Source organism: Phyllobates terribilis, unplaced genomic scaffold (assembly GCF_046119375.1).
Source record: "Phyllobates terribilis strain yellow unplaced genomic scaffold, ASM4611937v1 Scaffold_1__5_contigs__length_1240528914, whole genome shotgun sequence".
NCBI lineage: Eukaryota > Metazoa > Chordata > Amphibia > Anura > Dendrobatidae > Phyllobates > Phyllobates terribilis.
In genome coordinates, this window is record NW_027362761.1 from 185669337 (window position 1) to 186246052 (window position 576716).

At 45.1% G+C, this 576716-nt stretch overlaps 2 protein-coding genes across 6 annotated transcripts in view; both read right to left on the minus strand.

Moving 5' to 3' along the window:
- Window positions 1-39957: 39957 nt before the first annotated feature.
- Window positions 39958-421097, minus strand: TRPM6 (transient receptor potential cation channel subfamily M member 6). 5 transcript variants are annotated; one of them, XM_073670622.1, is made up of 39 exons: window positions 420852-421097; window positions 365404-365483; window positions 362663-362701; window positions 359441-359621; window positions 358505-358718; window positions 326714-326838; window positions 325065-325236; window positions 323506-323680; window positions 323023-323146; window positions 321881-321953; window positions 318495-318595; window positions 292624-292758; window positions 260425-260478; window positions 243439-243579; window positions 235646-235792; window positions 228602-228882; window positions 217764-217992; window positions 217188-217343; window positions 197642-197773; window positions 197398-197526; window positions 188122-188373; window positions 177721-177895; window positions 177463-177577; window positions 166366-166565; window positions 162099-162231; window positions 160107-161161; window positions 159876-159988; window positions 158387-158516; window positions 155539-155636; window positions 153228-153268; window positions 146755-146780; window positions 132328-132378; window positions 128062-128127; window positions 126733-127019; window positions 116324-116406; window positions 100554-100759; window positions 95581-95632; window positions 66821-66927; window positions 39958-40697 (listed from the first exon to the last, which is right to left on the minus strand). In XM_073670622.1, exons 1-39 carry the CDS (start codon window positions 420858-420860, stop codon window positions 40594-40596), a joined length of 5991 nt encoding a protein of 1996 aa, XP_073526723.1. In that variant the 5' UTR covers window positions 420861-421097; the 3' UTR covers window positions 39958-40593. The 5 variants fall into 5 exon arrangements, 4 of the variants coding, with proteins under 4 accessions (XP_073526723.1, XP_073526721.1, XP_073526729.1 ...); XM_073670620.1 differs by lacking the exon at window positions 420852-421097 and adding an exon at window positions 404364-404564; XM_073670628.1 differs by lacking the exons at window positions 39958-40697; window positions 66821-66927; window positions 420852-421097 and adding exons at window positions 87484-87810; window positions 404364-404564.
- Window positions 421098-575038: 153941 nt separating this feature from the next.
- The window catches only part of CUNH9orf40 (chromosome unknown C9orf40 homolog), a 4100-nt gene continuing 2422 nt past the window's right edge, over window positions 575039-576716 (minus strand). The window contains exon 2 of the mRNA XM_073652805.1: window positions 575039-576330. Within this exon, the coding sequence (XP_073508906.1) occupies window positions 576178-576330 (153 nt within the window). The 3' untranslated portion in view covers window positions 575039-576177. The remainder of the gene's footprint in view (window positions 576331-576716) is intronic.

A 576716-nucleotide genomic window follows, 5' to 3' on the forward strand; every position in this document is an offset into this window, starting at 1 on the left:
CACTCTGTAATTTAAATTGGCTCTGTAATTTGAATGAGTACACTTTAAATCCTTTTACAAGGATCTATTGGAGGGCAAGTCTGATGCTAGCAGCCACGGTAATTCCAGCTCCAGTAGCGTCCACTAAAACTGCTGCAGTTAAAAAGCTTTTATAAGGATCAAGCTTGGCGGTCCACCGCAAGGCGTGCTACCGCCAGTCCCAGCCCCTTTGCCTTGGGGCGCCTCCCCGATGCTCTTCACTGAGTGTCCCGGGGGCCCGAAGCATTTCCTTTGAAAAAATTAAGTGTCCAAACCACAGGTGGTGCAGCTTGCTTAACAGCTGGGCTACTCCGCTGATTAGCAGACACTGCTACTAGACCAAAAGTATTGCCTGGGCTAGATGCAGTTAAAAATTTGTAATTAGATCTACAGGTGGTGGCTACTCCGCTGACTAGCAGACACTGAAGCTTTGGAGCAGACCTCTGATTCCCAGGCTATAGTATGAGTAAACAGCTCTTCAGACTCAACCATCTGTGTTACCCCAAACCATAGTGTATGTAGTTTCTTATGGTTAAAAAGGGGAGGAGAGACCCGACCCACCTCGAATTGGCGATGCCAACGTCATGTAAAGCACAGCAAGGGGACTCCAAAAAGAGTCTCCATTTTTTCCAAAAATTGTGGCACAGACACCACTTAAGTGGCATCAATTGTCCCAGAGTTGCTTAAAATGGTTGGTGAGGTGATTTTCCAAAATCCTCAAGCTTTTATTCTCCCCAGAATGACACAGGTGGGGCAGATGGTGGTTGGCCCGGCCCGCTAGGCCGCATTGTAGCACAGTGAGCTTCGCACTGCAACTTATGCTTCATATCCATGTGACGGTTCAAGCATAAAGTACTCAAACTATTGTTTTTTTGGCCTCTACTTAGCTTTTGGTGACAAATGTTACAGATAACATGAGTTGGGTCATCCTTAGCGATCTCAAAAAATGCCCAAGCTATGCAAGGTTTAGAGCCCATGCGACACTGCTACTAGCAATACTAGCAAATGATTGGCTTGGTTAGATGCAGCAAAAAATTGTTATTAAATACACAGGTGGTGCAGCTTGCTTCACAGCTGGGCTACTACGCCCAAAGTATTGCCTGGGCTAGATGTAGTTAAAAATTCTTATTAGATACACAGGCGGTGTAGCTTGCATCACAGCTGGGCTACTATGCCTAAAGTATTGGTAGACTCTATACTAAATAAGGAAGGAGTCACTGACTGTGGTGGCCCCTCCGTGGGCCGTGGCGATTGGTCATCCCCTTTTGCTGCTCCTTACTGACCAGTGATCCTGTAGTCCCTGAAGGGACCAATGAAGCGGAAGGGACGGCTGCCACAAGCCATCCCATGGATACATAAACACCGAGACATCCCACCTTCCTTCCTTCCTTTCTGCTCGGAACTATTCATATACCAGGATATGGTGTATAACTCGTACAAAGCCCACGGTGGTTCAGCATGGTGGCGCTACGACGAAGCTGCAACCACAGCTAGGCTGGGGGGCTGAAGCTACAGATGTTTGGCTACGACTAATGCTGTCACAAAAACACCATCCCTTTCCAACAACTGCTACTGGACAACCGGGAACAGCAGGCCAAAATTCAGTGGTCGTACGTAGACCAGGGGCCTGCTGGCAGTACAATGAGGGACACTGTCATTTGTACGCCTTATGCAGATACAAACATGAATGCTCAGCCTGCGGAGGAGCCCACCCCGCAGCAAGATGTTCTCGTACCGCAAGCAAATTTTCAACAAAACTCCCACAGTCAGAATCCAAGGACCCCGGTGAGCGTAAACGTGATGGGTCCTTGGCTAGACCAATATCCTAAGAAAGACGCAGCGAGGCAGTTACATTTTGGTTTCACATATGTTTTTTTCATCCCAGTCAAACTCAATAAATCGCCCACCTTTGCAAATAACCTTAAATCAGCAAGAAAGCACCCCGAAATACTTAGACAAAAATTACAAAAAGAAGTAGCTCTAGGCAGAATAGCGGTCCCCTTCCCAAAACCACCATTCAGAAACCTAAGAGTTTCCCCTTTGAGAATAATACCCAAGAAAGAGACAGGTTCATTCAGGCTTATCCATCATTTATCTTACCCAAAAGGAGAGTCTGTGAATGACGGTATTTCGTCTGAAGACGCCTCGGTCTCCTACGCGTCGTTCGACAGAGCAGTAATGTTAGTATGCGATGCGGGGCCCGGAGTGCTGCTCGCTAAATCAGATATAGAATCTGCCTTTCGCCTACTACCGGTATACCCAGATTGCTACCACCTGTTGGGATGCCAACGTCTACTTCTACGACACTTGTCTCCCAATGGGTTGTTCAATATCTTATTATTAGTGTTGAGCGATACCTTCCGATATCAGGAAATATCGTATCGGATTGGATCGGACCGATACTCAAAAAGTATCGGATATCGCCGATTCCGATACCGGAAACCAATGCAAGTCAATGGGACACTAATATCGGAATGAAAATAAACCCTTTCTTTCCTTGTAGGTTAATTCTACATGAAGTAAAACAACTAAGAATAATGTAGAATGTATTACGCGAAAAGCCGGCAATTCATCAGCGCATACACCGGTACCCGACAATTTACAACAGAAAGAATAGAGCTTCACACATAGATTAGATAGATAGAAACATGTCAGTCACATATATAAGAAGTACAGTGACAGTGTTGCTTACTGTACTTGTCATTTAGTGTAAAGGATTTATTTAAAAAAATAATAGTGTTTTCATGCACCGTCTCTTTAAAAAAGCCGGCCGGCAATTCAGCAGCGGTACCCGACAATTTATAACAGACAGAATAGAGCTTCACACATAGATTAGATAGATAGAAACATGTCAGTCACATATATATGAAGTACAGTGACAGTGTTGGTTACTGTACTTGTCATTTAGTGTAAAGGATTTATTTAAAAAAATAATAGTGTTTTCATGCACCGTCTCTTTAAGAAAGCCGGCCGGCAATTCACCATCTGTACCCGACAATTTAGAATAGAAGGAATAGAGAATCATACATAGATTAGATAGATAGAAACATGTCAGTCACATATATATGAAGTACAGTGATAGTGTTGATTACTGTACTTGTCATTTAGTGTTAAAATAAAGGATTTATTTAAAAAAAAATTGGCGTGGGGTTCCCCTTAATTTTAGTCTCTAGCGGAGGTTAAGCAGACAGCTGGGGCAGATGTTTGAAGCCTGGGAAGGGGGTAATACCCACGGAGCTTCCCAGGCTACTAATATCAGCCCCCAGCTGAATACCTAGCCCTTACTAGCTATTAAAATGGGGGACCCCCCCAAAAAAATGACGTAGGGTCCCCCCTATTTTAATAGCTAGCAAAGACTAGGCAGACAGCTGGGGGCTGATATTAATAGCCCAGGAAGGGTGCCATGAATATTGGCCCCCTCCCAGGCTAGAAACACCAGCCGTCAGCCGCCCCACAAATGGCGCATCCATAGGATGCGCCAACTCTGGCACTTAGCCTCGCTCTTCCACGCTGCCCTGGTGCGGTGGCAGGGGGTAATAGGGCTGGGGTTCATGTCAGCTCTAGCTGCCATGAAGCCCAGGTTAGTAATGATGGGCGTCTATAAGACACCCCCATTACTAACCTACAAAGTGTTAAAAAGAAAAAACACACTACACCCAGAAAAAAATAATTTATTTGAAATAAAACACACAATTTTATTTAATTCTTAGTTTACTAAAAAAAAATAGTTACCTGTCCACGTTCCTGCGCTGATCTCCCATGCACAGCTGTCACATCTGGAGATGGTGACAGCTGTCATGGCTGCTGTAAGCTCACACTGCCGGGAACACGTCCGCTCCCGGCAGCGGGAGCCACTGACTGAGGTCACCGGAGTGCATTCAGTCAGCGCAGCTCCGGAGACCTCCTTTATGGCAGTGCTGTACCGTGGGAATTTCTCACGATACAGCAGGGCCGTAAAGCAGCTAACCGGAGCAGTGCTGCCTGAACTCCGGTGAACCCGCTTAAGCAATGACGGGGCTGCTTTACGGCCCCGTCATTCTAGCGGCGGCAGCGGTTCAGAGCGGTCACATTCTATGTGGCTGCTCTGAACTGGAGATCATCGTGGGACACTCGTGGACTGCTACGGAGGGGTAAGGATAAGGTTGTGGTTTATTATTTTATATTTTATTACAGGAGATCGATGGCTTCGGGGAATTAGGTGTCTAGGTGAGTATAGGTGTAGTTTTTTATTTTTTACTTTATTTTAGGTGGCGATCGGCGGGGACAGGTAATGTATAAACTAATTTCTTTTAGGCAACCACTGGCCACCAATGACATGTATTTAAAATTTATTGGGGACACAGTAGGGCAATTTAAATAGCAGGATCAGGCTGATGGGAACTACTGCTCCCATCAAGCTGATCCTGCTGGCACGAGTGGACGGGGGACAGACATAGGCCGATGGGAGTAGTAGTGTCACATCGGCCTATGTCTGCCTGCACGCACACACCCGCAGACATCGCACAGACACCGCGCACACATCGCACAGACACCCACACACACCAATCATGACGGGTCTGGGAGGTGAGGCTGACCTGTGCGACCGTGGGAAAGTTCATGTGAGTTCATGCAGTCAAGCATGAACTCACGTGAACCCTCTGAGGGCACCGCGGCTACTTCAAATGAACAGCTGATCATCATCACCTGATACCTCAGCTGTTCATTTGAAATAACCAGCGGGAAAGCGCAGCACAGAACGGGAAAGCCGGCGGTGAAGTCTTTTCACTGCCGGCTTCCCCGCCCGGGTCCTTCGCTCCCCGCTCCTTGGTGCTGCGCTCCCTGCCCGGTCCTAACTTACGATCGGGATGGGAGGTGGCGAGGGGATCGGAGGATCGGGGTGGGAGGCTGCCGGGAAGCAGTATGGGGCCGTGTGATTGTTTAAAAGACGGCGGCTTTTTACCGCCCGCCGGCTTTTAAACAATCAGGAGAATTCTCTCACGCTGGGATGGCATTCTGATTACAGGCTGGATCTCAGCTGAGCGCTGCCATCCAGCTTGTCATCCTTCAGAGACACTGCAGAGCGCAGGCATTATGGGAACTTCCGATTCCGGTATTCGATATTGTAAAAGTATCGGAATTAAGTATCGGAATTCCGATACCGCGAATATCGGCCGATACCCGATATTTCAGTATCGGAATGCTCAACACTACTTATTATTACTTTGAGCTATTCAGTTCCTACCTAGAATGGGTGCTGAGGTACGAAACCGGCAATAGGTCCGTCACACATTACCTAGATGACTTCCTATTCGTCGGACCCAACGATTCAAAGCAATGCCAATCATTACTCAACGAATTCACAAACATCTCCCATCGGTTTGGAGTCCCATTATGCCCAACAAAAACCATAGGCCCCACAACAAAGCTATCGTTCTTAGGCATCGAAATCGACACCACAGCAAGGTTGTTCCGCCTCCCATGTTATCGCCCGCAACAAAAGGGACATCAAAACCGAGTCATAGAATCAGAATCAGCAGGCAGCTACGGGCGGACTTAGAGGTGTGGAAAACCTTCTTATAATCATTTCTTTGGTCACACGTTATTTATGTCAGCAGAACAGTCCAACATTGAACTAAGATTATTCACCGGGGCGGCAGAATCAGGCGGATATGCAGTGATACTAAATAACCAATGGTGCACAAGCATATGGCCTCCGTATTGGGCAGAACAAGTGCTGACAAAAAAACAGACACTCCTGGAATTCTTCCCAATAGTGGTAGCAATAGAAATATGGGGCGCGGGCCTGGCTAACAAAAATATATGCTTCATAACAAAAAACACCAGCATAGCGCACTGCATTAATAAGATGGCATCATCGTCTCTCCCAGTGCTAGGCCTACTACACCGGCTAGCATTCCTGTGCCTAAAACACAATGTATGGGTCCGCACGAGCCACGATGATGAGGGGTCTAACGCTGCTGCTAACGCTTTATCACAATTCAATTGGCAGATTTTCACAGAGCTCCTCCCCAACGCCCACCCATCGGGCACCAGTTGCCCACCCTCCCTATGGGACCTAGTGGCGAACAGTTGATGCCATTAATCAGAGCGTCAGTTGCCCCATCGACATGGCAAGCATACGGTAAGGCATGGGAAGAGTGGACACGACTAGTAGCAGGCAGACGGGTTGACCAATGTGAACAAGCCAGATTACAAGTCACCATAGAATTTCTCCACCAGCTAATGATGAGGGGCATATCAGGGGCGTCAGCGCAGCGGTGGCTGACCGGAGTAGCATTTCACTTCCAACTACTGAATTGGGGAGATGTGACAAAGAGATTCATCATCAGACAATCCATAAAAGGGTGGAAAAGGGGTCAGCCAAGTCAGGAGTGTAGATGTCCAGTCCCGTGTCACTAAAACTGATTTCTCACATCATATCCCTAACACCATTAACATGCCACTCACAATTTGAAGCAACACTACTGTCTACTGCATTTGCGATCTCCTTCTTCGGGGCGCTATGCATAAGCGGATTAGTCCCTCAATCCAAAATTACCACCAGTGGAGGCTTATTACACCAGGACGTAGTCATAGAAAATAATGCAATACGTCTACGCATATGCAAATCAAAAACGGTTCCAGCGGGCAGGGGCACTTGGGTACTTCTACAACCCACAAACGGTACACTGAGTCCGGTAACAATAGTAAAAACATATATAACCATCAGATCACAAAGTATTTTCTTCCTATCACACATTGATGGAACGCCATTATCAAGATACCAGTTCCAAGCTATATTTAATAAATGCCTAACATCGGCAGGGAACCACCCCAAAGATTACGGGACACACTCATTCCGCATAGGCGCGGCCACGGAAGCAGCAAGAGCAGGACTGTCAGAAACGGAAGTGCAGAGGATAGGGAGATGGCGATCCACGTGTTTGGCGAGATACATAAGACCGGACTTGTTATCCTAACGTGGTTTGTTTCTTTTACAGGTGACGCTAAGCCAACAGTGTGGGTGATAGGCCACTCGTATATATATTGGGCAGAAAAAAGGGCGAAAGTCCGCCCAGGCAGGAGGAAATTAGAGTTTCATAACACATATTTCAACTGGAGAGGTATTAGAGGCCTGCTATGGCCTCAGGTACTAATGGAGGTAATCAAGGTAGGGAGAGAGGCAAGAGGTCCGGTCATCTTAGTTATACAGGCCGGGGGAAACGACCTAGGTCATCACAAGAGCACAGAACTAATGGCAATAATGAAACTAGACACTGAGCGCTTCAGAGAATTTTTCACAAAACTAACTATAGTATGGTCAGAGATTGTGCCGAGAGCGGTATGGCAAGGTGCGCGAGACATCACGGCCATCGAACGGACAACGCGGGTAATAAATATTCGGATGGCAAAATTTATAAGAGACAGAGGCGGTGTAGTGATACGACACCGACAACTGGAAGGAGATAAAGCAGGCCTCATACGGCCCGACGGTGTTCACTTAATGGATATTGGACTGGACATATTCCTGTCAGAACTCCAGGACGGAGTGGAACAAGCGTTAAGAGTGATGGATGGGGGTCAGAGTCCTGCATACGAGTACACAGGATCCTCCGTGGCCTGGAAATAGAAAGGACATGTTGGAGAGTTACACTTGTTGGCCAACTTGCCGGTGTGGAGACACAGGGCATGCTGCAACAAGCTGAATTATTTTGGAAATAAAATGCCTTTCTAATGGAATGAGTATAAAGAGTTAATAAAGCTGTGACCGACCCTCACCCATCCAGTTGTAAGAGTTACATTATTGTATTGTCAAGGAAAGGGGGGCGGTAGGGGGGCTGAGCGTCTGGGTTTGGTTGGGGGTCCCCACAGTCTGCTTAGGCTAGATGCAGTTAAAAATTGTTATTAGATACTCAGGCGGTGCAGCTTGCTTCACAGCTGGGCTACTACGCTGACTAGCAGACACTGAAGCTTTGGAGCAGACCTCTGATTCCCAGGCTATAGTATGAGTAAACAGCTCTTCAGACTCAACCATCTGTGTTACCCCAAGCCATAGTGTATGTAGTTTATTATGGTTAAAAGGGGGGGGGGCGACCTGACCCACCTGGAATTGATGATGCCAACGTCATGTAAAACACAGCAAGGGGACTCCAAAAAGAGTCTCCATTTTTTCCAAAAATTGTGGCACAGACACCACTTAAGTGGCATCAATTGCCCCAGAGTTGCTTAAAACGGTTGGTGAGGTGATTTTGCCAAATCCTCAAGCTTTTAGTCTCCCCAGGATGACACAGGGGTAGAAAAGTCCTTGCGGATCCATGATTTGTTCATCTTTATGAACGTGAGTCTGTCTACATTCTCAGTGGACAGCCGCGTGCACTTATCTGTCAGCACACCACCAGCAGCGCTGAACACACATTCAGAGAGAACGCTGGCTGCAGGGCATGACAAGATCTCCAAGGCGTGAGTGGCTAGCTCCAGACATTTTTCCCGATTGGAAGCCCAAAATGAGCAAGGGTCCAGTGACACAGTCATGGCTTCGATGTTCACTTGGAGATACTCCTGTACCATCCTCTCTAGGCGTTGACTATGTGTCAGACTTCTTGTCTCCTGTGGCCTTGCAAAGGATGGTCTAAAAAATTGGTGAAACGATTCCACAAAATTGCTGTTACCAGCAGATACGGTGTTACTGTTACGGTTTGAGTGATGAAGACTCGACAGTCCCACAGTTGGCAAGTTAGAATTGTGAGATTCACTACGTGCATCACTAGTGTTTTGTGGAAAAGCACATGTAAGATTCTGTAACAGCCTCTGCTGATACTCCTGCATGCGTGAATCCCTTTCTATGGCAGGAATTATTTTGGCAAATTTACTTTTGTACCAGGGATCTTAAAGTGTGGCCACCCAGTAGTCGTGATTACTTCGAATTCTGACAATCCGAGGGTCATGTTGCAGGTACTGCAGCAAGAAGGCACTCATGTGTCTTGCGCATCCAGGAGGACCAAGTCCTTGTTGCGTTGGTGGCGAGGTAAGAATCATGCTTCCTTCCTCTGCCCTCTTCCCCCAACCTCGCACAACAGAAATGTGATTAAGGTCTCCCTCATCTGATGAGTCTTCCATGCCCATCACCAGTTCATCCTCCACTTCTTCCTCGGCTCCTGCACCTTCCTCAACAGTTTGGCTGCTACCATCCGCCCTCATTAATCCCTCTCCTCCACCCTCCCATGCATGCCGCCTTGGTGCTGCCGACCGTCTGGACCTTGGAGATGTTATCCCTTCTGCATATGACTCCTCCTCTACTTCCTCCACCTCCTCTTGTCCCACCACCTGACTCCGAATTCTGTTTAACGTGTGCTCCAGCATGTAAATCACCGGAATAGTCATACTGATAATGGCATCGTCAGCACTAAACATCTTCGTCACCATTTCAAAACTGTGCAGAAGGGTGCATAGGTCCCTGATCTGAGACCACTCCTGCAGCGTGATTTGCCCCACCTCTGGATCTCATTGGCCCAGGCTATACGTCAGAACGTATTGCACCAGGGCTTCTCAGTGCTGCCACAGTCGCTGCAACATGTGCAGAGTTGAATTCCACCGTGTCGGCACATCGCATTTCAGACAGTGAACTGGCAGTCCCAACGACTTCTGTAGAGATGTAAGTCAATGAGCTGCGGGATGCGAACGACGGTAGTGAGCACACAGCGACCGTGCCCTCTGCAGAAGGCCATCTAGTTTGGGATAGTGGGGTAAAAATTGCTGGACAACCAAGTTCAACACGTGAGCCATACAAGGCACGTGTGTGACATTGCCCCGGTGAAGGGCTGCACCCAGGTTTGCAGCATTGTTGCACACGGCCTTCCCTGGTTGCAGGTCAAGTGGAGACAACCATTCATGAAACTGGGTCTCCAGAGCTGACCACAACTCCTCAGCTGTGTGACTCACATTTCCCAGACATTTCAAAGTAAACACCGCCTGATGCCATTGAGCCCTGCTGCCAGCATAGTAAGGAGGTGTGCAGGATTCCTTCTGCGCAGTTAGAATGTGGGTGGCATTACCAGACAGGCTTTGGGTGCAGGTGGAGGACCGAGAGGAGGTTGAGGAGGCAGAAGCAGTGGAGGAACTTCTAGATAATGAGGATTGACGCACAACTCGTGGGGACGGCAAGACTTGGACAGCAGTCCCTTGTCCTGCTGTCACCATAGTTACCCAGTGCCCAGTCAGCGACATGTAACACCCCTGTCCATGCCTACTCGTCCAAGTGTCTGTGGTGAAATGCACCCTGTCACACACAGAGTTTCTCAAAGAAGCGGTGATGTTGTGTGCGACATGCTGGTGTAGCGCAGGCACACCTTTCTTTAAGAAGTAGTGGAGACTGGGCATCTGGTACTGGGGCACTGCGACGGACATAAGGTCTCGAAAATCCTCTGTGTCCACCAGGCAGAAAGGCAGCATTTCTGTAGCCAACAGCTTGCAGATGGTGAAATTCAACCTCTTAGCTTTGTCATGGCTAGGAGGAAATGGTCTTTTACTTGTCCACATCTGAGGGACCGAGGGCTGGCTGTTGTGCTTAGACGGGGTTGAGTAGGGTGTCCCCGGCAAACTGCCAGTCTGTGAGGAAGATGCAGGCGGACATGTTAGGTTGCCTTGATCTAAAGGTGGTGCTCTCGATGTCGGAGAGCGCTCAACACCAGCTGGTGTTTCCACTTCCAAATTAAATGATGACCTGCCAATCACACTGGCTGTTGCAGGTAAAGAGGTGGCAGGTCTGCATCCAAAAACATGTGTGACTGCTGTCCCCCCAGTCACAGAGGATGAAGAGGCCGCGGATGCACAAGATGGGGCAGACGGTGGTTGGCCCGGCCCGCTAGGCCGCATTGTAGCACAGTGAGCTTCCCACTGCAACTTATGCTTCATATCCATGTGACGGTTCATGCATGAAGTACTCAAACTATGTATTTTTTGGCCTCTACTTAGCTTTTGGTAACAAATGTTACAGATAACATGAGTTGGGTCATCCTTATCGATCTGAAAAAATGCCCAGGCTATGCAAGGCTTAGAGCCCATGCGACCTGAAGAGCCACCACGACTTGTAGTCAGAGGCAGAGTTGTGGTTGAGGATGCAAGTTGTTGACGTGCTTCCGTCTCTGTCCAGGAAGGCGCAACCTAACCTCGTAGTCAATAGCATCCTCCTCCACCACCTCTGCTGACCTCATCGACTGGCTGACTGTGGGTTGACAGTAAGTGGGATTTCCAACGTCGTCATCATCACCCTGTGTGTTCTCACACCCGTCGTCCTCAGAGCCAACCTCTTCCTGCCCTGACCGAAAAGTCAAGTTGTCGCTCCAATCAGGTATCTGAGTCTCATCATCGTCTTCCTCATTGTCTCCACCAACAGGAGTTACACAGTTTGGGAACGAGGGTCTACATTATGCTCAGAACCTTCTTCATCTGGTCCTGGATCTGACTCATAAACATTCTGGGCATCAGTGCAGATAATTTCTTCGTCTGGATTCACAGAAGCTCTGGAGCAGACCTCCGATTCCCAGGCTATAGTATGAGTAAACAGCTCTGCAGACTCAACCATCTGTGTTACCCCATACTCAGACGGGCAGCTGGAGACTTGGGGGCTGTGAGGAAGCAGTGCGATTGGGGTGACACCTCTGAGGACTGGAGTATTTGTGATGTTGAAGTTGAGGTGGAGAGCCTACTTGAAGGAGCACTTGATATCCGTTGAAGCACCTTCTGTTTTTGTGCCTCATCTGGAATTTGTAGCGATGGGTGTGTCCGTAAGAAAGGGATCGTATCACATTGTCCACGAAAAGAAGTAGACATCTTAGTTTGGCTGGAAGATGGTCTTTCTTCTGCAGATGTTACTGTTGCTTTAACACCTACCCCACGGACACAACCTTTTTTCCCTTTCCAACACGCCTATTCCCCTTTCCACCAGCAGCAGGCCTTTTGCCACTCATTTTGGTGGTTAACTAATTGGCAACTCTGTAGTTGTTTGCACAAAAAAAGATGGATGGAAACTGAGCTGAGTGGCCAAACTGTGGTACTAGGCCAAAAGGATTGGCTGGGTTAGATGCAGTAAAACAATTTTATTAGATACACAGGCGGTTTAGCTTGCTTCACAGGTGGGCTACTCCGCTGACTACGAGACACTGCTACTATGTCCAAAAGGATTTACTGTGCTAGATGCAGTAAAAAATTGTTATTTGAGACACAGGTGGTGCAGCTTGGTTCAGAAAGGCTACTCCAATGACTAACAGACACTGCTACAGGCCCAAAAGGATTTACTGGGCTAGATGCAGTAAAAAATTGTTATTTGATACACAGTGGTGTAGCTTGGTTCAGATGGGCTACTCCACTGACTAACACACACTGCTACTATGCCCAAAAGGATTTACTGGGCTATATGCAGTAAAAAATTGGTATTTGATACACAGTGGTGTAGCTTGGTTCAGATGGGCTACTACAATGAGTAACAGACACTGCTACAGGCCCAAAAGAATTTACTGGGCTAGATGCAGTAAAAAATTGTTATTAGATACACAGGTGGTGTAGCTTGGTACAGATGGGCTACTCCACTGACTACCAGACACTGCTACTATGCCCAAAAGGATTTACTGGGCTAGATGCAGTAAAAAATTGTTATTAGATACACAGGTGGTGTAGCTTGGTTCAGATGGGCTACTCCACTGAATAACACACACTGCTACTATTCCCAATAGCATTTACTGGGCTAGATGCTGTAAAAAATTGTTATTTGATACACAGTGGTGTAGCTTGGTTCAGATGGGCTACTCCAATGACTAACAGATACTGCTACAGGCCCAAAAGGATTTACTGGGCTAGATGCAGTAAAAAATTGTTATTTGATACACAGTGGTGTAGCTTGGTTCAGATGGGCTGCTCAAATGACTAGAAACAGCATCAACGTTCACGTCCACGTCCCACCACAGAGTTCAATTGTCCATATCCCAGAGCTTTGAATGAAAGCGCAAATTGGCAGCCAACGCCCCACAGGCCACAGTCCTAAATTCGCACATTTCACGACTGCTTGCGTTGGAAATGCTGCCTTTAAGGCTGGTGGAGACAGAATCCTCCCATAACCTTATGGCGGTGGCCGTCCCTCGGTACTCGGTCCCCAGCCGACACTATTTTGCCCGGTGTGCCATCCCCGCACTACACAAGAATGTGTCCCAAAACTTCTGCCGTGCCCTAAACAATGCAGTTACTGGGAGAGTCCACCTGACAACGGACACGTGGACAAGTGCTTGTGGCCAGGGACGGTACATCTCCCTGACGTCATACTGGGTAAACATAGTGGAAGCCGGGACCCAGTCGGACCTTAGGACGGAACACATCCTCCCCACACCGAGGATTGCAGGCCCTATGTCAGTCAGAGTTGCCCCCACAGTGTACAGCTCCTGCGCATCATCCTCCTCCTCCTCCTCATGTTCAGCCTCCATCTCAGCTATCACCACATCAGTTACAAGCTGGAAGCACTGCAGTACTGCCTCAGCCAAGCTGCAACAGGCTGTGCTGAAACTCATAAGCTTAGGTGATAAACCTCACACTGCTTGTGAGTTGTGGACAGCTGTGAAAGAGCAGGCAGATCTGTGGCTGAGACCGCTGAACCTACATCCAGGCATGGTCGAGTGTGACAATGGCCGTAACCAGGTGGCGGCTCTGAGGTGAGGCGAGATCACACATGTACCATGCCTGGCTCATGTGCTTAACCTCGCGGTTCAGCGGTTTTTTAAAACGTACCCCGAGTTGCCAGATCTGCTTGTCAAAGTACGCAGCCTGTCAGCTCATTTTCGGAAGTCGGCTACAGCTTCCGCCGCCCTTGCTGTGTTGCAGCAATGTTTGCAGCTTCCGGCACACCGACTGGTGTGTGATGTCCCCTCACTTTGGAACTCTACCCTCCACATGTTGCAAAGGATTTGTGAGCAGAAGAGAGCAGTTGTGGAGTACCAGCATCAACAAGGCCGTCGGTATTCACTTCAGACTCCACACATAAGACCTCAGGAGTGGACCTGGATGTCTGACATATGTACCATCCTGACAAATTTTAAGGAGTCCACCAAGATGGTGAGTGGCAATGACACCATCATTAGCGTCAGCATCCTACTTGTCTGTCTTTTGCAACGCTCTCTGCAGAGAATTAAAGAGGAGGCATTGCAGCCAGAGTATGATGAGATGGATCAAGAAGCCGTAGCGGGCGATTACACACAGCCCAGCCTCATTTCATCCCAACGTGCATTGGGGGACAATGAGGGAGAGGAGGAGGAGGAGGAGGAAGAACAGAAGCTGGTATCATGGGCTGTAGACGGTAGTACCTGTACAACTGTCATACCGTCAGTTCAGCGTGGTGGGCCTGAGGACAGGGCGGAGGAGAAGGAGGAGGAGGAGGAGAGCATGGTCAGTCGTCATCTTGGTGAGGACACGGAAGTCTTGGCCTTTTACCAGTCTGGCACGCATGGCTGACTTTATGTTACGGTGCCTTAACCGTGACCCTCGCGTTGTCAAAATGTTGGGTGACAGTCATTACTGGTAGGTGACACTTTTAGACCCCCGCTACAAGGTGAACTTTCACTCTCTTATTCCTGAGGTAGAGAGGTCTACAAAAATGGGGCATTACCAGAAGGCCCTTGCTGCAGAACTGTTAAAAAAATTCCCGTCTGAACACGCTAGCGGCAGAGGTCACAGTTCGTTGCCCAACCAAGGCGTACAGGCGAGAGAGACGCAACTCCAATCCAGCAGAGGCAGGGGAACACTGTCAACGTTCTGGGACAGTTTTCTGAGACCCGCTCAGTTTACAGGCCCTGCGGAGTGGGGTACTCTCACAAGGAGTGGAAAGTTTCAAAAGATGGTGAGGGAGTACCTTGCCAACCGTACCAGCATCCTCCGTGATTCCTCTGTGCCTTTTATTTATTGGGTATCCATGCTGGACACTTGGAATGAACTCGCTCTGTACGCCTTGGAGGTCCTGGCCTGCCCTGCCGCTAGCTTGTTATTGGAGCGTGTTTTTAGTGCCGCTGGAGGAATTATAACTGATAAGCGCACTCGCCTGTCAACTGACAATTCTGACAAGCTGACCCTTATCAAAATGAACAAGGGCTGGATTGGACCAGACTTCTCATCACATCACCACCAAATGACAGCAGAGTAACATAAAGTCAAATCCACTGTGTTATTTAGGGAGGTGTATTCCCATGCACCGCTTCACACCCACGTCATTTCGGCTGTTTTTTGCTCTTTTCCTTATCCTCAGCCTCCACCACCACTATACCACCAGGGTGACCGTGTTCCGTGTTGCCAGCATTGCAAGTTCCTCCGTGCTAATTTTTGCCAGCTTTTGCTTGGAAGGCATAGGCAAACACTATGGGAGACTCACTCCCCAATAATGGGAATAATGTTTTTAATATGCTGTACTGCATGGCTCTTGTAAGGGGCATTGCAAGTTCATCCGTCCCAATTTTTGGCAGCTTTTGCTTGGAAGGCATAGGCAAAGACTATGGGAGACCCACTCCCCAATAATGGGAATACTGTTTTTAATATGCTGTACTGCATGGCTTTTGTAAGGGGCATTAAAATCATCTTGTTAAGCTACTGTGACCTCCACGTCTCTTCCAAGGGTCATTGATATTGTCTTTTTATTTCACTGGGACCTCCACGTCTCTTCCAAGGGGCATTGATATTGTCTTTTTATTCCACTGTGACCTCCACGTCTCTTCAAAAGGGCATTAAAACCATCTTATTAAGCTACTGTGACCTCCACCACTCTTCCAAGGGGCATTAAAACCGTCTTGTTAAACCACACAGAACTCCACTTCTCTTCCAAGGGGCATTAAAATCGTCTTGTTCAGCTACTGTGACCTCCACGTCTCTTCCAAGGGTCATTGATATTGTCTTTTTATTCCACTGGGACCTCTACCACTCTTACAAGGGGCATTGATATTGTCTTTTTATTCCACTTCGACCTCCACCACTCTTCCAAGGGGCATTGTTATTGTCTTTTTATTCCACTGTAACCTCCACCACTCTTCCAAGGGGCATTGATATTGTCTTTTTTTTCCACTGGGACATCCACCACTCTTCCAAGGGGCATTGATATTGTCTTTTTATTCCACTGGGACCTCCACGTCTTTTCCAAGGGGCATTAAAACCGTCTTGTTAAACCACTCTGAACTCCATGTCTCTTCCAAGGGGCATTAAAACCGTCATGTTAAGCTACTGTGACCTCCACGTCTCTTCCAAGGGGCATTAAAACCGTCTTGTTAAACCACTCTGAACTCCACAGCTCTTCCAAGGGGCATTGAAATGTTGTTTTTAATTACCTCTAACCTCCACGACTCTTCCAACGGGCATTGCATTTCCTCCTAATTTTAGCCAGCTTTTGCTTTTCAATGCATAGGCGAACACTAAGGGAGACCCACTCCCCAATAATGGGTAGAAGGTTTTTAGTACCCTGTAATCCACGTCTGTTTCAAGGGTCATTGCAGTTCCTCATAATTTTAGGAAAGCCTTCCATTCACTGCTTAGGCCAACAGTGTACAGGAGACCCAGTTGCTATAAATGGAAAAAACGGTTTAGTTAAGGCCCTCTGACCTCCATGTCACTTCCAAGGCATTGCACTCACTGTATGCCCTATAACTGTGTAGCTGAACCGCTCCTTTTGGTACAGAAACATATCCTACAAGACATGTGTGGTTGACTGGCCTGATATTGATGTGAATGGTCCCTGTTCCTCCTGCTCTTTCTCCTTTGCCACCACCTCATCCATCATTCATCACCTGAAGCTTTGTTTTAACGGGAGTCATAGAACTGGGATAGTAGCAGGAAAACATCCAGCAATCCTCGGAGGAGGTAGGATATGCGCCAAAACGCTGACCACCTCAGGCCTAGCCGCTACTACATACATGCGCTTGCATTCCAAGGAACAGAAAGCTAAGGAGATGGATGGCCTCATGATCATGAATAATTTACTCGTTGTGTAGGAGGCCAACCACTGCTGCTGTCTACCTTCTGAACTTTGTGTTGAAGCCTGATTGACCCAGGACCCGCAATCCTCTATGTCTGGAGGACGTGTTGCATCCCAGTGTCCAACTGTGTCCTGGCTTCCACAATATTAACCCAGTGTGAAGGCGTCAGTGAGATGGACCATCCCTGGCCACATTCTCTTGTCCACGTGTTTGTGGTTAGGCTGTCCTTCCCACTAAATGCACTGGGGAGGTCACAGGTAATGTTTTGGTATGTGCGCTTGTGTATAAGGCGCACCGGGACAAATAGGGGCGGCTGGGGACCGTATATGGACACCCGGCCGCCCCCTGGCGGCTGAGGACCAAGCGTGGACACCCGGCCGCCAGATGGCTGGGGACCGAGTATGGATACCAGGCCGCCGACGCAGCCATGACGTGGTGGCCAGATTCCACCTCCACATGCCAATTTCAAGTGCAAGCAAGTAAGCAGTATGGTATTGCAGCCTGGGGATGGGTGGGTGGCAGGCTGCATACTTGCGCTTGCATTGCAAGGAATGGGGGAGGTACAATTAACACTGACCTGGGACAAGGACTTGAACGGGGATAGTTGCAAGTCTGCAACGACAGGTGGGTTGGCGTGCACACACTACAGTGGAATAGGCTGTCCTTCCCACTAAATGCACTGGGGAGGGCACAGGTAATGTTTTGGTATGCGCGCTTGTGTATAAGGCGCACCGGGACAAATAGGGGCGGCTGGGGACCGAGTATGGACACCCGGCCGCCCCCTTGCGGCTGGGGACCGAGTGTGGACACCCGGCCGCCGGGCGACAGGGGACTGAGTATGGATACCAGGCCGCCGACGCAGCCATGATATGGTGGCCGGCGTCTGCCTCCACAAGCCTAAAAGGCCTCATTTCAAGTGCAAGCAAGCTAGCAGTATGTTTTGCTGCCTGGGGGTGGGTGGGAGGCGGGCTGCACACTTACGCTTGCATTCCAAGAAAACAAAGCAGATGCTAACTTCTATCATCATCATCATGCTCCTCACCTTGGCACTCTCAACTCCCCTGAAGGAGAAGCCAGGGCCCACCGGAGGAGTCTGGTTGTCTGGTGGGCTCGTCCAATGCTGACCTAAAGCAGGCCAGGCTAAGAAAAGTGTGGGGAAGGTTACCGGGACAAATAGTGGTGGCTGGGGACTGAGTATGGAGACCTCGCTGCCAAAGCAGCCATGAGGTAGTGGCCAGCTTCGGCCTCCTCCAAACTAAAAGGCCTCATTTCAAGTGCAAGCTAGCAGTATGGTATTGCAGCCTGGGGGTGGGTGGGTGGCGGGCTGCACACTTACGCTTACATTCCAAGAAAACAAAGCAGATGCTAACTTCTATCATCATCATCATGCTCCTCACCTTGGCACTCTCAACTCCCCTGATGGAGAAGCCAGGGCCCACCGGAGGAGTCTGGTTGTCTGGTGGGCTCGTCCAATGCTGCCCTAAAGCAGGCCAGGCTAAGAAAAGTGTGGGGAAGGTTCCCGGGACAAATAGTGGCGGCTGGGGACTGAGTATGGAGACCTCGCTGCCGACGCAGCCATGAGGTAGTGGCCAGCTTCGGCCTCCTCCAAACTAAAAGGCCTCATTTCAAGTGCAAGCTAGCAGTATAGTATTGCAGCCTGCGGGTGGGTGGGTGGTTGGCTGCATATTTGCGCTTGCATTGCAAGAAATGGGGGAGGTACAATTGAACACTGCCCTGTTCCCATGTCTTTTCAGCACTGTATGCATGTGTCACACAGCACATGGCCAGATAAGGTTGTAAATTGTTAAAATGACATTTCCCGGTGAATGCATTTGTCACGGTTGAAAGCAATACAAAAGTGCAAAAACGCATACAAAAATGCTACTTGTGAACATAGCCCAGGGTGTTGAGGAGTATTTTTGTTTTTGGTTATTTATTTTACCTTATACACAAGTCTTTACCCTGGAAAGGATGTTCCTTAACATATTTCACAGGAAAACAGTTTCAGTTTCGTTTTTGAACGTTTTATTTTGAGCCCGTAAAAGTGGCTTAATACCTCTGACCACGTTGTTGACAGCAGTGACCTGGGGGTCAGATATGCTTCCTGGGGTGATCCCCATGCTGTCCCCATGTCATTTGAGCACTGTCACTATAATTTTGGGCACTTTTTCTGCTTTCTACAGACTGCCGGGGGTGCCGCCGCAAAAATGCTCGGGTCTCCCATAGACTAACATTGGGCTCGTTGCTCGGGTCGAGCACCCGAGTATCACCGTGAGCTCGGCCCGAGCTTCGAGCACCCGAGCATTTTAGTGCTCGCTCAACACTAATCATTATCCATATGTAGAAGCCACTCTCTTTTCAACTTCAGCTTTTTTTACAGATGGTGTTATGTTTGCATCAAGAATTTGTTGAAATTTCATTGAATCCATTCTTCCCTCTTCCCGTGAAATGTTCCCCGTGCCAACACAACCCCAAAGTATGATTGATCCACTCCCATGCTTAATAGTTGGCGAGATGTTCTTTTCCTGAAATTCTGTGCCCTTTTTTTGTCACACATACCTTTGATCATTGTGACCAAAGAGTTCTATTTTAACCTCATCGGTCCATAGGACTTGTTTCCAAAATGCATCATTTGTGCAGGTGTGTACCACAGGACTTGTTTCCAAGACGATTCAGGCTTGTTTAGATGTTCTTTTGCATACCTCGGATGCTGAATTTTATGGTGAGGACGCAGGAGAGGTGTTCTTCTGATGATTCTTCCATGAAGGTCATATTTGTGCAGGTGTCTCTGAACAGTAGAACAATGTAAGCCAACTCAAGAGTCTGCTAAATCTTTCTGAAGGTCTTCTACAGTCAAGCGGGGGTTCTGATTTGCCTCTTTCTTTAAGACAATTGTGAGAATTTTATTAAAATAATTTTTTATTAATATTCTATTAAAAATGTGCAAAAGACAAGAACAAACAAATAGCGTTCTCTAGCCTAGGTGCATAGGGATCATCGTGAAATTATGCAGTAATTTTTAGGGTCAGCAGTGGACCGTCCTTGTAAGGGCAGGAGTTTTGGGGCATAGGGTCAGACATATGACATTACTGAGGTATAGGAGAAATAGATCCAGCTTACCAAACGTCCAAAATTTAATATTACATTTTTTTTATTTTATATATATTAAACAATCAATCTTGATAGTATGAACAATCAAAAATCCATATCTGTAATTATGGAAACATGGGATACAATGCTGGTTACAATATGCATTTCGAACAGGACTTGTTCTTAAACTAGGTATAAATCTGGATTTACCCTCAGTATCCTACTAACCACTGCTGAGGGTATATGTATATCATTAAGGTAATAAGAGAACGCTAGACATACAGACCATTAAAGTGTGGATTGTTATATTCCTATATTCCAATGTTTGTAAACCTATGGGTCACATCTGTTGCTGATAAGGACTTAGTGACTCTTAAAGGGACGTATGGTAAATAATGGTAATTGTATAATAGTGTAGACAATCCATTTAATAACAGAGGGTCTTAACTGTTACTGTTTTCAACTGTGCCTCATACTGTAGATAGGTGGACAGTCTGGATAAATATATATTTCCTAAAAGGACGGTGCTTAGGGTACCAAGCACTGTCCAACTCTTTTCTATTTGTTTGTTCTTGTCTTTTGCACGTTTGTAATAAAATATTAATAAAAATATATTTTAATAGAATTCTCATGGTTGGCTATAAGAAATAATTGAAAGTTTGGTGAGACTAACACTATATCACTTATACTGCTGTTTCTAGTCAGATTTGCAATTCACTTCGAGCTACTACGAGCAGTTATTACTGAAATTTGGATTGGTCTTCCAGACCTTATCTTGACCTCCATTGTTCCTGTTAACTGCCATTTCTTAATTACATTATGAACATAGGAAAAGGAAACTTGAAAACGCTTTGCTATCTTCTTATAGCCTTCTCCTGCTTTGTGGGCCTCCACCGTTTTCATTTTCAGAGTGCTAGATAGCTGCTTAGAAGAACCAACGGCTGCTGTTTTTTGGCACAAGGTTAGAGGAGGCTGGGTTTTTTTAAAGCTGGGAAATTTGCATCACCTGGCCTTTCCTAACAATATTAGTGAACAAGCCTTAACCCTAACAGGCTAATTAAGGTTTGAAACCTTGGTCAAAGTTATCGGTCTGAGCACACAAATCTCTAAGGGTACCCAAATTTTTGCATCAGCCCATTTGATTTTTTTGTAATTTTTAAAATAAAAAAAATGACTATATATAATATATAATGACTATATATATATATATATGTATATATATATATATATATATATATATATATTTACTGTGTATATATATATATATATATATATATATATATATCTATATATATATATATATATATATAATTTATTTATTTTGGTTGCCTAAAATACAAAGGAAATGAGTCATCTTTAACTTTAGGCCTTTTAGAGATAATTTCATTTTCAACTTGCTTAACTGTTCACAATAACAGTAATTTTGACCAGGGGTGCCCAAACTTTTACATGGCACTGCATTCCAGCCAATTTTGCACTCCAAAAGTCAAATGGTGCTCCTTCCCTTCCATGCCCTGTTGTGTGCCCAAATAGTAGTTTTCCCCCACATATGGGGTATCCGTGTATACAGGAGAAATTGCTCAACAAATTGTATGGTCCATTTTCTCATGTTACCCTTGTGAAAGTGAAAAATTTGGGGCTGAAGCAACATTTTTTTGGAAAAAATTTATTTTGACATTTTTACGGCTCAACATTGATTCCATGAGAAGTGTAGTTTCCAAAATGGGGTCACATGTGGGGGGTTTCCACTGTTTAGGCACATCAGAGGCTCTGTAAACATAACATGGCGTCCGGTATCAATTCCAGACAATTTTGAGTTCCAAAAATCAAACAGTGTTCCTTCTCTTCTGAGCCCTGCCGTGTCCCCAAACAATAGTTTTCCACCACATATTGGGTATCGGCTACTCAGGAGAAATTTAACAACAAATTGTATGTTCCATTTTCTCCTGCTACTTTTGTGAAAATGCAAAATTTGGAGCTAAAGCAAACATTTTTGTGGGAAAAAGTTAAATTTTCATTTTTTCCTTTCACATTACTTTAATTCCTATGAAGCACCTGATAAACTTATTGAATGTGGTTTTGAGCACTTTGAGGGGTGCAGTTTTGAAATGTTTTCACTTTTTGTTATTTTCTGTCAAATAGCCCCTCAAAGTCACTTCAAATGTAATGTGGTCTCAAACAAAATTGGTTTTGTAAATTTTGTTGGAAAAATGAGAAATCCATGATAAAATTTTAACCCCTTTCTAGCGAAACAAATTATGCTTCAAAAATTATGCTGATGTAAAGCAGACACGTGGTAAATGGTATTCTATTTATTAATTATTTTTTGTGACATAACTATCAGGATTAAAGACATAAAAATTAAAAGTTTTAAATTTGTGACATTCAAAATTTTCCCCAAAATTCCAATACAAATACATGCAAAAAATATAGACCTAAATTTACCACTAGATTTTGAAATCGCGGATATAGTAAGTGGTGCATTCGAACGGGCTACTTCTAGAAAACCTCTAGAAATGAGCTTTTGTCACCCAAAAATAAAAAGATCGAGGATACCGCTATACGATTTATATACGTTTTACCAATCCTATCCTATCCAAATTTATTTCTAACTCACCCCTCATGACGGCGAGAAAAAATAAGAATTTGAAGGATATCCTTGTTAACAGCCACTATGTGGCTAAACCGTTGGATCCCTTTAAGGCAGGGAGACCTAAATGGGGATGTTACCCCTGTGGTGATCGCCTGGCATGCAGGAACCTGGTTTGTACCACATCCTTCACATCAGTAGACAGGCGTAGGGAATATATATTTCTTGCAGCACAACGCATGTTGTGTACTATGCTAGGTGTACATGTGGATTAGTTTATAACGGCCTCACGTCTCGAGAATTAAGAGTCAGGACACGTGAACACATAGATATCTTGGCCACCAAGAATATGGATGATGGGAGTACTTTGAAAACAATTCCTAGGCATTTCAGGACTCACCACAGGTGTAACCCCAATGAATTACAAGTCTGGGGCATTGACAGGGTACGCAACGGTATAAGAGTTGGTGATATAAAACGTCAGTTGTCACAAAGAGAGTGCCGATAGATTTCTGTTTTGGGCTCTATGGCACCAGCTGGCCTAAATGAACATCTGAGTTTTTTTCCATTTTTATAAATTGTTCTTCCTCTGGATTTATTTTAACCTGTGTGTTGTCTTTTTCTATTTCTTGTAGTTGTTTTTAACTTCTTGATGATTTATGGACCATTGTGGGGGATTCATTTTTTCCTCTCCTTTACCAATATAAGCAGAACTTTTCTTCATTGGCAACAGGAGACTGTTTGTGAACTAGGGGCTCATGACATCATGATGTTCTGTTTGGGCTGGATTTATATGGGTATACATGTATATGTTATGGGAGTCGATTCTTTCATAATCTCTGTTCCAGGTTGGATGACTGTATATAGTAATATTTTTTCTGTCACTTCTGTCACAGTGTATGAGTTCGGATATGATTTTGATAGCATATTTACCTGGAGGAACGGTGACAATGTTATGTTATCTATTCTCTCCTTATGTGATTTAGGCTATGTGCCCACGATGCAGAAATGCTCCGGATTTTTCCTGAGCGTTTCTGCATCTCCCTGGCAGAAAAAACACATGCGGATTTTACATGCACTTTTCCTGCCAGGGACAAGTGTAAGTGAAGCGTTTGGATCATGCGATTTCGCATGCGGGTTGTTAAGCACTTTCCAAGCGATTTTAGCATCACTTGGAAAGTGCTTGTCAACTTGGTCACACTATATAAATCCATGCAAATGGCATGTATTTTATATACAGTAGTGTGACCAAGTTAGTTAAAAAAAAAGAATAAAAATGGTAAAAAAAAAAACATATACTCACCTTCCGATGACCCCCGGTCTCCTTATCTGATGCGTCCGGTCTTCCCGGTATCTCGCGGTTGTGTAAAAGGACCTTCCATGACATCTTTAGTCATTTGACAGGTCATACGACCGCCGACGTCAGCGGTCGTGTGACCCGTCACATGACTAAATGACATCATGGCAGGTCCTTTTAGATCATTGCGAGCTGCCGGGGAGCCAGGACCCTTCGCTAAGGAGACCGGGGGCCATCAGAAGGTGAGTATAATGTATATTTTTTATTTTAATTCTTTTTTTTTACAGGTACTATGGTACCCGGGTCTGGAGGAGAGTCTCCTCTTCTCCAGACCCAGGTACCATCCGCACATTGAATCGCTTAATAAAATGTAGTCATGCAGATATTAAGCAATTCAATGCAAGTCAATGGCGACGAAAACGCCGCGATTCCGCAAAATAATTGGTAGTTCTGCAGATTTCAACGCAATGATAATCCGCACAGCACATGCGGATTATCATTGGGGAACATTGCAGACCTTCTACCAAGCGTTTTTTAAGCAATTCTGCAGCAGAATTGCCGCTGCGGAAACGCTTAAACGCATAGTGGGCACACAGCCTTACACTTATTTTATGCCATTGCACTTTGAACTTTGTGTCACACTTTTTGACCATGATGGATGTGGTTCTTTATATTTAGGATTTTGTTCTTAATGTTACATGAAAGGTTGTTTAGTATTCATGAAGATTTTTTGCACCGCCACTTTTTCCAGTATGGACTATATTGTCCTTATTTTTATTTTTTTGAGCACTGTCACTTTAATATTGCAATATGATATACTTACCAACATATGGATATTATGTTTTGATGTCTACAAACAATGTTTTACAGTGGTTGCATGTTATCCTCTCTTTGCCCATGCATAAGATGTTATTTTTTGCCATTTAGCCCTTACTTATAATGGTCTCCTGCTAGTGCGCATGCCTGTGATCCATTGACTTGCAGAGCATTGCCAACGGCCTGTGTTCCTCTGATGTGAGAGGGGGAAGTGACGTCACTCGGGATTTTCCCTGACCCGCCGCTTTATGGATGAGACCGGAAGTGACTCGCCCCCTGGGCCGTGGGGCACTCGGATCCGGGCAGTAGGGGAACGATGGGAGTAGTAGTGGCAACCCGGTTCCGTGGCTCAGGGTGGTCAGGCCAGTGGTAGTCCGTTATGTGCTGATGTTTATGTCCGACTACGCCACCCGTGGATTTGTGGTTATTAGGAACCGCCGCTGCATGCAGACCGCTGGGGCTGATGAGGTGTGCAGCTAGGGTAGTGTGACTCCCCACGGGAAGAGTGCGGCCCCAGGGCAGTATAGTGGATGGTGGGAGTGATGGTAGTGAGGGTCCCAGTGGTAGTGCTGGAGACGCGAAGGAGCACACAGACAATAGGTTGCAGTCCAGGGTCTTTACTGAAACAGGTAAACTGACCCATAAACAGTCCCAGCAAAGAGGGGACCTGGATGTCTGAGAGCAACGGGGAAATTGGCCCTGGTCAGGGTGAGGGTGTAGGCCTACCGTGCTTTCTGCGCTCCTTCTGGCTATCTCCTCCTGATAGGGTAACAGCCCACGTTTCCGAGCTTTCCGTGTATTCTCGCCTGTATGGCCTGCGACGTGGGTTCCTTTCTGCTCCCAGCCTTGCATGGCTTTACTGGTCCCTTCGGTTGTGGCAGGGCCTCCAGGCTTCTTAGGCCAAGGAATGTACAGTCCCTTGCGGACTGGTTCTCTGCTGGGGGATGTGGAATCCTTCCAGCCTCAGACACCAAAGTCTGGTAAAATTAAGTCTTTTCTCTGCCAAGACAGGCTCTCTTTGCCTCTTGTCTCTGGCTTGTGGCTCTCCTCCTGCCACACTTCCTCTTAGGTGCAATCAACTTTCTGTCCCTGCTCTGCTGAGACACGTCTCAGTCCTGAGACAGGTCATCTGGTTCTCCCTAACCCTGCCCCCAGTACCAGCTTTTATAGGGGCAGCCAGCTCCCCCTACTGGCCTGAGACAGGAGGCATTGCATGCTAATGTTCCCCTGACTAGAGAACCTCCCCCTTGCTCTCAGACACAGCTTTAATTACACTTGTGGCATCCAGGTCAGGGTGACACATTCCCCCCTAGTGAAATTTAGTACTCCGGGACTAAACAATAAACAAGGATAATATACATGACAATAAAACATTAATAGACAAACGACGCACAGATTGAGTTCTTAAGGTCACAGTGTGGCCTGTGACCGGGTGTCCATATCACCAACACAACGGGGAGCCTTAACCAGGTGGGGGTCTGTCCTACCCCAAGTCCTTCACAGTCTTAGTCCATTCCTTGGTTAGGCTCCAAACGCAGTCCATGCAAAGTCCCGGTTATAAAAAGTCCATAACCTGTGAGTCCTTACGGTAGCTGCAAGAAACTGAAACACACTATTAATAGACATGCAGGTAACTTGGCAAACATGTCAACATTTGGCAACAAGGTTATTTACAATTTTTAGTACACTCTATATTCTCCAGTGAGCGGGTATCTGTCCCTTTGTGCTCCTGGTTGACCTACGTAGCCCACTGTCTGGTGGTGGACCAACCTGGCTTTCCCCACTAGCGTTAGGGGTACAGCTACCAGCTGGGTGTACAGGTAAGGCAGGCAGCTGTCTGCGGGTCCTTTGGCTTACCGCAGGCATGGCAGGCTCACTGTCAGCAGAGGGTTGACTCTCCTGGGCTGCTGGAACAGGCTCTTCTGCCTCTGGAACTGCTTGCTCCTCTTCACCTTCCGGCTCTGGTGTTGGTTGTTGCTGTGCCGGTTGCAGGAAATGCAGGACGGGTACCACTATGGCATCATTTATGCGAGTCCAGGACTGAGGGAACTCTCCGAGAACGGTGCTGATCATTTCTTCCTTGTCCTCTGCGGGTTCAAGGTCACTCTGATCCCCTTCTGCACTACGGAGTTGCTCGGGGCACCTTTTGAGGTGGTCTCTGGAGACGACACTAGTGGTTTCTCCTCCGTCCTTGGTGATTACGCACACCTTTGGGTTGTCATGGTCAGACTGCAGTATGGTGTAGGGTTCCCTTTCCCACTGGTCGTCCAACTTATGTAGCCTTCTTTTTCGCTTTAGGACTTGCTCACCAGGTTCTAGGGGACCAGCAGGGGCGTGTTGATTGAAGAGTCTTTCTTGCTTCTCTCTCACCTGGGCCAGGCTCTTCTCCACACTCTCCTGTACCTTCTTGTACTGCAGTTGCCTTTCTGTATCCCAGTCCGCATCCGGGGAGGTGTCCTCAGGTATTAGGACTCCCATCTCCAGGTCTACGGGCAGCTTACCTGGTCTAGCTCGCATCAGATAAGCCGGGGTGCAGTTTGTAGCATTCACCGGGATATTGTTGTACATGTCTACCAGGTCCGGCAATTTTTCTGGCCACAGGCTGCGTTCCTCCAGGGGCAACGTCTTCAGGAGATCAATGACTATATTGTTCATCTTCTCACACATCCCGTTGGTTTGGGGGTGGTAAGGCGTTGTCCGAATCTTCTTACAGCCATAGAGGTTGCAGAACTCCTGGAAGATTTCAGCCTCGAACGCTGGACCCTGGTCTGTCAGGACCTGTTCCGGATACCCGTGTGGACGGCGGAAGTATTGCTGGAAGGCTCTGGCCGCTGTTTGGGCTGTCAAGTCCTTTACCGGGACCACCACTAGAAAACGGGAATAGTGGTCCACTATTGTCAGGGCATAGATGTATCCAGACCGGCTTGGAGCCAATTTGACGTAGTCCAGAGCTACCAGCTCAAGAGGCTGCGTGGTGACGATGGGCCTCAAGGGTGTCTTCTGGCTGTTGCGGTCCTTCCTCCTTAGGTGACAAGGGCCACAGTCTCTGCACCATTTTTCTACAGCTCCTCTCATGCCGACCCAAAAGAACCTTCCTCTTAGTAGGAACTCCAGTTTCTTCCAACCGAAGTGTCCCGCTCTGTCATGGTAAGCCCCCAGGACCATAGCTGCATCTCGCCTTGGGACCACGACTTGCCAGGTCAGCTCGTGAGTCCGGTGGTTGACAATCCTTCTGCACAACTTGCCTTCGTAGAGGAACAGCTTGCTCTTCTCCTTCCATAGAATCATAGAATCATAGAATGGTAGAGTTGGAAGGGACCTCCTGGGTCATCTGGTCCAACCCCCTGCTCAAAGCAGGATTCACTAAATCATCTCAGACAGATGTCTGTCCAGCCTCTGTTTGAAGACGTCCATTGAAGGGGAACTCACCACCTCTCGTGGCAGCCTGTTCCACTCATTAATCACCCTAACTGTCAAAAAGTTTTTTCTAATATCTAATCTGTGTCTCCTCCCATTTAGTTTCATCCCATTGCTTCTAGTCTTTCCTTGTGCAAATGAGAATAAAGATGATCCTTCTACAATGTGACAGCCCTTGACATATTTGTAGACAGCTATTAAGTCTCCTCTCAGTCTTCTTTTTTGCAAGCTAAACATTCCCAAATCCTGCAACCGTTCCTGCTTGGCTTCCTCTGGGGCATCTGGATCTAAGCGGGCGTCTTCTCGGGTCAGCAGATCTTTCACCAGGCGGACTGCAGGGTCACTATCTTGGGTCTCGGCCCAGCTGTGGTGAGGTAGGGGATTGATCATCACAGTTGTTAGATCCTCCTCCTTCACGCGGTGAGAGTGTTGAGCGGCTCCATACCGGTGAAACGCAGGGAGTTCTACCTCTTCCAGCTCTTCTGGGTCTTCGTCACCTTCAGGTAAGTGAGGCATTCTTGATAGGGCGTCCGCATTGGCATTGGTTTTTCCTGCCCGGTACTTGATCACGAAGTCATAGTTGGAGAGACGGGCCATCCACCGCTGTTCCAGGGCACCCAGTCTTGCATTGTCCAGGTGTGTCAACGGGTTGTTGTCCGTGTACACGGTGAACTTTGCGGAGGCCAGGTAATGCTTGAAGCGTTCCGTCACGGCCCACACCACCGCCAAGAATTCTAGCTTGAAGGAGCTGTAATTCTCCGGGTTCCTCTCGGTGGGCCTCAGCTTCTGGCTGGCGTATGCGATCACCCGTTCTCTGCCCTGTTGGTTTTGGGACAGTACGGCTCCCAGTCCCACATTACTGGCGTCTGTGTGGAGAATGAAAGGCTGGCCATAATCAGGGTAGGCCAGGATCTCATCCCCCGTGAGGGCCATCTTCAACTGGCGGAAGGACTCCTCTTCCGGTTTATCCCACTTGAAGGGTGGCTTTTGACTTCTGGACTTAGACTGTCCGATCAGGAGGTCCTGCATAGGAGCTGCCATCTTAGTGAACCCGGGGATGAACCTTCGGTAGTAGCCTACCAACCCGAGAAACTGTCTCACCTCTTTGATGTTCGAGGGGCTTGGCCAGCTCTTGATTGCCGTGACCTTGTCAGGATCGGGGGCCACTCCTTCCGCGCTTACCACGTGCCCTAGGTACTGGACCTTTGGTTTCAGCAGGTGGCACTTCGATGGTTTCACCTTCAGGCCATAGCCTGCCAGGGCTTCGAACACCTCAGCCAGGTGCTTGAGATGGTCCTCGTAGGTCTTCGAATAGACGATCACGTCGTCCAGGTAAAGGAGGACCATCTCGAAGTTTCGGTGCCCTAGACAGCATTCCATCAGCCGCTGGAAGGTCCCTGGTGCGTTGCAGAGCCCGAAAGGCATGCAGTTGAATTCGTTTAGTCCCATCGGGGTGGTGAAGGCGGTCTTCTCCTTGTCAGCCTCTGCCACAGGAACCTGCCAGTACCCGCTAGTAAGGTCCAAAGTAGAAAAGAAGTTAGCTGATTTTAGTGCGGCTAAAGACTCTTCTATTCTAGGCAGCGGATATGCGTCTTTGTGGGTGATACGGTTGATTTGTCTATAGTCCACGCACATTCTCATGGTGCCGTCTTTCTTTTTGACCAGAACCAAGGGGGCTGCCCAGGGGCTACAACTGTCTCTAATGACCCCAGCTTCTTTCATCTCTCTTAGCATGCCCTTTGCGTTCTGATAGTGTGCAGGGGGTACAGGTCTGTGTCTCTCTTTTATTGGTGGGTGGCTCCCTGTGGGGATGTGGTGTTCTATCCCCTTTACTCTGCCGAAGTCTAGCGGATGCTTACTAAAGACTCTCTCGTACTCCTGTACCACCCGGTAGACTCCTTGTTTTTGGTGCAGGGGAGTGGAGTCAGCATCCACATGGAGTTTCTGGCACCAGTCCTCCTTTTGCTTCTGGGAGCCATTACCCTCCGCCTGTGGAGATGGAGGCAAGGGTTCCACGGCCCTGATAGCTTTGTGTTCGACCACAAACAGTTTGGCGAGTGTAGCGTACCTGGGTAAGTGTACTTCCCTCTCCCCAATGTTGAGGATGCGGACGGGCACCCTCCCATGACGGACATCAACCACCCCCCGGGCTGTCAAAATGGTGGGCCTGCTGTCTGAGTACACGGGTTCTACCATGGCTTGGTAGTCTCTTCCTCTCAACACGATTGCAGTCCGACACCAGATCATCATTTCACTTTTGGGAGGCATGGAAATGGGGAATGGATCACTGAGTCTTACGCTACCGATCTCACCACCAGACAGTTCTACCTGCTGCCGTCTCATCAGGGCTTTTATCTCCTTGTTGAGGACTCTCTGTTGGCTGGAACTAGCATTCACCGCCACCTGTTGTAGAATTACAATTACCTCTGAAAGACAATTTTCAATTATGTTAGTACCCACAGTTATTTTAGGGTGACTTTCATGATGGTCAATGTCCACAATAATCACTCCCTGTGCCGGCAGTTCAACTTTACCAATTTTAATGGTCATCTCCTTGAACCCCATCTGCGGCACGGGTAAGCCATTACTGGCGATGATGCTCAAGTTACTGTCTGGATACCGTGTGATATCAGCATCAGTCCAATACTGCTTAAAAAGTACATAAGGGATAGTGGTTACTTGTGACCCAGTATCCAGCAAGGCGCTCATGGGGATACCGTCCAGCACCACGGGTAAAACCGGGCGCCCCCCAACGTACTTATCACGCCAATTATAAGGGCCTGGTGATCTTATGCCTGGGGGTTGGCCCTCTGCCCCAGGTTGGACCCGTTTAAATTACAGTACCTGGAAATGTGTCCGGGCTGGTTGCATCGACGGCAAATGGGCTGTTCATCCTCTGCGTAGCGGTCTGTGGGCCTCCCTCGGAACGACTGGATCCTCCTCTGTCGACGCCACGGGACATCCTCCGGACTTGAAGCCAGCTCGATGGGTCTTGACGGGTCCACTTGCAACGCCTGGACGGTCCTGGTCAACGCCGCAACGCTCCTGGTCAGCTCCTGGACTTGGTGGTGCAGATCTTTCGACGGGGCTTGGTTCAGGGCCTGTGCATCAGCCTCCACGGAGTCCATAGAGGAGGGCGCCGCCTCCTGGTGGTAAGTGATAGCATGGCTCCGGGGGTTTATAGCGCCACTGGTTGCAGATTCACGGAGCACCCTTATGGCCCTGTCCTTAAATTGAGCAAAGGTCAGATCGGGGTTCTGAAAGAACATGAGGCGCAGTTGGGCCCTGTGGGCGCTAGACAGCAGTCCTTCTATGAATTGTTCTGTTAGCAGCTTATCCGTTTCCTGCACACTGCCAGGGTCAGTTTGTTGGATAGCCCTCAAGGCTTCCTGCAAATTTAGGGCATAGTCTCTGATGCTGTCCTGTGCCCGCTGCTTACACCCATAGAACCTCATTTTAATTTCAGCGGAGGTACGTGTGTCAAAGGTACCCCGCAGCCGGGCCAGAATACCCTTCACAGTCCTTTTCTCCTCAGTGGGCCATGATTTTACCTCCCTTTGGGCTGCGCCAATTAACTGCCCTGTCAATATGCTGACCTTCTGTTCCTCTGTCAGGGGGTAAACGTGGAACAAACTGTATAGCCTTTCCTTAAAGTCAGTTAGGGCATGGGGCTCCCCTGAGTACTTGGGCAGCCAGGCCGCTCCAGGGATGTAGGGCAGGGAAAAGGGCATCACCGCTGCTGCAGCTGCGTTGGTGGTAGTGGGCGCCTCTGTGTCCGACATCTTCCTCCCCCCTAGTTAAGCGTGGCCTACCTTCCGACGATCCTCTTCCGTAGGCCGCGGCTCCGCTGCTGCTGCTCTGGATGAGGACCTGGCGTCGCGTCCTGATGACGTCAGCGTCGCTCTCTCTCCCTTCCAGGACCTTGCGCAGCGTCGGTGCGTGGGGCGGAGCTTCGGATCTCGCGCGGTTTTGACGTCCACGCCCCTCTTCTTCCCGCGCGGCGTCCTGATGATGGCGTCCGATGGCGGGAAACAGCTGCGGATGGCGGGAAGACGGCAGAAGACGGCGGGAAACGGTCCAAGATGGCGTCTGATGGCAGGAATCGGCTCCGGATGGCGGGAAACGACTCCGGACGGCGGGAAACTTCGCCACAGGTAACTTACAAAAGTCTTTTTCAGGCACGCAGTACCCGGTGGTTGCGGGCACGAAATCCTGCCGACTACGCCAAAGCTGACTCGCCCCCTGGGCCGTGGGGCACTCGGATCCAGGCAGTAGGGGAATGATGGGAGAAGTAGTGGCAACCCGGTTCCGTGGCTCAGGGTGGTCAGGCCAGTGGTAGTCCGTTATGTGCTGATGTTTATGTCCGACTACGCCACCCGTGGATTTGCGGTTATTAGGAACCGCCGCTGCATGCAGACCGCTGGGGCTGATGAGGTGTGCAGCTAGGGTAGTGTGACTCCCCACGGGAAGAGTGCGGCCCCAGGGCAGTATAGTGGATGGTGGGAGTGATGGTAGTGAGGGTCCCAGTGCCGGTAGTGCTGGAGACGCGAAGGAGCACAGACAATAGGTTGCAGTCCAGGGTCTTTACTGAAACAGGTAAACTGACCCATAAACAGTCCCAGCTAGGAGGGGACCTGGATGTCTGAGAGCAACGGGGAAATTGGCCCTGGTCAGGGTGAGGGTGTAGGCCTACCGTGCTTTCTGCACTCCTTCTGGCTATCTCCTCCTGATAGGGTAACAGCCCACGTTTCCGAGCTTTCCGTGTATTCTCGCCTGTATGGCCTGCGACGTGGGTTCCTTTCTGCTCCCAGCCTTGTACGGCTTTACTGGTCCCTTCGGTTGTGGCAGGGCCTCCAGGCTTCTTAGGCCAAGGAATGTACAGTCCCTTGCGGACTGGTTCTCTGCTGGGGGATGTGGAATCCTTCCAGCCTCAGACACCAAAGTCTGGTAAAATTAAGTCTTTTCTCTGCCAAGACAGGCTCTCTTTGCCTCTTGTCTCTGGCTTGTGGCTCTCCTCCTGCCACACTTCCTCTTAGGTGCAATCAACTTTCTGTCCCTGCTCTGCTGAGACACGTCTCAGTCCTGAGACAGGTCATCTGGTTCTCCCTAACCCTGCCCCCAGTACCAGCTTTTATAGAGGCAGCCAGCTCCCCCTACTGGCCTGAGACAGGAGGCATTGCATGCTAATGTTCCCCTGACTAGAGAACCTCCCCCTTGCTCTCAGACACAGCTTTAATTACACTTGTGGCATCCAGGTCAGGGTGACACAGAAGCAATGCATGTGCCACTCAATTAGCAGTGACACTGTACACCTGTGGCGAGTCCTTCAAAAGATGACCCCAACACACAGTATGCCACAGTCCCCAGAAGAAGCCCACGCGAAACGCGAGTTGGGGCTGATGACCTACTGATCCATGTGGGTGATATGGGTAAGAACTAAATGTTCTTTATGTTACTTCATGTCTTCTTAAAGGGATGTAATACACCCTTAGCTAAAGTGGACCTCAGTGCTGATATGTTATCCTGTCTTTACTATGTATCATGATGGTTTAAATGTATATCAGCATAATGATACTTGGGGTCACTAAAGAGTTGCATTGAAGTTATTGATTACATGAGCACTGGCACTTTATGTATATTTAGGTTTTCAATTTATCTTCCCACCCACTGATTTTCAGATTTTTTCTGTGGACAGTATGTCTCTAATACCTGTGTCCTACTATTGACTCTGTCTTGACTATATGTACATATCTATATGCCTTGTTTTTTTCATGTTTTGAATACATTTTGATATACTTAATCTTTTGGACTATATTGCTCCATGTCTTCTTTGTATATAGCTAAATTTACCACTAACATGAAGTACAATGTCTCATGAAATGTCTCTATGACATCATCTCCCTAAGCCTTTAAAAAAATACCTTTTACCAGTTTCATCATGTTAAACTGGCCACATCATGGAATGGTGGCTGCAGAGCTCAGTAAATTGTAGTTTTTATTTTTTAATTTCTCCTCTCCTTTGTGGAGTAAAGTTTAGGTTACAATTTATGATACAGTTCACCTGGGAGTTAATAGAGATTTGTCTCTGGGGCATGTACTTCTTCCCTTGCATGACGTTGACCAATCATAAGCAGGCGGCATCATGCAGGGGAAAAAAGGACACATCATCCTCTACTCACTGATCTCTGCAGCTATTGTGTAAAGATACAATGGAGCTGAGATATGTATTATTACAAACACTTCCAGATCTCATCTCACAGTGCCATCAGCTTTCACCCTCCCCCATACTTACTGCCATGAGATGAGATCTGGATGGGGTTGTAATGATACATAACTCAGCTCTGCTGTATCTGTACACAATAGCTGCAGAGTTATGAATAATTACAACCATTTCCAGATCTCATCTCAAAGCAGTTTGTGTGGAGGGAGGGTCAGAGCTGACAGCACTATGAGATGAGATGTCAAAGTGTTTGTAATGATACATCCCTCTGCAGCAACTGTGTAGATACAGCTGAGATGAGTTACAGAATGTATCAACACAACACCAATATCTCATCTCACAATGCTGTCAGCTCTCAACCTTCCCCCAAGCTGACTGCAGTGAGATGATATCTGTAAGAGTTTGTAATGATATATGACTCAGCTCTGTGTATTTCTATACAATAGGTGCATGAGGTCTGTGAGGAGAGGGGCGTTCTGTTTCTTCCCGTGTGTTCCTGCCTGCTCATGATTGGACAACCTTATGCAGAGGGACAAGTACAGGCCCCCAGAGAGAAATTTTAGGTAACATTAAATTGAATAACAAATTATAGTCTAAACTTTACAAGCTAATATCTCAGCAATAGAAAAAATAAATTAAGAAATAAAAACAACATTGTATTCAGCTCTGCAGCCAATAGTGCATAATGTGACCAGTTTCACAAGCTAAAACTGGTGAAAGGTCCTCTTTAAAGCCTGTTTGGACACAAACCTGGGTCTGAATGTTAATTCAGAACTATACCCAACAGGTATGTTTGTACTCTGACTGTATCCAAGACTTTGGCTCCTGCTATCTCCCCAGACCTCTGTAAACTCTGCACAATGTCAGCTGGTTAACTCATCCATTGCCATAATCTTCTTGAACTGTAATGAGAGTTTGTTTGTATCACTTGCATCTGTTGCCGTTTAACCCATTGACTGCAGAGAACCTCCTGAACTGCTATTGGTGTCTGTTCACATTACCTACATCTGTGTGTTGCTTCAGACCTGCCATTTTCCAACATCTGCCCTTCTGGATTTTTGACTTTCAGCATGTCGTGTATTGCCAGTTTGTCTGCCATCCAGCATAGCCAGTATCCAAGTCCTCATTGTACCATTTGCCTCCCTGCTTGCTATGCTGACGGCCTGAGACCATATGTTCTCCCCGGCCTGTGTCTTCACGGATCAAGCAGACTATATCAATATGGCCTCCACAGTCTTGAGCTAACATTCAGTTTGATTCTTGATATTCTTGATACAGACCTATTGTTAATCCGATATTAGTGTCTATGATGCTGTTCTGAAATGACTGAATTGCTTATGTAAGATACACATACACGATGCGTCAGCACACAGCGATTAATGAATACATGAACTCCAGGATTGCTGTAAACGTTAACGTAAGGTACTTAGATGACATCTTTTGATCAAGAAGTGCAAAAGCCATCCAACTATGATGTCAAGGTGTACCTCTTATATAGATGATCCCTAATCATTAAATGTCCTACTTCTCCCTGTGCCAAACCAGGCCTGATCTGAACTAGGAGAAGTGAAAGGAAAACCTGGCATAGCTCACAATTAAAACCTTTCTAGGAAAGCTGGGTGGATAGGAGTGCTGAGCCCTGGAGGCTACTTATCTAAGATGATCAGATTATTCCTCCAACTGTCTCACATGTGGGGACTGCCTGATCACCCAAATGAGCAGGTAGCAACTAAAAGAACCATAGATTGCATATGCCGGAGATCCATTAAACAGAACAATTGGGTCCCTGTAACAGAATATACACAGCTGAAAAAGAAAAGCAAAATTCTGATAATAAATGAATAGTGTGAAAGGTCGTTCATGATCTACGATCAGCAAACGTAAGCAATTTGCCTTTACAACTTTTGATTGATTGGACTTTAGTACGTGCCATAGTCAGAGGTTGACTGTGACTTGTTATAGTCCTTTCCTTTTATAATGTTACTATAATACAGCATGTATGCTTTAATGAGATTATATGCATGTTATTAAGTATAATGACCATCTTAAATATTATGGCTGCTTTCTACTAGCATAAAATGCACTGTAAATAATTGTACTATTATCACCTGGGGCTTGGGTATAGTGGATCCACAGGATTTATAGCAATGTCCTTTACTGAAGGGTTTTAGTATTATTATACATTAATCCAGTTTAATTAGTTCTCAACTTTAATATTTAAATTGAAAAGTTATTATCTGATTTGCATATATAATGGATGCAAGGACAACTTTAGCAGGCCTGATACATATTTGAGAAACTGTGATGAAAACTTTTAGGTAGTGGTCATCTTTATGACGTGATTCATGAAAATTTGGCTCATTCAGATTTCTCATTTAATTGGGTCTAGATAGAAGCTTTTCTGGAATCTTTGATATTTTTATGGCGAATCTGTCACCAGGTTTTTGATACCCCATCAGAGAGCAGCATCATGTAGGGGCAGAGACCTTGATTCCAGTGATGTATCACATGCTTCACTTGTAGCAGCAGATCTACCAATAATCTGAATGCTGAGCTCTGTATAACCCCACTCACACCACTGATTGGCAGATTTCTGTGTACACTGTGCATAAGCAGAAAGCTGCCAATCACTGGTGGGGGCGTGGTTTGACTACCTTGCAGCGGGCTTATTAGTCCTCTAGTGATAATGTCCTGCTGATAAAACAATGATTTTATAAAAACTTCAGCAAGCAGCCCAGTAAGTTACACATCACAGGATTCTTCGTCTCTGTCTCTACATTATGCTGCTCTCATATTAGGTATAAAAAATCTGGTGAATGATTCCCTTTAACATCAAGATGCAAAAGAACATGTTTTTATTAATGTCTTCATCCACATGTTTGAAATATATCTATCCTCATTCTTAGTTTAAATCTGCATTTGGTACTAGTTTACAAAACTCATGTACTATCGTTAAATTGATTCCATAGAAGCCACACAGGGATGCAATCACAAATGTCACAGATCCTTGGTCATTATTATTAATAAAACTACAATAGCTGTAGAACATGTAGCACACAACATGAAATAGAAATGTCTGAATTCAATATTCTGTCCAAATGGTAGATTATTATGCTATAAATGTAATATCCCCCAATTATCATTCAAAAGTATTTATTAAAGCAGATCACCAGATTTCATAGTTTCATGTTAAAAGAAAACACAACCCCATCACTGTACGATCTGTATACATAGTTACATAGATCTATTTCAGCTGACGAGGCTGGTGTACTTACTTTGACAATTTATGTCACAATGGCTGTGTAATCAAATTAAATGAAGCAAATTAAAGTAAGCATTTAGCCTCTAGAGCTGGACTCAAACTGCTCATTTTCATATTAAAGGAGTTGTCCATGTGGAATGACACATGCTGCCCGGGACCCAAACAGCGCTGGCGTCACTGTCCCAGCATTCGGACAAATCGAACATGAAGAGGAAGTCCGGGCTGCAGCTGATCTCTGACTTCTTCATGTTCAATTTGACAGAAGGTGGGGACAGTGACACCAGTGCTGATTGGCCATGTGTCATTCCACATCACAACTCAGGGACAGCGAGTGCCGACATTGCTGGAATGGCGCCAGCATGGGAGGTGAGGATAGTTTTTTTTTATTTTATTGAGGCCAAACATTTGGTTCAAGAAGAGGTTGTCCGAGTAGTTTACAACCTCTTTAAGCAGAAGCACTTTAAAAAAGTGCTCGAGATCTCGATCTGCGCATGCTCCGGTGGCCATTCTGCCGAAGCACAGCGCTATGCACGGGACAGGGTACTTTTACACTGCTCACTGCCGGCTTCTGCAGGACGGGTCGCATCATCTCACCGTCACCGCCAGGGCCCGCATCACCTCACCGCCAGGGCCCGCAGCATGTCACCGCCGGGGCCCACAGCATCGCCCTGCTACCGCCGCAGCCACCATCCCCGATCCGACGCTGCCCCCAGAGGTAAAACCGTAAGTGCGCATTATAAGACGCACCCACTTTTTCCTCCCAAATTTTGGGGAAAAAAGTGCGTCTTATAATCCGCAAAATACGGTATATATATGTCTTATATATATATATATATATATATATATATATATAATTTATTTATTGTAAGGCAGCAGCTGGACAGGTCTTGGACGGGAGGTATGTGTCCCCGAGGTGCCAAGCCTCGGTGATGTAGGACCTGAAGAAGTAGGCTCCAGCACACATAGTGCTGAGAGGTATTTTAATGGGTCTAGGTTTTACGAGCAGCTGAAAGAGCTGGATGGGATCGGCTGCTCACTTACCTCCAGTCTATCTCTTGAAATGTCCTGAGTTAGGGCAGTGGGTGCCTTGCATGTGCTGCTCAGACCTGCTGGAGTCAGAGAAAAGCACAGACATTTAAACAGCTGAGCCCATGCTTTATATGGACTGGTTAGTTTCTATTTTTGTTTGGTTAAACCTTGTACCTGGAAGAGTCTGTTACATTTTGTTATCCTCAATGGTTTATGAACTCCTAATAAACCGTCTGTTTGTTTGAACTGACAAACTGACAAACTGCATCCCTGCATGTGAACCAGCGTCTACCACAGAGCCGACCCCCCACAATATATAATTATTTTTCTTTCCAAAAAGAGAAATTCATAACCCAGGGGCATAATAAGTAAAAAAACACAGCAGAAAGCATACATATCACCAAATAATATGAGTAATCTACATAAATATATAAAAATTGAAAGTGAAAGATCAAATTTTATTACAATAAAAATAAATAATCAAGGAATATTTTTGGAATATTTACTGTACATTAAACATCCAAGTGTAAAATACAGAGTTGGCATAATTATATTATTCTTAAAACGAAAAACTAGAATTGAATGAAAGGCAGTTTTTTGTGGTCATCTATTATTGGGTCCCACTGTCAAAGGGAACCTGTCATCTGATTCACGCTACCTGAACAGTGGGCAGCATGAATCAGAGCTTGGCTGCACGATCGCAGCCAGGAATATTATTATAAAGCTGGAAAGTTTCAGAGATGATATACTATGAAAAGCCTAGACTAGTCTGGTACTGTCCCCGGCTGACTCTTCCCAGCACCGCTGCAGGTGATTGACAGTTATCTCATTATGTACACGTGAGGACAAGACCTGTCGATCACCAGCTGTGGAGATAGTAAGAGCCAGCCAGTGGTGGAGCTTGACTAGTCTCATCTCCTGCTATGCTGCCCGTGGTTTGAGCATGAATAACCTAACTGGTTCCCTTTAACATATTGAGAACAGTAAACCAAACAACTAATTTCCAAAACCTTCTTTTACATGAACCAAGAATCTGCAGATACCAATCTTGTAGGCTGGATGTAGTTTGATGGAGGCCCTAAAGGCAAAAATGAGGATGGGCCTCTCCTCATTACCAGTGTCAGTTAATGTTTGATGAAACATACACAGTAGATGGGCATTGACAGATCCAACCAGTATCCGTATCATTCCCGGACAATCTAATGTATGTGGGGCACCCTATTTCCAATGACTGCTCAGGAATGTTGTAGCTTAACATTTCTTAACTTCTGTTTATTCTCAGTGAAGATGAAGGCATGGACATGGTAGTGTAGACAGTATAGGATCCCCCTATATACTAATGATTTGGCAATTGACGGTCCCATTCAAGTGAGTTGGGCAGAGTTTCTCTACTTGTATAGCACGTAGATAGGAGTAATGCTGTACAAGGAAAATTCAGAAGGCACCTTGTGTTCTACATATTAGTGCCACTTTATTCTAGCAACTAGCAGGGCTCTCAGCAGTAGGACACTATCTAATATAACTGTTCAGCATTGGAAACACATGGTAGAGGGTCCATGTGCAAATTCCTCTGATAAAGCACACAGACATGGTATAAAAGAAGCCTAAGATGAACACACTCCTCAAGTACAAGCTATACATGCTACCAAAGATTTACCATTTAGACTATATTGAATACACAATTGTACAGTGAACTGCAATTTTCAAAAACTTAGAACCTTAGAAAATGTATATTTCATCTGCAAAAATTATACTTTTCTTACAGATCTAGGGTCCATGGGGAGGACATGATTGTTTGAGCCATGATCGAATGACTTATTTTTATGATGTCTATCAATATCACACTACAATATCCAGTATAAAGATGACTTTATATGGAATGTTGTTCTACAGCCTTGTATTATATTCCAGAATGTCTTCATCTGTGTCTGCTTCTCCAATTTCAAACCCTAGATTGATCCTCCCAGGTGAGTAGTCATTTCTTTTCAAATCTGTAGGTGAAAAAGATCAAATGTTTGAGAGAGCAGAGAAAATAATGACATATCATACAATGGAAAGGAGAGGACATTCAGGAACAACTAACTCTGCTCCTTTTACATTTGTTTCTCTTGAATTCTAGAGACATATGAGCATAGAGGGAAACCTAGCAGCAACAGATACTTACTTCTAATAAAATACATCAACGTGTCTAAAAAATCTCTACAATACAAACGGAAAGTAATAGATATATGCTACAAGAAAATAAAAGAAAGCTGCATATTGTACATAAAGCGATGAGTACATACAGTCACTTGTAATCACTTTTGATTGAACATTAAACAAGATTTGTTTTATCCACACAATTCAATATAGTTTCCTTTATATCCTCATCGTGGCCTTTCCTTAAAAGTAAGGAAGTGTTATTTTTTCTAACACACTGAGTTTAAACTTTCAAACAGGATTATACTCCCATTCTGACATGGATTTGCTTGCAATTAACCAGAGATAGTCGCAAAGGCCCCGTGTCAAGAGACATTCCAATTTGGATTAAAGGGGTTTCCTTTGAGAAATATGTTATCACCTATCCATTAGATAGGTGATAATTTATTGATCAGTGGCGGTCCAAACACTGAGATTGCCACCCATCAGCACAACGGGGAATTTTTTATCCTAATTCTCCAATCAGGCACTTTTATCCCCATAAGGCTGTGTGCCCACGATGCGTTTTTCAAGCGTTTACGCTGCTGAATTTCCGCAGCGTAAACGCTTGGGAAACGCTTGGTAAACCTTCCCCCATGGTCTCCAATGCAATTCCGCACTTTCAATGCCCATGCTGCGTATTTTTCCGCAGCGTTTATGCTACGCTCAAAAATCCGCAACAGGTCTATTAATTTTGCGGACACGCAGCGTAATCGCCGCCATTGACTTGCATTAGAACGCGCCAATTCTGCAAAACTGCATCTGTACTTGCGTAATTGGCGCGTTCTAATGTGCGGATGGTACCCAAGTCTGGAGAAGAGGAGACTCTCATCCAGACCTGGGTACCATAGAATCTGTAAAAAAAAGAATTTAAAATAAAAAATAAACCAAGTAATAGTTAAAAAAAAGAATAAGAATGGTAAAAAATAAAAAAAAAAAGTTTATACTCACCTTCCGATGTCCTCCCGGTGTTTTGTCCACGCCGTCCGGTCTCTTGCAATGCTCGCGCTGTTGTGAAGGACCTGCCATGACGTCACTGAGTCATGTGACCCATCACATAACTCAATGACGTCACCGCAGGTCCTTCACAACAGCGCGAGCATTGCAAGAGACCGGACGCAGCAGAGATGACACCGGGAAGACACTGGAAGGTGAGTATAATCTTTTTTTTTTTATTTTTTACCATTCTTATTCTTTTTTTTAACTATTACTTGGTCACACTATATAAATCCATGCCGGTTGCTTAGAAAACTGCTTGAAAAAACGCATGCGAAAACGCATGTAAAAAATGCTTCTCTCTGGCAGAAAAAACGCATGTAAATCTGCAAGCGTTTTTTTTCTGCCAGAGAGAGGCGAAAACACCCTGCATCAAATCTGCTACGTGGGCACATAGCCTTAGAATAGAGCAGCAGCACCCATGCCGACTGCGGTTCCATTCATTCTCTACGCAGTTGCCACAAACAGCTGTACGTAGTGCTTAACAGCACCATAGGGAATGAAAAGATCACTGGCAAGAATGCCCACTGCCGCTCCAATCTAAAAGGGATAAAAGTGCCCTGTTCTGCTGATCGGTGAGGGTGCCTGTGATCAGACCACCACCGATCAATAAGTTATGACCTATGGATAGTTGATACCTTGTTTTCACTCCCCTGAATTTGGATTCTGTAGATTGCTGAGAAATGCTCTGCATGGCCTTTGTAGCTATATGTGGTAGACTAATATATAGTTAATAACAATACTGTTATCATTACAGTATCTATCTCATCCTGTGTAATATATTTTAAACTTGCTATATAATGGTTTTGATATTTTGTTTTAGTAATCCTTCAGTATCCATTTTTGCTTTACTATAATTAGACATTGATTATTAAAGTGTTCTTTCATTTAATGACGTTGTGATGAACCTGTAGCCGCCATCTTGGTAATGATAAATCATATCCAGGGATGGCCACACTTCAGCAGCCCCCACCCTTGGGACCTTCTGTTAAAACGTCAACTAGATAGTTTCCCCCCATCCAGGCTCCTGTAAGATAAGAAGCCTACTTAACACTTGAATGCTAGGAGCTTCAAAGACTTCGAGAGGAAACACAGCCAGCAGGGGGGGGTGCTTCGTCTATCTGTACCTGACCATTTGTCCCATAGGACTAGTTTCTTTGTCTGTCACAAGCATGGAGGCATAAGATATAGAAACATGAATAGTACACGCATGTTGCGTGGGATGGGCCAATAAAAAAATATCACGGCGTCCCGGAGCCATTGCGCACACAAGCCTCCGCGGTAGACGTTTGTACGTGCTCTGGAAGCCAAGATATAGCGCTGAGCCATTCCTGAGGACCGTATGGTATCATAATTGATATCAAAAGGTCGGTTACGGCGGCCCGAATCCGTGGGAACCCCTGTGGGTATCCTGAGACCATCCCAGAAGAAGTTATTGGGTTCCTTAGAATTTGGGCTTCTGATCGAAGTTAGACCTGAGGGTGGAGACTGAGTCAGCTGACCTCACCAGCAGTGGGCGGGACAGGGCAGGTAAGAGAGCAGGACAGACAAGAGACAAGTCAGTCTTGACCCAAGAGTGGTGTGCTGAACATCTGAGCACCAGCTGAGGCCACCAAGGGGAGGAGCAGTTTGACCATGCGGTGGTAGGCCTCAGCCTGTAACAAAGAACCGTGCCTGCGACCGCAGAATCCTCTCCCTGCGTCACAAGAAAATCAAGAAACCGGTAACTGATATGCTGTGGTGATTCTGTGTGTTGTATTCCATTGTTGTATAGTTTAGCCTGACCTTATACCTGTGTATATTTAGTTGTATATCGTGTATCTAGTGTATTATTATAATCAATTACCTCAAGTAATTGTGGGCCTGCCTTTTATTCTGCATAACGAACGCACGTCCGTGTGAGCTCGGCTCAAGCCAAAACGCTACCCAGGGTTGGTTCCTGACCCGATATAGGCCCATTCACGGACTGGGCGTATATCTAAAATAGGGACTGGTGGCAGCATACCAACTGGGGATTGGGGAAGGCTGGTAGTGACGGTCGGAGGTTCAGATATATATATTCCTGGCGCGGCCAAGGAAGATATATATACCGCCCTCACTACAGAGGGCCCCGCTACCCAGTAGGTTACAGGACAGTCTCCCTGGCGACCGCTTATCCTAGGTGCAGTTCCTTGACTGACCTGAGGCTAAGAGGGCGCTAGCGAGTTGTGCTGTGTAGTGACGTTACGGTTTAGTGACGTTGAAGGGATAACACACTACCGTGTTCCCTGCGCTGGTTGCAGCTACCTGGCACTACTTTCTCTAGGTGCAGTACCTTGACTGACCTGAGAGGTAAGGGGGCGCCAGAGAGCTGCACCCACCGGCCGGCTTTCATCACATTGGTGGCAGAGCGGTGGGATTGCAGAATAATAGTGTTGTGGGACCCCTACTCCCAGGCACTAAAGACTGCCAGTGGTAACTTCCACTGCTGGAGTCTTAAGGTCAGCCCAACGTTAGACGGTCAGGCTAAAAGTATAACAAGGTGTGTGCAAACTCAGGGTTGCAGCGGTGTCGGTTACCAAGATGGCAGACGGCACCAGGAGCAAGACCCTGCAGGAGGCTAATGCTACGGTCCGTGTGGCAGGAGGGGAGGACATTGTTACTCATGGCGAGGAGGAGTCCAGCCCGGGCACCTCAGGGAGCCAGTCCCCAGTATACGGTCCCGCAGTGGGCTGCCCACCACCTACCCAGCCCAGCCTGTCCAGATCACAAGCCCTTTTACAAGCGGCTATGGCAAGTCTCCAGTCTCATGGCGATGCCGTCTACAAAACCCTCCTGGCAGCATCAGAGAAGGCAGCGGAGGAGGAGCGCGAAGCTGCGGAGCGCCGGGAGGCTGCGGAGCGTGAAGCTGCAGAGCGCCGGGAGGCTGCGGAGCGTGCAGAGCGAGCTGCGGAGCGCCAGCACCAACTGGACCTGGCCCAGCGGGGGCTTCCGCTAGAGCAACCAACCCATCAGGAGACCAAGTCGTCCAAAGTCCGAGCTGAGGACTTCCCTCTACTGGAGAAGGATGGGGACCTGGACTCCTTTCTGGTGGCATTTGAACGGACCTGTCTTCAGCACCATCTGGCCCGGGATCAGTGGGCCAGATACCTGACCCCCCGTTTGAGGGGTAAGTCCCTGGATGCCTTGGGGGACTTACCTGCCGGGGAGGTACAGAACTACGACTGCATCAAGCGGGCCCTGATCCGGCAGTACAACCTCACTCCCGAGTCGTACCGCCAGAAGTTCCGGAGCCTGCTGCGTGGCCCCAAGGACACCTGGACCGATCATATGCGGGCGCTGTTGAGAGCCGCAGAGCACTGGACCTCGGGTCTAGCGCTTACTACCCGCCAGGAGGTCCAGGAACTGTTCGTCACGGAGCAGTTCTTGTGGAACTGCCCAGAGGACCTCCGACAGTTCCTCCGTGACCGAAAACCAACAGGGGCTTCTGCTACAGCCGCCCTGGCAGACGAGTATGCCAATAACAGGGCGCCTGAGCTGAAGAAGTCTGCCAGCAGCACCTGGAGAGGGGGTAAGCCCAGTCATGCCCCTGTTTCCCCGGCCCCTAGAACACAAGGGGTGTATCCCCCTGTTGCCCTCTCCAGGCAAGGACCAGACGTAAGACGTTGTCATCTATGCAACAAACCAGGACACTTTAGGGCTGAGTGTCCCCAGCGCCAAAAGACCCCATCCCATTCCCAGAGAGCGCCCAATGTTTTGTGTGTGGGAGGGGGTGGTGGTAGGTCCCTGGACAACATCCAACCCGTCACCATAGGCCGTTCTGCGGTCATGGGACTGCGGGACACGGGCGCTGAACGAACACTGGTACGGCCTGAGGTGGTGTCCCCCCAGGACTTGGTACCAGGAAAGACTCTTTCCGTCTCCGGGGTTGGAGGCGTGGAGCCGGCACTTCCCGTTGCCATGGTGTATTTGGACTGGGGTGCCGGAAGGGGGATGCGGGAGGTGGGAGTAACGCCAAATATTCCCGCAAATGTTTTATTAGGGACCGACTTGGGGCGTCTAGTATCGCAGTATGTACCCTCTGAACCCCCAAGTTCGGCCCCCCAAGAGTGTATTGATTTGTCTGCTGCTAATGCCAACCATGTTGTATGTAGTGTGTGTCCTGCTGAGGAGGAGGGAGTGAAACCTGAGGGTAACACCTGCACAGACACAACACAAACAGGGTTAGTGAAAGCAGGTGGGGAGTGTGGGGATGCCCGCAGAGGTGCTCAGCCGGCGTGCCGTGACCTCTTGTCCTCCGGTGAGGGAGGGGGCGGGCAGGATTCTGTAGAGGGAAGCTCAGGGATGGAGAGGGGGGCAGCTACCGGCAGTGTAGGGCTCCCAGGGGTATCCAGGCTGCTGAGTATAGGCCCACTGCAGGGGGAGGAACAGGCCATGGGAGGTGGGGGTGTCCCAAGAGAGGAGCCGCCAGGTAAGACCCCAGGGCAGGAGTTCCCCACATCCGAGATGTCCAAAGGCCTAGGAAGCCTGCCTGATCGGGCGGCTTGGTCAGAAACAGAGGGGAAGCAGGCACTACCCACGGTCACAGCGGTCATAGCCGCTGTCACCAGGAGTGGGAGCGCCGGAGCCCAAGGAGCCTTGCAGAGGTCCGACGGCTTCCCCACTTCTGACCAAGTGTCTGCCGGGTCAGACAGCGGCCAGGTGACATGCCCGGAGGGGCTGACAGAGGATGTGGCAGTTTCGTCGATTCTGGCCACATCAAGTCAGGAATTTCAGGCTGCGTTGGAAGCAGACGACAGCCTGAAAGCTCTCAAGGAACAGGCGGCACAGCCTCCCATGGAGTCAGACTGCGAGCGTGTGGTCTGGGACCAGGGACGGCTGTACCGGGTAACGGTCCAGCAGGGTTCACCGGAGGCGTGGCCCAGGGACCGACAGTTAGTGGTACCCTATCCGTTCAGGGCGGAATTGTTGCGGATCGCACACGAGATTCCGATGGCCGGACACCTAGGGATCGCTAAAACCAAGGCCAGGATAGCTCAGCATTTCTACTGGCCTGGGATGGGAGCCGCGGTGGGTGCCTACTGCCGTTCGTGTGACACCTGTCAGAGGGTGGGGAAGGCGGGGCCGCGCCCCAAAGCCCCACTGGTAACTCTGCCAATCATCGAAGAGCCTTTCTCGAGGGTCGCTGTGGATCTTATTGGACCTCTGTCCACTCCCAGCCACTCCGGGAAATGCTTCATACTCACGGTAGTGGACTATGCCACCCGGTACCCGGAAGCGGTAGCTTTGTCGTCCATTCGGGCCGACAAGGTGGCTACCGCCTTACTGGAGATCTTCTCCAGAGTGGGTTTCCCCCAAGAAATGCTCACCGACCGAGGGACCCAGTTCATGTCGCGGCTGATGGAGTCCCTCTGTAAGCAAATGCAGGTGCAACATCTGGTGGCCAGCCCGTATCACCCACAGACTAATGGCCTGTGTGAGCGGTTCAATGGCACCTTAAAGCAGATGCTTAAGATGTTGGTCGACTCCCACGGGAGAGACTGGGAGCGTTACCTCCCACACCTCCTATTTGCTTACCGGGAGGTTCCGCAGGCCTCAACGGGGTTCTCCCCCTTTGAGCTCCTGTACGGGCGACGGGTACGGGGCCCCCTGGCTCTGGTGAAGGAAGCATGGGAAGGGGATTTGGCCACCCCCGAGGTGTCGGTCATCGAGTATGTCGTGCGCCACCGGGACAGGATGATGGCCTTGGCAAAGCTGGTGCAGGACAATATGGCCCAGGCCCAGGCCGACCAGAAGCGGTGGTACGACCAGAATGCTTGTGAGAGGACCTACCAGGTGGGTCAAAAGGTGTGGGTACTGGTCCCCGTACCACAGAACAAGCTTCAGGCAGCCTGGGAAGGTCCCTACTTCGTGCACCAGAAACTCAACGCCGTCACCTATCTGGTCACCCTGGATCACGCCCGTGGAAGGAGGAAGGCCTTCCACGTGAACATGATGAAGGCTCATCATGAGCGGGAAGCGACTGCCCACCCAGTGTGCAACCTTCCCGAGGAAGGAGAGGTAGAAACCCTCCTGGATCTGCTCACCCAAGCCAAGGCGGGTGGGTCCATCGAGGATGTGGGGGTTGGCCACCAGCTCACGGAGGACCAACGGTCCCAGCTGGGGACCACCCTGCACCCCTTCCGGGGGCTGTTCAGCAACCTGCCCAGAAGGACTGAGATGGCTGTCCACGACGTGGACACTGGCGATCACCCGCCGATCCGGCGTTCAGCATATCGGGTCTCTTTCGAGGTGCAGGGAAACATGCGCCAAGAGATAGACGAGATGCTGAAGCTGGGGGTGATCCAGGCATCCAGCAGCGCGTGGGCCTCGCCTGTAGTCCTCGTACCAAAGAAGGACCGAACTACACGGTTCTGCGTGGACTACCGGGGGCTCAACGCTGTAACGGCCACCGATGCGTTCCCCATACCACGCATCGATGACCTGCTCGATCGGATGGCCGGGGCTAAGTACCTGACCATCATGGATCTGAGCCGGGGGTACTGGCAGATTCCTCTGACCCCCGCGGCAAGGGAACGCTCTGCCTTTATCACCCCTTTTGGACTGTACGAGTCCACAGTGATGCCATTCGGCATGAAGAATGCCCCTGCCACTTTTCAGCGGATGGTCAATACGCTGCTTGAGGGACTTGAAGGGTACGCGGCTGCGTACTTGGACGATATTGCAGTCTTCAGTCCCACTTGGGAGGATCACCTAGAGCACCTGCGGCAGGTGCTCGGTCGGATCCACCGGGCAGGCTTGACCATCAAGCCGGAAAAGTGCCAGCTGGGCATGAGTGAGGTCCTCTACCTGGGTCACCGGGTAGGCGGGGGGGTTCTGAAGCCAGAACCGGGGAAAGTGGATGCCATCGCATCCTGGCCCACTCCTAGGACCAAAAAGCAGGTGATGTCCTTCTTGGGGACCGCCGGGTACTATAGGAGGTTCGTCCCACACTATAGCATCCTGGCCAAGCCCCTGACGGACCTCACCAAGAAGAAGCTGCCCGTCGCAGTCGACTGGACAGTCGCCTGCGAGACAGCTTTCGGGGCACTCAAGGCCGCCCTAAGTAGCTCCCCTGTACTGCAAGCTGCCGACTTCGACCGGCCGTTTGTGGTACAGACCGACGCCAGTGACTTTGGCCTCGGTGCTGTGCTAAGTCAGGTCAACACGACAGGCCAGGAACATCCTGTCTTGTACCTGAGCAGGAAGCTACTGCCCCGGGAGGTGGCTTACTCCACGGTGGAAAAAGAATGCCTGGCAATTGTATGGGCCCTGCAGCGTCTGCAGCCCTACTTGTACGGGAGCCATTTCACCGTGGAGACGGACCACAACCCCCTCAGCTGGTTACACACGGTCTCTGGGTCGAATGGCAGGTTGCTACGCTGGAGCCTCGCTCTCCAGCAGTACCACTTCTCCATTCGCCACAGAAGAGGCCGTGACCACGGTAACGCTGACGGGTTATCCCGGCAAGGGGAGGGTGCAGAAGGACGCACGGGGGAACACAGGAATGTGCTACCCCCTCGCGCCCTCGTATAGGGGGAGGTGTGATGAACCTGTAGCCGCCATCTTGGTAATGATAAATCATATCCAGGGATGGCCACACTTCAGCAGCCCCCACCCTTGGGACCTTCTGTTAAAACGTCAACTAGATAGTTTCCCCCCATCCAGGCTCCTGTAAGATAAGAAGCCTACTTAACACTTGAATGCTAGGAGCTTCAAAGACTTCGAGAGGAAACACAGCCAGCAGGGGGGGGTGCTTCGTCTATCTGTACCTGACCATTTGTCCCATAGGACTAGTTTCTTTGTCTGTCACAAGCATGGAGGCATAAGATATAGAAACATGAATAGTACACGCATGTTGCGTGGGATGGGCCAATAAAAAAATATCACGGCGTCCCGGAGCCATTGCGCACACAAGCCTCCGCGGTAGACGTTTGTACGTGCTCTGGAAGCCAAGATATAGCGCTGAGCCATTCCTGAGGACCGTATGGTATCATAATTGATATCAAAAGGTCGGTTACGGCGGCCCGAATCCGTGGGAACCCCTGTGGGTATCCTGAGACCATCCCAGAAGAAGTTATTGGGTTCCTTAGAATTTGGGCTTCTGATCGAAGTTAGACCTGAGGGTGGAGACTGAGTCAGCTGACCTCACCAGCAGTGGGCGGGACAGGGCAGGTAAGAGAGCAGGACAGACAAGAGACAAGTCAGTCTTGACCCAAGAGTGGTGTGCTGAACATCTGAGCACCAGCTGAGGCCACCAAGGGGAGGAGCAGTTTGACCATGCGGTGGTAGGCCTCAGCCTGTAACAAAGAACCGTGCCTGCGACCGCAGAATCCTCTCCCTGCGTCACAAGAAAATCAAGAAACCGGTAACTGATATGCTGTGGTGATTCTGTGTGTTGTATTCCATTGTTGTATAGTTTAGCCTGACCTTATACCTGTGTATATTTAGTTGTATATCGTGTATCTAGTGTATTATTATAATCAATTACCTCAAGTAATTGTGGGCCTGCCTTTTATTCTGCATAACGAACGCACGTCCGTGTGAGCTCGGCTCAAGCCAAAACGCTACCCAGGGTTGGTTCCTGACCCGATATAGGCCCATTCACGGACTGGGCGTATATCTAAAATAGGGACTGGTGGCAGCATACCAACTGGGGATTGGGGAAGGCTGGTAGTGACGGTCGGAGGTTCAGATATATATATTCCTGGCGCGGCCAAGGAAGATATATATACCGCCCTCACTACAGAGGGCCCCGCTACCCAGTAGGTTACAGGACAGTCTCCCTGGCGACCGCTTATCCTAGGTGCAGTTCCTTGACTGACCTGAGGCTAAGAGGGCGCTAGCGAGTTGTGCTGTGTAGTGACGTTACGGTTTAGTGACGTTGAAGGGATAACACACTACCGTGTTCCCTGCGCTGGTTGCAGCTACCTGGCACTACTTTCTCTAGGTGCAGTACCTTGACTGACCTGAGAGGTAAGGGGGCGCCAGAGAGCTGCACCCACCGGCCGGCTTTCATCACAGACGTCTTGAGCAGGCTTTTTTCTTTCATATTGATATATCTATATAGTTTTTTTCCAGTGCAGCATATGCCTTTAATCTATACATTTCTAGCATATTAGGGCCAATTATAGCACCTTACATAACAAAATGTTTCCCTCATAGTTGCCATGCAAAAAAATACAATGATTCCCATCAAGCAAAAAGCTTTTACTAGTGGCCTGAGAAAATCTCAGCAGTTTTAACATGAAAACCACATTAAAACAAAAAACATTCTTAAGAAATAAATACATTGGTAGATAATTTCAGAACATACGATTTGGGAAAGTCAAATTCCTTCAGTATCCCCACATGATTTCCACCTATGCTTATCTGGGAAATCTCCAGTGTCTTCTTCCTGAAGCCAAAGATTATTTCTTTTCATTTTTTTCAGATTTTTTCAAATTCTTCATATTCCCTTTAGACCCCTTCTCCAAACACAGAGTTCCAAATTATTATGCAAATTGGATTTAAGTGTCATAAAGATGTAATTTTTGTTTTTCAAATTAACTCATGGATGGTATTGTGTCTCAGGACTCTTTGGATCACTGAAATCAATCTCAAACCCCTGTAATAATTAGTTTGGCAGGTGAGCCCAATTAAAGGATAACTACTTAAGAAGGATGTTCCACATTATTAAGCAGGCCAAAGGTTTCAAGCAATATGGAAAAAAAGGATCTCTCTTCTGCCAAAAAGGGTAAAATTGTGCAATGCCTTAAACAAGGTTTGAAAACAGTAGATATTTCACGAAAACGTAAGCATAATCATCATCCTGCGAAGAGATTTGTGGCTGATACAGAGCACAGATGGTTTTGTGCAGATAAAGGCATAATGAGGAAGGTCTCTGCCAGACAAATTCATCAGATTAAGAGAGAAGCTGCTAAAATACCATTACAAATCAGCAAATGGGTATTTCAAGCTGCTGGTGCCTTCGGGGTCCCACAAACCTCAAGGTGTAGGATCTTCCATATGCTTGCAGTTGTGCATAATCCTGCTATTCGGCCACCCCTAAAAAGTGCTCATAAGCAGAAACAGTTGCAGTGTGCATACACATACATAAGGACTAATTTTAAAACAGTCTTGATTACTGATGAGTAGGGTGCAACTCTGGATGGTCCAGATGGATGGAGTAGAGACTGGTTGGTGGATGGCCGCCATGTCCCAACAAGACTGCAACGTCAGCAAGAAGTCATGTTTTGGGTTGGAATCATGAGGAGAGAGCTGGTAGGCCCCTGTATGGTCCCTGAAGGTGTGAAAATGACCTCTGAAAAGTATAGTGTTCCTTACTGACTGCTTTCTTCCATGGTACAAAAAGAACTGTACCATCCGTAGCAAAATCATCTTCATGTATGACAATGCACCATTTCATGCTACAAAGAATACCTCTGAGTCATTGGCTGCTATGGGCATAAAAGGAGAGAAACTCATGGTGTGGTCACCATCCTCCCTTGACCTCAACCTTTGACCTCGACCTTTGGCGTATCCTCAAGAAAAAGATCTATGACGGTGGGAGGCAGTTCTCATCAAAACAGTAGCTCTGGGAGGTTATTCTGACATCCTGTAAAGAAATTCAAGTAGAAACTATCCAAAAACTCACAAGTTCAATGGATGCAAGAATTGTGAAGGTGATATCAAAGGAGGGGTCCTATATTAACATGTAACTTTGCATGTTAAGATGTTTTTGATTGAAAAAGCTTTTGATTTCAGGAAATGTGACCTCTTATTGCTGCAAATTCAACAAATTACTATTTTCAGTACTATACAACCTATAAAATGTTTGGAAAATCTGTTGTGTATGTGTATAATCATTTTGAGTTTTCTTACTTTTGAAAAAAAATACTGTTATAATTGGGAGGTTTGCATCGACCATTTAAGAAAATCAAGGAAAAATAGCATTTCCACAATAATTTGGAATGCGGCGTACAAGGTTTTATCCTCACCTGTTATGAGGTCATTCAGTGTCATGTCATCGGCGTATTTTAATAAAATGGTATCCTTATGACAAAATGAGATTAATAAGGAGAATACTCTCTCATTCTTGATATAAAATCTCCAACTTTCTGGTTTCTATCAGCCAAGTAGTTCAGCAGCCAACTGCATAGTTCTATTGACAAGCCAGAGTTCCCTAGCTCAGCTATCAACGATGAAGGCATCGCACAGTAAAACGTAGCCATTTCAAATCTACAACTAAATTTACATATTGAACATATAGATATTGTTGCTTTCCCCTCTACAATGAAGAGGATTAAATCTGTTGAAAAGAATACAATATTTTGCAAGATTAAAATAAATATGTACTGCATGTCAATTTCCATGCAGAAACAGTCTGCGACATGTGGGTATTATTATTTATTATTATTGCACCATTTATTCCATGGTGCTTTACATGTGAAAAGGGGTATACATAGCAGTAACACTTACAATAATCTTGAACAAAACAAGTCAGCGACTGATACTGGAGGAGAGAGGACCCTGCCTGCGAGGGCTCACAATCTACAAGGGATGGGTGAGGATACAGTAGGTGAGGGTAGAGCTGGTCGTGCAGCGGTATGGTGGAGCGAGGGTTACTGCAGGTTGTAGGCTTGCGGAAGAGGTGGGTCTTCAGGTTCCTTTTGAAGGTTTCCACGGAGAGTCTGATATGTTGGGGTAGAGTTATAGAGTAGGGGGGAAGCACAGGAGAAATCTTATATGCGATTGTGGGAAGAGGAGATAAGAGGGGAGTAGAGAAGGAGATCTTGTGAGGATCGGAGGTTGCGTGCAGGTAAGTACCGGGAGACTAGGTCACAGATGTATGGAGGAGACACGTTGTGGATGGCTTTGTATGCCAAGGTAGGGTTTTGAACTGGAGTCTCTGGGCAATGGGGAGCCAGTGAAGGGATTGATAGAGAGGAGAGGCCGGGGAATAGCGGGGGGACAGGTGGATTAGTGTGATTGTAACATGTAACAATGATTGTAACATCTTTTCCCCACTTGGCTAGTACTGCGATCTTTTTCACTATGCATGCATCTACCCTAAGATTTGAACTGAAATCAACAAGCAAAACTCGAACATGACTAAAACCGATATCAATTCATAGTGCAGGCAGAAAAGTAAAGTTTCCTCTGTAAATATATTCTCCCTACAAATAATTAATGCAGTAAAAGTGAGTAAGGACTAGTGTTGAGCCACCCACGTAGTGTTCGGGTTCGGTTCGGTTCGTCGAACACCGGGATGTTCGAGGAACTGTTCGTCGAACTGTTCGTCGAACACCTTAGAACACCGTCGAACACCGTTAAAACCAATGGCAGGCAAACAAAAACACATAGAAACACATAGAAAACACCTGCAAAGGTGTCCAAAAGCTGACAAACTGCTCAGAAGACACTCTCTTTAAAAAAGCCGGCCGGCAAATTCAGCAGCGGCATACACCGGTACCCGACAATTTAGACAAGAAGGAATAGAGCATCACACATAGATTAGATAGATAGAAACATGTCAGTCACACATATAAGAAGCACAGTGACAGTGTTGGTTACTGCACTTGTCATTTAGTGTAAAGGATTTATTAAAAAAAATATTAGTGTTTTCATGCACAGTCTCTTTAAAAAAGCCGGCCGGCAATTCAGCATCTGTACCCGACAATTTAGAACAGACAGAATAGAGCTTCACACATAGATTAGATAGAAAGAAACATGTCAGTCACATATATATGAAGTACAGTGATAGTGTTGCTTACTGTACTTGTCATTTAGTGTAAAGGATTTATTTAAAAAAATAATAGTGTTTTCATGCACTGTCTCTTTAAAAAAGCCGGCCGGCAATTCAGCAGCGGTACCCGACAATTTAGAACAGAAAGATAGAGCATCACACATAGATTAGATAGATAGAAACATGTCAGTCACATATATATGAAGTACAGTGATAGTGTTGGTTACTGTACTTGTCATTTAGTATTAAAATAAAGGATTTATTATTAAAAAAATTGGCGTGGGGTTCCCCTTAATTTTAGGCTCTAGCGGAGGTTAAGCAGACGGCTGGGGCAGATGTTTGAAGCCTGGGAAGGGGGTAATACCCACGGAGCTTCCCAGGCTACTAATATCAGCCCCCAGCTGAATACATAGCCTTTACTAGCTATTAAAATGGGGGACCCCCCAAAAAAAATTACGTGGGGTCCCCCTTAATTTAATAGCTAGCAAAGGCTAGGCAGACAGCTGGGGGCTGATATTAATAGCCCAGGAAGGGAGCCATGAATATTGGCCCCCTCCCAGGCTAGAAACACCAGCCGTCAGCCGCCCCAGAAATGGCGCATTCATAGGATGCGCCAATTCTGGCACTTAGCCTCGCTCTTCCACGCTGCCCTGGTGCGGTGGCAGGGGGTAATAGGGTTGGGGTTGATGTCAGCTTATAATGCCAGCTGACATCAAGCCCAGGTTAGTAATGGAGAGGCGTCTATAAGACACCCCCATTACTAACCCCATAGTCAAAGTTAAAAAAAACACAAACACCCAGAATAAAGTCCTTTAATTGAAATAAAGACACAATCCTTTATTGTTCTAAATTAAACCATACTTACCATCACGCCCATTCCAGCTGAAGCCAACGATCTCCTGCAATAAAAGAAAAATAATAAAGCAACCTCATCCTTACCTTTCCATGGTTCCCACGACAGCTTCAGCTCTGCTACATCGAGATGACAGGCTGGACCGCAGCAGAACGCTGCCATCCAGCCTGTCATCCCGCAGACACTGAGAAGCGCAGGCTTGCTTGCGCTGCTCAGCGTCTCTCTGTGACGACATCCAGATGAGCCGAGTTCATGTCCAATGAACTCGGCTCACCTCATGCACGTCACTGACAGCGTGGGAAAATTCTCACGCTGAAGCGCTGATTGCAGGAGAATTTTCCCACGCTGTCAGTGACGTGCAGGAGGTGAGCTGAGTTCATTGGACATGAGCTCACCTCATGCACATCACTGACAGCGTGGGAGAATTCTCCTGCACTCAGCACTTCAGCGTGAGAATTTTCCCACGCTGTCAGTGACGTGCATGAGGTGAGCAGAGTTCATTGGACATGACCTCGGCTCATCTGGATGCCGTCACAGCGAGACAGTGAGGAGCGCAAGCATGCCTGCGCTTCTCAGTGTCTGCGGGATGACAGACTGGATGGCAGCGTTCTGCTGCGGTCCAGCCAGTCATCTCGATGTAGCAGAGCTGAAGCTGTCGTGGGAACCATGGAAAGGTAAGGATGAGGTTGGTTTATTATTTTTCTTTTATTGCAGGAGATCGTTGGCTTCAGCTGGAATGGGTGTGATGGTAAGTATGGTTTAATTTAGAACAATAAAGAATTGTGTCTTTATTTCAATTAAAGGACTTTATTCTGGGTGTTGTGTTTTTTTTAAATACTTTACTAGAAATTCATGGCGGTCATGTCTAATACTGGCGTGACCCCATGAATTTTGGGCTTGGGGCCAGCTGATAATACCAAGCTGGCCCTAACCCCTTTATTACCCAGTGAGCCACCGCACCAGGGCCCTGGATGAGTTGGGTACAGCGCCAGAAGATGGCGCTTCTATGAACGCGCCATTTTCCGGGGTGGCTGCGGACTGCAATTTGTAGCGGGGGGGGGGGCCCAGAAAGCTTGGGCCTCCCTGCGCTGCAGATTCCAGCCCCCAGCTGCCTAGTTGTACCTGGCTGGACACAAATATAGTGCGAAGCCCCACTTCAATTTTTTTAAATTATTTCAGGAAATTCATGAAATAATTAAAAAAAAATTGACGTGGGGCTTCGCACTATATTTGTGTCCAGCCAGGTACAGCAGGCAGGAACGGGCTGCCCCCAACCACCAGCTGCCTATTTGTACCTGGCCGGACACAACAATATAGGGAAGCCCTTTTTTTCTTAATTATTTCATGAAATAATTTAAAGAAAATTGACGTGGGGCTTCGCCCTGTTTTTGTGTCCAGCCGGGTACAACTAGGCAGCTGGGGGCTGGAATCCGCAGCGCAGGGAGGCCCAAGCTTTCTGGGCCACCCCCGCTGCAAATTGCAGTCCGCAGCCACCCCGGAAAATGGCGCGTTCATAGAAGCGCCATCTTCTGGCGCTGTACCCAACTCATCCAGGGCCCTGATGCGGTGGCTCACTGGGTAATAAAGGGGTTAGTGCCAGCTTGGCATTATCAGCTGGCCCTAAGCCCGAAATTCATGGGGTCACGCCAATATTAGACATGACCACCATGAATTTCTAGTAAAGTATTTAAAAAAAACACAACACCCAGAAAAAAGTCCTTTAATTGAAATAAACACACAATTCTTTATTGTTCTAAATTAAACCATACTTACCATCACGCCCATTCCAGCTGAAGCCAACGATCTCCTGAAATAAAAGAAAAATAATAAAGCAACATCATCCTTACCTTTCCATGGTTCCCATGACAGCTTCAGCTCTGCTACATCGAGATGACAGGCTGGACCGCAGCAGAACGCTGCCATCCAGCCTGTCATCCCGCAGACACTGAGAAGCGCAGGCTTGCTTGCGCTCCACAGTGTCTCTCTGTGAGGGCATCCAGATGAGCCGAGTTAATGTCCAATGAACTCGGCTCACCTCATGCACGTCACTGACAGCGTGGGAAAATTCTCCTGCACTCAGCGCTTCAGCGTGGGAGAATTCTCACACTGAAGCGCTGAGTGCAGGAGAATTCTCCCACGCTGTCAGTGACGTGCAGGAGGTGAGCTGAGTTCATTGGACATGAGCTCACCTTATGCACGTCACTGACAGCGTGGGAGAATTCTCCTGCACTCACCGCTTCAGCGTGAGAATTTTCCCACGCTGTCAGTGACGTGCATGAGGTGAGCCGAGTTCATTGGACATGAACTCGGCTCATCTGGATGTCGTCACAGAGAGACGCTGAGCAGCGCAAGCAAGCCTGCGCTTCTCAGTGTCTGCGGGATGAGAGGCTGGATGGCAGCGTTCTGCTGCGGTCCAGCCTGTCATCTCGATGTAGCAGAGCTGAAGCTGTCGTGGGAACCATGGAAAGGTAAGGATGAGGTTGCTTTATTATTTTTCTTTTATTGCAGGAGATCGTTGGCTTCAGCTGGAATGGGCGTGACGGTAAGTATGGTTTAATTTAGAACAATAAAGGATTGTGTCTTTATTTCAATTAAAGGACTTTATTCTGGGTGTTTGTGTTTTTTTTAACTTTGACTATGGGGTTAGTAATGGGGGTGTCTTATAGACGCCTCTCCATTACTAACCTGGGCTTGATGTCAGCTGGCATTATAAGCTGACATCAACCCCAACCCTATTACCCCCTGCCACCGCACCAGGGCAGCGTGGAAGAGCGAGGCTAAGTGCCAGAATTGGCGCATCCTATGAATGCGCCATTTCTGGGGCGGCTGACGGCTGGTGTTTCTAGCCTGGGAGGGGGCCAATATTCATGGCTCCCTTCCTGGGCTATTAATATCAGCCCCCAGCTGTCTGCCTAGCCTTTGCTAGCTATTAAATTAAGGGGGACCCCACGTCATTTTTTTGGGGGGGTCCCCCATTTTAATAGCTAGTAAAGGCTATGTATTCAGCTGGGGGCTGATATTAGTAGCCTGGGAAGCTCCGTGGGTATTACCCCCTTCCCAGGCTTCAAACATCTGCCCCAGCCGTCTGCTTAACCTCCGCTAGAGCCTAAAATTAAGGGGAACCCCACGCCAATTTTTTTAATAATAAATCCTTTATTTTAATACTAAATGACAAGTACAGTAACCAACACTATCACTGTACTTCATATATATGTGACTGACATGTTTCTATCTATCTAATCTATGTGTGAAGCTCTATTCTGTCTGTTATAAATTGTCGGGTACCGCTGCTGAATTGCCGGCCGGCTTTTTTAAAGAGACGGTGCATGAAAACACTATTATTTTTTTTGATAAATCCTTTACGCTAAATGACAAGTACAGTAAGCAGCACTGTCACTGTACTTCATATATATGTGACTGACATGTTTCTATCTATGTAATCTATGTGTGATTCTCTATTCTTTCTATTCTAAATTGTCGGGTACCGCTGCTGAATTGCCGGCCGGCTTTTTTAAAGAGACGGTGCATGAAAACACTATTATTTTTTTTGATAAATCCTTTACGCTAAATGACAAGTACAGTAAGCAGCACTTTCACTGTACTTCGTATATATGTGGCTGACATGTTTATATCTATCTAATGTATGTGTGAAGCTCTATTCTTTCGGTTCTAAATTGTCGGGTACAGGTGTATGCCGCTGCTGAATTGCCGGCTTTTCATGTTTCACTGTTGGCACTGTTCCCATCGATTTGGGCAATCACTGTAATGCCACAACCACCATGGCTGTGGCATTACAGTGAGTGGCAGACAATCCCTGCATGATTGGTGCTCTAAATAGCGCCAGACATGCAGGACACGCTTTTGGTGCACGAACAGTTATCGAACATAACCTCGAACAGCCGAATTTTTTGCAAATCGTTCGGGTTCGTCGAACAACTCGAACACCGCCCAAAACAGCTCGAATTTGAGATTGGCGAACAGTTCTAGTCGAACACCGCTCATCTCTAGTAAGGACTACCTTCAGTGTCAGGCTGAGGTAGCACGGTGGCTCAGTGGTTAGCACTGTTGCTTTGCAGCACTGGGGTTCTGGGTTCAAATCTAACCAAGGACAACATCTGCAAGGAGTTTGTAACTTTTCCTGGTGTTTGCGTGGGTTTCCTCCAGTCTCTCTGGTTTCCTTTCACACTCAAAAGACATGCTTATAGTGAGTATAGATTGGAGCCCCAATGGGGACAGGGCCAATAATGTCTGTAAATCGCTGTGGAATATGATAGCGCATAATAATAGCTTGTGTTTTAAGGGTATTTTTACATTCTACTGTATTTCTACTAAAAATGCACATTTTCTCTCTGTAGGCAGGTTACTGCTATGCCCAGCACTGAATCAGAGATATTCTTCCTGCCACACCCTTAGGCTGTGTGCCCACTATGCATTTTTCAAGCATTTTTGCCGCAGAATATCCGCAGCGAAAACAGTTAAAAAATGCTTGGTAATACGTGCCCCATGTTCCCCAATGATAATCTGCATGTGCATTAATACGCAGCATGTCCATTAATTTTGCGGACACACAGTGTAATTGCCGCCATTGACTTGCATTGAATTGCTTAATATCCGCATCACTACTTGTGCACATGCGGATATGAAGCGATTCAATGTGCGGATGGTATCCGGGTCAGGAGAAGAGGAGACTCTCCTCCAGACCTGGGTACCATAACTACCTGCAAAAAATAGAATTTAAAATAAAAAATAAAGATTATACTTACCTTCCGATGGCCACCGGCCTCCTCAGCGATGCGTCCGGTGTGTTGGGCGGCTCGCGGTGGTGTGAGGACCTGACATGACGTCATTTAGTCATGTGACACGCGATCACTGACGTTGCGGTCACATGACTCAATGACGTCATGGCAGGTCCTTTTACACAACCGCGAGCCGCCTAACACACCGGACTGAGCGGAGAAGGAGACCGGGGGCCATCGGAAGGTAAGTATAATCTTTATTTTTTATTTTTTACCATTCTTATTCTTTTTTTTACACTATTTCTTGGTCACACTATATAAATCCATGCCAGTTGCATGGATTTATATAGTGTGACCAAATTGTCAAGCACTTTTCCAAGTGATGCTAAAATCGCTTGGAAAAGCGCTTGATAACCCGCATGCAGAAATGCATGCAAAAACGCTTGACAAACGCTTCTACCTGGCGGGAAAAATGCATGTAAAATCCGCATGCGTTTTTCCTGCCAGGGAGAAGCGGAAAAAATATGCAGCATTTCTGCATCGTGGGCACATAGCCTTATGGTGCTTCACTGAATCTGCAGCTGCATCTCCCTCCTTCCTTTCTTCTATTTACTGCTTTACACTAGGTGGATTTTTTTTGGCATCCGTGAAGGCTTTTGATCATTCAGTGAAGTGATACCAATTTAATATAATAAGATGTTTTCCAAAGTTTCTTTTGCTCACAAGTTCTACTGATTAAAGTTAAAACAGTTTGGTTCTATGAAAGCTATAATGCGGGTCTTTGGTGCCAACTATTTTAGCCCATTATGGACACGTGTCTTAATTGCTTCAGTCTCTTGATAAAGCTTATTTCAATAGTGTGATCCGAAAGAAGTTTAAGTAGCCATTTCATCTATGCATCACTTCATTAGCTGCAAAAGACTGCTTATTATTGACTAAGATACTGGAAACAGGGATGAAAGCTTGCTTGCTTTTCATGAAAGCGATAATGGTATTCTTCAAATAGAAACAAGTAGATAATATATATTATAGTCTGAACAATGTACTACCTTCTGAGTTTATAAACCTACAAAGCAAGCAAATGTCATTTTTATTGTCTGCCCATCTATAATATAACCGGGGATGCGTGTCTCTGTCTGAAGCCTTTATAGACTGCGCAAGCGCGACACGTCTGCGCAGTCTGGCTCCAGACAGAAGACCGCATCGAGCCGTTACAGGTAAGAGGAGTGTATAGTGCCGGAGATCACGTTATGCGTAGACACTGAACGCATACCGCGATCTCCAGCGCCATACTTACACACTTACCTGACCAGAAGGAGCGTTGCCTCTCGTCGCCGGAGACCAGGGTAGGAGTGAGCTGCCGGAATCGGCGCATGCGCATAGCGCAATCCGGCACCATTTTACTGAAGACACATTTGCAGTGTGTCTTCAGCAAAATGGCGCCGGACAGCGAGGTATGGGCACGCGCGTACTCCGGCGCCGCACTCCTCCCCCAGCCTACGGCAGAACAGGACACAGCAGCGCTGGAGCACAGGGAAGAAAGGTGAGTATAAGTGTTTATTTTTTTGTATGTGTGCAGCATGGAAGTGATGAGGGGTACCATACATACCAGAATTGGGGGGTGAGGGGGCCATACATACCAGGATTGGGGGTGAGGGGCCCATACATACCAGGATAGGGATGAGGGGGTACCATGCATACCAGGATTGGGGGGTGAGGGGACCATGCATACCAGGATTGGAGGGTGAGGGGACCATGTATACCAGGATTAGGGGGTGAGGGGTGCCATGCATACCAGGATGCGGGTGAGGGGCTCATGTATACCAGGATAAGGCTTAGGGGGCCATGCATACCAGGATTGGGTATGAGGGAGCCATGCATACCAGGATTGGGGGTGAGGGATGCCATGCATACCAAGATTTGGGGTGAGGGGTGCCATGCATACCAGAATTGGGGATGAGGGGTGCCATGCAAACCAGGAAGGGGATGAGGGGAGCCATGCATACCAAGATAGGGATGAGGGTGCCATGCATATCAGGTTAGGATGATGGGGACAGGATTGGGGCAGCACATACCAGCATGGGAGACCATATACCAATAAAAATGCTTGCCACCCGGGCGTAGAACGGGTTCAATAGCTAGTATACTATAAGAGAGGGGTCTCAAACATGCGGTCCACATGTTGCCTTTGAGTCTGCTTCATGCGGCCCGTAGGCACCGGAGCTCCACGTGGCAATGTGGCCTGGTCCAGGAGTCCACAGATGTAAGCGCTACTTTTCAGTTGAGTGTGTGCTCTTGGAGCTCTTCGCAATAGAAATACCAGCCACAGGCCAATCAGAGGCCGGCAGCTGAAGTTGGTGTTTTGGCATGGGCAGCATATGACATCACTGCCATGTACTGCCCCGACTCTGGGGGAGAAGAAGACGCTGTTCGCTGAGGGAGCAAGGTCAGGTGAGAAGGATCATTTTTTTGGGTGGTGGAGGGACCAGAATGGGGAGAGGACATTACTGCAAGATGAGGACCAGGATGGGGGACATTCCTACAAGGTGAGGACCAGGATGGGGACATTACTATAAGATGTTAGTCAGAATTACTATATGGTACTAATTGTAAGACAATATTACTGTATCAGGCCAATTGGGGGAAAAGAAAGGGAAAAAAGTGGTAAATATGAAAAAAAAAGTTCAACATAAAGTATGAAAAAATATTTTGGCACTAAAAATACTGTTTTATGTATAAACTAAAGAAACAAAAAAGTGCACATTTGTTATCGCCACATCCGTAATGACCCAAGCTATAAAACTGTATCATAACCCATATGATGAATGCCATTTAAAATAATAAAATAAACACGCCAATAATGTTAAAAAAATTATCAAAATGTGTATTGAAAAATAAATATGGTATCACTGAAAATGTCATTTCATCCTGCAAAGAATGCGGCCCTTCAAATTCAAATTTTTTCTGTGTGTGGCCCATAAAACCAGCCGAGTTTGAGACCCCTACTGGATTTATAAGTCTGCAATGGTACAGTCATTAGCCTAAAGAAAGTTATATAGAGGTGAGTAACATCATTACGCTTTATTGGCTCAATTCACCATTGTGGGCTTTTTAAGTCACTGTTTTGTCTTGTGGTAATCTTTAACTTTTGTTACTCCATTTTTTTTCAAAATAATGGAAATTGTTCATTAATCTTGTGCAAAATATAAATGTTGTCTTTAACCTTTTTTTTAACTTCTTAGCACAAAAAGTCAAATTTTCTGCTAAAATGTTGCAAAATTTGAGCAGAAATTTCAGAGATACATAAAAATCGCTCCAGAGTGGACTGGAATACATTTTCCCTAAAATTTTGATAAATAATAACAAAAAAAAAACAGATGAACTTATAAAATAGACTAAAAAAGACACAAAATAAATGAAAAAGGTACAAATGAAAAACAGGCAAAAAAAAACATTTAATGTTTATAAATTATCTCTACAAAATTAAAAGAATATATTTTTTGTTCCTTATGGTGGCACCAAAAATCATTAAGTTGGATCTAAAGAACATTAATTTTGCAAATACCGTATTTTCAGTCCATAAGACGCACTTTTTTTCCCCCAAATTTGGGAGGAAAATGGGGGGTGCGCCTTATGATCCGAACCTAGCTTTACCAGATAGTTGTGGTGGTGGTGGAGCGGGATCACAGGGCCCTCCGTTCCCTCCCTCAGGAACCCGGCAGCGGCAGCAGAATAAGAGGTGAGATACTGCAGGGCCGGTGTCTGGCTGTCGACGCTGAGGCAGAGCGGCGTGCGTGGCTTTCTGGTGGCTGCGGGACCGCCCTGAGCCAGCGCATGCACAGACTGGGAGCTCAGGCGGCCAATTTCCTGTAGATCACAGCTTCAGGAAGATGGTCACGGCCACCGGAAAGCAGCGCAGGCCGCTCTGCCACATGCCGCTGACAGCCAGACACCGGCCCCGTGGCCACCGGAAAGCTGCGCACAAGCCGCTGACACACCGGCCCCTGACAGCCAGACACCGGCTCCTGACAGCCAGACACCGGCCCCGCAGCATCTCACCTCTTCTGTTGCAGCCGCCAGGTTGATAAAGACCCAGATTGAAACATCATGTTACATATTGTCACAACTTTCCCCAAGCATTTCACAGTGTGCCAATAGTTGTATAAAACGTTTTCATCACAATCCACTGAGAGTGTGCAGTGAAATTTCTCTAGTCTTGGTTTTGGGGTCACTCACCGCATTCCACCAGCACCTCGCTGCTTGACTGAGTGCATGCCAAAACTCCTCATCTCTATGAGACTGTGATAAAACATGTGGCTGGTAATACGGAGTTGTGCTATGGCATGGAACACTATGAAGAATTGAGGCATATAACTATGAGCTCTGAAGTGGCCTGAAATAGTGGAGTAATTGTAACCTGGACAGCCTTTCATAAAATGATAAAGCAAATAAGACTGTGGCCTATATTGGGAGACCGGAATGTCTGTGTGTGTTGTATCTCCAAGTTGTCTTCTTTTCACAAGCCATCAAAAAAGTTGCCTGTAACCCTTTCCTGCAGTATGCACTGCAGTTACTTTTCCCTTTTAATAGCAACAGTCACAGGAATGTCGTTTTGTTCATTTTATTGGGCGCTATTGCATTGCTGCTTCAGGCGGATTCCACCAGGAAGATGTTGTGTGCACATACCCTTAGGGGAGAAGAAGGGGAGGTCAATCGCTGCAGATCACTTTAGAGTTTCTCTACTTCTCACCTTTGAGGTGTACATCAGGAAGCAGTCCGCACCCACTTGCTATGTGCAGAACTACCCAGCATTCACGGGCTTCTCACCAGAATACGATTTTTGCAATACAGACCAGGCTTTGAGGCCCCGCACTGTGCTAACTTACATGCGCTCTTGAGTAGCTCTCTGTTGCATACTTTTTCCTAAGGCCTCTCTAATTCTTCTGGCCACAAAGTGCAGGCAATTACTTGTTTTATTCTCTGAATTTGACTAAAACGGAGCTTGTGCAGTGCCATGCTCTGGTCTCCAGATGGTGATCTTTGTGAACAGCTCCGCACAGAAGAGACGATCTGGATGGTTAACTGGTAGTATCATTCAATCTCTAGCCTTTTCGGTGCATGAATCTGGATGTAATAGTGTGGTGGGAGTGCTTGATGAGAGAATAATGAATGAGGATAAGGTTGGCACGCCTGGATGTAAATATACTACCTGGGATGTCATTATACTAGTAATTGGAACTTTGGATGTCACTACTGAACGGGAAGTGGGGCAAGAGCTGGATGTCACTTCTCTGGGGGCTTAGGATTTGGCACGCGACCCTTTTTTAGAGCTTAATGTGGCTCTCAAGTTAAGAAAGTTTGGGGACCACTGCTCAAGGGCATACTACACTGCAGATGCCACACATTAAAATGCCTTTTCACAGCTACTTGAATGTTGCTTGTCCAGAACAATTATCATCCATCATTATTTATGAAGGCTTTCTACAAGAAACATTTTCCTATATACCTATGTTAAATTGTTAAATACACTAGTCCTGTTTTGTGCTGGCAGACAAACAGATAGGGAAACTAAAAGTGATGTGACTCTTTTGTGCCATTCTTTCCAATCCAATTCAAGATTCAACACTTTTTTGGAGGGGTGGGAGGGGGGGGAGATATAATAAAACTAAATGGAACTATTGAATTACACACAATTGCTGATAGGACTGTACACAATTACTGTAAACAGAAATCCCATTTAATTTGTACTTAGTGTATGCATTAATGACAGCATCCAACAGGAGCAAAAGATATTCTAATGACTAAATTTGTTCTCCTGTGAATAGATAGTTTTATTGTTATTAAATACCGGAACGGTTGGCTTTATCCAAATGTATAAGAAATGAATGGGGTATTATGAATGTTGCCATTGGTAGCATCACTTCAGAAGAGTATACTACAAAAGATAAAGCATAACAAAAAAAAAATAGATTTTTTTTAGGCGCCCTTCAAACAGTCTGCAATTACAACACTGAAAACATACTTCAAATGCCCTTGAGGTTAACAAGCATTTCTAATGAAAAGGTGGGACTGCATGACTCTGCCTCTCCATAGATAAACTGAATATAAGATCCACATGATCCTTGCAAAACTCTGGAGGAAAGCAAAGACTTAAAATAAGAGACGGGGATAAAGAGTTTAATTACGGAATTGTTAACACCGTGTGCACCCTTCTGACACGGTAGGGGTCACTTTAATATAATTTTGCGTTGCATGGCTGGTTATGGCAGTATCGGTGCTATTCCTCTCCTTTGAAATGATTGACAAGCCAAGGGCAGAGAGGTAGGCGCGCAGCAGCTGTACTTAATAGACTCAGCAGCAATGAAAGACTGTCTCATCATGTGCCTCATTTAATGTAAAAGTGTCAATGCTGTTTAATCTCTTCTCTGAGCAGCTCTTAAGTAAATCCTTTCCTAAACTCCTCTCAGAATATTTCTTATAATCTTAAAAGCAGAATGTCAGCACTGCACTGGAAATTAGGCAAAAGTTCTACATTTAAACAACATAATAATAAAAAAGAAAAAAAACGGATGACTGACGATATTGTCAAGCATGTATAATGCATACCAGGAAGTTTGAGTTTCCGACAGCAAGAGTTGCAGCAGTGTTTGGAAACATAGTTTGTAAGAGCATCTTCTCCTAAATTGGCTGGTCCAAACACCATACCTCTTGACCTATAGAAAAAAAAAGTGTAAAATGTTATAGTGATCAGCAAATCCCTCTGGAAAGAAGAGTGGAACTTTGTGTACTTACACCGTGGATTCTATTTAAGTTCTGAAACTTAAAGGAAAGCTGAAAATCCCAGCTATGGGGAAGGGGAATTTTCTCTGAAATGTTATTCCAAGAGGTTTAAGGGATACAAGATATACTCACTGATGATATGGTGTAAAATGATAATTTCAAATCAGGAGGAAATTGTAACTATGATGCACAAACAATATTGACATAAAAATGTATCCATCTACAGTTTAAGTGATTGCAAATGTTAAAGACATTCAGTTTATCGGGTTGTCTATCCTTTATGATCTGGGTACACTTGCTATGCTTGTTACCTCAACCCCTTAAAGACCAATATACTTTGGGCTTTGAAGGGGCAGGCTAAATATTTACATATTTTTTTCGGTTTATCAACATGTTTAAAGATCCAAAACACCCCCTAAGATAGCCATTTTGTAGGTTTTTCCCCACTATTTTGGGTTACATGCTGTTCATATTTTATGCCTTTTTAGCCTACATTCCCACTATGATCTTTTGGTGAGTTTTTGATGTTGCAGATTTTCTGCACCATCACCATGTCCGCACTTATTATGCAAATTAGGTGACTTGTGTTTTTTGAGTGCATTTGTTTACGTGTTTTTGATGCTGCATTTCTTGTCTCTTTTTGGTATGTAATGTTTAAAATAAAGCTACTTTGTTTTTTTATACTTCATGGCTTTGACAAAAATTTATTGATACAGTCATATGCGAATTAAATGCATTTTTGATTTGTTTCTGCTGCAGAAACGCACTAAAAACGCATGTGTGTTTTTTACCTTTCCGTATGTAATGCAAGTCTATGCGGAAAATCTGAACATAAAACTCAGCATAATCGCAGGAGAAATTTGTATGATGCAGATTAGTAATGAGCGAGCATGCTTGCTACTGCTCGGTGCTCGCCCGAGCATCTCACTGCTCGAGATGCTCGGACCTCGCCGAGTATTTCCGGGTTGCTCGGCGGGAGCTCGGGTCTCCTCCCTGCATGTTTGGTGCTCTTTACTAGAGATGAGCGTTGTTCTACTCGAACTGTTCGCCAATCTCAAATTCGAGCTGTTTTGGGCGGTGTTCGAGCCGTTCGGCGAACACGAACAATTTGAGAAAAATTCGGCTGTTCGAGGTTATGTTCGATAACTGTTCGTGCACCAAAATCATAACTGGATTTTTTCTCAGTAATGATGAAAATTAATGTTAATACGCAGTTTGAGTGTACAGCGGGGTGGGGGGAGGGGCAGGGAATGGATCTCTGCAGGAATAATGAAGATCTCCATTTTTTTTTTCTCTTTCCCGCATTTACAGTGGGGAGGTGCAATCTGTCAGCCTATCAGCAGCGCACACACGGAGCGAAGTGGGCTTCTAGCTGTGTGTGGGACTTGTTCTATTAATCCATCTATACAGACCTCCATCAGGTTGCAAACTGAATATATTTTTTTCTGCATCTACCTCTGAAAAAATATTGGGCTTCTAGCTGTGTGTGGGACTTGTTCTATTAATCCATCTATACAGACCTCCATCAGGTTGCAAATTGAATATAATTTTTTTCTGCATCTAACCCAGCCAATAGTTTTGGCCTAATACCACAGTTTGGCCACTCAGCTCTGCTCGGTTCCCATCCATTGTTTTTTTGTGCAAACAACTCCAGAGTTGTGAATTAGTTAACCACCAAAATGAGTGGAAAAAGGCCTGCTGCTGGTGGAAAGGGGAATAGGCGTGTTGGGAAGGGGAAAAAAGGTTGTGTCCGTGGGGTAGGTGTTAAAGCAACAGTAACATCTGCAGAAGAAAGACCATCTTCCAGCCAAACTAAAATGTCTACTTCTTTTAGCGGACAATGTGATAAGATCCCTTTCTTACGGCCACGCCAATCGCTACAAATTCCAGATGAGGCACAAAAACACCAGGTGCTTCAACGGATATCAAGTGCTCCTTTAAGTGGGCTCTCCTCCACATCAACTTCAACATCACAAATACTCCAGTCCTCAAAGGTGTCACCCCAATCGCACTTGCTTCCTCACAGCTCCCAAATCTCCAGCTGCCCGTCTGAGTATGAGGTAGAACAGATGGTTGAGTCTGCAGAGCTGTTTACTCATACTATAGCCTGGGAATCAGAGGTCGACTCCAGCGCTTCTGTGAATCCAGACGAGGAAATGATCTGCACTGATGCCCAGAATCTTTATGAGTCGGATCCAGGACCAGACGCAGAAGGTTCTGACCATAATGTAGACCCTCATTCCCAAACTGTAACTCCTGTTGGTGGAGACAATGAGGAAGACGATGATAAGACTCAAATACCTGATTGGAGCGACAACTTTAGTTTTTTGTCAGGGCAGGAACAGGTTGGCTCTGAGGACGACGGGTGTGATAACGCACAGGGTGATGATGATGAGGTTGGAGATCCCACTTACTGTCAACCCACAGTCAGCCAAGAGATGAGGTCAGCAGAGGAGGTGGAGGAAGATGCTAGTGACGACGAGGTCAGGTTGCGCCTTCCTGGACAGAGACGTAGTACTGGAAGCACGTCAACAACTGCATCCTCAAACACAACTCTGCCTCTCACCACAAGTCGTGGTGGCTCTTCAGGTCGCATGGGTGCTAAGCCTTGCATAGCCTGGGCATTTTTTCAGATCGATAAAGATGACCCAACTCGTGTTATCTGTAACATTTGTCAGCAAAAGCTAAGTAGAGGCCAAAAAATACATAGTTTGAGTACTTCATGCATGAACCGGCACATGGACATGAAGCATAAGTTGCAGTGGGAAGCTCAGTGTGCTACAATGCGGCCTAGCCGGCCGGGCCAACCACCGTCTGTCATATCTTGTGCATCCGTGGCCTCTTCATCCTCTGTAACTGGGGGGACAGCAGTCACACCTGTTTTGGGGCGCAGACCTGCCACCTCTTTACCCGCAACAGCCAGCGTGATTGGCAGGTCATCATTTTCTTTGGAGGTGGTAACACCAGCTGGTGTTGAGTGCTGTCCGACATCGATAGCACCACCTTTGGATCAAGGCAACCTAACATGTCCGCCTGCATCTTCCTCACAGACCGGCAGTTTGCCGGGGACACCCTTATCAACCCCGTCTAAGCACAATAGCCAGCCCTCGGTCCCTCAGATGTGGACAAGTAAAAGACCATTTCCTCCTAGCCATGAGAAAGCTAAGAGGTTGAATTTCACCATCTGCAAGCTCTTGGCTACAGAAATGCTGCCTTTCCGCCTGGTGGACACAGAGGATTTTCGAGACCTTATGTCCGTCGCAGTGTTCCAGTACCAGATGCCCAGTCGGCACTACTTCTCAAAGAAAGGTGTGCCTGCGCTCCACCAGCATGTCGCACACAACATCACCGCTTCTTTGAGAAACTCTGTGTGTGACAGGGTGCATTTCACCACAGACACTTGGACGAGTAGGCATGGACAGGGGCGTTACATGTCGCTGACTGGGCACTGGGTAACTATGGTGACAGCAGGACAAGGGGCTGCTGTCCAAGTCTTGCCGTCCCCACGAGTTGTGCGTCAATCCTCTTTATGTCAAAGTTCCTCCACTGCTTCTGCCTCTTCAACCTCCTCTCGGTCTTCCACCTGCACCCAAAGCCTGTCTGGTCATGCCACAAGCTTTCTAACTGCGCAGAAGGGATCCTGCACACCTCCTTACTATGCTGGCAGTAGGGCTCAACGTCATCAGGCGGTTTTTACATTGAAATGTCTGGGAAATGTGAGTCACACAGCTGAGGAGTTGTGGTCAGCTCTGGAGAACCAATTTCATGAATGGTTGTCTCCACTGGACCTGAAACCAGGGAAGGCCGTGTGCGACAATGCTGCAAACCTGGGTGCGGCCCTTCGCCGGGGCAATGTCACACACGTGCCTTGTATGGCTCACGTGTTGAACCTGGTTGTCCAGCAATTTTTAGCCCACTATCCCAGACTAGATGGCCTTCTGCAGAGGGCACGGTCGCTGTGTGCTCACTTCCGCCGTTCGCATCCCGCAGCTCAGCGACTTACATCTCTACAGAAGTCGTTGGGCCTGCCACTTCACCGGCTAAAATGCGATGTGCCTACCCGGTGGAATTCAACTCTGCACATGTTGCAGCGACTGTGGCAGCACCGACAAGCCCTGGTGCAATACGTTCTGACGTATAGCCTGGGCCAACGAGATTCAGAGGTGGGGCAAATCACGCTGGAGGAGTGGTCTCAGATCAGGGACCTATGCACCCTTCTGCACAGTTTTGAAATGGCGACGAAGATGTTTAGTGCTGACGATGCCATTATCAGCATGACTATTCCGGTGATTTACATGCTGGAGCACATGTTAAACAGAATTCGGAGTCAGGTGGTGGCACAAGAGGAGGTGGAGGAAGTAGAGGAGGAGGAGTTGTATGCGGAAGGGCTAACATCTGCAAGGTCCAGACGGTCGGCAGCACCAAGGCGGCAGGCATGTGAGGGTGGGGGAGATGGTTTTACCAGGGCGCATGGTAGCAGCCAAACTAGTGAGGAAGGTGCAGGAGCCCAGGAAGAAGTGGAGGACGAACTGATGGAAGACTCATCAGATGAGGGAGACCTTGATCACATTTCTGTTGTGCGAGGTTGGGGGGAGAGGACAGAGGAAGGAAGCATGATTGTTACCTCGCCACCAACACAACAGGGACTTGGTGCTCCTGGATGCGCAACACACATGAGTGCCTTCTTGCTGCACTACCTGCAACATGACCCTCGAATTGTGAGAATTAGAAATAATCCTGACTACTGGGTTGCCACACTGTTAGATCCCCGGTACAAAAGTAAATTTGCAGAAATTATTCCTGCCATAGAAAGGGATGCACGCATGCAGGAGTATCAGCAGAGACTGTTGCAGAATCTTACATGTGCTTTTCCACAAAATACCAGTGGTGCACGTAGTGAATCTCACAGTTCCAACTTGCCAACCGTGGGACCGTCAAGTGTTCAGCACTCAAACCGTAACAGAACCACAGTATCTGCTGGTAACATCAATTTTGCGGAATCATTTCACCACTTTTTTAGCCCATCCTTTGCAAGGCCACAGGAGACAAGAAGTCTGACACATAGTCAACGCCTAGAGACGATGGTACAGGAGTATCTCCAAGTAAACATTGAAGCCACGACTGTGTCACTGGACCCTTGCTCTTTTTGGGCTTCCAATCTGGATAAATGGCCGGAGCTAGCCACTTACGCCTTGGAGATCTTGTCATGCCCCACAGCCAGCGTTCTGTCTGAACGTGTGTTCAGCGTGGTGTGCTGACAGATAAGCGCACGCGGCTCTCCACTGATAATGTAGACAGACTCACGTTCATAAAGATGAACAAATCATGGATCCGAAACGACTTTTCTACCCCTGTGTCATCCTGGGGAGAGTAAAAGCTTGATGATTGGTTAAAATCACCCTACCAACCGTTTTAAGCTTTCAAATTACTAATCATGTTTATCTGTATCTTGGCTGGAAAATAATTTGGGCTTTGTAGCAGTGTGCAGCACTGACCTATTAGGCCATCTATACTAAAGCTTCACCAGATTTAAAATTAATAATAATTTTTAGCTGCATCTAGCCCGGAAAATAATTTTGGGGCTCCGAGATGCGCAAGACACATAAGTGCCTTCTTGCTGCACTACCTGCAGCATGACCCTCATATTGTCAGAATTCGAAGTAATCATGACTACTGGGTTGCCACACTCTTAGATCCCCCAAACTTTTCGATCAAACTTTTCATTTTAATAAAGACCAAAAAAATGGTCATTTTTGATATTATAAGCATTAGCAGGTTGTTAGTTTTCAACTCAAAACTTTATTCTAGGTGATGTTACATTTTCACATAGGACCCCTTGTTCGAAAGGAGCTTCTGAACTCTCTCGTCCATTGAATTTGTCAGGTTTTGGATGGTTTCTGCTTCAATTGTTTTGCATGAGGACAGAATACCCTCCCAGAGCTGTTGCTTAGATGTGAACTGCCTCCCGCCATCATAGACACTCCTTTTAATGATGCTCCAAAGGTTCTGAATGGGGTACAGGTCAGGGGAGCATGGGGGTCACACCATAAGTTTGTCCCCTTTTATGCCCATATCAGCCAAAGATGCAGATGTTTTATGTGCAGCATGAGATGGTGCATTATCATGCAGAAAAATGATCTTGCTGTGAAATACACGGTTCTTCTTCTTGAACCATGGCAGGAAGTGCTGTTTGAGAAAATCCACATACATTATGGAGTTCATCTTTAGCGCCTTCAGGGATCCTAAAGGGGCCGACAATCTCTCTCCCCATGATTCCAGCCCAAAACATTACTCCACCTCCTCCTTGTTGGCGCTGTAGCCATGTTTGCGTGGGGTGTCCATCAACCAGCCATCCTCCACTCCATCCATCTGGACCATCGAGCGCTGCACGGCACTCATCCGTGAACAAAACAGTTTTGAAATCAGTCTTCATGTAATGTTTGGCCCACTGGAGCCGTTTCTGCTTGTGTGAAGTGGATAGAGGAGGTCGACAGGATGGCGTATGCACAGCTGCAAACCTCTGAAGGACCCTGCATCTTGTTGTTCGGGGGACGTTGGAGGCACAAGCAGCTTCAAAAACTTGTCTGCTGCTATGACAAGGCGTTTTTGCCGCTGCTCTTTCAACCTGACGTAATTGCCTGTAGGAAAGAGTCCTCAATTTGCCCTTATCAGCACGCACACGTGTGTACTGTGAATCAGCTACATACTTCTTGATTGCCAAGACACTTCATCCTGATCATCGCACAATGTTGATTGTAGTCATGCCTTGACCTAAACACTCCACAATTTGTTGCTTCTCAGCAGCCGACACATCCTTTTTCTTTCCCATTTTGGCAGAAAATGTAGGCTGCTTAATAATGTGAGACAGCCTTCTTAAGTAGTCTTGCCTTTCATTGGACACACCTGCCAAACTAATTAGCACAGGTGTCTGCAATTGCTTACAGTGATATAAAGAGCCCTGACACACATCACCATCAATGAGTTTAACTGACAAACAAACAAATTCTTCCCTTATCACTCCTAAACACTTTTTGCATAATAATTTGGAACGCAGTGTACATGTGCTTTTCCACAAAACACCAGTGGTTCACGTAGTGAATCTTACAGTTCTAACTTGCCAACCGTGGTCTGTATGGAGTTGTTCAATAAAGGGCCCAAAATTAAGATAACATAGATGGGAGAGGTCTCTATGAATAGGAATTCCTAAGTATTTGATACCCTGTGAGGGCCAGGCAAAGGGAAAGTTGGACTGGATGGAATCCTATATGGATTTGGGGAGGGAGACATCGAGGGCCTCAGACTTCGCTGCATTGATTTTAAAATTTGACCATGTAACAAAGTGATCTATTTCAGCCATAACAGCATGGATGGATATATGTGATTGAGTGATATATACTAGGACATCATCAGCAAATAGAGAGCACTTGTACTCGGTGCCTCCCACCTCAATCCACCTAATATTGGGGTTATGGCGAATTGATGAGAGCAGGTGCTCCGTCACTAGGATGTATAAGAGAGGGGACAGAGGACATCCCTGCCCTGCCCCACGGCAATGTGGTGTAATGCATGCAGGTGTCGGGTCCTGATCCACACTCCATCCTTACCTGAGAGTGAGATATCACACCTCTGGGTGAGGTGCAATACCTCTGTAGCAACCGAGCCCTCAGGGTGCTACAGTTCCATTTATCTTCAGCCTAGGTGACGTATTGTGATACAGGGCCGTGATTTTGGCTATAAAAGGGTCCCCTAGACCCCTACCCCAAGCTTTTTAAGAGAATCATATATGGCGTGCCAGGAGACTCTATGGAATGCTTTCTCAGCATCCAACGAGAGTATCTAATTACAAATTTTTAACTGCATCTAGCCCAGGAAATACTTTGTGCCTAGTAGCAGTGTCTGCTAGTCAGCGGATTATTCCAGCTGTTAAGCAAGCTACACCACCTGTAGTTTAGACACTTAATTTTTTCAAAGGAAATGCTTCGGGACCATGGGATACTCAGTGAAGAGCATCAGGAGGCACCCCAAGGCATAGGGGCTGGGACTGGCAGTAGGATGCCTTGCGGTGGACAGCCGAGCTCGATCCTTATAAAAGCTTTTTAACTGCAGCAGCTTTAGTGGACGCTACTGGAGCTGGAATTACGCGGCTGCTGGCATGAGACTTGCCCTCCAATAGATCCTTGTAAATGGATTTAAAGTGTATTCATTCAAATTAGAGAGACAATTTAAATTAAAAAGCTTAGAGCTGCCTCCACCACAGGGGGGCTCGTTCGACCCACCAGCGGACAGGCACCAGTATTGGGAGAGGGGGGCTGGCCATCAGGGTTCACCGCGGCTCTGGCACAAACCCGGCGACACGGAGGTGGCACGGGCAGGAGCGGACTGGCCGTGTCGGCTTCTCACTTTTTGGATTTTAGAAGGGCATGACATGCCTATATCTGTGTCTCCCCCTCCTTTTACTCCTCCACCTCTTTTATTTTCGCATGACTATATGTACTTGTCACTTTTCCATGTGTTAGTTATGTCTTCTGAGCAGTTTGTCAGCTTTTGGACACCTTTGAAGGTGTTTTCTATGTGTTTCTATGTGTTTTTGTTTGCCTGCCATTGGTTTTAACGGTGTTCGAAGGTGTTCGACGAACAGTTCGACGAACAGTTCGGCGAACACACGGGTGTTCGACGAACCGAACCGAACTCGAACACTACGGGGGTGGCTCAACACTACTCTTTACAAAGCAAATGAACATGCAAGGATTGCCTGCCACTCACTGTAATGCCATAGCCATGTTTGTTGTGGTATTACAGTGATTGGCTGGCCGCACAGCGTCATCAGGTCTATATCATACCTGGTGCCGCCATGCTCGTCACAGTCACTCCAGAATCAGACAGTGTAGGGAGAGGTGCTGCAGAGCTAGGGAGAGATTTGCTTGTTTCGAGTTAGTGTAGGTATACCAAACTATATTAGAGACACATATCCATCTCTTCTGAGGACTAATCCATCTGCAGAGATATCAGGCAGGCAGTGTATATAGGCAGGCAGGCAGGGTATATAGCAGACTGCAGTGCACATAGCACAAGAGGCTTCATTCCAGTTTTGTCTGCTGCTGCTGCTGTTAGATAATTCTAGAAATAGGCCCAGGTCTCAGGGGCCAGGAATAATTTTTTTCTGGATCTTAATCCTCATTATTTTCTTAAAAAGCAATCCAGAGAACACCATTGTTCTGTGCCATTTGCTTGTTGGCACTGCAGAATACAGCAAAGTCCTTTCCATATTACAGCGCTAAAAATCCAGCTATTTAAAACTGTTGTTTGTCCGTCACACGGATCACAATTAATTGCGCTGAAAATACTGCCATTTCTGATGCAGAGGCCGAGGCCGTGGGCAAGCTGAAATTGTGCCACAAGAAACACCCACATCTTCTCGCCCAAGCTTCCTGTCCCAATTCCTAGGGGACCGCAGCACATCACTATTGAACCCAGAGCAGTTTCAAAAGGTTGTTGGTTGGATAGCGGATAATGCTTCCAGTCACTTTGCCACCACAACCACCACCACCGTCTACCACACGGTCAAGTCTTAGTAGCCTGAGTCTGGACTGCATATTCCTCACCCTGATCCTCCTTCCTCCCACCATGCCGAGTGCCCAGTGTAAGGCAGCGCTCGTCATCATACTGGGGGTAACTCGCTTCGCTGCGTCAATCAATGCACACGTGCAATGTCTTTACGTTTTTCACACAGTGTTGCAGTTTATTATGGCACTTCATAAACCGCTGTTCACACACAGTTCATCTTAGTCCGCCACCGGCAGGTTTACACACAAACAATTCATGAGCCAAGTGGCACACCGGCCCACTTGCTCCAGGGTACAGCTTACGGCAAGGTAATAAAGTAGCAATGTTCATATCACAATGTCCATATAGCACCGGGTATTACCTTTGCCGGGTATAGCTGTCTCAGTCCGTTATTCTGCCACCACTGTGGCTCTGCGGATTCCCAGGTAGGGGTCTCCAGCCGTCGTTCCCTCAAAGGCCACTGACATCCACACAGGATCCAGGCTCTGCCTTCCAGGACTCTTACTCAAGCCGGCTCTCCCTCAAAGGCCACTGACATCCGCACAGGATCCAGGCTCGACCTTTCAGGTACCAAGCTTCACTTCAAAGCCGCTGCCTTCCAAGGCCACTAGCATCCGCACAGGATCTAGTCTTTGCCTTCAGGCTGCCAGGCTTCACGGTATCACGGTATCCCACACACATGGGGAACAGGCCTCACGCCTCTCACACCGAACACACCTGTCTCAAATTAAGCAGGTTTATATATACTGTGCACAGACAGCCTCATACTGACAGGACCTTGCTGATGTCACAGTTATGTGATCAGTCAGCTGTGTGTATAGGTCCTGTGTGCTGTCCCAGTCATGTATACAGAGCTTTACTGTGCATGCAGGACCTGGGTGATGTCACAGTCATGTGACCAGTCAGATAAAGGGGAAGGTACATGGTCCAGTAAGCACATCCTGGACCATTTACAGTAATGCTAGCAACCTGCTGCATTACATATCCCCCCTCTCTGTTCAAACTTGTGGGGTTGAACACATAATATACACAATAACATTATAACCCCCAGCTCACATATAGACCATGAACTTTACAATTGTGCTACTCAGCCCCTGGAACCTTAGTCAATGACATTAGCCCATTCCTTAGGGACCTACCATTTGTCACTGTCACTGACTTCGTCAGGTCACCTTTCCGGGTCGTAACTTTGTCAGGTCTCCCCTGCTCCCAGCGGTCAATCAAAACCCTGTCAGATCTTCCCCGCTCCAATGTGCCCACTCGGCTCTCAATAGCCAGTCTCTCATGCTTCTCTTGCGTCCACTGGGTTTGTAGCAACTCCTTGAGCTCCCTGATCTCGGCTCTTACTTCCACCGAATCATCCAAGCTCGCATCACTCGAGGAGGTATCTGCTTCACACCTCCCCTCACCAGCGGCCAACTCCTGGCCCTGGTCTGTGGATTCTCCGACAGACTCCTCCATCTTTTTCCGCTCAGCTTCCATCTTGCTGACGGTTTCTTTAAGGTACGTCTCCGCCTTCTGGAGAGCATCACAGGACATCTATAGCTCCTTCACCTGAGCTTCCAGATCTAGGGTCTTTCCCCGGAGACCATCATTCTCCTCACGGGTGTCTTGCAGAGTGGTCTCAACCGCTTGGTGCACTTGCTCTGCACCCACCTTATCCTCCTCTAGTTTCTCCTTCACCTTGAGGAGATCCTCATAATCTCTCTTACTCTGTTGCAGTTCCCTACTGCGTTCACCACACACCTTCTTGGAGTCACACAGCTCCTGGTTGAGCTGTTTGCGCAGTCGTTCTAGGATTTGTTCGCGTCCAGAAACACCATTCTGCCGCGCCTCCTTCTCAAGCTTCAACTGCAAAACCTCTTCCTGGATTTTGCGGCGGTCCTCCTTAATTGCGTAGAACATTTCCTTCCACTGGTTAATTTCCTCGTTGCTTCCCTTTAGATCTCGCTGTAAGTCCTTCACCAGCTGGAGTATTTTCTGCTGTACAGACTCCAGGTTCAGCTGGTCTGAGGACAAGTTCCCCAGGTTTCCACATAATTGCTGCCCATCACTCTGACCCTGCTGGCCGATAGGTTCCAGCTCTTGGTCACGACTGGCCGCCTCCCCTTCCAGGGCTGTCAGATCCTTCTGACTCGGTACCGTACCGGAGGTTGCTACTGGCAACGTCACCTCCTCTTCTACCTCTAATGGAGGATCCACACTTGAAGCAAAGGCACACAGTACTACCCTCTCTTTATTTTTATTTTCAGCCAAGTCTACAGGAGCAACCTTTTTGTGGCCCTTGCGCCGTCTACGAGATGGGGACTCTCTCACCACGTCTAGCCCCTCCTGACTGAACTCACTTTTTACTTTCATAGTGTCACAGTCAGCTACGGGGTCTGTGTCACTACCCATGGTGTTGTGGACTAACAGGTCACCTCCCACTTTGACGTCACCCCCTTCTACTGGAGTTACCCCGTTATCAACGGTCACATTGTCATTTTTAGGAGGCACCAACCCACCAACAGTAACAATTTTCAGTTTTCTACACTCCACACTCTTGTGAAAATCCGCCCCTTTTTTAGACTCCGCCCCCTTTTTAACAACCACACCGGCAGGGTAATTTTTACACAAAAAATCTGCAGTAGTCTTAGGACTCAGTTCACAACATCTCTTACCACCTCCCCGGGCACTCTGGGACAACACTGGCGCCCCCGGAGAGTCCATAGAATGGTCCACTGCAGCCATTCCATATGGTGCCCACAGCTCCTGCGGTTCCTGCACCATGTCCAGAAAAAGTTTCCCAAATACCTGCTCCGGTCCCAACCGGTCCTTCAACCGCTCAATAGCTCCAGACAGATCTGCTGCTTTGCTCACAGCCATCGCGGTACACTGTTCACACTAGCACTTCATCGCTCTCCCGGAAAAATTTTCGTGGCCCCACCAAGCCACCGCAAAACCGGATTTGAGTGCGATGAGAATCTTCGCAACCCCGCCGAGTTGCCGCAAGATGCTTTATACTTCGTGAGCCCCGCCGAGCCACAGCAAACCAGGTTTGAGTGCGACGCCAATCTTCGCAACCCCGCCGAGTTGCCGCAAGATGCTTTATCCACACTCGTCGTCCTGTGCCGTTGCCCCTAGCAACCGGGGTTGTCGTTGCCACTAGCAACCGGGCTGCCGTTGCCCGCACTCTCGAACCATATGTAAGGCAGCGCTCGTCATCATACTGGGGGTAACTCGCTTCGCTGCGTCAATCAATGCACACGTGCAATGTCTTTACGTTTTTCACACAGTGTTGCAGTTTATTATGGCACTTCATAAACCGCTGTTCACACACAGTTCATCTTAGTCCGCCACCGGCAGGTTTACACACAAACAATTCATGAGCCAAGTGGCACACCGGCCCACTTGCTCCAGGGTACAGCTTACGGCAAGGTAATAAAGTAGCAATGTTCATATCACAATGTCCATATAGCACCGGGTATTACCTTTGCCGGGTATAGCTGTCTCAGTCCGTTATTCTGCCACCACTGTGGCTCTGCGGATTCCCAGGTAGGGGTCTCCAGCCGTCGTTCCCTCAAAGGCCACTGACATCCACACAGGATCCAGGCTCTGCCTTCCAGGACTCTTACTCAAGCCGGCTCTCCCTCAAAGGCCACTGACATCCGCACAGGATCCAGGCTCGACCTTTCAGGTACCAAGCTTCACTTCAAAGCCGCTGCCTTCCAAGGCCACTAGCATCCGCACAGGATCTAGTCTTTGCCTTCAGGCTGCCAGGCTTCACGGTATCACGGTATCCCACACACATGGGGAACAGGCCTCACACCTCTCACACCGAACACACCTGTCTCAAATTAAGCAGGTTTATATATACTGTGCACAGACAGCCTCATACTGACAGGACCTTGCTGATGTCACAGTCATGTGATCAGTCAGCTGTGTGTATAGGTCCTGTGTGCTGTCCCAGTCATGTATACAGAGCTTTACTGTGCATGCAGGACCTGGGTGATGTCACAGTCATGTGACCAGTCAGATAAAGGGGAAGGTACATGGTCCAGTAAGCACATCCTGGACCATTTACAGTAATGCTAGCAACCTGCTGCATTACACCAGAGACAACTGACCCCACACTTGGACACTCTGAAGAGCTGTTCACTTTTCCATTTATAGATTCGGGCCTCTTGTCTGATCCACTTGAAGCGGGGCAAGAGGAGATTGCATGTTGCGATGCCCAAATATTTGAGCAGCCACGGTGACACGAAGGCGACGATGTCAAAGTGTCACAAGAGGTGGACGACGATGAGACACAATTGCCAGAAAGTCAGAAGGAGGACCAGGGTGTGGAAGTGGAAGACAAGATGGTTGATGATATAGTAACTGACCCAACCTGGCAGGAGGACAAGCAGAGCGAGGACAGCAGCACACAGGGGGGAGGGAGGCAGAGCACCCCAACAGGCAGGAAGAAGCAGTGTGGTGGCCGCAGACAGAAGGCAGGCAACCGTTCCCCGTAACACCAACACGAAGGAAGTTGCCAGTACAACTGTTAGGTCTTCCCGAGTCTGGTTGTTTTTTAAAGACTCTGCCGATAACCCCAAAAAGGCCATTTGCACCAGCTGCCAGGCCAGCATCAGCAGGGGTGGCAAAACTAGCAGCCTGACCACCACCAGCATGATCAGGCACATGGCAGCAAAGCACCCAACTTTGTGGGCCGAACCCCAGGGTCCAAGAACAGTGTCTGCAGGTGGCAAAACTGCTTCTTCCGCTGTTGTGCATGCAAGCCAATCCCCTGTCCATGGTGCATGCGAAAATGCCTCCTGCCCTGCACCTGTGATTGCACACTCTCAAGTAGCAGCATCAGGAAGCACATCCACGTCCTTGTCCCAGCGCAGCGTTCTGTTGTCCATACCCCAATGATTGGAACGCAAGCGCAAATACGCAGCCAACGCCCCACAGGCCACACTACAAAATTCCCACATTTCACGACTGCTTGCGCTCGAAATGTTGCCTTTTAGGAGACAGAAGCATTCCGCAACCTGATGGCGGCGGCCGTCCCTCGGTGCTCGGTCCCCAGCCGCCCCTATTTCTCCCAGTGTGCTGTCCCCGCATTACACAAGCACGTGTCCCAAAACATTAGCCGTGCCTTGAACAACGTGTTACGGACACATGGACAAGTGCTTGTGGGCAGGTACGGTAGATCTCACAGACGGCACACTGGGATAACATAGTGGAAGCCGAGACCCAGTCGGACCTTGGGATGGAACACGTCCTCCCGATGCCAAGGATTGTGAGCCCTAGGTCAATCAGGGTTGCCCCCACAGTCTACAGCTCCTGCACTTCATCCTCCTCAGCCTCCTCCTCCTCTTCAGCCTCCATCTCCGAAATGACACCATCTCCACATCAGTCACAAGCTGGAAGCACTGCAGCATTGCCTCAGCCAAGCGGCAGCAGGCTGTGCTGAAGCTAATATGCTTAGGTGACAAACCGCACAATGCTGAAGAGTTGTGGACAGAGCAGGCAGATCTGTGACTCTCACTGCTGAACCTACAGCCAGGTATGGTCGTGTGTGACAATGGCCGGAACCTGGTGGCGGCTGTGAGGCGAGGCGAGCTCACACACGTACCATGCCTTGCCCATGTGCTTAACCTCGTGGTTCAGCGGTTTCTCAAATCCTACCTGGAGCTGCCGAATCTGCTTGTTAAAGTACGCCACCTGTGTGCCCATTTTAGAAAGTCACCTACAGCTTCCGCCGCCCTTGCCGTGTTTCAGCAGTGTTTGCAGCTTCCGGCTCACAGACTGGTGTGTGATGTCCCCATGCATTGGAACTCTACACTGCAGATGTTGGGAAGGATTTGTGAGCGGAAGAGGGCAGTTGTTGAGTACCAGCATCAACAAGGCCGTCGGTATTCAGTTCAGACTCCACACATAAGACCTCAGGAGTGGACATGGATGTCAGACATATGTACCATCCTCCAAAACTTTGAGGACTCCACCAAGATGGTGAGCGGCGATGATGCCATACTACCTGCACAACTGTCATACCGTCTGTTCAGCGTGGATGGCCAGAGGACAGAGAGGAGGAGGAGGAGAGCATGGTCAGTCATCCTCTTGGTGAGGACACGGAAGTCTTGCCTGTTAGCAGTCTGGCACACATGGCTGAGTTTATGTTATGCTGCCTTTCCCATGACCCTTGCGTTCTCAAAATTTTGGGTGACAGTCATACTAGTTTGTGACACTTCTTGACCCATGCTACAAGGAGAACTTTATATCTCTTATTCCTGAGGCGGACAGGTCTACAAAAATGGGGCAGTACCAGAAGGCCCTTGTTGCGTAACTATTAAAAAAATTCCCATCTGAAAATGCTGGCGCCAGAGATCACAATTCATTGGACAACCAAGGAGTACAGGCGAGAGAAACAACTTCAATCCAGCAGAGGCAGGGGAACACTGTCAAAGTTCTGGGAGAATTTTCTCAGCCCCTCCCATAGCACAGGCCCTGAGGCACGGGGTACTCTCACAAGGAGTGCAAAGTTTGGGAAGATGCTTAGGTAGTACCTTGACGACAGTACAACGTCCTCTGTGATTCCTCTGTGCCTTATAATTATTGGGTATCCAAGCTGGATACGAGGAATGAACTGGCTCTCTATGCCTTGGAGGTCCTGGCCTGCCCTGCCAACAGCTTTTTATCAGAGCGGGTTTTTAGTGCCGCTGGTGAAATTATAACTGATAAGCGCATCCGCTTGTCAACTGAAAATGCTGACAGGCTGACTCTTATAAAAATGAACAAGGGCTGGATTGGGCCAGACTTCTCAATGCCACCGAATGATAGCAGCGTAACATAAACTCAAATCCAGTGTCTTTTTTTGGGAGGTGTATTCCCATGCACCTCTTCACACCCACACATGGGTATACGCTTCCTGATTTTGGCTATTTGCTCTTGTCCTCCTCCTTCTCCTTATCCTCCACCACCATATCACCAGGGTGACCGTGGTCCGTGATGCAACACCCACATAATTTTTTTAAAGGGTGTTTATGATGCCCGTAAAAAAAAAAAAAAAATTATACAGTATGTTCATGTATACCGCCAGGGGTAAATGTTCGTCAGCCCATACACTTAATGCATGGGCATTACAAGTATAGGAGACCCACTCCTTTCTAATGGGAACATTTTTTATGAGGCTCTCCTCCACGTCTCTTCCAAGGGGCATTTGCATGTCTCCCAATTTTTGGCAACTCTTGCATTCAATGCATAGGCAAACACAATGGGAGACCCACTTCCTAATAATGGGAACATTGTTTTCAGGAGACCCTCAGACCTCCACGTCTCTTCCAAGGGGCATTGGAGTGCCTCCAAATTTTTGGCAACTCTTGCATTCACTGCATAGGCAAACACAATGGGAGACCTACTTCCTAATAATGGGAACATTGTTTTCAGGAGGCCCTCCTCTAAGTCTCTTCAAAGGGGTACTAGGGTGCGTTCAAATTTTCAAAGTGGTATTGGGGTGTGTCCACATTTTGGGCAGCCCTGCCACTCACTGCATACGCAATAACAGTATAGGAGACCCACTCTTTAGTAATGGAAACAATAAAACGGAAAAATCTTTAAATGAGAAGGTGTGTCCAAACTTTTGGTCTGTACTGTATTTCCCAGGAAAATACATTTTGGTTTCGTTTTTGTATGTTTTATTGTGAGTTCGGAAAAGTGGCGTAATACCTCTGACAAAGTTGTTGACAGAAGTGACCTGGGAGTCAGAAATGCTTCCAGGGGTCTTCCCAATGCTGTTCCCATGTCATTTGAGCACTGTTCCCATCGATTTGGGCAATTTTTAGGCCCTCTGCAGACCGCCAGGGGGAGCCGCCTGAAAAATGCTCGAGTTTCCCACAGACTTACATTGGGCTTGTTGCTCGGGTCGCGCACCCGAGTATTCCAATGTGCTCGACCCGAGCATCGAGCACCCGAGCATTTTAGTGCTCGCCCATCACTAATGCAGATTTGAAACATGTACTGCAGGTCACTTTACACTAAGTTAAAAAAAGCACAGTGGGCATGAGATTTCTATAAACCCTATCCACTATGCTGAAGACGCTGCGCTTTTGATGCAGCCAAAATACATAGTCAAACATTCACCGAAAACATATCATGGGCACACAGACTTATTTATTTATTTTACTCTTTTATGTAGTGCCATTAATTCCACAACACTTTACAGACATCATCATCACTGTCCCCACTGAGGCTCACAATCTAAATTCCCTATCAGTATGTCTTCAAAATGTGGACTGAAACTGGAGTACCCACAGGGAACACATGCAAACACAGGGAGAACAGACAAAAACTATTTGCAGATGTTGTCCTTGTTGATTTGAAGGACCCCAGCATTGAAAAGCAGGGCTTTGTAGGGTTCTGGTATTATATTCATGTAGTGATGATTGTTCTGGTGTTTTGTGCATGTACTACTTATGGCTCTGGTGATGTATTCATGAAGTGATGCTTATGGTGCTGTATACATCCCCAGACCCACCATCAGTACATGAATACATCGCCAGAACCACCATTAGTAAATGAATACATCACCAGAACCACCATACATGCATAAACACATCACCAGAACCACTATCAGTAAATTAATACATCACCAGAACCACACTCAGTACATGAATACATCACCAGAATCACCATCAGTGCATGACTACATCACCAAGCTTAGTACAAAAATCAATTGCAATGTCAGATCAGCCCCATATACAATTGTACTGCATGAGCCTACAACTCCCAGTACTTCTTTAGCAATGGTAAGGAGATGCTGATTGTTGTTACTAGCCATCATTAGACTGTGGACCATACAAGAACCACAGTACTGATGAGACATAGTCCCATTTACACTGGCTGATAACTAAGAATGAGTTTCCCAGGACTGATTGCTTTTTATTAGTCAGTCTATACAGGTTAGCAATAACTTTCATTTGTCAGGTAAATTATTTTGTCCGGTCTCAGAAGTAAAGTCATGACAATGTGCAAAGCGCATGCGGTCACAATTACCTTATATTTCCCATGCAGGTGGTAGGTCACATGACGGCATGTAATATTTTCATACTTGTGAACATGTGCCGACTAATCTCATCCGGTCTCTTTCACTAGAAAACGAAAGAGAAAAGTTGGATGAGACTAATCGGCATGTGATCATATTTGTAGATCTCATATGCCGTCATGTGAGCTCCCACCTGTAGGGCCGGGGTCAGCACCGGGCGCACCCGGGCAAGTGCCGGGGCCCTGACCAGGCGTGGGGGCCCAATTGCCGTCGGGCACCCCGTTGCGCTATGAGACCCGTGAGCGGAGGAGAGCGGTGTCAGCGTCCGCTCCCCCCCTTCCTTGCTCAGGGCCCTGGCAGCCGATGGCACAATACTTACCTCTCCCCGTGCCTCCGCAGCAGGTCCTGTCTCTTCCACGTCCTCTGACTGTGACGTCTCAGGTCAGAGGGCGCTGTGATGTCTTTCCACCGCGCTCTCTCCTGAGTTGTTACAGCGCAGACCGGGAAGACGCCAGCGACACTGGAGTCCAGAGCAGCGGCAGCAGGTGAGGAGAAGTGAGGTGAGTATTTGATTTTTTTTTTAAATGTATGGAGGCATGGGGCATTATAAGGGAGGGGGGGGTGACATCCTGCATGGGGCATTAAAAGGGGGGGAAGTGGCATCCTGCATGGGGCATTATATGGGGGAGGGAAAGTGACATCCTGCATGGGGCATTATAAGGGAGGGGGGGTGTGACATCCTGCATGGGGTATTATAAAAGGGGGTGACATAATGCATGGGGCATTATATGGGGGGAACAGCCTGAATGGGGCATTATAAGGGAGGGGGGGTGTGACATCCTGCATGGGGCATTATATGGGGGGAACAGCCTGCATGGGGCATTATAAGGGGGTGGGGGTGACATCCTGCATGGGGCATTATAAGGGGGGGTGACATAATGCATAGGGCATTATATGGGGGGAACAGCCTGAATGGGGCATTATAAGGGAGGGGGGTGTGACATCCTGCATGGGGCATTATATGGGGGGAACAGCCTGCATGGGGCATTATAAGGGGGTGGGGGTGACATCCTGCATGGAGCATTATAAGGGGGGTGACATAATGCATGGAGCATTATAAGGGGGGGGTGACATCCTGTATGGGGCATTATAAGGGGGGGTGACATAATGCATTGGGCATTATAAGGGGGGTGACATCCTGCATGGGGCATTATAGGGGGGTGGGGGTGACATCCTGCATAGGGCATTATAAGGGGGGGGTGACATAATGCATGGGGCATTATAAGGGGTTGTGACATCCTGCATGGGGCATTATGGGGGGGTGACATCCTGCATGGGGCATTATATGGGGGGAACAGCTTGCATCGGGCATTATAAGGGGGGAACAGCCTGTGTGGGGCATTATGTGGGGGTAACAGCCTGCATGGAGCATTATGTGGGGGCACAGCCTGCATGGAGCGTTATATGGGGGCCAGTATCCAGTATGGAGCATTTTATGTAGGCCAGTATTCTGTATGGAGCGATTCGCCGGTATATGAGCTATTGTGGAATTTACAATAGATATCGCTCATGTAATGTAAGAAGTGAAATCTTCGGCATTGTACTATATATATTTCTCTACCGTTTATGTGCATCATGAATCGTGGTATGTGTTAAAGGGGCCCACTGAGACTCTTTCGCCCAGGGCCCACAAAACCCTGGAGCTGGCCCTGCCCACCTGCAAGGGGAATATAGAGGAATCATGGCCGTGTGCATATTGCAGACTGCCAAATTCTGACAGTGTGTAATCACATAAAATGCCTGCAGTTGACAACCCCTGTAAGCTTACTGTCCTTTACTACTTATTAAATTGTTAATGCAAAAAACAGAAGCTGTACTGATGCACAAAACTGATGTATAAATTGCATTACTATTATTATTTACAGGCCTTCGTCTCGATCTAGAGCCATGGCGACTTGATGGATGAATGATCTGTAGGAAGATCGATCTTGTGCAAGCCTAGATAGGTCCACCAGGGTCTTCTCCGCTGTTATCATTGAGTTGCTGTTCTCCCTCTTCGCCTTGTTCCTTCTATTATTCCAACCATGATGTCCTTCTCCAGTGATTGATCTCTTCATATGATGTGTCTAAAGTAGGCTAGTCGTAGCTTGGTGATCCTTGCTTTCAGTGACATGTCTGGCTTGATTTGTTCCAAAATTGATTAGTTTGCTCTACTTGCCATCCATAGTATTGAGAACATCCTTCTCTAGCATCACAATGGACATAAAAAATGAACACAAAGATGGCATATTGATGAAAAATCATCAGCTTTTTCTGTATGGAAAACAGACGATTTTGCATACGCTCTTGTATGCTCTGTTATAACATATAAGAGTTATTGGAATCTCTGTTCTCTGGCATAAAAAAAAATGCAAATTAAGGTACATGCCTTATTTGAGCAATAATTTGCATTATTTTTTCTTCACCACTCAAGCAACTTTTCTAAAACGGTCAGCCTGCTCTGCAGCATGTGTGTGCAGAGCAATCTGTCAATCAATGAGTTGGAGAGTGATTACAGCGCACAATGTCTTTTTCAGGCAGTTAAGCTACGTAAGCCGCCTTTAAAAGCAATAAATGCAAAAAGAATGAACATATGTACTGCAATGTGAATGCGAACTGCTGTTCATATGTTTAGTCTTTTAAGATTCTTTTAACTGCTTCAGGCTTTCAAAGACTGTTAAAAAAGTGAGCTGACCATTCTTCAAGCTATTTCCACTTGGAAGCCGCTCACTAGTTTATTCAATGCAAAGTGAAAAAACAACACAAGGCCAAAGGCAAAAGAAAAAATCGAAAAAAAAAGGTGTTTCCGGACAAAGTACTTTGGTGTATCCTGAAGTGTATTTCTCCTGGAGACACAATGTCGTGTGCAAATACCCTAAGGGAAAGTGCCTAAAATCCCTGCATAGAGCTTGTTGCATTAAAAAATACAACAAGGACACAATGTATCAAAAAGTAAAGGAAAAATTCTTAAAAAATGCACTGTTAGTGGTGAGTTAGTAGCAAGTTTCATGATGTATGTTCGATAGGTTTTCCATGCCAATTTTTTTTTACGCAATGTTAAAAATGACAGAGTTGGTAATTACTCAATCTGGTTGTTATACTGCCTCTACGCAGCAGCCCTAGAGTATTTTATTGGCTGCAATAGTGACTTAACGACTACATTGCATATCACCGCTGCAGTCAATCAGCTTTTTATCGGTGAAGCAGCTGAGCTCAATAATAGGTTGAAGCGGTGATGTGCAGTGTAGTCGAACATATATAAAACCAGATCCACTTCTTGCTTTGGCTCCAAAAACATGCATAAAAATTTGCAATGGCCTTTTTCTAAATGTGTTGTGTGTAAAACCACCTTTAATGCTGTCCTGTCTGATATAAATTAAAGGGGTTAAGTCATCAGACAATAAAATCAAAGGCACCAATTAAACTCCATCAGACAGGATAGTTCAAGTTCGGGTAAAGCTCAAGTCTCCTCTTTCGAACCCAACATCCTCATACAGTCATGGCCTAAAGTATTGGCACCCTTGCAATTGTTCCAGAAAATGGAGTAATTGCAGTTACTGAACACGTTTTGTTATACACATGTTTATTTCCTTTGTGTGTATTGGAATAAAGCAAAAAAAATGAGAAAAAAAAGGTAAATTAAACATAATTTCACACAAAACCCCCAAAATATCCCAGACAAAATTGCTGCCACCCTCAACTTAATATTTGGTTGCACATCCTTTGGAATAAAAACTGCAATCAATCGCTTCCTATAACCACAAACAAGCTTCTTACACCTCTGAAGTGGAATTTTGGACCACCCTTCTTTTGCAAACTGCTCCAGGTCTCTCATATTTGAAGGGTGCCTTCTCCCAACAGCAATTTTAAGATCTCTCCACAGGTGTTCACTGGGATTTAGATCCGGACTCATTGCTGACCACTTCAGAACTCTCCAGCGCTTTGTGTCCATCCATTTCTGGGTGCGTCTTGAAATATGCTGGGGGCATTGTCCTGCTTGAAGACGCATGACCTAGGCAGCAAACCCAGCTTTCTGACACTGGGTGCTACATTATGACTCAAAATCCATTGGTAATCTTCAGATTTCATGATGCCTTGCACACAGCAAGGCACCCAGTGCCAGAGGCAGCAAAACAACCCCAAAACATCTTTGAACCTCCACCATATTTGACTGTAGGTACCGTGTTCTTTTCTTTGTAGGCCTCATTCTGTTTTCAGTAAACAGTAGAATGATCTGGTTTACCAAAAACTCTATCTTGGTCTCATCTGTCCATAAGACGCTTTCCCAGAAGATTTTTGGCTTACTCACGTATATTTTGGCAAACTTCAGTCTAGCTTTTTTATGTCTCTGTGTCAACAGTGGGGTGCTCCTGGATATCCTGCCATAGCGTTTAATTTCATTCAAATGTCAAAGGATAGATCGCACTGACACTGATGAAATCTGAGCCTGCAGGTCAACTTACATTTCTTTGGACCTTGATTGGGGCTGCTTTTTCACCATCCGGACTATCCTGTTTTGCAATCAATTTTTCTCTGCCGTCCACATCCAGGGAGATTAGCTACAGTGCCATGGGTTGTAAACTTCTTGATTATGTTGCACACCGTGGAAAAAGGAACATTAAGATTTCTGGAGGTGGACTTCAGATTGTTGATATTGTTCAACAATTTTGGCTCACAAGTCCTCAGACAGTTTTCTTCTCCTCTTTCTGTTCTCCATGCTTAGTGTTGCACATACAAACACACAGTGCACAGATTGAGTCAACTTCTCCCCTTTTTATATGGTTTCACATGTGATTTCCATAGTGCTCACACCTGTTACTTGCCACAGGTGAGCTTGAATGAGCATCACATGCTTAAAACAAAGTTGCTTACCCACAATTTTGGAAAGGTGCCAACAATTTTGTCCAGACCATTTTTGTGTCTTGTTTGTGGAATTTTGTCCAATTTACCTTCTTCCTCTGTTTTTTTGTGTTGTTCCAATACACACAAAGGAAAAAAAATGCGTATAAGAAAACATGTGTAATTGCAATAATTTTCTGGGAAAATTTCAAGAGTTCCAAAACCAGTCAACTGCTTTATACGAACAAGGGGCAAAAATTCCAGAAACAGATTACTACAGAAGTGTTTTTGGTTAAAGAAACCTGTCACCATGAAAATGCAGTATAATCTGTAGGCATCATGTTATAAAGTAGAGGGAGCTCAGCAGATTGATGTTTAGTGTTGTAAGAAAAGACTAGGTATAACCTGTATTTTCATCATTTAATCATCTGCTCTTTCTGGCATTTTTGGTCTAGTGGGTGGGGCTATCAATAACTGACAGCTATCTATAATATAATCGGCTAAGCGTGTCTCTGTCTGAAGCCTTTATAGACTGCGCATGCGTGACGCGCAGTCTGGCTCCAGACAGAAGACCGCATCCAGCCGTTACAGGTAAGAGGAGTGCATGGCGCCGGAGATCGCAGTATGCGTAGACACTGAACGCATACCGCGATCTCTAGCGCCATACTTACATACTTACCTGACTGGGAGGAGCGTTGCCGCAGTGCCTCTCTCTTCGCCGGAGACCGGGGCAGGAGTGAGGCGTCGGATCTGCGCATGCGCATAGCGCTATCCGGCCCCATTTTACTGAAGACACATTTGCAGTGTGTCTTTAGCAAAATGGCGCCGGACAGCGCGATGCTCCGGCGCCGCACTCCTCCCCTGGCCTCCGGCAGAACAGGATGCAGAAGCGTTGGAGCACAGAGAAGAAAGGTGAGTATAACTGTTTATTTTTTTGTATGTGTGTACAGCGTGAAAGGGATGAGGGGGCCACACATACCAGGATTGTGGGGTGAGGGGACCACGCATACCAGGATTGGGGGGTGAGCGAACCACGCATACCAGGATTGGGGGGTGAGCGAACCATGCATACCAGGATTGGGGGGTGAGGGAACCATTCATACCAGGATTGGGGGGTGAGGGGACCATGCATACCAGGATTGGGGGGTGAGGGGACAATGCATACCAGGATTGGGGGTGAGGGGACCATGCATACCGGGATTGGGGATGAGGGGTGCCATGCATACCGGGATTGGGGATGAGGGGTGCCATGCATACTGGGATTGGGGATGAGGGGTGCCATGCATACTGGGATTGGAGATGAGGGGTGCCATGCATACTGGGATTGGAGATGAGGGGTGCCATGTATACCGGGATTGGGGATGAGGGGTGCCATGCAAACCAGGATGTGAGTTAGGGGCCCATGCATACAGGATGAGGGATACCATGCATACCAGGATTGGGAGTGAGGGGTGCCACGCATACCAGGATTGGGGGTGAGGGGTGCCACGCCTTCCAGGATTGAGGTTGAGGGGTGTCAAACATACCAGGATTGGGGGTGAGGGGTGCCACGCCTTCCAGGATTGGGGGTGAGGGGTGCCATGTCTTCCAGGATTGGGGGTGAGGGGTGCCATGCCTAGCAGGATTGGGGGTGAGGGGTGCCATGCATACCAGGATTGGGGGTGAGGGGTGCCACGCATACCAGGATTGGGGGTGAGGGGTGCCACGCCTTCCAGGATTGAGGTTGAGGGGTGCCAAACATACCAGGATTGCGGGTGAGGGGTGCCACGCCTTCCAGGATTGGGGGTGAGGGGAGCCATGTCTTCCAGGATTGGGGGTGAGGGGTGCCATGCCTAGCAGGATTGGGGGTGAGGGGTGCCATGCATACCAGGATTGGGGGTGAGGGGTGCCATGCATACCAGGATTGGGGGTGAGGGGTGCCACGCATACCAGGATTGGGGGTGAGGGGTGCCACGCCTTCCAGGATTGAGGTTGAGGGGTGCCAAACATACCAGGATTGGGGGTGAGGGGTGCCACGCCTTCCAGGATTGGGGGTGAGGGGTGCCATGTCTTCCAGGATTGGGGGTGAGGGGTGCCATGCCTAGCAGGATTGGGGGTGAGGGGTGCCATGCACACCAGGATTGGGGGTGAGGGGTGCCACGCATACCAGGATTGGGGGTGAGGGGTGCCACGCCTTCCAGGATTGAGGTTGAGGGGTGCCAAACATACCAGGATTGGGGGTGAGGGGTGCCACGCCTTCCAGGATTGGGGGTGAGGGGAGCCATGTCTTCCAGGATTGGGGGTGGGGGGTGCTATGCCTAGCAGGATTGGGGGTGAGGGGTGCCATGCATACCAGCATTGGGGGTGAGGGGTGTCATGCATACCAGGATTGGGGGTGAGGGGTGCCATGCATACCAGGATAGGATGGTGGGGACAGGAGGGGGGCAGCACAAATACCAGGATGGGGGCAGCACATACCAGCATGGGAGACCATATACCAATAAAAATGCTCGCCACCCGGGCGTAGAACTGGTTCAATAGCTAGTCTTTATATAAGTGTGTTTACAGAAATAACTGTCAGTCACTGATAGGACCGCCCACTGGACCGGAAATACCAGAAAGAGCAGAGGTATAAATGAATAAATCACAGGTTATATTGAATCTTTTCTCACAAAATCACATATCATTCTGCTCACCTCCTCCTTGTCTATAGCATGATGCAGATGGCATTGCATTTTCTTGGTAACAAGTTCGCTTTAAGCTGATATTCCAGTCATTTTTAAGGCTCTTTTATAGGTCTAACATTGACTTACATCTCTAGGTAGCACTAGAGAGATAGTTGACTTCCTTCTGGAGAGCTAATTTGTATACTTTTCTTTCCCAGGGCTCATTGTCTGTAGGATTCCCTACACCAGCTGGATCTCCCTACCCCTACAGCTATGTCAGACATTTTGTTCATCGCTACTGATCAAGAATTCACAACAGCTTCTAAATGCATTTGTTCTCACTATAGTTGCCCTCAACCATTTATTTATTGCACTGATCTTATTCTTACAAACATACTTGACAAGTGTCTGTTTTGAAAGTCATTATTAAAGAAGAAGTCGCATGAATAATTTTTTTCATTAAAGAGAACCTGTCAGGTTGAAAAAATGCTATTAACCTGCAGATGTGGAGTTAATCTGCAAGTTAATAGCGTTCTGGCGCCGTGCGGCCTCTGCACTGAAAGCCCAGCTACCGGGAGGAAATTAGCTTTATTCCACGGGCAGCATCTGGCTTTCATGCACGGTTGGCGTGGCTTCAATCACCACTCAGTGCATAGTGGTTGGCGGCTGTAGCCACGACCTGGCACTGACTGACAGCCAGCTCAGCAGTGCATCAGTACAAAGCTGGCTTTAAGTCAGTGTGGGAGGCATGGGTAAAGCTGCTGCTCACTGTATACTGATCGATGACTGAAGCAGCACCTCCATGACTGAAAGCCAGAGGCTGCCAGGAGGAATAAAGTTAATTTCCTCCTGGCAGCTGGGTTTTCAGTGCGGCAGCCGCTCGGCTTTAGAACGCTATAAACCTGCAGATTGACCCTATATCTACAGGTTAATAGCATTTTGGGACATGACCTGTCCTCTTTAAATGCGTGCATGGAGTGTAGTGTGAGTGTATTAATATACTTACCTACCGCACCGTCTACTCCAGAATCCAGCAATGTTTTGCTCCTCTTCTCCGTGACGTCACCACTCTGCAGCTTCTCTGGGTAACGCTGCGCTCTGTGTGACCCAGAAATGGCTTGTACAATATGAATCAGAATGGTGCTCCATAGGCTTTCTTTGTAAAAGAGACTTCCGGCTCACGCATAGAGCATAGTGCGAGTTGAAATTGCGGTAACATCACTGAGAAAAGGAGCAGAATGGCACTGGACAGCGGAGAGAGCAGCAGTAGGTAAGTAAATTATCACATTAACATATACACACATTTAATGAAAAAAAATATTCATGGGAGGGCTACTATAAGCTGTAATCACAAGGGACAGATTTACTACAGAGATTTTCAGAAAATACTATAGTTGTGTCTTTATTTTTTTTAATATGGATTTGACCAAAAATGAACAAAGGAGAACACTGGAGTCAATTACTGACGTCAGCAGTCATGCATCCTATATGCCAGCATTACCACTGAGACCAGTGATTGGCGACAGCGGTCATGTGAATAATGTATGGCATGCATGTAATCACTGCAGGAAGTAAGCAGAGAGCAGAAGGAGTTAAGAGAGGAGTATAGATTTTTTTTATTGTTTAATCCATTAGCCACTATTGGGTATATTTTTTATAACTCCTGGAGACCCTTATAAATGTTAGTTCCCTTTGATATCAGTGAACACAGAGCAATATAAAACCAACACATTACGAATTCCACATTGTATAGTCACTCTAGAAACAATATTGATGTATTTTAAGTGTCTCACAAGGTCCAACAAACCGACTGATCTCCAAAATGGCTTATTGCACATAAAGCCAGCATTCTCATTCCTGACATGAGCATTGTCTTTAGCTCCAAAGTGCAGACTCCCTGGGAACATTGTGATTTCATGCAACACAAGTGGAAACTACTTAATTAGTACAATAATAAAGTGATATACACAGCAACAGCTCATCTCCAGCTCAAAGAGGTCCCGGGGAACAGACACATCTATACCTCAGACACCAGACGAGAGTTCCCACGAGGCTGTGGATTTCTGCTCGCCGTACAGAACTTGTTTTCCCAGCAAATAAAAGAATGTTCGAGAAATAAAAAGCTCAAGATAAAAGAGGGGACGCCGCGACTGTAGCAACGAAGAGGAAAAATAATAGCTAATAATTACACATCTGCTGCTTTAATGTATGCGGTGGTGTTATTCAATTATCAGATATTAGGGAAATATAGCATAGGTATGCAATGTGAGTAGAGCTACAATTTTTCTCAAGTTACTCAAACTGGAAGACCCCCTTATATAACTCGGACTCATTTAACTGTGGATTAAGACAAACCGTCTCTCATGTGAAACGTAGCAATCTGCAGAGAAACCCCCTTATGATGAGCACAGATGGACAGACAATCTCTATTGAATGTCACATCAGCTTTTGGGTTTTCTGAGTGGCAGTTTGTAAAATGAGATTAAACTTACTGCTTGTCTTCCGGTTTAATAACAGATGGGTCTGTAAGATTTTCTCCAACACCTGTAGATAAAGCAAGAAAAAAAATTAGTATCTTCCTATCCATCCATCCATCCATCCATCCATCTATCTTCCTACCCCTCATATATATTGATATCATACACTAGATACTCATATAGACGTGTCAGTCCTGGATTGAGCTTGGGTTAGACAGTGAATATTATTGCAACCAGTCGTGCCAAAAATGAGGCAATTTATTGTTTATAAGGCTCACTAATTTATATGTGCAAACTATGAATTAATTTCCATTGTGAATTGAAATATGTTTAACCAAAGATTATATTATGCTATATGTACAGGTTGTAAATCACACACAATACATTTCACTGGTCCTCGGTCACGATATTGTGACGTTCTGATACAAAGCCTCAGACAATAGATGGCTTGCAGGAGAGATCGCGAACAGTGAATCACTGTAGAAAGCCACACTGGGTTTAAATATGGAAAGCCTGATAAAGCTGCCATAGTAAAAAAAAAATCCTTTAAAGAGAGACAGAGACATCTACTGTATATGTGAGGAAAATCCAGTAAGGAATTTTATGTGTGAAAGTCAATGAATTTAAAACTTTGACTCAAGCAAACAAAATGTAGTTTTATACAAAATGTCAAGGCTAGTTATTCAAATAGTGATTCATTGTAATAAATGTCATGTAAACTAGAAATAGCAATAATACTGTTATATTTCTTCAAGGATATAAATATATAGACAAATGTTCTACAATATGTGAGCCACAGTAATGGTATGTTCAGATTTAACTTATTTTGTCTGTAGATTTTAAGTCTGGATTTTCAACCTGAAAATCTGCAATGAAGTAAGGTCCTAGCAAGGACGTTGAGAAATTTCTAATCTCATGCATATCAGGATGCTTTTATGTTCAGGACAGAAAATCATTTTTTTTTTTTGCAGATTTTTCAATCCGCAGCATGTTAATTTGGACTACATACCGTAAATAATGGGGTTTTATTATGGATTTTGCCCATAGACAAGAATGGGTGGCTAAAATCCGCAATGAATACACAATACTTAATGCGCAAAACACAATGAATAAACAAAATGCAATAATAATAATGAACAATACCGCAAGGTTAAAAGATTTTTTTTTTTTTTTTTTAAAGTGTAAATTAAAAAAAAGAGCATCCTTCACTAGTGATTTCTCCTATCACAGTAGGGCTTCTATATCAATTTCTAAAACCCTTGTGCACAAGCTCTGTCTCATGTGACAATTAAAGTCTGTAGCAGTCACACTGGACAGAACGCTGGCACAGGGTGCCACGATGCACTAGGACCAGAGAATCACTTGCAGAGATAAATGACCTTTTTTATTATATTATTTGTTATACTTTTCTTACGTAGCACCATCATATTTCACTGAGCTTTTGTCATGCAAGGTGTAGGAAAGACTTAGTGCAACACAAAGGGAAGAGGGAAAGGGAGCCCAGATTCTAGGGAAAGGGGGGAGTGGAGACCTCCTAGGTAGATCTAGTGTCACCCTGTCTCCACTAACGTCCCTATATTGGTTCTTCACCAATTGCCGCATGCATACCTCGCCCTGTCTTTCCCTGGCGTTAGGCTCAGGCTAGGGAAGGGAGGGAATGAGCACTAGTCGATCCCCACTGAACACTAAGGACAACAATGGGGGACAAACAAGGGAAAATCGCTTAGCTTTAGTCGACTCCAGACAAATGCGAACACGTCCTCTAGCACAAGAGAGGAAGGAGTACTGCTCTTACTCAAGCCTTCATAAGGGGTAATGAATATCGCCGGCACCTCCCTCTGGCACACAGCAAGTATTTATACACCCAGGCCAGGGTGTTAATTAGCCAGAGGAAGGAAGCCGCTGGGTCCTAGAGACACAGCTTCTAAGAAGTTGTCTGTAATGCCAAACGAAGAGATCTCCTGCAACCAGCTGCAGGGTGATTGTCTGTCACTTCTGACACACCCGTGACAGCTTTACAGACATTATCATCACTGTCCCCATTGGGGCTCACAATCTAAATTCCCTATCAGTATGTTTTTGGAGTATGGAGTACCCAGAGGAAACCCACGCAAAAATGGTAAGAACCGGAGCACCTTGCAGATGTTGTTCTTGGTGGGATTTGAATCCAGAACCCTAGCACTGCAAACTAATAGTGCTAACCACTGAGCTACCATGCTGCTTTTATTTTTTTCAAATAAGCAACTAATCCACAGGGGGATCAGCAAGATCTGCATTGTGTGAATTTTTAAACTTAAGAGGTTTCTTATTAAGTTCAATGCACAAATTATGTACAGTAAGCTCCAAGATTTACCCACAGTGTGACAGCAGAAAGCTAGTATTTTAGATTCTAAAGCATTTTCCCACAAATAAAGCTTACCTTACTCTTAAGCAAAATTTTTAATACAACAATTTTTCAGGTAGAATAATTTTTATAAAATGAATACTCCTGAGTCTAGATATTACTGCTGCACACAAGAAATAGTGCCCGTGGTATTCAGAAAATCCACCTAGTGTGTCAAATCTGGTTGCCACACATGACCAGTAGCTCAGTTTCAGTAATATCTACAAAGGTGTTTTAAAAAAAAAAAATTCACTTACATAGTTACAGTACATAGTTTAAAAAAAGACACATGTTCATCAAGTCAAACCAATAAATTAGTGAGGATGCTGAATGCAGGGAAGGGGTATAAGTACAGTCGGAATACAAGAACCAATCTGCCCTAGAAGAGCTAATTTTTCCTCCTGTTCCCAAGTTTGCATCAGGTGGATCAAAATTCAAGAATTTTAAACATTCACACAATTATTGATGTTAATATCTTCTAAGAAATAATCTAACCTTTTCTGAAACCTTCAACAGCTCCCGCAGTGATCAGACCTGAGGAAGGCTGTTCCACAGGTTAATAATACTCATTATAAAGAAGGCTTGTCTCCCATGGAGTTCAACAATCGTGCAGATCATAGTCCATTTCTTGCTTTCCTTCCCAGAACCATAGCATTAAAGCATATGTACCCCTTTCCACATCCAACTTTTGAAATTATTATATACTTTAAAAGAGTCTCTGGATGCAGCTACTTTAAAATTTAGGGGACCCCTATTTTCTGGATAAATGGAAGCCCCAGAGGTGCATATGCTGTGGATCTGCACATGTGTTTAATGTGGGAAAACAGACTTATGCCTTTTTTTTTTAACTTCAAATTGGACAGCACCTCCAAAAACATACAATGATTTAAAGGGGTATTCACATCTCCAAGATCCTATCCCAATATATAGTAGGTGTAATAATAATAATATTAGCAAATACCACCAATTAAAAATGTAGTATAGTATTTTTGATTCTCTATGTCTCTTTCCTCATGTGCAGGCATTGCAGGACCTTAGGTATCCATGGTTACGTCCACTGATAAAGTGACAGCTAGCTAGCTGCTAGTAGTCGTAACCGTGGATACGTAAGGTCCTGTATTGCCTGCACATGAGGTAAGTGACATAGCGAATCAAAAATACTATACTACATTTCTAATTGAAGGTATTTGCTAATATTATTATTATTACACATACTACATATTGGGATAGGATCTTGGAGATGGGAATACCCCTTTAATGCCTCTTGGCAAAAATATATAAAACTGATCATGAGGTTCTTAGTTTAACAAGCAAACCTCTTAGTGGGTCCTAACGTTTCCTGCCTTAAAGGAGCTGCCTAACCACCGTCGCAGCGACACTGCAGCAGCGGGGCGGGTTGTGATATACCAACACAAAGTAGCAAGTATGTAAAGGGAATGATACATGGTTTTGTAATTATTTTAAATATATAAATCTAAAAATTGTGATTGCATTTGTATTCAGCCCCCACATGACAACTATTACTCATATACTCCACAAATCTGGCCTCTAAGGAAGAGTGGCAAGAAGAAAGCCATTTTTGAAAGCAAGTCATAAGAAGTCCCATTTTCAAAAAGCCATGTAGGAGACACAGCTAACTTGTGGAAGAAGGTGCTCTGATCAAATAAGACCAAAGTAGAACTTTTTAAAGGTAAATGCAAAATGTTAGGTGCGGTCGAAAATTAACACTGCACGTCACCCTGAAAACATCATCCACACAGTCAAATGTGGTGGTGGCACCATCATCTGTGAATAAACTTTTCTTCAGCAGGGACAGGGAAGCTGGTCAGAGTAGATAAGTGGATGGATGGAGCTAAATACAGGGAAATCCAGGAGGAAAACTTGTTAGAAGCTGCAAAATATTTGAGACTGGGGAGAAAGTTCACCTTCTAGCAGGATAACTACGCTAAACAAACTGCCAGAGCTACAATGGAATTTGTTAGATCAAAGCTTATTTATGTGTGTGAATGGCCCAGTCAATGTTCAGACCTAAATCCCATTGACAGTCTGTGGCAAGACTTGGAAATTGCTGTTCACAGATGCCTCCATCCAATCTCACTGAGCTAGAGCCGGTTTGTAAAGAAAAATGGGCACATTACAATTTTCAGATTGATATTTTTAAAATATTTAGAAAATCATGTATCATTTCCTTTATACTTACTAAATATTTGCAACTTTGTGTTTGTATATCATATAAAATTCATTTAAGTTTGTGGGTGTTACATGAAAAAAAATGGTGAAAAGCTAACTGTGTATGAATACTTTTTCAAGGCACTGTAGATGGAACATACATTTAATTTCCAAGAAATTCCACGTGTGATTCTAAGCAAGGAAAGTCTATGGTTGATGGTAACAACTGCCTCTGTTCTATAAAATACAGTTAGAAATATTCCTTGGTTTGTAGATTTATTTGTAAGATTTTAATTGTCAGTATTGAAAGCAAAGTTTTACTTTTTGCAAAAATGCAATGTTCCAGTAAAACACAATCATTTCTTTTTTTTCTAAGACATGATTCTCACTGCCTTTCATGTGCCCGCTTTATCTTCTATTCATATGTTAACCTCACCTTGCAGGTCAAGAACAAGTAGTTCTCCCCTGGTATATTCATAGGTCCAGTGAGAAAACGACAACAGTGCCTCCTCCAGTAAAGTGGTGGGGGTGATTTCATCTCCATTGTTGTTATTGTACTTTCGAAATTCTCCTGTCATATATTTTTCTATTGTCAACCATTGATTAGCAGAATGACAATAGATCAAGAAAACTTCTAGGAACCTGAAAACAAAATAAATAAAAAATGAAGTTGCTAAAAAAATATTCAAAAGTCATTGAAATCCATTTCTATAAAGGCAACAATACATAAGCCTTTGTAATGCATTATATGCTGTATGGTAGCAAATCCACAAAAATATATGCAAAAAATACATATAAAAAAATGCATAATAGTAATTTATCACTGATGATCTAGCCAAGAGGGGGGCTTTTCTGTCTGTTTCGGACTATAAGACGCACTTTTTTCCTCCAAAATTTTGGAGGAAAATGGGGGTGCATCTTATAGTCCGGTACCTTAGAGTCCGGCTGTGGATGGAAGCAACAGTGATGGAGGAACGCGTCACAGAAGGCAGGAGCCGCCTGCTTCAGCTAATACTGTACCCGCTGTTAAAGAAACACCAAGGTTACTTACCGGTAGCCGGTTTTTCCTGAACCCATGAGAGCACACCTTGAGAGAGAGATCCGCCCCATCAACGACAGGAAACCGTCTGAAATAAAAGGGCGGTACCTCTCCCTCGCTTCAGTTGTTTACAGAGCATTGAGAGGACCTCCCAAAAAAGGTTAGACATATAACCAACACCTACAATATATATAACACCCAAAACAGTGCACACCAGGGTGTGAGAAACAGCAAAATAGGGGGGGGGACTAAGGGTGCTGTCATGGGTTCAGGAAAAACCGGCTACCGGTAAGTAACCTTGGTGTTTTCCCCTCACCCATGACAGCACACTTTGAGAAAATTTTGGAGAATTATGAGTACCCTAGGGAGGGACCACCACCTGAAGTACCCTTCTTCCAAAGGTGAGGTCAGAGGAGGACAGATCCAACCGACAGTGTTTATAGAAGGTGGATGGTGTAGACCAAGTAGCAGCTCAATATATCTGATCGATTGAGATGTCTGCCCTCTCCGCCCAGGAGGTTGCGACGGCTCTGGTGGAATGAGCCTTGACATTGTCCGGGGCCAGAACTCCTGAGGACATACAGTGCCTACAAGTAGTATTCAACCCCCTGCAGATTTAGCTGGTTTGATAAGATGCAAATAAGTTAGAGCCTTCAAACTGCAAACGAGAGTAGGTTTTATGAACAGAAGCATAAATCTTACAAACCAAAAAGTTATGTTGCTCAGTTGAATTTTATTAAATTTTAAACATAAAGTGTGGGTCAATTATTATACAACCCCTATGTTTAATATTTTGTGGAATAACCCTTGTTTGCAATTACAGCTAATAATCGTCTTTTATAAGACCTGATCAGGCCGGCACAGGTCTGTGGAGTTATCTTGGCCCACTCCTCCATGCAGATCTTCTCCAAGTTATCTAGGTTCTTTGGGTGTCTCATGTGGACTTTATTGTTGAGCTCCTTCCACAAGTTTTCAATTGGGTTAAGGTCAGGAGACTGACTAGGCCACTCCAACACCTTGACTTTTTCCCTCTTGAACCAGGCCTTGGTTTTCTTGGCTGTGTGCTTTGGGTTGTTGTCTTGTTGGATGATGAAATTACGACCCATCTTAAGATCCTTGATGGAGGAGCGGAGGTTCTTGGCCAAAATCTCCAGGTAGGCCGTGCTATCCATCTTCCCATGGATGCGGACCAGATGGCCAGGCCCCTTGGCTGAGAAACAGCCCCACAGCATGATGCTGCCACCACCATGCTTGACTGTAGGGATGGTATCCTTGGGGTCGTATGCAGTGCCATCCAGTCTCCAAACGTCACGTGTGTGGTTGGCACCAAAGATCTCGATCTTGGTCTCATCAGACCATAGAACCTTGAACCAGTCTGTCTCAGAGTCCTCCAAGTGATCTTTGACTGAAACCAATGTCCCCACTGCCATGAGATCTTCCCGGAGCTCCTTCCTTGTTGTCCTTGGGTTAGCCTTGACTCTTCAGACAAGCCTGGCCTCGGCACGGGAGGACACTTTCAAAGGCTGTCCAGGCCGTGGAAGGCTAACAGTAGTTCCATAAGCCTTCCACTTACGGATGATGCTCCCAACAGTGGAGACAGGTAGGCCCAACTCCTTGGAAAGGGTTTTGTACCCCTTGCCAGCCTTGTGACCCTCCACGATCTTGTCTCTGATGGCCTTGGAATGCTCCTTTGTCTTTCCCATGTTGACCATGTCTGAGTGCTGTTCACAAGTTTGGGGAGGGTCTTAAATAGTCAGAAAAGGCTGGCAAAAGAGATCTTTAATCCACACATGTGAAGCTCATTATTCTTGGTGCCTGAACTACTTCTTAATACTTTAGGGGGACCAAACAGAATTCTTGTGGTTTGAGGGGTTGAATAATAAATGACACTCTGAATTAACTTTTAACGTTTTAAAAAAAAACAAAAAAAAAAAACAAAAACAAAATTTGCTGCAGTGCATTTCCCACTTCCAGGCTGATCTACAGTACAAATGTCACAATGCCAAGTTAATTCCGCATGTGTCAACCAGCTAAATCTGCAGGGGGTTGAATACTACTTGTAGGCACTGTATATGCTAAACAAATGGCCTCCCTAAGCCACCTAGAAATGGTACTTTTGGACACCCCGTGACCTTTCCTATTCCCCTGAAAGGCCAGGAACAAGGAATGGTCCTTTCTCCATACACTAGTCATGTTAATGTACTGTAGTAGGGATCTTCTAACATCTAGGTTATGGAACCTAACTTCCCCTGAGTTTTTTGGATTGCTGCAAAATGAGGGTAGTACAATCTCCTGGTTACAGTGAAATCTAGATACCACCTTGGGAAGGTATGCTGGATCTGGTCGCAAGACAACAACCACTTTAGGGGGGCACCATCTAATAACCGGGATCTACCTGCTGCACGCCACAAAGTATTATTAAATGTCAAACAGAGGAAAAGGGGACATGCAACTAAGCAGTGATCACTGAAATAATCAATGAAGAATGAAGAATAAATTCTTTAGATATAAAATACATCAATTTATTTTATTTAAATGTCTCCTGACACATACACAAATAAGGGACATACCAACCAAAAAATTTTTTTTTAAAACACCATTAAAAATAGTGGAATGAACCACTGCTTGAGGAGCCAGCTACTCCAGAAACCTTCCTATAATGTTATAGAATGAAATACACAATAATGCAAACAAATAAATCAAACAGCACAGGCTATGTAAAGTGTCTGTGATGGTCAATATTGCACAAACCCTGTATTGCACACACCTAAGAAACGTATAAATTACACAAACAATTAAATAATCAAAGTGCAAACAGCAGTTGCCTGTAAGCTAATTAATGCTTTCTCCCCGTATGCAGGGTGCCGGGCCAGTGATGTAATAGGATTATAGATAGAATAATGGGGTAATATCCTTTACCTAACACTGGTGAATAACCCCGCAAGATTGATCACCCTGACAGTTCAAGCAGCCAAATCTGCCCCTTACACATACGGCAAACTAAATCTGCAGCATGACCCTGGGCAGAGATTACCAAATTCCGACAGCCGGTGCATTGGAAGGTGAAGCTGGGACCTCAGTGCCCAAAGCGTGTCGCCACTCATGGTGGCTTCATCAGGGGCATATGCGGTACCGTTCCCTGTGTCAGTTTATATATAAGGCCAAGAAAATTACATAATTTACCAGAGGAACAGCTGCGTTCCAGAAGACGCCGGAGCTCCAGGCATCGCGGAGCAAAAGTGTATATTGCTGAACCGGAAATCCTCCCCTCGGCACAGACGCGTCATGTGCCTCCAGCATTATGTGTGTCCTGCGTTGCTATAGAGACCCACGCCCACATACCCACCCAGCCCCCGTATATTAGCGCATGTGCAGCTCTTTAAGTTAAGCCCACGGTTTTGGCCGCAGGCCGGGTACTAGTAAAGTCAGGTGGAAAGTTCAAAGATAAAAAATTCCCCACCTAGGCTCCGTAAAGATAAGTGTGGATAAGGCGAAAAGGACCCAGCTCTATCAGGGGAGGCCTATACCATAACAATAAATGCGTTCCGTATCATGATCAGGTGAGACACCCAGGAGTGTGTGTATGGATACAACCCGCATGTACCCAGGTGACCCTATCATCATAAATTTGTGTGTAGGGAGGATCAACCGAAAGGGCCTGCAGGTCACCCACCCTATGAGCAGACGTTAAGGCCACTAAGAGGATGATCTTAAGGGTGAGGATCTTTGGAGAGACATCCTGTAGGGGCTCGAACGGGTCACTGGTAAGTGCGTTCAAGATCAAATTCAGGTCCCAGGAAGGAACTCTAAGGGACCGAACCGGTCTAGCTCTGGCACAGGACTTGATAAATCTAGAGACCCACCTGTTCCCAGCCAAGTTACAATTATAGAGTGCCCCCAAGGCCGACACCTGAACTTTAAGAGTCCCCATGGCTAGACCCAGGTTAGGCCCCTTTTGCAGAAACTCCAAGATTCCCTTGATTGGAGGCTTGTCTGATAATGGGGCATCAATAAATTCTAGAAATTTCCTCCAGACTCGGTTATAAATTTTAGTTGTTATTGCTTTCCTACTACCCAGCAAGGTAGAGACTAACCCTGGTGAAAACCCCTTATTACTTAGTAGTGACCTCTCAAATTCCATGCCGCAAGATGGAAACCTCTGGCTTGGGCATGGAATACTGGTCCCTGAATGAGAAGGTCCGGCCTCTCTGGTAGAACCCAGGGATCTGAAATCGACATTAGTTGAAGCAGGGAAAACCAAGGCCTCTTGGGCCAAAAAGGGGCTATAAGAATTATCCTTGCGCCATCCTCCCGAATCTTTCTCACCACTGCTGGAACCAATACTAACGGAGGAAAGGCATAGGCCTTCCTGAACTTCTAAGGAATCTGGAGGGCATCTACAGCATGGGGATTTTCAGCTGGGTTTAAGGAACAGAATCTGTCTACTTTCCTGTTTGCTCTTGTGGCGAACAGATCTATGTCTGGCTGTCCCCATAACAGGACAATCTGTTGGAAGACCCCCGGGTTTAAGCTCCATTTCCCCAGTCTTAGGGTGTGGCGGCAGAGAAAATCTGCCCTTACGTTTCCCACCCTTTATGTGAAGGGCACTGAGGGATGGGAGGTGTTGCTCTGCCAGATGAAGCATTCTGTTTGCCACAGCCATCAGGGAGCGTGACCTTGTTCCCCCCTGGTGATTTACATAGGCGATGTCCGGTTGTCATACCTGACCTGGACGTGGTGACCCTGAATGTGAGGAAGGAAGCCTATCAGGGATTTCTCCACTGCCCAAAGTTCTTTTAAGTTTGAGGATGCCCCAATCTCATGTAATGTCCAGTGACCCTGTACTGAGAGCTCTGCTAGATGACCCCCCCATCCGGAGCTGCTCGCATCGGTCGTAATCACCCGATCTACTGGTCTGGATCACTGCACGCCTGAGGTCAGATTTCCCCTATCTGTCCACCATGAAAGGGAATCTACAGCTTCTGGGGAGAGAGAAAACTTGCTTTCTAAATGCCCATTGAAGGACCTTTGCGCTGACAGGACCTCCCACTGAAGAAGCCTCATATGCCCCTGAGCCCATTTGACTGCTGGGAGACAGGCTGTCATAGAGCCCAGGAGGGACATTGCCTCTCTTAGGGATATCACTGGAGACCGCATGGCTTTCAAGAAAAATTGATAATTTTGCGGACCTTGTCTTCTGGGAGGAAGCAGGCTTGGAGACGAGAATCCAGGATTAGACTTAGGAAGTCCTTGAGGGGGTTAGTTTTGACTTTTTGAAATTTACCAACCACCCTAGCTGTTGTAACACCGCCGTGAAATCTAGAAGATGACTGGAGCATTGGACTTCTGATTTCCCTATAATCAAAAAGTCGTCTAAATAGGGAACGATCACTACGCTCTTGATTCGTAGAAAGGCTGTTACTTCCGCTATTAATTTTGTGAATATTCTCGGGGCTATGGAGAGGCCAAAGGGTAGGGCAGTAAACTGAAAATGTCTCAGCTCTTTCTGAATGAACAGGGCTACTCTCAGATACTTCTCGTAGTCTGGATGAATTGGGACATGATAATATGCGTCCTTCAAGTCTATTACTGCCATAAAGCAATTGTGGTGCAAGAGCTTCACTGCCGAGCTCACTGACTCCATCTTGAAGGTCTGGTTTTCTATCAACTGGTTTAGACTCTCGAGGTTGATGATGGTCCTTAAGGACCCGTTGGTTTTTTTCATCATGAACAGAAGGGAATAGAATCCCTTCCCCCTTTGTGGTATCGGAACTTCGAGAAGGTCCCGTTTCTCTACTAGCCCTAATATTTCCGACTCCAGGGCTATTTGTTCTTCCTGGACCTTCCTTTTGGGGGTAATCATAAAAGTCCGGCGAGGAATCTGGCTGAACCGTATTTTCAGGCCACCACTCACAATATTCAGAATCCAATGGTTTGATGTAATGGCTTTCCAAGCTGGAAGAAAGTGGGAAAGCCTCCCCCCTACCTCCGGCCTGGCGTCACTGGGAAGACTTTTTTTGTATTTGAGGATGGTCCTCCAAACATATAGCCTGGCTCCCTCTTGGATTTGGACTCCCATCTTCTCCTGTCTCCCAGAGGGCGACCCCGATTAAATTTTCTCCTCCGAAAACTAAACCTTTTTGAGTCCCCTGAAAATCCTGGGAACCCTTTGTTCCTATCGCCTGCTTTTTCTAAAAGGTCATCCAGCTTCTGGCCAAACAGGAGTCTGCCGTCACACGGGAGGGAACATAATTTATGTTTGGATTGTAGGTCACCTGGACAACCCTTGAACCACAAGGCCCGTCTGGCAGCATTAGACTTGCTGATCTAACCGAAAGCCTGACAGAGTCCGCTGAAGAGTCTGCCAGGAAGGCCGATGCTGCCTGGATTAGGGGTAGATTTGAAAGAATTCTATCCCTAGGGATCTTTTTATCTCTAAGTTGGTCTTCCAATTGTTGGAGCCACACCATTAGAGATCTCGCCACACAGGTGCCGGCTACCGCCGAATTCAGGCCTCCTGCTGTAGCTTCCCAAGTGTGACGCAGGGTAGGGTAGGAAAGATTTTTTGGATGACCTGGCTACAGTCCCGTTAACTTTGGGGATTTTATCCCAAGGCTCAGAGTTCTTCTCTTCAAAGGGGTACCTTCTTTTAGAGAAGGAGGGTAAGGCCCCTGATCTCTCTGGTTACTTCCACTCTCGGTCAATGAGGCCCTGAATTTTATTGTTTACTGGGAAGGAGCGTCTCTTTTTTTCTCCAAGGCCCGCAAACATAATGTCTTCCCGGGATTTGGATGCTTTCTCCTCCCCCAGACCCATGGTTGATCTGACTGCTCTAACCAGTCTGTCTGTACTCTCAATGGGGAAGCAGGGTCTACCGTTATCCAATGAGGGAGAGGATGATGAATCACTCAGCCATAGATCCTTGGACTGGGAGGAATCAGAGTTGGAGGAGACATCTCTATGGGATTTTTTCTTCCCTCTAAACAACCCTTTCAAGGATCCCTGAACCTCTGCGTGGACTATGGATTTCAAATTAGATGAGAATTTACTGCTATAGTTTTAACAATGCAGTTTGGGCAAAGCGGCTTTTGCCAGTCTATGGGAAGGGAAGTTTGGCATAGGGCACAAATCCTGTGCTTTTGCTTGGCGCCACTATTCCTAGGCTCCTACAAAAGGAAGCACATAAGAAACTTCCCATTACTAAAAGGTGACATTCACGAAGATCACTCACCCCTGAAGTCACAAACGGGTACCGGATTCGGAGGCTGTAGCGGAAATGATGATTCCTTTCTGGATGGTCCAGAGGTGTCTGGTTTGACACCTTGCTCCTGCGACTGCCACTGCGATTGCTCGAGCGGCTGTCCATGTAAGGGGCGTCCGTCAGTTGCTGTGGGGGGGGGGGGTTAGCTGCTGCTCTTGGCTATCCTGGTCAGCCATGTTTCAGAAGCGTTCCACGCTCCCAGGATAACCCCCCCCTAATGTAGGGCCATCCAGAACCTGGAGCGTTTCACAGGGCGCCGCCATCTCGGATTGGGCACCACCCCCTGAAGTCACCTGATACGCCCCCTCCCAGCGTGCCCCGCACCATGACGTCAGGCGCGTCATACCCGGAAGTTGCCGCTCCAGAGCGGGGTCGACAGGGACGGCAGGGGGAGGGCGGTGCAGCGGTCTACGGGAGGCCGGATCCTGTCTCACCGCGTGCGCCCGCTCGGATGCAGGACCCCAGGGGAGCTGCGGACGGCGCTTCTAGAGGCTGGAACCCAGTGCACAGGCCAGTTCATGCTCTTCCACACCAGAACAGACCCAGGTAAGTCTTTTTTTTCCAGACAGGTTCCCATCAAGGACAGGAAACCAACTGAAGCGAGTGAGAAGTACCGCCCTTTTATTTCAGACGGTTTCCTGTCCTTGATGGGGCGGATCCCTCTCTCAAGGTGTGCTGTCATGGGTGAGGGGAAAAATGAATATTCACTGCTCCCCACACCCATGTTAGTGGAGAGCAGTGATTATTTATTTTCCTTAATAGCGGGCACACTGTTAGCTGCTGCTGCCGGCTCCTCCACCACTGACGCTTAACCCCACCCCCCACCATCCACAGCGGCTTGGTGATCACATATGCCCGCTATTAAAGAGAATGAATATTCACTGCTCTCCATTCCCATGGGCGTGACGAGCAGTGAATATTCATTCTCTTTAAAAGCGGGCACACGTGATTGTCGAGACACTGCAGGAGCTGATGGCTGCAGCTAACAGTGTGCCCACTATTAAGGAAAATTAATATTCACTGCTCTATATGCCCATAGTTCCAGGCACGGGGAGCAGTGAAAATTCTGGCAGCTGACCTCAGCGTGTGAGGGCGCATGTCAGTGAAGTCATGAACTGCTTATACGCTGATGTCAGCTGATGGCATCAGAACAGAACCTGCTGGAGCAGAGGGAAGGTGAGTAGAATCCTTTATTTTTTTTGTGTGCGGTGTGAGGGGGCCATATATGACAGGATGGAGGACCATGTATACCAGGATGGGGATGGGTGGCCATGTATACCAGGGTGGGGATAGGTGCCATATATAACAGGAAGGGAGGGCCATGTATACCACTTGGAGATAGGTGCCATGTATATCAGGATGGGGATGGGTTGCCTTATATACCAGGAAGGGGGGCCATGTATACCAGAATGGGGATGGGGGGTCATTTATACCAGGATGGGGGATCATGTATACCAGGATGGGGATGGGGCCATGTATATCAGGATGGGGGAGCCACGTATATCAGGATAGGGGGCCATATATACCAGGATGGGGGCATATATATATACCAGGATGTGGGATATTAGAACAGAATTGGAGGACATTACCCCTATAACAGTATCAGCATCAGACCCCGCCATAACAGTGCATAATGACCACATTTTTTGCTTCATATTTTTTTTCTATTTTCCTCCTCTAAAACCTTAATGTGTCTTATGGTCCGGAGCGTTTTATAGTCAGAAAAATATGGTACTAACACAACTAACACTAGCCAATCCAAAATGCGTTAGAACTGATGATTGCACCTTTGTATTAGACCTTGCTCTTTGAAGCACAACCAAGTAGTAAAAAGGATTAAGTGAAATAATTAACTAGGCCAATTGCATTCACTATACAAAATCACTTGCTTATTAAGCTGCATTTTATTTTTTTATTTTAAGTTCCAATTGTTCACTCTTCTTATGCAATAAGAGCTTTAAATGGCAAAATTTTGGTGCCCTACAGTCTCCACTAGTATTTCACAACCATATTTAAACTACTAGGGTCTCCCTACCCAGAATTACATCATTTAACTCTATAACTTTAATGATGATACAGTGTTAAAGGGTTATTCCCAAAGATAGAGGAAAAATTGCTCTTCATACGGTATTGGACCGCTGGGAACCCTAGTGATTCTGAGGATGGGGCACTGGAATCCCGAGAACAGGGCTCTGCAGCAATGTCTTAAGTGGCCCCGAGGTGTGCATGTTCGGCCTCCGCTTCATTCGTGTCATAAAGTCTATTCAATAACCAAGCACAGCACTGTCTGTGGGAGTGGCGGAGTAAGCAATAAATGGAGTGGAGGTCAAGTATTTGTGACGCGCCCCCTGGGACATATTCCTTTTTGAGGGGAATACCCGGCACCGGATCAGATGGGGGGTTGTAGTCTCCGAGCGGCTGTGACCCGGCCCCGTGCCCAGGGCGTCAAGCTCAGTGTTATGTGGCAGTCCTACAGATGTTATAAGTTCTTAATGTCGACTACGCCACCCGTTGTGATGCGGTCACTGTGGCCGCCGCTGCAGCAGGGTCCGCTGAGGCTGATGGTGGGTGCGCAGCTTGGTGGGATAACCCCCAACGGGAGGGGTATAGCCTCAGAGGGGACAGGCGCAGAGGATGGGGGTTGTCGTGGTGTAGTGCAGACGGCAGTGAAGACAGAGTCGGGTTGTGCAGTTAAGGGTGTTTACTTACTGCAGATGTTGTGCTGGTCACTCCAGCTGCTAGTGACCACCCGAGCCGTGCTGCGTCCACCAGGTCCTGGATCCAGCCAACCCCCAAACAAGTCCGGAGCGTGGCCCTGAGCTCTCTTTCTGTCCCGTTCTCTGGCCGTCCCCACCAGTGATCCACCTAGGTCCAGCTCCCTCGGGCCTTCTGTTGGGACACCCTTGGCCCTGGGTTCCCTGACCCTTCATGTGGTGTGCCTTCGGGGTGGATGTGATGGGTGGCCGTGGCAGATGCTGCCCACGGCCTCCGGTCTCTGGCTAGGGTGTGTTTTCTGCCCCCACCAGCTTGGGTTCCGGTACCCTGTGCCGACTCCTCACCCGGTGCTTTAATTTGGGTTCTTGGGTCCTCTCTGTTCTCCCCTCTGGGTACTCCTTCTCTGCTCCTCTCTCACTCAGGGTCTCTCTCTTGCTGCAGGCTGACTTCCTCTCTGCTTGCTGTCTGCTCCTCTGCAGCTGTCTTGCTGTCTCCAACTGACTTGTTCTCTGCATCTGACCCTGATCTTAGTTGGTGCCCACCTTATATACACCCTCTATGTGTGAGCTCAGGTGACCAGCACCCAATGAGCTCCTAACTTTACCCAGGCTGCTCCCCCTATCTGCCCCTACACTACTTGGGATGTACCACCCCCCTCCCACTCCAGCCAGGAACAGACTCGGTCGTACCTGCACATTTCTAAGTGGGAGTACCGTCGGCCTGTTCCTCGGAAATGGGATGTGTGTAGTGCATGCAGCTGACTGAGCCCAGTTCCACTCTCCATCCTTGCCCGGGAGTGGAATATCACACCTCTGGATTGAGGTGCAATACTCCTGTAGCAGCCGAATCCTCAGGGTGCTACATTCCCCCCTGGTAAATCACAGCACGTCCTCGGGCTGTAAGACATAAAACACCAAACATACATTTTTTTTTTTTCTTTTTAAACATAAACATATAAAACATCATATAAAACTTTTCATATAAACATTCTCGTAGTCGTTTCTTGTTTCAGGTTCCTCCTCCGGACACTGTGCAACGTGTGTCCGGGAAAAGTACGACAGTCTCTTAGAAAAACTGGTTTTCCTATAAAACCGGTAGGGGGCGCTTTAGGAAGCGCAACTATATACAGGGGAAGTTGGCCGCTCTCAGTCCTCGGCCAGGTATTAGGGAGGAATGACCGCTCTCAGTCCTCGGTCAGTGGGAATTAAGGGAATTACAGGTAACAGTTCACACATGCTGGTCCCAACGGGGACTATATTAGCAGCAGTAACAGTTTCAATTTCGCGGTTTCAGTTTACGGTTTCAGTTTCAATTCACTGTGCCCCGACGGGCAACTATATACAGCTCCTGCTTCGCTGTCCTTAGCAACGGCGTCCTCCTGCTCTTGCTTTTTGGTTACCTTTGGCTCTAGTTTCAGACCCGTCCGGGTCCTCTTGCTCCTCCTCCTCGCACCGCAACTCCTCCTCCGTCAGGCGGTGTACGTGGAGGGCGTAAGGTCCTTTGGCACACTTGTGCCGGGTGAAGGTGACCTCGTCTCCGATGTAGAGGTCACGACCTCTGTGCCCCTCCGGCAGATGGGACTCCACGTCTCTGCGCGTGACAAAGACGTCGCCGGGGGTGTTGTTGTCTCGGATGAAGCCCCACCCATGCTGCTGGTTGAACTTGATCACTGTCCCGATGGTGCGGGGACAATGCGCTGCACGGGGGTCCCTCCTGGTCCGGCTCTTCTGCTCGGCGCTCCTTATTTGGGCCTGTTGTTCCCGGACCCGCCTCTCTCTCCGCTCCCTCGCGAACTCTTCGAGCTGCTGTCGGCAACACTCAGCGCGCTCTGCTGCAGCTGCCCTAGTTTCCTGAGTGAACCCCATTAGATCTTCTCCGGTGGGGTTCCACTCAAACTGTGCTTCCGCTAGCGGGGGCGAGATCCTTATTACGGGCTTCGGAGCCGGAATCAGGGGTGCACACATGGCCCCAACCCTCCTCTGGTGCTCCAGTTCGTAATACTTCTGGGGCCAGACGAAAGGCTGCCCGTCCGGCCACGTGTGCTGGGCAAACAAGTCCTCTCCCAGACGCGGCACCCTTGGTTTTACGGGTGCGGGCGCGGTGGTGGTGGCGCCCGGGTTGCCCAGGCCTTGCGGCCAGGCCTGGGGCACCTGGAAGGTGAAGGGCACCGTTAATACGGCGGCGCCCTGGGCTACCTGGCCTTGCGACCAGGCCGGAGGCTCCGCAGAGGTAGGGGGCGCTGTTGGTGATGCGGCGCCCGGGGGTACTAGGCCTTGCGACCAGGCTGGTGGTATTTCCTGCTTTGTCACGCTCCGTGTCGAGGCGCGTGACGTCACAGGGGTCGCTGCGGCGGCTTCCGGTCGGGGCCTAGTCCATAGCGGTGACATGGCGGCTACGGGCACAGCAGGGGGACTTTCGGGCTCTGCGACGGGGAGCTGGGGCAGGTAAGCGGTGTCACTGCTTGGGGTATAGGCGTCCCCTTTACCTGCCTCCATGCGTTCGGCTCCCTCCTCGGCGCCGTCTCCGGCCTTTGGTCCTCCCGCGCCATCCTCAGAGGCGGTCTGCTTCCTCTTCCAGGGTAGCGTGCTCCGTTGACTGGTCTCAGCTTGCTGGGTCATCTCCCGGCTCCACTCCGCCAATATCTCGCGCTGTACCCGGGCCATCCTCCGTGCGAGGCCCTCCAGGGCAGTCTGTGCACACTCCCGGTCTCGGGGGAGCTGTGCAAGGACCTCCACTAGGCCTAGTGGGGTCGTGGTGTCTAGCAGGCTCCTGACCAACGGGTCGGTGCTGCTCTGCTCTTCTTCCAGCAGGCTCCTGGCCAGCGGGCCGGTGCTGCTCTGCTCTCCTTCCTCGGTCTTTAGCAGACTCCTGGCCAGCGGGCCGGTGCTGTTCTGCTTTCTCTCCATATCCGGGTAAACTTCTCCGCTACTCCTCGTTAGACTTCTTGCCTCCGGGTGCGCTCGCTCCAGACTGCTCCAGGCGGCACCCATCTTCGTTCTTTTCTTTCGTCTCCTCCCACTTCGAGGGCGGTCCCGGGGCAACTCGGTGACTGTCAGCTCCAGGGGTAGTTCTTTCACGCTGACAGACACCTCCAGCATCACAGTCTCTGTTGGTGGGGGCGGTTTCCACTTTTGGCGCCATTTTCTGTCCCGGCCCACGATGGGAGGTGGCCTCTTGCCCTCCTTTGGCACGCCCATAATGGCGTCCGCTGCTCTTCCAAGGCGGGAAATCTGCGGTTTTGGCGGGAAGCGTCGCCCAGTGGCGGGAAACTCTGCAGATGGCGGGAACAAGTTGGAAATGGCGGACAATCGGCGGGAACCGACTTGTGATGGGGTCCGATGGCGTGGACCCTCCGGAACCGGCGGGAGACTTCTTTCTGAGGTAAACTTGCACTTTTCTTCAGGCACGCAGTACCCGGGTGTTGCGGGCACGTAATCCTGCCGACTACGCCAAAGTTGACGCGCCCCCTGGGACATATTCCTTTTTGAGGGGAATACCCGGCACCGGATCAGATGGGGGGTTGTAGTCTCCGAGCGGCTGTGACCCGGCCCCGTGCCCAGGGCGTCAAGCTCAGTGTTATGTGGCAGTCCTACAGATGTTATAAGTTCTTAATGTCGACTACGCCACCCGTTGTGATGCGGTCACTGTGGCCGCCGCTGCAGCAGGGTCCGCTGAGGCTGATGGTGGGTGCGCAGCTTGGTGGGATAACCCCCAACGGGAGGGGTATAGCCTCAGAGGGGACAGGCGCAGAGGATGGGGGTTGTCGTGGTGTAGTGCAGACGGCAGTGAAGACAGAGTCGGGTTGTGCAGTTAAGGGTGTTTACTTACTGCAGATGTTGTGCTGGTCACTCCAGCTGCTAGTGACCACCCGAGCCGTGCTGCGTCCACCAGGTCCTGGATCCAGCCAACCCCCAAACAAGTCCGGAGCGTGGCCCTGAGCTCTCTTTCTGTCCCGTTCTCTGGCCGTCCCCACCAGTGATCCACCTAGGTCCAGCTCCCTCGGGCCTTCTGTTGGGACACCCTTGGCCCTGGGTTCCCTGACCCTTCATGTGGTGTGCCTTCGGGGTGGATGTGATGGGTGGCCGTGGCAGATGCTGCCCACGGCCTCCGGTCTCTGGCTAGGGTGTGTTTTCTGCCCCCACCAGCTTGGGTTCCGGTACCCTGTGCCGACTCCTCACCCGGTGCTTTAATTTGGGTTCTTGGGTCCTCTCTGTTCTCCCCTCTGGGTACTCCTTCTCTGCTCCTCTCTCACTCAGGGTCTCTCTCTTGCTGCAGGCTGACTTCCTCTCTGCTTGCTGTCTGCTCCTCTGCAGCTGTCTTGCTGTCTCCAACTGACTTGTTCTCTGCATCTGACCCTGATCTTAGTTGGTGCCCACCTTATATACACCCTCTATGTGTGAGCTCAGGTGACCAGCACCCAATGAGCTCCTAACTTTACCCAGGCTGCTCCCCCTATCTGCCCCTACACTACTTGGGATGTACCACCCCCCTCCCACTCCAGCCAGGAACAGACTCGGTCGTACCTGCACATTTCTAAGTGGGAGTACCGTCGGCCTGTTCCTCGGAAATGGGATGTGTGTAGTGCATGCAGCTGACTGAGCCCAGTTCCACTCTCCATCCTTGCCCGGGAGTGGAATATCACACCTCTGGATTGAGGTGCAATACTCCTGTAGCAGCCGAATCCTCAGGGTGCTACATTTGCATCTCCCTCCATTCACAAGGGGCTACGGGACCCCATTCCTGGGGTTTTACAGCCCCAATCTTGTGATCGCTGGGAAACCTTCTATTTGAACCCCCAGTCATAAACAAGTTATCCACTCGGAGGTAACTTGTGATTTTGGGAATAACCCTTTAAACACTTTTTGACAAAGTCCTTTGCTCTACTTTACCTTTTGAAGTTGTATTGAAGCATACAGCTGGATTTTTCCAAGCAAGTCCTATTGACAGGACCACAAAAGGACGTTGACTTAACAAAACCACATCAAAAAGCAGATTGTTCCTGGCCATTTTGGAGCATAATCGGATAGTTCTGGGGATGATGTTTAAATGTCCCATGCTTAATGTTGGCAGGTATTTCAACATTCAAAAAGTCATCATGGACATGAACATCTAACTGTCTTAATATCACAATGTGCAAAGAAACAAATAATTTATTACCTTCAAACTCCATAATTAAGCACTGCATTTTTACCTTAATGTGTAGGGAATACTGTGCGGTTTCATTTGATTGAAGGCGAAAATCAACTTCTGTGCAGCCCTCTGTTGCTGAATTTCCTACATGATGTAAGGCATGCATATTAACTTTAATGGTTTTCATTAGTCTCTTTGTCTAGATGAGACCCTTTGCTATTTCTGTATCCCTTCTTGCCAGGATATAGACCTAGGGATTGCACCTGTAGTGCACAGTGCTAGATGGAACTGCCTGCATGATTCAATACAGGAAAAAAGCAATGTATGTAAAGCAGCTGGCAACACCCTATAGAATGACAGCAATTAGTAGCTTAATTAGGACTCCCATTTGTTGAAGCTGAAAACCAGGGCACCCATATGACATGAAATATTATCCGTCTATAAATTACACTGCTACTTGTGTACCAAGTGCAGTAAGTATTTATAGTTGTCTATTTGTAGCAGATACAATTCATTCAAAGCCGGTAGAAGTCTGATATTAATCATTCTTCATTAATCCAACACAAAACGATAACTAAGAGAGATCAGCCAATGCAAATAAGAAAATAAAGATATTTAAATTACTATTGCATTTAAGATCAAAAGTGATCAAAAAGGGGTTGTTTGGTTTACAAACCTAATTGCCATTGCTATTAGGTAATAGTGAGATCATGGTCTGGGTTCTCTGTTGAAGGGGTTGTCCACTACTCAGACAACCCCTTCTGAATTCTTATATTTCCCCTTTGTAAAATAATAAACACCTATACTCACCTCCAGTGCCGGCGTCATTCCAGCAGTGTTGGCACTGCCTCTCTCAGAGATCATGTAATGTTGTTATGTCACGTGATCCTTGTGGCCAATCAGTGTTGGCTTCACGCTCTCCGCCTTTAGGCGTATCACGTACATCTGGAGGAAGTAAGAGAGCAGAAGCTCTCACTTCCTCACGATGTATGTGATTTGTCCGAAGGTGAAGAGAGTGAAGCCAAAGCTGATTGGCCACAGGGATCAATCGTGCAACAAAATGTCACGCAATCCCTGGGAGATCCAGTGCCGACCCACTAGAACAGCGTCAGCCATGGATATGAGTATATGGGCTATTATTTTACGTAGTGATTGAGAAGTGGTTGTCTGAGTAGGGACAATCTCTTTAAGGACCCTCATCTCTTGACCAGATTGGGGGGTGGCTACAAGGACATGTCTCTTCTTGTAATACACAGACAACCCACTTACATGCACGAGCACTGTGTAATGCTTTTTTTTACCCTGTAGTGGTGCTGCCAAAAACTTAACAGGCTCTGTCAGGTTTTCCCATATATTTCATTTGATTGGTGCATGTCTCAGCAGGGAGAAACTATTGTAAATTGCTTATTAAAAAAGGTCAACACTTTTATGATATCAGTTTATGGCATATTAAACCGCGCTAAAACGTATTTATGACCAAAAGTATTTTGTCACTCAAACGATCTTTAACCCCTTTACACCCGAAGGTGGTTTCCACGTTAATGACCGTAAATGGGTCTTTATGACAGAAAATACCCAAAAGTGACACCACTATAAAAACTGCATCCCTCAAGGTGTTCTTCAATACCCCATATGTGGGGGAAAACCACTGTTTGGGCACACGGCAGGGCTCGGAAGGGAAGGAGCGCCATTTGACTTTATGAATGTAAAATTTGCTTTAATAATTAGAGGACACCATGTTGCGTTTGGAGAGCAGCCGATGTGCCTAAACAGTGGAAACCCCCCACAAGTGACACCATTTTGGAAACTACATCCCTCAGGGAACTTATTTAGATGTGGAGTGAGCACCTTGAACCCCCAGGCGCTTCACAGAAGTTTATAACGTAGAGCCATGAAAATAAAATGATATCGATGGTCCAGATGGATGGAGTGGAGGATGGCTGGTTGATGGACACCCCATGCAAACACGGCTACGGCGCTGAAAAGGAGGAGGTGGAGTAATGCTTTGGGCTGCAATCACGGGGAGAGAGATTGTCGGCCCTTTTAGGATCCCTGAAGGGGTAAAGATGAACTCCATAATGTATGTTGAGTTTCTCAAACAGCACTTCCTTCAATGGTTCAAGAAGAAGAACCGTGCATTCCGCAGCAAGATCATTTTCATGCATGATAATGCCCCGTCTCATGCTGCACATAACACATCTGCATCTCTGGCTGCTATGGGCATAAAAGGGGACAAACTTATGGTGTGGCCCCCATGCTCCCCTGACCTCAACCCCATTGAGAACCTCTGGAGCACCATCAAAAGGAGTGTCTATGATGGTGGGAGGCAGTTCACATCTAAGCAACAGCTCTGGGAGGGTATTCTGTCCTCATGCAAAACAATTAAAGCAGAAACCATCCAAAACCTGACAAATTCAATGGACGAGAGTTCAGAAGCTCCTTTCGAACAAGGGGTCCTATGTGCAAATGTAACATCACCTAGAATAAAGTTTTGAGTTGAAAACTGTTTGATTTCAGTTTGTAATAACCTGCTAATGCTTATAATTTCAAAAATTACCATTTTTTGTTCTTTATTAAAATGAAAAGGTTGAAAACTCTGCTGTGCATAATAATTTGGAACATGCATTTTGAGTGCAGTTTGAATTTTTTATTTTTTTAAAAATATACTGTTATCATAGGCAGTTTGTACAAAAACCTTTCAATTGTACTCTAATAGTTATTTGACTGGAAAATTACAATGACTGCAATTCATATAGGTAATTTGGGAAAATCTGAGAAAATATTATTTGCATAATAATTTGGAACACAGTGTAATGAGGCAGCAGAGTTACTCTGGACTCCATTTGGCCTTTGTTTAGCGGTGTCCTTTTTTGTCAGAGGTTCACAAAACTGTGGCCGACGGCACTTTTATGCATGCCTATTAAAAAGACGGACACTGTGGGATCACAGGCCAGACAGCGTCCACAGTGCCTCCATCTGCCTCATTACAGGGAATCTTCTGCCCGGGGTTCTGTCTGAATCACATAGTTCAGAGATTTGCACGGAAACCCCGGTGTAAACGCTCAGCGCAGAGCGCAGGATAAGTGTGAGCCAAGCCATACTGCGATCTCTGGGAGAAAGAATGAGAAATCAGCAGCAGGTGAAGAATTAGTTTTATTCATTTTTTACGCTGTTCCTCGTGCGGTATAAGTGATTAGACGACTTCATTTTTCGGGTTGGTGTGACTATAGTAATACCTGATTTATATCGGGGTTTTTATGTTTGGCTGCTGTCACACACTAAAAAACACTTTTTTTTTTGCAAAGACTAGTTTTTGCATCGCCATATTTTGACAGCTATAATTTTTCCATATTTCGCCTGACAGAGTCATCTAAATGCTTATTTTTTGCAGGACAAGTTGCTTATTTTATTGGTACCATTTTCGGGCACATGCCATTTTTTGATCACTTTCTATTCAATTTTTGAGAGGCGGAATAAACAAAAAACAACAATTCAGGAATTGTTTTTTTGTTTTTTTTTATGCCGTTCCGTGTGTGGTAAAATTGATAAAGAAGCTTTATTCTTCAGGTCAGCACATTTACAGCAATACTACATTTATATTGCTTTTTCATATTTTGGCGCTTTTACACAATAAAAACTATTTTACAGAATAAAAAAATTTTTTGTTTTTTTTGCATCGTTTTATTCTGAGAGCTATAATTTTTTTATTTTTCAGCTGATGGAGCTGTATGGTGGCTTGTTTTTTGCGGGACAAGATGTTTTCAGCGGTACCATTTTTATTTACATTCGTCTTTTTGATCGCGTTTTAGTCCACTTTTTGTTCAGCGGTATGATGATAAAGCACCATTTTTTGCTTTGTTTTTTACTTAATTTTTTTTACGATGTTCACTAAAGCGGTTAACTAGTGGGACAGTTTTATAGGTCAGGTCATTCAAGATGTGGCGATATCAAATATGGTACAATACATATATAAAGACAGTTGAAACCAGAAGTTTACATACACAGGGGCGGACCTACCGCCCGTGCAGCCGGTTCATTGAACGGGGGCCCCCGAGGGAGAGGGGGCCCTTCCAGCCTCCAGCAGGGCCGCCAGCATGGGGCCCGGCCGGTCGGGGCCCCCTCGGAGCTCCGTTGGGGTCCCCCTCTTGTGCGTCTCCTCATGGGGCCCCCCCGCAGGATCCCCCGCCGTCACATGACCGGAGATTTCGCTGCGCTCAGCGCAGGGACATCTCCGGTCATGTGACGGCGCCGGCACAATACTTACCCCTCCCCGTGCCTCCTCAGCGTCTTCCGCGTCCTCTGACTGTGACATCTCAGGTCAGAGGGCGCGGTGATATGTTTACACCGCGTGCGATCTCTCCTGAGCTGTCACAGCGCAGAGCGGGAAGACGCGGGCGATGCTGGAGTCCGGATCAGCATCAGGTAAGAAGTGAAGTGACAGAGCCGATTTTTTTTGCACGAACAAGTCGGAAGCCCGAACACGAACCCGAATTTGAAATGCGGAACAAATTCGCTCAACATAGGTCATGACGACCCTCGGGTCACCAAGATACTGAAAGCTTCTGAGACCATGTTCAAAGCAATGCATTATACCTGTGAAAAAAGTGAAAGTCCCGTAGAAGGACTAAGTAAAAAAAAAGTTTAAAAAAATTGTAAAAATAGATAAGAAAAAAGTTAAATAATATACAATATTACACATTTTTATGTTAAAAAAAAAAGTACACATATTTGGTATCGCCACGTCCAGAACAACCCGATCTATAAAACTGTCACACTAGTTAACCCCTTCAGTGAACGCTGTACAAAAAAGAAGGAGCAAACTATGCTTTATTATCATACCGCTGAAAAAAAGCGAAATAAAACGCGATAAAAAAATTTATATCAATAAAAAAGGTAATGTAATCTCGTCCCGCAAAAAACAAGCCACCATACCGCTCCAGCAGCTGAAAAATAAAAAAGTTATAGCTCTCAGAATAAAGCAATGCAAAAATAATTATTTTTTCTAAAAAAGTTTTTACTGTGTAAAAGCGCCAAAACATAAAAAACTATATAAATGTGGTACCGTTGAAAACGTACTGACCCAAAGAATAATGCTGTCTTATCAATTTTACCACACGCGGAAAAACATAAAAAAAAAAAAAAACAATTCCTGAATTGCAGGTTTTTGTTCATTCTGCCTCCCAAAAATCGGAATAGAAAAGGATCAAAAAATGTCATGTGCCCAAAAACGCTACCAATAAAAATGTCAGCTTGTCCCTCAAAAAAAAAAAAGACCTCACATGACTCTGTAAGCAGAAATATAGAAAAATTATAGCTCTTAAAATATGGCGATGCGTTTTTACAATAAAAAATGTCTTCTAGTGTGTGACAGCAGCCAAACATAAAAACCTGAAATAAATCTGGTATCAATGTAATCGCCCCGACCTGAAAAACAAATCTGTCTAATCACTTATACCGCACGATGAACAGCGTAAAAAATGAATAAAACCAATTCTTCACCTGCTGTTGATTTGTTCATTCTGCCTCCCAAAGTTTGCAGTAAGGCTTGGCACACATTTATCCTGCGCTCCACACTGAGCACTTACAGCGGGGCTTCCGTGTAAATCTCAAAATACGTGATTCAGACAGACCTACCAGCGGAAGATTCCCTATAATGAGGCAGATAGAGGCACTGTGGACGCCGCCTGGCCTGTGATGCGGCAGTGTCCATCTTTTTAGGCGTGCATAAAAGTGCTGTCATACACAGTTTTGGGCACCTCTGAAAAGAAGGACACCGCTGAACAGAGGCAGACAGAGTCCAGAGAAACTATGCTGCCTCATTATAGTGAATGGATCGCTTGGGGGTTTCATCTGAATCATGTCACTCAGAGATTTAGATGGAAACTCTGTTATAAGGGCTCATCGTAGAGCGCAGGATAAATGGCCCCCTCCCTTCTGAGCCACATATAGCATCCAAATGTTTAGCAGGGGTATAATTTCCAAAATGGGGTCACTTAGGGGCTCTGTATATGGAGTACACAAACTATTTCTTGAAAATCTCCACACCAGGAGTCAAATAGGCTCCGTCCGTCCCGAATTTCGCCGTGTGGCTCACCAGAACTGTACAGCCACATATCGGGCATTGTCATGCTCAGCAGAAATTGTGGGACAAATTTTGGTGCCATTTTTACCCATTTCCCAGTGTGAAAATATAAAATCTGGTGCTAAAATTTTTTTTTGTGGTAAAATTTTTAATATTTTTTCTTCACTGCCCAATGCTATAAAATTCTGTGACCCACCTGTGATATCAATATGATCACTGCTCCCCTAGATGAATTCATTGAGAGGTGTAGTTTGTAAAATGAGGTCACTTATGGGGATTTCTGCTGTTCTGCCACTTCAGGAGTTCTGCCAATGTGACATGCCACCCTTAAATGAGTCCAGCAAAATCTGAACACCAATAATAAGCTTTGCACTGTGCCTCAAAAGTAGTTTTCCCCCACACATGGATTATTGGCACACTCAGGAGAAATTGAACAACAATTTTTGGGGTCCATTTTCTCCTGTTACCCTTGTGAAAAAAATTGGGGCTAAAAGATCATTTTTGTGGAAAAAATTAGATTTTTTTTTATTTTCAAGGTTCTATGTTATAAACTTCTGTTAAGCACCTGGGGGTTCAAGGTGCTCACCAAAATCTACATAAGTTCCTTGAGGGGTCTAGTTTCCAAAATGGGGTCACTTGTTGGGGGTCTCCACTGTTTAGGCACATCAGGGGCTCTCCAAACTCGACATGGTGTCAGCTCTTGATTCCAGCCAATTTTGCGTTCAAAAATCAAATGGCGCTCCTTCCCTTCCGAGCCCTGCTGGAACAGCGGTTTTCCTCAAAACATGGTATATTGGCATGCTCATGAGAAATTGCAGAACAAATATTGGGGTCCATTTTGTACTGTTACCCTTGTAAAAATAAAAAAAGCTGGGTCTTAAGTAAAATTTTTGTGAAAAAAAGTTAGATGTTAATTTTTTCTTCCACATTGCTTCAGTTCCTGTGAAGCACCTGAAGGGTTAATACACTTCTTGAGGCTGAGTGCCCACTATGCGCTTTTCAAGCGTTTTTACCGCGGAATTTCCACAGCGAAAATGCTTAAAAAACGCTTGGTAATACGTGCCCCATGGTCCCCAATGATAATCCGCATGTGCTGTGCACATGCTGCGGAAATTTCCGCTGCGGATTATCATTGCGGAAAAATACGCAGCATGTCCATTAATTTTGTGGACATGCAGCGTAATCTCCGCCATTGACTTGCATTGGACCGAGTGACATCCGCATCACTGCATCTGTACAAGTGGATATCACACAGTTCAATGTGTGGATGGTACCCAGGTCTGGAGAAGAGGAGACTCTCATCCAGACCTGGGTACCATAGAAACTGTAAAAAAAGAATTTAAAATAAAAAATAAAGATTATACTCACCTTCCGATGTCCTCCCGGTGTTTTCTCCCCTCCGTCTGGTCTGCTGTATGGGTCGCGTTGTTGTGAAGGACCTGCCATGAGTCATTGAGTCATGTGACCTGTCACATGACTCAATGACGTCATCGCAGGTCCTTCACACCACCGCGAGCCGCCCAAGACACCGGACGCAGCAGAGAAAACACCGGGAGGACATTGGAAGGTGAGTATAATCTTTATTTTTTATTTTTTACCATTCTTATTCTTTTATTTTAACTAACTTGGCCACATTATATAAATCCATGTCGGTTGCATGGATTTATATAGTGTGAACAAGTTGTCAAGCACTTTTCCAAGTGATGCTAAATCGCTTGGAAAAGTGCTTGATAACCTGCATGCAGAAATGCATGCAAAAACGCTTGACAAAAGCTTCTACCTGGCGGGAAAAACGCATGGAAAAACCGCATGCGTTTTTCCTGCCAGGGAGAAGCGGAAAAAATATGCAGCATTTCTGCATCATGGGCACATAGCCTGAATGTGGTTTTCAGCAACCTGAGGCTCACGATCAGGAATAGCAGTGTTTTGGACGCAGCTCATCTGCGCTGCGTCCAAAACGCTGCGTTCTACGATACAAACACCACAGTGGATGGGATTTATAGAAATCCCATGCTCACTGTGCTTCTATTTGACACTGTGTAGACTCTCCCGCGACGCTAGTGTAGCACCCCGAGGACTCGGCTGCTGCAGGAGTATTGCACCTCGAACCAGAGGTGTGGTATTCCACTCCCGGGTAAGGATGGAGCGTGGAACGGGGCTCAGTTAGCTGCATGCACTACACTCACCCCATTTCCGGGGGACAGATCAACGGTACTCCCACCAGATAGATGTGCAGGTACGACAGCGTCTGTCCCCGGCTGGAGTGGGGAGGGGGGAGGAATATCCCAGTGGTGTAGGAGCAGAGAGGGGAGGGACTCTGGGCATAGGTAGGAGCCCATTGGGTGCTAGTCACCTGGGCTCGGGTGTCAGAAGGGAGTATAAAAGGTGGGCACCATCTAGGAACAGAGAGTTCAGTCTGAGGAGAAGCTGAGAGAGAGTTCAGCCAGAGAGGGCTGACAGGGAGCTGTGGCTCCGTCTGGGCCCAGCTCCAGAGCTAGGCCTGAAGCAGAGAGGAGAGAGGAGGAAGAGGAGAAACACAAAGAGAGGCCCAGAGACGCAAGCATAGAGGGAACCCTGAGATCCCACAAGAGAACGAAAACGGGTGAAGGGTTGGCAGAACAGGGTACCGGATCCCAAACTGGTGGAGGCCAATTATCCTCAGCCAGGAACCGGAGGTCGTGGTCAAGTCTTGGCGCGACCCCTCACCATATCCACCAGGAAGGCACACCGTATAGGGTCAGGGAAGCCGGGAAAGGTTTCGCCACCAGAAGGCCCGAGGGAGCCGGACAAAGGTGGGTCCCTGGTGGGGACGGCCAGTAGGAAGGAAGAGAGGGGAGCCCTGGACCACGCTCTGGAATTGCCTGGGAGTTGGCCGAGTCCCTGACCTGGTGGACGCAGCATGACTCGGGTGGTCCTTACTGTGCACAAGCGACCTGATAAAGAACCGTGAGTAAAGCTTTTGAAACTGCACTACCAGACTCCGTGTTTCGTCGTCGTACCTGCACCACCAGTACTGGGACATCCGCACCATCACCCCCATCATCAACTCTACAATAGCTGCCCTGAGGCAATACTCCTCCCGTGGGGAGTCGTTCCATTCTCAGCTGCCCCAACAACACCAGCCTCGGCGGTCTGCCCTGCAGCGGCGGTCTCATGACCGCAATCCACGGGTGGCGTAGTCGAACATTCTAACATCTACTGCTAAATACCGCCACTCAGTTTGACTCCCTGGGCACGGACCGGGTCACCGCCACGAGACTACTACCCCTATCTGATCCGGCTCCGGGTAAGCCCCCGTGCGCGCGATGCCGCACGACTCAGGCCCAGGGGCGCGTCACTAGTCTCCGTAACAGAAATTTCCCCAACAGAATGTATTGGATGCGGTAAATCTCCATTGTTCAATGAACACATGCGGATTTACCTGCGTGATTAGAATGCAGCGTTGTGGAAGCAGCGAAAATACGCTACTTCCAAAACGCTGCTTTATCTTGATCGTGGGCATATAGCCTGAGGGGTGCAGCTTTTAAAATGGTGTCACTTCTGGGTATTTTCTGTCTTATAGGCCCCTAAAAAATATGATTTTGTAAATTTTGTTGGAAAAATGAGAAATCGCTGCTCAATTTTTAACCCTTATAACTTCCTAACAAAAAAAAATTATGTTTCAAAAATTGTGCTGATGTAAAGTAGACATGTGGGAAATGTTATTTATTAACTATTTTGTGTGACATAACTCTCTGATTTAAGGGCATAAAAATTCTAATTTTCTGATTTTTTCACAAATACGCAAGTCATATCGAGCAAATTTTATCACTGCCATGAAGTATAATATGTCATGAAAAAAAAATCTCAGAATCAGCAGGATACATTGAAGCAGTCAAGAGTTATTATCTCATAAATAGACACTGGTCAGATTTAAAAACAGAGGCCTGGTCCTTAACCTAGAAAGTAGCTCTGTTCTTAAGGGGTTAAAGTGGATTTCTACCTAAAAGGCAGAAATAGTAAATCAAAAGTCTGAGGAACAGCCAAGCATGCTTTCTTTACTACTTATAGAGATCTTAGATTTTTTTTAAATTTTCTTACAGCCTCCATTACTGCAAAAACAACAACAGGAAGTGCAGCCATTTTGTTTGTAGTGCTCATATTTTCTTTTCAGAAGCTGATAGAAAAATTTCACTTTCTTATTAATCGAACTTGTTATCAAAATGAAACTTTGCTCAAGAACCTTTTTTTTTTTTACAGATTTGATAATAAAGACCTACAACACTTTTGCATTATTTGGAAACTGAGATCATAGCACTTTTTTGCAAAATAACGCAACATGGGGCAATGACTATATCTGACAACTTCATAATATCTTATAATGTATCCATATATTACTATGATATTACCCTTAGGCAAAGCTGTAATACAGTGTCCCCACGGAAAACATTCTGCCATGTTTGCACTACTTCAGGAAGAAATGATTTGACAATGAAGATTTCTCCAGGATCCAGGACATCATGTTCTGACCATGTGCAGACCACTTTAAGAGCTCTTCGCAGACCTCCATCCATTTTTTCAGGGGAGAGGACTTGAAGCATTGCTGCCATTCCTCTTTGAGACCAGGAGGACATGCTTTTATCCAGACTTGTTGGTGAACTCTCTTCGAGTCTATATACAGTAACCTCCTCTCCAGCTATAAAACCAAGATGCTAGAAGTTACTGTAAGGCATCTCAATGCTATACATTGCATGGACAAAGTAGGAAGCCCAACAATGTATTAATTTAAAGTCTGATGAGATTTGTATACATTTTAATAGTAGTTTGAATGATTTTGTCATAATTTTATAATTCAACATTCTAGAAGGCCAAATAAAGTTTTCATAAGACATGACATTTCTCTATCTCTCCTGATTCTCCACACATAGAATAACATTCTCCTCTTCATATTTCTTAAAGGGAATCTGTCAGTAGGATTTCCCACCCCAAACTATTTATATGCGTATGTAACTCTTTCAAAGACAAGTCCAGCAATACCTTTACATCGCCAAGTCCATTCCTCCATTACTGAGGTAGCAGCATTGAAACTGATATGCAAATGATGCTGTAGATCTGAAGTCTACGTCACTCCAGCTCTATCGCTCACCCAACGCCGCCATCTTCTGTTTAACTGAGAACTCCTTTCCCTGGAGTCACACAGCATAGAGGCTGTCAGTCAAGTAGGAAGAGGCAGCACTGGGCGGGGAATAGAGCTAGAGTGATGGACACTTCAAATCTAAAACAGCTCTTCAACCTCATTTGCATATCAATTTAAATGCTGATTTCTCAGTAATAGAGGAACGGACTGGCCATGCTATGGAATTCCTGATCTTTGAAAGAGCTACATGCATATAAAAATAGTTTTGTGGATGAAATCCTGCTGACAGATTCCCTTTAAGAAAAGTAAGTTATAAGTGCTCATATCTAGTTTTTGCATTCTCCAGATCAAAATTAAAAGACATTAAAAATGAAGACTCCTATAGACAGCATAATAACAAAGACAGAATTTTGGATTTCTTGAAATGCTAATCTCCAATTATTATTTTATTTTTTTTTATTAGAAAGGACACATTATCAAACCAAATGATATTAAAGATCAGTGGTCAAAGGAGCATAGATTGTGTAAAGAAAAATTACATCCATGAATCATTCAATATAAAGCCCAAACAATGTATTAGGTGAAAAAAAATTGAGCTCACCAAAGAGATGTACTGGGGTAAAAGGTATAGTCTGTGCAAGCCTCATTAAGTTATTTCTTTCCACCGCTGAAACAAGAAGAAATAAAACTGCTAGAAGCGCACATTTTATATTCAAGAAAGAAAAAACACTTTTCACTGTTTACATGTAAAATTATATCCAGGATATAAACATTTTTATATGTAACTTTCTTGGGCACTTTAATGTCATTGTCGTGTTCACATTCATACTGATATATATATATATATATATATATATATATATACACACACACATACACATGTATATCACGTGTGTGGGTGTGTGTATATATATATATATATATATGTATATATACAGTACAGACCAAAAGTTTGGACACACCTCATTTAAAGATTTTTCTGTATTTTCATGACTATGAAAATTGTACATTCACACTGAAGGCATCAAAGCTATGAATTAACACACGTGGAATTATATACTTAACAAAAAAGTGTGAAACAACTGAAAATATGTCTTATATTCTAGGTTCTTCAAAGTAGCCACCTTTTGCTTTGATGACTGCTTTGCACACTCTTGGCATTCTCTTGATGAGCTTCAAGAGGTAGTCACCGGAAATGGTTTTTACTTCACAGGTGTGCCATGTCAGGCTTAGTAAGTGGGATTTCTTGCATTATAAATGTGGTTGGGAAGCAGCTAAGTAAAGAAAAACGAGTGGCCATCATTACTTTAAGAAATGAAGGTCAGTCAGTCCGAAAAATTGGGAAAACTTTGAAAGTGTCCCCAAGTGCAGTTGCAAAAACCATCAAGCGCTACAAAGAAACTGGCTCACATGAGGACCGCCCCAGAAAAGGAAGACCAAGAGTCACCTCTGCTTCTGAGGATAAGTTTATCCGAGTCACCAGCCTCAGAAATCACAGGTTAACAGCAGCTCAGATTAGAGACCAGGTCAATGCCACACAGAATTCTAGCAGCAGACACATCTCTTCAACAACTGTTAAGAGGAGACTTTGTGCAGCAGGTCTTCATGGTAAAATAGCTGCTAGGAAACTACTGCTAGGGACAGGCAACCAGCAGAAGAGACTTGTTTGGGCTAAAGAACAAAAGGAATGGACATTAGACCAGTGGAAATCTGTGCTTTGGTCTGATGAGTCCAAATTTGAGATCTTTGGTTCCAACCACTGTGTCTTTGTGCGACGCAGAAAAGGTGAACGGATGGACTTTACATGCCTGGTTCCCACTGTGAAGCATGGAGGAGGAGGTGTGATGGTGTGGGGGTGCTTTGCTGGTGACACTGTTGAGGATTTATTCAAAATTGAAGGCATACTGAACCAGCATGGCTACCACAGCATCTTGCAGCGGCATGCTATTCCATCCGGTTTGCGTTTAGTTGGACCATCATTTATTTTTCAACAGGACAATGACCCCAAACACACCTCCAGGCTGTGTAAGGGCTATTTGACCAAGAAGGAGAGTGATGGGGTGCTACGCCAGATGACCTGGCCTCCACAGTCACCAGACCTGAACCCAATCGAGATGGTTTGGGGTGAGCTGGACCGCAGAGTGAAGGCAAAAGGGCCAACAAGTGCTAAGCATCTCTGGGAACTCCTTCAAGATTGTTGGAAGACCATTTCCGGTGAATACCTCTTGAAGCTCATCAAGAGAATCCCAAGAGTGTGCAAAGCAGTCATCAAAGCAAAAGGTGGCTACTTTGAAGAACCTAGAATATAAGACATATTTTCAGTTGTTTCACACTTTTTTGTTAAGTATATAATTCCACATGTGTTAATGCATAGTTTTGATGCCTTCAGTGAGAATGTACAATTTTCATAGTCATGAAAATACAGAAAAATCTTTAAATGAGAATGTGTGTCCAAACTTTTGGTCTGTACTGTATATACTGTATATATATGTGATATTCTATCTATCTATCTATATATATGTATATATTTATATATCATATCACACAGGAATTAAATATTCATTCATCTCTGACGTATTATCTCTTTGGTGGTAATTTCTGCATTGTTTAGGAGTGAATTTCTAAAAATTAGAAATTGTAGTCTTCTGTCTGGTATGTACAGTGCGAAAGAGGACCATTTTCTGATGGATTCTGTCCACAAATAATTGAGTCATGAAAAGTATTAATTCTGTCCATAACACTCAATCTGTGAGACAGAATTACATGTTTTTTTTTGTTTTTTGGAGGATCTATGTGCTGCTGCACAGAATGTAGACATGGCAGTTCCACACTGGATATGCACACAGTGTCTTTTGATGAGTCTTTTGGCCCTCCAAAAATCAAATGAAAAAACAAATCGCTCAAAAATGCTTGAAAGACTCTTGTTATTCATTTTTGTTATAAAACAACCACTGAATCAGTGTTTAGGTCTGTGGTACTTGGCAGTTAAATGGTAGGCCTGCAAATCTCTTACTTTCTGGCGTCCCCGGCACGGCTTTTGATTAGCCAGGGCGGGTACAACATGATCTGTGAGTCACACAGATGACGTCGTGCCAGCCAGACAAATCGTAATCACACCTCATGCAAAACAGAAATTTGGCATACATCTGTATGGTAAACTAGCTTACCTATAGAATTGACATACCTATAGAAGTGACATACCTATAGAACTAGCATACGTACACACGTGGTCAAAATTGTTGGTACCCCTCATTTAATGAAAGAAAAACCCACAATGGTCACAGAAATAACTTGAATCTGACAAAAGTAATAATAAATTAAAAATCTATGAAAATGAACAAATGAAAGTCAGACATTGCTTTTCAACCCTGCTTCCACAGAATTAAAAAAAAAATGAAACTCATGAAATAGGCCTGGACAGAAATGATGGTACTCTTAACTTAATATTTTGTTGAACAACCTTTTGAGGCAATCACTCCAATCAAACGATTCCTGTAACTGTCAATGAGACATCTGCACCTATCGACAGGTATTTTGGCCCACTCCTCATGAGCAAACTGCTCCAGTTGTCTCGTGTTTGAAGGTTGCCTTTTCCAGACTCCATGTCTCAGCTCTTTCCAAAGATGCTCAATAGGATTTAGGTCAGGGCTCATAGAAGTCCACTTCAGAATAGTCCAATGTTTTCCTCTTAGCCATTCTTGGGTGTTTTTAGCTGTGTGTTTTGGGTCATTTCTGACACTGGGCAGCACATTTCTCTCTAGAATCCCTTGATAGTCTTGAGAATCATTGTACCCTGTACAGATTCAAGACACCCTGTGCCAGATCCAGCAAAGCAGCCCCAGAACATAATAGAGCCTCCTCCATGTTTCACAGTAGGGACAGTGTTCTTTTCTTGATATGCTTCATTTTTCCGTCTGTGAACATAGAGCTGATGTGCCTTGCCAAAAACTTCCATTTTTGTTTCATCTGTCCATAGGACATTCTCCCAGAAGCTTTGTGGCTTGTCAACATGTAGTTTGGCAAATTCCAGTCTGGCTTTTTATGATTTTTTTTTCAACAATGGTGTTCTCCTTGATCGTCTCCCATGAAGTCCACTTTGGATCAAACAACGACGGATGGTGCAATCTGACACTGATGTTCCTTGAGCTTGAAGTTCACCTTTAATCTCTTTAGAAGTTATCCTGGGCTCTTTTGTTACCATTCGTATTATCCATCTCTTTGATTTGTCATCAATTTTCCACCTGGGGCCACGTCCAGGGAGGTTGGCTACAGTCCCATGGATCTTAAATTTCTGAATAATATGTGCAACTGTAGTCACAGGAACATCAAGCTGCTTGGAGATGGTCTTCTAATCTTTACCTTTAACATGCTTGACTATAATTTTCTTTCTAATCTCCTGAGACAACGCTTTCCTTTGCTTCCTCTGGTCCATGTTGAGTGTGGTACACACTATGTCACCAAACAGCACAGTGAGTATCTGTAGCCCTACATACAGGTCCACTGACCGATTACAAGATTGTAGACACCTGTGATGCTAATTAGTGGACACAACGTGATTAAACATGTCCCTTTTGTCACATTATTTTCAGGGATACCATCATTTCTGTCCAGGCCAATTTCATGCGTTTAATTTTTTTAAAAATTCTGTGGAAGCAGGGTTGAAAAGCAATGTCTGACTTTCATTTGTTCATTTTCACAGATTTTTAATTTATTATTACTTTTGTCAGATTCAAGTTATTTCTGTGACCATTGTGGGTTTTCTTTCATTAAACGAGGGGTACCAACAATTTTGACCATGTGTGTATGTTATCTACTTGGAGGTGTAATCACTTCATTGCAGCCAGAAAATGTTTCTCCTTTGACTCACCTGAGTAATGATTGTGTAAGTCTTGAGGCGCTTTTAAAGAAGCCGACATTTCTATAATAAATTGGATGAAAGTAAATTTAGAGTCCTGTAGACACCACTAAATGAAGATCTAATATTTTCAGGACTGAGCGAGCAAAGAAATCAGCTTCTCCATATCAATTTTATCATCTCATTATCTCAATAAGCATTGGTTTCACTTCAAGATTTTCATTTAGAAGATAAGACAAATCTTAAATGTGTGCATCTTTTGGACCTTCCTTGTTTTGAAAATGCCTATAACATTTATATATATAATTTTTCTTTTAGTAGCTATGAACAATTTCATATTTTTTAAAAATAGGCTGTCTAAATAGAAACATTAAAGAGAACCTATCAGATTAAAAATCCTGTAGAATTTATGGGTAGGCATGAGCGAACATTTCAATGTTCGGTTCGGAAAAGTTCGCCGAACAAATTGATATTCGTCAAATTTATTCGCCGAATGTTCGTCGAACATTTCCGAATCACGTAGGAGTCAATGGGGGGACCAAAAAAATGCATATAAAACATCAAGAAACGGAACTAAAAGCTGCCAAAACACATCAATTTAGGTGTAGACACCAGGGAAGTGCCATCAATTGACCCAGAGAACAAGTACTATAATTATTATTACTGTGAGAGCGACATTTATTCAGTTAGGCTTTACATGTCAAAAGGGGTCACCGACTGGTACAACAGGAGAGAGGACCCTGCCTGCGAGGGCGCACTGTCACGAAAGTCGTTTGTGGGACCACTGTGCCATGGACCCCGGAGAGCCTGGAGGGGCGTGACTAAGCGAGCACCGGACTGTTCACTAGAGCCTCTGATGGTGAGGTTAGACTTGGCTCCTGATGAACGCCAGGTGCCACTCCAGGACAGACCAACGGAAGCGCAGCAGCTGCACCCAGTAGGACAGAATAGATGGTGCAGCAGGCAGAGTCTGTATCAGAGTGCAGCAGGCAGAGTCTGTATCAGAGTGCAGCAGGCAGAGTCTGTATCAGGAGTGCAGCAGGCAGAGTCTGTATCAGGAGTGCAGCAGGCAGAGTCTGTATCAGGAGTGCAGCAGGCAGAGTCTGTATCAGGAGTGCAGTAGGCAGAGTCTGTATCAGGAGTGCAGCGGGCAGAGTCTGTATCAGAAGTGATGCAAGGACTGGTACGCAACCTTACACAACTTAGACTGCAGAGCAGGAAGGTTCCACTACAGCCAACCCAATAGATGGAGACCCAATCAGGATTCCCCACATTTAAAAAAAATAGTGGCAGACGCTAGCAAAGTGGCATCAATCTCACTACTGTAAAAAGAGTGTAAATAAGACCCACACCTCTTCTAGTACAGCCAACCCAGGAGATGGAGACCTAACCCAGGAGTGTTCACCCAGGTGGTGTTAGGCCCTCAATGAGGGCCTAACACCACCGAAGTGGCATCAATGTCATCAGACTACAAGTAGTTTAACACAGACCAATACCTGTCCCTCTACAACCAACCCAGGAGATGCAGACTCAATCAGAAGTGTTTACATTTAAAAAAATAGGGCCTAAGGCTATGTGCCCACGATGCAGAAATGCTCAGGATTTTTTCCTGAGCATTTCTGCATCTCCCTGGCAGAAAAAAACGCATGCGGATTGTACATGCGTTTTCCTGCCAGGGACATGTGGAAGTGAAGCGTTCTTCACTTGCATTTCCGCATGCGGGTTGACAAGCGCTTTCCAAGCGATTTTAGCGATGTCAAACGGTATGGATTTATACAGTGTGACCCGAGAGAATGTCAAAAAATAAAAAAGAAATCTATACTTGTTTCCCTCTGTCCCGGCTGCCGGCAGCGCTACACTGAAGGACCTGCCGATGTCAGCGTCGCGTGACTCGTCACATGACTATGACGTCAGCGCAGGTCCTTCAGTACATCGCGAACTGTTGGCATGCGAGGAGGAGCACATCAGGGGCCGCCAGAAGGTAAATATATAGTTATTTTTTATTTTATTCTTTATTTTACAGTTTTCTATGGTACCCGGGTCAGGAGGAGAGTCTCCTGTCCTCCACACCCGGGTACCATCCGCACATTAGAACGCATGGAATGCGCATCTACTGTACATATACAGTGATGCGTAATCCATACGACCTAATGCAAGTCAATGATGGCGAAAACGCAGCACTTCCGCAAAATAATTGGTAGTGCTGCGTTTTTTTCTGCAATGATAATCCGCAGCGGAAATCTCCGCAGCATGTGCACAGCACATGCAGATTATCATTGGGGAACATGGCAGGCCTTCTACCATGCGTTTTTTAAGCGTTTCTGCAGCGTTTTTGCCGCAGTGGAAACGCTTAAAAAACGCATCGTGGGCACACAGCCTAAGACCACAATTTCCGTGGCCAACAGATTGGAAATGGTGGAGTTCAAACTCTTAGCTTTGTCATTCGTAGGTTGAAAAAATCTTTTACATGACCACAACTGCGGGACCGAGGGCTGGCTAAGGTGATGAGAGAGGGCAGAGTATGGTGAACCAGAAAAACTGGTGGAGCGTGAGTGAGGTGCAGATGTTGCGGTGGATTGAGAAACATGCGGTGTGCTCGGTGAAACAAACACAGCAGGCGTGTCCGCTTCCATTACAGCTGACGGGCTGTCACTCAGCCTGACTGGAGCGGGTAAAGAACGGGAGTTTCTGCGATGGGAGACCGGTGTGACAATACTTGGCATGGTAATAGAGGAGGAAGAAGCAGCGGATGCGCTTGATGAGGTGTGCTGGTCAGCATTTCAGCGCGGTAAGATTCCCAGCGTAAAGAATGTTGTTTGAGCATGTGAACATTCATGCATGTAGTAGTCAAATTATTGCAGTTTTTCCATCTACTGAGTTTTTTATCGCAAAGTTTGCAGATAAAGTGAGTTGGCTCATCCTTTGCAGTGACAAAAAAGGCCCATGCAACCCTTGCTGCCCCTGCGAGCTGCAAACCCATGACGGCTGTTGGTGTTAGAACTCTCCTGTTAGTTTTTTTCTATTTTGGTCACGTGACCTGCTGCCTATTTATTCCAGCTCCGCCCTTCTGGCTTTGCTGGACTTCAGTGTTATTTGACTCTCTATCTAGCCAGGTGCTTTTGTACCTATCTCTCTAGTTCGTTTGGTCCTTTGGACCTCTAAGTACTTTTTGTCTGCTAGGAGGTGTCCAATTTTGTCCCAGTCCTTAGTTCTTTTAGGGACCCCTCCCTTTATTCTATAGGTCTGCGTTCAGACTAGCTGAGGACGAAGGCGGGTCTGTTCACTAGGAACAGTTCGCCCGCTGCAACGTAGGGAATCAGCTTAGTCTTATTGTAGTGACAGATTTCCTTTCTTTCCTTAGTTCTTGTAGCAGATCATAACAGTAAGTCCAGCCCAAACTAAACTTGGAAAGAAATCCTGGGATCAGTATGGTGTCTGTTCAAGAGTTGGCTCAACGCCTGCAGGGATTGTCTCTAGAGGTGGCCGATCTCCAGCAACACGTGAGTAGCTGTCCTGGAGTGCATTTTGTGGAACCAAAGGTAGGACTGCCTGATATTTTTGATGGTAAACAACAAGATTTTTTTTCCTTTAAAAATGCTTGTTTATTATATTTTCGTTTGAGACCCAGGTCCTCTGGGAATGAATCACAGCGCATTGGGTTTATCATGTCACTTTTGCGCAAGGAACCACAGGGGTGGGCCTTTTCTCTCCAACCTAATGATCCGTGTTTAGATCAGTGGTGGATTTTTTTTCTGCTATGGGGTTATTGTATGACGATCCTGATCGAGTCTCATCTGCTGAGACAGAACTGAGACATTTGAAGCAGGGGTCAGGTGATGTTGAAAATTATTGTACACACTTCAGAAGGTGGTCTTCAGAAGTGAAATGGAATGATTCAGCGTTAAAATGTTCATTTCTTGCCGGTCTAAGTGAAAGGGTTAAAGATCTGCTGATTGCATTTCCTGCACCTGTGACATTGCAAGAGGCCATGCAATTAGCTATATGTGTGGACAGGAGACTGCGTGCCAGGGTTAATGATGAGAAAATTCCTGCAATGGCAGCTCCTAGTCCTCAGAGGGTCTGCTCGGACGGCGGAGAATCGATGGAGGTTGGGGCGATGTCACTCCGCTCTCAGGAAAGAGACCGCAGGTTTTCCAAGGGATTGTGTTTTTACTGTGGTAAATCTGACCATTTAATTAAGAACGGTGAGCTTCGTTTAAGCAAAGAAAAAAAAAAGGTCAGTTACGCCCGTATTGCTTGTTTGAATTCTAAGGGAGTATTTCTTTCAGGGAGTACCTTATTGCAGGAAGATTTGATTGAATTTCAGGTATTTGTGGATCGTGGTTCAACACTTAATGTGATTGATAAGGGGTTTTTGGAAAAACTTAAATTGGAATCCAAACCTTTGTCATCACCTATTTCTGTGATTGCTATTGACAACACTCCTTTGAAATGTATTACTCACAAGGTTGCGGAATTTCCCCTCACTATCAATGGCATTCACCAGGAAAATTTGGATTTGGTGGTATTAAATAATTTACCTTCTCCAGTAGTTTTAGGTTTGCCTTGGTTAAAACTGCACAATCCTTTACTGGACTGGTCTACTAATGAGATTAAGTCATGGAGTCCTAAGTGCTATGATAAGTGTTGTAATGGTAGCATTGCGGCTGTGGAAAAAGGGGAATTACCTGTACCTATTCAGGATTTTTGGAAGGTTTTTTCAGAGGAGGAGTCGCAAGTTTTACCTCCTCATAGGGACTATGATTGCATCATTGAGTTTGTTCCTGGAGCTACTCTTCCCAAGAGTCGCTTATTTAATCTGACTATCCCTGAGAGAAAGGCCTTGGAGGAATACATACAGACGAGCTTGGCTGCTGGTCACATTAGACCTTCTAAATCACCTGTGGCTGTTGGATTTTTTTTTGTAAAAAAAAAAGGACGGCAGTTTATGTCCATGTCTGGACTTTCGCAAAATTAATAAAATTACCGTATGCAATTCCTACCTATTGCCGTTAATTCCTGACTAGTTTAACCAGTTAGTGGGGGCCAAGTGGTTCTCTAAAATTGATCTCCGGTTGGCATATAATTTGTTACGAATAAAGGAGGGTGATGAATGGAAAACTGCTTTTAACACTCCGGTAGGTCATTTTGAGAATCTGGTGATGCCTTTTGGTCTTACCAATGCACCCGCGTTTTTTCAGAACCTTATTAATGACATCCTGAGACCTTTGATTGGTAAGAATGTGGTTGTGTATTTGGATGACATTTTGATTTATTCGCCAGATCTGGAGTCTCATTGGCAGAGCGTACGTGAGGTATTGCAGTTATTAAGTGACAATTCACTTTTTGCTAAGCTGGAGAAATGTGAGTTCGCTGTGCAGAGAATTAGTTTTTTGGGCTACATTATCTCCAGCGAGGGCTTTGAGATGGACCCGGTGAAGGTTCAGGCTGTGCAGGAATGGCCTAGGCCTATTGGGTTGAAATCGATACAGAGATTTTTGGGTTTCGCCAATTATTACAGAAAATTCATTAAGAATATTTCTATAATTGTTAAGCCGCTGACCGATTTCACCAGGAAAGGTGCGAATACTGTCCAGTGGACTACTGAGGCCATTGAAGCTTTTGTGTATCTCAAAGAGAGCTTCAGTTCTGCCCCTATCCTTATGCAGCCTGATGAGACCAAGCCTTTTTTGGTCGAGGTTCATGCTTCTTCGGTGGGGGTCGGTGCGGTTTTGACTCAGGAGAACAAGGATGGAGTACATCCCTGTGCTTTTTTTTCGAAAAAAATTTCAGAAACCGAACTTAACTACGATGTTGGTAATCGGGAATTGCTGGCTATTAAACTCGTGTTTGAACATTGGCGGCATTTCTTGGAAGGTGCTAAATTTCCGGTTCAGGTATTCACTGATCATAAAAATTTGATTTATCTGGATGCTGCCAAGCACTTGAATGCCCGTCAGGCTAGGTGGGCACTTTTTTTTTCTCGGTTTAATTTTTCTGTTGCTTACATCCCTGGTACCAAGAATGTTAAAGCCGATGCTTTATCTCGTAGTTTTTCTCCCATGGTTGGTACCGAGGAGGAGGAGAGCATTTTACAGGAAGGAGTTGTGGTTGCAGCATTGGACTCCGTTTTGGAAGATGGGATTCTGAAAGCCCAGGAGGATGCCCCATCTAACACTCCCCATGGAAGGTTGTTTGTGCCTAGAACCTTTAGGAAAGATTTGTTTGTGGAATATCATGAGTCTCGGTTGGCAGGTCATCCAGGAATTTCTGAGACTAAGAGACTTATAAGTCGCAGTTTTTGGTGGCCTGGGTGGCAGAAGGAAGTCATCAAGTGGGTGCGTCAATGTACAATGTACGGTGTGTGCTAGGTCAAAGGCTTCGCATACCCCTGCTGCGGGGTTGCTTTGCCCTCTGGAGGTTCCTAGTGCACCTTGGACGCATCTGGCAATGGATTTTATTACTGACCTTCCTGTGTCCGGGGGTTTCACTGTCATCTGGGTGGTCGTGGACCGTTTTAGCAAGATGTGTCATTTGGTTCCTTTCATTAAACTACCCTGCGCTAGGCGTTTGTTAAGGAAATTGTCAGACTCCATGGCGTTCCCACCGACATTGTTTCGGATAGGGGACCTCAGTTTGTGGCTCGCTTTTGGCGTGCTTTTTGTGACAGGTTGGGAGTCCATTTGTCATTTTCATCTGGGCATCATCCTGAGTCTAATGGACAGACAGAAAGAAAGAACCAGGATGTTGAACAGTTTTTGCGTTGTTTTGTGGCAGACAATCAAGAGGGGTGGTCTGGGTTTCTGCCACTTGCTGAATTTGCTCTTAACAACCATACATCCTCTTCTGCTGGGTGTTCTCCTTTTTTTTGTTGTACTGGGAGACATCCGTCGTTTGGTTCGTTCTCCAAATTGGTGTCGGCTGTGCCGGAGGAGGAGAATTTTTCCGGTGATTTGGAGAGAGTTTGGACTGACGTACGTTGTAACCTTCAAGAGGCTAACAAAAAGTCCAAGATGTATTTTAACAGGAAACGTAAATACGTTTTGTTTACGGTGGGTGACATGGTTTGGTTGTCTTCAAAGAATCTGCGGTTGAGGATTCCCTCTAAAAGATTGGGTCTGAAGTTTGTGGGGCCATTTAAGGTGCTTCAGGTGGTTAATCAGTCTGCTGTTAGGTTGGAGGTCCCCACCTCCTGGAAGATTAATGCTGTGTTTCATGTTTCCTTGTTGAAAAAGGCTGATGTATCGGATAGGGATGCTACTGTCAGAGTTCCTCCGGTGGTGGAAGACGGCGAATATGAAATTTCTCGTATCCTGAATTCCAGAAGACATAGAGCGAGATTGCAGTACCTCGTCGCTTGGAAAGGTTTCGGTCCCGAGGATAACTCTTGGGTAGGGGCGGATGATGTCTCTGCCCCTAGACTTGTCAGAGCATTCCACAGGAGGTTTCCTGATAGGCCTGGGCCTGGAGGATCCGGAGGATCCTCATAGAAGAGGGGGTACTGTTAGAACTCTCCTGTTAGTTTTTTTCTATTTTGGTCACGTGACCTGCTGCCTATTTATTCCAGCTCCGCCCTTCTGGCTTTGCTGGACTTCAGTGTTATTTGACTCTCTATCTAGCCAGGTGCTTTTGTACCTATCTCTCTAGTTCGTTTGGTCCTTTGGACCTCTAAGTACTTTTTGTCTGTTTGTCTTTTTGTTCCGCTACAACATCTGCTAGGAGGTGTCCAATTTTGTCCCAGTCCTTAGTTCTTTTAGGGACCCCTCCCTTTATTCTATAGGTCTGCGTTCAGACTAGCTGAGGACGAAGGCGGGTCTGTTCACTAGGAACAGTTCGCCCGCTGCAACGTAGGGAATCAGCTCAGTCTTATTGTAGGGACAGATTCCCTTTCTTTCCTTAGTTCTTGTAGCAGATCATAACAGTTGGCCACAGCCACGGTTGTGGGTAAGGATGCAGTGCTCCTCGTGCTTGCATCATTCCGTGTCTGCGCCTTAGGGCGAAATGTAACCTCCTCGTCTTCCTCTTCCACCTCCTCAAATGAGCTACTCAGCTGAGTGACTCTGGGTTCACACCAAGTAGGATCTTCAACCTCGTCATCATCCAATGTGTTATCCCATTGCTCGCCCTCAGAGTGACTCCTCTACTCTTGTTGCCCTGACAGCACGGTACACTCCGCATGAGCCTCAGGTATCTGAGTCTCATCGGGATCACCTCCCTCTCCTACAGTTAACTTCTGGTGACGAGGGTTAGGAACCTGCTCGGTTCCTACTTCGTCCTGCCCCGAATCCAAGCTAAAAAAATTTTGGGCATCGGTGCAGATGCTTTCCTCCTTTTGACTCTGTGACTGTTTGGAGTACACTTCTGATGCCCATGGTGCAGAATGGGTGAAGAGTTCTACAGACTTGCCCATCTGTGGTTCACTACAGTCAGTTGGGCAGTTGGCCAGTTGTGGGGAAGCATGGGTAATTGGGGTGCCATCTCTGTGGACTGTACTGCATGTGATGTTGAGGTGGAGGAAGAAGAGGAGAGGGCACTGGAAACAGAGCTTGCCATCCACTGGAGCACCTGCTCTTTCTGGGCCTTATCAACATGGCGTATCGCTGTGCGGCTGCCAAAGGAAAGGAGTGCAGTAGGCCGTCCACTAACATAAGTTGTCAGTTGTCTTTGGATATGACCTGTTTGTGTTGGTTCACTAGTGCTTTCACTAACATTACCACATACCCCACATATATCTTGAACACCAAGCCTATTCCCCCCTTCCACCACGCTCTCTCTTTTTCCCACTCATGTGGGTCAGATACAGTGGTAGGAGCACGCAATTAACTAAAAAAAAATATGTTTTTTCTTGTGCAATAGGTCAGCACACACCTGAATTTCAGCGACACTAAATGACAAGGTAAGATATGGCCTGCCGTATGACGTTACTAACAGAAAAAATCAATTCGTTAGTGTGCATGAGGCCAATAAAATCTACAAGATATTCTCCAAACAATTTCAAATTGAGATGTCCCCTGCTGTATTACTTTAGGAACAGAAGAAATTTTTTATAGAATATATGCTCCAAAACATTTCAAACTCAGATCTAGCCAGCTGTATCACTTTACTCAGAGCAAAAAATATTTTTGGGTTACTCTGCATAAGCTCCAGCTGAATTTGACCGCCACTGACGTAGTAGCTGGCTTATAGCACTGTATGACTTTTGGCACAGGAAAAAATATTTTTTGGACTGATCCTAGTAAGAGAAGTTTCGTTTTGTTTACTGTGAAACCAGGACAAGTTCGACGCCACTAAAATAGGATCTGCCTTTTAGCAGACTGGATCAATTTTGCCACAGTAAAAAACCTTTGGAGGACTCTGCCTGCCAACCAAAAATATATATAGGTTTGACTGTGCGTACAAGCTGAATTTGACCGCCACTGACGTAGTAGCTGGCTTATAGCACTGTATGACTTTTGGCACAGGAAAATATATTTTTTGGACTGGGCGTAGCAAGAGAAAAAATGTATTTTTCTACTCTAAAACCACCTGAAGTTCAACTCCACTAAAATAGTATCTGACACTAAAAAAAACTTTAGTACACACAGCTTTCAATATCACAATAGCAACAGAAAAAAAACAGATTTTGTGCTCTGCAATAAGAAGCTCTGCAGACTGTGCAGAGCACAATTTCAACCCCACTAAATGAAAAGGTGCACCGTGCTTGCTTGATCACATTAGCAAGTGCAAAAAAAGAATCACGGTATACTGAGACATGGAGCTCTATTCCAGTGGTGCACAGCACTATTGTATGGCATGGGCCCTCTGTTTCTGTCAGAATCTCAGTACTTGCACAATAACACCAAAAATGTGCTGCACCAGCAGTTGCAGAGGTACACAGGCCAGGAATTATCTACACTATCTGACTACCACACAAGCACCCATCTATCTAGCTAATATCTCTCATTACACAGGAGAACACTGAGCTGCGTCAGTCTCCAGCAGTGACATGGATATAATGGCGCTGAGGGAACATGGCCGCTTTTTATATTAAGAGGACATGTGATTTCTGCAGCCAATTGCAGAAGCCTTTATGTTTGGACAGTGTAGATGCTTCCTGCGCTATGATTGGCTGGCCGCGCTTTCCTCAGTTAACGTTACCACCCACAGGAAAAAAAACAAAAAACAGTGCGCCGCTGATCTGACCTGTTCTAAGCTCTCCACAGCCCCCACACTCACCTGGCACATGTCACCGCTCATCATACACTTGCACTATGCTAACAAAACTGTTCAAAACGCCGTGTTTGCCCTGTATTCGGGGTCCAGCACAAATTCGTCAAATTTTTCCAATTTTAAGAAAATTTGCTCACCTTTGCGATCACGAATCCGAATGTGCTATATTCGTGCCGAATTTGAAACTTCTGAACATTCGCTGAACAAATTCGCTCAACACTATTTATGGGCATTAGGAGCGGACACAGACAGAAGTGGGCCCCTGTGCAAGAACAGTGTGTTTCCACCACCTTCATTAGAGGTGGAAATGGGCTTCTCTTGACTTGGGCCCCAATGTGGCTGCAAGGATTGCACCAATAATATATCTGCCCCTCGACAGAAAGAAATAAAGCAGGAGGAGCTGAAAAGACTGATACTGTACATGGTTTGTAGAAAAAGAGTCCATATACCTTGTATTTCATTATTAAAATCCCTGCTTAATCTGAGCTTACGAGTCTAGAGGCTGGTCCTAATCAATGAATGTCAGCCTTCACAGTAAAAGTGTGCAGACAGAGATAGCTTTAATTCACTGATTAGGACCGCCCGCTTGACTGCTAGGCTCAAAAAGAACATAGATGTGAATGAATAAAAAACAAGCTATACTTAACTTTTTCCAACAGAACTATATACAGTGCCTTGAAAAAGTATTCTCACTCCTTGAACTTTTCTAAATTTTTTCATATTACACCCACAAACATAAATGTATTTTATTGGGATTTTATGTGAAAAAACAACACAAAGTAGCAAGTATTTGTGAAGTGTAAAGGAAATAATACATGATTTTCTACTTATTTAAAAAATATAAATCTGAAAATTGTGATGTGCATTTGTATTCAGCCCCCCTGAGTCAATACTTTGTAGGACCACCTTTCGCTGCAATTACTGCTGCAATTCTTTTGGGATTTGTCTCTACGAGCTTTGCACATCTAGGGGCTGAAATTTTTGCCATTTCTTCTTTGCAAACTGGCTCTAGCTCAGTGAGATTGGATGGAGGCGTCTGTGAACAGCAATTTTCAAGTCTTGCCATAGACTCTCAATGGGATTTAGGTCTGGACTTTGACTGGACCATTTACTCACATGAATATGCTTTGATCTAAACCATTCACCTGTAGCTCTGGTAGTATGTTTAGGGTCGCAGTCCTGCTGGAATGTGATCTTGTGCCCCACTCTCAAGTCTTTTGCAGTCTCTAACAGGTTTTCCTCCATGATTTCCCTGTATTTAGCTCCAACCATCTTTGCATCAACTCTGACTAGCTTCCCTGTCCATGCTGAAGAAAAGAATCCCCACAGCATGATGGTGATGCACAGTGTTAGTTTTGTACCACATATAGTACTTTGCATTTAGCCCAAAAAGTTCTACTTTAGTCTCATCATACTGGAGCACCTTCTTCAACATGACATATATGGGACTTAGCTAGCATGTGGAAGACAGTGGTCAGATGAGACAAAAGTAGAATTGGAGGTCCCTGATTTAATACAGATGACTACGAGTGCTAGAAATCATGTCCATATAATATAAAGGTTGTATGAAGCCATTACATGATCATAAGCATAAGCTTTCACCAACGTATTCCATGCAAAACAATGTGGTATTGCGCCATATACTTAATTATACAACCTTACATTTTGTTGAATATACAATTATCCCAAAAGTGTAGTATTGTATAGTGCATCCTTATGTAATCATAATACATAGGTTTTAAAGAGAATCGGTCACCAGGTCTTTGCTACCCCATCTAAGAGCAGCAAGATATAGGGGCAGAGACCCGGATTATAGTGATGTATCACTTACTGGGCAGTTTTGATAAAATCACTGCTTTATCTGCTACAGATCTAAAAGTTCTCTGACAGCTTCATGCCTATGCACAGTGTACAGAGGAAGCTGTCAACATTCAATCAGTGGTGGGGTTGGAAATGCACAGAGCTCATAAATATGGAGGACTACATGGCAGCAGTTTTCATAGTTCTCCAGTGATAATATCCTGCTGATAAAAGGGATTTTATCAAAACTTCAGCAAGCAGCCCAGTAAGTGACACATCTCGGGAATCATCATCTTTGTCTCTACATTTCATCTCAGAAGAGGTGGTAAAGACCTGGTGAGAGATTCCATTTAATTATATCTGAATGGATGACTGATGTGTGTCCTCTGCATGCAGAGCTGCTGGGTCTTTGCAAACCAAGAAGAGCAGTAACAATACAATGCAGTTTTGCATTGGTACTGTGCAATATATTGTAGTTGCCCCAGTAACAATAGAGCTCTCTGTAATGCACATGCCCGGACTGACTGGTGTATGCGTGTATATGTAGTGATTCCACTGGACCGTACCGGAGAGTGAATGCCTGGAGGGGCGTAACTAAGTATCCACCCGATCCGACCAAGGTCGCACGACGGCATACGACGCCAGTGCACCAAGGAGGAACCGAGCAGAGGGACCAGGTGCTACTCCAGGTCAGACCCCGGACACGGCGGTTGACCCACACCGGGGAACACAGGAACAGGCAGGTTAGGCTGGCACACAGACTGGTGGGTATAGGCAGACACGGCTGGTATGTAGACGGGTGGATACTGGTAAGCACGACTGGTATGCAGGCAGGGAGGTACTGGCAGGTACGACAGGTTGGAGCACTGAGTGGATAGGACCCAGTACAGACTGGGACTAAGGACTGAACCGCAGATGCGGTGGACAAACACAGCAGAGTGAGGCCGCCCGGAGCGGCGAGCAAGAGCAGAGCAAGACGAGACCGCCAGGAGCGGTGAGCGAGAGTAGAGCAGGACGAGGCCGCCTGGAGCGGTGAGCAAGATTGAAGCAGGACGAGACTGCCGGAGCAGTGAGCAAAGGGTCAGAGCAGAGCGAGACTGCTGGAGCAGTGAGCAAAGGGTCAAAGCAGAGCGAGACTGCCAGAGCAGTGAGCAAAGGGTCAGAGCAGAGCGAGACTGCCGGAGCAGTGAGCAAAGGGTCAGAGCAGAGCGAGACTGCCGGAGCAGTGAGCAAAGGGTCAGAGCAGAGCGAGACTGCCGGAGCAGTGAGCAAAGGGTCAGAGCAGAGCGAGACTGCCGGAGCAGTGAGCAAAGGGTCAGAGCAGAGCGAGACTGCCGGAGCGGTGAGCAGAGCGGAAACCGCAGGAGCAGTGAGCAAGGCAGAGCAGAGCAGAAACCGCAGGAGCGGTGAGCAAGGCAGAGCGGAAACCGCAGGAGCGGTGAGCAAGGCAGAGCAGGCAAGAACCGCCGGAGCGGTGAGCAAGGCAGAGCAGGCAAGAACCACCGGAGCGGTGAACAAGGCAGAGCAGGCAAGAACTGCCGGAGCGGTGAGCAAGGCAGAGCAGAGGGGACAGGGCTCTGTTCACACGGAACAGACAGGAAGGGAAAGGCAGAACCAGATACACACAAGATACTTGCAATGAAGTAGCAAGCGGACTCTAAACTCACAAACGGAAGTACAGCGACAACGAGTAGGAGTTAGGAGCAGGTTCAGACTCTGCAGAAAAAGGGAAGGTACGGACATAGAGAAAAATAGGAAACAGGTTAGGAGACAGTTCAGACAGGAACTGTACTGCAACAAGTACAGGAGCGAGTCTGGGTATGCGGCCCCCAGAGGGCGGGACGAACAGGCTAGGAGCGTGTTCAGACAGGCCAGGAAATACAGCCTCCAGGAAGGCAGACAGACAGCTGGCTAGAGTGCACAGACAGGACACAGTTCAGACACGGGAGCTGATACCGTAAGGCAGGAAACATAGACAGGACCTGGCACATCAGTGACAAGAAGCCAACTGACAGAGCAAGATGCTCAGGCATGGATTCCAAGGAGGAGCTGGTTTAAATACCAGGTGACAGACAGCAATAGGCTGAGGACGCATTAGGGGTGTGTCTGCAGCAGCTACAAGAAACAGGAAGTTCAGCGGGCGTCGCCCTAAGCAGCCAGAGCAGAGCAAAGCAGACAGTATGGAAAGAAGCCAGAGTGGCAGTCTGGACTGGAAATCAAGTGCGCGCTCTTGCACAGTGGGAGATGGACCACTATGCAAGGATGCCGCCAGGTATGTTACACTCTCTAGAGTAAAAATATTACAAGAATTAAATCCCCCTCATTTAGGTCATATTATAGTATGTAAAAAATGAAAACAGGCAAAAATCACAAAAGATAAGCTCAGATACAGTATACTTTTTCTTAAAAATAACAATAGTATTTACTTACTTTTGACAGAATCTGAACTTCTAAATCTACAGTACAAACAAAAAGTATATTTTAATGGGCAACCCAATAAATGTAAATTATAAAACATAGCCCTCTAAAAATAAAAAACTTAACATTCTAAATGAATTAAAAAGAGCTCATTTTCTATTTTTTTTATAATTTTTCCAATCTTTCAACCCCAAACATCTATTGGATTAAGGTCAAATGAAGCTAGTTTACCCTATTCATCTTTATCTCAAATGACCAGAAAATAAACAAACTAATGCTGCATTTACACATGGTTTCAGCCCATGAATGCAACATTAATGGGGTTGTCCCACAAACAATGTTCATTTTAATTAATAGATCTGGGCATAACAGTAAGTTCCACAATTGTATGTGTTAAAAAAAATGTTCCTGTGCGGAGATAATCTTATAAATGTGCCACTGCTGAGTACTGTGTAATGGCTGTGCCCGACCAAGCAGAGCTGCTCCAGTTCATGGTTGGCACATACCCTAGCTCCTGGCCAAGGGAGGAAGCATAAGTCACTTATGATAAGTGAATATACAGACAAAACAGCAGGAGCTCGCAGCTGCTACTTTACAAGGTAACACATTGGTGTCTGTTTGATCACAAGAGTGAGTGTTTCTGCTGTGTCACTAATCCTATCAGCTCACCATAAATCAAGTCAGTGATGTATAAGCTCAGTGGCCGCTGGAGCTCTTATGTTACTGACTTGATATATGATGAGTTCAGAGGGCTGGAGACACAGCAGAAACACTCATTCCTGTGATAAAACAGACTGTGAAATGTGTTACCTCAAGCAGGGAAGTGTGATACTTCAGGCAGGGACGTGTGTTACCTCAGGAATGGATGTGTGTTAGGCTGTGTGCACACGATGCGTTTTTTATGCGTTTCCGCAGCGTTTCTGCAGCTGCGGAAACGCATTAAAAAAGCATGGTAGAAGGGCAACAATGTTCCCCAATGATAATCCGCATGTGCTGTGCCCATGCTGCGGATTTTTCCGCAGCGTTTATGCTGCGCTCAAAAATCCGCAGCATGTCCATTAATTTTGCGGAAACGCGGCGTTTTCGCCGCCATTGACTTGCATTAGAACGCGTCAATTCCGCAAGACTGCATTTGTACTTGCGTTATTGGCGCGTTCTAATGTGCGGATGGTACCTGGGTGTGGAGAAGATGAGACTCTCCTCCACACCCAGGTACCATTAAAAAGCTGTAAAAACAAGAATAAAATAGAAAATAAAGATATATTCACCTTCTGACGGCCCCCGGTCTCCTTCCCTCTGCTCGTGTGCAAGACTGAAGGACCTTCGGTGACGTCACAGTCATGTGACCGCAGGCCCTTCAGCGCAGTGTCTCGCGATATCCCGGCAGCCAGGAACAAGCCAGGAACGAACGCGGCAGCACACGCCGGGGCATCAGAGGGTAAAGTATAGCTTTATTTTTTTCTTTTTAAACATACTTATACGGTCACACTATATAAATCCATGCCGGTTGCATGGATTTATATAGTGTGACCTAGTTGTCAAGCACTTTCCAAGTGATGCTAAAATCGCCTGGAAAGCGCTTGTCAATCCGCATGCGGAAATGCATGTGAATCCGCATGTATTCCGCAGGAAAAAAGCATGTACAATCCGTATGCGTTTTTTTCTGCCAGGGAGATGCAGAAATGATGCAGAAATTTTCTGCTTCATTTCTGCATCGTGTGCACATACCCTTACTTCAGAAAGTAGAAGCTTCGAGCCCTTTCTGTTTTATTTGTATACTTACTTATCATAATTGACTTATGCTTCCCCCCAGGACAAGAGCTGTGGTATGTGCCGACCATGAATCGGGATAGTCGGACACAACGATAGGTGAATTCACAGTGTATAGCTGGGGCACATTTATAAGATTATCTCAACACAGGAATATTTATTTAATACATCCAACAGTGGAGTTTATTATCATTCCAAGATCTACTAATTAAAATGTACTTTGTTCATGAGACAACCCCTTTAACAATCAACTGCACACAAGTTGTTTGGCGCTCACTTATTGCCCTGTTTATACATGTGAAGAATGATGGGGACAGAATGATCTGTAAAAGAACAGAACATCCCCTGTTTACAAGGACAATGGCCTGCTGGTAACAATTTTTTTCAGACATAAATAACCAATCACCACACAAACAAGCATTTTGCTTGTTCATCGGGTGATTGCTAAAAGACTTACAAAATTACACAAGTGGATAATCATGAACAAGCATTTCTACAATCATCCACCAATTATCTACTGGGCTAAATGAACCATGAGGCTTTGTTTACATAAGATCCCGATTGAGGATCTCCCAACATTTACTTCCGACACAAATCAGCACTATATGCCACCATATACTGCAGACATATGCTTTTCAAATAGGCTACCATTGTATGAATAAAAACACTATGAAGTACATATTTTTTAATAGAACAGTATTATACAAATTCATACCACGAAAGAAAAGTTATACTAACATATATTGGCCCAGGAGATGTTAAAAGGAGACTCTTCTGGCATACACTAGGTGAATGAGTCCACTCATTGCATAAACTGGAAGCTTTGCTTGCGCATACACAGAATGTAGAGCCAAAATGTGATGTGATAAGGCTCTAAAATAAGTCAATTTACCAAGTGTTTATTACTATATTAAAAAAGCATTTCAGGCCCCAGTTACTGTCAAGGCAATGATGGATGGGGCATGTCGATCCATTGTTGTCTCAACACCAGTCATTGGATACAGTCAGACAGCCTCCATGTATAACACTAACACTTAAATTTTACAATAAACCCCTGGAGTTATAAGCACATGGGGACATGACTTTGTCTATATTAAATTGCATTGATTTCAGGGGGTTACCATATTAGAGTCTGAGTCTGTCTGCGTGGTGTTTGAATGTGGAGATGGTTGCGGTTTATTTAGAGATGTCACTAACACAAATCCGCAGCGCCCCTCTACACACAGTGTGGTTTCTCCCCGCGTCCGTCAGGCCATTCTGCTAATCGAACTCATGCAGAACTGCTGCATCCGCTTGCTACATTAATTTAGTCTTAGGGGGGCGTGGCTGGCCTCTACAGGAATTTAATCCCGCTAGGTCCTGCAGACATTAGGTTCTCCAGCCTATCCTGTGTGAGCAGTGACTTTATTAGGCAGCTCCGCCTTCCACTCCCCACCCGAATGTTGGTTCTTAACCTGTTAGTCCATATTTATGTTTGCATCTGTATTCCACAACCAGTTACTGACCCGACTAGTTTTCCCATCCTGCCTGACCTCTCCGTTTCTAACCTCGGCTACGCTTGCTCTCCCTGTGCTGCCTGCCCCGACCTTGGACTGTCAGACCACGTCTTGTCTTTGCCCTCCTGTACCACGTACCCATGACTCTGACCCTCTAGTCAGCTGCTGCGGTCCTGGCGACTGCCCTAGAGTGGTACTTAGCGACTACCTGTTGCCAAGTCTAACCTCACCACCAGAGGCTCTAGGGAAAACCAGGTTGTCGCTTACTCAGGCCCCTCCAGGGAAAGCCCGGCCTGTGGCGCAGTGGGTCCACACCCACCAGTGTAGCACTGCTTCACTGGTTCTTTTTTTTTACTCTAAGATATGGGAGAAGCATTTGCCTCGCATCTACCCTTATTTTGCTTTACTATACAAATATTTATTTTATATCTTATCTAACTGATTACTCTGTTTGATTAATTTGATTTATTAATATTTCTAAATTTCATTTGCTTAAAAGTGGTATTTTTTTTCAAGTTTGACAGTTATCCCCTATGCGGTAACTTCCCAATTACTAAGAGTCTGACCACTGGGACCCCCTTCCCAATCACAAGAACTGGGGATCTGAAGAGATCCATGTGACTGGAGCAGTGATCAATCATGCACACTGCTGTTCCATTCAAACTTATTGGAGTGCCGAAGATCAGCCGAGCACAACACTCAGCTATCACCGGTGGTCCGATTATGAATGGAGCAGCAGTGTGCATGATCGACCACTTTTCCGTTCACACGAGGTTCTTCAATGCCCCAGTTATCAACATCGGTGGAGTAGCCAGCAGTTAAACACCCAGAGATTGGGGAGTTAATCCCTATCAACAAGATAGAGGATCACTTTCAAACTAGAGAATAACCCTTTAAGAATACAACATCAATAACTAATTAGTGGACAACCCCTTTAATCTGTAACTAAATGGAAGCCCAATCTTACATCTTAGTTTTGCCTTCTAATTTGAAAACTCTCACTATACATGATAATGGATGATGTGATACTTCACTGACAACAAAATAGGCAGATACAGTATATGATTTTAAGAGTTAAACCTGAAAAAAATAAGTGACAAATAAAATTTAGCAATAAAAAAACAACAAAATTCCTGGATGTAAAAATGATTTACTTCTCCATAAAAATGCCCTCTAGGTGTTTTGTCAGTTTATGAAAACTCAAGACCCATGTCATTACAAGCTTCTATTTCAGGAACAGTTTTCTTCCCATAAACAAGGAATAAGCAACCAAGAAGCGCCTGCAGACTCCTTCAGGGTGTAGAATCTAAGGTCCAATGAATATGGTCTACAGTAAACTTAGGAAAATATCATGTAGATCCTAGCACTCTGCACTTGGAGATTTGTGCACACTTAAAATCCCACAGATCTTACAATGGTTTGTACATGCAATTTAGAAAGTTTTGTGTTGAATATAAATACTCCACAATTATACTTTCTTCTTGTCTTCCTGTTCATATAACTATATAAAATATACTTTATCTAGCCATACATAAGAAAACATTTTATAAACACAGGTCTGTCCGACATCAAAGATCCCTTGTATTAACTTTTTAAAGTATGTTCTTTCAATCTTGTATTAGAATTGGGAAATTAGAATGAACCCTCTTGACAGAAGACAACACTTTGGAGCCAATTGACCAAAATTTTTGTTCTACAAAGTGGCGTAAAAGCTTTGACAAGTCAGAACATTTGTAAGAAAGACATAGCTGAACTAGAGCAGGTGCACAGAAGAGCGACCAAGGTTATTAGAGGACTGGGGGGTCTGCAATACCAAGACAGGTTATTACACTTGGGGTTATTTACTGTGGAAAAACGAAGGATTAGGGGTGATCTACTTACTATGTACAAGTATATGAGGGGACAGAACAAAGACCTGTCTACTGATCTCTTTACTCTGAGGCCAGAGACGGGGACAAGGGGGCATCTTCTACGTCTGGAGGAAAGAAGGTTTAATCATATTCACAGATGGGGATTCTTTACTGTAAGAGCAGTGAGACTATGGAACTCTCTGCCGCATGATGTTGTAATGAGTGATTCACTACTAAAATTTAAGAAGGGCATGGATGCCTTTCTTGAAAAGTATAATATTACAGGTTATATATACTAGATTCCTTGATAGGGCATTGATCCAGGGAACTAGTCTGATTGTCGTATGGAGTCAGGAAGGAATTTTTTCCCCAATGTGGAGCTTAGTGTTTGCCACATGTTTTTTTTTGCCTTCCTCTGGATCAACATGTTAGGCTATGGGTTGAACTAGAGGGACTTAGTCTTCCTTCAACCTTAAAAACTATGTTACTATGTTACTATGTTTGTTGATGCACGCCAGTTTCTTCAAATTCTCAATTCATGGGTAAAATCTGTCTTCAATGAATACAGATTTTCTGATTACTGAGATAGGAGATGACAGCTGGTGCTCATAAAGATCTATGGAACTTGCAGTAGAATGTCTGTGTCTGTCTTTAGCTCCTCCCTCCACTCCATAGAATTTTAAAAGCATCAGTTGTCATCTCCAATCTCAGTAAGAGGAAAATGTGTCTTCTCTGAATACAGATTTCACCCATGGAGAGATCAATCCATGAAGAGAAAGAAGCGGATTTCTTTGATAAGGTATAGTGCAAAGTTTTCAGGTCTATTATTGATTTATAAAATTAAAATTAAAATGACGCTTAATCTTTAAATAATGTTACTAAACGTACTAAAATAGAAAAAAAGAATGTCTAACTATATGTTGTTGACTATTTAACCATTTCAATCTAAAAAGAACCCCTATCACTCTACCACCTGTATTTCATAAAAGCCACAAAACGCAATACACAAATATATTTCTGAGAGTGACTCATTTTCTCAAGTTCGATTTAAAAAAATCAATTAATGTCTACTCTTTGTCACGTCATTTCCTTACATAACAACCAACTGTTAATCTCTGTCACATTCAGTCTTATTACATAATCTTTTAACAGATCTCCTGCATTGGTCAATAAATTAAAATATTTAGCGCATTGAGCGATGATTGATTGTATAAGATGCTTCATACATTGTCAAAGCAGCAGAGTGGAGGCTGCGTCCTCATAATGTTCTTCAAGTGGCTAATCCAAATACTATCGTACTAGTAAAACATAGGGTAAATCTGCACTGTAGAAACACAGTCATTCATTTGGTCTTGATTAATGTACTTACAACAAACTCCTTTTCAGCTGAGCGGTGCTATTGTATAGTTCCTAAAAAAGACCATAAGTCGTTATGTAGGCTGGCGAAAAAAATCCAATGCTCCATTAACCATTAGAAAACACCTTCAGATTTCTACAAATTATATAATGCTATGAATACTTATCAATTATTATTGAAGGAGCATAAAAAGTCACATGTGAATTCATCAACAAATCTATCCCTTTATGTTCTATTCTTTTAATACAAGTGTTCTTTTTCATTTTTCCTTCCTTTCTTCCAAAAGCCATAACTTTATTTTTCCGTCGAAAAAAAGCCTTATGAGGGGTGTTTTTTTTGCTTTCTTTTTTTAAAGAACGGACTGTACTTTTGAATCACATGATCTTTTTTTACCATGTGACGTACTAAAGAACAGGAAAAAAATCCAACTGCAGCAAAATTGGGGAAAAAAAACATAATTTTGCAATTGCTTCAATGATTTTCCAGGTCAGTACAATTGCAGATATAAAAAACTTGCATAGTTTTTTTTTTTTGTCTACAAATTTACGATTTTGTTTTCACTTCTTAAATAAAAAAAAAATAGCTTATGTCACTTAAAGGGGAGTTTTCCACAAACAAAGTTAATTTTAAAGTTGATTTTAATCAATAGATCTTGGAATAATAATAAGTTCCACAATTGGATGTGTTTAAATAAAATGTTCCTGTGCTGAGATAATCTTATAAATGTGCCCCTGCTGTGTACTGTGTAATGGCTGTGTCTGACCGTACAGGAACATGGCCTGTATATACCACATCTCCTGGGCAGGGGAGGAAGCAAAACAGAGTATACAGATATTACAGAATGGGATTGCAGCTGATTCTTTTTGTGAGGTAAAACATTTGCCTGCCTGTTTGTACCTTAAAGAAAGAAATAATTATTTGCAATCCCATGCTGTCCTGTATGTATCCTCTTTTGCGTCCCTCCTGCCCAGGAGCTGTAGTATGATCAGACCATGTTCCTGTACGGTCAGACACAGCCATTACACAGTACACAGCAGGGGCACATTTATATGATTATCTCAGCACAGGAACATTTTATTTAAACACATCCAATTGTGGAACTTATTATTATTCCAAGATCTATTGATTTAAATGAACTTTGTTCGTGTAACAACCCCTTTAAGTTAGGGACTTGAACCTATGATCAACTGACTGCTTGTAGTACACATAGCTATTGCTGTGTATAGCAGAAATCACAGTCTCTTTTGACATCCAACCACAGGACTTCAACGGAACTCTGTCATGAGAGTCACAGGGTACTTCAGTAGTCCCCAGGCTGTCATGGCAACCTGTTGGAGACATACTGACAATTCCACATGTTTTGGAGGCAGAAATGGGCCCCCATGCCTCTTGGGAGCAGTTGCACAGGTTACACCAATGATATGTTCACCCCTGATACTGACAGTAGTATTTGACTGGTTAACAGCCACGGGCAGAGCTCTACTCCACTTGTGACTGTTAGAGGCTGATGATGGCTGAATAACAGCCCGCATCTTTCCCGCGAGATTATGGATATCTCTACTGTGGTAGCAATGTAAGAAGTTTGCTCTATGCTCACGACGCTCTGAAGATGCTTTGGAGAGTGCTCAGTCTGGGTCAGTAACACGACCATGCTGCTGATCCAAACTGTCAATCTTCAAGAGAGCAATATTCTCTCCCAGCAAATAGGACACCGAGGGCCCAGAGCAGTGTGGTCCTTAAGAAAACGAGTTAAGAACACCTCTTCAAGCTCAAAGCTTATTGTACTGCTTTTCTTACTGACACATCAAACTTCATTGCAATACAATTAGAATATACACTTCTTTCCAGTAAAGATGGCTTCACAATCACTACATTCACATATCCATGGGACATATCCTAGTGCTGTTTTTCTCTTGGACAGCACACAGTCCCATAGGTTTCATTGAGCCACACACACATCAGTTTTAAAAACAGATTTATGTCTCCCATCTGTGAGGCTCAGAGCACGCACTATTCTCATCAGCTCTGCGACTCAGTCTCAATCATTAAAGTCTATGGAGATTGGTGTAAAACGGATGACACAATGAAGTTGTACTTCGCAGTTCTATACATTTTTCAAGCATTTTTAGTCATTGACTCTGAACAATGGTTAAGAGTCAACGGATAAAAGAAATGTAATCGCTTTAGTGAACAAAAACAGATGAGAAAAAAAAGGATAAAATATGATGACACATGAGAGAAAAGCGGTCCGTTTTATGTTGATGTGAAAATAGATATGGACGCGTGAATGTAACCGTACAAGCATTTCCTCGTCTGCACTCACCTCTCGGGAATGCCTTAAGTATTCATTTGTCTGTAGTAGATTTCTTCCAATTTCTTGAGCTTTTTGTTGCTGCCGAACATAAGTCATGTGTTCCAATCCTGGTCAAAAAGTAAAGTAAGATCTATCTGTGTGTCTCCATCTACATTCACATAAATGTCCACATGAGATTGGAAATTAAAATGATATGTTGGCCCTGCTTTCCCAACCAAGAAATGGCATACGAGATGTACAAGATAGGAGCAAGGCGATATTAGAGGAGAGTGAACTTTTTAGCAAGTACATGATGTTGTATTGATGTACAACGTATACTCTTATGCTATGGTTGGCTTTTTTCAAATTTCAGTGATGGGAAACTGAATAGGTAAGTGACCATTAGATACCATAGATTTACTGACTAAAATGATATACACCACAATAATATATGGAACATAACTAGATGCTTGACATGCTGCATTTGAATCCACTAGACCTAAAAAAAAACAACTAGATGAACAAGGTATTAATATTGGATCTACTAAATTTGGATGGCCATTATTGAGGTTTGGATCCCCATATAATCACAGATTAGGATGCAGTCACACAGACACTTCAGGCAAAACTGGCACACAATGTTCTGCATGGTCTGAGGGACTGGTGCATGGCACAGGGGGTCTCTCTGTGAACTAGACATACTATATAGACATAAAAACACAAAGAGAAACTGAGTGTATGGCATATAAGAAAAAGCTTTATTAGTAAAAGTATAAATACATAGTGCCACATACTGTATATGAATAAATAGATGCAGATGGGGAGCCAATGCGGATACAAAAATCACCTAAAGAGTATCCACAGTTGCCATGTGTAGCAGGATAGCATTAAAAGGAGAGAGAGCGACCCAGAATTACATGTACTAACTGATGACAGGGTAGGAGAGGTATATATAGGAAAATACGAATAATTCAGAAAATGATAGATAAATATCGCACTTTTCCCACTATAGGGCAAGAATGGGTATAGTCCATAATAAAAATACACTCACCAGTATGTTCACCAGGGATCACTCATGGGGGGGGGGAAGGGGACAAGGCAGGAGCAGACCAGTGTGGGACCTGCAAGCCTCGACGCGCGTTTCGCAAATTCGCGAATTTGCCTCTTGACAAAGCGAATTTGCGAAACGCGCGTCGAGGCTTGCAGGTCCCACACTGGTCTGCTCCTGCCTTGTCCCCTTCCCCCCCCCCGTGAGCGATCCCTGGTGAACATACTGGTGAGTGTATTTTTATTATGGACTATACCCATTCTTGCCCTATAGTGGGAAAAGTGTGATATTTATCTGTCATTTTCTGAATTATTCGTATTTTCCTATAAATACCTCTCCTACCCGGTCATCAGTTAGTACATGTAATTCTGGGTCACTCTCTCTCCTTTTAATGCTATCCTGATACACATGGCAACTGTGGATACTCTTTAGGTGATTTTTGTATCCGCATTGGCTCCCCATCTGCATCTATTTATTCATATATGTGGCACTATGTATTTATACTTTTACTAATAAAGCTTTTTCTTATATGCCATACACTCAGTTTCTCTTTGTGTTTTTACATCTAGTTTTGAGTAGGCAGTTTCTTGCGACTATGGGGTGTGAGGTGTGGTTCTTCCGCACTCTGTACTCGTGATCTTTATTATGTTGGCCGAAGTGTTTATTATTATACTATATAGACAGTATCAGTTTTGTCCAAGCTTTTCTTTAGGCCTCATTCAGACATCCAAGTTGCATATGCGTGTTGTAGCAGTGTTTTTCACGGACGCAGCACTTACCCATTATAATCTATGGGGTTGTTCACAAGTCTGTATTTTTTCACTGACCGTATGCCCACGATAAACTCATGGAGACATTTTTTTTCCAGCAGCACAGATGAAAAGTGCCAACACAATTTTATGGGTCCATGAAAAACATGTACAGCACATGGATGGCATCAGTGTATGGTCCATGTTTAATATTACAAAAGTATAGGAGAATCATTGTCATTTATCTATTCATCCATACGTGAAAAACACACAGACCAAACACTGATGATCCATGGATCACTGATAACACCGATAGCATTTTTTTGTGTATGTGAAAAATACTGATGTCTGGATGAGGCCGTTAAGGTTTTACAGGACCCTTTCCAAAATGTATGTTGCAGCATAAAAAAAATCATAAAAAGTAGTCTACCTGTGATTGGTCATAGGGGTGGTCATGGATTCACAAGCACTCAGAAATCTTCTGTGCTTGTGCAGTGAGCAGATGGAGGTGAAGCCACCGCACATGACCATGCGTCGTGTAGTAAGGTGCAGTAACCTTGGATTCATCAGCGCACTGCACATGGACGGGGTGCTAAGGGCGCTGCATTAAATGACAACTGCCCTGTTGTGGTAGGAAGGTGGTTGTATGGGATTAGAAAACATGGCTGCGGTCTTCTAGAAGCAGCATCATTGCTGAGCCATGCTGTGTCCGACATTGGAGCTGAACTGCAATATCAGACGCGACTCATGAACATGAATGCTACCCTAGCCACATGCCATAAATGAGTGCTTCTGTTGTTGGAAAGATGGCCATTTTTAACAATATTAAATAGTCCTTTTTCTTTCCAATCAGTGATTGGTCCATTCAGTAAAGATGTAGGTTGTGGTATTAATGTACTTTGTGTATTTTGCTCCACTTCAAAGTCCAAAGACTTTAATCTTGTTATTTTGAAGCAACTGGTTTTGCCCAAGTACATGGAGAACAAGTAAGGAACCTTCCTATCTCCGCTCCTTACTTGGGAAGATTAATGTATATTAGGAAAGGATCATATTGTTTTGTCAGCAGCAGGTGGCCACTTACTTAGCTGATTAAAACTGGATACAGAGAGCCTGTTCTTGCTCTGTTCCTCCTCTTCTTTCTCCAGGCTGATGCATTCTGCCGGTTCGGAGCTCATCTTGGTGCTCAGGGAACAACCATCTACAGTAATCACCTGCGGGAGCGAACAGGCATAAATAAGGCCAGACATAGGATATCTTATTTGTGCCGAAGAACAGTTTATCTACCACTGGCATCAGGTCATCAGGTCAATTTAAACCTGGCAAATGCAAGAGTGATGTAACTATCCATTTCTACAAATGTACAGATTACAATATGGGTCTCCTAATCCTGCAGATTGTCTAACATACCATGTAAACAGTGACTTAGGTAATGTAAGCAGAAAATCGAGCGGAACAAGTGTGCAGTATAAAATTTCTCAGTCACTCGATTTTGTAAAAGGTTGCAACAAACGCCAAAGTAGAATTGAAAAAGCCAAAAGACATCAAATTGTAATGTTTTTTTAATTTGTTTCCAGAAAATGTAGCATATAAGGTCAACTGCTATAAAAAAATGCAGTAGCATAGGATAAACTACAGAAGAGGCGGTCGAAGAAAGACTGCTTCAAATGGTTTTAAAAAATATATATGTTGATCATATTAATTAATTAGCAACTTTAGGGGAATTATTGAAACCTCCCTCTAGAGTGAACTCAGATTTCTTATTGACATTCTTTCATCACAACACTTTCATAATGGTGGCGATTTTGCTGTGGTATGTCATGGCCAGCCAGACCTGTCCTCTGCTAGGTGTTTTCTGCTATGGTTATTGAGTTAGAAGAATTGAGCAGCTGATTTCCCCCTTTTTGATTCCGAATTCCCCAATAGGTCATATGGACAGGAGTTGTTTTTATAGGATTGTCCATTGCCATCATTTTTCTTTTGACAGCTGTCAATAGTCTAAAATAACAAAAGGACCAATACTCATCTTGCTATGCTGATGATCCTGTGCCACTGCTTTCATGGTGCCCTTGCCAGTCTCTGTTATCACAACTCCGGGATTGACATGTTACCATAGATATGAACTGCCGACCACAGTACTGACCTTAGTGGGGTCGACATATCATGACTACGGTCAGTAAGAGGCTTCCAATGTCACAAGACAACATGCCACATCATTACTGGAACCCAGTAATCAGACACCAGTTGGAAACTAGGAATGAGTGGTAGGGTGATTATTACTTCCTTTATTATTTTAGACTAATGGCAGCGGTTTGTGAAATTTAAAAAAAAAATGGAGAACACTATAAAGGTCTCATTTAATGTAATGTAATAGAAAATAGGACATTTCACACTCAACTTTTATTACTTCCAAAACATACAGAATGGGGTCTGGGAGGTGGGGCAATTTTTGTTTTATTTTTTTATATATTTCTTTACAATTTCCTCATTTGTAAAGTTCTTTAGTATAATATGCACCCATGTTTCCATGTTTGTATTCAGACACTGGGTTACAATCCCTTGGTTGGACTTACAGGCACTTGAAGCCGAGTTTGTTTTTTCTTCTCTCTGTTTGATCTTCTGAAAGTGTTCCGGATTTTCTCTTTAGCTCTTGAAACTTGACTAAATTCAGAACATTTTGCAAACTCTAAAAGAAAATATGACAAAGAAATACACAAAACCAAAACGTTAAAAGTAAGCAATAAGGTAATTATGGATGTAGGAGGCCTCTGTCATTTATTTTGGGGTTAGGCTGTAATGTATACCTTTTATCGTACTTGTCTTCCCATCTTTCTTATCTTTTTGACCTTTAAAACTGGATTTTCGGAAATTCCAGTTCATATGAACAGTGCTGACCCAGAATGAGCCACTTTGCTGCTGATCATCAGTTGATATATTCTTACGAGTAGTTTGAGAATGGAAATTTGTGTCCTTCACATGGATACCATGATTAAAACTATTTAAACACTGACAGTCTTCACAGTGATTTGGGTGAATGCACAGTTTTTGGTTCTTGCAACTATTAAAAACTCCAACTTCACCTTCTTCTGAAAAGGCCCAATTTACAAAACCTCCTGTAGAACCAGAGAATGCAACAGATTTTTCACCAACATTGTCCACATTATTTTGGACTACACTTATATCTGGAAGCTTGAGCTCATCCTTGGGCGCCTCTATTGTATTACCATTACCTGAACCCTCTTGACCATGGGTGTGTTGGTCAGTTGGAGATATACAAATACTTTGCTTACTTTTGCCAACTTTGTAATCGGTTTCATTGCTATAAATAACTTCAGGACCGGAGAAGTCCAAAACAGGTTCATAAGAATAAGATATCCCAACGGGAATTGAAGGAACAAGAAGAAAATTCCCCTGCACTGGAGTAGACTTGCTCTCTGATGATATCCCAGAAGTGACAGTATCACTTTCAGTCTCAGATTCTTTTGCGCTACAATTTTCTAAAGGGAAAGAGCATGTTTGCTTGGAAGGATCATGACACTCTGAAGACCACTGGCTCCTGGCTAAAGTCCTTAGCAGTGAGGGTGGCATGCTGTAACAATTATATTGCCTGTTGTTCTCAGAACACGTCACAATACTCCAACTGTGGGGTAGCTTCTTACATGACAATGTTTTCTGATCTTGTATAAGGGCCTCTTCTACTTGTAATTTATCCACTGCTGAGATCACTTTCAATGTGTCCACTGTCAAGGCCGAGAGGTCTTGTAAGTGTCCCAGCTGGCTGTCCAGAGATATCAGGGTGTCCTTTAGGTAGAACACTTTCTCATGTACCTCCTTAAACAGCAAGAACATTTCTTCAGTTCTACATGAAAAGAAGAAAATAGTATTCGGTTAAGTAATATGGTAAGTTATTGAAATGAACAAGAGCCTGAAGAAGGGCATCCGTGTGCTCTGCTTGGCAGTCTTCTTCAGTCACATAGACTCAGGATCAAGCTGCATCATGCATCCTTTATTAATACTAAAGGACATTTAAAGGACAAAAAAATCCTAAGGATCCTTCTCCATTTCTCTTGGTTACTAGAATCATTTAGCATTATAATTTAGGGGATATGCAGGGTAAAGATCAGCTGTTATCATATTTCAGCTGTATATGCCATAACTTCCCAATCGATGGGTGTCTGTCTTTAAAATTGTGAACGTTAATTCCGAAGGATCACAGTTTTTAGTGTGGCCTAAAAACACATTTCTTTAGGCAGACTTATCACATTCCCTAATCTTACTATTCTATATTCAGTATTCCCTCTTCCTCCCTACATCCAACAATAAAACCTCCTACAGTAAATTGCGCAAAAAAAATATACATTATTGACCATTTGCATATAAGAAAAATGTTAACGAAATTGTTTTTACTATAGATAATGCCAGATCCATATATTTATTTATATTTAAAGGATCCTTTGGGGCCATCGATACAAGATGAGTGATTTTCTTAATAAATAAACAATTTTATACCTTTGGGGAGCATGCAGTGAGCACACTGTATATATAATACATCCTACTATGTGTAAGACTGACTTTACTATTGGTGTGTGTATTTGAACCATTACTGAATTAGTTACCCATTTGTTGGATCTAGCATCTACACCCCATATGTAACTTTTGTCTACATTGCTGTCCAATGGTCTGGAATGTCTTCTTAAATCTTTCCTAAATTTGTGGCTTTCTTAATTATGCAGAATAAAAAATTGTTTAATTTTTGATTGCCATTATCAATCCTTTTTGGTCTTTTGTCATTATACCTTAGGTTTGTGGCACAAATCCTTTCACTGTCACTTGAGTGGAAACTTTCAACTTTTTCCTGGAAATAAGTTTCCACACATTTTTCTTCAAAGTCGTGAAGTTTTCTTAGTTCATCATCACTAAGATAGAGTTCTAAAAAAAATAATTAGTAGATAAGATCACAATAAGAGAATTACCTACATAGAATATTGAAACAATTCTGAACGTGGACCACAAGGTGGCAGTACTGCTCTATCTAGATCACTCATGGTGGAGAGACAGGATTCGGTTTGATATTTCGAACCATGAGATTCCCAGTGGTACATTAAAAGTGATTTTGTGAATGTCCACATTGTACAATAATGTCAGCAAGGAGCTGGATTTAATTAGGCAGTTTAAAAGGATGAAAACAAAGCTGAACTGTGGGTTGCAAGTGTGTTAATCACAGGGAAAATACTGGTTTTATACACCTCGCTACAGTCAAATCAAGCCATAAAGCCCTGCAGAATAGAGCTACTGATTAAACACATCAAGGCATGGGGCGAATTTACATTTTCCCACTGACTAAACTGCTACTTCTCGTCCGTCGAGCCTTCAGGGTTTCTTAATTTTATAGAATAGTCTACAGTTTAATATGACAGATCTTCATAGATAACATTAAGTACCACTGTAAATAGAAAAAAAAATAAGATTAACATGCAGGCGTACAGCGAGCAAAACGTGCACCATGCTTACCACGATAGTTCATTAAGTACCCTATATTTATTATGCAACTTTGCTTTACATTTATATATAATGATGGTAGGGTATGAGATATATTTTTGTCTTTTGTAGGTTTTGCTTCTTTTTGCTAGTGTGAACATGCTCCTATTTCTTGCATGTCTACCATCTTAGACCTCAGTTCACATTGCTTGGTTTTTTGTCTTGTTTGCATTCTGTGCAATTTAAGGGTGTGGCATCCCCTTTGTTGAGCTGATTAGTATATATGTAGCTTACCACGGGCCTAGGTGGTCTGGAGTTGGGACCCGGTCCTATTTGTCTACCCTTTTATATGCATTACTTCAACTTTGATATACAGTAAGGTTTTTAATATAGGCAGTATAGGTACCGTCCCAATTTAGGGTCACCTTGCCGCTGGTGGGACGGCTTGTATACTTTTTTTGATCAAAAATAGTTCACTAAGTACCCTATATTTATTATGCAACTTTGCTTTACATTTATATATAATGATGGTAGGGTATGAGATATATTTTTGTCTTTTGTAGGTTTTGCTTCTTTTTGCTAGTGTTTACATGCTCCTATTTCTTGCATGTCTACCATCTTAGACCTCAGTTCACATTGCTTGGTTTTTTGTCTTGTTTGCATTCTGTGCAATTTAAGGGTGTGGCATCCCCTTTGTTGAGCTGATTAGTATATATGTAGCTTACCACGGGCCTAGGTGGTCTGGAGTTGGGACCCGGTCCTATTTGTCTACCCTTTTATATGCATTACTTCAACTTTGATATACAGTAAGGTTTTTAATATAGGCAGTATAGGTACCGTCCCAATTTAGGGTCACCTTGCCGCTGGTGGGACGGCTTGTATACTTTTTTTGATCAAAAATAGTTCATTAAGTACCCTATATTTATTATGCAACTTTGCTTTACATTTATATATAATGATGGTAGGGTATGAGATATATTTTTGTCTTTTGTAGGTTTTGCTTCTTTTTGCTAGTGTGAACATGCTCCTATTTCTTGCATGTCTACCATCTTAGACCTCAGTTCACATTGCTTGGTTTTTTACCACGATACAAGCCTGATTTTAGGAGAAAAACAATTAAGGAGAATTGGGAGTTATGATTATTAACCCCATAAAGATGGCCAGAGAGTGCCCATCATAGAGAAATTCACAATTAATTCTAAAGAAATTGTATTACCAAAAATATGGCAATGACAATAACAGCAGCGCAGAAAGGCTATGAAGACAAGTCCGTTTGGACGTTTTGCTTTAGGAACAGGCAGATGGAATAAGTGATTAGTTGCATCAGTTATACAAGGAAGCAGTGGGGCCCTGTTATATATTATTGGGTCCACTTTTTAAAACGAAAAAAAAAATCCTGCATGTAGAACTTTTTCTTCCTTTTTTGAAATAAATGGAACCCAGAAGGACCCCATAATAACCAAAGAGTCCCCTCTGCTTCTGAAGTAAAAGGTTTACTTCTTCCATCTGTCTCTTCCTAAAACAGAACAGACAAAATGAATGTCAGAGTGGACATATGAACAGAGCCCAACAGAAGAAAGTGCCACATAAAAGTGACAGTTATGACAGCCATAATGCCTCCATAACAGTGAATGGCAAAGTGTATAGTAGCCACAGTGCCTTCATAACAGTGATTGAGACCATTTGAACATAAGGCTTGGACCAGTGGCGTACTGCCAATAGCGGCAGACCATGTGACTGCTATGGAGCCTGTGAATCGGGGGGCTCGGTGCCAGCGCTGGGCCCCTCCCACCTGGCATCGTCCTTCCAAATATATTGGCATCCTGGTTGCCAATACAGTTTAAAGTAATGAAGGAATAGGGAGCCATCCGCTCCTTTTTCCATCATTCTCCCTGTGCGTCTGAGCTTTGACATTTCAGCACTGTGGGCGCGATGACGTTACTGTCACACACCCAAGACTGGAGCAGTGGGGGAATGAGGGCAGGCATTTTTTTTTTTTAAATCAATGAGTACATTGTGGGGCCCATTATACTACATGGAAGGCTATGTGGGTCCTGTTATGCTACATGGAAGGCTATATGGGGCCCATTATACTCCATATAAGCTATGTGGGGACCATTATTCTCCATGGAAGGCTATGTGGGTCCTTTTATACTACATGGAAGGCTATGTGGGTCCTGTTATACTACATGGAAGCCTATGTGGGGCCTATTATACTATATGGAGGGCTATGTGGGCCATTACAATATTTTCATGGCTATGTGGGGGGCCATTATACTGTTTGCAGGGCTATGTGGGGGGGGCAATATACTGTTTGGAGGGCTTTGTGGGGGTCCATTATACTGTTTGGAGGGCTATGTGGGGACAATTATATGGTTTGGATGGCTATATGATGGGCCAATATTCTGTTATGTGGGGGGGGTCATTATACTGTTTGCAGGGCGATGTGTTTGGCCATTATACTGTTTGGAAGAATATGTGGTGGGCCACTATTTTGTTTGCAGGGCAATATGGGGGCCTTTACACTGTTTGGAGGGCTATGTGGGCGGCAATTATATTGTTTGGAGGGCTATGTGGGAGCTATTATACTATTTGGAGTGTTAGTGGGGGCCATTATACAGTGTGGAAGTTTGTGTGGGGTTCATCATACTGTGTTGTGTGGGGGCCATTATACGGTTTGGAGGGGTGTGTGTGGGCAATCATATTTTTAGGAGCGTTGTGTTGGGGCCATCATAAGCTGTGAGGGCAATTATACTGTATGGAGGGGTGGATGGAGGCCATCATATTGTGAGGAGGGCTGTTTAGGGCCATTATACTTTTTGGAGGGTTGGTGTCACAGTGGGGCATCATACTGTGTTGGGTTCACCATGCTTTGCCAAGGGGGTATAGTACCGTCATTATACTCTATGTGTGGAGGGTACTGTGGAGGAATTCACTGTGGGGGTATCATACTGTGTTTGGGGGGCACTTTTGTTGGCATCATACTTTATGGGGGCAATGATAGGGGAATCTAGGGACTTCAATAGGAGGAAAATTACTTTGTAAGGTCTGCAAAGTTGTCTTCTGTGACACAGCTGAATACTAATGATTTTTTTTGGACGGGGGGAGTAATTAGAACTTCTGCTATGGGGCCTCATTATTTTTATGTACACCCATGGCTTGAACAGCACTCTGCATAGTACTTGTGGTGCACAATGTACAGAAATATTTAAGGAATCTGGTCACTCAGTTCGCTTCTTTATTCAAGTAACTAAGTACATCAGGTCATTTCTGAATGATGTATCAGAGTAAAGCAAGACATTTTTTGTATATTCCTCCACAAAGCTACCTGATCACGTATAGTCTAGTGATAGAAGATCATGGTGTTTCAGTACAGTGCTTAATAAAGACCCAGCTGTGGCAAAGGGTCAACACGTTGCTGGTGAGATGATACTCTAAAGAGGATGATCATGGATGCTGTAAATGCTTTATTTCTTTTGACCTTCTGTTGTGTCAAAAGTTCCTTTTTGGGCAGCCTTCTAATCTTCACTGAAAAAGAATCAAGAAACAGGCTCATTTTATTTAAAAATGAATTACTGTACTTACTTAATCCACCATCTCCTTCATCTTGGTCATTCTCTGTGTGATAGTGATGTTGGCAAAGATGGTGAATGAGTTGATATATATGGCTCAGCAGAATAAATGGAGGTGGCAGCCATGGTTTGTCATGGTACATCATGATGTATCGGTAGCGGTTATACTTCCATAGTTTGTGAGCAATGGATCGCATCTGTCTGTACACATAACTAGACAACAAAGTAACCAAAGCTAATTAGCATAGTCCAACACTTATTACACATTGAGGCAAATATATTAAACTACTAGCAGACATTTTTGCTACATTACAAGCAAACCTCTACTAGACTGTTAAATAATGTATCAGAATGTTTATTAATGGGAATTTGTCAGTATCAAATCATCTATATGGGCATGTAAGTCCTAGGAAGCTGAATAAAATAATACCTTGAGATCTACGATCCAATGTGTAATTGCAGAGAAATCAATGTTTTTCTTATAACCAAATAAGCCATTAAGGTCTATGGGCCAGATACTGATATGCATGAGAATCTGACCCCAGAGATTATATTAAATGGAAGAGAGCATTACCAGTGTGACATGTAACTAATTCAGAACAGTAGAACTGAACTTTGTCTCCTTACAAACACATTAGCTGCAGCTCTTATAGCTCTGCTGTATTGCAACAATATTGCAACACTGGCTGCCTGTGAGATAGAAGCTGTAGCACTGATAATACACATGCAGATGTGCCAGTTATAATCACACACAGCTCAGCAGTGACATCAAGAGAGCGGAGAGCGGCCATTACACATCACACTGGTAACTCCCACTTTTATTTGAAATGGGTTCTGGACACAGATTCTCATGCAGATCATTTACATATAAGAAAAACAAAGATATTCCTGAATAAGACATAGCTTACAGATATCAAGGTATCATTTTATTCAGCTTCTTATGACCTGCGTGCCCATTTTCCCCTTAACCCCTTTACCACCCAAGGTGGTTTGCACGTTAATGACCAGGCCAATTTTTACAATTTTGACCACTGTCACTTTATGAGGTAATTACTCTGGAAAGCTTCAACGGATCCCCCTGATTCTGAGACTGTTTTTTCGTGACATATTGTACTTCATGATTGTGGTAAAACTTCTTCGATATCACTTGCGTTTATTTGTGAAAAAATGGAAATTTGGCGAAAATTTTGAACATTTTGCAGTTTTCAAAATTTTAATTTTTATGCCCTTAAATCAGAGAGATATGTCACACAAAATAGTTAATAAATAACATTTCCCACATGTCTACTTTACATCAGCACAATTTTGGAACCAAATTTTTTTTTTATTATTATTATTATTATTATATAAGGGCTAAAAGTTCACCAGCGATTTTTCCAACAAAATTTACAAAACCATTTTTTTAGGGACCACATCACATTTGAAGTCACTTTGAGGGGTCTTTATGACAGAAAATACCCAAAAGCGACACCATTCTAAAAACTGCACCCCTCAAGGTGCTCAAAACCACATTCAAGAACTTTATTAACCCTTCAGATGCTTCACAGGAATTTTTGGAATGTGGAAGAAAAAAATTAACATTTAACTTTTTCACAAAAATGTTACTTTAGACCCAATTTTTTTTATTTTCGCAGGGGTAATAGGAAAAAATGTACCCCAAAATTTGTTGTGCAAATTCCCCTGAGCACGTAGATACCCTATATGTGGGGAAAAACTACTGTCTGGGCACACGGCAGGGTTCGGAAGGGAAGGAGCGCCATTTGACTTTTTGAATGTAAAATTTGCTTGAATAATTAGCGGACGCCATGTTGCGTTTGGGGAGCCCCTGATGTGCCAAAACAGTGGAAACCCCCCACAAGTGACACCATATTGGAAACTAGACCCCTCAGGTAACTTATCTAGATGTGTGGTGAGCACCTTGAACCCACAGGAGCTTCACAGAAGTTTATAACATTGAGCCGTAAAAATAAAATTTTCACATTTTTCCCACAAAAATGTTTATCAGCCCCCAATTTTGCATTTTCATAAGGGTAACAGGAGAAATTGTACCATGCAGTTTGTTGTGCAATTTCTCCTGCGTAAGCAGATACACCATATGTGGGGGAAAACCACTGTTTGGGCATACGGCAGGGTTCGGAAGGGAAGGAGCGCCATTTGACTTTTTGAATGTAGAATTTGCTTGAATAATTAGCGGACGCCATGTTGCGTTTGAAGAGCCCCTGATGTGCCTAAACAGTGGAAATCCCCACAAGTGACACCATCTTGGAAACTAGACCCCTCAGGGAACTTATCTAGATGTGTGGTGAGCACCCGGAACCCGCAAGTGCTTTACAGAAGTTTATAACATGGAGACGTGAAAATAAAAAAATCTAACTTTTTCCACAAAAATGATGTTTTAGCCCCAATTTTTTTATTTTCACAAGGGTAAGAGGAGAAAATGGACCCCAAAAACTTTTTTGCAATTTCTCCTGAGTATGCCAATACCCCATATGTGGGGAAAATACAGTGTTTGGACGCACGGCAGAGTTCAGAAGGGAAGGAGCACTGTGTGACTTTTTGAACGCAAAATTGGATGGAATCGAGAGCGGACGCCATGTCGCGTTTGGAGAGCCCCTGATGTGCCTAAATAGTGGAAACCCCCCACAAGTGACCCCATTTTGGAAACTACACCCCTCAAGGATTTTATCAAGGGGCATAGTGAACATTTTGAACCCCGAGTTACGACACTGAATTTGATAACATTAGGTCATCATATTGAATAAGTTGTCATTAGTCTTAAGCGCAAGTGCTCGCTACTTGAGTTTGCATAGGGTACTCAGGTATGCACCATGTACCGCGGGTGCTTGAGTGACATGCTCGAGTCCCTGCCCACATGTTTCACGGTTATTAGACACCAAAAAAAAAACAAGCGGGGATCGCTCGTGCATGGCAGGCAATCCCCGCGAGGTTTTATTGGCCGCGAAGCATATGGGGCGGAGACTCGAGCATGTCACTTGAGCACCCGCGATACTCAGTGCATACGCGAGCAATCGATGCAAACTCAAGTAGCGAGCACTTGCCGCTCAACACTAGTCGCCATATCGTCATCTTAACCTAACCTAACCCTAGCCCAACCTTAACCCTATCCCAACCCTAACCCCAACCCCAACCCTAGCCCAACCCTTGCCCAACCCTAACCCTTGCCCAACCCTAACCCTAGCCCAAACCTAACCCTAAACCCAACCCTAACCCTAACTCAACCCCAACACTAACCCTAGCCCAACACTAACCCTAACCCGACCCTAACCCTAGCCTAACCCTAGCCCCAACCCTAGCCCAACCCTAACCCTAGCCCAACCCTAACCCTAACCCCAACCCTAACCCTAGTACAACCCTAATCCTAGCCTAACCCTAACCCCAACCCCAAGCCTAGCCCAACCTAACCCTAACACTAGCCCAACCCTAACCCTAACCCCAACCCTAACCCTAGCACAATCCTAAACCTAGAGTTTATTTTTTATGCCGTTCCTCGTACCGCACGAGTGATTAGACGACTTTATTCTTCGGGTCGGTGCGATTACAGCGAAACCAGAATCATATCGGGTTTTTATGATTGACAGCTGTCACACACTAAAAGACGCATTTTTTTGTAAAATCTAGTTTTTGCATCACCATATTTTGAGAGCTATAATTTTTCCATATTTTGGCCGACAGAGTCATGTGATGGCTTGTTTTTTGCAGGATGAGTTGACGTTTTTAGTGGTGTCATTTTCAGGCACGTGACATTTTTTGATCGCTTTCTCTTCCGATTTTTGGGAGGCAGAATAAACAAAAACCAACAATTCAGGAATTGTTTTTTTTATATTTTTTTATGCTGTTCCGCGTGTGGTAAAATTGATAAGGTAGCTTTATTCTTCGGGTCAGTACGTTTACAGCGGTACCACATTTATATAGTTTTTCTTTGTTTTGACGCTTTTACACAATAAAAGCTATTTTATAGAAAAAAAAATTTTTTTGCATCACTTTATTTTGAGAGCTATAACTTTTTTATTTTTCGGCTGATGGAGCTGTATGGTGGCTTGTTTTTTGCGAGACAAGATGACGTTTTCAGCTGTACCATTTTTATTCATATTCATCTTTTTGATCGCGTGTTATTCCATTTTTTGTTTGGCGGTATGATGATAAAACATTGTTTTTTGCTTCATTTTTTATTTATTTTTTTACCGTGTTCACTGAAGGGGCTAACTGGTGGGACAGTTTTATAGGTCAGGTCGTTCCGGACGCGGCGATACCAAACATGTGTATTTTTATTGGGTTTTTTTTTTCATACTAATATTTATTGATGGGTACATTATATTTTTATTTTTGGTGAATTATTTTTTTTATTTGTTTTTATATTTTTACAATTTTTTTAAACATTTTTTTCATTTTTAAAACTGTTTTTACTTTTATTCTTTGTCCCACTATGGGACTTTCACTTTTTTCATTCTCATCGCCTGTATAGCATAGGGATGGAGCACTTGTGTGCGGGCGCGATCGCAAAGATGTACTAATACGTATCAGGCTCTTAAGTCCCAGGGCACAGATACGTATTAGTACGTCTTGGGCTTTAAAGAAGTGTCTGTGGTTTAGTGTCAATATTGTAGTAGGATATATACACAATAGTCTACACACTTGACCTGTCCTCTGCCTACATACTTGACTTGTCGACCCCTCATTCCTATTACAAATCCTCTCTTACCTTGGCATTAAAAACTTGCCCTTTCCCAGATATCTCCATGTCTGGGTCGGCCTCCACCGAGCCGAGGAGTAATGGAAGCCAACTCGCCGGCTAGCAGGCTGTCCTCAGCAGAATAAAAAGAGAAAAGTTGTGGAATAGATGCAAGATCAGCCTGTCTCAACAAACAATGTCCAGACCTCAGGTGCAACAAGAAGAAAAACTCGCTTTTACTAGAGCAGTTGATGATGATTACAGCTCTCCACAGTACACTGAGCCAACAACCCCTCATGGTGTGATGATTCCAGCTCTTTTCCTGCAATGTGTAGCAGCTCTCCTCACTCCCGCTGCATATAGCACTATACTCGCACTAAAACTTCTCCTCTCAGCCAGGACCATGGCACCTCAGGCTTACAGGAAGGTACCTCAGCTCTCTTCCCACCGCTGACAACTAAGGATCCTCCATAGACATCCCTCGTCTGATCCCTAACTGACATCGTCTGGGAGTTAGGCACTTCTTGAACCGCGCAGGACACTATGCCCCATGCGGCTGCACAGATTTCGCTGTTGTCTTGACAACGACCACAGCCAAGGAACTAGCTGGCCTCATTGCTCTCCAGCACCACTCAATCCCAGGGGAGCAGGGTTGCTTCTCCTGGGACCAGTAGTTCTCCTGTAGGGGCTGCTACCCTCCAGACTTCACAATAGCCCTTACACTAATTAACTAATTACATGTGTGTGTGTAAAAATGGCTGAAGAGCTGGCTTCTCACACCATCAGAATTCACAGATATTTGTGACGCCTGTCTTTGCAGGGTGCCACACTCATACCTCACATTTAGAGTCTCCAATTCCCAAATTACTTCCTCATCCCATGCTCTCTTGGTGTCCCTCAAGGCACTGTCCTGGAACTCCTACTCGCCCAGACATCATCTTTCTGCTGTTCAGAATCCTAGAATGTCTGTTAGCCAAGTCCTCCTTCTCATCAAACTTTCTAAACTTCAATGTGGACAAATCTGAACTCATCATCTCCATTTCACTCAACCCTCAGTTTTCGATTTACCACAATATACAACGTCACGCTTTCTCCTGTCTCACATGTCTGCTACTTCGGTGTAACCCTTCACTCGGTCCAGTCCTTCTAACCACACATTCAAGCCCTTACCACCTCCTGCCACCTCCAACTCAAAAATATTTAAAAAATCCATCCTTTCAATCCTGAATCAACTATAGTGTTAGCATGTGCCCGCATCATCTCTAACCTCAACTACTGAAATATCATCTTCAATGGCCTCCCAACTAACACTCTCGCACCCCTCCAGGTAATCCTTAACTCCACGGCCCAATTAATCCACCTCTTCCCTTGCTACTTCTCCACCTCTCACCTTTGCCAATCCCTTCACTGGCTTCCACTTTCCCAACAAATCCAGTTTAAACTACTAAACAATGATTTACAATGCTGGCCATAATTTGTCTCTTCCATACATCTCCAAACTAATCTCCAATACCTTCCCACAAAATCTCTGGTCCTAAGAAGATCTCATTCTCTCCTCTGCTCTACGTTCCTCACCCAATCTCCTCCAAGATTTTTCCCAAGTATCCCTCATCCTCTAGAATTCAATGTCTCAGCATGTCCGATTGTCTTCTACATTGGAAACCTTCAAATGCAACCATCTCTTCAGGAAAGCCTACATCCTGCAATAACCCTACTGCCACCTTACCACCACTGGAGCTGCAAAAAAAATCCAAACTACTGTCTCCCTCCCCATTACAATGTAGATTTTAAACTTGCAAGGTCAATGTCCTCTCATCCTCCATAACAGTCTGTCACTTTTAGTTTACTCATTGTAATTTATACATGTATTTTGCATATGTAAAACGTATCCAGAACAAAATATAAATGAAACACATTTGTTTTTGCTCCCATTCTTCATGAGCTGAACTCAAAGATCTAAGACTTTTTCAATGTACAAAAAGGCCTCTTTCTCTCAAATATTGTTCACAAATTCGTCAAAATTTGTGTTAGTGAGCACTTCTCCTTTGCCGAGATAATCCATCCACCTGACAGGTGTGGCAGTTCAAGATGTTGATTAGACAGCATGATTATTACACAGGTGTGCCTTAGGCTGGCCACAAAAAAGGGCCACTCTAAAATGTGTAGTTTTGCAGTATTGGGGTGTTCCGGGGGGGGTCAGAAAACCAGACAGTATCTTGTGTGATTACCATTTGCCTCACGCAGTGTAAAACATCTACTTTGCATAGAGTTGATCAGGTTGTTGATTGTGACCTGTGGAAAGTTGGTCCACTCCTCTTAAATGTTCTGTGCGAAGTTGCTGGATTTCGGCAGAAATGTGAACATGCTGTCGTACAGTATACGCCGATCAAGAGCATCCCAAACATGCTCAATGGGTGAGGATGCAAGAATCTGTACACAATTTATGGAACCTGAAAACATCCCAGTTCTTGCATGGCCAGCATACTCACCGGACATGACACCCAGCCATACTGTACGAAAGTGTGTTCAAGTTCCTGCCAACATCCAGCAACTTTGCCCAACCATTGAAGAGGAGTGGATCAACATTCCACAGCCACAATAAACAATCTGATCAACTCTATGCACTGCGTAAGGCGAATAGTGGTCACACCAGATACTGAATGGTTTTCTGACCCCCCTGGAATACTGTAAACCCACACATTTTAGTGTGTCCTATTATTGTAGCCACCCTAAGGCACACCTGTGCAATAATCACGCTGTCTAATTAGCATCCTGATATGCCACACCAGTCAGGTGGATGGATTATCTTGGCAAAGATAATCACTAACACAGATTTAGACAAATTTGTGAATAATATTTGAGAGAAAAGGGCCTTTTGTGTACACAGAAAAAGTCTTAGATCTTTGAGTTCAGCTCATGAAAAAAGGGAGCAAAAACAAAAGTGTTGTGTTTATATTTTTGCTCAGTATATATAAACCCTCTTCAGATGTACAGCAACATTGAATTTATGGTACTGTAAAGTAAATAATAAAAATGAGAATAACAATGATAATAATAAATAATAATAGTGTTTCTGCAGAACGTCATGAAGGTTTTAAATTCAGAAATCCACAGACAACAGGCTGCAGTGGTTTCCAATTGGTAAATTATCTTTCCCTCTGACGTTAGGAAGTGGCCAGCACGGGAGAGACAGAAGATACAAATACTTGGGGACCAATTCATTAAGGTGTTTATGACAGAATTCTGGCATAAACACCTTAAAAAGATGCAAAATTTTGACAAAACATAGGGTTGAATCAAAATCTTGAAACTGTTCACTTTTTGACACCAGTTTTGGCCAGCTCCGCCAAAGTAGACGGAGCTGGGGCCAAACTGCGTGGCAATGCCCACCCATCACATTTATTAACAGTTGTGGCGTACTTTATGCCAGAAATGTTACTCCACTCTTTGATGGGAGTAAGTTTTTCCCAATGCGCACACCAGTTTTAAGATTCACCTGATTCATTAAGTGGTTTGGACCTCTTCATGTGCTAGGTGCATCATACAACACTACAGCGTTTGTATCGGGGCCTTGGTGTGTACACTGGTGGTGACAATTGAGGTCTCTTTTTTATACGGGAAATTGGTGACAGATTACAAGAGAAAATATGAAAGCACAGAAAAAAACAGGCTCAATTTATCAAAGTGTGTAAGGCAGATGTTTTGTGTAAAACACTTTCAAATGTCACAAGTTTTTTGCACAACTTGAAGCTGATTATTGGCGTTTTCACAAAAGTCCGGGCCAGATCCGCCAAAGTGGGTGAAGCACGAGTGTGTCAGGTGTGGTGAAGTACACCCGCCAAATTTTTCAAAACTCACAGCACTTTATTATCATAACCTAAACAAGAAATTTACTCCAGTCCCTGACTGGATAACATTTCTGGTGAGATAAGATAAACCTAATTAACTAAGTGATGTGTGCCTCCTAATGAATGGGGCGCATCTTACTCCTGAACGCCCATCAACAAGAATGGTGTGCACAACGTCAGTCTTAAAGGGAACCAGTCACCATGAAAATGCAGTCTAATCTGCAGGCACTATGTTATAGAGCAGGAGGAACTGACTAGACTGGTGTATAGTTTTGTGAGGAAAAATTCAGTATAACCTGTATTTTAAACATTTATTTCTCTGCTCTTTCTGGGATTTTCAGTCCAGTGGGCAGTCCTATCAGTGACTGACAGCTAGCTATGTATGTACACTTATACACTTGTTGTCAATCACTAATAGGCCCACCCACTGGACCAAAACTCCCAGAAATAGCAGAGGATCAAATGATTAAAAGTCTTTTCTCACAAAACTATATATCAATCCACTCAACTCCCTCTGCTCTATAACATGGTGCCTGCAGCAAGGACTGCTTTTCATGGTGATAAGTTCCCTTTAATGAATCAGACCCATAGAGCATTTGCATCCAGTTGTTAGTATTTTTCTGCCCATTTTTAATTTGTGCTTTATTCTTTTAATTTTTAAAGTCTATTTCCTGTGTTGGTTTTTTTTTCTTTTATGTACATCATTGTGGACAGGGTTTGACATTTCCAGATGTTTTTGGCCAATTTCTTAATGGCGACTTTTTGAAAAGTCATAATATTTTTGTGCAAACGTACTTCAGTTTCCCAAATGGAGCGATTTTATGTATGCCTGACAAATTTATGCAATATTGTGACATTTTAACAGAACACAGAATATGGAACTTTTTACGTTAATAAGTCGCAAAATAGATTAAAGACAAAAATGTAATTGTATTTTTGATTTTTTTGAAGACTTTGGAGCAAAAAAAAAAGTCAATAAATACAACAAAAAAATAATCTGGATTTAAAAAAAACAATGAATGATGAATCAGGGCAATGGCAATGACAATCCAATCAGAATACTTAATTTGTTACATGTTATTTGGTTGTTACATAATCGCTCAAATACCAAATATACTGCATGATCTAAAGTAATGCCAAAAAGCTTCTTCCCTAAACGTATTTTCTGTTTTATGTCTCAGCGGCCTATCTACAGAACCTGCAGTTGTGATTGTTCCATCACTTCACTAATTAGGACAAAGTTTATAATATGAAATAGCAGAAGTAGAAGCAGATAAGAATAGAATAAACTTTTGCATGTCTATTGTTATGCTTTTAATTATTTTGTTATCCAATAAAGAACATACTTTTTATTGATTTTGAGCCTTGCACATTTTTATATAGGTATTCAAGAATAGAATAAAGGACAAAACAGGAAAATGTGAAAAAAATATTATGTTCCAGATATGGAAAAAAACACAAGATAGAATATGGTCACAAAATGGTGAATATGTAACTATTGTGTCACATGTGTACTTTGATTTCTCTCACAATAGCTATGGACTAAGTGTGATCTCGGCCATTAATGGTCACGGGGCACTTACAAACCACTATAGCCATGATACATTTGATTTGGGTTAGAAAATGCATTTAAAGGGATTGTTCCATTTCAGATAATGTTCGACCATGGCTGCAGTTTGTTCTAAAATATATCACCGTCCCACAGTCAATTGGCGAATCGCCGATGTAGCTCCTGGTGTCTGGCATTGGCTGTGGTGCTGACGTCACATCGACAGCGTGACAGCGAATTAGTGAGCTCAGCAGCACTGAAGGGGCCATTCTGTCTAAATCGGCATAGCCATTGAGCTCAATGATTGGCTGTCCTGATCCTCAGGGATAGTGATCAGGAGCGGTCCAGAGTAACAGCAGTTCCATTCTGATTTGTATTTGACACAAAAGAGGCAAAGTGAGAAGGGGGCTGGCTGATAACAATAGCAAAGCCAGTCGCCTTCTTTGCCTATGCATTGGCTGTGACATAGAAGGGGGCTGGCTGATTGGCTGATATCAACAGCTAAGCTGTTCACCTTCTTTGCCTATGCATCGTCTGTGACTTAGAAGGGGGCTGGCTTAGCTATTGAAATAAGCCTTTAAGCCAGCCCACTTAAACACATCATTGGTTACGTGCCAATAAAGGAAACTACGGTGATGAACACAAGCTGTAACTGGATTTACTAAGGCTCTGGACCTGCAGTAAACCCCCATACAACAGAGACCAAGGCAGCAAGTTGAAGTTTGCTCTGTAGATATTTGCCCCTGGTAATGACAACAGCTAAGGAGCCAACAACAGCTAAACAACAGCTCCCTACTATCTGTTAGGTCAGAAATAAATGAATTTCATAATTATTGATATAGGGACACACTATAAGGGGCACTGTGTGATGAGCAAAGGCTCCATATACTGTTCTTGCACAAGGGCACTCAGCTGCCTGTGTCCGCCCCTGGTGGATCCTCTTACTTCTATCCATTTGACATCTTGGCTACCAACATGGCACAGACCTTTGCACAATGCCTTCACATACCCACTGGTACCTACTTGAAAAAAGAAATTAGCAGGTTGACCATGATGATGTACTGAACAAAAAGGTACACAGCCTGCAGGAATGGGTTGATGAATGAGCCAGGGGGACAATCTGGATCTTCTTCACACGCTGAAAGGAGACATTAAAACACAAAGTCAACATAAATGTGCAAAATATAAACGTGAAGGAATTCCAACCTAAATATCCAGAATAGTATAAAGCAATAATCACAGTACCAACTATTAATCAATGTTATCAGCATTATGCCTTACCATCTATTTCATCAGCATACACTTCACCATACATCATCCAGTATGGCTGAAATACAATATCACGAGCCAGTTTCCAGGAGGGTGGCTCTGATGGAGAGAGAATCGCTTTCCGAGCCACACCATAGGCCAGGAGCACAATAGCCATTATACTTACAATGTCAAACATGTTTGACGTCTGGGGGGAAAAAAGCAAAATACAGTTTAGCAGGATGGCAAAATTGATTAAGTGGTAGATGTTTAAATTGCAAAATATTAAGGAAAATCTGTCAGTAAGATTTATTCCCCTTCAAAATACATATATCATGCTAAAGAGGGTGGTGTTGGGCAGGGAAACAACTTCAACAGACAGAGCAACAGAAAGTGCTCTGACACACCCAGAGCACTTAAAGGGAACCTGACATGTCTGATAACGCTATTAACCTGTAGATAGAGGGTTAATATTTAGGTTAATAGCGTAATGAAAGAACCCGGCCGCAGAACCAGGGAGAAAATGAACGTTATTTCTCCCAGGAGCCGCCGGCTTTCAGTCATGTAAGCATTCCCGGAGGAATTACAGTCACCACTCACAGCACTGAGAGTGCCCATATATGTGGTGTGGAGGATTGATCTTGCTGAAAAAGTCCCTTTATGTGTAAACATCGTACAGTTACATAGTGGCCTTATTCTATTGCCAATACAGTAGAACTGTTAACCATATCCATAAAGTAATATAACAACAATATTAGGACATTTCTTATTATTCCTAAAATTTCTATGATTAGTCCAACTATGACTTTTCTTCCTCAACTAACGATGGCAAAAAAAGGGAGATCGTGGTCAGTGGCTCACCACAGGGTATTTTGGCAGGAAGCAATGGAGTGAATTAAGGATTGGAATACATTTATTTTTATACCACCCCACCCACACATACAGGTGCTTCTCACAAAATTAGAATAGCATCAAAAAGTTCATTTATTTCAGTTCTTCAATACAAAAAGTGAAACTCATATATTATATAGAGTCATTACAAACAGAGTGATCTATTTCAAGTGTTTATTTCTGTCAATGTTGATGATTATGGCTTACAGCCAATGAAAGCACAAAAGTCATTATCTCAGTAAATTAGAATACTTTATAACAACAGCTTGAAAAATGAATTTAAAATCTGAAATGTTGACCAACTGAAATGTATGTTCAGTAAATGCACTCAATACTTGGTCGGGGCTCCTTTTGCATCAATTACTGCATCAATGCGGCGTGGCATGGAGGCGATCAGCCTGTGGCACTGCTGAGGTGTTATGGAAGCCACTAAACTTGATTCCAGAGTGCAGCATAAAATCAGGTCAGCAAAGATTCTGTGGATCAGTTTAAGGTCATGTTCACATGTTCAGTATTTGGTCAGTATTTTACATCCGTATTTGTAAGTAGTGTTGAGTCACCCCCGTAGTGTTCGGGTTCGGTTCGATTCGTCGAACACCAGCATGTTCGCCGAACGGTTCGTCGAACACCATTGAACACCGTCGAACACCGTTAAAACCAATAGCAGGCAAACAAAAACACATAGAAACACATAGAAAACACCTTCAAAGGTGTCCAAAAGTTGACAAACTGCTCAGAAGACACAACTAACATATGGAAAAGTGACAGGTACATATAGTCATGCGAAAAGAAAAGAGGTGGAGGAGTAGACACAGATATAGGCATGTCATGCTCTTCTAAAATCAAGAAAGGCTGGAGTAAAAATCTAAAATCAGCCTACCAACACCCAGACGTCGTGACAAGAAAATTAAAAAAAGAAATATCTTTAGGTAGAATGGCGGTTACATTTAGAACACTTTCCTTACAAGACGTAGTGGTATCTCCTATGGTAGTCGTGCCAAAAACGGAACCCAATACATTCGGACTAATCCACCATTTGTCATATCCAAGGGGCAGGTCAGTAAACGACAACATCGACGCGGAACCAAGTACAGTAGTATATACTGTACCTCCTTTGACAAGGCAATCAGGCGGGTAAAGAAGTTGGGAAGGGGCACCCTAATGGCCAAAACAGACATTGAGGGGGCGTTCTGGTTACTTACTACCTGTGCCTCCGAATAGTGTCCGCCTATTGGGCTGCTTCTGGGAAGGAGCATACTATATAGATCGCTGTTTGCCCATGGGGTGCTCCATATCCTGCTCACTATTTGAGGCGTTTAGTTGCTTCCTCGAATGGGCCGTCATGGACATTTCTAAGGGGGCACATATTATCCATTACCTCGACGACTTCTTATGCCTGGGCCCAAAAGATTTGCCACAGTGTGAATACACGCGGTAGTCCACCTGTGAGAAGGACAGAGCTGGAGGGAGAGCGGACACCACAGAGAAGAGGGGTTAGATGGAGAACGGAAGAAGGAAAGAGGGCGAGGGAGGTAAGGGAGTACGGTGGAAGGCCGACCTGAGCTCCCCCACGTTCCTGCTGGGCGGGGAACAGCCCTGGGAAGAAAAGCCGCTTGCGCATCCCTTTGCGGTTACGGGTGCGAGCGGGCACAGGGACTATGCCGACAAGGCCAGGCCGTTCCTGACCGTGCGACCTCCATGTCGCCGGGTTTGTGCCAGAGCCGCGGTGGACCCTGACGGCCAGCGCCCCTCTCCCAATACTGGTGCCTGTTCGCTAGTGGGTCCCCACGCGGTGGAGGCAGGTCTAAGCTCTGTAATTTAAATTGGCTCTGTAATTTGAATGAGTACACTTTAAATCCTTTTACAAGGATCTAATGGAGGGCAAGTCTGGTGCCAGCAGCCAAGGTAATTCCAGCTCCAGTAGCATCCACGTAAGCTGCAGCAGTTAAAAAGCTTTTATAAGGATCGAACTTGGCGGTCCGCCTCAAGGCGTGCTACCGCCAGTCCCACCCCCTTGCCTTGGGGCGCCTCCCCGATGCTCTTGACTGAGTGTCCCGGGGGCCCGAAGCGTTGCCTTTGAAAAAAATAAGTGTCCAAAGCACAGGTGGTGTAACTTGCTTAACAGCTGGGCTGACTAGCAGAGACTGCTACTAGGCCCAAAGTATTGCCTGGGCTAGATGCAGTTAAAAATGTGTAATTAGATCTACAGGCGGTGTAGCTTGCTTAACAGCTGGGCTACTCCGCTGACTAGCAGACACTGCTACTAGGCCCAAAGTATTGCCTGGGCTAGATGCAGTTAAAAATTTGTAAATAGATCTACAGGCGGTGTACCTTGCAAAACAGCTGGGCTACTCCGCTGACTAGCAGACACTGCTACTAGGCCCAAAGTATTGCCTGGGCTAGATGCAGTAAAAAATTGTTATTAGATACACAGGCGGTGTAGCTTGCTTCACAGCTGGGTTACTACGCTGACTAGCACACACTGAAGCTTTGGAGCAGACCTCTGATTCCCAGGCTATAGTATGAGCAAACAGCTCCGCAGACTCAACCATCTGTGTTACCCCAAGCCATAGTGTATGTAATTGCTTACGGTTAAAAGGGGGGAGGGGGCGACCCGACCCACCTGGAATTGACGATGCCAACGTCATGTAAAACACAGCAAGGGGACTCCAAAAAGAGTCTCCATTTTTTCCAAAAATTGTGGCACAGACACCACTTAAGTGGCATCAATTACCCCAGAGTTGCTTAAAATGGTTGGTGAGGTGATTTTCCAAAATCTTCAAGCTTTTAGTCTCCCCAGGATGACACAGGGGTAGAGAAGTCCTTGCGGATCCATGATTTGTTCATCTTTATGAACGTGAGTCTGTCTACATTCTCAGTGGACAGCCGCGTGCGCTTATCTGTCAGCACACCACCAGCAGCGCTGACCACACGTTCAGAGAGAACGCTGGCTGCGGGTCACGACAAGATCTCCAAGGCATGAGTGGCGAGCTCAGGCCATTTTTCCAGATTGGAAGCCCAAAATGAGCAAGGGTCCAGTGACACAGTCATGACTTCGATGTTCACTTGGAGATACTCCTGTACCATCCTCTCTAGGCGTTGACTATGTGTCAGACTTCTTGTCTCCTGTGGCCTTGCAAAGGATGGTCTAAAAAATTGGTGAAACGATTCCACAAAATTGCTGTTACCAGCAGATACGGTGTTACTGTTACGGTTTGAGTGATGAAGACTCGACAGTCCCACGGTTGGCAAGTTAGAACTGTGAGATTCACTACGTGCACCACTGGTGTTTTGTGGAAAAGCAGATGTAAGATTCTGTAGCAGCCTCTGCTGATACTCCTGCATGCGTGAATCCCTTTCTATGGCAGGAATTATTTCGGCAAAGTTACTTTTGTACCGGGGATCTAAGAGTGTGGCAACCCAGTAGTTGGGATTACTTCGAATTCTGACAATCCGAGGGTCATGTTGCAGGTAGTGCAGCAAGAAGGCACTCATGTGTCTTGCGCATCCAGGAGGACCAAGTCCTTGTTGTGTTAGTGGCGAGGTAAGAATCATGCTTCCTTCCTCTGCCCTCTCCCCCCAACCTCGCACAACAGAAATGTGATCAAGGTCTCCCTCATCTGATGAGTCTTCCATGCCCATCGCCAGTTCGTCCTCCACTTCTTCCTCGGCTCCTGCACCTTCCTCAACAGTTTGGCTGCTACCATGCGCCCTCGTTAATCCCTCTCCCCCACCCTCCCATGCCTGCCGCTTTGGTGCTGCCGACCGTCTGGACCTTGGAGATGTTATCCCTTCCGCATACGACTCCTCCTGTACTTTCTACCCCTCCTCTTGTCCCACCACCTGACTCCGAATACTGTTTAAAGTGTGCTCCAGCATGTAAATGACCGGAATAGTCATGCTGATAATGGCATCGTCAGCACTAAACATCTTCGTCGCCATTTCAAAACTGTGCAGAAGGGTGCATAGGTCCCTGATCTGAGACCACTCCTGCAGCGTGATTTGCCCCACCTCTGGATCTCGTTGGCCCAGGCTATAGGTCAGAAAGTATTGCACCAGGGCTCGTCGGTGCTGCCACAGTCGCTGCAACATGTGCAGAGTTGAATTCCATCGTGTCGGCACATCGCATTTCAGCCGGCGAACTGGCAGGCTCAACGACTTCTGTAGAGATGTAAGTCGTTAAGCTTCGGGATGCGAAAGGCGGAAGTGAGCACACAGCGACCGTGCCCTCTGCAGAAGGCCATCTAGTCCAGGATAGTGGGCTAAAAATTGCTGGACAACCAGGTTCAACACGTGAGCCATACAAGGCACGTGTGTGACATTGCCCCGGCGAAGGGCCGCACCCAGGTTTGCAGCATTGTCGCACACGGCCTTCCCTGGCTGCAGGTTCAGTGGAGACAACCATTCATGAAACTCGGTCTCCAGAGCTGACCACAACTCCTCAGCTGTGTGACTCGCATTTCCCAGACATTTCAAAGTAAAAACCGCCCTGCTGCCAGCATAGTAAGGGGGTGTGCAGGATTCCTTCTGCGTAGTTAGAACGCGGGTGGCATTACCAGACAGGCTTTGGGTGAAGGTGGAGGACCAAGAGGCGGTTGAGGAGGCAGAAGCAGTGGAGGAACTTCTAGATAAAGAGGATTGATGCACAACTCGTGGGGACGGCAAGACTTGGACAGCAGCCCCTTGTCCTGCTGTCACCATAGCTACCCAGTGCCCAGTCAGCGACATGTAACGCCCCTGTCCATGCCTACTCGTCCAAGTGTCTGTGGTGAAATGCACCCTATCACACACAGAGTTTCTCAAGGAAGCGGTGATGTTGTGTGCGACATGCTGGTGTAGCGCAGGCACAGCTTTCTTTGAGAAGTAGTGGCGACTGGGCATCTGGTAATGGGGCACTGCGACCAACATAAGGTCTCAAAAATCCTCTGTGTCCACCAGGCGGAAAGGCAGCATTTCTGTAGCCAACAGCTTGCAGATGGTGAAATTCAACCTCTTAGCTTTGTCATGGCTAGGAGGAAATGGTCTTTTACTTGTCCACATCTGAGGGACCGAGGGCTGGCTGTTGTGCTTAGACGGGGTTGAGTAGGGTGTCCCCGGCAAACTGCCGGTCTGTGAGGAAGATGCAGGCGGACATGTTATGTTGCCTTGATCCAAAGGTGGTGCTCTCGATGTCGGAGAGCGCTCAACACCAGCTGGTATTTCCACTTCCAAAAGAACTGACGACCTGCCAATCACACTGGCTGTTGCGGGTAAAGAGGTGGCAGGTCTGCGTCCAAAAACATGTGTGACTGCTGTCCCCCCAGTCACAGAGGATGAAGAGGCCGTGGATGCACAAGATGGGACAGACGGTGGTTGGCCCGGCCCGCTAGGCCGCATTGTAGCACAGTGAGCTTCCCACTGCAACTTATGCTTCATATCCATGTGACGGTTCATGCATGAAGTACTCAAACTATGGATTTTTTTGGCCTCTACTTAGCTTTTGGTGAAAAATGTTACAGATAACATGAGTTGGGTCATCCTTTGCGATCTGAAAAAATGCCCAGGCTATGCAAGGCTTAGAGCCCATGCGACCTGAAGAGCCACCACGACTTGTGGTCAGAGGTAGAGTTGTGGTTGAGGATGCAGTTGTTGACGTGCTTCCAGTACTCCGTCTGTGTCCAGGAAGGCGCAACCTAACCTCGTCGTCCTCAGAGCCAACCTCCTCCTGTCCTGACCGAAAAGTCAAGTTGTCGCTCCAATCAGGTATCTGAGTCTCATCATCGTCTTCCTCATTGTCTCCACCAACAGGAGTTACAGTTTGGGAACGAGGGTCTACATTATGCTCAGAACCTTCTTCATCTGGGCCTGGATCCGACTCATAAACATTCTGGGCATCAGTGCAGATCATTTCCTCGTCTGGATTCACAGAAGCTCTGGAGCAAACCTCTGATTCCCAGGCTATAATATGAGTAAACTCGGCTCATCTGGATGCCGTCACAGCCAGACACTGAGGAGCTTCACTGAGGAGCTTTTCAGTGTCTGCGGCATGGCAAGCTGGATGGCAGCGTTCTGCTGCGCTCCAGCCTGTCATGTCAATGTAGCAGAGCTGAAGCTGTCCTGGGAGCCATGGAAAGGTAAGGATGAGGTTGGTTTATTATTTTACTTTTATTGCAGGAGATCGTTGACTTCAGCTGGAATGGGCGTGATGGTAAGTATGGTTTAATTTAGAACATTAAAGGAATGTGTCTTTATTTCAATTAAAGAACTTTATTCTGGGTGTTTGTGTTTTTTTTAACTTTGACTATGGGGTTAGTAATGGGAGTGTCTTATAGACTCCTCTCCATTACTAACCTGGGCTTGATGTCAGCTGGCATTATAAGCTGACATCAACCCCAACCCTATTACCCCACTGCCACCGCTACAGGGCAGTGGGAAGAGCGAGGCTAAGTGCCAGAATTGGCGCATCCTATGGATGCGCCATTTCTGGGGCAGCTGACGCTGGTGTTTCTAGCCTGGGAGGGGGCCAATATTCATGGCACCCTTCCTGGGCTATTAATATCGGCCCCCAGCTGTCTGCCTAGCCTTTGCTAGCTATTAAAATAAGGGGGACCCCACGTCGTTTTTTGGGGGGGTCCCCCATTTTAATAGCTAGTAAAGGCTAGGTATTCAGCTGGCGGCTGATATTAGTAGCCTGGGAAGCTCCGTGGGTATTACCCCCTTCCCAGGCTTCAAACATCTGCCCCCGCCGTCTGCTTAACCTCCGCTAGAGACTAAAATTACGGGGAACCCCACACCAATTTTTTTTTAATAAATCCTTTATTTTAACACTAAATGACAAGTACAGTAACAAACACTGTCACTGTACTTATTATATATGTGACTGACATGTTTTTATCTATCTAATCTATGTGTGATGCTCTATTCTTTCTGTTCTAAATTGTCGGGCACCGAAGATGAATTGCCGGCCGGATTTTTTAAAGAGACGGTGCATGAAAACACTGTTATTTTTTTTAATAAATCCTTTATTTTAACACTAAATGATAAGTACAGTAACCAACACTGTCACTGTACTTATTATATATGTGACTGACATGTTTCTATCTATCTAATCTATGTGTGATGCTCTATTCTTTCTGTTCTAAATTGTCGGTACCGGTGTATGCCGCTGCTGAATTGCCGGCTTTTCATGTTTCACTGTGAGCACTGTTCCCATCGATTTGGGCAACCACTGTAATGCCACAACCATCATGGCTGTGGCATTACAGTGAGTGGCAGACAATCCCTCCATGATTGGTGCTCTAAATAGCCCCAGACATTCAGGATGGGGACCCGAGCTCCTGCCCGAGCATCTCGAAAGTACTCGGCGAGCTCCGAGCATCTCGAGTACTGAGATGCTCGGGCGAGTACCGAGCAGTGGCGAGCATGCTCGCTCATCACTAATTAACAGTATTACTGTGAAAAAATCCAGTTACGCTTTTGGTGCACGAACAGTTATCGAACATAACCTCGAACAGCCGAATTTTTTGCAAATCATTCGAGTTCGTCGAACGACTCGAACACCGCCCAAAACAGCTTGAATTTGAGATTGGCGAACAGTTCGAGTCGAACACCGCTCATCTCTATTTGTAAGCCAAAACCAGGAGTGGGTGAAAATTGCAGAAGCCGTACACGTGTTTCTATTAGACTTTTCCTCTTATTGTTCCACTCCTGGTTTTGGCTTATAAAAACTGATGTGAAATACTGATCGAATACTGAACATGTGAATGTAGCCTCAGTGTGAATCATGTTAGAATGGAAAAAGGGAGTGGTTGTAAAGACTTTGAACGGGATATAGCAAGAAATAGTTACCCATTAGATTAGCTGAGGCCATTATTGCAAAAACTGGAACTTTTTGGAGTTTCTCATGTTAGATTGTCGAGAGTATACAGAGAATGGTGAAATCGGGGAAACATACAAGTGCTTCTCACTAAATTAGAATATCATCAAAAAGTAAATTTATTTCAGTTCTTCAATACAAAAAGTGAAATTTATATATTATATAGAGTCATTACAAACAGAGTGATCTATTTCAAGTGTTTATTTCTGTTAATGTTGATGATTATGGCTTACAGCCAATGAAAACACAAAAGTCATTATCTCAGTAAATTAGAATAATTAACGAAAAACACCTACAAAGGCTTCCTACGCATTTAAAAAGGTCCCTTAGTCTGTTTCAGAAGGCTCCACAATCATGGGGAAGACTGCTGACTTGACAGATGTCCAGAAGGCAGTCATTTACTCACTCCACGTAGAGGGTAAGCCACAAAAGGTCATTGCTAAAGAAACTGGCTGTTCACAGAGTGCTGTATCCAAGCATATTAATGGAGAGTTGAGTGGAAGGAAAAAGTGTGGTAGAAAAAGGAGCACAAGCAACCGGGATAACCGCAGCCTTGAAAGGATTGTTAAGAAAAGGCCATTCAAATATTTAGGGGACATTCACAAGGAGTGGACTGCTGCTGGAGTCATTGCTTCAAGAGACGTATCCAGGACATGGGCTACAAGTGTCGCATTCCTTGTGTCAAGCCACTCATGACCAATAGACAACACCAGAAGCATCTTACCTGGGCCAAGGAGAAAAAGACCTGGACTGTTGCTCAGTGGTCCAAGGTGTTATTTTCAGATGAAATTAAATTTTGCATTTCATTTGGAAATCAAGGTCCCAGAGGCTAGAGAAAGAGTGGAGAGGCACACAATCCAAGCTGCTTGAGGTCTAGTGTGAAGTTTCCATAATCACTGATGGTTTGGGGAGCCATGTCATCGGCTGGTGTAGGTCCACTGTGTTTTATCAAGACCAAAGTCAGCGCAGCCGTTTACCAGGAAATTTAAGAGTACTTCATGCTCCCCTCTGCCAACAAGCTTTTTGGAGATGAAAATGTCATTCTCCAGCTGGACTTGGCACCTGTCCACACTGCCAAAAGTACCAATACCTGGTTTAAAAACAACAGTATCACTGTGCTTGATTGGCCAGAAAACTCGCCTGACCTTAACCCCATAGAGAATCTATGGTGTATTGTCAAGAGGAAGATGAGAGACATCAGACCCAACAATGTAGACAAGCTGAAGGCTGCTATCAAAGCAACCTGGGCTTCCATAACACCTCTGCAGTGCCACAGGCTGATCGCCTTCATGCCACGATGCATTGAAGCAGTAATTGATGCAAAAGGAGCCCCGACCAAGTATTGAGTGCATTTACTGAACATACATTTCAGTAGGCCAACATTTTGGATTTTAAAATCATTTTTAAGCTGTTGTTATAAAGTATTCTAATTTACTGAGATAATGACTTTTGTGTTTTCATTGGCTGTAATCCATAATCATCAACATTAACAGAAATAAACACTTGAAAAAGATCACTCTGTTTGTAATGACTCTATATAATATATGAATTTCACTTTTTGTATTGAATAACTGAAATAAATTAACTTCTTGATGATATTCTAATTTTTTGAGAAGCACCTGTACTTCTTATTACTAAATGAACGCAGTAATGCAAAATTAACTTTTGTGAATTTGTTTAACTCTTACCATCTTCCCAATCATTGTGATATATAGTCCAGCTTGCTCATTCACAGCAAAGAAATCCAGCAGTCGTATATACCAAAAAATGATGTCCAGGCAGTAAATGATTCTCCCCGCTGTTTGCAGAGGAGGATCAGCCCAGCGCAGAGCAAAACCAACCACAAATAAAATAATCGCTATGAAGTCTGTCACATTCCAGTATCCACTCAGCCAGACTTTGACTTTCTGAGTTAATTTTCCAGGTTCTGACATAAAAACCTAAAAAAAGGAAAAGAATATTGTTGGCACATTCATAGAAAGAAAGGAAAGGTAAAGTAAATGTCCATTAAACCCCCCTCAGTTCTAGAAAATAAACATTATTAACCCCTTCATATAAAGGATTCATCCTTGCTTTTGTGTCTAGGTAATATCTCACTATTAGAATAATACCACTCGAATATATTATTATTATTATTATTATTATTATTAGAATATATATTATTATTTTACTCTTTACCTTTGTAAGTCAGTAACAAACTGTCAATTTGCTGATTATCTAATTCAAGGGAGACAATCAGCATGGCTCTACTTCCTAATGCCAACTTGAAATGTTAGGCCAGCAGTGATCAAAGGGAAATTGCAAAACTATCATACCACCCCAAGAACACAGTCCCAACTGTGAAGCATGGTGGGGGAAACATCATACTTTGGGGGTGCTTTTCTGCAAAGGTGGCAGGATGACTGCATCGTATTGAAGGGAGGATGGATGGGGTCATTTATCATGGGATTTTGGCCAACAACCTCCTTCCCTCAGTAAGAGCATTGAAGATGAATCATGGCTGGGTCTTCCAGCATGACAATGACAATGACTCAAAACATACAGCCAGGGCAACTAAGGAGTGGCTCCGTAAGAAGCATTTCAAGGTCCTGAAGTGGTCTAGGCAGTCTCCAGACGTCTCCAGACCTGAGTCCAATAAAAAATCTTTGGAGGGAGCTGAAACTCAATGTTGCCCGGCGACAGATCCAAAACCTGAAAGATCTGGAGAAGATCTGTATGTAGGAGTGGGCCAAAATACCTGCTGCAGTATGTGCAAACTTGGTCAAGAACTACAGGAAATGTCTGACCTCTGTAATTGCAAACAAAGGTTTCTGTACCAAATATTATGTTCTGTTTTTATGTTGTATCAAATACTTATTTCATGCAATAAAATGCAAATTAATTAAGTAAAAATCATACAATGTGATTTTCTAGAATTTTTGTTAAGATTCTGTCTCTCACAATTGAGGATACCTACGATAAAAATCACAGACCTTTACATTTTTTGTAGGAGGGAAAACTTGCAAAATCAGCAGTGTATCAAATACTTATTTTCCCCACTATATATATATATATATATATATATATATATATATATATATATATATATATATAAATATATATATATATATATATTTACTGAATACAACATAAAAGCAGCCCTAAACTTAATATATACAAATACATATCATAGGGGTAATCATGGGGGTTCTGATCCTAAAATATAATAAGTGGACACATAAAATCCAAAAAGTGTACATATAAAATGTTTTATATTTTATTTGTCCACTTATTATTTTACTCAATAGCATATGGTGCCAATCCATATTAGCACTAAGTTCACATAACTTTTGCTATTACAAAGACATTCATAGTATCACAATTTATTACTGCGTGACCCCAATGATTACACACACTGTAAACATGATGTAGCCCTAAATGGATAATTCAACTTCAATGAACACAGAGCACCTGGAAGGTTTTGCAACATGATGTGCATAATAATACAATTCCCCAGAGTGTGATTCCAGTGATGGAGTGGAGTAATTACAATGTCTACGTTGGCAGCCCACACAGAGTACCTGATAGGATCACTCATGAACACCTCTGCATGATCACAGGTCACACATTTCCTATCAATTAAAAGCAAGTTCAATGTTTAATAACACAAGGAAGTTTCGGGAAAACATAAATCATGCATACAGTGGCATGTAAAGGTTTGGGCACCCCTGGTCAAAATTACTGTTAATGTGAATTGTTAAGCAAGTTAAAGATGAAATGATCTTTAGAAGGGCTAAAGTTAAAGAGGTTATCCACTACTTTTACATTGATGGCCTATCTTTAGGATAGGTCATCAATGTCTGATCGGCCAGGGTCCGACACTCGGCACCAACGCCGGCAGGAAGTACTCTCTTACCGAGCTGCTCCGTCTACTTGCAGTGGCCACCGCAGGGTAATACACATCCACCTCCTATTGATTTGAATAGGAGGCGGATGTGCAGTAACAAGCCCCAGGCTCTACAAGTAGACGAAGCGGCTCATTAAATGAGTAGTTTTGGCCAGCAGCCGCCACCAATAACAACTGATCAGCAGGGGTGCCGGGTGTCAGACCCCGGCCAATCAGACATTGATGACCTATCCTAAGGCTAGGTCAGCATTTAAGAATTACAAAAAGGAAAATGGGCGATGCAAAAGTTTGAGCACCCTTGGAGATTTGTGAGCTCAGATAACTTTGACCAAGGTTTTAGAACTTAATTAGTCTGTTAGGGTTATGGCTTGTTCACTATCAACGTTAGGAAAAGCCAGGCGATGCAAATTTCCCAGCTTTATAAAAACCCAGCCTCCTCTAACCTTGTGCCAAAAAAAGCAGCCATGGGTTCTTCTAAGCAGCTACATAGCACTCTGAAAATGAAAATGAGGCCCACAAAGCAGGAGAAGGCTATAAGAAGATAGCAAAGCATTTTCAAGTTGCCCTTTCCTCAGTTAGAAATGTAATTAAGAAATGGCAGTTAACAGGGACAGTGGAGGTCAAGATAAGGTGTGGAATACCGAACAACATTTCAGTGAGAGCTGCTCGTAGGATTGGTAGAGAGGCAAATCAGAACCCCTGCTTGACAGCAAAAGACCTTCAGAAAGATTTAGCAGACTCTGGAGTTGTGGTAGATTGTTCTGGAGTTGTGGTAGACACCTGCACAAATATGGCCTTCATGGGCGAGTCATCAGAAGAAAACCTCTTCTTCGTCCTCACCATAAAATTCAGCGTCAGAAGTATGAAAAAGAACATCTAAACAAACCTGATGCATTTTGGAAACAAGTCCTATGGACCGATGAGGTTAAAATAGAACTCTTTGGTCACAATGATCAAAGGTATGCATAGAGAAAAAAGGGCACAGAATTTCAGGAAAAGAACATCTTGCCAACCATTAAGCATGGGAGTGGATCAATCATGCTTTGGGGATGTGTTGCAGCCAATGGCACGAGGAACATTTCACGGGAATAGGGAACAATGGATTCTATGAAATTTCAACAAATTCTTGATGCAAACATAACACCATCTGTAAAAAAGCTGAAGCTGAAAATAGGATGGCTTCTACTAATGGATAATGATTCTAAACACACGTTAAAATCCACAATAGACTACCTCAAAAGGTGCAAGCTGAATGTTTTACAATGGCCCTCACAGGCCCCTGACTTGAACATCATTGGAAATCTGTGGCTAGACCTCAAAATAACAGTGCATGCAAGACGACCCAGAAATCTCACAGAACTGGAAAAATTTTCCAAGGAAGAATGGATGAAAATCGCTCAAACAAGATTTGAAGGACTCTTGGCTGGCTACAAAAAGTGTTTACAAGCTGTGATACTTTCAAAAGGGGGTGCTATTAGGTACTAACTTGGCACCCTCCTCCTTGAAAAAGTCACGCGAAACGCGCGTCAGAGGTCCATGTGGGGACTGACCCCTCCACTTGGTACATCGTCTATCATCCCCTCTGCACACATTTTGTGGTAAGAATAACCATTGGCGTCATTATTATTTCTATTTGACCACTGGGTCTTATAATGTCTACTTATATGTCTTTATGACCCTGCTGGTTGCTCTGCCGGCTTAGGAATGCTGCATTGTGCTCAAGTACTTTTTACACTGACCTAGATGCTATCTGCATCACATATTGATACTACTGTGGCACATTATGGACTTTTTCTAACCACTAGTGTCATTTTTTGTACAGAGCAAAAATGTTTCATGCCCCTCTGTGCCTAAGTGCATTTTGCCCTGGCCAGATGCTATCTGCATCTCATATTTGTTTTTCTAAGGTGCATCATGGACTTCTTCTAAGCACTTTTGTCACTTTATCTATGTGTACAGAGTTACACTCCATGCTGTCCTGTTTTAATGAAGTTTGTTCAATTTAAGTGTGTTTTTCAATAAATACTTCATAAATTTTTGCATAAATCGTATACTCCTTTCTTTTTGTTCTTTCTAATTTCAATGGAGTGATTCATGATGAACCTTGGGGCCTGACTGTGGCCCTAAAGGCTTATCTTCACATTATGGGCTTTGTGCATAGGTACTAACTATGCAGGGTGCCCAAACTTTTGCATCAGCCCATTTTCCTTTTTGTAATTTTTAAAATGTAAAAAATGTGAATATTTTTTGTTTGCCTAAAATACAAAGTAAATGTGTCATCTTTAACTTTAGCCCTTTGAGAGAGCATTTTATCTTCAACTTGCTTAACTGTTCACAATAATAGTAATTTTGACCAGGGGTGCCCAAACTTCCACATGCCACTGTAGCACCTCTTATTGGAGGGTCACGTTTTTATAACCAAATCCTATGATATTTTACTTCAAAATTGCTTGAACATTTTCTAAATAAAATAATATAAAAAGTGGAGAGTGCATTATAGTCTGTGCTAATTTTAATAAATTTACATAGTAATCTTGTAATTTTAGGGGCCCACTAGTAAAACTTAGAAGAACCTTCCTCCTTGTTCCCCTAGAGCAAGCAATTTTATGGATGTTTTGGCACACTAAGCATGATCACTTGTTGTTTTCTGCCCTCTACCAGGATGATGAAGATGAAACGAGGGTGGACATTTCAGCAAGACCATGATCTCAAATACACAGCCAAGGAAACTCTCAATTGGTTTCACAGAAAGAAAATTAAGCTGCTAGAATGGCCCAGCCAATCACCTGACCTGAATACAATAGAAAATTTATGGAAGGAACTAAAGCGTAGAGTTCATAGAAGGAGCCCACGGTACCTTCAGCATTTGAAGAGTGTTTGTGTGGAGGAATGGGCCAAAATCACATGTGAGCAATGTATGCAACTAGTTTCTCCATACAAGAGGCGTCTTGAAGCCGTTATCACCAACAAAGTAAGCATGTTCAATACTTTTTCCCTGTGTCATTTCTCATTATTACACATTACTTCATTTATGTACATCTATGGTTTGGTTTCTTTGCCTCTGTGGATTGGATGGGCTGCTACCGACATCTGGTATTTCATGTCAATAGCACACTTATAAATATAATTACTTAGAAAATTAGTGACGTATTCAATACTTAGTTCACCCGCTGTATAACATGCATAATATGACACTTTTGAACATCAACTCTTTTTTGATACTTTTGCTTGTCTTAATTGTAGGTATACTTCTGGCAACACGTATGTTTTATATTAGTTTACCAACACAGTACAGTACCTTTATCCCATTTTGTAGACCATCATTCTTATAATTATAGAAGCTCTGATCTTTTTGAAATTAATTATTTATATTACTTTTTTTTAAATAATTTAATTTTTAATTAAAGGGGAATTCCACTTTTAAAATAGTAGTTGAAACGACAGCACATGTCCACAGCTGACATCACTGCTGCAGCCAATCACTGAGTTCAGAAAGATTCAGAAAGATGTGCTGTGCTCATTGAACAAAAACAGCAGGCATGTCCACATTCGTTACAGCTGACTGGAGCGAGTAAACAACAAGTGGAGGTTCTGCGATCGGACACCTGCGTGACAACACTTGGCACGGTGACAGAGGAGGAAGAAGCAGCAGATGCGGTTGATGGGGAGGATGATGGTTGGTGAGGCAAGCTGGTCCGCATTTTATCGCAGTGAAATTGCCAGAGTAACACATGTTGATCTCGCATGTGATGGTTCATGCATGTAGTAGTCAAATTATTGCACTTTTCCCTCTACTGAGTCTTTTTTTGCAAATTTGGCAGATAACGCAAGTTGGCTCATCTTTTACGGTGTCAGAAAAGGTCCCTTGCTGCCCCTGCGAGCTGCAGACCCGCGACCGCTGCTGGCCACAGCAACAGTTGTGGCTAAGGATGCAGTGCTCGTCGTGGTTACATTAATCCATGTCTGTGCCATAGGGCGCAACGTAACCTCTTCATTTTCCTCCTCTTCCACCTCCTCAGATGAGCTACTCAGCTGCGTGCCTCTGGGTTCACACCAAGTGGGATCTACAACCTCATCATCATCCTCATCATCTTCTCTGTTCTCCCATTCCCAGCACAGTACAGTCTGCGTGAGCCTCAGGTATGTGAATCTCATCCGGATCACTCCACCCCCCCCCCCCCGGGGTTAACGTCTGGTGATGAGGGTCAGGTTGCTGCTCGGACCCTACTTTGTCCTGCCCCGGATTCAACCTAAAAAAAATGTGGGCATCGGTGCACAACGCTTTCCTTCTCTTGAGTCTGTGGATCTGTGGAGTACACTTCTGATGCCCATGGCATAGAATGTGTGGACAGCTCTGCAGACTCACCCATCTGTGGTTCCCTACAGTCAGTTGGGTGGTTGGAGAGTTGTGACACGGGGGGAAACAAGGGTAATTGGGGTGCCAACTCTGAGGACTGTACTGTGTGTGATGTTGAGGTGGAGCAAGAGGAGGAGAGGCCACTTGATGCATCGCTTGCCATCCACTGGAGCACATGCTCTTTCTGGCCCTCATCTACAAGGCGTACCGCTGTGCGGCTGCCAAATAAAGGAAGTGGAGTAGCCCGTCCAGTAAAAGAAGTTGTCAGTTGTCTTTGGATAGGACAGTGTTGGTTCACTAGTGCTTTCACTAACATTACCACCTACCCAACGGATACCTTCAACACCAAGACTATTCCTCCTTCCACCACGACCTCGCTTTTTCCCACTCATGTTGCTCAGATAGTGTGGTTGGAGCACGCTATTAGCAAAACAAAATTAGATTTTCTACTGTGGATGAGGCCCGTATTAAATAGAATATATGCTCCAAACAATTTCAAACTGAGATCTCCCCTACTGTATCATGTTAGTAACAGAAGAAATTATTTTTTTTCAAACTGAGATGTGGCACGCTGTATCACATTAGTAACAGAAAAAAAATGTTTTTTTTACTTTGAACGAGCTCTGCACACGGCTGAATTTCACCGCCACAAAATGACAAGTTGAGATATAGCATGCTGTATCATGTTAGTAACAGGAAAAATTTGATTTTTAAAGGTGTACTCGTGCATGGAGCACAATAGAAGCAGTGCACAACAGAGTTGTATGCTGAAATGTGCCCTGCTGTCTTTGTCTGGACCTCACTAATAGAACAAAAAAAAATCAGCTGGAAGGTCGATTTCTCAGCTACAGTGGACCCTAGCTATCTAAACTATCTGACTTAAAAGCAACCGCCTAGCTAACTATCTAAAATCGCTCAGTATGCAGGAGCAGCCTCTCTGACCTGTTATACTCACAAAATGGTGCTACAATAACATGCCCGCTTTTTATATAGCGAGGGACAAGTGATTTCAGCAGCCAATGATGCAAGCCCTTGAGTCTGGATGTGGATGGTTCCTGTGCCCAGATTGGCTAGCCGCAATTTGCACACATTAAATTAGGGGAAAAAAATTAGATTACAAGCACGCCGCACCTCTGACCTCTCCCCATTCCTTTCCCTCATCAAACACGTCTCCCTGCTCATCATACAGTACCACTATCCTAGCCAAAGTGCTGAAAATACTGTAGTGGAAACGCAATCATTTGATTCGGACTTTAACCGAATTTGGACGATTTTAAGTAAAAACGCTCAGGTGTCCGATCACAAATCCGAATGTGCAAAGTTTGTGCCGAATTTGAAATTGGCGAATGTTTTTCGAACATGTTCGCTAATCTCTAGTCCCAACAGGTCCTCTCTAAACAAACATCTTTAGAAATATAAATAGCCAGAGTAAATGTTAACTTTTGTATGTGCATACAAAATATATGAATAACAATTTTGCAAAATATTCGGCTCAGATGTTTGTTTATGTGTTTTTATACAGGTATAAACAGATTTACATTTCTGTCACCGGTATGCCCATATTAATAGGTTATATACTCCCAGGGGATGATAGATTCCATTTAATATGTTAACAGCTGCATGGTGGATCGTGATCTTCCCGCGGATGTTAGAGGCACATGACAGATGATCAAATCAGCTGTCATGTGCCGGAAAAGATACAGGGGGCTCAGGGAGGAAGATCGACTTTGGAAGTACCTATACGTCCAAGGTCGGAAAGGTGTTCAAGCATCACTCCAGCATTTTTTTATTTCAATGCTGGTGTGGTATTGATAATGTAACTTCCCTGACCCTAGTAATATACTTACCAGCCACCGTCTCCTGCTCTTCCCAGTGCTGCTCCGGTCCTTTTCCACCATCTTGTGACAGCAACATCTGTCTGACAGGAAGTCAGAGGTAATGGTCACAAGCAGTCTGACTTTCTTAGACTTACATTGAGCAGTGACTTTTGGATTGCCCTGCAAACACTGACAGCTCACAAACTGCAGAAGACGACCAGAGCGGTGACGATAACAGATGAAGACTGCAGCTTGTGAGTATAATACTAGGGGTAAAGAACTTCTATTACTGACACCAATCCTGTAGTAAAATAAAATAAAATAGCTGTGGTGCATTAAACATACACATTATCTCTATCTAAATGTTTATGATCAGCGAGAACATCTTGGAGTTTTCTTACCAGAAATTTACTATATGTGGACAGATTTGATTGGGCATTTTGGCATGAAATACACATAATGGATCCATGTCTAACTTTGGCTTAAAAAAAAATGCATGTGTGATTCCAGCTTCAAGATGTATTGACACATTGCTGTCCTTTCGTGATTTTGAAAAAATATGAGTATGACGACAACTCGAATGTCAAGCACGAGTAAGAATGACTACAGCAGAAAAGTTGGGAAGCAATGTAATTGTACAAGATAGGGGTTGTCTTATTTGGAAACTTAGGAGAGCATTGTTTGCTCAACATGTCCATTCATTAGATGTACAGGCCACCAATTGTGTTATGTTTTTTTCATTTTGTGGTGAAGCTATAGGGGGAGTCAAATACTTCCCGCCAAGCTTTCTGAGTACAGTTGATCGGAAGGTTTTAGCAGCTGGACTCATCAAACATATAAGACAATTTCTATTAATTGTACAAATGACACCTAGTTTTCATTTGACTGTACTAACACTACTTACCTCTCTGACTTTCTCAATAGCATTAGTAAAGATGTAAGTGATGACCAGCCATTCTTGGACACTGGGCACTGGTTCCATCTTCACCAACACTATATATGTGAATAGCATAAGGAAAAGCAAGTACGCCATCTACAAAGTAACCATGACAAAAGAATCAATGTATAAAACTAGAATATAGGCTTAAAAATATATTTCTATAGTACATTATTCAACACGTGACCCCAAGCTATAGAACACTACTTACCGTGTGAAACCAGAACTTGACAATAGGGGCAGTGTAGAACTCGCAGATCTTTCTAGTTACAGACAGGCTTCCTTGTACATGACTCTTTTCTTCTGTGGAATTATTTTCTCCCTTTTCAGCATCGAAGCTTTGCTAAAAAAAAAGATTAGGATAAGTGCTGACTGGTTTCAAGCTTTTATGTAGTAAAAGACCCATTTTTACACAATTCCTTGTTCATAATGAAAACACCAGCACAATAAACATGGCTTTCTCCATACCACACAGATAATATACCATCACTAAGTTAAAAGCTACCCTGACATTGATTGAAGATGATAGAGTGACTATACAAGGGAGGCTGGGGCATGTTGCTTTCACTACTATGGCGCCTTTGTTGGAGATATCAAAATGCCCCCTTCTCACCTTTATAGCCACTTTATCAACTTCCTACATTTTTAATGCCGGTGTGGTTTATTGGTAAGGGATGGTTTGTAACATCCATAGTAGTTTAGAAATAATAATATATGTGATGGTTATGTAATAATTTACAATATTTCCATATGGTTAAATTGATGGTTACCCTAACCCAATGAGGGTAATTTGTGATAATGATCAATTGAGAGGTTATTGGTAATGGCAGTAAGTGATTTATTTTAATTCACCTGGATAGGTCCAAAAATTTGTGCTGATTAATTCTTCAAAGGTTATTCCCATCCTGAGAGTGTGATGGAATATTGCTAGAATATGCCATCACTTAATAATCGATGGGCATCTGAGATATGTGACCTCCCACCAATCCTGAGAAAAAAGCGACCACAGTCTATATTACCTTCACAGTTTTTATCTGAAAAGGGACAATCCTGGGAATCCACTGCAGTGAGGCTCTTTTCAAGGTGTCTGGCTGTTAAGAGCCCCATTGTACATGGAAAAACTGATGGGACATAGTACTGAAGAAGTGTGGCAGCCCAGCAGGATTGGCGGGGGTCTCAAAGGTCATGTAACCCCCCCAAAGAAGAGTTTGTGTACGTATTAAATTGTCTTAGGGGCTGTTAATTACAGTTACACACAGATTTACAATTAGGTCCAGAAATATTTGGCAGTGACACAAGTTTTAGCATTTTAGCCGTTTACCAAAACATATTCAGTTACAGTGGTGTGTGTGGCTAGGGAAGTTGAACTCCGCTTCCCAAAGATGTGATAACCCACAGTTAATTTATGTTTTAAGGAAGGGGGAATCACTTCTTCACACAGGGCACTGTAGGTTTGGATTTCTTTTCCCTTAATAATATTAGATTTCTTTTCCCTTAATAATAAAGACCTTCATTTAAAAACTGCATTTTGTGTTTTCTTGTTTTATCTTTGTCTAATATTTAAATTTGTTTTGTGATCTGAAACATTTAAGTGTGACAAACATGCAAAAAGAATAAGAAATCAGGAAAGGGGCAAACACTTTTTCTCCACTGTGTATAATTGATATGGGCTTAAAGTGCAGACTCTCAGCTTTAATTTGAGGGTATTTACATCTTAATTGGAGCAAGGGTTTAGGAATTACAGCTCTTTAACCCCTTAACCCCCGAGGGTGGTTTGCACGTTAATGACCAGGCCAATTTTTACAATTCTGACCACTGTCCCTTTATGAGGTAATTACTCTGGAACGCTTCAACGGATCCCCCTGATTCTGAGATTCTTTTTTCATGACATATTGTACTTCATGATTGTGGTAAAATTTCTTCGATTTTGCAATTTTCAAAATTTGAATTTTTATGCCCTTAAATCAGAGAGATATGTCACACAAAAGAGTTAATAAATAACATTTCCCACATGTCTACTTTACATCAGCACAATTTTGGAACCAAAATTTTTTTTTGTTAGGGAGCTATAAGGGTTAAAATTTGACCAGCAATTTCTCATTTTTCCAACAAAATTTCAAAACCATTTTTTTAGGGACCACATCACATTTGAAGTCACTTTGAGAGGTCTTTATGACAGAAAATATCCAAAAGTGACACCATTCTAAAAACTGCACCCCTCAAGGTGCTCAAAATCACATTCAAGAACTTTATTAACCCTTCAGGTGCTTCACAGGAATTTTTGGAATGTGGAATAAAAAAATGAACATTTAACTTTTTTCACAAAAATGTTACTTTAGACCCAATTTTTTTTATTTTCACAGGGGTAACAAGAAAAAATGGACCCCAAAATGTGTTGTGCAATTTCCCCTGGGCACGCAGTTACTCCATATGTGGGGAAAAAACACTGTTTGGGCGCACGGCAGGGCTCGGAAGGGAAGGAGCGCCATTTGACTTTTTGATTGTAAAATTTGCTTGAATAATTAGCGGACGCCATGTTGCGTTTAGAGAGCCCCTGATGTGCCCAAACATTGGAGCTCCCCCACAAGTTACCCCATTTTGGAAACTAAACCCCCCAAGGCACCTATCTAGATGCATAGTGAGCACTTGGAACCCCCAGGTGCTTCACAAATTGATTCGCAAAAATGAAAAAGTGAAAAAAAAATCACTTTTTCATATTTATGAATCAATTTGTGAAGCACCTGGGGGTTCCAAGTGCTCACTATGCATCTAGATAGGTGCCTTGGGGGGTCTAGTTTCCAAAATGGGGTCACATGTGGGGGAGCTCCAATGTTTGGGCACACAGGGACTCTCCAAATGCAACATGGTGTCCGCTAACAATTTGAGCCGATTTTCCATTCAATTTGTTAGCGGACACCATGTTGCATTTGGAGAGTCCCTGTGTGCCCAAACATTGGAGCTCCCCCACAAGTGACCCCATTTTGGAAACTAGGGGTTCCAAGTGCTCACTATGCATCTAGATAGGTGCCTTGGGTGGTCTAGTTTCCAAAATGGGGTCACTTGTGGGGGAGCTCCAATGTTTAGTCACACAGGGCTTCTCCAAACGCGACATGGTTCCAATTTGTTAGCGGACACCATGTCGCGTTTGGAGAGCTCCTGTGTGCCTAAACATTGGAGCTCCCCCACAAGTGACCCCATTTTGGAAACTAGACCACCCAAGGCACCTATCTAGATGCATAGTGAGCACTTGCAACCCCCAGGTGCTTCACAAATTGATTCGTAAAAATGAAAAAGTATTTTTTTTTCCACTTTTTCATTTTTACGAATCAATTTGTGAAGCACCTGGGGGTTCCAAGTGCTCATTATGCATCTAGATAGGTGCCTTGGGTGGTCTAGTTTCCAAAATGGGGTCACTTGTGGGGGAGCTCCAAAGTTTGGGCACGCAGGGGCTCTCCAAACGCAACATGGCGTCCGCTAACAATTTGAGACGATTTTCCATTCAATTTGTTAGTGGACACCATGTCGCGTTTGGAGAGCCCCTGATGTGCCTAAACAGTGGAGCTCCCCCACAAGTGACTCCATTTTGGAAACTATACCCCTCAAGGATTTTATTAAGGTGTATAGTGAACATTTTGAACCCAGAGGTACGACACAGAATTTGATAACATTAGGTCATCATATTGAATAAGTTGTCATTAGTCTTGAGCGCAAGTGCTCGCTACTTGAGTTTGCATCGGGTACTCAGGTATGCACCATGTACTGCGTGTGCTCGAGTGACTTGCTCGAGTCCCCGCCCGGATGTTTCACGGTTATTAGACACCCAAAAAAAACATGCGGGGATCGCTCGTGCATGGCAGGCAATACCCGCAAAGTTTTTTGGGCCGTGAAGCATATGGAGCGGAGACTCGAGCATGTCACTCAAATACCCACGATACTCAATGCATACCAGAACACCTGATGCAAACTCAAGTAGCGAGCACTTGCGCTCAACACTAGTCGCCATATCGTCATCTTTTTTTCTTACTTTTGAAAAAAATCCCAACCCCATCACAACCCTAACCCCAACCCTAACCCCAACCCCAGCCCTAACCCTAACACAACCCTAACCGTAGCACAACCCTAACCCTAGCACAACCCTAACCCTAGCACAACCCTAACCTGAGAGTTTATTTTTTACGCCGTTCCTCATGCGGTATAAGTGATTAGACGACCTTATTCTTCGGGTCGGTAAGACTACAGCGATACCACAATCATATGGGGTTTTTATGACTGACAGCTGTCACACACTAAAAGACGCATTTTTTGTAAAATCTAGTTTTTGCATCGCCATATTTTGAGAGGTATAATTTTTCCAGATTTTGGCAGACAGTCATGTAACGGCTTGTTTTTTGCGGGATGAGTTGACGTTGTTATTGGTGCCATTTTCAGGCACGTGACATTTTTTGATCGCTTTCTATTCCGATTTTTGGGAGGCAGAATAAACAAAAACCAACAATTCAGGAATTGTTTTTTTGTTTTTTTTTTTATTCTGTTCTGCGTGTGGTAAAATTGATAAGGCAGCTTTATTCTTCGGGTCAGTACGTTTACAGCGGTACCACATTTATATCGTATTTCTATGTTTTGCACTTTTACATAATAAAAGCAATTTTATAGAAAAAATTATTTTTTAGCATAGCTTTATTCTGAGAGCTATAACTTTTTTATTTTTCGGCTGATGGAGCTGTATGGCAGCTTGTTTTTTGCGGGATGAGATGACGTTTTCAGCGGTACCATTTTTATTTATATTTGTCTTTTTGATCGCGTGCTATTCCATTTTTTTGTTTGGCGGTATGGTGATAAAGCATTGTTTTTTGCTTCGTTTTTTATTTATTTTTTTTAACGTGTTAACTGAAGGGGTTAACTAGTGGGACAGTTTTATAGGTCAGGTTGTTTCGGACGCGGCGATACCAAATATGTGTACTTTTATTGTTTTTTTTTGTTTTTTTTATAATAATATTTATTGATGGGTACATTATATTTTTATTTTTGGTGGATTATTTGTATTTTTTTTTTTTTTATTTTTACAAATTTTTTTTTTTTTTCACTTTCTGATAGTTTTTATACTTTATTACTTTGTCCCACTATGGGACTTTCACATTTTTTTCTCTGGTCGCCTGCAATGCACAGGAATGCACCACCATCCCTGTGCCATGCAGGCTGTCAGCGCTGGACAGGGAGAAGATTGTTTGGAGATGCACTGCGCATGTGCAAAAAATCTTCCTGCTGTCTGGTGACCCGGATGTTGTCATGATGACATCGGGTCATCATGGCAACATCCTGGAAGCCACGGCAGACAGCGCTGGAAGCCGGAAGAGGAGGTGAGTATCTGTGATCACCTCCCCTTGCCACCGCAATGCTGCGATCGACTTCGATCGCAGCATCGCGGGGGTTAATGTGCTGGGAGCGGTGCGTGACCGCTCCCTGCACATAGTACCGGGTGTCAGCTGTGACAATCAGCTGACACCCGGCGGCGGTCGCGCCCACACAGCTTGTGTGCGCGCGCGATCCCCATGGCGTACTAATAAGGGTCTGGCTCTTAAGTCCCAGGGCACAGACGCGTATTAGTACGTCTAATGTTGTTAAGGGGTTAATATGTAGCTGCCTCTTTTTAAAACGACCAAAGGTAATTGGACAATTATCTCAAAAGCTCTTTAATGGTCTGCATGGGCTATTCCCTCATTAATCCATCATAAATTAAGCAGGTAAAAGGTCTAAAGCTGATTCCAGGTGTGGCATTTGCATTTGGAAGCTGTTGCTGAGAACCCACAACATATGGTCAAAGGACCTCTCAATCGAAGAGAAACAGACTATCATTAGGCTAAAGAAAAAAAGAAGAAACCCATCAGAGAGATAGCAGAAATGTTAGGAGTGGCCATATTAACAGTTTGGTACATACTGCAAAAAAAAAAAAGAGTGTACTGGTGAGCTTGAGAACACGACAGGGCTTGGACATCGACGGAAGACAACTGTAGTGGATGATCGCAGAATCCTTTCCATAGTGAAGGAAGACCACTTCACAACATCCATGCAAGTGAAGAACACTCTCCAGGATGCAGGTGCTTCAGTATCTAAGTCTACCATAAAGAGAAGACTTCATGAAAGCAAATACAGAGGGTTCACCACAAGGTGCAAACTATTAATCAGCCTTAAAAATAGAAAGACCAGATTTGACTTTGCCAAAAAACATCTAAAGCAGTCAGACCAGTTCTGAAAAAGCATTCTTTGGACAGATGAAATTATGATCAACCAGTACAAGAATGGTGGGAAGAAGAAAGTATTGAGAAGCCCTGGAACTGATCATGATCCAAAGCAAACCACATTCTCTGTAAAACACAGTGGAGGCAATGAGTAGAGGCAGTGTTATGATATGGGCATGCATGGCTTCCAATGGCACTCGGTCACTAGTGTATATTGATGATGTGAATGAAGACAGAGGCAGTTGGGTGAATTTTGAAGTGCATAGGGCCATACTTTCTGCTCAGATTCAACCAAAAGCAGCAAGGTTGATTGGACGGTGTTTCACAATACAGATGGACAATGACCCAAAACCACAGCTCCTAACCGTCCCGGATTCAGCGGGACCACCCCGATCTGAGAGCTCAGTCCCACGCAGTCCCGGCACTTAAGGACTTTGCCCTGACTTTCTCTCACTCACTTTCTCTCTCCTGCAGATTTCCATCACTCTGTAGTAACTCCTCCACTGCACTTACATTATTTAAATAAACAATTTATCTTCTCTTCTTGTGATCTGGTTTCTCTGGGAATCAAACCCACAATGTTTCTATCGCAGGCAGCAGCTACAAGCATGAGCCACAGACTGCTGTGACCAGCACAAGAGAATTTGGTATACTTGAGCTGCATTGCAGACTCTGAACTCACAGGCAGATTATACTGGTACATAGAGATACATCTCTATAAAGCAGTGCATTTCTATGTCCCTGTATTCTAAAGGGAAAACAAAAGTATTTTTTGTATTTTTTTTTCTTCCTATAACTGTATTAAAATTTAATAAAAACAATTATAAAAATGCTATTTTTGTTTCTTGTGTTTTGGTCTCCCCAAGATTTGAACCCACAACCTCTAGAATTTCAGGCAGCAGCTAAAGCTATAAGCCTTGCATTGCAAACTCTGACCCAACAGGCAAATTATACTGATTCATAGAGATACATCTGTATATAGCCATGTATTTCTATGTCCCTGTATTTTAGAGGTAAAGAAAAAGTCATATTCTTTTCTTCCTATAAGATTACTAAAATATAATCGAATACAATTATAATAATGATGTTTTTAATGTGCTTTTTAAAAAAGTAATAAACACAAATCAGCAAATAACATGGACATATTTAGTGTCCCTGTAATCGTAATGACCTGCACAACACAGCGATCAGATTTGGTGATCAGTAAATGGAGTATAAAAAAAATTGTGTGCTTAATTATTTTTTCTCCATTAAACTCATAATAAAATCTAACACTGAGTCCATATTCACATGCAGTGTAAATGCTGTTTCTTTGCTACTGCTTTTTTTCCTGCACGTTTTCTACAGGTGTTCACACCACACATCACTAATCATTTTCTTTCTTTATTGCGAGTTTGCTGCATTGTTTATGCCTTTTCCCCATTATTTGAAGCTTATTTAGTGCAAGTGCAAAGTCGCGTTTTTAATGTGTTTTTATTAGTGTTGAGTGAGCACTAAAATGCTCGGGTGCTCGAAGCTCGGGCCGAGCTCGCCGTGATACTGGGGTGCTCGACCCGAGCAACGAGCCCAATGTTAGTCTATGGGAGACTCGAGCATTTTTGCGGTGTAACCCCCGGCAGTCTTTTAAAAGCCTAACAAGTGCCCAAAACGATAGTGACAGTGCTCAAATGACATGGGGACAGCATGGGGATCGCCCCAGGAAGCATTTCTGACCCCCAGGTCACTGCTGTCAACAACGTGGTCAGAGGTATTAAGCCACTTTTACAGGCTCACAATAAAACGAAAGTGAAACTTTTTTCCTCTGAAATATGTTAAGGAACATCCTTTCCAGGGAAAAGACTTGTGTATAAGTTAAAATAAATGACCAAAAACAAAAATACTCCTCCACACCTTCGGCTATGTTCACAAGTAGCATTTTTTATGCGTTTTTGCACTTTTGTATTGCTTTCAACTATGACAAATGCATTCACCGGGAAATGTCATTTTAACATTTTACAACCTTATCTGGCCATGTGCTGTGTGACACATGCATAAAGTGCTGAAAAGACATGGGAACAGCATGGGGAAGACCCCTGGAAGCATCTCTGACTCCCAGGTCACTGTCTAAAAGTGTGCCCATCATAAGTGATCCTTGCCGCATCAGAAGATGCAGACTTGCAACTATCCCCATGCAAGTTCTAGTCCCAGGGCAGTGTTCAATTGTACCTCCCCCATTCCTTGCAATACAAGCGCAAGTATGCAGCCTGCCACCCACCCACCCCCAGGCTGCAATACCATACTGCTTGCTTGCTTGAACTTGAAATTGGGCCTTTTAGGCATGTGGAGGCGGAATCTGGCCACCACGTCATGGCTGTGTTGGCGGACTGGAATCCATACTCAGTCCCCAGCCGCCCGGCGGCCGGGTGTCCATACTCAGTCCCCAGCCGCCCCGCGGCCAAGTGTCCAGACGGTCCCCAGCCGCCTGGGGGCAGTCGGGTGTCCATAAATGGTCCCCAGCTGCCCTCATTTCTCCTTGGAACATCCCCCCGCACACTTTTCTTAGCCCGGCCTGCTTTAGGCAGCATTGGACGAGCCCACCAGAGAACTAGACTCCTCCGGTGGGCCCTGACTTCTCCATCGGCGGACTTGAGAGTGCCAAGGTGAGGAGCATGATGATGATGACAGAAGTTAGCATCTGCTATGTTTTCTTTTAATGCAAGTGTAAGTGTGCAGCCTGCCACCCACCCACCCCCAGACTGCAATTCATACTGCTAGCTTGCACTTGAAATGGGGCCTTTTAGTTTAGAGGAGGCCGAAGCTGGCCACTACCTCATGGCTGCTTCGGCAGCGAGGTATCCATACTCAGTCCCCAGCCGCCCCTATTTGTCCTGGTGTGCCTTATACATAAGATTAAGCGCGTATACCAAAACATTTCCTGTGCCCTCCCCAGTGCATTTAGTGGGAAGGAGAGCCTATTCCGCTGTAGTGTGTGCATGCCAAACCCCTGTTCATGGTACATGCAAAGATGCCTCCCACCTTGCACCTGTCGTTGCAGACTTGCAACTATCCCCATTCAAGTCCTTGTCCCAGGGCAGTGTTCAATTGTACCTCTCCCATTCCTTGCAATGCAAGCGCAAGTATGCAGCCTGCCACCTACCCACCCCCAGGCTGCAATACCATACTGCTTGCTTGCTTGCACTTTAAATTTGGCCTTTTAGGCATGTGGAGGCGGAATCTGACCACCACGCCATGGCTGTGTCGGCGGCCTGGTATCCATACTCAGTCCCCAGCCGCCTGGTGGCCGGGTGTCCCAGCTTGCTCCCCAGCCTCCAGGGGGTGGCCGGGTGTCCATACTCGGTCCCCAGCCACCCCTGTTTGTACCGGTAATCTTTCCCACACTTTTCTTAGCCTGGCCTGCTTTAGGGCAGCATTGGCCGAGCCCACCGGACTATCAGACTCCTCCGGTGGGCCCTGGCTTCTCCATCAGGGGAGTTGAGAGTGCCAAGGTGAGGAGCATGATGAGGATGATAGAAGTTAGCATCTGCTTTGTTTTGTTGTAATGCAAGCGCATGTATGTAGTAGCGGCTAGGCCTGAGGAGGTCAGCGTTTTGGCGCATATCCTACCTCCTCCGAGGATTGCTGGATGTTTTCCTGCTACTATCCAAGTTCTATGACTCCCGTTAAAACAAAGCTTCAGGTGATAAATGATGGATAAGTTAGTGGCAAAGGAGAAAGAGCAGGAGGAACAGGGACCATTCACATCAATATCAGGCCAGTCAACCAGATATGTCTTGTAGGATATGTTTCTGTAACAAAAGGAGCGGTTCGGCTACACAGTTATAGGGCATACAGTGAGTGCAATGCCTACCAAAAATTTCGAGGCACTCCAATGCCCCTTGGAAATGACATGGAGGTCAGAGGGCGTTAACTAAACCTTTTTTTCCATTTATAGCAACTGGGTCTCCTGTGCACTGTTGGCCTAAGCAGTGAATGGAATGCTTTCCCAAAATTATGAGGTACTGCAATGCCCCTTACAAGAGCCATGTGTGGCACCCCAGGGGTCTGGTCACCACAGTAATAGAGATTACGTCGGAGAGCAAGTGGGAGGTTTCCTGGTCAGGATCCCTTAAACATGCAACATCCTCCTGCCCCAGTCCTGGGAGGGGAGAATTCTGCCCTTATAAACTGGATCTGGGGTGGGGTTGAGTGAGTCAGACAACAGAGAACAGTCAGAGTCAGAGTGAGAGCAAGGGAAAGTAACAGCAAGGAGCTCTGTAGGAGCTAGGAGCTAAAGACGAGGGGCTGGAAGCTGAGCAGAGCTCGCCCTGGCAGAAGACAATAGGAACCGGACACAGGAGTCCGAAGCTGTGAGGACTTATATATCCAGCAGCAGAAACCAGCCGGCAGGGGATTTCAGGTCCTCTGGCCATAGAAGCCCGGAGGCTCAGTCACAAGCAAGGGACCAGCACCGCCGTCGTGGAGCGGAGGCTAACAGAAGGCCCCAAGTCACCAGCCATACGGGTGAGTACTACACGGTACACTCAGGGACGTGGGCTACTTCTACCCGCTTACAGCAAGGTAGCCAGGAAGAGTGCAGACAGACGGGGAGGCCAACAACTCCACCTGTCCAGGGGAACTCCGGCTTGCTCACAGCCTGACCAGGCCTCTTATGCTAGCCAGTACTCCCGGGAGGGTCTACCTTATAGTCATCAGTAAAGACCCTGAACTGCACTGCAAAGACTCTGAGTCATTCCTGCTGCGCTCGTGCCCCATCACCCCCATCATCCACACTCACTGCCCTGAGGCTATACTCCTCCCGAGGGGAGTTATCCCATTTTATGCTGCGCTCACAACACCAGCCTCAGCGGTCTGCCTCGCAGCGGTGGTACTCCCTGACCGCAATCCACGTGTGGCGCAGTCGGACAATTAACCTCAAAACCTAAGAAAGATTGCCACTGGTTTGACCAGCCTGAGCCACGGGAACGGGTCACCGCCACGGAGACTACAGACCCCAGACACCCGGCACCGGGTATCCCACACACGTGTACACACGGCCCAGGGGGCGCATCACATGCAGTACAGCATATTACAAACATAAGTCCCATTATTGGGGAGTGGGTGTCCCATAGTATTTGCTTATGCCTTGCAAGCAAAAGCTGCCAAAAATTAGGACGGAGCAACTTGCAATGCCCCTTACAAGAGCCATGCAGTACAGCATATTACAAACATAAGTCACATTATTGGGGAGTGGGTCTCCCATAGTATTTGCTTATGCTTTCCCAGCAAAAGCTGCCAAAAATTAGGACGGAGCAACTTGCAATGCCCCTTACAAGAGCCATGCAGTACAGCATATTACAAACATAAGTCCCATTATTGGGGAGTGGGTCTCCCATAGTATTTGCTTATGCTTTCCCAGCAAAAGCTCCCAAAAATTAGAACGGAACAACTTGCAATGCCCCTTACAAGAGCCAAGCAGTACAGCATATTACAAACATAAGTCCCATTATTGGGGAGTGGGTGTCCCATAGTATTTGCTTATGCTTTCCCAGCAAAAGCTGCCAAAAATTAGGACGGAGCAACTTGCAATGCTGGCACCCTGATGGTATAGTGGTGGTGAGGCTGAGGATAAGGAGAAGATTAAACAGCCGAAACGAGGAAGCGTATACCCATGTGTGGGTGTGAAGCGGTGCATGTGAATACACCTCCCGAAATAACACAGTGGATTTGACTTTATGTTACTCTGCTGTCATTTGGTGGTGATGAGAAGTCTGGCCCAATCCAGCCCTTGTTCATTTTCATAAGGGTCAGCTTGTCAGCATTGTCAGTTGACAGGCGAGTGCGCTTATCAGTTATAATTCCCCCAGCGGCACTAAAAACACCCTCCGATAACACGCTAGCGGCAGGGCAGGCCAGGACCTCCAAGGCGTACAGAGCGAGTTCATTCCAAGTGTCCAGCTTGGATACCCAATAATTAAAAGGCACAGAGGAATCACGGAGGACGCTGGTACGATCGGCAAGGTACTCCCTCACCATCTTTTGAAACTTTCCACTCCTTGTGAGAGTACCCCGTGCCTCAGGGCCGGTAAGCTGGGTGGGTGTCAGAAAACTGTCCCAGAACGTTGACAGTGTTCCCCTGCCTCAGCTGGATTGGAGTTGCATCTCTCTCGCCTGTACGCCTTGGTTGGGCAACGAACTGTGACCTCTGCCGCTAGCGTGTTCAGATGGGAATTTTTTTAAGAGTTCTGCAGCAAGGGCCTTCTGATATTGCCCCATTTTTGTAGACCTCTCCACCTCAGGAATAAGAGAGCGAAAGTTCTCCTTGTAGCGGGGGTCTACAAGTGTCACCAACCAGTAATGACTGTCACCCAACATTTTGACAACGCGAGGGTCACGGTTAAGGCAGCGTAACATAAAGTCAGCCATGCGTGCCAGACTGGTAACGGGCAAGATTTCCGTGTCCTCACCAAGATGACGACTGACCATGCTCTCCTCCTCCTCCTCCTCTTCCTCCTCCCCCCTGTCCTCAGGCCACCCACGCTGAACCGACGGTATGACACTTGTACAAGTACTACCGTCTACAACGCATGATAGCAGCTCCTGTTCTTCCTCCTCCTCCTCCTCCTCTCCCTCATTGTCCCCCAATGCACGTTGGGATGAGATGAGGCTGGGCTGTGTGTAATCGCCCGCTACGGCTTCTTGATCCATCTCATCATACTCTGGCTGCAATGCCTCCTCTTTAATTCTCTGCAGAGAGCGTTGCAAAAGACAGACAAGTGGGATGCTGACACTAATGATGGCGTCATCGCCACTCACCATCTTGGTGGCCTCCTCAAAGTTTGTCAGGATGGTACATATGTCAGACATCCAGGTCCACTCCTGAGGTCTTATGTGTGGAGTCTGACCTGAATATCGACGGCCTTGTTGCAGCTGGTACTCCACAACTGCTCTCTTCTGCTCACAAATCCTTTGCAACATGTGGAGGGTAGAGTTCCAACGTGTGGGGACATCACACACCAGTCGGTGTGCCGGAAGCTGCAAACGCTGCTGCAACACAGCAAGGGCGGCAGAAGCTGTAGCCGACTTGCGAAAATGAGCTGACAGGTGGCGTACTTTCACGAGCAGATCTGGCAACTCGGGGTACGATTTAAGAAACCGCTGAACCACGAGGTTAAGCACATGAGCCAGGCATGGTACGTGTGTGATCTCACCTCACCTCAGAGCCGCCACCAGGTTACGGCCATTGTCACACACGACCATGCCGGGATGTAGGTTCAGCGGTCTCAGCCACAGATCTGCCTGCTCTTTCACAGCTGTCCACAACTCACAAGCAGTGTGAGGTTTATCAACTAAGCTTATGAGTTTCAGCACAGCCTGTTGCCGCTTGGCGGAGGCAGTACTGCAATGCTTCCAGCTTGTAACTGATGTGGTGATATCTGAGATGGAGGCTGAACATGAGGAGGAGGAGGAGGAGGATGCGCAGGAGCTGTACACTGTGGGGGCAACTCTGACTGACATAGGGCCCGCAATCCTCGGTGTGGGGAGGATGTGTTCCGTCCCAAGGTCCGACTGGGTCCCGGCTTCCATTATGTTTACCCAGTGTGCCGTCAGAGAGATGTACCGTCCCTGGCCACAAGCACTTGTCCACGTATCCGTTGTCAGGTGGACTCTCCCAGTAACTGCGTTGTTGAGGGCACGGCAGATGCTTTGGGACACGTTCTTGTGTAGTGTGGGGATGGCACACCGGGCAAAATAGTGTCGGCTGGGGACCGAGTACCGAGGGACGGCCACCGCCATAAGAATGCGGAAGGATTCCGTCTCCACCAGCCTAAAAGGCAGCATTTCCAATGCAAGCAGTCGTGAAATGTGCGAATTTAGGACTGTGGCCTGTTGGGCGTTAGCTGCGAATTTCCGCTTTCGTTCAAAGGTCTGGGATATGGACAATTGAACGCTGCGGTGGGACGTGGACGTGGACGTTGATGCTGTTTCTTGAGAAACTGCCATAACAAGTGAAGACTGAGAGGAGGGGGCATCTTTACATGCAGTATGGACAGGAGATTGCCTTGCACACACAACAGGGGGTTCTATTGCACGCACAACAGTGGAAGAAGCAGTGGTGACACCCGCTGACACTGGTCGTGGACCCTGGGTTTCGCCCCACAAAGTCGGGTGCTTTGCTGCCATGTGCCTGATCATGCTGGTGGTGGTCAGGCTGGTAGTTTTGTCACCCCTGCTGATGCTGGCATGGCAGGTGGAACATATGGCCTTTTTGGGGTTATCAGCAGAGTCTTTAAAAAAATTCCAGACTCTGGAAGACCTACCGCTTGTACTGGCAACGTTCCTCGTGTTGGTGTTACGGGGAACGGTTGCCTGCCTTCTGTCTGCGGTCACCACACTGCTTCTTCCTGCCTGTTGGGGTACTCTGCCTCCCTCCCCCTGTGTGCTGCTGGCCTCACTCTGCATGTCCTCCTTCCACGTTGGGTCAGTTACTAGATCATCCACCACCTCCTCCTCTTCCACTTGCGCACCACGATCCTCCTCCTCACTTCCTGGCAATTGTGTCTCGTCATCGTCCACCTCTTGTGACAGATTGCCAACGTCGACTTCCTGTGGCCGTGGCTGTTCAAATATTTGGGCATCGCAACATGGGATCTCCTCTTCCACCACTTCAAGCGTATCAGGCGAGGGGCCCAAATATGGAAATGGACCACCGAACAGCTCTTCAGAGTGTCCAAGTGTGGGATCACTTGCTGTCTGACGACACTCGGCATGGTGGGAGGAAGGAGCATCAGGGTGAGGAGGAGTACGCGGTCGAGACTCACGGCTACTAAGAGTTGACCGTGTGGAAGACAGACCGGAGGTGGTGGTGCCCAGGTAACTGGAAGTATTGTCTGCTATCCAATTAATAACCTGTTCACACTGATCAGTTCTCAATACTGGTGTTGTTCTGTGCTTCCCTAGTAATTCGGTCAAGAAGTGGGAGCGAGAAGATGTGGCTGTTGGTTGTGGCACATTTTCACCTTGGCCACGGCCCCGTCCTCTGCACGAACCATCACCAGAACGTCCACTTCCACGTCCCTTGCCACGCGCCTTGCCCATTGTAAATGAAGTAAAATAGCTTACACTTGCACTATCAATGGAAAAAGGGTAATAAAGAGTAGATTAGAACCGTGGAAGAGGAAAACCACAGTTATTATTTACTGGGGTATACCACACTTTTTTAAATAGAGATATTTGCGGCTGAACAGTGAGCGACACACTCAAACTGCTTTTTTTTTTAGATACCAAAGGCCCAAAACTGGATAGTACAGCGATTTGACCTGTGGAACTGCGAAACCACACTGGGATGTCGGGCCTACACAAGACTATTTTCAACAGATATATTTTTGTGTCACAACAGTCAGGAGACACTACTGTTTTTCTTTACGGAAAAAACTACCAAAACCTGAATAATAGAGATTTTTTACCGTGGAACAGCAAAACCACAGTTATAATTTACTGGTGTATACCAGGCTTTTTAAAATATATATATATTTGCGGCTGAACAGTGAGCGACACACTCAAACTGTTTTTTTTAGATACAAATGGCCCAAAAGTGGATAATACAGAGGTTTGTACCGTGGAACTGCAAAACCACACTTGTATTTCTCGGGCCTACACCAGACTATTTTCAACAGATATATTTGTGTCTGAAAAATCAGGGAGACACTATTTTTTTTTTTTTTACAGCAAAAAATGCAAAAAGCAGGATAATAGAGATTTTTTACCGTGGAACAGCAAAAGCACACTTCTGTCTCTCTGGCCTACACCAGACTATTTTCAACAGATATATTTGTGTCTGAAAAATCAGGGAGACACTATTATTATTTTTATACAGCAAAAAATGCCAAAAACAGGATAATAGAGATGTTTTACCGTGGAACATCAAAACCACAGTTATAATTTACTGGTGTATACCAGGCTTTTTAAAATATATATATATTTGCGGCTGAACAGTGAGCGACACACTCAAACTGTTTTTTTTAGATACAAATGGCCCAAAAGTGGATAATACAGAGGTTTGTACCGTGGAACTGCAAAACCACACTTGTATTTCTCGGGCCTACACCAGACTATTTTCAACAGATATATTTGTGTCTGAAAAATCAGGGAGACACTATTTTTTTTTTTTTTTACAGCAAAAAATGCAAAAAGCAGGATAATAGAGATTTTTTACCGTGGAACAGCAAAAGCACACTTCTGTCTCTCTGGCCTACACCAGACTATTTTCAACAGATATATTTGTGTCTGAAAAATCAGGGAGACACTATTATTATTTTTATGCAGCAAAAAATGCCATAAACAGGATAATAGAGATGTTTTACCGTGGAACATCAAAACCACAGTTATAATTTACTGGTGTATACCAGGCTTTTTAAAATATATATATATTTGCGGCTGAACAGTGAGCGACACACTCAAACTGTTTTTTTTAGATACAAATGGCCCAAAAGTGGATAATACAGAGGTTTGTACCGTGGAACTGCAAAACCACACTTGTATTTCTCGGGCCTACACCAGACTATTTTCAACAGATATATTTGTGTCTGAAAAATCAGGGAGACACTATTTTTTTTTTTTTTTACAGCAAAAAATGCAAAAAGCAGGATAATAGAGATTTTTTACCGTGGAACAGCAAAAGCACACTTCTGTCTCTCTGGCCTACACCAGACTATTTTCAACAGATATATTTGTGTCTGAAAAATCAGGGAGACACTATTATTATTTTTATGCAGCAAAAAATGCCAAAAACAGGATAATAGAGATGTTTTACCGTGGAACATCAAAACCACAGTAATAATTTACTGGTGTATACCAGGCTTTTTAAAATATATATATATTTGCGGCTGAACAGTGAGCGACACACTCAAACTGTTTTTTTTAGATACAAATGGCCCATAGAACTACAAAACCACACTTCTATTTCTCTGGTCTACACCAGACTATTTTCAACAGATATATTTGTGTCTGAAAAATCAGAGGCACACTTTTTTTTTTTTTTGGGGGGGGGGGCACCAAAAGGTTAATAAGATGGGTATTTGTACATTGTGAAGGAGGAAAAAAAAAGAGGATTTAGATAAAAAAAAAGGATTTTTCCTGGCCCCCGGGACCTGGAGCTAAGTCCAGCAATTTCAGCAACAGGAGCAGCACACAGGACTGTAATGCAGCGTTTGCTGGCATAACCACTGCGTCTCCTATACAGCCTGCCTGCCTGCCTGCCTGATATACCTGGGATGGATATTAGTCCTGAGAAGGACTGTTTGTTTGATCTGGCAGCCTTTACAGACCCTACACTAACTATTTCGCAGGATATATCTCTCCCTAAATCAGCAGCGCTGTCCCTACACTGTCTGATCCGGAGCGACTGTGTCCAAGATGGCGGCGCCCGGTTTTAAATACTCGAGGTGACGCTGTGCGGCCAGCCAATCACTGTAATGCCCACAAACAACATGGCTGCGGCATTACAGTGACTGGCTGGCAATCCCTGCATGTTCATTGGCTCTGTAAAGAGCGCCAAACATGCAGGGCGGAGACCCGAGCTCCCGCCCGAGTAACCCGGAAATGCTCGGTGCTCGCCGAACATCCCGAGTAGCGTGATGCTCGGGCGAGTACCGAGCAGTGTCGAGCATGTTCGCTCAACACTAGTTTTTATACTACAGAAAAGCTTTGATTCCGCACTTAAAAATCCAACTGCATTTTTTTTACATGTGTTTTTTTCAGGCTCCACAAAGAAACCTATAGAGATAAAAAGCATCAAAACCACACCAGTTCAAATGCACCTGGGGCAGGGGATTATAAGAAGTCACATCGCCATTACTTGGACATTTATGCCATGATCACATGCAGTGTAAATGCTGCGTTTTTTCTGCTGCTTTTTTTGCACAGAAATTCTGCTATGTTTAAGGCCACGTGCAAACATTGAGTGTTTGGTGAGTTTTTACCTCAGTATTTCTAAGCAAAAACCAGGAGTGGAAGAGTCAAAGGAAAACTATAATAAAAACACGTCACCACTTCTGTATTTATCACCTACTCCTGGTTTTGCCTTACAAATGCCGACGTTAAAAACTCACCAAATACTCAACATGTGCATGTGGACTAACTGTCCAAGCAAAGTGGATGTGATTTCATGAAAACTGGGCCCACTGTGCATCTAAAGACAGTGCTAAACTGTGCAGTTTTGATTATTTTTTCTCAACAGAGATATCTATGTAGAGTACATATGTCAATTTCTGACCCACGGGCCAAATCTGGCCTGCAGGGTGAGTATATTTGGCACTAGACGCCGGGCGGGTCCCCCAAGTATATTGGGCCTGCAATGTCGGGCAGGTCCCCTAAATATATTTGGCCTGCGACGCCGTCACCTGCCCAATATCACGCTTTCAACTATATCGGCCAATACAGTTGAAAGTAATGATGGAGGAGGGAGCGTCAGCTCAGTGGGTGCGATGACGTCATTAGAACGTGCCTGCTGTACCGAGATGTGCAGCGTATCTGAACACATCATGAAGAGAGCAGCGGAGGAACGGACAGAGGTGAGTATTTTTTTTTTTTATGTGGGCACTATGTGGGGCCATTAAACTGTATGTAGGACTATGTGAGGCCCTTTATACTGTATGGAGGACTATGTGGTGCCTATTATACTGTATGGAGGACTATGTGGGTCCTATTATACTGTATGGAGGACTATGTGGGGCCTATTATGCTGTATGGAGGACTATGTGGGGTCTATTATGCTGTATGGAGCACTATGTAGGGCCATTATACAGTATGAAAGGCAATGCAGGGCCCCGTTGTTCTGTATGGAGGACTACTTGGGGCCCATTCTAGTGTATGGAGCACTTTTTGTGGCCATTATACTGTATGGAGGAATATGTGGGGACAATTATACTGTATGGAGAACTATGTGGGGCCCATTATTCTGTATGGAGAACTATGTGGGCCATTATTCTGTATGGAGGACTACTTGGGGCCCATTCTAGTGTATGGAGCACTTTTTGTGGCCATTATACTGGATGGAGGAATATGTGGGGACAATTTACTGTATGGAGGGCTGTGTGGGGATTACAGTTGAAGAATCATATGCAATGGGGTCACCATTCTTTGTCGGGGAGATTGAGGGAGGGGGGTACTGTAGGGTCTTCATCATACTGTGTATGTGGAGGGTACGGTGGAGGAATTTAAGGTGGGGTATCATACTGTGTTTGAGGGCACTTTTTATGGCATCATACTTCATCTGTATTATTCAAGGTTTTTTATCCTTTGTTATTACATATTTAAATTAGGCAATAGGGAATTATTGTTCAACCCCTTTAATTAAACCTGAAAATCTAAAACTTCAATTGCATCTCAGTTGTTTCATTTTAAATCCAAAATAATTGCATGCAGAACCCAAATCATGAAGATTTGGTCACTGTCCAAATAATTCTGGACCTAACTGTACATAATATACCATATACTAAATATACAGATAATGTTACAGTAACTATGAAGAAAAGCAATACTCACTCCTACTTGTTCCACCTTCAAATTAGGAGAAGGGGTGTCTACATACAACCTGGAAAATTGGTGTAAATCCTGTGTCTGAGGTACATGTGACATTTCTGCCTTAGTTTTAAACTCCAACATCAAGATGCAGGGTGGCAAGAGAATTCCCAAAACAACCTTTAAAAGAGAGTATGGTACCACAGTCATTAGTAGGTTTTCTAAAGCAAATGGCTAAGTATCATCCAGTAATTCATAATATTCATGTTATTACTCAGTGTGATCATTTACTTCAACAGAAGATTCAAATGCACTTCCGTCCATCGGTAAATGTCTGCGGCTTTACACCAAGTTGACTCAAGCAGTTGCAAATAATCTGAGGCACCAGGTCCTTTATTTCTTCTTGGAAAAAAAGACATTTTATTTCATACTTTCAAAATATATAGTAACTTTTTGGCCACAAACCATATTTTTTTCTGAGCATCTGGTGCCTCGGATTTTTTTATATACATCAGTATGACCATTTAGACATGTTAGATTAGAAACTTGCATGGATGCATGGATATTACAATGCAATCATTTGATTACTGTAAACTACACCTTGAACCAAGAGTTCCTCCTCATCTTCAAGCACCCCATCCACATGTCTGTAAGCAGCATCTGTGTGCATGTGTGGCACAGAAAGGCTTGTAGGGAAGCGGACACTGCCAGTTTTAGGCACGTTGAGTTGCTCCAGTTCGTTAGCTCATATGTCAGAAGCTTCATTGCCATTCGCTCATTGAGTTTGAAAGCATTTCCTAGTATGTCCAGAGCGAGGTGGCCAAATTCTCTGGGCAAATAAGATAAAAATAATAATATTCCAATTTCAAGATATTCACATATATGTATAACTTTAAATGCTATCATTTGACCATTCACATAAACTAATTTGAAAGGTCCATTCAAAGGCTGTCTAAGTGCTTAGGACTTAGGTAAAATTGAGGAATTTAACACGGTGCATCTGCAAAGTGAATCTCAGAGAAGAAAGGTTAGAATGTTAAAAATGAGGCTTTTGTCTAGAGGGAAGACACTCATCCCACTTCTAAACTTATACTTACAGTTGAAACCAGAAGTTTACATACACTATATGAAAAGACACATATGCATGTTTTTCTCAATATCTGACATGAAATCAGAATAAACCTTTCCCGTTTTAGGTAAATTTGGATTATCATAATTTTTAATATTTGCCAAATGCCAAAATAATGAGAGAGAATGTTTTAAAGCATTTTTATTACTTACTGCAAAGTCAAAAGTTTACATACACTAAGATTACTATGCCTTTAAACAATATATCACTATATCAAGATATCAAGAATTGTGGACTTGCACAAAGTCTGGCTCATCCTTGGGTACAATTTCAAGATACCTGAAGGTGCCTCATTCATCTGTACAAACAATTATACGCAAGTACAAACAAGATGGGAATGTCCAGCCATCATACCGCTCAGGAAGGAAACAGGTTCTGTGTCTCAGAGATGAATATGCTTTGGTCCAACATGTGCATGCATACCAACCCAGGGACAAAATCAAAAGGCCTAGTGAAGATGATGGCAGAAGCTGGTAAGATTGTGTCAATATCCACAGTGAAACGAGTACTGTATCAACATGGGCTGAAAGGCCACTCTGCCAGGAAGAAGCCATTACTCCAAAAGAAACATAAAAAAGCTGATTAATGTTTGCAAATGCACACAAGAACAAAGACCTTAATTTTTGGAAACATGTGGTCTGATGAAACTAAAATTGAACTTTTTGAGCATAATGAACATCATTACGTTTGGAGGAAAAAGGGAGAAGCTTAAATACCTAAGAGTACTTTCCCAACTATGAAACACGGGGGTGGCAGCATCATGTTGTCGGGTTGTTTTGCTGCAGGAGAGACTGGTGCACTTCACAAAATAGATGTCATCGTGAGAAAAGAAGATTATGTGGCAATACTGAAGCAACATCTCAAGACATCAGCCAGGAAGTTAAACCTTGGGGGGAAATGGGTCTTCCAAATGGACAATGACCCAAAGCATACTGCCAAAATGGTAACAAAGTGGTTTAAGGATACCAAAGTCAGTGTTTTGAAGTGGCCATCACAAAGCCCTGATCTCAATCCTATTGAAAATTTATGGGCAAAGCTGAAAAGGCAGATGCGAGCAAGGTGACCTATAAACTTGGATCAGCTACACCAGTTTTGTCAACAGGAATGTGCCCAAATTCCTATTGTGAGAAGCTTGTGGAAGGATATCCCAAACATTTAACCCAAGGCATTCAGTTTAAGGGCAATGGTACCAAATACTAATGAAATGTATGTAAACTTTTGACTTTGCAGTAAATAATAAAAATGCCTTAAAAAATCTCTCTCTCTCATTATTCTGGCATTTGGCATGTATTAAAAATTATGGTAATCCTAATTGACCTAAAACGGGAACGGTTTATTCTGATTTCATGTCAAATATTGAGAAAAACATGCATCCGTGGTCCGTGTCTGTGTGCAATTCGTATGTAGTATGTGACATCCATGTGACATCCGTGTATCTGTTTGCTGTCTGTGTGTCTGTGTTCCACATCCATGTGCCGTCCATGTGATATGTATCGGCGCGTGACCAGGAGACAATCATGGGAGTTTTATTCAGCACCAGCTGTGTATATCCTGTGTAAAATTAAGAATCAAATAAAAAAAATGGTGTGCGCTCCCATGTAATTTTCATAACCAGCAGAGGGAAAGCCACCCTCTGGGGGCTGATATTGCTAGCCAAGGAAAGGAGCCATTAGCTAAAAATGTTCCCTGGCCATTAATAACAGCTCACAGCTGTTTGATTAGTGTTTACTGGCTAGATTACAGGGGGACCCCAGAAAAAAAATTATGTAGGGTGTCCCTATAAATTCTACCGAGAAAAGGCTATACAGACAGATGTGGGCTGATATTAATAGCCAGGGAAGGGGCTATGGTCATTGGCCCCCTCCGAAGCTAATAAGATCAGCCCTTAGCGGCCCCAGAAATGGCGCATCAATAAGATGCGCCAATACTGGCGCTTAGCCTCACTCTTCCCACTTGCCCTGGTGCGGTGGCAAGTGAGGTAATAGCTTTGGGGTTGATGTCAGCTTTGTATTGCCAACTGAAATCAAGCCCATCAGTTAGTAATGGAGAGACGTCTATAAGATGCCCCGATTACTAACCCCATAGTAAGTTTTGAAATAACAGCAAGAACAAAATCCTTTATTTGAAAAAAACTCAACTACCTGTTTTACACATTTATTAAAAAATAAAAACCACAATTATACTCACCTTTACACCTAATCCATTGAAGCCAATGGCCCCTGTAAAAAAAAACAAAAATAACCAACCATATCCCTCACCTGTCCGATGTGAAAATAATCTATAATCTCCCACGCCGTAATCTATCTGTGCAACATCTAGTTTTCAAAATGAACGATGGCATGATGTGACCATTCATGCTGAAAACCAGGGGAGAATGAGCAGCTGCAAGCTGGCCGATGACCTTAAAAAACGGACCGCATACAGACATAAACAACGGATGTGTTACGGAGAACTAAGATATAATACTAAAACCCCATGGATTAATGGCATTGACCACTTTGGGGATGGAAGTGAGAGCCTTCCTTTCAGGCAAAAGCTGCATTATTTTAGTTTTTTCTCCTGGTTTGTGTCTTTAAACTAAATATTTCAAACAAAATCAGCAGTAAATAGAAATCATTAACAGTTTCTGCAAAATTATAAAAAAAATAAAAAACAAATCTACTGAACTAGCTGCAGTGGCTTGCAAAAGTATTCACCCCCTTGGCGTTTTTTGGGGGTTTTTTTTCGAGATTGCATCAGTTTATGTTAAGAACATGCCTACAACTGTGAACATTTGGTTTTCTCTTTTTTGCAAAGCGAAAAACAAATAGGACAAAATAACTGAACACTTCAGTGTGCATAACTATTCATCCCCCTGAAGTCAGTACTTTATAGAGCCTCCTTTTGCGACAATTACAGCTGCAAGTCGCTTTGGATAATTCTCTATAAGCTTTCCACATCTGGCCATTGGGATTTTTGCCCATTCCTCAAGGCTAAACTGCTCTAGCTCCTTAAAGTTAGATGGTTTCCTCTGGTGAACAGCAATTTTCAAGTCTGACCATAGATTCTCAATTGGATTAAGGTCTGGGCTTTAATTAGGCCACTCCAAAATATTTACACGTTTCTCCTTAAATCAATCGAGTATTGCTTTAGAAGTATGCTTGGAAGGTGAACCTCCATCCCAGTCTCAAATCACTGACAAACTGAAGCAGGTTTTGCTCAAGAACATCACTGTATTTCGCATCATCCATCTTCCCCTCGACTTGGACCATTTTCCCTGTCCCTGCTACCGAAAAACATCCCCACAGAATGAAGCTGCCACCACGTTTCACTGTGGGGATGGTGTTCTTAGGATGATGAGCTGTGTTGGTTTGGCACCAGACATAGCATTTACCTTGGTGGCCAAAAAGTAACATTTTGGTCTAATAACCACAGCACATTCCTCTATACATTTGGGGAGTCTCCCACATGTCTTTTGGCAAGCTCAAAACGAGCCTTACAATTTTTCTCCAGAGCAAAAAGTTCCAGCGTATTGTTCTTCCGTAAAAAATATAAACTTTATTAGAAAAATATAAAATAAATCCAAAGTCACAACCGCACCAAGGGTTAGTAGGATATCAACCCTGATATCCTACTAATCCTTTGTGCGGTTGTGACTTTGGTTTCAATTTATACTTTTGTAATAAAGTTTAGATTTTTTATGGAAGACCCATATGCTGGAACTTTTTTCTCTAGATCTTTTCTCATGTGGCACAACTTGCCTCCGTGAAATGGTTCTTCACATGGGTGAGCTGACTCTATTTTCTTTTTCTCTGTATTACAATTTTTGTATGTAAGTAAAGACTTTTTTTCTGGCTACTCTTACATAAGGCCACTTCAATGGATTGTACGGCTTATTGCAGTCGTATGGATAGATACTCCAGTCTCTGCTTGGGAACTAGGCAGCTCCTTCAGGGTTACCTTGGGCCTCTGTGCTGCCTGTCTGACTAATGCCCTCCTGGCCCGGGCTGAGAGTTTTGGTGGGCAGCCCTCTCTTGGCAGGTTTCTTGGTTTCTTGTGGTATCATGTTCTTTCCATTTGATGATAATGGATTTGATGGTGATCTAGGGGATCATCAGAGATTGGGATGTTTTTATAAACTAACCCTAACTTATACTTCTCAAAAACTTTGTCCCTTACTTATTTAGAGATCTTCTTGACCTTCATGGTGTTGTTTGGTTAGTGGTGCCTCTTTCTTAATGGTGTTGCAGCATCTGTGGCCTTTCATAAAATGTGAGTAGATACCGACAGACCATGTGACACTTAGATTGCACACAGGTGGACTTCCCTTCAATAAACATGTGACTTATGAAGGTAATTGATTGCACTAGAAATTTTTAGGGGCTTCATAGCAAAAGGGGTGAATATATATTCACATGCCAATTTGTATTTATTTGATCCCATATGTAACATCCCTGGCGGCGTGCTGGCATGGCTTACCCACTCCCACCATGCAAGACCGCCAACTTACCTATCAGTCCAGGCTGCACATTTTGTTCCAGTACTCGCTGTGTGCATGTCTCTTGTCTGATTGCTTAGGGCGGTGGCGCGGTTACTGCCTGATTCTTAAAGTTACAGTGTGCGCACTCCTAATGTGTCCCCAGCCTATTGCTGTGAGTCGCTGGATACTTAAACCCTCTCCACCCAGTAGGAGGTGCCTGAGCAACACTTTCTTTCAGTGTGTTCTGTGCAACTGAGTTGCCAGGTCCGGTATTTTGTCTGTTTCCACCACCCTGGGGGCTGTATATCCAGGCCTGTTACCTGTATCTGTGACTTCTAGTCTGTTTCCGCCACCCTGGAGGCTGTATACCCAGGCCCGTTACCTGTATCTGTGACTTCTAGTCTGTTTCCGCCACCCTGGGGGCTGAGTTCCCAGGCTCGTTCCTGTATCTTGTTCCGGGTTCAGTTCCTGTCTGAACTGTGTCCTAGCCCATTACCTGTTTGTTTCTATGTCCATACCTTCCCTTTTCCTGTAGTGTCTGAACCTGCACCTAACTCCAACTCGTTGTCCCTGTACTTCTGTTTGTGAGTTTTGTATCCACTCGCTTCTTCATTGTAAGTACCTTGTGTGTATCTGTTTCTGCTTGTCCCGTTTCTCTGCCTCAGTATCTACCTCCTGTGTTCTAACTATCTTCCTGTGTTTTCCAGTCTGTTCCATGTGAACAGAGCCCTGTCCTGTCAGCCTGCACCTTCAGCTCTGCGGTTTCGCTCTGCTCTGTTCTGCCCTGCTTGTCCTCCGCACCTGCGGTTTCGCTCTGCTCTGTTCTTCCTCGCTTGTCCTCCGCACCTGTGGTTTCGCTCTGCTCTGCCCTGTTTGTCTTCCGCACCTGCGGTTTCGCTCTGCTCTGTTCTGCCCTGCTTGTCTTCCGCACCAGCGGTTTCGCTCTGCTCTGTTCTGCCCTGCTTGTCTTCCGCACCTGCGGTTTCGCTCTGCTCTGCTTGTCTTCCGCACCTGTGGTTTTGCTCTGCTCTGCTAGTCTTCTGCACCTGTGGTTTCGCTCTGCTCGGCTTGTCTTCTGCACCTGAGGTTTCGCTCTGCTTGTCTTCCGCACCTGCGGTTTCGCTCTGCTCTGCTTGTCTTCCGCACCGGCGGTTTCGCTCTGCTCTGCTTGTCCTCCGCACCTGCAGTTTCCCTCTTCCCTGCTTGTCCTCTGCACCTGCGGTTTCACTCTGCTCTGCTTGTCCTCCGCACCTGCGGTTTCGCTCTGCTCTGCTTGTCCTCCGCACCTGCGGTTTCACTCTGCTCTGCTTGTCCTCTGCACCTGCGGTTTGTTCCTGTATCCCAGTCTGTACTGGTCCCTATCCAGCCTGCTTTCCTACCTGCCAGTACCCGCCTGTCTGCATACCAGCCGTGCCTGCCAGTACCCGCCTGTCTGCATACCAGCCGAGCCTGCCTGTTCCTGCATTCCAGCTGTGACCGGGGTCTGACCTGGAGTAACACCTGAGCCACCTCCCAAATCCCTCCTCAGACCACGGAGTAGATTAAGCCACCGTGTGTTCATGGTTGGATCTGGCGAGGCCCCTAGTCACGCCCCTCCAGGCACTCCTCGGTTCGTGGCCCAGTGGGACCACTAACCACGCTCACGCCAGTCAGTCCAGGCGTGAGCGTAACACCATAAATGTAATTTTTGCCTAGATTTTTCTCACTTCACTTCAATAACTTAGACTATTTAGTTATGATTCATCACTCACAAACTGGATTACAAAAATATTTAAACACAGGTTGTAATATAAAAAAAATAAGTAAAAAGCCAAGAGGAGTGAGAACTTTCGCAAGCCACTGTATAAGTTGGCAGATGAGGGGGGTGTCAGTACAGGGGTAGCACTGCTGTAGCAAGGCATGTCCTCTGAAAGCCGGAGGAGTGTCAGCTCCAGTAAGGGGGGAAATAGGAGAGCAGGGCAGGCCAGGCAGGTGCTGGTAGTGGGGGACTCAATTATTAGGGGAACAGATAGGGCAATCTGTCACAAAGACAGGGATCGTCGAACAGTGTGCTGCCTACCTGGTGCTAGAGTCCAGCACATCGCTGATCAGGTTGACAGATTACTGGGAGGGGCTGGTGAGGACCCAGCGGTCATGGTGCACATGGGCACAAATGACAAAGTTAGAGGTAGGTGGAAGGTCCTTAAAGATGATTTCAGGGAATTAGGCTGCAAGCTTAAGGCAAGGACCTCCAAGGTGGTATTCTCTGAAATACTACCTGTACCACATGCCACACCAGAGAGGCAACGGGAGATTAGGGAGATCAATAAGTGGCTCAAAAACTGGTGTAGGAAGGAGGGGTTTGGGTTCCTGGAGAACTGGGTCGACTTCTCAGTTGGCTACAGATTCTACGCTAGGGACGAGCTGCACCTCAATGGGGAGGGTGCAGCTGTGCTGGGGGAGAAAATGGCTAGAAGGTTGGAGGAGTGTTTAAACTAGGGATTGGGGGGGGGGTATTCATTTTATAGGTGGGGAAGATAGCGCAGATAGTGACCTGGGCATAAATAACGAAATTGGGGGTGGGGTTAGAAGTGTCAATATAGTAAGAAGGAATAGAGGTACAGAGAGATACATAAAATGCATGTACACTAATGCCAGAAGCCTCACCAACAAAATGGAGGCATTAAAATTAATTTTGTTGGAAAATAATTATGACATGGTTGGGATATCTGGGCAGTTAATTTACAGGGCTATAGTCTGTTCAGAAATGACCGTACAAACAAGCGAGGGGGGGGGGTATTTATATGTAAAATCATCCTTAAAACCTATCTTGCGTGAGAATATATCTCATTATCTAATGAAAATGTAGAGTCCATGTGGGTGGAGATAAGGGGAGGGGGAAAAACTAATAATTTACTGATAATGGTTTGTTATAAGTCTCCAAAAATAATGGAAGCAGCGGAGAATATCCTCATAAAGCAAATAGATGAAGCAGCAACTCAAGGAGAAGTCATTATTATGGGGGACTTCAACTACCCTGAAATACATTGGGGAACAGAAACCTGTAGTTCAAGCAAAGGTAATAGGTTTTTGACAACTACCTTTCACAACTGGTTCAGGACCCAACAAAAAGGGGGGCACTGCTAGACCTAATATTAACCAACAGGCCAGACCGCATATCAAATATACGAGTTGGGGGTCACTTGGGTAATAGTGATCACAAAATAATAAGTTTTCATTTATCCTTTAATAAGATGTGTAGCAGATGGGTTACAAGGACACTAAACTTCAGGAAGGCAAATTTCCAAAGGTTGAGAGATGATCTTAGTGCAATAAACTGGGACGATATCCTGAGACATAAAACTACACAAAGCAAATAGGAGACATTTATTAGCATCCTGAATAGGACCTGTGCACAATATATACCCTATGGGAATAAACATGCTAGAAATAGGAGGAAACCACTATGGCTAAATAGAGCTGTAAGGGGCGCAATAAGTGACAATAAAAAGCATTTAGAGAACTAAAGCAAGTGGGTAGTGATGAGGCATTAAATAAATACAGAAAATTAAATAAATTCTGTAAAAACCAAATCAAGACAGCAAAGATTGAGACAGAGAGACTCATTGGCAGAGAAAGTAAAAATAATCCCAAAACATTCTTTAACTACATAAATAGTAAAAAACTAAAAAATGATAGTGTTGGCCCCCTTAAAAATAGTCTGGGTGAAATGGTGGATGAAGATGAGGAAAAAGCCAATATGCTAAATGATTTTTTTTCAACAGTATTTACACAAGAAAATGGCATGACAGAAAACATGATTAGTGATGACAAAAATTCTCCATTAAATGTCACTTGCTTAACCCAGCAGGAAGTACGGCGGCGTCTAAAAATCACTAAAGTTGAGAAATCCCCTGGCCCGGATGGGATACACCCGTGAGTACTGCAGGAATTAAGTAACGTCATAGATAGACCATTATTTTTAATCTTTAAAGATTCCATAATAACAGGATTTGTACCACAGGACTGGCGTATAGCAAATGTGGTGCCAATATTCAAAAAGGGGACAAAAACCGAACTTGGAAATTATAGGCCAGTAAGCTTAACCTCTACTGTGGGTAAAATCCTAGAGGGTTTCCTAAGAGATGCTATACTAGAGTATCTGAAGAAGAATAACCTCATGACCCAATATCAACATGGGTTTATGAGGGACCGTTCCTGTCAAACTAATCTGATTAGCTTTTATGAGGAGGCAAGTTCCGGACTGGACCAAGGAAATGCAGTGGATGTTGTGTATATGGACTTTTCAAAAGCTTTTGATACGGTTCCACACAAAAGGTTGATACATAAAATGAGAACAATGGGGATAGGGGAAAATATATGTATGTGGGTTAAGAACTGGCTCAGTGATAGGAAACAAAGGGTGGTTATTAATGTAACACACTCAGACTGGGTCTCAGTTAACAGTGGGGTACCACAGGGGTCAGTATTGGGCCCTCTAATTTTTAACATATTTATTAATGACCTTGTAGAGGGCATACAGAGTAGTATTTCAATATTTGCAGATGACACTTAACTCTGCAGGGTAATCAATACAGAGGAGGACAATTTTATATTACAGGAGGATCTATGTAACCTAGAAGCTTGGGCTAATAAATGGCAAATGAGCTTTAATGGGGATAAATGTAAGGTAATGCACTTGGGTAGAGGAAATAAAATGTATAATTATATGCTTAATTGTAAAACACTGGGCAAAACTGTCACTGAAAAAGACCTGGGTGTATTGGTGGACGACAAGCTCACGTTTGGTGGCCAGTGTCAGGCAGCTGCTGCAAAGGCAAATAAAATAATGGGATGCATTAAAAGAGGTATAGATGCTCATGAGGAGAACATAATTTTACCTCTATATAAGTCACTAGTGTGACCACACTTAGAATACTGTGTACAGTTCTGGTCTCCGGTGCATAAGAAAGACATAGCTGAACTACAGCGGGTGCAGAGAAGAGCGACCAAGGTTATTAGAGGACTGGGGGGTCTGCAATACCAAGACAGGTTATTACACTTGGGGTTATTTACTTTGGAAAAACGAAGGATTAGGGGTGATCTTATTACTATGTACAAGTATATGAGGGGACAGTACAAAGACCTTTCTACTGATCTTTTTACTCTGAGGCCTGAGACGGGGACAAAGGGGCATCTTCTACGTCTGGAGGAAAGAAGGTTTAATCATAATCACAGACGCGGATTCTTTACTGTAAGAGCAGTGAGACTATGGAACTCTCTGCCGCATGATGTTGTAATGAGTGATTCACTACTAAAATTTAAGAAGGGCATGGATGCCTTTCTTGAAAAGTATAATATTACAGGTTATATATACTAGATTCCTTGATAGGGCGTTGATCCAGAGAACTAGTCTGATTGTCGTATGGAGTCTGGAAGGAATTTTTTTCCCCAATGTGGAGCTTGGTGTTTGCCACATGGGTTTTTTTTTTGCCTTCCTCTGGATCAACATGTTAGGCTATGGGTTTAACTAGATGGACTTAGTCTTCCTTCAACCTTAAAAACTATGCTACTATGTTACTATGTATATCTGTTTTGGGGAAAACTGCTTAGTTATTTAACAATCTTTGCCTTGTGCTTAGATCATGGCACATCTCGTCAAAGCAGAACTGTTGTTGGACATACAATACAATACAATTGGAGATCAGGTCCACTAGAGTGACTCTGCTTTGACTCATAAAAGAGAGTCATAACTAGGGGACCCTCCTTCTTGCCATTCATATGCCCTGTTAGCTCCTGTCTACATGCACTATCTTCAAAAGACAACTCCATCTATCCTATGGCAGTAAGTCTTTATTTTAGATGACATACTTTGAGTATTTCTTCAGCTCTTCTGAGGTATAATCGACCATGTTGCTCTGCTTTGCCTTGTGTGCCATGGCTTTGTAGAGTTTACAGGCAATTACTCCCTTCACCATAGCGCCTTCACCATGCTGCCAGAAAAACATAGCCATATTCTGTCTCTTCATCAGGACTGCCCAAACCAAGAGGTCATTGTAAGGATAAACAAAACCAGCTAGCTCAGGGTCCTCCGGGGAACTCATCTCATCCTTGGGTCTCTTCTTTGACTTCAAAGTGTTTGTAGTTTTCTCCTTTAAATAAAATAGAATGTTTAATCACTCTACAGCGGAATCTCACAATATTAATAAATACAAATAGATCTTATCTTATGCTACAACTAAGTATCATAAAATCTTTCAATGACCTGAAACGCATCATATGATGTACTACTGTGTCTTTGTTCAGATGGTGTATAGGGAAAATTTCTCCCATGCATCCCCCCTACTCTGGAACTCTCTACCCCAACACATCAGACTCTCGCCTACCGTGGAAACCTTCAAAAGGAACCTGAAGACCCACCTCTTCTGACAAGCCTACAACCTGCTGTAGCCCTCGCTCCACCATACCGATGCACGACCAGCTCTACCCTCACCTACTGTATCCTCACCCATCCCTTGTAGACTGAGCCCTCGCGGGCAGGGTCCTCGCTCCTCCTGTACCAGTGGCTGACTTGTATTGTTCAAAATTATTGTACTTGTTTTTTATTATATAAACCCCTTTTCACATGTAAAGTGTCATGGAATAAATGGCACTATAATAATAAATAATAATACTTTAATAAAGCCAAATCAATATTTTACGAGTATTGATGCTGCAAAATTCCTTTGCTTGTGCTTCTATATAGGATAATACATTTCTGCATTTTTCACATATTATCCCTAATGATACACCGCAATTTAGCATAATGTTGACAAGTTATGTAAATGAAATAATCTGCATAACAACATTTTTTCTATATATTTTTCTGATGCAATAAAGTATGTTCACACATCATATTTTTGCCGCATTTTTGTCAGCATGTTATTGCCACGAAAAACTCAGCATTATACTGTCCCGGCAAATTTTTGAAGTCTCATGCACATGTTGCTTATTTTTTCTTGCAGATTTGAAGAAGTTTAAAATAGGCAGAATGTCAATTTTATCAGCATTTTTGGTGTGTTTTTCACCCATACCACTGAATAGAAAAAAAATGCATAAAAAATGCATTTAAAACGCACACAAAAAAGCATGTTTTTTTATGCATCATTTTTCCTGACAAAAGACAAGTATTCGCTGCAGACATTTTTGCAGCAAAAACATAACATGTGCACATACCCTTACTGTAACTGAGTAAGGGAATAATATACCTTATGGGTATTTGCAGTTACATGGCGGTGACTAAAAATATTTTTGGAATCAGATCTAGTTTTGTATATATTACTGCATCATAGTAGGTGGCATCAAATACATAAAAAGTGGGTCATTTGAAAATCTTTCTAAAATGTCTCAGTGAATGACTTCCCATTGTTAAATATCAGATTGTTCAGGCTTATGGTGCACCTTGACACACTGTCTGATAAATCAATATCTTTATGGCTTGTTTGGTTACTTTTGATTAGTATCTCTGAATACAACATATTTATGAGTTCAGCTTGACCTGGTGAAATATATTACAGGCAGTAATAAACCTGAAGCGGTTCTCAAATTGATGACTGTTGCATAAAAACTGTCTGTATGTTCACATTTATATGCCTATACTCTTCAAGTAGGCAGGGTGTCATCTGTACAGACTGTCCATTCAGAAAAATCCAAAAGGGAGAAAAGTTCAGAATCAAGTCACTATATTGGTACAAGTGAAGACGTATCTGTTTGTGAAAAGTTATCCCCATCAACAAGGTCTCATTCACACACGATTTTCTTGTATGGTTTCCATCAGTGTTATTGACGGATACAACACATACGCATTATATTTTAAGGCGCTGTTCACATTCCCTCTTTTTTTTCTGAAAAAAAAAAGACTGAGATGTCAGATAGTGATTTGCAGATCCAAATCACCTTTTCAAGTCAGTGCTCAAGATCTTTGAAAAAAATAGACAACACGTAGTTGACATACGGACTTTGCTTTACAATTATTGGGTAGGAAAAGCTTGGAAATTTTTTAGATATTTTTTTGCATATGAAACACTGGTGTTCATTTTTCACATAAGTACCAAAAATGGATGAAAAACACTGATAAAAATCAATCGGTTTTTCTAGTATGCAAGAAAAAATAATGGATATGTGATACCAAACTTATTCTTTAAAGCAGATCACTTCTACAACCCCTGGCAAAAATTATGAAATAACCGGGCTCGGAGGATGTTCATTCAGTTGTTTAATGTTGTTGAAAAAAAGCAGATCACAGACATGGCACAAAACTAAAGTCATTTCAAATGGCAACTTTAGGGCTTTAAGAAACACTAAAAGAAATCAAGATTAAAAATGTGGTACTCAGTAAGGGTAATTTTTTTCAAAATTATGGAATCACTCAATTCTGAGGAAAAAATTATGGAATCATGAAAAACAAACACACAAAAGAACACTCCAATACATCACTAGTATTTTGTTGCACCACCTCTGGCTTTAATAACAGCTTGCAGTCTCTGAGGCATGGACTTAATGAGTGACAAACAGTACTATTCATAAATCTGGCTCCAACTTTCTCTGATTGCTGTTGCCAGATCAGCTTTGCAGGTTGGAGCCTTGTCATGGACCATTTTCTTCAACTTCCACCAAAGATTTTCAATTGGATTGAGATCCGGACTATTTGCAGGCCATGACATTGACTTTATGTGTCTTCTTTCAAGGAATGTTTTCACAGTTTTTGCTCTATGGCAGGATGCATTACCATCTTGAAAAATGATGTCATCATCCCCAAACATCATTTCAATTGATGGAATAAGAAAACTGTCCAAAATATCAATGTAAACGTGGGCATTTATTGAAGATGTAATGACAGCCATCTCCCCAGTGCCTTTACCTGACATGCAGCCCCATATCATCAATGACTGTCCACAATTGCTCTTCCTTAGCCCATTGTAACCTTGTTTTTTTCTCTTTAGGTGTTAATGATGGCTTATGTTTAGCTTTTCTGTATGTAAATCCCATTTCCTTTAGGCGGTTTCTTACAGTTCGGTCACAGACATTGACTCCAGTTTCCTCCCATTCGTTCCTCATTTGTTTTATTGTGCATTTCCTGTTTTGGAGACATATTGCTTTAAGTTTCCGGTCTTGACGCTTTGATGTCTTCCTTGATCTACCAGTATGTTTGCCTTTAACAACCTTCCCATGTTGTTTGTATTTGGTCAAGATTTTAGACACAGCTAACTATGAACAACCAACATCTTTTGCAACATTGCATGATGATTTACCGTCTTTTAAGAGTTTGATAATCCTCTCCTTTGCTTCAATTGACATCTCTTGTATTGGAGCCATGATTCATGTCAGTCCACTTTGTGCAACAGCTCTCCAAGGTGTGATCACTCCTTTTTAGATGCAGACTAAGGAGCAGATCTAATTTGATGCAGGTGTTAGTTTTGGAAATGAAAATTTACAGGGTGATTCCATAATTTTTTCCTCAGAATTGATTCCATAATTTTTTCCCTCTGTTTGGACTGAAAAAAAATTACCCTTACTGAGTACCACATTTTTAATCTTGATTTCTTTCAGTGTTTCTTAAAGCCCTAAAGTAGCCATTTGAAATGACTTTAGTTTTGTGCCATGTCTGTGATCTGCTTTTTTTCAACAACATTAAACAACTGAATGAACATCCTCCAAGCCCGGTGATTCCATAATTTTTGCCAGGGGTTGTATATTTTAAACTTCTTGGTCACCAAATTATTTACAAAAATGTAAAAAAAACAAAACTGGTCTATGGACTTCATTAAAGAGGCTATGTCATATAGAGAAAATCAACAAGGGTAGGCATATGGGTTCTGGAACATATTTGTGCCATGAGTTCCTTCGATAGTAATCCACTTTCAGAAAAAACAACTTTTTAGGGATGAAAGTATAAGGTAACCAAGGAGCCAGTCTTGAGTAATTCTCAAGACTATGTAGTGACCTTCACTAAATACTTCTACTCGTTTTTCAGTCAACCTGACTACTGTCCAGATTCTACAAGTGCTTAGCCACTTAGTGAAACATTCAAAGTTGTGAAATTTGTCGCGCTCCTATGAAGAAAAAAAGATTCCTTAGAACAAATAATAGATTCCAGAGTATTTAAATGGAATCTGTCTCCAGGTTTTTGGTATTTCATCAGAGAGCAGCATGTTTGTGGAGGCAGAGACCCTGATTCCAGTGATGAATGAGTTACTGGGCTACCTGCTGCAGTTTTCATACAGCTACTGTTTTATCTGCCAATTCTCTGAATCCTGAGCTTCGTATAACCCCGCCACACCACTGTTTGATAGCTTTCTGTGTACACTTTCCATAGACAGAAATCAGCCAATCAGTGGTGGAACCGGGGCTATACAGGGCTCATGAATTTGTAGGACTACATGGCTGCAAGTTTATTAGTCCCCTAGTGATAATCTTATACTGACAAAACAGTGATGTTATCAAAACTACAGCAAGTAACCAAAGAAGTCACACGTTGCTGGAATCAGGGTTGCTGTCTCTACATTATGCTGCTCTTAGATTAGGTGGCAAAAAACCTGCTGACAGATATCCTTTAAAGCACCACTCCGGCATTTGTTTTTTTCAGCGCTGTAGAAGTGCTTTAAATCTAAGTCCCGTGCCCCTAGTCATATACTCACCCTCCGGCATCTTCACAGTTTATTCGGCGCCGCTCTGTCCCGTGGCACCATCTTCTGAGCGCAGAATCTGACTGGCCGGAAGTTAGGAGCTACGTCACAAGCTCTTAATACAAGTCTATGAGAGCCAGAACGAGGCCAGAATGAGGCTCTCATAGACTTGTATTGAAAAGTGACCTCCGTGCAGCTCCATGAAACACTGGAGCTACAGGCAGGTCACTTTATGCCGGAGACCAATGGGAGCGGCAGCTAAAACAGATGAAAATGCTGGAAGGGGAGAATGAGACAGGGGGTAGGGGACGTACATTTAAAGCACCACTCGGGGCAATAAAAAAAACACTGGGGTGGTGCTCTAACAAGACTAGCCACTTAGAGTTACCTGAAGAAGTAGAAAACTTGTAGAAAACCTTTAGCTCTATGATTAGATGTCATTATGCGAAGTAGCAGGCCCAAATCTCAATGCTGCACTTATGTCAGTTTTTGATGACCTACAGTGATATGGATTCAAATCATAGCCAACATCGCTATCTGTAGACTTTCTGGCTTGAAAAGTACAGTATATGTTTGATTATTGATGTAAATTGTGATCCGTATCGATCCACACAGAGTACAAAAGGACATCTGAGAAGCCAAAGCAAGAAAGTGACCATATTCAATCACGGACTTTTGCAGCGACTCATGACTCATACAGGGAAAATAGACTTCCTGTTTCTACATAGAGCTTAGAAGGATTCAACTAATCAGATTTCAATCACGTGATGTCATAGACCTAATGGAAAAAGAGAATAATTAACAAGTATAATAGTGTGTATTTTATACGGTTTGTAAATAATGAAAGGCACAATATTGTAAAGTTTCTAGAGTTTATTAAAAAAGTACAAATGTTTGTGTCAACAAACACAGGACATGTTTCAGTGTAGATATCCTCTCAAAATAGACAATAAAACTCAATCTGTAACAAATGTAAAGGGATTTGTGATGTGTAATGGCATTTGTAATTGTTCAATACAATGTGATGTGTCTGATTTGTACTTGTTCAATAAACTCTATAAACTTTACAATAGTGTGTCTTATTTTTTACAAACAGTATAAAATACACACTATTATACTTGGAATCTATAACTACTGAGTGGGAGCTATAAGGAGGTGGGAATAGCATTATTCGCCAGATTATGTATAGATGCCCAATAAAACTTTAAAAAAGAATATCCATAACACATTAACTGAATTGTAAGTAACACTATCAATACCATATCAGTTGATAGGACAATTGGGTATAACACTATCAAAAAGAATGAAATAACAATTAAATTACCTGGGAATTGCAATATCAAAAGCATATAAATATAGGAAATATAAATACAGGAAAAGGAGAGACACACCCAGCTGCTGACAAAGGGTGTGATATGGAAGGGGCGCTCTGGGTGGTGGGAGGGAGGAGGGAGAGAACTCACACACTTTTTGATACATTTTGATGTCAGATTATATTTGATGACCGATATGTAAGCTGTGAAAATGTATTGTGAAAAATTTTTTATGCACAGTATTACGGAATCAACGTGAGCTGCAAAGATGGTCTTGTCAGTCCATCAAATTCAGCAGTTAAGGGAATCTGTCACCAGGTTTTTGCTATGCAATCTGAGAGCAGCATAATGAAGGGATTGAGACACTGATTCCAGTGATGTGTCACTTACTAGGCTGGTTGTTGCAGTTTTGATACAATCACTTTTTTATCTGCTGCAGATCTAGCAGTTCTCTGAATGCACAGCTCTGTATAACCCCGTCCACACCACGGATTGGCAGATTTCTGTGTACACTCTACATTGACAGAAAGATGTTAATTAGTGGTGGAGGCGGAAATACACAGAGCAGGAAGACTACATGGCACAAGATAACTAGTGATAATCTCCAGCTAATAAAACACTGATTTTATTGAAATTTTAGAAAGCAGCACAGTAAGAGTCATATCAATGGAATCAGGGTCCCTGTCCCTATATCATGCTGCTCTCAGACTACATAGCAAAAACCTGTTGAAAGATTCCATTTAAGATACTTAGTATGTGTCAGAACCATATAGTGTATGACAAACATCAACACTGTAAAATGTTTTCATAGGAGTTGAATGACATAGATCAAACTCTGAAATAGTATTTCCAGCCCAGTGCATGCATAGGGTAGATTAGAAACTTGACTCTACTAGAACGTTTTCAATTAAACTGGATCTAAAACTTGGATGGATCACCTTGCGTTTATAAGGCTGTGCTGTCCGGAGGAACTGGGAATGCAAGGTATTCTCAGTTGAAGCAAGATTGCTGTTCATCTGGCTGTTCTGGCTTAGCGAAAGATGAGACAAACTTCGTTCCAAGCTGATAGTAGAATTGTGGGTTCTCTGGCAGAACATCAAAGGAGGAAAAAAAGACAAGTGATTTACTTGGCAATAAACAGTCTTATTATTTATAGTTAGTATGAAAAAAGTGTCTGAGTTTATGTAAATCTATGTGAGTCTATAAAGGGTCTGTGTGAGTCTATACCAATCTATATGAACCCTAAAATAGCACTCAAGATATATATTTTCTTGACATATAATACTACCAGAATTCTGCTAATTGTGGAATTAGTTTCATTACAGCTCAATTCCATCAAAATATACACTGCTCAAAAAAATAAAGGGAACACTTAAACAGAATATAACTCCAAGTAAATCAAACTTCTGTGAAATCAAACTGTCCACTTAGGAAGCAACACTGATTGACAATCAATTTCACATGATGTTGTGCAAATGGAATAGACAATAGATGTAAATTATTGGCAATTATCAAGACACCCTCAATAAAGGAGTGGTTCTGCAGGTGGGGACCACAGACCACATCTCAGTACCAATGCTTTCTGGCTGATGTTTTGGTCACTTTTGAATGTTGGTGGTGCCTTCACACTCGTGGTAGCAAGAGACGGACTCTACAACCCACAGAAGTTGCTCAGGTACTGCAGCTCATCCAGGATGGCATATCAATGCGAGCTGTGGCAAGAAGGTTTGCTGAGTCTGTCAGTGTAGTGTCAAGAGGCTGGAGGCGCTACCAGGAGACAGGCCAGTACACCAGGAGACATGGAGGGGGCAGTAGGAGGGCAACAACCCAGCAGCAGGACCGCTACCTCCGCCTTTGTGCAAGGGGGAACAGGAGGAGCACTTCCAGAGCCCTGCAAAATGACCTCCAGCAGGCCACAAAATGTGCATGTGTCTGCATAAACGGTTAGAAACCGACTCCATGAGGGTGGTATGAGGGCCAGATATCTACAGATGGGGATTGTGCTCACAGCCCAAAACCGTACAGGACGCTTGGCATTTGCCACAGAACACCAGGATTGGCAAAGTCGCCACTGGTGCCCTGTGCTCTTCACAGATGAAAGCAGGTTCACACTGAGCACATGTGACAGATGTGACAGAGTCTGGAGACGCTGTGGAGAGCGATCTGCTGCCTGCAACATCCTTCAGCATGACCGGTTTGGCAGTGGGTCAGTAATGATGTGGGGTGGCATTTCTTTGGAGGGCCACACAGCCCTCCATGTGCTCGCCAGATGTAGCCTGACTGCCATTAGGTATCGAGATGAGATCCTCAGAACCCTTGTGAGACCATATGCTGGTGCGGTTGGCCCTGGGTTCCTCCTAATGCAGGACAATGCCAGAACTCATGTGGCTGGAGTGTGTCAGCAGTTCCTGCAAGATGAAGGCATTGAAGCAATGGACTGGCCCGCTTGTTCCCCAGACCTGAATCCGATTGAGCACATCTGGGACATCATGTCTCGCTCCATCCACCAACGTCACATTGCACAACAGACTGTCCAGGAGTTGGCAGATGCTTTAGTTCAGGTCTGGGAGGAGATTCCACAGGAGACCATCCGCAACCTCATCAGGAGCATGCCCAGGCGTTGTAGGGAGGTCATACAGGCACGTGGAGGCCACACCAAATACTGAGCCTCATTTTGACTTGTTTTAAGGACATTACATCAAAGTGGGATCAGCCTGTAGTGTGTTTTTCCACTTTAATTTTGGGAGTGACTCCAAATCTAGGCCTCCATTGGTTAATAAATTTGATTTCCATTGATGATTTTTGTGTGATTTTGTTGTCAGCACATTCAACTTTGTACAGAACAAAGTATTCAATGACAATATTTCATTCATTCAGATCTAGGATGTGTTATTTGAGTGTTCCCTTTATTTTTTTGAGCAGTATATAACCAGTTTACAACATGCACATGCATTTCCCTGAAGGAGGGTAGTATTTAGTTCTGATGTTATCTTGTATGCCGTGGAAAAAGTTAAAATCCATATAGACATCTCCAGAAGAATAGCTGACACTTCAACCTCCTTTGAAAAAGGACTACACATTGTACATCTGGGATTAAATAGACATAGGAACTGAAGGACTCAATAACACAAGGGAAATGAAAGAGAGAACTAACACTCCATCCCCTTGAAGCAGAGCCCTCCTGCCATGAACAGGTAATTAAAACAGGGTATCTGCTGTTCGAAACAGTAAGCTTGACATCTGTTTCGTCGAGGTAGAGAAGTGCAGGGGATTTTTCAGAGAGTGTTACATAGCTTTTGTCTCCGTTTTCCAGATATGAATATTGGGGTTTTGTATTGATCCAATATTTATGGTATATAGATTTTCTCTGTCATAGCGAAGAGATGAACAAAACGCATTCACTCACATAATTGTAGGGCCATTAGAATCCATTCAACTTAATAACGGTCCGATGGATGGTGCTATCTATATCATGTTTCACCCCCAAGTAAAGGTAAAATAGTGATTATGAACTTCACGACAGTATCTCCCACCTGGAATCTCCAGGTGCGAAGATACCCTATAAGTTGGGGCTCTCAAAAAAATTGTAACAGACCCAGCACAGCCTACAAGCAGCCCCCACAAGACCTCATCAAGGGGAGGAATATGGGCATAACCTGGAGCTAAAAAAAGCAGAAATTGGGTTTGGGCCATGGTTCATTCGGGAAGACACAGTTCACTGTGAGGATGGGCCATTTTCCTAATCAGAGTGCTTCCCTCTGCTAAGCTTTGAGCCATTTTTGTGACACAGGTTTAGTAAATCTCTTTTGTTTTTCCTTTTTATTTTATGTAATTGTATATAAAATGTAATAGCTCTGTTCCTCTTGCTTTGTAAACTGCAACCCTGAAGCTTTATGCTATCTGTAACGGGTGTCCAATCGGCCTGTATAAACTATTGGTGGTGGCAGATAGTAGTTCTTTTTGTTATTGTGGATCTGACAGTGACTGTACGGGGGGTATATACATACATTCCATGCGTTCGAATCGGAGGTGTATATACCATACGCTCTGTCAGGAGAATACAGCAACAGAGTGGGGTCAGACGATCGCAGCGTCTGGTGACACAAACACCTCCTGTTAGAATAGCTTCTTCGTCCTATTAGCTGTTCTGGCTTTCTTTGCTCTGGTGCTGCAAGGGTTAAACTGCTTAGTTGGACTCCTGGAGTTCTCAGTCTTGGGTTGTATCAGCTGTTCTGAGTTTGTTACTCTCAGCAGGTATAAGAACCCTCCTTCTGAACTTGCCAGTGATAGTAGTTACCACTTCCTGGTTTGGACTTAAAGGAGAGAGTTCATTATTTGGAGTAGGCGGTTGGAGAGTTTTTCAGGAGATTTCTGTATGGAGTTGATTTGCATGTTTATCCTTATCCTCTCCCATTTGGTTACTGCCTTCTATTCCTCCCGTTTTCCACTCTGTTGTTTTGTTAGTGTATATGTATGATGTCTCTTTACCAGTCTGCCTGGTGAGTGTTTGCCTATACACTTCAGCCTCATACCTCCCTGGGTGGGGGGAGGGAACAGATAAGGGTAAGATAAGAGCATAGTAAGGTACCAGACCCAAGCATCTCCACCATCCGGGGTAATCTGGGGGGACAGGGATAACCTAAAGTGCCCCTAGCTCGATCGAGTAGGTGCCCTCAGTCCCTTGTCACTGTGTGACATGCTCACTGGGAGTTTCCCAATAACCGACCTAGTACTGTAAGCAGCCGCGGCCTCGTCCATCCCTCATCAATCAATTGCGTAATTGCCCTGATGATTAGAGGCAGCAGAAAAGAGTTCCCTTGTCAACTGGTGGCAACAGTGAGATCTGTGTGATCACTCCAATGTCATCTGTGACAAAGTGGCAACAGTGGTGGGATCTGTGCAGCCCCCTCTACTGTTATCCTTGACAACTGGTGGTAGCAGTGGGATTTGACACCTCCTCCCCCCCGCTGTGTATCCCTTACATTGTAGTTTACTGAAAGACAATCTAATCCTTCCAGCCATCTCTCAGATACATTCCGTCCCCGCAAACTCTTGTTACTCTGTATGCCAAGTGAAGAGATCATTTCTGCATTTATAGTAAAGCAGGGACATAGAGTTGTGCTCAAAAGTTTACATACCCCGGCAGAATTTTTCCTTTCAAATTACTGTGTTTTCTCTTTTTAAATCTTAATGACAACCAAAAACATCCAAATGACCCTGATCAAAAGTTCACATACCCTAGTTCTTAATACCGTGTATTGCTCCTTCTAACATCAATGACAGCTTGAAGTCTTTTGTGGTGGCTGTGGATGAGGTTCTTTAATTTCTCAGATGGTAAAGCTGCCCATTTCTCTAGGCAAAAAAGCCTCCAGTTCCTGTAAATTCCTGGGCTGTCTAGCATGAACTGCGCGCTTGAGATCTCCCCAGAGTGGCTCAATGATATTGAGGTCAGGAGATGGAGATGGCCACTCCAGAACCTTCACTTTGTTCTGCTGTAGCCAATGACAGGTCGACTTGGTGTTACGGATCCGGGTGGTGGAACCTCTGTGCTGCGGTGCAAGGAGGGACCAGAGGGGCGTAACTAGGTATCAACTCGGACTGACCAAGGTCGCACGGCGGCTCAATCAACTCCGAGACCAGGGAAGGACCGAGCAGAGGGACCAGGTGCTACTCTGGGCCTGTCCTTGTATGATAGCAGGTGACTCCCACGGGTAACTGGCAGGAGCCTCCGGGTAGGCTGACAGATAGGCAAGGCAGGTAACTGCAGGAGCCTCCAGGTAGGCTGACAGATAGGCACAGCAGGTAACTGGTACGTTCTCCGGGTAGGCAGGCAAGCCAGGCCCATAGACAGACTGGAGGGTTTGGATCATAGGCAGACCGTCGGGCTGGAGAGTACACTTGGCTGGCGGAGACAGGTAGTAAGGCTGGCATACAGGACTGGTAGTCAGTATGGCGGACTGGACTAGTAGGCAGGCTGGCTGACTGGACTGGTAGTCAGACCGGCGGACTGGACCGGTAGTCAGGCTGGCGGATTGGATTGGTAGTCAGGCTGGCGGACTGGACTGGTAGTCAGGCTGGCGGACAGGACTGGTAGTCAGGCTGGCGGACTGGCTGGTAGTCAGGCTGGCGAACTGGGCTCGTAATCAGGCTAGCAGCGGGACCTGAGGGCTGAAGCAGAGTTTAGGACACAAAGCTACAACCTTGCACGGGCACCTCCATTTTGGAGGAGGTGCCTTTTATATGAGAGGTCCTCCGGCCATTGGCCGGGGACTCCTTAGGAAGGCACGCGCAGCCCATTACGCGCAGCCCATTGAAGAGGGAGAAGCAGCAGCAGGAGAGCCGGAAGACGCCGGGACGGGAGCGCGGCGGTAAGAGGGACGGCGTCTCTGCCTGTCAGGGGGCAGAGACGCCGATACTACACTTGGCCTTGTGTTTTGGATCGTTGTCATGTTGGAACATCCAAGTACGTCCCATGAGCAGCTTCCGGGCTGATGAGTGCAAATTTGCCTTCAGTATTTGCTGATAACGTGCTGCATTCATCTTTCCTTCAACTTTTACCAAGTTTCCTGTGCCTTTGTAGCTCACACATCCCCAAAACATCAGCAATCCACCTCCGTGCTTTACTGTAGGATGGTGTTCCTTTCACCATAGGCCTTGTTGACCTCTCTCCAAATATAAAAGTTCAATTTTGGTCTCATCACTCCAAATTACCTTGTTCCAGAAGTTTTGAGAGTTGTCTGTGTGCTGTTTGGCGTATTGTAGGGGAGATACTTTGTGGCATTTGCGCAATAATGGCTTTCTTCTGGCTACTCGACCATGCAGCCCATTTTTCTTCAAGTGCCTCCTTATTGTGCATCTTGAAACAGTCACTCTGCTAGTTTTCAGAGAGTTCTGAATTTCAGCTGATGTTAATTGTGGGTTTTTCTTTGCATCCCGAACAATTTTTCTGGCAGTTGTGGCCGATATGTTTGTTGGTCTACCTGACCATGGTTTGGTTTTTACAGAGCCCCTGATTTTCCATTTGTTAATCACACTTTGAACGCTGCGGAATGGCATTATCAATTCCTTGGATATTTTTTTGTATCCCTTCCCTGTGTTATACAGTTCAACTACCTTTTCCTGTAGATCTGTTGACAATTCTTTTGCTTTTCTCATGACTCACAATCCAGAAACATCAGTGGCTGGATGAAAGATACAAGAGTCTGATCCCAGAAACTCACTCAGCTTTTATAAACACACACTGATTACAAGCAAACAGGTCACAGGTGACGATGTTACCTTTAGTAGCCATTCAAACCCATTTGTGTCAAATTCTGTGCATGTTATCAGGCCAAAATCACCAGGGTATGTGAACTTTTGATCAGGGTCATTTGGATGTTTTTGGTTGTCATTAAGATTTAAAAAGAGAAAACACAGTAGTTTGACAATAAATGGCTTCACCCAACCAATAACCATGAGTGGAGAAAAAGTTTTTTTGTTGTTGTTCATATTCTCTGAAACAAGGCAAATAAAGCAAAAATTCTGCCGGGGTATGTAAACTTTTGAGCACAACTGTATTATGTATTGTGAATTCTTACAATGAAGTGCAGTAATAAACCTCCCCACTCACACTGCCTGACCATACTATTTGTGTCTGCTGTGTGCAGAATTTCCTATGAGATGCAGCTTCAGTTCACAGGGAGAATCCTATTACAAGCATGAGGCAGAGGAATATAGGCTATAAATGCATCATATAGAACACACTGATACTCTGCAGTGTGAGACTCTGTTCACACTGCATTTCTGCAGTGCATTCAAGGGGTTTGCGGTTTCTCCTCAATCCCTCTAAAAAAAAAAGGGTTCAAACCCGACAGGGCAATAGTCTGCAATGATATGAACAGAGTTCGAGTGAACTCCATTTGTGTTTTATTTTTCCTGAGAGTATCTGTCTTTTCAGATAGGCTATGTTTCATTGCCAGTCTGAAAGATGAACACTTTAAAAACACCAAAAAAAAACATAAAACAGAGTTCAGATGAGCTCAATGGCCCTGCCAGGGCCACATCTGAGTCTCGCTTTAGGCTATGGTCAGACGACCGTATATTCTCTCATCCAAGAGAATTGGCTGATTATGCAAATGACACTCTGATCAAACTCTGATCAGAATTTGATCCGAGTGTCGGCTTAGTCTGATCTGAATCTCTCGGATGAGAGAATCGGAGCACACTGTGGAGAAGATGGAGAACAAAATTTCTTCATATTCTCCATTCTTTGTGTCTGCGGAAATCGGACAGCACTCCGATGTCATCCAAGTGCAGTCTAATGTTTTCCATGCACTCATTGACTTGAATGGGTGAGTGATGTCTGATTTCAAAGTGAAACAAGATTCTGTCAGTGAATAACATTGATCCAAGTGGTATCTGATGAAAAATTAGATAGCACTCGTCCTATGTATATGGTGGTTTGAGGGAGCCCTTAGAGAAATTCAGACAAACCCCTCCGAACTCACTGTAGAAATACAGTGTGATTATAGCCTTAGGGAATAGTATTTTAATGTCACTGATTTATTTCTGCTGTCTATAGACAGGATTCAGAACAAAGAAAATGCTGTGTGATGAGACAACATAAGTCATACTCTATGCTGAACAATATAGCACAAAAAAATACTGCAGTGCTGATTTAACGCGTCTTTTTAATTTTTAGAACCCCCCCACTCCCACCTGCACTCCAAAAAAACAAAAAATGAATACTTACCTTTTGCTTTCTGTAGAGACTGTTGTATAAGGCACGGAAACTCTTTCTTGTGTAGCTGCTTCTATAAACTCCTCCAATCAAATATTCAATTACTAATCCCACATCAATTAAGGTAATTTTGTAATCCGGGTAGAGGTTAGTCTGCGTACATAAAAGTTCTGCTGATTAAATAGAATGAAACAATATAACACATAAACATTTTGTGTGGTGTAGAGCCTATCCTTACCTTTAATTTTATTATTAGAACTTTACCTTATACAATTTCCTGATCATTTCTACATTTTCATGTTTATTTACTGACCTTCCACATATTTATTGTAGCATCTAAAAATTCACATCTAATAATAAAAACCTAAAAAAAATATGACTTTTAGAATCTCTTGCAGTCGAATAGTCAGACTGCTATGCTCAAAGTAAACTCAAACATAGGTAGACCTTTAAAACACAACTTTTATTTAAAGAGTCTGGCCACTACTTTTTTATTGATTGCCTATTCTTAGGCTAGACCCTCAATATCTGATCAGTGGAGGTGCGAAACCCAGCACCCCTACCAAACAGCTGTAATCGGAGATGGGCAGAAGTTCTCAGATGCTGCGGGAACACAGCAGCTCTGTAAAAACTACTGTGGCCACGGCCAGGTACTATAGATCCACCCCCTATTCACTTGAATATGGGGTGGATCAGCAGTTCCCAACCACTATAGAAATGACGGAGCTGCTGTGTTCCGACAGCGTCCGAGTACTTAGAGCCGTGGTCCACGCCAGTAACAGCTGGTGTGGGGGGTTGCCAGGTGTCGCACCCCCACTGATCAAAAAAGGGCCCATCCTAAGTGTGACATGCAGAAGTAGTGCTGTTGATTCAAAAGCATCCAGCAACTATAAGAGTTAACACAGTCACAAGAGACAGGAAGTGTTGTGCTTCAGAAGCATCCAGCAACTAGAGAGGTTAACACAGTCAAAGGAGACAGGGAGTGTTTTAGCAGAGCCCCAGGGGGATTATGGGGAAGTTGTTTACTGTTCTGGCAGGAGCTGAAGAGAAAGGTAGTGTTTTATCTGGATCTGACATAAGGCAATTAAACAGGATTCAGATCAGGAGAGAAACTAAACACAGGCCAGATAAACTCCCTGAACTAACAGTGTAAAGTATTATCGGGCAGGAAGATAAGGACTGAAAGGAATTGTGTCACAGGGATCATCTCCCTCATCAAACACCCCCCTCCCTCCATCTCCATGCAGGATAAAGAATGCTGTGCACTAGTGAGTCCTTGTGAAGGAAAAGCCTGCTGTTTATGCAGAGAAGTGTGCTGCTAAGATATCTAATCTGTGCTGAATTATGCTACTGAAGACACTGACCTTACTGTGCTTGCTTTATGAGACTGTGAGATTGTACTGTAATTGTTGATGTAATATCGCTGAATTGCACTGCCCGTGCTTCAGATTAAATTCCACTGTTAAACTGTTGAAAAAGACTCTTGTCAGATGTGTCTGGTCAGCAACTGAATCTATCGTGTGCCTGAGAGAAGCTGCAGCATATGGTCGACCTGAGTAACGGTTCCCCCAGGATTCCAATGAATTCATGAAACCGGTCTCGCCATATCTGAACCTAGCGGCGTGCGTGTAGCATAAGGATAGGGCATCAATAAAAAAGTAGTGGTCAAACCATTTAATATTTGTAAAACACAGAAATAGTCACTAGTAAACAGAACAGAAAAAATATTTTCAGATGAATAAGCTTCAACATTGAGTGTCTACAACAGTTACCCTATATTAGCACCAATGGTACCAATTTGATTATCTAGTCAGTGGGCCAGAATTACAAAGGACTATCACATCAATGGAGGACCATCAGAGGACCATCAAGCTAAAAAGGCCAGGTCTTACCACTTCTGCCTAAATAAACTGGAAAAGCTTTCTGGTGCAACAGGCCAGGTTTTCCAAGGAATGGATGTAATGCTGGAGGGCGAATGTAATACTGGTGGATGTGGACAAACAGCGCCATGGGTCAGGCTTACCCTGAGTGACTAGGTGTCTACCGGGTCTTCACTAGAGACTCTGGTGGTGAGGATAGACTGTGCTGCCAGAAGACACCAAGTACCACTACAGGGCAGTCCCCGGGACTGCAACAGCTGACTGGTGGGTTCAGAGTTGTGAGTATGAGGTACTGGAGGGCGAAGACAGAGACAAGGAGGAGAAGCCACGTGGTGACCGCAGTGGGTAGGGCGGTGCTGCGGAGGTGCATTAGCACTGTCACAGTACCCCCCTTATGCCCCTCCCTTTTTTGGCCAGACCACCAAGGAAACGTCTCAGGAATGGTAGGGATGTAGACATCTTCAGCAGGCTTTTTTGCAGAGGACTCACCGGACATCCTTGGCTGGCTTAGATTCATGTCTCCAGGACAGGATTACAAAACTCCTAGTTAGAGACGAGGTCTTATCTGGAGGGACATCCCTCACAAGAACAAGAGCTGCTTCATCAACCTTAGCTGGGTTACAGATGTGCTGAGATTCCTCCACATAAACAGATGCAAGCAGGTATCAGGACAAAATGAGTCTCAGTTAGCGAAGGCAGGACCGAAGACATTGAAGGAGTGGACTTGGGCACAACCTTGGCAAGGCAGTTGCTAGAACACGACGATCCCCATTATAGCACCTGACCAGTGGACCAGTCAATAACCAGCGTATGGAGATGGAAACATGGAAGACCCAGAAAAACAGAGTTTACAGAGCTAGGGAGCACATAAAAAGATATTTCTGCTGGGTACCAATTTGCACGGTAACAGACAATGTGACATGACAAATAGGCACCACCAGGGGTTGTCCATTAATGGAGGCAACAACTAGGGGACGAACCAGTTGCTGCATAAGAAGCTGAAGCTGACAAACCAGGTCGGAATGGATGAGGTTGGCAATGGATCTGGAGTCTAAATGGGCTGCTGTGGAGAGAAACCTCTCTCCCCAAATCAAAGTGACTTGGGTCTTCACTAGAGCCTCTCGTGGTGAGGATAGGCTGGGTTGCTGGTAGACACCAGGTTCCACTCCAGGCAAGTCCCCAGGCATGCAGCAGCTCACCAGGGACGTCAGAGGGGCGAGTATGGGGTACAGGTTGGAGAAGACAGAGACAAGGTCAGACGGTTAGAGGCCGGAGTAGGCAGCACAGGATCAGGATGCATAGTCGTGGTCAGGAGCGGAGAGGTCAGACAAGACGGATATACTAGCCGGCTCAACAACAGGAGAAACAAAACACACAAGCACAAAGTGGATGCTAGCAGGCAAACTGACTAGAAACCAACGTTCAGGCCAAGAGTGGTAGGAGGAGTTGCCTAATATGGAGACTGCTTGCACAGTATAGGTGGGGGAAACTAATCTCTGCAGGACACAGCAGAGTTAAAATCATGCAGAGACCGGCCATGCCCCGCTAAAACTAGATGGAAACAGACTCAGATGCCAAACCAAAAAGAGGACAAATAATGGCCTAGGAGGAATATATTGTGCATATATACAGTGCGTACAAGTAGTATTCAACCCCCTGCAGATTTAGCTGGTTGACACATGCGGAATTAACTTGGCATTGTGACATTTGTACTGTAGATCAGCCTGGAAGTGGGAAATGCACTGCAGCAAATTTTTTATTTTTTTTTTTTTAAAAAAAACGTTAAAAGTTAATTCAGAGTGTCATTTATTATTCAACCCCTCAAACCACAAGAATTCTGTTTGGTCCCCCTAAAGTATTAAGAAGTAGTTCAGGCACCAAGAATAATGAGCTTCACATGTGTGGATTAAAGATCTCTTTTGCCAGCCTTTTCTGACTATTTAAGACCCTCCCCAAACTTGTGATCAGCACTCAGACATGGTCAACATGGGAAAGACAAAGGAGCATTCCAAGGCCATCAGAGACAAGATCGTGGAGGGTCACAAGGCTGGCAAGGGGTACAAAACCCTTTCCAAGGAGTTGGGCCTACCTGTCTCCACTGTTGGGAGCATCATCCGTAAGTGGAAGGCTTATGGAACTACTGTTAGCCTTCCACGGCCTGGACAGCCTTTGAAAGTGTCCTCCCGTGCCGAGGCCAGGCTTGTCCGAAGAGTCAAGGCTAACCCAAGGACAACAAGGAAGGAGCTCCGGGAAGATCTCATGGCAGTGGGGACATTGGTTTCAGTCAATACCATAAGTAACGTACTCCACCGCAATAGTCTCCGTTCCAGACGAGCCTGTATGGTACCTTTACTTTCAAAGCGTCATGTCAAGGCTCGTCTACAGTTTGCTCATGATCACTTGGAGGACTCTGAGACAGACTGGTTCAAGGTTCTATGGTCTGATGAGACCAAGATCGAGATCTTTGGTGCCAACCACACACGTGACGTTTGGAGACTGGATGGCACTGCATACGACCCCAAGAATACCATCCCTACAGTCAAGCATGGTGGTGGCAGCATCATGCTGTGGGGCTGTTTCTCTGCCAAGGGGCCTGGCCATCTGGTCCGCATCCATGGGAAGATGGATAGCACGGCCTACCTGAAGATTTTGGCCAAGAACCTCCACTCCTCCATCAAGGATCTTAAGATGGGTCGTAATTTCATCTTCCAACAAGACAACGACCCAAAACACACAGCCAAGAAAACCAAGGCCTGGTTCAAGAGGGAAAAAGTCAAGGTGTTGGAGTGGCCTAGTCAGTCTCCTGACCTTAACCCAATTGAAAACTTGTGGAAGGAGCTCAAGAATAAAGTCCACATGAGACACCCAAAGAACCTAGATAACTTGGAGAAGATCTGCATGGAGGAGTGGGCCAAGATAACTCCACAGACCTGTGCCGGCCTGATCAGGTCTTATAAAAGACGATTATTAGCTGTAATTGCAAACAAGAGTTATTCCACAAAATATTAAACATAGGGGTTGTATAATAATTGACCCACACTTTTATGTTTAAAATTTAATAAAATTCAACTGAGCAACATAACTTTTTGGTTTGTAAGTTTTATGCTTCTGTTCATAAAACCTACTCTCGTTTGCAGTTTGAAGGCTCTAACTTATTTGCATCTTATCAAACCAGCTAAATCTGCAGGGGGTTGAATACTACTTGTAGGCACTGTATATATATATATATATATATATATATATATATATATATATGCACTGCTCAAAAAAATAAAGGGAACACTTAAATAACACATCCTAGATTTGAATGAATGAAATATTATTGAATACTTTGTTCTGTACAAAGTTGAATGTGCTGACAACAAAATCACACAAAAATCATCAATGGAAATCAAATTTATTAACCAATGGAGGCCTGGATTTGGAGTCACCCCCAAAATTAAAGTGGAAAAACAAACTACAGGCTGATCCAACTTCGATGTAATGTCCTTAAAACAAGTCAAAATGAGGCTCAGTATTGTGTGTGGCATCCACATGCCTGTATGACCTCCCTACAACGCCTGGGCATGCTCCTGATGAGGTTGCGGATGGTCTCCTGTGGGATCTCCTCCCAGACCTGGACTAAAGCATCCGCCAACTCCCGGACAGTCTGTGGTGCAACGTGACGTTGGTGGATGGAGCGAGACATGATGTCCCAGATGTGCTCAATTGGATTCAGGTCTGGGGAACGGGAAGGCCAGTCCATAGCTTCAATGCGTAAGCAGCAACTGCTGACACACTCCAGCCGCATGAGGTCCGGCATTGTCCTGCATTAGGAGGAACCCAGGGCCAACCGCACCAGCATATGGTCTCACAAGGGGTCTGAGGATCTCATCTGGGTACCTAACGGCAGTCAGGCTACCTCTGGCATGCACATGGAGGGCTGTGCGGCCCTCCAAAGAAATGCCACCCCACACCATTACTGACCCACTGCCAAACCGGTCATGCTGAAGGATGTTGCACAACCCCCATCTGTGGACGTCGGTCCCTCATACCACCCTCATGGAGTTGGTTTCTAACCGTTTGTGCAGACACATGCACATTTGTGGCCTGCTGGAGGTCATTTTGCAGGGCTCTGGCAGTACTCCTCCTGTTCCTCCTTGCTCAAAGGCGGAGGTAGCGGTCCTGCTGCTGGGATGTTTCCCTCCTATGGCCCCCTCCACGTCTCCTGGTGTACTGGCCTGTCTCCTGGTAGCGCCTCCAGCCTCTGGACACTACGCTGACAGACACAGCAAACCTTCTTGCCACAGCTTGCATTGATGTGCCATCCTGGATGAGCTGCACTACCTGAGCAAATTCTGTGGGTTGTAGAGTCCGTCTCATGCTACCACGAGTGTGAAAGCACAACCAACATTCAAAAGTGATCAAAACATCAGCCAGAAAGCATTGGTACTGAGATGTGGTCTGTGGTCCCCACCTGCAGAACCACTCCTTTATTGAGGGTGTCTTGATAATTGCCAATAATTTCCATCTATTGTCTATTCCATTTGTACAACAGCATGTGAAACTGATTGTCAATCAGTGTTGCTTCCTAAGTGGACAGTTTGATTTCACAGAAGTTTGATTCACTTGGAGTTATATTCTGTTGTTTAAGTGTTCCCTTTATTTTTTTGAGCAGTGTATATATATATATATATATATATATATATATATATATATATATATATATATATATATACTGTATATATATTAACAAATTGGGGAGAACTCCATAGAAATCCCTCTCTATCAAGTGTAGGGCGGCGGTGTTCACACCGTGCAGTAACTGAGGCAGTGACCCAAGCAAGTCCAACATAAACAGCTTTTATTTCAGCAACTCACGGGTTAACAGAAAGTCATCCGGTTCGCAGCCGGGTTACCAGAAAGTCCATACACAATGGTTGCCGGGGACAACGGCCACACCGGGCCGCTCAGAGCCTGACAGGAGCAGAGCCTTCCAAGGTAGTGGTTCAGCCTCCCTCAATCCTGCTGAGCTCCCCTGCTATGCTCCCAGCAGGTTGCAACAAAGAACACCACTAATAGTTAGTGCAGGAGTTTTAAAGGACCTGTGGCAACAGCCACTGGAAAACCCGGGTTGGAGGGAGGAGGCCGCCCCACTGCCTCCTGTGACCTCCTCCAAGAAATGAAGGCCTTGCCGGGTTTTACTTAATCTGCCTTAGCCAGGTAGTCTGACCAGGTCATTGCTCACTTTCATTCCTGCATTGCAGCCGCAGCTGTGTGTGTGACAGCAATGCACTCCAATGGATTTTAATAGGTCTCTGTACACATTCTGGGGGATATATAACGTCCCTCGTATACGATCCCGGTCACAGCCTCACATATCCCCCCCCCCTCTGTTCAAACTTGTGGGGTTGAACATTTGCCACCATACAGGGTGCCCGGGACAGGGCATCCGCGTTTGCTTGCAACTTCCCAGGGCGATGTTCTACAGAGAAACTGAAATTTTGCAGTGACAGGAACCACCTGGTGACTCGCGCATTCCCCTCCTTGGCATTCCTCATCCATACCAAGGGTGAGTGGTCCGTCACCAAGCAGAACTGACGCCCGAGTGAATAATAACGTAGTGATTCTAAGGCCCACTTAATAGCCAAACACTCTTTCTCTACCATGCTATAGTTTTTCTCTGCCGGGACAAGTTTTCTACTCAAGTAGGTGACCGGGTGCTCTTCACCATTCACTTTTTGTGACAATACCACCCCTAGGCCTACCTCCGAGGCATTCGTCTGTACAATGAAGGTTTCATTGAAGTTGGGGCTGATGAGGACCGGCTGTCCACACAGGGCCAACTTCATGGACTGAAAAGCTTCTTCTGCCTGAGGGTTCCACCGAACCATTACCGATTTTTTTCCCTTCAAGAGATCGGTCAGGGCCGCCGTTCGCCCAGCAAAATTAGGTATAAACTGGCGGTAATACCCAAGGATGCCAAGGAACGCCCTCACCTGTTTTGTACTTGACGGTTTAGGCCAGTTTTTTATAGCCTCAACTTTATTGATTTGGGGCTTGATAGCTCCTCGGCCTATCACATACCCCAAATATCGGGCTTCCTCTAGCCCTATCGCACATTTTTTTGGGTTTGCCGTTAACCCTGCGGCTCTGAGAGAATCCAGCACCGCTTGTACCTGTGATAGGTGCGTATGCCAGTTGGTGCTAAAGATGATAATATAATCTAGATACGCGGACGCGTACTCCTGATGAAGCTTGAGCACTATGTCCATCAACCTCTGAAATGTAGCCGGGGCCCCATGTAACCCAAAAGGTAAGACCACATAGTGGTATAGACCCTTTGGAGTTATGAAGGCGGTCTTTTCCTTCGCCGAATCTGCGAGAGGTACCTGCCAGTAACCCCTGGTGAGATCGAGCGTGGTAAAGTACTGGGCCTGCCCCAGTCTCTCAATCAGCTCGTCCACCCGGGGCATTGGATAAAGGTCGAACTTTGACACTTCATTCAATTTCCAGAAATCGTTACAGAAGCGTAATGATCCGTCTGGTTTTGGAATCAGTACGATGGGGCTAGCCCACTCACTCCGTGATTCCTCTATGACGCCTAATTGAAGCATTTGTTTTACCTCAGCCGTGATGTTTTGCCTCCGTGCCTCGGGTACCCGGTACTGTCTTATTCGTACCCGTACCCCAGGTTCGGTGACAATGTCATTTTGGATAACCGTAGTCCTACCTGGTAGCTCTGAGAACACGTCGATATTGTGCTGCACCAGCGAGCGAGCCTCCCGTCGCTGCTGTTTAGTGAGGGCATCACTTATCCTGACCTCCCCCTCAGATGCTTCCCTGGCTGAAGGTGGAGAATTCTCTGGTGATATGCCCGGGGTGACGTCTGTAACTAAACACTCTCGATCTTTCCAAGGCTTTAGCAGGTTTATATGGTAAAGCTGCTCAGGTTTCCCCCTTCCGGGCTGATACACCCGGTAATTTACCTCCCCCACTTTTTCTCGAACCTCATATGGTCCTTGCCACTTGGCCATGAACTTACTCTCGGCTGTGGGTACCAGTACTAACACCCGATCACCCTTGTTTAAAGTTCTGACTCTGGCTCTTTTATTATATGTGCGCCTCTGAGCTGCCTGGGCATCTACCAGATGCTCTTTCACGATGGGCATGACCGCCGCGATCCGGTCGTGCATACTAGCCACGTGTTTAATTATACTCCTATGCGGAGTTGGCTCTTGTTCCCATGTCTCTTTGGCTACGTCCAACAGACCCTAGGGTGTCTGCCGTACAATAACTCAAAGGGAGAGAACCCTGTGGAAGCCTGGGGTACCTCACGGACGGCGAACATCAAAGAGGGTAACAACATGTCCCAATCCCTTCCATCCTTAGAAACCACCTTTTTTAACATGGACTTGAGGGTTTTATTGAACCGTTCTACTAGCCCGCCGGTTTGAGGGTGGTACACCGAGGTGCGCAATTGTTTCATTTTTAGCAATTTGCATAGTTCCTTTGTCACTTTGGACATAAAGGGGGTCCCCTGATCCATCAGGATCTCCTTGGGTAGTCCAAGGCGACAGAACATGGCAAACAGCTCCCGTGCAATCAGTTTTGCCGAGGTGTGGCGTAGTGGTATAGCTTCCGGGTACCGAGTGGCATAGTCGACGACTACCAGTATATGTTGGTGTCCACGGGCGGATTTTACAATGGGTCCAACCAAGTCCATTGCAATCCGTTCAAAAGGTACCTCTATCACCGGCAGGGGTACCAATGGGCTACGGAAACTTGCAGTGGGTGTGGTCAACTGACATTCGGGGCAGGATTCGCAGTACCTTTTGACCTCCGTGTAAACCCCAGGCCAAAAGAACTGCTGCAAGATACATTCTAGCGTCTTTTTTACCCCTAAGTGTCCACCCAGCAGGTGTGAGTGTGCCATCTCGAGAATCGCCCGACGGTACGACTGAGGTGCCACTCACTGATCCACAACCTCGTCCCTGATCTTATCTATCCTATAGAGCAACTCACTGTTGATTACCATGCGTGGAAATACAGTATCGGCACCGGGCTGTTGAGCTACGCCATTTACCTCTAACACCCTTTCCCGCGCCTGAGCCAGGGTGGGATCCTGTAGCTGAGCCGTCCCAAACGTGGCCCGGGACACTTCCAGCTCAGGGATCGATGGGATCTCCTCGACCTCTCCTGCCAGCACCTCTAAGGGAAACCTATCGGGGTCACACTCTGTCCCTAGGTTGGGCACCCCTACGGCAGGTTCCCCTGACTCCGGTTCGTCGGGTACAATGCCTGTAATACATTTTACCGGGGGAGAGTGGATTTTGTTTTTCCACAGAGTCCAGAACAGGGGCAAGTCTCTTCCCAACACAGTCCTATAGGGAAGAGTTTTTACCACCCCTACCACATGTTTTATTTCTCCACACGGAGTGGACAGGACTACCTCCTCAGTTGGGTACTCTCGGAGGTCCCTATGGATACACACAACCCCAATGGGCCGTTCCCCGGGGTTGTCTCCTGCCACCAACGACCCATGTACCAAAGTCACAAGGCTCCCTGAGTCCAGGAGGGCCTCCGTGGGGTACCCATTAACCAGTACCTGGCATAGTTGGAGTTCACTGTCCCGGGAGTCGGCGCTCGCCGTGCAGACGGTCTGGGCATACATTGAGACCCGGCGGCTATATCCACAGTCCATGGGTTCCGTAGTCAGGGGGCAATTAGCAATCACATGTCCCGGCCGCTGACACCGCCAGCACCTAAGAGTGGTGGTACTGTTAGGTCTTATGACAGTTTGGAAGGGAACCCGTCTCCTGCCACTCTCACTCCGGGGTTCCCCTTCAGCACGGGTACGGTGCTGACTGTCCCCAGCAGAGGGACGCGACCCCTTTCCCGATTCCTGGGTTGGCAGGGATCGGCATGACAGCCGAGAGGGGGCAGAGTCTCAAATGAAGTCCTGAGTGGCTGAGTAGCGCTCGACCAAACTGACCACCTGGTCGAGGGTGCCGGGGTCCCCTTGCCCCACCCAACGTTGGATAGCGGCTGGCAGAGTCCTCACCAGCCGGTCAACCACCACCCTCTCCACCATCTGGGCTGGAGACAAAGTCTCAGGTTGGAGCCACCTCTTTACCAGCTGCAGGAGGTCATAAGCCTGAGACCGGGCAGGTCAGGTCTCCACATAGGCCCACGAAAACACACGCTGAGCCCTCACGTATGTATTGACCCCCAGCCGGGCAAGGATCTCACCTTTGAGCCTCTGGTAGTCCCGGGCGTCCTCCCGACTGAGGTCGAAACAGGCCTTCTGGGCATCGCCAACCAAAAACGGAGCCACCACTTCCGCCCACTGGTCGGTTAGCAGGTTTTCCCGCTCTGCTGTGCGTTCGTAGATGGTAAGGAAGGCTTCCACGTTGTCCTCCGGTCCCATCTTCCTCAACGCTGAGCGAACCTTGTCCCGGGCGTCTCGACGTTCCGGGGCTGATGCCGTCGGCGTCTCCCGCAGGGCAGCAATCTGTTGCATCATCAGTTCATATGTTTTTTGCTGCTGCCGTTGGAGATCCTGGTGCTGCTCCTGCTGTTGCCGTTGGAGACTGCATCTGCTGCTGCTGGGTGAGTACCAGCTGCTTAAACAGCTCCTCCATTTTGCCCATGGGGTGGAACTGAAAGGTGGCAGGCTGAATTGTGGTCATGCAGCAGCCGGTGGGGTATGCCTCAGTCACTATGCCCGCATTCTCCACCAAGCTGTAAGGCGGCGGTGTTCACACCATGCAGTAACTGAGGCAGTGACCCAAGCAAGTCCAACATAAACAGCTTTTATTTCAGCAACTCACGGGTTAACAGAAAGTCATCCGGTTCGCAGCCGGGTTACCAGAAAGTCCATACACAATGGTTGCCGGGGACAACGGCCACACCGGGCCGCTCAGAGCCTGACAGGTGCAGAGCCTTCCCAGGCAGTGGTTCAGACTCCCTCAATACTGCTGAGGTTTCCTGCTATGCTCCCAGCAGGTTGCAACAAAGAACACTACTAATAGTTAGTGCAGGAGTTTTAAAGGGCCTGTGGCAACAGCCACTGGAAAACCCGGGTTGGAGGGAGGAGGCCGCCCCACTGCCTCCTGTGACCTCCTCCAAGAAATGAAGGCCTTGCCGGGTTTTACTTAATCTGCCTTAGCCAGGTAGTCTGACCAGGTCATTGCTCACCTTCATTCCTGCATTGCAGCCGCAGCTGTGGGTGAGACTGCAATGCACTCCAATGGATTTTAATAGGTCTCTGTACACATTCTGGGGGATATATAACGTCCCTCGTATACGATCCCGGTCACTGCCTCACACAAGCCATAAACTTAGCTTTTATTATTTATATTGCATTTTTTTTTAAAGTGTGATTACTTCTCTCTGGTGATTTTAGTAAACCGGAAACAAATATTTGTTAGCTACAAGGACAAAAATTGTGTTTGACATTGTTTTATTCCTTTATGTGTTAGTTTTCAACATTTGCTGGGCCAAATATTTTGCATATTTTGTCATGGGTAGTTGAATTTTGCCTAAATTTTTTTTTTATGTGTGTGTTTTTAGGTTAAAATATGGCAAAGACAAAGCCAAATTTATCTCCAGATGTCAAGAATTCAGGAAGCTTATTATTCTGAGCGTGAAGTCAGGCAAAAGCCAAAAAAAGGTAGCTATAGAATTCAACTGTTCTCAGAATCAAGTGTCACATATATTAAAGAAAGAAAAAGAAGGTTATGGAACAGTTGACAAACCTAGAAGTGGACGACCACGGAAAACTTCCTCCAGAGTTGATCACATTATTAAGAAAAAGTCAGTATCTAATGTCCATAAAAGTGCTGTACAGATTTCACACGAAATGAACGAAGAATATGGGGTCAAAGTGAGTCACCAAACTGTGGTGCGACGGCTAAGAGCAGTAGGTTTCAATGCACGAGTTCCAGTCAAGAAGCCTTTCAACTCTGCAAAGAACCGGAAGGTCCGACTTGAGTTTGCCAGAGAACATAGCCAATGGTAAGAGACAGATTGGTCTAAGGTGTTGTGGTCGGATGAATCCAAGTTCAATCTGTTTGGTAGTGATGGCAAGCACTATATACAGTATACTGCCCAAATGGAAAATGTAATGATGTAAGGTACCAAACACCTACAATGAAACATGGTGGTGGCAATGTCATGGTTTGGGGCAGCTTTTCTGCATCTGCCATTGGCCCTCTGCATAGAATTGATAGATATATGAATGCTACCATTTACAAGGATATACTGGAGAATGTAATGCTGTCACATTGTAAAACCAAAGTAGGCAGGGGATGGAAATTCCAGCAAGACAATGATCCTTAGCACACATCCAATTTAGTAAAAAATTGGTTAGGAAAGAAAAATGTTCGCCTGTTGCAATGGCCAAGCCAATCACCTGATTTAAACCAATTGGGTTTGGGGTTGAGCATCTTTGGGATGATTTAGGCCGACGAGTTGGGGCATCTACTTGGCCACATGGAGAGAGATTGATGTCTCCCATCAGTCCCCTGATGAACCCTGAGAACACAGGGGGAAACGCGTTGGGACAGGGACAACTTACTGTATATGATAAGTGTCAACTTTCTTCATACTTATTGCAGTGTCCAAATTGGGGGATGCATATATGTATGTTATGTATGTTAGTCCATTAATAAGATTTGGCTAATACTGTTTGGGGTGTCTACCAGAGACAATGAGGATGCTTAGGTGTACAGTATATATATACAGTGCCTACAAGTAGTATTCAACCCCCTGCAGATTTAGCTGTTTGACAAATGCGGAATTAACTTGGCATTGTGACATTTGTACTGTAGATCAGCCTGGAAGTGGGAAATGCACTGCAGCAAATTTTGTTTTTGTTTTTTTTTTTGTTTTTTTTTTAAAACGTAAAAAGTTAATTCAGAGTGTCATTTATTATTCAACCCCTCAAACCACAAGAATTCTGTTTGGTCCCCCTAAAGTATTAAGAAGTAGTTCAGGCACCAAGAATAATGAGCTTAAAGATCTCTTTTGCCAGCCTTTTCTGACTATTTAAGACCCTCCCCAAACTTGTGAACAGCACTCAGACATGGTCAACATGGGAAAGACAAAGGAGCATTCCAAGGCCATCAGAGACAAGATCGTGGAGGGTCACAAGGCTGGCAAGGGGTACAAAACCCTTTCCAAGGAGTTGGGCCTACCTGTCTCCACTGTTGGGAGCATCATCCGTAAGTGGAAGGCTTATGGAACTACTGTTAGCCTTCCACGGCCTGGACAGCCTTTGAAAGTGTCCTCCCGTGCCGAGGCCAGGCTTGTCCGAAGAGTCAAGGCTAACCCAAGGACAACAAGGAAGGAGCTCCGGGAAGATCTCATGGCAGTGGGGACATTGGTTTCAGTCAATACCATAAGTAACATACTCCATCGCAATGGTCTCCGTTCCAGACGAGCCCGTAAGGTACCTTTACTTTCAAAGCGTCATGTCAAGGCTCGTCTACAGTTTGCTCATGATCACTTGGAGGACTCTGAGACAGACTGGTTCAAGGTTCTATGGTCTGATGAGACCAAGATCGAGATCTTTGGTGCCAACCACACACGTGACGTTTGGAGACTGGATGGCACTGCATACGACCCCAAGAATACCATCCCTACAGTCAAGCATGGTGGTGGCAGCATCATGCTGTGGGGCTGTTTCTCTGCCAAGGGGCCTGGCCATCTGGTCCGCATCCATGGGAAGATGGATAGCACGGCCTACCTGGAGATTTTGGCCAAGAACCTCCGCTCCTCCATCAAGGATCTTAAGATGGGTCGTAATTTCATCTTCCAACAAGACAACGACCCAAAGCACACAGCCAAGAAAACCAAGGCCTGGTTCAATAGGGAAAAAGTCAAGGTGTTGGAGTGGCCTAGTCAGTCTCCTGACCTTAACCCAATTGAAAACTTGTGGAAGGAGCTCAAGAATAAAGTCCACATGAGACACCCAAAGAACCTAGATAACTTGGAGAAGATCTGCATGGAGGAGTGGGCCAAGATAACTCCACAGACCTGTGCCAGCCTGATCAGGTCTTATAAAAGACGATTATTAGCTGTAATTGCAAACAAGGTTTATTCCACAAAATATTAAACATAGGGGTTGTATAATAATTGACCCACACTTTTATGTTTAAAATTTAATAAAATTCAACTGAGCAACATAACTTTTTGGTTTGTAAGATTTATGCTTCTGTTCATAAAACCTACTCTCGTTTGCAGTTTGAAGGCTCTAACTTATTTGCATCTTATCAAACCAGCTAAATCTGCAGGGGGTTGAATACTACTTGTAGGCACTGTATATATATATATACATATATATATACAGTATATGTATACACTGTGTGCAGAATTATTAGGCAAATGAGTATTTTGATCACATGATACTTTTTATACATGTTGTCCTACTCCCAGCTGCATAGGCTTGAGAGCCAACTACCAATTAAGTAAATCTGGTGATGTGTATCTCTGTAATGAGGAGGGGTGTTGACTAATGACATCAACACCCTATATAAGGTGTGCTTAATTATTAGGCAACTTCCTTTCCTTTGGCAAAATGGGTCAGAAGAGAGATTTGACGGGCTCTGAAAAGTCCAAAATTGTGAGATGTCTTGCAGAGGGATGCAGCAGTCTTGAAATTTCCAAACTTTTGAAGCGTGATCACCGAACAATCAAGTGTTTCATGGCAAATAGCCAAGAGGGTCGCAAGAAGCGTGTTGGCCAAAAAATGTGAAAAATAACTGCCCATGAATTGAGGAAAATCAAGCGTGAAGCTGCCAAGATGCCATTTGTCACCAGTTTTGCCATATTTCAGAGGTGCAACGTTACTGGAGTATCAAAAAGCACAAGGTGTGCGATACTCAGGGACATGGCCAAGGTAAGGAAGGCTGAAAAACGACCACCTTTGAACAAGAAACATAAGATAAAATGTCAAGAATGGGCCAAGAAATATCTTAAGACTGATTTTTCAAAGCTTTTATGGACTGATGAAATGAGAGTGACTCTTGATGGGCCAGATGGATGGCCAGAGGCTGGATCAGTAAAGGGCAGAGAGCTCCACTCCGACTCAGACGGCAGCAAGGTGGAGGTGGGGTACTGGTATGGGCTGGTATCATCAAAGATGAACTTGTGGGACCTTTTCGGGTTGAGGATGGAGTGAAGCTCAACTCCCAGACCTACTGCCAGTTTCTGGAAGACAACTTCTTCAAGCAGTGGTACAGGAAGAAGTCGGTATCGTTCAAGAAAAACATGAGTTTCATCCAGGACAATGCTCCATCACATGCATCCAACTACTCCACAGCGTGGCTGGCCAGTAAAGGTCTAAAAGAAGAAAAAATAATGACATGGCTCAAGGTTCACCTGATCTGAACCCCATAGAGAACCTGTGGTCCATCATAGAATGTGAGCTCTACAGGGAGGGAAAACAGTACATCTCTCGGAACAGTGTCTGAGAGGCTGTGGTGGCTGCGGCACGCAATGTTTATCGAAAACAGATCAAGCAACTGACAGAATCTATGGATGGAAGGCTGTTGAGTGTCATCATAAAGAAAGGTGGCTATATTGATCACAAATTTTTTGGGCTTTTGTTTTTGCATGTCAGAAATGTGTATTTATAAATTTTGTGCACTGATATTGGTTTACCTGGTGAAAATAAACAAGTGAGATGGGATTATATTTGGTTTTTATTAAGTTGCCTAATAATTCTGCACAGTAATAGTTACCTGCACAAACAGATATCCTCCTAAGATAGCCAAATCTAAAAAAAACCCACTCCAGCTTCCAAAAATATTAAGCTTGGATATTTATGAGTCTTTTGGGTTGATTGAGAACATAGTTGTTGATCAATAATAAAAATAATCCTCTAAAATACAACTTGCCTAATAATTCTGCACACAGGGTATGTGAATATGGTATAGACAGTGTAGCCTTAGAACAAACACTGAAAGATTGTTAATATGTTGGAGCAGGATGGACCTCCTGATCAGAGCCATTACTCAAGGAGGAGTGCCCACCCCCAAGAAATCAGGAAGTAAGGAGACTGTAAGGAGGCTGCAGAGCTATGAGCACCTCGGGAAAAAACTTGAGAATAATAATAATATTTCTTGAATCTCACCTGTTTTACATCCCCAACCAGTTGGTGTAGGAGCAAATTTGTAGGTCCTTGTTTCTATAAGATACAAAAGAAAGAATGTACTGTATTCTCAAAACATGGTGAAAGGCTATGTTTTACACCTTGATTTTAGCTGCAAGACATCTCTTTAAAAAAAAAAACATGCATCAGGAGAGATATATTGGAGAGCACAGCAGATTACACTTTTCCAAACAATAATTAAAAAAAAAGTATTCCAAGTGGTGTCGTCCAAGTATTTACATATCGTGGGTACATTCAGTCCTATGGATAAGTTCAGTATATGTATGGGGGGCTGGAAAATACACCAAACATAACGTAATAAGAAGTGATGAGCGAGCACTAAAATGCTCGGGTACTCGGGTTGAGCAAATTGGAATGCTCGAGTGCCCGGTACGAGTAATGAGCCGAATGTAAGTCTATGGGAAACTCGTACATTTTTCCTGCAGCCCCCCCGCGATCTGCAGACGGCCTAAAAATTGCCCAAATCGATTGGAACAGTGCTCAAATGACATGGGAACAGCATGGGGAAGACCCCTAGAAGCATCTCTGACTCCCAGGTCACTGCTGTCAACAAAGTTGTCAGAGTATTACGCCACTTTTACGGACTCACAATAAAACATACAAAAACGAAACCAAAATGGGTTTTCCTGGGAAAAATGTTAAGGAACATCCTTTCCAGGGTAATGACTTGTATATAAGGCAAAATAAGTAACCAAAAACAAAAATGCTCCTCCACACCTTGGGCTATATTCACACGTAGCGTTTTTGATGCATTTTTGCACTTTTGCATTGCTTTCAACGGTGAAAAATACATTCACCGGTAAATGTAATTTCAACATTTTACTACCTTATCTAGCCATGTGGTGTGTGACACATCATCAGACACATCCATACAGTGCTGAAAAGACATGGGAACAGCATGGGGAAGACCCCTGGAAGCATCTGACTCCCAGGACTGCCTTAAACCGTGTTCATAAGACGTGATCCCATATTACTGCTGTAATAATACTGACATACAGTGGTGGCCAAAAGTATTGGCACCCCTGCAATTTTGTCAGATAATACTCAGTTTCTTCCTGAAAATGATTGCAATCACAAATTCTTTGGTATTATTATCTTCATTTAATTTGCTTGCAAGGAAAAAACACAAAAGAGAATGAAGCAAAAATCAAATCATTGATCATTTCACACAAAACTCCAAAAATGGGCCAGACAAAAGTATTGGCACCCTCAGCCTAATACTTGGTTGCACAACCTTTAGTCAAAATAACTGCGAACAACCACTTCCGGTAACCATCAATGAGTTTCTTACAATGCTCTGCTGGAATTGTAGACCATTCTTCTTTGGCAAACTGCTCCAGGTCCCTGATATTTGAAGGGTGCCTTCTCCAAATTGCCATTTTGAGATCTCTCCACAGGTGTTCTATGGGATTCAGGTCTGGACTCATTGCTGGCCACCTTAGAAGTCTCCAGTGCTTTCTCTCAAACCATTTTATAGTGCTTCTGGAAGTGTGTTTTGGGTCATTGTCCTGCTGGAAGACCCATGACCTCTGAGGGAGACCCAGCTTTCTCACACTGGGCCCTACATTATGCTGCAAAATTTGTTGGTAGTCTTCAGACTTCATAATGCCATGCACACGGTCAAGCAGTCCAGTGCCAGAGGCAGCAAAGCAACCCCAAAACATCAGGGAACCTCCGCCATGTTTGACTGTAGGGACCTTGTTCTTTTCTTTGAATGCCTCTTTTTTTCCCTGTACACTCTATGTTGATGCTTTTTCCCAAAAAGCTCTACTTTTGTCTCATCTGACCAGAGAACATTCTTCCAAAACGTTTTAGGCTTTCTCAGGTAAGTTTTGGCAAACTCCAGCCTGGCTTTTTTATGTCTCGGGGTAAGAAGTGGGGTCTTCCTGGGTATCCTACCATGCAGTCCCTTTTCATTCAGACGCCGACAGATAGTACGGGTTGACACTGTTGTACCCTCGGACTGCAGGGCAGCTTGAACTTGTTTGGATGTTAGTCGAGGTTCTTTATCCACCATCCGCACAATCTTGCGTTGAAATCTCTCGGCAATTTTTCTTTTCCGTCCACATCTAGGGAGGCTAGCCACAGTGCCATGGGCTTTAAACTTCTTGATGACACTGCGCACGGAAGACACAGGAACATTCAGGTCTTTGGAGATGGACTTGTAGCCTTGAGATTGCTCATGCTTCCTCACAATTTGGTTTCTCAAGTTCTCAGACAGTTCTTTGGTCTTCTTTCTTTTCTCCATGCTCAATGTGGTACACACAAGGACACAGGACAGAGGTTGAGTCAACTTTAATCCATGTTAACTGGCTGCAAGTGTGATTTAGTTATTGCCAACACCTGTTAGGTGCCACAGGTAAGTTACAGGTGCTGTTAATTACACGAATTAGAGAAGCATCACATGATTTTTCAAACAGTGCCAATACTTTTGTCCACCCCCTTTTTTAGGTTTGGTGTGGAATTATATCCAATTTGGCTTTAGGACAATTCTTTTTGTGTTTTTTCATTGAAGACAAATTAAATGAAGATAATAATACCAAAGAATTTGTGATTGCAATCATTTTCAGGAAGAAACTGAGTATTATCTGACAGAATTGCAGGGGTGCCAATACTTTTGGCCACCACTGTATGTGGCAACGTGACAAATATTAAACTCCATTTAAAATGGGCAAGAGACGGGGAAGTAGACGTAATGGTGATGGTGCATGCAGAGGCCGAAGCCGTGGTCAAGATGAAACTGTGCCTGCTGAGGGAGCACAACAAACACCCACATCATGTCGAACTACCTTCCTGTCCCAATTTCTAGGGGGCCGTGGAACACCACTCTTGAAGGCAGAGCAGTGTGAAAAGGTTGTTGGTGGGATAGCAGATAATGAGATAATGCTTCCAGTCAGTTTGCCACCACCACCTCCCTGTCTTCCACATGGTCCAGTCTCAGTAGCCGTGAACCCGGACCAGTGTCGAACTGAGGTGCCAAGGGCCCACCAGTAATCAACTCCAGGACCCCACTTTTCAGATACATGCAAATGTGACATTATCCTCAAATCACAAATTTATATAACAATGAACGGGCAGATTGTTAAATGAATAAGATGCTTCCTCTGTCTGTACATAATGATTCAAGTTTATTGTGCTAAGTACTGCTCATATAAGAGGGTGGAGGCCTACCGGAGGATTCTCCTGTTCTCCCGTGAGCCTGTCCAAGCCTGGTCTGGACCACATTATTATTATTACTTTAGCGCCATTTATTCCATGGTGCTTTACATGTGATTAAGGGGTATACATCGCAAAAACAATTACAATAATGTTGAACAAAAATGTGACAATGACTGCTACAGGAGAGGAGAGGACCCTGCCCGCGAGGGCTCACAGTTTACAAGGGATGGGTGAGGATAGAGTAGGTGATGATAGAGCTGGTCGTGCAGCGGTATGGTGGAGCGAGGGTTACTGCAGGTTGTACGCTTGTCGGAAGAGTTGGGTCTTCAGGTAGCTTTTAAAAGTTTCAACAGTAGGCGAGAGTCAGAAATGTTGGGGCAGAGAGTTCCAGAGAAGGGGGGATGTACGGGAAAAATCATGTATGCGATTGTGGGAAGAGGAGATAAGAGGGGAGTAGAGAAGGAGATCTTGCCAGTGAAGGGATCATAGATTGCAATCTTATAGATTGCTGGAGCCAATCCACGGTAAAAAAATCCCTAGAGTGTCCGGGAACCTTCCCACAGACTTTTCTTAGCCAGGGCTGCTTCTCGACAGGGTTAGATGGGCCCACCAGAGATCTGGAGACTCCTCCAGTGGGCCCTGGCTTCTCCTTCAGGAGAGTTCATAGCTCAAACTTTGCAGGTCGTGATGATGATAGAGGCCACCTTAGCTTTCTGCTGGTACTTTTCTGTGGAAAATCAGCTTACCTCCAACCAGCCTGGAACAGTTCCAGTGGTTTGGTATTGCCACCCAGTACCAGAAGCAAAGCCATCCCCAATTTCCTTCTCAGGAATTTATGAACTTTGCTATGTGACTGTCTCAATATTTTGGGTATTTTTGATGAATTGATATATGCAATTTTTTGGTGGATGTTCACCATAAGTGAGGAATTGCGGAGTAGCAAAACCGTGGAGGTACTATCTGTTCCAGAGAAAAAAGAATACTGTTTTGAGATGAGGAGGGTTGCTGTTAGAGATGCGACCAAGATAATTAGAAGCAGAATTAGAGTGGGACATATCTTTGCTGTAGGATATACAGTTGCAATTAAAATTATTCAACCTCCATTGCAAATCAGATTTTTTAGCAAAATTGATAAACTTTCTACTGTTTGCAATAAACAAATCAAACAAGAACAATTAGAACACAACTAATATAACAAGTGGTTTCTCCTAATTCAACACAAAAGTAGACTTTGAAAGGGAACCTGTCAGCTGGAGTTTGCTAAGTACACTACAGGCATTGGCAGGTTGGGGCTGTTACACTGATTAATATGATACCTGAGGCATAGCTCCCACCCGTCCCATTTTTGGCGGGACTGTCCAGCGTCCCATCACGGCTCAGCTGTTCTCCCGGCTTCTATACTTACCTCTCTCTATGACGTTCTTATCGCTCCGTAGCTTCTCCTCCTCGGGATACGGGGCCGATCATCTCTTCTCAGTGCATAAATTAAATTATACATTCACCTCCTTTCATTGGTCTCAGCTGGTACTCAAACTCACAATCACATGATCACAACAAGCTTCCCAATGCTCACAGGCTGTGAGCTCTAACCACTTGGCTACAGCCCATAATGATAAAGATAGGAGATTTTGGTTATCTTGACTCTACATTGCAATGAATCCAGAAGCAGAGTATACATCTCCATAGAAATATATTGTATATACACTGCTCAAAAAAATAAAGGGAACACTTTAACTCCAAGTAAATCAAACTTCTGTGAAATCAAACTGTCCACTTAGGAAGCAACACTGATTGACAATCAATTTCACATGCTGTTGTGCAAATGGAATAGACAATAGATGGAAATTATTGGCAATTATCAAGACACCCTCAATAAAGGAGTGGTTCTGTAGGTGGGGACCACAGACCACATCTCAGTACCAATGCTTTCTGGCTGATGTTTTGGTCACTTTTGAATGTTGGTTGTGCTTTCACACTCATGGTAGCATGAGACGGATGCTACCACCCACAGAAGATGCTCAGGTAGTGCAGCTCATCCAGGATGGCACATCAATGCGAGCTGTGGCAAGAAGGTTTGCTGTGTATGTCAGCATAGTGTCCAGAGGCTGGAGGCGCTACCAGGAGACAGGCCAGTACAACAGGAGACGTAGAGGGGGCCGTAGGAGGGCAACAACCCAGCAGCAGGACCGCTACCTCCGCCTTTGTGCATGGAGGACCAGGAGGAGCACTGCCAGAGCCCTGCAAAATGACCTCCAGCAGGCCACAAATGTGCATGTGTCTGCACAAACGGTTAGAAACTGACTCTATGAGGTTGGTATGAGGGCCCGACGTCCACAGATAGGGGTTGTGCTCACAGCCCAACACTGCACAGGACGCTGGCATTTGCCACAGAACACCAGGATTGGCAAAGTCGCCACTGGGGCCCTGTGCTCTTCACAGATGAAAGCAGGTTCACACTGAGCACATGTGACAGACGTGACAGAGTCTGGAGATGCCGTGGAGAGCGATCTGCTGCCTGCAACATCCTTCAGCATGACCGGTTTGGCAGTGGGTCAGTAATGGTGTGGGGTGGCATTTCTTTGGAGGGCCGCACAGCCCTCCATGTGCTCGTCAGAGGTAGCCTGACTGCTATTAGGTACCGAGATGAGATCCTCAGACCCTTTATGAGACCATATGCTGGTGTGGTTGGTCCTGGGTTCCTCCTAATGCAGGACAATGCCAGACCTCATATGACTGGAGTGTGTCAACAGTTCCTGCAAGATGAAGGCATTGAAGCTATGGACTGGCCCACCCATTCCCCAGACCTGAATCCGATTGAGCACATCTGGGACATCATGTCTCGCTCCATCCACCAACGTCACGTTGCACCACAGACTGTCCAGGAGTTGGCAGATGCTTTGGTCCAGGTCTGGGAGGAGATCCCACAGGAGACCATCCGCAACCTCATCAGGAGCATGCCCAGGCGTTGTAGGGAGGTCATACAGGCACGTGGAGGCCACACACAATACTGAGCCTCATTTTGACTTGTTTTAAGGACATTACATCAAAGTTGGATCAGCCTGTTGTGTGTTTTTCCACTTTAATTTTGGGGGTGACTCCAAATCCAGGCCTCCATTGGTTAATAAATTTGATTTCCATTGATGATTTTTGCGTGATTTTGTTGTCAGCACATTCAACTTTGTACAGAACAAAGTATTCAATGAGAATATTTCATTCATTCAGATCTAGGATGTGTTATTTGAGTGTTCCCTTTATTTTTTTGAGCAGTGTATAACAATGTATTTTTATAGTGGCAGTATACTGAGGTGAAGAAAAATATTTATCATGTTCCTATAAGGCTATAAGCCCACGCTCCATAATGGCAGCGTTTTGGACACAGCTCACCTGCGCTGCGTAAACTTACCAGCGGCGCGGATTTACAGCGAGAGCGGCAGGGCTGAAGGGAGCAGTAGTCTCCTCAGCCGAGTCGGGGCTGTCCGCACTGTGTGTAAAAAAAAAAAAGTAAAAAAATAAAAAAAAAACACTATTCTCACCTGTCCGACGTCCCCCGCAGTCCTCCCAGTGTTCTTCCAATGTCCCCCGGCGTTCTGTTCACCCAGTGGCTGGCGGCACACTGGCAGAAGCGTGCTCGCTCCCGGCAGTGTGCATCGCTGTTGCCGGGACTGAGTTCACGTGAGGTCATCAGCTTTTTTTTTGTTTTTTTTAAAGAAGATCGAGGGATTCGGGGACTGGGCGAATAATAAAAAAAATTATTTTTTTTGAAACACACAGCGTCAAACCCGCAGTGGCTCCTGATCGTGGCCACGTACCCAAACTCACCTGCAGCATGTCAATTTCTGTAGCGGACACGCTAGTCTCCACTGCAGATTTTGACCGACTGAAGTGTCATTATATGCAGTGGATTCACATGTACTGACAACAAAAGTGCGGCATTAGAACACCGCGTTTTGGACGCAGAAAAAATACACTGCGTCCAAAGAGCTGCTTGTTGCGGTTCGTGGGGATGTAGCGGCTAACGAAACAGCTGCGAGCTGTTAATAATAGCCAGGGACCATGTTTACCTAATGGGCGGCACAGTGGCTCAGTGGTTAGCACTGCAACCTTGCAGCGCTGGGGTCCTGGGTTCAAATTGTATGTTCTCTCCATGTTTGCGTGGGTTTCCTCCAGGTTCTCTGGATTCCTCCCACACTCCAAAGACAAGCTGTTAGGGAATGTAGATTGTGAGCCCCGATGGGGACAGTGCCCATAGTGTCTATGAATTGTAAAGCACTGTGGAATATGTTGGCGCTATATAAGTAAAAAGATTATTATTATAAGATTATTAATGGCACATTCCTAGGCTAAAAATTGCAGTTCGCAGCTGCCCCAGAAATTACATGAATGGAAATCCTAATGAGATTGGGTATATGGGATTAGCTGACACCTAGCTCTTTTGTTTGGTGATGACAAGGTATCAACCAGACCTTTTCATTACTAAACCTAATTAAACTAAAGTAAAAAATTAAATAAACACAAAGACATAGAGCAAACACTTTATTTGAAATACAACAGACACATTCTTAAATTAACCAATATGCCCACCCCAGTTCTGACGGTAATCCAAGGGTTAAAGCAATGTCTCACATTTCTTTTTTCAAATTACTTTATTTAGCTCCCAACAACATGCATTTCAGTACAAAAAAGCTTAAAAAAACGCATTAAAAACCGCATCAGAAACGCATAAAAGAAAAAAAATCGGGAAAAAGCGTGTTTTTTCCGCAGCGTTTTTCCTGCCAAAGAGATGCAGAAACGCTGCAGAAATTTCTGCTTCAAATCCTGAACATGCGCACATAGCCTAAGACAGATAGAGAGAGACAGTCTGCTTGTGTCTGTCTCGATGATGAGGAACATGCTTGTGTTCAGGGCGGCCTGTGGACAGGTCTTCTTTTGCTGATCTGGCCTAGAGCAGCAGAATAAGACCCTGCCTACAGTCCCGCCCCGGAGCACGAGAATCTCATTAACTGAAAACTACAAACACTGGTTACACAAGAACCACAAGACGGATTTCTTCACCCAAGGTGTCATTTTAATCAGTGGCAAAATACTGCAGTCTCAGAATTATTTGATCCCTTCATGGCAATCCTCTTTAGTACTTAGTAGGGCACTTTTAGATGTTATGGCCTGCTAAAAACAAGATGCAAAGCCATACTCCAACTTCTGGCAATGTTCATGAGGAATCTTAGGAAAATTAGTGAACTGGAGGTTACTGCCCATGAGGAATGGACTAAGTTTGTATACTGCAACCGCCTTCTTCAATTCTATCGAAAGGTTTTCTATGTGGTTCAAGTTAGGTGACTGTGACTGCCAGACCAGAATCTTCCAGGACTTCTGAAACTAAATAAGATCATCAGAAAACAGGTATCCAGAAACAGGAATCCATTAAAAAAATTTCTTTCTTTATTTTATGTGATTAACACAAACAGATATCCATCCCACGTGTCATGTGAACTCTAACACACTACTCATTTTTTATTACTCCTTCATCATGGTGCAACCAAGAATAGCTTCCCTATCTTTTTAGACCTGTGTCTGAATCTCCTAGGGCTGCATGCCAATTAAAACAAGAAATAAAAAGAAAAAAAAAAGATATAGTGAGATCCTAAGGGAAAAAAAGCCATCTACAACTACTAATCCATAACTTGCCTGGATACATAAGGGACACAAAATATATCGCTGTATATTGGCTATCCTTTGATGTGGTCGTATTGTAGACCTCAATACCGCAAAGGGTCACAATAGAGAATCTCACTTATCATGTGAACACATACAGATGTTTTTCAGAAGTTAAAGAGTTTTTGATTTCTTCTAGGAACTTTCTATTGAAGTGCAATTTTTTGGTATATACAAAAAAATTCTATAGAAACAAGGGGTGTTTATAGGAGGGTATGTCTCACCTTCACTTGTAAATATATTGTTTGCAAATATCATATTTTATTGGGAAGAAAGATAATGGCTTTCAGAAAACAATCCATTCTCCTCCCACATCAAGTGATATGGTCCATAGATAGATGATCTGGGATCAGAAGAACAAGCAAAACATTTTGGGCCCTGTGAAGGATATTCTAGAATAATCACGTTCCCTGGTTGTCAGGTCTCAAAGCACAGCGTAACCTGACTCCCAGCTATAAGAGAGAAGGGAGGGGGGCTTCAGTGTGAGTGTCCCTCTGCAGTGTGAGCTGAAAGGCAAGCCCCCTGCTGAGATCCACTCTTGTTCTCAACATGTGCTGTTTTGTTAAGGTACTATATTTCTATACCTAACTGTGGAAGAACTATATGTCCCAGCTCTTCACAAAATGGATTTTCTAGCCCAGGGAAAGATAGCGAACACCCGACTGCATCCTAGCCTACTGTAGCGTGTAGGGACGAGGAGATACATGTCCCAGCCTTTTGGAACCTCCTACAACTGCGGTGTTTGGTACCCACACGTAGCAGGGGCCCTGCTGGGTCCGTTGACACCAGAACCGGTTCCCTGGGACTATCCAGTAAGAAGATATGGGCCACGTTAGTTCTGGGAGTCTCTCAGCCAGGAAGGAACAGGGGGTGGAGACTTTTGTATTTGTAACTCTGACCACTGTATATGTATAACCTTGTGTATATAGTAGATTGTTTAGTGAGCCCTTATGGCGATTAAATATATAATTTAATCTTGGGCTGGTCTTTTATCTTGAACCACGAACCTCATGTCTGTTGTTCGGTCAATGACGCGCTACCGGGCTGGTTTCTAGGTCTGTTATATCAAATAGGAATTGGTGGCAGCTCTATCCAGGCCGACAAGGCTCTGCTTCACTGGAGTAGTGAAAGAACCTCTCAGTCTGTCAGGAGTGTGGGAGAGTGTGGGGCCACGTCAGCGTCTGAGTGAACCACCTTGTCCCACCCCCTGGTGTCTCTCTGTACCCATGTGGACAGGAGGTGACGGTGTAGAACTGTGCCGATCTGACCTTACGCATCCTTGAGGGCATACGGAACGTGCAAAGGGTAGATCCGTATCACGTGCTCCATGTGGCGTAGTGTGACGTCAGGCGGGTGGCGGGATGTGGATCCACCGTAAGAAGCGGCAACAGCGGGATTCTGCGGGGCTTACCTGGTGCCGCTTCTTCACAGGCCCAATTCATCAAAGCTTGAGACTGTAAAATTTTGTAAAAATTGTAAAATTTTGAGACTTTTGGCGCTAATTTCTCCTACCTCTGCCAAAATGGGCAGAACTAGGGCAGGATGGAAGTGCGTAATAAATTAGACTAGCTGGCATAGTACACACAGGCACACACCGCTCGTCAGACGCTCCAGATTCATGAAAAGGCGTGCACCTCTACATGAATCAGAAGTGTCTGACTCCAGCACGCTCCCTCATCAATACAGACGCGAACAACAAGAGTCTTGATGAATCGGGCCCCATTGTGGCTTACGTTAATAGTAATTCGTACACCTTTACTACATCTTGCATTATTTTCTTAGACATAACATTCCTGGGAGATAATAACAAAATACATGTCCTTACTTACAGTAAACCTTCAGCGCAAAATCACCATTCTAAATATAAGCTCTCGCCTAAGTGCCTCATATCTTTAGAAACACTCCAGTAGGGGAACTAATTAGTAAGAAATGCAATTGTTCTAATGTATGTGATTTTTTGAGCTTCAAACTCAAGTGTGTGATAAATTACAGGCACGTGGTTATCCCAACTAGTCTCTACAGAGAACACACAACAGCATAGAACATAGTCAGCCAAACAGACAGGAAAGAGTTACTCAGCACCTCCAGAACAAAACAAACAAGGATCAGAGAAACTGGGAAAGCCATGGTGTTGTCCACAATCTATAGTCCCAAGTTCACACAGATAGATATATACTGTACTTCTTTATGATGTTACTTATGTTATCTCAGGATGAGGAACTACACAGAATTTTACAATACAATATTAAAGAAGCACTCCCATCAAAGTTCTTATCCTCTTAATATATTGCAATCATCAGATTATCTAGCGCTATGTACTTACAATTTCTCATTTTGCCTTTCTACCCAATATAATTGTTCTGTTTTCCATTAGGTCTATGACATCACATGATTAAACGAAAAAGAGACCCCGGTACTCACGTGTTGATTATTGCTTCATTTAAAGAGGTTGTCCACAACTATTAACATTGCCCCCATGGATTTAAATTGTGGCAAGAAGTCTTTTTGTAAATACTTTGCGTGTTCTTTATTGCCTGTGAGCGGCGCTATCGCTGGCCACACACAAGGCATCACGTGACCCTGGCTACAGCCGGCTCTGACATCGGCTGATGTCACGTCAAGTTCTGGCTGCAGCCGGGGGTGACCAGTGACGCGCCCCCCCCTGATTGATGGGCTGTTTCGTCGCACATCACAGTCCAGCATCCACCTCGCACTTTCCCAAAGAAAGCAGAGGACAAAGAAAGCGCGGTGGATAGTGGGCTGTGACGCATGGTGAAAGACCACCCACAGCCCATCAATCGGGGGAGAGCGCGTCAGTGGGTCACCGCGTCACATCAGCGGATGTCGGAGCAAGCTGCAGCCGGGTCATGTGATGCCTGGTGAGTGGCCAGCGATAGCGCCGCTCACAGACAATAAAGAACACGCAAGGTATTTACAAAAAGACTTCTTGCCACAATTTAAATCCATGGGGGTAATATTAATAGTTGTGGACAACCTCTTTAATAGAAATCCACACAAGACATTTCAGCCCATCCCAGACTTTTGTCACATGATTAAAAACTGACTAGCTGAATCCTTCTAAGCTCTATGTAGAAACAGGAGGTTATTGTTCCCTGTATGACTCGTGAGTCACTGCAAAAGTCACTGGCAGGAGGGAGCAGCTGGGTCAGGAGTTAAAGAGAGGAATGATAAATGCAGGGAAAGGAGACTTCCTGTTTCTACATAGAGTACAGATAAGAGAAGAATTGGCTGGGTAGAAAGACAAAATGAACAATTGCAGGTACACAGTGCTATATAATATGATGATTGCAATATATTAAGAGGATAAAAACTTTTATGGGAGTGCTTCTTTAAATTTTTCTCTCCAAACGCTGCCACTATAAGCTCACTCCTATCTCCAAGTCTTTTTTTTCACCAACCAGTCCTGGTTAAACACCACAGGTTTTTATGGCTGTGGACACAAAGCATGTAAATATGCAAAAAAACAGCAGACACCTCATCTGTGCACAGTAACAAACAATTCCACATTAATAACTTTATTAACTGTAACAGCTCATATGTCATCTATCTAAATCACATGAACTAAATGTAATATATAATACGTTGGCTGTATGACGGGGCATCTCAAAGTCAGGATCAGACGCCATTTATCTAACTCCATAAATCCTAATGCTACAGGAGCATCCACAGTCTCCAAGCATTCTGCTTAAGTGCTTGGTAGTAATCTGAGTTCATTCACATTCTGCGGTATTGAGAAGGTTCATAAACTGATAAAATGGGGAGATTACATTAGGAAACTATTTGATAGAGAATCATATTGGATTTTCTCATTAAATACCAGATCACCAGAAGGATTAATCCCTTACCAACATATGAAGGACTGGTACATCATATGCCAGAACCCTGATTTCGATGTGGCCTTGCACGCCGAGCCCGCATCTTTTCCAGCAGATGATGGCTGTGTTATTCAGCCATCATCTGCCTCTAACAGAAGCGGGTGAAATGGAGCTCCACCCGCGGCTGTTAATATGTCAAATGCTGCTGTCATCTCTGACAGGACCCATTCATTTCATTCCACACACCCACAGGCTATGTGCCCACGTTGCATTTATGAAGCAGAAAATTTCTGCTTCATTTCTGCAAGTCCTCTCCCGGAAAAACGCATGCGGAATTCCGCATGCGTTTATCGCGCATTTTTCGCGCGTTTATCACGCGTTTTCCACATGCGGAATTGCCTTGCGTTTTTTATGCATTGGACAAAGGCAATTCTGCTTGCGGAAACGCAAAATTAAATGACATGCTGCGGATTTTTGAACGCAGCATAAACGCTGCGGAAAAATCCGCAGCATGGGCATTGACATTGCGGAATGCCATTGGGGACCATGGGGTGCGGATATACATGCGTTTTTCAAGCGTTTACGCTGCGGAAATTCCGCAGCATATACGCTTGAAAAATGCTACGTGGGCACACAGCCTAAAAATGTAAAATAAATTAATCCAATCGGCAAACAGTGTAACGAGATAAAAAATCAAAAAGCCAGAATTGCTTTTTTCAGCCTCTGCAACAACAGAAAAAACTGTGCACTTTGGACGCCGCCTGGCCTATGATCCGGCGGTGTCCAGTTTTGTGCACTTCTAAAAAGAAGAACACCCCTGAACATAGGCCAGATGGAGTCCAGAGTAACTCTGCTGCCTCATTATAGTGAATGGATCCCTCTAGGGTTTCATCTGAATCACGTCATTCAGAGATTCAGAGATTTAGATGGAGACCCCGATGTAAGTTCTCAACGTGGAGCACAGGATAAACGTGATCCAAAATGTTCTGTAAAATGTTCCCAATAAAAGCTTCAACTCAATCTACAAAAAAAGCAAGTCTTCACTCAGGTCTGTCATCGGTTAATGGAAATATAGGGGGCTTCCAAATTACTAGTAGTACAAAGGCTTTGATAAAGTGCTATGGCTCCTCACCCTAGAGCAATGGCTCCTCACCCTAGAAAAGAAATCCAGCGAATTTTGCACTCCCAAATCCAAATGCCCCTCTCCCTTCTGGGCCCCAGTGTGCCTAAACCACATTTCGCGTCCACATGTTTGGCATTTCGGGGGGTTGCGATGGTGATGGAGCAGGGTCCCTTTCTCAGGAAGTCGGCGGCGGCAGAAGTGTGCTGCGGGCCCCTGTCGGTGATGAGCAGAGCGGAGTGCATCATTGCTTTCCCGGCAGCCATTTTCCTGAAGCCGTGGGCCGCCAGAGATGGTGTGTGCGCAGATTGGGATCTCAGCCCAGCCTGCGGCTGCCATTTTCCTGAAGCCTTGGGCCGAGATCTCAATCTGCGCACGCGCTGCCTCCGGCGGCACCGCTGGGACACCCACTTCTTCCACCCAGAGCCGGCAGCATTGACGCACTTCTGTCGCCGGCTTCCTGAGGAAGGGACCATGCCTCCTGTGACCCGGCTCCACTGCCGCTACCCCTCAGGTAAGATACCTTAAATTCGGACTATAAGACGGACCCCCATCTTATAAAAATTTTATTTTACTATTTTCCAATTTCCACTGCAAAATTTGGGGTGCGTCTTATGGTCTGGTGCGTCTTATAGTCCAAAAAATACTGTATTTTGTGTACCATAACTCTCTGGTTTAAGAGCATAAGAATTAAAAGTTTGAAAACTGCCACATTTCCGATATTTTCCCAAAGAAATGCAAGTCATATCGAACAAATTTTACCACTATCATGAAATACAATATGCCATGAAAAAAAAAAACATCTCAGAGTCACTGGGATCTGTTGAAGCGTTACAGAGTTATTACTACATAAAGTGACTGTAAAGCGACAATGTGATTGTAAAATTTGGCCTTGTCATAAAGGTGAAAACTGGCTTGGGGAGTTGAAGGGGTTAAGCAAGATCATTGTCCTGTGGTAAGAAGTAGTGTTGAGCGAACATGCTCGACACTGCTCGGTACTCGCCCGAGCATCACGCTACTCGAGATGTTCGGCGAGCACCAAGCATTTCCGGGTTCCTCGGGCGGGAGCTCGGGTCTCCGCCCTGCATGTTTGGCGCTCTTTACAGAGCCAATGAACATGCAGGGATTGCCAGCCAGTCACTGTAATGCTGCAGCCATGTTGGTTGTAGGCATTACAGTGATTGGCTGGCCGCACAGCGTCACCTCGAGTATTTAAAACGGGGCGCCGCCATCTTGGACACAGTCGCTACGGATTAGACAGTGTAGGGACAGCGCTGCTGATTTAGGGAGAGATATAAACTGCGAAATAGTTAGTGTAGGGTCTGTAAAGGCTGCCAGAACAAACAAACAGTCCTTTTCAGGACTAATATCCATCCCAGATACCAGGCAGGCAGGCTGTATAGGAGACACAGTGGTTATACCAGCAAACGCTGCATTACAGTCCTGTGTGCTCCTGTTGCTGAAATTGCTGGACTTAGCACCAGGTGTCGGGGGCCAGGAAAAATCCTTTTTTTTCCATCTAAATCCTCCTTTTTTTTTCCTCCTTCACACTGTACAAATACCCGTCTTATTAACCTTTTGGTGTGTCCCCCCTCCCCCCCCCCCCAAAAAAAAGCGTGTCTCTGATTTTTCAGACACAAATATAACTGTTGAAAATAGTCTGGTGTAGGCTAGAGAAACAGAAGTGTTGTTTTGCACTTCCACGGTTCAAACCTCTGTATTATCCATTTTGGGCCATTTGTATCTTAAAAAAAACAAACAGTTTGAGTGTGTCGCTCACTGTTCAGCCGCAAATATCTCTATTTAAAAAAGTGTGGTATACCCCAGTAAACAATAACTGTGGTTTTGCCATCCCACGGTAAAAAATCTCTATTATTCAGCTTTTTGTAGTTTTTTCCGTAAAGAAAAACAGTAGTGTCTCCTGACTGTTGTGACACAAAAATATATCTGTTGAAAATAGACTTGTGTAGGCCCGACATCCCAGTGTGGTTTCGCAGTTCCACGGGTCAAATTGCTGTACTATCCAGTTTTGGGCCTTTGGTATCTAAAAAAAAAAGCAGTTTGAGTGTGTCGCTCACTGTTCAGCCGCAAATATCTCTATTTAAAAAAGTGTGGTATACCCCAGTAAACAATAACTGTGGTTTTCCTCTTCCACGGTTCTAATCTACTCTTTATTACCCTTTTTCCATTGATAGTGCAAGTGTAAGCTATTTTACTTCATTTACAATGGGCAAGGCGCATGGCAAGGGACGTGGAAGTGGACGCTCTGGTGATGGTTCGTGCAGAGGACGGGGCCGTGGCCAAGGTGAAAATGTGCCACAACCAACAGCCACATCTTCTCGCTCCCACTTCTTGACCGAATTACTAGGGAAGCACAGAACAACACCAGTATTGAGAACTGATCAGTGTGAACAGGTTATTAATTGGATAGCAGACAATACTTCCAGTTACCTGGGCACCACCACCTCCAGTCTGTCTTCCACACGGTCAACTCTTAGTAGCCGTGAGTCTCGACCGCATACTCCTCCTCACCCTGATGCTCCTTCCTCCCACCATGCCGAGTGTCGTCAGACAACAAGTGATCCCACACTTGGACACTCTGAAGAGCTGTTCACTGGTCCATTTCCATATTTGGGCCCCTCGCCTGATACGCTTAAAGTGGTGGAAGAGGAGATCCCATGTTGCAATGCCCAAATATTTGAACAGTCACGGCCACAGGAAGTCGACGTTGGCAATCTGTCACAAGAGGTGGACGATGACGAGACACAATTGCCAGGAAGTGAGGAGGAGGATCGTGGTGCGCAAGTGGAAGAGGAGGAGGTGGTGGATGATCTAGTAACTGACCCAACGTGGAAGGAGGACATGCAGAGTGAGGCCAGCAGCACACAGGGGGAGGGAGGCAGAGTACCCCAACAGGCAGGAAGAAGCAGTGTGGTGGCCGCAGACAGAAGGCAGGCCACCGTTCCCCGTAACACCAACACGAGAGACGTTGCCAGTACAAGCGGTAGGTCTTCCAGAGTCTGGAATTTTTTTAAAGACTCTGCTGATAACCCCAAAAAGGCCATATGTTCCACCTGCCATGCCAGCATCAGCAGGGGTGACAAAACTACCAGCCTGACCACCACCAGCATGATCAGGCACATGGCAGCAAAGCACCCGACTTTGTGGGGCGAAACCCAGGGTCCACGACCAGTGTCAGCGGGTTTCACCACTGCTTCTTCCACTGTTGTGCGTGCAATAGAACCCCCTGTTGTGTGTGCAAGGCAATCCCCTGTCCATACTGCATGTAAAGATGCCCCCTCCTCTCAGTCTTCACTTGTTATGGCAGTTTCTCAAGAAACAGCATCAACGTCCACGTCCACGTCCCACCGCAGCGTTCAATTGTCCATATCCCAGACCTTTGAACGAAAGCGGAAATTCGAAGCTAACGCCCCACAGACCACAGTCCTAAATTCGCACATTTCACGACTGCTTGCATTGGAAATGCTGCCTTTTAGGCTGGTGGAGACGGAATCCTTCCGCAATCTTATGGCGGTGGCCGTCCCTCGGTACTCGGTGCCCAGCCGACACTATTTTGCCCGGTGTGCCATCCCCGCACTACACAAGCACGTGTCCCAAAGCATCTGCCATGCCCTCAACAACGCAGTTACTGGGAGAGTCCACCCGACAACGGACACGTGGACAAGTGCTTGTGGCCAGGGACAGTACATCTCACTGGGTAAACATAGTGGAAGCCGGGACCCAGTCGGACCTTGGGACGGAACACATCCTCCCCACACCGAGGATTGTGGGCCCTATGTCAGTCAGAGTTGCCCCCACAGTGTACAGCTCCTGCGCATCCTCCTCCTCCTCCTTCTCCTCATGTTCAGCCTCCATCTCAGATATCACCACATCAGTTACAAGCTGGAAGCATTGCAGTATTGCCTTCGCCAAGCGGCAACAGGCTGTGCTGAAACTCATAAGCTTAGGTGATAAACCTCACACTGCTTGTGAGTTGTGGACAGCTGTGAAAGAGCAGGCAGATCTGTGGCTGAGACCGCTGAAACTACATCCCGGCATGGGCGTGTGTGACAATGGCCGTAACCTGGTGGCGGCTCTGAGGCGAGGTGAGATGACACACGTACCATGCCTGGCTCATGTGCTTAACCTCGTGGTTCAGCGGTTTCTTAAATCGTACCCCGAGTTGCCAGATCTGCTCGTGAAAGTACGCCGCCTATCAGCTCATTTTCGCAAATCGGCTACAGCTTCCGCTGCCCTTGCTGTGTTGCAGCAGCGTTTGCAGCTTCCGGCACACCGACTGGTGTGTGATGTCCCCACACGTTGGAACTCTAGCCTCCACATGTTTCAAAGGATTTGTGAGCAGAAGAGATCAGTTGTGGAGTACCAGCAGCAACAAGGACGTCGATATTCAGGTCAGACTCCACACATAAGACCTCAGGAGTGGACCTGGATGTCTGACATATGTACCATCCTGACAAACTTTGAGGAGGCCACCAAGATGGTGAGTGGCGATGACGCCATCATTAGTCTCAGCATCCCACTTGTCTGTCTTATGCAACGCTCTCTGCAGAGAATTAAAGAGGAGGCATTGCAGCCAGAGTATGATGAGATGGATCAAGAAGCCGTAGCGGGCGATTACACACAGCCCAGCCTCATCTCATCCCAATGTGCATTGGGGGACAATGAGGGAGAGGAGGAGGAGGAGGAGGAAGAACAGGAGCTGCTATCATGCGTTGTAGACGGTAGTAAGTGTACAAGTGTCATACCGTCGGTTCAGCATGGGTGGCCTGAGGACAGGGGGAAGGAGGAAGAGGAGGAGGAGGAGGAGAGCATGGTCAGTCGTCATCTTGGTGAGGACACGGAAATCTTGCCCGTTACCAGTCTGGCACGCATGGCTGACTTTATGTTACGCTGCCTTAACCGTGACCCTCGCGTTGTCAAAATGTTGGGTGACAGTCATTACTGGTTGGTGACACTTGTAGACCCCTGCTACAAGGAGAACTTTCACTCTCTTATTCTTGAGGTGGAGAGGTCTACAAAAATGGGGCAATACCAGAAGGCCCTTGCTGCAGAACTCTTAAAAAAATTCCCATCTGAACACGCTAGCGGCAGAGGTCACAGTTCGTTGCCTAACCAAGGCGTACAGGCGAGAGAGATGCAACTCCAATCCAGCAGAGGCAGGGGAACACTGTCAATGTTCTGGGACAGTTTTCTGACACCCACCCAGCTTACAGGCCCTGAGGCGTGGGGTACTCTCACAAGGAGTGGAAAGTTTCAAAAGATGGTGAGGGAGTACCTTGCCGATCGTACCAGCGTCCTCCGTGATTCCTCTGTGCCTTTTAATTATTGGGTATCCAAGCTGGACACTTGGAATGAACTCGCTCTGTACGCCTTGGAGGTCCTGGCCTGCCCTGCCGCTAGCGTGTTATCGGAGCGTGTTTTTAGTGCCGCTGGGGGAATTATAACTGATAAGCGCACTCGCCTGTCAACTGACAATGCTGACAAGCTGACCCTTATCAAAATGAACAAGGGCTGGATTGGGCCAGACTTCTCATCACCACCAAATGACAGCAGAGTAACATAAAGTCAAATCCACTGTGTTATTTCGGGAGGTGTATTCACATGCACCGCTTCACACCCACACATGGGTATACGCTTCCTCGTTTCGGCTGTTTAATCTTCTTCTCCTTATCCTCAGCCTCCACCACCACTATACCACCAGGGTGCCAGCATTGCAAGTTCCTCCGTCCTTATTTTTGGCAGCTTTTGCTTGCAAGGCATAAGCAAATACTATGGGACACCCACTCCCCAATAATGGGACTTATGTTTGTAATATGCTGTACTGCATGGCTCTTGTAAGGGGCATTGCAAGTTGCTCCGTCCTAATTTTTGGCAGCTTTTGCTTGGAAAGCATAAGCAAATACCATGGGACACCCACTCCCCAATAATGGGACTTATGTTTGTAATATGCTGTACTGCATGGCTCTTGTAAGGGGCATTGCAAGTTGCTCCGTCCTAATTTTTGCCAGCTTTTGCTGGGAAAGCATAAGCAAATACTATGGGACACCCACTCCCCAATAATGGGACTTATGTTTGTAATATGCTGTACTGCATGGCTCTTGTAAGGGGCATTGCAAGTTGCTCCGTCCTAATTATTGGCAGCTTTTGCTGGGAAAGCATAAGCAAATACTATGGGACACCCACTCCCCAATAATGGGACTTATGTTTGTAATATGCTGTACTGCATGGCTCTTGTAAGGGGCATTGCAAGTTGCTCCGTCCTAATTTTTGGCAGCTTTTGCTGGAAAAGCATAAGCAAATACTATGGGACACCCACTCCCCAATAATGGGACTTATGTTTGTAATATGCTGTACTGCATGGCTCTTGTAAGGGGCATTGCAAGTTGCTCCGTCCTAATTTTTGGCAGCTTTTGCTTGGAAAGCATAAGCAAATACTATGGGACACCCACTCCCCAATAATGGGACTTATGTTTGTAATATGCTGTACTGCATGGCTCTTGTAAGGGGCATTGCAAGTTGCTCCGTCCTAATTTTTGGCAACTTTTGCTTGGAAAGCATAAGCAAATACCATGGGACACCCACTCCCCAATAATGGGACTTATGTTTGTAATATGCTGTACTGCATGTGACGAGCCCCCTGGGCCGTGTGTACACGTGTGTGGGATACCCGGTGCCGGGTCTCTGGGGTCTGTAGTCTCCGTGGCGGTGACCCGGTCCCGTGGCTCAGGCTGGTCAAACCAGTGGCAATCTTTCTTAGGTTTTGAGGTTAATTGTCCGACTGCGCCACCCGTGGATTGCGGTCAGGGAGTACCACCGCTGCGAGGCAGACCGCTGAGGCTGGTGTTGTGTGCGCAGCATAGAATGGGATAACTCCCCTCGGGAGGAGTATAGCCTCAGGGCAGTGAGTGTGGATGATGGGGGTGATGGTGCACGAGCGCAGTAGGAATGACTCAGAGTCTTTGCAGTGCAGTTCAGGGTCTTTACTAATGATTATAAGGTAGACCCTCCCGGGAGTACTGGCTAGTAGTGTTGAGCGATACCTTCCGATATCAGGAAATATCGTATCGGATTGGATCGGGCCGATACCCAAAAAGTATCGGATATCGCCGATTCCGATACCGGAAACCAATGCAAGTCAATGGGACACAAATATCGGAATGAAAATAAACCCTTTCTTTCCTTGTAGGTTAATTCTACATGAAGTAAAACAACTAAGAATAATGTAGAATGACACGAAAAGCCGGCAATTCATCAGCGGCATTCACCGGTACCCGACAATTTACAACAGAAAGAATAGAGCTTCACACATAGATTAGGTAGATAGAACCATGTCAGTCACATATATATGAAGTACGTGACAGTGTTGCTTACAGAACTTGTCATTTAGTGTAAAGGATTTATTTAAAAAAATATTAGTGTTTTCGTGCACCGTCTCTTTAAAAAAGCCGGCCGGCAATTCAGCAGCGGTACCCGACAATTTATAACAGACAGAATAGAGCTTCACACATAGATTAGATAGATAGAAACATGTCAGTCACATATCTATGAAGTACAGTGACAGTGTTGCTTACTGTACTTGTCATTTAGTGTAAAGGATTTATTTAAAAAAATATTAGTGTTTTCATGCACCGTCTCTTTAAGAAAGCCGGCCGGCAATTCAGCATCTGTACCCGACAATTTAGAATAGAAAGAATAGAGCTTCACACATAGATTAGATAGATAGAAACATGTCAGTCACATATATATGAAGTACAGTGACAGTGTTGATTACTGTACTTGTCATTTAGTGTTAAAATAAAGGATTTATTGAAAAAAAAATTGGCGTGGGGTTCCCCTTAATTTTAGGCTCTAGCGGAGGTTAAGCAGACGGCTGGGGCAGATGTTTGAAGCCTGGGAAGGGGGTAATACCCACGGAGCTTCCCAGGCTACTAATATCAGCCCCCAGCTGAAGACCTAGCCTTTACTAGCTATTAAAATGGGGGAACCCCCCAAAAAAAATAACGTGGGGTCCCCCCTAATTTAATAGCTAGCAAAGGCTAGGCAGACAGCTGGGGGCTGATTTTAATAGCCCAGGAAGGGTGCCATGAATATTGGACCCCTCCCAGGCTAGAAACACCAGCCGTCAGCCGCCCCAGAAATGGCGCATCCACAGGATGCGCCAATTCTGGCACTTAGCCTCGCTCTTCCCACTGCCCTGTAGCGGTGGCAGTGGGGTAATAGGGCTGGGGTTGATGTCAGCTTATAATGCCAGCTGACATCAAGCCCAGGTTAGTAATGGAGAGGCGTCTATAAGACACCCCCATTACTAACCCCATAGTCAAAGTTAAAGAAAAACACAAACACCCAGAATAAAGTCCTTTAATTGAAATAAACACACAATTCTTTATTGTTCTAAATTAAACCATACTTACAGTCACGCCCATTCCAGCTGAAGCCAACGATCTCCTGCAATAAAAGAAAAATAATAAAGCAACCTCATCCTTACCTTTCCATGGTTCCCACGATGGCTCCAGCTCTGCTACATCGAGATGACAGGCTGGACCGCAGCAGAACGCTGCCATCCAGCCTGTCATCCCGCAGACACTGAGAAGCGCAGGCATGCTTGCGCTCCTCAGTGTCTCTCTGTGACGTCATCCAGATGAGCCGAGTTCATGTCCAATGAACTCAGCTCACCTCATGCACGTCACTGACAGCGTGGGAAAATTCTCACTCTGAAGCGCTGAGTGCAGGAGAATTTTCCCACGCTGTCAGTGACGTGCATGAGGTGAGCTCATGTCCAATGAACTCAGCTCACCTCATGCACGTCACTGACAGCGTGGGAAAATTCTCACGCTGAAGCGCTGAGTGCAGGAGAATTTTCCCACGCTGTCAGTGACGTGCATGAGGTGAGCTCATGTCCAATGAACTCAGCTCACCTCATGCACGTCACTGACAGAGTGGGAAAATTCTCACGCTGAAGCGCTGAGTGCAGGAGAATTTTCCCACGCTGTCAGTGACGTGCATGAGGTGAGCTCATGTCCAATGAACTCAGCTCACCTCATGCACGTCACTGACAGCGTGGGAAAATTCTCCTGCACGCAGCGCTTCAGCGTGAGAATTCTCCCACGCTGTCAGTGACATACATGAGGTGAGCTGAGTTCATTGGACATGACCTCACCTCATGCACGTCACTGACAGCGTGGGAAAATTCTCCTGCACTCAGCGCTTCAGCGTGAGAATTTTCCCACGCTGTCAGTGACGTGCATGAGGTGAGCGGAGTTCATTGTCGGCTCATCTGGATGACGTCACAGAGAGACACTGAGGAGCGCAAGCATGCCTGCGCTTCTCAGTGTCTGCGGGATGACAGGCTGAATGGCAGCGTTCTGCTGCGGTCCAGCCTGTCATCTCGATGTAGCAGAGCTGAAGCTGTCGTGGGAGCCATCGAAAGGTAAGGATGAGGTTGCTTTATTATTTTACTTTTATTGCAGGAGATCGTTGGCTTCAGCTGGAATGGGCGTGACGGTAAGTATGGTTTAATTTAGAACAATAAAGAATTGTGTGTTTATTTCAATTAAAGGACTTTATTCTGGGTGTTGTGTTTTTTTAAATACTTTACTAGAAATTCATGGTGGTCATGTCTAATATTGGCGTGACCCCATGAATTTCGGGCTTAGGGCCAGCTGATAATGCCAAGCTGGCCTTAACCCCTTTATTACCCAGTGTGCCACCGCACCAGGGCCCTGGATGAGTTGGGTACAGCGCCAGAAGATGGCGCTTCTATGAACGCGCCATTTTCTGGGGCGGCTGCGGACTGCAATTTGCAGCGGGGGTGGCCCAGAAAGCTTGGGTCTCCCTGCGCTGCGGATTCCAGCCCCCAGCTGCCTAGTTGTACCTGGCTGGGCACAAAAATAGGGCGAAGCCCCACGCATTTTTTTTTTAAATTATTTCATGAAATTCATGGAATAATTAAGAAAAAAAGGGCTTCCCTATATTGTTGTGTCCAACCAGGTACAAATAGGCAGCTGGTGGTTGGGGGCAGCCCGTTCCTGCCTGCTGTACCTGGCTGGACACAAATATAGTGCGAAGCCCCACGTCAATTTTTTTTTAATTATTTCATGAAATAATTTTTTTAAAAAAGGGCTTCCCTATATTGTTGTGTCCGGCCAGGTACAAATAGGCAGCTGGTGGTTGGGGGCAGCCCGTTCCTGCCTGCTGTACCTGGCTGGACACAAATATAGGGCGAAGCCCCACATCAATTTTTTTTAAAATAAATCCTTTATTTTAACACTAAATGACATTTGAGGAGTTAATAAAGATGCAGTCCCTAAATTATTATTTATTTTTTAATTAATTTTTCCCAAAACTTTTGACGTGGGCTTCGCTATATTTTTGTATGCCAGCCAGGTACAGCATCCAGCTTCTATGAACGCGTCATTTTCCGGGGTGGCTGCGGACTGCAATTTTCAGCGGGGGGGGGGGCAGAAAGCTTGGGCCTCCCTGCGCTGCAGATTCCATCCCCCAGCTGCCTAGTTGTACCTGGCTGGACACAAAAATAGGGAGAAGCTTCACGTATTTTTTTTTTAAAATTATTTCATGAAATTCATGGAATAATTAAGAAAAAAAGGGCTTCCCTATATTGTTGTGTCCAACCAGGTACAAATAGGCAGCTGGTGGTTGGGGGCAGCCCGTTCCTGCCTGCTGTACCTGGCTGGACACAAATATAGTGCGAAGCCCCACGTCAATTTTTTTTAAATTATTTCAGGAAATTCATGAAATAATTAAAAAAAATTGATGTGGTGCTTCGCACTATATTTGTGTCCAGCCAGGTACAGCAGGCAGGAACGGGCTGCCCCCAACCACCAGCTGCCTATTTGTACCTAGCCGGACACAACAATATAGGGAAGCCCTTTTTTTCTTAATTATTCCATGAATTTCATGAATTTAAAAAAAAAATACGTGGAGCTTCGCCCTATTTTTGTGTCCAGCCAGGTACAACTAGGCAGCTGGGGGCTGGAATCTGCAGCGCAGGGAGGCCCAAGCTTTCTGGGCCCCACCCGCTGCAAATTGCAGTCCGCAGCCGCCCCGGAAAATGGCGCGTTCATAGAAGCGCCATCTTTTGGCGCTGTACCCAACTCATCCAGGGCCCTGGTGCGGTGGCTCACTGGGTAATAAAGGGGTTAAAGCCAGCTTGGCATTATCAGCTGGCCCTAAGCCCGAAATTCATGGGGTCACGCCAATATTAGACATGACCACCATGAATTTCTAGTAAAGTATTTAAAAAAAACACAAACACCCAGAAAAAAGTCCTTTAATTGAAATAAACACACAATTCTTTATTGTTCTAAATTAAACCATACTTACAGTCACGCCCATTCCAGCTGAAGCCAACGATCTCCTGCAATAAAAGTAAAATAATAAAGCAACATCATCCTTACCTTTCCATGGCTCCCACGACAGCTTCAGCTCTGCTACATCGAGATGACAGGCTGGACCGCAGCAGAAAGCTGCCATCCAGCCTGTCATCCCGCAGACACTGAGAAGCGCAGGCATGCTTGCGCTCCTCAGTGTCTGGCTGTGACGGCATCCAGATGGGCCGAGGTCATGTCCAATGAACTTGGCGCACCTCATGCACGTCACTGACAGCGTGGGAAAATTCTCACGCTGAAGCGCTGAGTGCAGGAGAATTTTCCCACGCTGTCAGTGACGTCCATGAGGTGAGCTGAGTTTATTGGACATGACCTCACCTCATGTATGTCACTGACAGCGTGGGAGAATTCTCACGCTGAAGCGCTGAGTGCAGGAGAATTTTCCCACGCTGTCAGTGACGTGCATGAGGTGAGCCGAGTTCATTGGACATGACCTCGGCTCATCTGGATGCCGTCACAGAGAGACACTGAGGAGCGCAAGCATGCCTGTGCTTCTCAGTGTCTGCGGGATGACAGGCTGGATGGCAGCTTTCTGCTGCGGTCCAGCCTGTCATCTCGATGTAGCAGAGCTGAAGCTGTCGTGGGAACCATGGAAAGGTAAGGATGAGGTTGCTTTATTATTTTTCTTTTATTGAAGGAGATCGTTGGCTTCAGCTGGAATGGGCGTGACTGTAAGTATGGTTTAATTTAGAACAATAAAGAATTGTGTCTTTATTTCAATTAAAGGACTTTTTTCTGGGTGTTTGTGTTTTTTTTAAATACTTTACTAGAAATTCATGGCGGTCATGTCTAATATTGGCGTGACCCCATGAATTTCGGGCTTAGGGCCAGCTGATAATGCCAAGCTGGCCTTAACCCCTTTATTACCCAGTGAGCCACCGCACCAGGGCCCTGGATGAGTTGGGTACAGCGCCAGAAGATGGCGCTTCTATGAACGCGCCATTTTCCGGGGCGGCTGCGGACTGCAATTTGCAGCGGGTGGGGCCCAGAAAGCTTGGGCCTCCCTGCGCTGCGGATTCCAGCCCCCAGCTGCCTAGTTGTACCTGGCTGGACACAAAAATAGGGCGAAGCCCCACGTATTTTTTTTTTTAATTATTTCATGAAATTCATGGAATAATTAAGAAAAAAAGGGCTTCCCTATATTGTTGTGTCCGGCTAGGTACAAATAGGCAGCTGGTGGTTGGGGGCAGCCCGTTCCTGCCTGCTGTACCTGACTGGACACAAATATAGGGCGAAGCCCCACATAAATTTTTTTAAATTATTTCATGAATTTCCTGAAATAATAAAAAAAAAATTGACGTGGGGCTTTGCACTATATTTGTGTCCAGCCAGGTACAGCAGGCAGGAACGGGCTGCCCCCAACCACCAGCTGCCTATTTGTACCTGGTTGGACACAACAATATAGGGAAGCCCTTTTTTTCTTAATTATTCCATGAATTTCATGAAATAATTAAAAAAAAAAAAAAAACGTGGAGCTTCTCCCTATTTTTGTGTCCAGCCAGGTACAACTAGGCAGCTGGGGGATGGAATCTGCAGCGCAGGGAGGCCCAAGCTTTCTGACCCCACCCCCCGCCCCCCGTTGAAAATTGCAGTCCGCAGCCGCCCCGGAAAATGGCGCGTTCATAGAAGCTGGATGCTGTACCTGGCTGGCATACAAAAATATGGCGAAGCCCACGTCAAAAGTTTTGGGAAAAATTAATTAAAAAATAAATAATAATTTAGGGACTGCATCTTTATTAACTCCTCAAATGTCATTTAGTGTTAAAATAAAGGATTTATTTAAAAAAAAAATGGCGTGGGATCCCCCATAATTTTAGTCTCTAGCGGAGGTTAAGCAGACGGCTGGGGCAGATGTTTGAAGCCTGGGAAGGGGGTAAAACCCACGGAGCTTCCCAGGCTACTAATATCAGCCCCCAGCTGAATACCTAGCCTTTACTAGCTATTAAAATGGGGGACCCCCCCCCAAAAAAATGACGTGGGGTCCCCCCTATTTTAATAGCTAGCAAAGGCTAGGCAGACAGCTGGGGGCTGATATTAATAGCCCAGGAAGGGTGCCATGAATAATGGCCCCCTCCCAGGCTAGAAACACCAGCCGTCAGCCGCCCCAGAAATGGCGCATCCATAGGATGCGCCAATTCTGGCACTTAGCCTCGCTCTTCCACGCTGCCCTGGTGCGGTGGCAGGGGGTAATAGTGGTGGGGTTCATGTCAGCGCCAGCTGCCATGAAGCCCAGGTTAGTAATGATGGGCGTCTATAAGACACCCCCATTACTAACCTACAAAGTGTTAAAAAGAAAAAACACACTACACCCAGAAAAAAATAATTTATTTGAAATAAAACACACCATTTTATTTAATTCTTAGTTTACTAAAAATAATAGTTACCTGTCCACGTTCCTGCGCTGATCTCCCATGCACAGCTGTCACATCTGGAGATGGTGACAGCTGTGCATGGCTGCTGTAAGCTCACGCTGCCGGGAACACGTCCGCTCCCGGCAGCGGGAGCCACTGACTGAGGTCACCGGAGTGCATTCAGTCAGCGCAGCTCCGGAGACCTCCTTTACGGCACTGCTGTACCGTGGGAATTTCTCACGATACAGCAGGGCCGTAAAGGAGCTAACCGGAGCAGCGCTGCCTGAACTCCGGTGAACCCTTACGGCCCTGTCATTCTAGCGGCGGCAGCGGTTCAGAGCGGTCACATTCTATGTGGCTGCTCTGAACTGGAGATCTTCGTGGGACACTCGTGGACTACTACGGAGGGGTAAGGATAAGGTTGTGGTTTATTATTTTATATTTTATTACAGGAGATCGATGGCTTCGGGGAATTAGGTGTCTAGGTGAGTATAGGTGTAGTTTTTTATTTTTTACTTTATTTTAGGTGGCGATCGGCAGGGACAGGTAATGTATAAACTAATTTATTTTAGGTAACCACTGGCCACCAATGACATGTATTTAAAATTTATTGGGGCACAGTAGGGCAATTTAAATAGCAGGATCAGGCTGATGGGAACTACTGCTCCCATCGAGCTGATCCTGCTGGCACGAGTGGACGGGGGACAGACATAGGCCGATGGGAGTAGTAGTGTCACATCGGCCTATGTCTGCCTGCACGCACAGACACCCGCACACATCGCACAGACACAGCGCACACCCGCACACAATCGCAGACATCGCACAGACACCGCGCACACCCGCACACATCGCACAGACATCGCACACACACCCCGCACACACACGCACAGACACCCGCACACACACTAATCATGACCGGTCTGATGGTCTGGGAGGTGAGGCTGACCTGTGCGGCCGTGGGAAAGTTCATGTGAGTTCATGCAGTCAAGCATGAACTCACATGAACCCTCTGAGGGCACCGCGGCTACTTCAAATGAACAGCTGATCGGCATCACCTGATACCTCAGCTGTTCATTTGAAATAACCGGCGGGAAAGCGCAGCACAGAACGGGAAAGCCGGCGGTGAAGTCTTTTCACTGCCGGCTTCCCCGCCCGGGTCCTTCGCTCCTTGGTGCTGCGCTCCCCGCCCGGTCCTAATTTACGATTGGGATTGGAGGTGGCGAGGGGAGCGGAGGATCGGGGTGGAAGGCGGCGGGGAAGCAGTATGGGGCTGTGTGATTGTTTAAAAGCCGGCGGCTTTTTACCGCGCACCGGCTTTTAAACAATCAGGAGAATTCTCCCCCGCTGGGATGGCATTCTGATGACAGGCTGGATCGCGCTGCCATCCAACTTGTCATCCTTCACAGACACTGCAGAGCGCAGGCATTATGGGAACTTCCGATTCCGGTATTCGATATTGTAAAAGTATCGGAATTAAGTATCGGAATTCCGATACCGCGAATATCGGCCGATACCCGATATTTCAGTATCGGAATGCTCAACACTACTGGCTAGCATAAGAGGCCTGGTCAGTCTGTGAGCAAGCAGGAGTTCCCCTGGCCAGGTGGAGTGGTAGGCCTCCCCGTCTGTCTGCACTCTTCCTGGCTACCTTGCTGTAAGCGGGTAGAAGTAGCCCACGTCCCTGAGTGTACCGTGTAGTGCTCACCCGTATGACTGGTGACTTGGGGCCTTCTGTTAGCCTCCGCTCCACGACGGCGGTGCTGGTCCCTTGCTTGTGACTGACCCTCCGTGCTTCTATGGCCAGAGGACCTGAAATCCCCTGCCGGCTGGTTTCTGCTGCTGGATATATAAGTCCTCACAGCTTCGGACTCCTGTGTCCGGTTCCTATTGTCTTCTGCCAGGGCGAGCTCTGCTCAGCTTCCAGCCCCTGGTCTTTAGCTCCTAGCTCCTACAGAGCTCCTTGCTGTTACTTTCCCTTGCTCTCACTCTGACTCTGACTGTTCTCTGTTCTCTGACTCACTCAACCCCGCCCCAGATCCAGTTTATAAGGGCAGAATTCTCCCCTCCCAGGACTGGGGCAGGAGGATGTTGCATGTTTAAGGGATCCTGACCAGGAAACCTCCCACTTGCTCTCCGACGTAATATCTCTATTACTGTGGAGACCAGACCCCTGGGGTGCCACACATGGCTCTTGTAAGGGGCATTGCAGTTCCTCATAATTTTTGGAAAGCCTTCCATTCACTGCTTAGGCCAACAGTGCACGGGAGACCCAGTTGCTATAAATGGAAAAAAAGGTTTAGTTAACGCCCTCTGACCTCCATGTCATTTCCAAGGGGCATTGGAGTGGCTCGAAATTTTTGGTAGGCATTGCACTCACTGTATGCCCTATAACTGTGTAGCCGAACCGCTCCTTTTGTTACAGAAACATATCCTACAAGACATATCTGGTTGACTGGCCTGATAATGATGTGAATGGTCCCTGTTCCTCCTGCTCTTTCTCCTTTGCCACTACCTCATCCATCATTTATCACCTGAAGCTTTGTTTTAACGGGAGTCATAGAACTTGGATAGTAGCAGGAACACATCCAGCAATCCTCGGAGGAGGTAGGATATGCGCCAAAACGCTGACCACCTCAGGCCTAGCCGCTACTACATACATGCGCTTGCATTACAACAAAACAAAGCAGATGCTAACTTCTATCATCCTCATCATGCTCCTCACCTTGGCACTCTCAACTCCCCTGATGGAGAAGCCAGGGTCCACCGGAGGAGTCTGATAGTCCGGTGGGCTCGGCCAATGCTGCCCTAAAGCAGGCCAGGCTAAGAAAAGTGTGGGAAAGGTTACCGGGACAAATAGGGGTGGCTGGGGACCGAGTATGGACACCCGGCCACCCCCTGGAGGCTGGGGAGCAAGCGGGGACACCCGGCCACCAGGCGGCTGGGGACTGAGTATGGATACCAGGCCGCCGACACAGCCATGGCGTGGTGGCCAGATTCCGCCTCCACATGCCTAAAAGGCCCAATTTAAAGTGCAAGCAAGCAAGCAGTATGGTATTGCAGCCTGGGGGTGGGTGGGTGGCAGGCTGCATACTTGAGCTTGTATTGCAAGGAATGGGGGAGGTACAATTGAACACTGCCCTGGGACTAGAACTTGCATGGGGATAGTTGCAAGTCTGCATCTTTTGATGCGGTAAGGATCACTTTTGATGGGCACACTTTTAGACAGTGACCTGGGAGTCAGAGATGCTTCCAGGGGTCTTCCCCATGCTGTTCCCTTGTCTTTTCAGCACTTTATGCATGTGTCACACAGCACATGGCCAGATAAGGTTGTAAAATGTTAAAATGACATTTCACGGTGAATGCATTTGTCATAGTTGAAAGCAATACAAAAGTGCAAAAACGCATAAAAAATGCTACTTGTGAACATAGCCGAAGGTGTGGAGGAGTATTTTTGTTTTTGGTCATTTATTTTAACTTATACACAAGTCTTTTCCCTGGAAAGGATGTTCCTTAACATATTTCACAGGAAATAAGTTTCACTTTCGTTTTTGAACGTTTTATTGTGAGCCCGTAAAAGTGGCTTAATACCTCTGACCACATTGTTGACAGCAGTCACCTGGGGGTCAGAAATGCTTCCTGGGCCGATCCCCATGCTGTCTCTATGTCATTTGAGCACTGTCACTATCGTTTTGGGCACTTGTTAGGCTTTTAAAAGACTGCCGGGGGTGCCACCGCAAAAATGCTCGAGTCTCCCATAGACTAACATTGGGCTCGTTGCTCGGGTCGAGCACCCGAGTATCACGGCGAGCTCGGCCCGAGCTTCGAGCACCCGAGCATTTTAGTGCTCGCTCAAAACTAGTAAGAAGCAATAACACCCAAGCTTCACTTCCTCACAAAAAAAAGACACGAGGTTGTCTTTTACGATCTCCTGATATTTGATTGGTGGTAGCAGCAGATTATAACAGCAAATGGTGTCCTACTAAGTACTTAGGAAGCAGACGAAGGGTTGAAGAATTTGGAGATAGCAGTAGTCATTAAGAGGGGCATTTTGTGTTGAATTTGATGAAATCACTTGTTAAATTGTTTGTGTTGCACTTTTTCAATTGTTCTTTTTTGATTGGTTTGTAAATTTTGCTAACAAAAATAATATGCAATGGGGGGTCGAATAATTTTGATTGCAGCTGTAAATTTACTTCTAGAGCCTTTGGTATTGCAGGTAGATCACTGATATGTTACGATTGCACTTTTTTTGTTAAAAAAAAATATAGAAATTTCCATTTTATATTTCAACAAAATGAGCTGGATAAAACCCCCTCTATTAAAATGTAATTAATAGATTATTGAAAATTTTGTAAACCACAAGATTGTTTTTTGCTTCATTTCACATACTTCAGAATAATAATTTTAATTGTCATTGAGAATTGTAACATTTACAAAATATGAGGTAATTTGGTTCGATAAAAATTGAAAAGCAGAATGACAGGATAAAGATTGCAAAACCTTGTACTTAGCGAACAACTACTGTATGCATATTTGTATCTTCTTGTCATGTTACTTACAGTATTGTACAATTCTTCCAGTCTGGATATGGTGAGGAAACGGTGCATGTTCACGCCATATTCTATCAACAACTTCACAAAGTCTACACGATCCATCACTAAGGCATCCTGCATGGCTTTTTCCAAAGAACCGACCTTTCAGGAGAAGATAGAAGGGATCAATTAAAAATCTGCATTTAACAGGCTGTCTAGTTATGGTTTTAATGGGACCTATCGGGGCGTTTTACTACTTAAACGAATAGTATATGTGTATAGGTCAGAGAAGCTAACACTTAGAACTCAAGATTTGAAGCCACATACAAATTAGCATGGAAGTGCATTGCGTGCTGGTCAATGTGCTCCGTGTATGCCCCCAGTGCACTTTCAGGCTTCAAACCTTGATTTCTCAGTGATGGCACATCAGATAACTACAAAACCTTCATCATTATTATTGTTGTTGCATGACCTATATAGCCATAATATTAGTTACTGGATTAGCTGGATTTCCTTTAAAATGCAAAAATATTAAAATTTGTCCTCAGTGGTTGCTACCTTTTAATGGATAACTGAAAAGATGGTAATGTGGCTCCCATGTCTTTAGCCCCACAAAATGCCTGCATGTGTAATGCGGTTCATATGTATAGCCAGTAATAGTGAGAGTAAGTTCTCTGCGATCCCTTACTGGAGGATTGTGCACTTTTGTGCAAACCAGGAAGTCGTGCACGATCCCTCAGATAGGGGAGGATGTGCTTCAGTAGTTGTAGTGGTAGTGGTAGTGTGAGGAAGAAAGCAACATCATGGAGTTCTCTGTGCAGACTGAGCCACCCCGGGCTCAGTGTCAAGCCCCTCCCTCTGCCCACCCACTACACACTCATTGGCTGTTAGTATCTGCCCCAGCACCGCCTTCTGCCCACCCACTGCACACTCAATGTCTGTTAGTGTCTGCCCCAGCCCCACCCTCTGGCCGCGCACAAGATACTCATTGGCTGTTAGTATCTGCCCCAGCACTGACCTCTGTCATTCATTCCTGCACTGGATCAGTGAAAGAGTGCTAAATAATCAAATATTGATTTGTAATCTCAATTCTGTTCTGGATAGATGGCATCAGCCTTGTGGTAGGTTTTAGCTGATATTATATGTGTTATTCTTGTACACTTAGCTCAGGGTAGATGGTCAAGGCCATATATGAAAAACAGGTACTATGTGGGACATATATAACAAACGTGAGACACAGGGGTGGTTGCCTTTCCACTTTCTACTGACATCAGATGGAGGGTCTGAACACTGAGCATCCGACATGAAGGCCTGGACACATGTGCTCGACACAGACAGAAGCAACCTACCATTCTAATTATTGACAAATGGACAATTTCTTTGTAACTATTTCAACTATTTTATGTTTTGCTACAATGATTCTTTTTGGTGGACAATCGAATAAACCTCTACATTTTTTTATATAAGAATTATTGTGATATGTTCTTTGAAGTATCGCATCTGGTAAGAAGTCCTGTATAAATAAATATACCAAATAAGTATATTTAACACAGAGCAGTGATCCTGTGTCCTCATCTGTAGTGCAATAATTTATCTCACATCCACAGTGGTGACAGAGCAGTCATATGTCCCCCACATCACATCCACAGTGATGACAGAGCAGTCATATGTCCCCCACATCACATCCACAGTGATGACAGAGCAGTCATATGTCCCCCACATCACATCCACAGTGATGACAGAGCAGTCATATGTCCCCCACATCACATCCACAGTGGTGACAGAGCAGTCATATGTCCCCCACATCACATCCACAGTGGTGACAGAGCTGTCATATGTCCCCCACATCACATCCACAGTGATGACAGAGCAGTCATATGTCCCCCACATCACATCCACAGTGATGACAGAGCAGTCATATGTCCCCCACATCACATCCACAGTGATGACAGAGCAGTCATATGCCCCCCACATCACATCCACAGTGGTGACAGAGCAGTCATATGTCCCCCACATCACATGCACAGTGGTGACAGAGCAGTCATATGTCCCTCACATCACCCCTGACATAGGAATACTGTGAAGTGAAGAGTCCATAGTCATGTGTGTACACAAGAGTGTAAGTATGTGTGCGCATCTACAGATATATATCAGTCCAAACACAACCCTCAGCTTCTGCAGAACCTCACAATACACACTTCAGTTGCTGCAGAACCACATAATACATCCCTCAGCTGCTGCAGGACGTCACAATACACACCTTAGTTGCTGCAGAACCTCATAATACACTGCAGCTGCTGCAGAACATCATAATGCACACCTCAGCATAATATACTCCAGCTGCTGTAGAACCTCATAATACACCCCTCAGCATAATATACAACAGCTGCTGCACAACCTCATAATAGACACCTCAGCTGCTGCAGAATGTCATAATACACACCTCAGCTGCTGCAGAACCTCATAATATACCCCTCAGCTGCTGCAGAACCTCATAATACACACCCCAGCATAATATACTCCAGCTGCTGCAGAACCTCATAATACACCCCTCAGCATAATATACAACAGCTGCTGCACAACCTCATAATAGACACCTCAGCTGCTGCAGAACGTCATAATACACACCTCAACTGCTGCAGAACCTCATTATATATCCCTCAGCTGCTGCAGAACCTCATAATTCACACCTCAGCATAATACACTTTAGCTGCTGCAGAACCTCATAATACACACCGCAGCTGCTGTAGAACCTGATAATACACCCCTTAGCATAATACACCTAAAGGTGTGTAATATACGCTCTGTTAGGATTTTGATCTACTTGATGATTCGAGCGGTCGTCACTTGATTGCTCACATGCGATATGCAGACTTGAGGTCTAACTAAGCGCATATTACACACCTTTTAGGATTCAGCATGTCAATGTCAACTTGCAGAATTACAAACATGTAAATGACATCTATATACAGTATAAGGCCTCCTTAACACGTACGCGTTTCCAATACGTGTGGTATACGCTTTTTTCACGGATCCCACAAATACCCATTATAACCTAACCATGTGTCCAAGCAAAACACATAGAGACATGTCTGTTTTTTTCTGACAGCATGGATGACAAGGTCCAATTCAAGTCTATGGGTCCGTGAAAAATGTGTACAGCACACAGATGGCATCTGTCACGCACAGTGTAGGAAAGACAAAGTGCAACATGAAGGGATGAGGGGAAGGGAGCCCAGACACTAGGGAAAGGGGGAGTGGAGACCTCCGAGGCTGATCTAATATCACCCTTTCCCCCCTACCGTCCCTATATTGGCTCCTCACCAATCGCCGAACAGAAAACCTAAGCCCTGTACTGTAAATCCCTAGAGCTGGTCAATCCCCACTATAAACTAAAGACAACAAGGGAGACAAACACAGGGGGAAGAAACTTAGCTTGGGCCAACTTCAGAGAGATAATACCAAACGTGCTCCAAGCACCAGAGAAGAAGTAAGCAAACTGCAATAGCTCCAAGCCTTTGCAAGGGAACATGTGAATATCACTGGCCCCTCCCTGCAGCAAACTAAAAGTATTTAAACACCAAGGCCAGGGTGTCAATCAGAGCAGGAGGAAGGTAGCCGCTGGGTCCTAAAGTAAGACAGATTTTTAGAAGGCGTCTGTAATGCCAAATTAAGTGACTTTCTGAAACCAGCTACAGAACGACTGTCTGCTACATCTGACACACCCGTGACAGTACCCCCCCTTCTACGAGTGGCCTAAGGACACTGAGGTCCAGGTTTCTCAGGATAAGACGTGTGGAATGAACGAACCAGCCTGGGGGCCTTCACCTCTGATGCTGAAACCCACATCCTCTCCTCAGGACCATAACCCTTCCAGTACACCAAGTATTGTAGAGAACGACGTTGAAGATGAGAATCTACAATCCTCGAAATCTGAAACTCCAGATTACCATCAACCATTATTGGGGGCGGTGGTAGGGGTGAGGACTCAAGAGGTTCCACATATTCCTTGAGCAGAGACCTGTGAAAGACAGTGTGGATCTTAAGGGCCTGAGGTAGCTCAAGACGAAACGCTGCTGGGTTTATGTGATGGGTAGATACCACACATGGTGTTGTTAAGCATCCAGCAACTAGAGGGGTTAAAAGGGAGCAGCTAGGGGGGAGTGGCCAGGCCTGCCTCAGAAAGACTGAGTAGTGTCAGTTCTGAGCTGGAGGGCAAGCTTGAAGGATGCTACCTCTTCATCAGGCCGATGAGGGTCCTGGGACTCTCTTACTGCGACTGCCTGCTAGTTGCTAAGAGTATCTACAGGAGGAAGAAGTGAGTTAACTGTAGTTTAGCAGAAGAAAGGATTGAACACCATGTCTTAGGACTGGACTCATCCTTCCGTTCTAACCCCCCACCCCATACCTCACTGCATTCCAAGGTAAAGCGTGTGGCAATGTGGACAGGGACACTGGTTGGTGAACTGAATAGTGGGACTCAAGAGACTGTGAACGTGGGTGTGTGGAGTTGTGCTGCTAACAGAGACTGTGTACTACTGTGCCTTGTGAAGACACTGTACTGTGATGAAGCCTGTTGCTTTAATGTCCTTGAATTGCACTGTCCATGCTTCATATTAAATGCTACTGTTTAACTGTTCAGGAGGACTCTTGTCAAATTTGTCTGGTCAGCAAGTGAATCCATCTACGTGTCTGTGCCTGAGGGTCAATGCCCCCCTGTGTGCCTGAGAGGGCTGCAGCATATGGTCGCCCTGAGTAACCGTTCCCCCAGGATTCCAAAGAATTCATGAAACCTGTCTCACCCCTATTTAAACTTAGGCAGCGTGCACGTAACATTTATGACTGCAGTTATTTTGAAGGGACCAATAAATCTAGGTCCCAGCTTCCAAGAAGGAATCTTCAACTTAATATTCCTGGTAGACAACCACACAAAGTCATTCACATTCAGGTCCGGACCTGGCAAGTATTTTCTGTCAGCCATACATTTGTACCTGTCTCCCATGATCTTCAAATTACTCAGAACCCCACGCCACATCGACGAGAGCGATGAAGCAAAACGTTCCTCCTCAGGAACTCCCGAAGCTCCTCCCCCACTAAAAGTGCCAAACTGTGGGTGGTAACTGTATGCACCAAAGAACGGTGACCTGCCAGTGGATTCTTGACGAACATTATTAATGGCAAATTCTGCCTGCGGTAAGTAGAATGCCCAATCCTCCTGATTTTCAGAGTGAAAAAACCTGAGGTAGGTCTCCAAATTCTGATTGACGCGCTCGGTATGTCCATTCGACTGAGGATGGAAGGCAGAGGAAAAGGACAGCTGCACCCCCAGTCGAGAACAGAATGCTTTTCCAGAACTTGGAAACAAACTGGGTCCCCCGATCTGACACCACATCGGAGGGAACCCTGTGAAGCTTCACATTCTCATTTATAAACACCTGAGCAAGAGTCTTGGCATTTGGAAGTGCCAGTAATGCAACAAAGTGAACCATTTTACTGAACCTATCTACAACCACCAAAACCACCGTTTTGCCTGCAGAAATCGGTAGGTCAGCAATAAAATCCATGGACAAGTGTGTCCATGGTCTGCAAGGGATAGGTAGCGGAAGAAGAGTACCAGACGGACGGGTATGCGAAACTTTAGAACGCGTGCAAATATTACAAGCAGATATGTGTACAACCATATCCCGATGCAACCCCGGCCACCAAAAATGACGAGAGGAGGTCCACGGTTGCCTTACCACCTTGATGACCAGCAAGCACACAGCTGTTAAGTTCCTTATTTACTTTGCGGAGCAGATTAGATGGTACAAATAACCTTCCTGAAGGGCAAGAGGCAGAGGCGTCCCCCTGGGCCTCCAACACCTCACCCTCCAGTTTCAGGATACAATGCCGAAATGACTACTCCCTTCTGTAATATCGGGGCAGGGTTCTCATGGTCACCACCACAAAGGAAGCTCTGGGACAAAGCATCAGCCTTGACATTTTTGACCCCTGGACGACAAGTGACAACAAAATTGAACCAAGTAAAAAACAGGTACCATCTAGCTTGCCTAGGGTTGAGACGTTTAGCTGATTGAAGATATGACAGGTCTTATGGTCAGTAATAACAGAAATAGGATGGACAGCCCCCTCCAGCCAATGTTGCCATTCTTCGAATGCCAATTTGATCGCCAAAAGTTCCCTATTACCCACGTCATAGTTTCTCTCGGCCGAAGACAATTTCTTAGAAAAGAAAGCGCATGGACGCCATTTACCAGTGGACGGACCCTGAGACAGCACAGCCCCAACACCCACCTCTGAGGCATCAACTTCCACAATAAAGGGTTAGGAAACATCGGTTTGACTTCGTATAGGTGCCGTGGTAACAGTTCTTTAAGGAGGAAAAAGCTTGCAGGGAGGCATCCGACCATTTGGAAAAATCAGATCATTTTCTAGTCATGTGAGTAAGGGGTTTCACAATTACTGAATAATTTTGGATGAATTTCCTGTAAAAATTATTAAAGCCCAGAAAACGTTGTAGCGCCTTCAGGTTCTCGGGATTGTTATGTTCTGCTACCAAAGCTAAGGAAAGAGAGGAGATCTGTCCCTACTATAAGACTCAGCTGAATCCCTACGATGTAACAGGGAACCTGATCCTGCGATCAGACCTGCTAAAGTCCTAATCTAGTCTGTACGGAGACCTATAGATGTGAGGAGGGAATCCCTACAAGTACTAAGGACTGGGAGGAATATGGGACACCTCCTAACAGAAATAGTAGCAGACAGACGAACAAACAAAATAGATAGAACATAGAGGTCCGTAGACCAAGCAAACTAACAGAGTTAGATACAGAGCACAGGCTAGCTAGAAAGTAGATATACAATGAAGTCCAGCAAAGCCAGAAGGGCGGAGCAGGATTAAATAGGCCAACAAGGTCATGTGACCAGCAAAGGAAAAAAAACCTAACAGCAAGGTTCTAACAGTATCCCCCCTTCTAAGAGGATCCTCCGGATCCCCTAGGACCAGGCTTATCAGGAAATCTCCTGTGAAACGCTCTGATAAGTCTGGACGCGGAAACATCATCTGACCTCACCCAAGAGTTATCCTCGGGTCCGAAACCTTTCCAGGCCACAAGATACTGCAAACTACCTCTATACCGTCTAGAGTCAAGGATGCGAGAAATTTCATATTCCCCGTCCTCCACCACCGGAGGAACAGAGGCAGAGGCGTCACCATCCGACACAACAGCTTTTTTTAACAGAGAGACATGAAAGACCGGATTAATTCTCCAGGAGGTAGGAACCTCCAACCTAACAGCAGATTGGTTGACAACCTGAAGCACCTTAAAGGGCCCTACAAACTTGGGACCCAATTTCTTAGAAGGAATCCTCAACCGCAGATTCCTAGAGGACAACCAAACCATGTCACCAACAGCGAACAAAACCTCCTGTCGTTTCCTATCAAAGTAGTCTTTAGATTTTCTGTTGGCCTCCTGAAGATTACCACGCACATCCGTCCAAACTCTTTCCAAATCACCGGAAAAATTCTCCTCCTCAGGCACGGCAGATCCCAACTTGGAGAACGACCCAAACGACGGATGTCTCCCAGAACAACAAAAAAAAGGCGAACAACCAGCAGAAAAGATGTATGATTGTTCAGAGCAAATTCGGCAAGTGGCAGAAACTCAGACCACCCCTCTTGATTGTCTGCCACAAAACAACGCAAGAACTGCACAGCAAAATGGTTTTTCCTTTCTGTCTGGCCATTAGATTCAGGATGATATCCGGACGAAAACGACAAATGAATTCCCAACCTGTCACAAAAGGCACGCCAAAAACGAGCCACGAACTGAGGACCCCTATCAGAAACAATGTCAGTAGGAACGCCATGAAGTCTGACAATTTCCTTGACAAAGGCCTTAGCGAGAGTTTTAGCGCAGGGCAGTTTGACGAAGGGAACCAAGTGACACATCTTGCTAAAACGGTCCACGACCACCCAGATGACAGTAAAACCCTCAGAGGAGGGAAGGTCAGTTATAAAGTCCATAGCCAAATGTGTCCAAGGAGCACTGGGGACCTCCAAAGGACAAAGCAACCCCGCAGCAGGAGTATGTGAGGACTTAGATCTAGCACATATAGTACATTGGCGCACCCACTTAATGACTTCCTTCTGCCATCCAGGCCACCAAAAACTGCGACCCACCAGTCTCTTGGTCTCAGAGATTCCGGGATGACCTGCCAACCGAGATTCGTGACACTCAACAAACAAATCTCTCCTAAAGGTCCCAGGCACAAACAACCTCCCATGAGGAGTGTTAGATGGGGCATTCTCCTGAGCTTTAAGAATCTCATCTTCCAAAACGGAGTCTAAAGCAGCTATCACAACACCTTCTTGTAAAATGTTTTCCTCTTTCTCAGCACCGACTATGGGAGAAAAACTGCGAGACAAGGCATCCGCCTTAACATTCTTAGTACCAGGGATGTAAGTAACGGAGAAATTAAACCGCGAGAAAAACAGTGCCCACCTAGCCTGACGGGCATTCAGGCGCTTGGCAGCATCAAGATATATCAGATTTTTATGATCCGTAAGAACCTGAACGGGAAATTCCGCACCTTCCAAGAAGTGGCGCCAGTGTTCAAATGCGAGTTTAATAGCCAATAATTCCCGATTACCAATATCGTAATTCAGTTCAGTCTCCGAAAATTTTTTTGAAAAAAAGGCACAGGGATGTAATCCATCCCCGTTATCCTGAGACAATACTGCGCCAACCCCCACAGAGGAAGCATCAACCTCAACCAAAAACGGCCTAGTAACATCAGGCTGCATAAGGATGGGAGCAGAGGTGAACCTCTCCTTGAGATACACAAAAGCTTCAATGGCCTCAGAAGACCACTGAACCGCATCAGCACCTTTCCTGGTGAGATCAGTCAGAGGTTTGACAATACTAGAAAAATTTTTTATGAATTTTCTGTAGTAATTGGCGAAACCCAAAAACCTCTGTATCGATTTCAAACCAATAGGCCTAGGCCATTCCTGCACAGCCTGAACCTTAACCGGATCCATCTCAAAACCTTTGCTGGAGATAATGTAGCCCAAAAAACTAATTCTCTGTACAGCGAACTCACATTTCTCCAGCTTAGCAAAAAGCGAATTGTCCATTAATAACTGTAATACCTCACGCACGCTCCGCCAATGAGACTCCAGATCTGGCGAATAAATCAAAATGTCATCCAAATACACAACCACATTTTTACCGATCAAAGGTCTAAGGATGTCATTAATCAGATTCTGAAAAAATGCAGGAGCATTAGTAAGACCAAAAGGCATAACCAGATTCTCAAAATGACCCACAGGAGTGTTAAAAGCAGTCTTCCATTCATCACCCTCCTTCATGCGCAACAGATTGTATGCCCCCTTAAGGTCAATTTTAGAGAACCACTTGGCCCCCAATAACTGGTTAAACAGATCAGGAATCAATGGCAGTGGGTAAGGATTGCGTACCGTAATTTTGTTAATCTCACGAAAATCCAGACAAGGACGTAAACCGCCGTCCTTTTTTTTTACAAAAAAAAATCCAACCGCCACAGGAGACTTAGAGGGCCTAATGTGACCGGCGGCCAAACTTGTCTGTATGTATTCCTCCAAAGCCTTCCTCTCAGGAATGGTAAGGTTAAATAAACGACTTTTAGGAAGAGTCGCTCCAGGGACAAATTCAATAGAACAATCATAGTCTCTATGGGGAGGCAAAACCTGCGATTCCTTCTCAGAAAAAACTCTCCAAAAATCCTGAATAGGAACAGGCAATTCTCCCCTATCCAAAGCTGCAATACGCCCGTTACAACACTTGTCATAACATTTATGGCTCCAGGATTTAATTTCACTGGTAGACCAATCCAGTACAGGATTGTGAAATTTTAACCAGGGCAAACCCAATATTACTGGAGAAGGCAAGTTATTCAACACTACCAAATCCAATTTCTCATGGTGAACACCATTAATAGTGAGAGGAAATTCACTGACCTTGAGAGTAATATTCTTCAAAGGGGAGCCATCCACAGAAACCACAGCAATGGGGGATGATAAAGGTTCAGGTTTTAAATTGAGTTTTTCCACGAATCCCCCATCAATTACATTCAGTGTAGACCCGCAATCAACAAACACCCGAAATTCCATTAATTTTTCCTGAGCAATCGTGGAAGCAGCTAAAAATATACCCTTGGAATTTAAACAGGCAATACGGGCGTGACTGACCATTTTTTTTTCTTTCTTCATACGAAGCTCACAGCCTTTAATCAAATGACCAGATTTTCCGCAATAGAAGCACAAGCCTTCTGAAAAACGACGGTCTTTTTCTTGAGAGCGAGGTGCCACCGATCCAATCTCCATCGGTTCACCACTGTTAGTACACACATTATCATAACCAGAAACTGACATAGCAGAGGATTTGCTCTCATTAACCCTAGCACGCAGTCTTCTATTCTATCCACCCGTATAGCTAATTGCATAGCCTGTTGCAAATCCTCAGGTGTAGGATAAGCAATTAGCAGGTCTTTAACCCTTTCACTGAGCCCAGCAAGAAATAGACTTTTCAGAGCAGAATCGTTCCACCCTGTTTGAGTGGACCAACGACGAAAATGAGTACAATATTTTTCGACATTACCTGATCCTTGTTTTAAACGTCTCAACTCAGTCTCAGCTGATGCCTGCCACACGGTCAGGATCATCATATAATAGTCCTAAAGCAGAAAAAAAACTATCCACTGATCTGAAGCATGTATCACTAGGTTGCAAAGAAAAGGCCCACTCCTGAGGCTCTTTGCGCAAAAGTGACATTATGAACCCTACGCGCTGGGATTCATCCCCAGAGGACTTGGGTCTCAAACGAAAATACAATAAGCAAGCATTTTTAAATGAAAAAAATTCTCGATGTTCACCAAAAAATAAATCCGGCAAACATACCTTAGGCTCCAAGAAATATGCTCCAGGACAGTTACTCACGTGCTGACGGAGCTCGGCCACTTCCAGAGAGAGTCCCTGCAGGTGTTTAGCCAAATCCTGAACCGACACCATGATGGAACAAAAAAAAAAAAAAAAAAAAAATCTTTCCTTAGAGAATTTGCAGGCTGGACTTACTGTTATGTTCTGCTACCAAAGCTAAGGAAAGAGAGGAGATCTGTCCCTACTATAAGACTCAGCTGAATCCCTACGATGTAACAGGGAACCTGATCCTGCGATCAGACCTGCTAAAGTCCTAATCTAGTCTGTACGGAGACCTATAGATGTGAGGAGGGAATCCCTACAAGTACTAAGGACTGGGAGGAATATGGGACACCTCCTAACAGAAATAGTAGCAGACAGACGAACAAACAAAATAGATAGAACATAGAGGTCCGTAGACCAAGCAAACTAACAGAGTTAGATACAGAGCACAGGCTAGCTAGAAAGTAGATATACAATGAAGTCCAGCAAAGCCAGAAGGGCGGAGCAGGATTAAATAGGCCAACAAGGTCATGTGACCAGCAAAGGAAAAAAAACCTAACAGCAAGGTTCTAACAGGGATGGTCCCAATCAAGGACTGCCGAAAACCCGAAGATGACAACAGGTACCCCAAAAACTGCGCCTCCTGGATGGCGAAAACACATATCTCTAGTTTGGCATATAGTTTATAATCCCTTAACATCTGGAGAACCTGTTTAACATACCCCTGATGTGTCTCAAAATCAGGTGAGTAAACCAACATATATTCCAGGTAGACCACCACAAACCTCCCCACCAAATGATGAAAAATATAATTTATGAAATGCTGGAACACTGCAGGTGCATTGGTCAAACCAAAAGGCATAACCAGACTCTCGAAATGCCCCTCAGTGGTACTGAATGCTGTTTTTCATTCGTCCCCTTCTCTGATTCTAACCAGATTGTAGGCTCCCCTTAAATCCAACTGGGAGAATACCCTAGCTCCCACAACCTGGCTGAACAAATCTGGAATCAGAGGAAGAGGGTATGGATCTCGGATGGTAAATTGATTTAATTCCCAGAAATCTAAACAGGGATGTAGGAAGCAATCTTTTTTCTTCATGAAGAAGAACCCTGGTGCCATGGGTGAAGATGAGGGTCTAATATGTCCCTTCTCCAAACTTTCCGCAATGAAATCCTTCATGGTTTGTCTCAGGGCCAGAAAGATTATACAGTCTGGACACTGGTAGTTTAGCTCCGGGGGTCAGGATAATAGGACAGTCATATGCACGATGAGGAGGCAAATCCTGACACACCCTCTCAGAAAAAAACATCCTCAAAACCAGACAGAAAAGCAGGTAAGATTTACATAGAGACTGTAGAAAGGGAAATATCTAAACAGTTCTCATGGCAGTAATCTCCCCATTCAATGATCTCCCTGGCTTGCCAATCCACCAAAGGATTATGTTTCACCAACTAGGGTAGACCCAAAACAATTGTGATTATGTCACAATGAACCGACCCCACCCTCAGTTTTACATTATGTACAATCTGAGTTAGAGCTTTCTGTGCAAGTGGCGCTAAGTCGATGGCGAAGATTGGAATAGGCTTAGCTACAGTACAGCAAGCAAGCCCATGAGTTCTCACAAACTTAGCATCAACCATGCTGACTCCAGCTCCACTGTCAACAAACACAGAAATGTTCTCAGTTTTGCTCTCTAGCACCACCTCTGCTGTCAGGACAAACCGGGAACTGCAGGTTGACAATAAATGCACCAAATTGCTTATCCAATTCCAGACTACCAAGGGTTAATCCTTTTGTTTAGGAATCGAAGAACAGGCCCCAATAAAATGTCACTTTTTCCCACAAAAAAACATACGCCTTTTTTTTTGCGAATCTCCGGGGAAATGTATGATGCAGAGGCACCCCCTAACTGCATGGGTTCCTCCCCCTCCCCCAGTACTGGTTCACCGCCAGACCGCTCCCCCGGCAAAGGGGCATAACACCGACAAGAAGGCCCCGGAGAAGGTGGTCTCACCCACCTATCCCGAAGGCGTCTATCAACACGTATAGCCAACAACATGGCAGCCTCCAAGGACTGAGGGGTTTCATACACTGCCAAAGCATCTTTCAACCTTTCAGTTCGGCCCAGGCAAAATTGGCTTCTAAGAGCTGAGTCATTCCATTTTGTATCCATTGCCCATCCACGAAATTCAGAGCTGTACGTCTCCATTGACCGATTCCCCTGCAGGAGGTGACGTAGCCTAGACTCAGCCAAGGCAACTCGATCAGGGCCATCATAGATGAGGGCCAGGGCCCCAAAAAAAACCTTCACAGACTGGAGACAAACTGAATCCTGAAGCAAACAAAAAGCCCAGGATTGATGATCTCCCTGCAGCAGTGAGATCACAATTCAAGATGGACCGGCCTACCTGTAGCCGCTGACGCTGTTGCTGAACCTCACAGTGGAGGCCAGTCATCTCCAGAGACAGATAGCGCCGCTGCTCTGCGAGCTCTGCAACCGAAACCATACCAAGGGAGAAAGGAAAAAAAACACGCCCGAATTTAAAAAAAAAAACACACATGAATAAAACCACATTAGGTTTTTTTTTCCAAAATATGCATGGCCGGTGATAATGTCATGCACAGTGTAGGAAAGACAAAGTGCAACACGAAGGGAAGAGGGGAAGGGAGCCCAGACACTAGGGAAAGGGATAGTGGAGACCTCCTAGGCTGATTTAATATCTCCCTGTCTCCCCTACCGTCCCTATATTGGCTCCTCACCAATGGCCGAACAGAAAACCTAAGCCTTGTAAATCCCTAGAGCTAGGCCCTGGATAGGGAAGGGGGTGTGTGAGCATTGATCAGTCCCCACTATAAACTAAAGACAACAAGGGAGACAAACACAGGGGGAAAAAACTTTGCGTGAGCCAACTTCAGAGAGATTACACCAAACATACTCCAAGCACCAGAGAGGAAGCAAGCAGACTGCAATAGCTCCAATCATTCAAAAGGGAACATGTGAATATCACCGGCCCCTCCCTGCAGAAAACTGAAAGTATTTAAACACCCAGGTCAGGGTGTCAATCAGAGCAGAAGGGAGGTAGCCACTGGGTCCTAAAGTAAGACAAATTTAAGAAGGCGTCTGTAATGCCAAAGAAAGTGACCTTCTGCAAACAGCTGCAGAACGACTGTCTGCTACATCTGACACACCCGTGACAGCATCCGTGTGCTGTACATATTCAACATTGGAAAGTATATGCAAAGCTTTGTAATTTCTTTCTTTATCCATACTGGAAAAACACCAGTACCAGTTTTTCACGTACAGTACAGACCAAAAGAATCAAGAGAATGCCAAGAGTGTGCAAAGCAGTCATCAAAGCAAAAGGTGGCTACTTTGAAGAACCTAGAATATAAGACATATTTTCAGCTGTTTCACACTTTTTTGTTATGTATATAATTCCACATGTGTTAATTCATAGTTTTGATGCCTTCAGTGTTAATGTACAATTTTCATAGTCATGAAAATACAGAAAAATCTTTAAATGAGAGGGTGTGTCCAAACTTTTGGTCTGTACTGTATGTCTTTAACCCCTTACTGACATCTGACGTACTAATACGCGTCTGTGCCCTGAGACTTAATACCCAGACCCGTATTAGTACGTCATGGCGATCGCGCGCGCACACAGGCTGTGCGGGCGCGATCGCCGCCGGGTGTCAGCTGATTGTCACAGCTGACACCTGGTACTATGTGCAGGGAGCGGTCCTGCACCGTTCCCAGCACATTAACCCCCGCGATGCTGCGATCGAAGTCGATCGCGGCATTGCAGGGGCAAGGGGAGGTGATCGGCGATACTCACCTCCTCTTCCGGCTTCCAGCGCAGTCTGCAAAGGCTTCCCGGGTGTTGCCATGACGACCCGATGTCGTCATGACAACATCCGGGTCACCAGAGAGCAGGAAGATTGCTTGGACATGCGCAGTGCATCTCCAAGCAATCTTCACACTGTGCACTTCTGACAGCCTTCATGGCATAGGGATGGTGCTCCATTCCTGTGCCATGCAGGCGATCAGAAAAAAAAAAGTGAAAGTCCCAGAGTGGGACAAAGTAATAAAGTGTATAAACTGTGTGAAAGTGGAAAAAAAAAAAAAAAAAATGTGCAAAAATATTATAAAAAAATAAAAAAAATAATACACTAAAAATAAAAATATAATGTACCCATCAATAAATATTATTATAAAAAAAATAAAAAAAAAACAATAAAAGTACACATATTTGGTATCGCCGCGTCCGGAACAACCTGACCTATAAAACTGTCCCACTAGTTAACCCCTTCAGTGAACACGGTAAAAAAAAAAAAAAAAAAAACCGAAGCAAAAAACAATGCTTTATCACCATACCGCCAAACAAAAAGTGGAATAACACGCGATCAAAATGACGCATATAAATAAAAATGATACCGCTGAAAACGTCATCTCGTCCCGCAAAAAACAAGCCACCATACAGCTCCATCAGCCGAAAAATAAAAAAGTTATAGCTCTCAGAATAAAGCGATACTAAAAAATATTTTTTTCTATAAAATAGCTTTTATTGTGTATAAGCGCCAAAACATAGAAAAATGATACAAATGTGGTACCGCTGTAAACGTACTGACCCGAAGAATAAATCTACCTCATCAATTTTACCACACGCGGAACAGAATAAAAAAAAAACAATTCCTGAATTGTTGGTTTTTGTTTATTCTGCCTCCCAAAAATCGGAATAGAAAGCGATCAAAAAATGTCACGTGCCTGAAAATGGCACCAATAACAACGTTAAGTCATCCCGCAAAAAACGAGCCATCACATGACTGTCTGCCAAAATCTTGAAAAATTATAGCTCTCAAAATATGGCGATGCAAAAATTAGATTTTACAAAAAATGCGTCTTTTAGTGTGTGACAGCTGTCAGTCATAAAAACCCCATATGATTCTGGCATTGCTGTAATCACACCGACCCGAAGAATAAAGTCGTCTAATCACTTATACCGCACAAGGAACGGCGTCAAAAATAAACTCTTGGGTTAGGATTGGGCTAGGGTTAGGGCTGGGTTTGGGGCTAGGGTTGTGCTGGGGCTAGGGTTGTGCTGGGGCTAGGGTTGTGCTGGGGCTAGGGTTGTGCTAGGGTTAGGGCTGGGGTTGGGATTTTTTTCAAAAGTAAGAAAAAAAGATGACGATATGGCGACTAGTGTTGAGAGCAAGTGCTCGCTACCTGAGTTTGCATCGGGTGCTCTGGTATGCATTGAGTATCGTGGGTATTTGAGTGACATGCTCGAGTCTCTGCCCCATATGCTTCGCGGCCAAAAAACTTTACGGGGATTGCCTGCCATGCACGAGCGATCCCCGCATGTTTTTTTTTGGGTGTCTAATAACCGTGAAACATGCGGAGCAGGGACTCGAGCATGTCACTCGAGCACACGCTGTACATGGTGCATACCTGAGTACCCGATGCAAACTCAAGCAGCGAGCACTTGCGCTCAAGACTAATGACAACTTATTCAATATGATGACCTAATGTAAACAAATTCTGTGCCGTACCTCTGGGTTCAAAATGTTCACTATACACCTTAATAAAATCCTTGAGGGGTATAGTTTCCAAAATGGGGACACTTGTGGGGGAGCTCCACTGTTTAGGCACATCACGGGCTCTCCAAACGCGACATGGTGTCCGCTAACAAATTGAATGGAAAATCGGCTCAAATTGTTAGCGGACACCACATTGCGTTTGGAGAGCCCCTCTGTGCCCAAACTTTGGAGCTCCCCCACAAGTGACCCCATTTTGGAAACTAGACCCCCCAAGGCACCTTTCTAGATGCATAGTGAGCACTTGGAACCCCCAGGTGCTTCACAAATTGATTCGTAAAAATGAAAAAGTGAAAAAAAAAAATACTTTTTCATTTTTATGAATCAATTTGTGAAGCACCTGGGGTTCCAAGTGCTCACTATGAATCTAGATAGGTGCCTTGGGGGGTCTAGTTTCCAAAATGGGGTCACTTGTGGGGGAGCTCCAATGTTTGGGCACACAGGGACTCTCCAAATGCAACATGATATCCGCTAACAAATTGTTGGCTCAAATTGTTAGCGGATATCATGTTGCATTTGGAGAGTCCCTGTGTGCCCAAACATTGGAGCTCCCCCACAAGTGACCCCATTTTGGAAACTAGACCCCCCAAGGCACCTATCTAGATGCATAGTGAGCACTTGGAACCCCAGGTGCTTCACAAATTGATTCATAAAAATGAAAAAGTGTTTTTTTTTTTCACTTTTTCATTGTTACAAATGAATTTGTGAAGCACCTGGGGGTTCCAAGTGCTCGCTATGCATCTAGAAAGGTGCCTTGGGGGGTCTAGTTTCCAAAATGGGGTCACTTGTGGGGGAGCTCCAAAGTTTGGGCACAGAGGGGCTCTCCAAACGCAATGTGGCGTCCGCTAACAATTTGAGCCGATTTTCCATTCAATTTGTTAGCGGATACCATGTTGCATTTAGAGAGTCCCTGTGTGCCCAAACATTGGAGCTCCCCCACAAGTGACCCCATTTTGGAAACTAGACCCCCCAAGGCACCTATCTAGATGCATAGTGAGCACTTGGAACCCCTAGGTGCTTCACAAATTGATTCGTAAAAATGAAAAAGTGTTTTTTTTTTCACTTTTTCATTATTACGAATCAATTTGTGAAGCACCTGGGGGTTCCAAGTGCTCACTATGCATCTAGAAAGGTGCCTTGGGGGGTCTAGTTTCCAAAATGGGGTCACTTGTGGGGGAGCTCCAAAGTTTGGGCACAGAGGGGCTCTCCAAACGCAATGTGGTGTCCGCTAACAATTTGAGCCGATTTTCCATTCAATTTGTTAGCGGATACCATGTTGCATTTAGAGAGTCCCTGTGTGCCCAAACATTGGAGCTCCCCCACAAGTGACCCCATTTTGGAAACTAGACCCCCCAAGGCACCTATCTAGATGCATAGTGAGCAGTTGGAACCCCCAGGTGCTTCACAAATTGATTCATAAAAATGAAAAAGTGTTTTTTTTTTCACTTTTTCATTGTTACGAATCAATTTGTGAAGCACCTGGGGGTTCCAAGTGCTCACGATGCATCTAGATAGGTGCCTTGGGGGGTCTAGTTTCCAAAATGGGGTAACTTGTGGGGGAGCTCCAATGTTTGGGCACACAGCGGCTCTCCAAACGCAACATGGTGTCGCTAACAATTTGAGCCAATTTTGCGTTAAATTTGTTAGCGGACACCATGTTGCATTTAGAGAGCCGCTGTGTGCCCAAATATTGGAGCTCCCCCACAAGTGACCCCATTTTGGAAACTAGACCACCCAAGGCACCTATCTAGATGCATAGTGAGCACTTGGAACCCTCAGGTGCTTCACAAATTGATTCATAAAAATGAAAAAGTGTTTTTTTTTTTCACTTTTTCATTGTTACGAATCAATTTGTGAAGCACCTGGGGGTTCCAAGTGCTCACTATGCATCTAGAAAGGTGCCTTGGGGGGTCTAGTTTCCAAAATGGGGTCACTTGTGGGGGAGCTCCAAAGTTTGGGCACACATGGGCTCTCCAAACACAACATGGCGTCCGCTAATTATTCAAGCAAATTTTACAATCAAAAAGTCAAATGGCGCTCCTTCCCTTCCGAGCCCTGCCGTGCGCCTAAACAGTGTTTTTTCCCCAAATATTGGGTATCTGCGTGCCCAGGGGAAATTGCACAACAAATTTTGGGGTCCATTTTTTCTTGTTACCCCTGTGAAAATAAAAAAAATTGGGTCTAAAGTAACATTTTTGTGAAAAAAGTTAAATGTTCATTTTTTTCTTCCACATTCAAAAAATTCCTGTGAAGCACCTGAAGGGTTAATAAAGTTCTTGAATGTGGTTTTGAGCACCTTGAGGGGTGCAGTTTTTAGAATGGTGTCACTTTTGGGTATTTTCTGTCATACAGACCTCTCAAAGTGACTTCAAATGTGATGTGGTCCCTAAAAAAATGGTTTTGTAAATTTTGTTGGAAAAATGAGAAATCGCTGGTCAACTTTTAACCCTTATAGCTCCCTAACAAAAAAAAATTTTGGTTCCAAAATTGTGCTGATGTAAAGTAGACATGTGGGAAATGTTATTTATTAACTCTTTTGTGTGATATATCGCTCTGATTTCAGGGCTTAAAAATTCAAATTCTGAAAATTGCAAAATTTTCAAAATTTTCGCCAAATTTCCGTTTTTTTCACAAATAAACGCAAGTGATATCGAAGAAATTTTTCCACAATCATGAAGTACAATATGTCACGAAAAAACAATCTCAGAATCAGGGGGATCCGTTGAAGCGTTCCAGAGTAATTACCTCATAAAGTGACAGTGGTCAGAATTGTAAAAATTGGCCCGGTCATTAACGTGCAAACCACCCGCGGGGCTTAAGGGGTTAAACACGGACATGTGAAGGAGGCCTTACATATACAGTGATTTCTTATTCTTTTGCATGTTTGTCACACTTAAATGTTTCAGATCACAAAACAAATTTAAATATTAGACAAAGATAACACAAGTAAACACAAAATACAGTTTTTAAAAGAAGGTCTTTATTATTAAGGGAAAAAGAAATCCAAACCTACAGGGCCCTGTGTGAAAAAGTGTTTCCTCCCCTGACTTCCCTTAAAACATAAATTAACTTTGGTTTATCACATCTTTGGGAAGCTGAGTTCAATTACCCTAGCCGCAAACAGGCCTGATTACTGCCACAATCAAGAAATCACATAAATAGGACCTGCCTGACAAAGTAAAGTAGACCAAAAGCTAACTAGGCTGAATTGTCTATTAAGAGCCTGAGAAGTCTCAACTTCACCTCCAGCTTCAAAAGTTATAGCTATAGTACTGTACAGCCACGTATGGGGTATTTTTACAATCAGCAAAAATTGTGTCACAGCTCTAGGAAGATGTCCGCACACACCAGAAACCCTTGCAGGCCGCTCACAGCCCGGCACCAGCCCCAGCCTGGCACAGGCCTCGACCTCAGCCCCAGCCAGAGGCCTCGGCCTCAGCCACAGCCCCAGCCAGAGGCCTCGGCCCCAGCCACAGCCACAGGCCCTGGCCTCAGCCACAGGCCTCGGCATCAGTTACAGGCCCCGGCACAGGAACCGGCCAGGCTAAGGGCCCCAGCCAGGCACAGGCCCCGGCCTGGCACAGGCTCCACAGCATCTCACCTCTTCTACTGCAGCCGCCGCCATCCTGAGGGACCCTGCCTTCTGTGACCCTCGCTCCACCGCCCCCCAGGTAAGATACTGTACCTATTCAGACTATAAGATGGACCCTCATCTTATAAAAAAATATTTTTTTTCTATTTTCCACCCCAAAATTTGGTGTGCGTCTTATGATCCAATGCGTCTTATAGTCCGAAAAATACGGTAATCGGTGATCCTGGATTATTTTGTTATGTAGTGAACTCGACACCTAACCAAAACATGATTATGACCCTAACCGAATGATAAAGGGCAAAACTCTAGTATTTTGCACAAAATGCTTGGCTAATGTCTCCAAACCAAAAGGCAGATGAATGCACATAAATGGAAACATTGCTGATTAGATCTTAGCATCATCCTACCAAATAAAATAAAAGAAATACTCTGAACTTTTTGTAAAGCAAAAAAACTATCCTTCCCAAGGCGGCAGAACTTTAGTGGTACAAGGCTATAACTAGAAAAAGTAACGGACAAGCATCATTGAAAAAAGTAATTAACTCAGATACCCGAGGGTATGATGCTGAGCCTGATTAGAAAGTAGTGTTCCCACATATAATGTGTTTTTAAAGGGAAGCTATAACGTTATCTACTCCTCGGGGTATCTAAAACTGTAAATCAGTGGATGTTCATTCAAGGGGAAAGAAACAGTTTACATATATTTGGTCATGTGTACACCATAGCAGGTTAAGTAAGACAAGTTTAAAAGAGGTAAGAATAAACCTCTAGAAAAAAAAAACATTGCATCATTTGCTGATCACAATTACAATTGCAGTACAACTCTACCCTTTTGGTAATATAGTATCTAGATTAGTGGTACAATAAGAACGTGATACAGCATTAATCAGGTATATATAGCCACTATACATGGTGCCCACTTAGGATAGGAGGCAACAGGAGCCTAGTAGAGGGCATCGGGTAGGGTGACTTGATGTGAAATATATAGTTACCTTTCAGTCCCACAATGGAGGGTCACTTTAACTCTAAAACAAAAAATAAATGAGACCAACCAGAATAACTTTGAAAATATACTTTTGTGTATGTTCAAAGTTGCCAACTGTTTTCTATGCTAGGATTTGATTATCTGAAGTTACAGGCCAAAAGTCTTAGGCTGCATTACCGAAGACAATTTTGTATTTATGAACATGTCTAAAGTTGCAAAAAAAAATTGTATGGGTTCACATCGACATTAATATCCATAGCCTAACTGGATTAAATTGCGACAGCTATATGTGTGAGCATTGATATGGAGGATGATTTGCTTCTGCATAAGTTCTACAAGTTCTATACTGTAAGTACAACATTGCACCAGACAGCAATCAGAATGAGAAATGCTGTCAGCAGAATCGCTCTCCTGGCATAGGGCCTGTAAATAAAAGCCATCATATCTCAGTGTAGAAGTAATAATCACCAAACCAATTTTGGCCTAAAAGACTAAGCTGTTGATTTTGGCTCCTCACATTCTGCCATGTCATAACTTTTTAAGGCTATTTAGCTATTTTTTGCAAGACAAGACATATACTTTGAACATAATTTTTGGTTAAATGTTGTAGTGTGTGTTATAAGCATTTTCTAGAATTTGAAAATGTATTAAAAAATAAAACAGTTATTTTTTTTTATTTTGTATGTCTACTGCTAAAATTAATTGTTCGGCATATGACAAGTGTCAGGAGCTGAGAAGATCTGGAGAGGGACAGAAGCGCACACAAAATAGGGCAATACTGTCTGGTAAAGGGCAAGTGAAAGCAATGGTAGCTGTAGGAATGAAGAGCCTTGGAATTCCAAATCGGCTTTTATTAATACCAACGCATTTTTGTGGTTTTTATACCTTGAGAAAGGCGCTGGTCTGGTGCAGAAACGCGTTGGTACTAATAAAAACCTATTTGGAATTCCAAGGCTCTTCAATCCTGCAGCGCAGCCCGCCTAAACGTGCCACTTTCCATTTTGCCAAGTGCCAGGAATTACATAAATGTGACTTACAACTACTTAGCATATGATAAGTTATGCAGATTCTTGTCATGTAACTTTATTGTTATTGTTTTGCTCCTGGAGGTGAAAAAATCTTTTTCTTCCCGTATACTACAAAATACAACCTATTCTCACATTCACTAATAGATCAGTGTGTTATTGGGTTGATTGCCAAGCAAAAGGTCACTGGTTCGAATAGATGAGCAGCCATGAAGAAGATTTCCCAAGAGAAACAGCATTATCCAGCTCATCGATAGCGGTCTCTCGGCCCAGAAAATTGCCAAACTGCATCATGTGAGTGCCATGACAGTTGGAACAATATGAAATGAAGTCCACCCATCCATTTAAAAACCAAGAGGTAGATGTCCAAGCAAAATATCGGAGTCAACAAATCGGTTCATCACAAGGTCTATTAGTTCTGGTGCAACAAACATGGCAGTGGAGGTGGCTCGTATGCTTCGTAATGGTGACATCACAGACATCCATGCAAGCACCGTGGACGCATGTTACACAAGTCTGGAATGGTGGCTCGAAAAAAGGTGAAGAAGCCTCAACTTCAATAATGTCATAAAGAGCGTCGGTTCAAGTTTGCAAAAAAGTATGAAAAGTGGAAGAAGATTGGAAACAGGTGATTTGAAGCGATGAGACCAAAGTAAATAGATTAGGCTCTGATGGGTGCAAATGGGTCTGGAAGAAACAAGGGAAAAAGGAGCTAATGGATAGAGAAATTGAAGGAACTATCAAGTTCGGTGGAGGAAGCCTGATGATATGGTGTTGTTTCACAGCCAAAAGTGTTGGATACTTGACCAAAATCGATGGTGGTCTCAATGCTGAGCTATATGTGAGTATCCTATAAGAAGAGTTACTTCATATACTCGAGTACTGTGGGTATGAAAAGGACGACATAGTGTTCCAGCAGGGCAACGACCCGAAGCATACGTCGAGATTTGCGAAGAAATGATTCAATGGCAATGAGGTAGAGATGCTGGATTGGCCACCACAGTCCCCTGACCTCACCTCAATCGAACACTTGTGGGTAGAGTTGAAGAAAAAACTGTAAAACATACCCAAGAGAGTTGACCAGTATGCACCAACATTGGGAACGTGTATAAGGCTATGTGCCCACGATGCAGAAATGAAGCAGAAAATTTCTGCAGCGTTTCTGCATCTCCCTTGCCAGAAAAAACGCATGCAGATTGTGCATGCGTTTTTCCTGCAGAATACATGCGGATTCACATGCGGATTCACATGCATTAACGCATGCGTTTCCGCATGTGGACTGACAAGCACTTTCCAGGCGATAGCATCACTTGGAAAGTGCTTGACAACTAGGTCACACTATATAAATCCATGCAAACGGCATGGATTTATATAGTGTGACTGTAAAAATAAAAAAATAAAGCTATACTTACCTCCGATGCCGCCGCGTGTGCTGTTGCGCTCGTCCTGGCTTCTTCCTGGTTGCCGGGCTCTCGCGAGACAGCCTGCGGTCACATGACTGCAACGTCATCTCAGGTCCTGGAAGGAGAAGCGCTGCAGGGGCCGCCGGACAGGTGAATATAAACTTTATTTATTATTTTATTCTTTTTTTTACAGGTACAATGGTACCCAGGTCTGGATGAGAGTCTTCTCTCCTCCAGAACTGGGTACCATCCGCACATTGAAACGCATATAATCCACGTGTACAAATGTACAGACACGGATTCTATGCGTCTCAATGCAAGTCAATGGCGGCAATTCCGCTGCGCTTCCGCAAAATTAATGAACATGCTGCGGATTTATGAGCGCTGCAGAAACGCTGCGGAAAAATCCGCAGCATGTGCATTGACATTGCGGAATGCCATTGGGGACCATGGGGTGCGGATTACCAAGCGTTTTTGATGCGTTTCCGCTGCGGAAATTCCGCAGCGGAAACGCATGAAAAACGCATCGTGGGCACGCAGCCTAAGAGACCTGGGATCAGATTTCATTTGAGACATGTTTGAATCTGATGGAGAGCATGCCCATTCAGACAGTGTTGAAAGCCAAAGGTGGATTTAAAAAATACTAAAACAATAATAGAAATTAAAATTTTGATTTTTAGTAACAAAGCAGTGACATGACAAGCATAGCTAATTATAGGCTAAAGAGTTGCAAGTCAAATTTATGTATGAGATAACCAAGATCATTGTCCATCAAATGATGATAGTCTCACGTTCAAAGCAGCAGTGGATGGTGAGATATTGAGCCTGAATGTTAAAAGTTCAAAACATTGTTACCCTTTTGCTCGTCAGTGTAAAATGGATTTTTTTATTGTATGACAGGGACAGGACAAACTCAGCCCCCTCTCTTTGTCTGCACTATGATCTGTACTCCGCACAGTACTTTAGGGTTTAAACTTTAGGGTTTAAACAACCAGGATCTGTTTTTTTTCAATCCTAGTCAATAAGGTCATAGTATGGCTGTCAATTACAGCCAATCTGGCTCAGGATTGCATGGTATGTCTCACTTAACAAAAATATTCCCTTTTTTAATCCTAACAAGGACAATGTTTTCTATTTATATTTAACAATATCTAACGCAGGGTTTTTTCTCTGATTTACATCCATCTTATACTGGTGCAACCCACTGGTCTTGTTGGCAATAGCCAAACAATGTTAAATTAAAGTGGGGAGGTTGGACCTGCATAAATTCCCATGCCGTGAGCTCTCCAATAGTAGATTGTAGCAAATTGTATGGGGAGAAACAGAGGAATTTGGTGCTATATGACAGGAAAAAAACTCTGACCACTACAATCATTTTTAACCAATTTAGATCTAAAAAAAAATCCTGCTCTAAACTATCATCATTAACCCCTCCACTTTATATGATTTAATATGATAATAGCATTTAGTTTATGTTTTAACATCTAACAGCCCTAGACATGCAGAGATATTATAATAATCCATAATAGTCTGAGATCACAGGCATGGACAAAGAATATCAATTTCAACTGGGTCATCGCCTCAGAACAGCAGAGGTATGAATTACTAAGTCATTCTAGATCCCCAGGGACATTCCAAAAATACTACTGCCCTGAGTCTTCAAGACCGCTGATCTGGATGAGGGAGCAGGGTGGTGTGAGATGGTCCTGATTCATTAAGAGGCATAGGCCTCTAAATAAATCAGGAGCGTCTGATGAGAGAAATGAGTCTCTGTTTGCACCTCACCAGAAATCTTACTCCATTCCCTGCTGGAGTAAGATCTGTGGCGTAGAGAATGCTGCCACTCGTCATAAATTGGACAAGCGGTTGTGGCCACACCCCAGTCTGTCCCCAGCTCTGCCTACTTTGTCGGATTGGAACTGAGCTAAAATGGCATGAGAACACCAAAAGTCACAAAATTCTAGTGCAGCGTTCAGTTGTGCCAAAATTTTGCGACGTTTCAAAGCTTTTTACGCCAGAACACTGGCGTAAAAGCTTTGCTGTACTGGGCCCATTGACTATTCCAAGCAACACCAAGAAAAAAAAAATGTGTATTGTACTGGAACATGGGCAATACAAGCATAATTTGGGAAGGAAGGTGAAAAGCCATTATTTTTGCAGTGCGCATTCATGCACTAGAAAACCCCCTTTTATAAAATCCTGCATTTATTGCATGAATTTAAACCCCTGCTGCTATAGGTGACAAGAACAGATTTGATATAGGAGGACAAAAGCAGCTGGTGATATTGGAATTCTACTTAATAATCCGAACAATATATACATGATTAAAATACAAACTTTCCAGTGCTGGCCATACACTAGGATATGTTTCTTAGCAATATCCACTCTGTTCCAAGTCAAAGCCAGGCTGAGCTGGTCAGATGCAGACATGTTAGTACCTAGAAAACAGAATACATGCTCATATGTAATATTAACATTGTGATAGTCCGTTACTAAATTCTACAGTCAACAATGTCTGACATGGACACTGATCTAATTTCCTAATGTAGCCATCATATACTTTGGTACTATGTAGCAAAGCCAGGTAGGACTAAGTTAAATCCTTGCATTACAGCTGTTAATTAGATGCACCTAGCAAGCTTTGACTAAGAAGCAGGAAATGGGTTCATCTTGTGCCAGTCTGCTGGATGTTGAGCAGACTGGAGTGGGTTGAAACTGGTGTGAGCTGTAGTTGGGAGAGAGACAAGCCAGAGTCTCTCTCTGAATGAAAACGGCACGTGTCAGCTAGGAAAACTGAACAGTTTGCGTGTTGGAGGTGCAGTGTAACGTGTGGAAGCTGCAGCCTATTCAATGTGAACTTTGCATGGAATTGAACACTTCTGTTTAGCACTGGAAGCTGCTAGTGCTCAGGCTGAGGGTTCATTCACATCTGCATATATAAAATCGCTCAAATTCTCAGCCAAAAAAGTTGGCGAGTGTCAGATGAATGTCATGTGTATGTCATTCCGTATGCTAGGCGTATGACATGCGTATGCCATCTGTATGGTAAGTGTTTTTAACATCATCTTTTACATACTATAGTAATACTCCATGTACTGTACATTAAATATAGTTGTCATAAATAATAAAGCAATCTTATATAAACAGATAGATAGATAGATAGATAGATAGATAGATAGATAGATAGATAGATAGATAGATAGATAGATAGATAGATAGATAGATATCTGACAGACACCTATCCATTTTTAACTGTAAGGTTTAATGTCAGCTGTGTTTTTGGACAATTCACATCGACCCCAAGTACCATTACCCTGATTTCCAACTGACCAGGACAATCGGGAAGAGCAGAGGCGAAGCACCAGAATTGGTGCATCTCATGTGATGGGTCACTTCTGGGGCAGCTGCGGGCTGGTATTTTTAGGCTGGGAAGGGCCCAAAAACCATGGAGCTTCCCAGCATGATAATATCAGCCCCGCAGCCATCTCCTTTTCCTTTGCTGATTAGTAAAAATAGGGGAGACCCCACTTCGTTTCTCTTTATTATTTATTAGGCTAAACCAGGCTAAACATCCTTTAGTGCCACATGAAAGGCACTAAAGGGTGCAAGTTTATAATATGTAGGGGGCTTGTAACATTATATACACTGCTCAAAAAAATAAAGGGAACACTTAGAAAACAGAATAGAACTCCAAGTAAATGAAACTTCTGTGAAATCAAACTGTCCACTTAGGAAGCAACACTGATTGACAATCAATTTCACATGCAATTGTGCAAATGGAATAGACAATAGATGGAAAATATTGGCAATTATCAAGACACCCTCAATAAAGGAGTGGTTCTGCAGGTGGGGACCACAGGGCCAGAGCCCTGCAAAATGACCTCCAGTAGGCCACAAAATGTGCATGTGTCAACACAAACGGTTAGAAACCGACTCCAAGAGGGTGATATGAGGGCCCGACGTCCACAGATGGGGGTTGTGCTCACAGCCCAACACCGTGCAGGACGCTTGGCATTTGCCACAGAACACCAGGATTGGCAAAGTCGCCACTGGCGCCCTGTGCTCTTCACAGATGAAAGCAGGTTCACACTGAGCACATGTGACAGACGTGACAGAGTCTGGAGAAGCTGTGGAGAGCGATCTGCTGCCTGCAACATCCTTCAGCATGACCGGTTTGGCAGTGGGTCAGTAATGGTGCGGGGTGGCATTTCTTTGGAGGGCTGCACAGCCCTCCATGTCCTTGCCAGAGGTAGCCTGACTGCCATTAGGTACCGAGAAGAGATCCTCAGACCCCTTGTGAGACCATATGCTGGTGTGGTTGGCCCTGAGTTCCTCCTAATGCAGGACAATGCCAGACCTCATGTGGCTGGAGTGTGTCAGCAGTTTCTGCAAGATGAAGGCATTGAAGCTATGGACTGGCCCGCCCGTTCCCCAGACCTGAATCCGACTGAGCACATTTGGGACATCACGTCTCGCTCCATCCACCAACGTCACGTTGCACCACAGACTGTCCAGGAGTTGGCGGATGCTTTAGTCCAGGTCTGGGAGGAGATCCCACAGGAGACCATCCGCAACCTCATCAGGAGCATGCCCAGGCATTGTAGGGAGGTCATACAGGCACGTGGAGGCCACACACAATACTGAGCCTCATTTTGACTTGTTTTAAGGACATTACATCAAAGTTGGATCAGCCTGTAGTGTGTTTTTCCACTTTAATTTTGGGGGTGACTCCAAATCCAGGCCTCCATTGGTTAATAAGTTTGATTTGCATTGATGATTTTTGTGTGATTTTGTTGTCAGCACATTCAACTTTCTACAGAACAAAGTATTCAATGAGAATATTTCATTCATTCAGATCTAGGATGTGTTATTTCAGTGTTCCCTTTATTTTTGTGAGCAGTGTATCTGCAGGATATCTATCTATTCATCTATCTATCTAATATATTTTGTCATCTATCTATCGCTTTACATTATTTTTTTTTCTTTGAGATTTGTGCATATAAATCCAAAAGCATTCCGATGGTCTGTGTGCCGTCCGATTTTTGGCTCGCACCCATTGACTTGCATTGGCGAGTCTCGGCCTTTTTACGCGAGCATACGCAACATGCTGAAATTTTTTCCTCAGAACGATTCCAGCTGAGGAAAAACTCACAGATGGAGACTGCCGCACTGAATAACATTGGTGCGAGTGCAATGTTATTTTTTATCACATTGCACTCAGCGTATTTGTGTGATGTGAGCGAGCCCTGAAGTGGATACTGAGAATGGTAGGACCGTACCTCTTCTGTGTATAAAGTTTGCTCCTTGAGAAAGGACTGTAAGCTATTCCGGTGAGCCCACACTGACATATACAGCATGTGCCTGATAAATGAACTATTTATTTGCTGTTACACCTTTGTGCCAAGAAAAGGCTGTTTTTGGTTTTGAATTCTTTGGAGTTTTATGAAAGTTATAAACTCCACCTGTTTGGACCAAACCACATTGCCTGTGTGAATGCTACCTAATGCCTACCTGAGCGCGTGAATCCCTACAACATCAATTTTACATTTGGTTCATATAGGTCTTTAAATGATGATCCCTGAAAAAAAATCTCTGAAATAAATCAAAATCCACATTTAGGAACTGTATTACTGAAAAACAAGGCATAAACACTGTAATATCTAAAACTGCTGAATTTGTCAATGTGCAGTCCAACAATTACAATAACTGAAATACAAACGGACCTTTAAGCAGAGCTGTCAGAATTGCCATATCAATATCCTGCTGTTCTTCAGAGTCTGCATCAAATATTGTGATCTAAGAGAAAAGAAATATGCTTATTAATACAGACAAAACTTAGTAAATCTCAACATGACGTTTTATGCAATGACGTTTTCATTTAAAATTAACATTAAACAGGCTGCACTACATTTGATCAATTTTGGAATCACAGTAGATTAAAAGAGTTGTTCAGGATTCTAGAAAAAAAATTAACCCCCCCCCCTTCCCCTTTCGCCCAGGAATAGAACCACTCATGTTCATGGGATGTGTTCTTTTGAACAGGGATAAAGTGTAATACAAAAGAAAATGTTCTTTTGCAAAGATTTTGGATGTGAATAATCAAATCCTTTATGGGCTACATAGCTTTAAAACTATTAGGATATATGGATGTCATAAAAATAGGGTCCTCAATCAGAACCCCTCTTTTACACACTGATTCTAGTGATGTGTCACTTACTTGGCTGCAGTTGTGATAAAAATCACTTTTTTATCAGGAGGAGATTATCACTAGAGGATTAGTAAACCTGCTGCCATGTGGTAACTTTATATTCATGAGCTCTGTATATCCCTGCCTCCACCACTGATTGGCAGCTTTCTGCCTATGCACAGTGTACACAAAAAGCTGTCAGTTAGTGGTTTTGGTGGGGTTATACAGAGCTCACCATTCAGAGAACTGGTAGATCTTTAGCAGTTTTAATCAAAACTGCAGCAAGTAGCCCAGTAAGTGATGTATTGCTTGAATTAGGCATCATACTGCTCTCAGCTGGAATACCAGAAACCTAGTGACAGATTCCCTTTAATCCCAGGAGTGAATCCTGAACAGGAGAAAATACTTCTCTTTTTTCATTCACTTTCAGAGATGGTCTCATTCTAAACTCTGCAAATTTGATAAAATAATTTAATCCTGTTATACCAAAACTGTAAAAGAATTAAATAAAAATCTATCAAAAAACATTAAAAAGAACAAATATGAGATAAAATGACAGTTTTTCAACATTTTGACAATAGTAGAACCTACAATCCAATCCAGATTAATTCAGAATCAAAAATGTAACATTGTCTATGCCCATTCAGAAATGTAGTTTTGGAAAGAGGTGTCACTTACAGAATCACGGTAAGCCATACACTCCATGAGAAGAAGTAAAACATAGTTGGCCTGCCTATAGCCGAGACTAAAGGTTTTCTGAATCATTTGCAGAATCTCATCTTTCTGCTGTGTAGAAATCTCTCTGCAGAAGACAGACAGTAGGACAATTAAGTGCTATATGAACAATTAATCCTAAAAGACTGATATGGTTTTAATATTGTACATTTTCTATACATTTTAAGGTATGTCCCATCCTTTGATTTTCATGATTGCTCCATTCTCACCCTTAATAGGAAAATTTCTATAGGACTTGGGAGAAAATGCACGAAAATTTGCAAAAAGAAATGCAGCAAAACTGTTGGACAACTGCATGGTGGTTTTGCAACAGTTCTGCTGATGAGTGTTAACATCTCCTTACGTGACAAATAAGGAAGAAAAAAAACTTCTCAGCTGGAAAAGCTAATGATTGGATAGTCAAATAAAAGTATGAAAACGATTTACCTTTTATCTGCTGTGTACTTGTGCGTGAAAGCCAAGACATCTGCCGCTCTCCCTGTCCCTTCACAAACCACCACAGGAATGGATGGAGAGCTGCGGACGTATTCCCACACCGTCAAGATAACATTTGGCCCTCCTTCTACGATTAGTCCAACTACAGGAACACTTTGTCCCATCCCTGTCAAAGAAACATTAATAGCTTTCTACACATGTATATGAAGAATGATTTTTCCTATATATTAAATTCGTAAAAGAGTATTCACAAAAGCCATGATCTCTCACCCACCCTCCACCAGAATTGCACACATATACATAAAAAAATAAGGCTTTAGATGAGAGTCATTTATTGAATGAAAGGCACATTGAATCAGGGGGCTATTAGCCACAAACTCTGGCCACTCAAAGTGACTAATGGCCATATGATTTTGTTTTAAAAAGTATATAGCTATTGATTACAGGAGATTTCGCAGCAAAGCCACTAACTTCCCTTGTGTTCTTACTCTTCGATGTTGGCATGGTGGTTCAGTGGTTAGGACTGTTGCGCTGTAGTCCATGGTTCAATTATTCCCATCAAGGATAACTTCTGCAAAGTGTTTGTATGCTCTCCCCATGTTTATGTGACTTTCCTCCCACACTCAAAATATGGGGAGATTTCTTCCCTCAATCTAATGATAGGGAATTTAAGCCCCAATTTAGGGGTCTTAATTTTGAAGATGGGGCGTGTTGGAGTCAAATGCTCCTGATTCATTAAAGATGCTTTAATCAGGAGCGTCTAATGAGTGGCATGGGTCACACTAGAAATCTCACTCCAGCCCTCGTAAGAGGACTTCATCATTTTGACGGAGCTGATAGAAACTGGCGTGAAAACACCAGAAGTTGCACAAATTTTGTGCAACTCTCAATTGCACAAAAAAAATTGTGACTTCTTAAAGCAATCTGCTCCAGTATTCTGGCAAAATTGCTTTGATGAATCGAGGTTATAGTTTGTGAGCCCCAATGGCGAAAGTGATTATAATGTCTATAAGGCGCTGAGGAATATGACAGTGCTCTATAAAAAAAGCTACATAAATAAAAAAGAGTTGAATTAACCAATACCCAAAATAAATAAAAAAAAATGGGTGTAACATCTCAACTTAGCTTACGGTTTACACAAGCTGATGATGTCTGAATGATCATTCCCATCAATGTGCAGTATAAACATGTGCAGCAATAGAAAGACGAATAAAAACCAGCCCATAACCCCATATTATATGCAGACTTAAAAATGATCGTCTGCCTGTCAAAGGTGGAATGCGGTCACTCAACAATCGTTGAAATGGAGGGAAAAAAAACATGATGATTAGGGCCCGATAGCAATTATTGCTACTTATGGCCAATTTATCAGCCTGTGTCAATGGATCCTACAGCTCTGTTCACATCTACGCTACTCCTAGTAAACGTCTGCCAGATCCATTAGAGGACAGGTCCAAACACAACAGAATCCAAATATTTGTCATTAAAATGTTATCTACAATGAATTTAACGTTCCTGCAGGAACATCCACAAAGTAGTTGGAGACTTACTAGTGTGAATCTTCTGAAGAGATATGTATTCCTCAAGTTTCCTTCTAAGTTTCAGCTCGTTTTCATAGTTTCCAGCAGTGCCGTCATCCACCATGATGAAATGAGAATGCATGCTATTTAGGGTGGTGAGCTTACTCAGTGGATTCACCAGAGTTTGATAAAGGCAAACGGCCTAAAAATTAAAACAAGTTTTATCTAAACACAACACATCTCCACTGTTCAATCAATGTTACAATAAATTTGAAAGGAAGATGAGTGAAAGAAATCCAAGTTCCTTATTTTTCGCTTTATAAGACACAAAGTGAGAAGTTCGTCTTATAAAGCAAATACACATTTACATGAAAGCACAAACTGTGCTATCACTCACCGCTGCCCAGGGGAAGCTTGCAGCGGGCAAGCCGTGCGGCGGGTGGTCATGTGAAGCGGACAGTGAGCTGTGAATTGTGGCAGTGGGCAGTCACAGGGCCTCTGTTGACGATTTGGACAAATCCTCCATTTAGTGATCCGCAGCAGCCGGGGACCTCTTTTAAGGCAGAGGAGAGAAAGTAGAGCGATTCTCCTCCCCCTCTGCATGGCTAGATATTGATTGGTGGAGGGAACTGCTGCTGAGCTGCTTCCACCAATTGGTGATCTGTCCCTGACAAATTGTGCAATATAACTACAACTCCCATCAGCCTTCAGAATATACAGTACCAATGGGTGTATTCTGAAGGATGATGGGGGTTGTAGTCATATTTAGTATAAACACTCCAGGGAGGGACTGCAATGTAAGTGGCCAAAGTGTTTAATCATAGAATGTTAAGAGTTGGAGAGGACCTCCAGGGTCATCATGTCCAACCACCTGCTCTGTGCAGGAGTCACTAAACCATCTCAGACAGATGTCTGTCCAGCCTGTGTTTGAAGACTTCCATTGAAAGAGAACTCACCACCTCTCATGGCCGCCTGCTCCACTCACTGATCACCCTCACTGTCAAAAAGTTTTTTCTAATATCTAATCTGTATCTTCTCCCTTTCAGTTTCAGCCCATTGCTTCTAGTCTTTCTTTGTGCAAATGAGAATAAAGCTGATCCCTCTACAGTGTGACATCCCTGCAGATATTTGTAGACAGCTATTAAGTCTCCTCTCAGTCTTCTCTTTTGCAAACATTCCCAAATCCTTTAACCGTTCCTTATAGGACATTGTTTGCAGATCAGTCACCATTTTGGTCGCTCTTCTCTGAACTTGCTCCAGTTTCTTCATGTATTTTTTAAGATGTGGTGGCCAGAACCGGACACAGTATTCCAGATAAGGAGTAGAGGGGGATAATTACTTCACGTGATCTAGTCTGTATGCTTCAGCTAATACAACCCAGAATTGTGCTTGCCTTTTTTGCTCCTGCATCACACTGTGACTACTACTTCCTTCATCTTTCAGAATACTTCCATGTATACAGTATGTGGGTGTATTCTTAAGGATGAGGGGGTGGATGTCAAAATGTGACATTGTTAAAATAATATTTTGTTATTTTATTAAATGTTTTAGTACACTATTCGGCTCAAAATATTTTTTTTTCTTATTTTCCTCCACTAAAACCTAGGTGCGTCTTATAAAGCGAAAAATGCAGTATATAACCATAATTGACACATAAATTAAAATACTAGTGTACTCACATCTTTTCCAATAAGATCTTTTTGATTCTCAATAACCCCCCAGGGTGGAATCCCAATGGCACAGATTTTTCTTAAGTGCTGGGAAGCATGAGCTTTTAAGGCATCACCCACATGTTTAGACACTCCTAGAAAAGTCAATACATAAATAATGTATCAAAGATCGTTTTATTAACATGTTTAGCACTTCAAGTAGCCACAATGCTAATAGACCCTTGAAGTCCTACTATGAAAAGTCTTAAACGGAAACCTACATACAGACCTTCCAACTTTTACGAAACCGAAAGAGGGAGAAATGATGTGGCAAATTTTTGGCCACACTCCCAAGCCAACCCCATTTACCACTTCTTCCTACCCTGACAAGAGGGGATGTCAGAGGTTGGCAATGAGTGACATTCAGCGGACCACCCAGGTAAGCATGGTGTAGACTCAAATCAGGGACTGTTCAGCTACTTCTGGGATGGTTTTGGATTTATTTTTGTGTTCATTCATTCATAGTTGTAGCAGCAATAACTTTTTTATTTTTACCTAAGCTTCACTAAATGTACTTTTTTGTGTCTGTAAAGCCATGTTCACACATAGGGTAAAAGCTACATTTTTCTGCTGCTCTTTATCTGTACATTTTCTGCAGATATCCATACCAAACTACGCAATAACAATCTTCTCTAGTATGCTGAATATTTTTGTGAAATTTACCCCTTATTTGTTTTGTTTTAGGGGGGGAAGATATGGAGCACTGTTTTTTATTGTTTCTTTCTCTTTAAAAATACAGAAAAGCTTTGATTCTGCAGTTAAAAAACAACTGCGTTTTTTTTACATGCGTTTTCTTCAGGCTCCCCATAGAGGCATATAGAGAAAAAAGAGCAGTAAAATCGCACAGGTCAGCAGCGCCTTTAGACGTACAGGGGGTAGCAGTTTTTATGGAATCACATTCGATTTTCTTGGACAGTTAAACTGTAGAATTTCTTTGAAAAAAAAGCAGCAGAAAAAAACACAGCATTTATGCCATGTGTGAACACAGCCAATCTGTCAAAGCAAAGTGGATGTGATTTCATGAAAACTCCTGCCTACTGTGCGTTTAAAAACGCTGTTGACCTGGAGGGAAGTGGCTGAGCGATGTAGAAGGATGTGCCTTCCCCGAGCTCCCGCAGCACTCATCATTTACAGGCAGAGGAACGGACCAATAATTCACTCATCCCCTATTTTAAGGTCCCTGGACGTCCGGGAGCTGATCTCTAGGCTGCGGCATGATATGCTCCTAGAAGCAGGGGAAAGATGGTGACGCGGTGCCAGCAGAAATCGTTGATGGTGCCTGCAATGCTGGCAGGCAGAGAGATGTGACACGAGATGTGGCAGCGCGCCTGGAGCAGTTTGCCCACAGGCCTCCTTCCTCTAGTACCCCACTCAAGAGGTCAGTGTCTGCTATACAGGGGATGAAGGGAACACCTGGTGAAGGGTCCCACTTTATTGTATTATCCATTGAGGAAAAGTAGTAGTCTGAACCCCTGAGCTAAGGGTAAGCCCCCAAAAGCATAATAGTTCTACCGCAGCTCCTAAATGGAAAAGCTGTATCCTCCTTAATGCAGTTAATAAATGCAACTTTACTCTCAATACTCTAATTCGTCAAGTCGGCCATATACAGGAACCTATTTCTATAATACACCACGATGTGCAGAAAGGGGCGGAAAGCACCACAGCAGTGGAAAGCAGAGTTAGTGAGTTAGAGAACGCTCTCATGCCAGTCCGCAGAGATATACAGAGTCACACTCAAGAAGTCGCAGATCTGATTGCCAAGGCTGATGACTTGGAAAACAGTCGGAATAAATATCAGACTGGTAGAGGTTCCTGAAAAGGCTCAGGGGAATGACCCAGATGATTTTATTTGAAAAATGGTTACTGGATACCTTTGGTAAAGATACCCGTACTCCTTTGTTTGCTGTGGAGACAGCTCACAGGGTCGCCACAAGACCAAGACCGGGCCCAGTGGGCAGACCCCCTAGGCCTATTCTAATCAAAATCCTGCACTACAAGGACCGCGATATCAAGTTGGGGGGACAGAAAATCTCCTTTTTTCCCAGACTTCTCAGTGGAGGTCAAGTGCAAAAGGTCCCAGTTTCTGGACATAAAGAGGAGGATGAGGACACTGGGTCTGCAATACTCGATAATCTACCCAAGCTGAGGGTGGTTGTCCTTGGCATTACAACATTTTTTGAATCCTCAAAAGATGCATTTAGATGGCTGGACAGTCATGAGCAACAAATCTAGCAGAAGGGGATGCATGATTGTAGGAAGGGAGGACTGTCAAATCCGGGAGTTTTATTATCTATATTGATACTGATTGTAAAAAGGGAAACACCCAGCCTAATACTATCAGGAGTCCATTTGTGTGCCTGGCTTCTTATTACTTTTGGGATGGAGGAGTTAATGAAAAAAAATATAACTTCCTGACTCACTGTCTGTTCCTCTTTCTCCTACCAGAGGAGATGGCAGAATCATGTCTACAGCCTCAGGGAGTATAAGACAGGGTTTATCACCTCACAGAACTGGGCAATTTCACTTCTCACATCATGTACTAATGTAGTGTCATCTACATCACATACAGACATTGGGCTCCTCCATTATCTACCTCATGTAATAGTGTAGTTTCATCTACCTCACATACAGAGGAAAGTCTCAGTCAGACATTGGGCTCCTCCATTATCTACCTCATGTACTAGTGTAGTGTCATCTACCTCACACACAGAGGAAAGTTTTACCTCAGACATTGGGCTCCTCCATTATCTACCTCATGTACTAGTGTAGTGTCATCTACCTCACACACAGAGGAAAGTTTTACCTCAGACATTGGGCTCCTCCATTATCTACCTCATGTACTAGTGTAGTGTCATCTACCTCACATACAGAGGAAAGTTTTACCTCAGACATTGTGCTCCTCCATTATCTACCTCATGTACTAGTGTAGTGTCATCTACCTCACATACAGAGGAAAGTTTTACCTCAGACATTGAGCTCCTCCATTATCTACCTCATGTACTAGTGTAGTGTCATCTACCTCACATACAGAGGAAAGTTTTACCTCAGACATTGTGCTCCTCCATTATCTACCTCATGTACTAGTGTAGTGTCATCTACCTCACATACAGAGGAAAGTTTTACCTCAGACATTGTGCTCCTCCATTATCTACCTCATGTACTAGTGTAGTGTCATCTACCTCACATACAGAGGAAAGTTTTACCTCGGACATTGTGCTCCTCCATTATCTACCTCATGTACTAGTGTAGTGTCATCTACCTCACATGCAGAGGAAAGTTTTACTTCAGACATGGTGTGCTTCTCCATTATCTACCTCTGGCACGGGTATGTCAGAGGTGACAGACAGTCGCCCTGCAATGGTTTGCAGATGTCCACGTTTGGCAATGCAGACAGCTGCCTAGATAGGAGGCTGTGTTTAGGACCCAGCGACTACCTCCCTTTAGTCTGGGTGTATATATACCTGGTGTGTCTAGGTGGGCGTCGCCAGTTATTCTCATTTCTACTTGGAACTTGGCTGAAGCAGCATCACGTCCTCTCTGGATTCTTGAAGCCGTGTGTTGGAGTTCTTCTAAAGCTGAGTTGTTATTCCCCTGTGTTGTCTTCCCCTTTTGTCTTTAGAGTGCTAGCGGAGGTTGACTAGTGCTCATCTCCTTCCACCCCCAGCTATAGCCTTACGCCAGGGATAGTGGGGGCGAGGCACGTGATCGGCGACAGCTGCGGAGGCAGTATAGGGACGTTAGGGGGAGACAGGGTGATGCTAGTCCAGATTAGGAGGTCACCTCTTCCCCCTTTCCATAGTGTCTGGGCTCCCGTTCCCCTCTGTGTTGCACTCACACCTGACGTGACTCTCTGTGTTGCAATCACACCTGGCGTGACAACCTCATGTACTAGTGTAGTGTCATCTACATCACATGCAGAGGAAAGTTTTACTTCAGACATGGTGTGCTTCTCCATCATTCACTTCTGTACTAGTGTAGTGTAGAAGTTTTACCTCAGACATTATGCTCCTCCACCTTATGTAACAGCCTCACACATTGCTCCTGTATTGACAGTGCAGGCATGGCTGACATCTTATATAGTGATGGTATTATGTCCCACATGTGATGTCTGCAGCTTCTTAGGTTAAGTGAACACGTAGCGTTTTTGATGCGTTTTCGTGGAAACACAGCGAAAACGCTTGGTATTCGGTCTGCCAGCTTTTGCAGTGGCAATCCTGATGTGCTGTGCACATGATGCGGAAATTTCAGCTCAGGATTCTCATTGTTGAAAAAAACGCAGCATGTTCTTTATATGCAGCGTTTCCCGCCCGTTGACTTTAATTGAACCGCAGCAAATCCGCAGGTATAATATTTATACCTGCGGATTTGCTGCGTTTCAATTAAAGTCAATGGGCGGTGAAACACTGCGGGAACACTGCGAGTGGTACCTCGGTCGGCTGGGGGGACTACTACTCCCCTCATCCAACTGCCACTTCCGCTGATAACAGCGAGAGCGGCGCGGCTGAGGGGAGCAGTAGTCTCCTCAGCCGAGCCGGGACTGCGCGCGGTAAAAAAAAGAAAGCAAAAGTAAAAAAATAAAAATTCTGAAAAATGTTCCCACCAGTACTGGTGCTGAGGTCACCGGGGCTGATCAGCTGATCTTCAGCTGATGAACCCCAGTGACCTCACTCCTCCAGCAGCATGTACACTGACAGGAGTGATTTTACACCCGTCAGTGTACATTGCCGCCTTCTACAGCAGTGACATCAGTGATTGCTGATGTCACTGCTGTAAAAGTGACCCGGATCGCCGAGGGACAATCAAGCCGGTGGTAATCTTGGACTACGTTGTGACGGCGGACAGGTGAGGGATATGGTTGTTTTTTACTTTACTTTTTTCAGAAGATCAAGGAATTCGGGGACTGAGAGTATAATAAAAAAAAATATTTAAACCGTGTGTTTTTTATTTCATTAAAATACTTTAATTTTTTTTTTTTTCATTTTAGGCTCTGTGTCCACGATCTGGACGTAGCAGCACTTGGGACGCATATTTTTGCTGCGTCCAAAGTGCTGCATTCTATTTAACGCAATTAAATCCACATGTGTTCACTGAACCATGCGGATTTATCGCATTCTATAATTTCTAGTGGTCAAATTTCTGTTGCGGGGACTAGCGACTCTGCAATGGAATTTGACATGCTGTGGTCCTGACAGACGTGCCGCATGTCAGTGTCCACGGGTGATTCGAAGCCTCTGATGCATGCGTAGTGGACACGCCAGTCTCCACTGCAGATTTTGACCAATTGAAGTGTCATTATATGTGGTGGATTCACATGTACCGACAACAAAAGTGTGGCATTAGAACACCGCGTACCGCAAAAATATGCTACGTCCAGGGCGCTGCTTGTTGCTGTTCGTGGGGATGTAGAGGCTAAAGAAACAGCTGTGAGCTGTTAATTATAGCCAGGGACCATGTTTGCCTAACGGCACCTTCCTAGGCTAAAAATAGCAGCTCACAGCTGTCCCAGAAATTACATGAATGGAAATGCTAATGAAGATTGGGTGAATGAGATTAAGCTGACACATAGCTCTTTTGTTTGGTGATGACAAGGTGTCAATCAGACCCTTTCATCACCAAACCTAATTAAAGTAAAGTAAAGTGTTAAATAAACACACAGACACAGAGTAAACACTTTATTTGAAATACAAAAGACACATTCTTTAATCATTTAAATTAACCAATATACTCACACCAGTTCTGACAGTAATCCAAGGGTTAAAGCAATGTACCACCAAAATAACTTTATTTAGCTTCAAAAAGCATTCATTGATGTACAAAAACGCTTCAAAAAACGCGGCAAAACCGCACGTTTTTTCAGAGCGTTTTTCTGCCAAGGAGATGCAGAAATGCAGAAATTTCTGCTTCAAATCCTGAACGTGCTCACATAGCCTTATAGTCCTAGTGTGATGGTGATTGTAGTGAGTGTGTGACAGGAGGAGCAGAACAAGGACATTTATTTTACTCTACTCAAGATGGAGTAGCAGGGAGGACACAAGTAGTACAGACACTGATGGGAGAGGAGCAGTTGGGGGCAGGGGCATGTCATATAGATGATGGACCAGTATGGATAATATACTGATCTCATTACTCCTCATGTCTAGCCTCCTGCATAAAGGTTATTAGTCCCCCTCCATGTATATAGCCTACATGCTGTATACCGATAATGCTGTATAATGATATTTCTGATATCAGATAGCATGTTATCGTGCTGTATACTTATCTTTCTGGTATAAGACCACCATGTTATCAGTGCTGTATACTGATGCTGCAGTGTGCAGGTCATTAGTCTCCCTATATAGCCTACATGCTGTACACTGATCTTTCTACTATCAGACCACCATGTTATCAGTGCTGTATACTGATCTTTCTGGTATCAGACCACCATGTTATCAGTGCTGTATACTGATCTTTCAGGTATCAGATACCAGGTTATCAGTGCTGTATACTGATCTTTCAGGTATCAGATACCAGGTTATCAGTGCTGTATACTGATCTTTCTGGTATAAGACCACCATGTTACCAGTGCTGTATACTGTACATATGTTGCTGTGTGTAGGTGATTAGGGTAGTTACCTGAGTCTGTATGTGGATACAAGGGATCTGTGAGATTATATCTATGATTATCCACAGCTTGCTGAAGCCTTTAGAAGCTGGTAATATCATAGACCTATAGTGTCTGGTCACATATATAAATGTATACATACAGTATATGACACTGCCTACTGTCCCTAGTTTTCCAGAATAGTCCCACAAACAAGACAGGACAAATGGGAAGAGAATTTTTAATATAACCATATTCAAAAAGCTGACATTTTGGTTGTTCAGTGTTCCGTATGTAGTAACATGCATATATTAGCTCGATCATGTATTATGTCTAGTGGAGGGACACAGCTCAGGTTATTGCTGAGAGCTGTCAGTTAGCTGTAGTACTTGCGCCACCTGCCCAGTATGTAGATATCTTTTTTTTATTATGTACCCGGGTCTCCGCTCATTCATCAAATTTACCTAATACAGGACCTGTGCATGGTACGTAATACTATGTAGTGAGTAGCCAGGAGCATTATTACTAGACTGAATCCTGACTCCGACATTGTCCTGCAGCAGCTCCCACTACTAACTATGATGACCTATGTGATCTGTAAGGTCATAGTTGGTGATTAAGCTCCATAGGTACAAATTGTGCATTTGGCTGAAAAAGCTATTAAATATTTCCCTGCACATCATTAGATGCTCCCATGTAGGACAGGTCTTCCTACAGTCAGTGACGGTCACTCATAGCAGCTCCCTGTGTATTACCCCCATTTGTGTTATTATGGGTTGACCCTGTTTTTGGCTCCTGGAACCTTTCAGGCCCCACTCCATTGATAATATGATTTTTCAGTTAGTTATGGGCCGTGGGGTACTCGGTAACCGGGCCGGTCGGTGCTGGGGATGTCACGGTGGCAGTGACCCGGTCCGTGACCCAGGGCGGTCAATTAAAGGGGAAAGTAAAAGGGGAATAAAGTTTTTAGAGATAATGTTCGTGACGCCACCTGTGGTATGCGGCTATATGGGGCCGCCGCTGTGGTGCAGATCCTCTGGAGCTGATGGTGACGCAGCAGAGTTCTCCACAGGCAGAGCTAAGCTCCAGGGCAGTATATGTAGAATTGTGGAGGTAGATGTTGTTGGTGCGGTGTAATGCAGGTGATGGCGCAGATAATGACCAGTCCACAGCTTAATGGCGGTTTCCCCTTATCTTTACTTGTGGTTTGTTAAGCAGACCGGGGCACGGGTACTAGCTGGTAGTAGAGATCCGGGGGGCCTGGAAGCAAGCTGGGGATCCACCTCGCCAGGTGAAGTTGTAGGCCTTCCCTCTGCGCTAATCTCTTTGGCCCTGCTGCTTGAAGCTATGCTGCGGCCCTCGTCCCTGAGTAAAACGTCTTTTTCCTCACCCGTATGGCAGGCAGCTCGGGCCTTCCTTAAGTGTCGTTCCCACGTGGTGGTGCTGGGCCCTATGGTGCTGCTGTGTCGCCGGGCGTCTGGTGGGGTCAGGAGACCTGCAGTCTCCTGCCCTCTGGATTCAGCTGCTGGGCCTTCAGTGCCCCGCAACCACGGACTCCGGTGTCCGGTTCCTTTGCGCTTCTCTCCTCTGGGGGCGAGCTTGTACACAGCTCCCTTCCCAGGGTCCTTCCTCGTCGCTCTCCTGTCTCCAACTCCTCTCAATTCACTCTTACTAACCCCGCCTCCAGATTCCAGTTTGAAGGGGAGGAGCTCCCCTTTCTGGTCTGGAGCCAGGAAAGTGTTGTATGCTGGTAAACCTGATTAGGGGACCCCTGCTTGCTTCCAGGCATGGCATCACCCCCTGTAAGGGAGGCAATGCCACTGTGGCAACCGGACCCCTGGGGTCCACATTTACATTAGGTTTATTGATGGCATATATTTTTATTTAATATAATGGTTAAACTCCTGGCTAAAAATATGAGTATCCTTGAATTTATTGAGCAGTCTGATTTGTTGGTACATTTCTGTGGTATTTTTCCTGGTGTGAAGGGCTTCTGGTAAATATATCATATTTGCCCCCAACCCTTTTCATGGCATGGTTCCAGGGACATGATTCAAGGTGTCTGAGGGATACAGGTGCATCCCACCTAAGGCACCCTTCACACGTCCTGGTGATTCCGGTATTGAATAAAATAGTAAAGGTGTGGTCCGTGTGTCAGTGTGACACCATTCGCATGGCATACTTATGTGTCTGTGTGTATCATCTGTGTGCCATCCGTGTGCACCATCAGTGTGACAAGTACTGGAACAGAATGAAGAATACAAATGACAGATGTTTAGGTGTTGGCTATTTACCTACCTATCAAATATTTAAAAAGCTTCGTGGAGCTTATGCGGCAGCTTTTTAGAAATACACTGTGTGCAGAATTATTAGGCAAATGAGTATTTTGATGACATGATACTTTTTATACATGTTGTCCTACTCCAAGCTTCATAGGCTACCAATTAAGTAAATCTAATGATATCAACACCCTATATAAGTTGTGCTTAATTATTAAGCAACTTCCTTTCCTTTGGCAAAATGGGTGAGCAGAGAGATTTGACGGGCTCTGAAAAGTCCAAAATTGTGAGATGTCTTGCAGAGGGATGCAGCAGTCTTGAAATTTCCAAACTTTTGAAGCTTGATCACCGAACAATCAAGCGTTTCATGGCAAATAGACAACAGGGTCGCAAGAAGCGTGTTGGACAAAAAAGGTGCAAAATAACTGCCCATGAATTGAAGAAAATCAAGCGTGAAGCTGCCAAGATGCCATTCGCCACCAGTTTTGCCACGGAGCATGAGGCACAGGAAGAGGAAGGAGGCGATCGGCTGGAAGGTGCCTAGGTATCTTGTTATGGACACAAGAGGAACAAGCCGCAACAAAATCCGCAACATCCTTGCGCAGGGTGGGCCACCAATAGTGCAGGGCAATGAGCAGAAGTGTCTTCTTCTGGCCGGCATGGCCAGCCAGTTTGGACGAATGGCCCCAGAGTAAGACCTTCTTCCGATCCTCAGCCGCGACAAAGGTCTTACCAGGAGGTAAATGGAGCAACAGGTCAAATGGAGCAACAGTCATAACTCTGGAGGGATCAATGATGTGTAGAGGCTCCACCTCCAGGTCGGAAGACAGAAAAGAGCGGGATAAAGCGTCGGCTTTAATGTTCTTGTCTGCCCGGCGGTAATGGAGATTGAAGCAGAATCGAGCAAAGAACAAAGACCATCTGGCCTGACATGGGTTTAGTCTTTGGGCCATCTGCAAATAAGCGAGGTTTTTACAGTCAGTGTAGATGACCACCGGGTGCTGAGCCCCCTCAAGCAAGTAGCGCCACTCCTCCAGCGCTAATTTGATGGCCAGCAGTTCTCGATCTCCTATGGAGTAATTGTGCTCGGACGGAGAGAAGAGTTTGGAAAAGAAGCCACAGGTCACCATTCGTCCGGACGAAGATTTCTGGGTAAGCACCACTCCGGCTCTGGAGGAAGAGGCATCAACCTCCAGGAAGAACTGTTTATTGCCTTCCGGGCGGTGTAGCACAGGAGCAGAGGAGAAGGCTTGTTTAAGAGAGATAAAGGCATTCTCTGCCTCAGAAGACCACTCCCTGGGATTAGCTCCTTTACGGGTAAGAGCAGAGATGGGAGCTGTCCGGGAGGAGAAATGAGGAATGAAGAGGCGGTAATAGTTAGCGAATCCCAGAAACCGCTGAATAGCCTTCAACCCCTCCTGTCGGGGCCACTTTAAGACAGCAGACACCTTCTCAGGATCCATCCGCAGTCCGGTCTCAGAAATGATATACCCCAGAAACGGCAGGGAGGTCTGCTCAAAGAGGCATTCCTCGAATTTAGCATACAGGCGATTCTTCCGGAGCCTCAGCAGGACCTGACAGACATCCCTCCGGTGAGAGGGCCAATCAGGGGAGAACACCAAGGCATCGTCAAGGTACACCACCACGCAGGAATACAGGAGATCTCAAAAAATATCATTTACTAACTCCTGGAAGACGGCTGGAGCATTACAGAGACTGAAGGGCAACACATGGTACTCGTAGTGACCATCCTGAGTGTTGAATGCAGTCTTCCACTCATCTCCTTGGCGAATCCGGACCAGATTGTACGCCCTACGCAGGTTGAGCTTAGTGAAGATCCTTGCACCTTTTAGGTGATCAAACAACTCCGAGATGAGAGGCAGGGGGTACTTATTCTTGATGGTAATATTGTTTAGGCCCCTATAGTCGATACAAGGGCGAACAGAGCAATCTTTCTTTTTGACAAAGAAGAATCCTGCTCCAGCCGGAGAGGTGGATTTATGAATACATCCCCTAGCAAGATTTTCTTCAATGTATTCAGACACGGGTCTCGGCCAGCAACAAGGGGTAGATTCGCCCGCGAGGAGGTGAAGCACCAGGTATTAGGTCGATGGGGCAATCATACGGCCTATGAGGTGGTAGTGTCTCTGCCTAATTTTTATCAAAGACGTCCGCGTAGGACCAGTAGGATGCTGGAAGGTCAGGTAGGTTAGCAGGAGTAGACGGGGGTTGAGCAGGACGAACCGAACCAGACAGGTCTTATGGCATTCCTGACCTCAACGGAGCACCTCACCCGAGCTCCAATTCAGGACGGGCTCATGTCTCTGTAACCAAGGCAGGCCAAGCAAGAGGGGATGAGAGAGACCGTACAGTACGTAAAAGGAGATCTTCTCTGAGTGCAGCATTCCCACCTGCCAGACGTATGGTAGGAATCTGAAAACGCTCCACAACGGCCTGTTGGATGAGATTCCCAGCGGCTCCGGAATCCAGATGGGCAGTCTCGAAGAAGCGGGTCTCACCACTGGTAACGGAAACGGACAGAGTCAAGGGCGGAGAGGAAGAACTCTTGCCTAGGATGACCTCTCCGAGCGGTCCTAGACACGGGAGTTTCCCGGTCTCACCAGGCAAGAACGGATCTGATGCTCTATATTGCCACAATAGAAGCTACTCCCCTCAGCACGACGGTTCTCCTGGCGAGACTTAACCATCTTTACTTGGTCAATTTGCATAGGCTCTGGAGAAGACACCCGGGGGAGTGCAGGTTGCGAGACTGGACTTTGGAAGACGGGAGCAAGGCGCAGAGGTTTCCTCTCACGGGTCATCTCCTTAGCGCGTTCCAGAAAACGGATGTCAATCCGGGTAGCTAATGACACCAGGTCGTCCAGGGAGAAAGGTATGTCACAACCGGCTAGCTCATCCTTGATCCGTCCGGAAAGGCCCTCCCAAAAGGTGGACACCAGGGCCTCATTGTTCCAGGCAAGTTCAGATGCAAGGGTTCTGAAATGCACGGCATACTGACCCACAGAGAGACTCCCTTGGCGGAGTCGAAGAAGTGAGGAGGCAGTAGAAGATTTTTGTCCAGGCTCATCGAACACCTTCCGGAAAGCCGCGAGGAAAGCCTGGAGATCGGACACCAGAGGATCCCATCTCTCCCACAGAGGGTTAAGCCACGCCAATGCCTCTCCGGTGAGGTGAGACATGATGAATGCCACTTTGGCCCGGTCGGAGGTGAACTGGTGTGCCAGGAGTTCAAAGTGCAGCGTGCACTGATTTATGAAGCTCCTACATAGGGCCGGGTCACCACCATAACGTGGAGGAGCAGATAGCCGGAGTCCAAAGCCAGATGTCACAGTGCCACTGGGTTGAGGTGCCGCCGGAGTGGGTGCCGCTCAGTTAGAGGCGGACACAGTCGGGGTGGACAGCACGTCCAGGCGGAAGTTGACTGTCCGCAGGTAGGACAGGATAGTATCCTGTTGGGCTCTCTGGCGAGAGACCTCTTGTTACAGGTCTGAGAGCGAAGGAGCCTGGGAGCCACCGGATTCCTCTATGCTGGAATGCAAGGAGGGACCAGAGAGGCGTAACTAAGTGCCACCTCGGGCCGACCCTGGCCACACGGCGGCTTAGTCGACTCCATGAACCAAGGAGGGACCGGGCAGGTGAACCAGGTGCCACTCTGGGACCGACCTTGTGTGAGAGCAGGCGACTCCCATAGGTCAGGTGGCTGCGGCTGACAGGTACAGCGGATGAGTACGGCAGGTAGCCTGACGGGTAATCCGGGTAGGCAAGTAGACGGGCACGGCAGGTAGCCAGACAGGTGATCCGGGTAGACAACCAGGCGGGCACAGCAGGTGACCAGACAGGTGATCCGGGTAGGCAAGCTGGCGGGTAGGGCAGGTAGACAGGCTGGCAGGCACGGCTGAAAGACAGGCAGGCGGGCACGGCTGATAGACAGGCAGGCGGGCACTGCTGACAGACTGGCGGGCACTGGGACCTGAGGGCTGAGGAGAGTGTTAGCACACAAACAACAACCTTGCACAGGCACCTCCATTTTGGAGGAGCTGCTTTAAATAGGAGTGGTCCTCCGGCCATTGGACGGCGCGCGCGGCCCCTTTAAGAGGGAGGGAGCGCGCGCCCTAAGCACAGTGCCCGGGAAGCTGTGTGGTGGTCTTATTATGCTGGAAAAGGGTACAAAATCCATGGAGCTTCCCAGCCTATTAATATCAATACCCAGCTATCTGCTTTGGTTTTACTGGTTATTAAAAAGGGGGCCCAAAAAATGTCATGGGCCCCACCTATTTTTAATTACCAGCAAAGGCTAAGCAGACAATTAGATGCTGATTATAATAGGCTGGAAAGGACCATGGATATTGGCCCCTTTCCAGCCTAATAAAACCAGCCCTCAGGCACTCCAGAAATGGTGCATCCATCAGACAGAAATCAGGGTAATAGTTTTTGGGGTTGAGGTCAGCGGTGTAATGTTCTCTGACAGTAGTAAGTTCTCACGCTGTGAGCAGTGACGTCAGTAAGGTTACAGCAGTTCAGACAGCAGCATAGGGGCCAATATCCATGGACCTTCCCAGCCTATTAATACAAGCCTGCAGCTGTCTGCTTGGCCTTTGCTGGTTATTATAATAGGGGGGACCCTGCAACATTTTTTTTGGGGGGGTACCCCTTTTTAATAACTAGTAAAGGCAAAGAAGACAGCTGTGAGCTGATATAAATAGGCTGGGAAGGTGCATGGATATTGAGCCCTTTCCAGACTAATAAAACTATCTCACAGCTGACGGCTTTCTCTCAGCTGGTTATTAAAAATAAGGGGGACCCCACGCCATTTTTTTTTATTTTTTATTTTTTTAACTGAATACATGTACAGTAAACTACAGTAATTATATACACTACCGTTCAAAAGTTTGGGGTCATTTAGAAATGTCATTATTTTTTAAAGAAAAGCACATTTTTTTCCAATGAAGCTAACATTAAATGAATCAGAAATACACTCTATACATTGGTAATGTGGTAAATGACTATTCTAGCTGCAAACGTCTTGTTTTTATTGCAATATCTACATAGGTGTACAGAGGTCCATTTCCAACAACCACCACTCCAGTGTTTTAATGGTACATTGTGTTTGCTAACGGTGTAAGAAGACTAATGGATGTTTAGAAAACCCTAGAAAACCCTTGCACAAGTATGTTAGCCCCGCTGAAAACGGTTTGGCTGATTTGAGAAGCTATAAAATTGACCTTCCTTTGAGCTAGTTGAAAATCTGGAGCATTACATTTGTTTGTTCTATGAAACTCTCAAAATGGCCAGAAAAAGAGAACTTTCATGTAAAATTCGACAGTCTATTCTTGTTCTTATAAATGAAGGCTATTCCATGCGAGAAATTTCCAAGAAACTGAAGATTTCCTACAAAGGTGTGTACTACTACCTTTAGAGGAGAGCACAAACAGGCTCTAACCAGAGTAGAAAGAGAAGTGGGAGGCCCCGCTGCACAACTGAGCAACAAGACAAGTACATTAGAGTCTCTAGTTTGAGAAATCGACGCCTCACAGCTCCTCAACTGGCAGCTTCATTAAATAGTACACACAACGCCAGTGTCAACGTCTACAGTGAAGAGGCAACTCCGGGATGCTGGCCTTCAGGGCAAAGTGGCAAAGAAAAAGCCATATCTGAGACTGGCTAATAAAAGGAAAAGATTAATATGGGGAAAAGAGCACAAACATTGGACAGAGGAAGATTGAAAAAAAGTTTTATGGACAGACGAATCAAAGTTTGAGCTGTTTGGATTACACAGAAGAACATTTGTGAGACACAGAACAACTGAAAAGATGCTGGAAGAGTGCCTGACTCCATCTGTCATGCATGGTGGAGGTAATGTGATGGTCTGGGGTTGCTTTGGTGCTGGTGAAGTGGGATATTTGTACAATGTGAATGGGATTTTGAATAAGGAAGGCTATCATTCCATTTTGCAATGCCATGCCTTATCCTGTGGACAGCACTTGATTGGAGCCAATTTCATCCTACAACAGGACAATGGCCCAAAGCACACCTCCAAATTATGCATGAACTATTTAGGGAAGAAGCAGGCGGCTGGTATTCTATCTGTAAGAGAGTGGCCAGCGCAGTCATCAGATCTCAACCCCATTGAGCTGTTGTGGGAGCAGCTTGACCGTATGGTGCGCAAAAAGTGCCCATCAAGCCAATCCAACTTGTGGGAGGGGCTTCAGGAAGCATGGGGGGAAATTTCTCAAGATTACCTCAGCAAATTAACAGCTAGAATGTCAAAGGTCTGCAATGCTGGAATTGCTGCAAAGGGAGCATTCTTTGACGAAAGCAACGTTTGAAGGAGAAAATTATTCTTTCAAATAAAAATCATTATATCTAACCTTGTCAATGTCTGGACTATATTTTCTATTCATTTTGCAACTCATTTGATAAATAAAAGTATGAGTTTTCATGGAAAACACAAAATTGTCTGGGTGACCCCAAACTTTTGAACGGTAGTGTATCTCACAGACATCTTTTGATCCATCTGTGTGATCCGCCAGCTGTGAGCTGCGGTAACCTTAGGGAGCTCATCACAGTTCACAGCTGGCGGATAACACAGAGGTTAGTGTGAGAAACGCTGGCTGTGACCTGCGGTAACCTTAATGACGTCACCACTGGTCACAGCCTCTGGTTCTCATGCTACTCTTAGTGTGTTCCTCTGTGCTGCCGGAAAAAAAAAGGACGTCTGCGGGTTTATCACACGGACAAACGGTCCATGTGAAAAACCTGACATGTGCACACCACCACTGAATACAATGGGTGTGTGTGCAGTCCTTAAAAAACCAACTACATACAGACCAAAAAAACGGACATATGAAGGGGGCCTAAAGCAAAGACATGTTGAAGGATGGCTAGAGTGCAACCCCATATTTTTTGTGAATTCAAGGACTTAGTTTACATGTTCTTAATATTACACTCAGCATGTGATTTATTTATTTTCAGGGCTACCAGCAGTTGCAGTAAGTACAGCAATATGAAGCTCAGAGGCCAGGTAAATATGGGGCCCAAAGCTGGAATTTCTGAAGCTTCTACCATCATATCTCTGTGTTTTTACTTGTTTTTACTTGCAGGCGCTGCCCATTTTTGCAGTTTACCTGCAGGGCCTACAAATGGTGGTGCGGGTATTCAGTTTTCTATTTGTATCCACACCTAATTGTGAGCAGATTCCTGGTGGTGAGTTATCGGCAATAGCCATACCAAAGCTACTAGAAATTGGGACAGATTTTGCAGTTCATGAGCACAGCAGTGTCTTTATGTTAATATACTGTTTTTAATAATTATTAACACAGCTTATTTTGTTTGAGCTTCTCTAAAGGGGAGAAACCTGGGATGAGACCTTCACTAAAATAGTTTATTGATATGGAGCTTTATTGCTTGCATTTCAAATAAATTTGGTGAATAGATTCTGGCTGCAATTTCTGATGATACATTGTAGGTTGCCACTTTTAAAGGTTGCAATACCCAGATACCCAGGTTGTGCCAATAGCTAGCTTGGTTTGCAACTAGTGGTTTGTTGCATTTACAAGCTATTATATATATAAATACTGTATATATATATATACTGGATGGTTGATCAACTAATAGTTATCTCCTCTAACGGACGGATCCTGGGGTTTAATAGCTGATGTTTTTGCAGGAGCTCTTGTACACCACTGTAGCTGACTGGAGGTTTTAGAGGCTAGTGGTGGAGGCTAACGCTGAACGTATTTGTGCACAATTTTGGAAGTTTAATGATGGAGCCACTTTTGCCAAGGACCCGACCTACACAGTATTTTGTATTGATTAAAAAAATATATATATTTAAAAACAATTTGTTACTAGTTATTCTAATTGCAATACACAAGTGGTGCCACTATAGCTGTATTGGTTTTGAGGCTAGTGGTTTGTAATATTGCAGTCGATTTTGGTTATTTAAATCTATTTTTATTACATGGTTTTCTTGATTACCCTAAACAGCTAATGCCACCATGGTTGGTTTGGTTTTGCGGCTTGTGGTCGGTGGTATTTGTGGACTGGTCAAAAAAAGGTGGTCTGTCTTCAACCTGTCCACAGTTTTGCTAAGCTGAATTCTATATTATTGCACTGTTTTCCTACCGGCAACACCCAGATAACAATACTGTAGCTAGGATTGGTCTGCGGCTACTGGATTGTGGTGGATTCAGACAACTTAGTTATTAAGAGTCTGGCTACATATTATCGAAAAGGGTTCAGAATGTTTTCCAATGTAGACTATACAGAAACAAGGTTGGATAAGTATTTTATTGCATATGTCTTGGGTTGTTACACTTTACGTCTTGACTCTTTTTCCATTATTGAGTTATTCTTAAGGTGTCAGAGGTAAGTTGGGATACCTTGGGATAATTACTGACAATACTTAACTGACAGTGAGGACAAGGCCAGGATTATATTATTTCATTAGTTATGTCACTTAGTTTAAACTTTAGCAATAATCAGGTCTGGGGATGTTGTATTTTTTATCTAGTACTACAGAAAACATAGTTATCATTGGGAATTAAGATTGGTTAATTTGATGGGGGGTGGTCGAGCCATTTAAGGTGTCAAATGGCCTCTCCTGTGGCAGTTGAGGAGTTAGGTGGAAGTTAGCGGCAAGGTATGGTGAACTAATTTTAATTTAATAAAAGCTGTTACACAATGGTGGTTAATATGATGAGCTTTGGTGGCCAACCTGAAGGATGTGATAATAGTAACGTCATCCAGGGGCGGCTTAGCTGTTAAGCACAGGAATGAGGATCTTTGGTAGGGTCATTGAAGTGGACTGACTTTGCTACTGTGGAATATCAGAGCATGCCACCCCTGGATTGCTGCCTGCCGATAGCCGTATGACAGGCAGCTCGGTGATCCCACGGTATCCGTTAATATCAGAATATACTTGCCTAGCATTTCACCTGACTCTTACTATACTCATGTGATTTTTAATAAAAGCTGTGGCCTATTTGACACCAAAATAACATGTTGTGTATTTTATTTTATTGGGCTATGTCGTTTGATCATGTGCTAATAAATGAGGGTCCATCCCATATACAGAAGTCATGCACATTGATGCCGATTGTCTTTTTTCTCACTACATGCTATTAATTCCAGCAGGTTCTCTCAGTTGCAGGACTGTGGCCTTATTTCATGCTAATATGCAACATTAGTACAATTGGGGCTGGAATTTACTGTCCAAACCTCAGTGTTCTTTTTACTTTAATATCTACATTAGTGCGGTGGGTCCTCCATCAAGACACTAACAGAATGATATACTGATTGTGTTTCTTTCTTTGCAGATGCATGCACCTAATGGTTAAAGCTTTTTGAGCGCCATCCCTTACTAGTATGGTCCCAAACTATTAAGGTCAGGTTTACAACATACAGTTGTGCTCAAAAGTTTACATACCCCGGCAGAATTTCTCCTTTCGTGGCCTTGTTTCAGAAAATATGAATGATAACAAAAAAACTTTTTCTGCACTCATGGTTATTGGTCGGGTGAAGCCATTTATTGTCAAACTACTGTGTTTTCTCTTTTTAAATCTTGATGACAACCAAAAAAATCCAAATGACCCTGATCAAAAGTTCACATACCCTGGTGATTTTGGCCTGATAACATGCACAGAATTTGACACAAATGGCTTTGAATGGCTACTAAAGGTAACATCCTCACCTGTGACCTGTTTGCTTGTAATCAGTGTGTGTGCATAAAAGCTGAGTGAGTTTCTGGGATCCAGACAGATTCTTGCATCCTTCATCCAGCCACTGACATTTCTGGATTGTGAGTCATGGGGAAAGCAAAAGAATTGTCAATGGATCTACGGGTAGTTGAACTGTATAACAGGGATACAAAAAATATCCAAGGAATTGATAATGCCAGTCAGCAGAGTTCAAACTGTGATTAACACATGGAAAATCAGGGGCTCTGTAAAACCTAAACCACGGTCAGGTAGACCAACAAAAATTTGGGCCACAACTGCCAGGAAAATTGTTTGACATACAAAGAAAAACCCACAAATAACATCGGCTAAAATTGAGGACTCTCTGAAAACTAGCAGTGTGGTTGTTTCAAGAAGCACAATAAGGGGGCACTTGAAGAAAAATGGGCTGTATGGTCGATTCGCCAGAAGAAAGACATTACTGCGCAAATGCCACAAAGTATTTTGGCTACAACACGCCAAACAGCACAGAGACAAGCCTCAAAACTTCTGGAACAAGGTAATTTGGAGTGATGAGATCAAAATTTAACTTTTTGGCCACAACCATAAACGTTACATTTGGAGAGAGGTCAACAAGGCGTATGATGAAAGGAACACCATTCCTACAGTAAAGCACGGAGGTGGATCGCTGATGTTTTGGGGATTTGTGAGCTACAAAACGCACAGGAAACTTGGTAAAAGTTGAAGGAAAAATGAATGCAGCATGTTATCAGCAAATACTGGAGGCAAATTTGCACTCATCAGCCCGGAAGCTGCACATGGGACGTACTTGGACGTTCCAACATGACAACGATCCAAATCACAAGGCCAAGTCAACCTGTCATTGGCTACAGCTGAACAAAGTGAAGGTTCTGGAGTGGCCATCTCAGTCTCCTAACCTCAATATCATTGAGCCACTCTGGGGAGATCTCAAGCGCGCAGTTCATGATAGACAGCCAAGGAATTTACAGGAACTGGAGGCTTTTTGTCAAAAGAATGGGCAGCTTTACCATCCGAGAAATTAAAGAATCTCATCCACAACTACCACAAAAGACTTCAAGCTGTTATTGATGTTAGAGGGGGCAATACACGGTATTAAGAACTGACGTATGTGAACTTTTGATCAGGGTCATTTACATGTTTTGGTTGATTTAAAAAGAGAAAACACAGTAGTTTGACAATGAATGGCTTCACCCAACCAATAACCATGAGTGCAGAAAAAGTTTTTTCGTTATCATTCATATTCTCTGAAACAACGCCAAGAAAGGAAAAATCCTGCCTGGGTATATAAACTTTTGAGCACAATTGTAAATGGGAGGGGTTTTACTGATTCACAGTTGGGGGAAAGGGAGGGGGGGTTTGGAATGCTTCTCTACCAACCTTTGGATACTTTTAAAAGCTGGAATAACGGCTAACTCACAATGATCATCTTCTTACAATGGCGTTCTTAAAGATGGGTACTATGATTGATTTTATTTCTTGGAATATTCGTGGGTTGAGTAATAATGCCAAAAGATTCGCAATCCTTGAATATATAAAAAGATTCAACCCCACAATACACCTAGAGGTCCATCTAACAAAGACACCGTTACTCAGATACATATACATAGAACTTGGATGAGGTAGACCTTACATTTTCTTCATTCTAATTACTCAAGGGGGTTTGTCTAATTGTGCATAAAGGTGTCTCATTTAAGCTTATTGACTCCTTAAAGACTCTGAAGGTAGATTTAGCAGGGCTAGATGTATAATCCAGGACTTTGAATGCATCATTGTTATAGTTTATATACCTCCTCCATACGCAAATATTCCTGTCAAAAAGATTCTCGAGAGATTGGCGGTATGGCCGGATACACCCTTAGTGATCATGGGGGATTTTAATAATATTTATAATTCTGGCAGGGAAGTTTCCAAAGGGTAGTGGTGCTTTGTCCCCTTTAGGCTGCTTTATCAGAGAGGCGGGACTGTTTGACATTTGGAGGGAGAAGTTCCTAACCTTAGAGATTGATAGGCTGATGAGGCACAAGAAAAACGTTATCAAGAATTGACTTAGCCTTGTGTAATACTCAAATCATTCCACTAATTTCTAAATTTGAATATCTTCCTAGATCTCTATTGGATCACTCTCCCCTCTGGTTACAGGTGCAGGTTGATCCAGGTATTCGGTAGGTAGGAAACAATCCATTTTGGCTTAAAATTACTAATTACACTACCTTCAGGGGAAACTTAAGCAATTCTTTGATATCAATTGTGGTTCAGCCCCTAATAATGTGGTTTGGGACGCTATGAAGGCCTTTTTAAAGGGGGGTATTGATCAGAGAGATATAACTGGTAAAAGATAACTCACAGAAAAGAGGGGTTGAATTAGAAAGTAAGGTTCGGGAAATTGAAACATTGTTCACCCAGGAGAATAACCCTACAAACAGAAAGCTCTGGAAAGAGGCCCAAAAACAACTGAGATTATTTCAAATAGCGCATAGAGCAATCTGATAACAGAAGAATCTTTTTGAAACAGCAGTTTTATGAGGAGGGTGAAACGACTGGACGCTTACTAGCCAAAATGGCTCAAGCTCAGTGGGAAAATACTTTTATACGCCCATTAAAAGCTAGGGAAGGGAGGATTAACACCCAAACTCCTGAAATTTTAAAGACTTTACATAGCTTTGATTCTAATTTGTATTCGTCTGGGGTAAAGTACCCCGGGGGAAGAATTAGCTAACTATCTAACTAAGACTAAGCTTACAACTTTGGGTGAAAGTGATAGAGATTTTCTAGAGGCGCCAATTTCCCTAGAGGAGATTCAATGAGCAGTAGGGGAAATGCCAAATGACAAAGCCCCTGGGTCTGATGGCCTCCCAGTAGAAAGCTTTAAAATATTTGAGAAGGAGCTTTTATAGCACTATTTGGAAAATGGTTAATGACGCATTTTCCGCAGGGACACTGCCAAGTTCATTATGTGAGTCTATAATAGTCATCTTACCTAAGGAAGGGAAAGATGGGAACTTACCAGAATCATACAGACCCATTTCACTACTAATGTCTGATGTAAAGATTCTGGCAAAAATTCTGGCGAATAGATTGATCTCTGTGATAATGCCGGTAATACATCAAGATCAAGCTAGCTTCATGCCATCTAAGTGGTACAGCCTGATTCCAAAAACAAAGCTGTTCTCTCCTTAGATACCTTTGATAGTGTTGAGTGGGTATATATTTGGGTGGTATTAAGGGAAATGGGATCTGGGCCTAACTTCATCAAATGGGTAATGCTGCTATATAAATCCTCGACAGCTAGAATAAGAGCTAACGGGGATATGATGGAGAGTTTTGACCTTTTTAGGAGAACAAGGCAAGGCTCTATCACTCCTGCTTTTCACTACTCCATAGAGCCTTTTGCCTGTATCATTAGAAAACACCCGGGTATTAGGGGCTTTAAATACGGTGGCAAAGAGGAAGGGATCGCCCTGTATGCGGATGACTTGTTGTCATATCTTACTACGTCACCCCAACAATTATCTGATGAAGGTCCGTATTGAACCGAAACGTCATAAGCTGTTTTTCCAGACTGGTTGAATTGTTAATAAATATCACATCTATTGCTATGCATACTACTGACTGCCGAGTTTTACTCTTACTATCATTCACGCATTGGAACCCAACTCGGGCACCTCACCATTCCTTACTGGAGTGCTGTATATGATTTTCCAATTCTGTAAGTAGGGAGCAGTAGTGACCTCCATAGTGTATATAGGGAGCTGTGAGGGTCCCAAAATGTATATTGGAAATTGTGCGGGCCATCATACTGCGTATAGGGTGCTGTGTGGACTATCATACTATATACTGTATATGAAGGTGAGGTGGATATAACACTGTATATAGGGAATTATGGTGTTCCAATACTGTATATAGGTGACTGTGGGGGACACCATACTGTAAATAGAGGGCTATGGTTGCCCTATATTGTGTATAAGGAGCTGTGATATCATTATAACATATATGGGTAGCTGTAGTGGAGCCCAGACTGTATATAGGGAGCTGTGGAGGCCATCATATCACATATAGTGGGCTGTTGGGGCCTCATAACATGTATATGGAGTTGAGAGGCCATTATACTGCATATAGGGGGCTGTGGTTGACATAATACTCTTTATAGAGGAGCTGTGGGGGCCATCATACTGTATATAAGGGTACTCTTTAGGCATTAGTGGACATTATTACATTTTAGGGGCACTCATCTGAACATGCTTCTTTTTAAGTGAGTGCTCAGGAAGCATCATTACATTATAGGGACACTCAGGGTATTATTACTGTCAAAGGGGCACATAGAAGGCATTATTACATTTCTAGGGGGGAAATGTGAACAATATTACTTTCTAGAGCACTCAAGAAAGGATTTCATATTTTCAAGGGGACAATTTTTACCATCTAAAGAGCACAAATAAAGCATTTTACTGTGTAAAGGGCACAATGGTCTGCAATAGTATGTGGGGCAGAATAGGAGCCCTGGTACCATGTCACACAGCAGGTCCAGTAATAGGGACAAATACAGCAACAGCTGCTCAGCATTGGGGTATCAGCAAGATGGGAATAGATAGGCATGGTGCTAAAAATGTGAGAAGTCAAATGTTTTGTTGTATATTCGATAAATGAGAAGTTCTGTCTGGTATCTACCACTATACGATCACTATGGCGATAATATTCTTGGATTATGTGTATCGTTTATTCCGGAATAAAAATTATTGTTCTTGGCAAATTCCATATTGCAATGGCAGCAGTCACAATACATTTAAAAAACATGGGAGTGAGATGACATGTGGGTTTATTCAGTTTGATCAAAATGTAAATATGTTTGCAGCAATAGACCATTGTGAAAGATGGCTATGTAGTCCATGTTTAGTAGTTCTTCATTTGGCAAGTATTACAGATTATCCAGATTATCAACTAATAATACAAGGTCTTCTTGAAGAATCAATCGCTGAAATGTTCTGCATGCTGCTTGCAGCTGACTAATGAAAGACAAAGAAACATCGGAAAAACAAAACATAATGTACTGTGATTTATAACATCATTTTTTCTTTTCCCAGTCATTTCTGCTGTGATTATTCATGGTCCCTCTCTTATACACATTTTTTTTATAGGTTTGAAGGCAATTTACAGTGATGCAATGCCCACTAGGACATAATGAGGATTGGGAAATCCCTTGGTAACACAGTTTCTTAGAGACATTCTGTTTGAACGCATAGATGTAGAAATATACCAGTGACACTAATCTGTCAACAGCGTGGCTTAACGAAGACTAAAACAGTATGTGGAAACCAAAGAAGACCAGTGAAGCCTATGATGAATCACATAAAGATTTAATATCCTTCTCTACATTCACTAATGTAGACAGAAGACCTCACTCACACTCCACAATGCACTAGGCACATTTTATGGTTTGTTTGATGGGTGATGACTAACATCATATTTGCAGAACGGAGTTATAACAATTGAGCAGAGGCCATAAGCTCTTTGGTGGATCAATCCTATCTATTTTATTACAGTATGTCCTATTTTTTTAACGGTTATAACAGTGTAAGATATATCTGTACTTCATGCCAAATACATGGCTTAGAAGAGGTATTGACACTTTGAAAGGCAACACCATGAAATACCTAAAAATATCAGTTTTCTGCAGAGGATTCCAGAAAACAAATACAATATTATGCATACATTACATATTTAGCACCCTGAGGATTCGGCTGCTACAGGGGTATTGCACCTCAACCCAGAGGTGTGATATTCCACTCCCGGGTAAGGATGGAGTGTGGATCTGAGCTCGGTAGGCTGCATGCACTACATACATCCCATTTCCGAGGAGCAGACCGACGGTACTCCCACTTAGAAATGTGCAGGTACGACCGAGTCTGTTCCTGGCTGGAGTGGGAGGGGGGTGGAACATCCCAAGTAGTGTAGGGGCAGATAGGGGGAGCAGCCTGGGTAAAGATAGGAGCTCATTGGGTGCTGGTCACCTGAGCTCACACATAGAGGGTGTATATAAGGTGGGCACCAACTAAGAACAGGGTCAGTTGCAGAGAGAAAGTCAGCGAGCGGAGGAGAAGAGAGACCCAGAGTGAGGGAGGAGAAAGAGAGACCCAGAGGGGGAAACAGAAGAAAAGGACTCCAAGTACCCAACTTAAATCCCCGGGTGAAGAGTCGGCACAGGGTACCGGAACCCAAGCTGGTGGGGGCAAAAACACACCCCAGCCAGAGACCGGAGGCCGTGGGCAGCGTTTGCCACGGCCACCCACCACATCCACCACGAAGGCACACCACGTGGAGGGTCAGGGAACCCAAGGCCAAGGGTCTCCCAACAGAAGGCCCGAGGGAGCTGGACCTGGGTGGATCTCTAGTGGGGACGGCCAGAGGAAAGGACAGAAGGAGAGCTCAGGGTCACGCTCCGGACTTATTTGGGGGTTGGCTGGATCCAGAACCTGGTGGACGCAGCACGGCTCGGGAGGTCACTCGAAGCTGGAGTGACCGGAACATCAGCAGTGAGTAAACATCCTAAACTGCATAACCCGACTCTGTCTCTGATTGCCGTCTACACTGCATCACCACAACCCCCATCCTCTGCACCTGATCCCCCTGAGGCTATACCCCACCCGTTGGGGGTTATATCATCACAAGCTGCACCTGCACCATCAGCCTCAGCGGACCCTGCTGCAGCGGCGGCCATAGTGACCGCAACACAACGGGTGGCGTAGTCGACATTAAGAACTTAGTAACATCTGTAGGACTGCCACATACAACTCAGTTTGACACCCTGGGCACGGACCGGGTCACAGCCACTCGGAAGACTACAACCCCCATCTGATCCGGCTCCGGATATTCCCCCTAAAAGAATATGGCCCAGGGGGCGCGTCAACTTTGGCGTAGTCGGCAGGATTACGTGCCCGCAACACCCGGGTACTGCGTGCCTGAAGAAAAGAACGAGTTTACCTCAAAAAGAAGTCTCCTGCCGGTTCCGGAGGGTCCCCGCCATCGGACCCCATCACCAGTCGATTCCAGCCGGTTGTCCGCCATTAACAGCGTTTTCCCGCCATCTGCAGAGTTTCCCGCCACTGGGAAGCGATTCCCGCCATTTCCAAAGGTTTCCCGCCTTGGAAGAGCGGACGCCATTATGGGCGTGCCAGAGGGTGGCGAGAGGCCACCTCCCATCGTGGGCCAGGACCGAAGATGGCGCCAAAAGTGGAAACCGCCCCCACCAACAGAGACTGTGATGCTAGAGGTGTCTGTCAGCGTGAAAGAACAGCCCCTGGAGCTGACAATCACCAAATGGCCTCGGGACCGCCCTCGAAGGGGGAGGAGACGAAAGGAGAGAAAAAAGATGGGTGCCGCCTGGAGCAGTCTGGAGCGAGCACACCCGGAGGCAAGAAGCCTGGAGAAGAGTATCGGAGGAGCTTACCCGGAGATGGCGAGAAAGCAGAGCAGCACCGGCCCGTTGGCCAGGAGCCTGCTAGAAACCGAGGAGGGAGAGCAGAGCAGCACCGGCCCGCTGGCCAGGAGCCTGCTGGAGACAACAGAAGGAGAGCAGAGCAGCACCGACCCGTTGGTCAGGAGCCTGCTGGAAGTAACGACCCCACTAGGCCTAGTGGAGGTCCTAGCACAGCTCCCCCGAGACCGGGAGTGTGCACAGACCGCTCTGGAGGGCCTCGCAAGGAGGATGGCCCGGGTGCAGCGAGAGACGTTGGCGGAGTGGAGCCGTGAGATGGCCCAGCAGACCGAGACCTGTCAGCGGAGCACGCCACCCGAGACGAGGAAACAGACCGCCTCTGAGGATGGTGCGGGAGGATTGAAGGCCGGAGACGGCGCCGGGAAGGGAGCCGAACGAGTGGAGGCAGGTAAAGGGGACGTCTATACCCCAAACCGGGAAACCGCGTACCTGCCCCAGCTCCCCGTCGCAGAGCCCGAAGTCTATCCTGCCGTGCCTGTCGCTGCAACGTCACCGCCGCAGACTAGGCCTCAAACGGGAGCCGCGACCCCTGTGACGTCACACGCCTCGACCCCGAGCGTGACCAAGCAGGAAGTACCACCAGCCTGGTCGCAAGGCCTAGTACCCCCGGGCGCCGCAATACCAACAGCGCCCCCTACCTCCGCGGAGCCCCCGGCCTGGTCGCAGGGCCAGGTAGCCCAGGGCGCCGCCGTCCTGACGGTGCCCTTCACCTTCCAGATACCCCAGGCCTGGCCGCAAGGCCCGGGCAACCCGGGCGCCACCACCACCGCGCCCATAAGACCAAGAGTGCCGCATCTGGGAGAGGACCTGTTCGCCCAGCATACGTGCCCGGACGGGTCTGAAGCCAAAGGTAACCATAAAGCAAGAGCAGGAGGACGCCGTCGCTAAGGACAGCGAAGCAGAAGCTGTATATAGTTGCCCGTCGGGGCACCGTAAACTGAAACTGAAACTGAAACCGTAAACTGAAACTGAAACTGAAACCGTAAACTGAAACTGAAACTGAAACTGTAGTTGCTAATATAGTCCCCGTTGGGACCAGCATGTGTGAACTGTTACCCGTTTTTCCCTTAATCCCACTGACCGAGGACTGAGAGCGGTCATTCCTCCCTAATACCTGGCCGAGGACTGAGAGCGGCCATATCCCTGTATATAGTTGCGCGTCCTAAAGCGCCCCCTACCGGTTTTACAGGAAAACCAGTTTTCCAGAGAGACTGTCGCACTTTACCCGGTCACACGTTGCACAGTGACCGGAGGAGGAGCCAGAGGCGACGAGAATGTTTTATATGCTAATATATGTTGTTTTATATGTTTTCTATGTTTATGCAAAAATTTTGTATGTTTTTGGTGTTATGTCTTACAGCCCGAGGACGTGCTGTGATTTACCAGGGGGGAATGTAGCACCCTGAGGATTCGGCTGCTACAGGGGTATTGCACCTCAACCCAGAGGTGTGATATTCCACTCCCGGGTAAGGATGGAGTGTGGATCTGAGCTCGGTAGGCTGCATGCACTACATACATCCCATTTCCGAGGAGCAGACCGACGGTACTCCCACTTAGAAATGTGCAGGTACGACCGAGTCTGTTCCTGGCTGGAGTGGGAGGGGGGTGGAACATCCCAAGTAGTGTAGGGGCAGATAGGGGGAGCAGCCTGGGTAAAGATAGGAGCTCATTGGGTGCTGGTCACCTGAGCTCACACATAGAGGGTGTATATAAGGTGGGCACCAACTAAGAACAGGGTCAGTTGCAGAGAGAAAGTCAGCGAGCGGAGGAGAAGAGAGACCCAGAGTGAGGGAGGAGAAAGAGAGACCCAGAGGGGGAAACAGAAGAAAAGGACTCCAAGTACCCAACTTAAATCCCCGGGTGAAGAGTCGGCACAGGGTACCGGAACCCAAGCTGGTGGGGGCAAAAACACACCCCAGCCAGAGACCGGAGGCCGTGGGCAGCGTTTGCCACGGCCACCCACCACATCCACCACGAAGGCACACCACGTGGAGGGTCAGGGAACCCAAGGCCAAGGGTCTCCCAACAGAAGGCCCGAGGGAGCTGGACCTGGGTGGATCTCTAGTGGGGACGGCCAGAGGAAAGGACAGAAGGAGAGCTCAGGGTCACGCTCCGGACTTATTTGGGGGTTGGCTGGATCCAGAACCTGGTGGACGCAGCACGGCTCGGGAGGTCACTCGAAGCTGGAGTGACCGGAACATCAGCAGTGAGTAAACATCCTAAACTGCATAACCCGACTCTGTCTCTGATTGCCGTCTACACTGCATCACCACAACCCCCATCCTCTGCACCTGATCCCCCTGAGGCTATACCCCACCCGTTGGGGGTTATATCATCACAAGCTGCACCTGCACCATCAGCCTCAGCGGACCCTGCTGCAGCGGCGGCCATAGTGACCGCAACACAACGGGTGGCGTAGTCGACATTAAGAACTTAGTAACATCTGTAGGACTGCCACATACAACTCAGTTTGACACCCTGGGCACGGACCGGGTCACAGCCACTCGGAAGACTACAACCCCCATCTGATCCGGCTCCGGATATTCCCCCTAAAAGAATATGGCCCAGGGGGCGCGTCACATATGCTAGTTATTACTACTCTATTTGGATGGGAATATTTCCCTAAGATCAATACCACTCTGACCACTAATATGGGCATGCAGGTCTTTGAAAGCGAAATCCATCAACATCTTTATGTCTTCTATATGTTGCTGTATTCCTCAAAAATCAGCATTTTAATTCATATGTAAATGAGGCACTTAATGCCTTATTTGCAAATGGGTTAAAATGTTGATATCTTGGAAATGCTGCAACAGATAGAAGAAATAAAGGTGATTATGGATTTTACAGACCTACATACCCATATATGCAGTTGGGGGGGGGGGTTGACCTTACCGACAGATTCCCTTTAAAACCCTTCTATGTAGAGCAGTGTTTCCCAAACTCCAGTACTCACGGCTCATCATATTTTCAGGATTTCTTTACTATTGCATGTCGCGCCCCTGTGGGCCTTACTGTTTGGGGACAGTATATGTATCACGGTGGCTGGCCCAGGGCGGACAGTGCACAAAAGGGGTAGCGATTATTAATAAAGTTCGGAGAAATTCGTGACGCCACCTGTGGTGTCTGGTGAGGGTCACCAGCACTGCAGCAGTCCTCTGAGGCAGGTGACAAGGCAGCTAAAGATGGTACAGCTCCCCACAGGTGGAGCGGGCCTCAGGGCAGTGTAGATAGATCGATGGTGGGTGGGCTGGGCGCTGTGGTGCAGGTAGAGATATAATGGCGCGGCCGGAGTAACGGACAGAGACAGGGGTTTTTGCTTCGTTACCTTTACTGGTACAGCTGGTAGATATGGTCCAGGGTATTCTAGGTGAAGGGCGCACTTTCGGACTTCTCCCCAGGGAGCGGGTATAAGGCCTCCTGATCCGTGTCTGCCTCTGTGTAAGCTCCTGGCCAGCCTACAACTGTGCCTAGCTTATGTGTCTTGCTCTTTACTTCACTTGTTGCTCTGAAGTAGGGCCTCTGGTTGGTAACCACTTTCCCTGGACGTCCGGGCCTTTGTGGTACCTGGTCCTGTATGTGTCTAGCTTCAGGTTTGCCAGGGACTTGTAGTCCTCCTGGGATTCCGGTTAACCCTACTGGGTGTAAAGGGTCCCTGTAGGCTCGGACCCGGTGTCTGGTAGATATACTGGGGTGAGCCTGGTATGCTCCTCTGCCCGCTTTTATCACTCCTTTCTTCCACTCTGCTTTCCTCCTCGCCGTCGGCCACGCTCGGGGCCCTCACTAGGCTTCAGTACTGCTGGAGCCCTAGCTTGCCTTACACAGCAGCCTGCGTGCTCCTCTCTCAACACTGTAACACTAATCAACTGAGCTGCCTGGCTCCACCTTCCCTTTATATATCCCTATCAGTGCTCCCTCTGCTGGTATGAGGTGGAAGGTGGAGGTGTTTGCATGTAGTGAGGGCCTCTTGTGGAGAAATCCGTCCGTGTAGCCTTGTGGGTTCTGTGGCACCATGCGCAGATGATGCAATTATTATCAAGGCATCAGAAATTGCCACAGGTTGTCCCCTCTCTGCAATACTAATGAAATCCTGAAAACATGATCTGTTTGGGGCCCTGAGAACTCGAGTTAAGGAAACACTGATGTAGCGCAACCGTTGCTTCTGGTGAAACTTGTAATGCATTTTAAGAAAAGTGGTGTTCTCACCTTAGAGGCAGCCCACTCCACATCAAAATTCTTCCACTCTGCTACTGAGTGTTGAAAAAAAAAAAGTCCTTATATTTGTATACTGATCTCGATTCAGCAAAAGAGCGCTCGCTAGGCTGTGAGAGGCTGCCCTGGGCAAAGTTACAGATAAGCCGCTAGCGCAAAGCATCAGTACGAAATTACTATTCAGTACGGCTGGAACGCTGTCTAAGGGGTACAGCCCAAGCTTATTCTTGCTATGGGTCATATAATTCCTGTCTAAGCCCCTGTTTAAAGATTTGCATTTTCAGGAAAGTGCTCTTTTAGTATCCTAATCACATAAGGGGTATAAAACGCGTCAGTATTCAACTCACTGTAGGTAAATAATAATAAAGCACTACCCATAGACTATTATATGCTGCTTTTGTGAAGAAAAATGCGCCAATTTTCTAATTATGTACAACGTATTTTAAGTGTGGCTAGCAAATACTCTCATTAACTAGTCCATATAAAAGATAAAAATCAGCCGGGGCTGGCATCTCAGAGAAAATATATTTTAAAGATCCGGCTAAGGCCATAGCCAGAGAGGAGACTAGTCCAGTTCCGAATTTTGGTGGCTTCTCCCTGCGCCACTGCAGGGGAATGACAGGTCTCTTCCGTGTGTATACATAATGAGAGACCTGTCAATCACCTCTAGCAGTGCTGGGAAGAGACAGATTTTTAAAGTATTTTTTCCTCTGAAAGGCTTCAGAGAAAAATACACTTGGCTGCAATTGTACAGCCAGGCTTTAATTCATGCTTGCACAGGTAAAAGGAAAATCAACATTTTTTTTTTATTTTCCATTCACCTGTGCAATCCGTATTACTGAAGAAGGTCCATGTTAGGACCGAAACGTCTGTTTTGGATTGCCTGCACAAATAAATATTTACTGATTTCACATTCCAGTTCCAAGTTTACTTTGCATATAAAAAATAAAAACCATAACAAATCATTATGACTATAAAATTTATAAGTGATCCATGTCAACAGCCCATAATTCTGATATAAAGACATCAGCTGCATTTACTGTTAACTGTAAAATGATGATAATTACAGTTATAATAATCTGTATAAGATTCTTCACCTTAAAAAAAATCACTTATGCCACAAATTTTTTTTTACAGACAGGTCAAAGAAATGCCCTACTTTTACGGACTGTCCTGGAATTTCTAGATAATTGGCAACACTGGTCTGTAAACTCCAATATGTTCAGAAGTCCACTCAGGAGCCCCCTCTTTAAGCCAAACCAAGAAGGTCACAATATTTTTCTCCTCCAATGGACCTGACTCATTCATGTATTATATGGACAGCTATTTCTTTGAATGGTCGCTAGGTAATACAGCCTACCCCAAACACATATACTATTTTTCAACAAGTATTTTGTTTCCTGAAGTCCAACAGAAACCATTTATCAGAAGATGAAGAGAATGACAATGGTTAACAAATACCTGTATTGATGCCTTCCGTCAGGATCCATGCCCCAGTAGTCAATGCAGCTTTTACCAAACCTTTGCCAAAGACCTGCTTAACTTTGGAGGGGAGTTTAAAATTCTCGACCCCACCATGAACAGATATCACAAGTTTGGGAAGCTCCATTTGCCATACTTTTATCATCAGATACATCAGTTGGTCTAAGGAGGTGTCATAGGAAATTCTTATATACTGAGAACAAAAAACAAATAGTCTATGAGTCAATCACTCCTAGTACGTCTGCTACAAAGGCTGCTGGCAGCCACCATTAGGAGGAAGCTGGCTACGCATTTATTTTTATTGTTCCCACTGATTTTAATGTGAGCTATCTAAATATGTATACAGTGAGCTCCCCCTTGTGGCAGATGCAGGCACACAGATTCATTAATTTTAATCTACGTCTGAGTGAAGAGAAGCACTCTGTTGCTATTGCTGATTAAGAACATTCTCATACTTGCTAAATTTTGAGAACTTTCTCCCTGGAGAACACGAAATGTAGAGCATTAAGTGGACCATAGTAATTTTCTTTTATCCCAAGCCCATCCACGCCTCTTCCTTACCCCTTCCCTTCCTTCTTAATGTAGCTTTAACACCTCTTAAATGAAAGAAGCCTTCTAGAATCTTTGCATTGTGAGAGGTTTTGGGAAGCTTGAGGTCTCATCTATATCTGGGAGCCTCTGGTAGAGATGGTAAGTATGGAAGTAAGCATTCTATTGACATTGTTTATACGGTTATAGGAGAGTCTTGTGTTTTTGGGAGTCCCTCTGATGGCAGTTAATGGTTGAATTTTGGTGGATATTGAGTGATTATGACCTGTACCTGTCATGAAATTAAACCTTCCCAATAAATGTCTCTAAAAATTACACAGGCAATTTGGAAAAATAAAAAAGAGAGACTAATTTCACATGAAATACCTTGGCATGGTATGTGTGACGACCATCTTGAAAATTGATGGTGCCAAAAGCATCTGTTGGGCTGGTCTTTGTGTGCTTCTCCACCGACCATTCCTCATCATTTACCTCTTGTGGTGTACAGTATATTGGCCAATCAAAATCTATTCCAGGGTGGTCTCCAATTAACCTTCCACAACAACATCTAATGAAACAACAGAAATTCTCTGCATTGGATTACAGGTGATGAGCTAGAACATTTTCATTTTGTGCATATGTTGATACTTCCATGCATTCTAGATGAATATTGTTAATTGTTTTGTAAATAAGTTCCTTAATGTGGCTCTGACTTAAAAGGGTTATCCAGGATTTTGATATTTATGCTGTATCCTTAGGTCCCCCACCGATCAGCTGTTCCCAATGCCAGCATCAGGTGGTTGTGCTGCGTTGCAGAGCTGCACAGCTCCATCAATACATTAGTGGCTGAGGCCAGATACTGTAAATCCGCCCCCTATTGATTTGAATAGGAGGTGGAGCTGCAGTACTCAACCGCAGCCACTATTCCGCTATGCGGTGCACCACCACACCCGGCACTGGATTCAGCTGATCGGCATGGGTGCCATATGTCGCACACCCACCAATCAGATATAGATGACCTACAGTGGCCTGTGAAAGTATTCACCCCCCTTGGCTATTTTGTTACATTACAACTTGTGTTTAAATATTTTTGTAACCCTATTTGTGTGTGAACCATTAACACAAAATAGTCTAAGTTAGTGAAGTGAAGTGAGAAAAATATAGGTAAAAATTAAATTTATGGGATCAAATAACTAAAATTTGGCAAGTGCATATGTACTCACCCCTTTTATGCTTAGTGAAAGGAAGTCCACCTGTGTGCAACCTAAGTGTCACATAGTCTGTCAGTATATACACATCTTTTCTGAAAGGCCACAGAGGCTGCAACATCATTAAGCAAGAGGCATCACTAACCAAACACGATAAAGACCAAGGAGATCTCCAAACAAGTCAGGGACAAAGTTGTTGAGAAGCACAAGTCAGGATTGGGTTATAAAAAATATCCCAATCTCTGATGATCCCGCAGAGCACCATCAAATCCATTATCATCAAATGGAAAGAACATGGTACCACAACAAACCTGCCAAGAGAGGTCCGCCCCCCAAAACTCTCAGCCCGGGAAAGGAGGGCATTAATCAGAGAAGCAGCATAGAGAACAAAGATAACCCTGAAGGTACTGCAGAGTTCTCAAGCAGAGACTGGAGTATCTGTCCATACGACCACAATAAGCCGTACACTCCATAGAGGTGGCATTTATAGAAGAGTGGGCAGAAAAAAACCTTTACTTCCACACACAAATTTAAGGGGAAACGTGTAAATGTTTTGGAGTGGCCTAGTCAAAGCTCAGACCTTAATCCAATTGAGAATCTGTGGTCAGACTTGAAGATTGCTCTTCACCAGAGGAAACCATCTAACTTGAAGGAGCCGGAGCAGTTTTGCTTTCAGGAATGGGCAAAGATGCCAGTGGAAAGCTCATAGAGACTTATCCAAAGAGGCTTGCCGCTGAAATTTCCGCAAAAGGAGGCTCTACAAAGTACTGACTTTAGAAGAAGTGAATACATATGAACATGCCAATTTTTAGTTTTTTGTTCCATAAATTTAATTTATGCCTATATTTTTCTCACTTCACTTCACCAACTTAGAGACTATTTAGTGAGGATGCATCACACACAAATCGGATTACAAAATATTTAAAACACAGGTTTTAATGTAACAAAATAGGTAAAAAGCCAAGGGGGTGAATACTGTCACAAGCCACTGTATCCTAAGGATAGACCATCAATATAAAAGTCCTGGACAACCCCTTTAAAAACAATAAAAGTTTAAAGTAAAGCCCCATGTGCATTTATTTTCACTATGTGTTGCAGGTAAAACTTTAACCCCTGTTTTATGACTGTCACAGAAAGCTGCATTGTGGCATGGCATGGCACACTTTCCAAACTGCTTTCCTTGTAAACTATGGGAAAGATGGTCTCAATAATGAAAGCACTCCTTTAAACCGCTTGTTCAGAGCGTATTATACGTATGTGCATCATGAAGAGGACACAGACGGCACATGGACCCATTATGGCAAGTATGCCAGTGAACTTGTCTGATCTTTAACTCCAACAGCTGGTCGGTATGGAAAAAAAAAAATCACAGTAGGTACTATTCTGGCCCAATTTACAGACTAGAATAATGAATGCAATGTAGAGGTAGCTCTGGCATCTGTTCGCAATATGGACGAGCACACGGATCCAATCACGTCTGCAATATGTGGACACGACTGGTCCATTTTTCTATGCATCTGTCTGAACTCGGCCTTATTTTATTACTACCTGCTTTGTTCCAAACATCCTGACCTCCTTTTCATAAGAGAAGTGGAACATAAGTACAATAGTTATCTTATGCACCTTGTAAAACTCACTTCTAGCTCTATACTGGATTGCCGTAATATCCTGTGTGTGGTTTATTTGTGAATGTTATTTGGTTAACAAGAAGTAAAAATGATAAAATCCTATGTAAATACTAGACTGCTCCTTAGATAGTGCTTAAATAGAGTATTTGCTAATTCTGCCAAAGACACAGTAAAAGTTGGTTTGGTTTCTATGTAAACTGCCTTGGTTTCAGCCATGATGATTAAATGTACACTATTGGCAGGATTTCTCTGAAGCAAACATACTTACATGATTGCGGAAACTAAATGTATTATGAAATGATTGGGCAATGGCCCAAACTAGAGTATAGATGCGATGAAGCATTTCATGTACAATGTCCATTAATACGAAGTAAAAATGTTAAGTAGAGTCACAGTAAATAACTGCAATTAATGTGACATTATTACGTAGCAATGTCTGGATTTCTTCCCTTCTCAGCTTATGACAAATCATAACTCAAGGACGTATACACTACAAGAGGGGATCACTATAGGTAGGGGCATTCCTTAAGCATTCCTCACATGTATTAAAGCTGTCAAACAGTCGCAAATCATGCCCATGGGAGTGATTCAAACATATCAACGAGTACGCTGAAGATACTCGGTACTCGCCCGAGCATACTCGCAGAAAGGGTTAACCGAACATACTCGCTCATCACTAATAGGGACCCATATATTGTTCTTGTACAGGGACCCTCTACTCTCGGTGTCCGCTCCTGACTATGGTTTTGGACTTTTTTTTAAGGTAACTTCACCTGATAAGGTTCTGGCAGACCTGGCATCCACCGTGGCATCTGCAGAAGAAAGAACACCATGTTTCGTTACACAGATTAGCAGGTTCTACAGCTTTTATGTAGGTTTGGTGTAATTGTGAAATAACAGGATTGCATTTTATACAGGGCTTCTCCTTTTTTTTTGCTGGTCCTGACAAGCTTAATAATGATGATAGAACTAATCTGTTAATTTGATATGATGCTGTATGTGTGTACCGGTCTGGATCCCTGAGACCTAAAATGGCATAAAAAAAATACTGTTCTGTTAGACTATTAGGAGCGCTAAAAGGGGTTCACTAGCTAAATCCATTTATCACCTATCAGTATGTGATCGCTGCCTAAGGAGTAATATTTCTCCTTGTGGAGAGTGACATACTGGCTCTGGCATGCAAAGGTAAGGAGGCTTATTCGCCGTGCAATGCTCCTCTGGGAAATGATGAGCATTGCACAGCGAATAAGCCTCCTTATCTTGGCATTCCAGAGACGGCATGTCACTCTCCACAAGGAGAAACGTTACCCCTTAGACCTCAGTCCAGAGCCTCTCATCTAGCTGAATCAGTTCTCATACTTTGCACTGACGAGGGCCAACAGCCTGAAACACCGTGTCTGCAAATTGAGATTCTGATTTGACTTTTATCAAGTCATATTGCACGACTCATTAAAGGGTCGATTGTGACTTGTAGGATTGCTGCTTCCAATAGGTGGCGCTATAGAGTTCAAGTCTTCTTTCTCTTTGAAGAGGCAATTTGCGTATGTGATCGCTGGCGCTTTGACAATCACCTGACTCACTACCATTGGACTGACTGTCCAACATTCATATAGAAGTGAATGGAGGTAGGGTTGAGTATGAGCACCGTCATCGCAGTCACACAGGTGACTATAGGACCACCGTTCTCAGGATTAGTGGGTGTCCCCAGTAGTTAGACTCCTAGGAATCAGACACTGAACATCAATCCTAAGGATAAGTGATGCATGTACTAAGAGGGAAACCTCCTTATACCTGCCACACAAATAAGAAATCTGGTCTACTCAAAAAGTCACCCGTTGCCTCCTTCTGTCCATCTGGACAGCGACAATTCTACTATTGTGTATATGTGTGTACACAGGCTCCTATCACTTACTGCCCTGAGGGTTCACGGGAGCAAAGTGAGGAAGGGGTGAGCACTCTGTTCATCAGCAGACCATACTCATAATGTAGGTGTAAAGTGATTCTTTCAGTGCCATTTGGCTACTGAGACTACAGATCTTGGCTCACAGGAGTATATCAAGATATGGCACCTACCAAGGAGAAAGGAGAGGTGTCATGCCCTTTTGATGAGGCAGAGGTCTCTTTCATTTGTTTGCTGATCCAGCGCATTATATTAAGCACAAAAGAAATCACTAAACCATGGGAGAAAGGGCTGTGCAGTATACAATAATGCCTATCAAACCTACTGTACCTCCCTAAAAGTGCTGCACATTTTAAGAAGCATTGGTTTATTGTATACAAAACATAGAAATGATAACAGTAAAAAGACACTTGTTAGAATGCAACTCAATGTATACTTTCTGCTACTCCCAGATCTCAACTACCCCACACCCTTCTTGCTAAGATACAGACAAAGAGACAGGAGCCTTATACAAAAGTCTTACTGCAGGATCAGACTACACAGGGCTTGTTTGTAGTCTGTAACCATGGAGAGAAAGATGTGCAGAGGATATTTTAACTAAAAAAATTGTAAAGTTGCTTAAAGGGAATCTGTCAGTAGAATGAACTCTCCTAAGTAGTCTATATGAGCATGTGGGTCATAGGAAGCTGAATAAAATGATACTTTGATATCTGCGATCCAATGTCTTATTCCAGAGAAATCCATGTTTTTCTTATATGTAAATGAGCTGTTCAGGGCTATGGACCGGACACTGATGTGCATGAGAATCTGCCTCCAAAAATTATTTTTAATAAAAGGGGATATTACCAGTATGAGACATGTAACTAACACATGACAGTAAAACTGAACTTATTAACACATTTGCTGCAGCTCTAACAGCTCTGCTGTATTGCATTGTATTGTGAGAAGCTGAAGCTGAGAGGAGCCTGCAGATGTGTCAGTTATAATCACTCACAGCTCTGCAGTGAGATCAGGAGAGCACAGAGCGGCCATTACACATCACACTGGTAACCATTTCACATTACCCTGGTAATTTCCCCTTCTAATTATAATAATCTCTAGAGGCAGAATCTCATGCAGATCAGTGTCCGGTCCATAGCCCTGAACAGCTCATTTACATAAAAGAAAAAGGTGGATTTCTCTGGAATAAGACATCAGATCGCAGATATCAAGGTATAATACTATTCAGCTTCCTATGACCTACATGGCCATATAGACGGCTTAGGAGGGTTGATCCTACTGACAGATTCCCTTTAATTTTTTATGCACTTTTAGATGCAATTGAGTAGAAAACAAAAATGGGCAAAGATGTGTAACACCGTTTATTTGTAGTCAAACCACAGATAGAGTAACTGGTAATGTAAAATATTTTGCAAGATGGAAATGCAGTAACTTGACCCTCATGATCCTTACTACGAGAAGTATGAAAGATCTTTATCAAGAATTGGTGCTGCTATTTAGATGCAATTATTGATTTCATAAAATTAAAATGTCTCTAAAAAACATTTAAGGATAATTTTATACAGGCGAGAACAAATAAAAATTGGCAATAAATGTTTAGACATTACACCATACCTGTGTGGATCTTTGGAAGCCGGTATTATTTTTGCACATTCTCTTTTGCAGAAGATACTTTCAATCCAAGATTTCTGAGACTACAAAATAAAAATATTATTTGCTTTATTCACAGACGTTGAAATGTAATTGTGGTCTCACCAGTTAAAACAGCTCACATTTTATACGCTGAATAATGCATAGGAGAGTATTACAGACATTGGGGCTAGTGCCGATCAGGCCTTTTTTATTTGTTGGATAACTTGCTTTATTTTTAAATCAGAAAAATATAAAAAATAAATGCCTGATGCCACAATAAGAAACAAAATGTGCAGGCTTAGGCAGACCTGGTTTATACACCAGCAATTACATACTGTGAATTGTGCCATTTCTTCTATTCATTTACCTATTTTTTTTAACATCATCCAGCCTTGCAGAAATGTGTGCCTCCCAATAATTAAAGAGTAACCACTGTTTACACTTTTTTTTCAGAAATCAATAGGACACGTGAAATAAGAAACTTTGTACAATATCTTATTACAGAATTAGGCTTCTTTCTCCTCCTGGACTGATCTTTTATTCCTGGAATTCTCAATTACTGGGTAAATTCTGTATTCAGTGAAGACATATTTTCAGATTACTGAGATAGGAGATGATGGTTGGTGCTCATAAGAATCTATGCAGAGTGAGCAAGAAAGGAGGCGAGAGTAGATAGAGGTAGACACATTCTGCTGCAAGATCTCCACAAGTGACAGTTATACTTTCAATCCTAAATCAGAGGACGGTTTAATGTGAACCTGACAGCGGATATATTCTGCCCAATCCACGGGAAGCAGGCATCAGACTCCGGCTGTATGATCTCAGCCAGGTATGTTTGACTCACTCAAAACATACTTTAAAAGCCGCCGAGGACCGAGCCACGCTGTAGACTAGTCAGACAGGCGGGTTCCTGGCGGCTTCTCCCAGCCCGCTGCTCTGGATTGACTGGTGTAGCACAAGACCTGTCACTCCAAGGTAGTGGTGGGGGGGGAAGCCACCGGGGACCTACCTTTCTGACTAGTCTACAGCGTGGTTAATAGTGGATAGGTACGCTCTACTGCATAAATTCATGCTCAGAAGACGAAAGTCCAAAATCCTTAAAGGTTACTTTGGCAATGAAGGATGAATAAATTCAACGTGGTTGCATAAGTGAAGTTTATTAACGCCAAAAGGTATATACAGACATCAATTTCCAACGTTTCAACCAAAATGATCATTGCCAAGGTTATCTGTGAGGAGGGGAGGTTGGAGTCAGGTATAATGCGGGACTCACTGCGATATCATACAGCCAGTGCCTGATACATGTGTGACATGCAGAAGTAGTGCTGTTGCAGAGTGTGACATGCAGAAGTAGTGCTGTTGCTTTAAAAGCATTCAGCAACTATTAGAAGTAACATAAGCACATGAGACAGGAAGTGTTGTGCTCCAGAAGCATCCAGCAACTAGAGGGGTTAACACAGCCACAGGAGAAGGGGAGTGTTTTAGCAGAGCCCCAGGGGGATTTTGGGGAAGTTGTTTACTGTCTGGCAGGAGACAAAGAGAAAGGTGGTGTGTGTGTTCTGTATCTCACAGAAGCACCCCTGCAAGTGAAAAGGATTCAAGTCAGGAATGAAGCTAAGCACAGGTCAGGTAGAGTTCCAGAACTAGCAGTGCAGAGTATTGTCAAGCAAAAAGATAAGGACTGTAAGAAATGGTGTCACAGGGATCATCTTCCTCAGCAAACCCTCCCCCCTCCTCCATCTCACTGTGCTGTAAAGAATGCTGTGTTCATTAATGTGCCTTTGCATTAGAACTGTGCTGTCCTGTACTACTGGGAAGACTGTGAACTGCTGTGCTGCTAAGGAAACTGTACTGTTTGTCACTGGAGCCTGTTGCTCATAAGACTTAACTTGCACTGGCTGTGCGGCTTCTTATTAAATGCTACTGTTCTACCGTTAATGATGACTCTTGTCAACTGTGTCTGGTCAGCAAGTGAAACAATTTACGTGTCTGTGCCTGAGGGCCAATACCCCTGTGTGCCTGAGAGAAGCCGCAGCACATGGTCTATGGTCGCCCTGAGTAACGGTTCCCCCAGGATTCCAAAGAATTCATGTAACCTGTCTCACCCCTATCTAAACCTAGCGGCGTGCATGTCACATTGGTGTCCCGTATGGGGAGTCCGGAGCGGGAATTAGCGTGTAGAGGGATAAGAGGAAAAGTGTCTGGAAAAACAAAGCAGCACAGCACCTCAACTCTGCTACACCAGTTAAAGGGGAACAGCCCTAAAGAAAACTCACTAGCAGCAATGGATGTGGAAATACAAATGGACAGAATTAGTGAGCTGCTTCTTCAGTTAACGTGTGAAGAATTGAGAACAGTAGCAAAACATATAAAGATGTCAGAAGAACACATTTCTAAAGCACACAACCGCAGGCAAATGTTAGCTGCCATTAATGCAAAAATGGATGAGCTGGGGGAGAAAGAAGCTGAAGACGTCATGGGGACATTCCTCCAGGAACTAACTCAGTTTCTAACCAGGTTGAAGTTGGAGGATGGAGGGGCGGCACCAATTACCAAAAGCGGGAATCTGTCCACAAACTGAACTACAGGAATTGAAAGAACAATTCAAAGCCCTAACAACAGCCCTGCAGGAATCGACCAAAACCTCTGAACGGGTGATTGACTCAGACAGGACATTTAACCTGCTCGGGTTAGATAAATCAGGAAGACAGTCCTCTCTAACACTACAAATCACCATAAGGAAAGAATTCAAGAACCTGGGACAGATTGGAGAGTGTGAACAGAAAGAGAAACTGTCTTATATGAACTTGTTGCACCAGATCGATGCAGGCTTACAGAAAGGCTACCAGCCAGATGAGATCGTTGAGGGGGTGGTGAAAGCGATCAGCCCAGGACTGAACCTCCGTAGTATGCTAGAAATGAAGAGTCAATTGACCTTGCAACAGCTGAAGATGATTTTAAAAGGGCACTATAAAGAAGAGAGTACTTCAGAATTGTTCCACCGACTCATTAACCTCTCACAGAAAAATAATGAATCACCCCAAAGTTTCTTGATCAGAGCAATTGAACTGAAGGATAGACTGTTGTTTGCATCCAGAGATGTAGAAGCGGAAGAGAAGTTTGATGCTGGACTAGACCAGAAGAAGTTCTTGAGATCATTGGGAACGGGGTTAATCAGCAAAAACATCAAGTTGCAGCTGAAACAGTACCTAGAAGATCCTGACATTCTGGACGAAGTCCTAATTGAAAAAATGAATGAGGCAGCTAGTTTGAAGTCAGAGAGCGAACAGAAGTTAAAGAAAGGCTCTGCTCCTAAAATCTCCAAAATGAGTCAGCTGAAGTTGGAGACCCCCGGTGGCCAGTCCGAAGATCATCATGGAGACCCTCCAGTGCCGCCTCCGAGAAGGAACCTTAAATCACCAACAAAAGAGAGAACAGCCAGCGCTGACTGGGAGGAAGTAATAGGAGAACTGCGATCGAGTTGATTGAGGTGAAAAAGTTGATTCGTTCCAGGCCAGAACTTGTATCCCTCAGACCAAGGAGTGGGTTCCAAAACAGAAGATACACTGCTTGTAAAGCGTGCCGTTCATCAAATCAGAGTACGGTGTGTGTCCCACTGTCTAAGGAATGCCAATGGTCACAGTCATTTGGGTTAAAAGACAGGAGGTTACCAGTGCGGGGCGACTGGTAACCGCGACATGGAGGAGGCCCCAGAATCAAATCCAAATCTCACCAAACCCCAGAACGGCGCATGAGGTAAACTGGCTGCGTCAGTACTATCCCCAAGTGAGCTCCAGCCTACAACAGCGGCAAGAGAGACAGGGGCATCAGTTACTTAATGTCCAGTGTGGAGCTCAAACGATGTACTCCTGGAATGAAGATTCCTCAGTCAGTAAAGATAACCTCATCAGTCTAATTGGTGAAAGGTGCTTTATACAGTGCCAGCTAGATGGACTCCCGGTAAAAGCACTGTGGGACATAGGAGTCCAAGTGAGCCTATTAAATGAAGAATGGAGACGGTGCTACCTGCCACATACCTGCCTTCGGTCGCTAAAAGAACTCTTAGGAACAGTGGAACTCCATGGCAAAGCTGTCAACCAGACCGAAATCCCTTTCATAGGCTGGGTGGAAGTGACTTTCCAACTGAGGGCCACAAAGAGCAGCAACACCATTGAGCTTTTGGTACCTTTTCTCGTGACCAGTGATCAGAACGTGGCAGAGGATCCTATCCTGGGTTATAATGTAAGCAGTGAGGTCATCATGAAACACAAGGCAGGGACGTTCTTGGTGAATGCAATTGCCAGGTCACTTGCCATACCCAACACCGAGGCAGAAAATGTGATTCATAGAGTAAAGAAAGCACAGAATACAATGTACCTAAAAGAAGCCAGAGTAGTCTGGCGCCCAGCCATCAACCCTACAAAACAAATGGTGTGGGTGAGGTGTGGAGTCCGGGTAGAACCGGGAAGAAAGGTCCAACAAAGACTGCCAAAAGACTCCTCAGAACTTCCGGAAGGCCTAGTTCAAGGTGAGACTGTGCTTACGATTCCTACTGGTGGGTTTGTTCGAGTGACAGTACCAGTGATTAATACTACGAAACACGAAATTAGACTGGATCCAAAGACTGTGTTAGGTCACATTGAAACCGTTAAAACGGTATATCCAGCCAGTGTGAGACCAGCCCAAAGGTCTACCGTGAATTCTGTCTCCCGACCAAAGAACAGGAGTTGTCCAGGGGAAGAAATTGCACGACCCACCTCGGAGTCCTGGGATCCCCCAGTACCCCTGGAACATTTGGGTGCTGAAGATCGAGCGGTAGCAAAACAGATGCTGAGAGAAGAGTGTCATGCATTCTCCAAAGATGACTCTGATATAGGCTGTATCCCATCTTTGCAGTTGAAAATCAATTTGAAAGACACGACCCCAGTAATCAGAATTTACAAGTCTGTGCCAAAACCATTACATCATGAAGTGAAAAAGTATTTAGAAGACCTAATCAACAGAGGTTGGGTCCAAAAGTCGAAGTCGTATTATTCCTCTCCTATTGTTTGTGTTAGGAAGAAGGACGGTACGTTGAGACTCTGCTGTGATTACCGGGAACTAAACCGAAAGTCAGTACCTGATTGGCACCCAATATCAAAGATCCAAGATATGCTGGCTAGCCTATCAGGAAGTACCTGGTTTTCTGTCCTCGATCAGGGTAAGGCATACCACCAAGAGTTTGTCGAAGAGTCGAGTAGACCCTTGACAGCATTCATCACACCGTGGGGATTATATGAGTGGATCCGCATACTGTTTTGGCTCAGTTCAGCTCCAACAGAATTCCAGAGGAGCATGGAGACATGTTTAGAAGGATTGAGGGACGATATCTGCCAACCGTACTTGGATGACAATGTGGTACACAGCAAAACCTTCCGGGAGAATGTTGAACACGTGAGGACCGTATTACAACGGTATCAACAACACGGAGTTAAGTTGACCCCAAAGAAGTGTGAACTGTTCAAAAGGCAAGTCAGATTTCTAGAGAAAATTGTGTCTGGAGAAGGATATACCATGGTACCAGCAGAAATCGCTCCAGTACTGGCCTTAAAAGACAAGCGACCCTCTACCGTCGGGGAGTTGAGGCAGATATTAGGATTCCTCTCCTACTATCATACTTACGTTCAGAACATCTCCAGGATTGCCGCCCCACTATAACCCCTCTTGTGGGGGACGACAGAGACAACAACACCCACGGAGAAAAAGAAGAACGCGGGTAGGACCGGGCTTAAAAGAAACAACGCCGTTTTGTCCCAACAGTCGATTCTCTGGACAGCAGACCACCAGGAGGTATTGGAAGAACTACCTGGTAAAACCAACCATCTTGGGATATCGTGATTTCAATTTACCATTTGTTCTTCATTGTGACACGTCTCAAGTTGGACTGGGAGCTGCCCTGTATCAGCATCAAGATGGAAAATTGAGAGTCATCGGTTATGGTTCGAGAATGTTGACAAATGAATTACCATCTACATTCCGGAAAATTGGAGTTCCTGGCACAGAAATGGGCTATCTGTGAACGATTTAGAGATTATCTCTACTACAGCAAAGAGTTTGAGGCATACACTGACAACAACCCTTTGACCTATGTCCTTACTACAGCCAAACTGAATGCCATGGTCAGAGATGGGTCGCTGAACTAGCGGACTTAAATTTCAGTATCAAGTACAGGCCAGGAAAATGCAAAGCGGGTGCTGATGGATTGTCAAGAATGCCACTAGAGCCTGAGGAGTTCATGCAAGAATGCTCAGTGAAAGTCAGTCTGGAAGCAATTGAGAGCACTACCCAAGCCGTACAAGCTTATCAGGAGGAAGACACACCATTGTGGTGTCAGTTGACGGTGGAAACCACCATTAAAGCGAGAGAACAAGATCACCCCTGGTCTATTCAAAAGGGAAAATCCATAGAGCACAAGGGGAATATCAGATAATTGGTAGAATACTACATAATGTGGACCAAAATCGGTTTCCAAGTAAACGAGAGAGAGATAATGAGTCACCAGCAGTTTCTGTTTTAATTAAAGAATGGACGAAGCTCTACCTCAGTGAAGACGGTATCCTGTATCGTAAAGGAGGACAAAACCGGCAGTTGGTACTACCCAGAGTATTCCGTAGGTTGGTCTTCAAAGAACTCCATGAAAACATGGGACACCTGGAAGTGGAAAGGACAACCAACTTGATCCGTGAACGTTTCTTCTGGGCGTACATGCAGAGAGATATTGAGAGGTACGTGACCACGGAGTGTGGGTGTCTAAAAGATAAACGTCCCAACACATCAACCCGGGCACCTATGGGCAACATCCAAACTATGTATCCGTTTGAGATGGTCTCAATTGACTTTCTACATCTCGAGATGTGCAAGGGTGGTTACGAATACATCTTGGTGGTGATGGACCATTTCACTCGATTTGCTCATATGCCACCACCAATAAATCAGGTTGAACAGTGGCAGAGAAGATCTTCAATGAATTTGCTTTGAGGTTCCCTACGAGGTTACCACGACCAAGGAAGAGAATTTGAGAACCAGCTCTTTTCCAAGCTAGGAAAGTATTGTAGAATTCAGATATTCCACACAACGCCCTATCACCCAGAGGGTAATGGATAAGTGGAACGTTTTAGCCGGACATTATTGGTTGATGTTGCGCACTTTAACAGCTGATGAGAAGAAAGACTGGAAGAGTTCTCTGTCAAAAGTGGTACATGCCTATAACTGTACAAAAAGCGATGCAACTGGTTACTCACCCTTATTCCTATTGTATGGACGATCGCCAAGGCTGCCAATTGGCATCATGTTCGATACTCCGGTGTCAGAGACTTACAGAACGATACGTACATTTGGAAATAGAAGGAACGGATGGCAGAGGCATACAACATAGCGTCCAAAGTGGTTACACAAGGACAGAGCAAGAGTAAGGTGTACTATGATCGAAAATGTTATGAAGCAGAATTGGCACCGGGAAGCCGGATGCTAGTCAAGAACGTACGTGAGAAAGACGGTCCAGGAAAACTTTGTTCATACTGGGAAGACAAGGTGTATGTGGTCGTAAGGAGGAAAGCTGATGACAGCCCAGTGTATGAAGTCCGATTGGAAACGGGAGACAAGAAAACCAGAATAGTCCATCGGAATTTACTACTACCCTGTGATTATCTTCCACCACAACAAGACTTCCCAGAAGTAGACCGACATCGTCCGAGATCGACTAAAGCCCCCGTCTCACATAGCGAGATCGCTAGCGAGATCGCTGCTGTGTCACGGTTTTGGTGACGCAACAGCGACCTCACCAGCGATGTCGCTATGTGTGACACTTTGCAGCGATCAGGCCCCTGCTGTGAGGTCGCTGATCGCTGCAAAGTGTCCTGGACCATTTTTTGGTCGTTGCCCTCCCGCTGGTCAGCACACATCGCTGTGTGTGACCAGCGGGAGCAACGATCAGGCTGGTAACCATGATAAACATCGGGTTACTAGGGGCACACGCGCACCTAGTAACCCGTTGTTTATCATGGTTACCACTCTGCTACAGTGAGCGGGAGGTTACCGCTCACTTTAGCAGGCTCGTAACCATGATAAACATCGGGTTACTAGGGGCACACGCGCACCTAGTAAGCCGTTGTTTATCATGGTTACGAGCCTGCTAAAGTGAGCGGTAACCTCCCGCTCACTGTAGCAGAGTGGTAACCATGATAAACAACGGGTTACTAGGTGCGCTTGTGCCCCTAGTAACCCGATGTTTACCATGGTTACCAGCCTGCTCCTGCTTCAGCAGGCTGGCAACCAGGAGCAGGACATCGTGGAAAGATTCTTTCCACGATGTCGCTGCTCCCCTGATCATTGGTGAGCCTGCCTGTTTGACAGCTCACCAGCGACCACATAGCGACGCAGCAACGATCCCTGACAGGTCGTATCGTTGTCGGGATTGTTGCAGCGTCGCTAACTGTGACGGGGCCTTAAGGGACCACGACAGACTGAAGCTCTGGAGGTGGATAGTGACCTTGAAAGTTCCGATGGAGAAGAACACACCGTTGTATTTCTCGGACCGGCAAAGAGAGGGATGTACCATCCTCAGGAGAGTGAACTAAGTCCTGAGGCTCCAGAGTGCATACCAAGGAGTAGAGATGAAGTCCAATTCAGATCTGATGATCGAACACCGGTCCTTGAAGAGACCGATCGACACTCAGGAGGAGTGGAATTACCAGACCGTGCGGAAACAGGTGACTCATGAGAAGTACATGAACTTACAGAGGCAGCTCCAAGAGCATCTGAGGAAGCATGGGAAATGAGTGCGGCGGAAGAAACTTCTGTGACCGAAGAACCCGTGGTCTCTGAGGAACAGCCCACCAGGAGCATGTCGACTCGAGAAGTGAGGAGGCCCGTGATGCTGATGTATGAGACACTTGGTTAACCGAGTCAAGTGCCAAGGACTGTCGACTGGAAACAGGACCAGGTAAGCCCACTTGAGTGGTATTCACCACCGAGAGGCAGTATGGAAGAAGTTGCCTACAGAAAAGACTTGTTTTCATGCTTTGATTTTTCTTAAAACACTTTGTAGAAACAAAGAACTGTTAATGCATAGATAGAGAGAGCTGGTTGAAGCAGTACGAAAAGCTCCAGCTGAAGAGAACACAATTAAAACAATTGTTTATTTCTTACAGGCATCCTACAAGAAAAGGGTTGTAAGATTAGGTTATTATCAATGTTTATGAATGTTATACTAATTTCACAATGACAATTTGCATATAAAGCTATCCAACTTTCACCACTGTCTCAGAATTGGTCAGATTGACCAATTAAGACGAATGTCAAGGACGACATTCAAAAAGGAGGGAAGAGTGTGACATGCAGAAGTAATGCTGTTGCAGAGTGTGACATGCAGAAGTAGTGCTGTTGCAGAGTATGACATGCAGAAGTAGTGCTGTTGCTTTAAAAGCATTCAGCAACTATTAGAAGTAACACAAGCACATGAGACAGGAAGTGTTGTGCTCCAGAAGCATCCAGCAACTAGAGGGGTTAACACAGTCACAGGAGAAGGGAAGTGTTTTAACAGAGCCCCAGGGGGATTTTGGGGAAGTTGTTTACTGTCTGGCTGGAGACGAAGAGAAAGGTGGTGTGTGTGTTCTGTATCCCACAGAAGCGCCCCTGTAAGTGAAAAGGATTCAAATCAGGAATGAAGCTAAGCACAGGTCAGGTAGAGTTCCAGAACTAGCAGTGCAGAGTATTGTCAAGCAGAAAGATAAGGACTGTAAGAAATGGTGTCAAAGGGATCATCTCCCTCAGCAAACCCTCCCCCCTCCTCCATCTCACTGTGCTGTAAAGAATGCTGTGTTCATTAATGTGCCTTTGCATTAGAACTGTGCTGTCCTGTACTACTGGGAAGACTGTGAACTGTTGTGCTGCTAAGGAAACTGTACTGTTTGTCACTGGAGCCTGTTACTCATAAGACTTAACTTGCACTGGCTGTGCGGGTTCTTATTAAATGCTACTGTTCTACCGTTAATGAGGACTCTTGTCAAGTGTGTCTGGTCAGCGAGTGAAACAATTTACGTGTCTGTGCCTGAGGGTCAATACCCTTGTGTGCCTGAGAGAAGCTGCAGCACATGGTCTATGGTCGGCCTGAGTAACAGTTCCCCCAGGTTTCCAAAGAATTCATGTAACCTGTCTCGCCCCTATCTGAACCTACCAGCGTGCGTGTAACACATGCTGCCCATGAATTCGGCAGAACGTATCAGCTATCAGGTTCTCTTTAAGCTTAAACCTAAAACACTCCCAAAACTGCATTGAACCACCCTCATAAATCAAATCTGCATCAACCATGGAAATATGTTTCATATATTAAAATGGGGTGGTTTACACCATATACATGGGAGTTTTTACAAGCCTCATTCAGATGTCTAAGAATTTCTGCAACAAGTTTGTCACATGTGAATAGAGGTGAGCATAAAGATTCACACAGTCATGCTCCAGCAGCTACGTTGGTAGTTTGTGCCCACCAGACAAAAGGCCTTTGAACCTCCTACTACCTGTGACATCCCCTGTGCTTGTCCTGATTAGTAAGCCGCCAAAAGGTCAAGCATACAACATAAAGTGAAGTAGTGACTTCATGGCGGCCAATAAATCAGACAAGGCACTAGGTATGTCACAGGTACTGAAAGCTTCATAGGGCTGTGGTCCAGTGGCCACAGATTACAGACACAGCCGCTGGGTCATCACCCTGCAGATCTTTTTGCTCAACTCTAGAACATGTTCCTGTTCTTTTATTTATTGTCATTTATAGTCATCTTGGTCTCTGCCAAGTAATGAAACTTTATCACTATTGCAAAATCCATGTAGGTGCATATTACACCAATCACCAACAATCAAGTGTTTTTATAAACTTCACTGGCATAGTAATCTGTCTATGTTAAAAGAATGACTTATTTTGTTGTGGCTCATATGGTCACATAATGCCGACGGTCTGTGTAACTATTTCAAATATGAATAGATGTGCAAAGAAATTGAATTAATAGTGTAATTACCTGTTTTTTTAACAGGTTAAATCTAGTTTTACAAACCATGATACACCCAATTCCAAAAACACAAAGATTCTTAAAGATAATCTGTCACTGGTCTGAAAGTGAACTTGACATCTGATACATGCTGCCCGATCCACGGGAAGCATGTATTAGGCCAGGGGTGGGGGACCTCAGGTTCGTGGGCCATTTACAGCCTTCAATGACCTTTTACCCAGCCCCTAGGCAGATTCCTGGGGACAGCAGTATTTGGGCCAGCAGCTGAATTTTGCTGGCCACTGTCCCATTCGTTTCTTCTTGCTCTGTGAGCACACGCCTCTGCTATCAGCTATGTATAGAGGTGTTATCTGTTTTTGTAATCTTGCCTCTGATGATAAGGAAACTGCTGAAAACGGTTCAGGAAGGACAAGAAAGTTAGAGTCTAAAATGAGCCCTAGTGGCCAGTGTGAAAATCGTATACAGTTTTTTTTTAAGTTTAAGGGCTTGCTCTCACTTGCGATTAAATCGGACGAATGCAATTCTATTAAAAAAAAAATCGGATTGCATTCGGACAAATTTAATCCCATGATGGTGATCTCAGTGGCGTTTTTTTTCCAGCTCCAATCGGATTGCAATCGGGCTGGAAAAAAATGACAGCATGCTGCGATTGCATGCTGCATTCGGATCGCATTCACCCATATAAGCCTATGTGTGCGTGTGAAACATCTCACTGCACTCGGATAACACCCGAGTGCAGTGCGATTCCCGCCAATGCCAGCAACAGAGGAGATTCAGAAATTGATTTCTCCATCCCCTCGGCAGCTGTGCTGCGATTTTCTCTGTGCGAAAGGATCGGAGCACAGAGCACTGACACTCGGCTCACGCTCGCAGCAGAGCAGGAGCCGAATGTCATTAGCATATCGCAACCGATGCTCTCGCATCAGATGTGATCCGCTAGTGGGACCCCGGCCTTATACAGATCATGACATGAAAAACAATACATGTAAACACAGTAACCGGATTTAAATAGTAGGTCATTTTCTGCATGCGCAGATTGAGATCTCGGTGATGAGATCTCAGCCTGAGCATGGGCCGCCCACTGCGGCCATTTTCCCCGGAGTCCACCGTATTGTATGCCATGTAAGTGCGGGGGCTCCGAGCTTTCTCAAAATGTCGGCGGAGGTCCAGCACCGATGAACACCCTCAGCGTCACACATCCAAACACCCTCTCCTCACAGCATGCGGCCCGCAGCATCGCCCCACTCCTGCCTCCGCCGCCAGCAGCGACCCTAGGACCCCGCTCCACCGCAGCCGGTAAGGTATATTCGCATTATAAGACGCACCCTTATTTTCCCCCCAAATCTTATAGAGAATAAAAATACGGTAAATGTCAAGAAAGTATCTTTCAATACTAGGATTTCCAACATTTCTAGCTTAGCGCAAATCGATGATGCACAAACGTGGAAATAACCTGAACAAACATTTCTCCAGATTTGTCTGGGAATAATGGAATGAAACTTGTAAAGCTTACCCTTCTCCGATATTCCTGAAAAACAATGGCTTCATAGTCCTGCCATACAAACTTATAATATGGCAACGAGAAGTGCTTCTAGGAGAAATACAAAGATAATATGGCATACAATAGAGTGTGCCATATTTTTTCCCAAAAGATGCAGAATTTGATTATGTATGTGTAGCACCCCGAGGGCTCGGCTGCTACAGGGGTATTGCACCTCAAACCAGAGGTGTGATATTCCACTCCCGGGTAAGGATGGAGTGTGGACCAGGACTCGTTAGGCTGCATGCACCACACACACCCCATTTCCGAGGGACAGGTCAACGGTGCTCCCATGAGACAGAAGTGCAGGCACGACAGCTTCTGTCCCTGGCTGGAGTGGGGAGGGGAAAGTACACCCAGTGGTGTAGGCGCAGATAGGGGTGGGTATCTGGGCAAAGGAAGGAGCCCATTGGTTGCTAGTCACCTGGGCTCACACATAGAGGGAGGTATATAAGGTGGGCACCATCTTAGATCAGTGTGCAATCTGAGGAAAAGTGACAGGGAGCAGAGCTGCTGCATGGGCTCTGCTCCACGGGCAGGCCTTGTCAGGAGGCCGGAGCCTGAGAGAGAGAGAGAGAGAGAAGAAAGAACAGAAAGGAAAGTAAGAAAGGAAACAAGGAACAGGAACACAGAGAAAGGCCCAGAGACACGAGGACAGAGGGAACCCTAAGGACCCAGGAGACTGCGGGTGACGGGTTGGCAGAACAGGGTACCGGAACCCAAATTGGTGGAGGCAATAGATTCCTCAGCCAAAGACCGGAGGTTGTGACCACATCTTGGTGCGACCCCTCACTACATCCACCAGGAAAGCATACCACATAGGGTCAGGGAAACCGGAGATAGGTTTCGCCAAGAGAAGGCCCGAGGGAGCTGGACAAAGGTGGGTCACTGGTGAGGACGGCCAGAGAAGGGAAGAGAAGGGAGCCCTGTGCCACGCTCTGGAATTGCCTGGGAGTTGGTCGAGTCCCCTGCCTGGTGGACGCAGCACGGCTTGGGCAGTCATCGCCTGCAGGATTGACACGAATAACAACTGTGTGTAAAGCATTGGAAACTGCAACCCCACGTCTCTGTGTTTCATCGCCGCACCGGCACCATTAGTACTGGGACGCTCACACCATCACTCCCATCATCTCCACACTAGCTGCCCTGAGGCAATACTTCTCCCGTGGGGAGTAATCCCATACTTGGCTGCGCATACAACATCAGCCTCAGCGGTCTGCAGCGCAGCGGCGGTCCCCACTGACCGCAATCCACGGGTGGCGTAGTCGGACACTTGTTACAACATTAAGACTGCCACTGGTTTGACCGCCCTGGGCACGGACCGGGTCACAGCCACGGAGGACTACAACCCCCAGCGATCCGGCTCCGGGTATCCCCTGCACAGCACAGTCCCAGGGGGCGCGTCATATGCACTCTTACTACTCAGAATGGGGTCCTACATAGCAGTCAGCGAGTGGCTAATGCACGGCTGAGGTGAGGCTACAATGCAGTCATTAAAGAGGTGCCAAAGTGAGTGTCTAAAGAAGTTTGGAGGTGAAAATCTGCCGTCCAAACCGTGTATTCTGTCATTAGTGAATAAACTTTACTGGATAACCATGATAGACGACGTCTGAAAATGTCTGAGGAAACAATTCAAGACGTGAAACAGCGACTTCTGGCATCTCCACGTAAATCATTGCACAGGCTTTCCCAGGAGACAGGCATGTCATATTCCTCATGCCACAGAGGGCCAAAAGAGGTTGTGTTCGCCCATACAGAGTCACTGTACTGATTTAACACCGCCGGATTTTTTCTTTTGGGGCCTGTGAGGCAGTGACCGGGATCGTATACGAGGGACGTTATATCTCCCCCAGAATGTGTACAGAGACCTATTAAATCCATTGGAGTGCATTGCAGTCTCACACACAGCTGCGGCTGCAATGCAGGAATGAAGGTGAGCAATGACCTGGTCAGACTACCTGGCTAAGGCAGATTAAGGAAAACCCGGCAGGGCCTTCATTTCTTGGTGGAGGCTACAGGAAGGCAGTGGGGCGGCCTCCTCCCTCCAACCCGGGTTTTCCAGTGGCTCTTGCCACAGGTCCTTTAAAATCCCTGCACTAAGGATTAGTGGTGTTCAGTGTTGGAACCTGCTAGGAGCTTAGCAGGAAAGCTCAGCAGGATTGAGTGTGGCTGAACCCACGCCTGGGAAGCCTCTGCACCTGTCAGGCTTTGAGCGGCCCGGCGCGGCCGTTGCCCCCGGCAACCGTTGTTTATGGACTCACGTTAACCCGGCTGCGAACCGGAGAACTTTCTGTTTACCCGTGAGTTGCTGAATAAAGCTGTTTATGTTGGACTTGTTTGGGTCACTGCCTCAGTTACTGCACGGTGTGAACACCGCCGCCCTACAGCTCATTTGAAAGCTTGGGTGTACAATAACAAGCCACGAACATTACATATACTCCAAGAGGACATACAGCGAGAAATTCAGGCTATGACCACAGACGTCCTGTGGAATACATTCAACAATATGGACCGTCGTGTGCAGGCATGCTTGGATGCAAATAGTGGACATTCTCAACACCTGGTGGACATTTTGAACACTTGCTTTAAAACATGAGTTTCTTATGAACCAATGTATGCACAGTCCAAATTTCAGTACGGTCGTCTCTTTTAGAAGTTACAGTAATTTTTCAGAGTAAAGTAGCGAGTGAATCAGATGCAATAGTTGCCTGAACACTCTTCATACTGATGGAATATCCCAATGTTGTGAAATCTTATTATATGTGTTCATAGACAATGATTTCTTGAAGTATTCCTGAGTCCATGCATTGATATGAATGACTGAATCATGCCGGTTTGTAATGACAGCTGATGCATGGTGCCCACTACAGGGGCAGCATGTATCAGGCACTGGCTGAATTAGGCGCTGGCTGTATGATCTCAGCCATGTAACTTTGACTCTGAAACTCTGCAGCGTTTCAAAGAAAAACACACTGTAGAAGACGCTGAGGATCGAGCCACACTGTAGACCAGTCAGACAGGCATTTTGTTTTTTTAAAAACTTTTTAAAGGGTTATTCACATCTTTGCCAAAATGGGAATAACTGCTTCTAGGTCCAACCACTAGACGTGAGACTACAAATAGACCCGAGCGCAACTGTGATACTCTGTTGGCATAACTTCCAAGGTGAAAGAGCGGGCACACTGGATTTCCTTTATTGTCACAGAAGATAAGTTGCTACCAGAAAAGTTTGTTAGCAGTTTATTCCTTTCCCTACTGAAAACACATGACACTCGATTATTGGGAGTTAGGAAAAATAGTTTTTGACACTGTGACACGTGTCCTAATACCTTACTAACTTGATCACACATAGCACTCAAGAACCACTATGACCAAATAAAAAAATGTCTCATTTTTATGACATTAGGATGGAGTAAAATAGTAACCCTATATAAAGTTGTGTGTTTGTGCCCTCTGTCTGTTCATATTTAATGTCTAGCAATAGGAAAAACACGGCGCTACTGAAAAAGATGCTCAAGTAGGGTCCAATTCTGTTAGTATTACCTGTAATAAACTTGGCACTCAGTATGTAAATAAATTTAAATAACTTTAATTTACAGTCCAATACTGTACATACAGATGTTTCGGTCTTTAATCAGACCTTCATCAGTGTACACAAGGAATGTCAACTATATGGAAGTGGTAAGCGCATGGGACGCAGTATCCAATATGGACAATGTGAACAAACTGCTTGTGACCTAGGAATAGGATCAGCACCGTGAAAGCGGTACCCACCTCTTGTTTCAGGTGAGCGCCATCTGAAACAAGCGGTTTGTTCACATTGTCCATATTGGATACTGTGACCCACAGGCTTACCACTTCCAGTACCACTATCAGTTCGCGTGCAGTCTGAACACTGATGAAGGTCTGATTTAAGACCAAAACGTCTGTATGTACAATTTTGGACTGTAAATTAAAGTTATTTAAATGTATTTACATACTAAGTTTATTACAAGTTTTTATTGCCCAGTCTGCCTGTGGAGCAAGGGAGCAATACTCCAGCATGAGAGGCAATACGGCTGGAGCCAATAGGAGCCCTGTGGCTGTTACTGATGGGACACTAAGATTTGGGCAGCACGATGGCTCAGTGGTTAGCACTGTTTCTTTGCAGCACTGGGGTCCTGGGTTCAAATCCCACCAAGGACAACATCTGCAAAGAGTTTGCATGTTCTCTCCGTATTTACATGGGTTTCCTCTGGGTTCTCCAGGTTACTCCCACACTCCAAAGACATACTGATAGGGAATCTAGATTGTGAGCCCCAATGGGGACAGCAATGATATGTATGTAAAGAGCTACGGAATATGATGACGCTAGGTAAGTAAAGCATAAGGATTGCACTCATGAGAGTTCTTTGTCTGGTAATAATAAGGGTAAACAGGTCTGGTATTCATGAGTACTCTGGAAATAATGGCAGACACCAATGAATGCACTAACGATAGTATTCTTATAGGGGAAAAAACTCCAAAGGGGCACTCTTACTGGCACTCTCATTAGGTACATATGGCTTACATTATGAGGGGTTTCCTATTTTGTGTGTATGGCTAGCATTAGAAGGCTTGTGACTAATGAGTTCAGTGTTATTTTTACACTTAAAACCTTGTTTTCTCTTTAACTGCTAATTTGACACTGGTGCACTGCCATTTAATTTTAACATGTCAACACTCAGGGGACAAGGAGAAAAAACACTAACTAAAAAAAGAACTGGCATGATGTGTGCCCTTCTGAAAGTTAAGCCAATGCAAAAGCATGCCATACCTGTTTTTCAACATAGTGAAACAAATGTATAAAAAGAAATACATGAACACACTATGTTTGTAACTGTATGCCCAGCTACATGGTAACTCCAATGAAGGATAGGCCTTCATTTTACATAGATGAGAATCAGTGCCAGCACAGTGTCGCCTCCTGAAATTAAGAGAATCAATATTTTCCTTCAGGCATGTCTCTTTGGCATAAAGCCTCACCAAACATTAATATGCTTATGCTACTGTATGATTATATGCAGTATAATGTAATGTAGGGTTCAATACAACTCTAATCTTCCTCTCAATCAGGTAATTCACATGCTGTGCTATTATTTCTAGCAAAATGGTGGACATTCGAATAGAAATGTCATTTTTCTACGATGGACACAAATGGCTGTTTGGTTTCTATTCGAATGTCCACCATTTTGCTAGAAATAATAGTGTGGCGCCCCTGAGGGTTCGACCGCCACAGGGATGCTAATGGAGTGTAGTGTTCCTCCTCTGAGGTAAGGACAGTGTGGTAGTCGTGACCCAACCTTTGCATCCAACACCACACTTCTCCAACAGAGGGAGCTAGTATGCACTAGGTGCTGCTCCCCTGGTTACAGGGAGACTGGGGAACACAAAGTGGTAGAAACCAGTTAGTGGGTGAGGGTGGAGGACTTACAAGTTAGTTACACTTTAAATTTCATATTTAATAGAAAGCCATCTTGGCTCTTCGACTGTTTCCTGACAGTACTCGGCTGTACTATGGCGGTACCCTGACTGGTGTCAGAACGTGATCTCCTACCCTGAAAGTGGATCCTGTGTGGGCCTGCAGGGGAAGGAGACACGGCCCTAGTCCCTAGGCCTTGGGATGATGGGCAGGCGGGAGATGAGGAATATCTCAGCCCGGTCGAGGACCATGAGCAAGAAGGCCTGGAGCTCTAGAGCAGAGGTCCCCAACCTTTTTTGCACCAGGGACCGGCTTTAAGCAAGACCAGTTTTCCATGGCCCGGTGGGGGTGGGGGCGGGGCTTTGGTCATATGGGGGTGGGGTTATGGAGGGGTGGAGCTGTATGGGGAGGATGCTGGCGGGACCTCGGTGTACAGCGCTGCTAAGTAGCAGCATTGTACATTGAGCGTCAGTGTATACAGCGCTGCTGCTTAGCAGCGCTACACACTGAACACCGGTACCGGGAGCCGCGTCACTGAAGCCAGTCTGCTGCCCCAGCACGCCCCACATAACATGTTCTGCCGGGGGCGTGTCAGTGAGGAGAGCCTGCCGCCCCACCCCGTCAGGAACACACCATGCTGTGCAGGAGGGCCGCGTCACTAAGACCCGCCCCGTGACGTACAACAGGTACCATGCTGTGCTGTGGAGGGCTGCGTCACTAAGACCCGCCCGACGCCCCACCCCGTCCTGCATAATGTTCTCTGCCGGGAGCTGCGAGCTGTCACGGCTATGGCAGAAAACATTATAAATCCACACAGAGCGAGTTCTGAGCAGGCGCAGGGCCGCGGAGCTAGCTGTCAGCGGCAGGGCCGGCTCCAGGTTTTTCTGGGCCCCGGGCGAAAGAGTCTCAGTGGGCCCCTTTAACACATACCACGATTCATGATGCAGAGATACGGCGGAGAAATATATATATATATAGTACAATGCAAAGATTTCACTTCATGAGTGATATCTATTGTAAATTCTACAATAGCTCAGAAACCGGTGAATCGCTCCACACAGAATAGTGGCCCCCATATAAGGCTCCATACGGAATACTGGTCCCCATATAACGCCCATACGGAATACTGGCCCCCATATAACACTTCATACGGAATACTGGCCCCCATATAAGGCCCCATACGGAATACTTGCCCCCATATAAGGCCCCATACGGAATACTTGCCCCCATATAAGGCCCCATACGGAATACTTGCCCCCATATAAGGCCCCATACGGAATACTTGCCCCCATATAAGGCCCCATACGGAATACTGGCCCCCATATAAGACCCCATACGGAATACTGGCCCCCATATAAGGCTCCATACAGAATACTGGCCCCCATATAACGCTCCATACAGGATACTGGCCCCATATAACGCTCCATACAGGATACCGGTCCCCATATAATGCTGCATGCAGGCTGTTACCGCCCACATAATGCCCCATACAGGCTGTCCCCCCCTTATAATGCTCCATGCAGGCTGTTACCCCCCACATAATGCCCCATACAGGCTGCCCCCCCTCTTTATAATGCCCCATGCAGGCTGTCACCCCTCCTCTTTATACTGCCCCATGCAGGCTGTCACCCCTCCTCTTTATACTGCCCCATGCAGGCTGTCACCCCCCCTCTTTATAATGCCCCATGCAGGCTGTCACCCCTCCTCTTTATAATGCTCCATGCAGGCTGTCACCCCTCCTCTTTATACTGCCCCATGCAGGCTGTCACCCCTCCTCTTTATACTGCCCCATGCAGGCTGTCACCCCTCCTCTTTATACTGCCCCATGCAGGCTGTCACCCCCCCTCTTTATAATGCTCCATGCAGGCTGTCACCCCTCCTCTTTATACTGCCCCATGCAGGCTGTCACCCCTCCTCTTTATACTGCCCCATGCAGGCTGTCACCCCTCCTCTTTATAATGCCCCATGCAGGATGTCCCCCCCTCTCTTTATAATGCCCCATGCAGGATGTCCCCCCCTCTCTTTATAATGCCCCGTGCAGGCTGTTCCCCACCTTATAATGCCCCATGCAGGCTGGTCCCCACCTTATAATGCCCCATGCAGGCTGTCACCCCTCCTCATTATAATGCCCCAAGCAGGAATCCCCCCCTCTTTATAATGCCCCATGCAGGCTGTTCCCCACCTTATAATGCCCCATGCAGGCTGTCACCCCTCCTCTTTATAATGCCCCAAGCAGGATGCCCCCCCTCCCCTCTTTATACTGCCCCATGCCTCCATACATTAAAAAAAAAAAAAAAAAATCAAATACTCACCTCCCTTCTCCTCACCTGCTGCCCGCCGCTCGCTGCTCGGCTCCGAACTCCAGCGTTGTCGTTTCTTCCCGCTCAGCGCTCCCTGTGACGGCTCAGGGGAGGGCGCGGTGTAAAGACGTCACCGCGCCCTCTGACCTGAGACGTCACAGGGAGCGCAGAGCAGGAAGACAGCTGATCTGCGGAGGCACGGGGAGAGGTAAGTATCCAGCTGCCAGGGCCCTGAGCAAGCGGCGGAGAAGGGCGGGCGCTGACACCGCTCTCCTCCGCCCATAGCCCAGCGGGGTGCGCGACCGCCAGTGGGCCCCTCTGCCTGCTCAGAGCCCCGGCATTTGCCCGGGTGCTGACGCCGGCCCTGGTCAGCGGCGCCGCGGACCGGCTGAAAAACCCCAACGGCCCGGTCCTGGTCCGCGGACCGGCGGTTGGGGACCTCTGCTCTAGAGTGTGGCTCCATAGCAAATGGGTCCCGGGGAGGATGCAGACGGAGCGGTGTATGCCACCTGTCCTCGCCTACCTGATCTATTCAGAGGGATTCCAGCTGCAAAAGGGGTACCGGCCCCCGACACCCGACCTTGCTACTCTATGTCCTGGTTGGGAAAGCCCGGTAGGCCCTGAGGATCCCACCGGGCATCGGACTGGAGCAGAGCTGCTACCCGTGCCCTTGTTCTGAGAGGAGCTCAGAGGGAGACCCGGCCTATCTACACACACACGGACAGGAAAGGATTCGGTCTGTAGTTCAGGAACACTCTGGTGTAGGGTCCCGACTGAATGCTGTACTTCCTCGGAGGTAGCCGGACCCCCGTCCCTGGTAGCCGCAGGACTCCACGGGGAGCAGGGAGTCGCCTTCCCGCTGTCATCTCTGATGTGGCCTCAGTGGACTGCAGCGGCGCTGGTGGCCCTTCACCAGGCACCACAGGTGGCGTAGTCGTTAAATCAGCCACTCAACCCAGACGAGACCACACCATCTTCCTTTTAATGTGACGGCCCTGAGCACGGGTCGGGTCCGGGCCACGGCTGCACCCCATCTCTTCATCACAGGACCCGACTCCGAGTCCCCCATCACCCAGGGTAAACTAAAAGGGCTCTTTCGAGAATGAGGCGTCACAATAGCACAGCATGTGAATTACCTAAAGTACCCAGCTCAGTTTTATATTGCAAAATCCTTCTGCTGTGCTGTCCATAATCACTGCCATTGACTTACCTCCAATTATAATATAAAATAAAGTACTGTATGTAGTTAGTGTAAGACTCATTACAGGTACAAAGACAGAAATCCAACGTTATTGTTATCAAAGGATCACAAGGGATCAAAATGATAAAAGAAAGGCTTGGTCCACACTATGTCTGTGCCCAGTACCAGGCGCATACGCTCAGGGGGTATCAGACACTGTGCACAGTGAGGATGGATGCCCAAGTCATAAGTCCACCAACTCGACCAACTGTAAAGAAATGTACACCGCATGTTATCTTCTTCTACCGCATGGTATAACTTTCTTTGCAGTGGCCCTCTCTACAGGACAAAGCGCTTTCCTATACACTTTCCTATGCAAATGGTATGCAGCCTCATACCAGTCAGACGGAGACAAAAAGAGCACACTTTTGACCTCTACCTGGTGAATAGCCAACAATGGCAATGTTACAATATACGTTGGAAAAAGCCTCCAACGTATACTATAGGCTAGGTATATGGTAGGCAAATGCATTGTGCACCTAGCCTTAGTACTACTGCATCCCAATTCTAAGTCATCTATTGGAAGTAGCAATACTAAAAGTCAATATTGACCCTTTAATGAGCCTTGCCACATGACTTAAGATAAAAGCCAAACTAGAATCTCTATTTGCAGTTGTGGCGCCCCTGAGGGTTCAGTCGCCACAGAGGTACTGCACCTCACCCAAAGGTGTGGTATCTCCTTCTCTCAGGTAAGGAGGGAGTGCTGCCTGGAACCCCAACACCTGCATCCAACACTACACTGCTCCAGGCCAGCTGGAAGGGTAACATGCATGTGCGTAGCTGCTGAGCCCTGTCCCTGGCTGGAGTGGGGGGAACCCAAAGGTAGGGAGAACCAGGGAGCACTATAGAGTGAGAGATAAAAAGGGAAGCCATCTTAGGGTGGTAGAACAGAGAGGTCAGTAAGAGGAAGAAGTCAGTCAGAGGAAGAAGTCAGTCAGGGAGCAAAGTCTCTTTAGGAGCTCTGCTCCACAAGTAGGGCCCAGTCCTAGAGGCCCAGGAGGGGAGCAGAGGAGTAGGCTCCGATCTAAAGAAGGGATCCTAGGGGGTACGGCGAGTGCAGGACGGCACCCGTACGCCACAAATCTGTCAGAAGACAGAGGGATCGTAGGCAGCAAGAAGGGGACCGACCCCTGGACCAGTCGTGTAACTCCAAGTCTCGGCTGGTAAAACCGGGCTTATATAGTCAGTTGCCGAAGCCTCATTCTAATCCACGTGAGGGTCAAGCAGGTCCGGGAACTCCAACAAGGCAGGAGGGACTTCAGAGCACCCGAGCGGGATTGAGAGTGGGAAGCGCAGGGCAGGAGGGAGAAAGACCCAGCGTGAAGACGGTCTAGCTAGGAACACGAGAAAGTGGAGTTCTGTCAGGTACTCCTAATCTGCCTGAGGAAGTGCTGAACCCCTGCCTGGTGAACGCAGCGAGACGTGGGAGGCTGGCACCCGTACAGTGCACCAGTGGAACTGTCATAAGAACTGTGAGTAAAAACTGGGATAACTGCACCGTACTGCCTCCGTCCATTCTTTCATCTGTGCCCTCTTGCCTCCTGGCACTACAACGCCCAGCGCAACTTACACTACCTACACTGCCCTGGAGCTAGCTCTATCTGTGGAGAGCCACACCATCCCTGCTGCCGTAACACCAGCTCCAGAGGATTGCTCCGCAGCGGCGGCACCCTTTAGCCGCATTCCACAGGTGGCGTCACGAAAAAAACCTTACAAATCCCCTATAAATAATCCCGCTTTTTGGTGACCGCCCTGGGCCACGGACCGGGCCAGCCACCGTGATATCCCCCACCGGCATCCATAGAGGCCCGGCTGCCGAGTACCCCACAGCCCCGGGGGCGCGTCACAGTCACATGTTTCAAGGTGTTGCCTCTCCTCAGTGCAAAGCAAAAGATCTGATTTGGTTGTATGGGAGACCTCTACCTGTGCCACAACCAGAGAGGAAGAAGAAATGTGGCACTAGAGTTTAATTGCTCCTCCTATCTGAAGATGCAATTTGCATATTTAATTTCCCAGAGGAGAGCTGCATGGCCTATAAGTCTCCTTAAACTGGTGTGTAAGGCATATCACTGTCCACAAGGAAAAATGTTACCTCTTAGGCCCCAAATCTAAGTAAATAGCAGTTGTTAAGGAAACCTACCAACGTCTCTCATTGTGGATTTGCAGAGAGGAGAAATATGTCACCGATGTGTTAGGTGTGACAGACAGTCGCTCTGGAGCCGGCTGTAGAACGTCACTGCGCTTGCCATTGCAGACGCCTTCTTGATCCTCTCATCTCTGTAGTATAGCTATATCCTTCTTCCTTTAGGACCCAGCAGCGACCTCCACCTTTTGCTGCTGATTGATACACCCTTGCTTGGTAGTTAAATACTCTCAGTTTCTCCAGAGAGTCACCGGTGAGAGTTCTATGTACCTCTTTGCAGACTTGGAGTACTGGCAGTCGGGTAGCCTTGTCTTTGGTGCCCTTGGAGGACAGTTCACGTTATCTCTCTGGTGTCTGCTCAAGCTAAGTGTATTCCCTTTGTTTACCTTGTTGTCTTTAGTTTGTATTGGGGCCTGAATAGCACTCACCCCATCCCTTCCCTATCCAAGGACTAGCTCTAAGGACATTCAGGGCTTAGATTCCTGTTTGGCGATTGGTGCAGAACCAATATAGGGACGATAGGCTAGTCAGGGTGATATTAGATCTGCCTAGCGGTCTTCACTCCCCCTTTTCCTAGTTGTTGGGCTCCCTTCCCCCTCTTCCCGTTGTGGTACACTTATTCCTTCCCTCACCTTGCGTGACAGAATATGAGGCACCATTCTATTGATAATGGTGGTCTAAACAATCATCATCATAGTCCAAACAGCCATTCCAAGTTTAAGATTATCTTGTGGATAAGTACAGCAATAAAGCAATAAATAACGCTGCTTGAGCCAGTCACTTTTGGGTTAAACACAAGAATTCTATTGATAATGGTGTTCTAAGTAATCAGGAATTTATCTTCTATATTGCGGGTAGGTGATGAATGTTTTTTCGGCACGCAGGCCTTTCTAAAACTACATGCGTCGACAATGATGTGTAGCTTTGCAATCTAATGCGAGATCATAGTCCAAACAACCCTTCCAACTTTCAGATCATCTTGTGGATAAGAACAACAATAAAGAAATAAATAACGCTGCCTGCGCCAGTCACCTTTAGGTTAATCACAAGAATGAAGTGTTCTGAAAAGCAAAAAGTGAGTAAAGTTGAAAATGGGTTTTAGACAATAGTCTCAATGTAATTGATGATGCTGCAGGTGGTACACTACTAATAAAATTGAAACATCCCTTGTACATTCACTGGTGATTTTCAGGAGTCCTGCAGAATAGTTCTGTATTGTAGTCCAATAAGGACTACGGCAGCACAGATGCCCAGTAGCTAGGGAGCCACTTCCACCATAAAACAGCTAGCAACTTCCTACTGCCCATTAGATTATATGTAAAACATGATACTTATAAGGGGCTTTCCCACAAAAAAAAGTTGATTTTAATTGGATGTGTTTAAATAAAATGTTCCTGTGCTGAGTTAATCTTATAAATGTGCCCCTGCTGTGTACTGTGTAATGGCTGTGTCTGACCGTGCAGGAACATGGTCTGATCATACCACATCTCCTGGGGAGAAGTAAAAGAGTATACAGACACTACAGCAGGGGATCACAAATGATTCTCTTACTTTCTTTGAAGTAAAACAAGGACCTAATTGAGAGGAAGGCTCCCATTGCAAGAGGCTACACACAGACAGAAAGGAAGGACTCACTCTCAAAGACTGATAACTATTCATCTGAATGGGTGATGTGTCAGCACACATAAAAGGTGTTGTCCAGGTAACATAGTAACATAGTTTTTAAGGTTGAAGGAAGACTAAGTCCATCTAGTTCAACCCATAGCCTAACTTGTTGATCCAGAGGAAGGCAAAAAAAAAACAGGTGGCACAAAACTTTTATGGATGTCACCCGCATTCTTTGAATGTAGGGCAAGTAGCTACTAGACACTTTTGGAGCCCATTTTCCATATGAAAATAAAGGAAGATTGGCTAAAAATATTCAACCAGATGGATGCAGCTTCTTCATGAGATTAGTCAGCCAGGAAGATCTGATTTTGCCCATGCATCAAAAATGAGAAGATCGACAAAGATACATTCTACCAATAATAGTAACTTCCATGGTGCGGTCTAATTTGTGCTCATGTATTATAGAATCCTTCATCAATAGTTGTCAAAGTGTCTATAAAAAGAGGTTTACTCAAAACTAGTGTTGAGCGATACCTTCCGATATCAGGAAATATCGGATCGGATTGGATCGGACCGATACTCAAAAAGTATCGGATATCGCCGATTCCGATACCGGAAACCAATGCAAGTCAATGGGACACAAATATCGGAATGAAAATAAACCCTTTCTATCCTTGTAGGTTAATTCTACATGAAGGAAAACAACTAACAATAATGTAGAATGTATTACATGAAAAGCCGGCAATTCAGCAGCGGCATACACTGGTACCCGACAATTTAGAACAGAAAGAATAGAGCATCACACATAGATTAGATAGATAGAAACATGTCAGTCACATATATAATAAGTACAGTGACAGTGTTGCTTACTGTACTTGTCATTTAGTGTAAAGGATTTATTTTAAAAAATAATAGTGTTTTCATGCACCGTCTCTTTAAAAAAGCCGACCGGCAATTCAGCAGCAGTACCCGACTATTTAGAACAGAAAGATAGAGCATCACACATAGATTAGATAGATAGAAACATGTCAGACACATATATATTAAGTACAGTGACAATGTTGGTTACTGTACTTGTCATTTAGTGTTAAAATAAAGGATTTATTTAAAAAAAAATTGGCGTGGGGTTCCCCGTAATTTTAGTCTCTAGCGGAGGTTAAGCAGACAGCTGGGGCAGATGTTTGAAGTCTGGGAAGGGGGTAATACCCATGGAGCTTCCCAGGCTACTAATATCAGCCCCCAGCTAAATACCTAGCCTTTACTAGCTAATAAAATGGGGGGCCCCAAAAAAAAATTACGTGGGGTCCCCCCTATTTTAATAGCTAGCAAAGGCTAGGCAGACAGCTGGGGGCTGATATTAATAGCCCATGAAGGGTGCCATGAATATTGGCCCCCTCCCAGGCTAGAAATACCAGCCGTCAGCCTCCCCAGAAATGGCGCATCCATAGGATGCGCCAATTCTGGCACTTAGCCTCGCTCTTCCCACTGCCCTGTAGCGGTGGCACTGGGGTAATAGGGCTGGGGTTGATGTCAGCTTATAATGCCAGCTGACATCAAGCCCAGGTTAGTAATGGAGAGGCGTCTATAAGACACCCCCATTACTAACCCCATAGTCAAAGTTACAAAAAAACACAAACACCCAGAATAAAGTCCTTTAACTGAAATAAACACACAATTCTTTATTGTTCTAAATTAAACCATACTTACCATCACGCCCATTCCAGCTGAAGCCAACGATCTCCTGCAATAAAAGAAAAATAATAAACCAACATCATCCTTACCTTTCCATGGTTCCCAGGACAGCTCCAGCTCTACTACATTGAGATGACAGGCTGGACAGCAGCAGAAAGCTGCCATCCAGCCTGTCATCCCGCAGACACTGAGAAGCGCAGGTATGCTTGCGCTCCTCAGTGTCTGGCTGTGACGGCATCCAGATGAGCTGACAATGAACTCAGCTCACCTCATGCACGTCACTGACAGCGTGGGAGAATTCCCTCGTGCATGCGGTGAGCGTGAGAGAATTCTCCTGCTGAAGCGCTGAGCGCAGGAGAATTTTCCCATGCTGTCAGTGACGTTCATGACGTGAGCTGAGTTCATTGGACATGACCTCGGCTCATCTGGATGCTGTCACAGCCAGACACTGCAGAGCGCAAGCATGCCTGCGCTTCTCAGTGTCTGCGGGATGACAGGCTGGATGGCAGCTTTCTGCTGCGGTCCAGCCTGTCATCTCGATGTAGCAGAGCTGAAGCTGTCGTGGGAACCATGGAAAGGTAAGGATGATGTTGCATTATTATTTTTCTTTTATTGCAGGAGATCGTTGGCTTCAGCTGGAATGGGCGTGATGGTAAGTATGGTTTAATTTAGAACAATAAAGAATTGTGTGTTTATTTCAATTAACCCCTTTAAAGCCCATGAAGTACTAATATGCGTCAGTGCTCTGGGCTTTAAGAGCCTGACCCGTATTAGTACGTCATCGCGATCGCGCGAGCACACAGGCTGTGCGGGCGCGATCGCCGCCGGGTGTCAGCTGATTGTCACAGCTGACACCCGGTACTATGTGCAGGGAGCGGTCCCTCACCGCTCCCAGCACATTAACCTCCGCAATGCTGCGATCGAAATCGATCGCAGCATTGCGGAGGCAAGGGGAGGTGATCGCAATACTCACCTCCTCTTCCGGCCTCCAGCGCTGTGTGCCGCTGCTTCCCGGGTGTTGCCATGATGACCCGATGTCGTCATCACAACATCCGGGTCACCAGACAGCAGGAACATTGTTTGGACATACGCAGTGCATCTCCAAACTATCTTCTCCCTGTCCAGAGCTGACTGCCTGCATGGCACAGGGATGGTGCGTCACCCCTATGCTGTGCAGGCGATCAGAATAAAAAAAGTGAAAGTCCCATAGTGGGACAAAGTAAAAAAGTAAAAAAACTCCCAAAAAGGGAAAAAAAAAAAAGTAAAAATATAAAAAAAAAAATAAAAAAAATAATCCACTAAAAATAAAAATATAATGTACCCATCAATAAATATTATAATGAAAAAAAAACAAACAAACAATAAAAGTACACATATTTGGTATCGCCGCGTCCTTAACGACCTGGCCTATAAAACTGTTCCACTAGTTAACCTCTTCAGTGAATACGGTAAAAAAAATAAAATAAAAACAAAGCAAAAAACAATGCTTTATCATCATACTGCCAAACAAAAAATGGAATAACACGCGATCAAAAAGACGAATATAAATAAAAATGGTATCGCTGAAAGCGTCATCTCGTCCCGGAAAAAACAAGCCACCATACAGCTCCATCATCTGAAAAATCAAAAAGTTACAGCTCTCAGAATAAAGCGATGCAAAAGAATAATTTTTTCTATAAAATAGCTTTTATTGTGTAAAAGCGCCAAAACATAAAAAACGATATAAATGTGGTACCGCTGTAAACGTACTGACCCGAAGAATAAAGCTGCCTTATCAATTTTACCACACCCGGAGCAGAATAAAAAAATGTAAAAAAACACAATTCCTGAATTGTTGGTTTTTGTTTATTCTGCCTCCCAAAAATAGGAATAGAAAGCGATCAAAAAATGTCACCTGCCTGAAAATGGCACCAATAAAAACGTCAACTCATCCCGCAAAAAACAAGCTGTCACATGACTCTGTCGGCCAAAATATGGCGATGCAAAAACTAGATTTTACAAAATATGTGTCTTTTAGTGTGTGACAGCTGTCAATTATAAATACCCGATATGATTCTGGTATCGCTGTAATCGCACCGACCCGAAGAATAAAGTAATCTCATCACTTATACCGCACGAGGAACGGCGTAAAAAATAAACGCTAGGGCTGGGGTTGGGGTTGTGCTAATGTTAGGGTTGGGGTTGTTTGTTTTTTTCCAAAAGTTAAAAAAAAAAAAAAAAAGATGACGATATGGCGATTAGTGTTGAGTGCAAGTGCTCGCTACATGAGTTTGCATCGGGTGCTCGGATATGCACTGAGTATCGCGGGTGCTCGAGTCTCCGCTCCATATTCTTCGTGGCCAAAAAAACCTCGCGGGGATTGCCTGCCATGCACGAGCGATCCCCGCATGTTTTTTTGGGGGTGTCTAATAACCGTGAAACATGCGGGCGGGGACTCGAGCATTTCACTTGAGCACCCGTGATACATGGTGCATACCTGAGTACCCGATGCAAACTCAAGTAGCGAGCACTTGCGCTCAAGACTAATAACAACTTATTCAATATGATGACCTAATGTTATCAAATTCTGTGTCGTACCTCTGGGTTCAAAATGTTCACTATACCCCTTAATAAAATCCTTGAGGGGTATAGTTTCCAAAATGGGGTCATTTGTGGGGGAGCTCCACTGTTTAGGCACATCAGGGGCTCTCCAAACGCGACATGGTGTCCGCTAACAAATTGAATGGAAAATCGGCTCAAATTGTTAGCGGACACCATGTTGCGTTTGGAGAGCCCCTGTGTGCCTAAACATTGGAGCTCCCCCACAAGTGACCCCATTTTGGAAACAAGACCACCCAAGGCACCTATCTAGATGCATAGTGAGCACTTGAAACCCCCAAGTGCTTCACAAATTGATTCGTAAAAATGAAAAAGTGTTTTTTTTTCCACTTTTTCATTTTTACGAATCAATTTGTGAAGCACCTAGGGGTTCCAAGTTCTCACTATGCATCTAGATAGGTGCCGTGGGGGGTCTAGTTTCCAAAATGGGGTCACTTGTGGGGGGTTTCCACTGTTTAGCCACATCAGGGGCTCTCCAAACACAACATGGTGTCCGCTAACAATTTGAGCCGATTTTCCATTCAATTTGTTAGCGGACACCATGTCGCGTTTGGAGAGCCCCTGATGTGCCTAAACAGTGGAGCTCCCTCACAAGTGACCCCATTTTGGAAACTAGACCCCCCAAGGCACCAATCTAGATGCATAGTGAGCACTTGGAACCCTCAGGTGCTTCACAAATTGATTCATAAAAACGAAAAAGTGGAAAAAAAAATACTTTTTCATTTTTACGAATCAATTTGTGAAGCACCTAGGGGTTCCAAGTTCTCACTATGCCTCTAGATAGGTGCCTAGGGGGTCTAGTTTCTAAAATGGGGTCATTTGTGGGGGGTTTCCACTGTTTAGGCACATCAGGGGCTCTCCAAACGCAACATGGCGTCCGCTAATTATTCAAGCAAATTTTACAATCAAAAAGTCAAATGGCGCTCCTTCCCTTCCGAGCCCTGCCGTGCGCCCAAACAGTGGTTTTTCCCCACATATGGCGTATCTGCGTGCCCATGGGAAATCGCACAACAAATTTTGTGGTCTATTTTTTCCTGTTACCCCTGCGAAAATAAAAAAAATTGGGTTTAAATTAACATTTTTGTGAAAAAAGTTAAATGTTCATTTTTTTCTTCCACATTCCAAAAATTCCTGTGAAGCACCTGAAGGGTTAATAAAGTTATTAAATGTGGTTTTGAGCACCTCGAGGGGTGCAGTTTTTAGAATGGTGTCACTTTTGGGTATTTTCTGTCATAAAGACCTCTCAAAGTAACTTCAAATGTGATGTGGTCCCTAAAAAAAATGGTTTTGTAAATTTTGTTGGAAAAATGAGAAATCGCTGGTCAACTTTTAACCCTTATAGCTCCCTAACAAAAAAAAATTTTGGTTCCAAATTTGTGCTGATGTAAAGTAGACATGTGGTAAATGTTATTTATTAATTCTTTTGTGTGACATATCTCTCTGATTTAAGGGCATAAAAATTCAAATTTTCAACAAATTTCCGTTTTTTTCACAAATAAACGCAAGTGATATCGAAGAAATTTTACCACAATCATGAAGTACAATATGTCACGAAAAAACAATCTCAGAATCAGGGGGATCCGTTGAAGCTTTCCAGAGTAATTACCTCATAAAGTGACAGTGGTCAGAATTGTAAAAATTGGCCTGGTCATTAATGTGCAAACCACCCTTGGGGGTAAAGGAGTTAAAGGACTTTTTCCTGGGTGTTGTGTTTTTTTTAAATACTTTACTAGAAATTCATGGCGGTCATGTCTAATATTGACGTGACCCCATGAATTTCGGGCTTAGGGCCAGCTGATAATGCCAAGCTGGCCCTAACCCCTTTATTACCCAGTGAGCCACCGCACCAGGGCCCTGGATGAGTTGGGTACAGCGCCAGAAGATGGCACTTCTACGAACGCGCCATTTTCCGGGGTGGCTGCAGACTGCAATTTGCAGCGGGGGGGGGGGCAGAAAGCTTGGGCCTCCCTGCGCTGCGGATTACAGCCCCCAGCTGCCTAGTTGTACCTGGGTGGACACAAAAATAGGGCGAAGCCCCACGTATTTTTTTTTTTTTAATTATTTCATGAAATTCATGAAATAATTAAGAAAAAAAGGCCTTCCCTATATTGTTGTGTCCGGCCAGGTACAAATAGGCAGCTGGTGGTTGGGGGCAGCCCGTTCCTGCCTGCTGTACCTGGCTGGACACAAATATAGTGCGAAGCCCCACGTCAATTTTTTTTTAATTATTTAATGAAGTAATTTTAAAAAAAGGGCCTCCCTATATTGTTGTGTCCGGCCAGGTACAAATTGGCAGCTGGTGGTTGGGGGCAGCCCGTTCCTGCCTGCTGTACCTGGCTGGACACAAATATAGTGCGAAGCCCCACGTCAATTTTTTTTTAATTATTTCATGAAATAATTAAAAATAAAAGGGCTTCCCTATATTGTTGTGTCCGGCCAGGTACAAATTGGCAGCTGGTGGTTGGGGGCAGCCCGTTCCTGCCTGCTGTACCTGGCTGGACACAAATATAGTGCGAAGCTCCACGTCAATTTTTTTTAATTATTTAATGAAATAATTTAAAAAAAAAGGGCTTCCCTATATTGTTGTGTCCGGCCAGGTACAAATAGGCAGCTGGTGGTTGGGGGCAGCCCGTTCCTGCCTGCTGTACCTGACTGGACACAAATATAGTGCGAAGCCCCACGTCAATTTTTTTTTAATTATTTCATGAATTTCCTGAAATAATAACACAACAATATAGGGAAGCCCTTTTTTTCTTAATTATTGAATGAATTTCATGAAATAATTAAAAAAAAATACGTGGGGCTTCGCCCTATTTTTGTGTCCAGCCAGGTACAACTAGGCAGCTGGGGGCTGGAATCTGCAGCGCAGGGAGGCCCAAGCTTTCTGGGCCCCCCCCCCACTGCAAATTGCAGTGTGCAGCCACCCCGGAAAATGGCACGTTCATAGAAGCGCCATCTTCTGGCGCTGTACCCAACTCATCCAGGGCCCTGGTGCGGTGGCTCACTGGGCAATAAAGGGGTTAGGGCCAGCTTGGTATTATTAGCTGGCCCTAAGCCCGAAATTCATGGGGTCACGCCAATATTAGACATGACCGCCATGAATTTCTAGTAAAGTATTTAAAAAAAACACAACACCCAGAATAAAGTCCTTTAATTGAAATAAACACACAATTCTTTATTGTTCTAAATTAAACCATACTTACCATCACGCCCATTCCAGCTGAAGCCAACGATCTCCTGCAATAAAAGTAAAATAATAAAGCAACACCATCCTTACCTTTCCATGGTTCCCACGACCGCTTCAGCTCTGCTACATTCACATGACAGACTGGATCGCAGCAGAAAGCTGCCATCCAGCGTGCCATGCCGCAGACACTGAGAAGCGCAGGCAAGCTTGCGCTCCTCAGTGTCTGGCTGTGACGGCATCCAGATGAGCCGAGTTCATGTCCAATGAACTCAGCTCACCTCCAGCACGTCACTGACAGTGTGGGAAAATTCTACTGCTGAACCGCTGAGTGCAGGAGAATTTTCCCACGCTGTCAGTGACATGCATGAGGTGAGCTGAGTTCATTGGACATGAGCTCACCTCATGCACGTCACTGACAGCATGGGAAAATTCTCCTGCACTCGGCTCATCTGGATGCCGTCACAGCTTTATTATTTTACTTTTATTGCAGGAGATCGTTGGCTTCAGCTGGAATGGGCGTGATGGTAAGTATGGTTTAATTTAGAACAATAAAGAATTGTGTCTTTATTTCAATTAAAGGACTTTATTCTGGGTGTTTGTGGTTTTTTTTTTAACTTTGACTATGGGGTTAGTAATGGGGGTGTCTTATAGACGCCTCTCCATTACTAACCTGGGCTTGATGTCAGCTGGCATTATAAGCTGACATCAACCCCAGCCCTATTACCCCAGTGCCACCGCTACAGGGCAGTGGGAAGAGCGAGGCTAAGTGCCAGAATTGGCGCATCCTATGGATGCGCCATTTCTGGGGCGGCTGACAGCTGGTGTTTCTAGCCTGGGAGGGGGCCAATATTCATGGCACCCTTCCTGGGCTATTAATATCAGCCCCCAGCTGTCTGCCTAGCCTTTGCTAGCAATTAAAATAGGGGGGACCCCACGTAATTTTTTTGGGGGGGTCCCCCATTTTAATAGCTAGTAAAGGCTAGGTATTCAGCTGGGGGCTGATATCAGTAGCCTGGGAAGCTCCGTGGGTATTACCCCCTTCCCAGGCTTCAAACATCTGCCCCAGCTGTCTGCTTAACCTCCGCTAGAGACTAAAATTACGGGGAACCCCACGCCAATTTTTTTTTAAATAAATCCTTTATTTTAACACTAAATGACAAGTACAGTAAGCAACACTATCACTGTACTTCTTATATATGTGTCTGACATGTTTCTATCTATCTAATCTATGTGTGATGCTCTATTTTTTCTGTTATAAATTGTCGGGTACAGATGCTGAATTGCCGGCCGGCTTTTTTAAAGAGACGGTGCATGAAAACACTAATATTTTTTTAAATAAATCCTTTACACTAAATGACAAGTACAGTAAGCAACACTGTCACTGTGCTTCACTTATATGTGACTGACATGTTTCTATCTATCTAATCTATGTGTGATACTCTATTCTATCAATTCTAAATTGTCGGGTACCGCTGCTGAATTGCCGGCCGGCTTTTTTTAAGAGAAAACACTATTGTTTTTTTTAATAAATCCTTTACACTAAATGACAAGTACAGTAAGCAGAGCGCTGCCATCCAGCTTGTCATCCTTCAGAGACACTGCAGAGCGCAGGCATTATGGGAACTTCCAATTCCGGTATTCGATATTCTAAAAGTATCGGAACTCAGTATCGGAACTCCGATACCGCGAATATCGGCCGATACCCGATATTTCAGTATCGAAATGCTCAACACTACTCAAAACGTGTCCTAAAATGCACAAAAGCAGTTCTAGTTGAGCAACAGGGTGGCTCAGTGGTTAGCACTGCAGCTTTGCAGTACTGAGGTCTTGGGTTCAAACCCCATCAAGGACAACATCTGCAAGAGTTTTTATGTTCTCCCCATGCTTGTGTGGGTTTCCACCGGGTTCTCCAGTTTCCTCCCACACTCCAAAGACATACTGATAGGAAATGTACACTGTGAGCCCCAATGGGGACAGTGCCCATAATGTCTGTAAAGTGCTGTGGAATATGATGGCGATAAAAAAGCAATGCATAATAAATAATAAAAATACACAATGATGCAAATGTACAACACCCATAAGGTTGCATAGATAATAGAAAATGGTCTAATATTTCCAGCAAGAATTTTGTAGTACTTTAGACTACTTAAAAAATGCAGGAATTTCACACTATTAATAAATCTGACCATAACGCATTCCATATCTCTAATAACAATACAACTGTCCAGTTTGATCTCAATTTTAAGTTATGTAACTTATATTGGAACGCAAAGTCTAAAAAACGACTTCTTTGATTTACTTTCAGTCACGTCTGATAATTCTCTAAGGAGTAAGAAACCTATTGACACAAAGTCTATAAACATTTGTTCTCGGCCCTTATCTCAGTGATGTTCCATTCTCGTAGCAAACAGCAAAACACAACTTTTTAAAAAAAATGTTATATAAGAACAACGGTAAAGTTCTTATCAATCAGAAGATACAGTTTTCTCCTGAAGACAAGCCAAAACTATAACCTGGAAAATTCATAACACATCAGAGACTTGAAAGAATAATACATTTCTTATTATGAAATAACAAATGCCATAAATCCAGTCCAAAAACCACAACCAATTACATAATTCAGTAGTATCATATGAAGTCATAAATACTAGCATGGGTGAATAATGACATATGAGAAGATTGTGGATGTTAAAAATACCTAAAATCGTCAAATATGGTCAAGAAGTTTCAAAGGACATGAAATAAAAAAAGTAAATGAAGAACATCACGTGGAATGGTGGTTATTTTGCAAATGAAAACAATAAGGATAACAAGCATGCGACTAAATCCTAGTAATCAAATTAGAAATTCACAACAAGAGTCAGTTCTTGTTAAACTTTTTGTGATTACACTGTTCTAAATATATTTAAAAGTTATCAGGTTCAATTTTGAAATGAGCCATTTCTTAATGATTGTCACCTCCTGAATCTGACAATGAAAATTCAAAAATAAAATGAAAACTGAAATGAAAATCTGACAATGAAAAATTTTAGCTGCCTCTTGTTTCTATATCAGAGTTTTTCTTTTACTGCTACATATAATTAATGCATAAAAGTTTCAGTACTTTGAAACATTATTATTTTTGCAAATATAAAGATGCAGATTATTTTGTTATGAAAATTTTCTGACATTTATTTAGAGGAAACTTAGCAACATCTCAAATAAATAAAACATGTCTAATTGTTATTGTGAATTATAAACAGTTACAGAAATTGCACTACAAAATTCGGTCTTCATTCAGTGACAACTCTGTTTTGCTTGTCTCTTGTACTCCTGAATCAGATCATCTCTTGCAATTGTCCAACAGTAATGTGCAAGTATTGATGGATTCCATTTTCCTTGATATCTTTTCTCTATAGCTGCAATATCTTTGTGAAATCCCTCACCGTGCTTGTCGCTCACTGATCCGCAGTTTGTTGGAAAAAAGTCTAGATGAGAATGTAAGAAATTAATCTTTAATCCCTTCACGCCGTGGCCAATTCCCATTTTTGCGTTTCCATTTTTCCTCCCTTTCTTTCCAGAGCCATAACTATTTTATTTTTATGTCCACATAGACAAATGAGGGCTTGTTTTTTTAATGACACCATTCATTTTACCACAGAGTGTACTGGAAAATGGGAAAAAAAATCCAATTACAGTGAAATTGTCAAAAAAAAATGCAATCCAACATGTCCAGTTTTTTTTATAATTTTAGTGGTTATGTTAATATTTATGTTTTATGTTAATTTTATGATGATTAGTACATGAGGGGAGGAATATTCTTCCCCTTTTAGAGCACAATGACTAGTGTTTTAAGTTTTTTTTTCTTCCTCATGATAAATAAGCAGAAACAAATTCATAAGGTGTAGAGTCTTCCTCTTTAGAAAGTACAGGAAGAGACTAAGACCTCCTTAGTACCTTTTTTCCATGTCACTTCCCCTTCCTTGGCTTGAAGGTCATATACATATTCCAAATTTGTGTTCACAGCCGGAGCGATTCTTCTATACATACAGGACATGGCGGCCATGAGTCTTCGGGTAAACGAGCAGTGTGGCCTCTGTGCGCTGCCATTCAGGCTCCATGCCTATGACTAATTTTGGAGATTTGTTCTCTTGTATGTCTTTGCATATACTTTCTCCTTCGTTTAAAAGGATCTCAGGAATGATTTCCCTCTCCTTGGGAGTAAGATCCATCATTACACCATCATCAAGGAAACATACAAGACATCTACTGAACATGATGTGCAAGAGACTTTACATATGCACATCCACATGTCATGTCACAGATAATCTTTGCATTATAGATAGAACTACTTTTAAGCTGTGGGATTCATTGCATGATATAAAAACATGTAACCCCTTTCTGTAAGGTAACTTGGTATAGATCTTGGCTAAAATGAACATAACACACCACCATCTAAAGCTCTGTTCACATTTGTATTCTACATTACTGCTGTTTTGCAAAGAAAATAATTGAAAAGCTAAACTTGTCTCCTGACAGCAACAGTGCCGATGGGCCCCCTGACCATTATAGGGTCTTTTGGGTTTTTGTCTCTGTGTCCATCTTTTTAACTGATAAAATGTCACGATATACTATTAAAATTTGTGCTGGAAGGTGTGAAAAGAGCCTAAAATGAACACATAACGTACATTAAACTAGATGTGTGAAATACACCAGTTTAATATTTAAGTATCCATTATCTTAAATGGTTTCTCCAGTTCTATAAAAAAGTAAAAAATAAACCAAGGCTGTTCATGCTCTAAAATGAAGTAAAAACTAAATAAATTTTAAAAAATGAAGTAGTTATCTACTGAAGTCCTTGTTGCGCCTCTGTTGGCCTTTGCTGATAGAGCGGCCTACCACATGTGACCACTGCAGCCAATCACTGTGCTCAGTGGTGCTGCTTAGGTAGAAAACAAGACACTGCAGTGGCCAGTAGTGATGAGCGAGTATGTTCTGTCCGAGTATGCTCGGGCCGAGCTCCGAGTATTTATAGCTGCTCGGTGATATGGTTGAATCGGTCCCGTGTGCATGATTTGCGACTGTTTGACAGTTTTATTACATGTGAGAAATGTGTAAGAAATAGACATTCCTCACATGTATTAAAACTGTCAAACAGTCACAAATCATGCACACGGAGCGATTCAACCATATCACCGAGCAGCTATAAATACTCAGAGCTCGGCCCGAGCATACTCGGCGAAGGGGTTAACAGAACATACTCGCTCAACACTAGTGGCCAGTAAATGGCTGTAGTAGTCACGTATTGCATATAAGTTGTCAGCAAAGAACGGTGGGTAGCAACGGAAGAAATTATTATTATTATTATTATTTTTTGTTTCAAAGAGGGAGCAACCCGGGCCCACATTTTTATTGAACCTGACAACCTTTTTTAATTTTCTGTTCCAAATATAAAAATATATAATCAGCCGATAATGCATAGAGTAATGCCACTCCATCCGATGGATTATTTTATGGAACTAGCATTTTCACACCGTAGTGTCTTAAACATAATGTATCCTTGCTATATGGTTACTATGGTAACCAGTAAGATGTTCTGGGCAGCAGTAATAGTGCCATTCTTTTCTAATCGCAAAATGGGTGGGCAAACCTAGGAGTACCCTAACAATCTTCTGGGTTTTGGGATGGCAGAGCATTTCTGGCAATCGACAAAACATCACACTGAAGCGTATAAATGTGTCTAGCCGACACTATGATACCATAGTAACATCTCATATCAGGTGTTTTCTGTAAATCCACATGAAAAAAAAAGCAAATCAAGAAGTCAGTGTGTGACTAATGTATCTGCATTAGAGCAATTACTGCTACATGTCCCTAATATTTCTGCATTATTTAGTAAAATATCATGCATTAGTTATCAGTCGCTGGAAACAAACACTACTATAATGTAGGGTGAAACATATGAAAAGTCAAATATATAGAATTATATGTGTGTGATCCTCATTGTAAAGTATGCTATATGGGACACTGTAAGTACCAGCAAGTCTGCTGTGTAATAGAGAGTGCTGAGACTTGCAGTGCATTCATACTAAGAGGCTGCCTTAAAATTGGCAGAAAAGTGAAAAGAGTTTGCTACAAAGGCTCTAGAGGGAAAGTATTGTCACTCTATACATTACCTTCAGCTGCATTTTCAAGGTGCTGGAGACTTCCCAGGGGGTGGTATTTAATAGGGTCTCCTAAGGGATTCCCTAAGGCAGTGATCCTCCCAGTCCTGACCAGCAAACTCATCAGACTTTCAAACTGGGGGTAATGAGCAGCGTGATGTCCCCCACCCTCCAGGGAAACACTTGCAGCTCCAGGAGGAGGAGGAGGAGGAGGCTCCTTCAGATATGCACCTAAGCTGAGCACATCTCTAGGTACAGGAATGATCCTTGATCTGCTCCAGCAATCCCAGCCTCATTTTATGGCTCCTTCTGCAGAGTAACACTACACACATGTAAGAACTAGCAATTGCAGCTATAAAAATAGAGGTTTTTTTCAAGGGCAACAAAAGTTAGAATATTGACTACTGGAAAATATGACTATTGATGCACTTAGACTTTTCATAATAAGGCTTTTATTCTATGCAGTACTCTGAACCTCAATAAGCCATTTATGAGCAATTTTTACACAACTCAATTTAATCTCAGCAAAGCCTAGTATACTCCATAAATTCCTATGGACAGTTATTTTTTTACAATGAGTTATGAAAAAAAATAGGTGTAACCCTAGTCTAAGGGCTTATTCAGCCATTAGTTTTTCATATACAAGTTCTATCCGTATTTTTAGCTGATGTGAGCTAGGGTCACACGATCATATATTCTGTCATCCGAGAGAATCGAGTCGATTATTCAAATCACACTCAGAGTGTGAGAACAGGGTGTTCTGATTCTCTCGGGTGAGGAGAAGATGGAGAAAAAAAATTCTCCATCTTCTTCATTGTGTGAAAATCGGACTGCACTCAAATGTCATCCGAGTGCTGTCCGATGTTTCCACAGACTCATTGATTTGCATTGCTGAGCTCAATCTGAATATCAGATCAAACTCGGACATGCAGCAAACATGCGGACTTGTGCACAGCTCCATAGACTAACATTGGTCCGAGTATGATGCAATGTTTTGCCGGATCGCATTCAGACCGATAATACGGAATGTGCACGAGCCCTAACTCACCTAGTATAGTATATAGGATGTTTGCATGTCTGTATATTTTTGTGGACTGAGAGGTTCACACCAAAACATGGAGAGATGTCCAATTTTGATCTGAGACATGGATCAAAGTCGCCAATGCAAGTCTATGGGTCCGTGAAAAAAAATTGGAAAGCAGTCTGGTGCTATTGATGTGCTGTTATATTATGTGATTGGAGAGGATTCTGAAGCAAGAAAAAAGCTGATGAAACTCTGAGGACATGCACACACGTTGAGTTTTTTGTGAGTTTTTATTTGTAAGTCAAAACCAGGAGTGGAACAATCAGGGGAAAAGTATAATAGAAACACGTCACCACTTCTGGATTTATCACCCACTCCTGGTTTTGGCTTACAAATACTGATGTAAAAAAACTCTCAAAACAAGACCTATTATTTTGATCAGAGTATGGTCCGAGCGTGATCAGTTTTTCTCGTACATGGAGAAAAAAGAAAGTTTCTCCACCTTCTCCTTTCTGACAGTCCGTGAAAATCGCACTGCACTTGGATGTCATCTGAGTGCTTTACGATTTTTTCACAGACCCATATAGACTTGTAGAGCTGATTTTGAGCCAACCCTTGAATGAAAATCACGTGTCTCCATGATTTTCCACAGACAGCTCGGTCCGTGAAAAATGACAGACGTGAAAGGCCACATAGACTATCACAGGCACGAGATACTGTACATCCGTGAAAACCACAGATAGCACTCGTACGAGAAAAACAGACATCTGAAAGAGGCCTAGAGCAAACTTTTTCACTTTCAGTTTCCCATTGAATGATTTTATTTTAGAGCATTGTGCAAATGTTTATTACCACAAACCATAACTTCTGCAGTTCCGAAAAGTATATATGGCAAAGAGCATTAAAACGAAAATTTATTTTTATGCATTGCTTATATAGCGCCATCATATTTCACAGCGCTTTATATATATTATCATCACTGTCCCCATTAGGGCTCACAATATAAATTCCCTTTCAGTATGTCTTTGGAGAGTGGGAGGAAACCGGAGAACCCGGAGAAAACACACGAGAATATACAAACTCCCTGAAGATGTTGTCCACTACTTGGACAACCCCTTCTCAATCTGAATGTTTTCCCCCTTTAAAATAAAACACCTATACTCACCTCCAGTGCTGGCGCCGTTTCCCCAGTGTCGGCACTTGCGTTCTCGTGAGGTTGTCCACCCAATTAGCGCTGGCATCACTGTCCCCTCCTAGACGTATAAGTAAACAAGAGGAGGTGAAAGCTGCGGCTGGCCGCTCACTTCCTCTTCATTACTTATACATCCTAAAGCGAGGACTGTGATGCCAGCACTGATTCACGTGTCGTAACAACCTCTCGTGAGCCCCAGGAATGCGAGTGCCGACACCGCTGGAATGGCACCGACACAGGAGGTGAGTATAGGTGCTTTTATTTTAAAGTGGGCAAACATTCAGATTGAGAAGGGGTTGTCCTAGTAGTGGTCAGGACAACCAATTTTAGATAGTTCTGAATACAGCTGAGTGCTGTAATCAGTCACTGCAATCATTCAACCAGCAGAAAGGGGGATCGAGATATGGAGGTAGATGTAGGTCACAACTGTGGAACCCGCAACTATCAAACATTTATGGAATAATCTGCAGATATTGGGAAGTCTGAGAAACCCATGGTCACTGATATCCACAGCATATGCTGCACGTGTAGAGTAGATGTGGGTCCTGAGAATTTATTTTTATGGGACTTCTGACTATCTCTCCACTGACAGCTAAACGCGATGTGACCCAGTTATTGAGATAGCTAGTGGGATCCACACCTAAATAGAGAAGGTTGGAATACCCGTTATGCCTTGCCTGAAACTTGCGATGCTACCCTTTGCCTGGCTTTTGTTCTTGCTGATTATGATACGTGATTCTTGCCTTGGATAACACTCCTGTTTTGCTCTTACGATTGTTCACATGGTATCTGTTTTTCTACTCCTTTTCTGGCCTGTCTCCATCTCATTCTCTGGTCTATCTTATCCTGACAACACTACTGCCACCAGTCGGTGACTATTCTGGGGAGTTTTGTAAGATTTAAGGGTGAAGAACTGAGAGAAATTCCGTACCATATTCCAGCTAGTGGCAAACCGATTGTGCTCCACACCCCTCAGGGGGAAATTTAACACCCATAGCAGACATTCAGTCTCATCTGTTTTTATGAAATGTCCACATTACCAGTCACGTATATATTATTCATTTATGAGGGATTTTTTAGTGCAGCAGCAGACTAGTAGACTGCAGAAGACAATTGGCTAATATTGGTCCTCAAGCATCAAAATGTCACAAAAGTTGCAGAGTTGCTCAAAGCAACATAGGTGAAAAACCTATAATTCCTATTAATTGACCATACTTAACTTTCCCAGCTATCACATAAACAACTTACAATATTAGGAGTGCTTGACAAGTTTAGTAAAAAATGTATTAAAAAATGACATAAAAAACATCACACAGAACAGAAGACTATACACATGGTTAATGACTCAAGAATTATTAAAATACACATTAAATTCAAGAAGGTATATGCTGTTGCTGATGTTATGAAGACCCTATCCACATAGAGTATGTGAGAAATCAGTTCAACCAGGTGGAATAACAGCCAAATCTATAATCGTGGACCACAAAAATCCTACAAAATGTTTGAGCTAAAGAAGCAATAATCCAACCGAGAAAAAAATCTTATTGGGAATATAGCTAGTGGATTGTGGGTCCTCAGAAGAAGTGGCCGTGAAACGTGCGTCAGGGTCATTTTCTTAGACCGGCATACAGGTTTTCTGACTCTCTGTTGCATTTTGTGTATGTGAATAGGGTCTTCATAACATCAGCAACAGCATATACCTTATTGAATTTAATGTGTATTTTAATAATTCTTGAGTCATTAACCATGTGTATGGTCCTCTGTTCTGTGTGATGTTTTTTATGTCATTTTTTAATACATTTTTTACTAAACTTGTCAAGCACTCCAAATATTGTAGGTTGTTTATAGGTGGAAAACCTTCATTCGGTCTGAAAAACGTAAGCAGATCTTTATACAAAGCACATAACGTGGCCCAAATTCACCTAGACTGACGTACATTTCTTGCCGTGGTGCACGGCAGCTGAAAGATGCACACATTTCATTAATGGGAGCACGTCTATTAATGCGCTTGGTGCACCTTACTCCAGGGCACATTTCAAAAAGAATGGCCTACAAAATTCCAGTCTTGATTAATTTGGGTCATAGTATATGATTTACATAAAGCTCTGCTTACGCTTTTTGAACTGAATGAGAATTTTTCACCAATGTTATGTTTGTGACGTGAATTGTAATGAAATTGTTAGATGCACTATGCCACGCACATCTCCCAGCTAAGTTCCATCCACTTTTCAAAAGGTTGGTGAAGCTGACAGGGACTGGTTTAGAACTGCCAAAAGTCCACAAGTGACGTCAAAATGCTTTGACATTTCAAGCATCTTGGATGCTGGAGAACCACAAGTTTTTCTTCTTTACACAATGATGAGCATTCTGCCTACACGTTGGCAATTTACTGTGGCACATGTAATCTCATCACTAGTTCAGCGCAGAGATTATTTATGTACTTTGCAAATGCAATTTACATTTCCTAAAAACTCAAACATCTATGCCTTGTCAAGAGTTATATCTGTTGACCAGCCCATGCTTTCCCAGTATTTGCCCCCCGTCACTAGTAAGCTAGTGATATTTCCAGTGATTGGTCTGTAGTTAAGTCGGCCATACACACAAGATAAATGTCAGCCAAACATTCATTCAAAAGACAGATATCTCTCCTGACTCCCCAAAACACATGACCACTCAGGCAAGAGCTCATGTGTTTTCAATGAGGAGAGAGGAGAAGACCACTGAAAACAAAAGGATCGGCTGTTGAAATTCCAATGGCCCAATCGTTCTCAACTTACATCTAATAGCTATGGAGGCTAAGTGTCATTTATTATTTACATCACATTTGTAATGAATATGAGGTGTCTCTCAGATGTGTTATTAGTAGTGTTGAGCGAATGTGCTTATTTAATCCTTTAAACGGGCATGCTCAGTTGTTCGCCGAGTATTTGCGGCGTGCTCGGCATCTAAGTTTGATCCTGGTGGTGGTCAGGCTGCTATTTTTGCTACCCCTGCTGATGCTGGCCTGGCAGGTGGTGCAAATGGCCTTTTTGGGATTATCGGCAGAGTCTTTAAAAAACAACCAGACTCGGGAAGCCCTAACAGTTGTACTTGCAACTTCGGTCATGTTGATGTTGCGGGGAAGGGTTGCCCGCCTTCTGTCTGCGGCCACCACACTGCTTCTTCCTGCCTGTTGGGGTGCTCTGCCTCCCTTCCCCTGTGTGCTGCTGTCCTTGCTCTGTATGTCTCCCTGCCAGGTTGGGTCAGTTACTATATCATCCACCACCTCGTCTTCCACTTCCGAACCCTGGTCCTCCTCCTGACTTTCTGGCAATTGTGTCTCATCATCGTCCACCTCTTGTGACAGTTTCCCACCATCGCCTTCGTGTGACCGTGGCTGCTCAAATATTTGGGCATCGCTACATGCGATCTCCTCTTGCCCCGCCTCAAGTGAACCGGGCAAGAGGCCGAATCTATAAATGGAAAAGTGAACAGCTCTTCAGAGTGTCCAAGTGTGGGATCAGTTGTCTCTGGGCACTGGGTGGTGGTGGTGGTGGCTAAGTGACTGGAAGCATTATCTGCTATCCAACAAATAACCTTTTCACACTGCTTTGTGTTCAATAGTGGTGTTCTACGGTCCCCTATTAATTGGGACAGGAAGGTCGAGCGAGAAGATGTGGGTGTTTGTTGTGGCACAATTTCAGCTAGCCCATGGCCTCGGCATCGTCCTCTGCATGCACCATCATCACTATCACGTCCACTTCCCCGTCCCATGCCACTCGCCTTGCCCAATTTAAATGGAGGACAATATTTTCCACATTCACTACAAATGGCTGGATTTGAACCGCAGTGATATGTGATACGTTTGACGGAAAACCACAGTTTTAAATTGCTGGCCTGTAGGTAACTATGTTTAATAGCGACCTCGTGTGAATAAATTCACTGACACACTGCAACAAGATTTCTTTGGAGGCCTGAAATGGTAGAATTTTGAGCACACTTACTGTATATGTGATCCGTGTGACGGACAAACCACAGTTTTAATTAGATGGATTTTTAGTGCTGTAATATGGAAAGAATCTGGCTGTATTCTGCAGTGCCAACATGCAAATGGAGCAGAAAAACAGTGTTCTCTGGATTGCTTTTTAAGCAAATAATCAGGATTAAGATCCAAAAAAAAATTATTCCTGGCCCCTGATACCTGGGGCTATTTCTAGAAATATCTGTAAAAGCACCAGCAGCTGACAGAACTGGAATGGACCCTCTTGCTATATGCACTGCAGTCTGCCACATACACTGCCTGCCTGCCTGCCTAGCACTGATATCTATGCAGCTGGTAGATTAGTCCTCAGAAGGACTGTTTGTTGAGATGGATATGTGTATCTAATATAGTCTGGTATACCTACACTAACTAAGAAACAAGTAAATCTCTCCCTAGCTCAGCAGCATCTCTCCCTACACTGTCTGATTCCGGAGTAGACTGTGACGAGCATGGCGGTGCCAGGTCTGATATGGACCTGATGACGCTGTGTACGGCCAGCCAGTCACTGTAATGCCACAGCCAACATGGCTACAGCATTACAGTGTGTGGCAGACAATCCTTGTATGTTCATTGGCTCTCTAAAGTGCGCCAAACATGCAGGGAGAGGACCAGAGCTCCCGCCGAGCAAGCCTGGAAATACTCGGCAAGCTCCAAGCATCTCAAGCAGTGAGATGCTCGGGCGAGTACCGAGTAGTAGCGAGCATGCTCGCTCATCACTAGTGATAAATAATCCTAAAAACATGTGCAAGTCTTTCTGGCTTCAAAAAAATAATGGACGCATTACATTTTTTTACGAACAGGGGAAAAGGTGCCCTAATTTAAGGACTGTCGAGGGATTTCTAAACATTTCACAACCCTGCTTGCCACTGTAAATAACGTTATCTGCAGCATGATTGGAAACATGTAAATGCCACTGACAATTTGCCTGTATGTTAGCTTTAGTTATACTACATGCAATCATTATAGAAAGTAGTGTAAAGGTAGCATTATTTAAGGCACTTGTGTTTTTATGAGCATTTTATTGCATCCGGCAGTGAAAAGTTAATTTTCAACAGTGAAGGAATCCTTAAGATGAATCTGTCAGCACAAAATGACCATTCAAACTACAGTAAGCATATGCTCTCACTGGACCTTGGAGTAGCCATATAGCACAGCTGTCCTTCCCACTCGATTTCCAACTACTGCCACGCTCCCCTGGCTCCTGGAAGGCCAGAGCTTTCAATCAAGATAGAGGGTGGAGATAGATTCAAAACAAGTAGTTGGGAAAGTGCACTGAACAGTTTGGTCACTCCAAGAGTACTGTGGAACTGAGCTTGGTTTTAACACTTATTTTGTGTGACAAACTTCCTTTAACCCTTTCCTGACGTGTGATATAGATGTATGACAAAGGTAAGGTGCCGATGTACAGAGCAGGCTCAGGATCTGAGCCCCTTCCGCACCTGGCATTCACCTATAACAGCAACAACTGGAGCTAGCTACGATCGCTGCAGTTAACCCTTTAACGGTTTAAATACTACTTTCAATCTCTCACAGTTGCAATTATAGCACCACTCCAGCATTTTTTTTATTGCTACGCTGGAGTGGTGCTAGTAATGTAAAGTCATGCCCCCAGTTTCATAATTACCAGCAGCCACCTTCATCTTTTTTCAGCGCCACTTCGGACGGTCTCCAGCTGTTTGTAACCTGCCCGATTGCTCCAGTGTTTGCTGAAACAAGCGGAGGTCGCTTTTCAATGTAAGTCTATGAGTCAGAACGAGGCTCTCATAGATTTACATTGAGAGCTTGTGTCCGTTAGCTCTGACTTCCAGTCAGTCAGAAGTTGCAGTCACAAGATGGTGGAGCTGAAGGCGGAGGGTGAGTGTAATACTAGGGTCAGGGACCTTACATTAGTAACACCACTCCAGCGTTGAAATAAAATAAAACACTGAAGTGGTGCTTTAAGGTGCATGATCCCACTGTACTACAGTTTCAGGCACCCATCGTTATCTCCGCTCTTCTACAAGTTCTGAAATTATTCTTCTTGGTGTGATTTTTTTTTACCTGACAAAAAACTGTCATTTTAACAAGGTTGTGTAGACTTTTTACATCCACTGTATGTATATTTAAAGGTATATACTGTATGTGTATGTAAGAGTGTGTCTGTCTGAAGACTGCCACCTGCTTCCCAAGCAGGACCCTGCGGAACCAATAGGAAAGGGGAGAGTTTTGGAAAGGAAGAGTCTAGACGAAGCACCGGGTCAGGCGACCTATGTGATGCAGTTCCCCGATATAAGAAGCTGGAGTGGCAAGGCGGGAAGAGATTTGACGCCAACCAGTGAGATGAACGGGGCGCGCACAGAGAGAGCCATCGAGGCCAAGACACCAAAGTGTGCCAGGAGAGCTGAACCAGCAGGTTGTTGTGTGCCTGTGAGCAGGGTCCAGACGACTCCGGTCGAAGTCCGTGAACCAGACGACGCCAGTCAAGGTCCGTGAACCAGACTACACCAGTCAAGGCTCGGGTCCAGCCCTCGTTCGTCCAGGCCCGATAGACTACCGTGGCAGGTCAAGCACCGAAGACCCCGTGAGGATCCTAATCCGAAAGTGGACGTCTGCCGTGGTGGACTGGAGGAGCAAGTGACTCGGGCCGTCACTTCCAGCTCTGATGTACAGTACAGGGTTCAGTTAGGGTACAGTACAGGGTGGTGCCGCATACGGGACGGGGACTGGCAAGTGTGAAAAAAGCCCATACAGCGCTGATTGACTTTGTCAGAAGGACCTGCGGCCTAGCAGGAAAACCTAAAGATGCACATTAGAACGGCACGGTGGCGCAGTAGTTAGCTCTGCAGTCTTGCAGCACTGGGGTCCTGGGTTCAAATCCCACCAAGGACAACATCTGCAAGGAGTTTGTATGTTCTCCCCGTGTTTGCGTGGGTTTCCTCGGGGTTCTCCAGTTTCCTCCCACACTCCAAAGACATACTGATAGGGAATCTAGATTGTGAGCCCCGATGGGGACAGCAATGATAACTTATGTAAAACGCTGCAGAATATGTTAGCACTATATAAAAATAAAGATTATTATTATTAGAACCTGTGATTAATAGAGAAACTTGCCATTGACATTTTGGTGCTTGTGAATACTACTCTCATCAGAAGTTAGTCATATGGCACATAGAGTGACTATAAGAGTTACAGTATATGTGCCTGATAACAGAATTGTATATTGAACATTGTATGCTATAAATCATACCCTTTCCCTTCTGTTAAAGAAACTCCTTTCCCCACTCCCGGCTAAGGAAAATAAATAGTTAAGTTGGTAATTTCCGACTTGCGTGTTGCATCCAATGATCTATTTACATGTTATATATTAATAAGATTTCCCCATGATGTGGTGAGTGCCATTATCTTCACATCTACTTTTTGGGATTTTCAGTGACTTTTTGCATTACATCAGAGCACCACAGATTTTTTAATCAGGTAGCTATATGTATGGATTACACCTGTGTACATCATCGTGAATTTATAGGAGAAAGTCGGGAGTGCCAAGGGGCTCTCTTTTTTGCCTTATTCATACATACAGGTGAATCTCACAAAATTAGAACATCATTAAAAAGTTCATTTATTTCAGTTCTTCAATATAAAAAGTGAAACTCATATATAGAGTCATTACATGAGTGATCTATTTCAAGTGTTTATTTCTGTTAATGTTGATGATTATGGCTTACAGCCAATGAAAACACAAAAGTCATTATCTCAGTAAATTAAAATAATTAACAAAAAACACCTGCAAAGACTTCCTATGCACCTGTACATGTTAAGGAAAGTCGATTCCTCATATTAAATGCTATACCATTAATATATCATATAAAGGGGATGTCCAACTGCTGAGACACGTACGAATTGGCAGAATAGGGATTTTTATCCTGAATTGTGCACTTTTATCCCCGTTAGAATGGCACTGTGCATACCTAACTTTTGCTCCATTCATTCTCGATGGGGCTTCCAGGAAAACCTGAGCTCATTGCTCATCAGAATCATAGGAAATAAATGGAGTGGAGGTTAAAGCACCATTCCAGCATTTTTTTTTCAGCCCTGGAGTGGCGCTTTAAATGTAAGCCCCCAGGTCCTGGTCATATATTCACCCTCTGACTTCTTCCCCGGTTTTCAGCACTGCTTCGGTCCCTTAGCACCATCTTGTGAGCGCAGCTTGTGACAGCCGGAAATCAGAAGCTCCACTCACAATCTCTCGATACAAGTCTGTGAGAGCCAGAACAAGGCTCTCATAGACATGTATTGAAGAGTGACCTCCGGCATGCTCCATGAAACACTGAAGCACGCCGGCAGGTGACTTTTCACAGAAATGGACCAGAGCAGCAGGGAAACCAATGAAGGCGGTGGCAGGTGAGTATCAGACAGGGAGCAGGAGACTTACATCTAAAGCGCCACTCCAGTGGTGCAATAAAAAAAAATGTTGGAGTGGTGCTTTAAGCGAGCTCACTGCCACTCCATTCTAGCGGGGATAAAAGTGCCCCATTCTGCCGATCTGTGTGGGTCCCGTGAGGAAGGAAAACTGCTGATCAATAAGTTATCATGTAATCTTTGAATAGGTGACATAAGGCAGCGGCTTTTCTGTGAGTGAATTAGTGAGACAGTGACCCAGGCAAGTAAAATGAAACATCCTTTATTGTCCAAAACACTGAACACAGGAAAGTGGTCACTTCCGGACCGCAGCCAGGAATTTGTAAATAAAGTCCAGTGCCGCCTGCACTTGCACTCCCATAAAGTCCTCGGGTGCTATCGTGGTTGCCCACGTCGCTGGCTCTGGACTGTGTTAGCTTTATACAGCCAGGCATACGTCCACAGCACCTTCAGCTCTGCTGCATGTGAAATCCAACACAAAACTGACACACCCAAACATTAACTGCAGGTTTAAATAAAAAACGTGGCCATGGGTCACAAGTAAGACCCAGACTTGAGGGAGAGATCCATCCCACTACCATCCTACAGATCTCTCCAAAAATAAAAGCCCAATACAGGTTTTCCTAAGTAACTTGGTGAAATAAGTTGATCCAGTTCACATTTATTATGTGCCAGTATGGGGTTGCCCTTTTTAGGATTGTGAACCCCCATTATGTTGATGTTGCAGGTTTAGTCATAAAATCAGTTTAGGGTCATTTTGGCACTGAGCTTTACACTAAAATTATATATCCAGGGTGCTATATCTAAAATGTGGATCTGAATTTCCTCAGCAAGTAAGCTGTATATATCTTTCCTTACCTATACATGCAACAGGCAGTGTATCTTAATTAAGTTAGTGTTGGCTTTCTATATATGATTTTAATAGAGTATACATAATAAAAGTTGTTTTATCCTACTTTTTATACAATACAACTTGAGATAGAAGTTATTGATTTTGGAGTGAGACATCTATCAGATCTCACTTTTTGGTATTTACTCTTGTGAAGCCCAACTACAGGAGTATATTGCAGTATGTAGAACAAGCAATAAAAGGAAAAATAAGGTAACATTTTAAAAAAAATTATAAATTCAAATCCACATTCCTTTTCCCAGTTTAAAAGTACATTGATAAAAAAAATTCTAAAAATCAAGATATATTTGGTATCAACGCATAAAAGTCCATTTTATCAAATATAAAATTATTTTTACAGGTACAGTAAAAATTGAAAAAAAATCAAAAAGCCAAAATTGCTGGGTTTTTTTTGTATCTCAGTATCTCCAGCAAAAAAAATAAAATAAAAAGCCCAAAATGATACCATTTAAAAATAGGCTCACCATGAATAAAACAACATCACTTATAGCTCCATCAATCGAAAAATAAAAATGTTACGGCTCTCAAAAAATGGCGACACAAAGCAAAATTTTCTTTATAAAACTCAGATTTATTTTAATACTTAAATAAAAAAACTCACTTTACAAATTTGGTATTGCTATAATCGTACTGATACCGAAAATCAGGTTACCAGGCCATTTTTATTGCACAGTGAATGTCGTAAAAACAAAACCTAAAATTAAATGGCAGAATTGAGGAGTTGGGGGAGGGGGGGGGGGGTCACCCTTTCACTGCAACTGGAATTTTTCATTTTCCAGGACATTGCAAGGTAAAATCAATGGTGTGATCAGATAAAAGTTGTCCTTCATATGGTTATATTGATGGAATAAAGTTATGGCTCTTGGAAGAAGGAGGGGAATAAACGAATACACAAAAGCCACGCTCACACGTTCAGTATTTGGTCAGTATTTTACATCAGTATTTGTAAGCCAAAACCAGGAGTGGGTGATAAATACAGAAGTGGTGACGTGTTTCTATTATACTTTTCCTCTGATTGCTCCACTCCTGGTTTTGGCTTACAAATACTGATGTAAAATACTGACCAAATACTGATCATGTGAACATGGCCTTAGATGTTTTTTTGTAGACAACTTTGAAATTGAAGATCCGACAACAAGAATCTATGTTCATGGCCAGTTCTAGTCCACAATTTGGAAGTATACAGGTAGCCTGGCGTGTCTCTTATTTTGTAATGCCGAAACAATGAAATTAATTCTCATATTTTATTAGCCAATTAAAGGTCAGATATTGAAGGCATGGCTTTTATTTCTTGAAACATAATTATAATGTAATCCAAAGAGTTCCTCTTGGCTTGTGCGCTATAAAATGTTTATAATTCTAGCAGTGTAATTTTACAGTGTTGTCAATGGATGAGAAAAGTGTCGAGTGTCATTTTAATGCATATGTGTTAAAGACTGAGATACAATGAAACATTCGCTGACATGAGTGCAAAGGTTAACAGCTTATCGGTAAGGAAAGATACAATGCCAAGTTTAGTGTCATCACAAATGGGACAATACAGGAGTTTTTTATGGTTTATGAGTTGGAGCTTGCTTCGCTAGTCACTGTCAGTTCTTCCTGGACCTTTCCCTTTTTTTATAATTTTGTTTTTAATTACAATTCAGGTCATATTAACTGTTTTTTTTCACTATACAAAAAACAAAGCGCTTCTCCTCAGTTTGCTGGATCCATATTTTCTATAATCAACCAGTCAGTAAGATCCTAAGTAGAACATGTGTCAGTAGTGTTGAGCGAGTATGTTCTGTTAACCCTTTCGGCGAGTATGCTCGGGCCGAGCTCCGAGTATTTACAGCTGCTCGGTGATAAGGTTAAATCGCTCCCGTGTGCATGATTTGCAACTGTTTAGCAGCTTTATTACATGTGAGGAATGTGTAAGAAATAGACATTCCTCACATGTAATAAAACTGTCAAACAGTCGCAAATCATGCACACGGGAGCGATTCAAACATAACACTGAGCAGCTGGAACTACTCGGAGCTCGGCCCGAGCATACTCGCCGAAAGGGTTAACAGAACATACTCGCTCATCACTATGTCTCAGTTTATATTTCTACCATCAATCATCAAAAAGGAAAATGAGAGATACAGTATATAAAGACACACAGACTCTAATGTGTGTCTTTTTATCTGTTATAACAAAAAACCTATAGCACGTATGTGACACAAACAGATGTGTGAATAAGGCCCAATACTGTAACCGTACTTAAAACTCTTAACTCATTTTTATAGAGAAAGAGAATAGCACAAGGTAGAAAGCAAATTGCATAGGTTAATCGGTTGAACATAAAAATAGTAGCTCACCAGCAATTTTTAATTTTTGTTTTTTTTGTTTTTAAATACATTATTCAATAAGGTTAGACACTTTAAATACATTATTCAATAAGGTTAGACACTTTAAATACATTATTCAATAAGGCTGGACACACATGCAGTTTTGATGCAGTTTTCTGAACCAAAACCAGAAGTGAATCTCAGCAGGCAGGAGAAGTAAGGTCCTTCCCTTACATATCCATTCCTTTGTATCCACTAATGGCTTTGGCTTAAAACATTGCATAAGAAATTCCGCTAAAAACCACATGGGTGATTCCAGCCTCATTGAGACATCTGACTCGGATGAATGGAGACATTGGGAATGGTTTGTACAGGAAAAATAATTCCTATATACAGTATAAAACACTGCTGTTCTCTCATATAATATTGTCTGCACCCAATATGTATACACTAGAATGCTAACAAAGAAGTCCATGCACATATTCAATAAGTTCTCCATTGAATGGAAACCTACTTTTGCATGTTATTTTGAGAGGGAATTTTCTGTGCACTAGTTGTAGCTATATTGCCTTAGCCCAGTAAGTTACTGCCTAGGCTAGCTGCCACTCATGTTACATGCCCCGTCAGCTTCCCATTGGTATACTTGCACTTTTTTTGTACCTCAGGCCACGTTCCCACGAGGAGCTCTTAGTTGTTGCAGAATTTCTGCACTTATTATTTCAATTAGGTTACTTGCGTTTCTTCATAGCGTTTTTGTGTGCGTTTTTTTAACATGCGTTTTTATCGCGTTTTTGACACTGCCGGAACTGTAAGACGCTGAGCTCTCGATGCAGGGAAAACATTCAGCATCAAAAACGCGATCAAAGCTCACCGTGGGCACACAGCCTAAGACACAAGCACCTCAACAAAAAACGTTACAGTTAGTAGGGTTTATTAAGATTTACTGGTATATATTAATAAACAGAACCAATATAATTGTCTCAGCTCCATTATAACAGCAGAAATCATTGCCCAGGGGCAATTTCTGGTGCGGGGTTCTAATGAGGGCACCAACAAGACACTTCATCTTGACCAGAAGTTGAATTGTCACAAAGGCTTATCAAGAAAGAATGATTGTAGTGAAGAGAAACCTGTCTTATACAGCTAGTAAAAGTCTATGCAAGGCCTCATTCATATGTCCATTTTGCACGTAAGTGTATCCATTATAATCTATGGTGCTGTTCACATGTCTGTGTTACTTCACAGACTGTGTGTCCATGCAAAACTCAAGGAGACATGTCTATTTTTCTCCGGTATCACGGATGAAAAGTGCCCATACAAGTCTATGGGTCTGTGAAGAACACATACAGCACAAGGATGGCATCAGTGTACAGTCCGTGTACTGTCAGTATTTAACATTACAAAGTATTGGAGAAGCTTTATAATTCATTTATCCATCCATGAAAAACACTGATGATAAAAACGGACACACAGATGACACCAGTACCATTTGTTAGTATTTAACATTGTCAAATATAGGAGAAGCGTTCTAATTTATTTATCCATCCATAAAAAACACTGATGACACATTGATGGTAAAAACGGACACACGGATGGTAAAAGCGAATATACGGATGACACATTGATGGTAAAAATTGACACAATGATGACACCAGTACCATTTGTCTCGTACATGATTAAACACGAACGTGTGACTGAGTCTTAATCATATTGGGCAGCACGGTGGCTCAGTGGTTAGCATTGTAGTTTTGAAGCACTGGGGTTCTGGTTTCAAATCCCACCAAGGACAACATATGCAAGGAGTTTGTATGTTCTCCCTGTGTTTTCGTTGGTTTCCTCGGGTTCTCCAATTTCCTCCCACACTCCAAAGACATACTGATAGGGAATCTAGATTGTGAGCCCCAATGGGGACAGTGATGATGATGTCTTTAAAGCACAGTGGAATTCATGGCACTATATAAGTGAGTAAATAAATATTATTTAGGTTCTCAGAACTGGAGATGTGTGACATATCCACCATCTTATTAATTTTGTAGTCAGAAATCCCACTGAAGAACACTATCATCAATCATACTGATATGGCTGCTTATAGGGAACCAGAGACTTCAGCAAATTTAGTTATTTTGTGTCCCCTTTAAGGTAAACATTTTTGTTTCCCTATTCTGCATGCTTAATTGCCAATGGGCTCCTTTTGACAATGTTGATTATAAACCTGTCAAGGCACAGAAATGTCAATTACTAAAAGGGTCGCCAACTTAACTTTTTAGTTTTTCTGGACAGCTTATCACAAAATCACAGACAGACTATATTTTTCTACAGACACATTGGAAAACCATAATAAATGATTATGATTATCAGTGATCCATGTCTACAGCTTGAATTCAGATATGAAGACATCAGCTGCATTCACTGCAAACTGTAATATGATGATAATTACAGTCAAAATAATCGGTATACATTTCTTCAGCTTCAAAAAAATCATGGAAGCCTTCAATTTTTTTACGAACAGGGAAAAAAAGTGTCCTATTTTTACGGACTGCCCTGGAATTTCTGGATGATTGGCAACCCATATTACTAACAAAGCAAATTTAAACACGTGGAAGATAAGCACCAACTTATCACTACTGAAGATTGTCACATACATACCTGCCTCATCCTTGTATGTAGCAAACTTGAAGCCTCCAGCCATTGATTTCCTGAATTAGTCCTTCAAGCAAAGTGAAGTAAAATATCACTACTAATCTAAGTCTTGAATTAAAATTTGGAGAAAGGAGCAACATTAATTTTGATATGTGTTCTCCAAAATCCAGGTACAGTAACAATGAACTTCCTACGTGTCCTCTGTCACAGATTGTCACCGAGCTTTAAAACGCTGTGAATTTGTGAATTAGTTTAGCTTCAGTCATTCCCTGGAGTGGAAAATCATTAACAAAGGTGATGTTGGTGAGCTACACGTTTCATTGAACTTTTTTTTTTTCCCATTAAGATTAAGAAAGAATAGGTCATAAGTCAGCTACAAGTTAATGCATACAATTATACACGGGCAACAGCTTAGACTTTAAAGGGGTTGTACATTTTGAACAACCATCTTTTGGTAGAGGTCCTTCGACAATGAGTTGATCCGAGGGTGTTCTACTGCTTGGACCCCAGTTTTCACTTGTAGGAAACTCAGCAGAAAGTGTTCAGTTTCCAGCAATGCCGCAGCAAGAGAAAATAGACACTACGCAGTGCCTATCGAAATCAGTGCAAAAAACCTTCAGACCCGTGTAACAGGCCGATCAGACCAAGACATTCTCTTTGCAGCCAGTCTTCATTATGGTCTTTAAACGAAAGATCAAAATGAAGGACGCAGTCTATAAACCCAGGATTTACTAAACTAGTTCAATTTACAATATTCAATAGTTACCAGGTGAAGGCTTCTTACCAAAATGCATGTTGTGGTGGGTGTCATCCCAGTAAGAGACGACAATGACAAGTATGGATATGCATCTATTTTTTACTCTGGGTATTGTAAATTATATTGGATTTACAGATTATATTAATTTGTTCAATTTATTTATCAGTGGGTACCATTTTGGTATGAGGTATGATATATGAAATATACATAGAAAAAATGTTGCAGCCTGCAGTCACTCTACTGCATGCTGTGAGGATTCTCCGATGGTGGGAGCAGGCAGTCATGCATACTTACGGACACATTCCGAATAGATGTGTCCGCCCACAAGGCCATGCACGTCTAGTCGGCACATGATCGCATGTATACAAATCACATGGTCGAAAGTGTTGGCACCTTTGAAATTGTTCCAAAAAATTAAGTATTTCTCTCAGAAAATTATTGCAATTGCACATGTTGTGTTATACACATGTTTATTTCCTTTTGTGTATTGAAATAGCGTAAAAAAAAAAACAGAGACAAAAAAGCAAATTGGACATAATTTCACATAAAACCCCAAAAATGGGCCGGACAAAACAGTTGGCACCCTTAACTTTATATTTGGTTGCACACCTTTTGGAATAGCTAACTTCAATCAATTGCTTCCTATAACTATCAAGAAGCTTCTTACATCTCTCAACTGGAATTTTGGATCACTCTTATTTTTCAAACTGCTCCAGGTCTCTCATATTTGAAGGCACCTTCTCCCAACAGCAATTTTAAGATCTCTCCACAGGTGTTCAACGGGATTTAAATCCGGACTCATTACTGGCCACTTCAGAACTCTCCAGCGCTTTTTTTCCACCCATTTCTGGGTGCTTCTTGAAGTATGTTTGGGGTCATTGTCCTGCTGGAAGACCCAAGACCTAGGACGTAAATCCAGCTTTCTGACACTGGCCACTACATTGCGACCCAAAATGCTTTAGTAAACTTCAGATTTCATGATGCCTTACACACAGTCAAGGCACCCAGTGCCAGAGGCAGCAAACCAACCCCAAAACATCTTTGAACCTCCGAAATTTTTGACTGTAGGTACAGTGTTTTTTTCTCATTCTGTTAACAGTAAAATGTTGTGCTTCAACAAAGCTCTATTTTGGTCTCATCTTTCCACAATACGCTTTCCAAGAAAGACTTTGGAACTTGAGTGGGGCTGCATCCTGCATTGCAACAACCTTATGTTGCGCACTATGTCAAAGGAATATCAAGATCTCTCGAGATGGACTTGTATACTTGAGATTGTTGATATTGTTCAACAATTTTGGTTCTCATGTCTTCAGACAGTTCTCTTCTCCTCTTTCTGTTCCCCATGATTAGTGTGGCACAAACAGACACACAATGCAAAGATTGAGTCAACTTCTCCCCTTTCTATCTAGTTTCAGGTGCGATTTTCATATTGGCCACACCTGTTACTTGCCACAGGTAAGTTTGAACGAGCATCACATGCTTGAAACAAAGTCATTTACCCACAATTTTGGAAAGGTGCCAGCAATTTTGTCCAGACCATTTCTTGGGTTTTGTGTGAAATTATGTCCAATTTGCCTTTTTTCTGTTTTTTTTGTGTTGTTCCAATACACACAAAGGAAATAAACATGTGTATAGCATAATATGTGTAATTGGAATAATTTGAATTTTTTTGGGCACCGGAGAATCCTCACTGCATGCATTGCACGCAATGTGAGAATTCATATTGTGCTCAAGTCTGCGCGTCTGCATAGAGTGACTCCATAATTGAAACATAAGGCCAGACAACACCTTTAAGCCACTTTCCTATTTTGTCTTGAGGTATTAGATGCCACTTTTTAGCCCCAAATACATCAAAATGGTGCAACAATTAGAAAGTTAAAAATGGGCTTTTTTTCCTAGCTGAATCCTCCTAAGGTCTATGTAGAAATAGGAAATCTCTTTTCCCTGCATGGGAAAAAGATTGATTTGACCACTAGAAAGATTATATTTTAGCTATACTAATGTAGGATGCCAGACAAAAATAATGAAATTAATATCACCATTTTATTGATGTACATTTAAGTATTTTGGATTTGGCAGCCAAGGAACTAAAGTACTGTGTGTTAGGTACAATTGTACTATTGTTCTGCCTCTGTCCGGTTTAGTCCTGCTACATTTACTAGAACTCTGTGCTCTACTATCAGAATACTGTGGACAGATGGCAATAAAATAATGCAGTTTACTTTCATTATAATAGATGAATGGCTTTATTTGCCAATATTTGAGTTAGAATTTACACAATATAACCTGGAAATTAACTGAGGGTTTGCTTAAAAATCTGGATCGATCGATCATACGAACATTCAAAGAGGTTCCTGTATGTCAAACGCAGCATACTTTACTGCCAGGAAGGAAACTTTACAATGGATTTTCCTATGAAATAAAATATGAAATCTTTAGGTTCCTCAGTTCATATCATGGGTCAGGAAGTTCGAACTTCATTAAGAACTTAGCTGAAGTTGTTTTGGGGAAATTTTGGTAACAACCAATATGGCAACTATTAGCCAGCTTGAGCCACATTTACATTATACCTTCCCACACTCCCTTTTAAAAGCACTTCTCCGTATTTGAGCCCCCATACACATTAGAATAATGTCTGCTGAACCGGACAAAAATAACTGGTTCTGCCCACAGTCTAATGTGTATGAGAGCCCGGGACGAGTGATTTTTTGGGAAGTTAAGGATCCAGCATTTCTGATTTTGGACTGTCAATCATACTGTTCTCCTAAAGATATTTCTGGCACCTACCCTCTCATTGAGAACACAGATATGCTCAACCAAGTAAGCACTCCTGTGTAAGGGAAAGACCGCCGTGATAGCTGCCAGCCATTTAGTATGTTTAGGAGGAGGCTTTAGAGAAATCAGTGCCAGAGAGAAACTGGTGTGCAGTGGGGGCACTCTCTTACTGTTGATATTTAGAGGACCCCTCTCCTGGTAGCGCTGTTACTGATTAGTGTTGAGCGAACGTGCTCGGATAAGGCGATATCCAAGCATGCTAATGTGCTAACCAAGCGCTTCGGCGTGCTTGAAAAATATGTTTGCCTCACTGCGGCTGCATGTCTCGCGGCTGTCAGACAGCCGTAACACATGCAGTTATTGCCTGTTTGTTAAGAAATCCCTGCATGTGTTGCGGCTGTCTAACAGCCGCAAGACATGCAGCCGCGGTGACGTATACATATTTTTCGAGCACACCGAAGACACTCGGTCAGCAAATGAGCATGCTCGGATAACACCTTATTCGAGCACACTCACTCATCACTATTACTTATATGTTTTGCCTTCACTGTCCACAAAGGAAACTGTGAATGACTAGCAGCCTGGCAATGGCAACTCATAACTTCCAAGCTTATTGTCTGGAATATTAACCTATCCTGTAAATTGTAAGCCCATGAGGGCTAGGTCTTCTCCTCCTCAGTACCAGTCTGTCACTGTTAGTTTGTTCATTGTAATTTATATTTATATTTTGTATGTAAAACCTCTTCACATGTACAGCACTATGGAATCATTGGTCCTCTAAAAATAAATAATAATACTCAAATGTTTTACAAAAATAATAAACATTTGGTAGTCCGATTGCTATTCATATAATGCCCAGCAACCGCTGTTATTTCTATGTGGTTGTCTGACAGTAGACCTAGAAACAAATCTATTTCAAATCACTAGTGTCTTAAAAAGTTGTTCTAATTTATCATCTACAGGAGTCCATCGCTACTGATCCTGCTGCTTTGCCAGGGGTGATGCACTCGTGTAGATTGAAAATTTGGACCAGCGGCATGGCCGCAATGCTAATCCAAATTATGCACTCTCCCAGGCTGCTCACAGAGGTTGCTTTGCCCCAGCAGTATAAGATAGGTGCATGGGGACTGAAGCTGGTCAGATCCAGTGATCTGATCAGCTTCAGAGCAATGTGTGCAGTCTCTATTAGAGATGAGCGAACCTCTCAAGGTTTGATTCATTTCAGATCGGCTAACTTCCCGATGTTCTCTGAACATTTTGTCAAACAGTTTGTCGAACATATCTGAATCCCATTGCATTCAATGGGAGGTAAAACCAAACGCATACACAACACATTCAAAGGGGCCCAAAAACTGCCAAAACAGCTCAAGTTGAGGGCAGACACCAGGAAAAGCGACATAAATTGAACCACAGTAAAAATAGTATAATTATTATTATTATTTATTATTATTGTGCCATTTATTCTATGGCGCTTTACATGTGAAAAGGGGTCACCAACTACAGGAGGAGAGAGGACCCTGCCCCCAAGGACTCATAAAAAAATCTACAAGGGATGGGTGAGGATACAGTAGGTGAGGGTAGAGTTGACCGTGCTGCAGTATGGTGAAGCGAGGGTTACTGCAGGTTGTATGCTTGTCGGAAGAGGTGGGTCTTCAGGTTCCTTTTGAAGTTTTCCAGGGTAGGCGAGAGTCTGATATGTTGGGGTAGAGAGTTCCAGAGTAGGGGAGATCCCCGGGACAAATCTTGTACGCCATTGTGGGAGGAGGAGATAAGAAGGAAGTAGAGAACTAGATCTTGAGAGGATCGGAGGTTGTGTGCAGGTAAGTATCGGGAGAGTAGATCAAAGATGTATGGAGGAGACAGGTTTTGGATGGCTTTGTATGCTAAAGTTAGGGTTTTCAACTGAAGTCGCTGGGCAACGGGGAGCCAGCACAGGGATTGACAGAGGAAAGAAGCCGGGGAATATCGGGGTGACAGGTGGATTAGTCGGCCAGCAGAGTTTAGGATAGATTGGAGGGGTGCAAGAGTGGTAGAAGGGAGGCCACAGAGCAGGAGATTGCAGTAGTCGAGGCGGGAGATGATGTGGACATGCACTGGTATTTTTGCAGATTTATGGTTGAGGAATGTGCGGATCCCAGAGATATTTTGGAGTCGGAGTCGGCAGGAAGTGGAAAGGGCTTGGATCTTAGGTTTGAAGGAGAGATCAGAGTCAAGCTTGCGGGACTGTGGAGCATGGGCAACCATTGACTTTGATGGATAGGTCAGTTGGAGGGGGTTGAATGAGATGGTGGAAAGATGATGAATTCAGTTTTATCCATGTTAAGAAATCTAGCAGAGAAGAAAGATGAAATAGCGGACACACATTGTGAGATTCTGGTTAGTAAGGAGGTGATATCAGGTCCAGTGAGGTAGATCTGTGTGTCACCAGCATAGAGATGATACTGAAAGCCGTGAGACTCTATGAGCTGCCCAGGTCGAAGGTGTAGATGGAAAAAAGCAGGATCCTAGAATTGAACCTTGGGGGACACCAACACATAGGGGGCAAGATGAGGAGGTGGTGTGTGAGTGGGAGAAGCTGAATGTTCTGTTAGGTATGTAAAGATCCAAGAAAGGGCAAAGTCTGTAATGCCAAGAGATCAGGGAGTCTGTAGTAAGAGACAATGGTCCACTGTGTCGAAGGAAAATATGCCAGGTCCAGGAGGAGGAGGACAAACTAGTGTCGCTTGGATTTGGCAGTTAGTAGGTCGTTAGTGACTTTAGTTAGGGCCGTTTCAGTGGAATGGTGCGGTCAGAAGCCAGATTGTAAGTGGTCAAAAAGGGATAAGGAGGAGAGGGCAGGACAGTTCAAAATGGATGTGCTGTTCCAGTAGTTTTGAGGCATAATGGAGAAGTGATATGGGGCGATGGATAGACACAGAAGATGTGTCAAGGGAGGGCTTTTTGAGGATGGGTGTGACCGAGGTATGTTTGAAGCATGAGGGGAAGACACCAGTTTTTAGTGACAGGTTGAAAAGGTGGGTTAGGGTTGGGATGAAGACTGTGGTAAGGTTTGGAATGAGGTGGGACGGGATTGGGTCAAGTTCACAGGTGGTGAGATGTGATTTGGAGAGTAAAGAGGAAAGTTGATCTTTTGTGATGGTGAAGAAGCTGGTTTTGGAGGAGGAGAGTTAGGTAGTTATGAGGTGGGGCTGTGGTGACTTTAAGCAAAAGCTTTGTCTTACGTTGTCAATCTTCTGGTTGAAGAATGAGGCAAATTCTTCAGCTGAGATGAGAGGAGAGGGAGGGGGACACAGCAGTACACCTTGTAGATGAGGGCCAGAAAGAGCATATGTTACAGTAGATGGCAAGTGCTGTATCAAGTGGCCTCTGCTCCTCTAGCTCCAACTTAACATCACACACAGTACAGTCTTTAGAGGTGTCACCCCAATTACCCTTTTTTCCCCCCGCATCACAACTCTCCAACCGCCCAACTGACTGTGGGGAATCAAAGATGGGCGAGTCTGCAGAACTTTTCACACATTCTATTCTGGGGCATCAGAGGTCTGATCCAAAGATTCACAGACTCAAGAGGAGGAAAGGATGTGCAGTTTGATCTGGGGCCAGACGAAGTAGGGTCCGAGCAGAATCCAAACCCTCATCACCAGATGTTGACCCCTGGGGGTGGAGGTGATCCTGATGAGACTCAAATACTTGAGACACACACGGACTGTACTTTGCTGTCATGGCATAAAGAGGAGGAGGGTGACTCACAGGGCAAGGAGATGGAGAATAGAGAGGATGACGATGAGGTTTTAGATCCCACTTGGGGTGAATCCAGAGGCATGCAGCTGAGTAGCTCAGCAGAGGAGGTGGAGGAGGAAGATGAAGAGGTTACGATGCGGCTTCCCGCACAGACCTGGAGTGATGCAACCACAACATCCTCAGCCACAACTCTAGTGGTGGCCATCAGCATTTGCGGGTCTGCAGTTCGCAGGGGTGGCAAGGGTTCTGTAGCCTGGGTCTTTTTGGAGACCGCAAAGGATGACACAACTCACGTTGTCTGCCAACTTTGTTAAAAATGACAGAGTAGAGGCAAAAATTACAATAATTTGACTACTACATGCATGAACTACCTACAAAAGACAAAAAATATATCTCATACCCTACCATCATTATATATAAATGTAAAGCAAAGTTGCATATGAAATATAGGGTACTTAGTGAACTATTTTTGATCAAAAAAAGTATACAAGCCTTCCCACCAGCGACAAGGTGACCCTAAATTGAGATGGTCCTACACTGTCTATATTAAAAACCTTACTGTATATCAAAGTTGAAGTAATGCATATAAAAGGGTAGACAAATAGAACCGGGTCCCAATATCAGACCACCTAAGCCCGTGGTAAGCTACATATATATACTAACCAGCTCAACAAGGGGCATGCCACACCCCTAATTTGCACAGAATGCAAACAAAATAAAAAAACAAGCAATGTGAGCTGATGTCTAAGATGGTACACATGCAAGAAATAGGAGCATGTTCACACTAGCAAAAAGATGCAAAACCTACAAAAGACAAAAAATATATCTCATACCCTACCATCATTATATATAAATGTAAAGCAAAGTTGCATATGAAATATAGGGTACTTAGTGAACTATTTTTGATCAAAAAAAGTATACAAGCCGTCCCACCAGTGACAACGTGACCCTAATTTGGGACGGTCCTACACTGTCTATATTAAAAACCTTACTGTATATCAAAGTCGAAGTAATGCATATAAAAGGGTAGACAAATAGAACCGGGTCCCAATATCAGACCACCTAAGCCCGTGGTAAGCTACATATATACTAACCAGCTCAACAAGGGGCATGCCACACCCCTAATCTGCACAGAATGCAAACAAAATAAAAAACCAAGCAATGTGAACTGAGGTCTAAGATGGTACACATGCAAGAAATAGGAGCATGTTCACACTAGCAAAAAGATGCAAAACCTACAAAAGACAAAAAATATATCTCATACCCTACCATCATTATATATAAATGTAAAGCAAAGTTGCATATGGAATATAGGGTACTTAGTGAACTATTTTTGATCAAAAAAAGTATACAAGCCGTCCCACCAGCGACAAGGTGACCCTAAATTGGGACGGTCCTACACTGTCTATATTAAAAACCTTACTGTATATCAAAGTTGAAGTAATGCATATAAAAGGGTAGACAAATAGAACCGTTAATCTGGGACTCTCACTGTGCTAAAATGCAGACTAGCGGGCCTCGCCAACCACCGGCCACCTCATCAACAGTATCTTCTGCTTCTTACTCCTCTGTCACCGTGGCAAGTGCTCTCACACAGGTCTCTGGAAACAGAACCTCCACTTGTTTTCCCGCTACTGTCGGGGTGAGTGCGAGCCCGTCAGCTGTTACGGAAGTCGACATGCCTGCTGTTTTTGACCGATCTCAGACACTGAGCACATCCCATTTTTCTCAATCCATCATAATATCTCCGCCTGCACCTCTCTCACAGTCCAGCAGTTTGTTGTGTTCACCTTACTCCACCCTCTCTCAGCACAGCAGCCAATCCCACAGTTGTGGCCATGTAAAAGATTGTTTCCTTCTACACATGCCAAAACAAAGAGCTTGAACTTCACCATCTCCAATCTGTTGGCCATGGAAATGCTGGCTTTCGGCTTGATGGTGTCTGGAGGCTGTGTCTAGGACCCAGCGTCTACCTCCCCCTGGCCTGGGTGTATAAATACCTGCTGTGTTTCAGAGGGAAGTGCCGGCGATATTCATTACTACTTCTGAAGGCTTTAGCAAAAGCAGTAATTCGTCCTCTCTGGAGCTTGAGGACGTGTGCGCATTTGTCTGGAGTTGTCTAAAGCTAAGCTAAGCAATTTCCCCCCTGTTTGTTCACCCTTGTTGTCTATAGTGTTTAGTGGAGATCGACTAGTGCTCATCTCCTCCCTTCCCTAGCCTTAGCTATACGCCAGGGAAAGACAGGGCCAGGCATGCGCGCGGCGATTGGTGAAGAGCCAATACAGGGACATTAGGGGAGACAGGGTGATGCTAGATCTACCAAGCAGGTCTCCACTTCCCCCCTTTCCCTAGAGTCTGGGCTCCCTTCCCCTCTTCCCTTTGTGTTGCACTAAGTCTTTCCCACACCTTGAGTGACAGATGGATACAGATGGTTTCCGAAAGCTGATGGCCATATCAGTCCCCCAGTACCAGTTGCCCAGTTGCCATTAGTTCTCTAAGAAAGATGTGCCTGCGCTACACCAGCATGCTCTAGACAACATCACCTGTTCCTTTAAATAATCTATGTCTGACAGGGTGTATTTCACCACTGACACCTGGACAAGCAAGCAAGCATGGCCAGTGGCGTTACATCTCGCTGACTGGACACTGGGTGTCTGTGAGGGCAGGCGAGGAATGGGCTGCTCCACAAGTCATGGAATCTCCAAGGCTTGCAGGGTACTTGAGGATGGAAAACTAAACCACTACCCAGCGGAAGATGGTGAACTAAACTACTAGACAATAGGGGTTGGAGAACTAAACTACTAAACAGCTAGGGTTGGAGAACTAAACCACTACACACCAGGGAATAGAGAACTAAACCACTAGACACCAAGTCTTGGAATCCCCAAGGCTGTCAGGACAAACCTCTGTATCTAGCAGTTCCTCCACTGCTTCTGCCTCCTCCACCTCCTCAAGGGCCTCCACCTGTGACCTCAACCTCTGCCGTAATGAGACACGCATTCCAACAGTGCAGAGAGAATCCCCCCACCTCTGTACTGCACAGCCAGGTTTCACCGCAATCAGGCAGTGTTTAAATTAATATGCCTTGGAGATCGCAGCCATACAGATCAAGAGTCATGGACAGCTGAAAGTTTGAGCAATGGCTGTCTCCACTGAACCTGGAGCCAGAGAAGGCCATGTGCAATATCAGTGCAGACCTGGTGGCGGCCCTACTCCGGGGCAACCTCACACACATGTCTTGCTTGGCTCTCATCCTCAACCTGGTGGAACAACAATTTCTCTTCCACTATCCCAGCCTGGATGCGGTGCTGCAGAAACCACGGTCGCTGTGTGCTCACTTCTGCCATTCGCAACCCGCGGGTCATTAACTTGCATTGCTATAGAGATCTTTCGGCCTACCGGTTAACCGGTTGACATGCGATGTTGCGCCATGGTGTAATTGAACTCTACACATGTTGCAGCGACTATGGCGGCAGCGACGAGCCCTGATGCAGTATATCATTTTGCATAGCCTGGCCCAACGCAGTACGGACATGGTGCAAATCACACTTGCGGAGTGGACACAGATGAAGGACCTCTGCACCCTTCTGCACATTTTCAGAACCACTACTAAGATGGCTAACGCTGATGATGTCGTCATCAGCAGCATCACTATTCCGGTCATCTACATGCTGGAGCACACTTTGAATAGTCTGCGGGAGGAGGAGGTGGTCCCAGGGGAAGAGGAGGAAGCAGAGGTGGATGCGGAAGGGCTAACAATATTTCTAAGTTTCGGATTGTCGTCGCACAGGCAGTTGCCATGGGAGGGTAGATTACAGTGATCAGGGGGGGCTCTTGGTACCAGACAAACAGTTAGTGAGACAAACAGTACCAGACAAACATGGGCGGAGCCAATTTTTTGGCGCGAACAAGTCGGAACCCCGAACACGAATTTGAAATGCTGAAAATCGAAGAGTGGCCTGAGCTTACCTGTCACGCCTAAGAAGTTTTGTCACGGGCGGCAGCCAGCGTTCTCTCAGAACGTGTCTTCATGGTGGTGTCTTCTTGGATAAGCACATCTGGCTGTCCCCTGAAATTGTAGACCGCCTAATTGTCATCAAGATGAACAAGTCATGGATCTCCAATGACATTTGCGATGGTGTACTTTTTAGCGTGCTGCATTGATCGTAATTGCATTGCGTAATTGAAGTCTGTGACACCTTTGTCATGGTTTCTGTGCCTGTTGTTGCTAGTGCTGCTGCTGTTACTAAAAAATTTTTGAAATGTGGAGACTCCAAATTGGGTCTCCATCTGATGGGTTGCCTGTAGTGGAAGGGGTGTCAGAGCCCCATTATACTATTTCTACCTTGGGGAAATTGATAATATTTGTAAAGCGCTGTGGAATTATTGGTGCTATATAAGTGAGTAAAATAAATAAATAGAAATTGATACCACTTCATTGGTATCTGCCCAGAATTATTGGAAATGTTTGATCTCCAAGTTGGGTCTCCTTCATGTGTGTTGCCTGAATTTGGCAGAGCTCTCAGTGCACCAGGCCTAAAGCTGTCACTCATCAACCAGTTAGGCTAAATTCACACATCATGTTTTTTTTTGCATCACAAATCTGCAGCAAAACCTGATCTCTCAAGGGAGGTTTGCTGCAGATCTTTCTTGCAGTTTTGGTGCTTTTTTGATGCGTCTTGGTGCATTTTTTCAGCGTTTTTTTCACTGTCCTTCTGTCTTTTTTTATGCATGTACATAAAGTTCTGTGAAAAAAAGAACCCCATTCTATTTTTGCATCAAAAACGCTGAAAAAAACACTGAAACTAATTTTGATGCATTTTTGGTGCGTTTTTCAGCATTTTTTTCACCACCCATTGCTTCCTATGGGTGAAAAAACGCTGAAAAAATGCTGAAAAAATACTGATAGAAGTGACATGCTCTATTTTCCAAAAAAACATGCAAGGCACAAAATCCTGAACAAAAAAAAACATGAAGTGTGAACTAAGAAATCTGGAATCTCATAGACTTTGCTGGTACTACAAAAGGCAGCAGTATATTTGCATAAAAAAGCATAAAAAATGCTGAAAAAAACATGATGTGTGAACATAGTCTTACTGATCAAAGTTTAAGCTATAAATGCTGCTCCAAGCCCTGTCCAATGCTGAAATGTGGCATGGTTTCAGGACCACGCTATTAGCACAACCAATTTAGATTCTGAAATGTGGAATCCTGGCTGTAGCATAATACTAGCACAAAATAATTAAAAGCTGAAATGTGGCATAGTTTCTGCTTTAGCACGGTAGTAACAGAAAAAATTAGATTTTATACTGCGGAGCCCTGGATACAGCAGAATCTCAGCGCAAAAAATTAGAATCTGAAATGCGGCCTGCTTTATGTATCAAGGTAGTAAGACAACAAATTTAGATTTTATCATGTGAACCCCTGTATGTAGTAGAATATCAGCACCAAAGAATTAAAAGCTAAAATGTGGCCTTGTTTATATAGAACTGTAGTAGCAGCAAGTATTGAGATTTACTAATGTAAACCCCTGGATGGAGCAGAATATCAGCATCAAAGAATTAAAAGCACAATTATGGCATGGTTTCTGTACCACGGTAGTAAGACAACAAAGCTAGATTTTATCATGTGAACCCCTGTATGGAGAACAATATCAGCACCAAAAAAATTAAAAGAGGAAATGTAGCCTGCTTTATGTAGCACGGTAGTAAGAAAACCAATTTAGATTTTATCATGCGAACCACTGTATGGAGAACAATATCAGCACCAAAGAATTAAAAGATGAAATGTAGTCTGCTTTATGTAGCGTGGTAGTAAGAAAACCAATTTAGATTTTATCATGTGAACCCCTGGATGGAGAACAATATCAGCACCAAAGAATTAAGAGATGAAATGTAGCCTGCTTTATGTAGCACGGTAGTAAGAAAACCAATTTAGATTTTATCATGCGAACCACTGTATGGAGAACAATATCAGCACCAAAGAATTAAAAGATGAAATGTAGTCTGCTTTATGTAGCACGATAGTAAGAAAACCAATTTATATTTTATCATGCGAACCACTGTATGGAGAACAATATCAGCACCAAAGAATTAAAAGATGAAATGGAGCCTGCTTTATGTAGCACGGTAGTAAGAAAACCAATTTAGATTTTATCATGTGAACCCCTGTATGTAGTAGAATATCAGTACCAAAGAATTAAAAGCTCAAATGTGGCCTTGTTTGTATAGAACTGTAGTAACAGAAAATATTGAGATTTACTAGTATGAAACCCTGGGTGGAGCAGAATATCAGCATCAAAGAATTAAAAGCTCAAATATGGCATGGTTTCTGTACCACGGTAGTAAGACAACAAAGTTAGATTTTATCATGTGAACTCCTGTATGGAGAACAATATCAGCACCTAAGAATTAAAAGAGGAAATGTAGCCTGCTTTATGTAGCACGGTAGTAAGAAAAGCAATTTAGATTTTATCATGTGAACCCCTGGATGGAGAACAACATCAAAACCATAAAATTTCAAGCTGAGATGTGGCCTGCTGTATCACGTTAGTAACAGAAAAAAATAGATTTTGTTTTACTGTGGATGAGCTCTGCATACAGTAGAATATATGTGGCAAAAAATTTCAAGCTGAGATGTGACCTGCTGTATGTATCATGGTAGTAACAGAAAAAAATAGATTTTTTACTTTGGAGCCCTGGATACAGCTGAATCTCAGTGCAAATAAAATACATGGTCAGATGTGGCTTGCATAATGTAGCAGGTAGTAACAGAAAAAATTAGAGTTTCAAAAGTGTACTCATGCATAGAGCACAATATAAGCAGTGTACAACAGAGTTTTATGCTGAAAAGTGCCCTGTTGTCTCTGTCTGGACCTCACTAATTTCAAAAACAATTGATCTGCTGGAAGGTCGATTTCCCAGCCACACAGGATCCAATCTAAAATACCTGACTTAGAAGCAACCGCCTAGCTAACTATTTAAAATCTCTCAGTATCCAGGACCAGTGTCAGGAGCATACTTTCTATGCTGTTATACTAACAGAATTGGCTAAAACAACATGTCCGCTCTATATATGGAGAGGGGCATGTGACTTCAGCAGCCAATATCACAAGCCCTTGTGTCTGGACATTGTGGATGATTCCTCCACCTTGATTAGCTTGCACACATTAAGTTAAGGAAAAGAAAAATTTGATTAACAGCCTGCCGCTACTCTGACCTCTCCCCATCCACTCCCCTCATCAAGCACCTACCCCATGCTCATCATACAGCACCACTATCCTAGCCAAAGTGATAAAAATACTGTAGTGGAAACGCTATTATTTCCGACATGTTTACCAATTTTTTCAGATTTTAAATAAAAACGAAACGCTTGGGTGTCTGATCACGAATCCGAATGTGCAACGTTTGTGCCGAATTTGAAATTGGCAAACATTTTCCAAACATGTTCGCTCATCTCTAGTCTCTACGGCATAGAAACTGCTCGCTGCGCATGCTCCTTGCCTAAATAATCGGCCACTCTGAGGCTGCAGGGTGGCCGCTAACATAGTCAATGAGCTGTACACTAAAAAATAAAAAAAATTGTATGAACAGAGAGTATTATTAATAAGAGATACATTGCAAAGTTACCTGTTTTTACCAGCACCTTACAATTTTTACCTTTTTAAGAACAAGAGACAACCCCTCTAAAAGTGAATAGGACTAAGCGTAGAACTGGACATAGCAACTGCTACTGATAAGCCGCTGGGTCAAAATACAGACTAAACAGGACTCCTTCATTCAGAGGCGTAGCTAGGGTTTTGGTTCAGTGGGTGTGAAACTTCTGAGTGGTCCCCAATCAGGTATCCTGTGACCACGCTGTTACTAAAAAAAATCTCTATACAAAGACCAACACTGATATTACTGCTATATGGTGACCATATAGTGGTAGATACCAACCCTGCAGAACACCAAAGAGATTACAGTACAGTTATACAGTTATATATAGTACCTGACAGGTGCCGTTCTTTCTGATGAAATCGTTCACTTTTCCGGTCTTTTCCATCTGGCCCAGACCGACATGACAACTTCTCCATCCAGGACTCGTCTACAGAGATTACAACAAAGACAAATTTGACTCCTTACATTTCAGGCACCGTCCCCATCTATTCCCAATGTGCACAAACTCCTCATCCTGCTGATACCCCAATACTGAGCCGCTGCTGCCGTGTCCCTATTATTGCACCTGCTGTGTGGTACTGTGTGCACTCTAAATGGTAAAACAAACCTCTAGACTATAGAAATGCCCTAGAAAACAAAGCCCACATTTTGCCCCCTAGAAAGTAATAGTGCCCTCTGTTTGCCCCTTTGACAGTCAGAATAACCTGAGTTTCCCTATAACGATAAGTGCCCACTTAACATTTAATAATGTCCTGAGTCTCCCCCCATGTACAGCTCCCCTCTACACAGTATGATGCTCTCCTATACATAGTACAATGCCCCCTCACTGTATAGTACCCCACACACAGTATACTGACCCCTTAGTAGCCTCCAAACTGATGGCTTCAACACTGTATGAAGGCCCCCACACTATACCAAGACCCCACATTATCTCCCACACTGTATGATGGCCCCCTAAATAACCTACATATAGTATAATGCACCAGATAGTCCCCAATATAGCATAATGCACTACCCATAGGCCTCTATAGTATAATACACACTCCATAGGCAGACTCTATATAGTATAATGCACCCCCATAGGCCTCCATATAGTGTATAATGCACCCCCATTGGCAGACTCTATATAGTAAAATGCACCCCATAGGTCTCTATATTATAATACACCCCCTTAGGCCTCCATATAGTATGATGTACCCCCATAGGCAGAGTCAATAGTAAAATGTACCCCCATAGGCAGAGTATATATTATAATGCACCCCCATAGGCAGTCTATATAATATGATGCACCCCCATAGGGAGAGTCTATATAGTATAATGCACCCCCATAGGCAGAGTATATAGTATGATGCACCCTCATAGGCAGAGTATATAGTATAATGCACCTACATAGGCAGTCTATAGTATAATGCATCCCCATAGGCAGAGTCTATAGTATAATACACCCCCATAGGCAGAGTATATAGTATGATGCACCCCCATAGGCAGAGTATATAGTATGATGCACCCCCATAGGCAGAGTATATACTGTAGTATGATGTACCCCCATAGACAGAGTATATAGTATAATGCACCCCCATAGGCAGAGTCTATAGTATAATGCACCCCCATAGACAGAATATATAGTATTATGCACCCCCATAGGCAGAGTATATAGTACAATGCACCACCATAGGCAGAGTATATAGTATAATGTACCCCCATAGGCAGAGTATATAATATAATGCACCCCCATAAAAAAAATAATAAATTCAATACTCACCTCTCCTCCTTGTTCTCCGTGCAGCTCCAAGCTCCCGCACATCTCAGAACAGCGGGCACCAAGTGATGACATCATCGTGCCTGGTCAGTGGATGCGTCAAGGGACTAATGGGAGAGGGAGCACGCCCATACAGTTACGCTAGCGTAGCTCCGGGTGGACCCATGGTAGCGCGGGACCCGGGGCCACCGCCCCCCTCTGCCCCCCGGTAGCTACGCTACAGCCTTAATTACTATGATCATCAGGGACCCCAGAAATAAGATTAATATCAATAAAACAAGAAGGATATGTCATCACCATTCAAGACTCTAAAGGTTCTTTAACTACTTCTGGACTACCCATAGACTATAAATGTCAGTGCAGTATAGCCAGCTGGCATAAAAACTGGGTGAGAAGAAAGCTGTCAGACACAACCAAACTATGCAGAGAGAAGATAAACATGGCTTATTACCATGTTTATCTTCTTGATCTCTGCATACACAGTTCTAAACCAGCATTTGTGTATATAGATTAGGAAGCAGTAGCACTGACCATGCTTCCTACTGGCCAAGTGAACACGTGATGTCCTAGGAGACCCAGTCAGAAATGCTGTGCAGGCAGGAGTCTGAAATTCCACTGTAACTAGGGCTAATAAACCAACCTTAGTTATGGGGGAAATCAGCAGTAAAAAGAATGTATAAAATGCTAAACTACCTCCAAGGGTCTTTTAAGACCTTAAGCGGGGCATAGTGTGTACAATAAATGAAAAAATAAATAAAAAAGCTATAATAAAACAGAAATAAAGCAAAAATAAATAAAAAAAAAACACTACAAAAAAAAAACAAAACTGAAAAAAAGCAACACTGCCAGTCCGAATTGCTGGCTCTAGCTGCACCCTCATTGGAAAAAAAATGTGTCCGATATATTTCTATGGAAAGAGGTAGACAATTTAAATTGTTTTTAATGGTCCTTTGTAGTCCTAAAAAAATATATGTGAAAAATAGACATGTATTTCTTATTTTTCTTTATACTATCCCCTGATAGAAATATAAAAATTAGGCCCCATTATTTTGACTCTATAACGAGGCTGCATGTATTGGGCTCCTCAGACAGCATTTCTATGTATGTCTGTATTGAACCAGTACTCACACCAAGAACTTCATCAGATAGTTTGACTCAACTGCAGAGGCATGTTTAATGATTCCAGGAAAGGTTTATTCTCAGGCTGAATTCTTGTATTATGCACAATATTAACAGCAGTAGCTGCAACAGCTGCAGCAGATGGAAAAATAATTCTGAACCAGGGATGTTAAGAGATGAGCATCAGACGATAATAGCTGACAGACACTTACTGAGGAAGAAGGGAGGAATTACTTACATCAGAGCTGGGCTACAGGGAGAGAATACAATGCTGTAATACAGTGCTGTATGATTCCCAAGTCATGGGACATTACACTTCCCGTCTGAAATCTTTAGATTTCACGATAAACCAATCTTCACACGATATCCTTCATAGATGTCCACTGCTGTTCTAGGGATCTGAAAGACAAAAAAGAAACACAAACAAGCAATACTAAAACTATGAACAGTTGTAAGGTTCAAATTTATGGTTGGTGGCCTGTAGTCCACAACAATAGGATAGTCTAAGTTCAGATAAGAAACCCATCTTCAGATTGGTGAAGCCGCAACTTGCAAACACTTCCACCAACACAAACAATGAAAATGGTGAAAGTTTCAAATTGTAACACAACTGGTAGTATGCTCCCCGCCATAAGCTGTGTCCAGCTGTAGATGTTATGGCTTGGTTTGGGGATTCGATCCAGTGACCTGTTGCTGCATGGTTGGTTCCCTATCTGCTGAGCTATTGTGCTTTTCTTCCCTGTCCAAATGCTGATGGTTTCAAGTGTCTTTGTTTTCCCTTCTAAGTTTGCTCCTCTCCATGTGTTTCTCATTTTCTCGTTTTGGTTTGCTCTATCACATTCTGGGTGGGGTTTTATATGTTCACCCTTCACTGCACTTCCTTGCTGGCTATACCTCTTGATGGATGTGTGTTCAGGAATTCCAGCCCCTCAGCTAAGGGGTTTATCTTATTTGGTAAACTCCAGTTATATTCCTAAAGTGAATCTGTTTGCTTTCCTTCCAAGCACTTATTTCTTTTACCACTGTTAGGTTCCATTTATTTTGGTTCTCTTTAATTTTCCCTCTTCACCCTATATGTATGTGTTTTAGTTTCTCACCCTGGGTTTTTGTATCTTACTTCATACTTTCCTTTCCCCTTGATGACAGTGTGTTGCAGCCTCTCCTCTGCTTCCTCAGGAGGTACGAGAAGCCACTCGATGGCCTTTTAGGGAGTCAGGTCCGAGGAGATGTTTTTAGTTGTATGGCTAGGGTCTTTCTTCTTTTTGTTGAGCAATCCTTAACCCCTTCACGAACTTGGACATATAGGTATGTCCCAGATCGTGTCCCTGCCTTTTATGTGGGCTCTGATGCTGAGCCCGCATCTTTCCCTGTACATGACAGCTGATTTAATCAGCTGTCATGTGCGTCTAACACATGTGCTTCTATTTCTGATAAACCCACGGCTTTTAACCTGTTAAATTCCACTGTCAATCACTGATAGTGACATTTAACACTTGCTGGCAGGAAGCACGTCACAAGTCCCGCCCATTGGCGTCCCTGTCATGTGGGGCACCGATGGGTTATCATGACATCCGGGGGTCTGCAGAAGTCCCCCATGCCAGTAATTGTGAATCTCCTGTGAATCTCCTGTCATAGGAGATCATGACTTTTGCTACACATAGCAGGGATGAAGCCATGCTATGTGCAGCACAAGCGATTGGATGATCGCAGCTTCCAGTCTCCTAAGGGGCTATTGAAATCAGTAAAAAGTGCAAAAATAAAATAAAAAAAAAACACAAGTTCATATCACCCCCCTTTTTCCTCATTCAAAATAAAACAATAAAAATAAATAAAAATACACATATTTTGTATCGCTGCGTTCAGAAATTTCCAATCGATCAAAATATTAAGTAAATTAATCAGATTGGTAAACGACGTAATCTGAAAAAAATCGAAATTCCAGAATTACGTTTCTTTGGTCGCCGCAACATTGCAATAAAATGCAATAACAGGCGATTAAAACATCGTATCTACCCCAAAATGCTATCAATTAAAATGTCAGCTCGGCACACAAAAAATAAGCCCTCATACAGCTATATTGACAAAAAAGTAAAAAAGTTATGGTCTAGGAGGAAGGGGAACAAAAAAATGAAAGCGCAAAAACGTAAAATCGCAAGGTGGTGAAGGGGTTAACATGCTTAAATGCGCTTTTGTTCAGCAATCGAATTTTGCGTGGTGAGCGTGCATGCAGGCCTTTCTGTGGCTCTCCATAGGTGGTCCTTGGCACTTGGACGACCCTGATAATTCTTTTCACCCCTCTGTCTGAAATCTTGCGGGGAGCACCTGGTCGTGGACAGTTTATGGTGAAATTATGTTCTTTCCTCTTCCGGTTTATGGCCCCAACAGTGCTCACTGGAACCTTCAGTAGTTTAGAAATTCTTTTGTAACCAATGCCATCAATATGTTTTGCAACAATAAGGTTGTAAAAGTCTCGAAACAGTTCACTGCTTTTACCCATCATAATATGTTTCTTGTGTGGGACCTTGGTAATGAGACACCTTTTTATAGGCCATCATTTGAAGCAGCTGATATTATTTTTCACTAAGTAGCAGCATTGCATTCTAATTACTGATAGATTTCAGCTGGTGTCATGACTTTCCATGGCTTTTTGCACCACTCTTTCTTCATGTGTTCAATACTTTTTCACTGTGGCATTTCTCATTATTATACAAATAAATTCATGGACATCTATGGTTTGATTTCTTTGCCTGTGTGGATTGGATGAGTTGTACTTGTTACTGACATCTGGTGAGAATTTCATGTCAATACTCCCTCTAGAAATATATTTACCTAGAAAACTGGTGGCCTGTTCAATACTTATTTCACCCACTGTAAGTCAGATGAACAGGTAAAGAGAATTGGTGTACACATAGTAAAAGCTTTGAGGTGCGGGTGGAAGGAGGCGCGAGACCCTGGATCAAGTGTAAAGGAATTTCACCGCACACTCTTATATCACAGATGCACACCACAGCCGTCCCACCCACCCCATGACGCGCCCTTCTCCCAGACCATGCCCCCAGCCCCGGCGCCATCACACAGGTGGCGCTCTCACCTCATGAGCGTCTGCCGCCCCCTGGCTCTGAAACAAGAGCACACGTGATGCGCCCTCACATGAGCTCTCCCTATACTTCCGGCCTGGCGCTCCTTGCATTTTATAGATCTTATCACTAATGACATGTCCATTTCCTTTGCCTATAGCAACTTAGCAACAATGACCCGGGAAAGGGTCAAAATGTAAACATGTCACCCCAATCCCTGCAGCCTTTGACAAGTCTGAAAATGTCTGTGTCACGGGTTTACTGTGACAAAGAGGGGCCAGAAGACTGCTGTGTCTTATTTCACATAATATTGCACTGATTAGAAGCACTTCACCATCATATTAAACAGTGCAGGTTTCTGCTAGCAGTGCAGGGGTTAATCTGTTCAGTTGTGAGCTCCTGGAGCTTTCCTGCTTTGATGGTCTCAGCTGTTAAGTGTTGGCCACTCTCCTCTGCTATATATACTTGCCTCTGGTAATCAGGGATTGCCAGTGTTAGTTTCATACTGCCTGTCTCTGGAGCTGTAAGTGTTGGTTGTTGCAGGTGGTGTTTGGAGAGTTGTTCAGAAGACTTGCTTGGTGTTTGTCTGTGTACACATCCTCATCCTCTCCTATTTGGTTTCTCCTTCCTTAATTCCCCGGTGTTTCACTCTGTTGTTTAGGAGTGCATTTTTGTATGATTGGTATTTTCATTTAACCATGTCTGTCTTCCCTTGTTTGTCTATTTGCCCATTCTTATACACTTCTACTCCCCACTTCCCTGGGTGGGTGAGGGGACAGATAAGGATTGATATAGGGGCAAAGCACGGCACATGGCCTCAGCATCTTCACCATCAAAAGTAATCCAGGGAGCAGGGATAGATTAGGATGCCCCCTAGCTTGAGGGATAGGGAAGGAGTCCCTAGCTCCGGGATATCCTGCAATTGTGATGTGACAGTCTGTTTTTTTGACCTGCACTTGAAATAAAAATTCTTGCATCTGTAAAATAAGAGTGTGTGGTGAAATTCCTTGATACGTAAGTCAGATGAGCAACAGCCTGCATAACAGATGACCAGCTCTAGAAGCGCCCAAAGCAATACGGCCTCAGCTTCAACCTTGGAACCACAGATGTGCAGAATGTGGAGACGGTTAGTCTGATCTACACGTTGGACTCTGGTTCCACAAGCACATATGCACTGCTGGCATCAATAGAACAAACATACTGGTACAGGACATTTAGAGGCAACAGCCACACATTGTTGCTAAGACTAAATGCAGTTATGAGTCCTATTCCTCACAGTCCCAGGCCACTGGAGATGTGATGCCACTGCTCAGGGGTAACTTCAGCAATTTCCACTGCTAGCACAGCAGAACAAAGTTAAAGTTTTTGTAATGCACACGCCCCGGCTGAGCGGCGTGTGCGTGTGATTCCACTGGACCGTGCCGGAGAGTGAATGCCTGGAGGGGCGTAACTAGGTATTCACCCGATCCGACCAGGGTCGCACGACGGCATACGACGCCAGTGCACCAAGGAGGAACCGAGCAGAGGGACCAGGTGCTACTCCAGGACAGACCCCGGACACGGCTGTTGACCCACACAGGGGAATACAGGAACAGACTGGTTAGGCTGGCACACAGACTGGTGGGAATAGGCAGGCACGACTGGTATGCAGGCAGGCGGGTATGCAGGCAGGGGGGGTACAGGCAAGCACGGCTAGAGTGCAGACAGGGAGGCACTAGCAGGTAGGAACACAGGCGGGATAGGACCCAGTACACACTGGGACTCAGGAACAGAACCACAGATGTGGCGGACAAACACAGCAGAGTGAGGCCGCCTGCAGCAGTGAGCAAGAGTAGAGCAGGACAATGCCGCCTGGAGCGGTGAGCAAGAGTAGAGCAGGACAATGCCGCCTGGAGCGGTGAGCAAGAGTAGAGCAGGACAAGGCCGCCTGGAGAGGTGAGCAAAGGAGTCAGAGCTGAGCGAGACTGCCGGAGCAGTGAGCAAGGAGTCAGAGCAGAGAGAGACTGCCGGAGCAGTGAGCAAAGGAGTCAGAGCAGAGCGAGACTGCCGGAGCAGTGAGCAAAGGAGTCAGAGCAGAGCGAGACTGCCGGAGCAGTGAGCAAAGGAGTCAGAGCAGAGCGAGACTGCCGGAGCAGTGAGCAAAGGAGTCAGAGCAGAGCGAGACTGCCGGAGCAGTGAGCAAAGGAGTCAGAGCAGAGCGAGACTGCCGGAGCAGTGATCAAAGGAGTCAGAGCAGAGCGAGAACCACCGGAGCAGTGAGCAAAGGAGTCAGAGCAGAGCGAGAACCACCAGAGCAGTGAGCAAAGGCAGAGCAGGCTAGAACCGCCGGAGCGGTGAGCAAAGGAAGAGCAGGCTAGAACCGCCGGAGCGGTGAGCAAAGGCAGAGCAGGCTAGAACCGCCAGAGCGGTGAGCAAAGGCAGAGCAGGCTAGAACCGCCGGAGCGGTGAGCAAAGGCAGAGCAGGCTAGAACCGCCGGAGCGGTGAGCAAAGGCAGAGCAGGCTAGAACCGCCGGAGCGGTGAGCAAAGGCAGAGCAGGCTAGAACCACCGGAGCGGTGAGCAAAGGCAGAGCAGGCTAGAACCGCCGAAGCGGTGAGCAAAGGCAGAGCAGGCTAGAACCGCCGGAGCGGTGAGCAAAGGCAGAGCCGGCTAGAACCGCCGGAGCGGTGAGCAAAGGCAGAGCAGGGGGGACAGGGCTCTGTTCACACGGAACAGACAGGAAGGGAAAGGCAGAACCAGATACCCACAGGGTACTTGCAGTGAAGTAGCGAGTGGACCACAAACTCACAAACGGGATTTCAGTGACAACGAGCAGGAGTTAGGTACGAGTTCAGACTCTGCAGAAAAAGGAAAGGTACGGACATAGAGAAACACGGGAAACAGGCTAGAAGAGAATACAGACAAGAACAGACACAGTAGCAAGATACAGGAGCGGGTCTAGGTAGCAGCCCCTAGAAGGCGGGAGGAACAGGCTAGGAGCGTGTTCAGACAGGACAGACTGGATACAGGAGCGGGTCTAGGAATGCAGCCCCTAGAGGGCGGGAGGAACAGGCTAGGAGCGTGTTCAGACAGGCCTGGAAATACAGCCTCCAGCATAGGCAGACAAGAGAACACAGAAGGGACCTGGCACATTCAGAGTGCAAGAGCACACTAAATGAAACACAATGCTCAGGCAGGGATTGATTGGAGCAGCTGGGTTAAATACCAGGTGACAGACAGCAATAGGCTGAGGACGCACAAGGGGTGTGCCTGCAGCAGGTACAAAAAGCAGGAAGTGATCGGGCGCCGCCCTTAAGCAGCAGAAACAGACACAAACAGACAGCATGGAGGGAAGCCAGAGAGACATTCTGGACTGGAGATCAAGTGCGCGCTCTTGCACAGTGGGAGATGGACCACTATGCAAGGACGCCGCCAGGTATGTTACAGTTTTGATACAGAGTGCGCAAGTTTTGGGGTTACTTTGGCCTTACTCAGGACAAATCCACAATGTACCTTGTAGTTAATTTCTGAGGTCTTCAGATAGGCTACTGCGGCTATGGCTATTATATTTGCATCAGAGAAAATGTAGACTTCCTTTCTGATGGTAGCCGAAAGAGACTTTAAGGCATAACAATGTGGGACTTTGAAATTTTCTGAAACCTTCAGAGACTTCTTCGATGTCCTCCACCTTTATTGTTTCGTGGACGTTAGCAGAGTGTGCTAATCTGGGTTCTCAATGATAAACTGTCTCAGCGGTATCTTGCCTTGAATAATTGAATAAGTGCTTGAATAAGTGCTATAAACCCAAGAAGATCATAGATGCTGTTCACAACAGATAAGACACCGCATCTGCTGAAGGGTTTGTTGCAGGCTGACATTTTGATTATGAATGTGTCCTGTTTAATGTGCCACAGGTTGCATGGGAGAAAATCAGAACAGAGAATGAGGTCCTTCAAGCTCATTGCATGGGCCTCAGATTGAAATTCTTTCATTACCGTCTGGCTGTTGGAGATAATCTTGTGAAATCTGAAGTTTGCTACAGACAGCATTTCCTATATATACATATTCTAGAGATTGCCACTTCACTAGTGGGCAAATACTTACTTTCATCATCTACATAGAAGTTGTTGACAAATTGACGAGCATCAAATCCGTACTCCCTCTCACCTTCCTGGGCTGTCCGTTTCAGTCCATAGATTGCCAGAGCAGGTGAGGAGCTGTTGCCGAAGACATGTACCTTCATCTGGTAATCTGTGATCTCGTTGTATACGTCAATGTCCTTGTACCATATGAACCTAAGGTAGTTTCTACTGCGTTCTCTCATAAAAAAAAAATTAATTTGCTGGATGTCGGCTATTAATGCAATAGCTTCTTGTCTAAAGCAAATTACGCTCCCATAAGGTTGTTATGTAGGTTAGGCCCAGTGAGGAGCAGGTTAATGAGAGAGATGTCTTCATACTGAGCATTGGAGTCAAACATCACTCTGATTTGGTTAGATTTGCGAGGGTAATAGACAGCAAAGGATATAAAGTACCAGCATTCTTCTCCTTCCTTTAGTGGTGTGCAAGTTCTGCATAATCTCTGTCAAAGATATTTTGCATGAAGTCGATGAAATGTTTTTCTATCTCTTGTTTCCTCTTTAGGGTACGTTTTAAAGATGAAAACCTTGCAACTGCTTGCTGTAGATAGCTTGGCAACTTGTAGAATTGAACACCGTTGATCCGAGGTCGTCATCACAATGTAATAGAAGGAGAAAAGTCTTTCAGAGAATCAATGCGAGATGTATGTAATAAGGAGAAAGGGCGCCATCTGGTGAGCATTTCAAGTTTCACGCTGGACATGGTCGAGCGCGCAGTGCCTGAGGTGATTTCGGCATCAGACACAGAGAGAGACGTGATGCAGGCCGGACGCGCTGAAGGAACCAGCAAGAGAGACCGAGGTGAGAGACCCGTAAGGCAAGACGGGTGGCTGCCGGTGAACGAGCACGGGATTCAGCGCAGCAGTCCCTCGGGTGTCACGGCTACGGAAGAGGACCGGGACTTGGATACGACATTAAGGAAATGTACAAGACCCTCCTACCCACGACGTGGTAAACCGCCCCGATTGACAGGACAAAGAGAGGATAGAAACGATTCGTGCCGGAGAGATCTTGTCAGCAGAAGCCGACGAGTGTCATCACTGAACAGGGCTGTCGCTTCAACCGCTCCCTCACGGTACCGGGAACAATCGGTAGGGTATCAGGTTGGGAGGGGGACGGGTGAGGTGGAACAAGCCAAACAGGATCTAATTGACTTTGTCAGAAAAAGACTTAAAGGCCTAGCGGGAATAGCCGGAGACCCCCGCTAGGGCCATTTGCAGAACCAATGGACTTCAGTGCTAATCCCATATTTCGGCTAGATACAGTATTTTAGAGAAAGATTTTATTGCTATTGATATTGCCATTGTGATGTATTGTGTGTTATTGCTATTGTTATTGCTATTGTGATAATGTTCTCATTACTAACCCCTGTTGCAATCCCTGTCAGCTTGTTTAATATATATATATATATATATATATGTATATATACAGTATATATATGTGGCACCCCAGGGGTCTGGTTTACCACAGTAATGTAATGTTATGTCTGAGAGCAGGTGGGAGGTCCTTTGGTCAGGGATCCTGTGCATGCCACACCTCCTGCCCAGTCTTGGGAGGGGAAGACCTTCCCCTATATAAACCCGGGGCTGAAGCAGGGTTAGTCAGTCAAGGAGAGTAGAGACAAGAAACAGTCACAGGAAGAAACAGCAGAAGCTCAGTGGGAGCAATACTACTACAAGTCAGGGGCTGGCAGCTGCAGAGCTCGCCCTGACTGAGAAGCTTTCTTACCGGACCCGGCGTCCGAGGCTGTGGGGACTAACTCTTACCCAGCAGCAGAAGCCGACTGGCAGGGGATTTCAGGTCCTCTGGCCCAGAAACCCGAAGGCACGGTCACACGCGTGGGACCAGCACCGCCATCGTGGAGCGGAAGCCATTAGAAGGCCCCGAGTCACCGGCCATACGGGTGAGCACCACACGGTACACTCAGGGACGTGGGCTACTTATATCCGCTTCTAGCAAGGTAGCCAGAAGAGTACAGTCAGTTTGGGAGGCCTACAACTCCGCCTGGCCAGGGGAGATCCCATCTGCTCAAGGACTGACCAGGCCCCGTTCACTAGCAAGTACTCCGGGAGGGTCTATCGTTGTTACCAGTAAAGACCCTGAATTACACCGCACCGTCTCTGAGTGGTTCCTGCTACCCCCATCATCCACATCTGCTGCCCTGAGGCCATACCCCTCCCGTTGGGGGTTATACCATCTACGCTGCACCATCCATCCACCGGCCTCAGCGGACTGTCTTGCAGCGGCAGCTCCATAGCTGCATTCAACGGGTGGCGTAGTCGTCCTACATCTACCGCTGTTACATCGCCGCTCAGTTTGACTCCCTGGGCACGGACCGGGTCACCGCCACGAGACTACAACCCTCAAGAGATCCGGCTCCGGGTAAGCTCCCGCGTGCGCAACGCAGCGCGACACAGGCCCAGGGGCGCGTCAACTTTGGCGTAGTCGGCAGGATTTCGTGCCCGCAACCACCGGGTACTGCGTGCCTGAAAAAGAGACTTTTAAAACTTACCATCCGTGAAGTTTTCCCGCCATCGGTGAAGATTCCCGCCATCCGGCGCCATTTTCAGCCTTCTTCCCGCCATCTGTGAAGATTCCCGCCATCCGGCGCCATCTTCAGCCTTCTTCCCGCCATCCGTGGAGTTTTCCCGCCGTTGGACGCCATCTTGAGGACGCCGCGCGGGAAGAAGAGGGGCGTGGACTCCGATAGCGCGCGAGAACTGAAGCCCCGCCTCACGTCCGGACGTTGCGTAAGGTCCTGGAAGGAGCCCAGCAGACGCCGACGTCACCGGAGCGCGACGGAAGGTCCTCAACCCTGACGATCTACTGCGGAGCCGCGGCCTACGGAACAGGATCATCGCAAGGTAGGCCACGGTCCACTAGGGGGGAGGGAGATGTCGGATGCGGAGGAGAGCTTCATTGCCTCAACCCCCGCCAGCGCCACCGCTGCTGCAGTTATGCCCTTCACCATGCCCTATATCCCGGGAGCAGCTTGGCTACCCCAGTACTCAGGGGAGTCACATACCCTGCATGACTTTAGAGAAAAGCTGGATAGCCTCTTCCAGGTGTACCCCCTCACAGAAGAGCAAAAAGTGAGCATCCTGGTGGCTCAACTAACCGGGGCAGCCAAAAGGGAAGTAAAATCCTGGCCACCTGGGAGGAAGACTGTCGCAGGGATACTAACCCGGCTGAAGGATACCTTTGATACCCGCACCTCAGCCGAGATTAAGCTTAGATTCTACGGGTGCAAGCAGCGAGCGCATGAGAGTATAAGGGACTATGCACTAAACCTACAAGAGGCCCTGAGGGCCATTAAGCAGACCGACCCTGATGGAGTGGGAAACGAGGACAGGCTGTTGACCGAACAATTTATAGAGGGACTATATTGTAATGCCCATCGAACCCAGTTGCGGGCGATGGCCTTACAGGATCCCCATCTGGGCTTTGCACAGTTCAAGGACAGAGCCATCCGGGTGCTCCGAGAACCGGCACCGGGTGGCGTTGTGACCCACAGGCGCCCAGCTATCACTTACCACCAGGAGGCGGCGCCCTTGTCGGCAGGGCCTGTGGGAGCTGATGCGCAGGCTTTGGACAATGACCCGGCTCCAGACCTACACCATCAGGTCCAAGAGCTAGCTAAGAGCGTTGCTGCGCTAACCCAAACTGTGCAGTCTTTACAGGTTTCCACCCCAGGGAAGATCCAGCTGGCATCCGGACCGGAGGACATCCCGTGGCGTCGACCAAGGAGGACCCCACCGGCCAGAGGAAGACCCAGTGACCGATACAGCGAAGACGGACGACCCATCTGCCGCCGCTGCAATCAACCCGGACATATGGCAAGGTACTGTTCTTTAAACGGGCACAACCTGGGGTAGAGGGCCAACCCCCAGGAAAAAGATCACCAGGCCCATCGAACTGGCGCGACAGATATGTGGGAGGACGTCCAGTCTTGCCTGTGGTACTGGATGGCATTCCCATGAGTGCCCTACTGGACACCGGGTCACAGGTCACCACCATCCCGTACGTGCTCTTTAAGCAGTACTGGAATGACTCGGATATTACCCGCTACCCTGACGACGACTTGAGTATCATCGCCAGCAATGGCCAGCCCGTGCCACAGATCGGATTTAAAGAGGTGACCATCAAAATCGGTAGAGTCGAACTGGCAGCACAGGGACTGATCATTGTAGATATTGACAAACATGAGAGTCACCCAAAAATAACTCTAGGAACTAATGTAATTGAAAATTGTCTTGCAGAGGTGATTTTCCTTTTACAGCAGGTTGCCAAGAATGCCAGCTCCGGCGAGCAGCGGGTGCTCCAGAAAGAGATCCGGGCACTGATGCGACGGCAACAGGTGGAACTCTCCGGCGGTGAGATTGGTAGCGTAAGAATGTGTGACCCTTTTCCTATTGCCATGCCCCCAAAAAGTGAAATGATGATTTGGTGCCGGGCAGCTATTGGTCTGAGAGGTAGAGATTACCAGGCAATGGTAGAACCAGTTTACTCAGACAGTAGGCCCACCATCTTGACAGCACGGGGGGTGGTTAATGTACGCCATGGGAGGGTGCCCGTTCGCATAATCAATATCGGGAAGAGGGAAGTGTACTTGCCCCGGTATGCCACGCTAGCCAAATTATATACCATTAACCAAAATGCTATACAATCTGTGGAACCCTTGCCTCCATCTCACCCGGAGGAAGGTAACGGCTCTAAGAAAACAAAGGAGGACTGGTGTCAGCAACTACATTTGGGTACTGACTCCACTCCCTCACATCAGAAACAGGGAGTCTATCGGGTGGTTCAAGAGTACGAGAGAGTGTTTAGTAAACACCCGTTAGACTTCGGGCGAGTCAAGGGGGTAGAACACCACATCCCCACGGGAGACCATCCTCCCATAAAAGAGAGGTATCGACCCGTACCCCCTGCACACTACCAACATGCCAAGGGGATGCTTAGAGACATGAAGGAGGCTGGGGTGATCAGGGATAGCTGTAGCCCCTGGGCAGCTCCACTAGTCTTAGTCAGAAAAAAAGACAACACCATGAGGATGTGTGTAGATTACCGGAAAATCAACCGTATCACACACAAGGATGCGTACCCCTTACCAAGGATAGAGGAGTCATTGGCTGCTTTAAGATCTGCTAACTTCTTCTCTACCTTGGATCTCACTAGCGGGTACTGGCAGGTTCCTGTAGCAGAGGCGGACCGGGAGAAGACCGCATTCACCACCCCGATGGGACTTAGCGAGTTCACCTGCATGCCGTTCGGACTCTGCAACGCACCAGGAACCTTCCAACGACTAATGGAGTGTTGTCTGGGCCACAGAAACTTCGAGACGGTCCTGTTGTACCTGGACGATGTCATCGTATATTCCAAGACGTATGAGGACCACCTGAAACACCTGGCGGAAGTGTTCGAAACTCTGGCGAGTTACGGCCTAAAGGTGAAACCCTCCAAGTGTCACCTCCTGAAACCAAAGGTGCAGTACCTGGGACACGTGGTGAGCGCTGACGGAGTGGCTCCCGACCCTGATAAGATCACCGCAATTAAGGAATGGCCAAGCCCCTCCAGCGTAAAAGAAGTGCGGCAGTTCCTCGGGTTGGTAGGCTACTACCGAAGGTTTATTCCCGGTTTCACCAAAAAGGCAGCACCTATGCAGGACCTCCTGATAGGCCAGTCCCGGAAGGCCAAGAACCAGAAGCCGCCCTTCAAATGGGAGGAGCTGGAAGAAGAGTCCTTCCGCCAGCTGAAGATGGCCCTCACGGGGGATGAAATCCTGGCGTACCTGGATTATAGCCAGCCCTTTATCCTGTACACCGACGCCAGTAACATCGGGCTAGGAGCCGTACTGTCCCAGATCCAGCAGGGGAAGGAACGAGTAATCGCCTACGCCAGCCGAAAGCTGCGACCCACTGAAAGGAACCCCGAGAATTACAGCTCATTTAAGCTAGAGTTCCTGGCCGTAGTATGGGCAGTCACCGAGCGCTTTAAGCATTACCTCGCTTCTTCCCGGTTCACCGTGTACACGGATAACAACCCGTTGACACACCTGGACACGGCAAGACTCGGTGCCCTGGAGCAGAGGTGGATGGCCCGTCTGTCCAACTACGAGTTCACAATCAAATACCGGGCCGGACGCTCCAATACCAACGCGGACGCCCTGTCCAGGATGCCCAACCTGCCGGACGGAGGAGAAGATCCGGAGGGACTGGAAGAAGTTGAACTCCCTGCGTTCCACCGTCATGGGACTATCCAGTACTCCCATCGGGTAAGGAGTAAGCAGGCTGCTACGTTGAACCCCTTACCCCACTACAACTGGGCGGAAACGCAAGACAGCGACCCTGCCGTCCGACTGGTGAAGGAGATGCTGACTCGGCCGGAGGCTCGCCTTGAACCAGACGCTCCGGAGGAAGCCAAACAACTATGGGCAGAGAAGAGTCGACTGTTCCTTTACAAAGGGAAGTTGTGCCGCAGAATGGTTAACTCCCGGACACATGAATTACTCTGGCAAGTAGTGGTGCCACGAAGAGACGCAGCCGTAGTGATGGAGGCATACCACGACGGAGCTGGACACTTCGGGTGGAAGAAGCTGGAGTTCCTGCTGCGCGAGCGATTCCACTGGGTAGGCATGAGGGGAACCATTGAGAAGTGGTGCAGAGACTGTGGCCCGTGCAACCTAAGAAGGAAGGATCGTGCCAGCCAGAAGACTCCCCTGCAGTCCATCGTCACCCGGCAGCCGTTGGAACTGGTAGCCTTGGATCATGTAAAACTGACCCCAAGCAGAAGTGGCTACGTCTACGCACTAACCATCGTGGATCACTACTCCCGGTTCTTGGTTGTCGTCCCCGTCAAGGACTTAACAGCTCGAACAGCAGCGAGAGCCTTCCAGCAGCATTTCTGCCGTCCACACGGGTACCCGGACCAAGTGTTGACAGACCAGGGACCTGCCTTTGAAGCGGAGGTCTTCCAAGAATTCTGCACTCTGTATGGCTGCCGGAAGATAAGGACGACACCCTATCATCCGCAAACTAATGGACTTTGTGAGAAAATGAACCAGGTGGTAATGGATCTTCTGAAAACGTTGCCCCTGGAAGAACACAGTCTGTGGCCTGAGAAGCTGCCCGATCTGGTGGACCTATACAACCACATCCCGGTAGGTTCCACCAACTGTACCCCGGCTTACCTAATGAGGGCAAGACCTGGTAAGTTACCTGTTGACCTGGAAATGGGAGTCCTGACACCCGAGGACACTTCACCAGAAGCAGACTGGGACACAGAGAGGCAGCAGCAGTACCGGAGAGTACAGGAGAGCGTGGAGCGAAGTCTCTGTCAGGCTAGGGAAAGACAAGAGAAAACTTACAACTAGTATGCTCCCGCTGTTCCCCTGGTACCCGGAGAGCAGGTCTTGAAGAGGAAGAGACGGCTCCACAAGTTGGACGACCAGTGGGAGAAGGACCCGTACACCGTACTGCCCTCAAGCCACGAGAACCCGAAGGTTTGTACCATCAGTAAAGACGGAGGGGAAACTACAGCCATTGTATCCCGGGACCACCTGAAGAAGTGTCCCGAACAACTGAGGAACCCTGAAGAGGAACAAGAAGACCATCGACCCGTAGAGGAAAGGGAAGATATGGTTAGTACTGTGCTCGGGGACTTCCCTCGGTCTTGGACTCAAGTCAATGGTGCAGTTGTGGTACCCGTACTCACCTTTCTCCAACCAGCATCCCAAGCACCTACAGAGCAACAGGTAGAGCTGGAAGAACAGCCGGTCCAGGAGGCAGAAGACCCCACACCCGCAGACCAGGAGGATCAACCCTCTGCTTGCAGTGAGCCTGCCATATCCCTAGTGAGCCAAAGAGCCGGTAGACAGCTGCCCAGTTTACCCTTGACAGCTCCTACACCCTGTAGTTCAGGGCTAGACAGTCAGCTCCGTAGGTCCACTAGGGCCACTAGAGGCCAGTTACCCACACGTTGGAGGATTTGAAGTGTATAAATTGTTTTATTTATGTTTACCTGTGTATTGTTGCTTGTGTATAATTTTGTGTTTCTAGTTATTTGTAGGAGTCCTTGGTGGATTTACCGGGAATCCTTTGTACATAGTTGGAGCGTAACCCAGGACGGACTAAAGACTGTTAAGGACTCGGGGCAGGACAAACCCCTACCTGGTTACGTCTCCCTGTTTTGGTGAAATGGACACCTTGCTTTTCTTCAAAGACTACACCCGGTTACGGACATGCCGTGACCACCTTTATGTGTTTCTTCTTATTGTACTATTATTGTTGTTATATCTTGTTATGTTTTTCTAAAATATGTTTAGTCCCGGAGTACTAAATTTCACTAGGGGGGAATGTGGCACCCCAGGGGTCTGGTTTCCCACAGTAATGTAATGTTATGTCTGAGAGCAGGTGGGAGGTCCTTTGGTCAGGGATCCTGTGCATGCCACACCTCCTGCCCAGTCTTGGGAGGGGAAGACCTTCCCCTATATAAACCCGGGGCTGAAGCAGGGTTAGTCAGTCAAGGAGAGTAGAGACAAGAAACAGTCACAGGAAGAAACAGCAGAAGCTCAGTGGGAGCAATACTACTACAAGTCAGGGGCTGGCAGCTGCAGAGCTCGCCCTGACTGAGAAGCTTTCTTACCGGACCCGGCGTCCGAGGCTGTGGGGACTAACTCTTACCCAGCAGCAGAAGCCGACTGGCAGGGGATTTCAGGTCCTCTGGCCCAGAAACCCGAAGGCACGGTCACACGCGTGGGACCAGCACCGCCATCGTGGAGCGGAAGCCATTAGAAGGCCCCGAGTCACCGGCCATACGGGTGAGCACCACACGGTACACTCAGGGACGTGGGCTACTTATATCCGCTTCTAGCAAGGTAGCCAGAAGAGTACAGTCAGTTTGGGAGGCCTACAACTCCGCCTGGCCAGGGGAGATCCCATCTGCTCAAGGACTGACCAGGCCCCGTTCACTAGCAAGTACTCCGGGAGGGTCTATCGTTGTTACCAGTAAAGACCCTGAATTACACCGCACCGTCTCTGAGTGGTTCCTGCTACCCCCATCATCCACATCTGCTGCCCTGAGGCCATACCCCTCCCGTTGGGGGTTATACCATCTACGCTGCACCATCCATCCACCGGCCTCAGCGGACTGTCTTGCAGCGGCAGCTCCATAGCTGCATTCAACGGGTGGCGTAGTCGTCCTACATCTACCGCTGTTACATCGCCGCTCAGTTTGACTCCCTGGGCACGGACCGGGTCACCGCCACGAGACTACAACCCTCAAGAGATCCGGCTCCGGGTAAGCTCCCGCGTGCGCAACGCAGCGCGACACAGGCCCAGGGGCGCGTCATATATACTGTATATATAAATTGTTATTTATAGCTATTTGAGTGCCCTCATTTTGTGACTGTGCGCGTTGCATTCTGACATCTGCATTACAACAGGACAGTGACGTGTTGATGTTATCAAGGGGTTCTTGTCACCACTAACTGTCACTCACTTCTCCCTCACCCAGTAATGATGTGGGCATGGCTGAAACTAAGTGCTGCGACTGTTTGGCAAGATATGAGTCTTACATGAGGAAATCTATGTAGGCCTCTTCATCTTGTCTATGCAGACATTACCTATGTTAGGAACTGACCTGGGTTGGAGTAGTGGTATTGCAACCACTAGGGCCAGTACCGGCAGGTAGCGTAGTCAGGAAAAGCCTGGAATCTGTACACAGGAACAGCAGTATAGTCTTGAATGATTTAGCAGGTTGCGTAGTCAGGAAAAGACAGGAATCAGTATACAGGAACAGCAGTATAGTCTTGTATAAGGCAGCAGGTGAAGGGAGAGCTTGACTAAAAGCTGGGAGCTCAATAATCTCGCAAGAAAGGAGGTGCCAGGCCAAGTTTAAATAGGGTGTTCAATCAGGAACTCACAGGGTGAAGCCAATCAGGAACAAGACAGGATGTATCCGCTCAGGAGCAACACAGGTCCTAGAATCTAGGTTAGCCAGGAACTGTCCAGTGAGCTGAATAGCTCAGAGAGGAGAGTTGCACCTGGTGCACAAGAGCTGCTGGGCTTCCAAGATGGCCTCTGGACATGTCAGGTGCTGGCTTCTCTGGATGTCTCTGATGAAAGTCTCTTGTAAGCCTGGGTGCATGGACCTTGCACTCCGGCTCCCATGAATTATCTTCTGGTCCGTAACCCTTCCATTGCACCAAATATTGTAACCTTCCTCTAAATCTTCTAGAGTCCAGAATTTTATCCACAATGTACTCTTCTTCATCATGGACGATTTCTGGTGGAGGAGGTGGCTGAGTTCTTCCTGGAAACGGGTTCTCACTGAAAGGCTTGAGCAAGGATACATGAAACACAGGATGAATTTTTAGGCTGTTAGTAAGTTTTAAAAGGAGAGCAACTTGGGTAATTTCTGCATTTTTGACCCAATTTTGACAACAGTACGTTTGTTTTCAGATTTTTTGTAGATAGCCAAACCTTGTCACCAACCTAAAGGGTAGAAGGGTCTTTGTGATGTTTATCTGCTGTTTTTTATAACTTCTTCGGCCTTCTGTAACAGCTCAATTAGTTCTTTCTGAGCTTCCTGCAAATTTGTCAGCCTGTCAATAACAGCAGGAACCAAAGTATTACATGTAAAATTAAGAATAAATACTGGATGCAAGCCATAATTAGCAAAAAATGGACTTTGGCAGGTAGAACTGTATATGAAATTATTATAGGCAAATTCTGCTGTTGGTAAATTGTCCACCCAGTCATCCTGCAGGTAAGAAATAAAACAGCGCATATATTGTTCGAGAGTTTGATTAGTTCTTTCAGTCTGGCCATTGGATTGTGGATGGAAGGCAGTAGACAAATTGACAGTAACGCCTAAAGCTGTGCAGAAACATTTCCAAAATTTTGATGCAAACTGAACACCTCTATCAGAAATTACATTGTCAGGAATTGCATGCAGCCTGAATATCTCTCTGACGATTAATTCTGTGGTTTATTCAGTGGTAGGAACTTTAGTTGGAATAAAATGAGACATCTTTATGAGCAGATCCACCACAACAAGGATAGCAGTCATTTCTTTAGATGGATGAAGGTCCACGACAAAATCCATTGAGATTGATCCCCAAGACCTGGATGGAACTGGAAGAGGTTGAAGGAGTCCTAAAGGAGAAGATCGTGGCGTCTTGTTCCGTGCACATGTTAAACAGAAGGAAACATATTTTCTCACATCCCTCCTACAATTAGGCCACCAAAAAGAACAGAGCAGTAGGTCTTGAGTTTTCATGACTCCAAGGTGTCCTACAAGTTTGGAATCATGGACAAGTTTGAGGACTTCAAGTCGAGCAGATTCGGGGACATATATTTGGTGCTTCTGCAACCAAAACCCCTCCTTAAAAGAAAGATCAACGTCTTTAGAAGGATGGTTAAGAAAAAAGTCAGTTTGGTATCCATCTTTAATTTTCGTAAAAATTTCTTTAGTGTCCAGTAGTCAGGAAAGGCCAGGAATCGATACACAGGAGCAGCAGTATAGTCTTGTATGAGGCAATAGGTGAAGGGAGAGCTTGACTAAAGGCTGGGAGCTCAATAATCTCGCAAAGAAGGAGGTGGCAGGTCAGGTTTAAATAGGGTGTTCAATCAGTAACTCACAGCATGAAGCCAATCAGGAACAACACAGGGTACTTGAATCTTGGTTAGCCAGGAACTGTCAAACGAGCTGAATAGCTCAGAGGGAAGAGCTGCCGCCTAGTGCACAAGAGCTGGTGGGTTAGAGTCCTGACAACATAGGATAACCCAGCCTAGTTCAAAGCGTTAGGCAAATGGAGCATCATGTAGTCTGTTTAATTGTTGCTGTACCCGTTACTCAGGGCGACCATAGGCGGCAGTGTCTCTCAAGCACACGATAGATTCAATTGCTGACCAGACACATCTGACAAGAGTCTTTTTCAAGAGTTTAACAGTGGAATTTAATCTGAAGCACGGCCACTGCAATTCAGGGATATTACAGCAACAATCTTCATTACAGTACAGTCTGAGTTTCTTGAGCAACCAGCTCCAGTAACAATACAGTAGTTTCTTCACAAGGCACAGTGTTACAGTCTCTTCAGTAGCATTATTCAGCATAGATTAGATCTCTTAGCAGCACACTTCTATGCATACACAACCACAGGCTTTTCCTTCACAAGGACACAATAGTACACAGAATTCTTTATCCTGCATGGAGATGGAGGGGGGGGAGGTTTGATGAGGGAGATGATCCCTGTGACACAATTCCTTCCAGTCCTTATCTTCCTGCACGATAATACTCTGCACTGTTAGTTCAGGGAGTTTCTCTGACCTTTGTTTAGTTTCTCTCCTGATCTGAATCCTGTTCAGTTGCCTTCTGTCAGATACAGATAACACACTACCTTTCTCTTCGGCTTCACCCAGACTACAATAAAAAGTTCCCCACAATCCCCCTGGGGCTCTGCTAAAACACTCCCTGTCTCCTGTGACTGTGTTAACCCCTCTAGTTGCTGGATGCTTCTGAAGCACAATACTTCCTGTCTCCTGTGCTTGTGTTATTTGTAACAGTTGCTGGATGCTTTTGAAGCAACAGCACTACTTCTGCATGTCACACAAAGAATGTCTCTGCCAAGCAGAATCAGGATATCTGCTATTTTATCAAGGGCTGGTATCTTGCTGGCAATATTTGTTAGATGAGGGTGATGAAGATCAGCCTCTGGTGTTGGGATCTCCTCCCTATTGGATGGTATCTAGTTGCACTCGAAAAGTGTGGGTAAGTGTATCTCAAGAGAAACTACTATAAGACCTTCTCCCAGAGACCTCTGTAACACTACTACAGGTAACCAAGGTGTAAGGGTAAGCATTTTTAAGTTGAACAGATCAAAGAATTTTGACCTTGCAAGTGATCGGTTGCTCTGATTGTCTAGAATGGCGTACACCTTTACAGTTTTCTCTGGTTGACCATTGGGATATACGTTTACCAGACATATCTTTGCACAGGATTTGTCATAAAGGCCTTCTCCGCAGACTTCTGTGCATGAAGAAGATACTGTGGTTGGACTCGCTGCTTGATCAGCATTCTACTCGCCATGCCTTGTGATGGGAGAAGGTGTAAGTGGTGCAGAGCTAGGTCGGGATGAAGCTCTTGTACATGGCCCTCACTGTCTCCCTCTAAACACTTAATAGTAATTTTGCAGTCTTTAGCAAAATGTTCAGTAGAAGCACAACATTTGAAACACACCCCAAATTTCTTTAGAAACTCTTTGCATTCCTGGAGTGTTTTCTTTCTAAAGCCTGTAACGCTGGTGGGTGTTGACATTCCAGGCACCACATTCCAGTCTTACCTTGGAGGGGCATAACTAAGAGACTATCGGGAATTCACAACAGCCTTTGATGGTGCAGATAGGCTTGGCTGCCGGTAGTCACCAGGTACCACTACAAGGCAGCCCCCGAATCTGCAGCAACTGACTGTAAGGTCAGAGGCATGCACGGTATGAGATACAGAGGTGCGAAACAGAGGCATAAGGAGACAGTCCGAGGTTGGAGCAGGCAGCACAGGATCAGTAAACGTAGCTGAGGTCAGGAGCGGAGAGGTCAGGCAGGACAGGAAAACTAGCCAGATCGCTAACAGGAAGCGGAATACTAAGGAATGTATAAACGTGTACTAACAGAGTAGGAACCAATGTTCAGGCGAGGAGTGGTGGGTGGAGCTGCCAGACATAGAGGTTGCTTGCACAGGATAGGCCAGAGAACCTAATCTCTGCAGGACACAGCAGGGTTAAATTCCTGTAGAGCCAGGCCACACACCCCTAGAGCCAAATAGAAACAATCTCAGATGCAGCAGTGTTGCAAGATTGCAAAACTCAGTAAGCCAGCCTGACGCAAGAAGCTGTGTGATGACCGCGGTGAGTAGGGCGGAGCTGTGGAGGCATGCACGTTACTGCAGTGACTGTGCCGATGCACTTCTTTATGGAATGTGGCTTCTTATGAATGGGACTCCGCTGATTAGAGTTTTCAACCTTTTCACCTTTGTTGCTCTTGTCTCGACCTGAAGTAGGTGTGGGAAGGATATCAGTCTTTTTCACTGACACTGGACCTCTGCGGTTTCCATTATTAGAATGTGGACTCTCATATTTACCAGGAAATAAACTGAGAGAGCTGGGTTCTCCGTAGTAAAAGCTTTTGTCGGTCTTATATTTTGCAATATTCTTTATAAACTTACAGAAGTAGGAGAAAGGGGGAAAAGAGACTTGATTTTCTCTTTTGTATCTTGACCCAAGTATGGTCCACCTTTCTTGAATAGTGTACAGCACCTTAGAAACTACTGGGTTTACCCCACAAGCAGTGTCCAGGTAGCAGAGGCTAGGTAGGTGAGTGTCTGCCTTGGCCAGCTAGAGTTCTAACAGTAAGTCACTGAGCTTTTGGAATTATGTACTGTCCTTACTAGATATTTTTGGAAAATTCTGTAGTTTCTTGAACAGTGCGTTCTCTGTGGCTTAAGGACTGCCAAAGCTTTGTTCTAGTCTCTCCCATGCAGCTATGAGACCAGCTGCTGGATTATTGATGTGGACAGATCTGAGTCTCTTTACCCACTATGTGCATTGTGGTCCGAGCCACCTGATCAGTTGATCTAGCTTTTCAGCACCAGTAATACCGAGGTCACTAATTATGTTTCTAAAGGAATATTTCCAACCTCTTTAATTCTCAGGTTAATCATCGGACCTTGTGAGACCTGTCTTAGTAAGTTCACGGCAAACCATGTACCTTGCAAAGTCTGGCATGTCAGTTTTCTCTGATTTTGGAAAGACAATTGCTGGCTGAGTACCGTTATTCGTATGGCCTGTAGCGTCTTGACCTAGAAATGCAGGAAAGTATGGCACAGCATAGGCATTTAGTCCAGTAACTGGTTTACTGTGCATAATTTCTGCTATGCATAGAACTGGAACTATGTGGCTGTCTGGAATGTAGTGACTTGCCAGCATATTGGCTTGCATGTGGGCATCTATGTATAAAGTTTGCTGCAGTGCAGGGCCCTGGTACTCTCTGGTGCATGAAAGAGGTTCAAGATAAGGAATAGTTAGCGCAACCTTGAATGCAGATTGTTGAGGATGGATCTGCATCAAAATCATTCAAACTGATGCTGTTGCTTTGACTCCCATTTAGTGTTGAGCCACCCCCGTAGTGTTCAGGTTCGGTTCGGTTCGTCGAACACCGGGATGTTCGAGGAACTGTTCGTCGAACTGTTCGTCGAACACCTTAGAACACCGTCGAACACCGTTAAAACCAATGGCAGGCAAACAAAAACACATAGAAACACATAGAAAACACCTGCAAAGGTGTCCAAAAGCTGACAAACTGCTCAGAAGACACTCTCTTTAAAAAAGCCGGCCGGCAAATTCAGCAGCGGCATACACCGGGACCCGACAATTTAGACAAGAAGGAATAGAGCATCACACATAGATTAGATAGATAGAAACATGTCAGTCACACATATAAGAAGCACAGTGACAGTGTTGGTTACTGCACTTGTCATTTAGTGTAAAGGATTTATTAAAAAAAATATTAGTGTTTTCTTGCACCGTCTCTTTAAAAAAGCCGGCCGGCAATTCAGCATCTGTACCCGACAATTTAGAACAGAAAGAATAGAGCTTCACACATAGATTAGATAGATAGAAACATGTCAGTCACATATATAATAAGTACAGTGATAGTGTTGCTTACTGTACTTGTCATTTAGTGTAAAGGATTTATTTAAAAAAATAATAGTGTTTTCATGCACTGTCTCTTTAAAAAAGCCGGCCGGCAATTCAGCAGCGGTACCCGACAATTTAGAACAGAAAGATAGAGCATCACACATAGATTAGATAGATAGAAACATGTCAGTCACATATATATGAAGTACAGTGATAGTGTTGGTTACTGTACTTGTCATTTAGTATTAAAATAAAGGATTTATTATTAAAAAAATTGGCGTGGGGTTCCCCTTAATTTTAGGCTCTAGCGGAGGTTAAGCAGACGGCTGGGGCAGATGTTTGAAGCCTGGGAAGGGGGTAATACCCACGGAGCTTCCCAGGCTACTAATATCAGCCCCCAGCTGAATACATAGCCTTTACTAGATATTAAAATGGGGGACCCCCCCAAAAAAATGACGTGGGGTCCCCCCTAATTTAATAGCTAGCAAAGGCTAGGCAGACAGCTGGGGGCTGATATTAATAGCCCAGGAAGGGAGCCATGAATATTGGCCCCCTCCCAGGCTAGAAACACCAGCCGTCAGCCGCCCCAGAAATGGCGCATTCATAGGATGCGCCAATTCTGGCACTTAGCCTCGCTCTTCCACGCTGCCCTGGTGCGGTGGCAGGGGGTAATAGGGTTGGGGTTGATGTCAGCTTATAATGCCAGCTGACATCAAGCCCAGGTTAGTAATGGAGAGGCGTCTATAAGACACCCCCATTACTAACCCCATAGTCAAAGTTAAAAAAAACACAAACACCCAGAATAAAGTCCTTTAATTGAAATAAAGACACAATCCTTTATTGTTCTAAATTAAACCATACTTACCATCACGCCCATTCCAGCTGAAGCCAACGATCTCCTGCAATAAAAGAAAAATAATAAAGCAACCTCATCCTTACCTTTCCATGGTTCCCACGACAGCTTCAGCTCTGCTACATCGAGATGACAGGCTGGACCGCAGCAGAACGCTGCCATCCAGCCTGTCATCCCGCAGACACTGAGAAGCGCAGGCTTGCTTGCGCTGCTCAGCGTCTCTCTGTGACGACATCCAGATGAGCCGAGTTCATGTCCAATGAACTCGGCTCACCTCATGCACGTCACTGACAGCGTGGGAAAATTCTCACGCTGAAGCGCTGATTGCAGGAGAATTTTCCCACGCTGTCAGTGACGTGCAGGAGGTGAGCTGAGTTCATTGGACATGAGCTCACCTCATGCACATCACTGACAGCGTGGGAGAATTCTCCTGCACTCAGCACTTCAGCGTGAGAATTTTCCCACGCTGTCAGTGACGTGCATGAGGTGAGCCGAGTTCATTGGACATGACCTCGGCTCATCTGGATGCCGTCACAGCGAGACAGTGAGGAGCGCAAGCATGCCTGCGCTTCTCAGTGTCTGCGGGATGACAGACTGGATGGCAGCGTTCTGCTGCGGTCCAGCCAGTCATCTCGATGTAGCAGAGCTGAAGCTGTCGTGGGAACCATGGAAAGGTAAGGATGAGGTTGGTTTATTATTTTTCTTTTATTGCAGGAGATCGTTGGCTTCAGCTGGAATGGGTGTGATGGTAAGTATGGTTTAATTTAGAACAATAAAGAATTGTGTCTTTATTTCAATTAAAGGACTTTATTCTGGGTGTTGTGTTTTTTTTAAATACTTTACTAGAAATTCATGGTGGTCATGTCTAATACTGGCGTGATCCCATGAATTTTGGGCTTGGGGCCAGCTGATAATACCAAGCTGGCCCTAACCCCTTTATTACCCAGTGAGCCACCGCACCAGGGCCCTGGATGAGTTGGGTACAGCGCCAGAAGATGGCGCTTCTATGAACGCGCCATTTTCCGGGGTGGCTGCGGACTGCAATTTGTAGCGGGGGGGGGGCCCAGAAAGCTTGGGCCTCCCTGCGCTGCAGATTCCAGCCCCCAGCTGCCTAGTTGTACCTGGCTGGACACAAAAATAGGGCGAAGCCCCACGTACTTTTTTTTTAATTATTTCATGAAATTCATGAAATAATTAAGAAAAAAAGGCCTTCCCTATATTGTTGTGTCCGGCCAGGTACAAATAGGCAGCTGGTGGTTGGGGGCAGCCCGTTCCTGCCTGCTGTACCTGGCTGGACACAAATATAGTGCGAAGCCCCACTTCAATTTTTTTTAATTATTTCATGAAATTCATGAAATAATTAAGAAAAAAAGGGCTTCCCTATATTGTTGTGTCCGGCCAGGTACAAATAGGCAGCTGGTGGATGGGGGCAGCCTGTTCCTGCCTGCTGTACCTGGCTGGACACAAATATAGTGCGAAGCCCCACTTCAATTTTTTTAAATTATTTCAGGAAATTCATGAAATAATTTTAAAAAAATTGACGTGGGGCTTCGCACTATATTTGTGTCCAGCCAGGTACAGCAGGCAGGAACGGGCTGCCCCCAACCACCAGCTGCCTATTTGTACCTGGCCGGACACAACAATATAGGGAAGCCCTTTTTTTCTTAATTATTTCATGAAATAATTTAAAGAAAATTGACGTGGGGCTTCGCCCTGTTTTTGTGTCCAGCCAGGTACAACTAGGCAGCTGGGGGCTGGAATCCGCAGCGCAGGGAGGCCCAAGCTTTCTGGGCCACCCCCGCTGCAAATTGCAGTCCGCAGCCACCCCGGAAGATGGCGCGTTCATAGAAGCGCCATCTTCTGGCGCTGTACCCAACTCATCCAGGGCCCTGATGCGGTGGCTCACTGGGTAATAAAGGGGTTAGGGCCAGCTTGGCATTATCAGCTGGCCCTAAGCCCGAAATTCATGGGGTCACGCCAATATTAGACATGACCACCATCAATTTCTAGTAAAGTATTTAAAAAAAACACAACACCCAGAAAAAAGTCCTTTAATTGAAATAAACACACAATTCTTTATTGTTCTAAATTAAACCATACTTACCATCACGCCCATTCCAGCTGAAGCCAACGATCTCCTGAAATAAAAGAAAAATAATAAAGCAACATCATCCTTACCTTTCCATGGTTCCAATGACAGCTTCAGCTCTGCTACATCGAGATGACAGGCTGGACCGCAGCAGAACGCTGCCATCCAGCCTGTCATCCCGCAGACACTGAGAAGCGCAGGCTTGCTTGTGCTCCACAGTGTCTCTCTGTGAGGGCATCCAGATGAGCCGAGTTAATGTCCAATGAACTCGGCTCACCTCATGCACGTCACTGACAGCGTGGGAAAATTCTCCTGCACTCAGCGCTTCAGCGTGGGAGAATTCTCACACTGAAGCGCTGAGTGCAGGAGAATTCTCCCACGCTGTCAGTGACGTGCAGGAGGTGAGCTGAGTTCATTGGACATGAGCTCACCTTATGCACGTCACTGACAGCGTGGGAAAATTCTCCTGCACTCAGCGCTTCAGCGTGGGAGAATTCTCACGCTGAAGCGCTGAGTGCAGGAGAATTCTCCCACGCTGTCAGTGACGTGCAGGAGGTGAGCTGAGTTCATTGGACATGAGCTCACCTTATGCACGTCACTGACAGCGTGGGAGAATTCTCCTGCACTCACCGCTTCAGCGTGAGAATTTTCCCACGCTGTCAGTGACGTGCATGAGGTGAGCCGAGTTCATTGGACATGAACTCGGCTCATCTGGATGTCGTCACAGAGAGACGCTGAGCAGCGCAAGCAAGCCTGCGCTTCTCAGTGTCTGCGGGATGAGAGGCTGGATGGCAGCGTTCTGCTGCAGTCCAGCCTGTCATCTCGATGTAGCAGAGCTGAAGCTGTCGTGGGAACCATGGAAAGGTAAGGATGAGGTTGCTTTATTATTTTTCTTTTATTGCAGGAGATCGTTGGCTTCAGCTGGAATGGGCGTGACGGTAAGTATGGTTTAATTTAGAACAATAAAGGATTGTGTCTTTATTTCAATTAAAGGACTTTATTCTGGGTGTTTGTGTTTTTTTTAACTTTGACTATGGGGTTAGTAATGGGGGTGTCTTATAGACGCCTCTCCATTACTAACCTGGGCTTGATGTCAGCTGGCATTATAAGCTGACATCAACCCCAACCCTATTACCCCCTGCCACCGCACCAGGGCAGCGTGGAAGAGCGAGGCTAAGTGCCAGAATTGGCGCATCCTATGAATGCGCCATTTCTGGGGCGGCTGACGGCTGGTGTTTCTAGCCTGGGAGGGGGCCAATATTCATGGCTCCCTTCCTGGGCTATTAATATCAGCCCCCAGCTGTCTGCCTAGCCTTTGCTAGCTATTAAATTAGGGGGGACCCCACGTCATGTTTTTTGGGGGGTCCCCCATTTTAATATCTAGTAAAGGCTATGTATTCAGCTGGGGGCTGATATTAGTAGCCTGGGAAGCTCCGTGGGTATTACCCCCTTCCCAGGCTTCAAACATCTGCCCCAGCCGTCTGCTTAACCTCCGCTAGAGCCTAAAATTAAGGGGAACCCCACGCCAATTTTTTTAATAATAAATCCTTTATTTTAATACTAAATGACAAGTACAGTAACCAACACTATCACTGTACTTCATATATATGTGACTGACATGTTTCTATCTATCTAATCTATGTGTGAAGCTCTATTCTGTCTGTTATAAATTGTCGGGTACCGCTGCTGAATTGCCGGCCGGCTTTTTTAAAGAGACGGTGCATGAAAACACTATTATTTTTTTTGATAAATCCTTTACGCTAAATGACAAGTACAGTAAGCAGCACTTTCACTGTACTTCGTATATATGTGGCTGACATGTTTATATCTATCTAATCTATGTGTGAAGCTCTATTCTTTCGGTTCTAAATTGTCGGGTACAGGTGTATGCCGCTGCTGAATTGCCGGCTTTTCATGTTTCACTGTTGGCACTGTTCCCATCGATTTGGGCAATCACTGTAATGCCACAACCACCATGGCTGTGACATTACAGTGAGTGGCAGACAATCCCTGCATGATTGGTGCTCTAAATAGCGCCAGACATGCAGGACACGCTTTTGGTGCACGAACAGTTATCGAACATAACCTCGAACAGCCGAATTTTTTGCAAATCGTTCGGGTTCGTCGAACAACTCGAACACCGCCCAAAACAGCTCGAATTTGAGATTGGCGAACAGTTCTAGTCAAACACCGCTCATCTCTACTCCCATTAATAGCTTGTTTCATGAGCTACAACCGTGCCATGGCTTTGGCATGCTCACATTCTTCCTCTAGAGCCTCTAATTCTTCCCTTTTGTGCGCTGCTTCGCTGCTGCACTCACTTCCAATGCATTCATTTCTGCCTGCTTTTCACGGACCACTACTAGAGGGAGCTCTAGAACAACTGTGTGCAGAATATGAGCTCTATGTAAGGAAAAGTCAGTAATATGTTATCTCTCTGAAGGAACTTAACACACAGGATTCTCTGTAATAACTGCAAAGTTTCCAGCACCTTAATTCTGAGAGCAACAGCATTGTATATGGAATTAACAGAATTGCACAAATACTAGAGGCATTATCTCTCATCTCTGGGTCCACCAAGCAGTCAAAACGATCATCTAAGTCACGCCCTTCAAAATATTAAACTCTCATTGAGCAGCTTATAAGAGCATGTGCAGAAACTGAAGCTACTAAGATATAAGCCACCTTTGTGCAAGCGAAAACTGAGATGGAAGTGACCACCATTAATAACCTCATTAACAGCATGTCAAGGCGTAGCGCGCCGCTGCAAATTTTGGCCATGCCCCTGACCACACATCAATCCACAACCATTTACTATTTCTTTCTCCCCTGGCAGGAGGAGATGTCAGTGGGGCGCTGGTAATGAGGGGCATTCAGCAGATGCCCGAGACTTCAGGGCGCAGACCCATATCCAGGACTGTCCGCTGTATCTAGGACGGTTGGGACTAGAGATGAGCGGATCGATTCACAGGACTCTGGACAAGCGTCCAGGTCAGTGCTACCTGGCGGCTGGGTAGGAGGCTGTGAATCTCTACCCATTCGGCGTCCCTGGCACAGCTTTTGATCACCCAGGGCAGCATGACGTTATATGTGCGTCCATACAATACGGGCCCCGTATATGGCTCCATACAGTACGCACCCCATATATTGCTCCATTCAGTATGGGCCCCATATATTGCTCCCTTCAGTATGGGCCCCATATATAGCCACATACAGTATGGGCCCATATATAGCCACATACAGTATGGGCCCCATATATAAAAAAAATCAAATACTCACCTCTCATCGCTGGCAGCAGGTCAGGACTCCCCAGCGTCTTCCCGTACTCTGCACTGTCAGAGCAGAGGTCACACTGTAGTAACGTTATCGTGTCCTCTGCCCTGACACTTCACAGAGTCAGGAGATGCGGAAGATGCCAGATATGCGGAGGATCGAGGAGAGGTAAGTATGGCAAGTGCCAGAGCCCTGAGCAGGCGGGGTGTCCCACACACAGGCGCTGGCACTGGGTTCTCATGACTCACCAGGCCCATAGCGTGCCAGGGTCCCTGACAGCGAGTGGGCCCCCCTGCTTCCTCAGGGCCCTGGCCCTTGTCTGGGTGCTGACGCCGGCCCTGCTGGCACACACCATGTACAATGGGTACACCAGCTGTGATGCCACCCTTAGTTTACTCGTACACGGGGGCTGGCACACAGGCAGCGTGGCCCGGATGTGAGCGACTCACACGATTGCCAACTGGGAGGAAGGAGGAGCCGTGGCCCAGGTAGAGCGTCACATGGCGCGCATAGTCTGAGAAGCCTCGGTAGTAATTAGTAGGTATGGGGGGGGGTATTTATGAGTTACCTCATTGATTAACGTGAGCAGCGATAGGATGCTGGCCCATGTAATGGGAAGTGTCTGCTCATAGCCTTCTCTCAGCAGCGCTGAGTGTTTAACGGGAAGGTGTCTGTGGAAGCGGCTCGTTACTAGGTATAGAGCAGTGCTACTGAAGCCGGGAGAACAGTTGTGCTGTGATGGGACGCGAGACTGAGCCCTCAAATCGGAACAGTCCTGCCGAATACGGGACGGTTGGGAGCTATGTCCTTGAGGCATCACACTGTGCGAATGGGCAAAAGAATTCTTGAAGAGGTTGGAATGTGTCCCTCTTTTCTATCTTTCAAAGTTGGGAGGTATGAGCACTGGAATGGGTGAAGGAACAGCGATTCATCATGGTGACTGTGCACGGCAGGACCATGCTTTATGTCCAGGGCGCTTGGCATGACAACAAAATACAGTCTTCATTGCCTCTGTGGGGAGATTGGAGTAATTGTGCATTTCACTGAAGAACAAGTTTAAGGAAAGTTCTTTTCTATATTTCACTTACGGTACTATCATTTAGCATTGCAGCATTCAATATACAAGAAATGCCTGATACAGACAGACAAAGAGCGCCATCTAAAGGAAATATTGAAAACTTCATGTTCTGTTCTACAGGGAACAGGTGTGCTGCAAAAGAGAGGTCATAACCACAATGAGCCAGCAAGGAATGCTGGTGGATTTCATCTTTAAAACCAGCAAAACGCAGCATACGGTAGGCTTGGCTTATTGCGCACCCACACTAAAATAGAAATCCTTCATTTTCAGCTATTTTTCAACAGGTGCTTTCATATATAACCTATTAGGATCACGCTTTCAAATATGATGGTTGTGGTTTTATTTATTTTTTAAAGAAGTGTGTTAGGCCACGTTCACATGTTTAGTATTTGGTCAGTATTTTACCTCAGTATTTGTAATTCAAAACCAGGAGTGGGTGATAAATCCAGAAGTGGTGACGTGTTTCTATTATACTTTTCCTCTGATTGTTCCACTCCTGGTCTTGGCTTACAAATACTGATGGCATCACAACTAACCAAAAATAATATACCATATATATAATGGAATATTAATTTATCATAAATACAAAACCCACTCAATAAATAATGAATAACCATAAAATCATTTAAAATATTCTTTTAATAGATTTTTTTTAAATACAAATATAAATAAAAATACACAAATTAGAAAACAGACTCAAGGATATATAATTATTACCCAAATTAATTGACTGTGGGGCATAAATTAATAGGAATCAGATACAAGGCAAATCCAGACTATGTGTTGAAGTGCATAGTGCAATAAATATGTGAAAAACCAAAGACAAGAAAAATACCCAAATAACTGGAAGTAAATGGGTACAATGCACAGTGCAAAAATAATAATAAATAATAAAGAGTATTTAGTTAACATAATTTTGATCAAAATAATGTAAAAGCTATCCCGCCACGTTACGGCAACCCTTATGGGACAGTCCTAACTCTAATATTGAAAACCTTACCATTTGTCAAGTGACATACATATGGACAAGGGCAGAGAGACTGGATCCCTGTATAAGCATAGACCCGAGGCAGAATAAGCGTCTCAGCTCAAAGGGCCCAAAAACAAAAAAAATTAGTGATCAATATAGCCACCTTTCTTTATGATGACACTCAACAGCCTTCCATCCATAGATTCTGTCAGTTGCTTAATCTGTTTTCAATCAACATTGCGTGCAGCAGCCACCACAGCCTCCCAGACACTGTTCCGAGAGGTGTACTATTTTCCCTCCCTGTAGATCTCACATTTTATGATGGACCACAGGTTCTCTATGGGGTTCAGATCAGGTGAACAAGGGGGCCATGTCATTATTTTTTCTTCTTTTAGACCTTTACTGGCCAGCCACGCTGTGGAGTAATTGGATGCATGTGATGGAGCATTTTCCTGCATGAAAATCATGGCTTTCTTGAACGATACCGACTTCTTCCTGTACCACTGCTTGAAGAAGTTGTCGTCCAGAAACTGGCAATAGGTCTGGGAGTTGAGCTTCACTTCATCCTCAACCCGAAAAAGTCCCACAAGTTCATCTTTGATGATACCAGCCCATACCAGTACCCCACCTCCACCTTGCTGGCGTCTGAGTCGGAGTGGAGCCCTCTGCCCTTTACTGATCCAGCCTCTGGCCCATCCATCTGGCCCATCAAGAGTCACTCTCATTTCATCAGTCCATAAAACCTTTGAAAAATCAGTCTTAAGATATTTCTTCTCCCATTCTTGACGTTTTATCTTATGTTTCTTTTTCAAAGGTGGTCGTTTTTCAGCCTTCCTTACCTTGGCCATGTCCCTGAGTATCGCACACCTTGTGCTTTTTGATATTCTAGTAACGTTGCAGCTCTGAAATATGGAAAAACTGGTGGCGAATGGCATCTTGGCAGCTTCACGCTTGATTTTCCTCAATTCATGGGCAGTTATTTTGTGCCTTTTTTGGCCAACACGATTATTGCTACCCTGTTGGCTATTTGCCATGAAACGCTTGATTGTTCGGTGAACACGCTTCAAAAGTTTGGAAATTTCAAGACTGCAGCATCCCTCTGCAAGACATCTCACAATTTTGGACTTTCAGAGCCCGTCAAATCTCTCTTCTGACCCATGTTACCAAAGGAAAGGAAGTTGCCTAATAATTAAGCACACCTCATATAGGGTGTTGATGTCATTAGTCAACACCCCTCCTCATTACAGAGATGCACATCACCAGATTTACTTAATTGGTAGTTGGCTCTCAAGCCTATGCAGCTTGGAGTAGGACAACATGTATAAAAAGTATCATGTGATTAAAATACTCATTTGCCTAATAAATCTGCACACAGTGTATATATATATATATATATATCTACATATATATATATATATATATATATATATATATATATATATACAGTGCCTACAAGTAGTATTCAACCCCCTGCAGATTTAGCTGGTTTGATAAGATGCAAATAAGTTAGAGCCTTCAAACTGCAAACGAGAGTAGGTTTTATGAACAGAAGCATAAATCTTACAAACCAAAAAGTTATGTTGCTCAGTTGAATTTTATTAAATTTTAAACATAAAAGTGTGGGTCAATTATTATACAACCCCTATGTTTAATATTTTGTGGAATAACCCTTGTTTGCAATTACAGCTAATAATCGTCTTTTATAAGACCTGATCAGGCCGGCACAGGTCTGTGGAGTTATCTTGGCCCACTCCTCCATGCAGATCTTCTCCAAGTTATCTAGGTTCTTTGGGTGTCTCATGTGGACTTTATTCTTGAGCTCCTTCCACAAGTTTTCAATTGGGTTAAGGTCAGGAGACTGACTAGGCCACTCCAACACCTTGACTTTTTCCCTATTGAACCAGGCCTTGGTTTTCTTGGCTGTGTGCTTTGGGTCGTTGTCTTGTTGGAAGATGAAATTACGACCCATCTTAAGATCCTTGATGGAGGAGCGGAGGTTCTTGGCCAAAATCTCCAGGTGGGCCGTGCTATCCATCTTCCCATGGATGCGGACCAGATGGCCAGGCCCCTTGGCAGAGAAACAGCCCCACAGCATGATGCTGCCACCACCATGCTTGACTGTAGGGATGGTATTCTTGGGGTCATATGCAGTGCCATCCAGTCTCCAAACGTCACGTGTGTGGTTGGCACCAAAGATCTCGATCTTGGTCTCATCAGACTATAGAACCTTGAACCAGTCTGTCTCAGAGTCCTCCAAGTGATCATGAGCAAACTGTAGACGAGCCTTGACATGACGCTTTGAAAGTAAAGGTACCTTACGGGCTCGTCTGGAACGGAGACCATTGCGGTGGAGTACGTTACTTATGGTATTGACTGAAACCAATGTCCCCACTGCCATGAGATCTTCCCGGAGCTCCTTCCTTGTTGTCCTTGGGTTAGCCTTGACTCTTCGGACAAGCCTGGCCTCGGCACGGGAGGACACTTTCAAAGGCTGTCCTGGCCGTGGAAGGCTAACAGTAGTTCCATAAGCCTTCCACTTACGGATGATGCTCCCAACAGTGGAGACAGGTAGACCCAACTCCTTGGAAAGGGTTTTGTACCCCTTGCCAGCCTTGTGACCCACTATCTTGTCTCTGATGGCCTTGGAATGCTCCTTTGTCTTTCCCATGTTGACCATGTCTGAGTGCTGTTCACAAGTTTGGGGAGGGTCTTAAATAGTCAGAAAAGGCTGGCAAAAGAGATCTTTAATCCACACATGTGAAGCTCATTATTCTTGGTGCCTGAACTACTTCTTAATACTTTAGGGGAACCAAACAGAATTCTTGTGGTTTGAGGGGTTGAATAATAAATGACACTCTGAATTAACTTTTTACGTTTAAAAAAAAAAAAAAAATTGCTGCAGTGCATTTCCCACTTCCAGGCTGATCTACAGTACAAATGTCACAATGCCAAGTTAATTCCGCATGTGTCAACCAGCTAAATCTGCAGGGGGTTGAATACTACTTGTAGGCACTGTATATACACACTGCTCAAAAAAATTAAGGGAACACTTAAACAACAGAATATACAGTGGTGGCCAAAAGTATTGGCACCCTTGCAATTCTGTCAGATAATACTCAGTTTCTTCCTGAAAATGATTGCAATCACAAATTCTTTGGTCTTATTATCTTCATTTAATTTGCTTGCAAAGAAAAAACACAAAAGAGAATGAAGCAAAAATCAAATCATTGATCATTTCACACAAAACTCCAAAAATGGGCCAGACAAAAGTATTGGCACCCTCAGCCTAATACTTGGTTGCACAACCTTTAGCCAAAATAACTGCGAACAACCGCTTCCGGTAATCATCAATGAGTTTCTTACAATGCTCTGCTGGAATTGTAGACCATTCTTCTTTGGCAAACTGCTCCGGGTCCCTGATATTTGGAGGGTGTCTTCTCCAAACTGCCATTTTGAGATCTCTCCACAGGTGTTCTATGGGATTCAGGTCTGGACTCATTGCTGGCCACCTTAGAAGTCTCCAGTGCTTTCTCTCAAACCATTTTATAGTGCTTTTGGAAGTGTGTTTTGGGTCATTGTCCAGCTGGAAGACCCATGACCTCTGAGGGAGACCCAGCTTTCTCACACTGGGCCCTACATTATGCTGCAAAATTTGTTAGTAGTCTTCAGACTTCATAATGCCATGCACACGGTCAAGCAGTCCAGTGCCAGAGGCAGCATAGCAACCCCAAAACATCTGGGAACCTCCGCCATGTTTGACTGTAGGGACCGTGTTCTTTTCTTTGAATGCCTCTTTTTTTTTTCCTGTACACTCTATGTTGATGCTTTTTCCCAAAAAGCTCTACTTTTGTCTCATCTGACCAGAGAACATTCTTCCAAAACGTTTTAGGCTTTTTCAGGTAAGTTTTGGCAAACTCCAGCCTGGCTTTTTTATGTCTCGGGGTAAGAAGTGGGGTCTTCCTGGGTATCCTACCATACAGTCCCTTTTCATTCAGACGCCGACGGATAGTACGGGTTGACACTGTTGTACCCTCAGACTGCAGGGCAGCTTGAACTTGTTTGGATGTTAGTCGAGGTTCTTTATCCACCATCCGCACAATCTTGCGTTGAAATCTCTCAATTTTTATTTTCTGTCCACATCTAGGGAGGCTAGCCACAGTGCCATGGGCTTTAAACTTCTTGATAACACTGCACACGGAAGACACAGGAACATTCAGATCTTTGGAGATGGACTTGTAGCCTTGAGATTGCTCATGCTTCCTCACAATTTGGTTTCTCAAGTCCTCAGACAGTTCTTTGGTCTTCTTTCTTTTCTCCATGCTCAATGTGGTACACACAAGGACACAGGACAGAGGTTGAGACAACTTTAATCCATGTTAACTGGCTGCAAGTGTGATTTAGTTATTGCCAACACTTGTTAGGTGCCACAGGTAAGTTACAAGTGCTGTTAATTACACAAATTAGAGAAGCATCACATGATTTTTCAAACAGTGCCAATACATTTGTCCACCCCCTTTTTAGGTTTGGTGTGAAATTATATCCAATTTGGCTTTAGGACAATTCTTTTTGTGTTTTTTCATTAAAGACAAATTAAATGAAGATAATAATACCAAAGAATTTGTGATTGCAATCATTTTCAGGAAGAAACTGAGTATTATCTGACAGAATTGCAGGGGTGCAATATTTTTGGCCACCACTGTATGTATAATGTGTAGGTCATGTGTCCGTATAATGTGTATATGTATAATGTGTAGGTCATGTCTCCGTATAATGTGTATATGTATAATGTGTAGGTCATGTGTCCTTATAATGTGTAGGTCATGTGTCCGTACAATGTGTATATGTATAATGTGTAGGTCATGTGTCCGTATAATGTGTATATGTATAATGTGTAGGTCATGTGTCCGTACAATGTGTATATGTAATTAACCATATATTCATCAGGTACATTGTAACAAACCACTCTACCCAAAATGGGGTCCCAAAAATTGAAAAAGTGGAAGTTTATGCCACTCCATAAGATAAATATGCATGCTACCACAAACCACAGGAGTTTTATTAGCAATAAAAAGGCAAATATTTTATTAAACACTTAAAGACATAGGACATACAACAAGGAACAACCCGGCATAAAAAGTGGGGCTGCATATATACATATATTCAGATTAGCCAATCGTAGAGAGTAGAAATGACAATGGATAAAAAGAGGGGGTGCAACAGTGTTTAACCCCTAGTGGGGTAGTTGTCTAAGTGCTGCATACAGTAAAAGTCTATAAAGATATGTATTTTTAGTATAACAGATCGTGTCAGCACATAAACCCCTATAATCAATGTTCAGATCATGGTATTGCACGCTTACCCATTGCTAAATAGCAGCCATACAAGAAAAATCCCCAACGCACGTTTCGCTTGGTGTGTTAAATCGCTTCCTCGGGGGGAATGCAGAAAAGGACCTTCCATGCAGATTTAAGTATGTTCAGGACCTGCGGTCACATGGACACAATGGACCAATCGCGTAATGGTATGTCGGCGCATGCGCACTGAGCCGTACGCGTCAGCCGCACCGCCCACGGCCATCAAGGCAGACTGCACGTGTCAGGAAGAGCAGGGTAAGTTACCATGGCTCCCAGACAACAAACAGGCTCCATAAAGATGCCGGGGGCGGAGCGGGGACAACAGACAGCGCAGCACACACGCGCACACCATTTAGCACAAGTTAGTGGCAGCAACCCATACATATATTTATATAAAAAACACCAAATGACAATTATATGTGTATATGTATAATGTGTAGGTCATGTCTCCGTATAATGTGCATATGTATAATGTGTAGGTCATGTGTCCGTACAATGTGTATATGTATAATGTGTAGGTCATGTGTCCGTATAATGTGTATATGTATAATGTGTAGGTCATGTCTCTGTATAATGTGTATATGTATAATGTGTAGGTCATGTGTCCACATAATGTGTAGGTCATGTGTCCGTACAATGTGTATATGTATAATATGTAGGTCATGTCTCCGTATAATATGTATATGTATAATGTGTAGGTCATGTGTCCGTATAATGTGTATATGTATAAAGTGTACGTCATGTGTCCGTATAATGTGTATATGTATAATTTCTCTGCCGTATCTGTGCATCATGAATCGTGGTATGTGCTAAAGGGGCCCACTGAGACTCTTTCGCCTGGGGCCCACAAAAACCTGGAGCCGGCCCTGAAAACCACATACATACAAAATCTTATTGGAGAAAGGAATTATGGGAAATCTGTTCATTAAGACCATGAGGGGTAAGGGTGTTAAACCTAAAAATCCACTTGGCTTCAGTCTGAGCCAAGCGTTTTTTTATGTTCCCACCCCTTGAATTCAACAGTATGTGGTCAATGCCACTCACTTTTAATAGAGACGCATTACACTGATGGAACAACTTAAAATGTTTGGGTAGAGTTTTTAGTGTGTCCAAATCAGTGATAGACACAGCTGCCCTGATGTCAAGCACATGTTCTCTAACTCTTCGTCTCAATTCGCGTGATATTTAGCCGACATATTTCAAGTTAGATGGGCATACAGCACAATAGATCACTGCCGTTGTGGTACATGTAATTGGATGTAATATTTTGAAAATCCTTTCTTCTTTGGCATCTGAAAAGTAGTACACCTTACTATGTTGGGGCATGCCACACATGTACCACAAGGATGACAGCCCCAGGTGGGACCCTTTGATCCAAAAAGATATTCCGATTTCTTTGATTTATTAACATAATGACTATGGAGCAATATATCACGCCAATTTCTGGATCGTCGATATGTAATAGATGGTTTTGGAGGTAAGTATTTCACCAAAATGGGATCGAGTTGCAACACCTGCCAATGACGGGATAATACATTTTGAACCTCCCACCATCTCGAGTTATACAAGGACACAAAACGTACCTTCTCTTGTAATTGGGTGCGTGAATTCCTGTTTCCAAGTGCTTCTTGCCTACTTGTGCTTTTTGCTCTCTGATAGCCTTTTTTAATAACCGCTGTTGAATAACCTTTCTCCCAGAATCTTCTACTCAAATCATCACTTTGTAGTTCAAATGAAGCGTCATCAGAACACAGACGCCTCATTCGCAAAAATTGTCCAACAGGTATCCCCTTTATCAAACTGTGAGGATGAGATGAAGAGGAATGAAGTAAGTTGTTCGTGGCTGTTGGTTTGTGAAAAACATCTGTATGTACTATTCCCATATCATCTACCTGTAGAAGAATGTCCAAGAATTCAATGTTATTTCTCCCGGCTTTTTAAGTGAGTTTCAGATTAATGTTGTTGTTATTAAGATAATTCATGAATGTGTGAAGATCCTCCATAGAATCTGTTATGATCTGCAACATTGCAACATGTACTAAGGAAAGATAAGGGAAAGCTGTCCCTACAGTAACACTAAGCTGAATCCCTACGATGTAGCGGGCTGCCTGTTCCTAGCGAAAAGACCCGCCTTAGTCCTCGCCTAGTCTGAACGAAGACCTATAGAATAAGGGGAGGGGTCCCTAAAAGAACTAAGGACAGGAACAAAAATGGGACACCTCCTAAAAAGAGAAGTTTTTGCAGAACACAAAAAGACAAACAGACAAAAAGGTACTAGAGGTCCCAGAAGGACCAAGCGAACTGACAGAGATAGGCACCGAAGCACCTGGCAAGAAAAACAGTCAACAACACCGAAGTCCATTACAGCCAGAAGAGCGGAGCTGGAATATAAAGGCAGGTGGTCACGTGACCACAAAACACAAGATGGAAAAAACAAACAGGAGGGTTCTAACAGTACCCCCTCTTTTATGATGATCCAGGCCCAGGCCTATCCGGAAACCTCCTGTGGAAAGCTCTAATAAGCCTAGGAGCAGAGACATCATCCGCCCTTACCCAGGAGTTATCTTCGGGACCGAAACCCTTCCAGGAGACAAGATACTGTAATCTCCCTCTATGCCATCTAGAATTCAGGATACGAGAAATTTCATATTTGCCGTCTTCCACCACAGGAGGAACTGTGACAGTGGAATCTCTATCTGATACATCAGCCTTTTTCAACAAGGAAACATGAAACACAGGATTAATCTTCCAGGAAGTAGGGACATCCAACCTAACCGCAGACGGGTTAACAACCTGAAGCACTTTAAATGGACCCAAAAACTTAGGACCCAGTTTTTTTTAGAGGGAATCCTCAACCGCAGGTTCTTTGAGGACAACCAAACCATGTCACCCACAGTAAACAAAACCTCCTTACGTTTCCTGTCAAAATACTTCTTGGACTTCTTGTTAGCCTCTTGAAGGTTGCAACGTATATTAGTCCAAATTCTCTCCAAATCACCGGAAAAATTCTCCTCCTCCGGCACCGCCGACCCCAATTTGGAGAACGAACCAAAAGACGGATGTCTCACAGTACAACAAAAAAAAGGAGAACACCCAGCAGAGGAGGAAGTATGATTGTTAAGAGCAAATTCTGCAAGAGGCAGAAACTCAGACCACACCTCTTGATTGTCTGTCACAAAACAACGCAAAAACTGTTCAACATCCTGGTTCTTTCTTTCAGTCTGTCCATTAGACTCAGGATGATACCCAGAGGAAAATGAAAAATGGACTCCCAACCTGTCACAAAAAGCATGCCAAAAGCGAGCCACAAACTGAGGTCCTCTATCAGAAACAATATCCGTGGGAATGCCATGAAGCTTGACAATCTCCTTAACAAACGCTTTAGTGAGTGTCTTGGCGCAGGGCAACTTAATGAATGGAACCAAATGACACATCTTACTAAAACGGTCCACGACCACCCAGATGGCAGTAAAAGCCTCGGACACAGGAAGATCAGTAATAAAATCCATTGTGAGATGCGTCCAAGGCGCACTAGGAACCTCCAGAGGGCAAAGCAACCCCGCAGCAGAAGTATGTGAAGCCTTTGACCTAGCACACACCGTACATTGACGCACCCACTTGATGACTTCCTTCTGCCATCCAGGCCACCAAAAACTGCGACTGATAAGTCTCTTAGTCTCCGAAATTCCTGGATGACCTGCCAACCGAGACTCATGACACTCCACAAACAAATCTCTCCTAAAGGTTCTAGGCACGAACAACCTCCCATGGGGAGTGTTAGATGGAGCATCATCTTGAGCTTTCAGAATCCCATTCTCCAAAACGGAGTTCAATGCCGCCACCACAACTCCTTTCTGTAAAATTCTCTCCTCCTCCTCGGCACCGACCGTAGGAGAGAAGCTGCGAGATAAAGCATCGGCTTTAACATTCTTAGTACCAGGGATATAGGTAACAGAAAAATGAAAGCGAGAAAAATAAAATGCCCACCTAGCTTGACGGGCATTCAAACGCTTGGCAGCATCCAGATAGATCAAATTCTTATGATCTGTGAACACCTGAATAGGAAATCTAGCGCCTTCCAAAAAATTACGCCAATGTTCAAACGCGAGTTTAATAGCCAGCAACTCCCGATTTCTAACATCATAATTCAGTTCGGTTTCCGAAATTTTTTTCAAAAAGAAGGCACAAGGATGACTCCATCCCTGTTCTCCTGAGACAAAACTGCTCCGACCCCCACCGATGAAGCATCGACCTCGACCAAAAAAGGCTTGGTCTCATCAGGCTGCATAAGGATAGGGGCAGAACTGAACCTCTCTTTGAGATACTTAAACGCTTCAATGACCTCAGTAGTCCACTGGACCGTATTCGCACCTTTCCTGGTGAGATCGGTTAGAGGCTTAACAATTACAGAAAAATTCTTAATGAATTTCCTGTAATAATTGGCAAAACCCAAAAATCTCTGTATAGATTTCAAACCAATAGGCCTAGGCCATTCCTGCACAGCCTGAACCTTCACCGGGTCCATCTCAAAGCCCTCGCTGGAGACAATGTATGCCAAAAAACTAATTTTCTGCACAGCGAACTCACATTTCTCCAGCTTAGCAAAGAGTGAATTATCACTCAATAACTGCAAAACTTCACGTACACTCTGCCAATGGGACTCTAGATCTGGTGAATAAATCAAAACGTCATCCAAATACACAACCACATTCTTACCAATCAAAGGTCTCAGTATGTCATTAATAAGGTTCTGAAAAAATGCAGGTGCATTGGTAAGACCATAAGGCATCACCAGATTCTCAAAATGACCTACTGGAGTGTTAAAAGCAGTTTTCCATTCATCACCCTCCTTCACTCGTAACAAATTGTATGCCCCCCGGAAATCAATTTTAGAGAAACACTTGGCCCCCACCAACTGGTTAAACAAGTCAGGAATTAACGGCAATGGGTAGGAATTGCGTACGGTAATCTTATTTATTTCACGAAAATCCAGACATGGACGTAAACCCCCGTCCTTTTCTTTAACAAAGAAAAATCCAACTGCCACAGGCGACTTAGAAGGTCTAATGTGACCAGCAGCCAGGCTAGTCTGTATGTACTCCTCCAAGGCCTTTCTTTCAGGGATAGTCAGATTAAACAAGCGACTCTTGGGAAGAGTAGCTCCCGGAACAAACTCAATGACGCAATCATAATCCCTATGAGGAGGTAAAACTTGTGACTCCTCCTACGAAAAAACCCTCCAAAATCTTGAATAGGTACAGGTAATTCCCCTTTTTCCACAGATGTAATGCGACCATTACAACATTTATCATAGCACTTTGGACTCCAAGACTTAATCACATTAGTAGACCAGTCCAGTAAAGGATTGTGCAGTTTTAACCAAGGCAAACCTAGAACGACCGGAGAGGGTAAATTATCTAATACAACCAAGTCCAAAATTTCTTGGTGAACTCCATTGATAGTGAGGGGAAATGCAGCAACCTTGTGAGTAATACATTTCAAGGGAGTGTTATCAATTACAATCACAGAAATAGGTGATGACAAAGGTTTAAATCTCAATTTAAGTTTTTCCAAAAACCCTTTATTAGTGTTGAGCGAACATGCTCGACACTGCTCGGTACTTGCCCGAGCATCACGCTACATGGGATGTTCGGCGAGCACCGAGCAATTCCAGGTTACTCGGGCGGGAGCTCGGGTCTCCGCCCTGCATGTTTGGCGCTCTTTACACAGCCAATGAACATGCAGGGATTGCCAGCCAGTCACTGTAATGCAGCAGCCATGTTGGTTGTGGGCATTACATTGATTGGCTGGCCGTACAGCGTCACCTCGAGTATTTAAAACCGGGCGCCGCCATCTTGGACACAGACGCACGGGATCAGACAGTGCAGGGAAAGCGCTGCTGAGCTAGGGAGAGATTTATAGTGCGAAATAGTTAGTGTAGGGTCTCTAAAGGCTGCCAGATCAAATAAACAGTCCTTCTCAGGACTAATATCCATCCCAGATATCAGGCAGGCAGGCTGTATAGGAGACGCAGTGGGGTTATACCAGCAAACGCTGCATTACAGTCCTGTGTGCTGCTCCTGTTGCTGAAATTTCTGGACTTAGGCTGTGTGCCCACGTAGCGTTTTACAAGCGTTTATGCTGCGGAATTTCCGCAGCGTAAACGCTTCAAAAACGCTTGGTAATCCGCCCCCCATGGTCCTCAATGACAAGCCGCACTGTCAATGCCCACGCTGCGTTTTTTTCCGCTGCGTTTATGCTGCGTGGAAAAATCCGCAGCATGTCATTTAATTTTGCGGAAGCGCGGCGTAATCGCCGCCATTGACTTGCATTGGGCTGCTTCAAATCCGCAAATATGTAAAAATAATTGCGGAAGTGAAGCGCATTTGCTGCGGTCTTGTACCTCAAAACCGCAGCAAATAGGAAGTTACGTCACAATTGGGCGTTCCATCCATCCATCCCATGAGCATCCCATAATCCAGGAAGAAGAGAATCCCATAATATTCCCGTCTCTCAGGATCATGGCTGCTAACGTGGGGTGGTACAAGCGCATGAATGTCAACGTGGGATTCATGATTAGTGTGGTAAGTGTCTGTATGTGTCTGTGTGGTGTGTATGTGGTCTGTATGTGTCTGTGTGGTGTGTATGTGGGGTCTGTGTGGGGTCTGTTTGGGGTCTGTGTGCGCGGGTGTCAGCAGGCAGACATAGGCCGATGTGACATGTGCCCCAAAATTAAATTTAATAGCCCCCATATGTGCCTCCATATATTATTGACCCTATCCCCCCCCCTAACTTTTTTTTTTTGGGGGGGGAGGTGCGGTGCTATCATCATTAAAGTTTTTTGTTTATTGGCCCCAATAATATCTAATCTACTGCCCCCTTTTTTTTTTTTTTTTCATTGGTGGCCGGTGGTTGCCTAAAAAAAACTTTATACATTACCTGTCCCCGCCGATCGCCACCTAAAATAAAGTAAAAAATAAAAAACTACACCTATACTCACCTAGACACCTAATTCCCCGAAGCCATCGATCTCCTGTAATAAAATATAAAATAATAAACCACAACCTTATCCTTACCCCTCCGTAGTAGTCCACGAATGTCCCACGAAGATCTCCAGTTCAGAGCAGCCACATAGAATGCGACCGCTCTGAACCGCTGCCGCCGCTAGAATGAACGGGTTCGCCGGAGTTCAGGCAGCGCTGCTCCGGTGATCAGCTTTACGGCCCCGCTGTACCGTGAGAAATTCCCACGGTACAACAGGGCTGTAAAGGAGGTCTCCGGAGCTGCGCTGCCTGAATGCACTCCGGTGACCTCAGTCAGTGGCTCCCGCTGCTGGGAGCGGACGTGTTCCCGGCAGCGTGAGTTTACAGCAGCCATGCACAGCTGTCACCATCTCCAGATGTGACAGCTGTGCATGGGAGATCAGCGCAGGAACGTGGACAGGTAACTATTTTTTATTTTAGTAAACTTAGAATTAAATAAAATTGTGTTTTCATTTCAAATAATTTTTTTTTTCTGGGTGTCTGTGTTTTTTCTTTTTTAACACTTTGTAGGTTAGTAATGGGGGTGTCTTATAGACGCCCATCATTACTAACCTGGGCTTCATGGCAGCTGGCGCTGACATGAACCCCACCAATATTACCCCCTGCCACCGCACCAGGTCAGCGTGGAAGAGCGAGGCTAAGTGCCAGATTTGGCGCACAAATATGATGCGCCAAATCTGGGGCAGCTGAGGGCTGATATTATAGCCTGGGAGGGGGCCTACAACCATGGCCCCTTTCTAGGCTATTAATATCAGGTCGCAGCTGTCCGCCTAGCCTTTGCTGGCTACAATTTATAGGGGGACCCCATGTCATTTTTTTGGGGGGGGTCTTCCTATATAGTAGCCAGAAAAGGCAAAGCGGCTAGCCTTTGCTGGCTACAATTTATAGGGGGACCTCATGTCATTTTTTTGGGGGGGGTCTTCCTATATAGTAGCCAGAAAAGGCAAAGCGGCTAGCCTTTGCTGGCTACAATTTATAGGGGGACCCCATGTCATTTTTTTTGGGGGGGTCTTCCTATATAGTAGCCAGAAAAGGCAAAGCAGCTAGCCTTTGCTGGCTACAATTTATAGGGGGACCCCATGTCATTTTTTTGGGGGGGGGTCTTCCTATATAGTAGCCAGAAAAGGCAAAGCGGCTAGCCTTTGCTGGCTACAATTTATAGGGGGACCCCATGTCATTTTTTTTGGGGGGGTCTTCCTATATAGTAGCCAGAAAAGGCAAAGCGGCTAGCCCTTGCTGGCTACAATTTATAGGGGGACCCCATGTCATTTTTTTTGGGGGGGTCTTCCTATATAGTAGCCAGAAAAGGCAAAGCGGCTAGCCTTTGCTGGCTACAATTTATAGGGGGACCCCATGTCATTTTTTTTGGGGGGGTCTTCCTATATAGTAGCCAGTAAAGGCTAAGCTAACTGCTGCGGCCTGGTATTAATAGCAAGGGAAGGGTCCATGGTTATTGGCTACTTCACAGACTATAACATCAGCCAACAACCGTCTGCTTTCCCTTTGCTAGTTATTAAAACTATGCGTGAGCCCACTTATTTTTTTGGGTTAAAAGATTTTATTAAACTGAAAGATTATTGTACAGTGTATGTAGGTTCATTCACTGAAAGCTCCTGCATACGCTGTAAGGTTGATTTCTCACGTCCACATATCCACGTTAGTACAGATAAGTGTGACCGAGCATGCTTTGCAATGGGTCTGTGTGTGGGTCTCCACTATGTGTGGAAAATGGCATCAACACTCGTCCCGGAGATTGACGTGTGAAAGAACCGTACAATATAGTTGAGGGGTTAGTGTTGGTGTGTGTGCGTAGATATCTCCATATGTTTATTTAATTTTTTTTTTGGGGTTAATCTTTTATTCCTCCATTTTGTTTTAAAAATAATATTCACAGACGTTATTATTCACTGTAGATTGAAAAATATCCCGAAATATGGGACCGAGCTAGTCCTGAATATAAAGACAAGCAGAAGAAAAAAGACGCCTGGGCCTCTGTGTTGAGCCAAATGTATCCCCAGTGGCTGAATGCGGAATGTGATGCCCAAGAGGAAATTAGTACGTTTTGATTTTTACATTTATTTTTATATCTATTTATAATTGCATTTTTGTTGTTAAAGCAGTTCATAAATTGTTTTGGTTTTGTCATTGCAGTGTCTGATATTAAAAATCGGTGGAGATCGGTCACCCACCAGCTGGTGAAGTATCACCAGTCGGTGCAAAGTGGCTCATCACCAAGAAAAAGAAAAGTTCCTTTTGCGGACGAGCTGGCCTTCATACTAAGCAGTAGGAGTTTGCGGAGGTAAATTCCCAAAACATATTAATTGAAATGTTTCGAAAAATGTTGTATTTACATTGGTATTTACCTTTTATTTTATACAGAACTGAAGGAAACATCAGGGCCCCAACAGCAGAAGAGGACGCAAACACTGAGCAAGCAGAGGAGGAATCCGAGGACTTTTTCCAGCTTTCCTCACCGGATCCATCTGCTTCGGCATCTTCAACATCTGGTTGTCCCTCACATTCTTTGTCCAATCCAGCGGACGTCGGGACGGGTTTGGTGACTGATTCTCCTGCTCCTGCTCCAAGTGATGCTGGAAGCTCTGCTGGTGATGTGTTGAGGCCCACTGGGAGGGGGTCTGGTTCTGCTCATCTCGTGGCATCGAGAAGGGCGGGCAAAAAAAAGGCAAAAAGCCACGGGGGTGGGACTATTGTGCTTGAAGCACTCACAAATCGAACCCTCTGCCTTGTGGAAAGGGCAGCCGAGGAAGATGCCATAGATAAATTTTGCTCAGCCCAAGCTGACCGCATCAGATCTCTGCCACGAGATAGGCAGAACATGTACATGACTGCAGCAGGCGCTATGGTCATGACAATTGAAGAGGCAGCAGTTATGCCTTCGCCCCCAGCCGTAGTATGTGGAATATTTAATTTATTCAATCCCAGTGTGCCTCCACCACCACCAGCAGCTGCAACCCAGCGTTTTGGGCAGGTTGCTGCAGCTTACCGTCCTGAAGATATGCAACCAAGTTATGGTCGCCAAATGGCTCATGGTGCATCATCATTTGTCAGAGGACCATCCCCCAACTCTAGTTTTTCACCAGAAATGTTTCCTGGGTACAGCTTTGAACAAGACCTTCATAACTTGTAGTTCAATAATTTTACCCCTCCCTGTCAGCATTTTTGGACCCTAGCAAATACAGACAGCACCTGTAGGTCGATGGATACACAATGTTTTAGAGAATCAGACAATTAACAAAGACCTTTTCTTATGGTCACCTATACCAGGCTTCAGGCGTAGGGGACTGTAAGAAAAGGTGTTTCTTTTTATATAATTAAACAACCTACAGGTGCTGCCCGTATTTTAGGGCCCAAAACTGATTACAGGACAGGTGTGCTGTACACAGTGTGTAATTTATTCCCAAGTTATGGGCAATGTTTGTCCGATTAAATTTTATAGAAGTTTGTTGTTTTTTGTTTTTACAAAGTCTTTTACAGTTATTCTATATTATGTATTAAAAAAATTATTTAAACTATCTGTTAATTTTTCTTTTCAAGTGTATATGTGGTTGGATTGGGTTGAAATGAAAAAGTGTTACCCTGATCTGCGCTCACCATAGCGCAGGTCAGAGGAACTCTACATTTTTGAAATTTGTTCAAACTAATCTACGTATGTGGTCAGCTGTATACAGTCGTTTTTAAATTAGAAATATACTTTGATATTTTGGACCACAACTATTTTTTGGATGAATACTACTCTCAACACTGTTATTTGCTAGTTCTGTTCTTAGCGCAAGCAAATAACAATGGTGAGGGATGACTTTAGCAGACAGTACTTGTGAAGAGCGCTCTAGGTAGTAATGCCAATTTACAGGCTCTGGTCTTTGTGGGTTGTTCACTTTTGCGTTGACGTATGGTCGGAAAACAAAACGTAGAAGGTTGCAATTCAAGAAATATTTTAGACAAATTTAAGTTTAATCAAAATTTATTTTTTTTATAAACACTTTTTTGTACATTTTTATTTAAAAAAAAAAAAAAAGAAGGAGGAAGTTCTTCTTTTATTGTTCATCAGATCTTCTCTGCTGGTCAGGCTGCTCAACACCAGCACAGGAGTATTGCCAGTGCACGGCACCTTCAGGACTCATGAAGTAGTCAGCGAAGGTTTCTCGCACCCTGGCACCAGAGTTGGATGGCCTTCCCTGACCGGAGTTGACAACTGGAATTAATTCAGATAGCTGTGACTCCTCATCTTGCTCAGTGCTGTACTCACGAGCATAGTTGTGGAGTAAACAGCATGCCTTAATTACAGTGTCAACGGTCTCCGTATCCAACTGGATGGCAGTGTGAAAGATCCTCCACTGACTACACATGATTCCGAAGGTGCATTCCACATATCTGCGTGCACGACTCAGCCGATAATTGAAAATCCTCTGCCGGGCATTCAGTGCCCTTCGTGGGTATGGGCGCAGCAGGTTGGTCTGTAAGGGAAATGCCTCATCCGATACCATCACAAAAGGAACTGGATGTGTGGAACCCGGCAAAGGTCTTGGGGCTGGGAGCGTTACGCCATCTTGAAGAATTTGCAGCTCAATCTGTGATGATCTACACACCCGAGAGTCCCCAGTACTGCCATAAGCACCAACGTCAATGGCAACAAATTTGAAATGTGCATCAGCCACCGCCATCAGTACCACAGAAAAATACTTCTTATAATTAAAGAAGCGTGATCCTGATCGTGGTGGCTGCTGAACTCTCACATGTTTGCCATCGACAGCACCAATGCAGTTTGGGAAATTGGCCGCAGTTTGGGAAATTGGCCACAGTTTGAAAGCCTGCTGCGACCTGCAGCCAAGTCTCCTCGGTTGGAGAAGGCATCACGATGGGCTGCAACTTCTGCCAGATGACGCTACATGTGCACCTCACAATTCTGGAAATGGTGGATTTACCAACCCTAAATTGGAGGTGCAGTGATGTATAGCTCTCTCCTGTGGCCAAAAATCTGAAAAGGAAAAATAGAACATTAGAAAAGCCATAAAAAGAAATACAAGCCAACAGTAATTATCCATTATTGATTAATGTTTTAAAAAATTAAGGTCTTTATTACAAAATACTATTCCAGCAATGGGCGCGTTTTTTTTTTTTTTTTTTTGGGGGGGGGGGGATCCACATTTTCAATCTTTTTTGGTCATCTTTTGTTTTCTCTTGAGTTCACACATATCAATTTATATTGTGTTTTGACTTTGTGTCTGTGTTTGCCTACGATGTTTGCTCTAGAGTTAACACATCAGTGACCTTTTCAATCTGATCTCTGTGCATGGTGATCTCATGGTCAAGCCAAAAATATGTACACAACGACAGACACAGTGGAGCCATCACCACAGGGTAACAAAACCAGGTACACCAGCCATCACCGCAGGGTGGCGAACAAAACCAGGTACATATAAATCAACATTCAACTTACCGCAAGGTGATGAGCAGCCTTTCCTCAGCAGAGATGGCCCTTCGCATTACAGTGTCTTGGAAGTCCAGGTCAGGAGACATAAGGCTCAGCAGCCGATCAAATGCAATAATGTTCAGACGGCAGAACTGTTTAAATTTATCAGGAAAACTATAGTAAACAGAGAAAAAAAAAATATTAAAAGATAATTTTGTAACATAGTATACAAACAAAACCTTAAAAAAACAGCATAGACGGGTGACATTACTTTCTTCACATATATCTTACCTCCTTAAATCCTGGTAGAGAACATTAAAGTGGCCCTTGTCCGTCCGTTTTTGTCGTCTTCTCCTCCTTAAACGCTCCTATAGAACAATAATAGGTTAGTACACACACTACATAAAAATAATGTACCCCAAAACAACTTAGTTTATATTACCTGCTCAACGTTGTAGTGCAGGAGATTTAAGCAAGTCATTAGCAGAAGGTTTAGGCATGGTCTGCTGACCCGCAGGGGCTGCAATTCCTGTGGCATACTGTCTTTTGCAAAAAACAAAATGGTGAAGAGGGGTTGAACTAGGAAATGACATCAGGATTTCCCTTTTTTTTTTTTTTTTCAATAACTTTATTTGTGCTCAAAAACGCATGAAATAAGCTTACAAAAACGCATGTAAAATCCGCATACAAAAACGCATCAAAAACGCGACCAAAAAACGCATGCGTTTTTCTGGGAAGGGACATGCAGAAATGTTGCAGAAATTTTCTGCTTCATTTCTGCATCGTGGGCACATAGCCTAAGGCTGTGTGCCCACGTAGCGTTTTTCAAGCGTATATGCTGCGGAATTTCCGCAGCGTAAACGCTTGAAAAACGCATGTAGATCCGCACCCCATGGTCCCCAATGGCATTCCGCAATGTCAATGCCCATGCTGCGGATTTTTCCGCAGCGTATATGCTGCAGTCAAAAATCCGCAGCATGTTCATTAATTTTGCGGAAGCGCTGCGGAATCAATGTGCGGATGGTACCCAAGTCTGGAGGAGAGGAGACTCTCCTCCAGACCTGGGTACCAAAGAACCTGTAAAAAAAAAAATAAAATAAAGTTTATACTTATCTTCTGATGTTTTCCCTCCGTCGCGCTGTTGTCTGAAGGACCTGCCACGTCATTGAGTCATGTGACCCACCACATGACTCAATGACGTCACCGCAGGTCCTGCACACAACAGCGTGAGCCGCTCAAGACTCCGGACGGGGCAGAGAATGCATCAGAAGGTGAGTATAAAGTTTATTTTTTTATTTTTTACCATTCTGAACAAGTTGTCAAGCACTTTTCCAAGTGATGCTTGGAGAAGTGCTTGATAACCCGCATGCGGAAATGCATGCAAAGACGCCTCACAAACGCTTCTACCTGGCGGGAAAACCGCATGTAATATCCGCATGCGATTTTCCCGCCAGGGAGAAGCGTAAAAAATATGCTTCAGGTCCGCAACGTGGGCACATAGCCTAAGGCTATGTGCCCACGTTGCATTTATGAAGCAGAAAATTTCTGCTGCATAAAAAATGCAAGTCCTCTCCCGGAAAAACGCATGCGGAATTCCGCACGCGTTTATCGCGCATTTTTCGCGCGTTTATCACGCGTTTTCCACATGCGGAATTGCCTTGCGTTTTTTATGCATTGGACTAAGGCAATTCCGCTTGCGGAAACGCAAAATTAAATGACATGCTGCGGATTTTTGAACGCGGCATAAACGCTGCGGAAAAATCCGCAGCATGTGCATAGAAGTTGCGGAATCCCATTGGGGACCATGGGGTGCGGATATACATGCGTTTTTCAAGCGTTTACGCTGCGGAAATTCCGCAGCATATACGCTTGAAAAATGCTACGTGGGCACGCAGCCTTAGCTCCAGGTCTCGGGGGGCCAGGAAAAATCCTTTTTTTTTTCATCTAAGGCTGAGTTCACACGATGCGTATTTCATGCGTTTCCGCGGCATTTTTGCAGTTGCGTAAACGCCGCGGAAACGCATGAAAAACGCATGGTAGAAGGGCAGCAATGTTCCCCAATTGAAATCCGCATGTGCTGTGCCCATGATGCGGATTTTTCCGCAGCGTAAACGCTGCGCTCAAAAATCCGCAGCATGTCATTTAATTTTGCGGAAACGCGGCGTTTTCGCCACCATTGACTTGCATTAGAACGCGCCAATTCCGGAAGACTGCATCTGTACTTGCGTTATTGGCGCGTTCTAATGTGCGGATGGTACCCGAGTGTGGAGGAGAGGAGAGTCTCCTCCACACCCAGGTACCATTAAAAAAGCTGTAAAAACAAGAATAAAATAAAATATATATATATACTTACCATCTGTCGGCCCGCGCAGCGCTCCTGCTTGCTTCCCGGCACTTGCAGTGAGTTGTAGGACCTGCGGTGACGTCAGAGTCATGTGACGGGTCACGTGACGCTGACGTCAGCAGGTCTTTCAATTCAAAGTTGCCGGGAGAACGGAGTGAGCAGGACAGCGCGGGCCATCGGAGGTAAGTATATACACTCTCTCGGGTCACACTACAGTCATGGCCAAAAGTATTGAGAATGAGACAAATAGTAATTTTTCCAAAGTTTACTGCTTCATTTTTTGTAATGGCAATTTGCATATACTCCTGAATGTCAAAGAGTGATCAGCTTAACAGCAATTACTGTACTTGCAAAGTCAATATTTGCCCAGAAAATTAACTTTAACCCCCAAAACACATTTCAACATCATTGCAGTCCTGCCTTAAAAGGAGCAGCTAACATCGTTTTAGTGATTGATCCATTAACACAGGTGTGGGTGTTGATGAGGACAGGGCTGGCGATCAATCAGTCATGATTAAGTAAGAATGACATCACTGGACACTTTAAAAGGAGGCTGGTTCTTGGTATCATTGTTTCTCTTCAGTTAACCATGGTTATCTCTAAAGAAACACGTGCAGCCATCATTGCACTGCACAAAAATGGCCTAACAGGGAAGAGTATCGCAGCTACAAAGATTGCACCTCAGTCAACAATCTATCGCATCATCAAGAACTTCAAGGAGAGAGCTTCCATTGTTGTCAAAAAGGCTCCAGGGAGCCCAAGAAAGACCAGCAAGCGCCAGGACCGTATCTTAAAACTGTTTCAGCTGTGGGATCGGACTACCAGCAGTGCCGAGCTTGCTCAGGAATGGCAGCAGGCTGGTGTGAGTGCTTCTGCACGCACTGTGAGGCGGAGACTCTTTGAGCAAGGGCTGGTTTCAAGGAGGGCAGCAAAGAAGCCACTTCTCTCCAGAAAAAACATCAGGGACCGACTGATATTCTGCAAAAGGTACAGGGAGTGGACTGCTGAGGACTGGGGCAAAGTCATTTTCTCTGATGAATCCCCTTTTCGATTGTTTGGGACATCTGGAAAACAGCTTATTCGGAGAAGAAGAGGTTAGCGCTACCACCAGTCTTGTCTCATGCCAACTGTAAAGCATCCTGAAACCATTCATGTGTCTGGTTGCTTCTTAGCCAAGGGAATCGGCTCACTCACAGTCTTGCCTAAAAACACAGCCATGAATAAAGAATGGTACCAGAATTTCCTCTAAGAGCAACTTCTCCCAACCGTCCAAGAGCAGTTTGGCGCCCAACAATGCCTTTTCCAGCATGATGGAGCACCTTGCCATAAAGCAAAGGTGATAACTAAATGGCTCATGGAACAAAACATAGAGATTTTGGGTCCATGGCCTGGAAACTCCCCAGATCTTAATCCCATTGAGAACTTGTGGTCAATCATCAAGAGACGGGTGGACAAACAAAAAACAACAAATTCTGGCAAAATGCAAGCATTGATTATGCAAGAATGGACTGCTATCAGTCAGGATTTGGTCCAAAAGTTGATAGAGAGCATGCCAGGGAGAATTACAGAGGTCTTGAAGAAGAAGGGGCAACACTGCAAATATTGACTTGCTGCATTAACTCATTCTAACTGTCAATATAACCTATTGGTACTCATAATATGATTGCAATTATATTTCTGTATGTGATATAAACATCAGACAAGCACTAATAAAAACCAGAGGCCAGCAGATCATGTGAAAATATAATTTTGGTGTCATTCTCAAAACTTTTGGCCATGACTGTATATAAATCCATGCTGTTTGCATGGATTTATATAGTGTGACCTAGTTGTCAAGCACTTTCCAGGTGATGCTAAAATCGCCTGGAAAGCGCTTGTCAATCTGCATGCGGAAACGCATGTGAATCTGCATGTGGATCCGCATGTATTCTGCAGGAAAAACGCATGCACAATCTGCATGCTTTTTTTCTGCCAGGGAGATGCAGAAATGATGCAGAAATTTTCTGCTTCATTTCTGCATCGTGTGCACATAGCCTAAATCCTCTTTTTTTTTTCCTCCTTCACACTGTACAAATACCCGTCTTATTAACCTTTTGGTGTCCCCTCCCACCCCCCCAAAAAACCAGTGTGTCTATGATTTTTCAGACACAAATATATCTGTTGAAAATAGTCTGTTGTAGGCCCGACAAATCCAAGTGTGGTTTGCATTTCCAAATCTCTGTAGTATCCAGTTTTGGGCCTTTTGTATGTAAAAAAAAACAGTTTGAGTGTGTCGCTCACTGTTCAGCCGCAAATATATATATTTAAAAAAGTCTGTTATACACCAGTAAATTATAACTGTGGTTTTGCTGTTCCACGGTAAAAAATCTCTATTATCCTGCTTTTGGCATTTTTTGCTGTAAAAAAAAAATAATAGCGTCTCCCTGATTTTTCAGACACAAATATATCTGTTGAAAATAGTCTGTTGTAGGCCCGACAAATCCAAGTGTGGTTTTGCATTTCCACGGGTCAAATCTCTGTAGTATCCATTTTTGGGCCTTTTGTATCTATAAAAAAACAGTTTGAGTGTGTCGCTCACTGTTCAGCCGCAAATATATACATTTAAAATTTTATGGTATACCCCAGTAAACAATAACTGTGGTTTTGCCATTCCACGGTAAAAAATCTCTATTATTCAGGTTTTGGTATTTTTTCCGTAAAGAAAAACAGTAATAGTTTCTCTCTGATTGTTCTGATTGTTTAAAAGAGTCGGGTGTATTCCAGAGAAATAGAACTGTGGTTTTCCTCTTCCACGGTTGTAATCTACTTTTTGTTACCCTTTTTCCATTGATAGTGCGAGTGTAAGCTATTTTACTTCCTTTACAATGGGCAAGGCGCGTGGCAAGGGACGTGGAAGTGGACATTCTGGTGATGGTGCGTGCAGAGGACGGGGCCGTGGCCAAGGTGAAAATGTGCCACAACCAACAGCCACATCTTCTCGCTCCCACTTCTTGACCGAATTACTAGGGAATCACAGAACAACACCAGTATTGCGAACTGATCAGTGTGAACAGGTTATTAATTGGATAGCTGATAATACTTCCTGTTACCTGGGCAACACCACCTCCGGTCTGTCTTCCACACGGTCAACTCTTTGTAGCCATGAGTCTCGACCGCATACTCCTCCTCACCATGATGCTCCTTTCTCCCACCATGCCGAGTGTCGTCAGACAGCAACTGATCCCACACTTGGACACTCTGAAGAGCTGTTCACTGGTCCATTTCCATATTTGTGCCCCTCGCCTGCTCCGCTTGAAGTGGTGGAAGAGGAGATCCCATGTAGTGATGCCCAAATATTTGAACAGCCACGGCCACAGGAAGTCGACGCTGGCAATTTGTCCCAAGAGGTGGACGATGACGAGACACAATTGCCTGGAAGTGAGGAGGAGGATCGTGGTGCGCAAGTGGAAGAGGAGGAGGTGGTGGATGATCTAGTAACTGACCCAAAGTGGCAGGAGGACATGCAGAGTGAGGCCAGCAGCACACAGGGGGAGGGAGGCAGAGTACCCCAACAGGCAGGAAGAAGCAGTGTGGTGGCCGCAGACAGAAAACGGGCAACTGTTCCCCGTAACACCAACACGAGGGACGTTGCCAGTACAAGCGGTAGGTCTTCCAGAGTATGGAATTTTTTTAAACACTCTGCTTATAACCCCAAAAAGGCCATTTGTACCACCTGCCAGGCCAGCATCAGCAGGGGTGACAAAACTACCAGCCTGACCACCACCAGCATGATCAGGCACATGGCAGCAAAGCACCTGACTTTGTTAGGCGAACCCCAGGGTCCACGACCAGTGTCAGCGGGTGTCACTACTGCTTCTTCCGCTGTTGTGCATGCAATAGAACCCCCTGTTGTGTGTGCAAGGCAATCCCCTATCCATACTGCATGTAAAGATGCCCCCTCCTCTCAGTCTCCACTTGTTATGGCAGTTTCTCAAGAAACAGCATCAACGTCCACGTCCCACCGCAGCGTTCAATTGTCCATATCCCAGACCTTTGAACGAAAGCGGAAATTCGCAGCTAACGCCCCACAGGCCACAGTCCTAAATTCGCACATTTCACGACTGCTTGCGTTGGAAATGCTGCCTTTTAGGCTGGTGGAGACAGAATCCTTCCACAACCTTATGGCGGTGGCCGTCCCTCGGTACTCGGTCCCCAGCTGACACTATTTTGCCCGGTGTGCCATCCCCGCACTACACAAGCACGTGTCCCAAAACATCAGCCGTGCCTTCAACAACGCAGTTACTGGGAGAGTCCACCTGACAACGGACACATGGACAAGTGCTTGTGGCCAGGGACGGTACATCTCCCTGACGGCACACTGGGTAAACGTAGTGGGAAGCCGGGACCCAGTCGGACCTTGGGACGGAACACATCCTCCCCACACCGAGGATTGCGGGCCCTATGTCAGTCAGAGTTGCCCCCACAGTGTACAGCTCCTGCGCATCATCCTCCTCCTCCTCCTCATGTTCAGCCTCCATCTCAGATATCACCACATCAGTTACAAGCTTGAAGCACTGCAGTACTGCCTCCGCCAAGCGGCAACAGGCTATGCTGAAACTCCTAAGCTTAGGTGAGAAACCTCACACTGCTTGTGAGTTGTGGACAGCTGTGAAAGAGCAGGCAGATCTGTGGCTGAGACTGCTGAACCTACAGTACAGACCAAAAGTTTGGACACACCTTCTCATTTAAAGATTTTTCTGTATTTTCATGACTATGAAAATTGTACATTCACACTGTAGGCATCAAAACTATGAATTAACACATGTGGAATTATATATGTAACAAAAAAGTGTGGAACAACTGAAAATATGTCTTATATTCTAGGTTCTTTTAAGTAGCCACCTTTTGCTTTGATGACTGCTTTGCACACTCTTGGCATTCTCTTGATGAGCTTCAAGAGGTAGTCACCGGAAATGGTTTTCACTTCACAGGTGTGTCCTGTCAGGTTTAATAAGTGGGATTTCTTGCCTTATAAATGGGGTTGGGACCATCAGTTGTGTTGTGCAGAAGTCTTGTGGATACACAGCTGATAGTCATACTGAATAGACTGTTAGAATTTGTATTATGGCAAGAAAAAAACAGCTAAGTAAAGAAAAACGAGTGGCCATCATTACTTTAAGAAATGAAGGTCAGTCAGTCCGAAAAATTGGGAAAACTTTGAAAGTGTCCCCAAGTGCAGTTGCAAAAACCATCAAGTGCTACAAAGAAGCTGGCTCACATGAGGACCGCCCCAGGAAAGGAAGACCAAGAGTCACCTCTGCTTCTGAGGATAAGTTTATCCGAGTCACTAGCCTCAGAAATCGCAGGTTAACAACAGCTCAGATTAGCGATCAGGTCAATGCCACACAGAGTTCTAGCAGCAGACACATCTCTACAACAACTGTTAAGAGGAGACTTTGTGCAGCAGGCCTTCATGGTAAAATAGCTGCTAGGAAACCACTGCTAAGGACAGGCAACAAGCAGAAGAGACTTGTTTGGGCTAAAGAACACAAGGAATGGACATTAGACCAGTGGAAATCTGTGCTTTGGTCTGATGAGTCCAAATTTGAGATCTTTGGTTCCAACCACCGCGTCCTTGTGCGACGCAAAAAAGGTGAACGGATTGACTCTACATGCCTGGTTCCCACCGTGAAGCATGGAGAAGGAGGTGTGATGGTGTGGGGGTGCTTTGCTGGTGACACTGTTGGGGATTTATTCAAAACTGAAGGCATACTGAACCAGCATGGCTACCACAGCATCATGCAGAGGCATGCTATTCCATCCGGTTTGCGTTTAGTTGGACCATCATTTATTTTTCAACAGGACAATGACCCCAAACACACCTCCAGGCTGTGTAAGGGCTATATGATCAAGAAGGAGAGTGAGGGGTGCTACGCCAGATGACCTGGCCTCCACTGTCACCAGACCTGAACCCAATCGAGATGGTTTGGTGTGAGCTGGACCGCAGAGTGAAGGCAAAAGGGCCAACAAGTGCTAAGCATCTCTGGGAACTCCTTCAAGATTGTTGGAAGACCATTTCTGGTGACTACCTCTTGAAGCTCATCAAGAGAATGCCAAGAGCGTGCAAAGCAGTCATCAAAGCAAAAGGTGGCTACTTTGAAGAACCTAGAATATAAGACATATTTTCAGTTGTTTCACACTTTTTTGTTAAGTATATAATTCCACATGTGTTAATTCATAGTTTTGATGCCTTCAGTGTGAATGTACAATTTTCATAGTCATGAAAATACAGAAAAATCTTTAAATGAGAAGGTGTGTCCAAACTTTTGGTCTGTACTGTACATCCAGGCATGGTCGTGTGTGACAATGGCCGTAACCTGGTGGCGGCTCTGAGGCAAGGCGAGACCACACACGTACCATGCCTGGCTCATGTGCTTAACCTCGTGGTTCAGCAGTTTCTTAAATAATACCCCGAGTTGCCAGATCTGCTCGTGAAAGTACGCCGACTGTCAGCTCATTTTCGCAAGTCGGCTACAGCTTCCGCCGCTCTTGCTGTGTTGCAGCAGCGTTTGCAGCTTCCGGCACACCGACTGGTGTGTGATGTCCCCACACGTTGGAACTCTACCCTTCACATGTTGCTAAGGATTTGTGAGCAGAAGAGAGCAGTTGTGGAGTACCAGCTGCAACAAGGCCGTCGATATTCAGGTCAGACTCCACACATAAGACCTCAGGAGTGGACCTGGATGTCTGACATATGTACCATCCTGACAAACTTTGAGGAGGCCACCAAGATGGTGAGTGGCGATGAAGCCATCATTAGTGTCAGCATTCCACTTGTCTATCTTTTGCAACGCTCTCTGCAGAGAATTAAAGAGGAGGCATGGCAGCCAGAGTATGATGAGATGGATCAAGAAGCCGTAGCGGTCGATTACACACAGCCCAGCCTCATCTCATCCCAACGTGCATTGGGGGACAATGAGGGAGAGGAGGAGGAGGAGGAAGAACAGGAGCTGGTATCATGCGTTGTAGACGGTAGTACCTCTACAACTGTCATACCGTCGGTTCAGCGTGGGTGGCCTGAGGACAGGGGGGAGGAGGAGGAGGAGGAGGAGGAGAGCATGGTCAGTCGTCATCTTGGTGAGAACACGGAAATCTTGCCCATTACCAGTCTGGCACGCATGGCTGACTTTATGTTATGCTGCCTTAACCGTGACCCTCGCGTTGTCAAAATGTTGGGTGACAGTCATTACTGGTAGGTGACACTTGTAGACCCCCGCTACAAGGAGAACTTTCACTCTCTTATTCCTGAGGTGGAGAGGTCTACAAAAATGGGGCAGTACCAGAAGTCCCTTGCTGCAGAACTGTTAAAAAAATTCCCAACTGAACACGCTAGCGGCAGAGGTCACAGTTCGTTGTTGCCCAACCAAGGCGTACATGCGAGAGAGACGCAACTACAATCCAGCAGAGGCAGGGGAACACTGTCAACGTTCTGGGACAGTTTTCTCAGACCCTCCCTTCGGACAGACCCTGAGGCGCGGGGTACTCTCACAAGGAGTGGAAAGTTTCAAAAGATGGTGAGGGAGTACCTTGTCGACCATACCAGCGTCCTCCGTGATTCCTCTGTGCCTTTTAATTATTGGGTATCCAAGCTGGACACTTCGAATGAACTCGCTCTGTACACCTTGGAGGTCCTGGCCTGCCCTGCCGCTAGCGTGTTATCGGAGCATGTTTTTAGTGCCGCTGGGGGAATTATAACTGATAAGCGCACTCGCCTGTCAACTGACAATGCTGACAAGCTGACCCTTATCAAAATGAACAAGGGCTGGATTGGGCCAGACTTCTCATCACCACCAAATGACAGCAGAGTAACATAAAGTCAAATCCACTGTGTTATTTCGGGAGGTGTATTCACATGCACCACTTCACACCCACACATGGGTATACGCTTCCTCATTTCGGCTGTTTTATGCTCTTCTCCTTATCCTCAGCCTCCACCACCACTATACCACTAGAGTGACCGTGGTCTGTGTTGCCATTATTAAAAGTTCCTCCATCCTGTTTTTTGTCAGCTTTTGCCTGGAAGGCATAAGCAAAGACTGTGGGAGACCCACTCCCCAATAATGGGAATAATATTTTTAAGATGCTGCACTGTATGGCTCTTCCAAGGGGCATTAAAAGCGTCTTGTTATACCACTGTGACCTCCACGTCTCTTCTGAGGGGCATTAAAAGCGTCTTGTTAAGCTACTGGGACCTCCATCATTCTTTCAAGGGGCATTAAAAGCGTCTTGTTAAGCTACTGGGACCTCCATCATTCTTTCAAGGGGCATTAAAACCGTCTTGTTATACCACTCTGACCTCTATGGCTCTTCTGAGGGGCATTAAAAGCGTCTTGTTATACCACTCTGACCTCCACGTCTCTTCTGAGGGGCATTAAAAGCGTCTTATTATACCACTCTGACCTCCACGTCTCTTCTGAGGGGCATTAAAAGCGTCTTGTTAAGCTACTGGGACCTCCACCACTTTTCCGAGGGGCATTAAAACCGTCTTTTTATACCACTCTGACCTCCACATCTCTTCTGAGGGGCATTAAAATCGTCTTGTTATACCACTCTGACCTCCACGTCTCTTCTGAGAGGCATTAAAAGCGTCTTGTTATACCACTCTGACCTCCACGTCTTTTCTGAGGGGCATTAAAAGCGTCTTGTTAAGCTACTGGGACCTCCACCAATTATCTGAGGGGCATTAAAAGCGTCTTATACCTCTCTGACCTCCACGGCTCTAGTAAGAGGCATTGCAAGTTGCTCCGTCCTTATTTTTGGAAGCTTTTGCTTGGAAGGCATAAGCAAATACTATGGGAGACCCACTCCCCAATATTGGGACTTATGTTTGTAATATGCTGTACTGCATGGCTCTTGTAAGAGGCATTGCAAGTTGCTCCGTCCTAATTTTTGGAAGCTTTTGCTTGGAAGGCATAAGCAAATACTATGGGAGACCCACTCCCCAATAATGGGACTTATGTTTGTAATATGGTGTACTGCATGGCTCTTGTAAGGGGCATTGCAAGTTGCTCCGTCCTAATTTTTGGAAGCTTTTGCTTGGAAGGCATAAGCAAATACTATGGGAGACCCACTCCCCAATAATGGGACTTATGTTTGTAATATGCTGTACTGCATGGCTCTTGTAAGAGGCATTGCAAGTTGCTCCGTCCTTATTTTTGGAAGCTTTTGCTTGGAAGGCATAAGCAAATACTATGGGAGACCCAGTCCCCAATAATGGGACTTATGTTTGTAACATGCTGTACTGCATGGCTCTTGTAAGAGGCATTGCCAGTTGCTCCGTCCTAATTTTTGGAAGCTTTTGCTTGGAAGGCATAAGCAAATACTATGGGAGACCCACTCCCCAATAATGAGACTTATGTTTGTAATATGCTGTACTGCATGGCTCTTCTAAGGGGCATTGCAAGTTGCTCCGTCCTAATTTTTGGAAGCTTTTGCTTGGAAGGCATAAGCAAATACTATGGGAGACCCACTCCCCAATAATGGGACTTATGTTTGTAATATGCTGTACTGCATGGCTCTTGTAAGAGGCATTGCAAGTTTCTGCTTCCTAATTTTTGGAAGCTTTTGCTTGGAAGGCATAAGCAAATACTATGGGAGACCCACTCCCCAATAATGGGACTTATGTTTGTAATATGCTGTACTGCATTGCTCTTGTAAGGGGCATTGCAAGTTGCTCCATCCTAATTTTTGGAAGCTTTTGCTTGCAATGCATAAGCAAATACTATGGGAGACCCACTCCCCAATAATGGGACTTATGTTTGTAATAAGCTGTACTGCATGGCTCTTGTAAGAGGTATTGCAAGTTGCTCCGTCCTTATTTTTGGAAGCTTTTGCTTGGAAGGCATAAGCAAATACTATGGGAGACCCACTCCCCAATAATGGGAAAAATGTTTTTAAGATGCTGTACTGTATGGCTCTTGTAAGGGGCATTAAAACCGTCTTGTTAAGCTATTGTGACCTCCACGTCTCTTCAAAGGGGCATTAAAAGCGTCTTCTTAAGCCACTCTGAACTCCTCAGCTCTTCCAAGGGGCATTGAAATGTTGTTTTTAATTACCTTACCTCTAATCTACACGACTCTTCCAACGGGCATTGCATTTCCTCCTAATTTTAGTCAGCTTTTTCTTTTCAATGCAAAGGTGAAAACTAAGGGACACACACTCCCCAATAATGGGTAGAAGGTTTTTAGTATGCTGTAATCCACGTCTGTTTCAAGGGGCATTGCAGTTCCACATAATTTTTGGAAAATCTTCCATTCACTGCTTAGGCCAACAGTGCACAGGAGACCCAGTTGCTATAAATGGAAAAAAAAGTTTAGTTAAAGCCCTCTGACCTCCATGTCATTTCCAAGGGGCATTGGAGTGCCTCAAAATTTTTGGTAGGCATTGCACTCACTGTATGCCCTATAACTGTGTAGCCGAACCGCTCCTTTTGTTACAGAAACATATCCTACAAGACATATGTGGTTGACTGGCCTGATATTGATGTGAATGGTCCCTGTTCCTCCTGCTCTTTCTCCTTTGCCACTACCTCATCCATCATTTATCACCTGAAGCTTTGTTTTAACGGGAGTCAAAGAACTTGGATAGTAGCAGGAAAGCATCCAGCAATCCTCGGAGGAGGTAGGATATGCGCCAAAACGCTGACCACCTCAGGCCTAGCCGCTACTACTTACATGCGCTTGCATTCCTTGAAAACAAAGCAGATGCTAACTTCTATCATCCTCATCATGCTCCTCACCTTGGCACTCTTAACTCCCCTGATGGAGAAGCCAGGGCCCACCGGAGGAGTCGGGTTCTCTGGTGGGCTCGTCCAATGCTGCCCTAAAGCAGGCCAGTCTAAGAAAAGTGTGTGGGGATGTTCCGCGGAGAAATCGGGGCGGCTGGGGACCGTTTATGGACACCCGGCCGACCCCTGGCGGCTGGGGACCGAGCGTGGACACCCGGCCGCCGGGCGGCTGGGGACTGAGTATGGATAAAAGGGCCGCCGACGCAGCCATGACATGGTGGCCGGCGTCTGCCTCCACTTGCCTAAAAGGCCCAATTTCAAATGCAAGCAAGCTAGCAGTATGGTTTTGCAGCCTGGGGGTGGGTGGGTGGCAGGTTGCACACTTACGCTTGCATTCCAAGAAAACAAAGCAGATGCTAACTTCTATCATCATCATGCTCCTCACCTTGGCACAAACAACTCCCCTGATGGAGAAGCCAGGGCCCACCGGAGGAGTCGGGTTCTCTGGTGGGCTCGTCCAATGCTGCCCTAAAGCAGGCCAGTCTAAGAAAAGTCTGTGTGGATGTTCCGTGGAGAAATCGGGGCAGCTGGGGACCGTGTGTGGACACCCGGCCGCGGGGCGGCTGGGGACTGAGTGTGGACACCTGGCCGCCCCCTGGCGGCTGGGGACCGAGCGTGGACACCCGGCCGCCGGGCGGCTGGGGACTGAGTATGGATACCTCGCTGCCGAAGCAGCCATGAGGTAGTGGCCAGCTTCGCCCTCCTCAAAACTAAAAGGCCCCATTTCAAGTGCAAGCTAGCAGTATGGTATTGCAGCCTGGGGGTGGGTGGGAGGTTGGCTGCATATTTGCGCTTGCATTGCAAGGAATGGGGGAGGTACAATTGAACACTGGCCTGGGACAAGGACTTGAACGGGGATAGTTGCAAGTCTGCATCTTCTGATGCGGCAAGGATCACTTCTGATGGGCACACTTTTATGCAGTGACCTGGGAGTCAGAGATGCTTCCAGGGATCTTCCCCATGCTGTCCCCATATCTTTTCAGCACTGTATGCATGTGTCACACAGCACATGGCCAGATAAGGATGTAAAATGTTAAAATGACATTTCCCGGTGAATGCATTTGTCACAGTTGAAAGCAATACAAAAACGCATAAAAAATGCTACTTGTGAACATAGCCCAAGGTGTGGAGGAGTATTTTTGTTTTTGGTTATTTATTTTACCTTATACACAAGTCTTTACCCGGGAAAAGAAATTCCTTCACATATTTCACAGGAAAAAAGTTTCACTTTCATTTTTGAACGTTTTATTATGAGCCTGTAAAAGTGGCTTAATACCTCTGAACACGTTGTTGACAGCAGTGACCTGGGGGTCAGAAATGCTTCCTGGGGCGATCCCCATGCTGTTCCCATGTCATTTGAGCACTGTCACTATCGTTTTGGGCACTTTTTAGGCTTTCTACAGACTGCCGGGGGTGCCGCCGCAAAAATGCTCGGGTCTCCCATAGATTAACATTGGGCTCGTTGCTCGGGTCGAGCACCCGAGTATCACGGCGAGCTCGGGCCGAGCTTCGAGCACCCGAGCATTTTAGTGCTCGCTCAACACTACCCTTTATCAATCACATCAAGTGTAGAACCACAATCCACAAATACCTGAAATTCAATCAAATTTTCCTGCAAAGTAGTACTCCCTGAAAGAAATACTCCTGCAGAGCATAAACAAGCTATACGGGCGTACCTGACCTCTTTTTTTTCTTTACTTAAACGAAGTTCACAATTCTTAATCAAATGGTCAGCTTTACCACAATAAAGACACAATCCCTTGGCGAACCTCCGATCTCTTTCCTGAGAGGAGAGCGACTTTGCCCCAACCTCCATCGGTTCTCCGCCATCAGAGCAGATTTTCTGGGGACTAGGACATGGCATTACAGGAGTCTTTACCTCATTTTGTCTAAATCTCAGCCTCCTGTCCACACGAACAGCTAATTGCATGGCATCCTGCAGAGTCTCAGGTGCGGGGAATGCAATTAGCAAATCCTTAACCCTTTCACTCAGACCAGCAAGAAATAGATATTTCAGAGCAGGATCATTCCGTTTGACTTCTGAAGCCCAGGAACAGGAACCTTCATAATCTAGTAAGCTCCCTACTGCTCTCATTCCCAGGTCTAAGACATTTTCTCCATTGGCCCTTAATGCTAATATAGAGATGTTTGTGAAGTTAGTTAGTGCTGATCTTAAAAAAATTCCTACTAGTATTCCCAGATATAACTGTTGTAAGGCAGCGCTAGACGTCATAATGGGGGATACTTGCTTCGCTGCGACAATCAACGCACACGTGCAATGTCTTTCCGTTTTTAAACAATGCTCAGCAGTTTATTACTTCATAAACCACAGTTCACCGCGTCCAACTCAATGGCACGCCGACACACATATATATAATATTCACGAGCCAAGTGACACACCGGCCCACTTGCTCCAGGTACAGCCTTCAGCAAGGTAATAATATAGCAATGTCCATATTAATGTCCATATAACACAGGGTATTACCTTTGCCGGGTTTAGCTGCTGCAGTCCATCAGGCTTGCCACCACTGTGGCTTTGCGGCTTCCCAGGTAGGGGTCTCCAGCCGTCGTTCTCTCAAAGGCCGCTGACATCCACACAGGATCCAGGCTCTGCCTTTCAGGACTCTTACTCAAGCCTCTGCCTTCCAAGGCCACTAGCATCCACACAGGATCCAGGCTCTGCCTTTCAGGCACCAGGCTTCACTCTGCCTCACTAGGCCTCACACGGTCGGTGTCCCACACACACGGGAACAGGCCTTACGCCTCTCTCACAGAACACACCTGTCTCCCATCAAGCAGGGTTTATATATGCATCCCGTGCACACACGCACATACTGACAGGACCTTGCTGATGTCACAGTCATGTGATCAGATAGACATTCTGTGCGCGCAGGACCTGTGCTATGTCACAGTCATGTGACCAGTCACCTGAGGGGGAAGGTACATGGTCAGGTAAAACACATCCTGGACCATTACCGTAATGCCAGCAAGTCGCTGCATTACACTGTACAATAGCACAAAAACTAGCCATTGAACAATTATCTGCTAGAACTGATGTGGTCATCAAGCCCTACGATAAAGGAGGCAACGTGGTCATTTGGCCATGTGAACTATACACTGTGTGCAGAATTATTAGGCAAGTTGTATTTTAGAGGATTATTTTTATTATTGATCAGCAACTATGTTCTCAATCAACCCAAAAGACTCATAAATATCCAAGCTTAATATTTTTGGAAGTTGGAGAGGGTTTTTTTTAGATTTGGCTATCTTAGGAGGATATCTGTTTGTGCAGGTAACTATTACTGTGCAGAATTATTAGGCAACTTAATAAAAACCAAATATAATCCCATCTCACTTGTTTATTTTCACCAGGTAAACCAATATCAGTGCACAAAATTTAGAAATAAACATTTCTGACATGCAAAAACAAAAACTAAAAAAATTAGTGATCAATATAGCCACCTTTCTTTATGATGACACTCAGCAGCCTTCCATCCATAGATTCTGACAGTTGCTTGATCGGTTTTCGATCAACATTGCATGCAGCAGCCACCACAGCCTCCCAGACACTGTTCCGAGAGGTGTACTGTTTTCCATCCCTGTAGATCTCACATTTTATGATGGACCACAGGTTCTCTATGGGGTTCAGATCAGGTGAACAAGGGGGCCATGTCATTATTTTTTCTTCTTTTAGACCTTTACTAGCCAGCCATGCTGTGAAATAGTTGGATGCATGTGATGGAGCATTGTCCTGCATGAAAATCATGTTTTTCTTGAACGATACTGACTTCTACCTGCACCACTGCTTGAAGAAGTTGTCTTCCAGAAATTGGCAGTTGGTCTGGGAGTTGAGCTTCACTCCATCCTCAACCCGAAAAGGTCCCACAAGTTCATCTTTGATAATACCAGCCCATACCAGTACCCCACCTCCACCTTGCTGGCGTCTGAGTCGGAGTGGAGCTCTCTGCCCTTTACTGATCCAGCCTCTGGCCCATCAAGAGTCACTCTCATTTCATCAGTCCATAAAACCTTTGAAAAATCAGTCTTAAGATATTTCTTGGCCCATTCTTGACGTTTTATCTTATGTTTCTTGTTCAAAGGTGGTCGTTTTTCAGCCTTCCTTACCTTGGCCATGTCCCTGAGTATCGCACATCTTGTGCTTTTTGATACTCCAGTAACGTTGCAGCTCTGAAATATGGCAAAACTGGTGGCGAATGGCATCTTGGCAGCTTCACGCTTGATTTTCCTCAATTCATGGGCAGTTATTTTGCACCTTTTCTGGCCAACACGCTTCTTTCGACCCTGTTGGCTATTTGCCATGAAACGCTTGATTGTTTAGTGATCACGCTTCAAAAGTTTGAAAATTTCAAGACTGCTGCATCCCTCTGCAACACATCTCACAATTTTGGACTTTTCAGAGCCCGTCAAATCTCTCTTCTGACCCATTTTGCCAAAGGAAAGGAAGTTACCTAATAATTAAGCACTCCTTATATAGGGTGTTGATGTCATTAGTCAACACCCCTCCTCATTACAGAGATGCACATCACCAGATTTACTTAATTGGTAGTTGGCTCTCAAGCCTATGCAGCTTGGAGTAGGACAACATGTATAAAAAGTATCATGTGATCAAAATACTCATTTTTCCTAAAAATTCTGAACACAGTGTATGAAAAGGAAGCATATAGGCAGTTAAGGGATGTAAAAAAATTATCGTAAACTCACATACAATCCATTATTATTGTTTAGTTCTGAACTTCAGACTAGTCTGGAAAAATCTGTAGCTTCTAACATCATTACTAAAAAATGAATGGAATACTTGACAATTTGAATATCCTACGGTGGCCACTTTCTATATGTTACCTAAGGCGCATAAGAACCTCTTGTGTCCACCAGGAAGGCCAATTATATCTGGGAATAACAATTTGGCGGAACCGATTGCCAAATTAATTGATTATGTCTTTCAACCAATAGTTGAAACCTTACCTCCTTACTTGAAAGATACCAAGGATGTTCTGTGTAAACTGGATGGGTTACATCTAGAAGAGGGTATGATCCTAGTAACCTGTGACATTGAATCTTTATATACATCTATCAAACATTGCAATGGATTGGAAGCTGTGAGAAGATTCGTTTCAATGACCAATATGGAAAGTGAGTTTTGTTCTTTTATTCTCACTTTATTAGAGTATGTGTTAACTCACAATTTTTTCCTCTTTAATGATCATCGCTTCCTGCAGCTCCAGGGCACTGCTATGGGGGCTGCTTGTGTCCCCTCATATGCAAATTTGTTCCTGGGGCTGTGGGAGAGAAAGATTTTCATTACTGAACCCATACCATTGATTCAGAAGGTACAATTTTGGGGTAGGTATATTGATGATATTCTGTGTATTTGGCAGGGTTCTATAGAGGATCTTCACTAGTGATGAGTGAGCACTAAAATGCTCGGGTGCTCGATGCTCGGGTTGAGCACATTGGAATACTCAGGTGCTCGACCCGAGCAACGAGCCCAATGTAAGTCTATGGGAAACTCGAGCATTTTTCAGGTGGCTCCCCCCGGCGGTCTACAGAGGGCCTAAAAATTGCCCAAATCGATAGGAACAGTGCTCAAATGACACGGGGACAACATGGGGAAGACCCCTGGAAGCATTTCTGATTCCCAGGTCACTTCTGTCAACAAAGTTGTCAGAGGTATTACGCCACTTTTACGGACTCACAATAAAACATACCAAAATGAAACCAAAATGTATTTTCCTGGGAAATATGTTAAGTAACATCCTTTCCAGGGTAATGACTTGTATATAAAGCAAAATAAATAACCAAAACCAAAAATACTCCTCCACACCTTGGGCTATGTTAACACATAGCGTTTTTGATGCGTTTTTTCACTTTTGCATTGCTTTCAACCGTGACAAATGCATTCACCAGGAAATGTCATTTTAACATTTTACAACCTTATCTGGCCATGTGGTGTGTGAGAAAACATCAGACACATCGTGTTTCATTTATGAAGGAGAGAGTCTGAAAGTCACAAAGCCTATTTTTATAGTGCCAGCGGTCGGCCCTCACTATTCTTAGAGAGCCATCAGCCGGCTAAGCTTTATTGTTCCCGTTACTACAGAGTAGGTCTCCTATACTGTTATTGTGTATGCAGTGAGTGACAGGCCTGCCAAAAATTTTGACGCACCCCAATACCACTTTGAAAATTTGGATGCACCCCAATACCCCTTTGAAGAGACTTAGAGGAGGGCCTCCTGAAAACAATGTTCCCATTATTAGAAAGTAGGTCTCCCATTGAGTTTGCCTATGCAGTGAATGCAAGGGTTGCCAAAAATTTGGAGGCACTCCAATGCCCCTTGGAAGAGATGTGGAAGTCAGAGGGCCTCCTGAAAACAATGTTCCCATTATTAGGAAGTGGGTCTCCCATTGTGTTTGCCTATGCAGTGAATGCAAGGGCTGCCAAAAATTGGGAGGCACTCCAATGCCCCTTGGAAGAGACGTGGAGGAGGGCCTCATGAAAAAATGTTCCCATTATTAGGAAGTGGGTCTCCCATTGTGTTTGCCTATGCAGTGAATGCAAGGGTTGCCAAAAATTTGGAGGCACTCCAATGCCCCTTGGAAGAGACGTAGAGGGCCTCATGAAAAATTGTTCCCATTATTAGGAAGTGGGTCTCCCATAGTGTTGACCTATGCAGTGAATGCAAGGGCTGCCAAAAATTGGGAGGCACTCCAATACCCTTTGGAAGAGACGTGGAGGAGGGCCTCGTAAAAAAATGTTCTCATTAGAAAGGAGCGGGCCTCCTATACTTGTAATGCCCATGCACAAAGTGTATGGCCTGACAAACATTTACCCCTGGGGGGTATACATGAACATACTGTATAAAATTTTTTTTTTACGGGCATCATAAATACCCTTTAAAAAAATTATGTGGGTGTTGCATCACGGACCACGGTCACCCTGGTGATATGGTGGTGGAGGATGATGATAAGGAAAAAGAGGAGGACAAGAGCAAATAGACAAAATCAGGAAGCATATACCCATGTGTGGGTGTGAAAAGGTGCATGAGAATACACCTCCCAAGAAAAGACACTGGATTTGAGTTTATGTTACGCTGCTATCATATGGTGGTGTTGAGAAGTCTGGACCAATCCAGCCCTTGTTCATTTTTATAAGAGTCAGCCTGTCAGCATTTTCAGTTGACAGGCGGATGAGCTTATCAGTTATAATTCCACCAGCGGCACTAAAAACCCGCTCTGATAAAACGCCGGCGGAAGGGCAGGCCAGGATCTCCAAGGCATAGAGAGCCAGTTCATTCCTCGTATCCAGCTTGGATACCCAATAATTATAAGGCACAGAGGAATCACGGAGGACGTTGGTATGGTCGGCAAGGTACTCCCTCAGCATCTTTCCAAACTTTGCACTCCTTGTGAGAGTACCCCGCGCCTCAGGGCTTATGCGATGGGAGGGGCTGAGAAAATTCTCCCAGAACTTTGACAGTGTTCCCCTGCCTTTGCTGGACTGAAGTTGTGTCTCTCTCGCCTGTCCTCCTTGGTTGTCCAACGAAGTCTGCCCTCTGCCGCCAGCGTTTTCAGATGGGAATTTTTTTAATAGTTCCGCAACAAGGGCCTTCTGGTACAGCCCCATTTTTGCAGACCTGTTCGCCTCAGGAATAAGAGATATAAAGTTCTCCTTGTAGCGTGGGTCTAGAAGTGTCACCAACCAGTAATGACTGTCACCCAAAAATTTGAGAATGCGAGGGTCATGAGAAAGGCAGCGTAACATAAACTGAGCCATGCGTGCCAAACTACTAACAGGCAATACTTCTGTGTCCTCACCAAGAGGATGACTGACCATGCTCTCCTCCTCTCTGTCCTCTGGCCATCCACGCTGAACAGACGGTATGACAGCTGTGCAGGTAGTCTAGCACAGCTGTGCATGCGTCCATAGCGCATGAAACTAGCTCCTGTTCTTCCTCCTCCTCCTCTTCCCCATTGTCCCCCAATCCACGTTGGGATGAGATGAGGCTGGACTGTGTGTAATCACCCTGTATGGTTCCTTGCTTCATCTCATCGTGCTCAGCCTGCAATGCATCCTCTTTGATTGTGAGCAGGGAGCATTTCAGAAGACAGAGAAGTGGGATGGTGACGCTAATTATGGCGTCATCGCCGCTCAACATCTTGGTGGAGTCCTCAAAGTTTTGGAGGATGGTACATATGTCTGACATCCATGTTCACTCCTGAGGTCTTATGTGTGGAGTCTGAACTGAAAACCGACGGCCTTGTTGATGCTGGTACTCAACAACTGCCCTCTTCTGCTCACAAATCCGACCATGCCTGGCTGTAGGTTCAGCGGTGTGAGCCACAGATCTGCCTGCTCTTTCAGAGCTGTCCACAACTCTTCAGCATTGTGTGGTTTGTCACCTAAGCATACTAGCTTCAGCACAGCCTGTTGCCGCTTGGCTGAGGCAGTGCTGCAGTGCTTCCAGCTTGTGACTGACGTGGTCATTTCGGAAATGGAGGCTGAAGAGGAGGAGGAGGCTGAGGAGGATGAGTTGCAGGAGCTGTAGACCGTGGGGGCAACCCTGATTGACCTAGGGTCCGCAATCCTTGGCGTTGGGAGGACGTGTTCCGTCACAAGGTCCGACTGGGTCCCGGCTTCCACTATGTTAACCCAGTGTGCCGTCAGCGAGATGTACCGTCCCTGCCCACAAGCACTTGTCCACGTGTCCATGGTTAGATGGACTTTCCCGGTAACTGCGTTGTTGAGGGCACGGCTAATGTTTTGGGACACGTGCTTGTGTAATGCGGGGACAGCACACCGGGAGAAAGAGTGGCGGCTGGGGACCGAATACCGAGGGACGGCCGCCGACATCAGGTTGTGGAATGCTTCCGTCTCCACGAGCCTAAAGGCAACATTTTGAGTACAAGCAGTCGTGAAATGTGAGAATTCAGTAGTGTGGCCTGTGGGGCATTGGCTGCGTATTTGCGCTTGCATTCCAAGGACTGGGGTAAGGACAACTGAACACTGTGCTGGTACAAGGACGTGGACGTGCTTCCTAATGCTGCTATTTGAGAGTGTGCAACGACAGCTGCAGGGCAGGAGGCATCTTTGCATGCACCATGGACAGGTGATTGTCTTGCATGCACAACAGCAGAAGAAGCAATGGTGCCACCCGCAGACACTATTCCTGGACCCTGGGGTTCAGCCCACAAAGTTGGGTGCTTTGCTGCCATGTGCACTGATCATGCTGGTGGTGGTCAGGCTGCTAGTTTTGCCACCCCTGCTGATGCTGGCCTGGCAGGTTGTGCAAATGGCCTTTTTGGGGTTATTGGCAGAGTCTTTAAAAAACAACCAGACTCGGGAAGACCTAACAGTGACACTTTCCCACCGTCGCCTTCGTGTGACCGTGGCTGCTCAAATATTTGGGCATCACTACATGCGATCTCCTCTTGCCTCGCTTCAAGTGGACCGGGCTAGAGGCCAGAATCTATAAATGGAAAAGTGAACAGCTCTTCAGAGTGTCCAAGTGTAGGATCATTTGTCTCTGGGCACTTTGCATGGTTGGAGGACAGAGGATCAGGGTGAGGAATATGCGGTCCAGACTCACGGCTACTGAGACTTGACCGTGTGGAAGACAGGGTGGTGGTAGAGGTGGTGGCTAAGTGACTGGAAGCATTATCCGCTTTCCAATCAACAACCTTTTGACACCTCTCTGGGTTCAATAGTGGTGTGCTGCGGTCCCCTAGGAATTGGGACAGGAAGGTCGGACGAGATGTGGGTGTTTGTTGTGGCACAATTTCAGTATGGCCACGGCTTTGTCCTCGGCCTCTGCATTCACCATCACGTCCAGTTTCCCGTCCCTTGCCACGTGCCTTGCCCATTTTAAATGGAGGACAATATCTTCCACGCTCACTACAAATGACTGAATTTGGAGTGAACTTACAGTACAGACCAAAAGTTTGGACACACCTCATTTAAAGATTTTTTTGTATTTTCATGACTATGAAAATTGTACATTCACACTGAAGGCATCAAAACTATGAATTAACACATGTGGAATTATATACTTAACAAAAAAGTGTGAAACAACTGAAAATATGTCTTATATTCTAGGTTCTCCAAAGTAGCCACCTTTTGCTTTGATGACTGCTTTGCACACTCATGGCATTCTCTTGATGAGCTTCAAGAGGTAGTCACCGGAAATGGTCTTCCAACAATCTTGAAGGAGTTCCCAGAGATGCTTAGCACTTGTTGGCCCTTTTGCCTTCACTCTGCGGTCCAGCTCACCCCAAACCATCTCGATTGGGTTCAGGTCTGGTGACTGTGGAAGTCAGGTCATCTGGCGTAGCACCCCATCACTCTCCTTCTTGGTCAAATAGCCCTTACACAGCCTGGAGGTGTGTTTGGGGTCATTGTCTTGTTGAAAAATAAATGATGGTCCAACTAAACGCAAACCGGATGGAATAGCATGCCGCTGCAAGATGCTGTGGTAGCCATGCTGGTTCAGTATGCCTTCAATTTTGAATAAATCCCCAACAGTGTCACCAGCAAAGCACCCCCACACCATCACACCTCCTCCTCCATGCTTCACGGAGGGAACCAGGCATGTAGAGTCCATCCGTTCACCTTTTCTGCGTCGCACAAAGACACGGTGGTTGGAACCAAAGACCTCAAATTTGGACTCATCAGACCAAAGCTCAGATTTCCACTGGTCTAATGTCCATTCCTTGTGTTCTTTAGCCCAAACAAGTCTCTTCTGCTTCTTGCCTGTCCTTAGCAGTGGTTTCCTAGCAACTATTTTACCATGAAGGCCAGCTGCACAAAGTCTCCTCTTAACAGTTATTGAAGAGATGTGTCTGCTGCTAGAACTCTGTGTGGCATTGACCTGGTCTCTAATCTGAGCTGCTGTTAACCTGCGATTTCTGAGGCTGGTGACTCGGATAAACTTATCCTCAGAAGCAGAGGTGACTCTTGGTCTTCCTTTCCTGGGGCGGTCCTCATGTGAGCTGTAACATACCTGGCGGCGTCCTTGCATAGTGGTCCATCTCCCACTGTGCAAGAGCGCGCACTTGATCTCCAGTCCAGTCTGCTAGCCTGGCTTACCTCCATGCTGTCTGTTTACCTCTGTTTCTGCTGCTTAAGGGCAGCGCCCGATCACTTCCTGTTTCCTTATACCTGCGGCGGGGTCACCCCTTGTGCGTCCTCAGCCTATTGCTGTCTGTCATCTGGTATTTAACCCAGCTCCTCCCAAGAAACCCTGCCTGAGCATTGTGTTTCATTCAGTGTGCTCTTTCACTCTGAATGTGCCAGGTCCCTTTCTGTGTTTGCTTGCCTGCCTTTCCTGGAGGCTGTATTTCCAGGCCTGTCTGAACTCGTTCCTAGCCTGTTCGTTCCGCCTTCTAGGGGCCGCATACCTAGACCCGCTCCCGTATCTTGTCTGTCCTGTCTGAACACGCTCCTAGCCTGTTCCTCCCGCCTTCTAGGGGTTGCATACCTAGACCCGCTCCTGTATCTTGCTACTGTGTCTGTTCTTGTCTGTATACTCTTCTAGCCTGTTTCCTGTGTTTCTCTATGTCCGTACCTTTCCTTTTTCTGCAGAGTCTGAACTCGTACCTAACTCCTGTTCATTGTCACTGTAGTTCTGTTTGTGAGTTTGTGGTCCACTCGCTACTTCACTGCAAGTACCCTGTGGGTATCTGGTTCTGCCTTTCCCTTCCTGTCTGTTCCGCGTGAACTGAGCCCTGTCCCCCCTGCTCTGCCTTGCTCACCGCTCCGGCAGTTCTTGCCTGCTCTGCCTTGCTCACCGCTCCGGCGGTTCTAGCCTGCTCTGTCTTGCTCACTGCTCCGGCAGTCCTGCTCCGCTCTGACCCTTTGCTCACTGCTCTGGCAGTCTCACTCTGCTCTGACCCTTTGCTCACTGCTCCGGCAGTCTCGCTCTGCTCTGACCCTTTGCTCGCTGCTCCGGCAGTCTCGCTCTGCTCTGACCCTTTGCTCGCTGCTCTGGCAGTCTCGCTCTGCTCTGACCCTTTGCTCGCTGCTCTGGCTGTCTCGCTCTGCTCTGACCCTTTGCTCGCTGCTCCGGCAGTCTCGCTCTGCTCTGACCCTTTGCTCGCTGCTCCGGCAGTCTCGCTCTGCTCTGACCCTTTGCTCGCTGCTCCGGCAGTCTTGCTCTGCTCTGACCCTTTGTTCGCTGCTCCGGCAGTCTCGCACTGCTCTGACCCTTTGCTCGCTGCACCAGCAGTCTCGCTCTGCTCAGACCCTTTGCTCGCTGCTCCGGCAGTCTCGCTCTGCTCTGACCCTTTGCTCGCTGCTCCGGCAGTCTCGTCCTGCTCTACTCTTGCTCACCACTCCAGGCGGCCTCATCCTGCTCTACTCTTGCTCACCGCTCCAGGCGGCCTCGTCCTGCTCTACTCTTGCTCACCGCTCCAGGCGGCCTCGTCCTGCTCCACTCTTGCTCACTGCTCCAGGCGGCCTCGTTCTGCTCTACTCTCGCTCACCGCTCCAGGCGGCCTCGTCCTGCTCTACTCTTGCTCACCGCTCCAGGCGGCCTCGTCCTGCTCTACTCTTGCTCACCGCTCCAGGCGGCCTCGTCCTGCTCTACTCTCGCTCACCGCTCCAGGCGGCCTCGTCCTGCTCTACTCTCGCTCACCACTCTAGGCGGTCTCGTCTTGCCCTGCTCTCGCTCACCACTCTGAGCGGCCTCACTCTGCTGTGTTTGTCCGCCACATCTGTGGTTCTGTTCCTGAGTCCCAGTGTGTACTGGGTCCTATCCTGCCAGTGTTCCAACCTGCTAGTGCCTCCCTGTCTGCACTCTAGCCGTGCTTGCCTGTACCCCCCTGCCTGCATACCCGCCTGCCTGCATACCAGTCGTGCCTGCCTATGCCCACCAGTCTGTGTGCCAGCCTAACCCGTCTGTTCCTGCATTCCCCTGTGTGGGTCAACAGCCGTGTCCGGGGTCTGTCCTGGAGTAGCACCTGGTCCCTCTGCTCGGTTCCTCCTTGGTGCACTGGCATCGTATGCCGTCGTGCGACCCTGGTCGGATCGGGTGAATACCTAGTTACATCCCTCCAGGCATTCACTCTCCGGCACGGTCCAGTGGAATCACACGCACACGCCGCTCAGCCTGGGCGTGTGCATTACATGAGCCAGTTTCTTTGTAGCGCTTGATGGTTTTTGCAACTGCACTTGGGGACACTTTCAAAGTTTTCCCAATTTTTCACACTGACTGACCTTCATTTCTTAAAGTAATGATGGCCACTCGTTTTTCTTTACTTAGCTGCTTTTTTCTTGCCATAATACAAATTCTAACAGTCTATTTAGTAGGACTATCAGCTGTGTATTCACCAGACTTCTGCACAACACAATTGATGGTCCCAACCCCATTTATAAGGCAAGAAATCCCACTTATTAAACCTGACAGGGCACACCTGTGAAGTGAAAACCATTTCCGGTGACTACCTCTTGAAGCTCATCAAGAGAATGCCAAGAGTGTGCAAAGCAGTCATCAAAGCAAAAGGTGGCTACTTTGAAGAACCTAGAATATAAGACATATTTTCAGTTGTTTCACACTTTTTTGTTAAGTATATAATTCCACATGTGTTAATTCATAGTTTTGATGCCTTCAATGTGAATGTACAATTTTTATAGTCATGAAAATACAGAAAAATCTTTAAATGAGGTGTGTCCAAACTTTTGGTCTGTACTGTATATGTGATCCGTGTGACGGAGAAACCACAGTTTTAAATACCTGGCCTATAGGTAACTATTTTGAACAGCAAACTGGTGTCAATTGCTTCACTGACACACTGAAACAAATTTTTAATGGAGGTTAAAAATGGCAGTATTTTCTGAAAACGTATATGTGATCCGTGTGACGGAGAAAACGCAGTTTTAAATACCTGGCCTGTAGGTAACTATTTTGAATAGCAAACTGGTGTCAATTGCTTCACTGAAACACTGAAACAAATTTTAAATGGAGGTTAGAAATGGCAGTATTTTCTGAAAACGTATATGTGATCTGTGTGACGGAGAAAACGCAGTTTTAGATACCTGGCCTGTAGGTAACTATGTTGAATAGCAAACCGGTGTCAAAAACTTCGCTGACACAGTGAAAAAAAATTGGAATGGAGGCCAAAAATGGCAGTATTTTCCGAAAGCGTATATGTGATCCGTGTGACAGAGAAAACACAGTTTTAAATAGCTTGATCTTTAGTGCTGTTATATGGAAAGGACCTGGCTGTATTCTGCAGTGCCAACAAGCAAATGGCGCAGAAAAACAGTGTTCTCTGGATTGCTTTTTAAGCAAATAATGAGGATTAAGATCCAAAAAAAAGTATTCCTGGCCCCTGAGACCTGGGCCTTTGTCTAGAAATATCTAACAGCAGCATAAGGCTGAACTGGAATGGAGCTTCTTGTGCTATATGCACTGCAGTCTGCTATATACACTGCCTGCCTGATATCTCTGCAGATGGATTAGTCCTCAGAAGGACTGTTTGTTAAGATGGATATGTGTAATGTACTGGTTTTCTCCCTACACTACCTAATACACAAGCAAATCTCTCCCTAGCTCAGCAGCACCTCTCCCAACTCTGCCTGATTCCGGAGTTACTGTGACGAGCACGGCGGCGCCAGGTCTGATATAGACCTGATGACGCTGTGCGGCCAGCCAATCACTGTAATGCCACAACCAACATGGCTGCGGCATTACAATGAGTGGCAGGCAATCCCTGCATGTTGATTGGTGCTCTAAAGAGCGCCAAACATGCAGGGAGGGGACCCGAGCATCCACCCGAGCATCTCGCAAGTACTCGGCAAGCTCCAAGCATCTCGAGTACTGAGATGCTCGGGTGAGTACCGAGTACTTGCGAGTATGCTCGCTTATCACTAATCTTCACACATTCATGAATTATCTTAATAACAACAACATTAATCTGAAACTCACTTATAAACCCGGGAGAAATAACATCGAATTCTTGGACATTCTTCTACGGGTAGATGATATGGGAATAGTACATACAGATGTTTTTCGCAAACCAACATCCACGAACAACTTACTTCATGCCTCTTCATCTCATCCTCACAGTTTGATAAAGGGGATACCTGTTGGACAATTTTTGCGAATCAGGCGTCTATGTTCTGACGACGCTTCATTTGAACTACAGACTGATGATTTGAGCAGAAGATTCCGGGAGAGAGGTTATTCAACAGCGGTTTTTAAAAAACGCTATCAGAGAGCAAAAAGCACAAGTAGGCAAGAAGCACTTGGAAACAGGAATTCAAGCACCCAATTACAAGAGAAGGCACGTTTTGTGTCCTCGTATAACTCGAGATGGTGGGAGGTTCAAAATGTATTATCCCGTCATTGGCAGGTGTTGCAACTCGATCCCATCTTGGTGAAATACTTACCTCCAAAACCATCTATTACATATCGACGATCCAGAAATTGGCGTGATATATTGGTCCATAGTCATTATGTTAATAAATCAAAGAAATCGGAATATCTTTTTGGATCAAAGCGTCCCACCTGGGGCTGTCATCCTTGTGGTACATGTGTGGCATGCCCCAACATAGTAAGGTGTACTACTTTTCAGATGCCAAAGAAGAAAGGACTTTCAAAATATTACATCCAATTACATGTACCACAACGGCGGTGATCTATTGTGCTGTAGGCACATCTAACTTGAAATATGTTGGCTTAACATCACGCAAATTGAGACGAAGAGTTAGAGAACATGTGCTTGACATCAGGGCAGCTGTGTCTATCACTGATTTGGACACACTGAAAACTCTACCCAAACATTTTAAGTTGTTCCATCAGTGTAATGCGTCTCTATTAAAAGTGAGTGGCATTGTCCACATGACCTGTTATGGCCCAATGTGGTTTTACTACCTGATACCTTCACTCTGCCCAACATACCCGGCGATCCCATGATCCCGTCCTCTGAAATAAAAACTCCACAATAAGTTATTTGTTGGATAAATTGTGGCCACAGCGGCTGTTTATTAACAAACAACATATAACAATGAAATAAAATATCAGTATATCAATATACAGTGGTGGCCAAAAGTATTGGCACCCCTGCAATTCTGCCAGATAATACTCAGCTTCTTCCTGAAAATGATTGCAATCACAAATTATTTGGTATTATTCTTTTCATTTAATTTTGCTTGCAAGGAAAAAACACAAAAGAGAATGAATCAAAAATCAAGTCATTGATCATTTCACACAAAACTCCAAAAATGGGCCAGACAAAAGTATTGGCACCCTCAGCCTAATACTTGGTTGCACAACCTTTAGCCAAAATAACTGTGAACAACCGCTTCCGGTAACCATCAATGAGTTTCTTACAATGCTCTGCTGGAATTGTAGACCATTCTTCTTTGGCAAACTGCTCCAGGTCCCTGATATTTGAAGGGTGTCTTCTCCAAACTGCCATTTTGAGATCTCTCCACAGGTGTTCTATGGGATTAAGGTCTGGACTCATTGCTGGCCACCTTAGAAGTCTCCAGTGCTTTCTCTCAAACCATTTTATAGTGCTTTTGGAAGTGTGTTTTGGGTCATTGTCCTGCTGGAAGACCCATGACCTCTGAGGGAGACCCAGCTTTCTCACACTGGGCCCTACATTATGCTGCAAAATTTGTTGGTAGTCTTCAGACTTCATAATGCCATGCACACGGTCAAGCAGTCCAGTGCCAGAGGCAGCAAAGCAACCCCAAAACATCAGGGAACCTCCGCCATGTTTGACTGTAGGGACCGTGTTCTTTCCTTTGAATGCCTCTTTTTTTTTCCTGCACACTCTATGTTGATGCTTTTTCCCAAAAAGCTCTACATTTGTCTCATCTGACCAGAGAACAGTCTTCCAAAACGTTTTCGGCTTTCTCAGGTAAGTTTTGGCAAACTCCAGCCTGGCTTTTTTATGTCTCGGGGTAAGAAGTGGGGTCTTCCTGGGTATCCTACCATACAGTCCCTTTTCATTCAGATGCCGACAGATAGTACGGGTTGACACTGTTCTACCCTCGGCCTGCAGGGTTGCTTGAACTTGTTTGGATGTTAGTCGAGGTTCTTTATCCACCAACCGCACAATCTTGCGTTGAAATCTCTCGTCAATTTTTCTTTTCCATCCACATCTAGGGAGGTTAGCCACAGTGCCATGGGCTTTAAACTTCTTGATGACACTGCGCACGGAAGACACAGGAACATTCAGGTCTTTGGAGATGGACTTGTAGCCTTTAGATTGCTCATGCTTCCTCACAATTTGGTTTCTCAAGTCCTCAGACAGTTCTTTGGTCTTCTTTCTTTTCTCCATGCTCAATGTGGTACACACAAGGACACAGGACAGAGGTTGAGTCAACTTTAATCCATGTTAACTGGCTGCAAGTGTGATTTAGTTATTGCCAACACCTGTTTGGTGCCACAAGTAAGTTACAGGTGCTGTTAATTACATGAATTAGAGAAGCATCACATGATTTTTCAAACAGTGCCAATACTTTTGTCCACCCCCTTTTTTTGGTTTGGTGTGGAATTATATCCAATTTGGCTTTAGGACAATTCTTTTTGTGTTTTTTCATTGAAGACAAATTAAATGAAGAGAATAATACCAAAGAATTTGTGATTGCAATCATTTTCAGGAAGAAACTGAGTATTATCTGACAGAATTGCAGGGGTGCCAATACTTTTGGCCACCACTGTATATATATATATAAGGAGGGAGGGTTCTTGGAGCTAATAGATCTGGCTTTAAATTCACTATAACATTGCACCGCCATGTTACCCCCAGCCGTTCAGCACCAGCTCGAGGGCACCAAAAGACCTCCACGTTCCGTGGCAGGCCAACCAACTACCAAAATGCTCCCGAGGTAAAAACCCCGTCCAGAGCCCATAACCGACTGCCAGATCACCTCCCCACTCAATTTAACCAACTCCAAGAACCCCACCCCCCGCCAACCAAGCCACTGTGACAAAGAAAAACAGAAAAGAACCATTCAATATACTTTAACAATACTCAGAAAAAGAGGGAGGGAGGGTTGGTGATTGCCTCTGCTGTTCCAATGGGAATGGCCGCTTTCCCGCACTTTTTCCTTATATATCCGACTCCAGCTACCCGCCCCCATCTTCCCATTACCCAATCCCAGAATCCCACTATTCAAATCCAAACAAAAAGGGGGTGGGGTAAAACCTCCAGGCGAAACCCCGGTCATGGGTGGCTTCCCCCTAGCCTTGCTGTCTCCAGCCCCCTCCTTGACCTGTTATGGCCAATGTGGTTTTACTACCTGATACCTTCACTCTGCCCAACATACCCGGCGATCCCATGATCCCGTCCCCTGAAATAAAAACTCCACAACAAGTTATTTGTTGGATAAATTGTGGCCACAGCGGCCGTTTATTAACAAACAACAAATAACAATGAAATAAAATATCAGTATATCAATATATATCCATATATATATATATATATATATAAGGAGGGAGGGTTCTTGGAGCTAATAGATCCGGCTTTAAATTCACTATAACATTGCACCGCCATGTTACCCCCAGCCGTTCAGCACCAGCTCGAGGGCACCAAAAGACCTCCACGTTCCGTGGCAGGCCAACCAACTGCCAAAATGCTCCCGAGGTAAAAACCCCGTCCAGAGCCCATAACCGACTGCCAGATCACCTCCCCACTCAATTTAACCAACTCCAAGAACTCCACCCCCCGCCAACCACGAACAGCCCTGAAACCTCAGGCTCGTGCGTGCCCCAAAGCCACCAATGCCCTTTCAATCCCCTCCTGAATTGAAAGAGCCCAAAGATCCATGCCAATATCGTTGAGATGTATTCCGTCCTCCAACCACAAATTTCCGACTCTGGATTCCAACTCCAAATGCCTAACACTTATGCCCCCATTCCTGGACACAAAGCTAGACACCGCCCTATTTAACTTTATCCGTGCCCTGTTTATGCCCTTTTCCGATCTGACCGCCCGCCATTTTTTCCTGGGGACTATATCCGACTACACTGTTATAACCCCTGGAAACGAAGTCCACAATCTCAAGAAATCGAAACGGATATCCCGAATCAACTCCCTTACCGGCCTTGCCCCTAAATCGTTCCCCCCCAGATGCACAACTAAAATATCCGGTACTCTGTCCCATCTCGCAGCCTTATGAACCTCCCCCAAAAAACGGTTCCATAACATGCCCCTAAAACCTAGCCACCTAATAATCACTTGTGCCCTCGGAAAGCCCAATTGCCTACCGTCACGCCTGACATCAGCATGCCGTGCCCCACAATGCACGTACGAGTGTCCAAGAATCCAAGCTAAGGTGGGAACTTCACCTAAAAGAATGATAAACAAGCATATTCAACAACTGTTTTACAACTAACAAAGTACTGTGTCAACTAGCGGCGAACGTATGTCAAATAACGGTCTGAACTCCATCTTCCGATCCGTTTTATCACCTCCGCCCCCAAGCCGCGCCTGCTTGCCTCAGACGCTGCGCCAATCCTAAAGGAATGCGAACCATAAACCTCCGGGCTAAGGCCCAACTCCTGCACCCCTTTTTTTAAGACCGCTATAAATTGGAAACGGGAAAGAAATGACCCGTCACAATGACGTAAGAGTGGGCCGGATCTCCCTGACCACAATTGCCAATAAGCCTCCAAGCACCTTCTTGGACACATCAGAGCCCCGTCCACTCTTCCTAAAATGACCCGCCTACCTCTACCAATCTAATCAGTTTTAGACCATCTAATCCAAAAATCAATGCTCCAGGCCCAAGAACTCATGTCTTCGGCCAATAGCCCTCCTTCCCTATTCTTGCTGGGGGCGACCAACTCCCCTACTCTCATCGCCCCGAAAAATGCTAAGGCAAAGGCTAATTTAAACAGCGCCGCCTCAAAAACAGAACAACAAATGCTCTCCAAAACCAGACCTAACCTTTCTAACATTCCAAACGTTACTGGTCTACGCTTATCAAAAATCTTGTTACCCTTTTGAAAACCTCTGAGTGCCTGCCTGACCAAAAATGATCTAGTGACATCAGTCCAACCCTGCAACTTAAAACCAAAAGCCAGCCCGGCTATAAATTTGCTAATTCTGGATGACGACCACCCTAAATCCGCAGCTTAACCTACAAAAAACAAAACCGCCAACGTCCTATCCTCATCACTCTCTAATGCCCCCCACTGCGACACCCAGCTTTGCCATACTCGCCACGATGTCTCATAAGCCGCCCAGGTTGAACTTGCCACCGATTCCTGAATCAATCTTCCAGCTCGTCCAAAACCATCTGCCACAACTGCGAAGGGCATTCCACTCCTGCGACTTCTGCCTCTGGCGCCAGCGAACAGAAACGCTCCCACTGGAAATGAGACAAAGCATCCGCTATAGAGTTTTGGACACCGGGCACATGTACCGCCGAGACCCACGCATTCAGTTCCAAACACCGTAGTACCAGTTCCCTAACCAGCTTGATAACCGGGGGAGACAAGGCCGATAAGCTGTTAGTCACTGCTACTACGCCCATGTTATCACAATGGAACCTGACTCTCCGATTCAAAAAGAACTCACCCCAAATCGAGACTGCAATTACAATTGGGAATAATTCCAAAAGAGCAAGATTCTTTGTAAGACCCCTCTCCTTCCAAGAATCGGGCCATTTACCGACGCTCCACCTTCCCCTACAAAAAGCTCCATATCCAACTCCGCCTGCCGCGTCCGTGTAAATCTCGCAATCAAAGCTGTTCAGAAACTCCTGCTGAATCAACGACCTGCCGTTGTAATTGTCCAAAAAACGCTTCCACACCAACAAATCCTCTCTATGCTCTCTATTCAAGCGAATAAAGTGATGCGCTGCCCGCACACCCGCAGTTGCCCTTGACAACCTACGACAGAATATTCTACCCATCGGCATGATCCTACAGGCAAAATTCAATCTCCCTAGCAGCGACTGGAGCTCCTTCAATGTCACCTTACGCAGTTTTCCAATTCGCTCAACCTCCTGCCTGAGTAACAACAATTTTTCTTCAAGCAATCGACACTCCATGTGCTCCGTATCAATTAGAATCCCTAAAAAACTTAAAACCGCACAAGGTTCCTCGGTCTTTTCTTTTGCCAAAGGGACCCCAAAGTGTTCAGCAACCCACTTCATGGCTGCTAACAAATTACCACAGACCAACGAATCTGGGAGACCTAAAACCAAAAAATCATCAAGATAGTGGATAACATACTGCACGCCTGCAACATCCCTAACTACCCATTCTAAAAAAGTACTGAAGATTTCAAACAATGAACATGAAATAGAACAGCCCATAGGCAAACACCTATCCAAGTAATAACTTTTGTTCCAAAAACAACCCAAAAGTGGAATGCTAGCCGGGTGAACAGGAAGGAGCCGAAACGCTGACTCAATGTCGGTTTTTGCCATCAATGACCCAGGCCCGTACCTCCGAACCCATGCCACGGCCGCATCAAATGATGTGTATTCGACCGAACATAAATCCTGGGCTATACCGTCATTAACCGAACAACCTTTTGGGTACGACAAATGCTGAATCAGGCGAAATTTGTTCGGCTCCTTCTTAGGCACTACCCCCAGAGGAGAAATGACCGCACCTTCGACCGGCAAGCTATGAAAAGGCCCCGCCATGCGACCTAACTCCACCTCCTTTGCCAACTTAACCTCCACAACTTCTGGATGCAACAAAGCAGACCTTAAATTCTTAACTGAGAAAGGAACTTTATGGTCGGGTGACGGGATCCTGAAACCCTCTGAAAAACCATCCCTAATAATCCTGGCCTTCAATTGATCAGGATATCTACTTAGAAAGGGGGCCATCTTTTAAAGATTCACTGGAGTCACCCCCTTGACCGGGACCCACAGACATTCTCCCCTTTCCTTTTTTGTAACATTTTGCTGCCCCATGGGAGCTCCCGTTGCAATGGGAACAAACGTGCTTAAACTTACGGCCTGCCCCGTATTTGCACTGGCCATTGTTAAATTGCCAGCACGTTCCTGATTTTTCTTTACTTTTCTGCGCTCCCTGACTACCTCCACTTGTTCCTGCCGATTGACTCCCACTTCCTCCGCTCCCGTGAAAGGACTGCCCGTATCTAGTGGGAGCCATCACCTTTAACCAAAGGCCAATATCTTTTTGGTCCCACTTAATCTCGGGCCGTATCGCCTTCCTCTGCCTAAATCGCTCGTTGTACCTCAGCCAAGTTTGTCCCCCATAAGTACGATGCGCTTCCCCGATGGCATCTAAATAACAAAATAAGCCTGAGCAATTTTCAGGAAACTTTTCCCCTATGACCCCGGCCAAAATTGCGAATGCTTGAAGCCAATTCGTAAAAGTTTGAGGTATTCAAGCGCCACCTCCGCTTCTCCTCCTCTTCCTTTTTGCTATCGTCTTTTTTCCCCCTGTCCAAATTAAACTTCTCCAGGGGAAGGAGGGAGAAAATTTCCACGTATTCGTCACGCCAAATTTTCTCCTTCACCTCTTTTTTAAAATGTGCTCCTAATGGCCCCTCGAAGCACACATACACCTCCCCCTTCGCCCTGTCATCCAACTTCACCGTATCGCCCTTGTCCTTCTCCGTCTGAACCGATACTGAAACCCCCGTAACTGCCCCTTCTGAACCAACCGCAGACCCTACCGCCACACCACTGGGTTGAAGCGACACCTCCTGGCCTGGTAATCAGGCTTCTGTTGGAGATGCCCTTGACCCACCCGCTGCTGCGTTCTCCATTCTCAGTAAAACCTGCGACATACTATTTAAGATTTCCCTAATTCCCGGTACCTCTGTTCCTCCCGGACCGGCTAGACATCTCCCCTCTGGGGCAACAAAAGGACCACTAGCTCCCCCTAGCGAAGCTGCCCCTGCGGGCGACAAACAAGACATGGAGTTATACTCACGCCGCTGCACAGGTGCTGTGTCCCCACCAGCCGTAAATCCTGAGTCCTGACGATCGGTTCTTCCGCCCCGGTCACTGCTGGAATCGGATCCGTCTGTTTCCATTCGCCGCTCAAGGCCCGCGCCCCTGGCCTCCCCGTCACCAGGGGGGACCTGAACGGTCATGGATGCTGCCGGGTGTTGTCTCCTCGGTGACCGCCTACCGCCAGACCGACTTGCAATCCTGAGTGTTGATCCTGGCCTCCTCCTGTTACCAGACCCAGGCGCACTGGCCTGGTCCGTGCTGCCATAACCAATGCTGCCCGGCGGCTCAATGTTGCTGCCCGCCGCTCCCTCTCCTCTGCGTCTTCCCTGTGAGCCAAGCAGCCGTGGATGCCCGGATTGCTGCCTGCCCGCCGATGCTCGCCTCCCTGGTGTCTTTATGGCCTTCCCAGCAGACACCCCGACAGGAACATCGCCAGTGGAGCCTGCCGTTCCCGTCTCCGCTCTCACGATAGTCCTGGGTCCTCTCCATTCATTCAGGCCCCCAACGTTGATGGCAGCTGCGTCGTCCCTTGCAGCTGCGTTGCGCGTCGCAGGTGCGCCGCGCCTGCGTCGCTCGTCTGGGGCCGGAACCTCTGTGTCCCGCGTCGCTCCTCCGTCGTGCCGTACATCAGGTGCGGCCCTGACTTCCGGCGCGGCCCTGACTTCCGGTTTAGGCCGCGCTCCGCGCCGAACAACAGCAACAGGCCAGCTGGATGGATTCCTGCCGTGGCAAGAGCGGCGGGCAGGAACCGCGCCATCTTGCTCTCCCCCCGCAGGGTCCTCGGAGGGGCTCCGGGGCCTGCGCCTGTTCTGCGCTGATACCTCTGGGGATAGTCTCTCCGGGGACCGGGTCCTCCTGCTCCTTCTACCGACTCCGGCCTGCGCCTCCGAAATTCCTGAAGCTCCCAGCAATGCGGACAGCTGGGCCTCCAGCCATCCACCTCTTCTTGACCGTGCGACATCCTGAAGCTGGCTCACCAGGGATTCTACGGACGCCATGACAGGTGATTGCCTCTGCTGTTCCAATGGGAATGGCCACTTTCCCGCACTTTTTCCTTATATATCCCCCTCCAGCTACCCGCCCCCATCTTCCCATTACCCAATCCCAGAACCCCACTATTCAAATCCAAACAAAAAGGGGGTGGGGTAAAACCTCCAGGCCAAACCCCGGTCATGGGTGGCTTCCCCCTAGCCTTGCTGTCTCCAGCCCCCTCCTTACTGTTGAATTCAAGGGGTGGGAACATAAAAAAACGCTTAGCTCAGATTGAAGCCAAGTGGATTTTTAGGCTTAACACCCTTACCCCTCATAATAATAATGGTCTTAATGAACAGATTTCCTATAATTCCTTTCTCCAATAAGATTTTGTATGTATGTGGTTTTTACTATTTTTAATTCTTTTCTTTTGTTTTTGTTATTGTTCCTCTGGCCTCAATCTGATAATGAAATTTTATTCCAGTCTCAACAATTTTCTTCGACAGACATATATGCTTTCTATACTTTACTGTGTAATTATTAATATATGTATTGATATGTGAATCTTTAATTGTATGTACACATTATATATATGTATATATATTTATTTTTTCACTTTGTCACTTATAGCAATGACCTTCTTTGGGTCTCGTACTTCATTCTATTTATTGATCACTTTTTCTCATTTTGTTTTATTTTATTTTCTTGGCCTGGTGTGTTCCAATTGGTACCTTGGAACACAGCATGTCCTTATTATTTATTTTTTCACTATATTTTCTCTATTACACATTTATTTATACTCTAACACTTTTAATCAATGAATTCTTAATTTTTATTTTTTATTTATTTCACATATTTATTTAATATATACCGTATTTTTCGGACTATAAGACGCACTTTTTTCCTCCAAAATTTTGGAGGAAAATAGGGGGTGCATCTTGTAGTCCGAATGTTGCTGGGGGGGTATATATATATATATATATACTGTGCTGGGGGGAGCGGTTGCGGCGGAGGAGCGGGGCACAGGAGGCAGCAGCCGCCTGCTGCAGCCTACACTGTCCCCGCTGCTAAAAGAAAATGAATATTGGCGTGGGGAGCACTGAATATTCATGCTCCTTAATAGTGGCACACAGTGTATCAGCAGCACGGCTCCTGCTGCTGCCAGCAATCACGTGTACCCGCTATTAAAGGGCATGAATATTCACCCCCTCTCCACGCCCATGGGCGTGCGCAGGGGGTGAATATTCATGCCCTTTAACAGTGGGCAGACGCGATCGCCCAGCAGCAGCAGGAGCCGTGCTGCGGCTAAGCTGTGAGCCGGCTATTAAGGAGCATGAAATCACTGCTCCCCGCGCACACAGTCCCGGCGTGGGGAGCAGTGACTTCCGGCAACTGATCTCTGCTTGTGAGCCGCGCATGGCAGTGACGCCATGCGCGGCTCACATGTAGAGTGCGGGCAAACAGGACGCAGCGCTGGAGGAGAGAGAAGAAAGGTGAGTAGGAGTGTTTATTTTTTTATGTGCAGCCTGATGGGGATTAGGGGGACCATGCATACTAGGATAAGGATGAGGGGGCCATACATTCCAGGATTTGGGATAAGGGGTGCCATGCATACCAGGATTGGAGATGATGGGGCCATACATACCAGGATTTGGGATAAGGGGTGCCATGCATACCAGGATAGGGATGAGGGGTGCTATGCATACCAGGATAAGGATGAGGGGTGCCATGCATGCCAGGATAAGGATGAGGGGTGCCATGCATACAAGGATAAGGATGAGTGAGCCATGCATACCAGAATAGGGATGAGGGGTGCCATGCATACTAGGATAGGGATGAGGGGTGCCATGCATACCAGGATAGGGATGAGGGGTGCCATGCATACTAGGATAAGGGTGAGGAGTGCCATGCATACCAGGTTAAGGATGAGGGGTACCATGCATACCTGGATGGGGATGAGGGGTGCCATGCATACCAGGATGGAGGGGTGCCATGCATATCAGGATGGGGATGGGAGCCACGTATAATAGGAAGGGGGGGCATATCTACCAGGGTGGGGGATATTATCAGAATTGGAGGACATTACCCCTATTCCAGTGTCAGCAACAGACCCGCTTCCCCTTAACAGTGCATCATGACCACATTTTTTGCTTAATTTTTTTTTCTATTTTCCTCCTCTAAAACCTAGGTGCGTCTTATGGTCCGGTGCGTCTTAAAGTCCGAAAAATACGGTAATAATTTAATATATGTTGTATATTGTACGTATATATATATATATATTTATATTATGTTTTTGATTCATATTTTTGTCTGTTGTCATACCTGTATGTAATGTATTATGAGTTTTATGTTCCTTCTGTGGCTCCTGTGGTGTTTGGTCCGGTGTTTGGCCCTGTGGGGGGTTTCTCTGAGCTTGCGTTCCATCATTGGAACCATGTCTTATAGCTATAGCATTATGCACCTTTGGGCATGTCACTTCCGCTTCCGATAGTGAGCGTCATTTGTGCGTTCCAATGGTGGAATGCACCCTCTATACTTATGGGACGCGCTCTCTTTGATCTCATCACTTACGGTTTCTGGGCGGCGTGATCTGGGCGTGTACTCCTGGGCGTGCGCTCCATGCTGGAGCGCACATCACCGAGTATGTGATGATCTAACTACACTCCACCACCCACCAATGAAATTAAATAATATAGAGTGAGTTTGTAGCATTCACCTATCAGTGGGCCACTAATTGAAGGGTTTATCTTAATACTTTTTGTGATTGGCCAGAGGGATATATATATATAACATTACCCTTGCTCTTTCTTACTTTATACTCCTTGAGAAAGCCATCCGGCGAAACGGCGTTGGAGGTTGTGGGGCCTATTTATATGGTATTTACTCTCTTCTGTGTTTGTGTTTATTTAGTCATATTAAGTATTTAGTTTTGCACTCTAATTTATATATATCCACTGTGATTTACTTATTTATATTTCTAACTGCTGCTACACATATTTATTGCACTATGCACTTCAACACATAGTCTGGATTTGCCTTCTATCTGATTCCTATTGATTTATGCCCCACAGTCAATTAATTTGGGTATTTATTATATATCCTTGATTCTGTTTTCTAATTTATGCGTATTTTTATTTATATTTGTATTTAAAAAAAAAAAAAAAAAAAAAATATTAAATTAATATTTTAAACGATTTTATGGTTATTCATTATTCATTGAGTGGGTTTTACAAATACTGATGTAAATACTGACCAAATACTGAAAGTGTGAACGTGGCCTTAACTAAACGGTGGGTAAAATTTTTTTCTCTGTAACTGAATTCTAGAGGAAAACAGAGCTAACAAGGGACAATACTAAACAGCAAAAATTGATAATCCCCTTGAAAACCAGGTCATTTTTAGGCTACTCCACCCCCACTCCCAATTTTTATTTTACATACAGGCCTAGCATGCTATAAACATAATCATATATTCACCTTCCACTACAGAACCTGACAGTCACCTGCCAACCCCGTCTGAAGATGAAAGGACGTCAGATGGCCCCTCAGTGGGTACACAGAAGCGACAGGGGAGTAATACGTGTGTATATGGTGATTCTCAGAGTACACACGTCCTGTTTTTAAAATGTACAAACTGTTTAGACAAACTCCTTAAAGAGCTGGATCCCGGTCAGTAAATGAATGTCTCCAGCTGCAGGTTATTTTAAAGAAACAAACTGCACTGTATTCACCTTCCTTGGGTCCACAGATGAGTCTCTGCTGCTGTTCTTGGTATCTGGGATCGCGTGGACAGTACTGCAGCCAATCAGTGGGCTCAGCGGCACTTAAGAGGGTGGTCTGCCTACACTGGCAGAGCCGCTAAGCTCACTGATTGGATGTCACAATGTCAACGTGATGTCAGTGCCACAGCCAATGCCAGACACCTGGACCAGAAGGAGGGACTCGCCAGTGGACCTGGGGAAGATAGGTGAGACAGGGCACAGCTACAGGAGGATTTAGATAAATTGGGGAGTTGGGCCAAAAAATGGCAAATGGGGTTCAATGCCGATAAATGTAAGGTCATGCACATGGGAAAGAAAAACAGCAGTCACCCATACATATTAAATGGGAAACCGTTGGGGAAATCTGACATGGAGAAGGACCTGGGCGTCTTGGTTAACAGCAAATTAAATTGGAGTGCCCAGTGTCAGGCAGCAGCTGCGAAGGCAAATAGAGTCATGGCATGCATCAGAAGAGGAATAGGGGCATATGATGAGAACATTGTTCTTCCTCTGTATAAAGCGCTGGTAAGGCCGCACTTAGAATATTGTGCACAGTTCTGGGCTCCGGTGCTCAGGAAAGACATATTGGAGCTAGAGAGGGTACAAAGGAGGGCGACTAAGGTAATAAAGGGAATGGAGGGACTAGAATACCCAGAGAGGTTGTCAAAATTAGGCCTATTTACATTGGAAAAGAGAAGGCTTAGGGGAGACCTCATAAACATGTATAAATACATCAGGGGGCAGTACAGAGATCTCTCCCATGACCTGTTTATACCAAGGATGGTGACAAAGACGAGGGGGCACACTATGCGTCTGGAGGAAAGGAGGTTCCTGCACCAGCATAGAAGGGGATTCTTTACGGTCAGAGCCGTGAGACTCTGGAACTCTCTGGGAGAGGAAGTGGTGATGTCCAACTCACTTAAAGAGTTCAAGAGAGGCCTGGACGCCTTTCTTGAGAACAATAAAATTACATCTTATGCTTAGTTAATTAATCCAGGGATTTAATCTGACTGCCAGATTGGTGTCGGGAAGTGAATTTTTCCTCAATGATGTAAATTGGCCTATACCGCATGGTTTTTTGTTGCCTTCCCCTGGATCAACGCTGCGGAATAGCTGCAGTGCACAAGAAATAGGCTGAACTGGATGGACGCTTGTCTTTTTTCGGCCTTATAAACTATGTAACTATGTAACTATGAGTAACATCGTGGTTTGTCTTTTATAATGCAATCAGGAACATTCATTTAATGAAAGGGAACAACCCCTTTAAAGGGAAACTGACAGCTGATACATGCTGCCTGACCAACGGGTATGGCATGTATCAGACACTGGCTGTATGATTTCACACTGCGGCATTTCAAGGAACTCATGCAAATCCACCAAGGACTGAGCCACACGACAGACTAGCCAGACAGGTGGGTCCCTGTAGGTTTCGCCCTATCCACTTCAATATTTTTTTATTTTGGCTCAAAGCATTTCACATGTCACAATTTTTCTAACTTTATGCTGATATGCTTGCATGAGACTTCTGTTTAATTTTTTCGTATAGACTAGTTGACAATTTTTGGGTTTATTAGTGCTCTGTACCTATTTACCTCTTCCCATCCCACAAGAGTATTGTTATTCCAGTGCAGGGATGGCTCAAGAACTTGTAAATCCCTTTCATTCCCCTTATGAATAGATAAGACTGATCTGATGTATTCTTTCAAGATCACATGAATCTTTTTTAATTGGAAATATCCAATGTGGGGTTTTAAAAGAAGTCCACATCAGTAATCAATGCACTTTTTGACATGGTTTTCAGTTCTGAAAAAAAATGGTTTCTAAAAAAAAAAAACACCTTTGCCAACAAAGTGATCCAGAAACTGACCCTGACAAAAAAATCGCAAGGAAAAACACCACCCAGTTTTACCAAAACTTGATATGCTAACCGCCCACAGGTGCCAAAAAGTGATACGGAAAAAAAACACCTCTGCCAAAAAGTGATCCGGAAACTGACCCTGACCAAAAAATAGTTATTGGGTATGTGCACACAGATTTTATTTTTAGCAGTTTTTAGAGCAGAAACGGTGAGGAAACTCTTCGAATCCTCCTCAAAAACTCTAAAATTCCTCAAACACTTGGAGTTCCCACTCAGTGGCTATGTGCACGTTAAGTTTTTTTGAGGAGTTTTTGGAGTAGTGACTTGGCTATGTGCACACTGACTTCAGAGTCAAGTTTGATGCAGATTCCATGAGGAATTTTTTAGCAGGTAACTTAAGAACAAACTTGTATAAACAGCAAAGTGGTTTTACCATTGAAATCAACAGAAAGCTTACTGAAAGTATTTGAAGCATCTTTTGCTGCTGATTTTGAAGCAGAATCGGCAAAAAAAAATTAAATGAAAAAAAAACTGTGAGCATACCCTTAGTGGCCAAATATATTGGTTTATAGATCTAGTCTTGCCTACTTTCACCTGTATGCCACCATAAACATTAATCACAATATTCAAGGAGTTAAACAATGGACATCATAGGCTTTTCCAATCTCTGCTGATAAAGCACGACTATGGCATGGATTTCATACAACTTTATTAAAGAAACTTGTCCATGCTACAATTTTTTTTTTCAAGCGCAGATTCGGTCAGTGAAAAAAATTGGTCACCTTCACTTCCCCGTTGAATAACATTGGTCTTAGTGCCCGACAGTTATTTTTTGGGACAGCACTTGTACCGAAAATACAGTCATGTGAACAAGACCTTACACTGTCTATTGCTGGCTGAAAGTTGAGTTAACTGAGAATTCATCAGTCAGCGCACCATGACAGTCTGGCAGTGAGTTTGTCACCTTGTCTGTCTCTTTCTGAGCTCCTCTCAATTAATTTATAACCACATCAAAGTTACATAGTTACATAGTTTATAAGGCCGAAAAAAGACAAGCGTCCATCCAGTTCAGCCTATTTCTTGTGCACTGCAGCTATTCCGCAGCGTTGATCCAGGGGAAGGCAAAAAAAAAACCATGCGGTATAGGCCAATTTACATCATTGAGGAAAAATTCACTTCCCGACACCAATCTGGCAGTCAGATTAAATCCCTGGATTAATTAACTAAGCATAAGATGTAATTTTATTGTTCTCAAGAAAGGCGTCCAGGCCTCTCTTGAACTCATTAAGTGAGTTGGACATCACCACTTCCTCTTCCAGAGAGTTCCAGAGTCTCACGGCTCTGACCGTAAAGAATCCCCTTCTATGCTGGTGCAGGAACCTCCTTTCCTCCAGACGCATAGTGTGCCCCCTCGTCTTTGTCACCATCCTTGGTATAAACAGGTCATGGGAGAGATCTCTGTACTGCCCCCTGATGTATTTATACATGTTTATGAGGTCTCCCCTAAGCCTTCTCTTTTCCAACGTAAATAGGCCTAATTTTGACAACCTCTCTGGGTATTCTAGTCCCTCCATTCCCTTTATTACCTTAGTCGCCCTCCTTTGTACCCTCTCTAGCTCCAATATGTCTTTCCTGAGCACCGGAGCCCAGAACTGTGCACAATATTCTAAGTGCGGCCTCACCAGCGCTTTATACAGAGGAAGAACAATGTTCTCATCATATGCCCCTATTCCTCTTCTGATGCATGCCATGACTCTATTTGCCTTCGCAGCTGTTGCCTGACACTGGGCACTCCAATTTAATTTGCTATTAACCAAGACGCCCAGGTCCTTCTCCATGTCAGATTTCCCCAACGGTTTCCCATTTAATATGTATGGGTGACTGCTGTTTTTCTTTCCCATGTGCATGACCTTACATTTATCGGCATTGAACCCCATTTGCCATTTTTTGGCCCAACTCCCCAATTTATCTAAATCCTCCTGTATCTGTGCCCTATCCTCATCTGTATTAACTACTTTACAAAGTTTAGTATCATCTGCAAATATTGCTATTTTACTATGCAACCCTTCCACTAGATCATTAATAAATATATTAAATAATATAGGGCTCAAGACAGACCCTTGAGGCACCCCGCTAGTAACCCTGACACACCCTGAGCTTACTCCATTGATAACCCCCCTCTGCTTTCTATCACTCAGGCAGCTATTTACCCACTTGCACACATTATCCCCCAGACCAAGCATTCTCATTTTATATACCAACCTTTTGTGTGGCACGGTATCAAACGCTTTGGAGAAGTCAAGGTATACAACATCCACTGACTCTCCCCGGTCCAGCTGTGAGCTCACCTCCTCGTAGAAGGCGATCAGGTTTGTTTGGCAGGAGCGATCCCTCATGAATCCATGTTGATATGGAGTTAGACAGTTATTATCATTAAGATATTCTACAATAGCATCTCTAAGAAATCCTTCAAACAATTTACCCACAACAGACGTTAAGCTGACTGGTCTATAGTTCCCAGGGTCACTTTTAGACCCCTTTTTGAATATTGGTACCACATTTGCTTGGCGCCAGTCTAGTGGGACAGTCCCTGTCCATACAGAGTGCTTGAATATAAGATACAGCGGTCTGTCTATCACATTACTTAATTCTTTTAGTACCCGGGAGTGTATGCCATCTGGGCCTGGTGACTTGTCTATTTTGATATTATTTAGGCGTTTCTGAACTTCCTCCTGGGTTAGGTGGGTGATATTTAGCGGAGGGTTTACTTTATCACTCTGCATTTCCTCCGATAAATTGTTTTCTATTGTGAAAACAGTGGAGAAGAAGCTATTGAGTAGGTTTGCTTTACCCTCATCGCCCTCTATGATTTTACCCAGGTTATTTTTCAATGGGCCAACGCCATCAGTTTTAATCCTTTTACTGTTTATATAGTTAGAGAACAGTTTGGGATTGGTTTTACTTTCCTTGGCAATTAGTCTCTCTGTCTCCTCTTTTGCTATTCTTATTTGTTTCTTACAGATTTTGTTTTTTTCCCTATAAGATATTAGCGCTTCCTCGCTGCCTTCTTGTTTAAGTTTACCGAAAGCCCTTTTTTTGTTTTTCATTGCCCTCTTGACTTCCTTATTTAGCCACATTGGCTTCCTCCTATTCCTAGCCCTTTTATTCCCATAAGGTATGTACCTTCTACAGTGACTATGTAGGACTGTTTTGAAAATTTCCCATTTTCTATCTGTGCTCCTATTACTAAAGATACTATCCCAGTCTATAAGGTGAAGGGCATCTCTTAGCTGATCAAACTTTGCTCTCCTGAAGTTCAATGTTTTTGTGACTCCCTTGCTGGGCACCATACTGAAGCACATGTGGAATTGTATAATGTTGTGGTCACTATTTCCCAGGTGCCCCCCGACCTGCACCTCAGTTATTCTGTCTGGCCTGTTAGTTAATATTAAGTCTAAAAGGGCCGTCCCTCTAGTTGGTTCCTGCACAAGTTGTGACAAATAATTGTCTTTGATAATTGACAGAAACCTGTTTCCTTTCTGAGATCTACAGCTTTCGGTTTCCCAGTCTATATCGGGGTAGTTGAAGTCCCCCATAATAATCACCTCGTTATTTTTTGCTACTTCGTCTATTTGTCTCATTAATAGACTTTCCGTGGCTTCTGCTATATTTGGTGGTTTATAACAGACTCCTATGATAATTTTATTATTGTTTTTTGCCCCATGTATCTCCACCCATAAGGACTCGACCTCCTCATTTCCCTCCCATACATCCTCCCGTATTGTAGGCTTTAGACACGTCTTTACATATAGACAGACTCCACCCCCTTTCCGACTTCTTCGATCCCTTCTAAACAGACTGTAACCCTGTAAGTTAACTGCCCAGTCATAGCTTTCATCTAACCATGTCTCGGTTATTCCCACTATGTCATAGTTACCTGTAGATATTTCTGCTTCCAGTTCATCCATCTTGTTTGTCAGGCTCCTGGCATTTGCTAGCATGCAGTTTACACGATTTTGTTTTGTTCCAATCTCCTCCCTGTGGATTGTATTAGAAATTTTCTTACCTCCCTTCCAAGTATCTTGTCTTGGACCTTCTTTGTCGCACTTCATATCTTTCATTAGTATGTTCTCTGGTTGCATGTTCGTGTCCGGCGTTTTTCTTCCCATCCCCTCTTCTTCTAGTTTAACGCCCTCCTGATGAGTGTTGCGAGTCTCCTGGCAAATGTGTGTTTCCCGGGTTTGTTGAGGTGTAGCCCGTCTCTGGCAAGGAGTCCGTCATAGAGGTAATTCACACCGTGGTCCAGGAATCCAAATCCTTGTTGTCTGCACCATCGTCTCAGCCAGTTGTTCACATCAAGGATCATGTTCCATCTCCTGACGCCATGCCCGTCTACTGGAAGGATAGAAGAAAAAACTACCTGCGCATCCAGTTCTTTTACTTTCTTCCCCAATGCTTCAAAGTCCTTGCAGATTGTCGGTAGGTCCTTCTTTGCCGTGTCATTGGTGCCAACATGTATCAGAAGAAATGGGTGGACATCCTTGGAACTGATGAGCTTCGGTATTCTATCGGTAACATCCTTGATCTTCGCCCCTGGGAGGCAGCATACTTCTCTTGCGGTTATGTCAGGTCTGCAGATAGCTGCTTCTGTTCCTCTCAGTAGTGAGCCTCCCACCACCACCACTCTTCTTCCCTTCTTGGCTGTCCTTTTTCTTGTCGCTTCTGGGTGTTTCTGGGTGCTCTTTTCTTTTTTGCTTGCTGGTAGTTCCTCATCCTTAGGTGTGCCATCTTCGTCTCCACAAGTCCTTGGAATCTGTTTGTCAGTTGTGTGGTTGGTGGTGTCTCCATGGTCTTCTTGCTTCTTTTGGTCACTTGCCTCCACTTGTCTGCCTCTGGAGGTTCTCTGACGCTTCCTTCACTTTCCGTGACCAGTAGTGACGCTTCTGTTCTGTCCAGGAAGTCTTCATTTTCCTTGATGAGTTTTAATGTCGCAATTCTTTCTTCCAGTCCCCGCACCTTTTCTTCTAAAAGAGCCAGTAGTCTACACTTCTGGCAGGTGAAGTTGGTTTCAGCTTCTGGTCGATCTGTGAACATGTAGCACATGTTGCAGCTCACCATGTAGGTTGTCACATCTGCCATGCTGCTCCTTGTCCCTGCTGACTTGATGTCTGTCTTCTTTCTTGTGATACCCTAGGATAAACAAATGAACGACGGCGTGCGCTTTGGCGATGCTTTCCAAGCAGCTGGTCCCGGCTGTACCCAATGATCTTCTAGCTGAAGAAGACTCTTCGCTTTTCCCAGAAGGCACCTGGAATATGCAAATTGTCCTCTTCAAGCTTCAATCCCTGGTTTGTATGTGCAGAAAAAAAAATAGCATGAAAAAGCTAAACAGTGCAACATTTTTAATTTAACCTAATTGTAAAAATAATTTTTAGCCCCAAATACATGCACTTAAGGAAGTGAAAATTGTCCCAAAAGGTAGCCAGCCACTGGACTGCTCATAAACAATAAATGACCTGGCAGTCTACACTTTTCTCTGCATTTGCAAGAAATTATGCAGCTGTGGGAGTGGGGAGCCAGCTGTCAGACACAGCCAGACTCCCCACATAAAAGATAAACATAGTTTATTGCCATGATTACCTTCTCGATCATTGTATACACAAGCTAAAGAAATAAGGGCGAATCCAGCTTCACGGACAAAACAATCATCATAACATCCATAGGTTACTTCATGTTTGACATACAGTGCATTGTGAAAGTATTTGGCCCCCTTGAACTTTTCTACCTTTTGCCGCATTTCTGGCTTCAAACATAAAGATATAAAATTCTAATTTTTGGGGGAAGAATCAATAACAAGTTGGACACAATCGTGAAGTGGAACGAAATTTATTGGATATTTTAAACTTTTTTAACAAATTAAAAACTGAAAATTGGGGCGTGCAATATTATTCGGCCCCCTTGAGTTAATACTTTGTAGCGCAACCTTTTGCTGCGATTACAGCTGCAAGTCGCTTGGGGTATGTCTCTATCAGTTTTGTACATCGAGAGGCTGAAATTCTTGCCCATTCTTCCTTGCAAAACAGCTTGAGCTCATTGAGGTTGGATGGAGAGCGTTTGTGAACAGCAGTTTTCAGCTCTTTCCACAAATTCTCGATTGGATTCAGGTCTGGACTTAGACTTGGCCATTCAAACACCTGGATACGTTTATTTTTGAACAATTCCATTGTAGATTTTGCTTTATGTTTGGGATCATTGTCTTGTTGGAAGATAAATCTCCGTCCCAGTCTCAGGTCTTTTGCAGACTCCAACAGGTTTTCTTCCAGAATGGTCCTGTATTTGGCTCTGTCCATCTTCCGATCAATTTTAACCATCTTACCTGTCCCTGCTGAAGAAAAGCAGGCCCAAACCATGATGCTGTCACCACCATTTTTGACAGTGGGGATGGTGTTTTGAGGGTGATGAGCTGTGGTGCTTTTACGCCAAACATCGTTTTGCATTGTGGCCAAAAAGTTCGATTTTGGTTTCATCTGACCAGAGCAACTTATTCCACATGTTTGGTGTGTCTCCCAGGTGGCTTGTGGCAGACTTCAAACGAGACTTTTTATGGATATCTTTGAGAAATGGCTTTCTTCTTGCCACTCTTCCATAAAGGCCAGATTTGAGCAGTGTACGACTGATTGTTGTCCTATGGACAGACTCTCCCACCTCAGCTGTTGATCTCTGCAGTTCATCCAGAGTGATCATGGGCCTTTTGGCTGCATCTCTGATTAGTCTTCTCCTTGTTTGAGATGAAAGTTTAGAGGGACGACCGGGTCTTGGTAGATTTGCAGTGGTCTGATACTCCTTCCATTTCAATATGATCGCTTGCACACTGCTCCTTGAGATGTTTAAAAATTGGGAAATCTTTTTGCATCCGAATCCAGCTTTAAACTTTGCCACAACAGTATCTCGGACCTGCCTAGTGTGTTCCTTGGTCTTCATGATGCTCTCTGCACTTGAAACAGGACCTTGAGACTATCACAGAGCAGCTGCATTTATACGGAGACTTGATTACACACAGGTGGATTCTATTCATCATTACCAGTCATTTAGGACAACACTGGATCATTCAGAGATCCTCACTGAACTTCTGGAGTGAGTTTGCTGCACTGAAAGTAAAGGGGCCGAATAATATTGCACGCCCCACTTTTCAGTTTTGAATTTGTTAAAAAAGTTTAAAATATCCAATAAATTTCGTTCCACTTCATGACTGTGTCCCACTTGTTGTTGATTCTTCCCCCAAAAATTAGAATTTTATATCTTTATGTTTGAAGCCAGAAATGTGGCAAAAGGTAGAAAAGTTCAAGGGGGCCAAATACTTTCACAATGCACTGTACCGACGTGTCTCTGGTGCGCAAAATCATGGTGTTTTAAATAGTGTCGGAAGTGAACTTATATAGGTGCACAGCGTTTAAAAACTTCAGAGAACACAATTTTATAAAAAGCCGAAACAAAAGCAACAGATGACCACATATGTGGTCACTGAAAAACAGGGAAGCATGGTGGTAATATAAATATGATGAGTAAATGTACTGAAATATAAAAGTACTAAGAAAGAACTTCATAAATCAGCATTATATCTTTGCGCAAATTCAGTCCATATGGAACCCAAGTATTGAGTTTAATCATCCACCATGCTTCCCTGTTCTTCAATAAGCACTCTTTATCCCATCCTCTTTTGTGATTATACAGTGCAGACCAAAAGTTTAGACACACCTTCTCATTTAAAGATTTTTCTGTATTTTCATGACTATGAAAATTGTACATTCACGTTGAAGGCATCAAAACTATGAATTAACACATGTGGAATTATATACTTAACAAAAAAGTGTGAAACAACTGAAAATATGTATTATATTCTAGGTTCTTCAAAGTAGCCACCTTTTGCTTTGATGACTGATTTGCACACTCTTGGCATTCTCTTGATGAGAGGTGGAGCTAGGCCTCAGGGCAGCGTACGGAGAGGGGGATGCAGGACAGGCGAGACCCAGCCGGGTCAGAGCAAGAACAGGGATGGACACGGTAGTCACTTCAGTACCTTTTACTGATGGTAGTTCAGGCACATCCCGGAGCACTGTATGGGTGCATATCAGGATCCTCCCCAATGAGCGGGTGTAGGGCCTCCTGTTTCTTGCCTCTGCGTAGTAAGTTTCTGACCTGCCTGAAGTTAGGCCTAACTTTATCTCTGTCCTGCACCGGCTGACGTTGTGGTAGGGCCTTCTCTTGGAGTGCACGCTCCCAGTTTACGGGGCCTATGTGTCTCCTGGCTCTGTTACGTATCAGCTCTCTGGTGAACCTGGGACCTGTAGTTCTCCAGGGATTCCGGTTATGCCTTACTGGGTCATAGAGATCCCGGTAAGCTCGGACCCGGTGTCCGGTATATGTTTCGGGGTGAGCTGGGTAAGCTCCTCTGCCCCCACTGCTACTCACTTTCCACTCACTTTCGGCCACGCTCGGGCCCTCACTAGGCTACTCACACTAACGGCTGCTTGCCGCTCTTCACTGATCTTATGGCGCCGGCACACCTTCAGCTCTAACTGAGCTACAACTGCATCTGGACTAGGCTCCACTGCAGGCTGACCACTCCAAACTAGACTGAGCTCCACTGCAGACTGACCTGTTTCTGTGTCTCACTCTGCAGGAACTCTTCAGAGGAACTGCTGAATCACTGAGTTGCCTAGCTCCACCTTCCCTATTTATATCCCTAACGGGCTCCCTCTGCTGGTCTGAGGTGGAAGGTGGAGATGTGTGAATGTTTAAGGGGGCCTCTTGTGGAGAATTTCATTAATGCACTCTTCTAGGATCTGTGGTACAAAGCGCAGCTGGGTGCCACATATCCACCTGACTTCTGCACAACACAACTGATGGTCCCAACCCCATTTATAAGGTAAGAAATCCCACTTACTAAACCTGACAGGGCACACCTGTGAAGTGAAAACCATTTCCAGTGACTACCTCTTGAAGCTCATCAAGAGAATGCCAAGAGTGTGCAAAGCAGTCATCAAAGCAAAAGGTGGCTACTTTGAAGACCCTAGAATATAAGACATATTTTCAGTTGTTTCACACTTTTTTGTTAAGTATATAATTCCACATGTGTTAATTCATAGTTTTGATGCCTTCAGTGTGAATGTACAATTTTCAAAGTCATGAAATACAGAAAAATCTTTAAATGAGAAGGTGTGTCCAAACTTTTGGTCTGTACTGTATATTATGTTGCATTATTGAAGTTCTTTCTTAATACTTTTATATCATATGAGATATGCTTATTCTGTATTGTCTGTATGTGTCCCCCCTAAAATTTGTAAAGTGCTGCGGAATATGTTGGCGCTATAAAAATAAAAACTATTATTATTATTATTATAGTACATTTATATGACATGCAAAAGTAGTGCTATTGCTTCAAAAGCATCCAGCAACTAGAGGGGTTAACACAGTCACAGGAGACAGGGAGACAGGTGTTTTAGCAGAGCCCCAGGGGGATTGTGGGGAACTTGTTATTGTAGTCTGGCTGAAGCTGAAGAGAAAGGTGGTGGTGTGTTATCTGGATCTGACAGAAGGCAGCTGAATAGGATTCAGATCAGGAGAGAAACTATACACAGGTTAGATAAACTCCCTGAACTAACAGTGCAGAGTTTTATCGGGCAGGAAGATAAGGACTATGCTGAATTATGCTACTGAAGAGACTGCAATACTGTGCCTTGTGAAGAAACTACTGTATTGTTACTGGAGCCGGTTGCTCAAGAAACTCAGACTGTACTGTAATGAAGATTGTTGCTGTAATATCCCTGAATTGCACTGGCCGTGTTTCAGATTAAATTCCACTGTTAAACTGCTCAAAAAGACTCTTGTCAGATGTGTCTGGTCAGCAATTGAATCTATCGTGTGCCTGAGAGAAACTGCAGCCTATGGTCGCCCTGAGTAACAGTTCCCCCATGATTCCAAAGAATTCATGAAACCCGTCTTGCCCTATCTGAACCTAGCGGCGTGTGTGTAACTCATTATATTTATCATATTACCGCCATTCTTCCCTGTTTTTCAGCGACGACTAGTGTTGAGCATTCCGATACTGTAATATCGGGTATCGGCCGATATTCGCGGTATCGGAATTCCGATACTTAATTCCGATACTTTTACAATATCGGATACCGGAATCGGAAGTTCCCATAATGCCTGCGCTCTGCAGTGTCTGTGAAGGATGACAAGTTGGATGGCAGCGCGATCCAGCCTGTCATCAGAATGCCATCCCAGCGGGGGAGAATTCTCCTGATTGTTTAAAAGCCGGCGGGCGGTATAAAGCCGCCGGCTTTTAAACAATCACACAGCCCCATACTGCTTCCCCGCAGCCTCCCACCCTGATCCTCCGCTCCCCTCGCCACCTCCCATCCCGATAGTAAGTTAGGACCGGGCGGGGAGCGCAGCTCCAAGGAGCGGGGAGCGAAGGACCCGGGCGGGGAAGCCGGCAATGAAAAGACTTCACCGCCGGCTTTCCCGTTCTGTGCTGCGCTTTCCCGCCGGTTATTTCAAATGAACAGCTGAGGTATCAGCTGATGCCGATCAGCTGTTCATTTGAATTAGCCGCGGTGCCCTCAGAGGGTTCATGTGAGTTCATGCTTGACTGCATGAACTCACATGAACTTTCCCACGGCCGCACAGGTCAGCCTCACCTCCCAGACCCGTCATGATTAGTGTGTGTGCGGGGTGTGTGTGCGGGGTGTGTGCGCGATGTTTGTGCGGGTGTGCGCGGTGTCTGTGCGATGTGTGCGGGTGTGTGCGGTGTGTGTGCGGGTGTGTGCGTGCAGGCAGACATAGGCCGATGTGACACTACTACTCCCATCGGCCTATGTCTGTCCCCCGTCCACTCCTGCCAGCAGGATCAGCTCGATGGGAGCAGTAGTTCCCATCAGACTGATCCTGCTATTTAAATTGCCCTACTGTGTCCCCAATAAATGTTAAATACATGTCATTGGTGGCCAGTGGTTGCCTAAAAGAAATTAGTTCATACATTACCTGTCCCCGCCGATCGCCACCTAAAATAAAGTAAAAAATAAAAAACTACACCTATACTCACCAAGACACCTAATTCCCCGAAGCCATCGATCTCCTGTAATAAAATATAAAATAATAAACCACAACCTTATCCTTACCCCTCCGTAGCAGTCCACGAGTGTCCCACGAAGATCTCCAGTTCAGAGCAGCCACATAGAATGTGACCGCTCTGAACCGCTGCCGCCGCTAGAATGACGGGGCCGTAAGGGTTCACCAGAGTTAAGGCAGCGGTGCTCCGGTTAGCTGCTTTACGGCCCTGCTGTATCGTGAGAAATTCCCACGGTACAGCACTGCCGTAAACGAGGTCTCCGGAGCTGCGCTGACTGAATGCACTCCGGTGACCTCAGTCAGGGGCTCCCGCTGCCGGGAGCGGACGTGTTCCCGGCAGCGTGAGCTTACAGCAGCCATGCACAGCTGTCACCATCTCCAGATGTGACAGCTGTGCATGGGAGATCAGCGCAGGAACGTGGACAGGTAACTATTATTTTTAGTAAACTAAGAATTAAATAAAATTGTGTGTTTTATTTCAAATAAATTATTTTTTTCTGGGTGTAGTGTGTTTTTTCTTTTTAACACTTTGTAGGTTAGGAATGGGGGTGTCTTATAGACGCCCATCATTACTAACCTGGGCTTCATGGCAGCTGGCGCTGACATGAACCCCACCACTATTACCCCCTGCCACCGCACCAGGGCAGCGTGGAAGAGCGAGGCTAAGTGCCAGAGTTGGCGCATCCTATGGATGCGCCATTTCTGGGGCGGCTGACGACTGGTGTTTCTAGCCTGGGAGGGGGCCAATATTCATGGCACCCTTCCTGGGCTATTAATATCAGCCCCCAGCTGTCTGCCTAGCCTTTGCTAGCTATTAAATTAGGGGGGACCCCACGTCATTTTTTTGGGGGGGGTCCCCCATTTTAATAGCTAGTAAAGGCTAGGTTTTCAGCTGGGGGCTGATATTAGTAGCCTGGGAAGCTCCGGGGGTTTTACCCCCTTCCCAGGCTTCAAACATCTGCCCCAGCCGTCTGCTTAACCTCCGCTAGAGACTAAAATTATGGGGGATCCAACGCTATTTTTTTTTTAAATAAATCCATTATTTTAACACTAAATGACATTTGAGGAGTTAATAAAGATGCAGTCCCTAAATTATTATTTATTTTTTAATTAATTTTTCCCAAAACTTTTGACGTGGGCTTCGCCATATTTTTGTATGCCAGCCAGGTACAGCATCCAGCTTCTATGAACGCGCCATTTTCCGGGGCGGCTGCGGACTGCAATTTTCAGCGGGGGGCAGAAAGCTTGGGCCTCCCTGCGCTGCAGATTCCATCCCCCAGCTGCCTAGTTGTACCTGGCTGGACACAAAAATAGGGAGAAGCTCCACGTTTTTTTTTTTTAAATTATTTCATGAAATTCATGGAATAATTAAGAAAAAAAGGGCTTCCCTATATTGTTGTGTCCGGCCAGGTACAAATAGGCAGCTGGTGGTTGGGGGCAGCCCGTTCCTGCCTGCTGTACCTGGCTGGACACAAATATAGTGCAAAGCCCCACGTCAATTTTTTTTAATTATTTCAGGAAATTCATGAAATAATTAAAAAAAAATTATGTGGGGCTTCGCCCTATATTTGTGTCCAGTCAGGTACAGCAGGCAGGAACGGGCTGCCCCCAACCACCAGCTGCCTATTTGTACCTAGCCGGACACAACAATATAGGGAAGCCCTTTTTTTCTTAATTATTCCATGAATTTCATGAAATAATTAAAAAAAAAAATACGTGGGGCTTCGCCCTATTTTGTGTCCAGCCAGGTACAACAAGGCAGCTGGGGGCTGGAATCCGCAGCGCAGGGAGGCCCAAGCTTTCTGGGCCCCACCCGCTGCAAATTGCAGTCCGCAGCCGCCCCGGAAAATGGCGCGTTCATAGAAGCGCCATCTTCTGGCGCTGTACCCAACTCATCCAGGGCCCTGGTGCGGTGGCTCACTGGGTAATAAAGGGGTTAAGGCCAGCTTGGCATTATCAGCTGGCCCTAAGCCCGAAATTCATGGGGTCACGCCAATATTAGACATGACCACCATGAATTTCTAGTAAAGTATTTAAAAAAAACACAAACACCCAGAAAAAAGTCCTTTAATTGAAATAAAGACACAATTCTTTATTGTTCTAAATTAAACCATACTTACAGTCACGCCCATTCCAGCTGAAGCCAACGATCTCCTGCAATAAAAGTAAAATAATAAAGCAACCTCATCCTTACCTTTCCATGGTTCCCAGGACAGCTTCAGCTCTGCTACATCGAGATGACAGGCTGGACCGCAGCAGAACGCTGCCATCCAGCCTGTCATCCCGCAGACACTGAGAAGCGCAGGCATGCTTGCGCTCCTCAGTGTCTCGCTGTGACGGCATCCAGATGAGCCGAGGTCATGTCCAATGAACTCAGCTCACCTCATGCACGTCACTGACAGCGTGGGAAAATTCTCCTGCACTCAGCGCTTCAGCGTGAGAATTTTCCCACGCTGTCAGTGACGTGCATGAGGTGCGCCGAGTTCATTGGACATGACCTCACCTCATGCACGTCACTGACAGCGTGGGAAAATTCTCACGCTGAGTGCAGGAGAATTCTCCCACGCTGTCAGTGACGTACATGAGGTGAGCCGAGTTCATTGTCGGCTCATCTGGATGCCGTCACAGCCAGACACTGAGGAGTGGAAGTATGCCTGCGCTTCTCAGTGTCTGCGGGATGACAGGCTGGATGGCAGCGTTCTGCTGCGGTCCAGCCTGTCATCTCGATGTAGCAGAGCTGGAGCCGTCGTGGGAGCCATGGAAAGGTAAGGATGAGGTTGCTTTATTATTTTACTTTTATTGCAGGAGATCGTTGGCTTCAGCTGGAATGGGCGTGATGGTAAGTATGGTTTAATTTAGAACAATAAAGAATTGTGTCTTTATTTCAATTAAAGGACTTTTTTCTGGGTGTTTGTGTTTTTTTTAAATACTTTACTAGAAATTCATGGTGGTCATGTCTAATATTGGCGTGACCCCATGAATTTCGGGCTTAGGGCCAGCTGATAATGCCAAGCTGGCCTTAACCCCTTTGTAACGGGTCTGGGAGGCGGAACCTCTGAGCTACTATACAAGGGGGCGGCCCTTGTAAGGGAGCGGGTGGCAGTCTCTGGATGAACGGACAGGGAGATACGGCAAGTGATCAGGGCAGTCTCTGGGTAAAGGGTAGGTACGACCTGTGATGGCAGAGCCTCCGGGTAGGCTAGCAGGCAGATGGTAGATGTGTGCTCCCAGGTGAGCAAGCGAGAGTCTCTGGAATAACAGGTGGTCACGGCACGTGACGGCGGAACCTCCGGGCTGGCAAGCAGGTAGGTAACGGAGAAGCGCTCCCAGGTGAGCGGGCAAGAGTCTCTGGAATAGCTGATGGTCACCGCACGTGACAACGGGACCTCCGGGCTGGCAAGCAGGCAGGTAACGGAGATGCGCTCCCAGGTGAGCGGGCAAGAGTCTCTGAGATAGCTGGTGGTCACAGCACGTGACAACGGAGCCTCCGGGCTGGCAAGCAGGCAGATAACGGAGAAGCGCTCCCAGGTGAGCGGGCAAGCTGGTCCATAGACAGACTGACCGGAGTAGTAAGGCAGACCGTCGGACCTCAGGCAAGCAGGCAGGTAGCTGATATGCGCTCCCAGGTGAGCGGGCAGGCTGGTCCTTTAGACAGACTGACAGGAGTAGTAAGGCAGACCGTCGGACCTCAGACTGGCAGACAGGTAACAAGTATTCAGGCAGGAATCAGGCAGGTAACTGGCAGGTAACTGGCAGGTAACTGGCAGGAAACTGGCAGGAAACTGGCAGGAAACTGGCAGGTAACTGGCAGGTAACTGGCAACGGGACCTGAGGGCTGAAGCACAGGTGAGACACAGGTGCAAACAACATTGCTCGGGCACCTCCATTTTGGAGGAGGTGCCTTATATATGATGAAGTCCTCCGGCCATTGGCCGGGGACTCTTTAGGGCGGCGCGCGCGGCCCCTTTAAGAGGAGGGGAGCGCGCGCGCGCGCGCCCTAAGCACAGGGGCCGGGAAGGAGCGCGCGCTGAGAGCAGAGGAGGAGGAGGACGCCGGGACGGAGCGCGCGCTGACAGCAGAGCGGGGGGAGGAAGCCGGGCACGGAGCAGAGCGGTGAGGGGAGCAGCGTCCCTGCCTAGCAGAGGGCAGGGACGCCGGCACTACAGTACCCCCCCCTTTAGGCCCCCCCTTTTTTAGGCCAGACAGAAATTTAGCTAGGATGAGAGGGGCATGGATGTTCTCCCGGGGCTCCCACGTTCTCTCCTCAGGACCAAACCCCTTCCAATCTACCAGAAAAAAGGTCTTTCCTCTTACCCTTTTGGTGGCAAGAATGTTCTCTACCTCAAACTCGTCCTCAGCAGAAACCGGAGCAGGAGGCGTACCTGTAGACTTGGAAAAAGAGTTAAGTACCACAGGTTTGAGGAGAGATACATGGAAGGAGTTAGGGATCCGTAAGTTGGCCGGGAGTTTCAATTTATAGGCCACCGGGTTGATCTGACTGATGACCTCCAGTGGGCCGATGAACCGAGGCCCTAACTTATAGGAAGGGATCTTGAGCCGGACATATTTGGACGAGAGCCAGACTTTATCCCCAGGGCGGAATTGAGGAGGGTCCAGACGTTTTTTGTCAGCGTGTCTTTTCATACGCTCGGATGACAGAAGGAGTGCGGACCGGGTACTCTCCCATATGGAGGAAAATTTGTTAACAAGAGATTCCGCAGCCGGATTGTCCGCCGAGGTGGAGACGGGAAACGGGATCCGAGGATGCTGACCGTAGACTACAAAAAACGGGGATTTGGAGGAAGACTCGCTCTCGTGATTGTTGTACGAGAATTCGGCCCATGGCAGGAGATCCACCCAGTCAGAATGGTGGGCATTAACGAAGTGCCGAAGGTAACTGGTCAGGTTCTGATTGATCCGTTCCACTTGACCATTAGACTGTGGGTGGTAAGCGGAGGAGAAGTCCAGGGTGACGTCCAGCAATTTACAAGTGGCTCTCCAGAAACGGGAAGTGAACTGTACCCCACGATCCGACACGATGTGACGGGGCAGGCCATGAAGACGGAAGATGTGGCGGATAAAGTCTTTAGCCAGCTCGGGTGCAGACGGAAGACCTGGCAGTGGAATGAAGTGAGCCATCTTGGAGAAGCGGTCAGCGACCACCCAAATGACCGTACAACCGGCAGAGACGGGCAGATCAGTAATGAAGTCCATCGCTATATGCTGCCAGGGGGCAGCAGGTACTGGCAGAGGTAGGAGGCGGCCGGCCGGCAGGTGTCTCGGAACTTTGTTGCGGGCACAGGACACACAGGCAGAAACAAAGTCTATTACATCCTTGTGCAGGTTAGGCCACCAGTAGTGCCGGGTAATAAGCTGGAGGGTCTTTTTCTGACCGGCGTGGCCAGCTAGTTTAGACGAATGACCCCAGTGTAGGATCTTCTCCCGATCAGGTACTGGTACGAACGTCTTACCAGGAGGAAGACGATTTAGACTCACGGGAGCCACCTGCATTACTCTGGCGGGATCGATGATATGTTTCGGATCCTCCTCGAGATCAGACACCAGAAAGGATCGAGACAAGGCGTCCGCCTTGACGTTTTTGTCAGCCGGGCGAAAATGAAGGACAAAATCAAAACGAGCAAAAAACAAGGACCACCGGGCTTGGCGCGGGTTAAGTCTCTGGGCATGCTGGAGGTAAGCCAAGTTCTTGTGGTCAGTGTAAATTATTACCGGGTGAAGAGCCCCCTCGAGCAGGTAACGCCACTCCTCCAATGCCAGTTTGATGGCCAATAACTCTCGGTCTCCTATGGAATAGTTGCGCTCAGAGGAGGAGAAGAGTTTAGAGAAGAAGCCACAAGTTACCATCCTCCCGGAAGATGATTTTTGAGTAAGTACCGCTCCGGCTCCAGAGGAGGAGGCGTCAACTTCCAGGAAGAACTGCTTGTTGCCATCTGGGCGATGCAGCACCGGGGCGGAAGAGAAGGCCTGTTTAAGGGAAAGAAAGGCCTCCTCTGCTTCGGGTGGCCACTCTTTGGGATTAGTACCTTTACGGGTGAGCGCAGAAATTGGGGCCGTCCGGGAAGAGAAGTGTGGTATGAAGAGGCGGTAGTAGTTGGCGAAGCCCAGGAATCGCTGAATGGCCTTCAACCCCTCCGGTCGGGGCCATTTCTCGATGGCAGACAGTTTCTCAGGATCCATTTGTAGGCCGGTCTGAGAGATAATGTAGCCCAGAAACGGAAGCGAGGTCTGCTCAAAGAGGCACTTCTCAAATTTAGCGTAGAGATGGTTCTGCCTTAGCCTGAGCAGGACCTGACGAACGTCCCTCCGGTGAGTCTGGAGATCCGGAGAGAAGACCAAGATGTCGTCCAGGTACACCACTACGCAGGAGTAGAGAAGGTCCCGGAAGATGTCATTGACCAACTCTTGAAAGACGGCAGGAGCGTTACAGAGACCAAAGGGCATTACCAGGTATTCATAGTGGCCGTCCCGGGTGTTGAATGCCGTCTTCCATTCATCCCCCTGACGAATACGAACCAGGTTGTACGCCCCACGAAGGTCCAGTTTGGTGAAGATCCTAGCCCCCCTCAGACGATCAAATAATTCTGGAATGAGCGGAAGGGGGTACTTATTCTTCACCGTGATCAGGTTTAGGCCTCTATAGTCTATACAGGGACGGAGAGAGCCGTCCTTCTTTTTGACGAAAAAGAAGCCTGCTCCCGCCGGGGAGGTAGATTTCCGGATGAATCCTCTGGCCAGATTCTCCTCAATATATTCGGACATTGACCGGGTCTCAGCAGCGGATAAAGGATAGATACGCCCACGGGGAGGAGTAGTACCGGGTAGCAGATCGATGGGACAGTCGTATGGTCTATGTGGTGGTAATGTCTCTGCCTCCTTTTTATTAAAGACATCTGCATAAGACCAATAAGGAATCGGAAGTCCAGGTAGATTAGCTGGGGTAGGAGAGGGACGGACGGGATGGACGGGAACCAGGCAGGTTTTATGACAGTCTTGTCCCCAGCGAAGGACCTCTCCGGTTTGCCAGTCTAGCACGGGTGCATGTCTCTGGAGCCAGGGCAGACCTAGCAAGAGGGCGTGAGAGAGTCCAGGTAGAACATGAAAGGAGATACTTTCAGAATGCAGCATTCCCACCTGCAGGGTAATGGATTCGGTGATGAGTTGAATGGGGCGAGGTAAGAGGCCCCCATCCACGGCAGCGACAGACAAGGGTACAGCCAGAGGTTTGGTGGGGATGCGGTATTTCTCAACCAGGGACTGTGAAATAAGGTTCCCGGCTGCTCCAGAGTCAAGTTGGGCTAGTTCGAAATAACGGTTCTCCCCGTAGATGATCGAAACTGACAACAGCAGGGATGGAGAGGATTTATTCTTGTCTAGGTGGACCTCTCTGAGCGAACCTAGACACAGGCGTTTCCCGACCTCTCCGGGCAGGCACGGATCCGGTGCTCCTTACTGCCACAGTAGAAGCAGCTCCCCTCGGCACGGCGTGAGTCCTGACGGGTTTTGACCATCTTGGTCTGGTCGACCTGCATAGGCTCAGGAGAGTGTACCTGGGGAGAGATGGAGGGAATGACGGGTTTCTGGAAAGTAGGAGCTAAACGTGGAATCCTTCTCTCACGGGTGACCTCTTTGGCACGCTCCTGGAACCGTAGGTCAATCCGGGTGGCAAGAGTTATTAAGTCATCGAGAGTGGTAGGAATGTCCCGACCGGCAAGTTCATCTTTAATACGGCCGGACAGACCCTCCCAGAAGACGGAAACCAGAGCGTCGTTATCCCAGGCCAGCTCCGAGGCAAGGGTACGGAACCGTATGGCATATTGGCCCACGGTGAGACTCCCCTGACGGAGGCGTAGCAACGATGATGCAGATGAGGTCTTCCGTCCGGGTTCGTCGAAGACTTTCCGGAAAGCCGTGAGAAAAGCAGGCAAGTTGGACACCAGGAGGTCTCCTCTCTCCCATAGAGGATTCAGCCAGGCCAGGGCCTCCCCGGTGAGATGGGACATGATGAAGGCAATTTTGGCCCGGTCGGAGTTAAACTGGTAGGACAAAAGTTCAAAATGCAGGGTGCACTGATTTAAGAAGCCCCGAGCCTGGACGGGGTCGCCTCCGAAGCGAGGAGGTGCAGAAAGCCGGGGTAGGATACCATAGTATTAGTGGGCAGCGGAGCTGCCGGATTGCAAGATATGGCACTGGCGGAGGTTGTTGGTGGATCAGACAGAGTGTTCAGGCGAGTATTAACATTCCGCAGGTGACCCAGGATGGCCTCCTGTTGGGACCTCTGACGGGACAGTTCAAGACAGAGGTCCGAGAGCGAGGGAGCTTGGGTGCCACCGGGTTCCGGGGGCCCGAGCAAACTGTAACGGGTCTGGGAGGCGGAACCTCTGAGCTACTATACAAGGGGGCGGCCCTTGTAAGGGAGCGGGTGGCAGTCTCTGGATGAACGGACAGGGAGATACGGCAAGTGATCAGGGCAGTCTCTGGGTAAAGGGTAGGTACGACCTGTGATGGCAGAGCCTCCGGGTAGGCTAGCAGGCAGATGGTAGATGTGTGCTCCCAGGTGAGCAAGCGAGAGTCTCTGGAATAACAGGTGGTCACGGCACGTGACGGCGGAACCTCCGGGCTGGCAAGCAGGTAGGTAACGGAGAAGCGCTCCCAGGTGAGCGGGCAAGAGTCTCTGGAATAGCTGATGGTCACCGCACGTGACAACGGGACCTCCGGGCTGGCAAGCAGGCAGGTAACGGAGATGCGCTCCCAGGTGAGCGGGCAAGAGTCTCTGAGATAGCTGGTGGTCACAGCACGTGACAACGGAGCCTCCGGGCTGGCAAGCAGGCAGATAACGGAGAAGCGCTCCCAGGTGAGCGGGCAAGCTGGTCCATAGACAGACTGACCGGAGTAGTAAGGCAGACCGTCGGACCTCAGGCAAGCAGGCAGGTAGCTGATATGCGCTCCCAGGTGAGCGGGCAGGCTGGTCCTTTAGACAGACTGACAGGAGTAGTAAGGCAGACCGTCGGACCTCAGACTGGCAGACAGGTAACAAGTATTCAGGCAGGAATCAGGCAGGTAACTGGCAGGTAACTGGCAGGTAACTGGCAGGAAACTGGCAGGTAACTGGCAACGGGACCTGAGGGCTGAAGCACAGGTGAGACACAGGTGCAAACAACATTGCTCGGGCACCTCCATTTTGGAGGAGGTGCCTTATATATGATGAAGTCCTCCGGCCATTGGCCGGGGACTCTTTAGGGCGGCGCGCGCGGCCCCTTTAAGAGGAGGGGAGCGCGCGCGCGCGCGCCCTAAGCACAGGGGCCGGGAAGGAGCGCGCGCTGAGAGCAGAGCAGGAGGAGGACGCCGGGACGGAGCGCGCGCTGACAGCAGAGCGGGGGGAGGAAGCCGGGCACGGAGCAGAGCGGTGAGGGGAGCAGCGTCCCTGCCTAGCAGAGGGCAGGGACGCCGGCACTACACCCTTTATTACCCAGTGAGCCACCGCACCAGGGCCCTGGATGAGTTGGGTACAGCGCCAGAAGATGGCGCTTCTATGAACGCGCCATTTTCCGGGGCGGCTGCGGACTGCAATTTGCAGCGGGTGGGGCCCAGAAAGCTTGGGCCTCCCTGCGCTGCAGATTCCATCCCCCAGCTGCCTAGTTGTACCTGGCTGGACACAAAAATAGGGCGAAGCTCCACGTTTTTTTTTTTAAATTCATGAAATTCATGGAATAATTAAGAAAAAAAGGGCTTCCCTATATTGTTGTGTCCGGCTAGGTACAAATAGGCAGCTGGTGGTTGGGGGCAGCCCGTTCCTGCCTGCTGTACCTGACTGGACACAAATATAGGGCGAAGCCCCACATCAATTTTTTTTAATTATTTCATGAATTTCCTGAAATGATTTAAAAAAAATTGATGTGGGGCTTCGCACTATATTTGTGTCCAGCCAGGCACAGCAGGCAGGAACGGGCTGCCCCCAACCACCAGCTGCCTATTTGTACCTGGTTGGACACAACAATATAGGGAAGCCCTTTTTTTTCTTAATTATTTCATGAATTTCATGAAATAATTTAAAAAAAAAAATACGTGAAGCTTCTCCCTATTTTTGTGTCCAGCCAGGTACAACTAGGCAGCTGGGGGATGGAATCTGCAGCGCAGGGAGGCCTAAGCTTTCTGCCCCCCCCCCCCCCCGCTGAAAATTGCAGTCCTCAGCCACCCCGGAAAATGGCGCGTTCATAGAAGCTGGATGCTGTACCTGGCTGGCATACAAAAATATGGCGAAGCCCACGTCAAAAGTTTTGGGAAAAATTAATTAAAAAATAAATAATAATTTAGGGACTGCATCTTTATTAACTCCTCAAATGTCATTTAGTGTTAAAATAAAGGATTTATTTTAAAAAAAATTGACGTGCGGCTTCGCCCTATATTTGTGTCCAGCCAGGTACAGCAGGCAGGAACAGGCTGCCCCCAACCACCAGCTGCCTATTTGTACCTGGCCGGACACAACAATATAGGGAAGCCCTTTTTTAAAAAAATTATTTCATGAAATAATTAAAAAAAAATTGACGTGGGGCTTTGCACTATATTTGTGTCCAGCCAGGTACAGCAGGCAGGAATGGGCTGCCCCCAACCACCAGCTGCCTATTTGTACCTGGTTGGACACAACAATATAGGGAAGCCCTTTTTTTCTTAATTATTCCATGAATTTCATGAAATAATTTAAAAAAAAAATGCGTGGGGCTTCGCCCTATTTTTGTGCCCAGCCAGATACAACTAGGCAACTGGGGGCTGGAATCCGCAGCGCAGGGAGACCCAAGCTTTCTGGGCCACCCCCGCTGCAAATTGCAGTCCGCAGCCGCCCCAGAAAATGGCGCGTTCATAGAAGCGCCATCTTCTGGCGCTGTACCCAACTCATCCAGGGCCCTGGTGCGGTGGCTCACTGGGTAATAAAGGGGTTAAGGCCAGCTTGGCATTATCAGCTGGCCCTAAGCCCGAAATTCATGGGGTCACGCCAATATTAGACATGACCACCATGAATTTCTAGTAAAGTATTTAAAAAAGCACAACACCCAGAAAAAAGTCCTTTAATTGAAATAAACACACAATTCTTTATTGTTCTAAATTAAACCATACTTACCATCACGCCCATTCCAGCTGAAGCCAACGATCTCCTGCAATAAAAGTAAAATAATAAAGCAACATCATCCTTACCTTTCCATGGCTCCCACGACAGCTTCAGCTCTGCTACATCGAGATGACAGGCTGGACCGCAGCAGAACGCTGCCATCCATCCTGTCATCCCGCAGACACTGAGAAGCGCAGGCATACTTCCACTCCTCAGTGTCTGGCTGTGACGGCATCCAGATGAGCCGAGGTCATGTCCAATGAACTCAGCTCACCTCATGTACGTCACTGACAGCGTGGGAAAATTCTCCTGCACTCAGCACTTCAGCGTGAGAATTTTCCCACGCTGTCAGTGACGTGCATGAGGTGAGCTGAGTTCATTGGACATGACCTCACCTCATGTATGTCACTGACAGCGTGGGAGAATTCTCACGCTGAAGCGCTGAGTGCAGGAGAATTTTCCCACGCTGTCAGTGACGTGCATGAGGTGAGCTGAGTTCATTGGACATGAACTCGGCTCATCTGGATGACGTCACAGAGAGACACTGAGGAGCGCAAGCATGCCTGCGCTTCTCAGTGTCTGCGGGATGACAGGCTGGATGGCAGCGTTCTGCTGCGGTCCAGCCTGTCATCTCGATGTAGCAGAGCCGAAGCTGTCGTGGGAACCATGGAAAGGTAAGGATGAGGTTGCTTTATTATTTTACTTTTATTGCAGGAGATCGTTGGCTTCAGCTGGAATGGGCGTGATGGTAAGTATGGTTTAATTTAGAACAATAAAGAATTGTGTCTTTATTTCAATTAAAGGACTTTATTCTGGGTGTTTGTGTTTTCTTTTAACTTTGACTATGGGGTTAGTAATGGGAGTGTCTTATAGACGCCTCTCCATTACTAACCTGGGCTTGATGTCAGCTGGCATTATAAGCTGACATCAACCCCAACCCTATTACCCCCTGCCACCGCACCAGGGCAGCGTGGAAGAGCGAGGCTAAGTGCCAGAATTGGCGCATCCTATGGATGCGCCATTTCTGGGGCGGCTGACGGCTGGTGTTTCTAGCCTGGGAGGGGGCCAATATTCATGGCTCCCTTCCTGGGCTATTAATATCAGCCCCCAGCTGTCTGCCTAGCCTTTGCTAGCTATTAAATTAGGGGGGACCCCACGTCATTTTTTTGGGGGGGTTCCCCCATTTTAATAGCTAGTAAAGGCTAGGTATTCAGCTGGGGGCTGATATTAGTAGCCTGGGAAGCTCCGTGGGTATTACCCCCTTCCCAGGCTTCAAACATTTGCCCCAGCTGTCTGCTTAACCTCCGCTAGAGCCTAAAATTAAGGGGAACCACACGCCAATTTTTTTTTAAATAAATCCTTTATTTTAACGCTAAATGACAAGTACAGTAAGCAACACTGTCACTGTACTTCATATATATGTGACTGACATGTTTCTATCTATCTAATCTATGTGTGATTCTCTATTCTTTCTATTCTAAATTGTCGGGTACAGATGCTGAATTGCCGGCCGGCTTTCTTAAAGAGACGGTGCATGAAAACACTATTATTTTTTTAAATAAATCCTTTACACTAAATGACAAGTACAGTAAGCAACACTATCACTGTACTTCTTATATATGTGGCTGACATGTTTCTATCTATCTAATCTATGTGTGAAGCTCTATTCTGTCTGTTATAAATTGTCGGGTACAGATGCTGAATTGCCGGCCGGCTTTTTTAAAGAGACGGTGCACGAAAACACTAATATTTTTTTTAATAAATCCTTTACACTAAATGACAAGTACAGTAAGCAACACTGTCACAGTACTTCATATATATGTGACTGACATGTTTCTATCTATCTAATCTATGTGTGAAGCTCTATTCTTTCTGTTGTAAATTGTCGGGTACCGGTGAATGCCGCTGATGAATTGCCGGCTTTTCATGTCATTCTACATTATTCTTAGTTGTTTTACTTCATGTAGAATTAACCTACAAGGAAAGAAAGGGTTTATTTTCATTCCGATATTTGTGTCCCATTGACTTGCATTGGTTTCCGGTATCGGAATCGGCGATATCCGATACTTTTTGGGTATCGGCCCGATCCAATCCGATACGATATTTCCTGATATCGGAAGGTATCGCTCAACACTAGCGACGACATATGTGGTTATCTGTTGCTTCTCTAGTTTTAGCTTTATATAAAATTGTGCTCTCATATGTTTTTAAACTCTGTGCACCTTTTTAGTTTTGTATGTTACTTTGCTTATGTATCGTGAATCCTGATTATAACATACACATGGTACGTGACCCAACTTTCCCATGCTGATTTCTTTCTTCTTCTGCTCCTACATACACATGGTATGTGACCCAACTTTGCCATGCCGATTTCTTCCTTCCTCTGCTCCTACATAAACATGGTATGTTTTTCAACTAACAACTACTACCCCCCCACTCTTATTTATGACCTTGTTTACTTTCCCTTGAATATCCTGCATCTGGCTTAGCCTTGATCAGCAGTTCAAGATGAGCACAGACCACTCCCCACGGTTCACACCTGAACGCATTCTGTAGCACATTATGGTGAGCAAGGAGTCTGCTATACACGTGTCTGCAGTGAATTGCCTTAAGTGTATTGCTTAAGTGTGAGAAATATGAATTATACCTGAATTGAACCTGAAGGGACCAGAAGGGAACTGGATACTTGGACACTGTAAACAATGTTTGTGTTTGTTCTCACTCTCACCCTCTTAATCCTTCACTTTTTACAACCACCCCTAATCCTTACACCTAGTAATGAACTCTTCATCTCTCCCTCCATCCTCCCCACTCATCTCACCTACTCCTCAGAACTATTCCTCAACAATCAATCCTGTGTCTCTAAGCACAGACAGACACCTCATGCTCTCTCCTGCTCCCAACTACTAACACTTTCTCTGCTCCTCCTCACTGCTGGCGATATCTCCCCAAATCCTGGCCCTCCTCACCACATCCCCACAGTCACTTCTACCTCCTATCCACGATCTATCACAAACTCTCACAACCCTTCTAACTTCATACACATCCGCTCAGCCCCCGCTTCCCCAGTCCCACTAACAGGAGCTTTATGGAACGCTCGCTCCGTCTGCAACAACCTTTCCTACATCCATGAACTTTTCATCACTAACAAACTTTCCTTCCTCGGCATCACTGAAACCTGGCTCACCCCCTCTGACACTGCCTCTCCAGCTGCACTTTCATACGGTGGATTCCACCTTCCCTACACCACTCACCCCATTGGCAAGCATGGTGGAGGAGTAGGTTTTCTCCTGCCAGCTAACTGCTCCTACACCCAAATCCCACAGCCACCCTCCGTTACTCTCCCCTCTTTTGAAGTGCACTGTGTACGCATCTACTCCCCCTCCAACTGGCTGTCATTTACCTCCCCCCAGGACCAGCCACCACCTTCCTAGACCATTTCACCACCTGGCTGCTTCATTTCCTTTCCGCTGATATCCCCACTATCATCATGGGCAACTTCAACATCCCCATTGACATTTTTCTCTCAGCTGCCTCTAAGCTTCTATCCCTCACTTCCTCTTTCAGCCTTTCCCAATGGTCTTCCGCAGCCACTCACAAAGATGGCCACACTCTGGACTTCATCTTCACCCACCTATTCCCTGTCTTACCTCTGTAACTCACCCTTCCCTCTTTCTGACCACAACCTACTTACATTCTCTACCCTCTCCTCTCCAGGGCAACAATCCCCACTCCACAAACTTGCATACCCTCGCAGAAATCTTAAACATCTTGACCTACACAAACTCTCTGAATCCCTCCTCCCTCTTACATACATCAGTTCCTTACATGACGCAGATGTTGCTGCCGCTTTATATAACGTCACAACAGCTGCAGCTCTCAATTCGGTCGCCCCCCTCACACATACCAAAGCTCGCACAATCAACAGGCAACCCCGGCACACTAGCCTAACCAAAGAACTGCGACAGGCCTCCAGGGTTGCTGAGCGTAGATTGAAAAGGTCCCACTCCAATGAGCACTTCATCGCATTCAAACAGTCCCTCACTACCTTCAAGTCTACACTCACTGCAGCAAAACAAACATACTTCTCATCTCTCATATCCTCCCTGTCTCACAACCCTAAACAGCTATTCAACAGCTTCAATTCTCTCCTCCGCCCCCCAGCACCTCCTCCCTCTCCTGTCATCTCAGTCGAAGACTTTGCCTCATTCTTCAAGCAGAAGATTGACCCCATCAGACAAAGGTTTTGCCTAAAGTCCCCCCAGCCCCTCCTCACACCTACTCAATCTTCCTCCTCCAAAACCAGCTTCTCCACCATTATGGAAGATCAACTTTACTCTTTACTCTCCAAATCATACCTCACCACCTGTGAACTTGACCCAATCCCGTCCCACCTCATCCCCGACCTTACCACTATCTTTATCCCAAACCTAACCCACCTTTTCAACCTGTCACTAAAAACTGGTGTTTTCCCCTCATGCTTCAAACATGCCTCAATCACACCCATCCTCAAAAAGCCCTCCCTTGACCCATCCTCTCTGACAAGCTACCGCCCCACATCACTTCTCCCCTATGCCTCAAAACTACTGGAACAACATGTCCACTTTGAACTATCCTCCCACCTCTCCTCCTGCTCCCTCTTTGACCGCCTCCAATCTGGCTTCCGACTGCACCAATCTACTGAAACTGCTCTGATTAAAATCACCAACGACCTACTAAACACCAAATCCAAGCAACACTACTCTGTCCTCCTCCTCCTAGACCTGTCATCTGCCTTCGACACAGTGGACCATTCCCTCTTACTACAGACTCTCTCATCTCTCTGCATCACAGACTTCACCCTATCTTGGATCTCTTCATACCTAACAGACAGGACATTCAGTGTCTCCCACTCACAAGCCACCTCCTCATCTTGCGGCCTATCTGTTGGTGTCAACCAAGGTTCAGTTCTAAGATCCCTGCTCTTCTCCATCTACACCTTTGGCCTGGGACAGCTCAAAGAGTCTCACGGCTTTCAGTATCACCTCTATGCTGATGACACACAGATCTACGTCTCGGGACCTGATATCTCCTCCCTACTAACCAAAATCCCACAATGTCTGTCCGCTATTTCATCCTTCTCTGCTAGATTTCTAAAACTTAACATGGATAAAACTGAATTCATCATCTTTCCACCATCTCATTCATCCCCCCTACCTGACCGATCTATCAACGTCAATGGCTGTTCACTCTCCCCAGTCCCACAAGCTTGCTGACTTGGGCTAACCCTGGACTCTGATCTCTCCTTCAAACCACATATCCAAACCCTTTCCACTTCCTTCTGACTCTAACTCAAAAATATCTCCCGGATCCGCACATTCCTCAACTACAAATCTGCAAAAAAACTAGTGCACGCCCTCATCATCTCCCGCCTCGACTACTGCAACCTCCTGCTCTGTGGCCTCTCTTCCAACACTCTCGCACCTCTCCAATCTAAACTCAGCTGCCCGACTAATCCACCTGTCCCCCCGCTATTCCCCTGCCTCTCCTCTCTGTCAATCTCTTCACTGGCTCCCCATTGCCCAGAGACTCCAGTTCAAAACCCTAACCATGGCATACTAAGTCATCCACAACCTGTCTCCTCCACATATCTGTGACCTAGTCTCCCGATACATACCTGCACCCAACCTCCGATCCTCACAAGATCTCCTGCTCTACTCACCTCTTATCTCCTCTTCCCACAATCGCATACAAGATTGCATCCCACCTACTCTGAAACTCTCTACCCCAACATATCAGACTGTCACCTACCGTGGAAACCTTCAAAAGGAACCTGAAGACCCACCTCTTCCGACAAGCCTACAACCTGCAGTAACCCTTGCTCCACCATACCGCTGCATGACCAGCTCTACCCTCTCTTACTGTATCCTCACCCATCCCTTGTAGACTGTGAGCCCTCGCAGGCAGGGTCCTCGCTCCTCCTGTACCAGTCGCCGTCACGTTTTGTTCAAGATTATTGTATTTGTTTTTGTATGTATACCCCTTTTTCATATGTAAAGCACCATGGAATAAATGGCGCTATAACAATAAATAATAATAGTAATGTAATTAGACCAGATTATGCTTCTGATGTGTCCACCAGAATGGTGGACTATATAAGTGAACTTCCGACACTATGTAAAACATGATATGCACATCAGAAACACATTAGTGTTTCCAGCATGAAGAAAACTATGACTGTTTTCATGATTTTATTTATTTTATTTATTTTCTCATTGCACACCATGCATCACCAAACTCAGATCAGCCTTCACTGTGTAGACTGAGTACCGAGGGGGTCTCTCACAGAGCACAGCGGACCGAGGACAAAGGATACTAGAGTCAGTTTGTTGGGGTAACAACTTTTTACTAAAGACTGGAACTGGGTTGCCCCGGCAATGCAAATAAGGAACAAAAATAAATCTCACAAACACCTAGCTCAGTATAGCTAGGACCCTTGCACTACACAACCGGCAGGCCCAGGATGTACTAATAACAGAACTATAATTTGTCTACCCAGTGGTTCCACCTAATGCCGAGCGTTATCCAGAGGAATGATGTAAACGGATGGGTGCACAAGGCGGCCCGTACAGTGGTGTAGCGCAAGAGTTAACAAACTTAACCAATCTCTATGTTTACAATACAGTTATACTAACTATACACCATCTCACCACAGGGGGGGAGTCTCTAACTAAGGTTCAGCCAAGACCTGCCTACAACCAATGTCTTTGAGAACTGGTGTTTGGCGCCAAACTATTCCTGCTATTGGCATGTACCAACAGGATCCTGTGGTGATATCTGAGCTCAGATCTTACTGGCCAGTAACTGCTCTCTGATGAAGCTGGAGTCTGAGGAGAGGGTCTTGCACTTGTCACAGGAGCGTGGTTTCAGTCTGTAAGGCTAGCAGAGGGTCCTTCACATCTCTCAGATGCCCAGGGGAGGAATCCAGGTCTGCATCCAATAACGGTTGTCCCTTCAAGGTAGCTCCTTCTCTCTGGCCAGAGTCACAGGAAAAGCTTCTCCTTCAGGCAAAGCTCTATCACGATCTCAGCATGCTGCACACACCAAGCTCTTGGAGTGCAGCGCCACCATCTCTCTCCACTCTATTCTCTAGCTCCTCCTTTTGCTGACTCACACCAATAAGCTCACCAAAAAGTTCCTTTCTTTTAGAGGCAACAGGGACCTGTAGCAGCAATGTCCACATAGCTCAATCTTACAACTGTTCTCCGCACGGATCCTGCTTTGGAGCAACTGACAAGCATTCATATGCTTTTAAAGACAAGTAGCACAATGCAGCACTTGTTAGCTGAAGGGGCCGGAGCTCCAAGCATCAGATGGACAGTAAAGTCAGTTCTAGGTAATGTCAGTCTTTAGGAGCAGAAAGGAGCCATAGACACTGCAGTGATGACGCCTATCAGACCAGACCATCCTCATTTAAATGTAGGATGGGATGGTTTTTTTGGAGGGATATCTATCTATCCACACACAGTACATATACAGACACATAAGGTACATTATATATATATATATATATATATATATATATATATATATACTTGACAAAAACCGTGTTGTGAGGTCGAAACGCTGCACCACTTGGTTCTAGATTAAAGTCCACAATTTTTCCTTGAACTGGAGTGCTGCCTGATTTTTCCATTTATATATACACTGCTCAAAGAAATAAAGGGAACACTTAAACAACAGAATATTACTCCAAGTAAATCAAACTTCTGTGAAATCAAACTGTCCACTTAGGAAGCAACACTGATTGACAATCAATTTCACATGCTGTTGTGCAAATGGAATAGACAATAGATGGAAATTATTGGCAACTATCAAGACACCCTCAATAAAGGAGTGGTTCTGCAGGTGGGGACCACAGACCACATCTCAATACCAATGCTTTCTCGCTGATGTTTTGGTCACTTTTGAATGTTGGTTGTGCTTTCACACTCGTGGTAGGATGAGACGGACTCTACAACCCACAGAAGTTGCTCAGGTAGTACAGCTCATCCAGGATGGCACATCAATGCGAGCTGTGGCACAGTTTGCTGTGTCTGTCAGCGTAGTGTCAAGAGGCTGGAGGCGCTACCAGGAGACAGGCCAGTACACCAGGAGACGTGGAGGGGGCCGTAGGAGGGCAACGACCCAGCAACAGGACCGCTACCTTTGCCTTTGTGCAAGGAGGAACAGGAGGAGCACTGACAGAGCCCTGCAAAATGACCTCCAGCAGGCCACAAATGTGCATGTGTCTGCACAAACAGTTAGAAACCAACTTCATGAGGGTGGTATGAGGGCCCAATGTCCACAGATGGGGGTTGTGCTCACAGCCCAACACCGTGCAGGAAACTTGGCATTTGCCACAGAACACCAGGATTGGCAAAGTCGCAACTGGTGCCCTGTGCTCTATACAGATGAAAGAAGGTTCGCACTGAGCACATGTGACAGACGTGACAGAGTCTGGAGACGCCGTGGAGAGCGATCTGCTGCCTGCAACATCCCTCAGCATGACCGGTTTGGCAGTGGGTCAGTAATGGTGTGGGGTGGCATTTCTTTGGAGGGCCGCACAGCACTCCATGTGCTCTCCAGAGGTAGCCTGACTGCCATTAGGTACCGAGATGAGATCCTCAGACCCCATGTGAGACCATATGCTGGTTCGGTTGGCCCTGGGTTCCTCCTAATGCAGGACAATGCCAGACCTCATGTGGCTGGAGTGTGTCAGCAGTTCCTGCAAGGTAAAGGCATTGAAGCTATGGACTGGCCTGCCCGTTCCCTAGACCTGAATCCGATTGAGCACATCTGGGACATCATGTCTCGCTCCATCCACCAACGTCACGTTGCACCACAGACTTCCCAGGAGTTGGCGGATGCTTTAGTCAGGGTCTGGGAGGAGATCCCACAGGAGCCCATCCGCAACCTCATCAGGAGCATGCCCAGGCGTTGTAGAGAGGTCACACTGGCACGTGTAGGCCACACACAATACTGAGCCTCATTTTGACTTGTTTTAAGGACATTACATAAAAGTTGGATCAGCCTGTAGTGTGTTTTTCCACTTTAATTTTGGGGGTGACTCCAAATCCAGGCCTCCATTGGTTAATAAATTTGATTTCCATTGATGATTTTTGCGTGATTTTGTTGGCAGCACATTCAACTTTGTACAGAACAAAGTATTCAATGAGAATATTTCATTCATTCAGATTTAGGATGTGTTATTTGAGTGTTCCCTTTATTTTTTTGAGCAGTATATACAGCACAGACCAAAAGTTTGGACACACCTTCTCTTTTAAAGATTTTTCTGTATTTTCATGACTTTGAAAATTGTACTTTCACACTGAAGGTATCAAAACTATGAATTAACACATGTGGAATTATATACTTAACAAAAAAGTGTGAAACAACTGAAAATATGTCTTATATTCTAGGTTCTTCAAAGTAGCCACCTTTTGCTTTGATGACTGCTTTGCACACTCTTGGCATTCTCTTGATGAGCTTCAAGAGGTAGTCACCGGAAATGGTCTTCCAACAATCTCGAAGGGAGTTCCCAGACATGCTTACCACTTGTTGGCCCTTTTGCCTTCACTCTGCGGTCCAGCTCACCCCAAACCATCTCGATTGGGTTCAGGTCTGGTGACTGTGGAGGCCAGGTCATCTGGCGTAGCACCCCATCACTCTCCTACTTGGTCAAATAGCCCTTACACAGCCTGGAGGTGTGTTTGGGGTCATTGTCCTGTTGAAAAATAAATGATGGTCCAACTAAACGCAAACCGGATGGAATAGCATGCCGCTGCAAGATGCTGTGGTAGCCATGCTGGTTCAGTATGCCTTCAATTTTGAATAAATCTCCAACAATGTCACTAGCAAAGCACCCCCAGACAATCACACCTCCTCCTCCATGCTTCACGGTAGGAACCAGGCATGTAGAGTCCATCCGTTCACCTTTTCTGCGTCGTACAAACACATAGTGGTTGGAACCAAAGATCTCAAATTTGGACTCATCAGACCAAAGCACAGATTTCCACTGGTCTAATGTCCATTCCTTGTGTTCTTTAGCCCAAACAAGTCTCTTCTGCTTGTTGCCTGTCCTTAGCAGTGGTTTCCTAGCAGCTATTTTACCATGAAGGCCTGCTGCACAAAGTCTCCTCTAAACAGTTGTTGTAGAGGTGTGTCTGCTGCTAGAACTCTGTGTGGCATTGACCTGGTCTCTAATCTGAGCTGCTGTTAACCTGCGATTTCTGAGGCTGGTGACTTGGATAAACTTATCCTCAGAAGCAGAGGTGACTCTTTCTTTGTAGTGCTTGATGGTTTTTGCAACTGCACTTGAGGACACATTCAAAGTTTGCCCAATTTTTCTGACTGACTGACCTTCATTTCTTAAAGTAATGATGGCCACTCGTTTTTCTTTACTTAGCTGCTTTTTTCTTGCCATAATACAAATTCTAACAGTCTATTCAGTAGGACTATCAGCTGTGTATCCACCTGACTTCTGAACACAACTGATGGTCCCAACCCCATTTATAAGGCAAGAAATCCCACTTATTAAACCTGACAGGGCACACCTGTGAAGTGAAAACCATTTCCGGTGACTACCTCTTGAAGCTCATCAAGAGAATGCCAAGAGTGTGCAAAGCAGTCATCAAAGCAAAAGGTGGCTACTTTGAAGAACCTAGAATATAAGACATATTTTCAGTTGTTTCACACTTTTTTGTTAAGTATATAATTCCACATGTGTTAATTCATAGTTTTGATGCCTTCAGTGTGAATGTACAAGTTTCATAGTCATGAAAATACAGAAAAATCTTTAAATAAGAAGGTGTGTCCAAACTTTTGGTCTGTACTGTAAGAAAGAGCTTGGATCCATGATTTGAAGGACCTTATCAAATCCAATTAACAACGTCTACTTCGGTGAAGGTGGAGGGAAAACCCACCTGGATCCACGTTTCTCATTGCACGAAGTTCCACAAGAACTAATACAAAAGAATGAGCTTTGGTAAAACCCGAAATAAAATTGATACTGATTCTGAAGTAAAGCAAACTCAAGTCATGACTACAATAATCACTGCAGTACGGCGAGAATGCCTCTTCTGCAATAAGATGACTGCAGCAGACCTATCCGATTGTATGTTCTGCGAAAAACCATTGGTCTGAAGTAAACCTGATTCGTGGAGCCCAAGAAATAATGAACTTCCTACAACTTATTAGTCACAGATACTGGATCATATAATCCTATAACCATTGTGTAACATTTACTCCCAACTATCTTATATACTCCTGCACACATACAGTTATATGAAAAAGTTTGGGCACCTCTATTAATCTTAAGTTTAATGTTTTTTAAAGATTGGTGTTTTTGCAACAGCTATTTCAGTTTGATATATGTAATAACTGTTGGACACAGTAATGTTTCTGCCTTGAAATGAGGTTTATTGTACTAACAGAAAATGTGCAATCTGCATTCAAACAAAATTTGACAGGTGCATAAGTATGGGCACCTCACCAGAAAAGTGACATTAATATTTAGTAGATCCTCCTTTTGCAAAAATAACAGCCTCTAGTCGCTTCCTGTAGCTTTTAATGATTTCCTGGATCCTGGATGAAGGTATTTTTGACCATTCCTCTTTACAAAACAATTCCAGTTCAGTTAAGTTTGATGGTCGCCGAGCATGGACAGCCCTCTTCAAATGATCCCACAGACGTTCAATGATATTCAGGTCTGGGGACTGGGATGGCCGTTCCAGAACATTGTAATTGTTCCTCTGCATGAATGCCTGAGTAGATTTGGAGCGGTGTTTTGGATCATTGTCTTGCTGAAAGATCCATCCCCTGCGTAACTTCAACTTTGTCACTGATTCTTGAACATTATTGTCAAGAATCTGCTGATACTGAGTGGAATCCATGCGTCCCTCAACTTTAACAAGATTCCCGGTGCCGGCATTGGCCACACAGCCCCAAAGCATGATGGAACCTCCACCAAATTTTACTGTGGGTAGCAAGTGTTTTTCTTGGAATGCTGTGTTTTTTTGCCGCCATGCATAACGCCTTTTTGTATGACCAAACAACTCAATCTTGGTTTCATCAGTCCACAGGACCTTCTTCCAAAAAGAAATTGGCTTCTCCAAATGTGCTTTTGCATACCTCAGCCGACTCTGTTTGTGGCGTGCTTGCAGAAATGGCTTCTTTTGCATCACTCTCCCATACAGCTTCTCCTTGTGCAAAGTGCGTTCTATAGTTGACCGATGCACAGTGACACCATCTGCAGCAAGTTGATGCTGCAACTCTCTGGAGGTGGTCTGAGGATTGTCCTTGACTGATCTCACCATTCTTCTTCTCTGCCTTTCTGATGTTTTTCTTGGCCTGCCACTTCTGGCCTTAACAAGAACTGTCCATGTGTTCTTCCATTTCCTTACTATGTTCCTCACAGTGGAAACTGACAGGTTAAATCTCTGAGACAGCTTTTTGTATCCTTCCCCTGAACAACTATGTTGAATAATCTTTGTTTTCAGATCATTTGACAGTTGTTTTGAGGAGCCCATGATGCCACTCTTCAGAGGAGATTCAAACAGGAGAACACCTTGCAAGTGGCCACTTTAAGTAGCTTTTCTCATGATTGCATACACCTGGCTATGAAGTTCAAAGCTCAATGAGGTTACAAAACCAAAAAAAGTGCTTTAGTAAGTCAGTAAAAAGTAGGTAGGAGTATTTAAAACAAGAAAATGATAAGGGTGCCCATACTTATGCACCTGTCAAATTTTGTTTGAATGCAGATTGCACATTTTCTGTTAGTACAATAAACCTCATTTCAAGGCAGAAACATTACTGTGTCCAAAAGTTATTACATATATCAAACTGAAATAGCTGTTGCAAAAACACTAATTTTTATAAAACATTAAGCTTAAGATTAATAGGGGTTCCCAAACTTTTTCATATAACTGTATATAATAATCCCTTCTTAAATTTAACGATGATTACTTAGCAGAAACAAGCAAAGTAAGGGATAGTAGGTCTGATAACAAGTTAACCTGGATGGATGCACTGTAGAACTGGCATTCCACTGCATACGTAGGGTTAGAACCGTGATGTCGTGAAGTAGGGTTATCTTGCTGGCCTAGGGAATAGGTAGGGATATGAGGGACAAATAGTTAGACAAGATGATAAGAAGAGGGGAATTGTTAAAATAATGGTTCAGTACCAACATTGCCTTTAAGAAATCTATTTACTCTGAGTTTTTGTTCTAATCAGCTCATCTTGTTTTTCTCAAAATCACTAGATTGACCTGTATGCACACCTAAGAGTTGGCTGACAGAGCCTACAATTATCATGCTTGTCCTAAATCTGTCCACAAGGAACATTATCCCTATTCTCCCACATATCAATTCCAGGAAATTCCCTAGACATCCCTTAACCTGGATTACACCCAAGGTTAGTGGTAAGCAGAACACTATCTGTGTGAAAGGATGTTAGCTATATCATACATCATGAATATCCTCCAGAAGAATTGACAAGTAATTGTTCTGCCATTTCTGTGTGCCAAAGATAGCATATTATCTACATAATCCTTTGTATTTTACATAGTCCTACCCTCTTTTACTAAGGGTATATAATCTGATGACATCTAATAATAAACAGGATGATTCTCTTGAGACAGTCTGTAGTGAGTGTCTTATTTGAAAGCGCCGATACAGGAGATCTCTTTATAGAGTCTATTTTCTGCCTGAGAGAAGCCAGATCCCCACTCGTCTTCAACTCTCTGGCTATATATATGCCCTCACAATGGTGGAACATTACATAAAGCTTGCCGCTATTGCTCCTGTAAAAGATCTTACAGCTAAAACTGCTTCTATGGACGTCCAGACCACATCCTCACTGATCGTGGACCTGCCTTTGAATCTTAACTTTTCCATGAGCTGTGCAAGTACAGAGATTGCAAGAAACTGCGTACTATTGCTTACCATCAACAAGGTAATGGACTAAGTGAAAGAGTGAACCAAGTCATTATCAGTATGCTGTGCACTGCTTCTGCCACCAAGGGAATTGAGTGGCCTGAGATTCTGAAAGATCTTGTCCACATCTACAATAACACCACCCATTACTGAACTGGTCATACTCCATTTTATCTGATGTTGTGCCGACAAGGCCAGTTGCCTTCAGACTTGGCTCTAGGTGAACAAGTACCTGACACCATTAATCCTTTTCCACAAACAGACTGGGTGACTGAACACTGCAGACGCATGGTGGAAGCCAAGGAAATTGTTGATTCTCGTATGGAAGAAGACAACAAGAAGACTATGATCAACATGCCCATGCCAAACCCCTACAAATTGGTGACCGCGTCTGGTTCCGAAACAACCATCGGACTGGAAAATTGGATCCACTTTGGGAAGTTGAACCGTACATAATAACTGCTTTACCCTTTCCATCGTCTGATGTGTAAGAGATATCCAAAATTGGTTGGAAACCTCAGACGGTACACAGAAACTGCCTAAAACTTTGTTTCAAGGAAGAACTCCTGAGTCACCACTACCCAATTCAACTTTGATTGGAACCCAGAATCCTCCAGATTTATCAGAAAGACTACTGAGCCTTGCTGAACTTATCTTCGCTCCACAATTTGCGTTTCCTGGCTATTGTCAGTTCATTCCTACCTCAACAGAGAATACTTTTCCTTGGACCTGAAGAGACCACAGAACCTGACCTAATCTCCAGCCAATGGACAGTACCTTTGAGGCGCTCTGAGAGGAGTACCAAAGGTATCCTACCTGCTAGGTACAGGGACTAGGTACTTCACCATGTATCCTTCCTGAATGATATGCCCTCGTGGCATTTATATACAGTCATGGCCAAAAGTATTGAGAATGAAACAAATAACTAAATAGCTCATGGAACAAAACATAGAAATTTTGGGTCCATGGCCTGGAAACTCCCCAGATCTTAATCCCATTGAGAACTTGTGGTCAATCATCAAGAGACGGGTGGACAAACAAAAACCAACACATTCTGACAAAATGCAAGCATTGATTATGCAAGAATGGACTGCTATCAGTCAGGATTTGGTCCAAAAGTTGATTTAGAGCATGCCAGGGAGAATTACAGAGGTCTTGAAGAAGAAGGGGCAACACTGCAAATATTGACTTGCTGCATTAACTCATTCTAACTGTCAATATAACCTATTGGTACTCATAATATGATTGCAATTATATTTCTGTATGTGATATAAACATCAGACAAACACTAATAAATACCAGAGGCCAGCAGATCATGTGAAAATATAATTTTGGTGTCATTCTCAAAACTTTTGGCCATGAGTGTACTCAGATTTACCAGATTAATGTGTTTCTTTTTCTAGTTAAAATAACAGTTCAAGGACTGTGCCTGGCTCACAAAGCCAAGAAATCCTATACTTCATTAACCTCATTTACATGTAACATTATTATAGTTATTACTAAGAATGTTGTTTATGCTCATGTTTATCTACTATTGCATTTTTCCTAGGTATGGACATTTACATCAAATGCCTACAGACTCTATTCCCAACAATGTTTCTGAATATTTCTCATGTTCACATCCTACAGTGGTTTTACTAGTAATTATACCATTTTGACATGCACTTGTGTATAGCACTTTTTCCTCTGTATCCCTAACTTTGTCATTTGTACAAGGCTTCACCCTCCAACTGTTCGCCGAGGACGGCTTTTCTTAAGAGGGAGAGTATGTGGCATCCCGGTACCTGTTCTACTATTGCTAAATGAAACAGTTGTAGTGTGGTAGTAGATTTGTTCCATTGTGTGTACCGAGTTAGGGGATATAATACATTGCATTGTAAATTGTACGTTCCTGCCATCTACTGGCCAATGTGTGTATATGAAGTAATGATTATTCTCCTCCTCACAACAAGTGGTGGCCATAGCAACAGCTGGGAGGAGTCTCCCAGCTCAGGACTCTCACTCTGACTCACTGGTACAAACCAGGAAGATTGAGGAGAGACATTATTCTCTCAGAGAAGGGTTTTCAATGCCAGTCTACGCTGAGGGGACATTTTTCCACATATAATCTCCTTCACAAAAAGAGTGAAATGTCTTCTAGTCAGGAGAGAGAAAGCTTTACATGGACTTTCCTGCTCTCTGGTTATCCTGATCGCTTCTAGCCAGGACCAGATCCACGTGGCTTCCACGCCACCGACTTTGCTTAAACCTACCCCCTGCAAGAGGGAACGGTGGGATAAAAACTGTGAATACATCCACACGTTAGTGTGTTTTCCACAGAGAGTCAATCTGTGAAGGTCCCTCCATCAGTTTAATATTTCCTGGACTGTGCATAGCATTTCCTGTACTAGCAAGTGAATAAAACTCTGCTTCAGCCGCCCTGAGGGCCATAACCTCACTTGTCTCATGAGGAGAAAACCATAACTTTCATATGCACAATATACTGTGAACTTTGCCTGTAAGAGACTGTACCCTGTTACCTCATTCAGTAAAATTGTTATGTTTATACGTTCACTTGCGTGTCTGGCTGATTGAGATTGCACAAACATCACGGGCACTCCAAAACCTGCACCCAGACACCACCGCTACAGGAGTGCCCCCGGGAGGGGTCCTATACCATCCACAAGTGTCACCTCCCGCCTTTGAAATTGTTGTGGACACGAGGGCAGTGTTGAGGGGTCCAGAGACCCACTTCAGCTACCGTGACATCATTATCTGCTGCCAGTGAGACTACACACCCCAGCTGGCCCTTCTGCAACATCTGGCGCCTCCACAGTGGCCCACCACATATATAAATAAAAAGTCATTGTAAATGTATTCCTAAATGCCTTTAATTAGCAAATCACATTGCACGTATGAGGTGATCACTATAGAGCCTTGTACTTTAACATGTCCTCCATCTTGTTACACTGCTAGAAACCATTCCTATGTCAATAGGACAGATGGTTGTAAACATGTACAGTACACCGGGAAATAGCCCGACAGTGCATGGTATAGGTCATCTCCAGGTCAATGCAGCCACTCGGTATACCAAGACAGGATGGCCAGGAATGTAAGCAGCCTCTTCTTACAACCTACTGCATACTAGCACAGGCAACTATCATTCTAGGAAAGGTTTTGTCCGTTTAAATAAGGTGGTGGACATTTTAATGAATACCTCAGACAAAATAAGTTTGATTTGCTAATTAACCCTTTCATGCCAGAGCCTATTTTCACCTTCCTGACCAAGCCAATTTTTTCAATTCTATCCAGTGTCACTGTGGTAATAACTCTGGAATGCGTCATTCTGTCCCAGTTATTCTGAGACTGTTTTTTCGTGACATATTGTACGTCCTGATAGTGGCAACTTTAGTTAATATTTTTTGCGTTTGTGAAAATATCAGAATTTGAGAAAATTTAAAAAATTTCAAACTTTTAATTTTTATGCCCTTAAACCAGATCATAACACACAAAATAGTTAATAAATAACATTTACCCTATATCTACTTTACATCAGCATAATTTTTGAAACAAACGTTTAATCTTTCTAACAAAAAAAAATTATCAGCAATTTCTCATTTCCCCAACAAAATTTACAAAACTTTTTTTTTTTGATGGACCACATCACATGTGAAGTGACGTTGAGGGGGCCTATGTGACAGAAAATACCCAAAAGTGACACCATTTAAAAACTGCACCCCTCAAGGTGCTCAAAAGCACATTCAAGAAGTTTATTAACCATTCAGGTGCTTCACAGGAATCAAAGCAATGTGAAAGGAAAAAATGAAAGTTAACTTTTTCCCCACAAAAATGTTACTTTTGCCCCAAATTTTGCATTTTCACAAGATTAACAGGAGAAAATGTACCATACAATTTGTTGTCCAATTTCTCCTGAGTACGCCGATACCCCATATGTGGTGGAAAACTACTGTTTGGGTACACGGCACGCAGGTGCGTACATAGGAATCATGGGGCCCCATAGCAGAAGTTCTAATTGGGCCCCCCCCCCAAAAAAGTAAATAATTGTTGGGGTCACAGAAGAGCAGATCTCACAACTCTCCAGCCTTTACATAGTAATTTTCCACCTGCTCAAGTCCTAGATTCCTTTTTCATTGCCCCATAAAGTGTGATGCCAACAATGCCTACAAAAGTGTCCCCAAACACAGTATGATACCCCCAGGGTGAATTCCTCCACATTCACAGTATAATGACCCTATTGTACCCCACCTCAACTCCCAAGGCAAAGTATGGTGACCCCAACACAGTATGATCCCCCAACTGTGACCCCCACACAGCCCTCCATGCAGTATAATGGGCCTACATACAATATAATGGCTCCACACCTCTCCACACTCCACAGAGTATAATGCACTTGCCATGGTCCTCCATACAGTATAAGGCACTCGCCATGGTCCTCCACACAGTATAATGCACTCGCCATGACCTCCATACAGTATAATGAACTCGCCATGATCCTCCATACAGTATAATGCACTCACCATGGTCCTCCACTCAGTATAATGCACTCACCATGATCCTCCACTCAGTATAATGCACTCGCCATGGTCCTCCACACAGTATAAGACACTCGCCATGGTCCTCCATACAGTATACGGCATTCCCTATAGTCCTCCATTTCCATGACACCGACTCCAACTCCGACTCCGACTCCCTCATACATAGCTCATGTTTAAGTGATAAATTTACTGTAGCACAGATTCATCTCAGCTAAAAGTCTAGACCCTTAGATCAGGAATAGGACAGACATTTATAGGACATTTCATAACTTTCCCAAATTCTTATGAAAAAATATTCCCCACAAACTGCATTGAACTACTGTACCCAATATATTATATATTTTAGGAGTCTGAGTTTGTCCATTTTATACCGACTTTGACTCCACCAAAATGGGCTCCGAAGCACTGCTCCATACAGTATACTGCACTCCCCATAGTCCTTCATACAGTATACTGCACTCCCTATAGTCCTCCATATAGTATACTGCACTCCCCATAGTCCTCCATACAGTATAATGCACCCCGATGGTGCTCCATGCAGTATAATGCAGCCTCATGGTCCTCAATGTAGTATAATGCACCCCCATGGTCCTCCATGTAGTATAATGCACCCCCATGGATCTACATGCAGTATGATGCACCCCCCTGGTCCTCCATGCAGTATAATGCACCCCCCTGGTCCTCCATGCAGTATAATGCACCCCCTGGTCCTCCATGCAGTATAATGCAGTCCTCATACTGTATTATGGCCATCGGTCAAATAAATACAATATTCACCTCTCCTGGTTTCAGCCAATGCCCCAGTCCCCTCAGCGTGCAGTGTGAAGTGCCGGATATCTCAGAGCAGCGAGCGCCCTTTAATGACATCATACGTCGAGTAAGAATGATGGTAATGGAAACACCTTCTGACGCTCCATCCTCCATCATCATTGCTCTCACTGGGCCACCCACCCTCCCCCCTCCGGCTGTCAGCGCGAGCAATGATGATGGACGAGGGAGCATCAGAGGATGTTTCCATTCCCATTATTCTATGCGGGAGAGCGGCCGGGCAGTGCGGGTGCTAACAGGCGGAAGCAGGGCCCAGTGAGGTGCGGCTCACGGGTCTCATAGTAGTTGTGTGGCCTGCCGCCATTGGCGGTACACCACTACATATATGCACACATTATATATATATATATATATATATATATATATATATATTATACACACACATATATGCACACACACACACATATACACACACACACACATATGCATACACATATATGCGCACACACACATTAGACATGGACTTACCCTCTCTGCAGATGATTCCACATGATGCATTTCTCTGGTGCAGCCTCCCATTTCCCAGGTCCCGACAGCAGAGTGTTCTTGCAAATTGCAGGGTTGAAGTCAGGAGGGGGAGAGCGGAGCAGTAAGACACATACAGAGCAGGGGAGACAGGGAGAGCAGGGGCCATGCTGGAGCAGCCCCTCTGCTGGAATTACAGGCCGGAGCTGGTGGCCGGAGCCTCATCTCCTGCACTTACAGAGACAATGAGGCATCGTCTGCGCGCCGGACAGGACACAGTGCAGCCAGAGGTGAAGAGGTGGGTCCTGATTCCGGCCCACCAACCCTCTGGAGGTTCTGAACGAGCCTGTTTGTTTTCAACAGTATCTGCATCCTTAGGATGCAGATACTGTGGAGATTGTGATGTGGGATGGAGGAGTCTGATGTTGTTTCACATCGGGCCCCCGTCTCATGGGGCCCCATAGCAGCTGTGAGGGCTGCCTCTATGTACGGTACGCATCTGACGGCACGGCTCGGAAGCAGCACAATTTGACTTTTGGAACGCAAAATTAGCTGGAACAGATAGCGGATGCCTTGTTGCATTTGCAGAGCCCCTGATGTACCTAAACAGTGGAAACTCCCCCACCACAACCACACCCAGGTGACCCCATTTAGGAGACTACACCACTCAAGGAATTTATCTAGATGTTTGGTGAGCACTTTCAACCCGCAGGTGTGTCACAGAATTTTATAATGTTGAGCAGTGAAAATAAAAAAAATATTCCCACAAAAATGTTGCTTTAGCCCCAAATTTTTAATTTTTACAAGGGTAACAGGAGAAAATGGATCATACAATTTGTCGTGCAATTTCCCCTGAGTACACAGATATCCCATATGTGGGAGAAAACTACTGTTTGGGCACACGGCATGGCTCGGAAGGGAAGAAATGCCATTTTGGGTGGAATAGATTGAGGACACCATGTTGCATTTACAGAGCCCCTTATATGCCAAAACAGCAGAAACCCCCACCAGTGACCCCATTTGGAAGCTATACCTCTTGAGGAATTCATCTAATAGTGTAATGAGCATTTTTAACCCTCAGGCGATTCACAGAACTGTATAACATTGGGCTGAATTAATGAAAAATTTCCATTTTTTCCACTAAAGTGTTGGTTTGGCCCCAAGTTTTTAATTTTCATAAGGGGTAATAGAAAAAACTGCATAACAAATTGTACTGTTCATTTTCTCTTGAGTAGGCCAATACCCCATAAGTGGATGAAAAGTACAGGGTGGGCCATTTATATAGATACACCTAAATTAAATGGGAATAGTTGGTGATATCAACTTCCTGTTTGTGGCACATTAGTATATGTGAGGGGGAAAACTATTCCAGATGGGTGGTGACCATGGCGGACATTTTGAAGTCAGCCATTTTGGATCCAACTTTATTTTTTTCAATGGGAAGAGGGTCATGTGACACATCAAACTTGTTGAGAATTTCATAAGAAAAACAATGGTGTGCTTGGTTTTAACGTAACTTTACTCTTTCATGAGTTTTTTACAAGTTTATGACCACTTATAAAATGTGTTCAAAGTGCTGCCCATTGTGTTAGATTGTCAATGCAACCCTCTTCTCCCACTCTTGACACACTGATAGCAACACTGCAGAAGTGTCCTTTTCAGAAGTGCACAAAACTGTGGCCGACAGCACTTTTATACATGCGTAATAAGACGGACACAGATCATAGGCCAGATGGTGTCCATAGTGTCTCCATCTGCCTCATTATAGGAAATCTTCCGTCGAGGTTTCCGTCTGAATTTCGTATTTCAGAGATTTACACGGAAACCCCGGTGTAAGCTCTCAGCGAAGCATGCAGGATGTGTAGCTGTATTGTGGCTTTAATTTTTATGGGATAAGATGGTGTTTTCAGCTATACTATTTTTTGATTGCGCTTTATTTCACTTTTTTTGGCCAGTATGATGAAAAAGCATAGTTTTTTGCCACTTTTTTTTTTTAACACTGTTCACTGAAGGTGTTAACCAATGTGACGGTTTCATAAGTCGGGTCGTTCCGGACGTGGGGATACAAAATGTGTCCTTTTTTGTTTTTACATAAAAATATGTATTTAATGGTAATTTTTTTTTCATTTTGTGATTTTTTTTTTGTTCTGTCCCTCTATGGGACTTCCAACTTTTATTTCCCTGATCACTGGTCTCATACATTGCAATACACATATCTTGCAATGCATAAGACCTGTTAGCTTCACAGTGGCAGACTGCCTGTCAGACCCTTCTGCTGGCTGAGTCTAACAGGCCAATGTATCCCTCAGACCTGTAGGTCATCATTTGACCTCCGGCTGCCAAGACAACCCTCGACTCCCCGTCGTGACATCGATGCCAGAGGGGTAAAAGGGAACCCACTTCCTCTCGCAATCTAAATGCCGCAATAGTAAGATAGCACAGTGATCACATAAGTAGTGTTCTGCACCAGCATCCCAGCGCTTGGTGGTGTGTAGGGGGGTCCTGATCACTGTAAGGTCGCCGACCATAATAGTCAGCGCTGCACAAAGTCCAGTAAGTGCTAATGTTTATTTACCATCAGCGGTCAGGAAGAAGTTAAAGCCATTTAGGAATTAAATTTAATTTTTATATTCTTGGAGAACCTCTAATGCATTATTGGGTATTGAGTAGTCAAACGTCAAAATATTGGAAGAATATTTCTGTAACAAACAAAAATATTTATTTATAGAAAAATAAATACAAGAATAACAAAGTCCAATACAGTTCAGCATATACAAATGGCAGTGCATCAGCCTGACACCCCCCGATCAAATTTACATTTCCAAGAAGCGACATCTAAACAGCTCTAGCCTCTGTTCACATTGCATCATGACTGCCGTTCTTCCAGGAGTCAAAGGATTACAAGTTATAATAGGTTAGGTAGGCTTGACTTTCTTTGTGCAGAATAGCTCGGCAGACGGTGAGGAGACCGCTTTACATGTGTGCTTTATAAATCTCCAGAACAGAAAAAAACTTTGGTAAACTGTGTGTTACTTTCAATGATACACTCTGTAATCGTTTGAAGGTGTACCATGTAATATTATATTTTTCAAATAGCGCCCACTACAGGGGAAATGTGCAACTGCCTGGGGCTTTCACAGAGCATCATCAGCTGGACAGGTCAGCTTGCTTCAGCGAAAGGGTTTTCTGGTAGATAAAAGTTCTGTCCGCCTGCAGCCTTCACCGCACACCAAAGTATACAGCTCCAGTGAGCCCATACATCTGTAAGAGTTAGCGCCCCCTAGTGACTACGGGCAAAAGCAGGAATGCTGTCAAATACATGGCACTAAAGTGTGTGCCGAAAATAAAGCAGAACATTAGAAGTATTTTGCATAAATCTAAAAGGACAGCTCAATGTTGTACATCTGTGTGCCATCTAGCAGTATTGGAGACGTAGCAAAATCAGGAAGAAGCAATCTGAGTATTAGCTCCTTTCTCTGGCCTCTATTTAAGGCCTTCAGCCTCGTGGCTGTAGAGGCCGGGCTCCTTTCCACCCATATATAACAGGTCGTATATCAAGCCATTCCATAGATATGTGTAAATCGCATACTTTAGTGATCTATACACACCTGGCAGATATCGACATGCATTTATTACGGAACAATGTAATAAACAGCCCGCTCCAGGAGGGTTACAGTTCTAGAATGTCGGCATGAACGTCATCAAGTCCACAAGTCATTTGGCAGCAAGTAATATCCTTTATAAGCCAGAGCGTTCTAGATGACAATCCGGGCGCACATCAGGCTTTATCTGGATATTCTAAAGTCACATTAGAAATAAATTATTCCAACTCCAGTCAGTTGTCCATTTCTTCCAGCACTTCCGTCCCCGCAGACAAGGACTGTTTGTCTCCATCACAAGTTCCATCTACTAATTCAGAAAAATCAATGTCAGGTAAAGGAGTCCTCCAGTACTGGAAAGAATTGTATTCACGGAAGGCTTCATCTTTCTGCAAAAAAACAAACACATAAGTGACTGAAAAGGAAGGTAAACGTTATATTGAAGAAACGGCAGCATACGGCCAATAACAGCAGTCCCAGGCAGACCCAGGCGGGAGGGGAGAAGGGGGGAAAAGCCCCAGGACAGGGGGGGGGGGGGGGGGGTGAAGACAGCCCCAGACGGGGGGGGGGGTGTGTGTGAAGACAGCCCCAGACGGGGGGGGTGAAGACAGCCCCAGACGGGGGGGGGGGGGAAAGACAGCCCCAGACGGGGGGGGGGGGGGGGGGGGGGAAAGACAGCCCCAGACGGGGGGGGGGGGGGGAAAGACAGCCCCAGACGGGGGGGGGGAAGACAGCCCCAGACGGGGGGGGGGGGGGAAAGACAGCCCCAGACGGG

Bases quoted from the DNA above. Each gene is read 5' to 3' on its own strand.
- TRPM6 (XM_073670620.1), bottom strand. The intron at 161,162-162,098 runs GTATAATGACAA...CTTTTCATGTAG, and splicing joins ATTTGTGCCACAAACCTAAG to AACTGAAGAAATGTTCTTGC. The intron at 132,379-146,754 runs GTAAGTAAATAC...AATTTATTATAG, and splicing joins AAGTTCAGATTCTGTCAAAA to AAATGTCGGCTTCTTTAAAA.